General features: G+C 40.7%; 2 protein-coding genes and 1 non-coding gene across 4 annotated transcripts; all 3 read right to left on the reverse strand.

Moving 5' to 3' along the window:
- Positions 1 to 9,557: 9,557 nt before the first annotated feature.
- SLC2A2 (solute carrier family 2 member 2) lies at positions 9,558 to 40,279 on the reverse strand. 2 transcript variants are annotated; one of them, XM_068547415.1, is made up of 12 exons: positions 40,205 to 40,279; positions 32,522 to 32,614; positions 28,179 to 28,441; positions 23,198 to 23,322; positions 20,459 to 20,574; positions 19,392 to 19,554; positions 18,716 to 18,903; positions 16,168 to 16,272; positions 12,206 to 12,307; positions 11,343 to 11,546; positions 11,034 to 11,255; positions 9,558 to 10,045 (listed from the first exon to the last, which is right to left on the reverse strand). In XM_068547415.1, the coding sequence occupies exons 1-11, from the start codon at positions 40,217 to 40,219 to the stop codon at positions 11,055 to 11,057; spliced, it is 1,575 nt and encodes a 524-aa protein (XP_068403516.1). In that variant the 5' UTR covers positions 40,220 to 40,279; the 3' UTR covers positions 9,558 to 10,045; positions 11,034 to 11,054. The 2 variants fall into 2 exon arrangements, with proteins under 2 accessions (XP_068403516.1, XP_068403515.1); XM_068547414.1 differs by lacking the exon at positions 9,558 to 10,045 and having other exon boundaries at positions 10,320 to 11,255.
- On the reverse strand, positions 26,138 to 26,210 carry TRNAG-GCC (transfer RNA glycine (anticodon GCC)). Its single transcript has one exon. It is a non-coding gene; the product is annotated as a tRNA-Gly (tRNA).
- Positions 40,280 to 60,925: 20,646 nt separating the features above from the next.
- On the reverse strand, positions 60,926 to 468,329 carry TNIK (TRAF2 and NCK interacting kinase). The gene is given in 33 exon segments (XM_068546242.1): positions 60,926 to 63,836; positions 66,041 to 66,180; positions 66,421 to 66,580; positions 68,880 to 69,029; positions 71,278 to 71,378; positions 74,607 to 74,741; positions 77,368 to 77,511; positions 79,331 to 79,501; positions 80,303 to 80,414; positions 82,507 to 82,671; positions 88,157 to 88,286; positions 100,219 to 100,403; positions 105,984 to 106,007; positions 106,885 to 106,982; positions 109,023 to 109,186; positions 115,886 to 115,992; positions 118,431 to 118,670; positions 127,094 to 127,258; positions 136,050 to 136,238; positions 138,251 to 138,361; positions 156,116 to 156,268; positions 156,270 to 156,321; positions 159,626 to 159,692; positions 164,000 to 164,175; positions 171,889 to 171,967; positions 173,927 to 173,981; positions 188,290 to 188,420; positions 190,791 to 190,881; positions 194,360 to 194,470; positions 209,222 to 209,347; positions 225,298 to 225,354; positions 377,646 to 377,711; positions 467,905 to 468,329. Coding segments are annotated over 33 exon segments (3,996 nt in total). The 5' UTR covers positions 467,962 to 468,329; the 3' UTR covers positions 60,926 to 63,752.
- Between the last annotated feature and the right edge of the window lie 105,922 nt (positions 468,330 to 574,251).

A 574,251-nucleotide genomic window follows, 5' to 3' on the forward strand; every position in this document is an offset into this window, starting at 1 on the left:
ATGATGCTGAAACTCTATCAAGCCTCATTGGCTGTTCTGGAAAGAGGTTTTGAGTGTCAGCTCAGAGACTGTGAAGAGGAGCTCAAATCGTGCTTTAGAATTATCTCTGGATTTTGATGATTGGCATATTCCTCTTCTGCTGATTCATATTCTGATGACTGACCATAGGTAGAAAAAAATGGAAAAAAATCTCTCCTCGAGTGCCCTGTGACGATAAATTCATTGTCTTTTGTTTTATCCAAATTTTAAAAAACACTAAATTTACTTTTTATAAATTTTACATACAGTAAAATTCACTCTTTTTGGTATACAGTTCTGTAAGTTTAGACAAATATATAGTCAGGTAAACCACCACTACAATCATAATAATTTGTATTATCACTTCAGCATGAAGAAATGCTAAGAAAATGTCTTCAGAATTTCTTTTAGAGCAGGTCTACTGGTAACAAAAATCCCTTATTTCTTCTTCATCTGAAAATGTTTTTTCTTTCCTTTCATCTCTGAAGGATGTTTTCTCTAGATAATACTAATTTATGCTTCCACAAGCAGTGTGTCAGGGCTGTGTTCTCTTAGCACTCTTGCCAGCCTCAGTAGTACCATTTTTAATAGTTTTGCCAAATTGGCAGGAAAAAAATGGCATCTCATTCTTTAGGCATTAAGAATATTTGCCCTTTGTTGTATATGTTGACAATTTCCCCCCCACTTTATTTATTTTTAAAAAACATACACATGTTTAATACTTGGGTAGAAAAAGCTATCTTTTTTTCCTTTATTATTATTATTATTTTTTTGCTTTATTTTAGAAAGATCTTTTACACCCTAGGTTAGATTCGTATTCATCCACATTTTCTTTTGGTCCTTCTAGTTGTTATTTTCTAAATTTAGCACTTTTCTCCATTTGCAACAAATTGTTTTGATTAGTGTGAAGTAGGCATTTAACTTTATTTTTTCTAACTGGTATGTATATGTTCAGTAACATTTATCAAGTTATATATACTTTCCCCTTGTTTGAAATGCCCATTTTATCAAGTGTTAATTGCCTTTATATAGTTGTGATTGTTTCTGAGTTTTTAATTCTATTTTGCCAGTCTATGTATTTGTACATACATGCCACGATTTTATAATGGTAAGTTTTTAGTATTGTTAGATTTAGCAAATGAAAATAGAGGCCACTCAGTTAAATGTGAACTTCAAATACACAATGAATAATTCTTTAGCATATGCATGTTTCAAATATTGCATGAGATTCCAAACTTCAAATTTAACTCAGTGTCCTGTATTTTATCTGGCAACCCTAAATTCCAATATCTGCAACACACACTGCCCCCAGTCCTTTTCCTTTTCCAAAATGTGCTATTATTTAAAAAAAAAAAAAAAAAAGAGTAGAGTCCTTTAAGAAATTGATGGGTAGACGCTTTGGGAAAGTTTTTAAGTGTGATTAAAGATGACACCAGCAAAAGAAAGCAAAAATGGGCTTCATTTTCATTCTTCAAAATAGAATAATATTAAAACATGTTAATTCCTCCAAGACAGGCTGGTCCTCTTTCCACCCCACCCCTCCCTCAGTGTGTCTTTTGTTTTTCTCTCCTGGAGGTAAAAGTTCTTTACCATTTGTTGTTATGGACTGAATGTTTGTGTTCCCCCAAATTCATATGTTGAAACCCTAACCCCAAAGTGTCTATACTTGGAGATGGGACCTGTGAGGAGGTGATAAAGGTTAAATGAGGTCATAAGGGTAAGCCCCTAATTGGATAGAGCTGGTGCCCTTATAAGAAGAGGAAGAAGCACTAGAACCCTTTCTGCCATGTGAAGACACAGGGAGAAGGTGACCATCTGATCTTGGACTTCTTAGCCTCTAGAACTGTGAGAAATAAATTTCTGTTGTTTAAGTCACACATTTTATTTTGGCATATTTTGGTATTTTATTATGGCAGTCCAAGCAGACAAATATATCATTTGAGGGCTAAATTATTTGCATATTTCATTAAAAATTTTTTTAACAATTATTATTTGTATCTTGCAAAATCCTATAATTTAAGCAGAATCTGTGCTATCTTTATTTTCATTTTACATTAAGAGCAAATGACTGAAACTTTAGAAGATTATGTGAACTGCCCAAGATGACTCAGCTGATAACTCTATAATCAGGGTTTAGCATTAGGGTGCAATTGGTTTATAGGAGTTGGTTCAGGAATCAATGATCTCTACGATTCCTGCTCAGGGTAGGAGCTCACCTAGTACTTTCTCTGCAGAAAATGGCTAGTCAACCTGATACAAGAAACTTCAACGTTTTTACTCTTTGCCTCAAAATGTCTTCATATCATTTTTCCTTTTTAAATTTTTCTCTCACCTTTCTGTCTCCTCCTTTCTAATAGCACTCCCTGTGATTTTTATATCAAACTTTCCCATGCCTCACTTATCCTCCCTCATGAATCTTAAAATTCCTTCTCTATTTCTCCTTTCCCTTAGTCTACAAACATATTCACACATTCTCCCATTGTAATAAAGTCATGTATTGTTCTTCAAATTGCAGAACCTTTTCTTCTACCATCTATTTCTAAAAGAAGGTTAATTTCCCCCACATTTTTTTAGCCTATTGTAAGCATAATATACGTGCACAATGAAGAAAACTTGGACCATACACTCACACACACACACACACATACACACACAACACACACACCCTAACCCCAACACCAACCCTAACCCTAACCCTAACACGCTACCTGAAATCCTATCACCTATTGATAACCACTAACCACTGTACATTCTTCTCTTGTCCTCTCTCCCTCTCTTCCTCCTCTCTCTTCTCCCTCTCTTTCTACCCCTCTTTACTCTCTCAATCTCTCTCGTCTATCTAAAATATATTGTATATATATAATCTTATCCATTTTTGTGCTATATAGCATTTTTTCAGTTGATTTAATAGTTTAAAACGTTTATTGTTATTTAATAATTTTTTAATTTTTATAAAATAATGCATGTCTATAATTTAAAGGTTAAAGAATAGCACAGGCTTATATTACATATGTTTAAAAACACAATAATTTCTTGCCCCATCCGTCTTCAACCATGAGTCTTCTTAGAGGTGAATACTTGAAAAGTTTTTAACTATTTCTTAAAGCTTTAATATCCATGTTCTAATTCATATGCTGTATTGTTCAGGTCCCAGCAGAAACAGATGGCCCCCTGAAAAGGGGTGGTTAGAGGAGCTTAATGAAGAAATGATTTACAAAGGAGTGGGCCGAGTTAAGGAAACAGCAAGGGATGGTAAAGCACCTGGGAGTAGCAGTAGTGGAACTAACAGTAGTATGATGCCATTACCCACTCTAGGGTTAAAAGAGGCAAGATTCTGGGGAATGATTATCAGAACCCAGTAAGAACTGTAGCTGTAGCTGTACAGGAGCTGTGGCCTTAAGTGGAGGAGTGCAGTCACTGCCCAAGGGGAGGGAGGCTGGAAGGTGAAGGAAACAATAGCCTTCTTTCTGCCTCTTCTTATCCTCCCATTTCCCACTAGGGCAGCCCATTAAGCAAACCCAACTAGAAGCCAAAGACAAGGAGCCTAGATGATACAGTCTGAAGAGATCAGCCTTCTGAGTCACAGAGCAGGGTGGAAAGGGTAAACATAGATCTGCAGAAGCACAGGGAAAATTACCAGCACATAGGCTTATATGGATATTTTTTGCTTTATAGATTTTGGCGGTTATGTGTCGACAACTTATTATGATAAATAATAATTGAGCTTTTTTCTCACAATTTCTCACCTTCTCCACATATCTCATAATATAGTACTATTATAAATTTTTTTTAAATTAATTAATTTATTTATTTTTGGCCGCATTGGGTCTTTGTTGCTGCGTGCGGGCTTTCTCTAGCTGCGGCGAGCGGGGGCTACTCTTCACTGTGGTGCGTGGGCTTCTCCTTGTGGTGGCTTCTTTTGTTGGGGAGCACGGGCTCTAGGTGCGCAGGCTTCAGCAGGTGTGGTGTGGGCTTCAGTAGTTGTGGCTCGCGGGCTCTAGAGCACAGGCTCAGTAGTTGTGGCACACGGGCTTAGTTGCTCCGCGGCATGCGGGATCTTCCCGGACCAGGGCTCAAACCTGTGTCCCCTGCATTGGCAGGCGGATTCTTAACCACTGCGCCACCAGGGAAGTCCAGTACTATTATAAATTTTATTTGAAAGCAAGAATTGTTAACAATATCCAGTGTTTTACATAATTATGTGAATAATTATTCACCATTGAGCCAAGAAGTGTACTAGCACATTTCCTTTCTATGCTGCTCCCTACCGCACTCTCTCCTTAGGAATTCATAATTGCCTCCTATTTGCATTTGTTTAGTTTTCTATGTGCTTGGCACTACTTTTTTTTTTCTAAATGTTCCAAATTATTCTTCATATGGCCAAACACATCAGAGAATATTTTAGTTTTGTTTTTCCCTGGAACCTTCTTTTTCTTGCTTCAATCTGAATTGGTTGCTTTCTAGGCCCTGGAGCTTGCTGTCACCTATGACTCCTGCCTTGAGACTTATCTTTAATTCTCTCCTTTTGCTGAATTGCATGTCTTTCTCTCTCTCTCTCTCTCTTTTTTTTTTTTTTTTGGCACAGTACACATTCCACTTGTTTCATGAGAGAAGGTACAGAACAGGTAAGTTTTTGAGTCTTGAATGTCTGGAAATATGCCTTATTCTACTTTTACACTCAATTGATAATATGTCTGGGAACAGAATTCTAGGCTGGAAATAATTTTCCTTCAGAATTTTGTAGGTATTGTTCCATAGCCTTTTAGCTTTCACAGTTGCTATTCAGATATGACATGCTTTTATGAATCCTGTTTCTTTGTATGTGACCTGTCTTTACTTTCTAGATACTTTTATATGTACTTTTTAACTGCTGGTGCTCTGAAATTTCATGATGAAATTTTGTGCTTTGTTTATTTGTGTTTCGCACACAATAAACTTTCAAATCTCAAGCCTTGTTCTTCAGCTCAGCAAAATTCCAGTATGATTTGTCTTTGATAATTTCCTTCCTTCTATTTTGATTTTTTTTTCTCTTTTGAGCTCCCATTGTTTAGATGCTGGATCTTCTAGGCTGATCCTCTTAAGTTTCAATTCTTCCTCTCCTCTCCTCCTCCCTCCTCCTAGCATTTAGTTTGTTAATAACTTATAATAACTTTCCAGAGTTGGGCATGTTATCTCTTATTCATGGACAAAAACATATGTTTTCACGCTCAGTAATGTGCCTGCATTTGGGCATTAGGCCAGTTCTTTCCCCAACACCTCTTTCATAGTCATCCTTCTCCTACTTTACAAAGGACAGGTATAGTCCTCCTTGAATCCTGACTTTCACCATGGCGCATTGCCCCAGACTCAACCCTTTAGCAGTGCCAAAAAAAGGGATACTTGGAAATGATTTTAACTGTGACGCCTACCTTAATTAAGGTGGCATAAGACATAGTATATTTGGGCCTGAGTTAGGATATTTTGAATTCAGACATTGTAGAACAGGGTACTGACCACTTTGGTTTAGCAGACCTTACCCAATTATTTTCAAAGTTCATTTGCTCCTGAAGGAAAGACCAGTAAAAGTAAAGAATATAAAGTATCTGTAAGAAATGCAGGAGACAGACTTGTGACCAGTACCCATGTCTCCTTTATGTTTACCTGTGGAAGCACTGGAATTCAGACATGAGATGGCTGTCACAGGAATGAGTATTAAGGTGCTCATTGGAAGTGAAAAATTAAGTCAGATAGAAAGTAAGTCTGATTTAGAAAATTAGTTTGACAATAAGGACTGAGTTTGCCCATTAGGTTATGACAGACATTTTCCATGAACTGAACAAGCTAACAAGCTGTATGTGAGCTCTCATCTGAGGTTTGCTGTGACTAGAGCATGTGATAAAATAGAAGAATCTTATCATATATATGTGAAAATGCATGAAATTAATAATATTTCAATTCTCCCAAACCCTTCTGAGTATATCAGGTTAAGCAAGTTGCCTCTAAGTGAAAGATTCAACAATATAACTAATAGTCTTTTAATAAGTCTTGGTAAAGCCTTTTTGGTATGCTGCCCAGAAACTAGGGAGAGAATAATTTTAACAACTGGATAACAAGTCCTTTCACAATACAGGGTCTTTGATTTTAACAAAATTAAAGGGCCCAATTGAGTTATTAGCTGATAGTTTATTAAAAATTAATTGGATGATTAATTTTTATGTGCTTTTTGGCTATAACTTAGAAATAGTTATGGAATTAAATGACATTGGTCCTTCCATTCCTATCTACTTATTTATGAAAACAAGATTTTCAATACATCTATAATAACAAAAAGTAATGATAGAACTTATGTTGAACACTGTTTCACATTAGTAATAAGAAATATCTATCCATTAATATTTAAATTATTTGAAGAAAACCCATACTTCTCACTGAGATGAATTTCTAAAATAAATATTTTAAAAATGATAAACGTATATAACTGAGTCACTTTGCTGTACAGCAGAGATTGGCACAATATTGTAAATCAACTATACTTCAATAAAAAAATTAAAAAATAAAAAATGAATAATTTTATCAAAATTTGTAATATGGATAATTTTCATCAGTTGTGTGCTACTAATTATCATAAATGCTAACTCAATCCAGAAAAGAAAAAGAGGTTAAACATTTTGACCTTTGTAGACACAGGACATTTTTAAAAATTAAAATTCAAATTATAGATATTTTTTGTTGCAGAAACTTAGAATCATCAAAAATATTTTAAAGCACGTGTATTTATTACTTTAGGATAAAATTCTTTGGGGGAAATGGAACAGAAATATGAGAATAGAAAATAATGCAGTAAATTTTCCAACTGTTAAATATAAAAATATATTTATATATATATTTTAAATGGTTATGGTGAGTAACAAATTACTATGGTAATTAAATGCTATTGAATAAATAGAGCATAGCAATTTTAAAATGTAAATATATACTATATTTTGAAAATTATATCCTTGGCAGCTATTTAAACATATGATGAAAAATTTTAGATGTTAACTTAAAAATTTTAAAACCACTAACTTACAGTTCTTCGTTTTCTCTCCTTTGTACTATAACTATTTTTTTTCAAATTTTATCCCCTTTATGAGTATGCAGGTGAATGAGGATAGGGACCATGTTTTCTAAGCTTTGTATCTTTTACAAAACTTTAATAAATTGTCTTGTTCATAATAGGAGCGCAATTCAATATTTACTGAATTAAATTATTTCTATTTTCATCAAAGGGAGTCATTCATTCCTCTTCAAATTGTTCTTACCTAGCCTACAGGTTAGTTTTTTCTACTACTGATAATCAAAACAACTGCTTGATGGAAATAAAATTTTGGTTTAAAATGTAACTCACATATTATCTTTAAAATGAGAATAGGAAAGATACTGTGAGAAGGGAATGAGTATATACAATAAACCAATATCAATTTTCTTAAATGTGGTTATTTTCTACATAAAATAAAACAACACAGTATTTGGAAATATACTTATTGACATAAAACTATAGTGTATACATACTATAAATATGTATACATTCATATAGTTTATGTATGTGCATACATACTAGTAGTGTATACATACTAATAAAACAAGTTTATTTTCATGATGATTCTTTCTAATGTGCACTCAATTAGAAAGCAGTAAAAACACCAGCAGATGGCTCAGAGTGGTTGACAATAAACCTTTTCTCTTCAGGTCACTAATACAGAATTGTAATGAAAAATTATATATACTTTACTCAGCACCTTTGCTTAGGACACTGTAAGCACAAGATATTGCCTAATACTCTGCTTTATTTGCTACGTTTGCAACAATAAGCTAGCAAGAAGAAGCAGCTTATGCATGTATACTGGTTTATATACTTTTGCAATTTTTGAGGCTTATCAAGGTTTGGTCTTGCCCTGTGATTTAATCCTATTAAATTACATTTAAATATGATATATAGCATTTTATTTTGTACTTAGTATTAGCCAAAGAAACAATATTACATATAGACCTCTTAAAAAATAACTTAGGCAAAAGCAAGTTTAAAAAATACAATAGAAACTCTTATAACCTACTTAGAAATATCAGGTATGGGTTTAAGAATTAGATAGCCTAATATCTCCCCTAATTCTTACCATTCCCTTGTCATCGTGAGACTGTTGCTTGAAGTAAGAAAATATTACCTTGAATTTATAAAACTTTTTCTTATTCAAGACAAAAAATTGGAACTATCTTATATATGACAGTCCTGTATCCTAACAGTATCTTCATGAATACTAATTCTAAGTAACATTTATTGAGCGCCCCCTTTGTACCAGACACTCTGCTTAGCACGTTACGTTTAATCCTCACAACAACTCTCTGAGGTAGGTATATGATTGAGCCCTCTTTACAAAAGAGGCCTACAGTTTGAGGTTCATGGAAGGAAAAAGATGCAGATGGGGATGTTTATACCCTGGTCTTCCTGAACTCCTCAATAGACTGAGCTCCTTGAGGAGGGGCATTCTCTTACTGTGTCTCAGCATGCATTACTGTGCTGATCGTGTAGAGGAGAGTGGGGAGAAGGAAGTGAGAGAAGATCCTTGCATTGGTGTCATGACAGTGGGCAACACTAGACCTAGCTGATGAGTGGCCAGACCAAGAAGTGTAATCATGCTCCGAGCAAGCTAAGAGAAAATCACATTTGTAAGGATGTTAGAGTATGAAAATAATTCCACAAGAATGATAGCATACTATGAAAATTAAACATTCAAACACATGTCTAATTTCCCTGGGATTAAATCTAATTAATAAGTACTGATATTATTATATATTATGATGAATATTGTTGAAAACCTAGGAGTATTTTTTTATCATGTTAAGCTAGTTCCTTTGTCTTCAACTCACTTGTATCTCTGAAAGGAAAAAATTATGAAAGGGAAACAATGTATGCCATTTACATTTCTCTGAGGCAGAAAACTTCAGGGTCTGAATTTTTGGTATTTGTGGTCAATCAGAATAATTAATTAAAACTTAAAAGGGGTCTTTTGGGTTCTTTATTTAAACCTTTACTACTTTATTCTAAATGAGGTCAGGAATAGTGATTAAAGAATGTGAATAAATCACATTCATCGCCTATAAATATGTTAAATTTCTTTACCAGTGCAGCTTTGGGCTTCTCAAAGGCCATCAGCATCCTGATGCCTCAGCATCCTGAAGAAGACAGGAGCCGCAAGATGAGCCATTTTCCTGCTTCTGCCCTATTCAGAGTCCCTACTTTTTTTTTTTTTTTTAACAGAGTTCACAGTTTAGCAAAAAGGTCTACTGAACAATTTAAGCTCACTTTGTGTTCCGAAGTCCTAAGTGAAAGTAGTTTATCCCAAATTGGCCCAGAGGAAACAAAAATCAAAGTGAAAAGAAATAATTTCATGTTGTTTGGAATGTCAAATTACGTAAAGGTAAACACCTTTGGTCAAAAAAAAAAAAAAAAAAAAAAAAAGGAAGGAAAAATAAAGGAGAAAAAGAAAAAGAAAAAAAAACCAACCCCTCACCAAGTGTTCAGTATTGTTTTTCCCACTCTTAAAGAAAACTTTTTTAAAAGTGCCTTTCTTTTATGCACATTAAAGCAACTGTAAAAAAGATTGATTCAGTGCTCTACTTTGTGAGGAAAACAGCCTGGAGATACTTTAGCTCCCTGCTAAGCCTTTGGTATCCATCAGAACTGTATTTCCATAGTTGCAAAATTGACTGTAAGTGAAAGTCTGTTCAATTATCTGTGTATTTCCAATTTGTCCACATAAAAGCACTTGTAACAGTGCCTGGCACATAGGTAGTGTACAATAAATGGTAGCAATTGCAATAGAACAGCTTAGATAGCATCCATATACTGCTAAGGCAAAAAAGGAAACATCAAATGGGATGATTGTTTTGTGTTAGGGAACTCAAGTCTTTTCAAGAAAATTAAAAAAGGATATTGATCAAGTCTGAAATTAAACATTCATGAATTTTCAGGAGGCTGCCTTCAGGATCTTCCAACCTTACCTTTTCAACTCTATTTTAAAACATAAGAATTCAGAAAATATTTTTTAACAAACAGAGCAATCTTTTACTTCCAATATCCTAGGTTAGACTGTTCTAACTTATTTGGAGTTTGAGGAGATATACAAAGTGTTTGACTTATCACTATTTGAGTATATTTTATAACACAGCTCAGAAAACCAAGCTGTGCTCAATTAAAAAGCAAGACAAACTATAGCTCAAAGGATTGAACCAGCAAGGAATTAACATGGGTTTATAATAGCTGTTAATATTAACTGATAATCCATGCTAAATGACCAGGTAAAACCTTTTAGTGTTTAATCTTACAAAAACCATTTGGTCATCAAAGTAACAAAAAAAATTTTTTTTCCCCAGATACTGAAAGATTTTGGTAAGTCTACCCAAAATAAAAGTTTTTCTTTATAACCATATTTTAATGTGCTTAATAAACTATTCCACATGAAAAATAACAGAAAAAACTTTTTAAGCACAACACAAATTCTAATGCGCAAGAAAAAAGCTGAGGGGAAAAATTGGAAAAGTTATCAATTTTAACATGGACCTTACTGCCACTAGTCATCTCTCCTTTAGTATTGATATGAGGTCTGTGGGTAGGAAAATTCCAACTTAATCGTATTTAAATATGTAAATATTGGTTGTGTCTTCAGGTTTCTAGTCACGTGCAATGAAGCAATAACTCTGAAACTGCTTCAACTTCAGGATACTCTTGTTGTAAAGGACAGCACTAAGAACATTAGAATGTACTTGCCATTTAGTGTACCAAAATGAGCTAGACTTTTTGGTTTACTTAATTATAGAGTCTTACCACCCAAAATAGATTCTCAAAGTTAAAAAAATACTTTCTTTGTAATATTTGATGACATTTCTGATCTAAGCCTATAACATCTCTTTAAAAAATAAAACAGTACTTCAAGATGTAGATATAAAATTCTCAAAAAAACTGTCATTTAAAAAACACCGCTTCTTTCCTGTTTCTGTACCTGTCAAAAAGCAGGTTATCTTTACACAGTCTCTGTAGCTCCAAGGAATTCCATTTCTACAGCAGCTTTTGGTGCTTTGGCTGAAGCACTCTTCTTTTGGAACTCTGCTGCGATTTCCTCAAAGGACTTTCCTTTGGTTTCTGGAACTTTGAAAAATGTAAACAGAGTAAAGGCCAGGACTATACCAGCAAAGAGGAAAAACACATAAGGTCCACAGAAGTCCTGCACAGAGAATAAACAGAGTTCCAATTAGCAGCTCTTCAACCTTATCTTCTGTTCAGTAAATTTGTACAGTATTAGGCTGCTTACCGCAATGTACTGGAAACACAGAGCTATAATGAAATTGCAGGTCCAGTTGCTGAACGCAGCTATTGCTAAAGCAGCAGGGCGTGGTCCTTGACTGAAAAACTCAGCCACCATGAACCAGGGGATGGGGCCTGGTCCAATTTCAAAAAAACTGACAAAGAGGAAGATGGCTGTCATGCTCATGTAACTCATCCAAGCCAATTTATTCTGAGGAGAAAACAGAAACAAAGCAAAAGTGGAACTGACATTGACTGCTTCTTCCTTTAGCTAGGTAGATTCTCATTGAGTTCAGAGATGACATAGCTCCCTTCTTGATGTGTTTATATTCAATTAAGTATAAGTTATTCTAGTCATAGACAAGTTTATTAGTCATCCTTAAATCTTTTGTGCTATAGGAAATCCTCTGGATTAGGATTTTCCATGACTCTTAGTCACTCTTTTCCTGCAAAAGAGGAAAAGCAAGGATCCAGTGACCTTTGCTTCTACTCATACCAAGGTTGCTAGACAGGATGCATGACCTCCTGTAAAGCAGTGGATGCTGGTGCTGGGCTGGAAAGGTCTAGGTGCTTGTCCAAGGTCACACAGGCAGCCAAGTGGCAGAGCCAGGATTAGAACCTGGTTGGGCTAATCCCAGAGCTTGCGCTCTACCATTATATACACTGCCTCTCTGGGTAACAAGCACAATTTACCTGCTGATGTTCTATATTTAAACCCCTAAACTAATTCTCTTTTTCTTTACATTTCTCCTTTGTATTATATGCTGTTCCTCTTGCTTTATTTCGTAAGTCAATCTCAAACGTTTAACCTGCAGCTCAGAAGTGCTATCATATGGTAACCAAAAATCTCAGTGCAGGCACCAAACTCACCAGTAGCACAAGTCCCACCGACATGAAGATGGCACAAACAAACATCCCACTCATTCCGATTAAAAACAGAGAGCGGCGCCCTGCCTTCTCCACAAGGAATACCTAGGAAAATTTTAAAACACATTGGCTTTATACTTAAATCGTTTTTACTGCCAAAGAGATCATTTCAATTTATACAGCTGGAAAGAGGCCGTTCTGTTATTCCGTTTTACAGATGTGGAAGTCAGGAGGGGAGTGACTCTTGCCTGGGGTGGCAGAGCTGGTCTCAGTGAACAGAGGTGATTAACAAATACTGGCTTCCTTTCGTCACATTGATTTGAACAGGCCATTCTAGAGAAAGAACCATAGCATTACCACCACCTGATGTTTATCACTTTGGGTACAATATTTAGAGACTGGACATCTTGGATCTCTCCCAATATATTTCCTGTAGACTTAAAATACGAAGGTCCTACATAAAAATGACATTAATTTCCCTTCTGATAATTATCCTAAGTTATAATTGCAAGGGTTTGAGCACTGCAGACCCCTGAAACAGTACAACTGTTGATGTGTTAACTATTCTCATCCAACTTTCTTACTGCAAATAAAGTCAAACTGTGACCACTCAGGGGCAGCATACAGAATTTGATGGCCTTACCAAAATAGTCAGGTCCGCATTTTTCTGGTGAGCCTAAATGTACCTGGTGCTGGTAATGAACTATCCACTTGAAAAGATAAGACTTTAAAGCAAAAGGTCAAAGTGCTTTCTTATCCTAATTCAGGAGATTTGGCGTCGATTCCTTTGGTCTGTGGATCTTTGCACTAATGATTAAGATTTACAATTAGCCAGGACCAGAGTTTGTTGAATAGACTCTTGCTTGATCCTTGGAATACTGCCAAGGTTGGTGAGTCACACACACAAAAACTACCTGTCATAATTTCTCACTTCAGTGAGTAAATCGGTTAGGCTCATAAATCTATCAGTAAATCAACAGCAATCCAATACCCTTAGTATAGTGAGCTTTGGCTCTGAAAATATCTGAGAAACATTTCTTTTCACCTACAATGAAAGCCCCTTTCATCTCAGAGGCATTTCATATTAGAGTTTCAAATCACTTCCGGGTGATAAGCAAGGAGCCACATTAAAAAAAAATTTTTTTTTAATTTTCTTTATTTTTTTGGCTCTGTGGAGTCTTAGTTGCAGCATGCGGGATCTTTCGTTGTGGTGCGCGGGCTTCTCTCTTAGTTGTGGTGTGCAGGTTTTCTCTCACTAGTTGAGGCGTGCGGGTTCCAGAGCGTGTGGGCTCTGTAATTTGTGGTACGTGGGCTGTCTTGTTGAGGCGCTCCAGCTCAGTAGTCGCGGAGCACGGGCTCTAGGGTGTGCGGGCTTCAGTAGTCGTGGCTCACGGGCTCTAGAGTGCAAGCTCAATAGTTGTGGCGCACGGGCTTAGTTGCCCCGTGGCATGTGGGATCTTAGTTCCCTGACCAGGGATCAAATCCGCGTCCCATGCATTGGAAGGTGGCTTCTTTACCACTGGGCCACCGGGGAAGCAAGGAGCCCACATTTAATTGTTGAGAAAAAAGTGGGAAAAACAAACATTTCTCAAGTTCATAAAATTTCTCTCTATATTTTGACTCTTTAATTATGACTTTTAAATCTGATTTGATGACACCATGTCAAGCTGCCAAGAAAACTGGAGGATTTCTTCAGGAATAAGGACTTTTACTGTGTCTGTTTCTTCTACTTCTGAACAATTATTGTTAATAGGATTATAAACTCTAAAACTACATGCCTTGAAAATTGAGTTGGACTCCCTCCTTGGGGCTAGGTGAGCACTAAGGAAGGGGTGTGATACAGGGTGAGATTTGGTCAGGGGCCAGAGATGTCTACCTGACCTTAATTCTCATTTTCGCTGCGGACACTGTACATTGCTCAGATCCTGGATGCCTACTTGGAGCCACTCTTTCTTCTCCTCTAGACCCATGCTGCCTTCCAGTTCCCTTTATATTCTTCCTGTTTTGTTTTCTCACTCAAGATTACAGGCTCCCTTATACCAGCTCATTAGTTTAAAAGAAAATATGGAAATGTGGAACACAATTCAGCATCGAGTTAGGAAAGTCTATCTCTTTCTCCAAGTACTCATCCAGAAAAAAAAAGATTGATTATGTTCCTTCCAAACTGTTGAAATATTAATATGTCATCAGTACATATTCCTAATTGCACATCTTTATTTGAAAGGATACACGGAATTCGGTAACATTGGTTGATTTTGGCGAGAGAAACTGGATGACTGAGAGGCTGTCCTTTTTGTACTTCTTTGAACTTTAAAACAACTTTTCAAAAACAAATATAATTAAAAATGTTAACTGTTATCTGTAGTCCTGGAGGGTTAATTAGACAGCTGATTAGAGTTGACTTTTTAAAATTATGTCAGTCATGCAAAAACTTTCACAGAATAAAAGGATGAGTTCAAAAACGGTATATTCAAAATAATCAAGGCTCTATTTTCAAAACAACTCCTCCCACTCCATGGGGCTGGCTGGTGGGGGGGAGGACAAAAATGGAATTCTGCAGTAGTTTTCTCTTTAGGCATTCTTAGAGTTTGGGTTACCCTGATCTTGATAACATGATGCTTTACATAGCAAATCCTGTTACACGTAAAATGTTTTAATCAGAGTCTCTATGTGAGAAAAATATGTTGAAGTGGGATTTGCAAAAATATTATCTCAGGAGGCAAAAGAATGAGAATAGTCCCTTGGATTCCATCCTAGTACCAAGCCTTTATTGGTTTAGAGTGGCCTTTTGGATTGAACAGGCATTATCTCTAAAGGCATTTCTACGGAAGAACTGGTGTTCCCTTATTATCTGTTCTTCGTCTCTTTCCAAGGTCCAGTTCTGTTTAATGTGGTCTGGACAAACCTGCCTTTTGATCTAGGTAGCCAGGCTGTAATTTATTGACTACTCTAGGTAATAGTTAAAAGTCCATGTGCAGAGAACGAAAAGCAAGTGACTAAAGTATATTGAGTATATAGCACTGTGACCAAAATTAAAAAGCACAAGCTTTTTTAACATCTGCATTCAAAGATAAAAATAAGCTCAATTATCCTCATTTTAAAGTGAGTTACATTAGTTGGGAAGTTTGGGGGGTTTTGTTGTTGTTTTTTGTTTACTTTAATTCTTAGATTGTTATATTAAATATTATTACTGTCAATATACTGAATTGTTCCTTAGATAAGGTATTTGGTCTTAAGAAGAGTATATGACCTCTTCCCTTGTTGAAAAAAATTTTAAAAAGTATATAATAACATTTGACATTTGAAAAAAGTTACATTTCAAAAATAGCAATAACATTTCAAGTTATAAACCGCTTCTATTCCGTCCTCTCATAATATCACAGTCATATACATCACCAGAAGCCATGGCCTTGTGAACTACCTGGAAGTTCTGCCCAATGGCCTAACATCATAAGAATTTACTGAATCAGTTTAATTTTGCTAGAGGCTTAGATATCTAATTGAGTGGACCATGTTTATTTTTAAAATGTTTTTTCTAAGATGTCAGGATAAAAATTTTCAGCCATGGAAGGAGAGGATCTAGGATCCAATGTTGATAGAAATGACAAGCTGTTTGCTAACACCAAGGGGCTTAAGTACAGAGCAAAGGAGAAAGAGCCCAGGTATTTACACAAAAATACCAAGCGTCTGTGTCCCCAAGTGAGTTACTAATTCACAAATGAGTGACAAATGACATCTTCAGCAGATAAGGAGGACCAGTGATCCACCTGTTCAGTTATGCCTAATCTCAATACGGTGGTTGGTTATTCACATATAGGACTCTTCCTGTGACCCACTTGGTTCTGTCTACATACCCACTACATGTGGACAATAAGTCATAGGTCACTTTTATATTACAAGGTTATTTTACTCCCATTTCTGGACTGAGGAACAAGCAGAATATTTATATAGAGTATTTTACTTACGGAGAGAGCAGTGAAAACTGTGTTGACAACACCAACTCCAATGGTTGCATAAACAGGTTGGCTGATTCCAGCTGTCTGAAAAATGCTGGTTGAGTAGTAAAATATCTGCAAAATAATAACAGTTTAGCCTTAATCAAGAAGCCTAGCACTCATGGCTTTAAAGCAAGAGTTATTTTAGTTTGTTTATTTTTAGGTGTTTCAATGGAACCAGGGTCCCTAGAACTCCCAAAAGGCTTTATCCACCCTCTTCTTCCAGGGAAGGAGAAACCACAATCTTCCTTCAGTGTGTAAAGCTTCCAGTCACTTAAAAGTTCTCCTTATATTTAGCTGAAAACTCTACATCTGCACTTTATTTTTTTGTTAAAGTATAAAATACATGCAAAAAAGTACACATATCGTTTGAAGTGTACAGCTCAATTAATTTTCACAAACTAAACACACCTGTATAGTCTAGATCAAAAATAAGTCATTTCCTGCCCTCCAGAAGCCCCCTAAATGTCACCCTTTTTTCAAAGGAAACGCTTTCAACTTCTATCCTTATAGATAAATTTTGCCTAGTCTTGTACTTGATATAAATGAAACCACATAGTGTGTATTTTGTATCTGGCATCAACATTACGTTTGTTAGAATAATCTATATTGTTGTATTTTCAGGCTGTTCATTATCATTGCTGTTTAGTGTATAATTGTATTAATATACCACAATTTAGTTACTCATTCTACTATTGATGGGTATTTAGGTAGTTATCATTTAGAGTGGTTATGAATAGTGCTGCTATGAACATTCTAGTACAAGCCTTTTGGTAAAATATGTATACATTTACACCTAGGAATAGAATTGTTGGGTTGTAGTGTATGCATGTTCTCAGCTTTGATAGATACTGCCAAACAGTTTTCCAAAGAAGTTGTGTCACATACATACTACTATATATAAAATAGATAGCTAATGGGGACCTACTGTGTAGCACAGGGAACTCTACTCAGTACTCTGTAATGGCCTATATGGGAAAAGAATCTAAAAAAAGAGTGGATATATGTATTTGTATAACAGATTGCTGTACACCTGAAACTAACACAACACTGTAAATCAATTATACCTCAATAAAAATTAAAAAAAAAAAGTTGTATCGATTTGTACTCTCACCAGTGTGTATAAGAGTTCTGGTTGTCATTGCATGTAACCCAAAATTTTCCACCAATCTCAGTGGATGGAGAAATCTGATTCACAACCTCCCTAATAGGCTTTATTATTTAGTTATGTCCTTATGTTTATAATAGTCTTTTAGATCATCTTTTTTGTTCTGTCATCTTCCATCAGTTCCTTTCCCACATAACATGTCCTGCTGCTGGTGCCTCTTCCTGCAGACATGGCTGACGCAGGAGGACTGTTCAGGCTGTGTTCAGTGAGGAGTGGATTACTCACTGCACACCAGCCCACCATTTTAGGATGCCTGACAGCCTGTGGTTCGACGCTTCCTGGCTGCCTCTAAGTCAGGCACTGGGATGCAAGCTAAAGCAGGGAGGTTTAGAGAGATGAAGTGTTGTGCTATTGGATATACAAGCAGAGCTGAGAGAGAGGATACAGATTTGGTCTCTGAGCCCCAAAGTTATAAAGAGTTAAGAGATAAAAAATGAGTGTCAAGGACCTGTTAAAGGAGGATGGAGACCACAGCAGAGCAGCATTCACTTTGTGGAGTGAGGCTCAGGTCTTCTTTTGCTTCAACTCATGCTTCAACTTTTGCTTTCTTTGCTTCCCCCAAGTCTCTGCCCATGCATCAGTCACCCCCAAAGTATCTTTGTGAATCTAGGATTGGCTCACTATAAAAGCCCAAACCACATTTTTAACAGCAATGAAAGGGGATAAGTGATTTTCTTTATCTAGTTTCTAAACAAATGCTTAATTTTTTTCTTCTAGTAACTAATTGTCAGTAGAACAATTTTAGTCTGCATAATACGAGAATTTCAGTTCAAAACCTAAACGCTAGCTAGTTTAGTACTCAGAATGTTTTTCAGTCATGTGTTTTCTATTACCCTTACTCACCAATATCATGTCAGTTCACTCTATTGTTTATTTGGTGTGCTATCTCCCCAAATAGAGTGCAAGTTTCTTGGATAGCAGGAAACTTCTTTGCACCAGGCTATCTGGTATACTTCATTTAAATAGACAGAGGGAATCATGGAATCCTTTTGCTTAGGCTAGCAGAAATCCTAAATTTGATACTCAACTCTGGAAGCCCCTTGTAATTTAGTCTTCTAGTTATATTTATTCTCCTTTTCCCTCTTTTGTATTCATTATGACTTGCCTTTTAACCTTCATCATAGTAGACATGCAGACCATTGATTATTGACATTGAAAAAAACTGTAAGCTGATTTTAGAAGGCAGATGAGTCAAGACAAAAAATTAATGCTCATTCAATATATTTGTTGTAGTAAGACATGTGATGTCAACATTTTAAAGTATCCTTTAGTTATTTAAACTCAAACCCCTTTCCTCATCTATCTTAATTCACTTTGCTCTTAAGAGTTAGGGGACGTTCTTAAACTTACCCCATTGATTCCAGAAAATTGCTGAGCCATGTGCAGCATCAATGCCACTAGAATAGGCTGTTGGTAGCTGGAATTGGTGAAGAGCTGAATTATGGAGACTTTCTTTTCACTTGATGCTTCTTCCCTTTCTTTTCTCATCTCAGTGATGTCTTTGGTGACATCATCACATCCTCTGAGTCTTTTCAAGCCTGTTCCCCAAAATGATCAGGTTGACACAACTCAGGTCAAAACAAAAATAAATTTATTTGTATTATGTTATTGAAAGAGCTACAGTTCTGCATAGCCCTTTCTGGTACTTAATAGCATGGGTGTTGGAAATTCTTTCTTGTTAAATTAAATCCTGCTTTTTTATTTCTCAAAAAAGCAGAACATTTCCCTTCATCTTATGACAAACAAAATTGTGATCCTCATTATCATAGAAGGATAATGTAGGAAAGGTCTTTTAGAAGTCTCTGTATGTGGATTTTCTGTTCAGGTTTGTGTGAATGTTTATGGTTGCAAAATGGCATGCACCAATCATATTAAGTGATCGTGCATATTCTTCTTACATATAATCACTGACTTCATTTGGAAAGCACTGGTACCAATTTCATGAGTATCCATTCATGCACACTCTTTCTCGTTAGCTGATAGTTCCAAAACAATAGGAAGAAAGTAAAACCACCCATAGACTTACTTTTCTTTGCTTTGGCTTCCTCATCCAACTTGATGTAAAGGTATCTGGGGCTTTCTGGACAGAAGAAGAGCAGCAAAGATTGCAAAACAGCTGGCACAGCAGACAGACCAAGCAGGATGTGCCACAGCTCATGATTGCCCAGGATAAAGTCGAGGCCAACGATCTGAAAAGTCAGGGAGGAAGCATATCAACTGCACATCACTTTGGATCTGCTTTCTGAAACAATTTGTTGAAAAAGCACATTGGCTATTTGATAGTAATCCCTGACAACTGTGACTCACGTATGCACAAGCATGCACAAGATGAAAACTACTGCTAGTGTGTCTCATCTGAACTGAATTATGGACTCCTTGTTTTACAAAGAGTTCACCTAGATTTGTTTTCATTAACTCCTATGGGACATTTAGGATGAGAATCAACCACATTTTTAAGCACACATTTGATATCTAAAACAACAGCAAAAATCGTGCATCTTTGGACCTTTGTTAAAAAAATCTCTTCTTACATTACCCAGAACTTAAATAGAATGGGGTTACATAGATAAAACAATTACTCTGATGAGAACTAGTTTTGTGATCCCTACTGCAAGTAGTTTATCCTCTGGATAGCCATAGGTTTGAGGTTCTAGGACTCCCTCTGAGAACGTAGGACAGAAGGAAAGAATACAGTCAGCTGAACAAAAACTGCTACTGTAAGCATTTGCATATTAAATTTGAGCAGGTAAGATGCTCAGAACAAAGGAAACCTGGGTAGGCAAAATTTTGAAATTTTTTATTCCTTGAAATATAAATGGAATAATTAAATTCTAGAATAGCTCCAGCAGTTCAAGACTTGGCTTACCAGGTCACCTCCAGTGCCAACCCCACCACAACTCCAAGGGGAAAAGTGAGGAGTGGAGTAGTAGTACTTTAGCTTTGAGCTAAAAAGCCTATGTCTCTATACCACCTCCACTACCACCTGTGGAACTGCCTTTTTCCTCTGTGTTGTTCTACAGTGAGAGTGGACAATCAGGGAAGGAGAAGTTGGGTAAAGTAGAGGATGGGTGAGGAAGGGGATGGGAGTTTTACCTGACTAATAAGAATGCCTGTGACAATGGCCAGCTGATGAAGGGCACCAATAGCACCCCTGAGCGTGGTTGGAGCAATTTCACCAATGTACATTGGAACCAAGCCTGAAATTAACCCTAAATGAAACATGAACATAAACATTAAAGTGTAGCAAGGACTATCTCAATAACAATAATTTTAAGTACAGTCAATATTCTGCTGAAACTCCCTTCCTGAGTTCATTGGAAGGAAGAGCCCTTGTCACCAACAATTACACACCGTTTACGCAAAGAATGTTTGTTGATGTGACTCCAAATGAAGTTGTAGTTGGATATACAAAGAGAAAGGAAGGGTTAGTGATGCATTTGGCAATTATTCATAGCATTGTCTTATTTAGTTAAAAAAAATCCATGTTAATATTGAGTTTGTACCATAATGCCTTAGGCTATCTTCAGAAAAGAGACTGAAGAATGCTTTAACAATATTCTTAAAAACACAATAATATTCTCACTCTAGATTTGTGGGATTAAAGGAAATTAGAACTTATCTAGGCCAACTTCTTTACTTGATAAAGGTGAGAAACAACTTAGCCAAGATCACAGTGCAATAGAGTGTTAGTGGAGAACTACAAGCCCTGTCTGAGTTTCCACAATGTGGAGGTGCCTCAAGATCACAGTTGAGTTGGCCAGGCTGAGGGGGAAGGTGGAAGGGGTTGAGGAACTCAGAGGCTCTTCCCCCAATCACTCCAACCAGAGCAAACCTAGCTTCTTTATTCTCTCCAAATAATAGGCTTCAGAAAAGATTTTAGTTGCATAAAGACTTCTGGTGCTTAAAGGAATACTGAAATTTAAAAAGCTCTAGGGCATTCTGCCTTCTATAGTTTTCCTAGTTGCAGATGTAATCAGTCATGTTGGAAATGGTGGAGTATCTAGCCATTTGCTGAGTGCATAAAAAGGTCAGAGACTATCAATGAGCAAGGCTGAATGCGATGTTTGGCATTTTCTTAAGAATTTAAAAGTAAGATTTGTCAGAGACTTCCTCTTAGAGAGACGGCCTGCCTATCAAATATATAGAAGATGCTTTGAGGAATTGTTTCAATATTTTTTTTCAATATTTTTTAAGGCTTCAAATTGTTCTTAATATCACATGAACATTTACATGATTGATACAGCATCTGAATTTCTGCTTTTACATGTAACTCTAATGTGTGGTCTGTTGATCTTAAAGAAGAAGGGGAAAAAAACCCATTTGTTTGGTCCTATTCTAGGCTGTACTATTTTTCTGTAATGCCTAACATTATACCCCAAGAACAGAAAGTGCAGGTAAGCTCACAGGTCTGAAGTCACATGAACCTGAAGTCAAATTGTATTTCCTATAAGTTTTAGCAATTTTAATGCTCATAATAGGATCAGACATAATTTTAAAATGTGGTTGGAGAGTACAAGTTACTTGGCTATGCTAGTGATAGGTTGCTCCATGTTATGTTTACAGCATTTATTTTCAACTTTACCAAAAATATTTTGTAATTTTTTTCTTGCTATATTTTAAAAAATAGAGAGAAAAGATAGAAGAATCATGATTTGGACTTCTTTGATTGTGTTATTATTTGCATTTTACAGAAGAGGAAACTGAGTCTCACATTCAATTACTAAGGCCAGACAGAGACAGTGCCAGAATCGATTCACTCTGAATCCAAAGCTTTTTCCACAAGTGGGGTGACTCTTTACCTGGATCAAGCTACCCTTTCAGTTATTTTTATTAGCATTGAAAACAACAAAAGGAGACAAGTAATCTTAGACTTTTGTTTCAACTGATCATTGAAGATGCATGGAATTATAGTCTTTCCTCTTTGCAGGTAAAATTGTTAAAAATATTTTATACACCATTTTGTGCCCTCACCTTTCCTCTCCCACCCCCAATGGATATTATTAGTGGCTATGATTTGGGACAATGGGTGTCGCTGGGATTGAGAAGCAAAGATTTGACTATTTTAGAGAATGCACAATCCTCCCTTTCTGCTGATAAGTTGCTTCAGGTAGTTTGAAAAGCTGTCTCCAAGAAATAGTGATTCAGCTGTTTAGATGTGAAGTTCTTAGGAGGAGCAACCTTCCTCCATTCTGAGCCCCGCTACCAACTGATTCTGCCTGATTCCCTCTCCCCATGGTCAGCACCACTTTACTTTAACCCTTCAACCAGCTACATGTGGAAGCATTTAGGGCTAGGGAATATGGTCTGAGAGATGGGCCAGGATGTCAGGGTCTTTCCAGATAGGAGAGACAGAGACATCAGCGGCCAGGTAGGCCATAAGGGTAGAGTTAGGGTTCTGGGCATAGCAGTCTTCCACTGTCTGCTGAACAACAGGAGTAATGATAACAGCTAGCACATTTGGCAGCTTGCTGTAGTCAGATTCTATGCTGAACACTTATTCTCACAAGCATCTCCAGGAGGTAGATACTGTTATCCTTCTCACTTACTGGATAAGGAAACAAAGTTAAATAATTTGTCTTAGATCATACGACTAGAAATGCTGTCATTGCTGTGGATGAGAATATACCCTTACAACTCCACTTACTGGTCCCAAACCTCCCTGACTCAGGACTACAACTTTATGTTACTGCCTTTCCCTTTCACGATGTCACTCAAGGCTCAAAAAAATTCCCTACATGTAACCACATCTGCCTTCAGAATAATTTTCAGGTGTGTGTATGTGTTTGTGTGGGAGTGTGCGTGTGTGTGTATGTGTGTGTGTGCATGACTTACCACAGTAGAGTCCTGATATGCCTCTTCCTGAAATTATAAGAATGTGAGATGGTCCCAATTTCGAAAACCCCATCAAGAGAGCTCCAACTAATGAGAGAATGTTTGCTACCAACATGGCTTTGATTCTGAAAATTTGAAAAGCAAGGATTATAAATTTAGCATCAAAACTTGGTAAAATTATTTGCTTTCAGAGCATGCTGAGATTTTTACCTAAGACTGAATATTTTAATTTTGCTGATAGAGCTAGTTGGGGAATCTTAAACCATGATTGCTACTTTGATCTGTCTGTGGGTTAAAGCATTAACAATAAGTAATATATATATAATGAGAGAATTTGGGTTGCATGTACCTGATCTCCACATTTTGATAGAGATGATTCAATTGTAATGATGACTGGTTTGCCTTAAGATAACACTTCTGACACCTTTTCAAATAGTTAACAATTAAGTTTTCTAGAAGTTGATTGTTTTAAACAATAATTGCCTGGTGATAGCGAAATTTAATTCCGTAGTTGTAATCTATGACATCCCTTTTTTTTTCTTTTAATGGTACAAGTTTTTAGTTGATATAGATCATGAAAGGAACTTTCAAAGTTAAGTTTTCTTTAGTATGAATTATTTGGAAGTAAATTAAAACATGCTTTTACTTTAAGCCTTATCATAGAGAACTATAGTTATCCCTATTTTATCATTGTATGCCAGCATATTTCCAGAATCTATGAATTAATGTCAACCAATGTAAAATATGTAATAAAGCTGACAATAGCAACAAAAACATCATTTTCAAAATTAATCATATGAAAATTGACATTTGCAGGTATCTGATACTCTTCCTCCTGTTAAATGGGAAAGTGAGGTACACAAAAACCTTCTTCAAAGTTCAGTTGATGCTAAGGCCAATAAAAGAATTTGAGTGAACAGGTGTGAAAATTTTTGTCCCACAAAGAAATGTAGGTATCTTGTTATGCTCTATTTCAGTGTTTCAAACTTTAATAGGTGAGCTTTTTCTAAGCAAGTATCTTAAACACCAAACAGATTTTTTTTTTTTTTCTGGGAAATAAAACTATATAATCTCATACTGCAATGATTGCCCAAAAAACCATGTGATAGGCTGGATAACACCCCACAAGAGTCCACATCCTAATCTTCAGACCCTGGGAATATGTTACTTTATATGGCAAAGGGATTTTGCAGATTGATTAAATTAAGGATTTTGAATTGAAGAGATTATCCAGTCGGGCCCAATGATGTAATCACGACTATCCTTATACTAGGAAGGCAGAAGAGAAGGTGATGTGATGAAAGAAATAAAGCTTGTAGTGATGTGCTCTGAAGATGGAGGAAGGGGCCACAAGCCAAGGAACAGAAATGGCCACCAGAAGCTGGGAAAGGGAAAGGAAATGGACTCTTCCTCAGAGCCTCCAGAAAGAATGAGCCCTGCTGACACTGTGACTTCAGCCAAGTGAAACTGAATTTGGGTCTCCAAAACTGTAAGGAAACAAATTTGTGTTGTTTTAAGCCATTAAGTTTGTAGTAATTCATTAGAGCAGTAACGGCAAACTAGTATATGCAAGTTATCAACTACCCAGAGACAGGTAAAAAGAGTGCTTTAGAGCTGACCAGCTTCAGAACTGCATAGTAGAAAAAGACAGGGGTGTTTCTCTGTGAAGTGCTTTTTCTTTACACAAGGACAGAGGGCAGGCAAATTCAATAATTTACCCTAGGAAACTGTTACTAGCTAGCTAATAGTATATTCCATTAGGCGGGAAAAAGATAAAAAGTCGTAAAAGAGATAGATAGCCTGAAAGTATTTTTGATGCCGGATTGCTCTAAAGTCCCTCTTCCTTACCACCGGTGGATGCCGGAGCACTCTATACACCTTAAAGGATTTTAACTTCTGCTCAGACGTGAGAAATGGCCAAGAATAAATAATCTAAAAATACACGAAATGGTTGAATCAGGGAGAAAGAAATATATGTCTAAGTATATTTCTTTAAATCTTGCTCTAAATACTTCTGTAGGCATAGGCTTCTTCATCATCATCATCTACACTTGCTGCCTGCTCACTTAGTGCCAAGCAGTGTACTAAACCTTTTATATTCATTTTAATTTAATCCTTACAATAATGCCACGAGGGAGGCATTTTTTCCCCCACATTGCAGATGGAGGGAAACGTCTTAGAGAACTGAGGTAACTTGCTCATTTTCACATAGCTATTAAGTGACAGAGCTGGGATTTGATCTGTGTGAAACCAAAGGTTAATGCTTTATTTTGGTGAGTTCCATTTTTGATACAAAAGGAAGAACATATTCAGAGGCAAGCTGTGTATACCTTCCCTCACTCATGGTAGTGTGGATTGCCCAGATCATGGTCTCCCCCACCTTACCCTGGTACTTAAATTTTAAGTAAAATTTGACTTTGAGAACCCAAATCTATAAAATAGTGGCTATAGACATCTATCGACTATTAACACAATTACAAGGAAAGATGTTTTTTAAAGCAGTAACGGAAAAGTACACTTTTATTTACTTTTAACTAGTAGAGCAAGGACCCTGGCAATAAGGACTATCATGTTATTTCTCAGTGAATCTCCCTAGAAAAATAGTTTTGTGAAAGAGACTGAACTATTTTGTCTTAATTTTGAAGTTAAAATTATTAGTTTTAGGGCTATTTTCAAGGAGGATCATTTTTCTACTGAGAGTTGGAGGAAGTCTCACTTTTAGTTCACAATAAATAATTTGATAAATGGTCATTTGACATTGTTTAGGGGTATGACCATTGTTGATGCTAAATCCTAAGACCGTTTTTTTTTTTTTTTTGGCTGCGCTTCGTCTTAGTTGCAGCACGCAGGATCTTCGTTGTGGCATGTTTTAGTTGCGGCATGCGGGATCTGTAGTTGAGGCATTCAGGCTCTTAGTTGTGGCATGCATGTGGGATCTAGTTCCCTGACCAGGGATCGAACCCGGACCCTCTGCTTTGGCAGCACAGAGTCTTACCCACTGGACCACCAGGGACGCCCCCTAAATCCTAAGACTTGAGAAGACATGCATCCTGATTCCATCACCAGGACACTAATTAAATGTTTTAGAGTAAGTCACTGGATTGTTAGAATCTTGTCTCTAATTTAAGGGCTTAAATTTTTTCTTCAGTGATGAGAAGCAGTATAAAACATCAATAGCTGCTAAAAGAGTTGGTCTATCCATATTTAAAATTTTAACTTAGCTTTGCTTAATTTTATTTATTTTAGACATAATTAATCTAGAAAAATTTCCAACTACTGCTTAAACCATCTTGGTGCAAATTGAAATGATTTTTAAATTTTTAAAATAATTAAAGCCAGTTAATGACCTGCATAATTTATGGATACTGATTTAAAGATCAGCTAAACACCAGTAAGTTGATAAAAATTTGAAGAACTGACCATTTTCTTTTATGGTAGAGGAAGTCCCTCTCAAATAAGAGTAAGAATAAAACTTGCATTACCATGCTACCCATTACTTAAGAGAAATTCTTACAGTCTTATTATATAAAAGCTCCAGTACAAGAGGAAGAACTTATCAGAACTTAATAACCAGAGAGGGAAAACTATAATTTAAAGTAGGAATTTTAGGACTTCCCTTGTGGTCCAGTTGTTAAGACTCTGCACTTCCACTGCAGGGGTTTCGGGTTTGATCCCTGGTCAGGGAACTAAGATTCCTGCATGCCATGTGGCATGGCCAAGAAAAAAATAAGTAGGGATTTTAATAATTAAATGAGGGACTCCCCTGGTGGTCCAGTGGTAAAGAATCCGCCTTCCAATACAGGGGACGCAGGTTCGATCCCTGGTCGGGGAACTAAGATCCCACTTGCTGCAGGGCAACTAAGGCCACGTGCCACAACTACTGAGCTTGCGCGCCTCAACGAGAGAGAGAAAACCCGCACGCCACAAGTAGAGAGAAACCTGAGCAGACTGTGTGCCGTAACAAAAAAGATCCTACATGCCTCAACAAAGATCCTGTGTGCCGCAACTAAGACCCAAGGCAGCCAAAAAAAAAAAAAAAAAAAAAAAAAAATATATATATATATATATATATGGAAAATAAATAAATACAATAAATAAATATTTAAAAAAATAGTTAAATGAATCGTAATCCAGTATTACTAAGATAGTTGCCTATATCATTTAGAACTTTAAAGGTTTTTGCATTTTCTAAATTTTCCATATTTGCATGTTTTTATCATGAGAAAAAAAGTGATAAAAGATGGATGCAAAGAGCAGAAAATAAATCTAAAGAAATAACCGTTTTTCTGTTTTACTTCCTCTCTATGGGGGTGGGGGAATCCAAGAGCTTTAGTACATCACATGACTAAATGAAATTTGAGTGTAAAGGAGTTCCATTGATGTTTTTAATCCAAAACACGTAATAGAAACCAAAGTAGAGAAATGGAGACACCACTTGCTTCATCTGTGGTTGGGGCTTTGAGATAAAAGGAGCAGCAGCTAGAAACCCCATGCCAAGTATATTGGGCAACTGGGAGCTGTGGCTATTGACTGGACCTTAGGACCTGACTGATCCAAATGTCAAATTCTAATCTGAAAATGAAAACCTGGATGTCTGAGAAATGGAGCAATTTGATGAAGCCAACAATCGACTCCCAGGTTAAAAATTCCACGCTTGACTCCCCACTGAGTTCCTGAGTAAACCACTTGTGCAGTGGTTTCTCAATATGTTTTACAAGTTACAAAGTCAGAGAACCAGAGTGATTATCTAGAAATACACACCAAACTCACTTTTGCTGTAAATGCCTCCACTATTAAGCCGATGGTTGCAACAGATTTCTCCATTATTTGGTCCAATACCAACCTAACTCATAGGGTCGTGAGTTGAAAAAACAACTCTGAAACTACTCCACAAAAGGAAAGATGATTTCTTTCTAAACAAATTATGACACCCAAAATACTGAAGTTTCTGTGTTTATGCTTGTTTATGAAATTTGCCTACCTTCCAAGCTGGTCCCCAAGCAACCCACCAAAGAATGAGGCAATCATTCCACCAACTGGAAAGCTGGACACAGACAGGGACCAGAACATGGTGATGAGGCTGGCAGATGCCACAGGCTCTTCCTCAGCCCAAGGGGTTGGTGTTGGGACCCTTAGGAATGGGCTTGTGGGTAGTTCCTCTGTACTGTTGATAGCATAGCTGTTGATAGCTTTTCGGTCATCAAGCGGAACACCCAAAATATGTCTATAATGGGTTATTATTACCTAAGGAGATAAAATAAAGAAAAATAGCTCCAATATTTCAAACATTCTGTATATTTTTGTTTTTCCTTTAAAATATTTGTTAGGTGTTTAAACAGGATTATCTCAATTATGTGTGTTATACACATACTAATGCGTATAGTTGTTTCAGTTGACCGTATCCTATGAAACAGAGGTCACAAATTCCAGTGCCAACAGGAACCAGACAGGAACAAACAAGTGAAGGAGGCAAGAAGGATCTTGATGACTAGAGGACTGAAATACTGTCTGTAATTTTGAGAATGTAATAGTGAGTTGGCAGAATTTATTTGTCCCATCTGAAGGAGGAAGTTGCAATGTGAGACTAGTGTTGCATGACCTTTAATTTTTTTTTTAACATCTTTATTGGAGTAAAATTGCTTTACAATGTTGTGTTAGTTTCTGCTGTATAACAAAGTGAATCAGCTATATGTATACATATATCCCCATATCCCCTCCCTCTTGCGCCTCCCTCCCACCCTCCCTATCCCACCCCTCTAGGTGGTCACAAAGCCCTGAGCTGATCTCCCTGTGTTATGCAGCTGCTTCCCACCAGCTATCTATTTTACATTTGGTAGTGAATATATGTCCATGCCACTCTCTTACTTCGTCCCAGCTTACCCTTCCCCCTCCCCATGTCCTCAGGTCCATTCTCTACGTCTGAGTCTTTATTCCTGTCCTGCCCCTAGGTTCATCAGAACCATTTTTTTTTTTAGATTCCATATATATGTGTTAGCATATGGTATTTGTTTTTCTCTTTCTGACTTACTTCACTCTGTATGACAGACTCTAGGTCCATCCACCTCACTACAAATAGTTCAACTTCATTTCTTTTTATGGCTGAGTAATATTCCATTGTATATATGTGCCACATCTTCTTTATCCATTTATCTGTTGATGGACACTTAGGTTGTTTCCATGTCCTGGCTATTGTAAATAGTGCTGCAATGAACATTGTGGTACATGTATCTTTTTGAATTATGGTTTTCTCAGGGTATATGCCCAGTAGGGGGATTGCTGGGTTGTACGGTAGTTCTATTTTTAGTTTTTTAAGGAACCTCCATACTGTTCTCCATAGTGGCTGTATCAGTTTACATTCCCACCAACAGTGCAAGAGAGTTCCCTTTTCTCCACACCCTCTCCAGCATTTATTGTTTGTAGATTTTTTGATGATGGCCATTCTGACCGGTGTGAGGTGATACCTCATTATAGTTTTGATTTGCATTTCTCTAATGATTAGTGATGTTGAGCATCCTTTCATGTAGTTGTTGGCAATCTGTATATCTTCTTTGGAGAAATGTCTATTTCTTTAATTTTTAAAGAGAAGCCAGAAATCTGGATTTTTATGTAAAATTCTTCAAGTTTTAAAGGTTGGCAGCTATCCAAATTGAAAATATCCTGAAGTTTGAAAAGATATATTTTCACTCCACTGTTACCCCTGCATAGCAGGATTTAAATTGGCTTCTGTAAATATTTTAATAGAAACATAAAAGTAGGAATAAGAATAAAGATTGGGAAAGATGAGGCCAAAAATAAAGTTGATATACAAATTGAAACACTAGGTGCTGTATCCTTGCTTTAGGTGAGCTCTAAATTTATTAATAAGCTTCCTAGCAGCCAGTGAAAAGAGCAGAAAACAGTCATATATACTGGTGAATTCTAAAGATCAAAAACAACTCAGTAGTACCTGAGAAGGTGTTGAGACCTGAAGGAAGTTTCTTGTATGGGTCCTCACAGAGTTCAGTATGTAACAGAATAAACAACGTTCAAAACTAGATTTCACAGTGCCATATTTTATAATGTGTTTCAGTAGAGGTAAAGATCAAACAAAAGTATAATCGAGTAAAGGCTCTCTTCCTTCTGTGTCATTCCTCTTGATGATTTGGTCACTATTCAGCAGCAATGAGCTGGGAGGACCTCTGACAAGGACCTGGAATGCAGCTGCCCTAGGTTGCCAGTCCTGGGCAAAGTCCTATGTGGTAAAATCAGCTGATGAGGGAAAGAATGATATCCTCTTACAATAAAAGAGGTCTGATCCAGACATCTACCTCATGGAAGGCCACTCTATATGGATAATATACACAGAAGAAAGGCTGAAAAGAAATATCCCAAATGTTCTCAGCAGTTTGCTCTACATGAAAAATCATGAATTTTTTTCTTCTAAAACTTTCTGCAACAGGCATGCATAGTTTTCATACTCATAAAAAAAGTGTGACTTTAAAATAATTCCAAATGTCATTCTGCTAATAAAAACAAATGGGCCTGAATGACTCTTCTTACGTAAGGGCCTGAATGACTCTTCTTACGTAATAGTGTTTAAGCAGCTCTTTCCACACAGAAGGAAGGGGTTATAGAGAGGGCACTAAGCCGGATGTGGATGGGGGATCTCTGTGTTTAGGTCTGGCTCTAGGACTTGGATTGGAGGAGGGGAAACCTTAGATTAATTTTCCCTCCGAGATTGAAGAGGATGCTTTAAACAAGGATTTGAAAAGTTCTCCCACAAGAAGAGAAAAGGTTCTACCAATTCCAAATTTCAAGAATCCTGTTAAATTAGCATGTGCTGTTATCACCCACAGAAAAAATAATATGGCCCCCAGAGTTATTCCCTAAGCCTCTCAGCCTTGGCAAGGGCTGCCACACTCATGATGCTATGTGGTACCTAACCAGGGCACATCTTTTAGTTCAAGGAGCAACCCTTTTCAGCAGATGGACTGTGGCAAGTACACACTTCACACGTTCACACCCTGTAGTCTCTTACATTTTCCTTGGAGTCCAGTGTCGTAAGAGAAGCAGATGAAATATGATGGATTCATAGAAGGTGCCGAACAAATGCTTGTACCATCACCTTATGCCACCCCTTCCCCTAGCTTCTCTTCTCTCTCTCTCTGTCTCTTTCTCTCTCTCTTCTTCCTTCACTAAACACTTTATTGTTTACATCAATCATTGTGCTTGGCACTGGTGCCAGGAAGAAGAATAAGACATCAATCCCACCCTAAGTGACCTGACAGTCTGATTCAGAGCAGAGGGGACGAAGTCCCGGTTTCCCCACTTACAGCCTGTGGGATCTGAGAAAAATGACATCCTTCTCCTGTCTATTCACTGGAAACCAGAGTAGGGATGCACAAAGTAAATGAGAAAAATGATAGAAATTATTCAATATTTTTAAAAAATACCCATTCAAATAGTCAACATAGAGAAAACCCAAACTTTGTTGGCCTTCTTGACTATTATTTAAAAGTTTTGTATTATTTTACTTTGGATCACCTATGGGAGACAGGAGTAGGGGGAAGGACTAGAATCTTGTTAGTGTTAGGGCTCCCAAGTGTTTTGTTTGCTTGTTTGTCTTTTTTTTTTCTTGTGATGAGAACTCAGGATTTACTGTCTCAAAAACTTTCATATATAACATACAGCAGTGTTAATTATATTTATCATGTTGTACATTACACCCCTAGTACTTATTTATCCTATACCCGGAAGTTTGTACCTTTGACCTCCTTCATCCAATTCCATCCCCTCCCCTGCCTACTCCCTACCCCCGCAGGGTTCCAAAATGTTTTGATCTGGACAAGAAATGGGCATAATAATGTTGTTGGGCGAGTCAAATGGGGGAGAGCATATGTTAGTGCCTGACGCACAGTGAGTTGGTGCTCAATACATGTTTGTGCACTGAAACAACCCTATCCTTCCATGGTTTCCTCTTATTCCCTGGCATTTCCATCTGTGCGTCTGGGAGCTCTGAATGCATGCTTCAATCAGCTCTTAAGTTTTTTTAAAAAAAATCCTTAGGCACGTGGTATTCTAGCTGGAGTTTTCTGTGAGCTCAGCGAATAGCTGAATCAGAGATCAAGGATTATTTATTACTCTTTCTTTTTCTGTGAGGGTTTTAAAGTGAGGAGTCAAGGCCAAGTTATCAGCCTTGGAACCATGCCTGTGGAACCTGACAGAAGACCAGGATTATCCCGTGTTCCCCACGTGGACACACCTTATCTCTCTGCATGCGGAGCAGATACCTTTCTGTCACTGATAGAAATTGCCAAAAAGAGAACTTGTGCATGTTTCACTTGCCTGTTGAGGTGCATTGATCACGCCAATGTCATATCCAAACTGGAAGGAACCCAGCACGGCAGTGAAGACAGTAAAAACCAAGGTCCTGGTGACCTGTGGGGAACGAAACACAGGGCTGGGAAACACCAGGCAATTCCAGTTACCATCGTCCCATCACTCTGCAGCTTGGACTTCTGACAGGCTCCACTGGCTGTTTCTTGCCCCTTGATACTCATTCACTGTGTGCCCTATGCTCCTGGCAGGGCTCATTCATATGGGACTGTGGGGGCACCTTTCATTTCCCCTACACTGCTAAAGCAGCAAAAATCTGGGACAGCTTCGTCCAGGGGAGGAACCGGACATACTTTCCCATATATATATGTGTATATATTCTTTTAAGCCTCAAAATCAGGACTGTGAACTAGAATTGCTGCTGACTAAAGGCCACTGCCAAGATAAAAACAGTTTTAAAATAAAATTTTAAAAATCATTGAAAAGTCAAATAAGACACCAGTAACAAAGAGATAGGGAGCTCTGCTGGACATTGCCATGATACAGAAACACCTCAAAACTCATCTAAGAGGCACCACAATCCACATCAACATCTAGGTAAAATAGTTTTCAGGATCTGCAACTTGTTGAACCTAGAGTTGTGAATTAAGGGATATTATTTTCTCCCCAACTTCATGCAGCTACAAAAAACTGTAGCAAGTGACAGAGCATCCATCCCTTTCAACTTATAATTGCATGTCTAACCATCTTGGAGAAATCATATCATGCATACAGAGTCACATATAAGGATATTTGACGCAGCATTTTTGTGCATGTTATAGCAAGAATTGTGGAAAGAATCTAAATGTCATTCAGTGGAATGGCCAAATAGATTCAAATACATCATGATACATGCAACACATTATGCTGCAGTTAGAATAATGTGATTGTTATATACTGACCTTTTAAGTGACAAAGGAAATTGTGAAATCTCATTATTTTTTTAAAAAGACTTAAACCTAAGTGTTATTTGATTTGTGTGTGTTTTATGTAATTCATAGAATATTTTCTTGAAGAACAAATAACAAAAGGATGACCTTTGAGGAGGAATGTGAGACTGGAGAGGTGGGGTAAAAGAGTATTTTTCTTTTATTTATACTATTATACATTTTATAAGGAAAATATTTCATGTAAAATTATGTAATTTGACATTTTAAAGTAAATGACATGAGATATAGCAGGAACTTTGTTGAATGAACGAATGAGTCATATCAACACAGCGTTTAGTTCCCACTCTGATACTTAGTGGGTATGTGACCCAAGCCACTTTCCCTATATAATCTTCAGTTTTTCTCTAAATTGGCAAATAATTATAAATCCCCCTACTCCAGCATGAAGAATAGCTAATTAACCAGACCTCCGTATTCCCCACTTAAGCTGGAGATCAGAAGTTTCACAGTGTCATCATCAACAAAGTATTATCACAGTACCACCCTGAGAGCCCTTGAAGTTACTGTCTAGTGGTCCTAAAACCAGACTTTACTTGAAGAGCTTATTACATGTGTAGCTTCCTGGGGCTCACCTCAGATCTACTAGCGGATTGGAATCTCTGGGGTGAGGATTGGGAATCTGTATGTTCCCTCTCTTTCTACTAATTCAGAATTAATTGCAGGTGGCACCTATATAGACTTTCCCTCCCAGTAACTTTGTTCCCTGAAAGACAAGACATCAAAGCTGACCCAAATTATATGCTAATATGATATATATATATATATATGTCCAAAGAACCATATAATATCATATAACTATGAAGCATATATATAATATCTTATATATCATATAATTATATAATTCACATTTGTATTTATTAGATATAAATCATATATACATATATAGTTATTTCTTAATAATAGTAAAATAATTATAAATAAAATATATGTAGAAAGTGCACATGTGCGAGTGCTTGCACACACAAATACACACACACGGTATGGTTATGGTGTGTGGGATTACCAGAGACTTTGAATTATCCTCTAAAATGGAACTGGAGGCATCTAAAATGCAGTGGCTCAGGCAGCCAAAGCTAAGATGAGGTTCCATTCACTTGGTTGGTGATTTCTCCTTAAATCCTTTTTCCCTTTAAGCTGTTTCCAAGGACAGAGAATTTCATCCCATTTACAGATAGCATCATTAGTAATGAGGGGACCAAGAAGTGCCTTAAGCAGGCTTTAACCCCCTTCTTGATAATCTCCATTACTACAATCTGGACAATCTGATGTTAGGTGCAATGCAAACACAGCTTCAATGCCTAATACTGAATATTTTGCCTACTGCATGCCATTCACGGCGGTATGTGTATTATGTCATTTACCTGTAATAGTTTTCTCTTGTTGCTATTACAAATAACCAAACAAAGCAGTGGCCTAAATAACACAAATTTATTATTTTACAGTTTTTGTAGATGAGAAGGTCTGACACTAGTCTCATCAGACTAAAATTTAGGTGTTGGCAAGCTGTGTTCCTTTCTGGAGGATGTAGGGGAAAATTTGGGTTGATGATAGAATTTAGTTCCTTGTGGTTGAAGGACCAATGTCTGTGCTAGCTGTAAAGCAAGGGCCATTCCCAGCTCTGGAGGCCACAGCATTCCTTGATTAGTCATGCCCTTCCTCCATCTTCATAGCCAGAATCTCCCTATCTCAAGGTCCATAACGGTAATGGCATTTGTAAAGCCCTTTTTACTATGTGAGGTAACATATTCACAGGTTCTGGGGACAAGGTTGTGGACATCTTTTGAGGACCATTATTCTGCCAACCACACTCCTCATGACAGTACCATTAGTATCCCTATTTTATAGATAACTAGACTAGTTAAAGTCTTACAGCCAGTAACTTGTATTGATAGAATAATGATTTGGATCCAGAACTTATGCTTTTAATTACTTGGTTATTTTGCATTTCTCATTGATCAGAAACAAACATTCACAAGCCAAACAGGTCTGAAACTCTAGGATCCTAATCTTTCTAAATTGAAAAAAAAAAAACTAAGCGTGCGCATATTTATAGGATTTGCCGATTGTGATGCTGAAGCAAATCACCAAACACCGACCAGTTCCAAGCGCATTTTCCATTTTCCCACCACTCACCACACAAATCCCCTCCTTCCTCACACACCCATAAAAAACTTTTGTGAGGTTTCTGATGAAAATCAAAAAGGGCTACTCAACTGCTCATCTGTAGCTCAGCTGAAGAAGAACCTCAGGTCCTACCCAACACCAAGCCCAGGGCTATGATATACCTGCCCAGTTTCATCCCTGCATCTCCTTTTCTTCCGTGGCAGAGTCTCCCAGCACTTGTTGTCTTAGTGACTGCCCCTCCCACTCCATCCCTGGGCTTCTGCTCTCTGCTGGCTCTCTCTTCCTGTCCCCACCAGACAAGCATTTGGTTCCTTTCTTCTTATTTTGAGCCCAACTGGTGAGCAATGGTGAGCAGCGGTGCTACAGAAATGGAAGTTGGGGATGAAGGTAGTGGCTGCAGCAGATCTGGTCCCCTATAATCTCCATCAGCCTTCCTCTTCCACTCCAAATGACAGTCTCAGTCACAACAGTGTTAGCTGTTCCTTCATTGCTTTGACAAAAATGTAAGCTAATTTTCAAACGTAGAAGATCTCTGGAACTCCTGTCCCATTACCTTCCAATCAAATTGTTCTAAGTCATTACTATAGAAATATTGGAGCTGCCCCCAAGATCACTTTCTCACATTATAGGGATAACAAAAAAGCCACTGTGAAGGAGATAAGAGAGGTTTTAAACATTTAGAAATCTTAGGGTGTTCTTGAAGTCTTTGTCCTCTGGTCTTCCTGGCTTCTTTTTCAGTGTTGGCTCTGGTACTGCCACCCATGGCCTGCAGTTCCCCACTTTAACTCCTTGAGATAGAAATTTCATCCAAAAAATTGTATGAGTAATTAAATTGGTAATTAATTTAAGGTAATTAATTGAGTAATTAAAGTAGCAATCAAAAAAAAAAAAGAAAAAAAAGAAATTTCGGGGCTTCCCTGGTGGTGCAGTGGGTGAGAGTCTGCCTGCCAATGCAGGGGACACGGGTTCAAGCCCTGGTCTGGGAAGATCCCACATGCCGCGGAGCAACTGGGCCCGTGAGCCACAACTACTGAGCCTGCGCGTCTGGAGCCTGTGCTCCGCAACAAGAGAGGCCGCGACAGTGAGAGGCCCGCGCACCGCGATGAAGAGTGGCCCCCACTCGCCACAACTGGAGAAAGCCCTCGCACAGAAACGAAGACCCAACCCAGCCAAAAATAAATTAATTAATTTTTTTAAAAAAGAAATTTCATCCAAAAAATTGTATGAGTAATTAAATTGGTAATTAATTTAAGGTAATTAATTGAGCCATTAAAGTAGCAATCAAAAAAAAAGAAATTTCATCCAGTTGGTCAGATAAGGAGCAATCTCATTTATTTTAAGCGGACCACTTGGATTCCCAACCAAAGTGATCATACCAAATATCAAAGTCTCTGGAACTGTTTGATTGCATTTTCTTTTTTGTTTTTGTTTTGTACCTCTTATTTTCAGGTTTGATTTCCCTCTCTTAACTCCATTTTGAACTGGCTCTTCACTTCCCATCATTTCTTTTTCCATTGTGAAATAAAAAGAGATAACATTTGTAGTTAACCTTCTTTGTGGTTAGACTTGGTCAGAGAAAGTTTTGTTTATGAGAGGGAAAATTTCTGAAAACTACTAAACAACTTAGTTTGAATTGGCCCATTAACCTCCATTCATTCAATCTAATATCCAAGAGGTTGACTCAAGGATAGGTACATAGGAGCCAGTGAAAACGGTGAGAACTTAGAGAGGAACTTACTCTTGTCCAGGCTCTGTGTTCTAAATGGTTTGCCCGTTCTCTCAACAACCTTGTAAGTGGAAATTATTATACCATTTTACATATGGGAAAAGGTAATGATATGGAAAGGGTAATGAACTCATCTAAAGGCCATATATCCACCAAGTGGCAGAAGATATTCAAGCCTTTTCTCTCAACTTCTTCATAGGCAACAGGGTATTAAGCATGCACTTTTAGAAAGACTGTCTTAATTTGGAGCTTAATAATTTTAGGTTAAAGAAACTATGTTCTATATCCAATTAAAAATATGCTGCTGGATAAATGTCGAAGAGTAGAATGGGCAAGTGGCTGAACCTTAACATAAAACAAATGTGGTGTATATTTTGTGGCTTAGAAATCAGATGGAGTCTATTAGGAAAAACAAATAGGCTTGGGAGTCAGAAAACCTGGAAGAGTCCCAGCTAGGCCCTTAACATCCCCAAATCTCAGTTTCTTTACCCTGCAAATGGGTATAATAATAGTTAATGCATAGAACTGTTATAAAGGCGGAATAAGATACACACTGTGGTCTTCCGATAAATAGTGAAAGGGCTAAAAAAACAACTGATCTTTAATCACATCATTATCATCTCATTTATCACTCTTAGCAAACAACCACCTGTCAAATTTTTAGACATCACCAATAATCTTCACAACACTACTGCAAAGTACATGAAATTATCCCCATTTTACAGGTGAGGAAACCAGGGCTCAGAGATTAAGTGGTATGCCCAACACACATAGCTGATGAATAACAGATACTCTTGTATTGGAAACCAGAGCTCATCTTAAACTCCCACTGCTAAACAAAAAGGCAGATTTTCAGCATCTATTGATTGACTAGGTAGGGAGCAGAGCTTGTACTCTTTCCTCTACAAAATACTATGTACACCAACCCAAAGGCGATCTTGCACCCTAGTTTGGAAAAGTCCAGGAGCTTCTCAAGCCATAGAATTTTCAAGCTGAAAGGGACCTTTGAGAGCAATGGATTCTAGGCTAATCTCTTCCTTTTTCAGTTGAAGAATCTGAGTCCAAGTCTTTTGAATTATACAGTGCACTACTGGGTATATCCAGAGTGAGAACCCAGGTCTCCTAACCCTCAGTCTCATGCTTAATTCACTTCTTTCAAAGTCTGGGTGGTTTTACAAAGCTATAACATTGTGCTTTACATCAGTTCTCATTCTTTCTGGGTTCCCTTTTTAGGCAATTCCTTACTTCTCAAGAGAAGTACTACAACACAATTTCTAAAGGCCCCTAAGGGAATTTAATGATAGTTCTATATGAAACTTGATCATAGGCTATGTGCCAGGCACTGTGGTTAAGCACCTTTCTTTTTGCAGTATCTACCAAACTTCAGTTGTTTGAACACTGCCTTCATAATTTTTGCCAAATCTACATACCATCTGTATAGTTATTAACTTAATATTTGTCTTTATACTGTTTTTAAAGTTTTAACTACTTTAGCTGTATCCTGGGCTGTTATAGGAAATCATGAAATCCTAGTTATTCCTTAAATACACATTATACAAATACATAACTATTGACATTAAAATGTCATCTGAGTTTCTCTAATATTATCTCATTTAATTACTCCCATACAGTAGGGAACTATTATAATCCTTGTATATCCCATACTATATCCTTATGTTATATCCCAGTGTGTTCTTAATTTGTTGCAATAGAGAAAAGCACTCGAGAAAATCATACAGACTAGTCAGAAAACAGAGAAAATATCCTTAAAATCTCAATTAGTGGATAGGCCAGTTAAATAACTTAACCCCAGTATCACAACAGGTAAGTAGTATCAGCACACTCCAAATCCAGGCCCCTGACTACAAAGCCTGTGCTCCTAGCCTTTCACTTACTGACATGAAAGATGGCTCAGCAGAGTAAGTTACACCAGATCAGAACTTAGAGGTCCTACTCTAACACACATTTACCTACTTGTATGATTGTGTGCAGAGGTGGGTGCATTTGGTTGGGGGATACTTAGAAAACAGCAACAGCACTACACCCTTTGTATTTTCAAGTTTTTATTTTGAAAAGTATATCTACAGAGAAGTTGAAAGAGTAGTGCAGTGAACACTCCATAACCTTCACCTGTGTTCACCAATGGTTAACCTTTACCACATTTGTTTAACTCTCCGTGTGTGTGTGTGTGTGTGTGTGTGTGTGTGTGTGTGTTGTTTTGGCTGAATCATTTGAAAATAAGTAGCAGATACTTGTGTCACTTCACTCCTAAATACTTCAGCATGTACTCACTAAGAACATTCTCCTACATAATTACAATACCATTATCATATCCAAGAATGTAATAGTTATAAAACATTATCTAATATACCATTTTCAAAATTTCTCACTATCCCCATATTGTCCCTTAGAGCTGTTTTCGTCTTCCTTCCACCATCTAAGATCACTTGTTGCATTTGGTCATCAGTTCTTCCTAGTCTCCTTTAATCTAGAACAGGCCTTCTACCCCTTGTTTTTCAAATATTGATATTTTTGAAGATTTCAGATCAGTTTCACGATTAGTTAGATTTGGGTTAATATGCCTTTTTTTGCACATTCCTTCCGTAATATGGTTATGTAGTACCACTCGAGAAAACATTACACAGACTAGTCAGAAAAGAGAGCAAATACACTTAAAATCCCAATTACTGAATAAAAACTATGATTATTTTAGCAGCCAAACTATCAATCGGCCAAGAGAAGTAGCTTTGATCTGTGATAGCTACACCCAACATCCCCCAAATCCTCAATATGCTCACTGACTTCAACAGATTTCCCTATTCATGTCCTCAAATGGACATAATACGACTGTACCTTATCTTCTGTCATTTTGTGGGTTGGAGTCCTCCTCTTAATTCCAGGTCCTGTAGTGAGTGTGGCAGATGCAGTGGCCAGTCCCTGACTGTCCTCCTCCAGCTTTCTGAGACTAGTTATACATTAGAGTAGGAGGAGCAAGGCAAAGAAGGCATGAGGCCAAGTCTAATCTTGGGCAGAGGGTGAATATTGATGAGAATCCAATCAATAAATGCTTCGCCTCTGTGACTTGTGGCTTCAATGCCTTTGTTCCACCAGGAAAGAAAATGGGAGCAGGTCCCTTAGGCGTAAGTTAGAAACCAGGGGCGGTCATGTTTTAAGGCACGTTCTAAATGGGGCAGTAACCAGGGGCAGGTGAAAAAAGAAATCTTTGGGGTCTTTTGTCGAAAATGAGAGAAGCTGGGCTGCCATGCTATACTGTGGAGAAAAGAAAGACAGGTGCGTGGGAGGCACATGCACTGCCCTGCAGAGAAACAGTACTGTGGTGCTTGCGCTTCAGAGCTGGACTGTGTGGCCAGAGGTCACTGTAGACTTGAGTGGTGACCTGAATGCGTTTGGAGAGTCAGGAACTTGGGTTTGAATCTCACCATTTTACTGGTGTTGTGACCTTAAACAAGTGGCTCATTGTGACTTTTCTGTGCCTTAGTTTTTTCACCTGATAGAATGAAAATAACAGACTATACACTTTGTTTATTGGTTGGGTTAAATGTGGTAATATATGAAAGTGTTTAGCACGGTGAATAATAGGTGCTCAGCAAATGTTGGTTGCTCTTGTTTTTGCTGTTATAGTTACTGGTTTGGTGTATGTCAAGAGGCACCTGAAGGAGGCAGTAGTGGAGCTCTCAAATAAATCTCCCAGGGCTTGGGCTTGTGCCCCTCTGCACATCCTCTACCATGTCCAGTCTCGGGGTGGGGGAGGGGTTGGGGGCAGGTGACGTCAAAATTGGTTGAGCTTGAACTGTGCCTGGCAAACTGTGTTACTGGTTCCCCCTGAGGCTCAGCTGGAACCAGTGTCCAGCAGAGAAGATGTAACGAACAGCCCCATAAATGACGGGTGTTATGAAGAAACAGAGAATGAGGAGGTAAAGGAGGCTCAGGTTTCATTTGTCTTTTATTTCCCCACTCTTTTCATTTGTATCACTTCTGCAAGGTAATGCAAGTGAGTATCATTCAATTCAAATCACAAACTTTTATTGAGCCCAGCACAGTCCCAGGCTCTGGAGATGCATGATATAAACACGACACTTTGGAGCTCAAAATGCATAAGGAGAGAGAAACGTAACCATAAACAGCAATACAGTAATTTCTTAGTGGAAAGGCATGAATGAATATTACTAACAAAGATGGTTAATCTTTACTGAGTTCTTGTTTAGTGCCAGGTGCTGCTCTCAGCGCTTTACATGGATTAACCCATTGAATCATAACATAAGGCACTCTCCCTTGCAGAGTCAAGCTTTGGGGAGCAGTTTTGCAATCAGAACTTAAAGACCCCAGGTAGCCGCGCTGCCGTCAGTGCATAGCCGGCTCCTGGCTTTCTGCTCCAGTTTCAGCTGGTGATGCGCACGACCAATTGTCTGAGCGTATTTAATCAGGAGACGATTCCTTAGCAATCATCTTCCAGTGACAGGACACTCTGCCAGAAAGCCTTTGTGCGGCTGTCAAAAATGATAGTTCCCTCTGTTTACCAACCTTTGTTTTTTGAATCTTCCTTTTAAGAGATGGCCTTGAGTGCTGCGTGGGGCCGGGGAGCCTTTAACTTCTTCTGCCGGGTTGGAGCTGCGCGCACAGCGCGCAAGGGAGCTGTTCTCTCCATTGGAAGCACGCCCTGCCACTCGCTTAACCGGGACGCTGGACCTTAAGCCACCTAGACCAGTTTCCTCCGGTTTAGCCCAGACCTCTCCTGTTCTCTTACTCAGAAATGAGTAATCTCTGCACATTTTAGGGATGGCTGAAACTTTATCTCCGGCTGTAGGGTGGAGGAATTGTTGCGGTGATTGCATTGGGATTTAGCCTCCGGAGAACTGCTAATGCATTTCAGCCTCTCAGGAGAGTTTGCCTTAGCGCCCACCTGAGGAGCTGCGGGTCCGATTGCATGAAGGCGTCTTCGTGTTTCCCTGGCTGTGGGATAAAGTCAGGCTTTTCTCGCTTTGTTGTCCGGATGGGGGCCCCTCAGTGAGGTGCGCCAGTGTCCAGAATCACCCAGAGATCCCCTCTGGGCTGCGTGAATCAGCTCTGTGTGGTTGTTTTTTTAGGGTTCACTTTGTAAACCCTTCAAGTCACATTCTGATTGCTTCTTTTTTCATTTTATTTTTTATTTTTTAACATCTTTATTGGAGTATAATTGCTTTACAATGGTGTGTTAGTTTCTGCTGTATAACAAAGTGACAATGGTGTGTTAGTTTCTGCTGTATAACAAAGTGAATCAGCTATACATATACCTATATCCCCATATCTCCTCCCTCTTGCATCTCCCTCCTACCCTTCCTATCGCACCCCTCTAGGTGGTCGCAAAGCAGGGAGCTGATCTCCCTGTGCTATGCGGCTGCTTCCCACAGCTGTCTATTTTACATTTGGTAGTGTATATAGGTCCATGCCACTCTCTCACTTCGTCCCAGCTTACCCTTCCCCCTTCGTGTCCTCAAGGCCGTTCTCTATGTCTGCATCTTTATAAAGTCCACTGATTTAAATATAAGTCTCATCCAAAACCCTCAGAGAAATATTCAGAATAATGTTTAACCAAATGTCTGAGTACTGTGGCCCCAAGTTGAGACATCAAATTAATCACCACAGCATGCTACCTTTGAGGTTGGTGTTTTTCACTCAGTATAATTCCTTCAAGATGCATCCAAGTTGCATGTATCAGTTGTTTGCTTTTATTGCTGAGTATTGTTCCATGGAATGGATGTACCACAGCCTGTTTAATCATTAACCTTTGAAGGACATCTCAGTCCTTTCCAGTTCTGGGTTATTACAAATAAAGCCGCCATAAATATTCATGTAAATAAAGAAGAACCTTTTTGTGTAACCATTAAGTCTTCTTTTTCTGGAATAAATGTCCATGAGTGCAGTTGTTGGGTCATATGGTATTTGCACATTTAGTTTTTAAGAAACTGCCATTTTACATTCTTACCAGGAATGTATGAGTGATTCAGTTTTTCTGCACCCTCATCATTTGATGTTGTCATTATTTTTTACTTTAGCCATTCTGAAAGGTGTAGTGATATCTTATTGTGGTTTTATTTTACATTTCTTTAATGGTTAATGATGTCGGACATATAATTTAATTATCTGACATCTGTATATCCTTTTTGGTGAAATGTCTCTTCATATCTTTTGCTCATCTTCTAACTGAATTATTGTTTTGTTTCCCTTCATGGTAGAACTCTTCTGAAAAATTGTCTACACTCACTTCACTACTCACCATCCTTTTCTCCTCAATCCAACTTAAGTGGGTTTTTGTCCCTCACCGTGCCTCTGAAGTAGCTTTTTATGGGTTTCCCCAAAATCTGCATCTCCCTAAGGCTAATGGACAATTCTGTTGTCCATTGGAGCCCTGTCCTTTTTCTTAAAACTTTTTCTTCTCTTGTTCTCATGACAATATGATCACTTGAACTCAATGGCCACCGCCTCTTATTATCTTACTCCCTCTTTATTCCTAGACTTCTAAATGGTATTGTTGTGCAGGGCTCAGTCCTTGGCCTGTTCCTCTTTTTACCTACATTCATTCTGTAGATGAACTCATCAGATATAATGGCTTTAAGAACCATCCATATTAGCCCTGTGCAATAGTATGTTTTGTGATGATAAAAATATCCTACATCTGTGCTGTTCAGTATAGTTGCCACTAGCCACATGTGGCTATTTAAATTTAAGTTAATTAAAAATTTAAATTTCAGCTACTCAGTCCTACTGAAACCAAGCAGGACCCTGCGAGGCCTTCCCGGGAACAGACGCCCCTCCTAACCACAACACACCCCGTGTCCTCTCCCTCTTGTTTGTAAAAAAGCTTTAGCCTCCTTGAGTTCCAAAGAGCAAATTTAATCAGTGAAATGAGACAATGCAGAAACAAAGGAATATAGTCAAGCAAGAGAAGCTCATCATAGTTTAGCCATAAAACAAAGTCAAGGAGCTTTAGTTCCTCCTCGGGGGCTATAGGTAACATCCTGAGCTATACCCTTGAGCTGATTTGCAGATACTAAAACCCCCACCAGGTGGAAGAAGTTAACCTTTACCGCATGCTGACCACAAGCACATAGACCCCAGACTAGTTGGAACCAGAAGGTTGATGATGTTGACTCCCGAAATACCACCCGGTTACCGCACTACCAACCAATCAGAAGAATGTCCACAAGCCAATCAGGCACCTTTCGACCCTCTTCCTCACGTTGCCTTTAAAAACCCTTCCCCAAAAGCTTTCAGGGTGGTTTGGGTCTTTTGAGCGTGAAGATTATCTTCAACTTTTAGACAAACAACCAGCAAGGCAAGAGGCAACTTCACAAATGAACTAAGAGTTAGAAAAATAATTAACAATCAAGTTCCTACCACCTCTTTCTAAACTATTGAACACCTACCATAGTTCAGAATTTCACACATTGTCACTTCATCCCTATAGCACCATTTAAATAAAATATTCTCATTTACCTGTGAGAAGACTAAGGCTCAGAGCATTGAAGGATCTATCCCAAGTTTCCATGGCTAATCAGTGGAAAAGCTGTGATTACTCATTCAGCCTTCCAACAGATGTTTGTAGATTATCTTTTATGTGCCAGAGCTGGAGACAACAGTGAACCCATCAGATAAGATTCCTGTCTTCCAAGAATTTACATGCTATAGGGATTGGGATCCAAGTTTTAGAGCCTACATTGAGAGCACCTCAAACTTTCCCAAATGACAACTTATTAGGTTCCATATGAACCCAGATTTTTAACTTCAGATCTTTCTGCTATAGCCCACCATTGTTGTTACTGTCCTGAAAGACATTTTTGAAGCTTGTCATCATGTGATCTACTCCACAGTGAACGTTGGCTCTCTTTACATTCATATGCTGTATGGCCCAACTTATTCAACAACTAATAACTGGATTCTTGACCACTAAGGGTAAGAGCGAACAGTTGTTTAAACTTCAAAAGCATTGTCACGTTTTCTGCCAAGTCTAGAGACCCTCACGCCTACTCCTTCTTTCAGTTCTACCTACAATCCAAATAGAAAGTCATCTGTTGTATGGAGAATACCATTTAATAAGAATACCTATGATAGCTTTCCTTGTGAAAAGATAAAATGAGGACTTTACTGAATGTATTGAGAATAGGGATTTGAGATTATTTAATTTTAGAAGACCCTAAACAATTTAAGTAAATAGTTTGGAGACAATTTAGCGGCCACAAAATGTTTCAAATTCAAGCCTTAATTAAACTTTGTGTCCCTAAGCAATGTGAGATAGTTGGGCCAATAATATTAGATGCTTATTTCTTAGAGTAGGTTTTAGGAATAAATAATCCAATGAGCACTGAAGTCTGGGCTTTGATGTAATAGACTTGAGGGAGGGGTTTAATTAAGTGTAGACATTTCTCTGACAGACAGTAATGTGAGTGTGGGTTGGGTGGGACCATGAGTGAAAGAGGAAAGATGGAGGACACTAAAAGGAATGGAGTCCAGGTCTCCAGGAAGGCCTGCTGAGGCTGGCATATTGTTCCTGATGGTGCTCTGGGACCCACACTGACCTCTTGGGCTTCCCCTGGAAATGAGCCTTGGCAGAGGTCCAGCGAGGTAAGTCTTTGTCCAAGGTCAGTGATGGTCTCTATTTTCAGCCATATCCATGGCTAGGGGAGCCTGCTAGTATCTTAAGGAGAGTGTCCTGTGCTGGCACTAAGAGGGAAGGACATGGGGCAGGTTGTTTGTGCCAGTTCTGTCTGTGACAGCCAATAAATTGCCCTATTTCCTTTATTCCTTTTCTTTTCTTTCTTTTAAACTTGCCTGTTAATGCGTCAATTCAATGAATCTATAGGTGGATAAGAAGGGATTAGTAGATTCTTCTGACTAGCTCAGTGGTCACCTGGAGACACTCAGATAATCTTAGGTGATAACCCAAATGTACACAGAGGCCTGTGGGACCTCTTAACCCCCTCCCAAAGGCAAACCTATAGCCCCAGGTGCAGGGAAGAGGAAGTAGCCCTGGTCACTGGGGCTGTGACTGTCTACTTCTTGGACAGATACACTGACATTAACAGCCTTTCAATGACCCACATTGGGAGTCTCAGGTACCAGATGAAAAGCTACCCAATAGCTGTACAGTCTAGGCACTGTCCTCACTTTTCCTTTGTCTCTTTTTCTCCTTTCAAAAATATTTACTTCATTTTAATAGCAAATTAAACATAAATACATGAGACGATTGTCATTGAGAAAATTTTGTAGAATACAGATGAAGCTGAACTAACCCTCTACCTCCACCTTCAACCAAGAGAGCGCCTCAGAGATGTCGCTGTCTTCAGTTTGGTAGGTGTCTTTCCAACCACCATCCCCTTTGAATCTTCTACTCTTAACTGTTTCTGTCACTTTGCCTCCTCTCCAAATTTGTCCTCTGCCATGTTAGGATGAAGTTTTAATTTAACTACTACTCCTCAAGAAGCTTCCTCTTGGACTTCCCTGGTGACGCAGTGGTTAAGAATCCGCTTGCCAATGCAGGGGACATGGGTTCGATCCCTGGTCCGGGAAGACCCCACATGCCACGGAGCAACTAAGCCCGTGTGCCGCAACTACTGAGCCTGCATGCCACAACTGCTGAAGCCCACATGCCTAGAGCCCGTGTTCTGCAACAAGAGAAGCCACCACAATGAGGAGCCCCCACACCGCAATGAAGAGTAGCTCCCGCTCGCCGCAACTAGAGAAAGCCCACGTGCAGCAACGAAGACCCAAAGCGGCCACAAATAAATAAATAAAATAAATAAATAAATTTATTAAAAAGAAAAAAAAAAAAGCGTCCTCTTAATTTGCCCTCCTTGGTATGGCACAGAAGCCATAGACAAGTGATGCGCAATCCCTCAGGTGTCTGGATATGCTTTTCCAGCACCCCAGGCCGATGCTGAGAGAGATGTTGTATGATGAGAGAACATGAGAATGTTGCCGATGTTGTCTGAGAGGGAACATGAGAAGGAGAGCTGCTGTGTCACCACTTCTGCTAGGCCAGATGCTACCTGGCTGACCCCTTTAGCCTGGTGGCCATCACCTTAGAAAGGATGAAAAGTTTTCCCTTCCTGGAATGGTTTTATATCTTTTCTGAACCCAAGGGACCTTGTAAAATGAATTCATGCCACCCTCTCACAAGCGTTTGGAGCACTGGACTGGGGTCAAGAGATGCTTTTTGGGTTCTCCCTCTCCAGAGCGTTTGCCTTTTTGACTATGGGTAAGTCTTGCTTAACTTCTCTAGACTTCATCTGTAGAACAAAGTAGATAATCTCTGTCTCTTCATGTGTAAGATGGAGATTGTATTGGATTCATGGGATTTTTGCGGGGGTTAAATAAGATAGTATGGATACAGTGCTTAGAATAAAGCCCAGCACATAGTAAACTCTCAGTAGATGTCAGCTGTTACTATTTTTCTGCTGTCAGTTTCCATGATTTGTTCTTAATTTAACATCTGCTCCAAAAGTTAGTATAGGGTCCTGTGACTCCCAGGGTTGACTAGCTATGTGAGTTCTGCTCCTTTTCTTTAGCCTGGAGTTTGTGTTATTTGGCTCATTAAAAGAACAAGGGGCCACCTACTGAGTGGGCACTTCCCTGGATTTGTGTCATTCACGTAAGGAAGGTTTGACAATCTGTGACAAATTCCTTTGACAGATGTGCATCTATGGTAATTTATCAGTGGGTTCTGCCCCAAATTAATTAATCATTGGGCAATTCAGTCTAAATTGAATGGTGCTACTGCATGCAGAAAATTTTTGTTTGCAATTCTTGAGTCATCTCAGTTTAAAATAAGTCAATTGAAATTCTCTGTCCTTAACCATTTTTCAATCAAGTGTGCCTAAACGCCCACGATACTCTGCAGGGCATCTTTCTGTTTATGAGTTTGCGTCTCTTTAATGTCTGTGGGTTAATCATTTTCCGACAGTGTGCTATTTTCTATCGCTGCCTTCAGTACCTTTTGCTGCTAGTTTGCGGGGTACTAAGGGAGGCTTATGTGGTTGACATAAAAAAGTGGGAGTGAAGATCATGAGGTCATCATTGAGGTATAACAAACAATGTTGCTCAGTGTTATTGACCAATAGGTCACCAGTAAAAGGAGCAGTGTCAGGGAGAAATGGTTCTCGTGACAGCTGTTTACCAGACATAGAGGAGTTCCAGGAATGTCCTGTAACAAGCAAATGGTGCAACTCGGTGATGGGTGAGTTGTTGACCAGGTGCTTTTTTGTCTTGTAGATCTTTAAGAGACAGAATCAGCTTCAATTTATTAGCCCCATTCTCCTCAGAAAATCCCCAGTGCTTACCAACACCCAGTGTGGGCTCTGGCATCTGTTCAGAGACTTGGGGAGTCAGTGGCAAGACTGGTAAAAATAAACCCAAATAGTATTTCTCTCTCCCTTACAACTTGAAATCATCTTCCCTCTTGGAACAGGGCAAGTGGGTTTGGGGAAGCACTTTGTGGTGGTTGGCGGGGAGAGGAAGTTGTTTTCATTTTTCATCGGTGAGTCAAATGAGTACATCAAAAATTGAAGCTCAGTGCCTTGGTGCCTCCATGCAGTAGATAACACAGTGTCCGCTGTCCTAGAAGCAATCCTCTGAGCCTCTAGGGATGTCCAAGGCAGCTGCAGAATGGAGCCCTCCTTTGTGGTGGCCACGGTCTCCCCTCACAGCTGGAGTCCACCCCATGTTTGTGTCCTGCCTCTCTTCTCACTTCTGTTCGCTCCTTTTTCTTCTCTCTTCCCAGAGTCTCCTCAGGTGGCCTATGCCGAACTGAAGGGGGAAATTGCTTTGTTCTGCTACAGCAAGAGCACAGGGTCTCTCACCCTGACCCAACTGTAAGATTCCAACCAAGCCTTACGGTGTGCTCTGTTGCCTTTGTTTTGCCACTGATGGGAGCAGGATGAAGAGGGTCCGGAATGTGGCTTGGTGGGGAGGAAAGAGTGCTGTCCTAGGAGGCTTCTTGTTCCACGGCTGATGCCGCCCTCCAGCCCACCTTGAGCCACTCAGGGACCTGGACCCGTGGTCTCTGAAGGGTTAGGCTCTAAGTTCCCTGAAATTTTGTCCTTCCAAGACATGTAAGATCACAGCAAGGATAGGGATAGATTTCTTGCTGATGGCTTCATGCTGAAGGGTGAAGAGATGGTCGAGTGTCCCCATAGCTAAGTGTCCCGAGTGACAAATTCTAGTTCATTTCCGGTGGTTATAGCACTGGCTAGGAGGCGGCCCCAACACTAGCATGTCCGTGGTCCTTTTGTCCTCATCAGTAGCATCTGACCTGACTCATCCATTGTCCTTACAGATTTCTTGCCAGTGAGAATTCCCTTAGCATTTTAATCCATTAATTTGCTGCTACAGAGCCAGCTCTGCCTAGGAGATAACTTCTCCAGATGCCAAGGCACTGAAAGATTGCTGTCTGAAAAGTTTACTGGGTAATGAAATAAAAAAGCATCTTAAATACCAGATGCACAAGGTAATGTTTTTTTCCGATTGTCATTGTTAACTTCCACAAAGATTGTAGCAGAGTGCTGTTGGGAATGTGGAAGCAAGAACTAGATTGGGGGAGAAACCGTGAGTTTGACGCAGAAGTCACTGCTTGATTAGTAAGATCAAATCTAAGTCTAAAGACAGACTTTCTTATAAAGTATCTTTCATTAAGGTAGCATTATATTCACTTTTTTTTAACCATCAAAACTTAAGGAATGAAGCAGGCATATAACACAGGACTATAAACCCAAGAGCACCAAATGGAAATGTGCATCAAACAACAGAATGTCAAAAAAAGGTAATTTGGTTTTTCAAAAAAGGAAAAATATGATTTTGGGTATTGAGAGTAGCAAAAGCACCTTATTCTTTCCCTCTTTAGATAAACCAATATACATATTTAAAAAGTAAAAACGGTATTCTTTTTTACGTAGTTATTCCTCTAACATTTCTCTTGAATTTTATGGGCATTATAAGAACAACTATGCACAAAGTTTACAGAGAGCTTTTCTATCGGTGATCTGATCTGATCAACATAACACAAATGTGAGTAGGGCAGGAATGACCTCATGATCCCCATTTTAGAAATAAGAAAACAGAGGCTCAGAGATGTCTGTTTGCTTAGGGTCACCCAGCTTACACATTGTGCTCTGACTTCAGATTCTGTTCTTCCATGTATTTCACAAATAAAGTCCCAGTTCTCAGCTTTCCCTTTTTCCCATTGTTTTCTCATGTCCTTTTAGTGAAAGGCCAAGGAAAGCCTTCTCCCAGGGTGATCACTGACATTGAATCACAGTCTTGACTCTGATGTCTCAGGAACCAAATGCTCTTGGATGAGATGCTACTCAGGTGTTCTTTATTTTAAAGAAGACAGGTGCTCTTTGCAGGGTCGTTGTTGATGGAGTGGTTTGGTCAAAAGAGCACCAGACTGGTCACCAAAAGAGCCAGCTTCTTATTTAGGTTCCACCACTGCCCACCCTAAGATCTTGAGCAAGTTATTTCTCTTTGCAGCTCAGTGTCCCCATTCACAAAATGAGGGGGTTAAACAGAATGAGCTCTAAATTAAAATTAAAATTAGGGAAAGATTTTAAATATGTTGGAAAAAAGTAAAATGCATAATGAAACAAATAATTAGAACATATAAAAAGTAGGCAAGACCAATGAAACAAACCAAGAGACCAAGAAATTAAGAGTAATGAGAGAATATAAATGTAGATTAAAGCATAAAATGTAAATAAAAAGAGGAAAAAGGGTAAAAGCAAATAACATACAAAGGTAAATGGAGATATTTAAGCATAAAAATATTCAAAGGAGAAAAGCAAAGTAAGAAGGATTTAAAGTCACAAGGAAGTAGAAATCAATACAGCTGTCAAATAAAAGGGAGAGGTTGGACTTCCCTGGTGGCGCAGTGGTTGAGAATCTGCCTGCCAATGCAGGGGACACGGGTTCGATCCCTGGCCTGGGAAGATCCCACATGCTGCGGAGCAGCCAAGCCTGTGCGCCACAACTACTGAGCCTGCGCTCTAGAGCCCACAAGCCACAACTACTGAGCCCACGCACTGCAACTACCGAAGCCTGCATGCTCTAGGGCCTGCGTGCTGCAACTACTGAAGCCCTTGTGCCTAGAGCCCATGCTCCTCAACAAGAGAAGCCACCACAATGAAAAGCCTGCACAATGCAACGAAGAGTAGCCCCCCCCTCGCTGCAACTAGAGAAAGCCCGCGCGCAGCAACAAAGACCCAGCGCAGCCAAAAAAAATAAAATAAAATAAAAATAAAAGGGAGAGGTTAAATAGAACGTAACTAGCTTTGCTGTACACCTGAAACTAACACAACACTGTAAATCAGCTATACTCCAATAAAAAGTTTTAAAAAAGTGAATAGCTAAGAGAAATTAGAAGTTGAGTATAAAAAGGCAAGTATTAAACAAGTAGCAATAGAAATTTTTTATCTCAACCTAAATCTAAGAGACAATAAAAAAGATGGTAAAAGTCAATGGAGGTTTGAAACTTTGAGATAGAAAGAGGGTCAGCATGAAAAAAGAAAAGCAGTTCAAAGCCATTTAAGAAGAGCAAAGTGTATGCAAATAGGCAAAAATAATAGCAGTAGAATGTAGTTTTAAAAGGGTATATTTTAAAAGTAAAAGGTGTTATTAACTTAAGAAAACAAGAAGAAAAGGACCCGAGTAGGAGAGCAGGTAGGCATCCTGTGTCTTCAGCAAGGCCCTCTGAGCTGAGGCCACGTGCTGCAATGTTGCGTCTCCAAGTCGGAGGCTCAGGCCCCGTGGGCAGCAAAGCTCCCGGCTGTGAGAAGGAGTGTACCCCAGTGACGACGGGACGCAGCATGGTAGATGAGGAGCGAGGTCGGTGGCCCAGATGGCTCGTCCCATTTGGCTGGTCACAGCAGCACCTGGGCAAGACTTCTGCAATCCCTACTTGGGACAAAAGGTGGTACCAAGACACTGCACAACATGAAACAGGGTGGTCGTTTGCATGCACTTTTGGTGTCTAGACATACTGGAAACATGCAGAATTGTTCAAAGGGGAAGAAAGAAAAACTCCAGAAGTATAGTGTTTCTCAAAGTGTGGGATTGGGTGGGGGTGGGGGGGGGGTGGATCATGACCACGGGCTCCCAAATTACAGACTACTGCTCAGAGCAGGGTTGGGGTGTTCCAGAAGGTCTGCCTGAGTAACCAGCACGCGGGTGATTCCTATGACCAGGAGAGTTTGGGCGAGTAGGGCCCGGGCCACCTTCATGCTTCAAAGCTGGGCTTCAGTGAAGAAATCTGGGGACTTTGAGTCCTACAGACAGCAACTAAAAGAACGCTGGGAATTACATTCACGAAATGATCCATTCTCACGGGTTTCACCACAAACACACAGGAATCACTGCGTTCTTAACTGACGGCGTGATTCATTCATCAAACATTGCCCACGTTGGCCAGGCAGCTGGCTGAATCAGGAATTTGAAACCCCTGGGGCCTATGTTAGAGGACTGGCATAGGGGTGTAAAGAATATGCTCCACGTTCACGTAGTCAGGTGATTGTTCTTCCTGCTCCACCAGCACTTTCTCTAGTCATGCTGAACTACTTGCCATTTGCAGGCCCACATGCTCTGCATTCCTCTGTGCCTTTGTTCAAGCCGCTCCCTCTTGTTGGAATGCCTCTCTCCCTCTTTCCTGTCCCATAACCTGGTAAAGGCCACCTGCTCCTGGAAGTCCTCCATAACCATTCCAGGCAGAGGGTCCCTTCTCTTCAGTCCCATAGTAGTCCCTGCATTCCTCTGTCAAACGCTGGGCTCTGCTTCTTTCGCTATTGTCTCTGTGTCTGTTTGTGTTCCTCCCCTGCCTTCCCCACCTGCCCTGGAGCAAAAGGAGTCTGCAGCACCTTAGAGGCAGGGATCATTTCTTCATCAGCTGTTTCTGCCTTAGCATCCAGCAGTGAGGCCTGCTATGTATTAAGCAGCTGGTAAATAAACGGTTGCTTTGCTTTTTCTCTACACAGGTGGGTTTGTGTGGGTGGCTTGTCAAAAGTCAGATCATGGCTGTCTCAAACACTTTAAAAAATAAGATGGCATATAAACAGGCAAAAAATAAAAATACTATGATGAATTTTTTTGAGCTCTCTGATACTTGACGGTGACAAGGCAGCTTTATTAAGATGAACTGAACCAATGACCGTTAATATATACACATTAAACATTGCCATGAGACACAACCAAGATACAAATGAAGATTCTTAGGGAAAATGCTTATAGTTACGTTTTCCAAATTATGGGCCAGGGACCTCAGCAGGGCTTGGGGGTGTGGATCTATAACAAAGGGTCCAGTATCCAAGCGTATACCAAGCATTGTTTGTAGACTAAATGACTCACATGTATAAGTGCTTTTTTTCAAATGAGTGTGGCTTATAAATTGCAGTTTCATTTAAAAGTGTTACTGAACTTTTTGCTGCTTTTTAGTTTCGTAGGTGGTTATGATGGGAAGTCATCATATTGAAAATGATTGGGAAACTCAGGCTTATTAGGTGGCCGGGATGCAGTCAGTTGATGACTTCTGTGTTTTGCAATGTCTTCTGTCACAGCGTGTTCACTCTGCGCTGGTACCTGGGCCTGTGGAAGTTGTTGGAATTCTGCCTGCGATTAACCACCACTTACCTCGATAAAGCCAGCAACAAAAGTCTAAATATGGACACCAGGGCGGGCGTCTGCTTTGTTCCTGATGCTGGACCATGCTCTTCCCCTTTTCCCCCCTTTCTATATTTAGCCCTTCAATTTTTGAGATGGGCAGTACATTTCTATACTAAAAAAAGATCTGGACTTCTATAAGTACTCTAGAGCAGTTATTACCACATTAAAAATTTTTTTCGCTAAGCAGGAAAATTTCAAAAACAAAACCCCATACAACCCCAAATCCTGTGGGGACCAACAAAAAGGCTGCCAATTTTTAATTTTGCCAAACGAGAACATTTAATGAAATGAATGTGTGTATATTATCACCAGACTCTCAAATACATCTTTTCACTATACAGTGAGAACATGCTGCCTCCAAATAAGACTGTCCTTAAATGAGCTTTATGGAAAGCTCACTGTGTTGTCCTTTGTCTTGGACTGGTGATAACTTTGGCCTGCCCAGATTGATGGGCCTCCAATTATGAATGGCTGTCCTCGTGAGGAGGAAGGGTGAGATAGGGGAAAGCATCAGATTGACCTGAAGGCTATGCTCTTTCTTTCTGGTCCAGTGATGCCTTCTAGCCCTAAATTCCTCAGTCTTAACTGGCATCTCTATTACTAAACGAGTTTAGTAATACAAGATGACCCGAGATCATGCAGCATTGGGTGTAGGGCTAAAATATTTGGTCAGACCATGATGTTGCTAATCCATGTCCTCATGACACCATCTGGTAAATTAACTTTGAACTTTGGAAACCAAGATGACTATTTTTCTTGGCTGGAGGTGATCTTCTTTCAAACTGTTATTGTCATGGAACATGAACTTAGTTGCTTATGGATATATAAAAACATGTTTTCAAGCTGGTGATATTCAATTTTAAAGAAAACCAACGCTCAAATATTTTCACGTAAATTATTGAGAACTCATTTGAAAATCATTTATGGTGTCTCTACAACTGGAATTTGTGATGCTTAGATTGTTCACAATGACTGACACCTTGGGCATTTCTTAGCATCTGTTCCACATTCTCTATCTGTACCTGGAACCAATGCTCTGTATCTGCTGTAAAGGACTCCAGGAATCTACAGCTAAGTACCATGGAATCCAAAAATGGCTTTGGTCCTGGAAAAGATTAATTAAGACCATCACCCTTGCTATTTAGCATGAATTACATATTCTCTTTCATCTCAACAGATTTGTGAAAAGACATGGAAAATAATAGAGGAACAAAAAAATTCTTTCACTGTTATATTGCTTCATATTACATGATTTCATTATCTTCTTCCTTTATTTTTTAAAATATTTCTTTTATTAAGTGAGCAGGAAAATACATGATTGAACAAATTGAAACTACAAGCTGTGACCTTTACAAGACTGAGTGAAACAATAAATTCATCAGAAGGCATGTGTCAATTTCCTACAACAAAACTTCATGCAACAACATTCAGTGGAGCTGAATATATACAGATGTTAGAGGCTGCCCAGGGAAGCCTCAGAACTACTGTCACTTGGAAGAATCATAAGACCCAAATGTCATTAGGCTTTCTTGAAGCTGCATTTGGCAGGAGAATACCTTTAATGTTGTTTATTTCTTGTTTTAGAAAAAAATTTGTTGTTATCATTTTTAAACATTTAGACCAGAAAACAAAATTCAGTATCCTCTTCCCACTTCTAGTAACTCTGTACTTATTGCAATGCCAGTAGCTTAAAATGGATCATTATCTGTATAAATGTAATGGTTTTGAAATACATTTTTCTCAAGGTTCTATATGACAGCCTCTCTTCCAACCCTGCAGCTTGGCCTGTTAAGATGATTCATGGAGCAAGAAAGTACAGCCAGGATTATAGCGAGGTGTTTTCCATCCACAATAGCCTTCCAGGAAAGGAAATCCATTAGGTTTTCCATTATCTACATGAAAGCAGACCTATGCCTTTATGATATAGACTTTGGACGCAGCTTTTTGTTTTGATATTGAAATGAAAATGAACTTCTAGTTTTATACCTTAATAAAAAATCCCCAAACTCTGTTATTATTTATTGTCATTCATTCGTTCATCCGATAAATACGTACTGAGTGATTACTATTTGCCAGGCATTATTATATGTACTGGAGATAGGCCAGTGAACAAACTAGATGTTGATAAGCGCTGTGAAAGGCAGAGACTAAGTGGGGGATTGGAAATTATTTTATATAGGTCTCTGAAAGTTTAGGGATATTTGTGCAGAGATCCAAAGGAAGCGGGGAGCACATGATACAGATACATGAATGGAGAGCTTTCCAGACAGAGGAAACAGCCAGGGCAAAGACCCTGAGACAGGAGCATGCTTTGAGGGTCTCCTGGGTAAAGCAAGGAGGGCAGTGTGGCTGGAGCAAAGTGAACTAGGGTAATAGTAGATGAGGTCAGAGAAGTGGTAGTGGCGGTTGGGAATGGAGCAAAGGCTAGGTCAGATTTATTAGGGCCTTATAGGCCACTGTAAGGAAGTTGACATTCTGAGTGAGATGGAAAGACACTGAGCACCTGAGCAGAAAAGTGGCATAAACTGGTATATTAGTGGATGTTTTAAAAGTGTCATCTCAGGTAAGATGTGGCATGGTCTCAGCTTGGATTATGGATATTTTCTAAAGTGGGCCGGTGGGCGGGGGAAAAGGGTGTTTTGTTTTTAATGGATTGCATGTGGCATGTGAAAGAGAAAAATGAAGGGAAATGATAAGATGGTCTGGTCTGGAGGAACAAAGTTGCCATTTACTGACATAGACAAGACTGTAATGGGAGTAGATCTGTAGGTGGGGTGCAAATTAGTTTAGTTTTAAATATGTTGAGTTTGAGATGTCAATTATGCAGCCAGTGAAGATGCCAAGTAAGTAGTTAGACATATAAATCTGGCTTTCAGAAAAGAGATTAGGGCTGGAGATAAAAATATTAGTATTGATAAAAATATGATGGTTTTTCAAGCCCCAAGACTAGAAGAGATCACTTAGAAAGGGGATGTCCAGTGCTGGGCACTCTAGGAATTCAGCAAAGGAGACCAATAAGGAATGGTCAGAGAGGTGAGAGAACATGAGAGGGATGTCCCAGGGCTGAGAAACTATTCAATACTTCAAGAAGGAAGGAGTTATTACCTGTGTTAAAGACTGCAGGTAAGTTAAACGGCACGAAGTCAGAGACCTGGCCATTGCATTTGACAGTGTGGATATAACTGGTGTCCTTAGCAAGAGCTGCTTGTGGTGGGGATGAAAAGCTGATTTGTTTTTTTGTGTGTGAAGGGGAACAGATAAGTAAGATGGCAGTTAGGGATGGTAGTGGGGCCCAGGGTGTTTATAACACAAGAGATTGCAGCATGAATGCAGTGCAGCCCTCCAATAGAATGAGTAAAGCTGGTGACACAGAATATTTTTGGGGTGATGACCTTTATTTGGTGACAATGGATGGGATCCACCTAGAGCAAATGGGAAGAATTGCCTGCTACCAGTTTAGGAGTTGTTGAGGTAATTGGTAATGGTAAGTTTCACTGTTCAAGATCAGGAAACTGAGAAGCCAGGGATTCTCTAAGTGGTTCTTGAAATCACCACGAATTAATCAAGGGTGGTGTTGGAGATGGTGACAGTGAGCTAAGAGCCAAGATACTGAAGCAATGAGGGGGAGTGACCGAAGGTAACTGGAGAACTTATAGGCTGATGGCAAGAGCTTCAAAGCATTGAAGTGTTTAGGAGGAAGAAGGGATAATAGTCTGGAAGTGGCAATGAAGAACAAGCAGCCGTCCTACTACTATCAATATTTTATTTTTCACATTTTGATAGAGATAACATAAAAGAGTATATTCCAGGGTGTGGCAGTCACAGTATGGGAAAACCCCGGCTTAGAACCTATCAAATCATTTCTAACTACAGCTTGGAACAAACTTAGACAACAGTAACTGAAGGCTTTTTGAATGCAGGGGAAAAAAAAAGTACTTGAAAGTAACCAAAAGGTTTAGACTAGAAAATATGCCAAGAAGATTTTCTTCTTTTATACCCTGACACAGGTGAGACTTATCCAGTTTCAGCACATTTTTGACAATTTAAAACACTTTAGAAAACTGGAGATTTAAACAATGTAAACGCTTGTAGGCATAGCGAAATGATAGCTTTCCCTTCCAATATTATAAATTTGGCATTTCTATAGTTACGTTAACATTGTAAAAAAGATAGCTAAAATGCACAAAAATAGTTTCACAACATCCAATTTTAAACTTCACCCAAGCTGTCATCCTTTTTTGTTTTTTCCTGCTGCAGATTTATTTCTTGCTGTCACCTAACACTTGAAATTCTGATTCAGGGTGATGTCTGAGGTTTTTAAATAAACCATAATACAGAATTACTATTCCTTAATACTAACCCCAGGGGAAAAGATAGGAGGAAGAACACTTTAGAAAACTGGAGATTTAAACAATGTAAACGCTTGTAGGCATAGCGAAATGATAGCTTTCCCTTCCAATATTATAAATTTGGCATTTCTACAGTTACGTTAACATTGTAAAAAAGATAGCTAAAATGCACAAAAATAGTTTCACAACATCCAATTTTTTTTTTTTTTTTTTTCACAACATCCAATTTTAAACTTCACCCAAGCTGTCATCCTTTTTTGTTTTTTCCTGCTGCAGATTTATTTCTTGCTGTCACCTAACTCTTGAAATTCTGATTCAGGGTGATGTCTGAGGTTTTTAAATAAACCATAATACAGAATTACTATTCCTTAATACTAACCCCAGGGGGAAAGATAGGAGGAAGAGGCAGCTGGGACATGGATATTTGCTATGGACAAACAATGATCTATTGCTGGAAGTGAAAACTCACCTTTCCTCCAGTATTTGCCCAGCCTCAACTGTGCAATGCAATTTAGTGTGATAAAAACAAACCATCAAAACCAAACCCTATCATGCAAGGAGTTGAGTTAGTTTGAAGATATCTACACAAAGCAAAAATCTGGAAACTTTAGAACGTTTCTATTTTAAACTGTATTTTCTAGTCTTCATCCAAATGTTTGGCATCGTGGACAGAGTCAAAGATTTTGGTCTGAATTTAGAATATCTCAAAACTTATCCAGGGATTTTTGCTTTTAAAATGCTTTTATGAGTTTTATTTTGGTGCACTCTGGCATTTTCTGGAATGACAGCCCTAGAAGAATGAAGTTCAAAGCAGAGAGTTATGGTCTCATACTGTTTGATGCTATGCAAATTTTTGAATATTCTAATTGTCTATGGAAAAAGTCCCAGAACAATGATACAGTATGCAAATCAAACAACACTAGAAAATATTTGGTAGACATGGACAAATGGTCAGTTTTGAACTTGCAAATTCTCAGGAGGTTTTCTTTTTTGCTGGAGCTTCTGAAAGAAGATCAGTTTATACCCATTTTGGGACCCATAAAAGGAGAGCAGCACATTTTAAGGTTCTTGATATTGCAATCCTGATCAAGGCCAAAATGTAATGGTATTTATGAGAAATGCTGGCAGGTAAATGAAATCAAATTTAGATTTTTGGATTTTATGTTGTAACTGTATAGTCTCAGGGAGGTCAGCTTTGGATTTCTTTGTTATTCTTTGATATAGTTAGATTTAAAGTTTTGAGGGATGAACTAAAAGGTAACTAATAATTCACAGAAACTGTTGAGATGGTCAGAACATAGAATCAGATTTGGGAACTTCGGGAGTGTGGCAGGGTCATTCAGAATTGCCATCAGCATGTTATGGATATTCTCCTATTTTCCTCCGGAGGGTTAAAAAAGTTTGACCAGTAACTGCATCTTCTTTCTTAAAAATAATGTAGCACATCTCATACCTTAAAGCAGTCAGCACAAATGCAAGTGATGCCTGTTCAAGCAGACTTTCAAAGACAGCACACACTATAACACAAATAGCTCTTCAACATTTCAAGAATACAGTGACAGGAAGTGGGACACATACTAGTAGGGAAAACATTTTTTTTTTTTTTAAACTTCATGGAATGTGAGGTCAGACTTCAGCCCCTTCTTGTCTGACAACGGACAAAACCAGAATGGCTCCGGCCTGAATTTCACATCTCTTTCTAATCTACTGCACAGGAGCGACCAGAGACACCAATTACCAATAAGTCACAAGAGCAGACAGAAAACTGTTAGTAGGTCTTGACAACCAGGCATTAAGATGCTTTTAAAAAATGTGTACTTGATGCAACGTATGTAAGAAGCGTGTCTTGGAAAGCAGTGTCAAAGTGTTAGAAAAATGGAGTCCCTGTTTGAGTGGCCTTGTGGGATGGCATCTGTGCCTTCATCTATACTGTTGAAGTAGCTCTAAGTCTTCTTGAAGCACTGTTCGAAAGTCTTCAAGAAAAATGATATCTAAACAGAGTCATTAGATTTTATGTGGCACAGTGCAAGCTGTCTTCACTTATACTGTGTGCAAGGACAATGGTCTGAATGTAATTGGCATGGAGAGAGAGTACTCTCCCCATCTGAAGGGATCTTACAGGTCCGCTGTTGCCATTACCCACTGCATGGAGGAATCGTCTCTAGAGTCCCGGACTGGCACTCAGCAATGATAGTCACCTGACAGACCCCGGCCCACGACGATGGTGTGAGCAGCTGCAGTGGATTTTATGCATGATTATCAACTGAGAGTAGCAAGGACAGAAAAGATCTAGAGAAACTTACTTTGGGGGAGGGAGGGCTCAGTTTCTCTTTGCATAGAAATCTTAATAAAAATTTCTTTGGTCTTGAAACTCGTTTCAGTTTTTAGTTTTATTTTTTCCTGTTGGGGATTTTACCTCTAGAACTGGCTCATTTTATTTTTAAGATGATATTAAGAGGGAGGAAAAGTACAACCACCCCCTCACCCCTGCCCACCCCAAAAAAAGGAATAAAGAATTAAAGCACACCAAAAAGTTGGGAATTGTTACAGGCCCAAGAATAGTTATTCTGAAATATTCTGCATGACCTAGGCCTCAGTATTTCAGGGCTAGGGCCAGTCCTGGTGGAGGAAAATGTATTTTTGGAGATAAAAGCTTCAAAGAATTCTTTAGAAATCTTTTAAGGAGCACAGATTTGTGGGAGGCCCTTTTTAAATTTGGTTTTGCCTTGTACTCTGTGTAAGATATTTGTACAAAAATATAAAAGGCATGGCTTGATGTTTAACGTCTGTGTTTTATTGTTGTTGGCACCAGAAAAGCTCATGTTCTATGTTATGTCACTGTACATACTGTAAACAAGACTGCATTAATATTGTTCTCTTATGATTTTTTGTTTCAATGAATCTAGGCTTTAAAAAATACATTCACAAACTACCTTATGTTTAAACACAATGATTCCCTTTTATTTCTTAACTGTACCCAAAATCCCACAATAAAAAAATCATTTAAAGCTGTGTGTTTCGAACTTACCACTTAGAAATAAAAACAAAACAAAACATAAAAACAAAGATCAGTTTGCAACATAATTTAAAGAAGCTTCTGGTTTAAAATACCACAGCAGCGATATAAAGAGCTGGTGGCAATCACACGCGGGGATGAGACCCAAATCAATATATCTTGTCCACGTCAGCATCCAATTACAGTAGTTGCTAAATTCAATCCAAAACGTCATTGCTGAATTTGTTGCGCGGAATTTGTGAAGATAATATTGTTCAGCAGCAGAACCTTAGCAGTAAAAATGAGAACGGGAGGATATCATTGCTTTTGAGCACTAAAGGGACCACAATGAGGACATCTTGGTGATCGCCTGAAGATAATCCTCAATTCCATTCCTGTGTTACCTGCTTAAAATAACTGCAAATGACAACCACATTTACAGGAGGGGCAGAATCATCTATAACAGAACTAGAATATTTCCCCTTCCCTGTCTCCCCTTGCCCAAGCCACCAGATTGAAATGGCGCCGTTTTCCTAATGTGTATTTTGTTCTCATTAATAGTACATCAGCTGCTCATGTATTTAGGCAAAATCAGTAGGATCATAGATTTTTTTTTTTTTTTTGATCTGTTTAGAGTAATTGTTTTCTCCAGAAACAAGCCACATTAGTTTTGTTGTTGTTGGATTTTTTTTTTTTTTTCAATTTTTCAAGAAGAACAATTTGGTCAACTACTGTTTCATTTTAAAATATTAAATGCACCTGAGATTGCCAGTTGAGCTCTCTATATGTCTCCTGGAGATAACACTGCTGTGATGAACAGTGAAACAAAACAAACGAAACGAGGTAGGTTAAAACAGGAAGCGCAACACAGATATCGTTTTGCAACACCTTGATACCACAGGCGGCCATGCTGGTAGCTTTGGAAAAAGAAATCCCAGACAGTCACGTAAAAGTTCAAATCATCCGCGTAAGAGTCTATAAGGACACAAGTCAACCTGAACGAAATACATACATATTCTGCACAAATGTTGTTTACCGTATGTTGGGTAATTTGGAGGAAGGTAAAATGATTAGGGTCTCAGAATTTTGGCCAAAGCCTTGCTTTCAAGTTCTATAACATCTGAACCAATGATGCCCACTGGGTCTCAGGCAGGCTTAGTAGTCTAGTCCCTTCTCTCACCAACCCAGAGAGAACACAGGCAGCTCAGAAACATTTATTATTATTATTTTTTCAGTCACAGTTTTCATCTTGGGAAAGTGGCACCCTCAGGAGAAAGCTGGGAATGACCAGAGCCTGGATCTTATTTATTCTCCAATTCCCAGAAAGAACAAAGTCTTAACTCCTAACGAAGCCCGAACAGAGTGACCTCTAAGCTGGGAAGTTTTGTGCATTTGGAAAAAAAAAAGTGTGTTTGTGTGTGTATATACATTTTTAGCTTGTTTCCAGCAGCTCTTTCTGTCTGACCCCCTCTGTCATCCCATCTTTTGCCCTGATCTGTTGCATAATCGCTGAGGCAATGTTGTATTATAGAGTCCCTCATTCACTAGAGGCAACTCAACTCAATGGCACTACTATCCCATGCAACACACTCTGTTCTGTACAGGGCCATATAAAATAGGGCCTGCCAGACTCACAAAAATGGTAGTTGATTTTATTAGTCTAAGGCTAGTAGTTTAGCCATTTAAAATCTATTTCCCAAAAGAGGGGAAAACTAGTATTTTTCTTCTCTTTTAAAAATCCATTAGCAGTTGCTATCAAAAAGCAACCTTTTGGGTTCGTGAAGGCAAAAGAGTTCTACAATTACCCCACTAAGTAGTTATGGCCTTCAGTGTAAAGAGATAAGGTACATTTATTGTGCTGCCTCTCACCATTCGAAATTGGAAATTTTACAACACATTGTATACTGAAAGCTAGCAGGCAGACAGAATTAAAAACAGACATTTTCTCAGTATGCATTCTTTCCCCATTCTTACAAAGTAAAGGGGTAAAGAAAAAAGGTAAAAAAACAAAACAAAATAAAACTCAAAAGCCCACCAGAACACAGCTTAATCATAAGAGCACACAATATTTGTTTCTATCCCTAACTCCGAAGGGCACGTGGTCCATCTTTGTCCACAGACAACGCAGCATTCTTGGGGATCTCCTGGAAATTCCTGCCACCTTTTTCTCTCCTTCTCAACCAGGCTGCAACATTGAAAGATGGACTGTACTGGGACGGGTGGAGGGAGAGGAAAAGGGTAAAGCGGTATGGTCAACCAAGCCTTCTGATTCTGCCTCTAGACTGGCATAAGTCCACATGAGTTATGTTCTTTTAAATTAGAAATAACGCCATGAAGATAAGTGCCAAGTGCTCTTCTGTTACCAGTTCATCATGGAATTTCTGTTGAGGGTCATGAAAAACACTTGGCTACTTCCTCCAGATCGCACGGATGCAAAAAATACCTGTTTGAAATTAAAAAGAAGTTAGTTCAACCGCATGGTTTCTTTCCCTCTTTTCTTCAACCGTCCATCCATTTTCTCTCACATGTTCTATCCTTGCCATGTGTCAGCTCTTAAGACTTAATGGCTGGTGTTTGTAAAGTGCCTTTTAATACAGTGCATCCTCTGTAAACATTCCTGCCTTTATTCCTATGAAGGTTACTATGACTGACTGTGGCATTGGCCTTCAGGGACCCAGAAGGGGCTATATCTTGATTTGTAACAACCCTTTGGGTGCTCACTTTTTACAAGGGAGTTTCGTGCTAGGATAATATGCTGGATTTCTGGTCTAGGACACAACACGTCCTTTGTTAATTTCTGTAAAGCCACAGGAGCTCCCCTTTTCTCTCCCCTAATAACAAGAGGGCAGACTTTGGGAATGAAGAGAATCCTCTCACATTTCCAAAGTCAAGGGGGAATTTGGGGGCTACTGACTACTATACAACTTCATTTCTCAATTAAGAAAAAAAAATAAGTGGTTCTGGTCAGATAGGGTAAGGTGTTTAATGCCTATTCACTTTAGCATTCCAAGAGTTAATGCTTGGTTTCTCTGCTGATGAATGCATATCCTAGGCCAAAGGAGATCATGGCATTAGTAAGGAGAACCACAGTCCATTCGGTCTGGGCCTGCTAAATCATTTTATCAAATGACTGAGAGAAGCGAGCAAAATTTGGGGTACTGCTTGCTTGAGCTGAACATCAATGAACCACTGCCCAGAAAAATAATATTCTGGGCTGTGGCCCAGTTCTTCAGTCAGCCAACACCAAACTTTGGGCCAAGGCATTTACTTTTGTCATTAGTATAAAGTCTCTGCTACTTCATTCCCACAGTTTCTTCAGAAGAATTGCTGTCTCTCCCAACAGCTTCTTAGGAAGTTCTGTGGAAATGCTCACCATTCAGCTAATGCTACATATGTAAGTAAAGCTACTGTTAGGGTCAGTGAATCAAAACGGGGAAGCACAGAAGACCCATGGGAACACAATGAGGGAAAGAAAGGGCCGCTGTTCTCTCCAGGTTCTGTGAGCCTTGGCTCTAAACCTCGGGCCCCAGATGCTGGTGTGGTCCCAGCCTGCTGCTGAGGGTGTGGTCGTGACTTGAAATTGGCTTTCTGGGGTGGGACTTCAATGAACTGGAGCGTGGGTGTCCGTGCCCAGATCACTCCTAGTCTTATGATTCCCAGAGACTAGGCAGGGGCTGGAATTTTACTAGGGGTCAGGTCTGTTTTCTGGCGTATTCTGATAAGGGCCTGGGACCATCCTTGCCATCCCCAGCTGTTGCCACCCAGACCACACCAGACCACACCAGGTCAGAGTAGTTGGCTACTCCAGGGCCAGACTAAGACCAGCCTGGCTTCTGGGGAACGGGAGTGAGCCAAGAGATGCAGGTCTGTTCAACCTGTCACGTTCTTTTCTATAGATGTTTATGTCTGCTGTTTTGGGGACAGCATTTCTAAGTTGGCCATAGTCCCAAAGGATGAATTCACAAATACAGTATAGCTTAGCTACTAAAAACTCTGGGTTAGTCTACAGGGAGGGCAAGGGAGAAGCAGCACTGCTGCAGGATACGCCTTCTGGGCGACTGATCATGCCAGACGAACACCGCCGATTTCACTGGAAAACAGTCCCCCTATGACACTTCAGAAGAAACATGGCTGGAATGACACAGGACATGGCACTAGTTGAGTTTGTGATTGTGCATTCCTTAAGGAATGGGGTGACACTTTTTAAAAGTTTATATTTCTACATGTCAAATGTTTTACATTTAAAATCGAATATAATGTGATGGGTTACGTCCCAATAGTGATTTTGTGAAAAGTCTAAAAGTGGGGTATAAAGTTGACCCACTGTGAGATGACTAATGAGAGGCCAACTCTTCTAAGTGCTTAGGAGAATTTGGGGTATTTGCTGAGTCATCTTAAGGCCTGCAAGCCACACAAGTTACTAAGAGTTTACAAGAAATTTTTTAGATGTTTTTATGTCTCTTTTGATGTGTGAATAATATATTTTGAGGGTTCACAGGAATCAAACCAAATAATGCCATTTCAAGATAATATTGATTGTTTAACACAGATGTGATTCAAATCAGTATAAAGGAAAATGAAGGTTTCACAGGTACCTGGCGGTCTCTTAAAATGCAAACACTAATGCAAATGTTGAAACGGATTTACCTTATCATTTCTTTCACATAGAAACTTTAACCTTTGAGCTCGCTTATGCATAAATACTCCATCCAAATGTCCTGTTTCCACTGACCGGATCTCAATAGCTTTCTCGCCCCAGCCCATTATCTGATTGGAATGAATGTAGGCTGTCAAAAGGAATTTCCAAAACTGCATTAAAAACATTAGATGGGCAATAACTCACAGCATCTGTTCACATCTTAACCACAAAAATGACAAACGACTTGAGATAAACAGACAAAGCAAGTCTTACAAGTGTTATTCACAGACTTTTTTTTTGTGGAATCAAATGGTTGTTTCACATTTCTTGACTTTCGTTTCATTTGGGGGGTGTAACTGCTGAAGGAGATAAGGAATGGTTAACCTACCCACAGACGTGGGCATTTCTCCCCATTGGAGCACCACATCCTTAGTTATCCGGCCGTAGGTGTTTACATACACCCCCTCATCCTCATAGCAAACAAGCATTTCCATTCCATCTGTTTTAGGCAAGATGACAATGGCATGAGGAGTGATATTGCCCTGAATCTAGAAGACAAAGAAAGGCCAGGCATTATTCTTTTAAAAAATATGACAGTATCTGAGCTATTACTCTCTAAGAATTGCAAAAAAAAAAAAAATTTTTTTATTCTTTTCCCTTTTCCATTTACGTTCTAGAGACTGACGTTTTGCTTTGCTTAATTTAACCACCGACCTGTCAAATACCCTCGTAAATACAAACTTAGGCACTAGGTTGAGAATCCAATTTACCTGTTCTAAAAGCAACAACTACAACTATGGAGCACCTGTCCTGTGCCAAGCGTGGGCCCTTTCCATGTATAACTTCTGGCCTTTAGAACAGCTCCCTATGCTAGATATTTCTGTCTACAGATGAAGCAACTGCATCTCAGAGGGCTTATGTAATTTGACCAAAGCTGCACTAGTACACGGTGGTGGAATTGGGATTTGAGCACACTGCCGTGGACATGGAAAATCTCGTGTTTTCTATCCACTTCCAAAAAAGAGGAGGAGAATGCAATCCAGCTGGAGCTGATGGAAACAGCCCAAATGGGGCCAAAAGGTGGGACCAAAACAGGCTATGAACAGTCGATACAGTTGTTTATCTGGGTGCCTAAATAAGTCCCCTACATACGAACCTTCAAGGTGCGAACTTTCCAAGGTGCAAACGTGTGTTCGCATGTCCAATCTTCACGTGCCTGGTGTACATTGTGACGTGCGTGCATCCTCTACAAGTGGTTGTGCTTTTGTGTACTTTACTTTTACAGTACTGTATAGAGTACAGTAGTACAGTATTGTTATTTCAAGCCCACAATGTCCGGAAGCAAGCATAAAAGCAGCAGTGATGTAGCTGGTACTGCTAAGAAATGCCAGCTGTTGTACTGTACTACCGTACCTTTCAAGGTACCGTACTGTAAGATTAAAAATGATTTCTTTATTTTTTGTGTTTGTTTTTTATGTATTATTTGTGTGAAAAGTATCATAAACCTATTACAGTACAGTACTATATAGCCGACTGTGTTAGTTGGGTACCTAGGCTAACTTTGTTGGACTTATGAACAAAGTAAACTTACGAACTTGATCTCGGAATGGAACTCGTTCTTATGTAGGGGACTTACTGTAGTCCAAATTAATGGCTTGTTGAGAAAAAATTTAAAAATTACCGTTCACTAAAAAAAAAAAAATCATACTATTCAGATAAGTGTATGTAGATTGACTTGTTCTGGGAAAAGAGACGTGGTGTTGCTGCGATGCCTTGGTTGAGAATGTCATGGCCGTCCAGTAGGTACATGGTGAACAGGAATGAGGGGATGGAGGATGATCATGGGGACAGCCCAGTCCCCTCACCAAGAGCACGGGCTGTGAGTCCTGTGTGCACATACACACACGAGAAAAGCTGTAACGTAACAACCAATGACGTGTGTGTGTCGTGCACCAAAACAACTTTTTTCAATTGTTGTGCTCCTTTGGAGTAAAGTCTTTAAAGTCTCAAAATACCAAACAGCAACAGATTAGGTCTCAGACTTTGCTGACGAATAATTTCTACTGTATGTTAGCCTTGGGACTACATACATTAGAGGAAACACAATTTACAGTGCACTCATCCTACTACATGAAACCATGGGCAGCACGTCCCTTAAAAGTCATGTTTTAGGCAATGTGTCAGTATAGTAATATTAATAGTACAATTTGCAGGGCCCTGTGCCAACTTCTTTAGATGTATGACCTCACTTAATGCTGACGATAACCCTATGTGATAGGTCCTCTTAGCCCCATTTTACAGATGTGAAAGCTGAGGGTTGGACAGGCTGCCTAATGTGTCCACTATTGCAAAGCGAATACATGCAAGAGCCAGAGCATGTGCTCCAGGGTGTCTGATTCCGCCATGTGACGCTGCCCTCCACTTGAAGAGAGGCACAATAGCAGAAAAAGGATCCCTGGACTTCTCCCACATAAAATGAAGCAATCTCCTTCAAAAACTAAAAATAGAAGCTCATCTACTATAGTCTTGCTTAAAAAACAGAATCTATGCCCTTGAATGAAAAACACTGTATGTATTTTAATGTAAAATCCAATGAGACAACATGTCCAGTAAATGGCAAATAACTGCTATTACGTGTTCCTCAATTTTAAGCAGCCATAAAAATCAGTTAAATTTACATGTTTTATGTCTTAAAAGCCTCATCATCTATTTAGTGAAGACCATAAGTCCATCTGCTTTACTGATTAGTAGAAGTTAGCATGACCTCCACTAAAAATGTACGAAAACAAATCTATACACACAGGTTGTGGAACAGAGAGTCTTGACAGTCTGCTTCTAGGAACTTACATGAGATGGTATGTAGATATCATAAGAGTTTCCCGAATCAACATCAATTACATGGAAACCAGTGTGTGAACCAAAAATAACCTTTAATCTTTGACCTTCTTCTACTGTGAGATCAACAAGCAGTGGCTTGTGCTGGAGATCTGCAAAAGACTTTAAAAATCACCCCATGAGTACCCACATCATTCAAAGACGTTATCTTAATAAATTTTTCCTTTAGCCATTTCCCGTGGAAGTTAATGTCTGACTTTCTTAAATTGGAAAGCTAGGAAATCTTTCTTTCAGTTTCAGGGCTATTCATATTCTGACTCTGGGAGGAAGAGTCTAGCATCCATTTGCTCCCCTTTTTCTACCCCTTGTGCTCCAGGGCAGAGGAGCTGGCTGACAGTTGTCAGTTTTGATAGTGTCATCATATATTAAAAACTTGGTGTCTGGGTGCTGCTGTTCTTCCCTGTTCATTTCTGGCCTTTTCCCCAAGAAGAAGGTCCAGTCACCTCTCTGGCGCCTCTCCTTCCCAAGGGACAGCCAGGCCCAGGCATGGCTACTACCTTTTCAGAGACAGACTGGGTGGGCAGGCGGGCCAGCCCTGTGCTAAGCCTGTTCAGGGTTAACAGGCGTGCTCTGGTTCTGACTCTCCTGGGTGAGTGAGTACACATCAGGCTGGCGCTTTCTCTAAACTTAATGTTGAGATCTGAGACTTGGGTTTGGGCGATAGAGGACGGTGGGGATGATTCACCTGAAGACTCACGGCTTACGTTGGCTAGCTGGGTTTAAAAGGAAAAGAAAAAAAGAGCTCCAGCCACGTTTATCAAAGTTCTGTGTGTGAGACTCCGGAGTCTAAGCCCCAACTAACTGTCAAGTGTTCCTCTGTTTTCCTTTGCCATTATTTAATCCACACTCTACCTGTATTGGCCTTGAAGTCTGGGCGAGAACCTGTGAAACCACAAGTGCCTAGGCTATCATGCCACTGTCACCTAACAGACTCCGCCTTCCTTCTCTTTTGCTAACATCGTTCTCACATATGGGAGGTTCGAGCCTCGTCTCCTTGTCCCACGGGAGGGCTCCACCCCCTGCCGGCTCCAGTCTTTCCTCTTCGAGTCCTTGCCTTTGCTCTTCCCTCTTGCTAGGCTGGCCATGGTTTGCTCAACAAAGCATTTTGCAGTCAATCCTGCACTTTGGCTAGTACACTGATGACAGTAACTTCAGAACCGGAATGGGAACGGGATCTCGATTGAAAAGCTTTTGTGAAGAGAGATTTTGGCAGGACAGCAGCACCGCTGTAGCTTTCAGGAGTCATCCCTGAAGTGTTATTACTAACCCAATGCATTCCAAACATTTCTCTCCATAAAAGCGGGGTTAACGAGTGGGGCCCATTTCGCATCTTCCTGAGCACATCACAGATGAACTCCTTGTCCTGCTAAAGGAACAAGACAGAAGCGAGGGGTGATTCAGCCCTGAAGAGGGCTTTGTAATGTTCCCAAGGCAGCTTCTGCCCTCACGTGGCATATGTGGCAACAGAAAATACATAAAGGGTCAAAGAAAAATAGTCATAAAGGTGGGGAGAAAAAGTGAAGGCCAGGCAGATATAAAGAAAGAGAGAGATGTAGGCAGAGAGTAAGAATGAACAGAAGGTAAATTCACACTGGCTATGGGTAGACTGTGCAGCTCTGAAAACATCAGGGTGCCTGTAAGTACTGGTCCTTCTGGCATTTGGGGGTCAGCTTTCATGATCTGGAGTCAACGGGACCAGCATTTCCCCATCCTACTTCTGTTGAATCTCATGAGTTATCAAGCCAACCACAGTGGGTACAGACTTAGACAAGATAAAAAACGAAACAGCAATGAAAATTGAAGGAGGCAGAGAAACTAGGCCATTTCCATTCAGTATTCATTTCAGAGAAGTCCAACAGCAATGGGGATATATGAGCATCAAGTGAGTTTTAGCGACTTTTCCCCAAAAGGCTTACGAGGATTACAAGATTTAGAGACTCAGTTCAGACTTGAGATTCAGTGCTGCTTGCTGTCGGTCTGCCTTTTTCAGACGAAATATCAAGAGAGTGCCCTAGTTAGGTGGGTGTATAATAAATCTCACTGCCTAATATCATAATGACTGCTTTGCCTGGTAACCATTCCACACTAAATGCCACTTAGAGATGATGATGTATAGACCTGAAATGGAGGAGGGCGGACCCAAATTGTAATTTGACTAATTAACAGTATTTACTAATACCTAGTCTTTACTTTTAGAATAACAAATAAGAGCTCCTACACTTTTAAAAGAGGTTTATTATATACAGAAAAATTGGTACTAGTGTATGTGTAAGTTAACCACTGTTAACTGATGGGAACCTAAACTATATAAAAAAACAAGCCCTTGTTAGGTAATCACATGCCTACTTACCTTAAATGCCATGAACTTATGATATGGTTTAGGAGCCCAAGCATATATCTCCACAGCATTCTTTAAGGCAATCACCAAGAATTTGATCCTTTCATATTTGACTGTAATAGAAAAATTATGAATTAAAATAGTTCATTAATTTATTCAAGTTTTTGTATTAATGAATGTGTAAACCACTATATATATATATATATATATATATATATATATATATATATATATATATATATATATATATATAGATACACACATATATATCATCCTGATTGAGGGTAATGCTCTGGTGTGGGATGTTCTCATAGATACAGATTTAACTTCCTTTAATGTACTTGGTTTACAGGATACCTGGGGCCTTTTGCTTCATACTGAAGGCTCTTATCTTCATCTAAAGATGTAACTGGCTTAGGACTGCCTCTAAGAACTAGGTCTAGGTGTGAATTATTTATTGTAAGAAGAATCTGTATAAAAATCCTCCATGTCTCCTTGCCTGGCTTTTATGTTCACCCACATGTAAGCAGCTGAGAGCTGGTATGGCAAGATGGTAGAAAAATCAACAAATGGGTAGAGACATAATGGCTGCTGTTCGCTTACTATTCAAATTTGGATTCCAGTTATTAGGAATTCAAAAAGGACCAGTGCCCTTAACATGAGATCCCAGAGAGATCCCTCTCCCTTCCTGCTATGTGAGGTTATAGGAAAAAGACCACTGTCTATGACCCAGGAAGCAGGCCCTCACCAGATACTGAATCTGCCACCACCTTGATCTTGGCTCTTCCCAGCCTCTAGAGCTGTGAGAAATAAATTCATGTTGTTTATAAGCCACTCAGTCTGTGGTATTCTGTTATAGCAGCTTGAACAGACTAAGACAGTACACATGGCAGTCTTTTTATTTATAAAATGTTTGAACAAACAGAATATTCTATGTCCTAAAGAATTTAGCCCAGGATAACTGACCAAATTCTTGTTCTCTGAGCTCTTTTTCTGTAGCATGCCTCTCCTGTTTACTATTCTGTCTTTAATATACTTTCAAATACTTCTTCAGCGATTTATTTCCATATTTCTAAATGACGTGCTGATAATGTTATTTACAACTTTTTTCAGCTGTAGATATTACCTACTGACTCTGGAGAATGGAAAGGGTCTAGTCTCTTACAGCAATCTCCTCTCTCTAGATCTCTCTCTCTCAAACGTACACATCTCTTCCTCCCCACACCTCCAATATAGTTATACTTACAAGTTTTGGTTAAGTCAATATCCTGTGTTTAAATCATTATTGTTCATAGATGAGGCATGTAGTATACCATTATTATAATTCCTTTCTTGCTTTCCCAATTTTTTTCACTTCCTTATTTTCTATGTATCTATCTCTAAGCACATGGAAACTTTCTGTTAGTGCTGTCAGTACAGTCAAATATGGCAGGTAATCTATTAGTAACATTTTATTTTTCTTGTAGGTACCTCTTCCTGAACCCTCCATTGTCCCACTTTGCCTGGACTAATTTCTTTCTCCTTCTCTGTCTCTCTCTCTATATATATACATCCTGCTTGTTCTGTTTCTCTGGAGAGCCCTGGCTAATACAGATGGGTTATAAAATACTAAGTGAAAAAAGTTTTTCCTTTAGAACTTTTAAAGCCTTGCTCCATTGTCTTTTTTCTTTTTTCTTGGCCGCGCTGCACAGCATGTGGGATTTTAGTTCCCTGACCAGGGATCAAACCCTCGCCGCCTGCAGTGGGAGCGTGGAGTTTTAACCACTGGACTGCCAGGGAAGTCCCCTCCATTGTCTTCTAACCTTCTAGTACTGCTGTAAGTCCCAGGCCACCTAATTCTGTGTCTATTACATGTAAACTGTTTATTTACTTATAATTTGAAAGCTTTAAGAGCCTTCTCATTTCCTGGGTACTGAAATATCATGTTGCTATGTCTTCTTGGGAGTCTTTTTTCATTCACTATACTAGGTACTCAGTGAATCTTTTTAATTTGAGATTTTGAGGTCTTAATTCTAGACACTTTTCTTGTATTCTTTCTTTGATACTTTCTTCCCCTTCCATTTCTTAATCTTTTTCCTAAAACTCATGTAACTTACATTTTGACCCACTTGGACTGAAACTTTTATTTTCTTACCTATTCTCTCTTTTTTCTTTTCTTTTCATTCTACTTTCTAGGACATTTCTCATCTTTGTCTTCCGACCCTTCTACTGCATTTTTTATTCCTGCCAATATATTTTAATTTCCAAGATTTTTTTTCTTGGCCCCTGAATGACATTCTCCAACCCTGTTTCATCTTTTTTAAAAAAATAACACCTGTTCTTCTTTTATGGAAACAGTATTTCTAATCTCTCTGAAGTTATTATATTGATAGTTTCTTTTAAAAATTTTTTGTTCCATTCCTCATTATCCTTGTTTCCTCTAAAGTCCCTTCTTTCTGTTTAAGTTTCCTTCCCATTAGTGGATTTTCCCGCTGTCTGCTCTAGTGGGCTTATCGACTGATGGGTTTCACTTTTAAGGTGGTTAGATAGCATGCTCTTTTCATGGCATTTCAAATATTAGTACCTCAACATCTTTTCTTGCTGGCCATTTAGTTTCTCCAAAGACCATCTTTCAATCTCTTGCTTGGGAGTGTAAGCATGGCTGGCAACATCTGGGGTGCTAAACAGGGGAAGGGTGTGTGTGTGTGTGTGTGTGTGTGTGTATTAGTGTGTCCTTATAATTCAATATTCCCCATCAACAGATTGGCTGTGCCCACCTTTCATCTTCTGCTGCTGTCAGGGAGGGTGACTGCCTGACTGGGTTCTGGAGGATTTGCTGTTCATCAACTTTCCAACAATCCTCCCATTTTCAATCCCACCCTCCACCTCCACCTCAGATACATCTGGGGCCTCAGGTCCTGGGCCTTTCTGGGTTCTGTTGAGTGACTGGATTGATTTTGATGACATTCCTCACAGCAGACTTAGAATTCAGCATTTCCTGGTCAGCTAGTTCTGTTCCTAGTCATCTAACAATTCTTGTTCAATTTTGTTGACATCTCTTATCTGTTTTCTCTTCTCCTGGTCCCTTTGTCCTTGTAGGTTTACAGCACTTTTATTCCTTCATGGTTATTTTAATGGGTCTTTGGGATTGAGTTCAAACTGGAGCCTAAGACTTTATTCTGAATGCATTCTTTGAACTTCATCAATCTGACTTTTTGGGGAAATAATGCAAGTATATTTAAGGTTCCAGCAGTGTCTTAAACTGGTCACAAATACATCATCAATATCTGATGGAAAAAAACTAAATGAAACTTAACTGAGTAATTTGGATTGAGCAAGCAATTCCATGTCTTGAGACTTACCAACTTTGTAATGTATACAGCCTTCCAAGTCCCCAACAGTGACCCAGCCTTGTTTCTTTTCTACTTCTGGGTCATTGTGTAATATTCTGTTTCTTAACCATGAAAGATAGTAAACTCGTAGCTTATTCTTCTTTCCTGTTGAAGTAACAGAACTTTAATTTCAGGGCCCTGAGACAGCTTTTTCTCTCAATCCTTCCCCATCTCCATTTTATTTTATTTATGTTTATTTACACTTGTGCGTGTGTCTGTGTATGTGTGAAGGCACAATAACCAGTGTCTCCAGCATCATCAAAGTATTGTCTCTGCCGGAACTTACGATCAAAACAGGTCCAAGTGTTTTGGGCAAATAACCATTGCATAATTTGTCTTTACCTTCTGGCGCTTTCTTATTTGAGCAAGGTGCTCTTATTCTCTCCTCCCAGAGCAAAGGGCAGTGTCTGCTCAGTAAGACCTAATTCTGTAACGGAATGGTTGATCAGTGTTCCAAAACATTCCAGATCTAATTACATGAAGGAGTTCTGACAACTGGACATTTTAGCATACTCATGTGTGACTACCTTTCCCTCACCTTCTACCCAACAGCATACGTTAATGCAGAGCCCCCCTTACTCGCCTCCTCTATTACTTTAAAGATGACAGCTGGTAGTAGTTTCACTTTACCAAACAGAAAAAGGAATTTCTTAAGGAGATATGAGAAACAAGTTCAATGACGGCAATCAGGGCGCAGAAAATAACCCTTGGACATGTTTACAGTGCGGAGATCCCTGAAAGGAGTGTCAAACAAAAATAAGAACAGAGAAAAAGATGTGTACTTGGAAAAAAACACAAAAGTTCCCTTTGGTAAATGATAGGAAAGAGATCATGGAGTAAAGAATTCTTAGTAATGGTAAGGAAACATCTTAAAAACACTGAGGAGCTTTAAACTGAGGAGCAAAATTTAATATATTGAGATTATCTGAGTACCAGATAAGAAGATGTCCCTTGGGGTGGTTTTTCCTAAGTGATCAGTAATTTAAGCCTGTGGGTTATACTTCTTGGGTACTTATTTTCCTTTGACTTCTCTTAGGTGTCAAAAAATATTTCATATTTTGCAGCTGTGATATATACCAGAAGAAAAGAATTCATTAAAGCATTGCACACTGGATTTGACAGGAGAGTACATTTATAACCTAAGTTAAGGGAACCACGTGCAGTTACTATTCGTTTTTATAACCAGAAGTCTTGAATATGAATTGATTTCTATAGCTAGGATGGGCAGGAGGGCTGGTGCTTTCTCCTCTCTGTACCAACACAGATCCGAGGGCAGTTCAAGGAAATTTGGCTCCTGTTTTCATTTTCTTCTTTCCCTACCTATGCACCTCATGATAAATGGAAATGGTTGCACTTTTAAAAATGGGATGTGTCACTAACAACATAATGAAGTCTGAACATGAATTTTCTGATATCATTTCCACTTTTGGTAGGTGACTGGCAGATGTACGGTTTTAAATTTGATTTGGGAGTGTTGCAATCAAGAACGCATTACCCAGAATAAAGGAGTACGCTGAATTAAACTCAACTGATAATACAAGAAGAATTTACTTGGCGAACCCTTATTTGGGGAGAATAAAGAGAGATGAAACTGAGCATTCAATGGACAGGTAAAAGAGGAGATTGTAGCATCAAATGAGGGCATTTTCTCAAAACAGAAGTACAGCTGAAGAGTTAAACTTTATTCAAGGTTCAACCCAAGAGAAGCCCTATGTTTCTCTTTGCAAAACAATGGCTGGTTCTCAAACTTGGCTGCACAGTGGAGACACCTCAAGAGCCATGAAAGCTTCTGAGACTTGGGCCACACTCCCAGATTCTGACCCGCTAGTCTGGGGTGCATCCTGGAGTTTTCACATCTCCTCAGGTGGTTCTACTGTGCAGGGGTACTGTCGGTTTCATGCTGGATGGGATGGGAGGGGAAAAGAGGGGTATTATTTATTAAACTCCTTCAAACACCATCCGAAAGAAAAAACTTTCAAGAACATAGACTCCTTCAGGTTACATTTTTAACTTGTCAGTAGTAAGGCCTTCACTTTTGTCTCTCTTTTTTTTTTTAAGCTCTTTTTGGGAACTGGAAAGCTGCAGAGGGTGGCAATGACTCCTACCTTCCAATCTCCTTGCAGACTAATCACCCAATGGGCCAGCTGCACTTGCTAAAATGTCAGTGAACTATAAACTAAAGCAGTTCTTATAAGAAAAGAGACCAGAGAAATTTCTGCTTACAAAATTTCTCACTCCCAGAAGCCTACATTTATTTTTTTATTTTTTATTTTTTTGAATTTTATTTTATTTTATTTTTTATACAGCAGGTTCTTATTAGTTATCTATTTTATACATATTAGTGTATATATGTCAATCCCAATCTCCCAATTTATCCAGAAGCCTACATTTTTATATTCTCCACCTGAGAGTAGATGGCAATGACCGGAGTGCAGATACCTTAAAAGGATCCTTGCTGAGTCCTGGCAGAGGGTGAAGGCCCATACGTACACAGCCGTGGTGGTATGTCTCTGTCTGATTCAGATTTCAGGCAGAGGTGAGAGACTTCCCTTTGAAGGTCAGAATCTCTGGAGTTACAAAACATGGGTGATGTCATTCTGGCCCTACTGCCATAATTTATCGTGCTGCTCTTTGGCTGGGAAGGGCAGAGCTTACTATTCCTTCAGAAGTGAGGTGGTCACCTTTCCCCATCTGTGCAGACCTGGAGGACTTGGTCATCCCAGCAACATACCTGATATCGTCACGAGGACATTCAGTCCCTCCAGCACATCCATCTGCTGAAATCGCCTCCGGTTGATCAGATTATAAACTTTGCCTTGCCCGCTTCGGTCCAAAAGCATCAGGCCATTTTCAGTTCCCACCAGGAGGTTTACACCTGCAAATTTAAGAAGCATCCCAAGACTGACTCTTATGGACTTTACTCTTCTGGATCCAGGGTCCCTTTAAAACCTAAGAAACTGTGACTTGTAAATATAAACTAATGGGCAAGCAGGTACTACAGTAGGGAGTGTAGAAGTAGTAGCTCTGAGACAGTAATTAAATCACTGTCCCTCTGGTAATGAAATTAGTTTTCTTTTATAAAGTAGTAGCAGCATTCATTACCTGTAGCCCTTTACTACCTAAAATAGAGTTCTTCTCAAGAGGAGCCTGAGGCACAGATGTGATGCTAGCACAATCTGCCTTTATTCCTTTCCTGTAACACCCACCCTTTTCTTGGCTCTCTCTATAAATCATACCTCCAGACTTCCCCAAGGTTCACCCCACTCCTATTCATGCAGTGATTTCTAGCCTACCCACCTTCTACATATAATAGAGTGCCCCATTCCCATACTCTATGGGAAGAAAAGCCCTTCTTCCTTCTCACACCAAAGCTTAATTTACATCCCATCCCTTAAGGTTCTGCTCTTTGTTAGGGAAATGATAAGCCAATTCAAGTGCAGGTATTAATAGCCCAAGAGTCACAGAAATATTGACTGTAAGGCAGGGGTCCCCAATTCCCCGCCCCCCGCCATCCGTGGAAAAATTGTCTGGCACCGGTCCCTGGTGCCAAAAGGGTTGGGGACCGCTGCTGTAAGGGACTTCTCAGGCATCTAACTCTAGTCCAGCCCACCTCCCATGCAGTAATTCCTATTACAAAAACTCTGGTAGGTAAGTGGTCTTGTCTGGATAGCTACAATCTTGAAAATTCATCTCTAGGCAAATAAACACCCCTGACTCCCAACATACACACAGACACGCGCACACATTGTGAGTTCTGCCGTGCAACGGCCTATATTTATGAACGGGTAACTTTTCCACTTCTTCTGCTTACTGCACATCTGTCTTCTAAGTAACGTGAATGTCTGCTCTTTCAACCACATGTTAGTCAATATTAAACATGGTTATCTTGTCGTCTTCTAATAGTCTCTTCTCCAGAGGACAGAGCCTTACTCCCTTGAAATGGTTTCCAGGCTCTGTGCTCATCCCTGCTAACAACTCAAACGCTTTTGCCCTTATAAAATTGTGGTGCTTCAAACTAGGTGTAGTATTTTAGACGGGTGCAGATGAGCCATGTCCTTCCTTGATCTGTAGGTCATGTTTATGGTAACACAGACCAGGATTTTGATAGAATCTCATCACACCTATACTGAGTCTGAGGTCAGCTAAAATCTGCAGATCTTTTTCACAAGAACTGCAGGTTGATGTTTTGAACTAAAAGGAAAGGCTCATCATTTGTTGTCCTTTTCAAGTTTTATCTTGCTACTACTACTGGTATGGCCTTTGGCAATTCACTAAAACATTCTGTGCAGCTTTTTCAACTGTCACATGAAGGTCACGCCATTACTGCCCTTGCACAACGTTGTATGGATCACAGAGACAGGACGTGGGGCACATCACACAGTGCTGGGCACAGAGTGGGCGTATATTAAGTGGTAGTTAGTTCTGTTGTTGGCTTTAGCCCATCACTGTTATGTGACAAGGTCACTCTGAATCTCATTGCTATCCTGGGTATCAGTTCCTTCTAAATATAAAATTGTATCAGTTAGGGTATCAGTTCTTTCTAAATATAAAATTGCTCTTGGTCTCTCTCTTGAGGCCGAGACAGTCCCAAATCGGGTCTCTAACACCCATGATTCAATCAGCACTCTCCTGATAGTAAGATTCCTGTTTGAGGGTCAATTCATTAACGAATGGTAAAAAAAGCACCAACTTACCCCACAGAGCTGCACAAAGTATTTCTGAGTTGAATCGCTTCTTGTATTTTCTGATTTCTGGTGTGTCGCTATGAGGCCGAATGTTGGTTGGGTTTACGTTTACCACTGAAATCTTTCTTGCTTCATTTAGTTTGGCCTGTTCTTGCCTAAGAAGTTCGCTAGTAAACAGAGCTTTGAGAAAAAGAATCAGAGAAGTCAGTGGCATCTTACAATACAACCAATGGAGATATGGAAAAGGGGCTTCAAATAACTATGATTTCTCCTTGTTTAGTGTGCATTATGGTAAAGGCAAAGAAACACTGAAACTATAAATATTTTACACTTTTTTAGTAGAATAAAGTTATGTCATTCATAAAGGCAGTGTTTTATCCGTTAGTAAGACAGGCTTATAGATACTACTTGAGTACTTTAGGGAATTAATATTCATCTCATAAAATTAAACACACCACCCTCATCTCCCGTAATATATGCAGGACAGATTTACTTTTTGAAATTCCACATTATCAATTGACAAACTGGCCTAAGTTGAGTCTGATGATTAGTGAGTTGCAGAATTCTAGAAAGCAAGGCTCTCCTCTAAATCAGCCAGACTTTTGAAGTGGGAAGCACACACCTAGAACTCAACACAACTCAACACGCATTTATTGTGTCTACTGCGTGCACAGCACTGTACCCAGAAATTGCTTCTGAGAAATACGTGGTGAGTTTGGAAATCTCTGAGGAACAGCTTTTCCTAGGCCCCCTGGATACCTCTGCGTTCCTACCAGAATCAAAATAAAAGAGATGAAAAAAAATAGAAAGAACTTTGTTTGAGGAATCCTATCAAAAAAAAAAGTAATAAAAAGTCTTCCCTTTAAGACAGGGCCTAAGCAGTTAATGGCTTAACTATTGAACTGATAATTAATTTTTTATCAGGCCATATCAGAAAGGAAAACCAAGCTGTTTCTAAAACATCGGGGCCTTCTAGCTTACCGGCAGCTGAAGATTCCTCATCCTCTTCGTCTTCATCAGTGGGAGACGTCTGGTACACTCTGGGGTCCACAAAGGGGGTGAAGGAGGCTTTGGTGCTGCTCCCCATGCCATACTAATCAATAAGCAAGAAGATTAAGAAGAGCAGATAGATAAATACTGTAGCAACAAACGATGCTAATAATACTTTGCTTGGGCTCTAAAATTATTAGAGACTCTTCAAACCATCCAAGTCAAAGTGTGTGCTTCTCTCTCCAGCTTCTACTGATACTGGTTCCTCACTAACCATTATGTCTCTGCAGGGTTTCATTAATCATCAGACTGCAAGAACTGTAGTGAGCAAATTATATTATGGACCATACGTGGCACCTTAATATCTGATAAGACGGCTGTAGTGACAGAGCCTATTTCTCCCTCGATGTAAAAGCAATCTCCTATTGACCAAATGGTTTTAAGAAAAGCTGACACAAATTGGCAGTAAACTAAGTAAGCATAGCAACACAGCAGCACTTCATCCTGAACACGTGATCAACCAAAGACTCCCTCTTGGGGCCTTTGGGGCCTTCCATGCTGGCCTGGTGATGCAGGTGGATTGGTGTTGGCTCAAGAAGCCTTAAAATCTGCAATTCAGGGACAGTTTCATCCAGGGAATGAAGATTTTTCCTTTCCATGATAGTTTCCTTAAAAGGATACTCATACTTATATGCCCTATGTGGGAACTTCATGAAGATACTAGGTTTGCAGGCAATACACCTTAAGGGCTTATTTAAAAAATAATCTCAAGGGCTTAGAGAGCACAATTAAGATATGAAGTCAGAACTAAACTAGGGAACAGTAAACTATCAAGGCTTCATGTCCCAATATTCCATTTTTGAGTTTTGTCAAAGGAGCTTCAATAACCGTCTCCCAATTTTGTCTGTCATCTCCACTCCTACTTACACTCAAGTCCTTTTAGTATTATAAACAGATCTGCACTTAATATAAGAAGCATCTTTTTGGGGGATAAATGTCTTTAAGTTTTAACTTTTTTAGTTTTTTTTTCAGGTTTTTATTTAAAAATAAAAGCAGTATCCCAAGACCCCTAAACACATAAGGAGAAAACCACAAAGGCCCAATCTGACTTTAATTCAAGATTTCCCCTTCACGTTATGAAATCAAAACCATTTCATCCTCCATAAGGTAGGACTCCCCCTCCCAAACAGAGCACTTTCACAGACACTCTCTCCTTTGATCTTTAGAAGTCCATGAAGGAGGTGCGCAAGTACTGGCATTCCCACTTAGAGCTGGGGAAGCAGCAGAATGTGGAGTGGGGTCTGACCGCACGGAGTCCTCCTTGGTACCCAAAGTCAGGCAGAAAACAACTGTCCACAGTGCATGAAGCTATAACAACGCTCTATGTTCTTTTCCTTGCGGCAAAGTTCATCTGCTCTATAGCTTTAGAATCCACACGGTGCATCATAAAAACTCAGTGTATGGACAACCTCAAAAACAGCGTTATAAACTGTATGCGTTATAAACACATGTAGGGTCTACGTGTGATTCACAGGACTATTCATGAAACATGACCAAGCACCGTGATCTCATCCGACTGGTCAAGCTCCGTCAACGACATCTACAAGCACTTCCCGGCAGATTGTTTATTCTGGCTTTTTTCCCCAGACTCTTTTCAGTGCAGGAAAGATAATATCCCACTTCTCCCTTTCTTGTGCGATTTGGAGTTTAGGAAGATGAACACTTTGAGAACGTATCTATTTTTATTTTTCATAAACAAATCATTTCAACCTTATTTCACCTAAGTCAAACTTAGTTTGACTAAATTAATGTAACTATGAACCTCAACTATTGGCCTTGGAATCTCTATAGGTTGAAGTTTCCTTTCCTGGCCTGGGAGATAGGAGGTCCTAGTTCTGGTCTCAGCTCTGTCACAAAACAGCTGTGTGCCTTTAGGCAAGGCACTTAACCTCTCTGAGCTTCACTATTTGCTTCTGTAAAAACAGGCTTTGGTCCAGATGCTACCTGAGAACTTTTCACTGCTCTGCTTCTAGGATTTGGTCCATTTGCGCATATGCATAAGTAGTTATATAGTATAATAAAACCCAACCAAACACGCTTCTGGGAGCTTGGCAAAGCCTCCTTCTTGAGGGGCCCGGGGTCTCAGAACCCCCTGCAGGAGGACAGAGCTGTCGTGGCTATCGCCCAGCACCTACTTCAGTCCCAGAGTCCATCTCCTGGGGGTGGGTGGAGACGCGTCCCAGGCCCTCGGTGGGGGTCCCCGCAGGGGAGTGGCTCTGCTGCACCAGGTCCGGGAGGTTGATGTGACCGGCGAAGCCGTTGCTGTCACTATGGCCAGATCGCTTCTTCTCTCCAGACGTCTGAGGGGGCACAACACATGGCGGCCGTTAGACAGGGAAGGCAAAGGCCACAGAGCGATGTCACCCCTCACACAGCACAGCTGTCGTGGCCTGCAAACCCGTCCCACTGGGGAGTGGGAGGATGTTCAGATTTCTATCTTATCTAAGAAAATAAGAAAAAAGTTAAGCTTTGCTAATATTTAGTACACGGCTTGACGCTGGGGCCTTATGCCCCTGCATGAAGGGCAGTCAGGGGTCACATACGATGAGGAGGTGCCCTGCGGGAAGACAGGAATGCCGCGGGCGCAGGGGCACTAGGGGGCCGTGCACTGTGTGCGTGTGTGCTGTGCACGCACACCAGGTCTCATCACCAGGTTACAAAGACACAAACCCACTAAACAGAAACATCACCTAAAATATCACTGAAAAGAAGCAGTAGGAGGAGATGTAACACTAATAATTCACGCCCAGCGTACTCCAAGAAAATGCAGAGATGATTCCCAACTCACAGGGTTCTCTGTCAGTCACGAGGTCAAACCAATGATTAACTAATCATATCTGATGAGAGTTACAAAGAAAACATGGAAATGATCTAAAGATTATTTGAAAATATGGGTTTACATCCACTATCACTAATGTTGAATCTCTCGGTAAGCAACTATGGCGGCTTGTGCCAGGAGCTGGTAAAAAAAAAAAAAAAAAAAAAAAGATGAAGTTATCATGACTAGCAAAGCGCCTGAAATATTGTTTATAGCATCCTTTCCCCCCCCCCACAAATATTATCTCATTTATTAATTGTGGCTCAGAGACGTTAAATAAGCAGTCCAAGGTCACACAGCCCAAGATGGTGAAGGCAGCAGAGCCCGGGAGTGTGCCTGCTTTGGCTGGACGCCACTGCCTGCTCCAGAAGCTCGAGTGGGCAAGCGGGGGCAGGAACCCAGACCTCGGGCCCTGCGGCCCTTCCTCCAGAGACATCCAGGCCCTTGAGGAATCTGTGCCCTGGGCAAAGCCTTCCTCTGAGGTTTGGGAGCGAGGGAGAGACTCTGGGCCACTAAGTCAGCTGGGTCAGCCCTCCCCTAGGGGCCAATCCCTCCCCCCTTGGGTCGGGTCCTCGCACCCATCCCCAGAGCCCACCTCTCCCCTCCCTTCCCCTTCCAGGATCTCCTCCAGGCGGCCACCAGAGTCAGCATAAACCGAGCTGTGGAGGGCAGCCTATAGCATTCCTTTTTAATGTCCTTTAAAGGTATTTTATAAAGTATATAATATTAGTGCAGTAGGACAAATGCATAATTTGTAAACAAATAAATACACTGTGTTATGTGGCAGTCCCTGAAATTCTTACTGATAAGGTTGCATGACCTAACACGTTGGAAATTATTGCCGTGGAGAGCAAAGCCTCCTCTCAAAGATGCTAGGGACGACATACAGAATTAAAAGAAAATCCTGCTCCCAAAAAGCCAGTGCCCACACTGTAGTCCTGGCTAGTATTGCACTTTCTGATTTCACATTTATACGACTGGCTCACTGAGGTTTCTTACAGCAGACCTGATTAAGTAATGATTCCCTCTTTGCCTTTTCTCTTTTTCATTCATTTGCCCAACATTTCTGAGCGTCTACTAAGTGTGAAGCATTTTGCTGAACATGAAGGAATCAATCAGGAGCAAGGCAGACACACTCCCTGCCTTGTTTGGGGCTGGCATGGCAAGGAAGGGTTCGTGCTCTTTCTTTGACCACCTCACTGGCCTGGCTTCTTCCTTCCGGAGCCTGTCCTGGTCTTGCAGTTATAGCTCTGCACCTGCCTCTGGCTGGAAGTGAAAGGAGGCACTTTTTGGGGAAAGATGAAACAGACCCCCAAGTTCCTGAAGGGGTGCATGTAATTGATGTTACTAGGAAGCTTGAGAAATAACTGGATAGATAGCCTTAGCGCCCCCTCTGTTTCTGGGCACAATACTTCTGGCCCGCGACTGTCCAGGAGAGGGGCATTTTCTGGACTCATTTTGTCACAGTGTTCATCTGAACATTTCATCTTCTAAATTACATTTAAGGGGTTCAGTCCTAATTTATTGTATTATCCCCTATTTTTTGTGTACTGGGCAGCTTCTCCCGCCTTCTTACTTCTGTTCAAATACTGAAAAGCTTTTTACCATTTCCCTCCAACTTTCCAGTAGCATAAATCGCACATTGTCTCTTTAGAGTTTTGTGGTCTCTCTTGTATCAGCAGTGTTCTGCCTCAAGCCAAAAATTAACGCAGACACACTGGTTATCAAAGAAAGACCCGAAGAGGCGCAGGGGGGGAAATGGCCCAGACAGTGAGAAGCTTGAAGGAATTCAGCAGTGACCCCTGAATCTTCCCACTTCTGAGTCATCACCCTTTTGTTCATTCAACCAGCACCCTCTAGAATTAAATACCTTCTGTGTGCCATTCTGCTGGGAACACCAAGATAAATGAACAGCAGCTCTGTCCTCTACGATCTCATTAACAGAGCCCCAAAGAGCTCTGCGATCTTCATGCCCTCACCAGTCCCATGGCGGCGGGCACTAGAATGTTCTGAGCATCAGTAGATGCTGGGTATCGCGCTGAACACCTTAGGTTCATCTCCTCACACTTCCACCGGGGGCTAGCTTATATTATCCCCATTTTACAGATGGAAAAGCTTCAGTGTAAAGAATTCAATTAACTTGCCCCACGTGACATGGGCTGTGAGTGGTGAAATCAGGGTTTGAACCGAGGCTGTCTGGAAGCAGAGCCCAGCTCTGGTGGCTGCGGTCCTATGTGGCTCCGCCCTCAGACACAGCTGATTGACTGGACCAGGAGCGCACACCTGAGCCAAGCACGATCAGATTCCCACTGGAATTTCCAGTTAGGCCTGAGAGATACTGGTCGGTCTCTGCTGGGCAGCTGAACTGGGATGTGGTGAACACCTTGCACTTGGGAGGGTGGGTGTGGAGACGTGAGAGCACGTGATTGAGGGGGAAGAGGAAGCTGGTGTGTGGACAGAGAAAACAAGGGAGAAAGTGGAGGAAACAGAGATGAGGGTAAGGCGAGACAGGCAGTGAGGGAGCCAGAGATCTGCACACAAGAAGCTGCCTGAGCTCCTAATCCCTTTTCAGTTTCTGGTTCCAACCCTATACAGGGTCCCAACTTGCTTTCTGCCTTTGGATTCCTTCTAGGAAACACCTCTGAATCTCTGATACCTACCCCGCCTTTTTTTCTTAATCTGTTGTAAGTGAGTTCTTTTTTCTAGTACTTGTAACCAAAAGAGCCTTCATGACGGTAAGCTGGTATCCTCGTTCAGTGGGTGGACAGACCCTGGAGAGATACCAGCTGGGCAATAAGGAAGGTGCTACGGACAGAGGCCCACGGAGTCCCAGGAGAGGCTTCAAGGAGGAAGAGAAGCTGAGCCAGACCCCCAGGGGTCTGCTGGGTGAAGAGTGGGCTGCAGTGGGGGAGGAAGAGGAGCTCTTCCAGGAGATGGGTCCCTGTGGACAAAGTGGTAGATGACAGCTGGTGTGGTGTATTCTAGAAGGAGAGTAAAGAAAGGTCCTGTGGGGCTGTAGGAGGGGGAAAGGTAGAACCACAGGGGCAGGGGTGTGCACTACAAGGGGGGATTGCCTCTGACAAGACCATGGGTAGGAGAGCCAGCGTGCCCCCATAGAAGCATCTGGTCCACTCCAACAAGAAGTACGAGTTAAGTGATTCTCCTTGATGTTCATCTTGGGGAACTGAACCATAAAGAGTTTTTATTTTCTTATCCTTTTGTCATACTTTAATTTGTATTTATCTTTTTAATACACATACTTTTAATGGATTTCAACTCAGGTTGTTACTTTAAAAGCCCACATTTGTAAAAAGAACGATTTAGAAATTGAGAGGACAAAAAGATTTTAGGGCCCGCAATAGATCAAATTCATATATGACACTGCTGAATGCAATTTTCAAGGTGACTGACTGTGGTCATAGAGTATTGGAATGCTTTCAACAATATGGAGCCATTTGGATGCGGCTGGCAACTGAACTCAAAAATGTGGCTCCAAATATCCACGTCAAGGTACTGACTCTGTCCTAAAGACTCAAGCAAATTTGAAACCACATTAGATATTGGAGTCCTTTTATTTGGAGTCAGAGAGTAACTCATTCCAGAACATTTCCCCTCATGTTTTCCCAAGTGGCAAGGTCTAGTGAGAGAAGCCCTCTACATTTGCATTGAAAGTATCCATTCACCGCGCTGGGAGATTTATATGCCAGCATGACACAATGTCAACTTCAGCAGCCAAGTCCATTTTTCATTTCAGGCTTCTGTGAAAGGGCTCTTTAAAGCCTACCTGAAAGATTCGGCAAGGCCATAAAACGAAATTCTAGCAAGTTGCTTTGTGAACTAGTCTTCCAGTTATAGCTCTACTGCCCATTATTATTTCAAAGGCCTTATTCATCTCAAAACTACAGTTCCTTTCTTTCTAACAAAAATGAGATGCCCTCTGCCTTTTTGGAGAGCAAAGCCTGCTTATTACTGTTTTCCAGTCTACCCTGGCTGAGGAAGGGGAATGACAGATGATATATGTTTGTGTTTCAGAAGGAAGAGTGGGAAGCGATAACAAGTAAAAGGAGAGCTTGACGCTATGGACAGAGTGAAATAAAATAGGTAACATTTATTGGATGCTTACATGCATTAACTTATTTAATCCCCTCAATCATCTTGTGAGTCATATACTATTACTTATGAAATTTTATAGATGACAAAATTGTTGCAGGGAGAGGTCAAGTAACTTTTGCCCAATGTCACCAGACATTACTTTCCTTCCAAGAAAAGACCTGCTTGCACGGTGAAGATGAAGTGAAAAAGAAGAAAAGACAGATTCTAATGTGTCCAGGCCCTTCTTATCGGCACAGATACAATGGGGAGGTAGTGCATGTTGGAGGGACAGGTGCAAGGGAATGTGTGCCCCCTGCCCCCAAATGATGTTCCTAGAATTTAAAAAGACAAAATTCCTCAAAGTGCTAAGGTGCATTTTTAAGTACATCTTCGTATTTCTTTGTTCTTTCACCAGTACAGCTTAATAGTCTTTAATGTTAATTTAACTAGATAAGATGATATCACCATTTCTTGGAACTACCGAGCATTTTCTACATAAAATCCACAAGGATAAAACCTGGGATGGGGAGGAGAAGGCATAACAAGGCCACTGATGTTATTTGGATAGACCATTCATTTCTGTTTTCCTGTGGTAGGAAACATCTGGGTTTGCCAGCCTTATATCCTCAGGCTCAAATGCTATATTCCGATTTGCATAGCTTCCACTGAAGAATCTGGACAAATGTGATTAAGCTCAGAAGGATGCAGGAAAGAAGGAAGACAATTAAAATCACTCAACCATTTAGAAACACGAGTCCTTCTCCCTCCCCCCACCCCATTCCCTAAAATACAAGCAGTAAGCATCCTCTGTGAAAGCTCTAATATAAAAACCAATTAAGAAATGCACTTCTTCTACAGTTTTTATACCAACTTACTTCTCTTATCATCAAGGTCCCTTCTCTTGAAATACTGCTGCTGAAAGTGTCTGCGTGAGAGGTCTCCAGCCCGTGCGTGCCGACCATTCCCACATTGTACTGCTCAGCGCTCCCGGGGGCTCCTGTGGGTCTGAAATGGGAAGGAACAACATTCACGACAGTGTATGTTTAGCGAACACCTGTTTCCTGTCCACAGTAATATTTTTTATTGTAGTGAAATATACCTAACATGAAATTTACCATTTAAACCATTTTAAGTGTAAAGGTCAGTAGCCTGAAGTACATTCCACTTTCATCTTTAATGCTGCACGGATGCTTGAACTGAGGTCCCACTTCTGCAGCGTCCCCTCTGGACCTGCTCTCGACCCGGCAGCCAGCATGAGCAACCGGGCTCTGCATGATCTCTAAGCCCTCCCTACCCTGTTTCTGACCAGCAGGCGCCCTGAATTTTGCACATGTTGTTCCCTCTGCCTGGAAAGCTCTCTCTCACCCTGGCTCTTGGCTGTTTCCCTCTCATTTATCTGATTTCATCTTATCTGATACTTTCCCTGAGAAGCCTTCTCTCACCACCCATCAGTGTCTTATCCCACTAGCCCCTCTTCTTTCTCTTCATCCTTTTTCCTTAATAGTTCCCATCACAATTTGTAATTCTTTATCCTTTTGACTCTTTTAACTTTTCTATTCTCTCTCATTAGAACAGATGCTTTTGAGGGCAGAATTCTTGTCTCTTTGTTCATCCCTGTATACCTAGTACCCAGCATAGAGCTTGGCACAGAGTAGGAGTATAAAAAATAATCATTTCATAAGTGGGTTTTAGAGAGAAGAATATCAATGAAGGGCATTCTGGTATACCAGGCACCCATTAACGAGGCTGTTTAACTCAAGAGTGTCTAGTACTTTCTAAAATCTCTGTAATCACCTCACACTGTGGTATATTTATTTCCAGTTTGTCTCTTGCTTTTGTGTTTAAGATACAGTGGGAGAAGGCAATAGGATCTTGACACCTCTGCCCTGAGAGCAGAGAATGAGGGTTGCTGTGGCCCTTGGCACAGAGCACAGCACCGTGGGAAACTGAGGACCAGGCAGGCAATGCGGCTCACCTGCAGGACTTCAGTTTTCACTGCCGGACCTATTGTTACCCTACTGTGCAGCCAACTCTCTTGTAAAGTGGGTTTTTTAAAAACAGGAAAGGCACCAGGGTTTGTTTCTCTCAGGTGTATTAATTACATCTTCTACCATTTTGTTCTTTTCTTTTAATTGCTTCTCATACATTAAAAAAGCATCTCTGAAGAGGAATACCATATGATATCACTTATATGTGGAATCTAAAATACGACAGAAATGAACCTATGTACGTACGAAACGGAAACAGACTCATAGACATAGAGAACAGACTTGTGGATGCCAAGGGGGAGGGAGTGGGGGAGGGATGGACTGGGAATTTGGAGTTAACAGAGGCAAACTATTACATATAGAACGGATAAACAACAAGGTCCCACTATATAGCACAGGGAACTGTATTCAATACCCTGGGATAAACCATCTGGAAAAGAATCGAAAAAAGAATGTATACATATGTATAACTGAGTCACTTTGCTGTACAGTAGAAATTAGCACAACATTGTAAATCAACAATACTTCAATAAAAAATAAATTTCAAAAAGTAAAAAAAAATTTACATTCCCACCAACAGTGCAAGAAGGTTCCCTTTTCTCCACACCCTCTCCAGCATTTGTTTGTAGATTTTTTGATGATGGCCATTCTGACTGGTATAAGGTGATAGCTCACTGTAGTTTTTTAAATTTTTAAGTTTTTATTTTTTTTAACACCTTTACTGGAGTACAATTGCTTTACAATGCTGTGTTAGTTTCTGCTTTATAACAAAGTGAATCAGCTATACATATACATATATCCCCATATCTCCTCCCTCTTGCGTCTCCCTCCCACCCTCCCTCTCCCACCCCTCTAGGTGGTCACAAAACACCGAGCTGATCTCCCTGTGCTATGGGGCTGCTTCCCACTAGCTATCTATTTTACGTTTGGTAGGTATATATAAGTCCATGCCACTCTCTCACTTCGTCTCAGCTTACCCTTCCCCCTCCCCGTGTCCTCAAGTCCATTCTCTATGTCTGCGTCTTTATTCCTGCCCTGCCCCTAGGTTCTTCATAAACATTTTTTTTTTCAGATTCCATATATATGTGTTAGCATATGGTATTTGTCTTTCTCTCTCTGACTTACTTCACTCTATGACAGACTGTAGGTCCATCCAACTCACTACAAATAACTCAATTTCGTTTCTTTTTATGGCTGAGTAATATTCCATTGTATATATGTGCCACATCTTCTTTATCCATTCATCTGTCGATGGACACTTAGGTTGCTTCCATGTCCTAGTTATTGTAAATAGAGCTGCAATAAACATTGTGGTACATGACTCTTTTTGAATTATGCTTTTCTCCAGGTATATGCCCAATAGTGGGATTGCTGGGTTGTATGGTAGTTCTATTTTTAATTTTTTAAGGAACCTCCATACTATTCTCCACAGTGGCTGTATCAATTTACATTCCCACCAACAGTGCAAGAGGGCTCCCTTTTCTCCATGCCCTCTCCAGCATTTATTATTTGTAGATTTTTTGATCATGGCCATTCTAACCAGTGTGAGGTGATACCTCATTGTAGTTTTGATTTGTATTTCTCTAATGATTAGTGATGTTGAGCATCCTTTCATGTGTTTGTTGGCAATTTGTATATCTTCTTTGGAGAAATGTCTATTTAGGTCTTCTGCCCATTTTTGGATTGGGTTGTTTGTTTTTTTGATATTGAGCTGCATGAGCTGCGTGTATATTTTGGAGATTAATCCTTTGTCAGTTGCTTCATTTGCAAATATTTTCTCCCATTCTGAGGGTTGTCTTTTTGTCTTGTTTATGGTTTCCTTTGCTGTGCAAAAGCTTTTAAGTTTCATTAGGTCCCATTTGTTTATTTTTGTTTTTATTTCCATTTCTCTAGGAGGTGAGTCAAAAAGGATCTTGCTGTGATTGAATTGATACAGCCACTATGGAGAATAGTATGGAGGTCCCTTAAAGAACTAAAAATAGAACTACCATATGACCCAGCAATCCCACTACTGCGCATATACCCTGAGAAAAGCATAATTCAAAAAGACACATGTACCACAATGTTCATTGCAGCACTATTTACAATAGCCAGGACATGGAAGCAACCTAAGTGTCCATCGACAGATGAATGGATAAAGAAGATGTGGCACATATATACAAGGAATATTAGCCATAAAAAGAAACGAAATTGAGTTATTTGTAGTGAGGTGGATGGACCTAGAGTCTGTTGTACAGAGTGAAGTAAGTCAGAAAGAGAAAAACAAATACCATATGCTAACACATATATATGGAATGTAAAAAAAAAAAAAAAAAATGGTTCTGATGAACCTAGGGACAGGACAGGAATAAAGATGCAGACATAGAGAATGGACTTGAGGATATGGGGAGGGGGAAGGGTAAGTTGGGACGAAGTGAGAGAGTGGCATGGACATATATACACTACCAAATGTAAAATAGATAGCTAGCGGGATAGCAGCTGCATAGCATAGGGAGATCAGTTCCGTGCTTTGTGACCACCTAGAGGGGTGGGATAGGGAGGGTGGGAGAGAGACGCAAGAGGGAGGGGATATGGGGATATATGTATATGTACAGCTGATTCACTTTGTTATACAGCAGAAACTAACACAACATTGTAAAGCAATTATACTCCAATAAAGATGTTAAAATAAATAAACAAATAAATAAATTTTTTTAAAAAGTAAAAAAAAAAAAAAAGGCATCTTCGGTTTCTTGGATCCTATCAAAGTCCAAGGACTTGATGGAATATTCAATCTAAGAAACAAGAAACACACCAGTCTTATGACATCTCTGGGACAGAGAAGACACCTGTCAAGGAGTTTTATCCAAGATGGAGAGGCAAAAATATGAAGAGGTGAATCCAGAGAAAAATAATGTACAGGAAGACACGTACTTTGAAATTACTAAACTAGAGCAGTGGACTGAATACATTTAAGTACAGGTTAGAACTGATGTGTTTGGGAAGAAACTCCAAAGAAGCATTTTCAATATTTCACTCCCAGAAAGGAGCTGTTAATAGTGTTCAAGAGACACGGAAAAAGAAATTGCTGTAATGAATTCCTGGTGTATTGCTAGATTGGTAAATCAGAATAATTCTCAAAACTCTGATTTCTTCACTCATTCAGTTGAAAATTTGTTTTATCTTGTATGTATTTTATTTTTAGTTGCCTTAAATTCTTGTTTAAGGCAAGGTGGTGTAAAACAAATAAATCAGTAAATGAAGCGTTTATCAAGAGCCAAAGTCTCCTAGGACGGGAGGCACTTTCCTTCATCATTCAGGCATTCTTTGCCACTGTCAGAGGCTAGATGGACCTGGTGGTCATCTAGCCACCAGGCTAACACTGTACAATCAAGTTCTCTTTCAGAGTCTCACCTGAGTTCAAAGATAAAGATATTTTGGCTCCACATCTGTTTTTACCCCAATGGTGTTCTAATTCTTTTTTTTTTTTTTTGAATTTTATTTTATTTATTATTTTATACAGCAGGTTCTTATTAGTCTTCCATTTTACACACAACAGTGTAAACATGTCAATCCCAATCTCCCAATTCATCACACCACCTCCCCGCCGCTTTCCCCCCTTGGTGTTCATACGTTTGTTCTCTACATCTGTATCTCTATTTCTGCCCTTCAAACTGGTTCATCTGTATCATTTTTCTAGGTTCCACGTATATGCATTAATATACGATATTTGTTTTTCTCTTTCTGACTTACTTCACTCTGTATGACAGTCTCTAGATCCATCCACGTCTCTACAAATGACCCAATTTCGTTCCTTTTTATGGCTGAGTAATATTCCATTGTATATATGTACCACATCTTCTTTATCCATTCATCTGTCGATGGGCATTTAGGTTGCTTCCATGACCTGGCTATTGTAAATAGTGCCGCAATGAACATTGGGGTACATGTGTCTTTCTGAATTATGGTTTTCTCTGGGTATATGCCCAGTAGTGGGATTGCTGGGTCATATGGTAATTCTATTTTTAGTTTTTTAAGGAACCTCCTCTTGCCTGTTGATTCACTTGCAAATATTTTCTCCCATTCTGAGGGTTGTCTTTTCGCCTTGTTTGTAGTTTCCTTTGCTTTGCAAAAGCTTTTAAGTTTCATTAGGTCCCATTTGTTTACTTTTGTTTTTAGTTCCATTACTCTAGGAGGTGGATCAAAAAAGATCTTGCTGTGATTTACGTCAAAAGTGTTCTCCCTATGTTTTCCTCTAAGAGTTTTATAGTGTGGTGTTCTGATTCTATTCAAACATTTTAATCAGAAAAATCTCAACATGGATGAATTTTCATGCAAAAGGTATTTCCTAGAGCTCTTTCCAATCCGACAATTCCTTAATTAATTTTCTACATATCTCAGTTAAGTTCTTCCCCAATTTTTGCATTTTCATCATAATTTTGCTAAAATTACCATCACTGGTTCCAATCCTTTTCTATGTAAATGTTATAGCAAAAATTTGGTACACCAATCAGCTTTTTTGTCCATATCATCTTTCAAAGGCTCTGTGTTCACTACTTCTACCAGGTCCAATTTTAAAAGTGTAAATTTGATTAAGATTTGATTCACTGTCAATTTTTAATCAATAGTGTTAGTGTATAGTGTTAACCACTGTCAGTTTTACCTTTTGCTGAATATTTTTCTGAGACTGTTTTTTTCCTGAGTCAATTTTATACTTTCAATTTTATGAGCCAGAACTGCTTCATTTATGATAAATTTTTATGGTGATCATTTTGGGCTGTTTTGAGTTTTATTCTACATTATTTCTACTAGTAATATTCCTCATAGATTGACTAAAAGATGGTAATTTATATTCCTTCCTTTGTCAATTTTCTTCTAAAATAGTGAGCAATTCCTCTTAGTTTAAGGTTGTTCTATTGTGCAGGATTGTGCAGGATTTGTCTGTTGTATTGTGAATCTTCTGTATAGACCTGCTCATTCTGTGTACCTTGTATTAACTGCTCACACCACTATTTTTTCTGCTACCATGTCATCTGATATAAGGTAATGGCTTTTTTAAAAAAATAAATTTATTTATTTATTTATTTATTTTTGGCTGTGTTGGGTCTTCGTTTCTGTGCGAGGGCTTTCTCCAGTTGCGGCGAGCGGGGGCCACTCTTCATCGCGGTGTGTGGGCCTCTCACTATCGCGGCCTCTCTTGTTGTGGAGCACAGGCTCCAGACGCGCAGGCTCAGTAGTTGTGGCTCACGGGCCCAGTTGCTCCGCAGCATGTGGGATCCTCCCAGACTAGGGCTCGAACCCATGTCCCCTGCATTGGCAGGCAGATTCTCAACCACTGCGCCACCAGGGAAGCCCAAGGTAATGGCTTTTGATGATGGAAAATTCCCATAAATTTCTGCGTGCTCCAAAGTACTTCTCTACACATTTCTTTTAAAAGGCAAAGTGCAGCCCACAGTTCGTGATTCAGGGACTGCAGAACATTTTTAAATTGTAAAAGAAGACATTTCGCTGTGTCTGTTGTCGTTGATCACTTCCTCTGTCCTTCTTACTCCCCTGGTTGTCCTTTCATCCTCTGTCTCTGTATGTTTCTTTTATGGCTCCAAGCTCCCAACTCTGCCATGTCAATCTTCATCAACCCCTTAGAAATTCTTTCATGCATTCATTCATTCATTACTTGTTAAAAGTTTGTTATGTGATATACATTGTACCAGACGCTAGAATAAATATCTGAAAAATAAGACATAACCCTAAACTTCCAGAGGATTATAATCTAATGGAGGTTGAGAGACTAATAAGGTACATAAAGTGATTGGCAAAAGACAAAAAAATTAGTTTAGCAATGCAGTATTTCTAACTCAGTAAGAAGGCTTAAATAGAAGAGCAGAGGACCAACGTCAATTGGAAGTTATTCCTCTCCTTCTCCTTCCTGTGTTTTCACAATCCTTCTCTCTTTCTTCCAATCAATAAACAAGATAAGGTCTCTCCTGTCTCCCATTTCATTAAAATATCTCTCTTGACCCTAATTCTGTATTTAGTACCCACACTTACATTTCTCTTTCCTTAAAGTTCTCCTTGCAAAGTTCTCCAATTTATTCCCTAACACACTCTGGTTCACTCCTCAGATGACTACTTCTTATACTTGACTTCAAGCACCTTAAGGAAACTCCCTAAGTCATTTCTAAGCTCTCAGTTTCAATGATTGCTCTTTGACATGGTGTTTGGTCTCTTGCCTGTGTCTGATATGACTGATCACTCCGCCCCATTCTTCTGTACTCCTCTGGCTTTTGAGACAACTTTCCCCTGGTTTTCCTTTTATCCCTTTGTTCTCTGTTTTCTTCATAAGCTCCTCTTAAATGCTACTGGTCCCCAGGATTCTGCTTCACTCTATATAACCTTTGTACAGTGTTACTAACAGGGAAAACTGTGCGGGGGAGGGGTAAGGGGGTGGGAGTCGGTGGAGGGAGTAACATGGGAACTCTATATTATCTGCTCAATTTTTCTGTAACTCTAAAACTGTTCTAAAAAATAGAGTTTTATTAATAATAATTTTAAAAGGCAATGGTTTAAAAACGCTAAGGCTAAAACAATTATAACATTTTATAGTTAAAATAATCCTTTGTTCTAAAAATTATTTTTCTGATATAGAGTCTGGGTAGGAAGAATCAGTTGTCTGAATTTCTATAAAGACTGTGAAAAACAAAACACATCAACTAATTAGAAGGAAAACTATAGAAAATTTACTGTAATTAGGTCACATGTTTAGAACAATAATCTCTAATTGGATTTGTCAAAGTGTTCCTGCAGGTATTGATTTAATTCAATTCAATATACATTATCCAACACCTGCTACATGAAAGGCCCTTGGTTTGGCACTGGGTAGTGGATATAAAAGCTGAAGAAGACACGGTTCCTGAAACTACAGAGATTAGCATCTGGAAGAGCATAAAAACAACGCAAATACTCAAATGCAAGGCAGATCTAAGTGAGAATGTGGGACAGAGGGAGAGGAGGTCATTCCAAGAAAAGACAACATTGGAAAAGTGCAAGGCATTCGGAAAGAACAATGAGAAGGTCAGTTTGGCTGGAGCATATGCTGTGACAGTCATGCGGCCTAGGAATGAAAAGAGTTGTAGGGCACTAGGGATACAGCACGACCACAGCCACGCTTCTACAACACTACTCAGACCAAAGCCTGAACCAACGGACAGGACGGCTGAGAGGACGGCAGGCAAGAGGCAGGGTGGGCACAACAATAGCCTGGCTGGTGAACGGGGCCAGAACCATGGCTTTCTAGTGAGACTGGGAAAGAGGGGACATAAGACATAGACATGTGGCTTTCACTGTCCAGACTGCATTTTATGAGATTGTGCAAAATTCAGGGACTGCAATGGCAATAGATGGTCCTAATGATGAAGACCACGCCTCATATGTACTGATCTGAAGCATGTGCTGGTACTTGAGGGAAGATAGTGATACTGAAGTCTGCCTCTTCAGCTTGCTTGGGCTGATGCAAATCAGCTTACGTGCCTTTCATTCCCTCCCTCCTATTCTATAAAGCTTTTATTTTTTTCCTGATTATAAAAATAGTGCATGCTTATCAGAAAATTGGGGCTACACATAAAATAAAAATCCTTTTGAGTTGTATAATCCATAGGTAACCACTATTATAATTCCCCCTCACTCATTATTTTTCTATGCATGAGGCACTGGGAAATAGTGCAGTTGGTTAGTTATGGAATACAATCTTAGTTATGTGCACTCTTATAGGTTAAACCTCATACTATTAATATGAAGCCAACACTGTACATAGAAGAAGTTGTTATATTGCACATCAGGATCTCCAGCTGCTTGTCGGAATGGCTGTGCTCTATTTCTAAAAAGCTCTTTTGTATAGACTTCATGATAGTGAACTGTGTTGCAATATATTTATATAATTAATATATTAATTTTTTGCTTTAAAAAATACAGCACAAAATGTGAAGGTTTACCTTAACAGTAGAAAATAAAAGTGATAAGAATGTACGTAAGAAGGAGTCTAACTCAGAAATGTCTTATTCCTAAAGAAACAATGGATTTTTTAATAGTATGAAGTTTCTCAGGCATACAACTGCTCATGCTGTAGCAGAACAGACTGTATATATTGGGTTGGCCCAAAAGTTCGTTCGGGTCTTTCCGTAAGCTCTTATGGAAAAACCCGAACGAACTTTTGGGCCAACCCAATATTTTATATTCACAAAAGTGCATATATTTGGCAAATTGGAATAAACACACACATACACATGCACACATCTGTATCCTGTTTCTTCTCTGAGTATGTTTCATATACAATTACATATTTTAAATGTTCTTTAATGGACAGTCATGTCAATCTGTCTAAAATTTAGCAATTCTTCAAGAGCCACATCAAGTTTTGCCTCCACTATAAGTATTCAACGACAGCCCATTTATTACTTCTTGGGATTACAGTAATAGATCCTCTGAATGCCTTTGCCAGTATCTAGTCCGTTCTCTTTCCAAATCACTTTGATGAAATGATTTCTCTCAAACATGGCACCAATCATGTCACTCCCCAGCTCAGGAGACCTTCGACGGTTCCCCACTGGCTACATGATGCCGGTCTGGTTTCACTAGTCCAGACTTTCCCCTCCCTCATACCATCTATATTCCCACCAAACTCAACCTTCTGTGCCTTTACTTCAACTCCCCCCACCTGGGATTCTAACATCACTCCGTGTTCCTTCTTACCTTGATGACAGTTATTTGTGTACACGTCTTTCCTCTGGATTAGGCTATAAACACTTTGAAGCCAGGATTTGCAATTTCAGTGCAGTGCAGTTAAGTGTAAATCAAAGTCACTGAAGACCCACTCTATTCCAGACACCAGGCAAGGTGGTAAGAGTAGAGAGTAAATAAGGCTCAATCCTCACCCTCAAGGATCTCACAGCCCAGAGAGGGAGACAACATGTAATAAATAACCTGATTCAAGGTACTCCATGAAAGGCAGGACTGCACAGGAGACACCATGCAGCACAGAGGAAGGGATGGGCTCTGCCTGTACGGGCTGGGCCGTGATAGGTGATTTCTAAAGGAACAAGAGAGTGCCAGACAGCAGAGAAAGCGCAGCACAGCATGGTATGTTTAGGCAATTTTAGAAAGGTGGGTGTTTCCATAGCGGGGGAAGAGATGGACTTGCCTTTAGAGATACGAGGGTAAATACCACTAAGAGCCTTACAAAATATGACAGGAGGCTTAAAAACCAAATGCGATTTAACATCTCTTCCAAGGCTACTGGTTGTTCTTCCAACTATTTATATTACTCTGAACTTCTCCATGTATAATTTTGCCTCTGTCCAACTAGAATGTAAACTTTTGGAAGGCAGAATTCATGTACGCACTTCTTGAATGTCTCAAATCCCTCAGTATGGGGTCTAGCACACAGTAGAAGTCTTACCAATCTTTTAAATTCACAATCCACCCTCAAAGCTGTATGCTCAGTGCTTAAAGGGAATTCAGAACATCTGTTAGAAGAATGAACCAATGCCGAGTCAAGACAAAACTGAAAGGACCAGCATATTTTGTGGGAATGTTCTGGATTAGTGATTTTGCCTCTAGAACAACTTTATTTCCTGTTAAAAAAGCAATTTAATGCAATTGGTTTCCAGATGTCATATTTTAGTATATTTATGGTTGTCAATAACTGGGTAATCAGCAGTAAAATAACAAGTATGGATTTTCAGCTATGATAATTGGATTTGTCTCTCAGAATTGCTTGTATGTAACGATCATTAATCAATGGATGACATTTCCTGCAGACTGGGAGGCCCTGTTCTCTCCAGCCTCTGCTGGACAGGACTGTAATCTGTGGCCTGAAATGACATCTTCTCTATAGGGAGTAAATGTGGTGTGATGACCAATAGTGGTAGCTGAGTCAAAGAAATGGAAGTGAAGGAGGACTGAAGATGGAAAAGTTAGCATTGCTCTTTATCAAAGTTATGGCAAACCAGGGCTGGGCACCTTGTGTTTATTTGGGAGAGGAAATGAGAGATGTATGTGAGTGTGATTGTATGAATATGTCTGTTTGAATTGGGGAAGTAATAGGGGAAGAGGAGAGGTTCTTTTCTAGGATCCAGTCCGATGAGAAAAAGGGAGGCTCCTTCTTACTTAAAAAAAGAAAAGAGAAGTAAAGGCTATAAATACTAAGGGAAAGCTAGGTAGCTATAAATATCTAAAAAAGAAGACTGTACGTGGTGAAGTCACAGGCCGCAGCAAAGAGGATCACATAAAAGAGACAATGGAGAAGATGAAGTAGAAAATCAGGGGTGTATTGAAGTCAAACACTCGGAAGTTTCTCTGCAGGTTTGTTCGACTCCTGATTGTTTTGCTGGGGTGCTAACCCACGCTGCCTCCTGCATTCCACCTTAGTGGTGGTGGTGACGGTGAAATATACGTCTCATGGTGTCAGTTTTAACCCCCAAATGCCATTGCCTATAATTTTGCTCTTTAGTTCTAGGGTGTGGCTGTCAGTATCACTTGCCCGGAGATGACAGGAACCAAGAAAGCATCACCCAAGGGATGGTGAACGCCACAACAGCTTAGACAAAGCATATGCAGTCCTAGAAGTGCTACATATTCTAAGTAACTGTGTCTAGGGAGAGGGGTGAATATAGAACTATGCTCTAATAAAAACGTGAATCCCCAAAGTCAACTGATCCTGCCCGAGACTCACAGATGATCTTATATTTAATTCATATTTCCTGTCCTTCTGTCTTGGAGACCTAACCTCTCCTGGCCTACAATGATGAAGCAGGTCTCGGGAGGGACCTCCCTGGTGGTCCAGTGGTTAAGACTTCGCCTGCCAATGCAGGGGGTGCGGGTTCGATCCCTGGTCAGTTAAGATCCCACAGGCCTCGGGGCCAAAAAACCAAAACATAAAAAAACAGAAACAATATTGTAAGACGCAGGTCTCTTACATCAGTCTGGGTATGTCGCTGACAGCCACTGTCCCGTCCTGGGTCTCGCTCTCTCCATCTTCCTCCTCTTCATCACTGCTTTCCGACTCCTCACTCGAGGAGGAGTAATCCGTCACTTTCTTCAGTGGGCGGTTTGTTTCTTCAATCCGGAGTTCTCTTAATTCTTTGGCTAATGCCGTCAGATCCTACAAGAGAAAAGTGTGTCCAGCGTATATGGATTATAGATACGACCAAAGCGACATCTCTCAGCAAGTCTCCGGCTTAAGCAACAAGAAATAAACAAGAAAAAAAAGCTCTCTATAGAACTGTTACAAACATAGTTACTGCACGAAACCAAGAAAACGATGTTTGTAGCGCGGAGAAACTAGAAAAGAAAGATGAAATAAATTTAGACTTTGTTCACAACCAATTGCTACACTGAGACTGTTCGGTTCTGAATCTGCATGTGTATATATGTGTATGTGCACTGTGCGTGTACACATATATACAAACACTGGGTTCACATTTTATTTTGGGAAGGTGAAGTTGGTCACCCACCCTCATAGTTAATTACCCACAGGATTAGAAATTATTTCCCAGTATTTTGAGACTCCTGCCCAAGCCATAGCCATGGCCTTTCTCCTCTTATGATTGCTACTGTACCAAAATCTAGCATCAGTCACAGAACAGAGCAATTCCCAAGGTTCCAGCTGCTACAATGACTCATTTGGTGTGTCATCATTCCCTGGAGAGCCGAGGCACCACATCAAATAATGGCCCACCCTAAAGCCCAGTGCCACTGAAATTTATAGCCACAGAGCTGAGTTAATCAAGAGGAACAACAACAAAATAAAACAAACAAAAACAAAAAAGAGTTCTCTTCCAGAATGATAGGTGTTTCATTTTCTTTTGTTTTATATTGCGTCACCTGGCAGAAACCCTGGCGAAGAATACTGAAATGAATGTGCGAACACCAAAAGGAAGAGGTAAATGTTCAGTTTTCCATGAGTATGATGAAAGCTTTAGCCTTATGGATGTGATGAGGTGGTAGTTAATCACCAGGCACATGGCAGGCAGTGTGCTGCATATCTGACTACCTTTTATTGTACATGCTTTCAGAGCAATGCAGAGGGAAGCTGTTCTGCAAAAGCATGGCCGCTCTGATTTGCATGGGTTAAACTGCCCTTGGCACACAGCATGCAAATGGAGAGAAAGCAATTTGACATCAGTCTTACCATTTCTCCCTATATTAGTGACCCATGTGGGAATCAGAGCATTCAGTGAGAGACAGGGGATTAGGGAGAAAGAAACTCATTTGAAGATACTAAATCCCCCAGTTTTCTTATGGCCATATTCTCTCTTTATTTCAATCCAGAAATGTATTTGTCCAATTCACCTGATGTAAGGTTAGAGCAATATAGGTGATCTAAATGACATCTGATAATCTATCCTGATAGGTTAGAAGACAAGTTGTGATAAATGTGTGTAACTAAATTATAAATATAATTTTATTTTGAGAAGACAACAGATCATCCTGTTTCTTTACTGTTGCCTATATGTGAGGCATTAATGTATTGGTTAAGACTAAGGTCAGAAAATGCTTCAGGTTTTTTATTTGGTCTAGAAATTTAGAAAGTTCAAGGTGTTAAGTGAAGGATTGGTTTCTTTCTAATTTCATAAAAATCAAAGGGACAGCAATGACAACTTTTACATTTGTTCTGTAGTCATTTGAATTGAAGCCCTTGGAAAAGGGAAGCTTTTGAAAATTCAAATTGTGCATTTTCCACCCAAACATGCTTGCTGGGCTTTTACACACATGCACACACACATGGCCTCAATCTCAGTGGATATATTTATCCCATCCATGAAAATGAAAATAAAATTGTATTAAAAAGACTCAAACTGTTTAAATATAATGTACACCATTAATGAAGAGGAAAATTACCACACAGAATTTTATGCAAATTTATTTCCGGTTTCTTTGGTGATGGGCCAAAATAAGAAAAGCTAATGCTCAGATTTCAGCTTTTTACTTCTTATTTCCTCTTGACAATTGCCAATGTTTATCTTTATCAAATTGACAAGAAAGTGAAGGGTATGCTACACTTGAGCACATTGGGAAAATACAGTTTAGATATTTGTTAAAGCAATTAATGAAAAAGGACATTATAATTCTCCAAACCAATAAAATAATTTAAAAATTAGATAAATTTATTTTGTATTTTTCCTTCTCTATGTTAGGACCATGTTATGTCTCATCAAAGAATACAACTAGCATTTAAAATGTTACTTGTCATTAAAAAAACATTATAACTTAAAGAGAGAATATGGTTAAGAGAGTTTATTTCTAATGTCAGTAGTTCTGAGTAAAATATAATAATATTAACTATGATTTATTTAAATTAATAATACATTTTCCCCATGGGTTGGTTTTCCTTATCGCTGACATTTCAAAGCAAGACAAAGAAGATTTAAAAAAATCAAAACTATTTAGAAATATTTAGTTAGTCCAAAGCCCATTGATTTAAAGTAACTGTCACTTGTTAAAATCACCTGAATTTCTCCAAACACTGTATTTAGGAACACTTTTAAAGCTCTGAGCTGCTTTATAATTTCACTTTTAATTAGAGGTTTTTTTTTTTTTTTTGGTTTCTGTGTTATTAAAAAGCTATCTTTCCTGAAACTTTAGAAATAATTGCAAATTCCTTTTAAGTTTAATTGGTAGCAGCTTGGCAGGTGAGACATATATGAAAATCCCAAGGTACCAATAATGAGTAACTCAAAACTAATACCCCAGCCAAAGAAAATTAATCTTCCATTGCCCATAGTCTGTGTGTTTAGCTGAAGTTTTGTTCCTTATCCATCCACCCTGGAAAAACTTACAATAGCAAAGTTATAGGAAATAGACATGATCTAAAATCGACACCATTGCGTTCAGATCCATTTTCATATGCTTTATTTTCTGACAATACCAATCTTCTCCATATAATGAGCTTTTGTGCTAATTTATTGCTTGACTGTCTCAAGCTTGCAGCTAAAAAGTATTAAAAAGAGAAAAAAAGTGCTATTTACAATAAAAATATCTGAGAATGTATAACTGGAAAAGAAATACGGCAAAATGTTAAGCTTTTTGACTACTGAGTAAAGATAGTTAAGGGGCTCTCACCCAAAGGTTTCTTTCATGTAACACTTTTTAGAATCAACTTGATATAATTTTTCTTTCAAAAAGGCTTATTTAATCTGACAATTATGCATACTCTGCTTTAAAAGCTGCTCTTTTGGGTATCTTTTTAAAAACAATATAGTTTATGCAAATTTTAGTTCAATTTTTTAAACTATTAAAATAATCGTTAAAAATTTTAAAGTTGTTTTTTTCTTTACATATTAAAATAATTCATTTCCTTTTTAGGAAATCTAAAGATATGACTTGGGGAAGTCACTTGACTTTGATATCTTCAACTGAGGGAAAAAAACTTTGTTCCAGTTCTGTCCAGCCTATGGATGTGCTCTGGAATTTGTCAGATTTCTACATACAATAGAAAAGTGGTGGTAAAGCCAGTGTTTGCTTATGTATCTAATCTTCATGACATCTATTTAATTGTGCTAAAGTAAAAAGAATATTTATTTTGGAGGGTTGTATTAAATAATCACAGACGACGCTGCACAATCTCATATTCCATAGGAAGGAACGCCAAATGCACGGACACTCCCCCAGACTGACTTTTATGGAACTCAAATCATTAAAGTAGCAAAAATAAGCAATATGTTTTTGGAATTTTAAGACTGTTCATTTCAAACTCGGGTTATCTAAATGGCATATCAGTCACGGGAGATGGAAGCCATCTTAAAACCTAGGAAGGGAGATGGGAGAGAGATTTAGCTCAAGGTTTTTTGACTGTGGCACTACTGACATTTGGGGTGGATAAGTCTCTATCGTAGGTTGTTTTCCTGTGCATTGTAGATTGTTTAGCAGCAACTCTCCGCTCTATATACAAGATGCCAGTAGCACCGCTTCCCACCTCCAAGTTGTGACAACCAAACTGACTCCAGACTTTGCCAAATGTCTCCTAAGGGAAGGGGAGTTGGGGCGGGGGGATACTCATTCCTGGTTGAGGACCACCGGGTTAGGTAGAACCAAGGAATCCTGTGTTTTTAGTGGCCTGGATCAGTGATACTCAAGGGGTAGGGTTAGAAGAATCACCTGGAGGGCTTTTTCCAGTCATCCACGGCTCTAGAGATTTTGGTGTACAGCTTTCACCCCCTCAATTATTTCTACCTCTCTTGCCTACCTCTCATCTCTGTCCAATGTGCTAGAGTATCCTGAAATAAATAAAGCAATTTTTAAAAGCCTAAAGTATCCTGGGTTAACCAGATGAAATCCATGGGAGCCCCTTCTCTCATGACAGCCACCTCCAAGCTAACTTCTGGACTCATAAGAGGAAACCCTGAGTTGTGCACACACGCGACCATTTTATTGGCAGCCTGAGCACCAGGACTGTTTGGGAGAAAACTGATAACATTTGTGATAATCCCTGTCCTTCTCACTCTCGTGAGGAGAAGGGGCAAGGCTGTAGCACAGAGCAATTAAAAACATTTCCCTTTTTTCTTTCTGTAATGCCATCCACACACTGTAAACATGAAGAATCTTTTTTTTTTTTATATAAGCAATAATTCTTTAACTATGATAATGACTTTCTAAATCACTCTGAATGGTGAGGCGGTCATAATTCTGAAAAAGTGATGCTTTTTGGTAAAGATCAGACACATAGAAACATGCTTCTCCCACCAGAATAGCTCCACGCCTCAGACCCTGGCTTTACATAGCACTTCACACTTCAGAGAATGCTCTCGCACTCGTGATCTTGAGTGAACCTAAACAATCTTGTGAGCGAGGAAAGGCAGGCGTTTTTATCCCCATTTTACAGATGAGGAAACTGGCCCAGAGAGTTCGTGAGACTGGCCCCTCCAGTTATATATTGGGGCAGCCAGAATTTGAATGCAGCTTGTTCACTCCCAAAGCCAGTGCTTTTTCCATATCATTTCACAAAAACGGTGCTCAGCCTTAAAGCCATAATGCTAGCCTTCAGATTCCATGCAGTTAGGACTCTTTGCAGAAGGTCTCTCTCTTCCAAAACAACTCCACTATGCTGTATTCATGCAGGTCTGACAAAGAGCAGTGAGGCAGTCATCCTTCTTAGCAAGCTACTTAAGATTGGCAAAGCCATATATTTTTCTAATGGAAAAATGTCACCACAGATAAGGAAATAAAGTTACTTAACTCGCCAGGATTCATTAACTAAAGTTGACGTTGCCGCTGATGCTGTAGTTAATGTCCCACAAATTAATCTAACAATACCTGGTAACTCCTTGTTCACAAATCACACACTATAAATTTGGACAATCCTAGAATGATGTCTCTTTTCTTTGTTAGTAAAACTGCCATCCCCTAGCAAGGCTGGCGAGTGCAGGTTAAAAGCTCAGGCTTTGCTACTGGAAGATACTAGAATGAGAAACTGTGCCAATAACAAAGCACCGATGCTTATATTTAGCTAGACTGGAACATTGGAAAAGTGACATTTTGGCTAGAAGGAAGGTCTCTGGAGCTATACACAGTGTCTGAGGGGCTCAGGCTGGCTTCTGTGAAAGGGCTCTCCTCCCAGCAGATCACTCCAAAGGCATGAACTTTAATCTGTGATCCAATTGGCCACCTTTCTGAATATCAGCCTCAGGAAGTCAGTTTATATTTACATCTTGTGAAAGCATGACCAAGCAAAGGTAATACTAACCTCGTCTATAGCTTTCTTATAGCTCTGAGATAAGAGGAAACCAATCCAGAAGAATCCACGGGAGGGGGAAAAGCCGGAAGAAAGGCAGCAGGTTAGACACAAAATGGAAATTGTTAGTACACAACTGATAAATGCAAAAGGGCAAGAAGAACCTCAACCCAGAATGGTGTGAATGCCCTTCATTGTTACCCTCACTGTACTTCCTTACTTTAAAATGTAAAAAAATAAAGTAAACGAAAACATCTTCACATCCATTTCACAGAAAAGATTCTTGGAAAATTTAAATAAAATAAGTGGATAGTAACTCATTCCAAGTTAATTTCCAACTTTCAAATTTCAGCCTCCATGCTCTTATTTCTTTCTTTAAGGCTATTTGGGGTCTGACGTGTTACAGCAATGAAGCTATAGATTTCAGGTTGTCAGCCCCCTATCAGACCATGCTTATCAAGTTTTGGTCTAGAAAATACAGTCCTAGAGCGGCAGAAATGCAGCAGAAAAATTGTAATATTAATTCATGTGGAAAATAATATAGGAAAAGGCCAGAATATACAAGAGAAATCCATAGAAAGTGCCCAAATATTCTTAATTGTTACTTTCAACATCTTTTTGCTAAAGCTGCTGAGTAGAAATTATGGAATAATGTGAGTTATTTCTCTTCCTGTTTTATTCTGTAACATAGTGCTAAAGATCAGCAAAATAACCAAAGGCAGATAAGCCATCCAAGATCTGTTCATTTCTTTCCTAATCAGGTATGACTTCCTTCCAGATGCTTCTAGCATCCGTTCTTATTAATCGCAACATTTTTTGTTTCATAGTCATGAGTGCATCCCCAACTACTATATCCTGCGGGTTCTCTGGGAAATTAAAAGAGTTCAAAACGGTTTGAGAGAAAAGCACTCACAGCCGGTCGACTAGGTCGGGTAATTTCCCTGGATTCTTCAGGTTTCACCTTGGAAGGCTCATGGGGGAGCACAGGTGATCCTTCCGACTTACTGTTGACTAGAGGAAAAAACAGAGGGCCGAGAAAGATAAAGACCGTCAGAAGGTGCTGGCTCAAGTTCTGGAGTTCTGTGGTGAGTCAGCCTTGGAAATGACTCAGCGGACACCTCATTCACTTAAGCAAATCCTCAAGCACATCCGTCAAAAAACAGTCAATGTTCAGGCAAACAAAGTCAGCCATACACATTTAGTCTTATAACCTGGAGGTCACTGGTAATAATAAGAAAAACTAGCCAGCACCGCCACTTACTGAGCACTAACTTTGTGTCAGGCTTAGTGCTAAACGCTTTCTAGGTCAATTGTCTCATTGAATCCTTGCTCCAACCCAATGACGTGGCACTGTTTTCCCATATGACAGTTGAACACAGACTTAGAGAGATGACACAACTAGCCTAAGGTTACACTGAAGTTATGTGCAGACCTGGGATTCTGTCTGATTTCTCAAAGTCCTATTCTCAATTATTATACTAAACTAGCCACTGAGTTAGTATTCTATGTTTGATTTCTTCTTTTACCACTTACCCATCAGGGTAAGTTTTTCTGACGAAATGTTGTAGAAAAATATAGAAACCTGTTTTATTTGGAGGAACGATTTTTAAATGGGGGGGAGGAAAGGGGAGTTGTCTAGGGTGAGGGCAGGAAGGAGAGTGTTGGTGATAAAGGGGAAGGGCCCTAGAATAGAGGTTATAGAGCAAGGGCTGGGGGAGGGCTGCCTGACAGCTACAAGTGAAGAGCATCCCTCTGATTTATGAGCTTATAGGTAGAGAAGAAGCAATCTAAGGTGGGAGAGATTCCTTTGTTTGGTTTCAAAGTGGTCTTTCCTGGGTAGGGATACACCAGGGATATGAGTGCTTTTAACCCAGAAAAACTAAAGGCCAAAGGAAAGAAGATAAGAATTAAACCTGAACCAGATCAGAGAATTAAAATGGTCTACCTAAGTTTGGTTTTCTTTAGCATTTGCTCTAACCAAGCAAATTAAGTTGCATATGAATAGAAAAAAGGTAAGGGAATGGCAGTTTTCCAAAGTAAGTAACTTTACATCTGGATCAAGGCAACAAAAGTGTACATAGCTCTGGATGGTGCCACTGATGTCAGAAGATTGCACATGGGGCAGCCGCAGGCCAGTCCCTATCCCAATTCATAGACACAAGCATTGCACGTCTGACATCGACCTTTCCAAAACGGACGTACAGTGAGTTTACTCAAAGAAATATTCGGAGGTAAAGTATGATTGTGTCTAATGAAGAGGCTAAGAGAGAATAAAGAACTGGTGGTTTTCATTAGGCAGAGTAATTTATAAGTGTTTTCCAAATTGCACTTAAAAAAAATACCGGTCTTTATTACTTGGAGGCAAAATTATCTTCTGAAGAAGATTATGCAGAAAGAGTACATTTTGATGAGCTATAAACAATAGGTTATCATGTATAATTAGCTGGACACATTAATGTTTTTCACAAGCTTCCTCATTAATGAAAACTAAGCAATGAAGAATGACTTGAATTAAATGGTCAGAGAGGCTAATTTTTACCTCTCTAATAGGAAAACCCAGAAGAGTCAAGTATACTTTTTAAGTCATAGGTTTTATATCTTCTCTCAAGTGTATATTTATTCTACATTAGCCTTTATTAACTTTCCCTTTGAAAAATACCTTGTATTCTGAACACAGTTGACACAAGGGGAAGAGGATACTTGGGGGGGGGTCCATGAAACTCTAACCAATCAATCAAATGGAAATGGAAATTCAGATGACTGATGACTACATTTTCAAATAAGACCAATATTCTGTGATCTCCCTGGAGGACACCGGTATCTGCAATTAGAAAGGATTTAGTCCACACTGATGTCACACATATAACTGGGGATGGTGGTCCACTCCCCTAAGGAGACTGAGGCTGAGAGCAGTTAAGCGGCTCTTCAGCAACACACAGTGGTGGCCATGCCAGGACCAGAAGTCACAGAAGTCAGGAAGTAATCTGATTCCCTGTGCATGGCTCTCCTCCTCAGGGAATGCTGTCCTGGAAAGGTAGGGGAAAGCGTTACCTCGAACCCTGGTCCGTTCGCTGGATCCTGCTTGTGACCCAGGTTGAGAGCCTCCTTGGGAGCTGGGCTGGGAGCTAGGGGTGCTGGAGCTGGAGGAACTGCCACTGCTGGTCCTCTGCAAGGGGCTCTCCACGACGGGCTCAGTTCTCCGGAGGTCAGGGTTGCTGCATGGACAGCAGAGCACAGAGATTACACTCTCAAGACCTTGGCTCTGGTAGACACAAGCATAGTCCAGTCCCATTCCCAGTACAAAGGGGTAAAGAGAGTACTTATATGGCCTTGCATTACAGGGGTCAATGGTAATGATAGTCATGCTATCCTCTGTGGAGCTCCTGGCCAGATTCTGCATCTGGACGGGAAGAACTCATGACCTAACTCTTGGGTCATCACACCGAACGTATTAGCTCTGAAATGGTGAATCTTCAAAGGAGGCTTTCTTTTAAACCCCTTTTCCTATTCTCATTGTAAAACACTTGAAAATATTACAAGGTAAAAATAAGGAAGCAATGTATGCAACCTCTGAATCGAGACATTCAACTATATTTTACTGGATGGAATATTATCTTCTAGTCTTTCTTCTTTTGTATGTATGGAAGCACACTGCATATTCAATTTTGCATCTTGCTTTTTTCCCCTTTAGACTGCATTGTGAGCAGCTTCTTATGCTTCCAAAAACAATAATAGCTGCCTAGTATTCCATTATATAGATAAATTAGTTCAACCATTCTTCTATTGTTAGGTGCTTCCAATACATTGCTATTATACATAAAAGTGAAATAACCATCTAGATGCATACAAATATTCACAATCACATCTCTCCTAGAACTGGAATTCTTGGGTGGAAGGGCATGAACTTAGGTATGTATGTGCACATATATATGTATGTGAATGTATAAACATACTGCCAGTTTTCACTGAATTGTATGAGATGACCCATCTCACTGAATTCCTACCAGGCTTTATTATGAACAGCTAACTAATTTGTAAAAAATTGTATTTTGTTGTTTTAGTGCAGTTTTTAAAAACTAAGTGAAGTAAGTCAGAAAGAGAAAAACAAATACCATATGCTAACACATATATATGGAATCTAAAAAAAAAAAAAAAAAAAAAAGGTTCTGAAGAACCTAGGGGCAGGACAGGAATAAAGACGCAGATGTAGAGAATGGACTTGAGGACACAGGGAGGGGGAAGGGGAAGCTGGGACGAAGTGAGAGAGTGGCATGGACATATATACACTACCAAGTGTAAAATAGATAGCTAGTGGGAAGCAGCTGCATAGCACAGGGAGATCAACTCGGTCCTTTGTGACCACCTAGAGGGGTGGGATAGGGAGGGTGGGAGGGAGACGCGAGAGGGAGGAGATACGGGGATATATGTATACATATAGCTGATTCACTTTGTTATACAGCAGAAACTAACACACCATTGTAAAGCAATTATACTCCAATAAAGATGTTATTAAAAAAATGTAATTCTATGCTTTCCTTTTGCTCTGCCCATTTCAGGAGTATCAAGTGGGTAACAGGTACTCTGCACTGTGTTGGGTGTCAGATGCTTCATGTATAAATGTGAAAATAATACGGTCCCTCCCCTTGAGACACTTGCAGTTTGGTCTGTTAAAATCTGGCCACAAAATGGCATCATTAAAGCAGCAACAAAAGCAAATAATTTCTTTCTGAAAACACAAGAGTCTTGCTTTGCAGTAACGTATTTGGCGAAAATATTTGGTCGAGTTGCAAAAATTCTTAAATATTGGGTTATTAGAAGACATGCTGGTGGTCCTGGAAAACATGTGAAAATAAAACATGTCCTCATAATTTATTAATTTTGATCATACAAATGTAGAATTTATGACAATATTCACCTCTTAAATTTTTTATGGTAAAGGGGTTGCTAAGTCAACCTAACAGTAAAACTGACTGCAGAAGTGAGTGTTGGTAAACTTAAGGAAAACTTAAAAAATTCTTGATATTTTTATGGCACTCCTTTGAGTAGTAATTATTTTTGTGAAAACTGCTAGCATTTAATTGATTGAAATAGATTTGGATCCATAATGGAAATACCCTCCCTCCTGTTTGGAGAATACCTAAAATGATAAATGTGTGATACTTCTGCAATATGCCACCTTTCAAATTTTTCATTTTGTTTTTCAAAAAGAAACAATCCTATCTCCTTTCATTCCCAAATAATGAATTCTTCCCCATTGCCCTCTTTCATTAAACAGTAGTGGTCAAGAATTATTTATGTATAATTAATAAATTCTAAAAATATTTTTTCTAAAAATTATATTACGGGTCAAGGGTGATGGGCATACTAAGGTTTCTTGGTGGTCGCTCTCATTTTGTGGAGATGTAATGTAGTGTTCTTTGTATGAAAAAAAAAATCTATGAAGAGGATACAGTTCAGTGAGTTCTGAGTATTTTCCCTGGCAGCTGTGGTGTGGTAGCAGGATCCAGCTCTTTGCTCGAATACAGCACTCCTTTGATCATTTAACCAAAACCTTTCTATTAAATACCTGCTTTGTGAGACCAGTGGACCTGTTTGAGGGATGGAGGAGAGTACAGGTCACAGGGCAGAGGGTCAAGGTACAACATAATCCTAGAGATGAGACAGGTGCAGTGGAGACAACAGCCAGCAAGGCAAAACTCCATATGTTGTGCGAGCATCTGCAAATGGTGTTGGAGTTTAGGAAACAAGGCATGCAGCCTGGAGCGGTCAACAGTGGTGTCAGGAAGGAGACAGGACTTGATTAGGCTTCAGAGGGGTGGGGGAAGAGTGTGAGCAGACATCGACTGGGGTTTTCCTGGGGCTTGTTGATGTAAAGAGGACGCCACCCTGACTGGGTACCAAGTCTGCGTTAGGAAACCCTGGGAGAGTGTGTCATCAGAAGAAATGGGCGGCTTATGCAGCAATGGCCTTGACGTCTGGCAGAGAACATGGGTTTCCCAGGGCCGACTTATGAATGACTGGTCAGGACGGAGGCAGGCTGACCAGATAGGAGGCTGCTGCCATGTTAGATGATAAGGCCCAGGCCAGGGTTGTCCTGGCATAAAAGAGTGGCCTGGGCATCAGCAGAACCAGCCGGGATGAACCTGCATCTCTGACTGGGGCTCAAGGGCCTCTTTCAGTGTGAAGTTAATTGGATCCCATGGGCATTAAGTCCCCGACCTGGGCCTTGTTAGTACAAGTCCCCTCCAGCTGGAGCTAACCAGTGTGGGTGCTGATCTTAACAGGGTGCTATTTTTGCTGCTGGAGTCTGAAAGAAGTGTTTAGTTTCTATGTAACCACACATAGAAAGAGGGGAACCTTTAAAATGCTTTTCTACCTTATTTGCTTTTTTGGTAAAATATGAGTGTTTTGAGAAAATGTCACACTGTTCATATTTTTCTCTTCCTTATTATGTTGTAATTTAGTCTGGCCTAGGGGCCAAGGGTGCTGAGATAAATGCTCTTAGAGGGGATCAATTTCAGAAGAATTCCATGAAATAACAGATTTCCCTTGTTCATATATGAACTGAGCCTACTCAGATCCAAATGTGTAAAAACGTGAAAACATTCATATAGATTTCTTTAAATGCTAACTTTTAGCTCAGACATTTGCCATCCTGCAGGGAATGCTGTTTGGTCTATAAAACACACAGTAAAGTGAAAATTATTCCATTTACTTGAGTCATATAAAAAAGTCAAAACAGAAAATTAGAACTACAAAGTGATTTCTTGGCCTAAATACTAGGGCCAAGTCTATAATTAACGGGCTGCCCACCAAAATTCATTTTACTTTGTTCTTTGATGACATAGCAAATGAGAACAAACAAGCCATAAGAAGACAGGTTTGGGATGGGATGGAGAATTATTTTTTGAAATTAAGCATTTAGTCATTGGGTTTTGACTGGGTGTTACTGGATTAATTTAAATCTTTTCATACTCTGTACTTGTTTAATCAAATTTTAACGTGCTTTAAAAGAACACATGAATCAAAGTTAAATGTTAAAGTGCATGGAAGGTTTTAAAACAGAAATTTAAAAAATGAACAAATCAAATCATGATTTAAACTCAACTGTTCACCTTAACATTTAAGGCAGTATAAGGCATTTGGGAGTCTATACAGTATTGCAAAGGACAAAATATTTAAAAGCAACCCTTTTTTTTATGGATTTACGGATGGGCAGTTGTCTGACAAATGGTACAAAAATAACTATGAGGACTTTATTAGAACCAATAGAAAACAAGACAGTCTCTAAGTTCAGTAACAGCCTCCCTCCCACTCCGCTCCCACCGCCCGTGAATCACGTCTCCCATTGTCTGTGCCCCTGTGTATTTCCTTTACACACTGACTCTGGGCTTGGCCATGTGACTTGTGGTTGCCAATGGGACATCAGTAAAGATGATAGAAGCAAAGGCTTCGAAAGTGCTTGTGTATTGGGGCTTTCCCTCTTGGGATGTTGTCCTGAAATCACCAAACAGTCAAGAAGCCCAGGATGAAAGACCACGTGAAGGTACAGCTGACCTATCAGCTCAGTGCAGCTGCATAAGCGAGCCCAGGTGAGACCAGCGGAACAACTTTGCAGCCAACCCACAGAATCGTGAGCAATAATAAATCGTTACTATCTCAGGCCACTATGTCTTGGCATGCTATATTATGCAACAAAGGTGAACTAAAGCCATCTCTAGCACAGTAAGTATACCAAATCCCAAAACGTTTTAAAATGCAATCGAGTCTAGAGTTGCAAAGTCTGATTCACATCTTAAATGCTGGTCACTTAGAGATACGTGACAGCAAGGGACAGGCTTGCTGGGCAGATTGTTCCACAAGGCAGAGATAGGGATTCTCCATCCTCCCCCTCCCCTGCGATGCCTCTGACTTTCATTGCAGGTAAGTAATTATTACCTCTTAGCTCACTTCCTCTCTACCTTCTCTGTAAGCAGAAAAACATTAGCTGTCTTCACAAGGTCTGCATTCTTTGTGAAAAGTACAATGTTTAAGAGGTTCCAAGGGAAAAGCACGTTTTGCAAACCACTGACCATCAAAGACCAGTTATCTTAGGGCCTTAATGTCATTAAAATAACATTTCAGAGGGAACAAAGAGTTGCTTTTTATTTGGCTATAGAATGACAGTTCTCTTTCTTTTTGGTTGAGAGAGGGAAAAAGATTTAAAGTTGAAATGATGCTTGATCTATAGCAACTAAAATTCTAAACAACTGATCTAATGAACATAGTCTTGAAGGCAGGGTTCAAATGAGCAAGAAGCACTGATAATTGGGGGCTTATCACCGCTCGAAGAGGGGGACTGTTAAAGTTCAGGCCGGCAATCCAGGCTGACATTCCTTTGGCTCCCTGGTCACAGTCTGCTCCAGGCTTCCTCGAGAGCTGCTCACAGCACCAGCTCAGCGTGAACCTGACGAGTCACTGGACAAAAATTGCTCATTGGCAACTCCACTCAGATGAGCTAGCTTCTTTGCCCTCAAGGGATGAATGTTTTTAGTGCAGTTCCATCTTATTTATGGACTGACCCCTTCCTAAGGCTTTTCATGGGAAGAGGAAAATGAAAGCTTTATGATCAAAAGCATTCCATATTTTAGGAACTGTACAAATAGTCATAACCTTCATTTTCAGTCTCTCCTTCTCTTTTTTTTTTTAAAACGGCAACCTATTTTATTTATTTATTTATTTATTTATTTATGGCTGTGTTGGGTCTTCGTTTCTGTGCGAAGGCTTTCTCTAGTTGTGGCAAGCGGGGGCCACTCTTCATCGCGGTGCGCGGGCCTCTCACTGTCGCGGCCTCTCTTGTTGCGGAGCACAGGCTCCAGACGCTCAGGCTCAGTAGTTGTGGCTCACGGGCCCAGTTGCTCCGTGGCACGTGGGATCTTCCCAGACCAGGACTCGAACCCGTGTCCCCTGCATTGGCAGGCAGACTCTCAACCACTGCGCCACCAGGGAAGCCCCTCTCCTTCTCTTTGACTAGCAAGAGTCCTCTTATGAACACAATGAAGATGGATAAAACAGCCTGCCCAAGTTCCTTTTTATAGTCTCAGCAGAGGCCATTTGCTATTTCAGTTGATCCTAAAAAGGAGTGTACTCTTCATGAAAAATCTGAGGGAAGCTTGATGAACTATAGCAGCAAACAGCATCTGTTACCACATAAAATCTGCTCAGATACTGTAAGGATATTGTTTATTTTCCAGCTTCTTCTCTTGAGACCTCGACACCAACCAGTAGATGGATGCAACTTCCTGACTGTAGGAATACACAGGGTTGGTAGACAATTCTAGGAGAGCACAGAGCAACAGTGGGAACATCACGGTATTTCAGTGACGTTCCTTAATGCCAGAGGTGATCTCCTCATGAGAACTAGTTCTTCTGTAATTTGCCAGACTAGGGAAGTTCTGCAGCTGGTGGCTACAGCATTTCTTTGGCAATTACTTTGTACTGTCTCAATAGCTCCCACAGCACATTTCTTGACCTGATGCTAAAATCATCTCAGATCAGGCCATTTTGTTTGGCTGGCTTCATGAAACGGTCTCTGAAGTAACGGTCAGGGGCGCTGCACCCAGACTTCTATGTGTAGTCTTCCTCCCACATTTACAAAACTGCCAAGTAAGGTAAACCTGGTTGGATTCTGGGCTGATTCATTCGTTGACTCTGTGACTCATTGACTCGTTCATTCATGAGCCCTCACTGTACACTGATTTCTGTGAAAGGCTACTGAAGAAATAAAAGACATGTGTCTGGTCCACCAAAGTCTGGGTGGCCAGCCAACATGCCTCTGAAGTGAAAAAAGAACAAAGACATTTTTTTAGGAAAGCAACAATGACAATGGTAGGTGGGGACTTCTCCCTTCAACTTACCCATCTTCCTTCCCTTACCTTGCTCTGATGGGTTGAGATCCTAGTCTGGGTCCCAGAGCACTACCATTTCCAGGAGAATTCTTTCTCGCTAATGCTGGGGATATAGAAGTTGTTCTTTGAGGCACCTGAAAGAAAACCAGAATTCAGAAATATTTTCCATAAAATAGCTTCCGCAGGGTTCTGCCTGAAAAGCAGCCTACTCCTTTCCTAAGATCTGCCAGGAGATACAGAACTATCAGAAACAGGAAAGAAACATCTTGCATTTCTCAAAGAAATATTTAACTCCCTAAACAAAATCAAACGAAAGGCAATGAGGCACATTTCAGCCACCATTAGGGAGTACAAAGTGCTCAATTTGAAAAACAAATTTAGAAACAGACCAAGTGAATTATTTTGATTCATTGGGCTAAAATAATTGATTTCCTTCGTTTGCACAAGAGTGGTGGATATCAGAAATTTCTCTGGGGTATCATTAACTCAGCTGATCATTGGAAATTGCATCTGATGAGACATCCGGATAAACCGAGTTCCACTTTTAACTCACAATACAACTGATAAACAGGTAAGGAAATTATGAAATCTGGTGAGAAATTAGGGTATCAGGCTAGAACTTAGGACATAAGCCACATGTTAGTGAGCTCAGAAAAACTACTGCAATAGATCCTGAATGGTTCCACTTCCTAATCAACTTGCAATTTCTAATTAAAAACAAACCGCCAACTCTGAACTTTGGAAGGTCAATTTGCAAACGTAATACAAAACAGGACTAATACTGAAAATACTGGAAGGTCTTCAAAAAACTATGTGAATACCAGTCAGACTGTGAGGTACAGTAGGAAAACGTATCATTAGCTTATCTGTCAAGGGCCTAAGGTAGAATTCAAGTATGCCTCATGTTATGAAACATTTTCTAATGAAATCGAATACTGGTAAGTGCACCAAAGGAGTCCAACATGAGAGGAGAGTAGAGGAAAAACTTACTTTATGAAAAGTGACTAGGAAATGAAAATGTACATCTCCTGTGACAGCTGGTTGGGCTAAACATTCATCAGCTGCTTCAACTTTTATTTATTTTTGGAGGCCCTTTTAAAGTAGATTTATGTTTTGTACTAGGTATTTTAAAATTATGCTTTGTTTTAATATTATGTTTAGTATATTAAATGATATTTAACACTAATACGGATCTTATTGGTTATTATAATACATTTTAAGATAAAGACCTAGAAAGATGAGTCAGTGAAGTGAAGCAGAATAACCAAATCAGTGTTCCCACCTGCTCAAATTAAATATTACTATCACTATTTTTCCTTTTGCACTTGGTCAACTGAAATAGTGGTAGAGAGAGAGAGTCTAATGAATTATTAAAACCTAAAATCTTTGTATTGATCTCAATTTTTTCTCCCAGAGTTATAAGTGTGTGCCTGCGTGTTTTTAGAGAGTGGACCAATAACGTCAAATGTTTCCCTAGCTCTCCTGTCTGCTCCTCTGCCCATCCTATTTTCCAGATTGAACTTTGCTCCATAAATAACCTTTTCTGATGGCATCTCTGCTTCCACAAGATGAGAACAACAACAAAAGAGCCATTATCAGCTAATTTCATTTTCAAAATAATGGAAATCCTGGTATAATATCCTTCTGAGAGGAAGATGAGGAAAAATATTTGAAAATCATTGGGTAAAAAGGTCTTATTTTTTTCTGGAATCAACAATGGCATTGATTTCCAGAAATTGTGGGACATTCCATTTGTCATAGCTCTTATGCTGAGTCCAGGAGAAAGGGGAATCCTGAACTGGGAAGAATCTGATGCAAAAATTTCTACAGTATTTTGATATTTCCAGGTTGTCTGTAGTGAGATGCATGGCCACGTTTTAGGACAATTTTTGGAATGTACAACAACTTGGTATAGGCAAAAACAAAACAAATGAAACCAAACCAGTGGAATGGCTGGTCATTTCACCCTAGAGTTTAATCCTCAGTAATCAATTAAGGCTGGAATTAAATTATAACCTGGCCTAGAAGGAGCTTTCCTTAAGTGGAGCCAACTAAAATATTCTAAAAGCATTACTATCTTCTGGACATTTGAAACCTGTTTTCACTTTGGGTTATTAAAAATAGGAATAAAAAAATTCTTTACTTTTTAATCTGGAAATTTTAAATTTGTCTAGACATAGATTAAGTCATCGATGAAAATATCCATATTATTCTATTTCTTAAGATGGATAGTTAAAAGAACAGTTTGGAATGCTTGGGGTTGCGAGTTCTAATCCTGGATACAGGATATATGCTTCCAAGTCATTCAGTCTACCTGAGCTTCCATTTCTTTGGGGAAAATGGAGATCAGAAATGATAAACAACAATCCAAGTCTTAGCTTGGGAATGAGGAGGAACCAAAACAAACGTGAGAAGGGACGGTGCTTTGGTGCCAGGTTCTTCAATACTATGAATGGTCTGGAACAGGGGTAATAACAATGATAACAGTAATAGTAATAGTAATAATAATAATAATAATAACAAACAATGATGACGATGATAGTGATGTCGATAAAAAACCCAGTAATATTACCTTTGGTGGAATGTCTTCTTCCTGTCGTAACCAAGAGCTTCGGTCAAACTTCTCGATGCGAGTGGGGAGAGGCGGGTTTTCAGAGGTGGGATCCGAGTTCTGGCGCGGCATCTCCACACGGTGAGAGCTCACGTTCAGGGCCTCCTGAAACCCAGAGAGGCCCTTCGTGGGCTGCTCGTGCACCGACTGGGAGGCGGTCAAGGCAGGTCCCTGGGATTTCACAGCTACCAGATGTGGGATCTAAGCATCAAACCAACATCACAGCAGTGTTATTAGAAGAAAAAGCAGATCAGCTAGGACCTCGCTCAGGGGAAGGGAAAATAAAATTTTAGGGAGAAAGAACCAGAGTACACAGAGCCCATCACAGTTCTCTGCAGCATGCTTTTCAAAGCCCTCTTGAATTTCCCATTTAGAGCTGGAGGGCTGCACCAGGGTTCCTGGCAAAGAGTTAAATGATTGACTTGGGACTGCTAAGAAGTCAGTGAAATAAGTGTCATGATAATGATTTTTAGTGAACATTTATTGAGCAGCAATACAATATATTTACAAGCACTTCTCTTCTAATGCTACAAACTTCCTCCTTTCAACCTCCTAACTTTGAATTCAGAGAGTGCTCTGTGAAACAAGAATTGCTCTGAACATCTTACTTCTTGTGAACTCACTAAATCCACCATGAGATGGACACAATTATTTTCCTCATTTTACTCATGAGAATGTAAGGATTAGAGAGGGTAAGTAACAACCTAGATTTCACAGTTAATATGTGCCAGAGCCTGGATTGTAACCCACACATACGCTTAATTGTAGTTCCGGTATTGTAACCCCACAGCCTAACTGCTACACTATCCTGCTTTCTGGTGAACTGGCTCTTACCAGCTAGGATATTATATATCTCTCGACACCAGGGCGTTTCTTTTAGAGTTGTGGAAGTCTCACAATTTGGCATGTGTTGATGTTGTTCATGCAGGGAAGAAATGTAGTCTTTAGGCAGAAGTGTGGCTTTTTAAGACAAATCATGAACATCTAGAGTTCAGAGTACCCTTTACCATTAGCACTGTTCACACTACACTGTTTGTGCTCATGTGAGCCTGAGTCCCCCTCCATCACATAGGTAAGCTCCTCAGAGACAAGAGCCATGTCTGACCTCCTATCTCAGAGTCTAGCACTGTGCCTGGCATGTGAAGGTGCTCAGTCAATCTTGGCTGGGAAAACATCTAGAGTGCTTTCTAAATTAAACCGTTAATTCCACAAACATTAATCTAGTATCTGCTTTGTACAAGGGACCTACCAGACCCTCTTTGGATTGAAATCTCAGTGCCCAGACTGCTGGGGAGCATTTCTACAGCCCTCCTCCACCAGCCTGGCTCCGTTCCTCTTGCCCTTGAGGTCTTATCCCTGGAGCAGCCCTGTCCCAGCCTCTTCAGACCATCCTGGGTCTGAAACCTGCAATGTTATTCATTATGGTTCAGAGGAAATTCTCAAAGTCCAGTTCAGTGGAATGTTATGCTTCAACCAGAATAGAACTGTAACCAATCAAATTTATATTAAGGGTAAATATCATTCAATATATTAAGTATTAATATGAAAACAAAGCCTATCTTACAAATATGTAGTACATGCACCCCAGTGTTCACAGCAGCACTGTTTACAACAGCCACGACATGGAAGCAACCTAAATGTCCATCGACAGAGGAATGGATAAAGAAGATGTGGTACATATATACAATGGAATATTACTCAGCCATAAAAAAGAATGAAATATTGCCATTTGCAGCAACATAGATGGACCCAGAGATTATCATACAAAGTGAAGTAAGTCAGAAAGAAAAAGACAAATACAATAAGGTATCACTTATATGTGGAATCTAAAATATGACAAAAATGAACTTATCTATGAAACAGACTCACAGACATTGAGAACAGACTTGTGGTTGCAAAGGCGGAGGGGGTTGGGGAAGGAACGGATTGGGAGTTTGAGATTAACAGATGCGAACTATCATGTATAGAATGGATAAACAACAAGGTCCTACTGTATAGCACAGGGAACTATATTCAGTATCCTGTGATAAACCATAATGGAAAAGAATATGAAAAGAATGTAATATATTTATGTTTAACTGAATCACTTTGCTGTAAAACAGAAACTAACACAACATTGTAAATCAACTATACTTCAATAAAATAACTTCTTAAAAATGTAGTACAAAACACAAACCTACTTTAAAAGAGCATCCAAAATAAAAACAATAATTGAAGCTCCTGAAGAATGTTTAATCCAATTAGCTGTCACAGGATATCTACATTTTCATTTCCTAGTCACTTCAATAGAGTTTCATAAGTTTTCCCTCTACTTCCCCCTTTTACAGGGCAAAAGTACCCTAAAAGGTCAAAGTTAGGGGCTTTTTAAAGAGGAAGTTTGTGTGTTAAAAGAGAAGTTTCTATAAAAATGTACCCCATGGACAAGCCTCTTAGATAGCCTCATCCACCAGAGGGTAGACAGCAGAAGCAAGAAGAACTACATTCTTGCAGCCTGTGGAACAAAAACCACATTCACAGAAAGACAGACAAGATGAAAAGGCAGAGGGCTATGTACCAGATGAAGGAACAAGATAAAACCCCAGAAAAACAACTAAATGAAGTGCAGATAGGCAACCTTCCAGAAAAAGAATTCAGAATAATGATAGTGAAGATAATCCAGGACCTCATCCTGGAAAAAGAATGGAGGCGAAGATCAAGAAGATGCAAGAAATGTTTAACAAAGATCTAGAAGAATTAAAGAACAAACAGAGATGACCAATACAATAACTGAAATGAAAAATACACTAGAAGGAATCAATAGCAGAATAACTGAGGCAGAAGAATGGATAAGTGACCTGGAAGACAGAATGGTGGAATTCACTGCTGCGGAACAGAATAAAGAAAAAAGAATGAAAAGAAATGAAGACAGCCTAAGAGACCGCTGGGACAACATTAAACGCAACAACATTCACATTATAGGGGTCCCAGAAGGACGCGAGCAAATATTTGAAGAGACTATAGTTGAAAATTTCCCTAACATGGGAAAGGAAATAGCCACCCAAGTCCAGGAAGTGCAGAGAGTCCCATACAGGATAAACCCAAGGAGAAACACACCGAGACACATAGTAATCAAATTGGCAAAAATTAAAGACAAAGAAAATTATTGAAAGCAGCAAGGGAAAAATGAAAAATAACATACAAGGGAACTCCCATAAAGTTAACAGCTGATTTCTCAGCAGAAACTCTACAAGCCAGAAGGGAGTGGCATGACATATTTAAAGTGATGAAAGGGAAGAACCTACAACCAAGATTACTCTACCTGGCAAGGATCTCATTCAGATTCGATGGAGAAATCAAAAGCTTTAGAGACAAGCAAAAGCTAAGAGAATTCAGCACCACCAAACCAGCTCTACAACAAATGCTAAAGGAACTTCTCTAAGTGGGAAACACAAGAGAAGAAAAGGACCTATAAAGACAAACCCAAAACAATTAAGAATATGGTAATAGGAACATACACATCGATAATTACCTTAAACATGAATGGATTAAATGTTCCAACCAAAAGACACAGGCTCGCTGAATGGATACAAAAACAAGACCCATATATATGCTGTCTGCAAGAGACCCACTTCAGACCTAGGGACACATACAGACTGAAGGTGAGGGGATGGAAAAAGATATTAAATGCAAATGGAAATTAAAAGAAAGCTGGAGTAGCAATACTCATAGCAGATAAAATAGACTTTAAAATAAAGAATGTTACAAGAGACAAAGAAGGACACTACATAATGATCAAGGGATCAATCCAAGAAGAAGATATAGCAATTATAAATATATATGCACCCAACATAGGAGCACCTCAATACATAAGGCAACTGCTAACAGCCATAAAAGAGGAAATCGACAGTAACACAATCATAGTGGGGGATTTTAACACCTCACTTACACCAATGGACAGATCATCCAAACAGAAAATTGATAAGGAAACACAAGCTTTAAATGACACAATAGACCAGATAGGTTTAATTGATATTTATAGGACATTCCATCCAAAAACAGCAGATTACACTTTCTTCTCTAGTGCGCATGGAACATTCTCCAGGATAGATCACATCTTGGGTCACAAATCAAGCCTCAGTAAACTTAAGAAAATTGAAATCATATCAAGCATCTTTTCTGACCACAATGCTATGAGATTAGAAATCAATTATAGGGAAAAAAACCGTAAAAAACACAAACACATGGAGGCTAAGCAATATGTTACTAAATAACCAAAAGATCACTGAAGAAATCAAAGAGGAAATCAAAAAACACCTAGAGACAAAGGACAATGAAAACACGACAATCCAAAACCTATGGGATGCAGCAAAAGTAGTTCTAAGAGGGAAGTTTATAGCAATGCAAGCCTACCTCAAGAAACAAGAAAAATCTCAAATAAACAATCTAACCTTACACCTAAAGGAACTAGAGAAAGAAGAACAAACAAAACCCAAAGTTAGCAGAAGGAAAGAAATCATAAAGATCAGAGGAGAAATAAATGAAATAGAAACAAAGAAAACAATAGCAAAGATCAATAAAACTAAAAGCTGGTTCTTTGAGAAGATAAACAAAATTGATAAACCATTAGCCAGACTCATCAAGAAAAAGAAGGAGAGGACTCAAATCAATAAAATTAGAAATGAAAAAGGAGAAGTTACAACAGACACCGCAGAAATACAAAGCATCCTAAGAGACTACTACAAGCATCTCTATGCCAATAAAATGGACAACCTGGAAGAAATGGACAAATTCTTAGAAAGGTATAACCTTCCAAGACTGAACCAGGAAGAAATAGAAAATATGAACAGACCAATCACAAGTAATGAAATTGAAACTGTGATTAAAACTCCTCCAACAAATAAAAGTGCAGGACCAGATGGCTTCACAGGTGAATTCTATCAAACATTTAGAGAAGAGATAACACCCATCCTTCTCAAACTCTTCCAAAAAATTGCAGAGGAAGGAACGCTCCCAAACTCATTCTATGAGGCCACCATCACCCTGATACCAAAACCAGACAAAGATACTACAAAAAAAGAAAATTACAGACCAATATCACTGATGAATATAGATGCAAAAATCCTCAACAAAATACTAGCAAACAGAATCCAACAGCACATTAAAAGAATCATACACTACGATCAAGTGGGATTTATCCCAGGGATGCAAGGATTCTTCAATATATGCAAATCGATCAATGTGATACACCATATTAACAAATTGAAGAAGAAAAACCATGTGATCATCTCAATAGATGCAGAAAAAGCTTTTGAGAAAATTCAACACCGATTTCTGATAAAAACTCTCCAGAAAGTGGGCATAGAGGGAACCTACCTCAACATAATAAAAGCCATATATGACAAACCCAGAGCAAACATCATTCTCAATGGTGAAAAACTGAAAGCATTTCCTCTAAGATCAGGAATAAGACAAGGATGTCCACTCTCACCAATATTATTCAACATAGTTTTGGAAGTCCTAGTCACGGCAGTCAGAGAAGAAAAAGAAATAAAAGGAATATAAACTGGAAAAGAGGAAGTAAAACTGTCACTGTTTGCAGATGACATGATACTATACATAGAGAATCGTAAAGATGCCACCAGAAAACTACTAGAGCTAATCAATGAATTTGGTAAAGTTGCAGGATACAAAATTAATGCACAGAAATCTCTTACATTCCTATACACTAATGATGAAAAATCTGAAAGAGAAATTAAGGAAACACTCCTATTTTCCACTGCAACAAAAAGAATAAAATACCTAGGAATAAACCTACCTAGGGAGACAAAAGACCTGTATGCAGAAAACTATAAGACACTGATGAAAGAAATTAAAGATGATACCAACAGATGGAGAGATATACCATGTTCTTGGATTGGAAGAATCAATATTGTGAAAATGACTATACTACCCAAAGCAATCTACAGGTTCAATGCAATCCCTATCAAATTACCAATGGCATTTTTTACAGAACTAGAACAAAAAATCTTAAAATTTGTATGGAGACACAAAAGACCCCGAATAGCCAAAGCAGTCTTGAGGGAAAAAAACAGAGCTGGAGGAATCACACTCCCTGACTTCAGACTATACTACAAAGCTACAGTAATCAAGACAATATGGTACTGGCACAATAGCAGAAATACAGATCAATGGAACAGGATAGAAAGCCCAGAGATAAACCCAAGCACCTATGATCAAGTAATCTAAGACAAAGGAGGCAAGGATATACAATGGAGAAAAGACAGTCTCTTCAATAAGTGGTGCTGGGAAAACTGGACAGCTACATGTAAAAGAATGAAATTAGAACACTCCCTAACACCATACACAAAAATAAACTCAAAATGGATTAGAGACCTAAATGTAAGACCGGACACTATAAGATTCTTAGAGGCAAACGTAGGAAGAACACACTTTGACATAAATCACAGCAAGACCTTTTTTGATCCACCTCCTAGAGTAATGGAAATAAAAACAAAAATAAACAAATGGGACCTAATGAAACTTCAAAGCTTTTGCAAAGCAAAGGAAACTACAAACAAGACGAAAAGACAACCCTCAGAATGGGAGAAAATATTTGCAAACGAATCAATGGACAAAGGATTAATCTCCAAAATATATAAACAGCTTATGCAGCTCAATATTAAAAAAACAAACAACCCAATCCAAAAATGGGCAGAAGACCTAAATAGACATTTCTCCAAAGAAGACATACAGATGGCCAAGAAGCACATGAAAAGCTGCTCACCATCACTAATTATTAGAGAAATGAAAATCAAAACTACAATGAGGTATCACCTCACACCTGTTAGAATGGGCATCATCAGAAAATCTACAAACAACAAATGCTGGAGAGGGTGTGGAGCAAAGGGAACCCTCTTGCACTGTTGGTGGGAATGTAAATTGATACAGCCACTATGGAGAACAGTATGGAGGTTCCTTAAAAAACTAAAAATAGAATTACCATATGACCCAGCAATCCCACTACTGGGCATATACCCAGAGAAAACCATAATTCAAAAAGACACATGCACCCCAATGTTCATTGCAGCACTGTTTTCAATAGCCAGGTCATGGAAGCAACCTAGATGCCCATTGACAGACAAATGGATAAAGAAGATGTGGTACATATATACAATGGAATATTACTCAGCCACAAAAAGGAACGAAATTGGGTCATTTGGAGAGAGGTGGATGGATCTAGAGACTGTCATACAGAGTGAAGTAAGTCGGAAAGAGAAAAACAAATATCGTATATTAATGCATATATGTGGAACTTAGAAAAATGGTACAGATGAACTGATTGCAGGGCAGAAATTGAGACACAGATGTAGAGAAAAACGTATGGACACCAAGGGGGGAAAGCGGGGGGGTGGGGATGGTGGTGGTGGGATGAATTGGGAGATTGGGATTAACCTGTATACACTAATATGTATAAAATGGATAACTAATAAGAACCTGCTGTAAAAAAAAAATTAAATTTAATTTTAAAAAACCTTGAAATTTGCAGCAGTTATGGTTGCAAACTGAGTCTGCTTATAACCATGGTTTATAATTGTCATGATTTCTATTAAAAAAAAAAAATGTACCCCATGGAAGGTTAGGCCTGGACTCATTATATACAAATAAAAAAACAAGTGCCAAGCTGGCTGGTACTGAAAAATCTTGGACCTCATATACTAAAGGCAAACTTGAAAACCAAGACTCCTTGATTGTATCTACTCTTAAACTCCAGTTCAAATAGCATTACATATTTCAAAGGTGACCTCAGAATATTCTGTGGAAGTGTTAACACCGGTGGATACCTGGAGGAAGTTTAAGACATTTGGGTGAAAACATCTATATTACCTTTATTTTTCATGAAATTTCATACTTCATTTCAATTCCTATTTCATTTTTGGTATATATAAAATCCTCTAAAACTTCCAGAAACTTCTTCCTTATCTAAAAGTGGAGATATCTTCTTTTCTTTTCCAAATAGCTTAAAACAATGGTTCTCAAACTTCAAAGTGCATCACAATCGCTTGGAGGCTATTAAACCACAGACTGCCGGGCCCCAACCCTAGAGCTGCTGACCAATAGGTCTGAGGTGGGACTCAGAATCTGCGTTTCTACCAAGTTTCTGGGTGATGTTATGCTGCTGGCCCAGTGACCACACTTTGAAAACCACTGGCTTAGAAGACACAATTTTACTTAACCTAGTCCATTTGATTTTTCCAGTTTCAGGCTCATGCGAAAATCCCAAGGAACAAAAGATAATATAATAGTTTATACGTATGAAAGGTCTACACAAATTTTAGTTTTGGTAATTACAACTAAAAGGATGCTCGTTCTGACCTGGCAGGAACTCCTCCGGGTCTCCAGAGAGGCCAAATGACCAAGAAGTGACTTTGTGGTTGGCTTAAAGTTAAGGATGGTGCTTTTTTCTTTCTAACTCCTTCTGCTGCCCTTCACATTCAGTGGGGTCTCCTACCTTACTAGAGATTTGATATTGAAAGCTATGACTTGGCTGGACCCATGCCTGAATCCGTGTTACAATTCCCTGGGCTTTTATTCGACTTTACTGTATACCTGTTGAAAAAAGCCAGCGGAATGAAGGAAGGATGTACCTGGGGATCTACTGGTCTGAGCATGGGGGGTGTCCGAGCAGGCTGAACCCCACTGATGCTGAAGGACTCCGACCGTGGGGGCAGGTTGGGGTCTGATATCCTGTTGGCAACCTTGTGAGGCATGGCAGGTGAACTCTGCCGGTTGAGCCTTGACCGTTCTTCTACCTAGAAGCCAAAAAAATGAGGAAAGAAAGAAAGAAAGAAAGAAAAAAGAGTGCCTCAATGGATGGAAGCTGATTTACTTCCCAGTTAGGATTTTCTGTTGTCACCTGCACAGCCATTTTGCACCCCTCTGATCAAATCACTTTAGAAGGCTGAAGCTCTCTCTATCTGCTCTGCATCAGAAATTTGCAAAAAGCTCTTTCTGTCAGAGTAACTACTAGCATGAAAAACTCACAGAACGCTTAAGCCATCATCCTTCCATCACCCATTATCTCGTGCTATTCCGTTGGCTGGGAATTCGGGATCTGCTTAAGAGTTTATCGTGCGTTAGTTGGAACACCGTCCTGCTAATCGGTCACAAAGCCAGGGGTCAGTGAGGGAGAGAGGTAACTACGGCGGGCATTACGACTGCTTGGGGAAAATAGAAAACGGCTTTGAGCTGACTCACGGGACAGGGCAGGGAAGGACACAGGAGGGCTGGCAAGAGGATCAGCTGAGCGCCATTGATTTCTTCACGTGCCCTACTCATAGGCAAGTGGGCCTCTCAGGCAGCTCACTCCATGAGCATGGCCTGTCTTAAACTGACTTCCCGCATCATTTTCTTTTTCTCTCTTTTTCTCCCTTTCTTTTCAGGGGTCTCTCCCGGCTCCCTAGAATACACTGTCCCAGCGCCTTCTTTCCATTCCAGCCTGGGCTCCACTACCTCCCTCTACCCTCCTCCTGCCTGTTTCTCCACACATGGCATTCATTCTTGCTACTCCGCCTCTCCTCTCCCTCCTCCAACCCTCTCTCCTTTCTGGACACTTCATTTCCTTGTCATTCCCTTTCTGCAGAGTCTCTCTCAGCCCAGAGGGGATAACTGATCAGAAGTGCTTTACAGGGAAGGCTCTCTTTACAGGTAAAAGTTACCTTTGGTAACTTATTTGCTGCAGACAGACTGTGGCAGAGGACAAATTAAAGGAAATTTTAGATAAACAAAATGTACACTGCAAGACATGATTTAAAATCTTCGACAGCTTTAAGAGGTCTAGCACGTTTCTTCCAGGTCCACCTTGTCCTGCCCTTTATTTCTTTAGGGTCAATTTGACAGTTGTAATTTCCAAATTCACAGGGGCAATGCACCCCACCCTGATGACCCGTAACTCTCTTCTGCCGACTCACTATCTTTGTGTTGCAAGAGCCTGTCATGGAACCCACATGCAGGTCCTCAAGACATATTTGTATGTCACAGCCAAGAGCTTTTTTATTCATTTTACTTCCTGATTTGAAAGGAAAATTCAAAAGAGCTATTCTTTCCCATCCTCCCTACCTTATTTTGAATCTTCCTAGAGGCAGACTCAGTCTCATACACAAAATAAGTCTGTTTTTAAGACTCAAAAAACAAAAAAACAAAAAACTCTCAAATCAACTACAAACATGTTAACATGTTAAGATGTGCCATAGTGTAGAAAACCACCCTCTTGCCTCTACTTAGTGGTAATTTGAACACCTCTTCCCTGACCGTGGCTGTGCAGGGTACGTACAATTGGCATCTACTTGACTTTGGTTTTGAAATTCCACGTCCCAGAGGCTTACCACATGCCAAATAAGATTAGCTGCAAAAAGCCAGGAATATAAAGCAGAACATGTATACTTTGTGTATGTGTATGTGTGCAAAGTATTACATCAGCAATAATGGGCTATTATTGCATTGAGCAAAAGGAAATAACAAAGCCTGACTTGAGATAAGACCACAAAGAAGAGAAAGTCCTGCAAAGACAACCACAGATAAACTGAGACCAAGGCATGCAATGTATTGATTTTCCAAATACTAGACTCTTTGAAAAGAAGGTGACTATTTCCAGACGACTGGAATTAGTCAAATATCAACCATTTTCTTATTTCCAGGGAAGATCATTAAATAGATAAATCACATGTATAAGTACCCCTCACTATCTGAACTCTCACCATCCAAACCATTGCTGTCTGAGGTCAGGAACCCAAGAGGTTTGGACTCATTTTCAGATAAATACCTGACTATCCAAACTATAGCCACTTATTACCTGATATTTCGGAACCAAATATTATAAGGGAGTGAAGAGTACTTGCTATTATTGTTTTCTTAGCTGTAAAATATCCTCAGACTGTTTTAAACCCACATTCAGAAACAGCACATTAAAAATAACAGTCTAAAAGTCTGTCCCCCAAGACTCCGTCTTGAACAAAGAAATTATATTTGAGATAAAGAATTTTTTTGGCAACTGCCAGTAACAAGGCTCCAGTAAAGGCAGCACCTTTGTCTCTAATAGGACCATGGGCCACACGGGCCCTAAAGCTGTTGTTAGAAACGAATGGGGCACAAAGTGGGGTGCTAATTTTCACAGGCAGTTAATGGGTTTGATTAGTCACATGTAGCTATCACTCATGTACCTCTAGTAACATTTCCTATGCCTTCTCTAAGTTAGTGTAATACTAAATCCTACCATTACTATGTTTCAGTTTGTGCCATCATAAAATATATGGTGTGAATAATCTACTGTTATACTCAGCAGATTATTTCAGGATAAGTCCAATGTGGTGAAATTTCCTGGGTTGGAGTTTGTCCAAAGAAATTTGAAAATCTATGTGACAGGTGTAACAATGAGGCATCAGGCTACTTTGTCTCAAGAAAATCTTGTCCTGAAGTCTTTAGGAAGATAATGCTATCTATTGCTTTTGCACCAAAGGGTACTGGAGCAAATATATCAAATTAAACATCCAAATAACAGTTTCAAATGGACAGAGGGGAAGCTGGCCCTTCTGCTTATTTTGCTACTGGGCAAAGGCCTGTCTCCTGATTCATCACATCTTATGTCTACTGACTGAACAGGGAGTGAGACAAAAAAGAAGGTGTTTTCCCCCAGATTAAGAATGTATTGTGATTAAAAACTGGCTTACAATCAAGATATGTTTCAGTCTGCCTTTCATGATACTAAAAAAAAAAAATCTATTAGCTGAGCCTTTGCTCCAACCTCCCGTTGCCAAGAGGTTGTAAAATATCTTAAGTACCACCAAAAAAGAGTGTTCTAGTAGCATCAGATAAACAGTGTCAAGGTGCTAGACCATAACAACAGGACATTTATAACAAAGGATTTCACACTTGGCGGGATTATCAATAAATACAGAGAACAACATTAGGAGAGACTGGTCAATTTTACAATAGAATCAGGTTTTTTTCTTATTAAAAGGATCATTTTAACATCAAAACTAAAATAACTTTGGAGAGCTTTGGATAACCTCCACAGAAATGCTATACTATTTATTACAGCATTACGGGGAGAAAGAAAAAATAACTGTGGTCTCAGAAATAAAATTCTGCTCCAGGCAGGACTGTATTATTCACTGGGTACTAAAAGAGTGATGCCTAAGGCCTCTGAGATACATAAAAGTTGCATGAATACAGATGACCTGAAAAGAAACATGTTAATTACAGGATGTAAAAAAATTTCAAAATAAATAAAAATACATTGAAACATGTAGAAGTGTAAACATTATACCAATGTCAACTTTTAAATTGTTTTATACATTTGAAAACAATTTATAGCTTCCAATGTCTCACTTAGCAATAATGAATGATAGCTGCTGAGAGAGAATTTCAAAACAAAATTATAGAAGTAATTTTTAAAATGTTGACAACAGAATATATTTACTATGTCATATGGGTGCATTTTAATAATACTCTATATGACTGTAGGGCCTGTGGGGTTTACGAAGCTCTTAGAAGGCCCGCCTTAACAGCTAATATGTGGTGAATTGAACACAATCGTATGGGAATATTTTTTCCCCAACTGGACAGAACAATTTGATTTTTGTGTTTACTGGCAATGCTGGAGGAAGAGAAAGAAGTCCAATGATTTTTAAGTCCTCGTTAGGTACTCTGACCCTGCACTCACTGGGCACATGAAGAGTTGAGTCACGCTGTCTTTTGGCAAAACCACATGGGCAGATGGTTACTGAGTAAGACTGCTGCTATCCCTTCTCTAGGGCACCTTTGAGGACAGGGGAGGCTCTCATTCATAGGGAATGCTTAAAACGTAATCTTGTCTAAAGATAAGGGCCTGGACTACTTTTCCAAGAACTACTCCTAACCAATGATTGCACAGAAAAGTACAGATCCTCATGTGAATGGAGCACATAACTTAAAAGTAATGAGGCAAATCTTTGGCAAGCTGAGATGGGAAATTAAAAAGGTGTGTATCTATCACTGGGGAGAGGTAAGTGGAAGAGATGGGAGATGCATGTGAACTGCTCATGTGAAATCCCAACCAGAAACAAGAGAGGCAAAACACTTATTCCTTGTGGGCAACAATGGCCTTGGGAGCAAAATAGAAATATGTTGAATCGTGTATTTCATTTGCATTTGTACAGCGCCTACAGTTTCAATGGCACATTCACATACATGGTTGCCCAGGATCCTCCCAATCTTGAGACAGGAAGTGCAGATGGGGAGGCTGCACCTCAGGAAGCCTATGAGACTTCCAGGTCACAAAGACCATAAGTGGAAGAGCTTGAACTCAAACAAGCTCTTTCCTATTTCCTGTCAGGTCTCTCTCATGCTAAATCTTAAGAGAGATAAGTAGAAACCGAGGAAAGATGGGAAAAAAGCCATAAACTCTCTAAATAGTAATATGGGACCTCTTATATAAAATAATTCATATAAAAAGAAAAAACCATCAGTGTAGAGCAGAGAAAACAAGTGGAGAAGAGTTCTTATGTACAAGGATTTCAAAGTCCAATGGGCTGATGGGATATAAAGAGACATCTTGGCCCATCATTTGCCAAATAAAACCATGGCCAGATGACTGGCATGCGTCAGAGAGAAAGAACATGATGAAGTGTTAAAAAAAAATTAAAATACCATCTCATGCAACACTCATGTAGACAGAGCATTCCGTCACTGCTGTGTGCTGGTGAAAATTAAAAAAAAATTATTGCCAGGCCGAGACAATCACATGCCATTATAAGAAACAGGAATCTGTACCATTATAAAGAAGGGGCATTATAAGAAAAGGAATATCCATCTTTCAAAAAGTGCCAGTGGGAAAAAAAAACCTTCAAATTTTGCTGATGTTTAACAGAATATCATATTGATGTTTTCACAAAACAAATCTGACTTCCATTCCAATCTAGAAACGGCAGAGAATTTGAAAGGGGTGAGAATGCCCCCCACTCCTCCTTTTAATGGAGACATTAATGTTCCTTTCTGGCTGAAATCTGAAAATCAAAGTCAATGTAACATTTAGGACAACTAGAATATTCAATAAAAGGAGAGAGAGAAGAGCTCAAGATTTGCCAATAACCAAGTATTTTCATTTGTTCTTACTACATCCGACAGATTAATAAGAAAGGAAATGAGAAATGTGATGATCTATGTTTTACAAAATGAAGCAACAAAAACACGGAGGATGAAACATTATAACAATATTACACTGCTAATGAAAAAAAAGGTCGATTGGAAATAAGGAAAAGTAAGTGGATGGAAAAGTAATCAAAGAAGGAAAAGCCACCCTGATGAGAAGGTTTAGAGCTGAGTTAGAAAACAATTATGGGAGCAGATTACAGAAGAGGCTGCTGTGGGTGGAAGATGGCCAGGTGGTGTCTTCAACAGCATATGGAGCAGAAAAGCCCAGACCCTCTACCACACGAGACCATGGTATAGCTGCTGCCTACCCAACCCTGGTGGGGATATTTTCAAACTTATATCCTCGCAGAGGATGCCTTTGAAAAAGAAAATGGTACCTTTTATTCTACTTCCAAAAAAAGAACCCAGGTTCTTTTTATTGGTTGATAATTAAGATACTGCTGAGCTAGAAATTCTGTCCATATCTAAAGTCTTGAAATGTATTTCACTGTCTGGCTACTTTCAACCCCACCTACCTCCTACTATAAGAAAAGAAACCTGTAAATAAAGCTCTAGAAGAAAAGTTCATACATTGTTGATTAGAAGCATTGAGAGTTCAGGAAAATAAGGATTTTCACACTCATTTTTATTCCCATTTTAAGAAGTGGGTGTTAAAAAAATGATGAATTAAACTAAAGCAGACAACTATTTGTACTTATTTGTATACCAGTTGCTCCAATTCCCAATTTAGCACTGTCACTCATTCTATCATCTAAATGTTTCATCTTTCTTCTAAAATATGACTACCCACTCTAAGACTTGGGAACTGTTTCATGAATAGATAGGTGGTTAGTTGGAAGCTGGATTATGTTAACACACCCAGGAGGATAGGATTAAGTCTAAAATCCTAAAAGAATGTTCCCACATGTCTAAAAGTCCATGAAGCCCAAAGGAAGAACTCCAGCTGTCAGGAAGCCAAGGACCTTGGAAGACGTCACCCACCAGAGGTGGCCCAGACCTAGGATGGCCCGGGAACCTCACATCGGGTGTGCTTGATGACACAGTCATGCTGTCTGCACTCCCACTGGCTATGTTTCCTTTACTGCTAGGAGCCTGGCCGAGAAGCACAGGGGAATTAGGAGGTCTACAAGACTGCCCTGATGATATCTGCAAAGATTTGCCCCCAGGAACGGCATGGCTTCTGAAAGCTTGGGAACTGTGAATTAGTTCTGAAGAGAGAGGACAGGCCAGGAAATTTAATAATGAGGACAAATAGCAATTAGAAAATAATGAAGTCAAAATGTTTAAGTTCAAATCAAAACATGCTGGGTAGAGGTGGAAGAAGAAGGAAGTGGAAACTGCTTTATGTTTCCCCCCCTTTTCTGGTACATTCGTGCATGAGGGAGCTGCACAAGGGACAGAAGAAATTCTGGTATGCTTTGCAAGGCATCATGGTCTTCTCCAATGGGATCTGTTGGTGTTCCTTTCCTAAACTCATGCTTGGGGCTGGGAACACTGAAGGTCAGGTGGTCATGCATCAAAGAGAGGTCATTTAGTGATGCAGCACTTCTTAGAGGAATCGAGGTACTTGTATGGATGCATGAATTCATGCCCCTCCTGCCCCGAGGTACACATGAGTCTCTAAGGCCCTCCTTACTTGCTGTAATGGACAACTGGGGGCTCATCACTTTGGAGATGCTGGGAGAGGACACACAAATGACCTTAAGTCCTGACTTTCGAGTTGGGCTACATCTTTGGGAGCGAGATCGCTTTGTTGATCTCACTGTGGTCCTTGAGGCTCTCTGCGGCTTCAGTTGCTCTTCAAGACCAAGTCTAATAGGATAAGCTGGTCCATCTTTCTTCCATGAGTGATGCTCAAACAGGGGTCTTGATCTGGAATCATTAATTTCTGCAGGTGCTACTGGCATTAGCTTAGGAGAGGCTAGTTTTTCAGCCTCTCAATACCTGCCATGATCATGAGCTGTGAGTCTGGCTTAGCTGAGGGTTTCAGCTTGATGTGGTTAAAGAATGGTTTAGCAGTGGAGGAAGGTGACACATCTCTGCTAGCCAGGAACCACATCAGCTGCTGTTTAACAGCACAGTGATTGTGCTTAGCTGGAGGAACAGGTGGGTTATTAAGGGGTTGGTGCTGTACCCGGGAGTAGGATCACAAAATTGAGTTACTGACCTGGGAGAAAGAGGCAGCTGTTACAGACACAGGTAAATACAAATCGCACTCATAGACTCTAAGGGAAAGTGATCAAAAACGTTCTTGACACTGAATGACTTTTCTCTACAGATTTAGTTTTTAAGTTTTAAAAGTTATTAGTTTTGTAAAAATAGTATAAAATCATTATAAAGGATTTAAACATAAACACATAAAACATAATACATAAAAGTATTAAAAAGTTTAAAGAAAAAAACTCTATAGTTTCTACTTCCAATAAACAGCCATTATTAACATTAGGACAACATAATTTCAAGCATTTTCTATACATATGTAAGATAGAGCAGAAAATTAAAAATTATACAAATAGGATCTTACATAAGAAATCGGGTTCTGGTAATATTGTAGTCTAGATAACCTGAAATAAGCTCTAGCTATAAATATCTGAAGATACTAGAAGAAAATGCAGAGTAATATAAATCACCCTTTCAAATGACTAGCTTTGCTCACAAGAAAATAAAGGAAATCATTAGTTGCCACATTAATGACAGAACTGAAAACCAGGGTGTCAGGCATATGAGATGACACAGCGACTTCCTAGAAGGGTTGTTGATCTTGGCGAGAGTTATTATTTTGTTTGTTTGCCTTACTCATTTGGTTACCACCCTTTTTTTCCCTACTATTCAAATAATTTTTAATGAGATTTTTAAATAGCTCATCACAGAGTCCAGTTCCTGAAAATTCTTTCTTAGTCTAGTAGTTGAGCAAATGAAGGACCATTACTTTGAAAGTATTTGCAAAAGAAATATAAATGACCTCTGACCCGGTAAGTGAACGACAATCACAAGTCTGGGTCCAATTGTGTGTTCACTGTTACCACAGAACATGGAATGTTAGTGATAACACTAATGATCACTTTTAGGGTCTAGGTATGGATAGGAAATGATCCTACCTAGAATTCCTTAAGTCTTAAGTCATATTCTTCCATGCAAAAGTCACTAAAAATCCTCCTGCCACAAACTCAATTAGATTCCAAAAAGGAAAAGGATTTTCTACTTCCTGTTGTTACTTACAAAATGAAGAACAAATGGATTAAGGTAGAGAAATAATGTTACAGTTCTTCCCAAAGCAAAGCATGTGTGTCTCATAATGAATTATTTTCCAACTTTGTAGCACTAGTTTAACTCTCTATTTCTACTGGAGAAACTCATTATGGCCAATTTCCCCAATACAGCACAGGTACAGGCTGTACTTGCTTGCTGACTTACCTCCTTGGCCCACGCTGGTTTCTCACTAGGACTCATCCCTTCTTTGTAATGGTACAGTGGCTTCTTCTCCACAGGCCTCTGCTCCTGCCGCTGATGCTGAAGGGAAACCAAGTAGTCTCTCTCTTGCTTTAGCTGTCTCTGTAGTCTTTCTGCTTGTCTCTGTTCTTCCAACTGTTTGCGCTTATATTCCTGTCCAGATCAGGAAAGGAGAACAAAGAAAAGGCTAAATCACCATACGGAAACCACTGGCCAGTACCAGTGAAGCATGCAATGGAACCAAAAGAGATGATAAATAACAAAGGACCTTAATACCAACAGAACCACAAGAGGACATCAGGATGTGCCATAGAGATAAACTACAGCCTTGGGTTAGCGTCTGCACAGAACGTGGCATTTAATGAAAACACTATTGTTTTAATGGCAACCCCTACAGAATACCACCCTTTGCAAAGTGACTTGCCCTTGATGAATTGTAACCAAGAAAGTGGCAATAATGAGGACATTTGGATGGTCAGCACGCAACCCCTATAAGGAACCGTCCACTTCCTGGTTTAGTAATTATATCATTCAAACATGTACCATTAAGTACAAAACGAAATAAGTACCTAAAGATACTGCCTAAATCATCTTTTGTTTAACAAAACTTGGACCAACGAAACCATCAGCAAAAACCATGTACAGGCTAAAAAAATATCACAATGCCACTGAATAAAAAGTTCAGTTAAAAAAAAAGATACACCAAGAAGCTCATTTGGAGAGCAGTGCAATAATAATAATAATAAGTACTTCAAGTGGAGGCCTCCTGAGCAGGGAACACAAAATGTTCCCATCGTAAGGGCAAAACTAATAGTCTGCAAATGAAATATGACTACAGAGCTGAGTGGGTTCTTATGGAAGAGGGGCACTTTGCTGTGATTGTATTCCAGCATGTTGCAAATGACCTCAAACATTACTCTGCAATAAACACAGTGGGTCTCAAAGACAGTCTGAACTTATAATAAGGCTGGATTCATGTTAAAGTTTCACAAATAGCTGGAGTTAATAAAGAATGCATAACAAGTATATTAAACATATTGACTCAGCACACTGGGTCAGGAAACGAATTAAGTTTTAGGAGATTTTCCAGGTCCTTGAGGCTTGGAGGATCCCCTCCTTCCTGACTGGCATGTTAGAGGAGACCACACACACACACACACACACACACACACACACACGCGCGTGCGCAATGAACACAGAGCAGGTCAGCTGGCTTGGCTTTCCCATTACCAGAAGTAGAGCTTGTTCATGCAGTAGCTGCTGCTGCAAGATCTCTAACTGTCTCTGCTCCTCCTCTAACTGTCGCCTGATGTACTCCTGGAGAGGTAGGTGGCAGAGAATTCAGAGGAACACAACGAGAGAAAGAGAGAGAGAAAAAGAACCGGTAATTTCAAAGGTGACAAGAACCGCCAAGTGAAGTGTGGAAGGAAGGAGGGGAAAAAATACCCAGACACCTCCTCACTAAACAGGAAAGGTACCCCGCACCGAAGCAAAAGCGTTTCAATGCAGTCAAAAGCACAAGCCCTCTACCTGCAACTGCAGCGGATTGAGATGGCTCAGTGCTTTGCTGTTACTCTTTGGTTTGGAGAACCGAGCTATATTTCAAAACTTTTCATGACAGGTTCCCTCTTTAGGGGCTACCTGAAATTAACAACGCTATAAAGTTCAGAGGCTCCTGTGCAAGCAGCAGGGGTAAAATAATGGTTGAATGCCATCATGCACTGCCTCTGTAATGGAACCATCTTGCAGTTTCACTGCACTGTCAGAATGTGATTCTAACAAAGAGAGAAAGGGGCCTGCATCGATGGCTCCAAGTCACGGAGACCAGAGTTGCCTGAGTAGAAAAGCTCTTCTGAAGCGATGGAAGAGGAGCACTTGGCTTGCTTATCACGCTTCAGTGCTACTTTCAGAGTAGATGCCCAGGGTTGGGAAAATCACGAGATCCAGGTGCGTCGGGGGACTTCGGCCTGGGAAGGAAGCCAGGTTGAATGAGTGGGCTTTGCCAAGGTTGTGCGTTTGACTTCTTGAATAGGTGAGAATAGTTGCTTGAGAAAGAGTAAAAACCTGCTTAAACCTGAGCAGACCTAAGAGAAGGCGACCCACACAGCCCAGAGGCGGCTGGTGCTGCCGTCCGCGCGGGGCCGTCGGCGGGGCTGCAGCGGTACCTGCTCGTGCTCCGCGCGTCTCCTCTCCTCCTCCCGGCGCATCTGCTCTTCGTAGTGCCGCCGCTGCTCCCTCTCCTGCTGCTTCCGCAGCTCCTTCTCTCGCCTTTGTTGCTGTGGGGCGACAAGCAGACAGCCATGAAGGGAACGGGCAGCGGCGAAGGGTGTCGGGGTGTCGGGAAGCCGGCAGGGAGAGCTGCAGGACCGGGGATGTGAGCTCTTCACGAGATGCCTGCCTGCCTGCCTGAGGGCTCCTCGCCCGTGCCATCGGGGGGGACGCATTGGCCAGGATGGGCTGCTAGAGAGCAATTCAGTGTCTACCACGCAAGGTGGGCTCCCCGGGTTTATGCGTCTCCCAAGAAGTTCCCATTCAATGCGTCCTCCCAGTTGGCTGAGGAGGGTTTTCAAATCAGGGGTAGGTAGAACACCGATGTATAATCAGTTACTTATTATATACCATCAAACTGTTTGTGAGGTGCTACAGGCTTTAAAGCACATTTGCAATGCTCATGCCATTCAGTCTTTTTGACACCACGTAGGGCAAATGTATCATAGATCAAGAAAGCAAACACCAGAGAAGGGAAGTGACATGTTCAAGGCTACACAGTAACTGTGACTCTGGGCAAAACAGAATCTACTGACTCCCACCTGGTCACTCCACTTTCTGATAGACCCTGCTGCCTTTCTTTTCTGGGGCAGTCACTTTTAAGTGTCGATTTCAACTTGTCACTCAAGTACGATGTTAAGCTCAGGAGCCATCATCATCTCATACAATCATTATGCCTCTGAAAGTGGACATCACGGCAAGCACCTTTCATGCTTTATCCTATTTCATCTGCACCAAAAACTTTTCAGGTAGATATTATTAATACTACTATCTCCTATTTTAAATGAGAAAACAGAGGCACAGAGAGATTAAGTAGTTGTCCGAGGTCATGCCCACATTCAAGGTCATACTCAGTTAAGTGGTGGAGCTTGATTTCAAAGACAGGCAATGTGACTCCAGTCTGAACTCAATCAATACAGAAGATGAAGAGGCAACAGGAGTGACAGATCATAATTAATCCAGTTCTTCATTATATTCTCAGTAAGGAGAACATCTTAGGAGTAGTGACAGGAGCCAAGGTTTCCTAGGTAGGGATGGTACCATTCCCCAATCCTTGGAGCATCTGGCATGTGTGGGACACTCATACATTACAAAGTGTTTCCCCGTACCACACGCCAGGAGTGCCTCTTCTGAGAAATGTTGCAGGCCCTTTGTGGTGGAGCCCCGTACTGGCATTAGGATTTCCTCTCCCTCAAATACAAGGTTTGGAGGGGCTGATCAGAGGGTCCATTCCCCTGTAACAGTCTCAACAGCACTTCACTGCCTTGCTGAGGAAGCATGAGGTATCCAAAATAAAATGGATTGTGACTGTATCTCACTGGGAAGTTAGCTCTATAAAACCCGGGAAACAGCTTTCTAGTACAAAAACTCTCTGTCCCAAGCCCAGCTAAACCAACCACAGATAGTCAAAGTGCCAAAGAAGCCCACGAATGAGGTGGCCTTCCTGATGTGGCTGGTGCCTGCAATCCTCTAGACCTGCTCTCTTCCAACAGTCTCTGAGGCTTGGGAGATAAAGTGCATCTTTTGAAACTCAATTTCTATCACTTCCAGATCAAGAATTGTTTGTGCATCTTAGATTGTAGGCAATGGGGAGCCGCTGGAAGACTATATGCCATCAAACGCCATGACCAAACCTGCATTTTCAAGGGGGCTCCTACCCGCCACGGGAAGGGCAGGATTAGAAGCTGAAAATGCAATGTGAGGTTATTCTATGGATCCAGACAGAAAATGACAGGGCACCCATGCGCTAAGCAAAGGCAGCTGGAGAATCCATGTTCGTAATTGCTGCTGAGACGCAGCCAAAAGGAAGAAAAACTAAAAACTGTCCAGATTTCCAGTCATTCCAACAGGACTGTAGTGGACGCCAACTTAGAAGCAGAAATTAGAATTAGGCCAAAAATAAAACGGGCAGAATTTGGTGACTATGGAGTGCGTGAGGGTGAGTGGTGAGTGAAGTTTCTGGCCCAGGAGCATGGCAGGTGGTGTGATATACAAGTTCAGGGATGGGAATGAGGGGTGTGCTGGGGGGCAGGGATGAGTCAAGTTCCAGACATGTGATTATTTGTTTTACAGAAAAATAATACAGGAAGATGCGAGTAGAAAACATCATCATAGGAACTGACTGAATAATTTGGATTACAGACCCAAAACAGAGATATTTCCAACACTCAACCAAAGGGAATCAATGCCAGCACAGAGAATAAAATAATTATGTGTACAGATCTGGCTCCTGGCAGGAAACAGCCCTAATTTAGCTAACATTTCAAGTTTTTTACTCCCACCATCAGTCTCTTTCTTGAGGAAAAAATATAATCAAGGCTTTTGAAGATTTAGCTGATTTTTATGTGAAGGATTTGTACATTTTCAACCCCCTTTCCAGGAATCAATACTGTTTTATAATTACAGGCCACTCAGGTCCCTGTGCAAGGTGTACATAGTATTGATTGCAACTCAGGAGAGTCTGGGCTTCCCAAGAACTCTGTAGTTTCTGAAAAAGACACTCTAAAGTGACTAATAATTAATAATGATCTCATCTGGATCAGCTGCTGCTAAGGCATGGCGGCATCTGCCAGGGCCTTGGTTCCTGCGGTGAGGCTGGAAAAATAAATCACTTCCCCAACCTTGCGGAAGGCACCTTGCCAATTTCTAGCTGCTGTGCCTCAATGTTAATCACCTTTCCAGGAAAATTCTTTGCTCTCTCTCCTCCTGGCTGTGGGACTGTTTGAGGGGACATATCAAAACATGTCAGAGAAAGACCAAGTCCCTGGCCTCAAGCAGACACCTTTACAAAGCTCTGATGACTCTTGCTAGAAGTAGCAATCTGAGAGCAAGGCCTGCGCTTGACCCCCACTGGACCCACCAGCCCCTCACGGGGGGCCTGGCACCTGGCAGGTGCAGAGATTTTGTTCAGTTGAACCGAATAAGAAGCTTGCGGCAAAAGCAGACAATTCAGTACCATCCTAATTTTTTTGGGGGGGCGGTGCTTTCCCTTCCTATCAGTGCTTATAGCACACCATGCCTTATGTTATGGTTATTTGAAATGTCTCATCTACTCTGCAATCTAGATCGTGGGCAGGGTCTCTGCTCTATTCTGGTTTTTACCTCCCACTATATCCCATAAAGGGCCTGATAGCACTGATGTTTGTTGTTTTATATACTATAGATGGGGCAGCAAGAGAAGAGGAGAAAGGCTCGCAGAACCTCAGACCACCCCTTCACCCTTTGATGCCCTCCCGGCCCAGAATATTCTTTTATGCTGAGCATAGACAAGGCTTGGAATGTTTTTCTAAAAAGAGAGCCACCCACGATTGGCACTGGCATGGGATTTATTTTCCATCTTAGAGAAAGGCAGGAAAAGAAAATAAGGGAATAGGAGTCTAAGCTGGACGGAGTAGAAAAGGGAAGAAATAAAAATTTTTCTAGGGACTTCCCTGGCAGTCCAGTGGTTAGGACTCCAAGCTTCCAACGCAGGGGGCACGGGTTCGATCCCTGGTCGGGGAACTAAGATCCCACATGCTGCGCAGAGCGGCCAAAAAAATAAATGCATAAATAAATAAATAAAATAAGATAAAACTCACAAATAATTACCGAAAGAAGTTTCAAAAAAAATTTCTAAATGTCACTGAGTTATGCATAAAGATGACAGTGGTTCTGTCACAAAAGAATAGCTTAAACCAACTACTCTAAACTCTCAGCAGGAACTCCCCACCCCACCGCCCCGAATATACTGAACTGCCTAGAAGTATATTTTCATCCACATCTTCTTGGAGCCATCTCCAAAAATTACAGCACATAAAACTAGACATTCAATAGGTTCTTACAAGTTTCTTAATTTTTTTTCTGGTTGGGAATGACTGATAATACCTACTCTGAAACTTTTCCAGGCTAAAATCATTGTTGCCTTGATCTAGGGAGTAGATCATAGGGGTCTTTTTGTCCCTTTGCCTTCTACTGGTGTTCCTAAAGAATGATTCTTTTAGGACAGTTTTTGTCTTCCCCAGTGGGTGCTCCCCTCAGGCCACGGCCAGGTGAAGGCTGTGCGGCTGTACTTTCAAGTATGTTCATTTTAATGGAGGAAATAATCCTGTCCCCTTCAGCTCTTCAAGAGCATATTATCTTAGTCCTTAACTATTCAAATTGCATTAAAGTTGTGAGAAATAATACACATGGGTGTCCATCACAAAGGCCATGGAGTTGCTCTTTCTTTCCTTTGATTCCTTTAAATGTTCTTTTTGGATTAAGTTTAACCAGTAGAAAGGTGTGTACTGCACCAGGGTGCTCTGGCCTCGTAGAAGTGACTTTGATGACCTGTTAGAATATGAATTGCATTTTACAGTATTATGAGAAGAGTGGAAAAAAGCTAAGAAGTGCTGAGTTTATTCATATAAATAACTCAGACGTTATTCCTAGCACTATTCAACCACTCCCAGGTGAGTGCACGGGTTTTCAATGATCTCGGAAAGCTTGCCCAAGCAATGGGTCTACTCTAATCTGGACAATGTGAATCTTGACCCATTCAAGTCTGCCTCTTTCCTTAGCTGCTAAGACTTTCAGAGTCAGACGGAGGCCCATCTCTGGCACCCAGACACCACATTGTACAGGTGTTCTATGAACTGACCCTACCCTGGCTTCATCTTGCTTTTCTCTTCAATTTTATTGTTCCTTTCTACTTTATTTTTCTTGTTTATTTTATTTTTAGTTTCTGCATTAATCTTTGTAAGCCACCTTAAAGCATCTTTTTGGAATGAAAAAAAGTCATAAAGAAGGGTATACACAGGCAAACAATAGCTTGGCCCTCCATGTCTTCTGAAACCTCAAAATCTCCCTTGGGAGGATCAAAACGGAGATAAATGAGAAACTGTAGACTTGTCATTTGGGTCTTTAAACTCATGAAGATGCCACCTCTGTGTCTGTCAGCTGAGCATGTGGTTAATGTCATTTTCCCAGAAGTGGGGATCAATTTGCTCTGATGCTACCACACCCTCTCGTTGGAGAGGTGGTTAAACTGAACTGCAGTAACATGTCTAGAACTGGCTGGGACCTATAGGGAAGCGTAGCCCAATCTCCTATCTAATCTAAAACTCTGTGCCATGGACCAGAGCAAATATGGCTAAGTACAGCTCACCCATCATTCTAAGGATACAGGATCTTTGGAAAAAGCACAGGGTTGTAATCTGCGTGTATGGTGTTCTTTTCTGTTTTTTTTTTTTTTTTTTTTTTACCAAAAGAAGTATTTCATTCTATATTATTCTAATTGGAGCCTCACATTAGCCCTGTTGGGTGATGCAAATGTCATTTTCTTTATTTCCCTCATTTAAAGACTTTCAGGAAGGTTCAATTCCTTGTCAGTGGCCACATAACAAGTTGAGGGAAATCATGGAAGGAATACAAATCATCCTAACAGGCACTGTCTATGTGCGCCAGGTATTTGCTGGGCTGGGTGATTTACATGCTTCAGTTCATTAAATTCCACAATGTGACTCTGAAGTTTATTGCTATCATTCCCATTTTACAGATAAGCAAATTGAAGCTCAGAGAAGTGTACTGTTCCATGTCACACGGCTGGAAAATGGTGGAGTACTCTGTGCCCTACTATCCCCCGAGTCCCTAGTACCTGGCAGAGTATTCTATCAATTGGAGAGGCATCCAATCCAGATAGGACACTCTGCTGCTTTTTTCCTACCTGCTGAATGTTCAGGTTGAATTTGAGTTTGACTCTTACAACATTCTGATAGATTTGGGGGAAAACAAGGCTAGTTGCCTTTGTGTAAAGGTTTTGGGCCCTCCTATCTTTTACACACATTGTGTTTCCTATTATACAGACTCAAAGGTAACATTCACATTTGAGAATTAATATCCCACAGCTGCAAAGTGACATTATCACTGGGGGAGGGGAGTAGGTATGAGAGGCCACAGGACCTGAGGGACAGAACACTGGATCAGAAATAGTAAGACTAGATTCCAGTCCTGCTCTGCCACTGATACAAACACTGCAGACCATACCACGCAGTCTCAATAAATACTTGTTTAATGAATAAGTGAATGTTGTATGACCTTGAATGAGTCACCTTAACCCAAACCTTCAATGAGGGGGAAGATTAGGTGATCTTACAAGTCTGTTCATTCTAAGAGTCTAAGCAAGAATATGCTACATCGCAAAGCAAAAATCGACTGACAATTCAGAATGAGAAGGGAACTGAAGCAGAATTCTGGCGTGCTCTTGGAGAGCTCTGCTTCTCTTCATCCTGGGTGACCACCTGGAAGTGGTGAGAGGAGACCCCACTGACTGTGGAAGATCAGAGCGGGCCTCCAGAGGACAGCACAGCAGCCAGTGCAGGATCAAGCCAGGCTCCTTGGGAAGTACCTCAAACCTTCCCCTTGACACAGGGGCTCTCTCTGTTCAAAGACATTCGAAATGAAAGGCCCCAGCATGGTCCCTCGAATCGACCACACAGCACACATGCCCCCTCACTTAAATAGGACTGTTCTGTATAAGCTTTGCAGGAGCTATACTTGTGACAAGAGGCATTCAAGCTTCTGGGTACCCCATTTGCCCATTTTAACAGCTGTGAAAGTTTCAGCTTTGGAAAGACCATTGCACACCACCCACTGCAGGGCAAGGGCATGATTCCTTGCAACTAACGCTGGGATTCCAAGCTTTTTTTTTTTATAGGGGGGACGAGAATGAGAATGATGGTGAAGCAGTCTGGCACCTCTGAATTCACTACAAAGTAATCAGAATCACAAAAATGAATAATAATTATTCATGATAAGAACAAACAGTTGGGTAGTGCCTCCTATGATGCCAGGCACTGTCCTAAGCCCTTCGCTCACAGTAACTCATTTAGTTCTTATCACAACCCTTTAGGCATGCACTGCCATCATAATCCCCACTTGACAGATAAGGAAACCGAGGCACACACAGGCCAGTATCTTGCCCAACTTCACTGGGTTGGTAAGTGCAAAGCCAGAACGATACTCTGCATCTGGCTCTTGCCATGCTGCCTCTATGGATTTGAAAGACATCTATGGCTGAGACGTCTATATATACAAAGTGAAGGATGTTTTATTAATGCTTTTTCAAGTGGCCATTTTCCCCTCTACCTTCACTTTGTTACCTGTCTTTTCCTCACAGAAACAGTAATCAGAGAACCACTGAGAAAACTAGACCAGCTAGATATACCTCATTCTTTTCTTTTTACACGTACTTTACACTATTAAAGATAAACCATCCAACCCACCCGTTCAGAGCTTTCCTGGAAAATTAACAGCTTAAATGAGACTCTTCTTTTGAGCTCCCTAGCCAACTCTTGATCACTAGGCAGCCCCAAGGCTAAGCACTGTCTGAGTACATGTGGGCCAAGCTAGTCTTTATGCAGGTAGCACAAGGAAAGAAAGTTCTAAACAGGCTGAGCTGCGAGGAGGCTTCATGAAGAATTCTGGTCCTGCCTCTTCTTTGGATGCTAGTCAGTGTGATTATTTATGAGCTTACCTCTGAGCTGCAGTTTCCCTGGGAAGAATGGCTGGTTTTCCTGGGTATCATATAGAGGAGCGAGATGGCCCAATGGACATCCTGAGCACCTATGACTCTGTGGGTTAGTGTAAAAGTCAAGTGCAGATGTAACTCTCAAATTCCTTCTGCCATCATCATGAAGACTTAATATGAGATTTTCACATTGAGTCCTATGAAAACAAGCCCATTATAAACCAGTTTATTAATGCAATGTCTACAGAGAGGACCACTCCCGCACATCTGGGATGATGCTAAATTACATCATATATAGCAAGGTTGCAGGAACTGGTGACATTTGGGCAAGAACACTATCATTGTCTTCAACCATTTCTGGGGCTTAGGTGGAAGGCATTTTAGTTTTGTTTGGTATAATTTGTATTAATGCAGGGATAGCACAAGGACGTGAATCAATAACAGGATACATTTTCTAACAGTAGGAGTTGTTCAAAAATAGAATAGGCTGCCTCAAGCCTCTAAGAGTATAAGCAGAGATATTATGTTAAACAGGTTAAATGACTGAGGAGTATTGTCAAAGGGATTCTTGCTTTGAGCGAAGAACTGGCTTAGACCACTTTTGTGGTCTCTTGTGTTCCTCAACCTCTATGATTCCATGAAACCACTCATTGACTGAAGAAAACAAGAGTGAAATGAAAACAATTTGATTTAAATGTCATGCGAAATAGTATTTTCTGTGAAACTATTTTGTTGTCATAGTTCTATGGTTGGGAACAGCTAAGAATAATGATGGTGTAACATAAGAGATGCAGACTGGATGTAATAAAAGAGATTCCATGAAGACCCCGGACAACTGAAGGTAGTTGTAATGCCCATTCCTCACTGTCACTTAAAAGCAACCCCTGTCATCCACCTAAGCTGCCCTAGATACACCCAGGGCCAGAAACTGCCTAATGCTGGGTTGTTTTTTTTTTTTCTTCCAGTATGAAATGCTATAAATATAAAATACTAGCCTATCCTTCCCATTCCTTGAAAGTGTAGAAAGGGGTCTGAGCAAAAGGATTTCAAATATCAGTAGCATTTTAGGCTGCAGTACAGGAATTTCAGCCCAACCTCCTCACCTGGGCAGGAAGCCCCTCCCATCACAGGACCCAGGTGACCAAGCGGACACAGCCAGACTCCTGCAAGCATGGCAGGTAAGTTAGAACAGGGAATCTTTCTGGGATCCACTGGGAAGCAGCGTTCCATACATCCATGCAAACCACACGACCTCTTGAAGCACATGTGTGAATTACACACGTGCCCGACGCGGACCTCGCCAGAGGCCGTGGGCAGGCCCTGCCCCGGAAAGTGAGGATCCACTTTGCCAGCCTGGCTCCCATCTGTTTCATAATCTCTGCTCAGTTATTGAAATAACAGAGCAAAAGCCCAGCTAGCACAGGGAGATCAGCTTGGTGCTTTGTGACCACCTAGAGGGGTGGGATAGGGAGGAGATATGGGGATATATGTATATGTATAGCTGATTCACTTTGTTATAAAGCAGAAACTAACACACCATAGTAAAGCAATTATACTCCAATAAAGATGTTATTAAAAAAAAAAAAAATCCCAGCTAGTAAGCGTTCAATCTTGGTGCCGCTGCTAACAGCACCCAGGAAGAAAGAGCTGCTCTGCCCCCGACCAGCGGCTGCCGCTCGCAGGACTCATTAGGATGCCTACAGTTAATGATTAAGTGAACTAAAGGCCGCTTCTCAGCAGTGCCGACGAATTAACACTCCAGGCCCTGAAATGGGAGAGTTATTCTTGTTCACGGTGTTTTCTTCCGGCTGAGGGCCTGGGAGTGTGGCCTGTGGGTGGGAAGGCAGCATTCCCTGTCTCCTGCCTGCTCAGGCTGCAGTCAGCTGTGAGCCCTCACCTGGAAAAGAAATGACTAAGAGCAGCCACAGCAGGCGGATGATGGGAAAGAAAGCTGTTCCCCTTATGGGCAACTCTTTTCTTGATTATTCAGGTACTTGGTGCCAGGTACTGTTCTAAGTGCTTTGGATGTAGAAACATTTAATCCTGGAAACTGTTACTCTCCCATTTTATAAATGAGCAAACAGAGGCATAGAGAAGTCATGTCTTGCCCAAGATCACAAAGGTAGTAAGTGGCAGAGCCAGGATTCAAACCTAGGCAATCTCCTACTGTACCCTTGACTGTCTTGTTTCTACCTTCCTGGAGAAAGGGTCACTCCCAAGGTGCTGTGTCCCAGGTGCCCAGAAGTTTACTCTTCAGGCATCACAAGAGCTCTACCTTCTTAGGGGTTTTGTTTAGATGCTGGTAGCAGGTGAGACTTGATGCAGCCACTGGTGGCGATGATGGGATCATAATTACACAGTGTGGGAAGTGACAACAAGAAAAATACTGATGAGAGCATCCATCAAAAAGCAGAGTTTCCCCAGGGGAGGGTCCTCTGAGGCTTGGCTGGGAGGAGGAGACCTTCCAAGGTGGCAGCTGATCCTGTAAGATGAGGTGCATCCAGAAGGATGAAGAATGGGCTTGCCGCCCTGTGCTGGAAGGCCAGGACTGCTAGCTATGTTGACAGTAGATGCAGACCCCAGCAAGACAAGAACAAGAGGGCTCTCAGAGAAGAGCCCTCAAAAAGGGATGGAAAAGTAAACAGGCAAGGTACATTAGAGAATGAAGGAAGACAGGCAATGGGAGATGCCATCTATTCAGAAAACCCTTAAAACAAAACAAAAAACCTAACAACTTTGAAATCACCAGTTGCAAAATAACAATAAATAATTCACCCACCAATGTCAGTCTGTTCTTCTGTCAGGCACTGTGCCAAGCCTTCTGTACCTATGACTACATTTACCCTACAACAATTCTGCCAAGTAAACAGTATCTTGATTGTGTATATGAGGAAGCTGAGGGTCAGAGAGGGCAAGTAATTTGCCCTAGGTCACGTAGCTAGGATTAAGCCTTGGTCTCCGCAGCTTCAAAGCCGGTGTGCTTTGCCCCTACACTAATCTGCTAGCCAGCCACTTAAAAACTGGGTATATTTCTTTTTCTCTTGATGACATAACCAAATCCCTACTAGTATTATAAACAAATATTCTTCCCAAGGTATGAATAAAAGTTTACCTGTTGGTACATTTATTTTAATAAATTCAAGAAGGTTTTACTGTCGCATGTAAAAGAGTAAACTTTTGGAAATTTTACCTTGGACTTCAGCCAAAGGCACCCGCTCCAACAATACTAACAACTAATATTTACTGAGTATGTTCTAAGTGCTGCTGCTATTCTAAGGCTTTCTATGAATCGACTCATTTAATCCTTACAATAGCCCTGGGAGGTAAATGCTACTATTATTTCCGGTTTTACAGACGAGGAAACTGAGGCACAGGAAAGTTAAAGAACTTACATCTAATAAGGAAGATAACGTCAGCCAAAATACTACTCTCAACAGAATTTCCCCAAATGCTCTGTTGCTCATTGACTCTTCTGCAGTTTCCCCTCGATCCCCTTTGTCCCCTTTTTGGTCTGAAAGCACCTGGGAGAAACTACTTAGGTCCCAAAGAGTAACCATACCCACCAGTGGCTTTTCTGCATTTGGGCTCCAGCTGCCACAGCTTCTGTGAAACTGGCCTGGTCACCCTGAGTGAAAGTGAATACTGAGAGATGATGTGAGCAAAGCTGACCACAATGTATGAGCATGTAATTACGAAAAGTTCTCCAAACGGAAGCACGAGTGGGGCCCGTTAGTCATGTTTAACCTGGAATTGACAAGTCAATTGAAAGTGAGATCTGTCTAGCTCTTGGTGGTTGACAAAGCCAGGTCTTTCACATCCATTTTCCTGGTTAATCCTCAGAACAACTTTGGTGGTGGGAACAAGCTTTCTTAGAAGCCTCCTCGTAGAGCTTAGGAAGCGGGGCTCTGGGGAGACTTAGGGAGCCGCCCAGGCAGGCAGGTGGTGCACGGTGGCCCTCAGATCTAGACCTTCTGACTTCCCGAGCAGGTTGCTTCCTTCTCTCCAAAGCAGAGACGAAACAGATACATTTCTAGAGAGTACTACACTAGAACTACCTTTCCAATGTCTTCTTTGTCACTGAAACGAAGGGCTGCTGTTGGCTTACTCCTTTGGGCAGCGTTCTGCAGAGCTGGTCCTGTAACTCCATGGTCCGCTTGAATATGCAGTTTTCTCTGCAACAACATTAAACTCTCCTACGTCCTTATTAGTCTTCTCTGCTTGCTTCTCCTCCCCTACTCTAGTTCTCAGAGAGTCTAGCTCCTAGACTCTCCTCCTCTCGATGTCTACTTCCATGACCATAAACCAGTAATTCCCATTTTTCTTCCCATTCTCAAGCCCTCTTCTCTGGCTCTAACTATATAATCCAACTGCATCCTTGGCTTCACCACTGGCTGCCTCACAGGCATCTTTAACTCACTACATTCCAAACTGATCTTATCCTCCTGTTCGCAAACCTGGTCCTCCACCTGGACGCTCCAGCCTGACATCGGAGAACCTTCTGTGACCACCTGCGCTCCTTCATGGAAGACATCTGATCAACCACCACATCCTGCACGTTCTATAGGCTCCATCTCTCTCAAATGTGCCCACTTTCCTCAATCCCCATCCAACCATCATCCACCTAAAGCACCACCCTCTCTGGCCTGGGCTAACTGGTCTCTCCTATCCACTCTTGCTTCCTTCCAACAACTTTCACTGCAGCCCAAGTTTCATTTCAGAAACGCAGATCCGACAGAAAGACAAATATCATATGATATCGCTTACCTGTAGAATCTAAAGAAAAGGGCACAAATGAACTTATTTACAAAACAAAAATAGAGTCATGGATGTACAAAACAAACTTATGGTTACCAAGGGATGGGGGGCGGCAGGGATAAAATGGGAGATTGGGATTGACATATACACATTACTATATATAAAATAGATAACTAATAAGAACCTGCTGTATAGCACAGGGAACTCTACTCAGAACTCTGTAATGGCCTATATGGGAAAAGAATCTAAAAAAAAAAAAGAGTGGAAATATGTATATGTATAACTGATTCACTTTGCTGTACATCTGAAACTAACACAACATTGTAAATCAACTATACTCCAATACAAAGTAAGAAAAAAAAGGATCACATAAAAAAACCCAAAAAACAACAACAAAAAAACCCAGCAGATCTGATCATATCCCCTTGGTTGAAACATATCAATGACTTCCCTCTATTCTTAGAACAAAATATGAAATTCCTTAACCAGGCTTACGAAGCCCAGCAACACAGTGCCTTGGCTTCCCTGCCTAGCATCCCCGCGTGCCCCTCACCGCCTTCAGCTGAACGCTGACCGACGGGCCTCCACGCCCGCCTAGGCTCCCACCCCCACGGTCTGCTCCCCCAGTGCGCCATTCTTCTCCACCACAGCAGTCTGGCAATGATGGTGAAAATGGTTATTTGGGTGATTATTTGCTGAATGCCTGTCTCCCTCACAGATCTCGTCTTCACAAGGGCAGATCATTCCCAGGGTCCAGCATGGCTGTCCGCAGAGCGGAGCTATGCATCCACTAAATCTGTCAAGTGACTGCGGGTAGGAATAGGACAAAAGTTTTAATTCTACCATACACTTAAACAAACACTTGATCCCAATGTCCTTAAAAGCCCCAGTCACTCACAGGAAAAAGCTAGAGGCTGAGAGGGAATTTTAGACTCCAGGCTCTCATTTTGTACGTCAGTGCTCAACTATTCCTGGCCAGTAAGATACTGGTGGTATTTAACTTTTTCTTTTTCTGGTGATAGAACCAAAGCAGTATAATATCTTTCAGCTAGAGCTGGTTGTTTTTACAACTGGATGATGTTACGATCGCCTTGAGGGCACCAAATGAGATCTAGGTGGCTTAAAGAACTGAATACAATTCTCCGAAGAATAAAACTTGCTACCACGGAGCGCGTTCGTGCTCCTGGGGTCAATGTGATTCATTTCTGTGACTCAAAGATACTCTCCCCACAATGAAGGTGTAGAAAGAAGGCTCTCAGCAAGTTGAAAAATATATATAGTAATTACTAACATCATTTCAAAACTCTTGAGCACAATCAAGCATCACCACAAACCTTCTGCCCAAGGTTGGTCTGAAAAGATGACCAGAGTAGGTGCCCCAGCACCTCAAGGTCCTGATTCCTGGGCCCTAACTCTGTGATGGAGAGTAAAACAAGTTGTGCATTGACTAGGCCAAGTGCCAGTAACTTCTATTGAACTGAATAAAAATAGAAGAAGCCCTCTATGTACTTTTTCTCACTATCGATGGACTTACTCATCTTAGCTGGGTTTAATCAGATTCTTGGAACTTAGTCATAAATTGTACTTTATCATTGGTCAAAAGCAGTGTCGTGTACCTACCATTTAATTGGCCTGAAGCCACGTCCTTTTCATGAAACTGATAAATGACTACATTCAGTGTACAAAGTCCTTCTAAGAATATACAGATCCTGGTTTAGAACCTAGCCAAAACCACATGGTTGCCTATCAATAGCAAAGGGCAGACAGGGATTCCTTAGAAACTCTGGTTGGAGGTGACATCTGAGATCACTGAGGAAGTCGAAGGTTACAACCTACACAGCCTCGTGTCACCAAAGGGGTGTCTGAAGGGCCTTTATTTGGAAAAGGGAATGTATTTCCCAGGATGCCTGCACAAGGCCACCTGGCTCACAATGAAGTGAAGTTCACAAGCCTAACTACGGGCTTTAACTGCTTCTATGTGACAATGTAGTGCAAGTTCCTACTCAGCATCAGAAACAGAAGTGGTCACCACAGGCCAGGGCAGCAGACGTGGATGGGATCCAGCAGGACCGGAGGCGGGAGAGGAATCCCGGGCGGCGGGGACAGTCATTACTTAGGGGTTCAGAACTTAGTCACCTGAGTATTCAGTATTTCTTTTTTTCTCTATTGCGCAATAGGGGCAAGATAAAGGATCAAAAGATAAAGCGGGTAAAATCTCTTGATGCCCTGTGGCCACAAGCATTCCTGCTTCTGGTGAGAAGCTAGGGCGCATGCACATTGATGCCTAGAGCAACGTGTCTCCATGCACGTCTTCTGTGCCCGTGGGGTGGGGACATAGATGGTGTGCCCCACTGGATGCCTGTGCCCCACCGGATGCCTGTGCCCCACTGAGCCTGAAAACATCCATGATAGAGGCTCCAGAAAATGCAGCAAAAGAACAGACACGAGGAGGCCTTGGCAGGAGTTCTGACTGGGAGCTGAGAGCCAGAATCCAGCTCAAAGATGAGCACCTGCTGAGTGCATCTTCTTTGACCTTGCTCAGAAATCCTTAAATTCTCAGTGTAAAAGACCACAGAAGCAGAGGCCAGGTGAAGACTATGGAAAAGCACACTGACTCTGGCTTGCCGGGGGAGAGGCAGGACAGATGCAGTGACAGTGGCTGGGCTCTGGAGTCCAATCTGCTGGGTTTGAAACCTCGTTTTGTCTCAAGCTGCGTGACCGTTAGCAAGTTGTTAACCTCTCTGAGACTCACCTGCATTATCTTTAGGCTGGGGGTTCTTGCGAGGATTAAATGAGACAATTCACATGAAGTACTGAACAGAGTACCTGTCTTATGGTTAAGTGCTTCCTAACTGTTAGAAATTGTTATTCAAGCAACTGGATGAAAAAAAAAAACATATAATGTTTAAATAGATCAAACCAGGTACAAGAGGAAGAAAATCTAAAAAAATAAAACCAAAACAATACAATGCATCCTCTGAAAAGACTGTACCAACTGAGGACCTAGGTTCAAAGGCCAAGAGTTCTTGTGTTACAATTTAAAAAAAAGAAGGCAATTCATATAAGAGTGTGCGTGTGTGTCTGTGTACACGTGTTTGCATTCTCTGGTATGTTAAACGTTTTATGGGATGACAATGGGGATTTTCTAGGGTTACTTGGTAAATGCTTTTAGCTTGAAACTAAGTGTAGCAAATCACCGGGCAAGGAGCTCATTAGCCAGACAGGGGAAAGGCAAATGGTCCAGATTTCCAGGGCATGATGCTCCAATGAGGTGAGGGCCTCGGGAAATGCTCTTGGAAGGAATAAACCACAAATCAGGAAAGAAGCAGGAAAGGCAGGGTTGGGGGGCAGAGCCTGAGAGGGTACTGGCTGCGGAGAGAGGTTTCATCAGAAGTTAAAAGGAGTAAGCCTTGGATCCAGACAGCAGAGGCTGTGGTCCTCAGGAGACCTGAGAGACTGAAGGAAATGGTGCAGCGCTGGGCTGGGGGCCAGTACAAGAGGCTGCAGCCGGCTTGGGTGGGCGGAAGGAAATGACACTAAGGCACAGCTGCAAGGACCTGTCTGAGAATTTCAATTTGTGCCCAGGAGAGTAACCAGAGGTGAGGCAGGCACCTCCACTCCTACACTTTGTACTTTACTTCTGAGAGCTGGCTAATTACCACCCACATCTCCCTTCACCCTGCCTTTGCCTGCTCCTTTGAAGGCTTCTGCCCCCTCAGCACTACAATGCCTCCGTCTACTATAGTGTAATTCTGAGAATACAGGATGGTAGGTGACCTTCAAACCTTTTACGGGCTGAGCATTCGTCACTCCGACAACATCCTAGATTTGCTTAGATTGGAAAGTCCTTCATTTGCCTATTGCTGTTTGCAGACGCTTATAAGGTTCAATTCTGAGGGTCACAGTTCACGGCTCTGATTACATATCTACCCTTAGTGCATCAGGGCCCGCATGGCCATTGGGAGAAGGCAGACCGGGGTGTGAATCCTGGCTTTGTACGTACTGGCTCTGTGACGTGGGACCAATTTCTTCTCCTCTTTGAACCTCAGTTTCCTCTTTGTTAAATGGAGATATGCACACTTCGCACGAGAGATCATGGATATACACAAGTCCACGATAGCGGTGACATCCTGGATGTAAGCAAAGCACCCCACCCGGTATTTGGCACACAGAAGTCATTCAGTGATTGTAACTGTTGGGTATGGCTGCTGCCGGTCTGCATACTAATACTCTAGGGACATAATGAGGTTGATGGGATTTATTGCAAACTGGAACGGAAGCCCTCACTGATCTGGGAAGGCTGGACCTCGATGTACGATTTAAACAGCAAGCAGCTCCTGGAGCCTGCAATTCACCACCCTCTAACTGCAGTGGCCACCTGACAGAGCAAATGAATTGCTGTAAACCGTTAATGAGGAACAAGATGGTGTCTGGGAGAACTGTAAAATTACTCCCCCATTACCATGCCGTTAGTGAAGCTTTCATCTGCCATCCAACTTCCCCAACAGCCATGGTCTCTCAGTTTCCTAACTGTCTAGAGGTTTTGATTTATCTGGCAGAGGAAGGAGGTCCTGGACCCAAGTTCTGGGAAAGAGGCTTTAATAAACGTCTGTAAGACCACACGGGTGAGAGCCTGGCCCAGGGTAAGCCATGCAGGAGAGTGTGGCTGGCACTACGGGTTCCCACACAGATGGCAGCACACCTACTGGTGAAGGCAAGGCTTGCCCACTAGCTACGGGACAGGCCCTGGCTACCAAGGCGTGCGTGGAAGGACTCGTGAAATGCTTTCTTCAGTGTTCAGAGGAGTAACAAAGGAGTAGCAATAGGCAGGCCCTGCTTTTCCATATTTGACGTCTCGCTTCTCTGCCTATTCACTGTGGTCACTGTAGTCTAGTCAACACCTATACGTCACCTCTTGGTCATTGACTCATCCACTTGTATATTAGTTCATTCATTCCACAAATACTTAGGAGGTGCCTACTGTGTGACGGGCACTGTTTCAGACACTAATGTCTAGATACACGATGTGGAGATACACAGGGATAAAAGAGAGACTCTTCCGTCCTCAGGGAGCTTACATTCTAGTGCGGAGACAGATATACGAAAGTACTAAAGCACACACGTGTGAAGGTGATAAGAGCTATATAAAAAAAATTAAGCAGGGAAGAGCGACAGGACATGAGAGGGGCTGTGATTTTAAGTGAGGGGCTCAAGGAAGCCTCACTAAGAAGGTGGTACCTGGGAAAGCCTTCAAGAGGCTGGAGCCTTCACCTGCTTTGCCGACGTGACCACACCAAGGTTACACCGCCCCCAGCCAGGGACGTGCCCCGCTTGTGAGAGCGTGTGGCTGCAGCCTCCTTGGCAGTTCAGCCGCGTGTGCTGCAAGCAGGCTACAGCCTCGGCCCCACGGGCGGGACCTCGGGCGCCGGCGCACGCCCAGGAAGGGGCCACAGCCACGAGGGGCGGGCGGCAGAGGCGGCCGGGGGCGGGGGGGGGCGGGGGGGTGGGGGGTGGGGCTCACCTCCTCCAGCCTGCGCCGCTGTTCCTTCTGCTCCTCGATGCGCTTCTGGCGCTCGGCCAGCAGCTGCCGCTTGTGCTCCTCGTTCTCCCGCTGCTGCTGCTCTAGCTGCTGCCGCCGCAGGGCCTCGGACCGCTCCTTGTTGGCCAGCTGCAGCCCGCAGGAAGTCCCGCCGCAGCGTCGACTCGCCGGGCAGGTTCAGGATGGAGCTGCGCGGCGGGAGAGACAGATCAGCGTCCCGCGCAGGGAGGGGCCGCCGCTACCGGGGGTCCCGGCGGAGGAGAGCCAGGCGGGTACCGCACCCACCTGCGGGGAAAGAGGCCACGTGCTCAAGCACGGGCTCTCAGACCCCTCCGTTAATTCCACTGCTCACCCCCCAAAAGAAACAAGAGTCCAGGTAACAGACGCGACTCCAGGTAACAGACGCGAGTCCAGCCTCCCCTCCACTGTGACTACGGCATGCCTAGGCCGCTCCGTCGCCGCAGAGATGTCACATGCCTGAAGCCACCACCTCTCTCCCGGCCCGTCCACACCACTCCCTCGCCCCTCTATTTCTAAAAGCTGTAGTGAGTACGTAAGCCCTGAGCCCCAGGCCAGCTTATTTTCACTTTAAAGAAAGGCAAGAGCTAAGCCAGCAAATAAAAATGAATAATCTGGAGCGGTGAGGGAGCTTGCTCTCCTTGGATGGGTACCTCGTCTTCACCCACATCACCTCCTTGAACAGCACAAAGCTACAGACTCCTTGGTTCTGCTTGCAGCCCAGCAAGGAGGAGGGAAATGGTTCCTACTTACTCATACAGACCTAGCCCTTTTAATCTTTCCGGCAGCTTCCCCTTGAAATAAATCCGTTAAATAATTATTGAGTACCTACTATGCGGCAGGCACTATAATAGGCTCTAGTGGATACAGCAGTAGCTAAACAAATTCTCCCTCTAGTTATTTTCTTGTGGGGAAGAGAGACAGGCAAATAATTAGACAGGCAGACAAATTATTACAAATAACATAATTTCAGATATTAATAGGCTCTATAGAAGACAAAAAAAGTGTAAGAGTTTAAGAGGGACAGTGGCAGGGCACTGGGGCTAGGATGAGGGTTCTGCTTGAGATGGGGTGATCAGGGAAGACCTCTCCCAGAAGCTGATAGTGGAGATGGGCCCCAAATGATGAAGAGTCAGTCACACGAGGAGGTAGGGGAAGAACCTTTCAGGCAGAAGGAAAAGCAAGTTTAGAGGCTAGTCGTGGCAACAGGGGTGGCCTTTTTGAGGGTCTGAAGCCCAGGCAGTCTTCCCAGGGCAGAGCAAATGACAGGGAGAGGGGTACAAGAGGAAGTCAGAGACAGAGCAGAGAGGGTAAAGCATGAGGCTGTGGAAGCCACACATGGAAAGCTTATTAACAGGAGGGTAACATGATCAGATTTGTTTGGCTGCTGAATAGAAGATGTTCTGCAGTGGGTACAAGGGCAAGCAGGGCTACCAATTGGGCTGTGACTACAGTGGCTCTGGGGTAGAGACTAACCAGGTCGAGGAGGTGGGGATGGAGGCTGGGAGGAGCATCTGGGGAGAGAGTTAATGAAACCTGTTGATGGATCTAATGTGTGGAGTGAGGGATGACTTGCAGGTTTTTTCCTGGCGTCTGGGCTGTGGTGGTGATGCAAACTGGGATGGGGAACGAAAGGGGAGGAGCAGGTTTGGTGATTGACAAGGGGATCATTCTGTCTTGGAGAGTGGGTAGCGTGCTATGTGAGATACTGCCATAAAATGACATCAAAAGGCGTGGCTCATAGACAGTGCTTGGATTCTACTAATAAGCCTCCTTTAAAACCAACAGCCTTTGTTTAGAACTTTAAACAACCCCCCAAAGGAAGGGCTTATCTACTCAGGCCACATGGTCTGTGCAAAGGTGGTGGGGCTTGGGGAACCCAACCTTCCACGCACATGAGGAAGACCCATTAATATTAACTGATTCCGAGATGTATTACTGACTGAATCATTAACCCCGTGTGTGAGCTGGTTGCTACCGTTGGGCTGTTACCTCATTTCTATAATGAGATAACCACTATCCCTTTCTATTTTACAGGATTTCATGAAAATTAATTAGATGTGTCCATAAAACAGGACTTGGAACATAATCTTCGATGTGATATAAAGACATGTGACAATTATAGAAATGTTAAGAGATGGCTAGGTCACCCACTAAGTGACTCCTAACATGCGGTTTAGCAAGTGTTCGTTAAGATGAGGTTCTCAGCTCCATGGCGAGTGATCAGAAGGGCTGACGTGACTGTCTGGGTGAGCTTTGGAAAAATAGCGTACGACTCTGAAAGCAAGGCATTTGGTCCTTTGCTTTACAAGAATGTTCATTTTCCATGTCATTACTTGGCAGTCACCATATTTATGCAGCTAAACTAGGGGCAGAAAACGTCTAGATGGAAGGAAAGAATTCTCTTCAGTCTTTGACCTTGAAAATTCCCGTAACAGGTGAAGAGAGAAAAACTGATGGCCCTGTAACCTCAATCCCATCCTCTTCCAGTAGTTTTAGCAATAATCCAGCTTGGTAGGTCTGAATTAGCTCAGAAAAGGAATGCACTAGCTTATTCTAGTAGCAGTGGCTGAACTGGCCCCTTCCCTGGTTCAGAAGCTCTGCCTCAGTCGTACAAGAACTGCTCCTTATTTGAGTACTGGGTCCCTTCCTTGGATGGCTAGAGGATGGGGACCCATATACCCCAGTGACCCTTCTGCTTTGTGCATTTCCCCCAGTAATCTCACTTCACATGTACAGTGCATCCGCCCTGGTGTGCATGCCCATGCCCCTTGATTCACCAAACTGCCATCAGCTGAATTCTCTTACAAAAGAGAAATCCTGGCAGTGTGAGCACATTGGCATTAATTACTTAATGAACACAGACTAGAAGAAAGTCAGAATCAAAGTCAAGTGAAATTCAAAACATAGGGATGATGATAATAAAGCAGCACTTGATTTTGGGGGCCAACGTATGACAAGAGGAATGGGAATGGAAGTTTCTATTTAGGGTTCACCTTAGAGTGTAATTTGATATCCTGGAAACTGAACTTTCCTCTTGGATTAGGCTGTGTTGAAAACACATGCCATGTGACGAGGACAGTGGCCACCTAAATGTCTCAAAGGTATGAAGTAATGGACTGGATAACCCAAGTCCAAAAATACCACTTTGGTCTCCAGAAAGTTGCAGTTTTAGGCACTTTTAGACCTGTATTACCCAGATAATTGCCTCCTACCCATTCTACATGTTACACATGTGAGGAAACAAGGAAATAAATCTTGAAAGACAAGATAAAGAATATCCTGATTTCCATGTTCTTGTAAGAGTCTGCCTAGGGAAATTTTCCCAAATTAATGAGTACATTTGTGGGCAATAAACTAAGTAAGACCACCCTGCTGGATTCTTAAAAATGAACCTATAAATCAAAAGGATGTGAATTTCACACAACCACAGTACAAAATGTGAAACTGAGAAGATAGCTCTTGCTCGCCTACCTGGGCTCTCCTGAGTCATTCTCCTCCTCTTCTTCCTCACTCCCGCTGTACTCATACTCCGTCTCATCTAAAGAGAGACCCACAGAATATTAGCGTGCAAAAAGATGCTACAGCTCGGTAAAGCTCATGCCCTCATTTTATGTATAAGTAAACTGAGGCCCAAAGAGTTGCCCTTAATGCTGACCTGGGACAGGCTCCAGGCATCCTGACTTGTGATCCAACAGTGCCCACCAGCTAGATTCAAGCACATGGAATTAACATCCAAGACTGCCCCAGTCGACTCTAGATTCTCTCCCTAATGCCTGGCATTCACATGAAAGTGAAGACAAGGAGCTGAAACATAACTTTTCAGTTTGTGTTGACTCCCATTATAGGACCACCTAACCCAATCTTTTATTGGGCCACTGTTAACTTACTGACAGGAATAATCATTTTTTACGTAGGAATTTTATTATGACTTACATAGACTCACAAATTGCCTTTAGATATCTTAATACCAGACAGAAACTTTTGACAACGTGTGCTATTAAAAATATAGATTTAAATGTGTTTTGATTGACCCACTGGGGACATTCATTTAATTCCCTAATATATTAAGCAAGTTAACATGCCATAATGAACAAGATCGAGTCTTTGCTTCGGAGGAGATTAGAATCTAATGGTCAAGATAGATAAGTAAATAATCAGAGTCTCCATGATTATGAAGAAAGAGAACTAATCTTTATTGGGTATCGCCCATGTTGGTCACTATGCTAGATACTTATGTTCTCTCATGTACTTCTCATAACAATTCTTTAACATAATACCCATTTTGCAAGCAAAGATACTGAGATTATAAGCGGTTTATTAATATGACCAATACATCTGAGATTTGGATTCAGAATTCAATCCAGAATTTTTCCAACTTTATAATTAGCATTCTTTCCAACACATTATATACTAAATAGAATTACATAAAAAAGAGCAATGAGATATCAGACAAAAAAGCGGCTAAGTCCATGGGTCATAATGGGGGAAGGTAACAGTGAAGTCTTTGAGGAAGAAATGAGCTGGACCTTGGAAGATCAGTAGCCCTTTTTTAGGCAGATGGCAGCTGAAAGTGCTGGGAAAGGGGCATTCTAAGCAACATAACCACCTGAGTAAGGCTAACAGTATTATAGTGCATGAATGTTCAGGAAACACTGAGTTGTGAGTGGCTGGTGTGAGAAAGCAGATGGAGTGAGAAAGCCCAGCAAGTCTGATGTAGCTTAATGATCTTTATATATACCATGCTGAGGACTTTTCCGTAGGCAATGGGGAGACTTTGGAGGAGCTTTTCATTTTAATCAGGGAGGTTGTCACAGGGCTATCATCCCTTGATAGCTATGTGTTAGTAATTACAACTTTGAAGACATTTGTACACCCCTGAAAAGAAACTGAAACTGCAATTTGGTTATGTTACCACCAGGAGGCAGCAGTCACATGATGAGAACCATGGAATTTGATCATAAACACATTTTGCTTTCCATACTATTTAGCCATTAAAGGGATGATGAAAGGAAGCCATAGCACGATGACTTCAAGAGTATTTTTAAAAATCATGTAAAAATTAGCTTCACATGTTTAGATAAGTATGAAGTTTTCAGGCTACTTTTTAAAAAGTATTATTTTACGAAAATGTAAAGAAACTTCATAAAGTGTTTCAGTATTCCACATTGAAAGTTTAGTATTCCAAACTTTCCTTAAATGAATCAACAGAGAGTTCAAAGTAAAATGCAGAAATTTTATCTAGTGAAGTATAGCAAGGAAAAGAAGCACACAATTAATCTAATTATTTCTCCTCTCTAGGGTAAAAATTTCATTTGTCAATCTCCTCAACTATAATACTTCACCAGAATCCAGCGGGATTGCTTTTATATTAGTGGCTTAAATTAGCATGTATCAACATATCTGAAGGGAAAAATAATATCAGGTTAAAAAAATCACAAAGCAATGCACATTAAAAATTTTTGATTCTACCAGAAGCTGGTCTTAGAGCTACTAAGAGAATGAAAAAATTTTAGAAGGAGCAAGTCAAGTCATTTAATCAAACTGAGCAACTGGAATGAAGTCTCATTTTGAGCAACACTCTTTCTTGGGGAGCAGACAAAAAAGAAGGCTGCTGGTGGCTCGAAGCCTAAACAGAATGAGATTCCTTAAATCATCATGCAACTCTCGAGTAAGCCTACTCCCAAGGATCTTACTCTTTACCCTGCAGAGAGGGAACACATTAAAAATAGTCTGTTTTCATGGGGTGGTGAGTTCTAAGTCACATTCTAGAGTTTGTGCCCCCAAAATGTGAAACCAATCCAAGGCACAAGCTTTACCCACTCTTACTCACAGGTCAGAGGCAGAGGTCACATGATCTCAGAAAGTAACCCTGAACAGTACTGAAAAACTGTAGGTCAATAAAAATTGTCTAAATAAGGATAGCTTACATTTATTCAGTACATCTATGTGCCAGACATTGTATTAAGCATTTTACATGCATCATCTCATTTAATCTTTGCAAAAATGCCAGACAATACTAATTATTATTATACCCCCATTCCTATTTTAAAGATGCGAAAACTGGGGTGAAGTTCAAATAACCATTAAGGGGTAGAAGTAGAAGTTGAACTCAGAATTTGAGTCTGAAAAGAAGAGTCCGAGTACTTAACCTATTCTATATACCTATAGGAAAATAAATTTTCTTTTTAGAAAAGTTGGCCTTTAATGGGCTGCATGTCTGACACACTGCCCTAAACTATTCCCTTTATCTTTATTTTTGAAATTTTTTATTTTTTTTAACTTTTTATTTCATACTAGAGTATAGTTGATTAACACTAAACTCTTCCCTTTAAAAGTCTGACTTCATGGAGTGGCCCAAGACCACTATTAATAAGTAGCAGTTGAAAAATCAGTCCCGGCACTTTTTGACCTGACTCATCTATTTCTCTCCAGCTTAGTTCCTCCAGCTTGGAGGAACTCCTTGGGCCCTGATTGATACCTCATCCCTTCCATCCACTAACGACTGAAGATGAGCCTCTTTGGATTAGCTTCATAACCTCCCGTTCCTGAGTCTAACCTGATCACACATTTTCCTGCATCCCCGAGGCCGGCTGCAAAGAAGGAACTCTTCCCTTGAAGCTTCACTGAGGATTTCTCCTCCCTGAGCTTCTGCTGATCTTACCTCTGCCCAGTCCTGACCCTTACAGGGCTCACCACCCTACCCCTAGGACCCTGCTCATACCTTGCCACCTGAAGATATTAACTGCAGAGGCAAAGAAGAGGGGAAGTTCAAATAAAAGGAGGGCACCCTCTCTTCTGTGCTGCCCACCACCCTCCCCGTTCCGTCTGGATCGTGAAGAACAGAGGAGAAAGTGGAGAGTACAGAAGTGGAGCCAAGCACATCACCATGTACCTCCCACCCTCGGCCCCTGGCCTTCCCCTCTGCTCTCTACCTGCCCACCCCCTGCCCGCATACTCAATGCTCACCTGGCCAGCCCTCTATCGCCCCCTCACTGTCAGCCTGGCCAGCTGCCCCCTCCTGCTCCCACCAGGGAGCTCTCACCTTGTCTGCTCTCTGCATCCCCCCCTTTCCTTCCCATCCTCAACCTTCCCTACCTCCCTACCCAACTAAGTCATAAAACCTGCCCCAGACCACGTGAGTTTTCACCTTGGTCAGGATGCTAGTTAAGGAATTTTGAGTCTCTTTTCAAACAGCTTGGGCACAGTCCCAGGGCCCCAAGTTTGGACTCATGTCTTTTCCAGTGATGCAGTGAAAAGGTAGTATGGTCTAACAGCTAGAGCCATAAGAGAAAAGAGTTTTTGAATCTATAAAGAAGAAAATGTGATGTTCCATACAGCAGCTTGGCAACTTCTTTTATATCGCTTTGACTATAATAAAAGTCATTCTGACTTCCAAATAACTAAATTAGAAATGAGCCTCAGAGCACGAAAACTTAAATGGTGAAGAGTGCCAGCACTGAAAAATGTCAACTAGATGGGTTTTTTTTTTTTAAGGTTGCCTGTCTTCTGTAGATTTTGAGTCTTCGAAACATGAATATTCATTTGAATTAAGAAAATCACTTGTCGTATTAAACCACTTCATAGTATCACTCAACATGACTTTTTGTTCAGTGCCTGGAAAAGGTAATATTTCCCGAGGTTCTATTCTTTCATGAAAGATTCCATTTCAGCAGCCTAGTGATGCCCGCAGGCTGTGATCTCAGAGGCAGCCCTTCACACTAAAGAACAATGCAGGCCTATTTGAAATCCCCACCGTCCCTCCAATACCTCAAGAGCCCATGACTCACTTGGTCTTTCGTTTCCCTCGCTGAAATACAAACGCTGAAATACAAATGTGTGTCTCACCTTTCTCTCCTCGCTTCTTCTTTGTTCTATCAATATGGTCCTTGAGCTGAATGCGGACCTGTCGTTCATTAGGTTGGTCTCGTATAAATGGATGCTTCATCAGTTGTTCTGTTGCTGGTCGCTGGCTGTGATTCTTTACCAAACAGCTCTCAATAAAGGACTGGAATTTTTTTGACCTGCCAAACAGAAGAGATGAACCCATAGATAAAAAGACAATCCAAAGAAAAGCACACTTTAGGGATCAACCAATCACAAAGTCGGTCTAGCTCTTTATTAGGCACAGTGGGGTTCAAAGGCATTATTGCCATCAACACACAACTCAGGCAGTGTATGGTAGTTATAGCACGAAAGCATTTTTGCACAGTTTATACATAATATCACACAGAAGACCAACAGGCACCAGAGAAGAGAAAGACCCCGATAAGAATCACACCTGGAAGGTCTACTGGAATGAGGGAACCAGAGCTGGGCCTTAAAGAATTAGGAGAAAAATCACCCTTGGGAAAGGATAGTTCAGGGAAGTAGAAAATCAGTGAAAAACTAAGGCTGGGATTGAGCATACTATATGTCAGGGGACACTGAGGTGAGTTCTCTAAATGCAGCAGAAAATGCAAGCTGGGAAAAGTAAAACCAGGGTTGGACAGGTAAGGGGGAGTACATTATGTAGGAATGAGCAAGATTCTTATATGGTAAAATGAACATTAGGCAAATTTTTTAACTGGCAGTTTTGAATCACTTTTGAACTTTGTTTTCCAATGAATAAGAACAGGATGTATGTGTATGTTTGCTATCAATCCACAGACTTGGAAACTTAACTTACAGGGACTAAGTTCATACCCAGAAGCAAATTTATCTCTTTCTAGAAAGGCACCATTTCCTCAGAGATAAACCCTGTGCCAGAGACGCACAGGGGAGCGGCAGGGAAAAGCTGTGAGAGATACCCGCGAATAGGGCACAAGTCCACAGCGTGGTAGATACTAATGATGACTTGAGCTATGATTCATGTGTTGGGCATGCATGTTCTGTCTGAAAGTTCCAAGAAATTGTCCAGCATCATAAATAATTAAGCTCATGACTCTACAGCATGCCTTTCCGAGGTGCCCCATTGTCAGCAGGGCACATCGACCTTGGGGGAACCCTGCTCACCCTCCTCGTGGCCCAACCCTGCTCAGGAATGAATCCATTTTCCGCTCTCTGTTGCCCTCCTGTGGAGCACTGGGGAGTTACAGGAGCAGATCCCCGAAGCAAGCTTCCGCAAGCTTCCCCAAACTTCCCAGCGGGCCCTGTGTATATATCCTTCAGGCCTGAAAGGTGTCCTCACCACACAGAACGCAATGGTGATCGTGTTCTTCAAGATTCAAATGGGAGAGGGCACTGCAATACGTACCACTCTCCATTTCTGCCCCGGTCAAAGCAGTTTTTCACCTCACGCCATGTTTTTAAAGTAGTACTGAACTACTGGTATGTTTTCCTCCTTAAATTTCCAGGCTATGTTCAAGCTTTTAAATTATTTTACATAGAAGTAAAGGTCACCTGAAGGTCAGCTCAGGATGAATCAGGATTGGAAACACTGAGGACTAGACATAGGAACAGTAGGATGGACATTCTAAGCACCTCCCTCTAAGTCCTTCAGCTCGTAGCCCTGCCTCCCCGACACTGGAAATTCTCCCCAGAGTTGGGAGCTGCCTGAGTCACCTTCCTATCACGAGCACACTACGTGTTTGACAAACAGATGAACGCGTGAATGGTTATCGGGTGAGAATTCTGGGCGAGAGCTGTCACGTGGCTCCAAATGCGTGCTTCTGAGGGACAGAGATGAAGGCTTAGAGAGAAGATATCACTTCATACACTTTCTTTCTATCCATCGGATTAATCTGTGGAGGCACTAATGTGATATCATCTAAGGAGGGACTTCGCAAAAAAAAAACCAAAAAACCGTAATGAAATAATGGACTGTCCTAAGGAATAAAATGAAAAGAATAAGGTTAACCTGCATAAAGAAATAGACAAACTCTACATAGTACTCTTCTAGGTAGAAAATCAGCATTAAAAAGGTGAAAACAAAAACAAATGAAGACAGAAAGCTATTCAATATTCACGAGGAATGCAAATGGCAGTTCTTTTTTTTTCTGCTTGCAACTTGGAAGAAAAAGTTTGTTCTTTATAGAGGGCAACTATTCATTAGGGGACGATAAATAAAAGAAATCATAACCAATTTAAAAAGAGATCCAGACTTAATAGACTGTACATTCCTTTCCACGATACTGACACCTCACAAAAGTCAGAGACATCTCCGGGATGAGAGAGTGTTCAGGGAGTTTAATGGGAACAGCTATAGCAGAGTCTTTTTTCCATTATCTCTCCTGGTGAGAAGGAACCTCAAGAGATATTCAAGAGAATATTTTGGGGCCCAAAGGATGGGCCAAGACGTGTAGAACTACAAAGCTGGCAGTCTATCCCATGTCATCTGCAAATGGTTCTCAGTGAAGAGAAAATAATGCTACTTAAAACAAATCTTCAAAGAAAGATTCATTGTCTCCATTTAAGTTAGTGTGACCAAAGAATCAATATGCTTAATTACATGTTTAATTAAAAGTAAAAATACTTCACCTGACTCTTTGCCGAGAGGCCTAATGGGTTTAAAGTACATTTCTATAACTTTGTTGCTTCAGTCTTGGCTGCTGGTAATTTAGTTCTGTCACTTTAAAAAAAAAAGCTCAAGATTAGTAATACTAATTTCCCAAGGGTTGGCACCGAGAGATAAATGTTAGTGACTGGTACTTACAGTCTGAGATACTAGTTCTTCTAATACCAGTGTCACTGAACACTTTATCTTCCCAGATTTTTCCTGTTTATGTATTGTGTTAGAGGAATTAAAAATGCCTGAACGATTATGACATTAATCACTATAATGTTTTAGTGAGCTGGGCTAAAAGATTTTGGTAATCTTCAGACTCCCTACATGCAATTTGATCTTTAAAATTTGCACTTGCCCAGAACTACTCTTTTTCTCTATTTCAGTTTCCATCATTTACTAACTGTGCGATTTTAGGCAGATCCCTTAACTTTTCTGTGCCTCAGTTTCCCTGGCTGCAAACGGGGATACTGTTAGTACTTATCTCAAAAGACTGTTGTGATGATTAAATGAGTTAGAACCAGGCCTGTTACATCATAAATGCTGTATGTGTGTTTGCTATGATTGTTATTATTATTACTATTACTATGATGACAATGTCCCAGCATCTCTGACCACTACCAGGCTTAAAGAACAGGAGGATCTGCCTTGAGGGCTACGAGCAGAAATTTGAAGGTGATTTTCCCCACTTGGATTGAACCAAATAGTATAGAGTTCTTTAAGGGAATTATTTTACATATACTAGGATTAGATGCATTAGCAGGAAAAGTCACCAGGATCATTATTATCTCTAAGGAGACTGCAAAAAAAGGTTAATTTTAAAAAAGTTTGTGTAATAACTTTTGTTTTGATTTCAATAAAGTCCAAAGTCACACTACTAGTAGTAAATTCAGTCTATTTGAAGTATTTTCTGATATTTCCTTTCTATTATCATTATATTATTTACAGTCCCCTCCCCACCCAAGAGCATTGTCATTTCGAAAACAAAAGTGCTTGATAACCCAGCACGAATCAGAACTGGTGTTTCATAAAATAACAGAAATGGTTGTAAGCTCTGGAGTAAAAGCAGAAGGCTGGGGTTCCAGGCTGCCATGAACCTGGGACTCAGGATAAGCCAGTTAACCATACCAGGCCTCCAGTCTCCATCTGGAGCATGAGTGGCTTGGACCAGGAATCTTATACCTCTTTCCAGTGATAAGCAGTTGGGACTTTTCTGATGCGCTCAATCGAGTGCTGCTTTGCCTGTGTGGAATCTTCACATTTAAAGGGCATGTGAAAAGGACAAGACCGACCATCTTTCACAGGAACAGAGTCATTTCCATCCTTCTCCAGAGACCCCTGGAGGGAAGCTACGACATGGAGTATACGTGTGAGGGCAGGGGAACCGGGGTGAGCACGGTGGGAAGAGAAGGGAGAGGAAATCTTTTGAAGGAGATGGTTACCCATGTGGGTTGAATCCAACTACACACAGAGCAGGAGGGGAACATGGGAATCCCACCGCACTGGTCATTTGTTGACATGGAGACAGACGGTGAGGGCATCCTTCTTCCCCTCTGATTCAACTCAGGTTGTAACCCTCCTGGAGGCCTAATCAAAGGTCTGAGCCACGTGAACATTGACTGGAGCCCGGACCACAGGACTTCCTTAGCCCGAGGCCTCTCCTCACTACACTGATGGGGGAGGAAGGGCCCGGCTCCTGCTTGCAGGGATGCTTTCCTTTCCTCCCATAACAAAAGGGGAAAACAGCAGTGTGACTGCCTTTCTTTCCCTAATGTTAAGTCTCAAGGAACAAGTGCTCACACTTAGGGATGAGTACAGCTCCTTCTCTACCACTTTAACCTTGAACTTTAAGAGGTCAAATGGTACAGGAGAAAGAATATGGGTTACAGACTTGGCAAACGAAGACTGTACAGCCTAGTGCAAGGAGCATAACCTACCTAAGCCTCAGACTCTCACCCATGAAGTGAGGACTCAGAGCATCTGTCTGGCAGGGTTGTGGTTAAGGAAAAAAAGGGTTATTATGGGACTATACGAAATCATGTGTGTGAAACTTTTGAAAATCGTAAAGCACTACAGAATTTAAAGACTCCGTCATTCAATAAAAAATATATTAAAAAGATTAAATATATACTTTACATATGTAGTTTAAATTTATATATATATATATCTTAAATACACATACATACATATAAGTTGCTGAGTCTACAACATACATATGCCTTGTATGTTGTAGACTCAGTCACGTTCCTTGGAAATGACCCTCAGCTGAATGAATGCTTATAATGAAGAGTTCACTGCCGTCTCTGCCACAATGGCGCCCCCTTTGGTCATATGCTGGAATACACACTAGGAACAGTGTACTTCATCTGATAACTCATTTAAGTAGAGAAGAGCTGGATATAAAAGAACATTTTAGAGTTTTGTTTCTTTTGATGGGGGAGGAGGGAAAGAAGGAAAAGGAAAACAGACAGAAATATTTCACTTCCTCGCAAACCTTATTCTATTTTAAATCACTTTGGACCTGGTCGTTCAAGACAAATTTTCACTTAAACACTGGAATTCTATGGCAGAGAAATTCAAGCCACACCAAGTGTCCTGTGGCCCGAGGCTGCACAGCCATCTTTATAAAGGCTGGGTTCTGAGTGAAAAAGGGTATTTTACCAGGGCTTTTGTTTTTCCCACTTGCTCTCAAACAGTCAAGTCATTTTCCCATCCCCTGCCTGGCAGTGTGGGACTCCTGCTCTTAACTGGCTTTCCTTCCAAGCCAGGCAAGGGCGTGCAAGGAGGCTGGTGAAATGAAGGTGGCCTGGTCTCCTTCCTCACTGTTCCTGGACTGATCCAGCTCCCTACAGCATTATCACAATTAGCTTTCATTGCCAAAGGTTTACAGCAGAGAAGTTAGCCTGTATTTCTCCCCAGGTCTGTATTTCTCAGACAAGGTCGGTGCAGGGTTTGCCCTTTTTGGAGCAAGGTCAACAAATGCAGAAACTGTAGTGCCAGGGCCAGTCACTCACTTTTCTGGGGGCCAGACGGGTCACACAAAGGGCGGTGCAGACCAGGGGTAAGAAGGAAACAGGACAAGTGGGGTGACCGACAGATACCAGCTTCTGGGTTGGGAGAGGCAGTGACTGGGGCAGAAGCACAAGCTCTCACCTTAAAAGGGAGCAGGAACCACTGGGCAGGACAGTATGGCTGCACTTTTGTCAAAAAAGGTCAGAAATCTCCATGGACTGCTCAACCGCCAGATTTTTTAAAGTTGGCAATCAACACAAATATTTCTGAAACGAGGTGTGTGGCCACACCGTGCCAGGCAAACAGCAGACGTGTGGATGGTCATTTTGTCCAGCAGCCGTGAAGGCAGAGGAGGAAGGAAGGGAGGGGACAGGGCAGGTGAAGCCCACTGGACTCAGCAGCCCTCCCACCCCCCTTCCCGGGAGGCTTGGCATGAAGCACAAGCAGAAAGCTAGCGGAGGGCTTCACAGTGCCACTGACACTTCCAAGGGACAGACCGAGCCAACTCCTCCCCAGGAGTCTGTTCCAGAGAGAAGGGAGGAAGCAGGGCCTCTGGGCGCCTGCGGATCACGTGCTGTGTGGTGCCCAATGGAAGGCTGTTGCTGGGGAGAGAGTGATTGTCTCACACCACAGTGACCCTCCGGAGAGGGGAGGAGGGATGCTCTGCCTCCTCGTTACCAATAGCAACTCTCACTCTCTTCCTGTGCAGCACTCGGCAACTAACTCTGAGGCTGTCGTCTCTTCTGGCTGTTTCCTTTCCCTCTCTCTGTGCAGTACGCCTTTCTCTTGTTCGACCAGGGTCGCTATGTCATTCCTGGATGATGGTATTAATTAAGATTGCTCTCATATAGTGGAGGGTGAAACTGTGGGTGGGTGCAAGAGAAACATGAGGGCCTCGGTCAAGGACCTGATCACGAAGTGGTATGAAAAGGGGCAGAAGAGGGGCTTCCCTGGTGGCGCAGTGGTTAGGAATCCACCTGCCAATGCAGGGGACACGGGTTCGATCCCTGGTCCGGGAGGATCCCACATGCCGCGGAGCAACTAAGCCCGTGCGCCACAACTACTGAGCCTGTGCTCTAGTGCCTGAGAACCACAACTACTGAGCCCGCATGCTACAACTACTGAAGCTCGCGTGCCTAGAGCCCGTGCTCTGCAACAGGAGAAGCCACTGCAATGAGAAGCCCACACACCGCAACGAAGAGTAGCCCCCACTCGCCACAACTAGAGAAAGCCCACACACAGCAACAAAGATCCAACGCAGCCAAAATTAAAAATAAATAAATTTATAAAAAAAAAAAAAAAAAAGAAAAAGAAAAAAGAAAAGGGGCAGAAGAGTCTTGTCCCTTCAGGCTCAAGCTGCCTAGAATATGTCTCTAGAAAAGGGTAGGAGGTCATAAATGGTCCAGGAATTGGGCCCAGGGCAAAGGGAATCAGAATTGACAATGTACCAAGGAGGATATACCATATCCACAGGGGGAAGGGGAGGAGCAATGAATTTTTTGTCACAGAATGACAAGATACAAAGATCCTGATGTAAGTGCACAAAATAGTCAAAAGTCCAGCTCCTGGCCTAACCTGTAGAACTCTGTTCCCAAACTCTAGTCAATCATACACTACCAGCACAATTTTTACCCTACACTTCACCACCCATACAAGTATTCACTTAGCATTTTTCTTTAAGTCACTTTTTATGTGAATTAGTTTATTAGATGGAAAAGTTATATCACTGCCCCAAATAAGAAGCCAGTATCACCTGCCATAAAGAGAAAGCAACAGCAAAAATAAAAATTGCAAATGCTCATGCACAGATCAGTGAAATCATCTTGCATACTACCGAGTGTGTATACACATTTAGGGAGTTAATGTCTTAAGGAACAGAAGAACGTCAGCCAATCTAATGGGCTGACTCTAAACTATCACCCTTTCTGATGACATGTTCTGCGCTACCAGGAAAGATATTACTCGGAGTAATAAATCAAAGCGCTTCCATGTTATTACTTGGGTTCTGCTACTCATTTTAGCTCATACCTCCTTACCTTGAAGGTGTGAAGATAAGGACTTACTGTGCAAATAGTAGGTCCTCAATATGTACTTTAAGATGAATAACATCATAATCACTCACCAAGTCTTAGTACATGTTACTCTAATCTTGTCAGCAGGACCTAAGGATTTGAGCTCATCCAAAACAGAATCACAGAAAACCCTGCTCTTAGACCTGTAAAACACTGAAGACCAAACTCACCACTTCTTAGACTTCAGCCGAGGCGCTGGGTTCCGGGGGATGAGAAAGAGGGCTCTCATGGGGTGCATGTCACACAGAGCTGCAAGAGACCAAAACAAGGGCCAGCTTGGGTTAGGAGGCCAAACCTAGGCCAAGCCCCTCCTAGCTGTGCTGGTAATGCTGTCAAATGGCTCCCTGAGTCCAGGCATGACCAGTGAGCGGCGTCAGAAGATCATAAAGCTTCCGTTTGGTGAGCAGTTAAATGAGCTGATTATAGGAGTCTCATATAATCCAACGCATTTCAATTAGAGATTGTTAACATGTCTACTTTTCACTTCATTTTCAAGGACAACAAGTTAAAGGCTCAACAACCTTTGCTTTGCTATAAATAACCATCTAAGACTCCAAGTAAACAACATCAAGATAACAACTACAATGGAGATAGTAAGTTATTTTTAATTAGTAAAATCCCAAATCATAAAATAAAAGATATTTGATAATCCACTGTCTATTTCTTAGATGCTGGAAATGCAATGTTACCTTCATGGATTTTTGGAGTATAAAGCACTAGACCAGAACACCTTTCTATCTGTATTTCCAAACACTTTGAATGGCTTTTCATGATGGGTTTTTTGGGGGGTTTTGTTTTGTTCAATGGCCCCAGGAAGACCAGAGGATTAAGGTAAAGGAAGTCTGGCAGAAGAGATAAAAATGTCTCAAATTGTGAAGATGACATTTAGTGAAAACACTCATACGTTCTTATCTTAATCAGAATATTTCACTAGTTTACTTTTCATCTGGGAGTATCTTTTCCTTTGTGCCTAGAATAAGAACATATTCTCCCCCAAAGCTAAAGGATTCAGTGGGTGGAAATTTAGTTTTAGCCCTCTCTACTACTCATTAAGAATGATGATATTGTTTCAAGACTGCCAATATTATTTTTCTGATTCATAAATGCCTATTAGCATTGTGGATGAGGGGATTTTGTCAATAAACACTCCACTCATGCTACAGACGAATTCTACCAACTCTGGAATGAGAAATAAGAAAACTATGATAACTTGAGGGTAAAAAGTCATATGAGCACAATGACCCGTCATACAAACAGGGGGCCTGCTTTGGTCCGGGTCCTCTGGAAAGCAGACACCAAGGTGGTATTAAACATGAGAGGATATTACTGGGGGAAATTCTTGTCTGAACAGAGAGGGAGCGAGGGAAAGCTGGGAGAGTTGTCAGATTGCTATGAAGTGTGCTGGGAGGGAGAAAAAGTAGGTGGAGCGTGCTAGGCTGTCCCACACTCTAAGGAAAGCAAGGAGGGAAACTAAGGAGTGAAAGCTGCCTTCTAAGGAATCCCTGTCTTCCAGGAAAGGGTCTGCCTTAGATCCCTGCCACGCTCGGTCACTGGTGCGGAGTGGCCCTCGGGAGGTGCAGCCTCGGTGTCATGGTGGCAGCTGCCCCTGGTCAGTTGCACTTCCTGCGTGGAATCTCTGAGGTGCATGCTCGTGGTGACCACGGGGCTGGGGAGATTCTCTGTGGGGTCTGTGCTCAAGATCTCCAGGAACTGGAGAGGTTCTCCAGGTAGGCAGAACCCTGGCCACTCTGCCTCCAATAAGCAGGGAAATCTAAAACCCTAAACAACGGTATTTTAATAGGAGTGAGAGAAATGGAGTGCAAGTGCTCACATAACCCATGCACTGAAAATCGGCTGTGAATTTTTGTTACGTTGGCGTTTACAGCCTTTGTGGCTTGGTCGCAGTTTTACTACAGGCGAAGAGTAGTTCAAGAATAAACTACACGCCAGATCTGTAAACAGATTAGACTCTCAAAGTTTGCTTCCCTTTGCTTTCTTGTTTCGCCTCATAAACACAAGATCCTCACACCCCTCTGAAATGAATGGATTCCTGGTTGATTTAGGATGACTCTGCTTTCTCACTATGCCAGCTTGAGTCCATGCAGGGCTCGGTGTAGCAGAAATAAAGCTACTGCAGCTCCTGGCAAGGAAGCGTCAGTACCTGCAGGGCAGACCAGCAACAGATTTCACCCAGAGGAAGGTACTTACGGGGAGCACCTTCTGCCATCTCGATGGCGGTGATTCCCAAAGACCACAAGTCACTCTGAAAAAGAAGGAAGGCACAGACACATGCGTAAATGCAGTCAACACAGGATAACTTGGTTAAACCTGGCAACTGCTTCAGAACTGCCTGTGGGAAAGCTGTCCAGCTGTCTCTTTACAAACTGATTTTGCCCGCTAAGCTTAAAAGCAGGTACAGCCTCATTCGCTTTCCATTGATAATAACTTTCACGGTGCCTGACACACGGTGAGTTTTCAATCCAGGTATGAAAAGTGAATATAAGGTTTCAAACATTAATTTATCACTAACATTTATCTATTGATCGAAACATATGAAATTGCTGCTGGTCGACTGTTTTTAACACCTTCGTTGAGGTATAACTGTCATATAATTAACTGTGCATATTCAAAGTGTACTATTTGAAAGGGTTTGATGTGTGTATACACCTGTGAAACCATCACCACCATCAAGACAGCAAACACATCCATCACCCCAAAAGGTCCCACTTGCCCCTTTGTAGTCTCTCCCTCCTGCCCTTCCTGCCCCCAAACCCAGCTCTTGTTCCAAGGCAACCATTGATCTGCTTTCTGTTACTATGGATTAGTTTGCATCTTCTAAAGTTTTGTATAAAATGAAATCCTCTGGTTTCTTTCACTTGGCGCAATGTATTTAAGGTCCATCCATATTGCCGCGTGTATCAGTACTTCAGTCCTTCTTACTGCCGAGTAGTGTTCCATCGTATGGCTATACTACAATTTGTTTATCCATTCACTTGTTGACGGACATTTGGGCTGCTTCCAGTCAAGGCCATTAAAAATAAATCTGCTACAAATACTCACATACAAGTCTTTGTTTGGATGCATGCTCTTACTTCTTTTGAGTAAAAACCTAGGAGTGGCATGGCTGGATCATAGAGTAAATGCTAGATCATATTGTATTTATAATCAATTGTTTTTAACCTACAGAAACAGTAATTTCATATCATTTAACCAAACAAGATGAGGACGGGGAAGCTTTTAGATGGTGGTGTTTACTGCTGTATCTCAGTGCTTAGAATAGAGCCGGCCACAGTAGTAGTAGGTGTTTGATATATTTGTTGAATGAATGAACAATATCTTTTACCTTGTAAGTAGACAAATATGTAAAATAGAAATCCTATACCCTTATTGTCTTTCTTATCCTCAGACTGACTTTTATGCTCTTATCAGAATTTTCTAGGCTAATGTCTCCACCTCAACCTGTGCAATCTCCATCTCTAGCACTATGCTTCTCCCCTACTCTGTGTCCATGGCTCAGTAGTTTCTAAATAGTGCATAGGAGGGAAACAAATCAAAACATGGGAAAACCATAAGAAAACACATGTAAAATTCAGTTCAATGGCCCACAGTCCTGAGGAAGACTTTCACCCTCCTTTCATTTTAAATGTATCCTGCATTTTGTACATAATTCCAAACTCTCACCAGTAACCTCACTCAGATTTCAGAGATCAAAGTTAAGTTCCCTTGCTATTCCCATCAAACAAATGTCAAGGCCACACGGAAAGGATATGTAACAGGAAGAGAACTATGAAATCCACCCTGAGCCATTCCCTAGGACCAAACTTCTCAATATCCAGTGGGTGATACCCAGGCTTGTTCAGTATTTGGACCGAGGCCCATACAACCTAGAGGGGGCTTTCTACGGGGTCTAGACTCTTGCGTAAAGTGCGATCTACCTTACAGCAGGCAGCTGGGGCACACGCTAACCCCACACTAGGACCAAGGGGGGATTCTTTAATTCACAAACCATCAACCTGTCCACATAAATATTACAGTTCATAAAAGTTCTCAGTCCAAATGGGGATAACAATGCACTTGTGCAAAACCACTGACCACAGATTCTAAGTAACTTCTCTGCATAGAACACAACTCAAGAAGTCAACTGTTGTCCTTTCTCTTTCTTCCATTTCAAGTGTATTCAAAGTTGTCACTGAACACACACACACACACACACACACACACACAGTCGGCACAGCCCAGCAAATGGCTGAGTCTTCCCGCAGGCTGCTGGCCTTGCTCACTGTGGTTCCTTCTGCAGCTAATGGGGAAAGCCCAGGCCACCCATCACAGGCTGGCTCAGGAGCAGTAACTGGTAAAGATGACCACACAGCTCTCTTGTACCTGGAACGTTATGGTTGACTGACACAGACAATCATTGGGGAACAAGATGAAAACCCTGAGTCACTAGTGTGCAGGAAGCATTCAACAGGAAATGCAGCAAGAACAGTCTGGAACTGGTGGGTTGGGCTGTTTTGATAAGACTCCAGGCCTTGGTAGTTCTCCCACCACCTTCCCAACATCTCGAGGAACCGAGTGTTTCTGCAGTGTGAACCGAGGTGCAAATATGAAGGTGGTGGCCAGGCTCTATGCACCTACTTGCCATAGCAAAGTCAAATTTAAATGGCCTTTAAGTCTAGGAAGCTTGAGCTGCTTTGAAAGCCGACACAGCTGAAAGGAAATGATGGAACTGGGATGAGAAAGGCTCCAGGCCAGTCCTCAGACAGGGGAAGAAAATGCTCAGGAAACTCAGGCAAACTCCTGGTACTCCCTCTGCCTGTGGGATCAAGCCCAATTATGAGCTGGCTGACTCCCTCCTCTCCATAAAGTCTTTGCTCAAATGCTGTGTTCTCAGTGAGGCCCACCGAACCTCTCTCCCAGCACTGCCAGATCCCTTCCCCTTTCCCACTTTTGTTCCCCAGAGAACTGGTTATCTTCTGACAGCTGTGTAACTGACTTGTCACTAATTTATTATGTTTTTTGTTCATTGTTTGTGTCCCTGTCCCCAACACACACACACTAGAACATGAAGTCCACAAGGGCAGGGATATTTGCTTTGTTGACTGGTACACAGTACCAGAACAGTGCCTGGCACATAGTAGGCACTTAATAAATACTTGCTGAATGAATGAACACATGAAAGATGCATGAGAGAAAGGAGCAAAACCTAAGTGTCTTAAGGCTGTTAGACCTTTTCTAGATCATCTAGTCCAACCTTTCATTTCCCAGATGAGAAAAAAATGACTTACCCAAGATCACAGAGCAACTCAGCACCAAGTTTTAATCAGAGCTGGGTCTCCTGCCTCCCAGGCTAGTTCTTTTTTTAACTATCATCACACTGTAAGGACCTGAGAATTCACTTTAAAAAACCTTTTGGGGCCCATAAAATAATTGCTTCAGATTCCTACTTTGTCTACAGGTAATTGAAGGTGTGGCAACTCAAATGAAGGTGCTGAGATTCCATGAGGCACACCCCAAACCAGTGCTCAGCTTTTCCTAGAGGCAGCATGAATAGGCTTTCAAGTCAGACAGACCTGGATTCAAGTCCAGGTTCCCAACTGAACCGCACCTGGAAGACTGCTCAGAGCTTAGCTTTCCGTTACGCAAGAGAGACAACTGTGACATGTATGCATGTAGGTATGCTGTCTAGCACAAAACCTGGCACACAGTGGGCTCAAGAATATTCATCATTTTCTTCTCCTCTACTGTGAGGTGAGACTGCCTTTGCCTGCCCAGTTTAGTCTTCTTCGATTTCCCTCTACTTGGTTGTGGCCAGTACTGTTTGTTGGCTAACCCAACAGGCATTTCAGCCCCCATTGCCCTTGCTGCCTCCATTTCAGAGTATAGGAAAGCTAAACTTGTTTATCCAGATTTCCCTGCAGCTAAGGATGGCAGTTAAGGATGTGACCTCATTAGACTCAGGCAAACATCTTCTGGGAGCTTCTGGAAGAGCTTTTGCTTTTCCTGAAATAAGTGACAAATATAGCTGGTGTCTTGACAACTCTTCCCTACTTCTTAGTGCCTTGAATAAAAACATGCTACCTGGAGCTACAGCAACCATCTTGCAACCATGAGGCAATAAGTCAACAAATTAATGATGACAGGGCAGAAAGGTAGGAGCCTGGGTTTTGAAGACATCAGCGAGCCACCACACCAACCCTGGACTGCCTGCCTCCAGAATTCCGGTGACATAAGAAACATAAGTGCAGCTAAAAGCATTTCTTAGTGATAATATGCATAGAGCAATAATTTGAGAAAGCGTATTTCGACAGTAAGGAAAAAGAGAGGTCCCAGTTGTTAGGTGATCCTGGATTTACACCATAGGAAGAGGGAAGGGTTAGTGAAGAGAGATGTTTCCTTTATTCAGTACACAGCATCTCAGATCCTCTCTTAGGCTGCTTTCCCCAAACCTCCCAAACAACCCCTTCAAACCAAAGGTCACAGCATCCCAACTCCTGTGCATCCTTTGTCACGTGACCAAGCCAGAACTTATTTCTTCTTTAAGCCTTCATTTGATATCATCATTAAGATCATTTTTCCCCCCTGGGATTCTCTTGTTTTCCAAAAGGAACATTTATATTCCTGGCCCTATATACCCAGAGCTGCTTGTAAGCTATGCTTAACTGCCCATGCTAGAAAGCAATAAACGTCCTTGACGGGCCTTGTTTAAGCCTTTGGATACATTAGCGAGTCCCAGAGACACTTCAGAGCTTAAATATGGGAGAAAATGTTCCAATTACAACTGTCAAGACAGATCACAGGAGACGAGAGAGGGAAGTGGGAGGAACAAGATGAGGAGAGAGTCGGGGAGAGATAAGTTTCCTTCGTGGCCGTGGTGGGACTCATTTTGGCAGGAGCTGGGTAATTCATTATTCTAGAGGTGCTGTGCAGCCTGGCCCGTGGCATGATTAATAGCCCAGTCCTGTGTGCATTACAAACAGAACAGAGACAAACTCTAGTGCCTCCGAGAAGGCAGAGGCAAGCACACAACTTCTGGCTGGTGAGGGGCCAGCTGGCACGAAGGCAACTTGAACGTAATGATAGAGCATTCCTCTTGGGGCTAGGCTGCTCAACAAGTGAAGAAAAGAACACTTCACTTTTTGAAGAAAAGAACACTTCCTTGTGCAAAGCCACACAAGGAAGGAGAGGCAAGGGGGCCCAGGAGCAGAGCCCCAGCGTGCGCCGAGAGGCAGAAAGAACACATGCTGTGCAGCCAGCAGAGCTGGGGCGAGCCCCTCGACTCCTCTGAACCCATCTCCTCACCTGTAGCCCAAAGAGAACACCTATCTTGCAGGGTTGATCGAGAATTCAGTGAGATAATATCTGCAAAGTTCATAACACAACGCAGTGTCTATAGTGGGTATTTAACAAATAGTGGCACAGACAGATCCTGAGGTCCAGTTATCACTGACTGGCAGTTCAACCAGCAAACCTGAGTCAGGTAAGCTGACAAGGAGCCCTGGTACTCAAAGAAGTTGCTGGGATGATGCAGGAGCAAACAGGAAGCTTAGGGGAAGCAAACAGGAAAGGGCGTGTCCTTCCTTCTCCAGCCTTGCAGTCTACCCAGAGGGACAGGCAGAAGTGGGGTTAGCTGAATCCTGGCTCCATCATCCCACAGCAGAGGGTAGCAAGGTGGTCTAGAGTTGACAGACAATAGCTTCATACCAGGCATAACCGGTGCAGTGGATTCTACCAAGTTTTACCAAGACCAAGAAATCGGCCATTTTACCAAGACCAGAAATTAGTCTTTTGTCATGTAATTTATTCTTTATTCACTTTTTGGAAATGTTCCAGCTGGAAAAAGGAAATTGAATTTATTGTATGGGTCCCTAAGGGCAGCACCTTAATCTAGAGATAGAAGTTATAGAGAAACAGATTCTGGCTCAATGTAAGCAGACAATTAGAGGTGTATAATGCAAACAGGCAGTTCAAATCCTATGATATTGCTGGGGGTTTATTTTAGGTCAAAATGGCTCCAAATGGCAGTACCTTCACATGACACATAAACACAAATATTAACTATCGTATATTGAGTACTTAACAAATAGGCATTGAATTAATTCCTTTACATATGTTAGCTCACTTTATTCTAATATAACGTTGTAATATACAATCGTTATTCCCACAGAGACTCAGAAAGGTTAAATAACTTCCCTGAAGGAATAGAGTGCAAGGAGATGAAGTCTACATTTTAAACCAGTCCTGTCCAACTTCAAAACACTGACGTATTCCCTATGCCATATAATTATATACTACATTATATATAAACAGAAGCAGGGTGGTGAGTTCAGGGTGATTGAGGATAATCAAGTACAGGTAGTTATTCATAATCCCCTTTCCCACAGAGTCCCTTGTTCAACTACATTTGTTATCTGACCAGAGGGAAAATACTGGAAGAGTAGCTTATTCTCTTCACCTGGGGATCAGCCTGGAGCCCAGAGGAGGTGGTGATATGTCTGAGTAAGGAATGCTGTGTAGGTGGGTGTGAACGTGGAGCATGAGAAATGTGTTTAATAGAAGTTTGTTTCCGCTCATAATAATAACGGTGTGTGTATCATCTTTCCTTCTTATCGCGTGGGCATGAGACCTTTGTTGAAATTTCAGTAGACAGAGGCCAGGTCTTAGTTGAGAGGTAAACCTCATTCTGCGATGTGAATATCATCCTCTTACGCGACACCCCACATGCATCTTGCTGATGCTCCCCTGACTAGTCAGCTTGCTCACTTTATCTCCAGTCGAGCCTCTTACCTACAGGGGCTCTTTTCATTCTGCCTGAATAAAGCCAATTACCCATAACACTGGAGAATGAGTATTTGCTCTACAGCCAGAGTACAATACTGACCCAAACCCTGCAGGAAACACCTATGACTTTAAATGGTCCACAGCACCTGTGTGCACAGTCTCATAAACAGAGTTTAGGTGAATAACAAATGACATTAGCACAGATCAGGCCAGAGGATGTGTGGTGGGGTTGAGGGGATATGCCATTTCACTGTACTTCTCTTACTTGACTAAACCACTATGAAAGCATGACCATTTACAGTTTAAAAAAATTAGAACAGGACAGAAAGATACATAAAATAAAAAGTTTAAGTTCTCCATCCACATGCCATTTATCCATGGGGTAGGGGAGAATAAGAGTCTATTATGTGTACTATACTGTAAGTTGCTTTGTGTACCTAACACTGTATCTTGGGATCTGCCCAACTTCAACATATACACTACCTCATTGTTCAAATGGCTGCGTAGTATTCCAGTGGACAGATGTGCCGGTCTTTATTCAGCCAATTCCCTATGAATGGGCTTTTGGCCACAGAGAACTTTCTTTAGTGAGTGGTTCTGTTAAAGCAATAAATACTTAGGACTATAAAATACTTGCCAAATCCCATCCAACTGAAATGAAATTGAAGTTAAAAAAAATAGCAATTTAAACAGCCTAGGAATTTTGAACAGTTTTATTAATTTCAAGTCTTTTGAATGCTTATTATTAAATGAGAAAGCTTTCATTATTGCCCCACATACTTATCAGGAGAATGAAACCTTTCCTTTCGCTTGAAGTGTTTTGACAGATTTTCTGAAAACAAGAAAGGAAGGGCCTCTAGGGGAAAGTGAACACACCAGGCAAATGAGATTCTGGCACTCCTCCTTAGGATAGGGGTTATTTTCAGTCAGTTACTTACTGTGCCCAGTAGATTATCAGACAAAACCAGATTGCAAAAAAAAGCATGAGCTCTTCAGACTACTTTCCACAGAGGCTCTTATTTTATTGAATTTCTCCAGTTTAAAAAAAAAATTTATAGCAGTTTCTAAAGACACTGTAGACAAATAAAATAATAAATAATGAAGAAATAATCAAATCTTTGTAATAAAACCAAACTATACTCTTTTGCATTTTGTCTTTATTTTAAAGAAAGGGCTTTTGTGATAGAAAACCTAACAAAGCCCAGTGGCCTTCAAGTCATCTTTTATTCTAAACATGCCCTCTAGGCTGAAAGTATCTACAGCACGTGAAAGCCCCAAATGCTGACATCAGTTTCTGAGGCTGGGATATACTCTGGCTCAAATGGACAACCAAACACACAGTAAGAAACCATTTAACTCTGACGGGGTCGCAAATGGACTTTCTAGATGAAAACTGCCCATACAGATAGAGCTTGGCTAATTCCTTTTGCATAGGGGGTATTCAATAAATACACGCGGAGTGAATGAATAAAGGGTTTTGAAAGTCAGTATATTGTCAAGCTGTCTCCTGGTGACAGGCTACATTCCTAAGAATAGTGAACAGAAAAAAGTATAGGATCTGATGCCAAAGAAGAAGTAGAAAGATTATTTAAAGTAGAGCTTCTTCTCTGATCCACAGTAAAACTACAAAGTAGTTAAAATGAATCTTCAAAGAACCCCCAAATCTTCCTTTCTGCTTGGTCTTCCTAATCTACCCTTTTGTTATGCTCCCAGGACAAGTGATCAATGAAGCTCATATTTTTGCCATGACTTCTTCTTCCTCTTGTACAACCTACATTTATGACAATCCTAAAAAAACTAATTTGTACTAAGGTCGAAAATGGCTGATAGAGTTGAATCTGTTCTCTCATCAGGATTCTTTATTTTTTAATAAAAGGCACAGAAATTAATCTTCAACTTATTAATGTCTCAGGATACTTTCATAGTCACAAGGACTCCCAGCATCTCTGAAATCACCCTGTGCAGCATGATGCCCCCTGTGGTTATTCATACATCAGGCTTTGTCCACATCTAGGGTTATGCATTAGGCTCAAAAATTTTTTCACTGACCCCAAACTGTATTTCTTAGTCCTAATCTGAACAAAGAGGTTTAAGATACCAGTTTAACTCCAAGCTTTGGCTTCACCAGAGGAAATCCTCTTCTAGTTACTCTACTGAAAACAACTACATCACAGGGATCTATTTTTTTATATATATATTTTTTTATTTTTTTGGCCTCGCCGCGTGGCATGTGGGATCTTAGTTTCCCAACCAGGGATCGAATCCACGCCCCCTGCATTTGAAGTGCAGAGTCTTAATTAACCACTGGACTGCCAGGGAAGTCCCACAGGGATCAATTTTATGCCTCAGAACAAAAGTCCCATATATACTACAGCCAGCCAAAATACTTAAAAGGCTAAGCTAAGGTTGAAAGTTTGAAACACTGTGATTCTCCATGGTATGTTATAAAGCAGTCTAAAATATCTGTGGCCCAGATGTAGACTAGTTAGCACTTGTTAGGTATAACTATAGTTTGAAGAATTGCTTATAGCCAATTATGATACATGTATCTGGTCTGGGACATATATTTTGTAGTGGCTCCTCTGAAGGGATTTGCAAATCAAATTATTTAAATGTGCTTATCATTAGCAGTTTAAATAAATGACATTTATTTTGGCAAGAGATTAATTTTTAACTTGGCAGCTGTTTCCAGACAGATTGGTGTCAGGTTATTACAGCGACTAACTCTGAAAGAAGGAGGAAATTTACAGGAGATTATTTTGTTTTTAGACCTTCAAGCTTGCATTTCTCCAAAGAAGCAAATAATTTTGTCAATGCCCTGAGATACTGGCTCCCAAAGACACTGCAACGTCTGCATCTTTGTGACCTGATTTCCATAATAACTCCACATGTGGAGAACTAAAAATGTTCTTTAATAGAGGAATTCTTCAAATATACTCTTCAGAGGCTGTTTTGTTGGTAAATTGGATATTTATATAGGATTGCATCAGAGCGAGGAAGGGTAATATATTGGAAAGAGCTCTAAACAGAGAGTGGGAGATGTGGGATCAAGTCTCTGACAAGATCACTAATGGGGCGTGCACTTGCAAAGGTCTTGGACCTCAGTTTCCACAGCTGTAAGATGAGGGTGTTTCAAGGTGATCATTAAAGTACTTAGGTGAAAAGTCCATGCACCTACAGAGAGAAGTAAGTCAGAAAGAGGAAAACAAATACCATATGCTAATACATATATATGGAATCTTAAAAAAAAAAAAAAAAAAGGTCATGAAGAACCTAGGGGCAAGACGGAAATAAAGACACAGACCTACTAGAGAATGGACTTGAGGACACGGGGAGGGGGAAGGGTAAGCTGGGACAAAGTGAGAGAGTGGTAGTGTATCTATGGACATAGATACACTACCAAATGTAAAACAGATAGCTAGTGGGAAGCAGCCACATAGCACAGGGAGATCAGCTTGGTGCTCTGTGACCACCTACAGGGGTGGGATAGGGAGGGTGGGAGGGAGACACAAGAGGGAGGAGATATGGGGATATATGTATATGTATAACTGATTCACTTCGTTATAAAGCAGAAACTAACACACCATTGTAAAGCAATTATACTCCAATAAAAACGTTAAAAAAAAAAAAAAGAAAGAAAAGTCCATGCGCCTATGTTCTTGAAAAGATAAAATTGACAAACCTTTAGCTAGATTCATGAAGAAAATAAGAGAGAAGGCTCAAATAAATAAAATCAGAAATGAAAGAGAAGTTCATTTCTCTTACAACAGATACCATAGAAATACAAAGAATTATGAGACTACTATGAACAGCTATACGCCAACAAATTGGACAGTCTAGAAGAAACAGGTAAATTCTTAGAAGCATCCACCCTTCCAAGACTGAGAACGTACCTCAACATAACAAAGGCCATCTATGACAAACCCACAGCTAATATACTCAGTGGTCAAAACCTGAAAGCTAGCCCTCTAAAATCAGGAACAAGACAAGGATGCCCACTCACCACTCTTACACTCTTAGTCAGCGTAGTATTGGAAGTCCTAGCCAGAGCAGATAGGCAAGAAAAAGAAATAAAATGCATCCAAATTGAAAAGGAAGAAGTAAAACTGTCACTATTTGCAGATGACATTGGATTTCTATTGATTTTACACATAGAAAATCCTAAAGACACTACTAAAGAAACTGTTAGAAATAATAAACGAATACAGTGAAGTTGCAAAATAAATATACAAAAATCTATTGTGTTTTTATACACTAACAAACTAGCAGAAAGAGAAATTAAGAAAATCTCATTTACAATTGCAACAAAAAGAATAAAATATCTAGGAATAAATTTAACCAAGGAGGTGAAAACTGTTACTGAAAACCATAAGACATTGTTTCAAGAAATTGAAGAAGACACAAAGAAATAGAAAACTATTCTGTGCTCATGGATTGGAGGTATTAACATTGTTAAAAAGTCCATATACCTAAAGTAATATACAGATTCAATACAATCCTTGTCAAAATCCCAATGACATTTTTTACAGAAACAGAATAAAAAACTCTAAAATGTGTATGGAACCACAAAAGATCCTGAAAAGCCAAAGCAATCCTAAGGAAAAAAGAACAAAGCTGGAGGTATCATATTCCCTGATTTTAAATTATACTACAAAGCTATAGTGATCAAAACTGCAGAGTATTGGCATAAAAACAGACACACAGATCAATGGAACAGAATGGAGAGCCCTCCACACATACAGACAACTAATTAAGACAAAGGAGCCAAGAACATACAGTGGATAAAGGAAAGTTTCATCAATAAGTGTGGTGGGAAAACTGGACAGCCACATGCAAAAGAATGAAACTAGACTGCCATCTTACATGGTATACAAAAATTAACTTAAAATGGATTAAAGATTTGAATATAAGACCTGAAACCATAAAACTCCTAGAAGAAAACACAGGTGGTACACTCTTTGACATCAGTCTTAGCAATATCTTTTTGAATATGTCTCCTCAGTCAAGGGCAACAAAAGCAAAAATAAACAAGTGGGACCACATCACACTAAAAAGCTTCTGCACAGCAAAGGAAACCATCAACAAATCAAAAAGGCAACCTACTGAATAGAAGAAGATATTTGCAAGTCATATATCCTACAAAAGGGTAATATCCAAAATATTAAAAACTCATACAACTCAACAACAAAAAACCCCCAAACAATCTAATTGAAAAAATGGGCAGAGGAGATGATAGATATTTTTTCCAAGGAAGACATACAGATGACCAACGGACATGTGAAAAGATGTTCAACATCACTAATTATTAGGGAATTGCAAATCAAAACCACAATGAGATATCACCTCACATTTGTTAGAACAGCTATTATAAAAAACAAAAACAAGAAATAGCAAAGAGTTGGAGAGTATGAGGAGAAAAGGGAACCCTTGTACACTGTTGGTGAGAGTGTAAACTGGTGCAGTAACTATGGAAAACAGTAGGGAGAGCCTTAAAAAATTAAGACTAGAACTACCATATGATCCAGCTATTCCACTTCTGGGTATCTATCCAAAGAATATGAAAACACTAATTTGAAAAGATATATGCACTGCAGTAATATTTACAATAGCCAAGGTATGGAAATAACCTAAGTGCCCATCAATGGATCAATGGATAAAGAAGATGTGATATATATATATATATACACCCAATGGAATACTACTCAGCCATAAAAAGATGAACTCTTGCCATTTGTGACAACATGGATGGACCTTGAGGCTATTATGGTAAGTGAAATAAGTCAAATGGAGAAAGACAAGTACTGTATGATTTCACTCATATGTGGAATATAAGAAATAAATGAACATAAACATATATCCCCATATCTCCTCCCTCTTGCGTCTCCCTCCCCCTCTCCCTATCCCACCCCTCTAGGTGGTCACAAAGCATGGAGCTGATCTCCCTGTGCTATGCGGTTGCTTCCCACTAGCTATCTATTTTACATCTGGTAGTGTATATATGTCCATGCCACTCTCTCACTTCGTCCCAGCTTCTGATTCACTTTGTTATACAGCAGAAACTAACACACCATTGTAAAACAATTATACTCCAATAAAGATGTTAAAAAAACCAAAAAGATACATGTACCCCTATGTTGATAGCAGCACTGTTCACAATAGCCAAAACATGGAAACAACCTAAATGTCCATCAACAGATGAATGGATAAAGACATGGTATATATATACAATGGAATACTACTCAGTCATAAAAAAGAACAAAATAAGGCCATTTGCAGCAACATGGATGCAACATGAGATTATCATACAAAGTGAAGTAAGTCAGAAAGAGAAAGACAAATATCATGATATCACTTATATGTGGAACCTAAAATAAGGCACAAAGGCACCTATCTACAAAACAGAAACAGACTCCTAGACGTAGAGAACAGACTTGTGGTTGCCAAGGGTGGGGGGAGAGGGATGGACTGGGAGTTTGGGGGTGGTAGATGCAAACTATTACATTTAGAATGGATAAACAATAAGGTTCTACTGTATAGCACAGGGAACTATATTCCATAACCTGTGATAAACCATAATGGAAAAGAATATGTACATATGTATAACTGAGTCTCTTTGCTGTAGGGATTGGCACAGCATTGTAAATCAACTATACTTCAATAGAAAAAATTTAAGAAAAAAAAAAAGAAATGAACAAACAAAACAAAAACGAACACATAGTTACAGAGAACAGATTGGTGGTTACCACAGCGGAAAGGGGGCACAAAAAGGGGAAAAGGGATCAATTGTATGGTGATGGATGGAAACAAGACTTCTGGTGGTGAGCATGCTGTAGGGTATACAGAAGTTGAATTATAATGTTGTACACATGAAACACGTTATAAACCAATGTTACCTCAAATAATTGAAAAAAAGGTCCATTCACCTGTGAAATGACTATCAGGTTTTCCCCAAGGTTGTCCTGTGATCTACACAGAGACCACAGGGTGTCTCACTGTCTACTGGACAATCTGAACACCCACAGTTCCTACATCCCATTTACCTCCAACCTTAAGGTCTCAACTTGCAGCTGTAATTCACGACAACAATGTCACCTGACATTGCAGCTATGGATGGGACAGTAAACACAAATTATGTTTGATTATCGCCTAACAGAATGGAAAAGAGGAGGGCTTCTTGGAGAAGGGGACAAGTTCCACCACTCTACTTAAATACTGCTTTGAATTTATTAGCAAATTTCTAGTTTATGGTACAAAGTATCAAGCCACAAATCAAATTTCTATGAAACACTGCAACAGGCTACAGAAACACCATAAAGTAGCTACCAACATCCCATTTGGTTCTCTCTTATTGAAAAGAAGCTCTAATAATTAAACTTTGAGCAATGTAGAAATGAGTAAATATGATTATTTTTAATCAGAAAAAGATGACCCCCCAAAACAAACTCATATCTTGGTTCCTTTTAACATGAAAAGCTCTCAGAATATATATACTTCGCCAAAAATCTAAACTACAACCAAAATAGAAATCTGTTTTCTAATAAGAAGAGAAGTTCAAAAGAATATAGAAAATGGTTTAAACATTTTTTACAAATAGGCCATCAGATATGACGGATGAGTTCATTACAAAGATTCTCACTTGGATGTCTTCTAATTTTAAACTCAAGTAATGTTTTTAAGTTTTCCCTTTGGATTATATAAATCACAAGCCCAAAGCCATGAGAGAATTCTCCATCAGTCTCAGGGTGAGATGTTAGGCAGGCTTCGAAACGTAATGAAGAAGTAAGAAGTCATACCTTGAAATCATATGTGGCATCTGGGTTTTCGTCACAGGCAATAACTTCTGGAGCCATCCAGTAGGGCGTCCCGATGAAGGTATTCCTCCTGCCCACTGTTCGATCGAGCTGGGCACTGACTCCAAAGTCCACTAGTTAAGGGAAGACAAATGAATAAAGTCTGTGATCTAAGGTCTTACACAGTGATAAAATGAATGTGTATTTTTTTTTTTTACTGTGGTAAAATATACATAACATAAAATTTACTATTTTAACCACTTTATAGTGGACAGTTTTGTGGTATTAAGTACATTCACATTGTTGTGCAACCATAAGCACCATCCTACTACAGAACTTTTTCATCTTCCTCAACTGAAACTCTGTAGCCATTAAACATTAACTTCTCTTTCTCCTCCCCTCCCCACCCCGCCGGCCCCGGCCCCGGGAAAGCACCATTCTACTTTATGTCTCTATGGATCTGACTACTACAGATACATCATATAAGTGGAATCATACAGTATTAGTCTTTTGGAGACTAGCTTATTTCACCTAACATAATATCCTCAAGGTTAATGCATGTTGCAGCATGTATCAGAATTTCCTTCCTTTTTAAGACCAAATAATAGTCTGTTGTATGTAGGTGCCACATTTTGTTTATCCATTCATCTGTTGATGGACACTCAGGTTGCTTCTTCCTTTTCACTATTGTGAATGTATATATTTTAAAAAAATTTTTATTTTATATTGGAGTATAGTTGATTTACAGTGTTGTGTTAGTTTTAGGTGTACAGCAAAGTGATTCAGTTATACATATACATGTATCTATTCTTTTTCAGATTCTTTTCCCATATAGGTTATTACAGAGTACTGAGTAGAGTTCCTTGTGCTATACAGTAGGTCCTTGCTGATTATCTATTTTATATGTAGTAGTGTGTGTATGTTAATCCCAACCTCCTAATTTATCCCTCCCCCCGACCTTTCCCCTTTGATAACCATAAGTTTTTTTCTATGTCTGTGAGTCTGTTTCTGTTTTGCAAATAAGTTCATTTGTATCATGGTTTTAGATTCCACATATAAGTGATATCATACGATATTTGTCCTTCTCTGTCTGACTTAGTTAGTATGATAATCTCTAGTGAATGTATACTTTTAAACTGCATGTATAAATGGATAAAGTGTACCAATGAGAAAAGCACAGGGGGTTATATCTGGTTACATCAGGGCTCCATGGGCGGCCAAAAAGAGGTGTTAAATAAAAGGCAAGCTTGGGCCATAAAGGATAGTATTTAGAGGATGCAAAGAAAGTAGTTAACAGCTAAGTTTCTGGAGTCAGACTGCCTAAATTTGCCTCTCATTTCTGACACTTATTAGTGATGCAACCTAGGGCTACTAGATCAACCTCTTTGAGCTTCATTTTCCGAATCCATGAAATGATGATGATGAGATTCGTATGGTATTGCTCTGATGTTTAAGTGAAATCATCTACATAAAAGCATTTTGTACAGGACCTGGCATATAATATTCTCTCAACAAGTAACTGTTAATTAGTGATGAGTGACTATTCTGAGGATAGCTTATGTAGTCAGTACATATATAACTGCTTTCCCTACCTAATGTATGCTTTTGTTTTAACAGGGAATATTCATGAGATGAATTTTAACTAAGAAATTTTAACTAAGAAATTTTAACTAAGAAAAAAACGGAAATTGTATATTTTAACAAAAAGGCAAGAGCAAGTGTTTGGGATATAACCATTGGAGACATTTAAATCTCTTTGAAAATAAACAATCATATGGACAGTGATTCTCTTGTAGAAGACAAATTGCATATCCTATAGGGTATCTGTCAATCTAGGCTCTTACTCATATACATCAAGTAGTCAAATGCGTGTGGGGATTCTCTACCTTATCTGGATAATCCCAGACTTATTGTGGGAAGGGTTAATAGACCAGAGAAAAGGGTTCCCTCACTGATAACTCCGGCAGGTGGAAGTGGGATAATTAGTATGCATGTGAAGTAGAATATTGGGCATCCATTTTGTACAGGTGCCCTAGATAATAATGAAATTGATGTAAATATAACTTAAAACATATGGGAATATAGCAGGAATTCATTTTTCTAAATAATGAATGTCTAACTGTGGATATTTTCAATTAAAAAAATGTCATCATTGTCTGTTATAGCAGCAACAATATAAACAAACTGTAAGATAGGGGAAACCATTCCAAGGTCAGTCACTTCTAATCTAAAGGGTCTTTGCTTAAAAAACAAACTCAATTGTTTCTACACACCAATTAAGCACATGGATCTGCTTACCATATTGTATACCAACCAATTCACTCCTCAAAGTGCTTTTAGAAAATGTTTTTTTAAATAGTCAAAGAAACATTTTCCTTTCCATTCTAGGTACAATGACCTCCAAATCCACAGTGACAAATTTATTCATTATTTAAAAAGAAAAAACAGCTGAAACAATCCTATCATTTCCTGCAATTCCTAGGCTCACTGGATTCTGTTCTTACCTAGTTTAACTTCTGCATTTTCAGTCAGCAAGACATTTTGCCCTTTAATATCTCGATGAATCACTTTATGCTGGTGCAGGTGACTCAGCCCCTGGAATGAAGGAGAGTTGAGAAGGTTAATAGGAATATAAATCCAGATGTAAAAAATTATTTTGAGTATTAATGATCCAAAAAATTTAAACTCACCCAGAGATACTTTCATTATTTTATTTATATCTTTCATGTGGTCATAATTCTAAATGGAGTACAATGTTTGTTTGTTCTAAACTTCAGGCAACGATCAATATAAACTGAAATATACAGGTGGTCATTGCAATGCCTGGTACGGTGTTAAATGAAACACTTGCATATCAGCTTTGATCTCGGGTAACAAGGACCCACACAGGCCATGACACGGTTTCAACACGCACATGTTTCAGCTAACAGTACTGTGAATAGTGAGGACCACCTGTATTTGCCAGTTGGTAACAGTAATATCTACAGAGTCTGTACAGAAATCTGATTTAACTGAAGGCTCCACTTTTTTGTGCAATTTTTGAATTTAAAAGTTAAAAGTTACCCTCCACTTTTTTGTGCAATTTTTGAATTTAAAAGTTAAAAGTTATTACACAATTTGAATTAAACACAATAAAATATTACTCAGACCAGCCAAGAAATTTCCCCTTGGCTTTAGCCAATGTCTCACATTAAAAAAGGAAAACAGCAATTTCGATTTCCTTTTTTAATGTTCATCACTGTCATTTTTCGTGCTTTATATTTGTGACTTTGTGCTCATCATGTGAAATAATTATTCAGTGACATCTCAACCTGATTGTGTTCCATTTCTCCATGAATTACTCTGATTCGGGGGTTTTTTTGTGGTGTGGGTTCTAAAAACTACAGACTTGTTCTAAGGTGGTCTCATGTTTCTCAGATAAACTGTAACCTAAGAGAATCTAAAAGTGGAGTACTGAAGTAAATCATGTTATGTTAACACTTGTTAATTCAAGGTATTGGGTACCCACCAAGTGTGGCTGTTTTTTTCTTTATGATTTTCTGTAGTTTTAATTTCTTCTCCACAATAACAAAACCATGGTATGAAAGATGAAGTTGAAACAAAAAGAAAAAAAAAAAAAACACAACTAGATATCTTGAATCCCCTTTTGTTGAGAAAATTCAGCATGAGAATACGAATGCCCCAAAAGATCCATGTTTGTGTTTAGGAATATCAGTAAACATAAACCATGAGACAGGACAGTTTGAGGCACTAGTTTGGGTCTTATAAAATTACCTTTTTTATCTAGTCGATTTGGCTTGAGGTAGGCATCAAATAGATTAAAATGTATAGTTGTCACAGCATATTACCACTCCATGAATCCTTAAAAGAGGGACTGAATATCCATTTCCTTCTTTTACCATCAAAGTGGTTGGAAGCAGATACCACAGCACGTAAGTGAGCCAAAGGTTGTATTTAATGAGATCATAAAATACATGGAGTTTCTCTGAAACTTCTTGTGGTTAGGGACCTTTGGGTGATCAAATGTCCCTTCCAATGAGTCACTATTTCTCAAATACCAGTATTATCATTTGGGAGAACGCATTGGAAGAAGGAAGAAAACCATGTTTTCACACGTTTTAAAACCAGCTATTGAGAGATACTCATGGGGTGAAACATCCTTCCTGCTTTTAGAACCCTGGAGATCACATGACTGATCCCCAGTAGGGTTACCCAGGAGTGCAGAAAGCCAGAGTAGGCAGAACCAGCCCTGGAGACTCAGTAGATTCTTGGCACCCACAGGGTGGTCTGGATGACTAAATAATCTGTCATGCTTTCCTGAATGAGTAAAATTCTACATCAGAAATCCAAATTAACTTTACACAATGGCACATCAATACTTGGAGATACATGTCAGACTTGAAGGAGTTCAGCAACCATACCTCATTGTTTTTCCCTCAAATTTTGTTTTGTGCTCTGAGAAATCTTTTTGCCTACTCCAAACCATGAAGGTATTATCCTATATTTTCTCTTAAGAGTTTTATTTTTATATCTTTTGTATTTATAACCATAATCCACCTGGAATTAATTTTTAAACATGATATAAAGCAGGTATAAGCTTCATGTTTTTATATGGATATTCAATTGATCAAGCACTATTTACTGATTAAAAGACCCTTTCCCTATGTGTTGCGGCACTGCTTTTGTCATAAATCAGGTGTCCGTATGAAGTGGGTCTGTTCATGGACTCTCCATTCTGTTTCATTGGTCATTGTCTATTCTTGTGACAATACCACTCTGTTTAAATTACTTAGCAGCTTTATAATAAGTCCTGGTAACTGGCAGCATAAATTCTTCAGCTTTGCTCCTCAAAATTGCCTTGGCTATTCTTGGCCTTTTGTATTTCCATACAATGTTTTAAAAAATCAGCTTGTCAAGATCGACAAACGTACCTAGAAGGATTTTGATAGGCAGTTTAATGATGCCAAGGATCAGATTAGGGAGAAATAACATCATTATAATATTGAGCATTCTAATTCATGAAATAGTATATGCACCTCTATTTATTAATGTCTTCTTTAATTTGTCTGTAATATTTTGTAGTTTCCAGTGTAGAAATCACTCACATGTTTCTGTACATTTATTTTTAAGTATTTGAATTTTTATGCTAATACAACTGTTATCATTTTAAAATTTCATTTTCTATTTGTTTCTTTTCCTAATGTGGGTTGAATTAAAGGGATAAACATAATTTTTTAATGCCTGCCTTCCTCCCTCCCTCCCTCCCTCCCTCCCTCCTTTCCTTTCTTCCGCAGCACATAATCTGTCTCTCAAAGGCATATCTTGGACACAGCATGCAAACTGTTTTACCTTTTGTCCCCTTATATTAAGAAGGCAGAGTAAATAAATAAATAAATAAATAGCTGCCAAGCAGATCTAGTAAGAATGCTCAGTGGACATATAATAGCCTCCTTATTAGTAGCAAGAGATAATTAAACTAATCTGAACAAACTAAAATATGACCAGTTACCTCCTTCTCCCTGAAGTGAACTCAGCAAATACATGACACTATTGTCTAGACTGTTTGATTGTGGGATTTGTGGGCAAAACTGGGCAAATGGGCACATTCTTGTCCACTGTCTTGACTGGTTTTAGATATCGTCTCAAAGAACTTTTTTAAGGTAAAATCAATTAAACTAGGTTATATGTACTAAAATGGCTAAAGTCACACAAGCCTTAAATTAGTTATAAACTTTCACAAATGGAAAACTCAAATGAGTGATCAAAATATCCCTAAACAATCCATTTCCTAAGTGGGACACTATCTCTGTGATCTAAAATCAGATTTCCAATTGGAAATCCCATAGGAAATGAATCCCAAGTTAAGAGAAATCACCCAATTAACCCTCCAAATGAGAGTGCACACGCCTATTCAGAATGGCTCTCACTTCCATTACAGCAGACCACAACACACTACCACTGCCATCATCACTGTCAGAATAAAGCTCTAAGGAGGTTTCCAACATGTTTACAAATTAGTGGAAGGTCAGCGCAAAGTTCACCACCTCCCAAGGTACCCCGTGTTGTCACTTACTCGTAAGATCTCCCTGCAGATGTATGCGATCCACTCTTCCTTCAACGTGTTACCTTTCGTGTTCTTGATCAGGTCAGTGACGGAGCCAGCACCACAAAACTCCATCACCAACTGGCAAAGGAAGCACACACGCCATTATTATAATTACACTTCACGGCTTCCAATGAGTTAAGAAAGCATAAGGTGTCCCACCTGGCTGCTTTGGAATGCCATTCCTGCAAAGAAAAAGTGACCATAAAACGATACATAGAACATACATTTTTATCTTAATTTTTTCCCAAAATGAAAGAAAGGAAAGATTATTTTTAATTTTCCAACCTGAAAATTATAGCTGGAAAACTAGGAAACTCTTCATATTCTAAGTATTTGTTTTAAATGAGGGCAGTTAGGTGGTACAGATGTAGTTGAGAATATCCCTGTGTTTTTATCCAACGGTCAAACTCTTCTTTCCTATAAAAGTAGCATCATTCCCCTGTCTGAGAGAGCTGTGGTTGTCTAGGCAATCCCAAGTCAGAACAATTCAGTGCACACTGTTTATGTTATTGGCTTGTAAGTGGCCCCGTAAGCCGTCAGAGTGAGGACTATCTGCTTTTAATTAACTTCAGCAAAGGTTCCCAGGAGGCTGGACATATCAAATAAATTCAATAAACAATAAGCCCTAATTTAGCACTTTTCATCCCCAAAGCTCCAAGTTCTCCATAAATATAAACTCATTACAGTACTCAGCAACTTTATAAAATAGGCAGAAAATGAACGTCTCCCTTAGTTAAATGGAGAAGTAGAGACTTGAAGAGGAAAAGCTATCCATCTGCTTTTACATTCATTTTCTAGGTTTAGAGAAACACATCCATTTCCATACATTCTCCCTCTTCTTCAAAAAGTCTGCCACAAAAGTCATCTTTTTATGACAGTAATTTAGAATGACTAGCAATCAATCTCTGATTTGACACTAGAAACAGAACTAAAACGGGGCCATAATGAAATCACATTGATGGTTTTGGCTTTGTCCAAACATACATTCCTGACCTCAGCACCATGTCACCAGGTCCTAAAAGATACCCCACCAGGCTGTAAAATCTTTGGGCAGAAATAATGTTCCCTTTTTTTTCTGCATGTCTGGTTGAAACAATAAAAACTCATGAAATGAGCTTCCTGAATGAGTTTCTAATGTCTGTTCTGATTTATCTTCTTATGATTTTACAAAGGGTAATGAAACCCTCCAATCTTCTCCAGAGTACCCGTGGCGACTGATCAGGAGCTTTTGTAAGGAAATTTGAAAATGCCACAACAGACCTCGTTCCAACCCAGTAAGAGTTGTAAAATTACCATATATGAGAGCCAGGAAGCTGTCAAAGACCACAATATCATGTTAGAAAGGACTGAGGAATCAACTTTAAGAGGTCTCACTGGCCAAAGATGGGATAATTTGAGCATCAGTAAGAATAAAAACTGCAATATCTCGAAACACATTAAATATGCTGAACTAAATGCATTACTAAAGACACCCCTTAAAAAGAATATAATTGGCACTGTTTGAAGAAAATGAAGAACCAACTTCTTATATTGAGACTGGTAGATAAAGGGAAAGAATGAAGAATTTACACTGCCTTTCTTATACAAGTTTTACCACAGTGATTAAATAATAAAAGAGGTAAAACTTCTCTTCACAAAAAACAAATATTCCATCTAATAAGTGAAGAAGACACAATAGAATTAGAATATCATTATTTCACAACCTCTAATAAACTAGTGGATTTAGGCACTGATGATCAATGGCTGCTAACATAAAAAAAAAAAAAAAAAAGAAATAACCAGCTATGATTTGCTTCTTGATTAGAATAACACAACATCACTTAAGGAGTAGTCTTGCCAAAAACAAAAAAACTAAACAAAACAAAAACCCAAAACTAAATCTGATCAAGCCTCTACTTCCAGTTACCAATTTACAGGAAATTCAGAGGACTGAGGAACATGTTACATCATGGGGATATAATGGACAAAACCTAGAATAAAAAACTCCACAGGGTAAATGGCCCATTTGCTCCAACAAATATATATCAAGAAGGATAAAGAGAGATGGAGGGGAAATCTGTAGATTTTAAAACATTTAAAAAGATATACCAACAAACTGCAATGGATGCAACTTATCTGGATACTGATTTTTTTTTTAAATGCTGCTATAATTTTTGAGACAATCTACAGTCTAGATATTTGCTGACACTAAGGAAATGTGGCTGACATTTTTTAAGTGTGATAGTAGTACTGTGGATATGTGAAAAAACGTCCTATATTTTAGAGAAACACACTGGAGTACTATGGATAAAACGATATGATGATAGTTTCTTCTACAAATAGTGCTGGGTCAACTGGATATCCACATGTGAAAGAATGATGTTGAACCCTCACCTCACGCCACATACAAAAAATATCTCAAAATGGATCAAAGACCTAACTATAAGAATTACAACTGTAAAACTCTTAGGAGAGAACATGGGGTAAATTTCCCATGGTAAAGACCTTGGACTTGGCAATGGTTTCTTAACTAAGACAGCAAAAGCACAAACAACAAAAGAAAGAGATAAATTGGATTTCATCAACATTAAAAATTGAAGGATACTATCAAGAGAGTGAAAGGAAAACCCATAGAATGGGAAAAATATGTCCAAATCACATATCTAATAAGGGTCTAGTATCCAGATTGTATAAAGAACTCTTACAACTCAACAACAAAAATATAAACAACACAATTTAAAAACAGGCAAAACACTTGAATAGACATTTCTCCAAAGAATATACACAAATATATACAAATAGCTAACAATGTTCCACATCAATAGTCATTAGGAAAATGTGAGTCAAAAGCAGAATGAGATACCACTCCACACCTTCTAGGATGACTATAATTTAAAAAAAAAGAAAAGCAGAAAATAATATGCTGGCAAAATGTGGAGAAATTGGAACCGTCCTACATTGCTGGAGGGAATGTAAACTGAGACAAACTGTTTGATGGTTCCTCAATAAGTTAAAACATAGAAATACCACATGACCTAGCAATTCCACTTCTAGGTATATACCCCCCAAAATTGAAAACAGGTGTTCAGACAAAAACTTGCATATGAATGTTCAAAGCAGCACTGTTCACAATAGACAAAAGGTGGAATTAAACAAACTGTCCACCATCAGATGAATAAATAAAATGTGGTATAGCCATACAATAGAGTATTATCAGCTGTGAAAAGGAATGAAGTACTGATGCATGATACAACATTGGATGAATCTTGAAAACATTATGCTAACTGAAATAAGCCAGAGGAAAAAAGCTAAATATTGTATGAATCCATTTATATGAAATATCCAGAATAGGCAAATACACAGAGACAGAAAGCAGATTAGTGGCTTCCAGGAACTAGGTGGAGGGAAGAATGGGAGTTCCAGCTCAATGGGTACAGAGTTTCCTTTTGGGGTGATGAAAAAGTTCTAGAACTAGACAGAGGTGATGTTTGCACAACATTGTGTACTTAATCCCACTGAATTATACACTTTAAAATTATTAAAATGGTAGATTTCAAGCTATGTGTATTTTACCAGAATTTTTTTTTTTAAAAGATGATGAGATTTGTTTCAAAATAATAGAAGGGAGGAAGTAGATGGCTGTGTAGATGGGGCAGGATTGACTACTGGTTTGATGACTGTTGGGGCTAGTTTTGGGCACATTATACTGTTCTGTCTACTTTTGTGTATTTTGGGGATTCTCTATAAATACAAATTAAAGAAAATCTCAGTTATGTAAATTGTGGTTTAACAGCAGCAGGATGGACCAAAGAAACACCTTTGGGTAGAAAGAAAAGAACATTTTCTCAAGTGAGCAAAACATGTTTGTGCCCCTTCTCCAAATCCTATCTTGAAAAACACAGCGACCAGACCTCCTACAAGTGCATCCATTGCACCTGTATCAGCTGGGGAAAATGTCCCACCATTGAGCTCTATTAGCCACATAATTATAGTTCTCAAGGAAAGCAGTGGAAGCCCAGTGACTCCAGTCTTTCAAAATTAGATTGGACAAAATACTTTCAGATATTCAGTAGGAAACAATCCTGCTCTAGCCAGGCACTAATGTCAGTGGTTTCTATAATTTGCTTCTCCATTCAGCTCCAGCTGAAGGCTGCTAAGTTCTTTTCATCTCACTATGGAACAAAATGATTGTTAAATTATGTAATGGGAATTTTTTTTAAAGAAAAAGAAAGAAAGAAACCAGCCTTTGGTAGCAATCGGTTCCTGCAGCCTCACAGCAACACTGATAATTACTGCCACCACACAGCGGGGGCACTCCCTCACCACAAGTAACCTCATCACATTAATAAACAGAAACAGGGCTCAACATGCCAAGCCCAGCAGTGATAAGTCAATAACTTCACATCTCACAAGCAAGAAATAATGCATCATTAATATTCTTCCTGAAAGAAAGTCCTCAAAGAGTTGACACTGGGGCAACAATGCTTGCTAACATTTACTGAGAAGTTACCACGTGCCAGGCACTGGGCTGAGTGATTTGCACTTATTGTTTCATTAATTCTCCTTCTCCTCAATTCCCTTTTCTTTATTTATTTGGAAATGAAGCTTAGTTATGGTCTGCAGCCTTATCCATGGTATATATACTCATTAAGTAACTAGAGCAGGGTTGAAAGCATCATGCTTTCTCAAGTACTAGCTGTATGACCTTGGGCATGTTCCCTAACTCCGCTGGGCTCAGCACCCCGCCACCATCACTATTAAAACAAAATAAAAGCGTCAGCCTTATATGTGTGATGTGAACACTGTGTTTTACAGAATGGAAAGCTTCTGATAGCCAGAAATCTCAAACTCTATTACTTATCCATTCTTTGGTCTGTTTGCATTTATTAAAAAAAGTTTCCAACTTGTAAGATAGCATTAATAGCTCCCCAAGGTCCGCTTCACTTGGATGGTGAGGAGATGGCTGAAAGAGCACCTATAAAGGGCACGGTGCACATGTGTTTCTAAAACTTCTGTTAATGAAAGAGTACCAAGGACACATGTCTTGTTTTCAAGCTTGTATCATACAGCAAGAAGACACGGCAGTGCATCCTAAAACACTGGATCTTTTTATTTGGAGGGTTGGAAGACGGTGTAAGAGGTTTAAAGAGAATCTTATATTTGAAATCCTCATTCACTATCACCTACATAACTGGGTCAGAAAAATGAAAATACACATGCATGTCACTTGGGAAGAAAGGAAGAAGGTTAAGTTAAAGTGAGGACAGAACTGCGCTCAGGCACGATGGGGGCTGGGCCTGGGCTGGACCTGGAACCTTGTCAAGGTGGAAATACTTAAAAAGCAGCACAGTGTGTAGTGCAATCCAACTGTTAGGGAAAAGGTTGCCTGGATTGTCGAATGTGGGTAGTTGTTTCTATGCAAATTAAAATGGTTAATTTTTTAAAACAAAGAGTTCTAACGTATTTCACAATTTGCATGGTTGTTTACCACATACTTTTGTCTGATGAGCAGGATACTCTCTCTTAGAGGTTGTGGGGTAAGGAGGTACTTATTATGCCCTCCTGTGCTTTCCCCCTCCTTCAGGACGGTATTTAAGAAAAGGGTCTTTGGGAAATTGGGATTGACATATATACACTACTACGTATAAAAGAGATAACTAATGAGAACCTACTGTATAGCACAGGGAACTCTACTCAATGCTCTGTGGTGACCTAAATGGGAAGGAAATCCAAAAAAAAGAGGGGATCTATGTTTATGTATAGGTGATTCACTTTGCTGCACAACAGAAACCAACACAACATTGTAAAGCAGCTATACTCCAATAAAAATTAATTAAAAAAAAAAAAGAAAAGAAAAGAGTCTTTGGCCTCAGCTGATCCCAGAAGCAGTCCCAGAAGCACTATGTGAGTCTTCCCTGAGGTCGCCCCCTAACCGGGAGGGGCATGGGTTTGGAATCAGCAGATGTGGTCACTTCTAACTTGCTTTTTCCAAGCCAGAGTCACCTCTGAAAGAATTTAAAAAGGTTTATTTGCAGAGCCAGCCTAAGAGGCTTAGGATGATTTCTGGGGTCCCTATAGTATTCACTCACTTGCTAGTTAATTGGTTTTAAGTTCCTATAACAAGAAACAAAGCTTTAAGTTATTTTAAGACTGCACGACTAGCCTAGAATATCTTGACAAGAACATATTCCCCCCAAATGTCACTAGTCAGTCACCCACAAGAAAAATGACTACTAACAGATTCCTTCTCTTTTATAGTAAAAGGAGGGGTGGGAGACAGGGGTGAGGAAGAGGAGGGAGCGGGAGGATGAAGGGCAACCTAAGATGAAAGAAGTCTGCACCAAGCAATTGCAGGGGCAATCTAAGAAAAGGAGAGGAAAGATAAACTTCCAAGAATTCACAAGTCTGCAAAGGATCAGCCTATTGACCTTGAAGGTCCAGAAACATCAGCAAGGCACAGGATATTTTTATCATGTGTAGCTGGGAATAGCCAAAGATCCCATCTGCATGATTTATGAAGGTGTTAACAAAACCCAAACTCAGTACTTTGTTACAGAATGCTGCTTCATTTGCCAAAGGTAGTTTAAGTTGCACAATATAAAATGTGTGTATGGAAGTACAAAAACTGATGGGTATACATTTATCATTTCAGTTAACTGATGCAAAGGTAAAGCAAAACTATGGGGAATTTCAAATTTGGAAAAGCAACCTATACTGGCTTTTGCATTCATTTTTATTAATTTTTTTAAATTTTATTTATTTGTTTATTTCTATTTATTTATTTTTGGCTGCATTAGGTCTTCGTTGCTGCATGCGGGCTTTCTCTAGTTGCGGTGAGCAGGGGCTACTCTTCCTTGCCGTGTGCGGGCTTCTCATTGCAGTGGCTTCTCTTGTTGCGGAGCACGGGCTCTAGGTGCGCGGGTTTCAGTAGTTGTGGCACGCGGGCTCTAAAGTGCAGGCTCAGTAGTTGTAGTGCACGGGCTTAGTTGCTCCACGGCATGTGGGATCTTCCCAGACCAGGGATCGAACCCATGTCCCCTGCATTGGCAGACGGATTCTTAACCACTGCGCCCCGGGGGAAGTCCCTTGCATTCATTTTTAAACTAGCATGTGTTTGGGGAAACAAAAAACTCCTTTGGCTTCTGAATTATATTCTTGGACTTGAAAACAGAATGCTTATAACCACAAATTCTAAGTCTTCCAAACATACAAAGATGGGCCCCAAGGATGTGAAGTCTCAGATTTTGTCAATAAAGTTTCTGGATATGAACCACTTTATATGCTGAGAATGACAATCACAGTCTGAATCTACTAAGCCAGCTGGTATTTTTAGCAACAAGAACCCTGCTCAAAAGACAGCTAGAAATGCTCAGTTGTCGCCCATGTCTAAGGAGAGAGCCATCTGAGAATCAGCATGACAGCATTCAAAGAAAGAGAAGTTAGCTGCATCTTGGATTTGGTACCTGTTGTTCCAATTTCTCAGTATGCATGCAAGATCTTCTGGAGGGTATTTCCAGTTAGGGGTAAATCACCACATATCCACTTGAGTCATGGACTCAATCATAGAAACTAACCTTAAAGGCTAGTTTTAGAAGAATTTGGGATGGGGATGGGGGAGCAAGTTTTCAGGAAAGTTAAAAATAGGAAAAGTAGAAGCAACACTGGCTTTAGAGGACTTAGGACTAAGAAACTTGGTAGTTGAGAATTTTGAGAAGTGCAACACAAACAGGAATATTGACTTCAGCTCAAAATTAATCTAGAATAGGAACCAGAGGGTTGTATAGACCATTAGCAGAGTAACTGTAAGCATATATAAAGTCTTCCTTTTGCTAAGGTGAAAAGCAGTTTAAGCACAGTTCAAATGAAATTCCTTGGGATAAAAGAAGAAATCATTTTCACATTCTTGTCACAGAATCACCCGTTAATTCATAAAAATGACTCCATTAAAGCTGAACTCAAGCCCAGTTGCAAAGTATTAAATCAGGTGCAGCTTTAACTCTGTGTTTGTATGTAAGCAACTTACATTCTGTCTCTACGGGTCATGCAATGGGGCAGCTCCAAGACTGGGAGACTGTTTACAATCCCTCCTCCTACTATTTCAGGCACGCTTCTATATTTACCAAATTCAGCCTTTACAAATTTCTACTCACAAATAATAAGATTCAATCACTTCTCCAGACAAGTGACCTAGGCTGTATATATGAAGGAAGAGAATTCTTTAGTAATGAAATTATCAAACACTAATTAATCCCCTCTCCCCTATGAAAGCCTCATTTCTGACGCACAGAACTAAGAAAAGAGTAAATTTCAATGAACTGTTCAGAAGACTCAGATACAGGTGGCTGGATTTTTAATGGTACTATCTGCAGCACTTTACATTTCAATCTTAAGACAACCAAAAATGTTAGTCGGCACGCTTTTTGCCAAACCAAGATGCTACAGCAATGTAAATCCAAACTATAAGAAACTTGGATTTCGGGGGCTATGGCCAACATCACTGCAGATTCTAGAAAGGATCCCCCATTGGTGATTGAAAGACATCTTGGTTCATCCCACTATCTCATTCCCAGATGATCTTACATGGGGCGTGGAAAAGCAATGTCAGTGCATGAAGTGGAGCGTGCATGGAAGACAGCAGGCAGTGACGGGGCTCTTGTGCAATCGGAGTGGGCGCGTGCCCTCTAGACAGCCGAGCTACTGCTCTAACGTGCTGCTGATATTCAGCACTTCAGGCCCAAGAGTTCCAGATCATCTGATTTTTCAAAACCTTTCAAGGAATCCAGACTTTTGTGTGGAACTGCTGTATTTTTTTTCTAACGTTGGCATCGTTAAAGCACCACCACCTTCTGTGGGCCAAACTAAACCCATTTACCTGGGCAGCAATTAGTCTCCGGGTCGCCAGTTTGAAAACTCAGACCTCGTCCAAAGTTATCGTTTTTATAAGAAAGAAACCAATGACGGTGATGCTACCTCTGGTCAAGGTGAGACTCCAGGTCTCCGGACGCCAGGCCAGGTCTCAGCCAGCTGCTAGCATGTTTCCCCTAAATGTACGCAATATAATTTCTTAACGCTTAGCTCTGCAAGTCTTCAAGGATACAGTCTAATAAATGGCTTATTGAGTCATCTCAGTATAATCATCTGCTATGTCACTTGACCAACCTACATTTTGGAAGCTAATCAGAAATGTTTTTCCTTTTATGAGATAGCCTAGCCCCGTGATTGTTGCGGTGGTATCAAAAAAAGGCAGCAAAATACGTGTGATTTCGCTTACTAACTTTAGGAAGTTAACCCATTTAATAGACAGGCCTTCTCACTCCCAGTGTCTGAATGGCACGCAGCAAAGTGGAGAGCTTCTCTTTGCTGAGATGCAGCAGAATGAGATGGCCATGTTGTGTGTCAGGGTTCGCCTTGTTTCTCAGAGATCGGAATCTTTATTGAAAGAGCTCCCTTTTTTGATTTCCGGATCAGGCCCTGAGCAGTTGATAAGGGAGAATTACTTGGCCATTATCAGAAGTAGTTGTATATCCACAAAGAGCTGGTACGAAACAACAGTTTATCTCTACGACAAGACTGATAGAATTCACACAGATTATAATTCAATCAGACACCTGAAACAGCACATATATTGGTTGGTGGCCTATGTGCAAACCTCTGTCCTCCAGCCACAGCAAAAGAAATACCTGGGGAGTAGTTCCTGTCACCTGAAAACTGGGAATAAATGTTAGAGAGTGCTGCCCTTGGTTGCTACAGGCTCTGTCTCTATATAATCCATAATAATATTTTTATATAAATGTAATCCTAACAGAATGCCATTAGCCCAAAGAGTCAACTATCTGTGACCTTTGCAATTATTTGCTAAAACACTCCCAAAAGGTTTAATGTACTTTTCAAAGTATATTTCTTAGACGTAAGAAATGCTGTCTTCCTAGCAGCTAGCAGGTCTTGCTGTCCTCTTTGAAAGCTGGGGAAACTGACAAATGAAGATGAACGGTGAACTCAAAATAAATTTGTGTAAACGCAAAGCTTCAGTCCTATTTGGAACACCAACCTCTGAAACTATTTTTCACAACTCTTGGAACTATTTTTCACAACAAAAAGGAGAAGAATGTAGGGTTCAGGGGCTTGATTCTAGCATGAGGCAGCTTGGGGTTAGCTAATAGACTGGCTTCATCACTCATTAGTTGTGAATCCTTAAGCAAACTTCTTAACTGCTCTGAGGCTAATTTCCTCATCTGTAAAGTGGGGATAATGAGAATATCTAATTTGCAGAGGGGTTGTGAAGATCTAATGAAATAATATGACAATGCAAACAAATACAGTACTTGGCACATGGTAAGTAGGTGATAAATATTACTTGCCATTGTTATTAACACAGAATGGCCCAAATTTAGTGAGTCAGAGGCCTTGGAACAAGTACACACTATTATATTCTATAACCAAGTTCCCATCAATATTGTGATCTGGTGTTAATTTACCAACTACGATGTTTCTGTTCTGCCTTTAATTTTCTAAGTTCCTCCTTAGTTTGCCATCAAATAGAAGAAGAACAACTAGAAAAAGAAATGATACTCTTGTACCCATGAGGCATTTCATAGCTTTGTATTTTTATCCCCAGTGACATAGAAGCTAATGGACCATTTCTAGTGGGGACAGTCAGAAGAGTCCTCTGCATGGGCACAAATCTGACAAAAGGGAGGCTCTCTGTCTACCAAGCAGAATGTGGGGCACATAATTGCTGCATTTTGCCACCAGCATTTGATTGCAGGTGGGGAAAATGGAATGTGAAGGCAGAGCTCCTCCCCACATGGCACAGGTTTGGAAGTGATCACTACTTGTAGACGCCCTTTTGTGAACTTCAGGAAGGGGATCAGCTTGCTGAAACAGTTTCCTCATTGGCCTTTCTGCTCCTCCTCTGGCCCCCATCTGGTCTAGTCTCAACCCAGCAACAGAGGGACCCCTTCACTCTATGGGTCAGAATCCATCCCTTCATCTTCAAAACCCTCCAGTGGCCCCCAGCTCACTCAGAGTAAAAGCTGACATCCTGCCAATGTCCTGTAAGGCCCTGCCTGATCTGGCCCCAGGTCTCATTCCCACATCTTCCAGTCACACTGGCCTCATTGTTATCCCTGGAAAACACCGGGCCTGGAATGCCCTTCCTCGAGTTATCTACAATGGGGCTTCCCCTGGCCACTGCAGCACCTACCTGCAATCCTCATTAGTCTTTCCCTGCTCTTCCAGGCGTTTATCCTCTTCCAGCATGCTGAGTAGCTTTCTGACTTATTATGTTTATTGTTTGTGGTCTGTAGCAAGAATGTAAGCTGCGTGCAAGTTGGGGCTTTTATCACTTTTGTTCATTGATATATCATAAGTGTCAGTAAGAGTGCCTTGCGTCTAGCAAGTGCTTGATATGTATTTGTTGGATGAATGAATGAATGGATGAATAAATGAACACATACTCATGCAGGCTCCTAGCTCCCAGCAACCACAGCCATCTCCATGGGAAGAGCAACTGGCCAGGGTGCGAAATGGTGGGCAGTGGCTTGTTTCCAGAGCATAAAACCTCCTGTTTGTGCCGTGCAGATGCAAACAGGCTTGCTTCTTTCTTCCAGTGCCAGTCTGAAAACGGATTTTGCAGATTTTGCTCATTAAGAAAAAAAAAAATTAAAAAACTCCAAAACTTCCAGTGCCTTTCACAGAACTTCAGGCCAAGCTAAACTGTCACATTTCAAGACGTCTGCATTCTTGTCCTGTGTCCATCCATTAATGAGCTCGGAGGCTCTGAGAAAGACAATTAGCTTCACTGGGATCCAGTAAAATAAATGACAACTAATTTTCCTTCCAGCTTAAAAAAATCTCAGCATTAGGAAAAAGGTGAAAACAAGTCAAGCCCTGCTTGACCACTCCTCTCCTTCCTCAACCAATGATTTGTAATATATATAGCCAAATTTTAATAGTTCAGCCTAATAAGAAAACTATCCTGTCTGGCCCATCTCACAAAAGGAATGATATTAATAGTTATGTGTGACTCATCTGGAAATAGTTGTACTACCTCAGGTGATAAGCCAGAGGTGATTCCAAAGCTGTATTAATGCTTTCTTTTAATCTGGAGCCATAGCTCTGACCAAACCAAAAAATGCTTCTGCAGACAGTATCAAAATAGCTATCATTCTCCTCTTGGCATCTGCTGCAGCTTGAAGCAAGGCAAGGGTCATTGCTAAAATGCTAGATTCCTGGCAATATAAAAGTCCTTTGGGAACACAGAGATATTTAAACTTGTGCCATCTCATCATATCCTGCTGAACATGCAGGCCACAGGGAAACTGAACTCTCACAAGTACCTGTAGCAATTATTGGTTTGAACCAATAATAGTAGTAGTAATCATAATCATAATCATAATAATAGCAACCAAGTTTGTACCCATAATATCACTTTCATTCACAAAACAACTATTTTGTCAGCATCACATGCCCAGCCCCTTCCTAGTGTTGAGGAAGACACTGAGATGCAAAAGACACATTCCTTGTCCTCAGAGCCTGTCTATGTGAGGAGCAAAGGTAGCCCAATGAGAAGCAATTAAAAAAGACATGAAAAAAAGTTTCCAAAATTAAATTACTGAAATTACTACCCAGAAACAAATATCTTCAACATTATTGGCGTACATTATTCTAGACATCCCCGTCATGTTAACATATGTATATATATTTTTTCTTTTTTCTTTCTTTTTTTGACAAAAATGAAAATGTACTATATCTAATCATAGCCTCTAAAAAAGCTTTTAAAAACCCTTACTAGGGCTTCCCTGGTGGCGCAGGGGTTGAGAATCTGCCTGCTAATGCAGGGGACACGGGTTTGAGCCCTGGTCTGGGAAGATCCCACATGCCGCGGAGCAACTAGGCCCGTGAGCCACAACTACTGAGCCTGCGCGTCTGGAGCCTGTGCCCCGCAACAAGAGAGGCCACGATAGTGAGAGGCCCGCGCACCGCGATGAAGAGTGCCGCAACTAGAGAAAGCCCTTGCTTGAGAAAGCCCTTTCCACTTGCCGCAACGAGAGAAAGCCCTCGCAAAGAAACGAAAACCCAACACAGCCAAAAATAAATAAATAAATAAATAAAATTTAAAAAAAAAAAAAAAACCCTTACTATAATTGTTCATGTTCATCCATTTGTAAACATAGATCTACATCATTTTAACTGGCTGAATATTGTCCCTTAATGGATTTACTTAAGTGATTCCCTATTAGTTAGCATCTACATATATTTTTATGTAGTTACCCAAATATTCATTTAGGGTACGTTCCTGTGTGTGAAAATACTGGGTCAAAAGTAAGGCATTTTCTTTGGGAGATTAAATATAGATATAGATACAGATATAGATATATCTGTGTGTGTGTGTGTGTGTGTGTGTTCCAACTGTCCTTGTGTAAAGTTGTACCAACATTCATTTCTACAAGCAGGGGGCGTGAATGTCCATTCTGAGTATATCATTAAAAAAAATCTTTGCCAATCTCCTGGATAAGAAGTGGTATCTAATTCTTGTTTTCTTTTGCATTTATATTGTCAGTAAGATTACACTTTAAAAACATCTTTATTGGTAATTGATATTTATTACTTTGTTAATTGCTGCCTTGTCTTAACTCAATCTTTCTATTAATCATTTCACATACTTTCTTATTGATTTATAAAAACTCTTTATCTCTAAAGGCTACTAAATTCCTTCTCATCATATATTTCTTAAATTAGCTATTTGCATTTTTTACTTTGATTATTGAATTTTTTGTATTTTTTATATTGTAAAGAACTTACATTCAATATTAGATCATGAATCTTTAATGACGGACATCAAAAAGTCTTTAAAATATACCTGAATTCAATACCAGCTTTTTCTAAAATATACCTGAATACAACTATAACCACAGATCTACACACATTTTAAACGTATTCAAATATTTTTTGAATTTTCATTTTTCACAGTAAAATCTTTTAAAAATTGTTATTAGTTTTTCATGTTTCCTTTTGTCCTTTATTTTATATTCATTATTTTATCTTTTACAGCAAAATTGTCTATGGCCAATTAGTTGTGTGGTGAAACTGCCTGCAGCAAAGATGTTTAAGACAAAATACAGGACATGAGTTTACTTCTCTGTAAACCTTAGTTTTGTCATCCAAAAAAATGAAGATAATAATAATGTCTACCTCAAAGAGCTGGAATAAATGATAAGATTCATAAAAAGCAAACAGCATGGTACCTAAAGTATAATAAAAACTCAGTAAAGGTAGTCATCAGTGGGAAAGAAAACAGAGAACCTAACAACTAGCTTTAGGGACGGTCCACATTAAGGGATAGAAGATAGAGAGTTATTCAAGGAAATGGGAGAAAACGTCGAAAACACAATTTATGGATATCATGGAGTAAAGGATTTCAAAGAACAACTGAACTTAGTAACGAGGATAGAGAAATGCACTATTCAGTCCTGGGTGTTTTCTATGTAAGAAAAGCAAATTTGGGGCTTCCCTGGTGGCGCAGTGGTTGAGAATCTGCCTGCCAATGCAGGGGACACGGGTTCGAGCCCTGGTCTGGGAAGATCCCACATGCCGCGGAGCGACTAGGCCCGTGAGCCACAATTGCTGAGCCTGCGTGTCTGGAGCCTGTGCTCCGCAACAAGAGAGGCCGCGATAGTGAGAGGCCCGCGCACCGCGATGAAGAGTGGCCCCCGTTTGCCGCAACTAGAGGAAGCCCTCGCACAGAAACGGAAACGAAGACCCAACACAGCCAAAAAATAAATAAATAAATAAATAAATAATTTAAAAAAAAAAAAAAAAAGAAAAGCAAATTTGGGCAGCACTACATACCCAGAGTTGGTCATCCATGCCTGGTGGGTTCTTTTTGATAAAAGCACCATAGTATGTAGCAATATTCCGGTGATGAGAATATTTCTTCAACATGTTAATTTCTTGTTTGATTTCTTCCTCTTCATCCTATATTAGAACAATAAATATTGTCATGAAAATCCAGTGTCTTTAGTAGGATTCTGTTTTTCATCACCATCTATATCAACTATGCAATAATTTCTTTCTTAAGTTTTTTCTTCTGTGGTAACAAACAAGCATAATTACCATATAACTTGACTTTCTTCCTTGACTACAAAGAAAAAATTTACAAGATAACACATTGGCAGTCCAAGGGGGTCTTCTGTTTGTACAGCAAACCAATATAGCAGGCAACCTGCTAGGAAAAAAAAAATTCCTCATCCTTTCACCTGGAAGAGATTAAGGTAGACAAGCTATTAAGATAAAACTCACTCTAGGCCTCTGGGTACTATGTCCATCAAGTACCTATCACTGATCATACCTGGTATAGGGAAGATTAAGAAAAGTGAAAAGAAAAAAAATACAGGCTCTTCGATTTAAAATTTGTTAGGTTCATTTTCTTTGAAGTCTCCTTTTATTGAAGTCCCTGATGGAAGATGATGAAAGTCAGATGGGAAAGGGAGCAAGGGTAAGTTCCCTCCATCTGAGGATATTCACAAAGCAGGAGTACCCATCTCACCTTCAGGAAAGTACACATGAAAAGAAAGGGGACATGTGGTAGTGCCACGAATGTGAAAAGAAAGAACCCTCCTACCGAGTAAGCCTCCTAATTCAGATTTCACTCATTCCCGGTTTCAATTTGGAGTCCACTAACTTGGGCCTTTTTAAGAGAACCTGACATCACTGGTGAAGAGTGTGTGTGTCCTCCCATAATTTTTTTTAAAAATATTTATTTATTTATTTGGCTGCGCTGGGCCTTAGTTGTGGCACGCGGGATCTAGTTCCCTGATTAGGGATTGAACCCGGGCCCCCTGCACTGGAAGTGTGGAGTCTTAACCACTGGACCACCAGGGAAGTCCCTCATAATTTCACTTTGAAGTGTACACATCAATTGGACTTTTACATAGTATTTTATTCTTGAGGTTGGTGGAAAATATTTCTAGCCCAGGAAAACTGTTTTAGATGCAGCAGTAAGAATCTCTGAGTGTAAGATGTTACATGGCCATTACCTGAAAGACCATTCACGGTGTGTCCCTGTCTGTACCCTCACCTCCTCCAGCTACTTGGTCTCTACGTTGCTGGGCCCTTCTGTGGTCTCCCATGAATGCCTTCTTTCCCCTTCCTCTTCTTCACATAATTTCTACTCATCCTTCCTGACCGAGTTTAATGGACACTCTTGAGGGATGTTTTCCCTAATTCTCTCGGGTAATGTCAAGTCTCCCCACTATATCTTGTCCACCCCCAAACCTGCACACACATTTGTTGGTACTAGAACAGAGGTATGGGTCATACTGTGTCATAATTGCCCTTTTACTTGACTCCCTTCTCCATGGATTGCAAGCTCCCTTCTGCCTTCAGATCTCAGTTCCAGGATCCCTTCCCCAGCAAAGTTCTCTGATCTGCCTGCCTGTGGTTCTAGCCCCAGGGATCGTCACGTGTCTCTTCCTTTGCAGCACCTACCAGAAAGGCAATCCACATTTATCTATATAAACATTTGATTGAAGCCTCTCTTCCCTGTCAATCCATAAAAACTATCAACACAGGGATCCTGCCTGCTTTTGCTCTTTATAAATAACATCCTAGCATCAAGCAAAATGCCTGTGAATAAATATGAATAAAAGAATGAATACCTACAAAAGTTCCAACCAGTTACAGCAGCATTCCTTACAGCTTGAAAGGAACTGGTAAAAATAAGAGGAGGAGAGTGGTGAAATGCTGACATTTGCTGACCACACAAAAATAAGTTTTAGTAAAAAGCAATGGAGGTTTGCAAACCCAGGAGAATGGAGTACGTTACATATGACGTGGCTTAACTAAGTCAAAGACTAGGTAATCTCAAAATAGAATGTATGCTTGGGATGCTGAGCTAAGAAGAAGCACGTGGCCTTAACAAAGGAGGGGAGTAGAGGAGTGAGGGGCTGGGATGCGGGGGGAGGGGATGGCACATGCTGACCAAAGAAATCTTCCCTGCGGCTATCAGAAACTGCCTACGCCTTCACTGCAGGCCTAAGGAGAGACTGACCTTCACAGTCCTTCAACTTGTTGCAGGGTCCTGCAGCAGGCCTCCAAATGTCTGACGATTGTGTATATTAGCTATTTTAAACCCACAACGCGGGGCCTGATAATTGTGGATGAATATAGGATGTGAGCAGATGTACTTTAGGGAAGCCGAGATAAAAGGGGAGAAAACAAACCTGAGGGTTTCTGGGGCAGTCTGGCATCTGCTTTCGATTAAAGAGGCAAGCACATGAGACAGTAAAACACCCGTCATTTTCCAGCGGCAGCCGGACAGACTCAGCTTGGGTCATTCTTAGTGAGAAGTGGGGCTGGTTCTACAAGTATTTGCTGCCTGCCTCAGGTTCTCAACGGGATGGTGGCTGATGCGGGAGAAAGAGAGGAGGAAAAAGTGCCTAAAAAAGCTCACCATATCATTAAGGAAACAAGAACTTATGAAACAGTTAAATAACAGTGTGATTCAGTATATAATTAAATCCAAAATAAATAGTACTGGAGACCAGAATGAAGTCAGCAGGTTCTCCATGGCTTTGCAAAGGTAAACTGAGGCAACATGGTAATGAAGAAAGCATATGCATTAAGTCAGGAAAATGAGGGGTGGCAGGTGGCGGGGGGAGCATGTTCGGCTTGAGCTCCACTCCTTTCTGGCTGCATGATCTTGGAAAGTAACCTACCTTTTGGAGCCTAATTTTTCTCATCTATAAGGAGATACAGATTTTATAATAGTATCAATATTGTTATATGTCCCAATCTTCTGTGAAAATTAAATGAAGTGTGTGAAAGTTATAAAACATAATACAAAATAAACATTATTATTAATCTTCTCAACCAATAAATAAATAACACAGGTAGGAGAGGGCAGGAATGTAAGTAATTTGAGTTTTAGGTTTAAATTGTTTAAATTCCAAACACAGTTATGGAACCACTGTGGATCATGGTTACGTAGCTCTAATATATAACCTTGATCTTGATCTAATATGACCTTGTAAGTGAGCGTGAAATTTATCAGGCCTTCAGGGCTACTGTTTATCCAGATTTCAAGACTAGTGCAATGATGGCCGTAAGTTACTCAGTGAAGCTGAAAGGGAGGCACTTATTATGACCATAAGAACACATTTAACCCCTTCATAAGCAGTCCAACCTCTTACAATACGGCTCATTGAAGGAGATGGGTTACGATGCTTTCAAAAGGACAAAACAACAACTGAGGCTAGAATTAGATTACAAAGTTATAAGAAGCTTATCTTCTATTTTGTAAATGGATTATTCTTATGTCTTGAGAATTGAGGACAGGGGTCAAGCTCACTGGGAAACTAATGACCACTGGGTCACAATGAAAAACAAAGTAATGGTACCAAATTGTCACAAATGTTAAAAGGGAGTAATTTTAATAAGCTAAGTCCAACACTCTAGGAAGAACCATTATTTCAATCAGAAGACTTCAAAATCTTGTCCAAGCTGACTTACGTAAAGTCAGGCATGGCCATTTAAACTCTCCGAATGTCAGTTTTTTTCACCTGTAAATGGGAAAAAGACTACCTATCAAAGTCACCTCCTAAGGCTTAGAAATGATTAAGTGCTTATGTAAGCACAGCTTTATTATCAACATAAAGAAGATTGTTTTTTCTCAAGATGACGGGAATCTATTTACTGCTTACTATTTGTGGTAGACTAAAAGGAAAAGCGGCCCGATATGTGGCAGCCCCCCAACATGAAGAGGTGGAGTCTATTTCCTCTGCTTGTCTCTGGGCTTGGCCATGTGATTTGCTTTGGCCAATGGGACATTAGGAAATGTGACGCAGCAGAGACTTGAAAAGTATTTGTGTGTAGGGGTGGACTTCTCTCACTGCTTGCAGAGAACACTTCTATGCGAAAAACGAGAACCAGCCTCCTGGAAGATGATAAAACAGGTGAAGAGACAGTGCTTTTCAAATGCAAGGAAACGGATGATCCCAGACAATGCTTTCAAGCCACAGACCACCTCTGATGACTATATGATGATCACAACCGTGGTCATAAAGTATAGCCAAAGCCAACCTTATGTAATGTTTTGTCCCAGAGGTTGTATGTGTATTATCTCATTTAATATTCAAAACAGCTCTATGAAGTACATGTTTTTAATGATCCCATTGAACAAATAAGGAAAATGAGTTTCAGAGAGTTTATTCCTATTTTAAATGTTAGAGCTAAGATCCAAAGCCAAGATTCGTCTGACTTCAAAGTCAGTGCTCTTAATTCTAAACTGAAAACTCCTAGACAGAAGAAAGGCAATTACCTACGGTGATAAACCCAAAGCTGCTAAATCATGAAAGGAGAGTTTAGGAGCACCTTAAGCCAGGGCCGAAGAGAAACCTGCCTTTGGTCCTCCAATTAAAGGAGCTTGTTAGCACACACTAATATTTGCTTATGAATGATTCCAGGGGATAAAGGAGGGATTTTAAGTTGCATATTTATTACACAGGGGAATATACTTTAAGCACCTACGATATAGTAGGATTTAAAAACGGAATTAACGAGACACTTCATATTAGTGTGCTCTATAACAAAGGGTTTGCCCAACGTTCAGCTCTCAATCCATGGAAGAGGAATAAACCTGTGTAATTCTGACAACAATCCAAGGGACTGGTCAGTTTGAACTCGCAGGGAAGTATGAGGTGTAGAGACTCATAAATGCAACTACACCCTGGATGTTCGGACACTGGCTAGAACCACTTCTGCCCCTGCTCACCTGTCCTGCTCTCCACAGTGGTTGCTGGCATTAGGCAGGTTTTTGTGTTAACACGTCTACCATTTTCACCTTTGTTGCTGACTGAATGTGACAAAAAATTGAAGACAAGTTATTGTTAAAGAATCATAGACTATTAGAATTTGTAGGGATTACTAACATCTTCTAAAATGTGATCTAAAAAAAAAATTTAATAATTTGTAGCACTAAAATCCCTTTCTCCAACAGAAATTTTATTCAGGATGCCAATATACAGCCTCAATAAAAACTAGACTTTTAAAATCAGTAAACATTTATTCTTATAAATTAAACTATTATATGTAGTACACACAGCTATATTTAAAATGGATAACCAACAAGGACCTACTGTAGGGCACAGGGAATTCTACTCAGTATTATGTAACAACCTAAATGGGAAAAGAATTTGAAAAAGAATAGATACTTGTATATTTATAACTGTATCACTTTGCTGTACACCCAAAACTAACACAACATTGTTAATCAACTATACTCCAATATAAAATAGTTTAAAAAAATGAAACAAAGGGTGACTAAAGTCTTAAAAAAATTAAACCATGTAATATCTAGATATAAAGTTAATCAATGACAACAAAGGGGTTATTTTAGTGAAGACAAATTTAGAATTTTTGAAAGACAAAGTCACATATCAGCTTCAATATCTTATTAATTTTCAGTTCTGTTTTGGTTCCAAAGGATAGAGAAAATCTACATTTCCTCAGATAGGTAATTGTAAGTGGTAACAATTACTCTTAAAAAGCATGCCTTAAAATTTCAGTGGAAAATTCATACTGAATGACATTCTGCACGTGAATGGAGTAACCCAGATTACAAATTGAAAAGTTGCTGTTTTCTTTTATTTTTTAATTTATTTTATTGAAGTACAGTTGACTTATAATGTTGTATTAATTTCTGCTGTACAGCAAAGTGATTCAGTTATACATATATGTACATATTCTTTTCCATTATGGTTTATCACTGGATATTGAATAGAGTTCCCTGTGCTGTACAGTAGGACCTTGTTGTTTATCCTTCCTATATATAATAGTTTGCATCTGCTAATCCCAAACTTCCAATCCATTCCTCCCCGACCCTCACTCCCCCTTGAGAAGTTGCAATTTTCTAGTGTGTTCAAAGTTGGTATATAACATTGAGTTTGAGGGTTTTTAAAAAAAATCAGTTTATTAAACATTAAAATATATGAAACATTAAATGAGACTTAAGCATGTATGGATCCTCTAAAATTATCTCAAGGTGGGTAAGCACCTGCAAACTATATGTTTACAGATCTAGGGAAACAGGTCTAGCATGATTCAACGAGTTGCCTAAGCCCATATTTCTTCATTGCAGCACTGATAGAACTTGGGTCTTTGCCACAGCATACTGCAAGCAGCACTTGGATTTGTTGTATATGTTAACCCTAAACTAAATGGATTCATTCAATAAATATTTATCTGCTACTCTACCCCAGGCACAATGCTAAATAATAATAATAATAATAATATAATACAGTCGTCCCTCAGTATCCATAAGGGATTGGTTCCAGGATCCTCCATGGATACCAAAATCCACAGATGTTTAAGTCCCTTATGTAAAGTAGCATAGTACAGTCGGCCTGCCATATCCGTGGGTTACACATCCTCAGATTCAACTAACACTGTGAACACAGAGGGCCGAGTGTAATAACAACAATGGACATAAAACATTCAAGCTCTTCCACAGTGAAACTTACTATAGTCTCGTGGAGAACACAAATGGAAATCAAAGAATGATACAGATACATGCAAAATTACTAACTTGAGAGGTATGGGCAGCTGACGTAATTAGGGGCATTAGGGGCATTAGGGGAGAGAGCCGAGAAATCCAAGTGTGAGCTGAATTTTAAAAGCCATGCGGGAGGTTACCCACTTAGGGGAAAGAAAAAGTATAATGTGATGTGACTGAGGAGGGATTGGTTTCCTGGCAGAGAAACAGTGATTACCAAGGCCCTGTAGCTGGACAGGGTAGGGCATATTGTCTCCTATGGGAATCGTCGGTGCCACGGAGAGAAAATGAAAAATGTCTACAAGAGATGTCGTAATAGTAACAATGTGCACTAAACACTGTGTTCTACATATGGGTCTCAAATGCTTTATTTTATTATTTATTTATTTATTTTTGGCTGTGTTGGGTCTTCATTGCTGCGTGCGGGCTTTTCTCTAGTTGCAGCGAGCGGGGGGCTACTCTTTGTTGTGGTGCGCGGGCTTCTCATTGCGGTGGCTTCTCTTGCTGCAAAGCTCGGGCTCTAGGCGCGTGGGCTTCAGTAGCTGTGGTGTGCAGGCTTAGTAGTTGTGGCTTGTGGGCTCTAGAGGCGCAGGCTCAGTAACCATGGAGTACAGGCTTAGTTGCTCCGCGGCATGTGGGATCTTCCCAGACCAGGGATGGAACCCAAGTCCCCTGCATTGGCAGGAGAATTCTTAACCACTGCACCACCAGGGAAGTCCCTCAAATGCTTTATAAATGACTATATTTCCTTCTCACACTAAGTGTATGAGAGAAGTAATATTATCCATACTTATACATGTGGAATAAGGGGAGGTTAAGCAACATGCCCTGGGTAAGAGAAACATGAAGTGTCAAAGCTAGGGTAAACCCAGATGAGTGACAGTTTGCAGTGCTCTTCTTTACCACTAGGCTAACCTGCTCTCTCTTTAGTAGGAAGTAGTATCCCTTAGAGAAGCAGACAACACGAGGGTGACATGCATCCTTCTCACACCCAAGCCTGCATGGATGTATGACTCCCAAGAGGACTATGAATCTTAAAAATAGGTTTTAACCCTACGAATGTTGTCATGCATTTAAAATCTATGATAAATGAGACAGCTTTTGCAGCAACATGGATGGACCTAGAGATCATCATCCTAAGTGAAGTCAGAAAGAGAAAGACAAATATTGCTTATATGTGGAATCTAAAATATGATACAAATGAACCTATCTAAGAAACAGAAACAATCACAGACATAGAGAACAGACCTGTGGTTGCTAGGGTCGGGGGGTGGGGGAGGGTTGGGAGTTTGGGGAGTCTGGAATTAGCAGATGCAAACTATTACGTATAGGATGGATAAACAACAAGGTCCTACTTGTCCTACTTGCACAAGGAAATATATTCAATATCCTGTGATAAACCAAAATGGAAAAGAACATGAAAAAAATATATATATGTGTATATATATATATATATATATATATATATATATATATATATCTGAATCACTTTCCAGAACAGCAGAAATTAACACAATATTGTAAAACAACTGTATTTCAATAAAATTAAAATAAATAAATAAATGAGATGGTTTACATCCTCAAGAATCCTCCACCTACAATTCAGGTAACAGCCCATGGGAATCGGAATGGGTCGTCTTTTCTGACGGCACTAACAGTGTAAATGATAATGTCTTCCCTTTTGTCTTTGGTTACTGGAAAAAATAACTATCAAATTCCCTGTGGCTTGTAATGTGGATCTGTTTTTTCTTCATCTGGCTTTCTAGTCTTTATATTTTCTCTGCTCTCTTGTTTTTACAAATATAATATCATTTTGTATAGCATCTACTCTGTGCCAGGTCCTAGGTCAGCAGGCTCTGCATGAGGTACCAAGATGGATAATGCACAGTTCCTGTTCTGGGCTCCTTAAAGTCAGCAGGCTTTAAACGAGAAAGAGAGGACTCTTCATAAAAGGAAAACTAAAGGCGAGCTTCGCGTCATTCAGAAAGCCAACGTATTGATGAGGAGGTCAAGCCTCAAAAGAGCTCAACAAGAGGGAACCAAGTAAAGTCAAAAGAGGGACATAAATGTGAGATGGCAAAGATGTGCTGGCATGAAAAGGAGAGCACGGATCTACGAAAGGAGACCCCCCCCCCACACTGTCCATGACTGAGGAACTTGGTAACAAATCTGGATTTGAATGGCCTGCTTAATGATTCCAGGCACCCCAACCTCTGTGGGCCAATCTCCTTACCTTCATGCATCTCGATTCCACTAGGGGGATAAAAGAACTAATTATAGTTTTGATCAAATACTTTGAGGTACACAAATGGAAGGCACTACTAAAAACAAACCATCACAATGGAAAAACACTTCTAACAACTAGTGCACCTAAGTGTTCACCTTCATTCGTGTGGGGTATAGACAGGAGTCCCCAGGTCCATTTTTTGCTCTTAAGCAATCTCTGTAGCATGCAGGCATACACATACTGCAAGGCCACCCACTCAGCACGCATGCACACGTGCAGAGACCCAGGCACACATAAGCCACCAAAGGGGTGTAATCAGTATGTAAGGAGAAATGCTGAAGTGTGCATGGAGTAAGCAGCTCAGCTTGTTCATTTTTAGAACTTAGAAGCTTTCCAAGTTCTACGTGCTGTACAACACACAGAATTGAGACACTGGAAAGAGCCCCAAAGGTGGAGGGTATTATGGAGACCAAAAAAAACTCTGTTTATCTTTTCTCTGTTAAAAGTTCTCATCATGTGCTTTATCTGACCGGTCTTTCCGCTAACTTTATCTACTTGAAAAGTCCCAAAGAGGTGTCTAGAAGGGTCTCTGCAGCAGAAGAGCCTGGGGTGGGGATTCCCAGGCTTTGCTGAGAGTCAGGCTTCCACAGCTGGGAACGCCCTACCAACCTCACCAATATCTACCCATCCTGTGATCTCATGTAGTTGTTACTTTATCAGGGAACGAACGTACTGGCCACCTAGATAGGTCAGTTTCCTTCTGAAATTCTCCCTTAATACTCTCTGTACACTCCTTGAAAGTTAATCAGAACTGTCAAATAACTGTTCAACTGTTTGTTAAACGTCTTTCTCTCACACTGGAATGTAAGATTCCAAAAGATAGCGCCTGTGGCTGTCTTATTCACCGCTATCACCCCAGAGCATAGCACATTCATTCATTCTTAAGTGAATGAAAAGATGAATTACTGTGATTTCAGTCTTCAGCTTCTGGAATCCAGCCCCATTTTCTCTCCTGGATCCTGCTCTACACTAAGTCATTTTGACAGTTACCTGTGGTTCAGGGTAAGACTAATAACTTTGTAACTGAGGTAGTGAAGACAGGGCTGAGTCAAACTATTTACATATATTGACAATGAACTAACCCACACATGGCATGTACGGCATGTGGTTCATAGCACAGGCTACCACCCCCAGCTACAGAAGTCCAATGCACATTATAACGTGCTCTCCTCATTCCTATTGCCTGCCCCATGCAGGCATTCACTGTCTCTTACCAGGACTAATATTTAGTGAGGAACTGTTATGTACCAAGCACTAGATATTATATAATTTCAGTCGCAAAACAAGTTTGCAATGTTTGTATTCCCATCTAACAGATGAGAAAAATGAGATTCAGAAAAGGTAAAAAATTTGCCCAAGGGCAGTAAGGAGAGGAGTGGGTATGAACCCAGCTCTATCTGAATCTGAAGGCCATGCTCTGGTGATGCCCCCCACCCCCCGACTCCCAAGCCCCATCTCTCATTCTTACAACAGGGCCGTGGGGAAGGTGGGCACACCCTGACTGGCTGGATTCAAATTCCAACTCTGCCATTTACTGTCTGTGGCACTTGGGCAAGTTATTTAGGATTTTTTGCTTTCAATTAATTCCTCATTTGTGAAATGGATATTATTAGCACTGCTCCTCTAATGGGAATTGTTTCAAGGATTAAATGAGTTAGTGTATATTGTATGAAGTAGTAAGAACAATGCTTGGCACATATAAGCAATCAATGAGAGCCATCTTTATTTTTGACTCTGGCTGTTGTTGTTGTTATTACTGTTACTAATATTACCTTCTATGCTACCAATCATTCCACTGAGTTGCCCTCCCTTTGGGAAGGAGGAATCAAATGTGCCTGGGGCAGCGTGTCCCCTGATTTCTCCCAGTAACCGAAGATGAAAAGATGTTTCCTTGTTTTTTTTGTTTGGTCCAATTTCAGCAAACATTCAATGAGCCCATTAACTATGGGCAAAGCACTCTACCAGAAGCTACCGGGAGAAAGCTGCTTCCTTACTCTTCGAAGAGAGATGGAGACTGGTTGAAAGCTTCACCCACAGGAATTCAGTAAGTGAGACAGAAATAGAAACTCAATCAAGCAGGGCTTAAGATGGATCCTTCGAGTAGGCAAATCCCATCCTGTTACTTTGCTATTTAACTTCTGGCTTCCACACTGGCTCTAGCAGTAGTGTGAGGCCGGGGGCCGGGACTGACAGCCTCCCGCCCCTTGTAAAAAAACAACCCGCCTTGTATCTCTTCTACCTAATGGGTTTTTGCTTAAGACTCTTCGCTCTCAGGGTTCTATTGGGAAAATTAAAAAGTTTGAAAACCTTGTAATGAATTCCCTCATGACTTGACCCTAACTTGTCCAGATTCCCCTTGTATCACTCTCTCCTCAGCACATTTTTTATACTAAAACTAAACCATGTGATAGTTTCCAGAACACGTTCCACCTCTCTCAGCCTCCATGCCCCCTTGGCACAGACTATTTTCTCGGCCAGGAACGTTCTCGTCTGATTGTCCTCCTGGGCTTAATTACTACCCCTCACTGTCACATCAAACTGTATATGTAACTTTATTTATGACTTGTACAACTTTATTATAAAATGGATTAGCTTTACTTACAAATATTTAGAGCAAGGTTGTATTATTGTCAGCTCCCCTTCAGGCAAAGAACCACTTTGTCATTTTTGAATTTCAAGTGTCTGTCATAAAGTAGGTGTTTAGTAAATGTTTATCAAATAAATTAATTAAACACTAAATATCCTTCTATGTTAACTGAAGATCTATGGCACTGTGAGAAACAGGGTAGGCTTAAAAAGTAGAATTAAAATACTCAGGTTGAAATCTTCACTCCACCATTTACATGTTACATTGAGCAAGGTACTTAATATGCCTGGTTTTCTCATCTCTATAATGGACCTAATAATGGAGTCTGGTGGTTGTTAAGGGCATTCAGTGAATCAATATATATAAAGTATTGTAAAGAGTTCTGGCACATAATAATCACTCCATCAATGTTAGCTACCATTATTATTTCAGGCTGAAATATAAAAAATGTAACTAGAGAGGCACTTTACTTAAGGATTAAGTCAGTTTTAAATACATCTACTAAAATGATTTGATCTTACAGTAATACATTGAATTCTCTTGTTTTTCCCTGCCCAGCATCTATCCTACCCTTTGCTTTAACAGTTCTTAGGTTTTTGTTTGAGGAATCCTTTCCAACTCTCAGTCCCTGTGGTAGGTTCCAGGGCCAGGCACCCAACCCAGACGTGGCTGGAGAGAAACAGGGTATGGTTGTCGGATGGTGAGGTGACCCAAGCTGGGCCACTGATGTTCACACTGGCACTCTTGCTGGGACTAAGGGTAATGAAGTAATTAGAACATGAGCCTGGAGCTGCTGGTAGAAAGAAAGCAGAGCCCAGAGATGGAGAGATACAAAATTCCTAATCAGTCATGTGACTTCCTAGATCTTGCTGAGCCTTTTTTTTTTTTCTTTTCTTTTTTTTTAAAATATACACAAGACAATAAATTCTGTTTTCAGCTTCATCTAGTCTGAGTGGGGCTTTGGTACTACAACCCAAAGTGTCCTGAGTAATGATCACAACCAGTCATTGTCAAGATGAAAGCCTATGACAGTAAGTTATTATCTTACTAAGTCCTACATGGGCTTCAAGGTATCATTGTAAAGGGACTAGTTTACATCAGGGATTTTGATTCAAATGAAGATGGGTGTTATTTGCAGGATTATCAAAGAATCATGGTCTCTTCATACTTGGTAGCCAGAAAGCAGTAAATACAAGTCCCTAGAAAAGTGCTCCTCTGACTTTGGTGTGCATGAAGCTCCTTGAGGAGCTTGTAGAAAAGGCAGGTTCTTCCACCCAGAAATTCTGCAGCAAGCCCAGGAATCTGCCTTTCGGATGAACACCCCAGGGGTGCTGACAGCCCGCAAATGCTGGCTGCCCACCTTGAGGAACACTACCCGAGAGGGTCCAATTTTGTTTAGATGATTAAAGTACACAATTCCAGCTGGGAAGAAATCCCCAGAAAGCGACAAAATGCAGAAATTCTCATAATTATTTCAGAAACTGAAAGAACTTCAAAGACTGAGTCTGAGTTTAAGCCCTAATTCTGAAGCAAATATTAGCAAATTTGGAAGTGTCTCAGCTCTAAAACAGAAGAACATAAGCATTATATCCAGTTTTCTCTATGGTTATTTTCTTTTAAAAAAGGAAATGGTATAGAAAGAAAACAATAATTTAAAAATTGATTTCAAGCTTATAGTTTTATCAAATACATTGCGATAAACTATAGTAACTTCGCAGTAGATCATTGCAAACAATTAACAAAGATGACCTTTGAGAATTCATCTCAGAGCAGCTATAATGAGCACAATTATAATAATTGGTAAGAAGCTTTTGCAGCGTTCCATAATACACAAAAGACAACATGACAAAATGAAATAGATTGTTTTCTGAGGATACCACGTGAGTTTCACAAAGGAAATTTTACGTTGACTGTGATGTGTAAGGGGGTGATACAAAAGTCATTTGATGCTGGATCATACACCATGGGAAATAAGAAAACCATTTCCTGATGTGTATCCATGTTTGCCTTTGTTAGGGGTCAGTGGTTACATAATGGTCAATGATGTGTCTAAATCAAGGAACTATCCAGCCCTCTCAACAGAGGTTCCCCCGAGAGAATTAAGCCTAAATACTATAAAGCATCCATTGTATGCAATAGATTGACTCTCCTATGCATTGAAAATGGTGCTAGCTCTGTACCATGCTGGGGAGAATTGAGAAAATAGACTCTAAATCATTTTCTGTAGGTCTCAGTTGCCTTGCGAAACCCAGTTTAGAGAGGCCAACTGACACTGCTTAAACTGAAAATACATACTCTGGGATAAATTGCTGTGTAACTTTTTTGATTCCAAGCAAGGTGGTCTAGAAGTAGTAAATGATTCTTTGAACAATTTAAAATCTCACAAACAGAACCAGAAAAAGTGATATCCAGTGCTCTCAAGTCATACTTTGTGCATCAATATACAGCTTTGTACACTGACTTTAATGACGTCAGTGGAACTCAACTGTAGTTCTGCAGACCCACACAACAGAACTTTACAGCATTAATGTCTTGGGCTCCATCCACATCCATTAGTTGTTCAACTGCCAAGTGCATCACATTATGTGGAGATCCTATTCAATTCAAGGAAAATACAGTAGTATGACTTTAGCAGAATTGCAAAATAAATTCTGACTTGTTTTGTGCTGGGAGCTCTGTAAAAGATTTACACATTTCTAATGGGTTTCTATGTAGAGACTGATAGTATCTGATCTTGATTTTTGTGTCAGACCCTGCTAATTAACAATACAAGTATCCATTCTCTCTTCATTCCTGACTAATAATAGAACCCAAATTAACTGGACAGGTTGGTAGAATGAAAGACCACATTTCCCAGCTTCCTTGCAGCTAGGTAGCCAATGACTGCAGAAGTAAATAGAAACGTTGTATGCGAGTAGAAAAAATTTCACTGGAAGGGGCTGTCTTCTGTACACTCTGCTCCCACCTACTCCCCCCCTCCCCGCACTGCTTTTTTTTTTTGCCTGCCAAAGAATGTGATCAATGGAAATCCAACAGTTACCTTAAATCACAGAACTGACCTTAAGTGTGGAAGCCACGTGTCAGAATGATGGAGCAGAAAGATAAAAACACCCTCCTACTCCATCACATTGCTGTTACACATCCCTGGACTGTCGCCCCTAGACTCCTTGAACGTAAGAGAGCATGACACTTCCATCATACTTAAGCCTGTGTTATTTTGAGTTTTCTCTTGCAAGTGGCAGAACCTAAACCTTATTAATATAATCTGCATGCATTTTCTTACTCAGTAAAGGCCAGGTGAATTAATAAACTAATTGGGATGAAATATTTGAACTGGTTTGCAAGCTCTGAAATTTGAATAATGCATTTAGGACAAATAAAAGGAAGGATTACTTTATCTAAGTTCTTCTAAACATATGGGAACAAAATTTTTTCTTGTTAAAAATGCATATAAGTTTTAAAATGCATAGAACTTAAAAAGGAATTCAGATAAATAATAAGTAAGGAAAGGAAGACAGTACAATGTGTGGTATAAATGAAAATTAGTGAAATTAGTATCATGGTTAATAGTGTAGCATATAATGTATACTTATCAAAGGTAGCAAACTGGACCAGAGAAGGTATGGACTGAAGTCTGACCTACGGACATACTGTGTGTTTTTCTTATTTGTATACTGGTTCTTGATACCTTTGTGTGACCCATTCATTCTACATCTCTTTACATTAAATAATCCACTTCTGGGCCAAATGGAAGACTTTGGTCTTTTAGCTTTTGTATACAGCTGACAGACATCTTAGAAAAATTCCTGGGGACAATAGAAAATCATTAACATGCTTTTGATTTCCAATAAGTCCTTTCAAGTCTGATTTTTGCTCTGTACTCTAGAAAAGGCATTAAAATATTTTAAATAGACCTAGCAAAAAGGATTGAAAGCATAAGATTGTAGTTAAAATAAATTCTATTCCTTAGATTGCTTTTGATAATCCAGGCAGAAATTTTGTTTCAGTGTTGCTCTATAATAATAAGTATTTGTAGTTATTGTGATTATTTGGTCTATAACATTTTGGGGAGGAAAATATTCATGTTACACTTCCTACTAGGATTTTAGAGTTATCCAAACTCTTGTCTACTCCAGTGTTAGGTGGACTTTGAGGAAAACTGTTAAGACCCACCTCTTCTGTGTAATCTCAGTATTATTCTCTTAATACCTTCAAATCCTTGTTCTGTCTTCATCTGCAAATGTTCATATGTAAATTATTGGCACACATGTTCTTCACTCTGACTACATAAGGCAGTGTGTAGGTATCTAATTTAATCAGAGTGATTTACCCATGGTCATCTTGGTCAGCTGCTGAATAGTCTTAATTTTTATGTTAAGCACAAGTGGGGAAAGGTCTTAGATGTGTAAAAAAATTCTATTTCCAAAAAATGATTTTTCTCTATCACTAACTTCTCTGTTACAAATATATAACTTTGAGACGGCAAGATAATGATACATTACCCCTGTGACATCCATAACCTTGATGGCTGCAAGCTGGCCCGTTTTGACATGACGACCCTGTAAAAAATTTTTAAAAATAATTCAGTTCCGATGAGCAATATTAACATTAGATTTCAACTGTAAAGAACAATTACGTAGATCAATGTTACAGAGTGCCAATAGGGAAGACAGACAGACAGACACACACACAGAAATCTTAAATGCTTTGAAGATCAATCTCTATTTAATGTTTACTTTGTAAAACATCTCCATCACTTTGTCTGTTGGGTTTTTTTTCACAGTGGTTGTCAAGTTAAATAAAAGAGACAATGTCGAATAATTTGGTTTTACCTCCTCTTCAAGGTGTTAGATAAGGGATTGAGTGAGAGGAGGATTTACATGGAAGGGGAGCTAGATCTGGGTGGAGGAGACATAAGCATCTCCTCGGTTGGAAAACACTTGGTATGTGCAGAAACTTTAGTTTCCTTGATTATTAAAATATCTTGTAAGTCTCAACTGGATATGATTCTGCTACTCTTCACTTCAGACTATTAATTTATCTTCATCTTAAAAGGGGGCCTAAAACAAAACAGATAGCAATCAATCCGAATTTGTGATCAAAGAGACAGTACTGAGCATAAGGAACTGCTTCCCCAGAGTAGGTATCCCTGGTCTTTGCAACCACAGTGAAGCACCAACCACAAGGAACTGGAAGAGAACGGGGTGTGGTGAGGGGGCAGTCCCAAAGAGGAGCTTTCTCTGCACTTGCTCCTTGAGAAACATAAAGTCTACATCTGACTCTCAGACAGTAGCAAAGATGGTCAATATCCATTACTTCTAAATGCATTTTCTATGTGGCTTCTACAATGCATTTTACCTACCATTGCTATTATGCAGTATAATATACCTTCCAAGATCAGCTGGATTCAAATCCCAGCCGCACGACCTTAGGCAAATCCCTTAACCTTCTAGGCCTCAGTTTCCTCCTCTGAAAAATGGAAATAATGATAGTACCTAACTCATAGTATTGCAAGGAGGATTGAATGAGATAATGTATATAAAGTGCTTGACAGTACCTGGCACAGAATAGCTGTCAGCAGATGCTGGCTATAATTATTTATAGTCCTGTCTCGTGATTAATTTTAAGTGTTGTCTTCCCTCTTAAGCTATATGTTTCATGAAGGAAGGGACCGTGTCTAATCATTGTATTTCCAGTGCCTGGAATAGTGGGTGCCTAGCCCGTAGATGGGGCGGCATGTTTATGGATGAACAACAACAGCAGGTAGTGGAGTCATGTCCACTTGAAGCTGGAGGAGATAGCTTTGGTGCTGCCTGCCCCTTTTCTTCTCATATATCTCAGCTTTGTGTATGGATCTACCTGATTCTGAGAGTGCTTCCTTCACCTTTCAACCTCCATTCTGCTCCCTCCCTTTCCTCCTCACTCAGAAAAGAGCACAAAGAAGAAGGCATCAAATCAGTAACCTAATAGGGTCACAGGCATACTTCAACTTTCAAGAAACTGAGGGAGGGGGCTGAAGCATTGCCACACCAAGAGCCCTGGACCGGAATTCCAGAGGCCTGGTTCTGCCCATGACCAGCTGGTTCACTGGGAGCAAGTTATGTAACCCATCTGGACCCTGGTTTCCTCATCTGCAAAATGTGGGGAGCCTGGGCTCAGCGGTCGGAGGTGGGGGAAGTAGGTGTCACTGTTAACACCACCCCTTTCCACCCCAAGGAAATTTAGGAAAATTAGTTGGAAATTTAGTTTTCACAATGACTGAGTGGGGAGAGTAGTATTACTGACACTTAGTGCCCAGGGGCCAGCAATACTAACTTCCTGCAGAGCCTGGGTCAATCTCCCACAAAGGTGAAGTAGCAACAGCGCCCTCTGTTGACAGACACTGAATGACCTCCGGGGTTGTCCAGGTCCCAGTAAGTCTGCGATGCTGTAATGGTGACCTTAACAAAGGAGTCATTAGCTTCTCTTAGAGACTAGAAAGTCTTTAAAGTAAGGGCCACAAATCATACCTTAAACAATGGGTATTTCTCTACTAAAGCACTAAAGGAGTGTAGGGGACTGCAGACAAATACAGAGGGTCTGGCTGGTGTCATACAGCTGATTCACCCTGAAATTCTTTTAATGGTGCCACGCAGCCAGGAAAGGGGAACACCTGGGTATGTCTTGAGGGGACCTCTAAGAACTGACCCCCTGTCTGCCATGCCACCTTGGCGGGCTCCCACCTGCTCTTACGCTGTGGTCCCTGACACTAAACTGCGTTCTCTAAACGTATTGCATTGTTTCTTGCCTCCCTGATGGTGTGTTTTCTTGGCCTGGAATGCCCTTCACTCCCAACTCCCCAGTAAGCTTACTCACTTTGTAGATTCACCCCTGGCCTCTGTGCTAGTAATGAACATTCCATGTTTCTACTACAGCACTGAGCCCAAAGGACCATTAATCCCACTCCCCCCTCGCTGGTCTCCTTCCCTCTCTCCTGTGCTTCCCCTCTGGTTCCATTTGCAGCAGAACCTTTTCCCACGAAAAATCTTGAAAGGCATCCAACCTCCTTGTTCAAGCAGGGGTTTGAGCAGCCTCCTAACTGCCCCGGGGAGCTCCTGAAGTCACCTCAGCCAACACAGTTTGAGAAATGTTACACTCGATTTTTAACTCCTTAAGTGACAGGGAATCTTCTTTGAGCAAATAATTTGTTACAAGGACATGTCAACACCTAGTTCTTTCCATCAGCAGCCAGGGAGGGAGTGGACAGGATACAATGCACTTTACATTTCAAATGTAAATGGCATCAGGCATTGAGCAGCTCTTGGTTTGAAATAAATAAATTAAATAGCTGTGACTTTTTTGAACTTAAGACACAGCGTTGTTTTTGTTTTTGTTTTAGCAACCGCTTATGACATAACACTAGAAAAGAAAACAACCTACTTCTCCTCCATTTTTAAATTTCCCTTCCAAGCTGAAATAACCGTTCTCGATGGGTCTGACAGATGACTGAATGATACACCTTTGGGATGGCAGTTTGGGCTTAAATGAGATCCTGGAGGCGGAACAATTAGCAGCCCCAGCTCAGTCCCAAGCAAAGGCATCCTGTGCTCTGGAACAGGAAGGCTGCTGAGCTGTCATCCTTTGATGGGGGAGCCACAAAGGAGGCTGCCCAGCGTGAGTTGCCTTTTGCATCACTAGAGAATGCCAAACCAAATTAGGATCCAGATGAAGGCAGACTTTGAGGGCATGGCTAGGAATCAGCTGACCTAAAGATCACTAGAAACCTGAGGCACATCTTTGTTCAGACAGTGTTTAAAGAGACAACTTCATAAAGTCACAAGTAAATTGAGTAGGAATAGCCCCTAAGGTGCCTCATCTAATTCTTCTTTTAGAGATGAGGCCAGTATCTCACAACTAATGGGGACCTAAACCCAGGACACTTTCTCACCTGTTCCAGTTCTACCTTCCAGCTCCTGAATTAGAAATTCTTATTTTATTTTACTTACATTTTTATATAGCAGGTTCTTATTAGTCATCAATTTTGTACACATCAGTGTATACATGTCAATCCCAATCGCCCATGAATTAGAAACTCTTATCACTAAAATTTAAACAATTTTTTTAAACAAACCTTTTCATACTTCACTTAACTTGAATTAAACATGAACCATTCATCTCTGTTTCATGTAGGATTTAATTTTTTTTTTTTATTTGAGGGCAATGGGGAGGATGTTATTACAAGAGAATTTTGAGGTAAAAATTCAATACTACTCCTAATTTTAACTTATTTCCACTTAAAGAGAAATTAAAAATATAATCATAGACTCTAGTTTGGATCTAAACTACATAGTCAACCAAGGAGTAAAAATGTTATTCTGGGGGAAAAGAAACTTTAAAGGAGACAAAGAGTTAAAATTTTTTATCCACGAAAATTATGGAAAAATATCCCATCAGATTGCAATTGCTGAGTCATTTCTTAATAAAGAATGAAGTAAGATTTTTTTTTTCTACTGAAATAACCAACAATAACAAAAATAACAGACTAAATCTAGAAAAACAAAATTGGTATTCCAGTGGGACCCAAAGCCTCAATCATGACCTCAAGCATAAAAAGGCCCTCTGAAAGAAAGGAAGAAAAAAACCCCGTCAAATCAAATCAGGGAAAGCAGAGGCTGTGGGGTCACTCGGCTGGCGTGAAGTTGAGTGTCGCTAAACCAGAGTTCCTCTGCCGAGTTTATGATTAAGCTCTCTATTCCCTTTCTAGTTCTACAGCTGTTTGCCTCAAGACTGAGGAGTATCAAAGAAAAGAGGGGATTGAAACTAAGCAGGACCCCGTGGGGCCCTCCTGGGTACAAAAGCCCCTTAGTGTCTCCCGTTTCTTGTTTGTAGAAAAAGGTTTTTTTCTCCCAGGCCTTCCCTGAGTTCCAAAGAGCAGGGTCAAGAAGCTAATGATTAGGACAATAGAGTCACGGGACACCTAGTTCCTCCCAAAGGGGGAATAGATAACAATCTGATGCATACCTTTGAGTTGTTCTCTGGAAACTAAGACCCCCACCCAAGTGGAGGATGGTGACTACAGGCTGACCACAAGCATGCAGACCCCAGACTGGTTGGAACCAGAAGGTTGAGTTTCAGAAACACCACCCTGTAACCTCACCAGGAACTCATCAGAAGAAGGTCCACAAGCTGGTCACATATCCTATGACCCTCTCCTCTAACACTGTCTTTAAAAACACTTGCCTGAAAGCCATCGGGGAGTTTGGGTCTTCTGAACACGAACCACCCATTCTCCTTGCTGGACCCCTGCAATAAACCCTTCTCTGCTCCAAACTCTTGACATTTTGATCTGTTTGGCCTCACTGTGCATCAGGCACATGAACTGGGGTCAGACAACAGGTGGGTGCACTCCATTCCAGTGCTTAGACAGATTTACACACACACTCTGCCCCCCTTCTTTTTTTTCTTCTACCTCACGTTTGAGGATTATAGTACCTTCAAGGATTATAGTACCTTTAGCCCTCTGTATCCACAGGTTCCACATTCATACATTCAACCCAACTCAGACAGAAAATACTCAGGGAAAAAAATTCTGGAAAGTTCCAAAAGGCAAAACTTTTGCATGCCAGCAACTATTTACATAGCATTTACATTGTATTAGGTATTATAAGTAATCTAGAGATGATTTAAACTATATGGGAGAATGTGTATAGGTTATATGCAAATACTATGCTATTTTATATAAAGGACTTGAGCATCCACAGATTTTGGTATCCAAGTGGGGTCCTGGAACCAATACCCAGCCCTGACCCCCACCCCACCACAGATACCAAGGGACTATGTTGCCCCTTTACCTACTCCCTAAAATAAGTACAAGAGAAAAACAATGGTTTTGTCTGAAATAGCCATGCAAGCCTGGGCTCTGCTATTGCTGTTATTTTCTAAGGAACAGCAAGATGGCTTTAGAACTGCTAGCTTGAGGCAAGCCTGGAAGAGAGAGTCCTTTCATTTCTAGGTCACTGAAATACATTTGTTTCCAGCGGAGCACATGAGCAAACCAGGGTTGTGGAAAATGCAGACACTCCACCCACCGTCTCCATTCCTCCTTATCCAAGGACTCACGCAGGTAGTGTTTCTAGCTCTTCGTGCTTAGCTTAGATTTGATCTCACCTTTACTTAGGAAGAGTTCTTCAATTTCCTGATTGCAAGCAAATGCCCTTACCTGTGTGTTTTCACAGCATCCTACACTAACCTACTGATCGTAATCCAATACTGTGATTTTCAAAATGTGCACCATAAGAACCATGAAAATAAATCAAATGAAATAGAAAAAAAAATCACAGTGTAGAACATGTAATAATGGCAGCTGTTGTTTCACAGATCAACTGTTACGGTTACATCGATCACCTATCTATCATTGATACTGTAGAGTACCACCCCGATTCTCCTTTCAAGACTGAAGTATCTGAGAGGTCTCAACCAAGGCCCTCTCTGGGAATTGCCCTCAGCCCAAGGTCATGTTCTGTCCTGGAGACAGCCAAATCCAAATTTCTGGTTGATACAGAAGTATAAAGGCTCAGGCCTTTAGTCTTAGAGTTGGGCAATTCTGAAGAGCCCGCTTAGCTCCTGACCTCTCCTTGGGATGGGTGAGGTCTTTGTTGAGACTGTATTACAGTTAAACTTCTTCCTCTACACAATGTTACTTTCTTCACAGGTGTAGACCCTACACTTCCCAGTAAAATTCCTACCTATAAATCATCTCAGGATCTGTTCCTGGGGAAACTCCATCTAAGGCAATTGGTACCAGGAATGGCCTGAGGAGACAGGCTCTCAGAGTAGCTGTCATTAAGGCTCCCATCACTGGTGGCAGGTGGCTTACTGATAGCCCCTGGCGTGCTGTAGCAGTGTCACTGTCAACACGTTCACTAGTGGGGAACTGAAGTAGGATACAGGTGCCAGGGAACACACTGGTGAGTCCAATATTTCGGACTTTTGCGATGTCCTGAGGAAACAGTAGTTTAAAAAAGTAGAATCAGATGGCTTTTGCTGAGACTTCTAGCGAAAGACAGTGGAAAGCTACAGTGATTGATCAGCTGAAGACAATGTGTGAAAATCATAAGGGAGATCAGGTTAAATTCCAAGGCCTGTGCAGTATCCTCAATCAAGATGGGAACATCGGGACTTCCCTGGTGGTCCAGTGGTTAAGACTCTGTGCTCCCAATGCAGGGGGCACAGGTTCAATCCCTGGTCAGGGAACTAAGCTCCTGCATGCCTCACGGCATGGCCAAAAGAAAAAAAAAAAGGATGGGAACATCACTTCTGTATGTGCAGAGGATTCCAGGGATGAGAGGTTTCAAGCTTTTAAGTGCATCAACTTGGACGTCTCCATTCCAAGTTTCAGAGCTCATTCTTTCCCAATCAGGCTTGAATTGAGGATTCAACTTTTGCTTTACCCTAATAATTAATTCCTGGATCTGGTCCTCAGCTTTTTCCACCCTCAGGCTGCAGAAGATAAGAGTCTTTTTATGTTCTACCCATTTTTTTTTTTTTTGGTAAATGGACAACAGCAGCAGTCAAGCCTGAGAAAGGCGTGTTGAGCAGGAGCTTGGACTTCTCAGGAATAAATATGTGCGTCACCCCAACAAGATTGCCATATAGACCAGCAAAGATGCTAAACAAGGCGGGGGAGATTAAAATGGGTAGCAGAGGAGGGATATGATGAGCAACAGGTACAACCATTAGACAATACGTAATGGTGGGGGCTTTCTTTCCACAACTTTGCCTGGGAAAAGAGACCAGCCAGAATCCCAGAGGAAGTGTTTCCAGCACTTATTATGCAAAGCAGATGGATCCAAGCATCATAAGGAATTGACTGTAGTGGATGCTGTGGTGTGCTCCCCAGATCCCTCCTTCAGGACTGGGCTACTCTGAGTCTTTCTTCAGGAAATACCCTTAGTCGAAGAGAGCAGTTGGACCCAAGGTCATGCTCCTCGCCTAAGGTAATGTCCCTGACCTGGAGGCAGCAAACATTCAATGATTGGTTGATGTAGGAATACAAAAGCCTACATCATTTATGTCAAAGTGGAAAACTTTGAAGGGCCATCCCAGCTCCAGAGTTCCTGTTTTGGGGGATTGCCTGGGGCTTTGAAACTGCCTTCAACTCCTTCCTCTGCCCAAATCTGTCTTCACTCTCTTATAGGTGTTGATCCTGAGCGTACCTCCCAAAACACTCCCTACAAACACATCTCTGCCCTGAGAATCTGTTTCCTAGGGAACTCAATCAAAGACTCATCTATCTATTTATCTGTCATCCTTCTATCTTCCTACCTACCTACCTATCTGTATTCTCAGTGTTAATGTAAAATAATATTTCTTACTACGGGGTGGAAGTTTTTAGAAAAGCTCTGACCTAAAGGATGAATAGAAAAAACTAGGTCAAGCATTGGGAAATATATCCCAGATAAAGGGAACAACATGTTCAAAAGTCCTGTGGGGCTTCCCTGGTGGCGCAGTGGTTGAGAATCTGCCTGCCAATGCAGGGGACACGGGTTCGAGCCCTGGTCTGGGAAGATCCCACATGCCACGGAGCAACTGGGCCCGTGAGCCACAATTACTGAGCCTGCGCGTCTGGAGCCTGTGCTCCGCAACAAGAGAGGCCGCGATGGTGAGAGGCCCGCGCACCGCGATGAAGAGTGGTCCCCACTTGCCGCAACTAGAGAAAGCCCTCGCACAGAAACGAAGACTCAACACAGTCATAAATAAATAAATAAATAAATAAATAAATAAATAAATAAATAAGAACGTGAATTTCTAAAAAAAAAAGTCCTGTGGTGTAGTTGCTTGAGCATTTGAGTAACTGAAAGCAGGCCAGTATGGCTGGAGTAGACAGTACATGTCTAGTGAGTCCATGCAGGGTCTCACAGGCCACTCTGAGGAGTTCTATCTTTATCTTAAGACCAATGGGCAGCCACTGAAGGGTTTGAAGCAAGAATGTAGGGTCATCAAGTTTTCATTTTGAAAAAAATCACTTTGGATGCAGGGCAGGGAATAGAGGAAACTAGAAAAGATAATGGAAGAATAACACAGTACTGCTTGGTAATTCATTTGAGAGCTAATGGCAACTTGGACTAGGATGGAAATAATGGAGAAGGTGAGAGGTAGAGAGAGTCCAGAGATATTCAGGAGGTCAAATCAACAAGACTTGGGGATGGATGGGATATATATTTACCCCCATGTTTTCCAGAGTGCTTGACACAGCAGGGATTCAATAAACATTTGCGAAATAATGGACTGAATGAAGTAGTGACCTTTGAGGGTCGTATTCAGGTTCTTGGTCAATACCATCCATATGTCCACATCAGTTTCTTCCATTCCCCTCCCCTCCCCCCACCGACACACACACACACACACACACACACACACACACACACACACACACATTTTTATCCAGCCACAAAGTGTACAGGAGCAGATGAGGTGGGGTTGTAAGTAGGGATTACAATCATTTCACTCTTAAATAAATCAGAAGATGATTTTAGTGGATGAAGTTCCCTTAAACTCTATAGAGAGGCCAATTTACTTCCCCTCTGCAGAGATCACAGAGAAACTAGAAATTGGTCTTAGCTTTCCCTCTGAGAGTGAAGATGAACTCTGATTTTCCACTCACAGTTAAGATTAAAGCATAGTTAAGATACCTATCTGAACATCTTCAGGAATACTACCATTCTTTGGTACAACATGTCTTGAGGCAAAGAGGTAGACAAGACAACTTTATGAGAAGACTTTGTAAATCCTTATGATCAAGGAACAAGAATGTTCACAGAATATGCTTGGCACGGTGTCTGCTTCTAGAGTTTCCCCAGGTTAACGGGGCCTCTATTTTTCCTTGGCCTGCATGTGCCATTCATCTGAGGCTTAAAAAATCCTCCTGCCCACACAGACAGAGCTGTGATATAGCCCTCACTGCTCCCAGACTGTGGCAAAGATGAAGCAAGGTAGCGATACAGGACAGTTCCCAAGCAACAGCTCTCCATCTCAACACCACTCACTGTGAACTCCTCTGCTTGGCACCTCCGAGAAGCAGAAAATGGATTGTTTTCAAGATTGTTCGGGGCTGGGCCAACTGAGAATTGCGGCTTGCTCACAGACACAGGGCAGGGAAGAAAAGACTGTGTCTCATTTTTCTTTGTTAGAAACTAGCATTCCTCTGTCTTCATGGCTGCCAGTTTGGCTCAGTTTATAAAAATCAAAATGGATGATTAAAAGAAAAAAATCAAACAGTCACAATTTTTAGCAGACAATAGTTAATGTGTGCAGATTCCGTGGCAGGGAGCCTGTTGCCTGTACCGAGGAAAGGCGTACACAGCTGAAGTGACAGCAGTGACGAGCAGACAGGCTGTGGGGTGAGGAGAGCTCAAAAAAGTAGCAGAACCAGTCTCTTGGCTATGGCCTTAAGCCAAGAACACACTGCCCAATAACCTTCTCTCTCAACCCCCCAAATGAGCACAAAACAGAAGATCTTACTGGCTCTCATCTAATGTATGCCACAGAATTACCACAATCACATTTGTGGCTTTTGTACATTAACTTCTGGCAGGATAAAGCCCCCTAGATATGAGGGTTCAAAGGCTGGGCACAGAATATTTGCATGCAGCCAGCTCCCGGGGCCTCCCCAATAGTCTACCTCTTCCCACCCAGCATGACAGCCTTCCCTGTCCCCCAGGTCCAGGAGGCACGTGAGGATATGCATGGCACTTGAAAGCCCTGGTTCCTGGACACCAGTCTAGGATGAAGTCTTTACCCAACTTCAGTAAAAGGAGAAAAATAAGAACCTCATGACAAAGTTTTCCAGAAAGCCACAAGTATTCAACTTAAGCAGGCTTCTTAGGATTTTTGGCATTAAAATGTCCATTAATTACACGTTCTCAATTGTTTAAAAGTAAAAGTAAACAACCCTATGTTGGTTCCCAACAGTTATTTTTGTTTTTCACTGGGGTGGCAGGGTGAGATTTTAGTGCTCTATGAAATCTGAGAGTCAGGCACAGGTGTTTTAGAACACGTGGGTACAGTATGGTAGAAACACTAGGAATCCCCTTAAGATACAAATATGGGCTGTTCTTGCTGCTGTCCGTAAAAGGTTAAACGTAACAACGTATACGGTGCTCAACAGCTTACAATAAATAACCCATGTGAATGCTATGGAGACCAATTTCTCTTTCCTCGTTAGTCTCTAAGGCCATTGGACCTAAAGTCCATCAGGCAGGGCTCCTACACGCTAGAACCGAAAGTGAAAGCTCCTCAGAGCCTTGGGTCTGTTTAATCCTCTGACATCATCAAGGACAGCATCTCACAAAGAGTAGGTGCTAAATCACACTGGGAAACATGAAGTTTCTAGGAATAGTGGACCCTGTAAGCTGCCTCCAACCACAGTGAAGAGAGACTCCAGTGACCCATCACGGCTTAATCTGGGAGCAGCTTGATAGAACTGGGGGAAATGCCTACTTTAAGAGGGGCAGGAAGAGAGACTGTAAGAATGGCTCGCGGCCTGGGGACTGGAGGAAGACGCCACTTGGTCCGATGTGAGTATTTTGCTCAAGAAGGTTTCGCTTTTGTTCTTTCCCAAGTGTGAACACCCACACCGGGCCGTGGAGTAATCCTGGAGACCTGAGGAGACCTTAGCATTCTGCGTTTCAGAATCTCACAGTTTACCTGAGGAAGAGAAAGGTATGACAGGAGAGAAGCAAGGCCCAGATTGCTGCCCTGCTACAGTTCTTCCATTTCTGCCTCCGCTTTTCCTGAAAGAGTACTAACCCTAGGCAGGACAGATCCAACCTCTTGGGGAAGGGCAGCTCATTTTTTTAGATTTCCAATCAATAGCTCCCTCTCTACGGACTATTTTACGAGGCAACTCTGTCTTCCCCTGAGGACCTCTGGTAGATCCCACCTCCCAGCTGCAGATTAAGAAGTTATATTATGTCTTCCTTCCAGGCCTTGCACAGGTTTGTCAATTACAGCCCCCGCCCCTGTGGTCAGATTTACAACCACGTGGTCGGGAGTGGGCGGGGTTGGCGTTGCACCACGAGGCACCAACAGGCACGGGGGCAGAGATAAATAATAACAATAAAAAGAGAGTACTGCATTTCATTTCACCTAATTTATGGCTTTAATAGGAAACCAGTCCACCCACAGCGCCATCTGGGTCACTTAGAACGTCTGTGCAGCAGCAAGAGCGGGTCTGGAATCTCAGAGCTGTGCGGGAAGAGAAAGGACCGCACCGAGGTGGAGAGAAAAACAAAGGCAAAGGACCACAGCGTTCCCAGACATCATTCTTGGGGCGGCAGGAACACAAATAGGGACCCATTTGACTCTTCATCAGGGCTGTTGATGCATAAACCCTCTCCCACAGTGTCCTCCAACCTCCAGAAGTTTTAATTAAAACAAAGGAAGTGTCAGCAGAAGAAGCACTGGAATATAATTAGGGCCCACCAAATCTAAAGTAATACGGGGAAAAAAAGACTAGTAATAAGAGGGACGCTTTCATGTTCTTACTGAATCCCAAAAATCAATTTCAATAGGCTTTAGTTGTATCTGAGCAGGAACGCAGGCGACAGATGAAATGTAGTGAGCAATTTACTGGAGTCATAATGATTTCCATGAAAGGAAGGCTACAATGAGTGCTCTCAACCAAATGCTTCCTCTGTAAGAACTCTGCAAGAGTATGTGTGTGTGTGTGTGCGCGCGCGCGCGCGCGCGCGTGTGCATATAGATGTAGATGGGGGGCGAGGGTGGGGATTTTGAATAGTTATCTATGCTTTAGCCTAAAAGAAAAAAAAAACCCTCTTTACCTCACACCTTTTAAGGGCCAATTTTAGCCCCACCCCAGGTGATATGTGTGGATGCCTGGAGACATTTTTTGACGGTCACCAGTGTTCAGTGCTGCTACCGATATCTAGTGGGTAGAGGCCAGAGACGGTAACCTTCTACAGTGTACAGGACATTTCCCACCCCCAACAAAGAATTATTGGGCTCCCATTGTCAACGGGGCCAAGACTGACAAACCCCGATGTAAAAGAATTTGACACTTAATAGGTGCTCAATGAATGCTGAATTCTGGTAAATGTCATAGCCCCCAGAGGCACTAAGGTTACAAAGATCAAAAGATAAGGCCCTGCCCTCTGGGATCTCCAGTGGAGGTGGGGAGGAGTGGAGATGTCACTCTTCTTTCTTTGCTTAGCAGTACTTACAAATGAGGGGCATACTTCTCAAATTCCAACATCCATGGCCTTTTAGAACACAGGTAATACCCAGTAGCCTGTGAAGCCACTCTCCGTCCGGCTTCTGTGTGTGTTAGGAGGCCAATTCTAAAATCTTCACTGTCTCCCAATGAAGCAGCATTTTCTAAATTTCAAAAAACAACTGATAAAGTAATATTGGGGCTAAATAAAATTTGGTTTATATTTAAAATTTGGACACAGAAGTATAATTTTTGCTAATTACATTAATTTTGGAAAGAATATCCTATTTTCTTTTCTCAACAACGGTTAGATCTTCTCAACTCTCCATAGTGTGTGTGTGTGTTCTTTCCCTCTTCTCCAATGTTTAGTTATAGTTTTTAACTATTGGCAGCTCAATTCAGGAATACATTATTTTGTTTGATTAAAACAGAATTCATGATGAAACTTTATGCTTAAATATAAAGGTCAACTATATAAGGATAAAGATATTTGCCTTTATCCAACATAGGTTCTTCAAATGAAGGGATGTAGGAATCTTGCAGTTGTTGTAAGTGATCTGTTTCCAAGAAATGAGGAAAGCGGATTTCTTTTTTTTAAAAGAAAGAATAAGATGAGCAACATTATTCTCTATTAATGACACCATTCACCCATTTTAGGCAACTGAGGATTAAAGAGCTCAAGTTTCTTGAAAGTGGCCAAAGAAAAACATCCCAAATATGGATCCAGCACAGTGTATGAAATGGTTATGTCATTGTCATGGTTCCACATGCAACAGCAGAGGACCCAGATCTCTGCAAAGGCTAAAACCTCTCTCCTGCCAACGGAGGTCTTCTGTGTCAGCAACACAGATTGCATTAGCAACTATGCTTTCCAAGCGAAGGCAAATCATTTTTTAGGTAGGAGGGCAAGAGGACAAAAATGACATTTGAAAACTGAAAGCCTTTTATAAATGCAGGAAGGCTCTTACATACTTATAATCTTTCAAAGTGGTGGTCAACACGGACTACAGCAATTTGTCAGCAAACGCATCCATCCCTGGGACGCAAGCTGCTGGGAGGAACTGCTCATGTGCCTCTCAGAAGCCTCCACCCTCCCTCCAGAACAATAATGCTGGGCGAAAGATGACGACACCTGAGAAAGAAAGAGGGCTCTTAAGTAAATATGATGTGCCCCAGGATCTAGGCAGGTCACTGACTAGTTAATAAGTGCATTGATTTGCAGCTAAATTTAGCTGCGATCCAACTGTGACCTGTCAGGTAGCTTCCTCTCAAGGAGGGTGAGGTTCCCCTGACTCCAGTGAAATTCTTCTCTCCCACCACAGTTTCATGCTTCCAGCCTAGACTGACTGATCAGGGATTGTGAGAAGGACAAGGAGAGCATCTGGCTGACTTTTCGACCAATCTTCTCGTCTCAAGCAGGGATTTCACCTAGTCTCAGAGAAAATCACCAAACTGAGCAGGAGCTTTGAGCACCTGAGAGATGAGTATGGAAATTAAGAGGAAAAGCCTTGGAGGAGGTGTGAGGAGCCCTTGTACAACTTCCTGGGTCTAGAATTACTTTTGGTGGATAGTTTCCTTATCTGTGAATTGGGTATAAAATTATTCGCTCGCTAGGTTGTTGTGAGGATTCAGTTAATATATATATACACTCGTGGTATAGTGCCTGGGTAAATGATGATGATATTTCAGTGTTGTCAGTGTTACTTAAAAGGTTCTGTTCTGCCCTCCTGCTGTCCGCCTCCCTCGGCCCCCCGACCCAGCCCTGGAAATTTACATTTCCTTCTTGCTCTACTTGCTTCAGATTTTGATTCAAAAGTCACCTTTTCTCAGGAGTCCTTCCCTGGCCATCCTATCTGAAAATTCAGCTCCACCCTAGCTCTTACTATCCTCGTCCCCTGCTTTATTGTCATCGAACAAATGATAAGTTTTATTATTTATTTTGTACATTGGGCAGCTCTCACTCCAGAATGGAGGTGTCTTGAGGGAAGACACTTCTCTTTGTCTTGTTCACTCTCTGTCTTCAGTGGCAGATCAGTGCCTGCACTCAATCAATACTGGCTGTAAGAATGAATCCCCAACCTTGGTGGCAACACTTGCCCAGGTCCCTCTATTCTCATAAAAAAATCCCAGCATCTCTTATTCGGAGGCATAACAACTGATAGAACAAGTACTGTCATCAAATGAGAAAACTGAGGCTCAGAGAAGCAAATTTTTTGCAGGTTGTATTTTCCATTCAGATTGGCCTTGAATAAAAGTAAACCAAGCAAAAATGTATTACTCCTTTTTAATTCTATTTAAAATTCTCGGGCTTCCTTGGTGGCGCAGTGGTTAAGAATCTGCCTGCCAATGCAGGGGACCCGGGTTCAAGCCCTGGTCCGGGAAGATCCCACATGCTGCGGAGCAACCAAGCCCGTGCGCCACAACTACTGAGCCTGCGCTCTAGAGCCCGTGAGCCACAACTACTGAGCCCATGTGCCACAACTACTGAGCCCGTGCGCCTAGAGCCCGTGCTCCGCAACAAGAGAAGCCACCGCAGTGAGAAGCCCGCGCACCGCAACGAAGACCCAACGCAGCCAAAAATAAATAAATAAAATAAATAAATTTTAAAAAAAGAAAAACAATTAAAAAAAAAAATCTCCCTAACGCTAAAGGGTAAAGAATAGAGCTATAAAATAAAATGCCTGACAATCAGAGTATATTTTGCCTTGGAAGATTTATTTGTGTAAACATATATAATTGTTCTATTTAAATATTAGCAACATGGATTGAAAAGTTATATAATATAAGAGTGTGGAAACATTACAAAGTATATAAGTGGAGGTGACTGCATCTCCAAATTATATTCCTGCTAGCAGCAGCCAACAGATCAACCTTACAGGTAGAAATTAAGGATGATGTTTGTGCTTTTTGAACCAAAGAAGACACTGGATAAACTTTCCTTGACACACATGTGGAAAGATGGAGCTAGTACATTCACCTAAACCTGTAAGACCTCAATCAGCTAAGGTCACCTGCACAAAAGAATGAAGAATTGCCTTTCCTTCCTCCTCTTCCTCATTTCCAGTTGTGGAATAGGTGTAGGCATATGGCCAAAGATTCAAATATCAAATCTAATTTAAACCTAGTCGCCAGGACCTGATTTCTGTCACCTTGGGCCTTAGGTACTTGCCTACTAGCCAAAATATCAGTATCCATCTGCATTTCTTTGGTATTTAGCCCAGCAGTCTTGCATTTGCAACATTAATGATTTATTTCATCCATGGCTTCTGTCTTCAGTAAGGATGGTAAGAAAATCAAAATGGTGCTCATTTAAGCAAATAACTGAACTGATAGTTTTTATTATTAAAGTGTGACTTACGACATCGCAAGATCTCCTAACCAGAAAAATCTGTCTTAGATTTAGCAAACCATTAAATGATAGTATTTTAATGTCAGTAATAATACAATGTATTAATTTATTAATCATTGATGGACATTCAACAATTTACAGATGCGACCATTGAAAACTACATAAGAACTGTACATACTATGCTTAAAAGGCTTGAATTACACTTTTTAAAACATTGTATTTCTGTTTCTACAATGTTTTAATCTTTACCTTTTCTCTTTGAGAAAAATACCTTTTAGAAAACAAACTCAATATCGACGAAAAATCCTCGGAAGATAGTAAATGCAGTGGAGCTGAAGGGTAACAGTATATACATTCTATTCAGAATTTGATCAGTTTCCAATTTTTCAATAAGGCTCTAGGCAAATCTCTTTTAACTTTTCATGCATTTTATAAAGAAGGGAAAGAGAAATACTTGCTGTGCCTGTTTTATAGGACAAAAATGCAAACAAGAGCAACCAGATAGAGTGAGTTCTTATGACTCAACTGACTGAGTCAACATTTCATTGTGTTGTTCATGATAACGTCCAATAGAGTTGTCTAACCTTGACAATTTCTGTTCAGGGGTTCACGACATATCACAAATACAATCAGTACAAGATTCCCTTATTAAGCAAAATAAGACCATAAAAAACTTTCCAAAAAGACATCATTTCTATAAATGGAAATGGATTTCAGCACACGTTGGAATGTGGTCAAGTTTTTACAAAGAAAGGTTTTTTTAAAGGAAATCTACTAATTTCACATAAAATGGGCATAATAATTATAATAAGTTTAAAAAAAACCTTCTTACCCTAGTCACAGCCACATTGTTACACAAATCCAAGAAACACCAATCCCATTCTTTTCTATATAAATGGAAATTTCCTGGACTTGAACAACATGGCAGCCTGTAATTAAAATTTAAATTCACAGACTACTTACTGAGCACCTGTTATATGTATAAAGTGCTGTGTCAGTCTCTGAATGTCTGAGTCATAATAATCATAATTATTAAAATTATTAAAATTTCTTGCACAAATTTAAGTTCATTTTAATAGAGTTTACTCCTAAAAGAAGATATATAAAAATATGGTTTTGTTTCCTGTTTGTTTCATTTTCAGAGGCTTCCTCAAATCATGGCATCTTATTTTGGTGAAGACACCATTAAAAAGAAAATCTCTAATATATGTGGTCCTTACAGGGCACAATAATTACCTTAAAGAAAAATAGCAAGAAAGAAATCCACCTTATCTCATTGAGAGAGAACTGTTTTTATTAGATCCAGAATATTCTTTTCTAATTTATTTTGCAAGGTCCTCCAAGGACAACCCTACTGCAGAAAAAAATTGAAGAGGATTGAGATTTGAGAGAGGCTGTCTTTTTTTTTTTTTTTTAATTAATTAATTAATTTTTGGCTGAGTTGGGTCTTCGTTGCTACGTGCGGCCTTCTCACTGAGGTGGCTTCTTTTGTTGCGAAGCACAGGCTCTAGGCGCGTGGGCTTCAGTAGTTGCAGCACACGGGCTCAGTAGTTGTGGCACACAGGCCCAGTTGCTCTGTGGCATGTGGGATCTTCCTGGACCAGGGCTTGAACATGTGTCCCCTGCATTGGCAGGCAGACTCTTAACCACTGTGCCACCAGGGAAGCGCAAGAGAGGCTGTCTTTTAAAGGCCATAATACAATTTTAACATTGTGCTTAGTGCTATACTATTCTCATCAAAGATTTTTTTTACTCAAATAATCAACATTATAATACATTCTCAAATATATTCACTTATCCTGAAAAAACAAAACTTTTCTCAAACAGTTTGATAAATGACAGCAAGGAACTTCCTGCATTTCAGTTTATATTTGCTGGTACAGAATCACTCTCCAGTCTGGTCACATATTATTTCTGCCACAGTTTTAGAGGAAGATGCTATTAAGAAAATATCATATTTTTCAATTTGAAATTTAATCTACCGGCCTGTGTGTTACAAAGGTCAGATGGAAATGAACTTTATGATTGCATTTGATTAATCGAGACACCTCTATTTGATATATTTCACTTACTTGAAAAATTAATTCAATGGCAGTAAGATAACAACAACTTACTGGTTCTCTCTCTATATATCATAGGAACTTGACTAGACTTCAACAAGAGACCTGAAAGTACTATGAGATTATGAAAAAGGAGCAAGGAAGCTACTTAGAAAGATTTGTATAAGTTTGTTAACTATTTTGCACTTAACTGCACCATTAATTATTTAAGAACAATTTCTTTCTGGATTACCGATATTCTCAGATACTCTTAGGAAATACAGTATTAAAGCAAATGATTTGGAAAAAAGAAGTTGGAATAAGAGGAAACAGGAATTCAGATCTGTTGAAACGTCAACCTCCATTGTGTATAAAGGAGCCAGCGGTGTAGGGATTTGGGTTCTATAAAACAAAGACCTTAGACCTCTACTCTTCAAACTGCACTTAGGTTAAGATGTAATTAATACTAACTCCACAACCTAAACTGAACTTAGAGAAGTTAGAGGTTCCTGTGAGAGTGATCTGAATGACTTGGAGGAAGGTGTCAACACATTCATGATATCACAGGCTAAGGAACAGGCTGAGAAAAATATATAGTAACAGGCATCAACTATATGAATGTCACTAGAACAGTGGATCACCTTTTCTATGAAAAATAAAAGAAACAATAAATTTAACTCATAATTTAAAATTTTAAATTTTCTTATAAAGTAGACTTGATTAAAGGGTCAGAGTTACCTAGGGAGGTGGGGACACCTTTTTAAGATACTTTTACAAAAACAGAATTAGAACCTCAGGATTTTAGCATGATGAAGGTGTTATAGTACTCCATAATGGAAAAGGGGAAACCCAGATTAGGTGTTAAAAATCTGTACAGTGATTTGTTTTTTACAATTTATACATTTCTTTCCCATAGATCATCTCATTTGCTATTGATAACTTTCCTCTGAATACCTACTAATACAAATATGAATAAAACGCTATTTCTTGCCCTCATGGAACTTAAAGTCGCAGCTTCCCTACATTATACATTTTTGATATTGTGAATATTTTCATTTAAGGAAACGAACATCAAGTCCTGTGGGAAATGGTAAGAAAAAGAGAATTGGAGGTGGGGAGTAGAAAAGAAGCAGAAGTAGGTGTTTGTATACGGCTGTCTTGAAAACATAAAGGAAGTAAAGGCAAGGAAAACGGGAGAGTGGAACTTCAGGCAGATGGCAAAGAGCGTGAATGAGGGAAAGAAGGCGAGGGAAAGGGAGAGGGAGGGAGGGAGGCAGGGAAAGAGAGAGAATGTTGCAGAAGAGGGTAATGAACCCATATCAGCCTATTCTGCCACATTCTGGATGTCACGGGACAGAGCAAATCCTGAGCCCTGAGGGAGTTGAGAAATGCATACTAGGATACTCTGAGCTGGACTTGCTTAGATAAACCTCATCCAAACTCTTCCCAAGTCAAATAAAAAGGTACTTGTTTGAGACAACAGTGGAAACTAAGATGACTCCACAACTTTGAGTAATAAATTAGATGCCATTGAACACTTGGATTGGAGAAGCAGTCAAAGAAAATGTGTCTACCCTAAATGTAAGATCAGACACTATAAAACTCTTAGAGGAAAACATAAGAAGAACACTCTTTGACATAAATCACAGAAAGATCTTTTTTGACCCACCTCCTAGAGTAAAGGAAATAAAAACAAAAACAAACAAATGGGACCTAATGAAACTTAAAAGCTTTTGCACAGCAAAGGAAACCATGAACAAGACGAAAAGACAACCCTCAGAAGGGGAGAAAATATTTGCAAACCAATCAACGGACAAAGGATTAATCTCCAAAATATATAAACAGCTCATGCAGCTCAATATTAAAAAAATAAACAACCCAATCCAAAAATGGGCAGAAGACCTAAATAGACATTTCTCCAAAGAACACATACAGATGGCCAAGAGGCACATGAAAAGCTGCTCAACATCACTAATTATTAGAGAAATGCAAATCAAAACTACAATGAGGTATCACCTCACACCAGTTAGAATGGGCATCATCAGAAAATCTACAAACAACAAATGCTGGAGAGGGTGTGGAGAAAAGGGAACCCTCTTGCACTTTTGGTGGGAATGTAAATTGATACAGCCACTATGGAGGACAGTATGGAGGTTCCTTAAAAAACTAAAAATAGAATTACCATATGACCCAGCAATCCCACTACTGGGCATATACCCAGAAAAAACCATAATTCAAAAAGACACATGCACCCCAATGTTCATTGCAGCACTATTTACAATAGCCAGGTCATGGAAGCAACCTAAATGCCCATCGACAGACGAATGGATAAAGAAGATGTGGTACATATATACAATGGAATATTACTCAGCCATTAAAAAGGAACGAAAATGGGTCATTTGTAGAGACGTGGATGGACCTAGAGACTGTCATACAGAGTGAAGTAAGTCAGAAAGAGAAAAACAAATATCGTATATTAACACATATATGTGGAATCAAGAAAAATGGTACAGATGAACCGGTTTGCAGGGCGGAAATAGAGACACAGATGTAGAGAACAAACGTATGGACAGCAAAGAGGGAAAGCGGGGTGGGGGGTGGTGGTGTTGTGATGAATTGGGAGATTGGGATTGACATGTATACACTGATGTGTATAAAATAGATAACTGTTAAGAACCTGCTGTATAAAAAATAAATAAATAAAATAAAATTAAAAAAAACAAAACAACAAAAAAGAAAATGTGTCTTCATATTCACACTTCAAAACAAGACAGAGGGGGCTTCCCTGGTGGCGCAGTGGTTGAGAATCTGCCTGCCAATGCAGGGGACAGGGGTTCGAGCCCTGGTCTGGGAAGATCCCACATGCCGCGGAGCAACTAGGCCCGTGAGCCACAACTACTGAGCCTGCGCGTCTGGAGCCTGTGCTCCGCAACAAGAGAGGCCGCGATAGTGAGAGGCCCACGCATCGCGATGAAGAGTGGCCCCCGCTTGCCGCAACTGGAGAAAGCCCTCGCACAGAAACGAAGACCCAACACAGCCATAAATAAATAAATAAATAAATTTTAAAAAAAACAAAAAACAAGACAGATTCTAATTACATCAGTAAAAATATGGGGGCTGGAAATAATAAACAGTATGTGGTCACAATAGATGGTAAGTGAAATGTATCATTCTTAGCTAATACCTACTTAGTGCTTACTATGTCAGGCACTGTTTTAAGCCTTTTACGTATCTTAACTCATCATGACCAACTATGAGGTAGGTATTAGTATTATCCTCATTTTACAGACAAGGAAACTAAGATACAAAGCGGTTACACACCCTGTCCAAAATATCTATTATTTAAGATATGTAGCTTCTCATTGGTGGTCATTTCACTTACTACATTTTCTTTATTGCTTCATTTAATAACCAAAAAATATTTCACAGGGCTTTCAGGAGTTTACTTGCAACCTTAGTCTTTCTAGCACTAGTTACTCTCTCAAGATTTGGGGTTTTCAGCTATGATTTCTCAAAATGGAGTTTTCAGAAACTCTCAGCTTGAGAAACTGATATTATGATGGACAGATGCCCAAATATTTCACAGAATCGGAGCCAGAGCAGCCAACACAGATTGGGCTGGACAGGAATGGTAGCAAAGTTAAGACTTTAATTCAGTCCTAAATGATCAAAGGGACTAGAGCAGGAGAAAGACAGGGAAGGACATTTAAGGCACTGAACACAGGTATTGGTCAAAGTATTAGGAAGAGCCAGAATCTGTGTATGGCTGTGACAACATATGTGTATGGAAAACAGCAGGAAATACGGTTGGAGAAATAGACAGGGTCCCAATCAAGAAGAACTTCCCACGCCATACTAAAGAGTATGACATTAAAGGGTTTATGCTGGGAGTCACAGGACCAGATTGGATTCCAGAAAGGACACACTGTCACTGTCTTCCACACCCCATCCTCACCTCCTCACACACCACCATCAGCTCCAGGACTCAGTTCATCCACCCTCTAGCATGATTTGGAGACTATTAAACCAGTCAGGATCTGAAACACAGTCTGTGGCAGAGAGAAGAGAATGGATCCAAGGGATAAATAAGAAGTAGAATCAACAGGACTTTTATACAGGAAGGTGCTGACATTTCTGGTGTGTGTATCTGGGTGCATCAGGGTACCACTCCTTGAGACAGAAGACTCACAGGAAAACATGAAGAGGGGAGGCGTGACTTCAGCCTGAAACATACAAGGTTTCAGGGGCTTGATGAACACCAGACTCATGTGCCCACTAGGCAGCCAGTAAGGAGGCTAAGCTTCAGGGGGTTGAGCTGGTCTTATTGAGACAGAAGAACTCACAAAGGACACTAAGAAAAAATAACCAGAGGCTGAGAAAAGAGAAAGTTGCAATGTCAAAGGAAGTTAAGGAACGAGAAAATTTCAGAAAGGAGGGTGTGGTGAGTTTCAAAAAGGAGGGTATAGTCAGAACTGGATGCTACAGGAGACCGAGTGAAACAAGGACTGAAAAGGGCTCATTCAATCTGGCAATGATGAGGCCTCTGGAGATAAAAGCAGGAATTATAAGGCAGAGACAGAAGCCAGATTAAACATAGGGAAGGGAAAAAATGGGAGGTGACCGAGGGGAGACAAAGAAGGTAGAAAAAAGTTGGCTCAGTTTGGAAAGAGATAGACACTGATACTGAGGTCTCACTGAAGAAGTCTGTGCTGAGAGGAGAGAGGCAACACAGGGAGAGAGGAGCGAGGCCCCAGAAACAGGAGAAGGTAGCCTACACCCTTGCAGGAGGGCCAGTCTTGAACAGAAGAAGGGAAAGGTCTTGCATCAAGACAGGATGGAAGAAGGTAAGAACGTAGGTGGGCAAAGATGAGCTGGTGGAGGGAGAGAGAAGCATTGTGGGACACCTGTCCACTGGCTCTACTTTCTCCAAGAGGCAGGCAGCAAGGGCACCTGCAGAGAGTACTGAAGCCAGGGGCAGTAGAAGGGAGGAGAGGAAAAGTTTTGGAGTAATTCTTCCAGGAACAGGAGAAGGAACTGAGTAGGTACGTACCATAGACGATTAAGTAGTACCAAGTGCCACTGGGGTTGGGTTTTGTGCTTTTCCCTGAGTTGTGTCGTGCAGCCCGAATGCAGAAAAAGGAAACAAATGGTTGGACTGATCTAAGGTAAGGTGTCTGCAAGGTGGATATTCGGGTAGACAAAGGGCACAGGAGATAGCACATGTTGGCTTACAATGATTAAAATAAGGAATCATGGGCCCCAAGGCTGGATAGACAAGGTATTAAAGTTTCAAGACTGGCAGAAGGGACCAGAGGGTTTATTCATAAAGAGCAGGTGTGCAGGGTGTGAGGGAGTATAAACAGGAGAGTCAAAGACTGTGTTCTGAGATTGGGACGCTGCATGTTTAAGATTTTAAAAGCAGAACAGACCTGGGTCATGATAAGTCCAGGCTGTGAGTCACAAGAGTGGGGTGTTGTTACAGGTCATAGTAATACAATTATAGTATCAATATTATCCCATTTCACTAATGAGCCAAAGATTAGGTGACTTATTCAAAGTCACAGCTGATTAATGGCAAGACCAAGGTTTTAATCCAGACCTTTGCTGCCAAATCCTGTGATCTTTTCATACAAAATCATTTCACTTGGTACTCTTTTCTTCCAACCTTTGAATAAGAAATAAGATGGTGATTTTGCTTTCAGTCTAGAACCAAGTTATAAATAAAAGAAAGCTATGAATCTGACTTAAAATGCAAGTGAAAGTGACAGTCTTATTTTCAGTATTCTGGTTATTACCTCTAGTGTAGAAGCTTATGAAATTCTGTTAAAATGTACCTTTTTACACAGTGTTTTCTTATTATAAAAGCATTAAATATAAATAGCTATCTAACATGGCAACAAAAATAGCTAAGAACCATTTTAGCTTATGAAACATAAATCCAGCCTGAAGTGGCAGGTCGGCCATCATTTCACTGCACTGTACCCCACTAGCTATCAAGTATCAGGCTGCTTTAGGATGATTTCGGAAGATAAGGAGATATAACATCACATATTTCCGACCCAGGTATATTTAGGTATATACCCAAAAGTGAACATCTGATTTGTTCAAATGTAAATGGGGCTGCCATTTTCTTTAAGAAGAATCACTCGAGCCCAGAAAATCCAAGGAAGCTGAGGATGTTGGCGGCGGGCATAAATGGCAAATCAGAGCCCTACTGCAGTTAGTTACTGCTAACCCCATCCTGGGCAGCCCTCAGGATATTATACATTAACAGGCATATTCAAATGGAACGATGGTGGTAAACATAATTCAATCTGGAATAATTCATTACAAAACACAAATGAAAAAATGTCAAATTTGCTACCTATGACATTAGCTATTACTGCCCTTTACTATATATTAAAGTGAGGAGCCTGCAGGAAAGCATGTTCTTCACACATTCTCACATACGGTTATACCACAGCTATTTATTTCACCCACTCTTGAAGCAGCAGGGTTTTCCTCTGTCAGCCAAGGCCCATCCAACCCAGCTTGTCAAGATCCTCCAACTGTTCCTGGGATTCCTATTCTCACTATTAGTAGCTACTAGCTTGCTTTTCCTGAGTAATTATTTGCCAGGTTAGGACTTTACCTGGACTGCTATTTAATCCGCACATCACCCACGTGAAGTAGGTACTGTTACCATCCCTCATCCCCATTCTACAGATGAGGAGAGTGGGGCACAGTCACAAGATCACACAGCTGGTAAGGCCTGGCTCTTAGCCACTCCCACATACCCTCTTCATGCCTCAGCCTTTACTACCTCCCCATCCAGATTTCACCCAACTTCTGCTCTACATCTCAGAGGTCACGTGTTTGGGAAAACTCCCCACTTACTTGGGTCCACACTGATCACTCCCTTCTCAGAGGGAGCTTCTTCACGCCCGGATAGAAGCCTTGCTTTGTGCCAGCATCAGCACCCACTAACATTCACGGGGAGGACCTTGGGGAGACCCACTGGCCCTGTTTGCTGGGAAGCTGGTGTTGACAGATGAGACAGTGTCTTCACAGAAATGAGGTTGGGTTAAATAGCGTCAGCACTTCAAAAATTCTAAGATGTAATCCAAGCCCTGGTTCCTCAAAGCGTTCAGGGATAGGGATTCCTGCAAATCTGAATTATGTCTTTTCTTTAATCTCATGTGCTCAAACCTGGTAGACTTGAAAGACTAGCAACAATGAATGTTAGAGCTGTTGGAGACATTTGTGCGCAATGATATTAACCCCTTCCAGCCTACTCCTCCAACGCCACGCAGGCAACTTAGAGAACAGCAAGGACTCTAACTCCTTCAGCTGTGGGAGGAAGGGAGAACACTGCCCCCGTGTTTGGAGAATCTCAGTTCTGCACCAGGCGCTGTCACCCACCAGCTGCGTGACCACCAGCAAATCACTACGATCTCTCTGGGCCTCAGTTTCCACCAGTAAAACAAGAGTAATGATACCTAAGGCTGTTGTAAGAACTAAATGAGCTGGCAGATGAAAGTTTGTAAAATGTATGATGCTCTGAAAATGCTACAATTTTCCATTATTACTTTACGTTTGGGATATCGGACGCTTGTGTTGGAAACTTTTTCTTTTCCTTACAATTCTCTGTTGCAGCAATCATCCACTGATGGTGTCCAAGACCACTGTCAAATACAGTGTATCTTATTCAAAGTCACCAACTAGCAAATGACCACAAGCCTAATATGTTATGATGCATCTGAAAATGTTTGTTTGACCAAGGAATGGCTGAAGCTCATCTAAACTGCAGCAGGAAAACCAGTAAACCCAACAAAAGGTATCACCTATATACATCGACTGCCAGACAATTTAAAGGTGGGTAATGGGGTATTGAAGATAAACCAGAGCACATGTTGTAACCTTCATGCTTGTCCTGGGCAGACCTGGACAAATAGTAGAGGCCAGGACACAGATGTAAGGACTTACTGTAGGAGGGAGAAGTGATAATTTCTTGACACCTTTAAAAGATGATGATTTCAAGAGTGTCGACTGCTTTGGTCTGTTCCAGCATGAGGCTTGCCACTGTTGCTGCTGGAGGTCTGAGATGATGTCTGAACGTGTTTGGGGCATGATTTTGATGCTGTGTACTGATAGTCGGGCCCAGAAGTGAAAAGTAGGAAATGCCATAATAGTTATCAACCTTCCTTCCACTGTTTTGGGGTAATTTCCTCTGGCCTAAGCAGGTTAGCAACCTAGGGCTGGGGTGGAAGCAGGGTGCAAGGGCATTGCACGATACTCCTTATTATGAGATTTTTCATCTAACTCAGACCCACAGACTATATGTGCTTAGTTGGGGCCTAAATTACCAAGAACTCTAATTTCCTATTAGACTATTTGATATTTAATATAAATATTGTGTCCATTTTTATTTAACAAAACTACTGGGACTTGCACTGAAAATGGATTTTGTCTCTAGGCATTAATACCATTGATGTTTAAATCATTTTAAAACTGCCTTCACCACATTCCTCTGAATACTGAAAAAGAATTATGACCCATCTATCTTTGTCAGAGAGCATATTTGATTTTTTGAAAGAGTTTGATATCTTTCCAAACAGGTAAAGAAGGAGAAGGATCATGTTGAATAAAAGCACTGTAAAGCTAAAATGATAAGTGACCAAAAAGCTACTTGGTAGTTTGTGCACCTCATCTCCAAAAGAAGGTAGCCCTCAAATACATAAGGCAATTGCAGTATTTTTGAAAGAAAAAGGTATAGTTCTCTACTCTGAAGGAAGGATATTGATTTGCACAGTTAAATTTTGGGGTCTGCATGTCTTCTCTTTACTTAATTGGTCACCTGTAAAACCTTTTGTGTTGCTCTCTAGTTTGTGTGTGTGTTTGTTTTCATAAATTCGTCTTCACTGTAAGCAGTTTATGGAGAGAGAATGCCTCTATACCTTTCCTATGCTCGCCACCTGGCTCCAGCCTAGTGCCCGGCATACAGTAGGTATTGAATAAATGACTGACTAGGCTTCAAATTTTAACTCTACATAAATACTCTGAACATAAGAACTAGAAAACCAAAGGGATTTGCGCAGCTGGTAGAAAATTTACGCATTCATTTATATGAACAGATGATATTAAACATTGGAGGTGGGGGAAGAGGAGAAGATGGAAACAAAATCATGAAAAGAACCAGCATCTTGTATACCATATTGTCCCTGAAAGTGTCATAAATTTCCATTTGTCTTCTGATAATTCAAGGTAGGTAGCCTGCATATGAAAATATAATGGTGGTAGCACTGCATTGCTCTCCCCACTTAGAAGGGAAAGTCCTAAAGCCAGCATGTGGCCTGCCAGTGTGAATTCAATCAGAGCAATATTGTCTATCATTGCATAGAATTGGTTCTTTGACATTCATAATGGAACTTTGATGTAAGAAAGCAGTTTGGTTAGTTTATCTCTTTAGGAGAGAGAAAACAAATCTGGGTTTTGTAAGAAAGCGAAAAAGGGATAAGGGTGGTGGGTTGGGCAGAACACTAGGTCCAAGTGACACCATCCAGTTCCCTTAGAACGTGAAAATCAACAGCTGGGATTTTACCAAGTCAGAGAGAGAAAATGGGCATTTAAAGAAAATTTAAATGGAAGGAGGGGGTGGTGAAGCATTTCATATTTTAGAATGCATGGTTTTACTAGGGCAGAAGTAAGCCACTCTCCTTCACTTTTTGAATTCACAAAAGTATCTGGGAATATTAAGCCAGGACTTCAGAGCAGCCCTTCTGGCAGCCTGTGGGAGGCTGCGAAGGCCTCTCATTCCAGGCCCCTCACTCAGGCTCCATTCTTCCACCTTCGGATTTGGTTTGTCTGGTAAATCAAGCTAAAAGCAAAATCTGCCATGAAGCCTCTGCATGCTCCTCTGTTACCCCAACCCTGAGCTTGAGCTTGCGACCATATGGGTGTTTTAACCCTCCTTCTTTTAGATCTGATTTCAAGAATGTAAGATACCAAAGGGCAGTTATTTTTTTAAAATTCTCTCAAATGTCACAACTAGGAAGAAATGTAGGCTGGCAGGGCCACCACCACCCTAGAGTAAAGGCGAGTGACAAACCTTCTCCACCATCCTCCCCACAGGGAAATCTGATCAATGAATCCAGCCACCTTCTCCCTTAAAGAACAAAATCCAAAATTAAGTTAAAAACTAGTTACCGAAGATTGGAAAATGGCAGGAAATGTCTTTATTCTACTAATAAGTACTTCCGGAGAATTCAACAGAACAAAAGAAGATGTAACTAGCTGGCCTTCCATTGTTTAAATAACCTCTTTTTAAAAACACACACCTGGGGACTTCCCTGGTGGTGCAGTGGTTAAGAATCCACCTGCCAATGCAGGGGACACAGGTTTGATCCCTGGTCTGGGAAGATCCCACATGCCGCAGACCAACTAAGCCTGTGCGCCACAACTACTGAGCCCATGCTCTAGAGCCCACGAGCCACAACAACTGAGCCTGTGTGTCAGAACTACTGAAGCGCACCCTAGAGCCTGTGCGCTGCAACTACTGAGACCACACGCTGCAACTACTGAAGCCCGCGTGCTCTAGGGCCCGTGTGCTGCAACTACTGAGCCCGCATGCTGCAACTACTGAAGCCCGCACACCTACAGCCTGTGCTCCGCAACAAGACAAGCCACCGCAATGAGAAGCCTGCACATCACAATGAAGAGTAGCCCCTGCTCACTGCAACTACAGAAAGCCTGCTCACAGCAATGAAGACCCAACACAGCCAAAAAATAATAATAATTTTAAAAATTAAAAAAAAAATAAAAACACACAACTGGCAAAATTATGAAATGTTTCATAACTTTCAGGATCTGGACATGGCTCAGACAACCAGCAATCTCAATCTCTCTTTATATTTCACTTTAAAAAAAAAAAAATCCACTCAAATCCTCAATTCACACCGAAATACAAATGACTAGTAACTACATTAAGTATCCTCTTTCATAAGGATACGTTCATTTTAGCAAGAAATGATAGTAACTTCTAGCACTTGTATAACAACACAACAAATACATTCTGTAGCTCATTAACACTGATCTTCTTAATGTAGGCTATCCATTATTAAAGGCATTTTATAGAATAAAATCCCCAAATAGTCTTTGAAAGATGAATTGACTTTCTTAAAATCCATTCTCCAATTCTTCTGACCCCAAAAACCACCCACACTCTTCCCCTATCAGGCTGGCACAAGATGAAGGGACGATTAATCAATTTACAGAATTTCAGGCTTTACCCAGACTACCGGAGAACTCAATTCTTAGGGTTTTAACACTTGCTCACAACTTCCTCTTATAAACCCAGACTCCCTGCAACTGTAAATTCAGTTTCTGGATATACAGCACCAAAATAAATTAAGTTAGATACAAGCATCACCCAGAAGTTTCACACTGTGTTGATATTAATAAACCCACAAGCCTCTCTTTTTGTTGGAAAACAAACAATATTATTACGAATCAAATTTCTATTACTGGATGAAGACTCTCAACTGCTAACCAATAGAGACACATAATCTATCCATCCCTTTCCAACTAAGATTTAAGGGCTAAATGAAAATCTTAGTTTTATAACAATCCATCATTTTGTGATAAAGTTTGTGGGCAGATAACACAACAAAAGAGACCCATTGTTTTAATCCTATTTCAGAATCAGAATGTGATATGCAAAATATATGCACAGAAATGTTATTTATGGAAAATATTTATGATTCTTCACTATTTTCAAATAAGCAAGATAAGTACTTTCTCGTTTGGAGTATGGCAATGGCTTTAACAATTGTGTTCTAAGAAGCAAAACGAAAAGGGATTTGGCCTGTAGATTAATGATATGGCTTTTCCAAAGATTCAAAATGAGAAAGCCATTTTAATATATCTAAAGATCACTTTGAATTTGCAGCACCCGTCCCACCTCAGCCTCATCCCCTAATTTTGGTTCGTAACTACATCTTATTCTGCCGGGCTGGAGCTGATTTTGAAGTTGCAATGTGTTTTATTTGATGCCAATTCAATTTAGAAAATAAAGGAGTGAAGTTCTTGAAAGAAACATCTGGCCAACAACACCTGTGATACTGATGGAGATGCTATTAATCACTCCTTTGGCTTATGGAAAATCCCAGGTTCAAATAAACCTAAAAGATCCCTCAACTTCTATCCCCTAACCCTCCATGAAGAAACAGTAGATTTTTCTAAAGCAATCTGGGTGACAAATGCTCTCTGGTGATAAGCAATGCTCCCCGGCTTAGGTAGAGCCGAGGCAGTTTCAGAAACAAACTACAAATCATTTTGAAAGTTCCGTGTTTTGCAAGCTCCAGATACAAGCTTTAGCTATTTTTCTATTCACTACCTAGACATCACCTGCTCATCAACAGACTGTAATATATCTTGCAGTGGCAAATTTCCAAAGAAGGTGTTCACAGGTAGCCTAACCACGTACCCACTCTACTGACTCTTCAAAAGCAGCAGAGAGGAAATACAACGTTGTCTGATAAGTCAGACGATGAGATGAATTCAAGCTGAGGAGCCTGAATACGGGCAAAGGGATAGTTCGTGTCACAGGCCCAAAGGAACAAAGCTGATTTTGTTGTATATCCTTAGGTGTCGTGGCTCACATCCCCGGGTACCTTTAGACACCACAGGTGGGGCTGCGGCTTAGTGCTTCAGAAATGTCCTTCTGTTAAAAGGACGCTGAGAAGTCATAAACACCACAAGAGTCTGCTCTGTCCTTTCTAAGCCCTCGATGGTTTCAAATCTGTCACATCTCCTTGGGTTCATATTTAGAGTGGATACAGGGTTATCTAGTTCCCCAGGTGGAACAAGAAGGAAGGTGGTTCTATAGAACCACAGAGAGGAGGAGACAACAAAGTATTCTGAGCAGCCCGTAAGACAGATATTTACTACATTGCCATGCAGGGAAAAAAGAAGGAAAACATAAACCCCACGAGGCAAAAAGGAAAAGTGTCCACAGCCTCACCGCCTTGCCTGTTTGAAGCATGGCTGTTGTTTCAGGATGTTTCCAAGTCTTGTTTCCTTCCTCAGTTATTTTCTCCTACTTCACCATGCATGAGAACCAAAAGCCGACTATTAGAAATTCTCACACTGCCAGAAATTCAACAAATGACTCTACAATTCCCAAGGCCCAGGGCCTAGAGAAATACCAGCTGAGAATTAAAATAAGGAGGAAAAAAATCTATAAAGAGGTTGATTAAAAAAAAAAAATCTATAAAGAGGTTGATTAGCTTATGTGCTACAGTCCAGGGAGGCGGAGCATTTTGCTGGGAAACAGCCTGGGGAGACTCTAGTTTCTTAACCAAGTGAGATGCTTGGGGAGCTCCTCTCTGCGTTACTTCACAAACACTCAGAAACCAAAGCCACGGACAGGAAGGACAAAGGGCTCTTGGGGAGCTAGTCCATGAAACCTCAGGAAATACTATATTCACCTCTATCCGATTTCCTCTAAGCTTCAAGGTCAGTTACCACTTTAAAGACGGTGAATAGCTGAAGGGCCATCTGATTTACTTCCTACTGACACAAAAGAGAAGCCATTTATTTCCACGAGTGGGGATGGATGGATTCGGAACCCATCCCATTTTGATGCCTAGGCTTCTGTATGACCCCAGAAGGGCATTTTGGAAGAAGCCTAGCTGGGATGAAGACTGGAGTTTGAGGCCAAGGATCAAAATAAACTAAATGCTTATGCAGGACAGTACAATAACTTTGGCCTCCTTCATGCAGAGAGGGCCCTCTGCACTTCACCAGGGAATGGGTGTGTGACCGTGCATGTTTCCAGTTTGGTGTGAAAAATCAGGAAAAAAATAACTCTACCGCTAAGAGATACTTCCACTTCCCCAGGTCTGAACATCCTTTCCATCTTTCTTTAAACTTGAACAGCACCCACAGGGAACTATTTATTCTAGCTCTAAAGTGGGGAGGACATAATGAACGGCTGCCTTGAAATGGTCAGGAGGAGAATGAAGCCATGAAAGAGGCAGCTCTAGACCTGTTCCGTCTCAAAGGAAGATGTTGCTCGCCGCTGTGTGGCACTCTGCGGAGGTCTGGAGCGTTTGAAGATTCAGGGAATTGTGTGTGGGGAGGACCAGGGCACATGCTGCTGTAGGACTGGGAGTTCACCTTCCACATGCTCAACAACAAAGAAATTTAAGCCATTACATATACCTGTCCGCATTACGTCAGCAAGTGAATTTATTTAGCATTGCAGGCATGCAAATCCCAGTTCTACCTCTACCGGTCATGTGACCCTCAGTCTCCTCTTCTCTGAATAATAGCATCTCCCATCTCAGATAGGCGCTTGGAGATAGTCCATGTAAAATACAAAGCAGATCCTCAAGATATGATGACAATTGTTATTACCATAGACCTAATTTAATTGTATATGTGCTCATCACAGCACCCTGTCCTTGTGATCTGGCTTCTCGGAATGGAAAATAACACTTTGATGACAATAAAAGCAAGCTGGGCATCTCAGGTACTTGAGAACCCATGCCGCCTGTAAAGCCCAGCCTGGGTTCTCACGGGTACCCAAGAGAGCCAGGAAGGCCATTTGCCCAGAGCGTCTTCTCTGGGAACATTAACACCCCATTCATCTTTGCCATAAACTAAGCCGCACTTCATGTGATGCCCTGGAGGGCAGGCATCCCTACTCTTCCATCGCAGCCCAGACCCTGTGATCGCGCTACACTGCCCGTGGGGATTGAATGCTGCATATGCTGACAGCAGCACAGCTTCTCCAAACACCTCTGCAACACCAACTGCTGGTCAGGGTTCTGGTTTCATTGCTGATGAATCTCATTCCAGAGGTACAGGTCAGAGCCTTTTTTGGTTTTTGCATTCGGAGATTGTCCCTTACCAATGCAGACAAACACATCATCCGTGCTTACGGACCGGTGCTTTTTCTCCCCTAAGTCTTCATTTTTCCACCACGGAGATGACTGATGCCCCCAAGATCTCACGAAGAATAATGGCAGCAAAATGAAAAGCACATGCGTCATCTCAGGGAAGACACGTGGGCAGTAAAATATAGCTGTACCAAGGCTTCGTGGCCATAACTCTTAATATCTCTGTGTAACTGGAAATGATAAAAAAAAACCGTTATGGTTAATATTTTATCTAGAACTCCCACCACTACGGAGGAACAGAACAAAGGAAAGACACATTCCAAAGAGCCCTCGGCATCGATAAATATGGAACCCTTGAAGAGCCACACTATGCCGCTCGTGATTTCCCAGCTGACCCAAATCAACTTTCAGAGAGAAAATGCAAATAATAAAGGCCTAGGAGAGGGGAAGATGACTCATTTATTTCTCCCTCTAGCTGTTTTCTAATTCCCCTCACCTATTTCCAGGGCCCCCTGTCAGTCAAAGAAAGGAGAGCCAACGGGGAGCCAGGGCTCAAAACAACTGCCTACAGTCCCGGCACCAGCTGCCCGTGGAGCCGGGAAAGGAAAGCACGGCTCAGGCTCCTCTTGGTGAGGGTCAGCCAAGTTCCAACTTACAACAGATGAAAGGGAAGTTCTTTCACACCAAGCCCCATTTAGGACTTCTCTCCATTTCTTCCAGGGACACCATGCCTTGTCCTGCCCCTTTTCTGCCCTTTCAGCCTAGTTCCCAGGATTTTTACTTTCTGTTCACCTGGTCCTCTCAGAAACTGTGGGACTGGTGTTTATCTTCCCTGTGAAGTATAAGCAGAGACAATTTCTTTGATGGTGATCTCATTACAAATGCAGTAACCAATGATCCCTGCCTACTCCTTGGACTGCTCAGTTCACTTTCTCTCTCTCTCTCTCTCACACACACACACACACACACACACACACACACACACACACACACACACACACCACTGAAGTTTGATTTCTCCCTACAAATGTCCATGAGTCTGTCAGCCTTGTAATGACCTGTGTTTGTGATTTCCACGAGCACAGCTTATGTCTTGCAAATGACTATGTGCTTTAAGTGTGTATGTGTGTACCTGGCACACAGTGTGGGTGCTTAAAAAATATTTAGGGAATAAATCTTAGACAAGGCCTAACATTCAGGCACAGTGCTGACACCTTTAAGCAGGACTCAGTCGTGTCGCTCTTTTAGGGGCCACCGTTAGGGACTTATCTCATGGATGATGGAAGAAGCCTTAGGTTTTAGGATGAAGGAAGAATTGGTAGTTGTCAACTGGCAGTTGATAACCACCTCTGGAAGCTCTGCCCGGTGGCCTAGAAGCTGACCCTCACAGGAGTCTAGCCACGACCATCGAAGATGTGATGAGTCTCTAACACTAAGCCCCTGAGGGCTGAAATAATTCTTGTGCTTCGCAGTTTGCTTCCCTCAAGTGCTGGGAAGACCCAAGTACCCATAAATGTAAAGGAAGAACCCAGTAGACTACTGTATAGAAAGAGTGGAAAGAAAACAAACTACCGGTCTAACCAAATGGCTAAAGGTCAAGAATTTGCAGAAACTGAGTCAAACACTGAAAAGTGGTAGCCACGACTGAATAGCACTCACTTCTTGTACTTTTTAGCCAGGCACTCTTTACCATATCATGGAATCATCGTTCTGTACTCTGTCATTGCCTGTTTCATTGCCCTCGCCCTTCACCCAATGCTCTTTCCAAGAGGGGAAGGATGTGTTCATTTGGAAGGGATGGGGTAGAGAGGGTGGCTAGGGTACAGAGGCTCCCAGAATTAATAGTATCTTTGTCCTGTGAGTTCTGTGAAGCTAAATTGACATGCACTTCAGAAAACAAGAGAGTTGGGCTTGGCTCACAATGGCAGCTGCACCATCTGGTTCCCAATGAGTTGTTTTTAGCTAAATGTTCAGCTAGTTTCATTAAAATCTAAGATACTTCAGGGTTTAGTTTAAACAAATGGGCTCACACAGCATTTAAAAAACTCAGTAGAACTTTCCTTTCCTTTAATGGCTAAAATGCTTTACAAATCCCTTTGGGTCAATTGAGGTGTTTTTCCAAAATCAACTGCTTTAAGTATAACTAGGGTTACTACTGAAATATTGCAGATTCTTACTTTTAAATCTTTTCCTAGACTAAGGGTTTATTTTACATTAGGTGTTTAATCAAAATCTAGGACCACTAATACTAGATTATTTAAAAGCATATGAATCATATTTTATAGAGATTTTGTCTGCTTTCCTTTCTTCCACCATCAAAGGCCTACTGTGCACAAGACACAATGTTAAGTGCTGGAGATTCACCAGCTAGAAAGACACAGTCAGTCCACTTTAGTGTTGTGGAGTGAAGGAGCAAGCAAAGCCCTGGACCTCAGAGCCTCTGTCTAAGGTCTGCTCTGCCCCCAGTGCATGTCCTTGAGCAGCCTGCTTAATTTTTGCAAACCAAAGGTAAACCTGGCCACTTCTGGTTTTTGTGAGATTTAAATAAGGATTGATGCAAAAGCCCTTCCTCTAGTGTGGGTGGGATGGGTAATGGTAGGAGTAAGAATATCAGTAGTGGGACTTCCCTGGTGGCGCAGTGGTTAAGAATCCACCTGCCAATGCAGGGGACACGGCTTTGAGCCCCAGTCCGGGAAGATCCCACATGCCGTGGAGCAACTAAGCCCGGGTGCCACCACTACTGAGCCCGCGTGCCACAACTACTGAAGCCCATGTGCCTAGAGCCCGTGCTCTGCAACAAGAGAAGCCACTGCAATGAGAAGCCCGTGCAGCGCAAGAAAGAGTAGCCCCCGCTCACCGCAACTAGAGAAAGCCCGTGCGCAGCAACGAAGACCCAACACGGCCAAAAATTAATTAATTAATTAATTTTTAAAAAAAGAAAAGAATATCAGTAGTATTTACCACTATTTTCCTCAACACTGCCATTTTGAATGAAACTGCTTGGAGATGACCGGCCTGCCTTTTAACTTACCATATTTCATAAAGGAATAGACCAGCCCGCCCTTTAACCTACTATATTTCATAAAGGGATAGGGAGGGGACTGATGGATTTAAATCAAAACATCTTTATAATACAGTTTCACAGAAGAATATATGATATACAAGAAAGATTACATGCCCGTTTCACAAATTGCCTTCTACACAATGCTGAAGAAAAGCAAAGGTGGCAATAAGCTTGGGAAGTTAGCATATATAATTTTAACTTTAACCTAACATCCCACGACTACTGATACTTAACAACTTTCTGCCAATCTGTCCATCCACACATAAACCCATCCATTTGCCTGTCATCTATCTGTCTAGTAATCTTTTTATCTCTTTGAAAGGGTGCTAATGCAAAGGATAGCTAGACACATAACGGAAAAAATTCTGGACTATAATTCTGCTGACTGTTTTCACTAACATTGTATACCTCAAGAGTTTCCAGTAGGTCCAGGTGCAGCCTTGGTCATCCCAGTTGCATCCCTAAAGCTTTCCTGATTGCAACGGAAAAGACAAAGGCTCTGAAGTTCCTGGTCTGCTAGGCACTAAGCCATGCGACTCTGGGAAAATACTCCACTTCCATGAGCATCAGACCCTCACTTGTACTTATTTCTTAGGGCTTCTATGTTCCTGAAATGAGTAGCACATATAAAGGACCCAGAATAGTGACAGGTACATTTTAAGGAGATGTTACAGAAGTTAACTTACTTATTCTTGTGTACCAATTCCACCAATGGTCATATATTTGTTTTTATTGTGGTATTTTCATTTTAAAGTTTTAGGTGTGATGAGGGGAGCATAGTTATTCCAAGCAAACATAAAAATATATTATTTACACAGCCCAATTACTTTAAAGTAAATGAATTCTTCTTTTTTTCTAACTCATCACATGCAAATAAGCATACCCATATTGGAGGTATTCAACATTTCTGCACTGCATTAATGCAGCTCTTCTCAAGGCAACACTCAAAACTAACAAAGATTTTCATATAATCTCTTGCATACAATATAGGACTTGATATATATCCAACATACAATCTTATCTCTGTAGCAAATGCTAATAAGATCTTACACCATAAATGATATTTCCTTCATCACCGTTTCCAACCTTATATAGAGACTCAGAATTAGGACTATGTTCCCTATATTCCAAAGTAAACATACAAAGGAAACTTAGTTCATTAAACCCAGCAGAGCTGAGGCATTTGGGATTACATCCCAACCATGGCATGAGGGATCTTTTACAACATAGCCCCCAAATTTGTCCACTCTCCTCTTCTCTTACTTCCTTCATTCAACAGGCACACCAAAACACACTTACATACATCCAACAAATACCAAGAGACGTGGGGTACCTTAACACCAGGGAATGATTCTTACCAGTCTCCATAGCAGAACGCCTGACACATAGCAGACACTCGGTGCCTTTCTACTGACTTGCTGAGTCATCCTAACTCTTTTCCAAGCCCTCTCACACATGACAATCTTTCAAACATTTCAGAGATTGATCTCATGTTTCAGATGATATCTTCCCCAAATAATGATCCCTAGTTTCTGTAACTATTATTATATATCATATGAATCCCAGACTCTTCACCATTTTGGCTGTTTTCCTCCACTGGAAGTACCCCCAAATGGTCAATATCCCTGCTAAGATCTGGAGACCCAAACACAACCTTAGTGCTGGGCAGAGACAAGCAGGGCTGTTCATTTTCCTGAGATGAAGGGCACCCAGGCAGCTATAAGAAGGTTTAGTTGTAAGGCTGCCCCTTCTCCTTCTCCTGACTTGCTCAGTTTTATTTCAGAGTGTTACATTTGGCCCTATACAATGTCACCTTGCTTCACAGTACCTCCTCCCGACTAAGATCATTTTGGTTTTATCAACCCCTAGATTAGTGATCCTCACCACCTTTGTCTTATCTATAAATTCCACATTTAGGCCTCCAAGGTCTTTATTAAAGGCACTGATTTTAAAAAGGAAAGGAAAGGAGAGAAGAGAGGAGGGGAAGAAAGGGGAAGGGAGGGGAGGGGAGAAGAGGAGAGGAGAGGATGGCTGCCATTAGAAGCCTCCTACCAGATAGATAATGGCCCATAAATCAGCACAGGGCTGTGTGAGAAGTCATAAATCAAGCCAGCTCTACTCTTATCTAACCAGTATATTTTCATAAATGATGTCTCAAGACATAACACTGATAAGTACATTGCATAGTTTAAAATTTCTTGATAGCTCTTCATATTCTATTCTTATGTATTTTACAGATTAGAGTCAAAATCCTTAGTGTAATATACAAAGCTTTCCCCATAGGGCCTTTGTCTGGCTCTCAAATCTCAGCTTTGGTACCATGTCCCCTCCCCACGACCTTCACACTTGCAAGGCTCCTCTCTGGCCATTTAGGGCTATAGCATCTCTCCCATCCTTCCAGGCCATGCCACCTTAGCTCGTGCTGATTTCCCTGCCAGGATTGCTCTCCCCACTTTTGTGTGGTAAACAGTCATATATATTTCATGATCCAGCCCAAGCATTACTTTCGGTGTCTTCCTGACACTTCTTCCCAGGGACAATCAATTGTTTCCTCCTTTCCTTGTATATAATTTTAATCACGATATCTTCACATTTACATGTAAATGTCTGTCTTCCCTACTAAATGTCAGTCTACTCTCGAACAAGGGCCCCAGCACCAATGACAGTTCCCGGTGAGTAGTCAAGAAATGTTTGTTAGGTGGATGGGTAAACGAATATCATTTTTGCAAAAATCAAGGCAAATGGCCATGTTATAATGCCAAAGGTAGAGAAATCTATTTTAATTTCCTGTCTTCATTGGATAAAGTATGACCTCCTTGTATAAAGCATGACTCATCTATTCAACAACTGAGCATTTATCCTATGGGTCATTGTTCCAGGAGCAGCAGGTGAGACAGACAAGGTCCTCGTTCTAATGAAGTTACACAAGTAAATACATAAATGAAGATCATTCCAGATCAACATACGTGGTATTCAGAAAATAAAATTGGAGTCGAAACACAGAGGCAAGATGGCTTGGAGGGGAGGGAGGGGACACACAACTTTAGATTGGTTTGGGTACAAAAAGTCTCTCTGAAGAGGTAACATTTGAGCTGATTCCTGGGTATCACAGTATGAATAACTGGGATAAAACATGAGTATTCCTGTTTGTAACCTTTTCGATCCTAACGCAGCAGTGGGGTCAGTGGTAGACCATTCTGGAGTCACCGGGAGCACGGCCTAACTCTGCTCACCATAGACCTCTCGAAGGGATGTGTCACCACGCTGCTGATTAGCCATCCTAGAGCAAGAGCAGACTGACCCAGAGGTTTCCACTTCCTTAGTTCTGCTTGTAAAAGCTGTCTGCTCTGTTTGATTTCACTGACCTTTTAATAAAACAAGCAGGTTCAGCTTCTGCCTGTCTTCCTCATGTCCCCCCCCCCCCGCCATCACAGCCCACCCCCACCTCACTCCACCTCCTGTCTGAGATGAGCCTGAATGCCATTCTTCATCACATGCATCTGGACACTGACAGAAAGAACAAAAGCTGGCATTCCACATCTCAATTTATCTGCTTGCCCCCCAGAGCCCGTAAGTAAAACAAAAAATTCTAACACAACTCTTAAAAATACTCCAGAAGATGAACGATCAATGTCTAGAGGCAGCTTCTCTCAAGCTCCAGGCAGAACTGACAAGTGAGAACGGAAGTCACCCATTCCTAACCTTGAAGTTATTCTACCCGGCATTCCAAGGGGAGTAGCATTTGCCAAGCCCTGTGGTTGAAGCACTGTGGAAAGCAGTTATACTAATACATCTATGGAGAATTACAAAGGAATTCAAGTTCCAGGTCTGTTGCTAAGCAGTCGCTTGTCTACCAAAACCAAATTATTCTCCCTTACTTTCTGGATAAGGGAACCCCAATTTTGTTCTAGTATCCACCCCTCAATGAAATGGCACTATTCCAAGTAAAGGTATAAATCCTGACCTATCTTGATAATCTTAGCCCTCTTGCAACTGACTGGCTTAGGAGTGGGTGTGACCTCTTCTGGCCAATGAGAAAGGAGGCAAAATCTGCTGAAGGTTTTCTGGGAAAAGACTCCTTGCTGATGAAACACCCATAGAAAGAAACAGCTCCTCTTAGGCTGTGGACGTCATCGCACCTACATCTGACACACTGAACTTCAACAGCCATGCTGAGCCTCCAAGTAAACCAGCCTACAGACAAGCTGAAAGCCTTCCAATTCATAAGCTCTGTCACCTTGAAAAGTCACCATGCTACTCCCAGACTTAAAAACAAGTGAGTTGTGTCACGTAAGTCTTAAAGTCCTTTCTAGCTCAAAAAAGTGTGGGATTCTCGGGAAGGCACATGTAGCACTGATTTAGGTAGTAGAACCATGATGTAGGTGATGCTCCCTGCAAAAACTCTGCCAGGTGACCAGAGAGTCATTGAGGTTTTTGTTCGTAGGGGGATGCAGATTGAGATTTGTATGCCTGAAAGCTTTCAAAATCTAATTTTTGGAATGAATCAAAAACTAGAGGGGTTGGGGCTTCCCTGGTGGCGCAGTGGTTGAGAATCTGCCTGCTAATGCAGGGGACACGGGTTCGAGCCCTGGTCTGGGAAGATCTTACATTGCCGCGGAGCAGCTGGGCCCGTGAGCCACAACTACTGAGCCTGCGCGTCTGGAGCCTGTGCTCCGCAACAAGAGAGGCCGCGATAGTGAGAGGCCCGCGCACCGCGATGAAGAGTGGCCCCTGCTTGCCGCAACTAGAGAAAGCCCTCGCACAGAAACGAAGACCCAACACAGCCAAAAATAAATAAATATATTTAAAAAAAAAAAAAAACAAAAAAACTAGAGGGGTTTAAGAAAGGGCCTTAGTTAGGACAAATACAAGTACTGACTGTGCCAGATTGCATTTCTGTTAATAGAGCAAAACACTTTCGAGGAGAAAATAAAGAGTAAGGCTTTCATATTTCAATGACTTAAAAATAATGTCAGAAACAAATAATTTCAAAAATGTTAATTTTTTTAAAACCTCCACTCATTCATTTACCTGTTCAACAAACATGTATGGAGTACCTAGTGTTTGGCAGGCATTGCCTATATGCAATGATGTAGTAAAGCACAGTTCTTTTCCTCAGGGAGTGAACAGTACAGTGAAGGTCCCAGAGAAGTAAAAAGATATTACAACATTTCTGACAAGAGCCATTATTAGGAGAAAGCCCGAAGGATTAAGAGAGGGCAGATAAGGGGCTCTTACCCTGGCCTGGAGCAAGTGGTACAGGGAGGGCTTCCTGATGGAAGCAACCCTGAAGCTGAGACTTGAAGTAGAAGGGCCTGATGTGAGGGGTGAGAGGAGGCCTGGCGCATGTGGGAACACAGTGTTTAAGTGAGGCTGGATGTTGGGTGTGAGGCAGAGAGCTGTGAAGGTGGAGGTGAAAACTAGGGCCAGATCACATGAGACATGTTAAGGAGTGTGGGAGCTCTTATTAGCACTCGGGAGTACTGTGAAACAAAAGGCAGTTTGTCTGCAATAGTGTTCTCCCTCCCCTACGCCCAAGCCCCCCATCCCCCATTCCTTATGCAAATCTCACCTCAGGAGGCTCTCAGATTGGAAGGAGATCCCAAAAACTAGCTTACACTGTGGGATAAATGAATGAGCACAGCTTAAAATACAATTGCATACACAGAGGAATGAAGCTACCGTCCCACATTTTAGAGATTACGGAGATCTTAGAGTTAAGTTTAGGTCAACTCATTTTACAGGTGAGGAAACAGAGGGGCAGAAATGCTGTGGAATGGTCCCCACGCTCACCCACAGCATTCAGACCTCTGCCATGAGAGAGCGGAGATGCTTTTGCGGGGGGGGGGGGTTCCCTTCAGAGGCTGTGGACTGAGGCCCTAGGGGCTGCCAAGTACTGAGAACTGCCGCTCTTACCTTCCTAAACACCTGGGCCACAAGCTCCGTGAGGCCAGGAACCTTGTCAATGCCTCGTATGGCAGGGCACACAAAATACGCGCCCGTTAAACATTTACTAGAGGAAGTTGCTCTGCTGCGGTTGCTCATGTAACGTGAGAACGTGCAAGTGAACCCCGGTTCTCCCGAAATGCGGGCACCGAGAAGCAGAATATGGTGCACGAAGCGTATTTTTGAAAGGGAAAGCTGGCAAATGACAGAATCCAAGGAAATTGGACAGCTGCTTGCCATTTGAAGAATCAAATACGGAAAATATTTCAAATAATAAAAGAAAATCTGGAGGAATTGTGACTTAGGACCAATTTGGATAGGATTTTTAAGCAGTGAATGTTCAGATGTGTGGATGCTCATTTTCAAAACCTACATTGACTTCTTTTCAGAAAAGCCACAGGCTCGAAGAGCTTCCTTAGTCGAACTTGATGCTTTTGTTTTTAATGACACAACAGGTATTTCCGGGAACTGTGTGGTCTCAGATCTGCATTCATCCTGGTAGCAACACAGATTTCAAAACTGTCTTGTGAAAAAAAAAAAAAAAAAATTGGAAGAGTGCCACTCTTCAAGTGTTTAATTTCTTTGCATTTTCAATTCCAGCAGATGCTCCCAACCAACACATATGCAAGAATGGCTAAAGGTTGCAGGAAAATGGTAATTAAAATCATCCTCATAAGGTGATTCATTTGTGAATATGCTACCACTGACTCAACAAGCCAATGTTAATTTAATCAAGGTTAACTAGAAAACAGGAGGAAAGGGGGACTTTAAAAAAGAGACTGGGCAGTGGTTGAGTCCTATGAAAGACTGGCCTGAATCACTAGGTGTTTGTTGTAAAGAAGCACTTTTCCTTTGTAAAGTCTGGAAAACGGCAAGAACTATCAGATAAGGAGCTACAGTTGCCTGTTCAGTAACCCTGCAACTCCTGGGGGCCTCCAGAGGCAGCCAGCTTGTCCTGGCAGCTTGAATTTAACATACTTCCTGGTTTAGCATACCTCCAAATGCAGTCTAGAATCAAGAGGGGGCAGATGCAAATGGGACAGGATCCCAGAGAGCTGTCAGAGTTGAGAGAGAAAAAGAAAGCGAGGAAGGCAAGAAGGGGGAAGGAGAGCAGGAAGGAGGAAGAAGGATGGACAGAGGATAAGAGGATGGAGAAAAGGAAAGGGGAAGGAAGGAAGGAGGCGAAGAAGGGGGTTCCTATTCCACAAATCTGATCATCGTTGACAAAGGACCGTGGACATGAATTTTACCAAGTGAACACAAAAATAATGTAAGCTGCTGAAGTTTCTAGGAATTGTCATTTCACCACCCTTCTCAGGGCGTAACTGCTCAGGAGATAAAGGATTCATAAATATTTTGAAATTCCATTAAAGCCTACATTAGGGTCTAATACTTGGGAACATTAAAGAACAACCACTTCCAAGCTTCTGGGAGCATCTCCCCCTCTCGTCTCCTTCCATCTTCTCCCACAGAAAGGAGGAATGAGTTTTGCTAAGGTCGCCCCCAAAGCTGTCACCTAAGCACACAGAACAAGGGCTGGACTCCTCTTTATCTGAAATCCCTGTTTGGGGTTCTCAGCGCTCATTATTCTGTCCTCCTGCTAATTTAGAATGCAGCCCTGCTCTACCACACTTTGAGATTTGCCAAGAGTCTAATCCAACCGAGTTGTGAAATCTGGATGCTTACATGGGAAAATCTGGATCTTAGCTGGAAAAGGGTACATTTTACACAAAGGGAACTGAATAGAAATTTGGAAAAAACAACCTGAAAAAAATTAGAGAATGCCTTGAAAACACTTCCTTCCCCTGGCCTTTGAGAAACCAGAAGCCACTGTCTTCCATGTTGAAAACTCAGTGCAGCTTAAGTGAAACGGGCTTCGTTCTGTTCCCCAAAGCAGATGACTGTCATATTTGACTATTCTCACTGAGAGTCTGTTCAGAACAGCCTGGCCAGTGCAAAATCCAAAAAACATTTCACTCTCAGATTGCTGTTTAAAATGCCTCTCTTAGAATGGCAAGCCTAGACACGGCAAACGGCATTTTCAGCTTTACTAGACTTTTTCTAGTGATAAGAAGCTGGCACAGATAAATCCATGTTATGTTTCTTGGGATGCAACTTAATTTTATTTTTTTCATTTTTAAGGGTTAATAGGGAAAAATATTATTCAGGGCGTATATTAAAGGAGAGTTTGGGATCAATCCATCTTGGTGTTACAGTGGTATCACTCTCTGTGGCAGGGATGAGTCACCACGTGAGAGCTGGTAAATACAGAATTGACATCTTGCTTAGAGGAGCCAAAAAGGTTCTCAGAAAGGCAGCCAAGGCTGCCAGGGCGGGGCACTCTCTTCACCTGGCTTGGTTCAATACAGTACCAAAGGATTCCTGGCTCAGCAGATTGCAACAGAAGATGAGGGGCCAACCTCTTCCGAAGTGAAATAAGATCCAGTAAAGGGAGTACACTTAATTTAGAAAAGAAGTGTGGCAGGGCAGACAGGAGCCTGAAATCAGAGTCAGATAATCCCAGGTCTAATTTATCCCTCCTCCGCTGGCTACATGTTTACAGCCTGAATGTTCCAGTCATGGGAGATGGTCATGAGTTCAAAAATTTTTCCTCTCAAGGCAGCTCTCTGGGCTACAATAAATTAATATGACACTATAATGCTTTGTCTTCATCCTTCTGATTCCAGAGACTAAATAGATGACAATCAACCTATCTCCTCGTGTGGAGGAATTACATACAGTGCCACCCATGAGAAAGGTACTGACAATTACCTAGTGACCATAACCTTTGGAGAGGGCAGGAAAAATAAAGGTAACTTTTCATAGAATTGAAATGTGTAAGAGACCAGAGCAAGGTTTTCCAACCTCTCTATGTGCCAGTTTCCTGCCCTGTGAAATTAATTCATTTAACAAATTTACTGAGCTCTCCCTATTTGTCCCTGGGGGCTGAGGATTCCACAATATGCAAGATAGACACAGACTGCACAGCCAGTCCCTGCCAACGCCAAACCTTGACAATGGCCCTGAACCCTCATCTCCCCTTTCCCTCTTCATCAGAAGAAGCCTAACGTAACTCTCCCACTGCACGGCATTACAGTCAGGACTGCACTGGGAAGAGTCCTCTCAGAAGACTGTCTCAAACTTGAGCCTGACGTGGAGTTGATTTGCTCCTCATTTAATATACAACCCCTCTTTTAAGAATAATATGCTTACCAGTGACAACGAGTATCTCCTTGACCAAAGTTTAGTCCAGCTCTTCTGTATCCTTTTTCCAACTAGGTCTCAACTTTCGGACTTTCATGTCCATCTTTGCCCAGTTTTAGCAAGAATTCTGTCAGTGGTTTAGCCAGAATCCCCTACCCTTGATATATGATCACCTTCCTCACCCACCACCGTCCCCCAGCTAATAACTGATGACCCTGAACTGCCGTCTGCAAGAATCCTGTTAGGTCAGTTAGCAAGAATCACCCTACCCTTTGAGTAATTTTCCATCCAAAGACCCACTACTTTGATCCTCGACTATAAGTCGCCACTTATTTTTGTGGTATTTGGAGGGGAGCCCAGTTCTATACTGAGGTCTCTTTTCCCTTACTGCCATAGTCCTGAATATAATCTGTTTTTACTGCTTTCACTACTGTCCAGTTCTGGTTTTCTCTGACACCAGTCACCCAAACCTGAACATAAATTACTTCAATCACCCCATGAGATATAACCTTAGGCAGAGACCAGCTGTGGGAAAGAACTGGAGTTTTCTTTTGGGCGAAGGTGAGGGGGAAGGTAGTTGCAGTGAGAAGACCTGTGTGGCGTGTCACAAGAGGAGGAACTGGACAGGCTGAAGATCAGAGCTCCAGAGAGCTGGAGAGAGGACTGGAAGAGGAAAGCAGGAAGGGGACCAAATGCACCGTGCCAGTGACGAGAGCTGGCAGCTCTCAGGAATGCTTCCGTGGCCAGAACAACAGCTGCGGCAAGGAGCACTGCAAATACAAAGGCACGCCTATGGCACAGCAATTTCCACTTTCCAGCGTATTAGCCCCATGCATAAAAAACTTGTTTTCCATTTCTTCAGACTAATTCAACTCATCTGATATAGCTCACTCAAGGTACCAAAGTTTTCGTATTGACAACTCAATACAAAACTTTTCAGGATTACTCAATGCTTATTTGAAAAGCTTCAAGAAATTGTAATTAAAAGTACAAAATGGCTGCATTTGGCTTCTTGAAAAAAATCAAACTATAATTTTTCTTACAATGAAAGTAATACTGTCTGTAATTTATTTAGAGAGTATCTAGTGTAATGCAGACATGCATATTAAACACTATTTCATTTCATCTGACTAAATGAATAAATACATTACACCATCCAGACACACAGTTGAAACATTTCCTCAAGTATTCTTTAAACACAATGTGCAAGATTGCAATGGCATCATGACTGATAAAAATGACAAAGACGCTGTGAATCAAGTGAATAAAAAGCAACAGCATGAATTATTTATGCCAGTAATATTTGTAACCATACAAATTATATATTGATGTTATATTGGAGTGTTTAGTATCTTAGCTAACATACATCACACAATGCCCCCTCCCCGCCTCAATACTTAATTTTCTTGGAGAGCTTTAATTCAGTGGTACCACTTAGAACAGAACCATGGGCACAATGGCAATTTTTTTTTTTTTTGGTTGTCTCAAAATATGATTTCTCTCTTATTATGGGATAGCTGCTCCACAAACCACAGCCATGGCTGGTGTTCTTTTATTACTTCCTACATGGAGACCACTGAATGACCTATGCTGGAGAGACTGGAGTTCCACTTTCTTTCATCTTCAGCAAGAAGGTGGTGTGTATGACAATCACCGCTGAAATGGTTTTTTCTCACTCCTGTATTAAGATCAGAGTGAAAACATTTTAAATGAGGGGCAGATAAAGCAACTGTTCTAAGACAGGGGCCACAAAGAGTTCCATATGTTTCAGAGAACTTCGAAAATAATGAACATCTAGAAGGATCTTCACTTCTTCACCTATGAGATCAATCATCTATGCCGATTCCTATACCTCAATAGAAAATACATTCACAACCACACACACAGGCACACACTCACATTCACACTCATTTTCAGCAGTTCAATTCTGGCCTGGAAACTGAGAAGATAAGGGTTTTTTTCTTAGTTAACCCTACCTTTCCAAGTTTGGAAGGAGCTACTCAGGTACTGCCACAGTTGGGCTGGACACCCACCAAATTGTGAGTTCCTCAAGGGTTGGGGGCAAGTGGGTCATGGCAGCATTCCCACAGCATCCACTGTTACTGAAAATACTGTGCAATTATTAAATTGGAGTGGATTCTCAATGAACAGTTGAACCCCTTAGGAAAGAGCTAGCAGGTGTACTACATCTTCCTCCTTGAGATCTACTTCCCTGCTCACATAGAGATGAAACATATATGGAATGCACTAAAGAACGTCTGCCAACACGGACAGGAGAGAGGCCAAAGGGAAGACGTCTGGTAACTTCTCCAAAAACACCCATCTCCTTAGCGAGACATCCCATCTAAATACCACAGCAGCAGTCAAAAGATGCTGCAAATAAAACTCATCTCTAATCTTCAACCTCATCCTTGAACTCTCTCTATGCCGTTTCACATGTTAATTTCACTTCCTGAAATACCCTTCCCCCACTTTGCTGGCTCCTCTTACAGCTGCCCACCACACAAACTCCTGACAGGGTGCAGTGGTTACACCTGGGTTTGAATCCTGCTTCTTGGGTTTGAACCCAAGAGCATGGAGTTGGGTTTGAATCCTGTCTCTACCATCACCTAGTTGGGTGATCCCGGGGAAGTTTTTTCATGCTCAGTGCCTCAGTTTCTTCATCTACATAATAGAGGTAATAAAAGTTCCTGCTTCATAGGGCTATCAGGAAGGTTAATTGAGTTAATAGGTATAAAATGATTTCAATAGACAATGGCACATTCATAGGTGGATTTGGAGTGATGGTCCTCATTTTTCTGTTACTTCATTCCACAGCCGGACCCTGTAAATGTTCTTAATACAACACTCATTCATTCACCTTTCCGTCTCCTCTACTAAGATGAATTCAGAGACTATTTGTCACTTCCCCTGCATCCTCTGAGCATGGCTCCTGATACAAGATCAAGACACACCACATGTAGCAGGGAGGGGTTGGGTTCTAGCTTCCCCTAAGGACAATCTTATCCTCACTGTGTCTGGTTTCAAAGCCTGTCTTCAAGTCCTGTAATGACTCTGCTTCTAAATGTGCCCCTTTCCCACTGTGTTGCCTACTCTAATGGTTTTGGCATTTACACATCACTTGCATGTTTGCATTATTCTTATCATTTGCCTTCTTCATCCTCTTACCCTGTCATCTGACTAATCTTTGTAAAAGCCAATCTGATTATTATTTTAAAAAAGAAAATGGTTATTAGCTTCATTCAGATCATGAACATCAAGTTTAAGTTCCCTTGCCTGGCACTAAGACTCCTTTACAATAAGACCCTGACTTAGCTTTTCAAGGTCATTTCCCACGACCTGCCCTATATACACCCCCTAACTCACCTTCCATTTCCTGTCTCCAAGCCTGAGCTCAAACTCGACCTTCATTCTGGAAATACTCATGTCCATCTGTTAAAATATTATTCTTCACGATCAAAACCAAATAACATTTCCTCCATAAAAATTCTTTCCAAAATTAATCTCTACTTCCCATATAGTTTCAAAGCACTCTTTACAGAAAGGCTGTTTTTATTAAAGTACTTGTGACTGTTTTGACTTTAGTTATTTATGTATATATTAAGTTCTTAGAAAACAGAGACCATGTCTTAATCATGTCTGTATCCAGGAATGTGCCTAGAACAGTGTTCCACAACCTACTGTATATAGTTTTTAAATTGAATTAAAAAGGAAAAAATGTAATTGATGCCTGGGATGCTAATACTCACATCTGCTTACAAGCAAATTTAAATTTTTTAATTAAGTTCCAATTAAGTTTCATTCTCAGAATTACCCTTGAGTGTTAGATACTTGCCTGAACCCCACTATTCAATTATAAGACTCAAAGTCTCCTTTGTATGGTCTGAAGCATCTTGCACACAACTGGCACTCAAAACATGTGTTGAATTTAATTGAATTGTTTCTCCCTGGAAAATTCAGGCAAGTGTGTCAAAAGAAGGAGTCCACAAGATTACAGCCGCCATCTAGTCATGGTAAGGGTGCTGCGTGATGACATCAAGAGGAAAGAAAAGACAAACTAGCTCCCTTTGCTGGTCCCTGGTTGCCACGCAAGCACATGCATGACTTACAGAACTGACCATTACTTTCCCTCATTCCACCCTACTGGAGCCATGACTAGTGTTGGAGTTGCCAAAGTCCTCCTGTTGAGGGTCTGTAGGCAAGATGTGAGCACCAAGGGCTTCACTGACAGAGAAGGTAGTTGTAGTGTCAACCTCTGAGGAAATCCAGGACCCAGAAGCCAGGCCTTTAGCAAATGGGAAAAGGAGTTCCACATCTCAATCATGGGTTAGAGTTCTTTAGCTGTGAGTCGCTGAGGGGCCTCTCCTAAGATGCCACCCTACACATGGAGACAGCTGGGGAGCCAAGAAGAAACAGTTCTTGAAGAGGCTGCTCTCAGGCTGAGGAGGGAGAAGCCAGACAATTGTCTTGCTTTTACCTTGAGTTTACCTAATTTGTTTAATCTTGTGTTGATTGATGCTCCCTTCCAGTCTTCAGTAAAGTGTCCTTTAGCCATTCCAGCCGTCTTAAAGCATGAACAATGGTGTGATGGTAAACGTTTACAACCAGCTCTCTAGGGGAAACACCCCTAGTGCTTGCCGATTTCTGTGGTGTAAATGCTATTGCCATGGCCAATTTCAAACTACCGATGTGCTGTCAATAAACTCAGAGTTGGGAGGAGACACACACCATCAGCTCCAGGCAGTACCACCTGGCTAGAACACCCTTCACCTCTTCCCCACAGCAGTATCAAAGTCAGTGAAGGACCTATATCAGCAAAAGATTCTCCTTCAGCACAAACTTTACTGGTATGAAGTTCTATGTTTATTATGGAGGGCAGTATACCTTTACCACACATACTCGCTTTCCAAGGGAAGAGGAAATTTGAGGTAAGAGCCAGCTGTGAATTAATACCAAAGCCTTCAGAGACATCCACTTTTGTGTACACAGCCTGAAATCACACAAAACTTGGTGAAACAGAGATTGGTTAGGTGTTCCAAACTCGGAAGCATAGCTGGCTACAATACCCTGTGTCCTTGCTGTTAATCCTAGACACATATTTCTAGCCAATCAAATGTGAACAAAAGCGATGTGCAGTTTTTCCAGGTTTGGCTGTAATATCCTACCAATATAGTCTCTTTCTCCCCACCCAAGTATTTTCTCTTCCACTGGCTTGAAGCAGACAAACACTGCAAGATATATTTTTTAAGTGGCAGAATCACAAAATGGAAGGAGTCCGGGTCCCTGAATCACCTTTTGAAAAATAGCTGCTCTTCTTCCAAGGAGCACCTGTTTTGGACCTTTCTCAAGCAAGAAATAAGCTGCTATTATATATGAGCCACCTAAGGGTTTGTTTGTTTAGCAGTTAATGTTAACCAGTACATGTGGCAATACCTGCCATGATCCTGTGTCCCTACTGGGGATCATGCATACTCTGGGAAAAAAATTTCCAGGCACAGCTAAAGAAGAATTTAAAAGAGTCCAAGGCTCTTTTTTTTTTTTTTTTTTTTTTAATTATTTATCCTTCTTTTTTTTTTTTTTTTAACTTTTGGGTTTGTTTATTTTTATTTATTTATTTATTTATTTATGGCTGTGTTGGGTCTTCGTTTCTGTGCGAGGGCTTTCTCTAGTTGCGGCAAGCGGGGGCCACTCTTCATCGCGGTGCGCGGGCCTCTCACTATCGCGGCCTCTCTTGTTGCGGAGCACAGGCTCCAGACGCGCAGGCTCAGTAATTGTGGCTCACGGGCCTAGTTGCTCTGCGGCATGTGGGATCTTCCCAGACCAGGGCTCGAACCCGTGTCCCCTGCATTGGCAGGCAGATTCTCAACCACTGCGCCACCAGGGAAGCCCGAGTCCAAGGCTCTTGATTCACAAAATGCACTCTGTTCATTTTGACTTGGCTACAATTTGAGCCCTTGCTAAGAGATTTTTATTGTTGATATTTTGTTTGTTTCTTTTAAAGACTGACTTTCACACTAACTACTCTCCATGAGGATAGGAAGAAGAAATCAGAAAAGATCTTGAGAAGGTCAGGTGAATCAGAGCAATGTTCCTTGCCTCGCTGATTACACTGTACCTTCTCTACAATTTGTTTGCCTTTAAACACATGCACATATGCTCAGATAATAAGTGATAATTAAAAGTGAATAAAACAACAACATATTTTAAATTATGCTTATGTCATTTTCACAAGCTGGAAATGTCTATTAAAGATTTTTAAAAGTTGTATTTTGAATGCTGCCAAACCTTATCCAAATCAGTTTATATTTGTTTACATAATTATGAGAAAGCAGTGGTAACACATGAGTCTACTCACCCAATTTAAATGTGTCCCCTTTTGCACTAAAGTTATTATATATTTAGAGTATATTAAATATTTTATTATATTTGCATAGGGGTTGGTCTGACAACTTAACCTTAATATAAAATCATAATATAATAAATACTATAATATACTTAACTTATTATACCATATTATATTCGAATATATTATATTTGCACTTTAAATCTATTTAGTTATTTTCAAAACCTGCCTTGCTGTCAGCCCTAGCTCCTCAGTGCCCTGATAGGCAGGGATTGTGACCCATATCTAAGCTACCCACTGCATCTCACACAGTGCCATTCTATGGTGGGCACAACAGTGTGGGATGAATGAGTAAATACACAGGAAAAGTAATTTTCCGGGGACTCATTTGGATTTCCATTAGCAGTAATCCCTTTTTAAATATCTGATGAGTCCCTCTTCCCTTTTAAGTCCACACAAGTGGTCCTGAATGCACACAGTTGGAACCTGCTAAGGCCAGGGCTGTCATAGGAAGTCATCTCCAAGAGGAGTCCCCAGCATCTATTTACGGAGGTCGAATTTGAGTGCTAGCTCATGGGACAAGAGTAACTTGTAGTCAACAGAATTATGCGTATTTCGACTTGATAGCCGCTGCCTCCCTTTTAACCATTCCTCAAGGTTAAAACCACGTAGTTCAACCACGTAGTTCTCATTACATTTTGGTTTAATATACACAGTAGCCTACTTTGTGCTCAAAGAGATTCTCCCATTTCAGACAGAAGTGTTCTGTCCAGAGGGATGGACTGAAAAGACCATCACAGTCTGGACGTGGGTCACCACTTAGATGCTTTCCCATAACAGCAAACATGTCCCAGGTTTCTGAAGATGAGTCTGGACAAGCTTCCTGGAAAATCCACAAGCACTTAGAAGGGGATGATGTGCAGTGCTCACATGGACACTTATCCAAATAAGGGATGTGGATGTAGCGAAGTGACCAGCCCACACTCACACAGGGAGTAAAGGGTTCAAGTGGCACTAGATGGAGCCTCAAATTCCATGGGACAGGCCACCACCAGGACTACATCTGGGAAGCCTCATGGGAACCTTGGGTCTGACAATTTCTGAGTTTGTAAAAAGGCTTAGAAAATTACCTTTGGTTAAAAAAGCAAAAGTCTACAGCTTTTTAATAACTTTTTTACCCTGGAAGCTCAAAATTTACCACTTGGGTATGTGTTACTTAAAAAAAACAAAAAAACCCCAAAAACTTGTTATTTAATGTGATTTGATGTAATAAAAAATGTGACTAGAGTCTAAAGAAACTGGCATGGGAATGACAGAGACTTTCTGACAACTGACAATGAACCACGGAAACTATTTGTAATGTTTAGTTTTCTCAGGAGGGAAACTGGAGTAAGAAAATCTGTGAATTAACAGCTTGATTTACTTTAAACTTTCATGAAGAAGGCTGGAACATCAATAAGACATAAGTCTTCCTAAGGAGCTGAGTACCGACACCCCAGACCCCCGATTTCTCTCTGTCCTCTTGCAAAACATAGACATGTATATTCATAACGGCCCGATAGAAAATGGGAGAGAGGAAGTGAGTTAGCAGGCTCTGTACCAGCAATGCCTCGCTCTGTGTTTAAGGTGAAATAAGCCGCCCAAAGTCCTATATCCCACAGGGAGACCAGCCAGCGAACATTCTTTAGCATGCAGGGAAAAGCCTTAGCAGAGGGAAAAGCACAGAAGACACATGGACATCCTCATTCTAATTTTCTGTACTTCTCCAGTTAATTTGGGATGTTTGGAATTTTCAGGACCAAAAAGCAAGACACAGTCATGTGTGGGCCACTCTAACGTATCAAAATACAATTTATTATCAAAGCTATGGATAAACCCATTCTCTCTCTCAGCTTGCGTGTAGGCATAGGGGCCAAGGAAGGAGTAGAAATCATCTCAGAAGCGACCGACAGCTTTTGGCTGACTAATGAATAAGGAGTGACCTCCTCCAGCCCCCTGAGTTTCTGCCAAGCATCACACAAGATAAGAGGAGGGATTAAGAAGAGGGAAGTAGAAGGGGGAATGTTATAATGTAGTCTAGAAATATGGTCCTAGAATCCTGAGTTCCAATTAATTCTCACACGGATGAAGGTCAAGTTGGCAGGCCAATCCATATACAGATATTAAATGGACAGTAGAATAAAATTTTGTCTAAAAGCAATTCAAACTACAGGTGTAGAAAACAATATTGTGACTTCTGATTGACCACACAAGTTGGTTGTCTCTCTCTCAATCAACCCCGCTAAAATGAGAGTTAAAAGATTAAAAATCACATAAATCCACAACATTTTTTTAAATGCAAAGGGCCCTGAGACGGTAAGAGATCCAAACAAGTCTAGAAGTCAGAAAAAAGATGGGAGAGTGATAATGAAATATGGCAGAATAGTCCACAATGAGGGAATCCATGGAAAGGACCCAAATGACCTTGCAGAACTTAGCAACACTTGAGATTCCTTGTAGGACAAAGGATGAGAGTGAGATGAGGGGCAGGAAAAAGAAATTATTTGAAAGCCTTTATATGCAACAACCAATCACTTACCCCAACCATGTGGCCCCTCCATCCTGCCAGCTAACATTCTCTTTCCCTCATGCCAGACCTTGCCCCTGCTCCCCACCCCATCCCCACCCAAAAAAGAAATTTATAGCAATCTTCAATAAAGAAATTGGAATGCCTCAGAGAAAAATATTCCACATAAAGCTCACATAGAGAATCACAAAGCTGCTGGATAATGGCCTCACTCTTCAATATGAATGGATAAACATGATAAATGAGGCAAACCTCCAACACAGAAGAACACAAACAAGATAAATAAATGGGAGAAAAATGGTCTTAAGGAAAATACAAATAAAACAGGCAATAGAAAAGAACCTCAAATATCCCAATGAGAGTCAAGAAAATATATCCATAAAACAAGAAAAGAATGCTATAGCAAAAGGAGAATGAGCAAGCAAGAAAAAATCCTGTTAATTAAAAATTACTTTTTAAATTAAAAATTAAATAGAGGATGAATCAGAAAATATTCTCATTTCTCATAAAATCATGATGTAATTTCAGAATTTGAAGTCATCACAAAATGTGCCTTCATATAAAAAGAAGAAAAGAGGAAAACTGGCCCTCTAAGGGGAATAGAAATCACAGAGGAGTAAGAATTAGACTTTTCAGGAGGCTGGAAGACTGAAGAAAAATCACATTCCCACTGAAAAGTCACTCTTTCTCTCTACCCCATTCTTACCAGTCACCCTCCCAATCCCTAAGAATGGAGCCAAAGGAAAATGACATTCATCTTAGAGTTCTATATTCATCCTGATAATCAATCCAATATAAGAATAGAATAAAAACATCTTCGAACACTCAAACATAAAGTTAGGCCCTTGACACCTTTTTGTAGAAAGGTAAGTGAAGATATGTACAACCAGAGCGAAGGAGTGGCCATTGAATGAAGACAGGATGATTTTGTAGAACCAGTAGATCTGAAGCAGGAAATGCCCAAAGGACAGGTGAGCAGCAGGCCTAAAAAGCAGAGGGACGAAGGGCCCTGGGGAGGAGGACCTGGGGAAAAAGGGCACAGTTTACTTTACACAGAAGTAAACTCTGTTGTGGGAATCACAAAATTGAAGTTGTGATCAAAGGGCGAAAGGGCAGGAGAAAAAACAGCATTTGGAAATTCCATGAAAATAGAAAGCTACAGAAATGAAACTCTATGAGCCTTGTTCCACAAAAGTAAAAAGAGGTGGGGAATGCAGGAGAGTTAAGGTCCTAATTTTACAAAATAGGGAATCTAAAAGATTCTGTTAGTGAAAAGTCATCAAGCTGTGTACTTAAGAAGTGAACTTCTTGGTATGAGTATTTATTTCAGTAACAAGTAGAGAAACAAAAAAATAACAATTACATTGTGTGTATGGAAGAATGGGCACATGAGAATATCAGTGAACTAAATTCTCACCTATCTTAGCAGAAAGCCAATGGATGTCTAAAACTAATAAATTAGGAAACAACAATAAAAGCCTTTACATTGAGGCTTCCCTGGTGGTGCAGTGGTTGAGAATCTGCCTGCTAATGCAGGGGACACGGGTTCGAGCCCTGGTCTGGGAAGATCCCACGTGCCGCGGAGCAGCTGGGCCCGTGAGCCACAACTACTGAGCCTGCGCGTCTGGAGCCTGTGCTCCGCAACAAGAGAGGCTGCGACAGTGAGAGGCCCGCGCACCGCGACGAAGAGTGGCCCCCGCTCACCGCAACTAGAGAAAAAGCCCTCGCACAGAAACGAAGACCCAACACAGCCAAAAATAAATAAATAAATTAATTAATTAATTAATTTTTAAAAAAAAGCCTTTACATTGAGATTTGAAGGCAATATGCAGAAAAAAATATCTAAAGGAGAAATAAGCAGTTATATTAGGGTACAAATCTAGGAAGTAGTAAGTAGAAGTTTGTTGCTTTTAGATACATACTGGCATTTTTTCAGGTATAAATGACATAAAACATTATATTAGTTTCAGGTATACAACATAATGATTTGACGTTTGTATACATTGTGAAATGATCACCACAATAAGTCTAGTTAACATTCATCACCATGTATAATTACAGAATTTTTTTCTTGTGATGAGAATTTTAAGATCTACTTTCTTAGCAACTTTCAAATATCCAATACAGTATTATTAACTATAGTTGCCATGTTGTACATTACATCCCCATGACATATTTATTTTATAACTAAAGTTTGTACCTTTAGACCCCTTTCACCCATTTTGCCTACCCAAGCCCCCTATCCTTGGGAACCACCGGTCTTTCTCTGTATCTACGATCTTGGTTTTTTTTTTCTTTTTTTTCTTTTTTTCAGATTCCACATATAAGTGAGATCATATGGTATTTATCTTTCTCTGTCTGACTTATTTCACTTAGTATAATGCCCTCTAGGTCCATCCATGTTGATGGACGGCAATTTTCTTTTTTTTTTTTTGTGACTGAATAGTATTCCATTGTATACGTGTACAACATCTTTATCCATTCATCCATTGATGGCCACTTAGGTTGTTTCCATATCTTGGCAATTGTAAATAATGCTACAATGTACATGGAGGTGCATATATCTTTTTGAGTTAGTGGTTTCCTTTTCTTTGGATTAATATTCAGAAGTGGAAATACTGGATCATATGGTAGTTCTATTTTTCATTTTTTGAAGAGCTTCCGTACTGTTTTCTATGGTGGCTGCACCAATTTATCAATACATTCCCCTCAACAGTGCACAGGGTTCCCTTTTTGCCACATCCTCAGCAACACTGGTTATTTCTTGTATTTTTGATATTATCTATTTTAACAGGTGTGAGGTGATGTGTCATTGTGGGTTTGATTTTCATTTACCTGATGATTAGTAATTTTGAGCATCTTTTCATGTACCTACTGGCCATCTGAACATCTTCTTAGGAAAAATGTCAATTCAGATCCTCTGCCCATTTTTAAATGGGGTAGTTTGTTTTTTTTGTTGTTGAGTTATATGAGATATTTAAATATTTTGGATATTAACCCCTTACCAGATATACGATTTACAAATATTTTCTCCCATTCAGCAAGTTGTCTTTTCATTTTGTTGATGGTTTCCTTTACTGTGCAGAAACTTTTTAGCTTGATGTAGTTCCAGTTGCTTACTTTTGCTTTCCTTGCCTTTCCTTTTGGGGTCAAATCCAAAAAATCAAAACCAAGAATGATGTCAAGGAGCTTACTGCCTATGCTTTCTTCCAGAAGTTTTATACTTTCAGGTCTTATATTCAAGCTTTTAATCCATTTTAAGTTAATTGTTGTGTATGATGTGAGATAGTGGTCCGGTTTCATTCTTTTGCATGTGGCAAGACTGGGCATATAAAAGTGGTGAGAGTGGCCATCCTTGTCTTGTTCCAGATCTTAGAGGAAAAGCTTTCAGCTTTTCACCATTGAGTGGGCTTGTCATATAAGGCCTTTATTATGCAAAGGTCCAGTTTTTCCATCACCATTTATTGAAGAGACTGTCCTTTCCCCATTGTATATTCTTGGCTCCTTTGTCATAAATTAATTGACGATATGTATGGATTTATTTCTGGGCTCTCAGTTCTGTTCCTCTGATCTATGTGTCTGGTTTTATGTCAATACTATGCTGTCTTGATTACTATAGGTTTGTAATATATTTTGACATCAGGGAGCAAAATGCCTCCAGCTTTGTTCTTTTTATTCAAGATTGCTTTGGCTATTCAAGGTCTTTTGTGGTTCCACGCGAATTTTAAAATTACTTGTTCTATGTCTGTGAAAAGTGCCATTGGAATTTTCATAGGGATTGCATTGAATCTGTAGATTGTTCTGTGTCGTATGGACATTTTAACAATATTAATCCTTCCAATCCATAAGCACAGAATATCTTTTCATTTATTTGTGTCTTCTTCAATTTCTTTCATCAGTGTCTTATAGTTTTCAGTGTACAAGTCTTTCACCTCCTTGGTTTAATTTATTCCTAGGTATTTCATTCTTTTTCATGCAATTGTAAATGGGATTATTTTCTTAATTTCTGTTTCTGATAGTTCAGTATTAGTGTATAGAAACACGACAGATTTCCACATACTGATTTTGTGCCCTACAACTTTACTGAATTCATTTATTAGTTCTAATAGTTTTTTAGTGAAGTCCTTAGGGTTTTCTATATATAAAATCAATGTCATCCACAAATATTGACTGTTTCCCTTCCTTTCCAACTTGGATGCCTTTTATTTATTTTTCTGGTTAGGACTTCCAATACTATGATGAAAACAAGTGGCAGGATAGGGAATCCTGTTTTGTTCCTGATCTTAGAGGGTTAGCTTTTAGATTTTCACCATTGAGTATGAAATGATGTCAACTGTGGGCTTGTCATATATTACCTTTATTATGTTACGCTATGTTCCCTCTATACCCATTTCGTTGAGACTTTTAATCTCAAATGGATGTTGAATTTTGTGAAAAGTGTGTTCTGCATCTATTGAGATGATCATATGATTTTAATCCTTCATTTTGTTAATGTAAGTATCATCACATTAATTGATTTGCAGATGTTGAACCATCCTTGCATCCCTGGAATAAATCACTCTTGATCATTGTGTATGACAGTGCTGAATTCGGTTGGCTAATATTTTGTTGAGGATTTTTGCATCTCTGTTCATCATAAATACTGGCTTGTAATTTTCCTTTCTTGTGCTGTCCTTGTCTGGTTTTGGTTCCAGGGTAATGCTGGCCTCGTAAAATGAGTTTGGAAGTATTCCCTCGTCTTTAATTTTTGGGAAGAGTTTGAGAAGGATTAGTATCAATTCTTCTTTAAATGTTTGGTAGAATTCACCAGTGAAGACATCTGGTCCTGAACTTTTGTTTGTTGTGAGTGTACTAGCATTATTATAACTAAAAAATTAATTAACAAAAATAGTATTGTTGTATATGTACAATGTATTGACAACTTACAAGATAAATAAATTTCTGTGATCTGGTCTGGGAAATGAATGGTCATTTATAACAAGTGTTGACAAGCTAAATCTGGTTCATTGCCTGTGTTTATAAATAAAGTTTACTGGAACACAATCACACACCCATTTCTTTACATATTGTCTAGAGCTGCTTTCTGCTACAACAGCAGAGGTAAGTAGTTGCAACAGAGACTGCATAGCCCACAAAACCTAAACTATTTACAATCTGGCCCTTTACAGAAAAATTTCACTGATCCCTGATTTGTAACACTAATTTTCTGGGAAAATGTTATCTACAGTCAGCTTGATTTTTAGAGAAGAGTCAGTTTCTAAGTTGGGGGCTGCCTCTCTTATGAGCATAGCTCACCTAATAGAAACAGACATGTCCCAAGACTTGATGTCCAGTGTTTTCTCGTTTGGGGCATGTTAAAGATCCCTGTCTCCATTATACAGCAATGGGAAGAGTCTGTCATCACATTGTAATTCTCCTGACCTTTCAGATAACAGTAAGAACCTGGCTCTTGCATTTTTATTGCTACATGCTGGACATTACTTGTCAAAAAAACAGCAACCTTTACATGCACACATAAAAATGAATTTCTGCCTGTATCTCAATGTAGATATTAGAATGAAGCCTATCAACATCAACTAACACAAGCAGTCAGCATTCTAGGTCAAAGACGCAGCAGCTGGGCATCAAAACACATACTATAAATTTTTTTTTAAAAGATACAGTGGTCTGAATGCCATGTCCTTGGAATTTTTCATCACAGTCCTTTAAGCTGCCATATTGCATGGACATAAATCCAAATTATCGGAAGAGAAAATAGGAAATAAAGTAATGGTCTGCTAATAAAAACATTTTTTGAAAATAGCAGTATTCCTTCTAAATGACAAGGGCTGACTTTACCTAAATTGTGTATTTAAAGTGAACATCAAACAGTCATACTTCTTCAGTATTACAGGAGGTCTTTCTGCATAGAACTCATTTGACCTTCAAAAGAACTTAATGTTTGTGACAAAAGTCTTTATTCCACATCAGGGATTCTCAATGGATGTGCGATGATAGAATATGTAGGATTCATTCCCTTAGAATTGCATCAAAATTTCAGGGTAGTAGGAGTCTTTTAAAATCGCACTTCCCCAAGTTAGTGAGAAATATTACTGTATTGATTAGAATCTGCAGCATTCCTCAGGAATGTCGATGAAAAAGATAGTACTACATAATTCTCCTCCACAGGAGAAAAAAAGACCCATAAAAAAAAGCAGGATCTCATCATTCTTAGTATTTGGATGAAAAGTTTATATGTAGACATTTATGGACAAAACTGTGTATAACTAGCAAAAAAAAAAAAAAAAGGTAAGCCAATTCTGAGAATAGGATGTTAACTTATTACCTCTGGCTTTAAATAAACTAAAAGACAAATTCATTTGAAGGTATCTACTAAGACATATGTTTTTAATAGGAGACTCCTATATATAGTATTTGTACCTTGCTTTTCTTCACTTTATTATTATCACATCTTTCCATATCCATAAACATAAATCTCTATTTTTAATATCTTCAATTAACATCCTTGTACCCAGTTTAGACACATGTCAAATTATTTCTAGAAGCAAAACTAGGTTGAAGGGCTTGTGCCTTTTTAGAGCCTTTGAGAACAGATCTCCTGACTTCCCAAGAATTATATCAATTTGCCCTCCCACTACCAGTATATGACTGTGCCAGACAGTCACCCCTTTGCCAACTCTAGCTACTGGCATTCATTTCCATTACTGCTGTTTTCATGACTCTCAAAATGGTTCATAATTTGGTCAGGGCTTTGTCTGAGCTGCTTTATCCAAGCACTTAACATCTTTCTCATCAGCAACAATGATGATGGTGGTGGTGGTGATAACAGCCACTAACATTTAGAACAATAGCTTTGTTTTAAGCATTTCACATATGTTATCTAATTTAATTGATACAACAACTTTATGATGGGATACTATTATTATCCTCTCCATTTTACAGATGAGGAAACTAAGGCACAGAGAGATGATGTAAATTGCCCAAGCCCACAAAGCTAATAAGAGGTAGAATTTGGATTCATGCCCATGCAGTCTGGTGCTAGAGTCCTTGAGAATCAACCTTGCCTTTCCAGGTATTAATACATACCTGCTTATAACCCATCCACCACATGGAAAAAGATTCACGAAACTAGAGAGATCACCATCCATTCCTACCCTTGGGAAAACAGTTACAGTTTCTACAGTTTTACAGATGTGAGCTTACTTAAATACAACTAGCCAAGTACTTTCCCATCTGGATTCTCTTCCCTTTTAAATCAGAACCTATGCCCTGCCTGTTCCCCCCTGGATACAGGACACTCACGAATAGATAGGCACTAACTCTCCATATCGTTTGCACCAGTGGGTCGCATCCCTCAGCCTTGCACCTCTTGGATGGTCTTGCCACTGCCTAATATCCAGATAATCACATGAAGCATCAACTGAGCCTCAACAGCTCTTACAACTGCTGTGGTTCTATCTGATCACTGTAGATGAGACTTTTGTACAGGGTAACAGACTCTTGGGTTTTAAGAGGCAATTGAGCATCATGTGCAAGGTCCCAGCTTCCAGGGTCCACCACTTAGAAGCTGTGTGCCCTTGTGCCCTTGGACCAGATGCTTAATCTCTGAACGTCAATTTTCTGTAAGTAAGGATAAAAATAATTATAGCTCATAGAGTTTATATGAAAAAAGGTTTATAAAATGTTCAGCACTATGCCTGACACACAGTAAATTCTTGATAAATAGCAATTATTGTTATTTCCAGACATTTCAAATGTTAGCTCCTTTTTGTTATTCCTTTTGATCCCACCTTGAGAATTATCATGATGTTATATAGTCCAAACTGTCTCTAAATTAGAACTGCCTCCAAAAGAACAATTCTTCAGAGATGTATCAAAAGATGAAATAAAAGAATTCTTCACCTTAAAAGAAATCAATATTAATGCATAATATTATATAAAATTTTTTAATATCAGGTATCTATAAACTTCAGCTTAAATGCTGTTACTATAAATTAGGGCTAATATTTTAATACTTATTACCCAATAAATATGAAGTATCAACATTAATACACTATGTATTAATATTAATGCAGTCAACTAATAATTATAATAATTAATATTAATGTAATCACATACAATAATTACTGTAATAACAATAGAGAGATAGATATTTCATGTTACTATAATGCTGACTACGGCTCTACAGAAATACCCTGATGACATCTAGAACAGTCAGTAAAACAGATGGTGCTGGGAACCTACTGAATAAACAGTCTCGGCCACACTTCCAGGAAGTATCCCTATGAAGAAGCAAGGGATTAATAATACCCTCATAGAATGCATAGCATTAAATACAAATAGTTCCTATCTATTATTGGGAAATATAATATTCTGGTTAAACTGAGAAGGATGAGATCTGGCCCCCCAATTTTGCTTGGATGGGAGCTACTTTCTATTTCTCTTGTGCCTTAAAAAAATAAAAGTACTCTGAAGGTGAAACACAAGAACAGAGGGGAAGAAAGGCAGGAAGCAGCCTCCCATGCCCTTTCTCATATGAAAAATCCAAGGTTGGCGAGGAAGAGGAATGGCATTACACAGTCAACGAGCTTTGATCATGTTAGACCACACACAGAAATTTCCTCAGGGTAGCAAAGTGCAGAAGAACTTTGCTTTTAAGCCAGATAGATACAGGTTCAAATTCTGATGTTGCTATTTACCCTCTGTGAAATAATGAATAAGTTATTTATCTTCTTTCAGTCTCAGTTTCTTAATCTGCAAATGGGGATAGTAACAGAATCTATCTCATAGGGCTGCTGTGAGGATTAAATAAGTTAATACACATAAAATGCTTAACACAGTGCCTAGTCCAAATGAGCAAACAATTCATTTTAAGTATCATTAATATTTCTGATATCTCAACAGTTAACTCTAAAACTGTACAAACTATACGTTACTTTGCTCTCTTACACATACATATACACATTTATATACATCTCAGACAGCCCTCTGGATCTTCCATACCTGCAGGTCAGTAAGGGCAATGTTCACCGCCATTGTACAGTACAATTTAAAAACTGTGATTATGTGAACGGGCATCCTGTGCCCCACTCATAGCACAGGCTTGAGATGTGATCTAGACAATGAGTGTCTGGGCTACAAGAAATCATCCAGGCCACAATCAGTGTCTTCAATTCCGGTACATATTACAATCTTTGGTTATCGTCAAAATAACATTTTGCTCACAGCATCAGGCCAAGATCTCCATCCCAGTGAATCACAAAGAAGAGAAAGAAGAGCCAGCAGGAGTATTTATAGGTCACTGACTTGAGGCAGGGCCAAAAGTATTTTTTTAATCACCATATCTGCCACAGGAACTATCTGTGGATTCTCCTAATGGTATCTTGAAGCTTTTTAAAATAACAAATGAAACTGAAAAGAAAAATAGAGATATCAAAACAGCTATACTGAACTATTCTCAGAAGCTCATGACAAATGATGTAAAAATCTCAGGAAAAAGACAAACTACTTTCTTTCTGTAAGATTCAAAGCAGAAATTTAGAATGTCAAACTCCATGAAAGAGAGGGAAGAGGAGAGACAGCACCTGGAGGTGAATAGAACCCTCATCTTCTAACAGACTTGGACAAATGCTGCTCTTAATTATTCCAGGGGAATGGTGTAGGTGGGCTCCTCAGACACTGGGACCCAGCTTATGTCAGCTGCACAATGAGAGTGGGACCCTAGCACACACAGGTCCCCTTCCACACTACCTTCTTACGGAAACTCTTATGAATAAGAAAATAGAGGCCTTTATAGAAGAATAATTTTATCTAAACTGTGTAAACTGGAAGTTTTTCAGTGTCTTGTGGAGGAGTGGAGGGAAGCTAAATTTTATACTTTTTAAAAATCTCATGTAATGTTAGCAACTGACCAAATTCTCCTTGAATTTCATATGTACCAGGAAAAGGAGCTAAGAAAACAGTCTTCTGAAATGTTTCCTGGATTCTTTCCTCTTTTTCCACAAAAATAGAACTACCCTTTTTTCTTTTTTGATGGGAGATGAGGATTATATATGAGATTTGGCAACCTCAATGCACATATGAGAAAGCCAATTGTATAACTACAGGAAGTAGATCCCCCAAAATTATTCACTTAGGAGAATTTCAAACTTTGGTGCTAATGCTTCAAAATCATAACCATCACCATCACTGAACGGTCCCTCTCACCAAGTTGCTGAGGAGTTCAGTCTTGCTGACGACCAATTAAGGACTCTGAAAAAGAGAGGCTTTTGGCAGCCAGACAAAGCTGGCCATTCAGGAGAAACCATAACTCCTGTCCTCTGTAAACCAAGGAGAGGAGGAAGTAGAATTCTGTGTAGCTGGGAAGAAACTTTATAGATACAGGGCCATGGGGACGGCAGCTGAGGAACAGGAATTCCCACCACCCAAATAGGGTTCTGGAAGCCTTGGTAAACTGCCAGGCACTGCAACACCAGTAACTGGTTCCCAGAAGTTCCTCAAATTACAGGGACTAGAGGAAGCCAGGCAGATATGGCGCTGCCTGGGGATGCGAGGAGACCCATCTCCCCAGAATTAACGTGGGAACTGCCTCTCCGCCATCTTCGGGTCTCCCACAACCCCCAAAGGTTCCTTCAGGTGGACATAATTTGGGTTACTTGCAGGACAGAGTTGTGGCACAACTTCATTCAACTGAATGGTATCAATATCTCATCTCTCAGACCCAAACTTTCGGGGTTTCACTAATATTTGCTCATTATTCAATCAGAAATATCAGCATCGCCTGGGAACTCGTTCATGAATGCAAAGTCTTGGCCCCATACCGGACCTATGATTGAGACTTTCTGGAAGGGGCCCAGCAATTTCTGTACTAACAAGTTCTCCAAGAGATTCCGATGCACACTGACGTTTCAGAACCCCTGAACATCCTAGAGCATCACAAAAATTAGCTTTGAAAACAACATCTGGATGGATGTTGGGCAATAGATAGGTACATGAATAGAAGAAAACCTCTCTGTCCACAGTTGGTTTCCACTCCCGAATTATTTTACTTTGCCAAAAATGTCCCCTCACATGCAGCCTTTTATAATGAGCAATCTATTGCCAATAGCCAGTCTTTAAAAAATTCCTCTACCTTTGCAGTTTCTCTCAAAATTGCACATTATTTAAGAGGCCTGTCTTTTACACATTTTTTATAACCCATAGAGTCATACAAATCTTCCACAAGCTCTAGCTAATATGAACTAATACAATAGTAAGTAATTTGGGGAGCAAACACTCAAATTAGTAAGGTCTGGTTTCCTATAGATTACCAAAGGGTGAGGAGGTGGAAGGGGGCGAATTCAGATAAAATACGCATTGACTAAAAGGCAGAAAGGAAGCAGAAAAGTTATTCTGAATAGATGCCAAGGTTTTGTCACACGCTTACAGTAAGAAAAATGTAGAGTAGGGAAAAGTATTTTTAAAACCTTCCTTCCTTGAGAACTAAGTTAATAATAGCCCTGCTTTAAGATATTAGGTAAACACTTTTTCAGTGAAAAACATTAGGCAAACACAGAATATTAGCATGAAATATGCCTTAAATTATTTAAAGGATACAGACTATTTATCTTCTACAGACAGGAATTACCTGTCTTCAATGATAAAATTCAAGCAGATAAATTTTTGATAAAACTGTTATCTTTATAAGCTGTTAATAATGTATCATTTATACCCAAGGCTGGGACAAACACATCAGCCATTGAAAATCCTCAGCAATATTCAGGCTGCTGAATTTGTTAGCAGTAGCTAATATGCCAGCCTGCCTGATTTTTTTTTTTAAATAAATTTATTTATTTATTTATTTATTTTGGCTGCTTTGGGTCTTCGTTGCTGCACGTGGGCTTTCTCTAGTTGTGGCGAGCGGGGGCTACTCGTCGATGCAGTGCGCGGGCTTCTCATTGCGGTGGCTTCTCTTGTTGCGGAGCACGGGCTCTAGGCACGTGGGCTCAGTAGTTGTGGCATGCAGGCTCTAGAGTGCAGGCTCAGTAGTTGTGGCGCACAGGCTTAGTTGCTCCGCGGCATGTGGTATCTTCCCGGACCAGGGCTCGAACCCATGTGCCCTGCATTGGCAGGCGGATTCTTAACCACTGCGCCACCAGGGAAGTCCTAGCCTGCCTAATTTTAATTGCATTTACTCAAAGAAAAAAGATGATGAGAAAGCAAGAGTGTAGAGATAATGTAATAGAGTAGGTGATGAATAAATAATAATAATTATTAAGAAGCACCCATTTTCATTTTCAATCTAATTGTCAGATGTTAATAAAATTAATCCTTATTCTTCCATTTGGCAGATAAGAAGGCGTATCACAGCAGTTCTCAGCCCTGGCTGTACATTAGACTCTCCTGGAGAGCTTTAAAAAAACCCTGCCATCCCCACCACAGAACAACTGGACCACAATGTCTGGGGATGAGGCCTGGGCCTTGGTGGCTCTGGTGCTTTATGAGGCTTGACAAACACTGTTCTAGGAAAATTCTTTATGAAAATCAGTTTGAGACAAATTGGCTATTTGGGGACTTGGTCATTGAGTGGATTGGTCCACTCCATTCCCGAAGAATCAGGAATAGGACACAGTCTTATTCACCTTAGGTTTCCTGGGAGATGTCAAATATACCTTACAGTTATGAAGGAGAAAAAAATACTTAATTCAATATTTCCTGGTTACCCTTTGGTGGGAGGAGAGGGGAATATGCTGATGGTGAGCCATTGAAATAGCGTATCTGGATTAACTAAGATGGTAAAGAGACAAAGTCAGAGATCTGAGTTATCTGTTATTCTCAGAAATGTTCTTCCTTCTCCTTCATCATCACCATCATCGGCACCATAACCGATACCTAAGGAGGCCCTCCTGTAGTAAGTACTTAGAACACAAACTGAGAATAAGAGGTAACTCACGAGTGCCTTGACTCATTACCTGGAAATTAAAGAGAGGTGGGGAACCTATTCCGACATCTCTGGAAGAAGCCTAGGTCTTCCAGAAAGTCTATGTCATTCTTTCATAATCATATGTAATTTTTTCATAATCTTTCATATCAAAAGTATACATCGTAAATTGAGACATAAAATTTTAAAGGCAGAAACATCACCTTGGAAAGCAAATAAATGTTTTAATATGTGTTCTGACTCAAGTAACATTACCTGATGCCAAATACAAGCCACAGCCATGCAAAGTACTTCCATTTACACAATCTCACTTATGACACAATGTTGTCGTTTGTAGGGCTGTGTACCATTTTCTAGTACAGGGAGAGCTCTTGTAATAATCAATTACTATAGAAGCTTTATGACACTAGAGTTGTACTCTATATTTCATATCTGTTTTTATAGCTTATTGTTGGTAAGATGGTTTATATGATGCCAAGTCTTTATTCAGAAAAGCTGCTCCTCTTCATAATATTGTTCTCACAGAACAACGTATCTGCTTTAGGATAAATCACCCAGTGCTATTGTTTCCAGGAATATGTTAAGGCAGATGTAGGGGCGTCCTCTATGGTCCTCAAGCCAAATCAGGACAATCCCGGGTATTATATGCTGTTGCAAATCTTTCTTTTTTCCTAGCAAAAACTAGATAAAAATTCTCATTTTAATTGTTGAGAAAGTTTTCAACTCTATTACCTTAGTATATAGTGTCAAATCCTATTTTTATCATTGATCTTTTTCAAATTCAATATAGCTAAACTTTAAATTCATTATATCTAAAAAATAGCCTTAGTATATCTAATCAATTCATTTTATGAATTTTCCTTTGGTTTTAATGCAAACTCTAAGAAGGTCACCCCAGTTGTACAGAACCTGAATCTAACAGGATTATGTGCCTATTGGCTTTAACGATTGGCTTGGTGACAACCATCTCTTCTAAAAATTTCCACTTAAGTGAAAATGATGTATTTTGGAAACTTACTAGAAATTTTACTATATTTCACAGTGATTTGGTTTTAAAAGATTACAAGTTTTGACTCTAATCAAATCTAAGGCAACAGCAGGTCAAATAAGGTCTTAAATGTTGTTGAGTGTTTCATTCAAGGTTAGTGTTGCCAGTACTGATAAAAACATTCAAGATTACCAGTCAGCGAACTTCCTCCTTTACAGTTCTTCCCCTCTTTAAACTTATGAATCACCTTCAAATGATAACTTGTTCCAAGGTGGGTTAAAAAATTTAAGTTATAACATGTACATTTTCATTATAAGCGCACTTTCAGAGGTAGTTCAAGAAGAATAAAGGGAAACCTCTCGAAGAGCTCATTACTTCAAGAATAGTTAAGGGGAAGTGGAAATAAAATGTGGTTAGGATTGCCCTAAATTGGGAGTTAGGACATCTGAATGGTAGCTCTGGTTCTAGGATGACTAACTGTCCCTCCCTCTGAAGTGGACATTAAACCTCTCTTGGTCTTGAAAGCACCTGTACAAAGAGAGTATGAGAATGGCTTTCTCTAAGATCACTTCACACCTTTAAAAGGCTAGACTTCTAAGTAAACTTGGAATTTGGTTTTAGTAAGGTCTTAAAAACTCTTCATCTTTCCAATTAAAAATGTGCCATCTCCTATAAATGTCACTACCGGTCTGATATCCTGCCATGACAGTCCAGACATGAGACAGGAGAAAATGTGACAGGCTTATGTAAATGCTATTCCCATCCTCTCACTACCCTGACTTTGCCAGGAGCCAGCTCAATCCTGGAACACTTCAAAAAACATGTCCTTACCACTGAAGTTCTAGAATAGGGATTCAAAATTAAAGTGTAAGAGAAGGCTTCAGTTTAGATTTGAGCCCAGATATATGATTTCACACCTAGCTCTTACATTACCATTCATTTGGGCCTCAGTTTATTCCTCTGTATAGTAGAAAATAACAAGTCATTTTACAAATGCTATGAGATTTAAGTAGGCTAATATTTTAAGACAGAAGGAGAGGAATATGGGAAAAAGAGCTTCTAGCATCTTGGGCTCTTGGGAAGGCATGTACCATCTACCATCACCACTGGATCATGTAACTTGCTGCAACTTGTTATTCTCAAGTCCTCAAAAATATCTGTGGATGAATGATGATGACAAAGCAGATGTCAACATTTAAATTTGAAAACTTCAAATGGGAGGAAATGCGATGTGTGTGAAGGGTAAGTTTAAATCCCAGCCAATCATCATTAACTACATGGTCTAAGACAAGTTACTTGACCTCCCAACATCTATTCCCCCATCTGTAAAATAGTGCAATTATAATTTTTCTCATTGGCATTATTTTGAACGTTAAATGATATATGACAGGTAAAAAGCCCCGTATAGTGCCTGGCACATAACCGGTATGGGATAAATGGCAGTGATTATTATGTAACAAAATCTGACTTTATTAAGAAAACTCAAATATTCTGGACGTCAGATCCCATTTATCCACTACTAATAATATTATGAGCTACCTCTCAGCCCCCCATAGTAATCTTTGGCTTGTAACTTGCCAGCAGGTTATCTTTAAGAGAGGACAATCTGTATTCTACAGAAGACATGTGTTAAATATTTTTTTTCATCTGAAACTTCCTAATCCTCATCACCTTAAGTGTTGAAGGAACAGCACTGTAACTCTGAAGCTCACACATTAATAGGGAAATTAATAGGGAAACACGGTGACAAAGTGCAGTACCTCTATGGGAAGAGTTAATTCAATGAAAGCAGCCAGAGAAGCAGAAGGAAGGAATGGTAAATCAAATATGATGATTCTATGACAAGCCCACAGAACCGAAAAAGACCTGCTCTCTAACTATGTTAGTCTATCCATAAAACAAACACCTCAATTAATTTTTTGAATTCCTTTTTAATATACCCACTGGGTTTTTTTTAGCTATGCTCTCTGCACTATTTTTTTTCAGTGTTGCTCTAGAGAATATAATCCTTAACCTTTCACCATCTATTTAGAGTTAATACAGTACCAATTTCACAGAAAATACAGAAACCCTGCAACCATATATTCCATTTAAAGTCCCCTCCCCCAATGCACTGTACTTCATGCCATGGTTGTCAAATGTATTACATCTACATATATTAAAAGGCCCACAAGATAATGATATAATTTTTGCTGTAAATAGTCTTATGTATTTTAATCAAATTGAGAATAAACATAGTCTTTTTTATTTATACAGGTATCTACCATTTCTGATGTTTTACATTACTTCCTGTAAAATTCAAGTTTCCTTCTCATAATATCTCTCTACAGATTAAAGAACTTTCTTCAGCATTTCTTATAATACAGATCTGCTGGCAATGAAGTCTCTTAAGTTTCTGTTTATTTAAAAATATCTTTGCCTCTATTCTCAAAGAATATTTTCACTAGACGTAGATTTCTGGTTTGCCAGGGTTTTTTTCCCTCTCTAGAACTTTAAAGATACACTGTTCCACTCTCTTCCAGACTTCACAGCTTTGGACGGGAAGTCCACAGTCATTTGAATCAGTTATCCTGTATGTAGTGTGCCATTTTCCTCTGACTGCCCTCAAGATTGTCTTCTTATCTTTAGTTTTCAGCAACTTGACTATAGTGTGCTTTGGTGTATTTTTTTTTTTTTTTTTTTGTATTTATCTTGTTTGGGTTTCACTGAGCTTTTTGAATCTATAAATTTATGTCTTCCATGAAATTTGAAAAAAATTTGGCTATTATCTCTTCAACCTTTTTTTGGCCCCATTCTCTTTCTCCTTTCCTTCTGGTATATTAAACATATTTTAGACTTTAATATTGTCCCTTAGGGTTCTGTTCACTTTTTAACCCCTTTTTTCTTTTTTTCTTCAGGGATAGTTTCTATTGATTTATCTTTACATTTACTGAATCTTTCCCCTCTTACTTCCATTCTGCTATTAATTAAGTCCATATGGAGGATATTTTTGTTTCAGATATTGTATTTTTTAGTTCTGAAATTTCCCATTTGTGCTTTTCTATGTTTCCTACTTTCTTGCTGACATTCCCTATACTTCCATTCATTTGTTACAAGAATATTTTCCGTTATCTCAATTAAAATAGTTGTTTTAAAATCACTGTCTGATAATTCCAACAACCAGATCATCTCAGGGTTGGCTTCTGACCATTTTCTCTTGAGAATGGGTCATAGTTTCCTGCTTCTTAGTAGGCCAAGTAATTTTGGATTGTATACTGAACACTGTGAATACTACTTTGTGAAGACTCTTCATTTTGTTATATTCCTGTGAACAGTACTGATGTTTATGTTAATGGTAATTAACTTTGTTAAACTGCAAACTTTGTCTTGCCTGCTGTAGGTAACAGATCAAATCTCAGTTAAGTTCTTTTACTTTCACTGTGCTGCTTTGAGTCTGTCCAGTGCTTGTCAACCAGAGACTTGGGCAAAGTTTACACATACAACTGGGGCTTTCCTTGTCTGACTCTCTTCTTTCTGGTACCCCCCACCCCTCTTATTTTCAGGTAGCTATGGTCACTCCAGCCTCCGTCCTTTTGTAACCCAGGCAAGAAAGATAGCAGGTTTCATCAGAGCTTCAGCTGTTCTGGGCCAGGCAACAACTGAAGAATGCTTTGAAGTCAAAGCTACAAAAACAGACAACTCAGATGCCCTTCTTTCAGATGCCCCACTGCTCTACAAAACCTGCTTGCCTTTTTTCACTCTCAAGAACTTTCAGGTAGCTACTTTTTAATATTTTGTCCTGAGTCATAGTTGTTATCTGTGGAAGGTTAGTGTGTTCAAAGCTCATTCTATCATACAAGGAGTGGAAACCGCAAATATCTCAATTTTTTAAAAATCTCAAAAAACAATATACGTATATAATCAAACTTTAAATGGTGAACCACAGGCTGCCAAGTCTTTCTTTACCCACTTTAATCTCATTTTACCCAACCCTTTACAAGAGTCACATCGTGTTGGGTCTACTTATGATGGCCAATGAGCATCTTCTATTGTGCATTTCAGCTCACCCTCAAGCCTTCATTTATATCTGATCTCTGCTTAGTAGGTCTTTGTTTCCTAAGAGCAGGCTGTGCATTGCTGGTAAACCAGATGCCATCAGGTGGCTGAGACACAACATTAAATAGCACTGAATCACAACTCTTCTGATTCTGTCAAGGAATAAATCTCAGTTTGGTGCTAATATGCCTTTAACACCTCTAATAGTGGCTAATTTCCCCCTTTTCAAACATAGAGACAGCAGGTCTCATGTGAAGAACCTTCTCCAGGCAATAGCATCTAGCTAGAAATGAATAACATTATTTTGTTTACACTTGATGTATTTTTAGAGTTACCTTCTATTTGTAGTGATAACTGTTTTCCATTTGTGATAATCATATGAAGTTTAATTTAAAAGTCAAATTCACAAAAACTGAATGGATTATAAAATAATAAATGACAGTATTGGTCATATACAGATAAGAATAGGAAAAAGATTTGTAGTAGACTGGATAATTCTAGTTGCTATAACAGATATCCCCCATTTCCCAAATCTCTGTAGCTCAACACAACAGAACTTAAATCTTGCTCATGAACATTCCAACTGAATGTTCTGATCTATTGTAGTTGTCCACATGTTCATTCAGAGACTAGCAATGACAAAGTCTCTACCAAGTTCAACACATGAATTCTAAGATCACTTTGAGCATGTCTGACCAGCAGTCAGGGAAGAGAGAGAACACGCATGTCATAGCGTATGGCAGGTTTTTATTGGCCAGGCTTAGAAAAAATGTAGATCCATCTGCCCACATGCCACTGGCTAGAACTCAGTCTATGACCACACTTAACTCTCAGAAGCCAGGAAACGGGTCTAATTCTATGCCCAGGAGAAAGAGAGTCTGGGGTTTTGGTGAGCGTAAAGTTTGGGAAACTGCACTAAAATCTGGGAAGCTCTGTGCTAGGTTATGTTCCTTCAAAGCAGAGGGGAGGAAGGAGCCATCCTGTCTCAGAAACCTCCCTTTTGTAAGGATGACTCTGGATATTAGGTCTCTGCTTCCTGTTCACCTTCTAGCCCCCAGTATTAGGCTTCTACCCAAGAAATGCAGAGACAGGCCGTCCTCAGAACTGTTCTCTCCACTTCAGCAGACTTCTCCCCACACAGGAACCTGGGGTGCTCACTCCAGCTCCACAGTGCTCAAGGCTCACGTTCCCCCATTTCCTTCCTAGCGGTTTGGTAATCACAATTTACTAATCCTGCCTCTCACCCTCTCCACAAAGTCTTTGCTATTGGAGAGTCCAATTAGCTAACCTGAGAAAGTAACCAGTGTTCACGGTAATTGAAAGCTCTTCCTCCCTTCCCTCCAGGGAAATTAAGAATATTTTACACAGTGGCTTCCTGGAGCCCACGATGTTGCTTCCACTGTGGCCTAGGAAGATGCTACAACTGTGGCTCCTGCCTGGACCACCTCGGACCAGGGAGGGAGGGAGACCGACAGGGAGGGTGGGACCTTCCTGATGGGATGGCTGTCACTACAGCAACCCCTCTTCTTGGGTATCTGACCTGTTCTGATTTGGCTACTCCCTCATGCAAGAAAGGGTGCCAGCTTTTTAAAAGCAGGACATGCCCCTCTCCAGGATTTTTCTTTGACCTCCACAGATCACAGAGGACTCAATTCAGGGTCTGACTTCTCTGCTTGGGCTCAGTAAATGTAACTGAATCAAATTCAAATTACTGATTCATCACCACTGAGACATCAGCAGTGATTTAAATTGTGTCCTACATCTTCCTTAAAAACAGTATATTTTTAAACAATCAAGAATAATAAGTGTCAAAACTTTGTTCATTCCCAAAATGCTGTAATTAAACAGTCAACTCCTCACACTTGTCAGAGCACAGTGGAAGGCACCCATGGATGCTGGCCTTCACTCACACGTGACCGATGCTTGACACCCGCTATTTTAAATTCGCGAACTGTTGGCAGAGTGCATCAGCAGACATGAATTTCTATAAATATGCTTCAGAAGAGAAGCAGCCCCTGCAGTAAACAAGTCTTTCATGAGTGCAACAATAAAATGTCACACCAGTGGAGAAGCCTTCTGGCACTGAATCCTAAATCCACACTCCACACACTCAACACACTTTTAAGAAAATATGTGGAGCACCTAGATTCAGAGACAGTTTGGAGGTTCCCCACAATGTTTTGTTTGTTTGTTTGTTACATTGATTTTAAGAACAACTCCATCTAAGTGGTCTTCTCAGCTGCCTTGTCTATTCCTGCAGAGCACGAGGTGCTGGAGCCAGAGGTTTGAGTCCTGGATTCACCACTTTCTAGCTCTGAGATTTGGAGTAAGTCACTTTACATAATATTTAGAACTTGCTTTAAAATTCTCTACCCAAAAAATAAAAGGGAAGCAGGGGTGGTGACAGAGTAGGTGAAACAGGATGGCCAAAATATTGATGATTTATTGAAGATGGTTAAGATATAAGTAATTCATTCTATCTACTTTCATATTTGTTTGAAATTTTTATAACTAATTTTCAAAGGACACATTTTATTATCTAGAGCATAAATAATTTTCCAAGTCCTTTTACAGAACAATTTTCTCTTCTATTCCAGAGATAAGTGGTAGAGAACACATTGGGAATTGTATCCTTATTTTGCAGCACAATTTCTTTTCGGCTTCCCTGTTCTCAGATGTTAGTAATATAACAAGAAGGACTTTACCTTTTTTCCCTTCTACCATTCAGCTGTTCAGACCGAGGAAGAAATCAAATTCCCTGACGTGTATTTCACTGCAGTCCTTGCCTCTTACAGGCCAGTCGAGATCCTAGGTGTCTGGACATAGCTATAATTTGGTGTCATTCTCAGTGTTTGCTCTGAGATGCCAGCCCCTCGATACCTCCTCTTTCCAAAAGGGGAGCGATTGGAGGTGGGAGGAGGAGAGGACAAGGGAAGGGATGTCCGCATTCCATTTCAAGCACCAACACACAGCTGTGTTTTTCTCCCGTTGACTCTTCAACATCTGGAGTGATCAAAACACAGATGCCACGCCCACAGAGAGAGGAGACTAGGAAGGTGATGTGTTGGTTCAGTATATACTTTTCTTCTTTATCCTCACCTCAACTTTTACATGTAAGTAATGCACTGAGAAAAAAAGATGGTTTCCCACTGGAGCTCCAATAGCGCCAACATAAACTGCTGGTTCCCCCCGAGTTATATTAATATAACTGACTCACGGGTGATCTCTGTCAGGGCTGAATATGATAATGTCAAAATTGTGTATGTCAGGGAAAGGCTATTTGAAACACTTTCCCCAAATTATCATTTTTACTTGTATCCCAACAAAATCTGGACATCTCTTTTATTAATGACAGATCATATAAAATTCAGAGACTGTTTTCCGTCATGTCTTTGAGAAAAAAGGAACTCTGAATATAATTTTATTACTTGTTTCATATGTCTTCCTCAGCTAAATTAACCTGGATCTTTTCTTTTAAATGATTTTAAGTGTAAAAAAATGAAATCAGTTTGAATTTTATGTTAAAAATTGAATAATGATCACTGAAGTAAAGGTTAAAAATACATTTAAGCCAGCTAATATCAGCATCAGAAGAAGAGAAAGTATATAATGACAGTTCTAATTATTACATTCTCTTGTTTTGCACTTCTGAAGAGCAGCAATTAAATCTCTACTTAGACTTACGTGGAGAGGAAAATGTTCTGCACCTGCCATACAGATACCGTTTCATTTCCTTCACCTACAGAGAGAGGTCTACCTCCTTACACTTTAGACCAGGGTCAGCCTGGTGAATGCAAACTGTTTCAAGAGTAGCAGTGTCTCTGATGATTCAGGATGGTGTTCATCTACCTCTTAATTTCCATTCAATATGAACAAGTACAGAATTATCTTCCTAGCCTCTACCAAAATCAAAAGTGTGTGTTGGTTTCCATCCAGGCAGTACGCATGGACCAAGGGTATTTTCTGAGGGCAGGAACACCATTATTCGCTGTCCGGGTCTTGGGCAAGCCCCTTTCTCTGAATCTCTGATTCTTTGCCTCTTTCTTTGGGCATTTATTGTGAAAACACTTTGTAAAATGTAAAGCATTCACTCACTGAACTTTTATGGGTCTACCTGTGAAAGCGCTAAGCCAGGCTGGTGGGTTGCCTCTGGGGAGATGGGTGCCTGTGGTAAAGACAATGTGCTCACCAAATACTCCATCTGTCTGTCCCCACGCTTCCCAGCCTCTCTGCAGTTAGGTTGGGCCACGTGATACTTCTGACCTATAAGCTGTGGGCAGAAGTGACTTGTGTCACTTTTAGGCCAAAGCGTAGAAGAGCTGGTACGAGATTTTCTGACTGTGCCTTTTTCTTGTTGTGGGGACTGAAGGTTTGAGACACTAGAGCTACAAGGTGGTAAAGCTGCTGCCACCAGCAGCGACCCCTGAATGACTGTATGGGGTACGACACCACCGCCAACTCTTGCTGGATGTGTAAAGTGAACAAAAACCAAATCTTGGGCTTCCCTGGTGGCACAGTGGTTTAGAATCCGCCTGCCAATGCAGGGGACACGGGTTCGAGCCCTGGTCCGGGAAGATCCCACATGCCGCAGAGCAACTAAGCCCGTGCACCACAACTGTTGAGCCTGTGCTCTAGAGCCCGAGAGCCACAACTACTGAGCCCGTGCGCTGCAACTACTGAAGCTTGAGTGCCTAGAGCCAGTGCTCCGCAACAAGAGAAGCCACCTCAATGAGAAGTCCGTGCACCACAACGAAGAGTAGCCCCCGCTCGCCGCAACTAGAGAAAGCCCGCGCGCAACAACGAAGACCCAATGCAGCCCAAAATAAATAAAATTTAAAAAAAAAAAAAAAAACCAAATCTTTGTGTGTTAAGCCACGGGAAGATGGAATTATTTGTTCCTGCAGCACATCTCTCCTATCCTGAATAAAATAATGTTTCAAGTCCAAAAACCTTAAAATGTTCACCTTACCAGCTTCACAGAATTCCAGATGCTTTACTTCTGCAACTTCCTCCCACACTGAGAGATGAGAAGGAGGGCAATGTGTAGGGAACGGCTCCATCACGTCACCCTGGCAACCGAGCACGTCTCCAACTGGCCACGGGGGGCAAAGCTTATCTGCTGTCTGACCCAAGCCTTGGCAGGATGCCGTGCAATTCCTGCTGAAATGAAGGGAGATAAGCAGCCTTGTGGGGGGCTGCCACACGGCAGGTCCTCATCCACCTCCCAGTCGGGTGGGAGCCTGCCACAAGGCCGTTTCCCAACCATCTCCCTCATTTCAATTGAATACAGGACTTTCCACCTCATGCCCCTACCCTGCAGGGAGGGCACAGCTGCAGGCTTCCGTGTCTGTAACACTACTTGGCTGTAATTTAGAGATGGCTCCTCTAGGACAGAACGACCCACTGCCAGTGCCACCTGTCATTTGGTCCCCTCCAGTTCAGTGTCATGCTGTGTATGGGGCCAGGGAGGCAGGGCGCTGATGCCACGCTGATCTCACTTTCACTGTCTAAGGGATACATGTCTGAAGCCATTTGAGCTCCTTGTGTCCTTAGGAGCCAAATCTATGGAAGTGTGGTGATCCAGTGCAGTAACTGCCCTACCAGCCGCGACACTGCTGCTTGGGGACTGCTTGACCACTTAACACATTTAAAGGTAGCTTTTATGATAACTAGTTGCCGCTCAGCTTCAGACAGTGTGTGCTGGGGGACATCTCTCTCCTGTTTGAAAGAATGAAATGGGGCTCCACGCAGAACTATAAAACAGCTTTCCAATTTGAAGTTGGAGAACAAATGAGCCAGGTTGATTTCCCATCACTTTAGCCTCTTCAACATTTTAATAAAGTTAGCATAAGATTTGCAAAAGTTAGAAAGCACCAACAACCCAGGTCCAGCTTCAGATGTTTGGTGGCAACACAAGGTGACAGAGTCTGAAGAGTGCTGAGTGGTGGCCACAGACTTTGGTGAAAAGCCCATAAAAGAAAGTCAGTACACTACCTCACAGGCAAGGGGACAATTTGTGGCATTTCATATTTTTGCCATTCTGATGAGCCAGAAACATATATCACAAGGATGAATCATTTCTTTCAAATTAAACAATCAGTAGTTATGCTAACACTAAATTTCCTGAATATTAATAACCATGAATAGAACACAAATTCTTTTACTAACTACTAATCATCAGGAACTGTGTGAGAAAGAGAGTTTACAAAGACAAACAGGATTCCATCTTTAGATGTAAACCAAAAGATCTACAAGACAGGCAATATTTCTGACTTGGCAGTGAGATCCAGAAACACACCCTGGCTTGAGCCCTTGGATATGAGGAGATTTATAGTAACTTTGTGACTGGTAAACCTATTGTACTTATTAAAATGGTGCAACCATGCACAGCATTCTCTGTTGGCAATTACACAGTATAGCCATGCCCTGTGTTACCACGGAAAATGGTAGTATAGTTTTGCTTCTCTCAAGTTTACAAATATCCTATTGGGAGTAAAAATCAACATGACATATTTTGATGGTTGTAAGGGAGAAATTTTCTCAGGAAGAGAAAGGGGGAAAATACCTCACATTATTTCTGGAAGAGACACATTATTGCCTTATAGGACTTGGAAATATGTTGCTTTAAAGATGATCCTGGGAGAAGAATGGTGAGGAGAAATCTGTACTTTTAGTGAAAATGATGGTGGTGGAAGAAATGCTGCAGGCTGGTAAAAACCACAGAGCGCATTGATAAAGCACTCAAATATCCATGTTTTTCTGAAAGAAATAACTAGTGTTCTAAGCAGAAAATGTTATATTTAATTAAAAAGAAATAGTAAAGTGCCATCCTTCTTATTATTCTCTCAACCATGAAGGTTCAGTTAGGTCTCTCTCCGTGCCATGCATGATGCTAGGCAGAAAGGGTATGAGGACGAATAGGTACATGTTTGGTCAATCAGTGCCTTGGCACTTTTAATGCCTTAAAGCTCTATTTCCTTGGAGCTTCCTTGGTTCTTACAATAACCAGTAGTGCTTAGTTAAAAGGTTCTGTACTTCAGCAACCATTGAAATAATAGTTGATTCAGGCAAGGATTCTTAATGGATGTCAAAACCATTGGGTCAAAGTTTGGAAGGGAACAAGTGAGTCGCACGGTTCTCAAAGCATTACCCAACAGGTTACTTATTAATTACAAAAAGGAAAAGGAGAAATCTCTGCAATGGGGAAATCTAGTGGGTACCAGTTTAATCAAGGGATCAAACTCAGCACCACCAGTAATGGGACAAGCATTATGTGGCTCCTGATATGATTCAACAGGAAGGACAAAATATTGTCTACGTGGTGCTCTCACAAAATTAATTAACTTGAATCTAATCATAAGGAAGAAAGCAGACAAATCCAGATTGTGGGGCATTGCACCAAACAACTGATGAGAACTTTTTCAACACTGCACTGCAATGTTATAAAAGACAAAAAAAGTGGAGAACTATTCCAGATTAAAGAAGACTAAAGCAAGAGAACAACTACAGGCAATGCACGATCCTTGAGCAAACCAAACAGTTGTACAGATAATTATTTGAACCACTTGGGAAATCTAAATAAGGACTGTGTATTAAATGGCAATATATATTGGTGTCAAATTCCTTGGCACTTGATGGTTTCGTGATTACACAGGGATAGGTCCTTGTTCTTCGATGATAATGCTGAAGTACTGAGGGGGTAAAGGAGCATGGTGTCTGCAACTTACTTTCAAATGGTTCAGGAAAAAAAAAATTTGTGAATATACATACTTATATGTGAGAAGAGACAAAAAGCAAAACTGGTAAATTAAGATGAAAATTATGTGGGTGTGCATTGTACTATGCTCACAACTCTTCTGCTTAATTTGAAAGTTTCCATTAAAAATAAAGTAGGGGGCTTCCCTGGTGGCACAGTGGTTAAGAATCTGCCTGCCAATGCAGGGAACATGGGTTTGACATGGTTCGGGAAGATCCCACGTGCCGCAGAGCAACTAAGCCCGAGTGCTACAACTACTGAGCCTGCTCTCTAGAGCCCGCGAACCACAACTACTGAGCCTGCGTGCCACAACTACTGAAGCCCGCGCACCTAGAGCCCGTGATCTGCAGCAAGAGAAGCCACCACAATGAGAAGGTCGCACACAGCAACAAAGACCCAACGCAGCCAAAAATAAAAATAAATAAATAAATATGTATTTAAAAATAAATAAATAAAGTAGGAGAAAAATGTAAAAAACAGCAGCTTGCTGAGCTTGGGTTACAATTGTGGGTCACAGAAATCAGAAAGGCTAAGGGGCCAATTGGATGAAGCCTGTGCTCTTGGCCTCACAAGCTCCTCTGTGACACAGTGGGCCTCATCTGAATGATGGGACAGTCCCCAGGTGCACTCCTACTTTGAAAGATGCTTCAAGTGCCACACCTGAAGAGAGTCATCTGTTTTACTATACCTACAGACTTAAAACAAGTATGCGTCAGAAACGGGACAACTTCTCACTTATCTAGGCCAATGAAAAGTTGCACAAATTTCACAACCAAATAGTGTGAAATGCTCAGTAACCCACTTCGAGGACAGTGTTGGTTGAGCTTTAGGACAATGTGGGTGAGTGTGCCTATGCCCTCAAACATGCTCCCAACCAAGCCCTGGCTGAGGTAGGAACCTAAACATTAGACTTTAAAATTTTCTTTTCAATTATGAATTCTCTGAATAGTCAATAAGAAATGCCTTAAAATGCTGGCAGAAGTCCACATAGGAATGAATACATTATATGTTTCAAAGGAAAGTCATGAATTCTTTGTAAATAATCTTTCGGTACCTAAAGAGAAAAATTGAAAGATGTGATGTGTACAAAAAGGAATGACAACTCAAGGTCCCACCTTCCACCCTTTCTCTGCCCTTTCATAAAGCCCTTTACACCTGCAGAAGACACTGAGATATTTCTACCCTACGGTCTCCATCTCCTCCACCATCTGCTCCACATCAGGCCCAAATCTCTCTTTCTCAGGTCATCTGGTTCCCTTCTCATTATCAACCAGTCTTTCCAGTTGCAGCTACGTGATGCAAAATCAGATTCAGCTTATGAAGTGATTGTTTTTCTTTACAGATTGTCTAGTACTAACATTATAAAAAATGCCTTTATAACAAAGGTAGTGGAGCTGACACCAATCAACACCAAATTCATAAAGTCAAAGTTTCTGTTTATCACACAGCTCAAAAGTAATATTCCTATTAAAATTGAGCAGGATCAAAATGACCCTTCCCTCATCTTTTATTGTCCAATAATAAAAAGAAAAAGGTAGTTCCTACTGGAAAAAAATTTGAAACTGGAGACAATCAGCCCTCCTCCTTCATTTTTCCACACCAAAATTCCAGACTCTATTTGGCCTAATGTATGGCTTTAGCATTTTTTAAATGAATAATCTGTGATGTTTTACTTAACATTATGAAACACATTTCAGGTATCAAAGTATTTGATATCACTGTAGGACTAGAACGTGTCCTTTCAATCAACATAAGGAAAAATATTTTTTCAACAGCCCAACACATGTCCTTACTTTTCTAAATACATAAATACATTATATATATATGTAAATAGAATATGTTTCTACATAGAATATATAACATTTCAAAACATTCAGATGATAGGACTAAATGCTTGTGTTTCCATCAAAAATTTGGGGCTTTATATGGCACAAACTTCATACAAAAAGCTTAGAACTAGGCAGCCCAAGGTCCAACTCACACATTTTTCCTTTGCTGTCTCCTGTCTGTAAAACATGCGTATGAAACTATTCTTCTTAAGACCAACTCTTCAAAAGCTAGCATGTGTGAGTAAACACTCTATGCGTGGTTTCCTGGCTCCACCGGAGTCTGGTAAAGGAGAATGTCATTGCTAGCCGTGGTCTCGTCCCCAGGAGGAAGGCACCAGGACTTGCAGGATAATGTAGAGGGTAGACTGGATTTATGCAGAGGACCTGGAAGAGTCAAGCAATATGGACTCACGTTTTAGCTGAGGAAGCCCCAGGAGGAAGTGGAGCCTAAGCTGGACCTTGCAGGAGGGAAATCCAGAGGGGAATCGAGGTGAGAGGAATTATGTAAAAGGTGAGACAGAAAGAACACAGCGTGGGATGTCCGCAGGGAGGCGAGGCAAGCCCAGTTGGATGAGCATGCAGGAGTGGGAGAAAAATCCTTGCTCCATACGAGAGCCCTACTGGGAAAGCAAAGGAGTATGCACGACAGTGGGGCTAAGAAGGATGGGGCCATGGGCAAGCTTAAGTAAGAAAGGGGCTTGGAACAACGTTAACAAACACTTAACAGCGTCTTAACTTAGGTTAAGACAACTTAGGTTAACGGCGGTCTTAGAGAGCTAAATGTGACCTTGCTTTAGTGTGGCCATTATACAGCACACATGGTTTTTTTGTTTTCCTTCTTTCTGTTCAACCAGACCATGAAGAAAAAGGCCACACTGAGTGGAGATTTGGAAATTCATCTGGAACTCTTTCAATAGCTTTGCATCACAGATCTGATAGTGTGGAGTAGAAAGCAACGTTAAAATAAAAAGACAGGTTATAGATGCCAGCTGTGCCCCTCAGGGCGTGCTAAATGACTTGTTATCGGATTTAAAGCAGAAAAAATAAGCAGATGAAATTTTTAAAATCTTTCCATTTCAGTGATCAATGGTGAGACTGTTAGACATTTGGACTCAATTTGAACCAAAAAAAAAAAATTTATTTTTGGATGCCAAGTGTCTCGCTCAAGTGGATTTTCATGAAACAGTGAAATGACAGGGCCTAAATGTAAATACCACCAAAGCCCAAGAAACTAGAAAGAAAAACAACCAGTAGGGAAAATTTGCTCTCGGTGGTTAGACCCAGCAGCAGTGATTCCCAGCAATTCCATGCTCAGCTTTTCTTGAAATAACAAACTCTTTAAAGAGGGAAGGCATGTGTGCTCTGCTGTCGTGGTGATGGGGAAATCTCGGCCAGCAGCAATGGGAACTGACTGGGCAGATTTAGCAGACACAGGCCCTAAGAACAAAGTCAACAGTGTGCTTCATGTTTTAGGGAGATTAATCTGTGCATCTTCAGAAGAAAGACTGACAGTGGGATTCACGGCCACAGTCAGAGGTCGACTAGAAAAAGGGCAGCTAGTGTCAAAAATGTCTGCCTTGGGGAGGGATAGGGAGGGTGGGAGGGAGACTCAAGAGGGAGGAGATATGGGGATATAGGTATATGTATAGCTGATTCACTTTGTTATAAAGCAGAAACTAACACACCATTGTAAAGCAATTATACTGCAATAAAGATGTTAAAATAATAAAAAAAAAAATCTGCCCTAATGCCAAACCTTCCTTTGCATAAGCCTCCAAACCCCATTTCCTAATTCATTCTTTCGGCCTTTGAACTCTTCAGACACAGAAGTCTATGCGTGGTGCTGGGGTGAGGGCGTAGTGGGGACAGACTTACTATTCCGCGCTATCTCTCTGGGGAGAACCTGGAAAGCTGGAAGAGCTTGGCAGGCCACGGTGATCAATCCAAACCCTGCCTCCAGGCTCATCCACATAAACCAGGACTTGGAGGGAAGGCCTCTTCTTAAATACTCCCCAGTCTGGGGACCACACACACATTCCATGTTCACTTGCTCCCAGGGTCAAGAAGTTGCTTATGATATATCACGAAAATACATTCTCTCCACTCAGTTGACTTATAAATCTAATTTAACATGTTTAAAAACAGTTGAAAAGTTAGAAACCATGGAATTTTTTTCTTTTGTTGCTGTTGTTATTGTTGAGTTTTCTTTCTTTTTTACTACCAGCAGTTCCAATGCCGCACCACCAAGCAATTTTTGAAATTCAACCTTCTTTATTTTTAACCCTTCATACAAAGTTATTCATTTTGGAAAAAGAAGTGAATGATAGTTTACTGAATTAGTACAATCACCTCAAATTGAGTATAAATGGCTATTATGTTGATGGTGTAGAGCGGTTCTCAAAGTGGTTTGGGGACCTGTGAGGGTCTCTGAGACCCTTTCCTTTCTGGGGTGGAGGGGCAGGGGGGAAGGAGGGTCCATGAAGTCAAACTATCTATGGTGTAACTTGCCTTTTTCACTCTCATCTTCCATGATTGTACAACGGAGTTTTTCAGAGGCTACATCCCTCCGGATGATACCATCACTCTATAATAAATAATCAGTAACAAGTAATGATTTCTTATTTAAAAATTTTTTTTTGAAGTATAGTTGGTTTACAGTGATGTGCCAATCTCTGCTGTGCAGCAAAGAGACTCAGTTATACACATATAGACATTCTTTATTTTTATATTATTTTCCATTACGGTTTATCATAGGATATTGAATATAGTTCCCTGTGCTATACAGGACCTTGTTTGAAATGGCTGCCTGCATATACTTGTACTTTAAAACTCCTCATTGTATTTTATAAATTTCCATTTTTTGATAATACAATAAACATTGATAGGTATAACCCACATAAACAAAAGATTTTCGGAGTCCTCAATAATTTTTAAGAATGTAAAGGGATTCTGAAACTAAATTTTATAAGGGGTAAAAGTCTTATTGAGAGAGCCCTTTCATTCAGCATCTAAGTAATAACTTCGTAACACGGTGTCACACAAGCAGCTGGGTGTTTAAAAATAAAAAACGTAAACATCCTTGAACTTTTTTCCTTTAAGTGGTAGAATTCCAGCGATCTCTAGCTCTTACCAGTATTTGGCTTTTTCCTCGCCTGGAACTGCTTTTTCTCCTCTTGGGGAGAAGGCATTCATCTAATTCACCGTCCACTGTTCCTCCATTCTGTTCTTACAAATATACCCTTTTCTGAAATGCTATCTACATGGTCATTCACTGAAGCTCGTGGTCACATACCTCCTTGCCTATTACTTAACTTGTCCCCATTGTAATGATCACCTTTACTTCTTTACTCATTTTTCACGATTATTTACAATTTATATGCTCTTTTTAAAATGTTAAGTGATCTATCACAAAAGATACACATTACTGCCTCTCCTATAATGTCTTTCCCATAGCTCTCTGCCTGGCAAACTAAAAGGTTCCCCTGTGCAGCCCTGTGTTACGTCTGGTATGCTTCCTCTCCCTCGACAGATGGTGGGTCAGGGCTTGATGGAATACAGACTCTGTTGAACTTAGTTTTTGTTTACATACAGGGTTTCAACCCACCATGATTTTGAGATTTATAGGTCTTTTTCTTTCCCTTATAACTGGCACAGCAAATACGTTTGATGACTGAATCAGTTAATGAATATAGGACTGTAAATTTAGAAATTAAAAATCAGAGAGAAAAGGGGAAGCAAATGAGCAAAATAATAAAGCTACAATTACTACTTATACTGCTTTAAATCTGGTTCTGACCTTCCTGAAGGCTAAGAAAGGAAAGAAAATAGGGGTTTGACTTTATCTGTTCCACGCCCCCATCTAGTAGAATAGGCGTCTAATAATTACTCCTCGTAAACTGATGCCTCTTCTCAAGAGAAAAAATTTGAATTTTCTGTCCAATGAGATATTGGGTATCACTAAAGATGCTCCACAGGGCAGGTGGGACCTTCTGAAGGAACCTCTGTCACCCATTTCTAAAGACGGAATTGAACTTTGGACTTTCCGTATTACAACCTCTGTCTTTCCCTTCAGGATGAGTTTAATGATAAAAATAAAGTTACTTCACCAAGCAAAATGAGACATACTTAAGTTGATTGAGAAGAAACGCATCGAGCTTAGAAAAGTGAGGTCAATAGCTAGGATGGAAAATAAGGAATTTTGCTTAATTTCTTTAATTTTTTTGTATGAGAAATTTTCTCAATTCCTTTCCCTGTTATACACTATTATTAAGCAGTCTCAGGTTACATATTAATATTTATTACTTAAATAAAGCTTGTCTTTTCAAGCATTATGATAAAAATCTACTAGTCCCTCATCTTTTTTGTTGTTGTTGTTTACGAGCATGACCTGCCATTTTATTGTAAGTAATTGTTAAGTACCCACTTTTTTTTTTTTAAACATCTTTATTGGAGTATGACTGCTTTACAATGGTGTGTTAGTTTCTGCTGTATAACAAAGTGAATCAGCTATATATATACATATATCCCCATATCTCCTCCCTCTTGCGTCTCGCTTCCTCCCTCCCTATCCCACCCCTCTAGGTGGTCACAAGGCACAGAGCTGATCTCCCTGTGCCATGCAGCTGCTTCCCACTAGCTATTTATTTTACATTTGGTAGTGTATATATGTCCATGCCACTCTCTCACTTCGTCCCAGCTTACCCTTGCCCCTCCCCGTGTCCTCAAGTCCATTCTCTACCTCTGTGTCTTTATTCCTGTCCTGCCCCTAGGTTCTTCAGAACCTTTTTTTTTTTTTTTTTTTTTTTAGATTCCATATATATGTGTTAGCGTACGGTATTTGTTTTTCTCTTTCTGACTTACTTCACTCTGTATGACTGACTCTAGGTCCATCCACCTCACTACAAATAACTCAATTTTGTTTCTTTTCATGGCTGAGTAATATTCCATTGTATATATGTGCCACACCTTCTTTATCCATTCGTCTGTCGATGGACACTTAGGTTGCTTCCATGTCCTGGCTATTGTAAATAGAGCTGCAATGAACATTGTGGTACATGACTCTTTTGGAATTATGGTTTTCTCAGGGTATATGCCCAGTAGTGGGATTGCTGGGTCGTATGGTGGTCCCTCATCTTATATGTTGATAAGCAGAGGGAAAAAAGGCTGATGCTGCGCTTCGGAACGGTTGCTACAAGCACGAAGCAAAAATATTTACCTTTTTATTTCCTTCCAGGAATATATCAAGCTCTTATGAAACACGTGTTCTACCCATATCATTCAACTATCATGATGCTTCCCCAAATGTGTATATCTTTCTACTCAAAGTGACCCCCCAAATCCCAATATCCACTCACCACTCCCACTCATGAAAATTTTGGAAGGGCGGTAGTGGTGAGAATGTAATAGAAAGGTACACTGCAAGCTTTATTCACAAATATAAAAGCACGTTCTGACAGCAGAGAAAAATATTTTTCAATTCAGTGAATTTCTCACCCAAATCTTTGTAATATGAGAAAAAGAAAACTCATAATATATGATGAGAACCTTTCTGCTGATTAATATTTTGTGCAAGGTGTTTATGTGGCATTTTATTATCATCATTCACTGCCTCGAAGATGAATTGTATTCCTTCTGCACACTTCCCAGAAACCTCCAGGGAAAACAGAAGAAACAAGTTCCCTAAGTAAGTACCTACTATGTGCTAGGAACTCCACACATATTGTCATTTCCTCTCCCTAACCATCTGGCAAGTATGCCTCACCATCTGTGGTCCATAGATGAAGAAAATGATGGTCATAATAGTTAGATAACACGCTCAAGATCACACAGAGAAGTAAAGGGAAACCAGCATTCAATTCCAGGTCTATCTGATTCCAAGACTCATGCTGGTTCCTCCATACTAGGCTGCTTCCTGGGAGCAACCTCTTAATATCAAGAACCTTCCCAGTCCCAACTAAAAATTGTCACTGGCCATCTGGTTCTACAAGAATAAAGTCACTAGCCACTGTAGTCTCTGACCTTCAACACACCCTGAAAGGAGTTCAGGGTGGAGATCAGGAATGAGGCACTTTGTGCTCTGGGAAAAACTTGCAGAAGAGGCCTTCAGATAGATAGATATTTTCAGGAGACGATTTTATGAGCCCAATTTCTTGCATCTTCTCATACCTAGAAAAGCACTAAAATCATTAACGGAGACATCTGCTCCTCGTGACTAGAGCAAGCTTCTGCCAAAATATGTGCCTGATTGCACATATATCCCCTTCACTAAAATCACATATATACCGACCTCCTACACTACCTCTTTGCAGCAGTTCCTCAGAGCTACCTGAGAGGCTGTCTCCCAGGCTATAGTCCTCATTTTGCCCCAAATAAAACTTAATTCATAACTATCACGCTGGGCGTTTTTTTTTCAGTCGACACCAACAACCAAACGTGTCACTTGACATCAGCTGACCCAGAAATAGTGATTGTAAAGGTTCTCCAAGCATTTTCCCCCTGGCTTTCCCTGTGATTTTAACAAGTTCTGTTAAGTGGAACAATACATCAAATAATACCTTTTCTTTACAAAGGAATTTAGAGAACAAAACCCATCATTTATATTTTGCTCTTTCCTCATCACCTTTGCTGCAATTTAGATAAGCAAAAGCTTAGCCACCTCGATTTTTATAGCTGGGTTGGAAGGGGCAGGAAAAATTTCAGCAACTAACATACATGCAAGTCCAGAAAGTGCCAAAGCCCCCAAGAGTACATGTGATTTCCCCCAGAGGATGGAGAGGGAAGGTGCCCGCACACCATGGGCAGGGTGTCTCCGAGAGTGCAGGCCTTCCTCAGGAAGCTACCTGCCCACACACCACCCGCTGGGCTGAGGGGAAAGGAAGAGGGAGGGGAGACATTTTGTGGCACTGAGCTGCATGCCCTCAGCTGTCCCTAGAGGCCACTCCTGATCAAAAAAGGCCAGATAATGCTTGGCATATATGATTTTTAAAATGTGTGCACAATTGTATATCTGCTATGTTTAAAGTATGGGTTAAAAAAAAAAGACTAGAAGGAAATACATCAAAACGTTAACAAAAGGTTATACCAGGATATTGGGATTACCAATGGTGAGTTCCTTCTGTATTTTTCTTCTTCTTCCAAAATTATCAGAAAATGTTATTTTTATAACAAGGAAAATCTCTGTAACTATATGTGGTATAGCATTTTAAATATTTCCATTTTCAAATTTAAAAAAACGCTGGAACTAGAAGGTGGTAGCTTGACTATCCAGAACAGCTGCTCTGTGATGGGTCCCAGAAAACTGAAGTCAATCAGAGGATTTAACTGCTACAGACACAAACCACCTAGGATGTGTTTGCCCAAACTGCCCTGTTCTTGGTGGGTATCCAATAGGTCAGAAGATCTTCTTAACTGAAGGCTTTCAACCTTTTGTCCCAGGACTCTTCCTTTACTGGAGGTCTCCTTTCTGTTTCATTGTCAATTTTCACATTTCTAAAATATATCCAGTAAACTTACCAGTTTCCTTCATGTATGGTATTGAAACTTAATAAACTGCCCCACTTTTTTCCAGCAGGAATGGCGCAATGCCCAGTTCATTCATTCTGCAGCATCACCGATGTGTCTCTGACAATACTAACTACTCTGGCTTTCACAAGATGCATATTCCTGAATTCTGGTTTGTGGCCCAAATCCAGCAGCTCCCATGTGGGGCACTTCCTTGAGTATCCATGGCAATTACTAATGCTTAAAGACGAGGGTAATGGACCACAGAGTGTCATTAAATGTACTTCTGACCTTCAAGATCTTGTGTGCTTAACTTCTCCAAGTGGATCCTGAATGCTCCCAGCATGCTACATAGAATAAGAGATTACATTCCAGGAAACTCGCTTTGCAATCATGGAGACAGCGTTTTGAAAATGAAGGAAGTAAGAATACAAATGTTTAGAAACTACTCAAGAGATTTTTACCAGCAGGTAGTTTATAAATTCAAAACCAGGCATATTGCCTCTAAGGATTCCAGCTTGTCCAATTTTGAAAAATTTATCTTTGTCATTATTTGTGGTGCTGTTTACCAACTTTTAGATTACCCCCCCCCAAAAAAAAAGAAAAGAAAAAGGCTAGAATTACATATAGCTAAAAAATCACAGAACAGTAGAGCTGGAAGGGAATTCAGAGATCAACTTCAACCTGCTCGTTTTAAAGATTAGGAAAATTGTGGATTAAAAATGTGGAGAGATTAGATGACTTGATGAAGGACACACAGACTGAGTGGCAGAGAGGGTCCCAGAAACAGCTTACTGCTGTTTTCCTTATCTAGCAATCCCAGAAAGTAAAATCTATAATTGCTCCTTTTGTTGTTGGAGGAATATGCCATAAGAGAGTATTCTTGCACGTAAAAATAATTCCAACAGCGTGATGTTCACTAATAATAATAATAAAAGATTAGAGTATTGTGGAATAACAAAGATGTAGCCATGCTTCCTCAAAGCAGGGTTCTGGCTTCAGGGAGAAGTGGGAGAGAAAGGGTACCAACATTTAAACAATGAGGAAAAACACACATACACAAAGAGCAGATCCATCCCCCTGGGAACTGCAATCCCACCACCCAAATCTTGAGAATAAACGTGATGGAAATTCTCTCTTGAAAATGTATTCCCTCCGATAAATCATTTATTGTACGAAATTAACTGCTCAAGGACCATTCCTTTCTGTTGGTGCTGTACCGTGCTCTCGAGAACCGGTCTTCATTTGATATGTGTACTGTCATCTGACATGTGGGAGGCTGCATAGGGGGTGCTGGGGTGGGAGTGGGGTACGTGGAGGAAGACCCTGGCTGCAAGTTAACTTAAACATCTTATCCTGAATGTTTTAGGTGCTCAATAAATGCTGAACGCTTGGTGTCATATCACAGTATGTTCATCATCTTGCAGATGCGGAGATGAGAAGTAAAGAACATAAGGAAAATGAGCCGCACTCTCCAGAGTAAGGGACCACTGCGTTCTCTGTTGCTGGAGTCACCTGACAACCCTACCCCTTGATGCAGCCTGTAGGGTCCGGGCATCAGGGATTTCCAGATTAGGAGACTCGACTTCAGCCTTATCCCTCTGTTCGAAGAACCACAACGGTGACCAGTCTTGCCCCATCTGGATACGGCCCTGCGACCTTTGGCTGGCACCTGTGAGCAATGGTCTCAAGAGAAGAGCCTATGAAAATATCTGACTCAATTCTTCATGGACAACAAGACTAGGAGATCCATGTAGAGCTAAAGGCTGACCTGGAAGTTCTCCAGGCTGGCACTGCCATCCTGTTCCTGCCCCTGTGTGACTTGCATGGGGACTCACTGCAGAGTTCCATGGTTATGGTCCTGGATATATAAAAAGGGAAGTGGCTGCTAAAACTCAGGGGATTCCTGGCCTAACTCAGGAATTTCTGGGAATTTCATTCATTCATTGACTCATTTATTTGATCACTCATTAAAGAGATGGTTCCTGCATGCCCACTGGGAGAGTTTGGTTTCCTGTCCTCCCAGGACTCAAAATCTACTTGGGAAAACACACACAGACAAAACTTCATATAATAAAGTGAAATGGAGGGACTTCCCTGGTGGCGCAGTGGTTAAGAATCTGCCTGCCAATGCAGGGGACATGGGTTCGATCCTTGGTCGGGGAAGATCCCACATGCCGCGGAGCAACTAAGCCTGTGCGCCACAACTACTGAGCCTGCGCTCTAGAGCCCACGAGCCACAACTACTGAGCCCGTGTGCCACAACTACTGAAGCCCGCGCTCCTAGAGCCCATGCTTCACAACAAGAGAAGCCACCGCAATGAGAAGCCCGTGCTCCGCAACGAAGAGTAGGCCCCGCTCGCCGCAACTAGAGAAAGCCCGTGCGCAGCAACGAAGACCCAACGTAGCCAAAATTAAAAATAAATAAATAAATAAAGTGAAATGGAGATGTGTGAGACTTGAGAAGGTCATGGAAGCTTTACAGACTTGGCGTTGTGATGGATCAAGAGTTACAAGGATTCAGGAGGCAGAAGGAGTTGAAGGGCCTCCAGGCAGAAGAAGGTGGGATAGCGCTTCAGTTTAATGAACATCTGATTAGTATAGCTTTCAATTGTCACTGCACATCTTGGTCCTTTCATTGTTTTTCCTTCACAAATAAAACAAAATTAAAATATCATGAATTCCTGAGGACTATGGAATTCAAACAACAACTGTAAAACATAAAACGAAAATATAAAATGAAACACAAATTCTAACAACTCATTAATAACAACCAGAAAAAAAAAAAGTATAATTGCTGCTTTATCCTAAAGTGAGCCATTCAACTGGAGGGACAAACACAAATTGTCTGAGGAAGCAGGGGATGGAGACATAAGGACTAAGATTCTACTTTGGAGGGAGAAGGGGAAGAGTTACTATTTCAACATATAGTGATTTTAACTTTTTATATTCCCTCACTAGGGACTTCTCTGGTGGTGCAGTGGTTAAGATTCCACACTCCCAGTGCAGGGGGCCCAGGTTCGATCCCTGGTCAGGGAACTAGATCCCACACGCATGCCGCAACTAAGAGTTTGCATGCCGCAACTAAGGAGCATGCCTGCCACAACCAAGACACGGAACAACCAAATAAATAAAATAAGTAGATAAAATAAATATTAAAAATAAATAAATAAGTAAATAAAACTGTTCTTAATAATAAAGTTTATTAAAATAAAATAAAATAAATTCCCTCACTAGCCATAGTGACAAAACACAGAACTTTATTTCTAAAGACAGAGCCCTGTGGGCAATTAAGTAATTCAGTTCAGCCTCCTCAACTGATGATGATGTTGTTAACTGTGAATTCACATTTTTTACTCCTAAAAGAGAGGTGGAACAGAAAAAATATCCTGAACTCACCCTGGTCTTTCAGCATTGAACAGAGCAAACACAATACTCTATTCATTCACTCCATCATTCATCCAAATTCATTCGTTTACCCAACATTACTGCGTTGGGCCCTAGTTCATATGAACTTCCCTCTTATGAGAGCACATTCATTTTCTTGGGCTGCCATAACAACTTACCACAAACTGGGTGGTCTAAAACAACAGAAATTTATCCTCTCACAGTTCTAGAGGCTAGAAGTCCAAAATCAGGTGTCACCAGAATTGGTTCCTGCTGGAGCTTCTGAAGGAGAAATCTGTTCCCTGCCTCTCTTCCAGCTTCGGGTGCCTGCCACCAGTCCTTGGCATTCCTTGGCTTGTAAACTCATCACTCCAATCTCTGCCTCTGTCTTCACATGGTATTCTCCTCTGCATCTGTGTCTTTTCTCCTCTTCTTATTGGACACCAATCATATTGGATTATGGCCCAACCTTATCAGGTATGACCGCAACTTAGCTTGATTACATCTGCAAAGACCCTATTTCCTAATAAAGTCGTATTCGTAGGTACTGGGGGGTAGAACGTCCACGCATCTTTCGGGGAGACACAATTCAACCACAACAGAGAGAGTGTACCCCACTACAGGGTCATAGCTGGCTTATCTTATTGCCTTCTCTACCAAGCAAGAGGCTGTCACTGATGTTAAGGAGATTACAGTCTAGAGAGACAGAGATATACAAATCTCTTTATCTCCCTTGCTCTTATCACAGGTGCAGTTTTAGCTCTGTGGGTTTCACTGTGTCCTTACTGCCCATCTCTGCCTTAACACCGTAAGCTCCCAGAGCACAGGAACCATGTCTGTTTTCTGCTCTCCATTACATTCCCATCTCCTTGCACAGTTCCAGTAAGCATTCAGGAAATAATTGTTGAATGAACAGAGGGATGGGTGAATGAATTAATTAAATATAAGCAGGAATGACAGAAGCCTATACAGGTAATAGTGATATACACAATAGGCCCACAATGAGGAACAGAAAGGAAGAAATAATTGATTCTGATTCGTAGGACTGTGGAAGGTTTCATGAAAGAGAAGGCATTTGAACTCAGTCTTGTGGGATTAGTAGAATCTCATAAATGGATAAGGAGTAAAATTTATTCTCTACTGACCAAACAGTATGAGCAAAGGCCTCGAGATATAAAGCATGGTCTTCAGGGGAACAGCTAATAGACCAGATAAGCTAAGGCAAAGGGTACCTAAAGGATGTGAAAATACTTGGGATGAAAAGCAGATGAAAGGCAGCTCATAGAGGCCCCTGAGCACAGGCTGTTCTGAGTGCAATAAGGTGCCACTGATCTTTGTTAAAAAGGAAATGATGCAATCCTACCCGTGCTTCAAAAGGAAAAAATATATAGATATGATTCAAGCTTACATTCTTTCTTTATCCTCCTGCCTAAGTGGTAGTTCTTATATTACTACAAGGAGTATTTTATATTTAACTGTGAATCTACTATGTATTTATTTGCCTAAAGAACTAAGAGTTATACATAAGTGATTACATTTTATAGTTATTAATTACTTATATCATGTATATCATTTATATTATTTTATTATATAAACTATACAATTATATATCTTTTATAACTAAAAGATCATATCTGAGAAGTACTTAAATAGGGTGATGTCACAGATCCTAAACCTCTTCTCAGGACAATAATCTGGAATTGAAAGCCCAGGTGAAGATGGATTTTTCTATCAAAGCAGTTTAAGAAGACCTTTCACTTGTAGCAAAGCACTCCAACTTCGGAATCAAGACTGATTTTTTTCCTTTGGTTTGCATTTGAGCTTGGCAAGCCCACAGACCAATAACATTCACATCTGAGACGGAGCGGGGTTACCATCTGTCATTCTCTCCACGAAGCACCAGGGACCCCACATCTTACCACTGACATCTGGAGAGCTGCCAGGCCCCATTACAGTGGGACCTGAAGGAGACACCCCAGTTACCCATGGAGATCTGTTCAGCGGCTGAAACTCTCCCAAATGAAGAGATATTTATTTATGGTCTTGCTGCCTCCAAAGGTCTCTGATAATAATGCAAACATTCTTAGATAGAAGTATTCAACCATTCACCTATAAAGGAATTCATGATATGGAACTGTTAACCAAGAGAAACAGCTACCCACAGAGAATCTGCCCCAGCCAGCAAGTTCTGCTTAAGCAAATTGGGCACCGGGTGCATGCAGAGGGTCTCGTGAGCAGGACGGAGATGGCATGAAGGAGAAAGACAACTCATTTCATCCTCAAACCCTACAAGGTAGGCCCCAGAATTTCTAATTTACAGTCATCTCTTTGTTATTTAGGCTCCAAGACAGGGTCAGGACTGTGTTTATCTGTCTCATGCTGGTATTTAAGTCTTAGCACTATGCTAGCACATAGTTAGATGTTCAATAAATGCGAGCTGTCAGGCAGGAGGGTCCCAACTCCATGGTACTCTGAGCACATTTCTCTGACCTTGAGCATACCTACTACATATATAAAAATTATGCCTTTGAGTCTACCTCTCCCACTGGATAGTAACCTCCCAAAGAAAAGAAAAAGTGTCTGCTTATTCCTAGTATAGTGCCTGACATTTAGAAAGTATATAATTCTTGAGCTTCAGTGGGCTTAGATAACTTACACGAAGTTAAATAGCTAATTAACAAGAGGCTTAGGTTTGAGCTAGGTCTGTCTCCACCTAAAACCTATGCTTTTTCCTACTACATGGTTTGGCCTAAACCTGGCCACGTGAAAGGATTAAGATATCTTTGGAAACAGGTTAGCCATTGTACTCCAACCTGGTAAGACAATCTGTATAATTATCTACTATGAGTGTTTCAATTATTTAATGTCTAGTCAAAATACAAGCATAGCACAATTTAAACATATGCAAAAACAAATACATCCCAAACACTGAGTCCAAGAAATCATTTTCCAAAATATAGATTTTTAGGTACTAATGTTCCTGAATTTCTGTTTAAGAAGGATAAGTTTAGTGAATTCCCTGGCGGTCCAGTGGTTAGGACTCCGTGCTTCCACTGAAGGGGGCGCAGGTTCAATCCCTGGTCGGGGAACTAAGATCTTGCAAGCCACGCGGCATGGCGGAAAAAAAAAAAACAAAAACAAAAAAAAACACATAAGTTTAGGTGGACATAGAAAGTTTTAGAGAAATTCAAAGCAAAAAAAAAATTTTTATTTAGGTATTTATTTATATTTTTGGCTGCGTTGGGTCTTCGTTGCTGTGCGCGGGCTTTCTATAGTTGCAGCGAGTGGGGGCTCCTCTTCGTTGCGGTGCGCGGGCTTCTCATTGCGGTGGCTTCTCTTGTTGCGGAGCACGGGCTCTAGGCGCGCGGGCTTCAGTAGTTGTGTCATGCGGGCTCAGTAGTTGTGGCTTGTGGGCTCTAGAGCGCAGGCTCAGTAGTTGTGGCCCACAGGCTTAGCTGTTCCGCAGCATGTGGGATCTTCCCGGACCAGGGCTCGAACCCTGGTCCCCTGCATTGGCAGGCAGATTCTTAACCACTGCACCACCAGGGAAGCCCCAAAGCAAAAAATTTTTAAAGTCAATACCTATTTTATGTATAATCTAGTTCTTATTAGGAAATATTGTAAATTTCCTCTTCTAACCCATTCTCCTAAAACTCCCAGCCACGTTCTTACTCAAACAAAGACAGATTAGAATAAGTCTTCAAAGCTAATTATTTTTAAACTGCAGTTTCTCCCATGGCCTATGAACTTTATCCTTTTGCCAAAAGACCAAAATAATTTTTAACTGAAAAAAGCAACTTCTAAAATGCACTAGATTTCTTTTATAAACTCTCAAATTAAGACATCTTAGCTTAGGCACTTATGCAATATATTTCATTCTAGTGGACTCCAAAAATTAACATTGTACCTACAAATATCCCAATAATATGAGGGTAAAAGAAAATTTATACTAGACCCATAGTGTTAAAAATTACATGTAAAAACATGTAATAAGTTCTGTCTTGAGGAATGCTTTATACTTTTTACTTTGGAGTTTTACAGAATGGGCAACATTCTATAATTTTTAAGAAAATGTTATCACTATTGGGCAAGAATTCTCCCCAGTTGATCTCTAACCACAGTCTGGAAAAAATTAAGCATGAAGACATGTTAAAATGACAGTTAGGGTTGTTTTTCCCATTATTGATAAATTAACAAGTCTAACTGTTACGGTTTATAAAACACACATTATCATCTTTTCTTGGAACTGTTGAAAAGATTTGGGAAGGTTTTAGGAAAGAGTTCCAAGGCAAGATATTCAGTGAGCTTGGTTGGTTGGCTGGTTGGCTGGTTGGCTGGTTGACTAGGTAACTGGTTGGTTGGATAAACAAATTTTAAGCATCCACCTTGGATTCCTGAACCAATAAAATGGAATTCTGAACAGTTGATTAGAGAATCAAGTTTCTTAAAACTCCTTTATAGCTTCAGTTTCTCAAGGCATTCAGTGAAATGCACTGGGACCTTCTTAAGGTACCAGAAGTTAACAAGGAAAATGCCCTAAAAAGATCATTAAGAAATCCTCCAGGGACTTCCCTGGTGGTCCAGTGGTAAAGAATCCGCCTTACAATGCAGGGGACGTGGGTTCAATCCCTAGTCAGGGAACTAAGATTCCACATGCCGCGGGGCAACTCAGCCCGCACGCCACAACTACTGAGCTTGCGCCTCAACTAGAGAGAGAAAACCCAGACGCCACAACTAGAGAGAAGCCCGTGCACCACAACGAAGATCTCGCGTGCCGCAACTAAGACCTGACGCAACCAAAAATAAATAAATTAAATAAATAAATAATAAATAAACCTTTAAAAAAAAAGAAAAGAAATTCTCCAGAAGGTTATAACCACCTTGCTGTATATATATGCCAACTACCCTAATAGATATTCCGATGCTGCCTTCTAGAAGCATCAATTTGAGAAGGCAAGGTGTCAAGTATCTCCTTACGAGGAAAATCAGTATTCTAAATACTGAAATTTCAAACATCTATTCTTACCAAAATTTGTAGGGATTCTGAGAAGTTTAAGAATAAAATGACTCTGAAAGCATTGGAAAGGACAGTCAATCCTGTGGCTACTCACTAAGTATTTGACACCCAGTGCCTGCAAAAGAACCTCATTCCCAGAGGAAGTTGACCTCCCTGGTATATTTGCTCTCTTATTACTGATCAAGCCAGAGAAAAGGGGGCCTTCCATGAGCCCCCTGGCTTCTTCCACATTGACCTGTTATACCTGAGCAGCTTACCTGTTCTTTAATTAGCAGGCAGAGTTAATAGAACAAAGATGTTTTGATTTAAATTTGCTAGCTAAATATCCATGATGACATTCTAATATGTCTTGTCTTCTGTCTATAGAGTGACTAATAAAATTATATAAACTGCTATTAGGGACTTCACTGTAATGGTCCACAAATAAAAGGTTAAATCTAGAAGATTATTTAAAAAAAACAAAACTCAGTAAAATTATCTATGAAGGGAAACAAAGAAATTGATTTATCTATGTCACTGTCAGTTTCCTTAGGTTGAAAAGGTAATGTGGAAAGAGATGTGATTGAGTTTTATGACACTTAGAGGGAAAAAGTATTTCTGGTCTCAGTACGATCTGAAAGCATAAAGACACTAATTCTTTGTGGCTCAAAAGCAAGAGTTTCTCATCATCAAGATTTCCTTCTCAAATATATGATTCATGAAAAATGAAGCAAAAATATTTAATGCATATCTATTGGTTTTGATTCAAACAACAACTACAACAACAAACTTGCTAATGGTCTTCTAATGAAATAATATTAATCCCAAGTGGGCATACCTCATGCAGAGTAATTTTACCTGGTCCTCATATTTTTTTCTAAAGCTTTTGCCACCTTTGTAAATGACTTTCCAAAAGAGAGGGCAAACAAATGGCATTCTAAAGAGGCTGTGTCAGAGAGAAAAAAAACGTATTTGGTTATTAATATTCCCACTCCTGCTGGCTTGCCTAAACAGGACTGGCTGTATGTCCTCATCCAACATGGAGGACCAAGGGGACCCTGTAAATCACATGTGTCTGACTCCATAGACACCTTCATTAGGAAGCAGGGTGTCAGATGCAAGACCAGATACCCAGAGGCTGTGACACCTATAAGTAGGATCACTCCAATTAAAAGTAGAAAAGAAGACAAAATAATAACAATAATTTTTAAAATTGTATCTTAGTGAACTAGAAGGAGAGGGGAGAACAACCATTTCTTTAACAACAGCTGTGCAGACTAATTTCTTTTTTTAATCATTCATATACTTTCAAAAGCACTCATTCCCAACTGCTGCCTTCATACTGGCAAATCCAAGAAATTCAAGACATGTAAACAAGAATAGATTTGCCCTTAAATCCCAAGGTCAAAGGCAGCGTCTGTTGCTTCAGAGAACAAGAAAGCCTTTCTTTTTGCTGGTTAGTTAGTTTTGTTTTGTTTTTTAACAGAAAAAAAAGTAACCTCAAATTTTCTAAATGTTGCCTCCTCACCTTAGGTGTTGCAAAATAGAAAAACCTGCATAAAAGAGAATAAACATCCAGTGTTTTGATATTTGAGTTGCATGGATGAAAGGCTGGCCATGCTGTGATTTTTAAAGCTGACAGAAAAATTCATTTTCATACCAAGTCCCCCTCATGCCATTTGGCTATTAAATTATTCAGGGAATTTCTCTGCTTATAAAGATTAATAACATCAACCCAAGACGTTTCTGAAAAGTACTTTCACCTCCTGTAGGAGACAGATGGACCACAGGAAAACAGCCTATCACATTACAGGCAGACAAAAAGATTTCAGATTACCAGACTAACACACCAGGCAGGGAAAGAATGGTAGAAGTAGCAAGATAGGAAATAACTGACAAATGGAACCAAATATTCTTCAGAGCCATCATTTTGAAAATAAACATAATTTGGAGCCCGCTGTAATTCAATTTTACCTGTTTTGAGCTCCCAAACCCAGCTAATTAGCATAAATGTCAGTTCCAATTTGACCAAAGACTTTGAAAATCTAGAGGAAGCTTATTAAAACACATTGGTATCAGGGGACAAAGACACCACCTGCTTTAAAGGCCTTTTGTGTGTTAGTAAGAAATGCGTTCTGAAACTCTGAGTATACGCACTGGATCCATAGTATAGTAGATTGTGGGATATTATTGTACTTTCATGTTATTTTAATTATCAGCATCCCTTGAGAAGACAGTCTTGCTCCTACGAAATCTGAACACTTCTATTTATCAATTCTCTCCTAGATGAAAGGACTTCCGAAAAGTTGTACTTCAAGAAGGATCAATATGAAAAGACTACAGTGTCACAGAAGCAGGCAGCATTTACTTTTTCATGAATATATACTTTAAATTAAACACCTAATTTTAATTCCACAAACAATGCAAGGATCATTTTTATTTTCAAGTAAACAATTCAGAAAAAGGTCAAGTACTGCCCCTTCACCAATCCTGCTCTCAATTCTCACAGGTAACCACTGTTATCATTTAGTAAATACCTTCCAGAACTTATTACAAGCATATATAAAATACATCATTTTTTGCATAATGTGCTTTTAAAAAAAACTGGGATCATACTGTATTTTCCACATTTCCCTTTCACCATCCAAAAGGCTCAGGAAATATATCGAATGCAATCTGAAAACTTGGTCTTTCTACCACACACGTATGTGGGCACAGAGGCAAGCATGCATGCGTGCATACTTAAACAAAAAGTGGTACAAAAATAAGACGGTAGGAAAAAGCTCCTTTGTGTCTCATTTCAGCGATTAGCTATGTAGGAAAGCTATAAGGCAGATAGAGCAAAAATGTCCCTTTTTCCCAACAAAGCTTCGACTTTGGTACTATTTTTTTGTTTTTAGTGCAGGGGTCGCCGAACTCTGGCCAGCAGGCCATATCCAATCTACAACCTGTTTTTTGTAATAGCCAGTGAGTTAAAAATGATTTCACATTGTTAAATGTTTGGGGAAAAATTTTCTTAAAGAATAACATTTCATGACATGTGAAAGTTATATGAAATTCACATTTCAGTGTCCATAGAAGCAGTCTGACTGGAACACAGCCATGCTCATTCCTCTGCCTATTGTCTATGGCTGCTCTCATGTTACAAGGGCAGTAATTGAGTAGGTGTGACAAAAACCCTATTTCCACAAAGCCTGAAATATTGACTATTTGGCTATTTACAAAAAAAGCTTGCCAACCTCTGTTTTAGTATGTGAGATTTATTTTCCCAATATCTTACTTATGAAAGATTTTTTATATGTCATGTGGACCCTCTTTCAGTGGGTAAAGATGACCAGAAGTTGGAAGGGAGGCAGGAGTAGAAAATGGTCCCTTAACCTCTTAACGAGCAAATAGGTAATTTCCATGTGGACCAAGTTCCAGCTTCTCTTTTGTGACATTCTAAAACTTGATTAGTCCTAAAACACTGCGTATTACAATCTGCTATTGAAGTCAGGGTGCCATGGATTACATTGCTCTAAAGTCTAATTCATTTGTCTTTCTGTTGAGCATCTGTGTTCCCGGTCAGTGCTGGGCAATGATGATTCCAAAGTCAACAGGTGGACATCAGCTCTGCCCTCAGGGATTCCCAGTCCAATATATTCGTTACAACTGTAAGAAATTACAAAAGTATAGATTGGAGGACTAAACACGGTCTGAGGGGTAGGGTGGGATTAGAAAAGATTTGAAGTAATTTCAGTATCATCATGTTGAAAACTCTTAAAACAGTGTGTAGTTGCTGCCCACCCCCAAAATCAAGTAGCAATGAGAAAAACTGCCACCACCTCACTATCTCTGTGTTCTCACACTCTGTTCTTTATAAGCTGTGATTTAGAGCAAAGGGGGCATTTGAGCCTCTGACGCAATCCAGTTTATGACTAATGTCAAAGTGTGAGTGCTGTGCACCATCAACAGATTGTGAGTGCAAATTTCTCTTTTTTGAGTGTATCTAATCTAATTTGGTTTTAGTGTAACCAAAACCAAGACCCCTCCATGGAAAACAGAAGCGAGACTACTACCCATCTAGTAACCATCCAACGGCATTTAAAACTAAAAGCAAAACACCACCCTGCCTAATTCCACAAGGCGATCCTAGCAGCCACTGGCAGTGACAGCTGGTCACTCCCAAGCAGAACTCCACCCAGATAGCAAAGGCTCCGTGTCCAAATAAAATAAATCCACATTATGGTTTTTCTACGCTTGAATTTCCCATACACGCAAAGTGAAAGGGAAGGAGAGGAACAGGAAAAAGATGATTTCAGCAATATTCTGCAATCCCTGTGTTGGGAGGACTCCGGGTGAAGCTCTAGTGACTTCAAGGTTCTGTGCCTTTAAGGCTTGAATTCTTTGGAGTAACTGAACTATGGGGACATTCAAACTGGGTCAGAGTCTCTCACTCTTCCAGGCCTCCTCAGTGTCCTATGTTCCTGTTGACTTGATAGAGAATTAAGCAAGCCTACGAAGTCTCTAGAGAGAAGCAGCAACTGAAATCTAGGACAGAAAGAACAAAATGACTTTACATGGCTGCTGCTAGGTCTCTGTTTTCACTCAGAAGGCTGACAGTCCCATTCAGCGATTTGTATCTGACACTATCTACACTGGTTCTCTCATTAGGACCCGAGCTGGTGGGGGTCAGGTGTTCTATTCATCTAATTGATGGTAATTAGATGGCCACCTTCACCTACACAAAGACTCGGTTTGAGAGTTAAGAGAGGTTCTGTGATTTACCAAAGATAAAAATCATACAAAAGAACTGGAGTTAGCTAAGCTTTCAGAAACTCCAGGCTTTTTGACCCACAACTATCCAGATAGTACCTAGCTCCAAAATGGAAAGATTAACGTAATCTTCAGGGCGAGACTAGTTGGTTAAAGGGAAGAACTCACATTGGCTGGTGCTGTTTCTAATAGGTCAGCCTTTCTCTGCACACAAGGCAGAGACCAGGAAGTTGAACACTAAGAGAGGAGAAAGGACAGGTTGCCCAAAACCAGAGTGGCAATGATAAAGTAACAATGGCTTCATAAACAAAGAGTCCAAAGGCCAAATGCCTTTGCTGACTTGGGGCTATGTCGAGGGATCGATAAGAAGCCCTGGACATCTTAGTGGCCTCCAAGTATTTCTTTGCCATGAGTTGTGGCTAATAAAAAATATTTAACAAGTAATACTTCTGGATGCCTGGGTAGATTTAAATTTCAGATAAATTAATTCCTTAGTATAAGTATGTCCCATAACTAAGTATGCAATGTGGAATATACTTAGACTAGAAAAAAACTAGTTGTTTACCTAAAATTCAAATGTTCACACATTCTATATTCAAATAGTCAACATTCAAATATTTCATCCTTACTGGTTATGAGACATGCTTACACTAAAATGTTATTTTTGTTTATCTGAAATTTAAATTTAACTGAGTGTCCTGTATTTTATTTGGCAGCTTTAGTTGTGGCCCACAAAAACAGCCAAGGTCAGTGGCATTTTAAGGATTCAGGGAAGCAGACAACAATTCTCTAACATGCTAGAAGACCACTTTGGAAGGGGCATATTTTGAGTTTTGATTCATTCATTAGTTGATGTTTGCAGAAGGGACAGGAGGTCAGGCATTTTTATTTTAAATCTGCTTCCACCACTTGTATGAAAAAGAAGCAAACCTTGCTGACATCAGGGACTTGTGCCAGAAAGCAGTTCCCAGAGCAATTCCCAGAGCCCTGCAGGGTTGGGTCCACTCTGTTCCCAAGCTTCATCTCCTCCATCCTCCAGACATCACAATGACTGAGGTCCATAATCGCGTCCTAGGGTCCCCCTGGGACTGTTCATCTAGGATGGCATGTTATGGGGCAGGAGAGGAGGACAGTTGGAAATGCTTCCAATAAATAGGATTACACATTTCAGGGCCCTAAAAAGTCATCATGACCAGAGTTTTGGATCGACAAAGAGAAGAGTGGCCAAAAATAATCAGTAAAAGCAACAGGAAAACTAAGGCTGGCCAAAAAGTTCCTTCAGTTTTTAAAGTAAAAAGACACATCTTTCATTTACACCAAGAACCTTATTGAACAACGCATTCACCGTTTTGTTCCACTACTTCTGTCATTTTTCAGGCAATAATTCCATCTTCCCAAAATGTTTTATCTTTTTGAGCAAAGAACTTTTCCAGGTGCCTTTTACAGTCTTCCTGGGAACTGAAATTTTTTCCATTAAGAGAATTTTGTAAAGACCAAAATAAATGGAAACCTGAATGCGCAATATCTGATGAATACGGTGGATGAATCAGAACTTCCCAGACAAACTGTAACAGTTTTTGCCTGGTCATCAAAGAAACATGCAGTCTTGCGTTATCCTGATGGAAGATTATGCGTTTTCTGTTGACTAATTCTGGACGCTTTTCGTCGAGTGCTGCTTTCAGTTGGTCTAATTGGGAGCAGTACTTGTTGGAATTAATCGTTTGGTTTTCTGGAGAAAGCTCATAATAGGGGACTCCCTTCCAATCCCACCATATACACAACAATCCCCTTCTTTGGATGAAGACTGACCTTTGGTGTGGTTGGTGGTAGTTCATTTCGCTTGCCCCACAATCTCTTCCGTTCCACTTTATTGTACAGTGTCCACTTTTCATCACCCGTCACAATTTGTTTTACGTTTTCATTACATTTAAGTAGAGAATCGCATACGGAAATACGGTCCAGAAGGGTTTTTTTCCACTTAACTTATAGGGAACTCAAACACCAAAGCGATTAACATGAGCAAGGTGGTGCAAATGATTTTCAATACTTGATTTGAATATTTTGAGTATGTCAGCTATCTCCCACGTGCTATAACGTTGATTGTCCTCAGTTAATGTCTCGATTTGATCGCTATAAACTTCAACTGGTCTACCCGACCGTGTAGCATCGTCCAGCGAGAAATCTCCAGCACGAAACTTCGTAAACCACTTTTGACACGTTCGATCAGTCACAGCACCTCCTCCATATACTGCACAAATCTTTTTTTTTTTGCGTTTTTGCCTTTCTTGAAATAATAAAACATAATATGCCGAAAATGTTGGTTTTTTTCTTCCATCTTCAATATTAAAATGGCTACACAAAAATTCACCAATTGATAAGTTTTTCTTAAAAAATGCATGCTGATATGACAGCTGTCACAATACAATCTAACAAAATTGTTTCAGATGAAGTTAAAGACAACTGAGAGCTACTGGAGCCATCCTACGGAAAAAACCAAACGAACTTTTTGGCCAACCCAATACAAAGGCGTTTTGAACCAGTTTTGCTTTTAAAATGTTTTTAAAATTTGTTATCCTGTTTCTTTTGCTTGATTATGTAGTATACGTAAAAAATAATGGATAATCTTAGGCACTTGAACTGCCTCAAGCTACCTTTCTAGATATTGATTCTCGCTACAGAGTATTGTAGGCAGACATACAAAAGAAGCAGGCATCTAATCTAAAAGAGTAGCAGTTTCTCTAACAAGTGTCTTAAAAGGCTTATGTCCATCTCTTTCTCCCACAGGAAAAGAAATCCCATTCAGACTCCTTAATTACTACTTAGATTTAGATAAAACTGCAATCAACATGTAAAATCTATGCCAGTGATTCGCAAACACTGATGTGCATCAAAATCACCTGGAGGGCTGTCAAAACACAGGTTGCTGCCCTCTGTGCCCAGAATGTCTAATTCTGTGGGTCTGGGATAGGGCCTAAGAATGTGCATTTCTTAAAAGTTCCCAGGTGATGCGGATGCTTCTGGTTGAAACCATCCTTTGAGAAACCCAAATCTGTGGAATTATACGTAATGATATCGTTTAATTCATGAGTTCATATTGAGTACTTATGCTTCGTCATACCGTAGAGGCAAACCATCTCTGCCCTTGAATGAGCCCTTCCTAGGATTCATATCTCATCTGCTTATATTTTTAGACTGTCTAGAAAGTCCTCAACTCACAAACACCATACTTAGAATCATCCACTCCTACAGTATGTCTGCTCTGGACCGTAAACATCCCTGTCGCCAAAAACACAAGAAGCATTGTAAAAATGATGAATTTTTAGAGAATCTTTGGTAAAGAAAGGAAAGAACCTGTGCTATCCCTGGGATGAGACTCCTACTTCAAGGCAGAAATGATGTCTGGAATGGCTGGGGTTGGGAGAGGGAGGTCCTGTTATGCAATTATTATCTCAGTGGGATTTGTTTGAACCAGGGTGGGTTCTTCCTCATGCTACATCAAATTAGGGTTGAGGGTGGAGAGGTCAATAATCCAGATAATGGATTGGAGTATCCAGCAGACCTGGGTGGAAAAATACTGGGAACCTGTAGCAAATTGCATCAGGGAGAGGACTATAGACTGTGGCTGCAGACCCAATGCTATGTGTGTTGCCATGGCCAACATCAACTATTTCTCTTGACTACTGAGCACATAAGCTACCTTTCCTGGCCCCTTTCATCTAGGAGGGCTCAAGTTCTGCTTAATAGAATATGAACAGAAGGGCTAGACAGTTCCAGGCCTGGTCCCTAAAATGACCCACAAGGATGGACACTCTCTTTCTTCAGCTGTCTCTGCAGGAGTCTCTGAGGAGGCCCTAAGGGACAGTGTGACTGGATCAAAGTCACCAGTGTGCACTGCTTGGAAGAGAGTCAACCATCAGAACAATTACCCTGGACTTTGCAAGATCAAGAAATAGACTTTAGAGCATTAAGCCACTGAGATTTGGGGGTTATTTGTTACTGCGGCATAGCTGAGCCTTCCCTAACTAATACAGCTACATAAAAGAAGTTGCAATGATTGCCCCTTCCTCTTCTGAGCCAGACCAGATTGATGGCCCACTGTGTTCTTCTGTACAACATAGAAGCCATATTCTCTTTACCCCGGATCAGTGGCTCTCAAAGTTGGCTCATTAAGAAAATCACTTGTTTGGAAAAAGAATCCTGTGACCTTTCCAGACTCACTGAATCAGAATCTCTAAGACTGAGGCCAGACCACACCTCAGACTTGCCTTCCTGAGGCTACAATGAAAAGTCCTTTCACAGGGCCATTTGGCTCCTATCCAGAAACCGGGTAATGTTTCTCCAGGTGCATAGTTTAGGACATTTTGATAGGGTTAGTAAACTTTACCAAATTACTTTGAAGTGAGGATTTTAAATTATGTATTGGCAAGAATCAGATATTCAAGTGTAATGGGTTTAATTAATTTAAAAGCTTCTCTTTTAAGATGATGCAATAATTGGCATAAAGCCTGAAATGCTTGAAATACCTACCAGTGAGAAAGATTTAAATGCTCAATTAAAATGATATGCATTTTATGGGTTGTGAAGGGAGTATTTAAATATGTAAATGGATTGGCTTCCCACCCTCTCCAGCTTGGGTATAGCTTCTGTTTGCCTTTCCCCAACCCCTTTAAAGGAGTTATTTTGCCCCTTGAGAATAGAGGCAGTCATAGGGTGGACTTGGGCTGTCACAGGAAGTCACTGAGGAAGCCCAGCCTGAGGATCCTCTCTCAGTCAGAGCAGAAGAGCCCCATCTGAGTTGTCTGAGACTGCCACTTCCCTGTTGATTCTCAATACAATACCACCACTCTAACTCAGGGCCTTTGCACTTGCTATTTCTACCACGGCCTTTCTCAAGATAGCCTGAAGTCTTGCTCCTTCACGTCCCTTATGTATATGCTCACATGTTACACTATTCTTGAGGCCTTCAATGAAGCAAGAACCCCTTACTACACACACACATACACACACACACATACAACACTCCTTATGCCCTATTTAATTTTTCTCTATAGCAGCTTCACCATCTGACTTGTTAAATATTACTTGTTTATTTGTGTATTGTCTATTTAACTCACTCATATGAAATCCATGTATCCCTAGGGTTTAGAACCTGACACATAAGTGGGTGCTAAATAAATATTTTGAATGAATAAATGACCAATCCCATCTTCTCAAACATTAGTGAATTTAAATAACCTGAGTATTTGGGGGGCCTTACATAAAAGATGGGTATGGACTGGGCCCTGATATCTTGGTTACACAAATAAGAGAGGGTTTTCTTAGGACTGGACAGTTTTTATTTCATACTGCTTGGTGTTTTGCTTCATTCTGGGTGAATCTGCCACCAAAGTAAAGATGCAGTAAAAGAGTTGCCCTGAAAAAGTTTAATTTCTCGTGTTCAGAAAAATATACTTGAACTGAATACTTTGTTTTTTATTTGCAAATTTATAGATTAAAATACCATATATATAGGAAGCCCGGAGCTTGCATAGGAGCTGTGTTCTAAAAACATGTAACTCAGGGCCTGCTTCCCCTCAAAGGGATGTTATAAAGTGGTATGGTGGCCAGTTCACACTGGTAGGGTGCCTACAGAAGCAACCCCTCCCCACCACCAAATCACGAGCACATGACATGGGAAAGCATGTCCTAAGCAGGAGGAGAAGGTTGAGAGAGTCACCCTTCTATTAGCTCACTGCAGGACTGGCTGTAAGCAGAGAAAGTCTAGGTTTGCCTTCAGTGTTTTACCAGGATCTTTCTAATCTCTTCTGAGGCCACAGTCTCAACCCCTGCAGGGAACTCAGTCCCCACTCTGCAAGAGCCCAACTTCATCCTCAACCAGTCTTTCAGAGGGAGAAAGGGTAACCCTTCAAGACCACTTTAAAATTTGTTCACAATAAGAGGGTTAGAAGAAAAACACATTCTGTAATTATTTGCCCATGAAAATTATTGATACTTAAGCCCAAAAATATTATTTTACTATGATAAAATATTATAAGGACATGAACTCACAAGACTAATATTTCATTTCATTTCCATTTATACTGACCACTTTTTATGTTAAACTCAAGTTGCTGTAGTGAGATAAAGCCCTTGGACTATGAAGACAGTGATGCTGAGCAGGGCCCCGTGGGGCTCCCGGGCACAGAAGCTTTTTGTCCCCCATTTCTTGTAGGCAAGACTCCAGCCTCCATGACTGTCCCTGAGTTCCAAAGGGCAGATTCAAACAGTTGCTTTCTTTTTTTTTTCTTTTTTTTTCTGAATTTTATTTATTTATTTTTTATATATCAGGTTCTTATTAGTTATCTATTTTATACATATTAGTGTATATATGAACAGTTGCTTTCAAGGGAGGAGCAGCCAGGAAACCACCTGAGGCAAGATTAAAGGGATCAGGGAAGCTCATCAACATTAGAAGACTCAACCACCTGAGACACTCCCCCCGACCCCCGACACACCCTAATCTTGTCAGCAACCCCACCCTTTTGAAACCTTGCAGAAGAAAGAAGAATGCAAGACTGTTACTGCCTTGATCCTTATCACATACCTCTGACCATGAGTCCTGACTATGTAAACCTCTCCCTATTCCCCACGGAGGGGGGCACAGTTCTTGCAAAGAAATAAAGCCACTCTGTCTTTCTCCTCCATAACTCTGCCTCCGTATTTCTGTTTGGCATTGGTGCACAGAGAGCCAAGATTTTGGCAACAACAGCAGGGTTTGAGTCTCGGCTCTGCCATTTACTGACTTTGTGACCTTAGACAAGCAGCTTAACTTTTTTGAGACTCATCAGTAAAATGGCAAGAAAATGGAACCCAATCTCTGGATCACTGTGAAAGTTAAACAGTGCCTGGACCAAACTAAGGCTCAATTCAAATAAATGTTGCGTTATTGTCATTTTCAAAAATTATTTAATATCACGGTAAATATTTTTCATTGTTTTATGAGGCATTAAGATTGGCAATTTTATTTCAGTTTATTTCTCACTAATAACTATCTAATATAAAAATTTTTTAAATAAAGAGAATGTAGTTGAAAACATCAGGGCTTCTGGACAAAGAAATGTGTCCAGTTTTCAGATCTTTTACTAATGAGCTGTGTGTCCTTGGGCCATTTACCTTGAACTCTATGAGTTTCAGTTCCCTCATAGATAAAATGAGGATAAAAATTCCAACTTTCAGGGTTGTCCTGAGCATGAGAAACAAAAAAAGTAAAAACCCCCAGCACATAGTGGGCTCCACTGATATTCTGAAGGAGTAGACGGCAAAATAAAGAAAATAAGAGAATCAATCCCTTTTTATTTGGGTCAGTCATTAGCTAACAATCAGCCACTGTGAATGAAAAAAAGTCTAGTAAAGTCAATAAAATGTGAAGCGAAGCCTAATTCATTTTTACAATATGACCTACTTTCAGCTATTTTTGATTCACGTGAAGGAGGGAAGTTACAAGGAGCTAATTCTGCAAAGACTGTTCATTAAAAGCATTTTCTTTTCTTTTCTTTATGGCTTTCAGCTTTGAGGGATAAGAAAACAGATTTTCAGTTACAAGCATCCTTTGAAAGACCCCTGGCACTAATCTTGCAGTGTTACTTTCAAAATCTATGCAGTGTCAAAGGTTGTTGCAGATGGGGGAGGGATGGGGAGGCTGGAAGGAAAGTGGTTTTTAATTCCCCTCAAATATGCAGCTTCCATTAGGCAGCTCTGAGTGCCCCAAATAGATGATTCAGATCTTAGCAACTGAAGGTTTGCAAAAATAAAACACTAAATGATCTTCTTTTCCTAAGAAGTACCAGTAGATACACCTAGGTTTATGCTCTGTGGAGAAGGCCTAGTTGTGCTGGTTTTTCATTTGGGACAAAAATATGCTTATTAGATACTGACCCCAAATCACTTAAGGGCCATTTAATCTTAGACAGCAGCTGAAGGAAAAAATATTTTCAGCTGCTTTGGAGTATCTTTGTGAAGTGCCACTGTTTTTTCTTTCACAGGCTGCAGTATCCTTTAGCCAATTTAATCTACCCGCTAACAAAGATGGAAGAAGAAAAGCTTATTTTCCCACACGGCTAAACAAGGATTAATGATAACCAACCAAACTGTTTCTTAATTTTCTTTTCTTCTCCCTCTCCAGCTGGCCTTCTAGAGATAGAATGTATAGATAGATTTTCCCTTAGTTAAGAATGTTAACGGAGAAGGCAGCAGTATTCTAAAAACAAAGGGTGGGTTTTTGACATGCCAGGGATTCTGCCTTATAAACTGGAGGAGCGATGGGGTCATTTCATAATTGGGGTATTTTTAACCTGCGGGTGGAGAACGCGGGGGACAAAATCTTCTTGGGAGAATCTGAAAAATGATATTGCCATTATATTCTCCAAACCAAACCCAAAGGAGAACCTTCACTGCTCTGTCCTTCAGACCTACCATCCCAATTATGATGACAACGAGCCGATTCATCACAACACACCCTCTTCCTACCCGAACAGACCCCTGAGTTAAAACACCCACAAGGCTCCTACCCAAAGAAGAGTAAATGGCAGGTGAGTAGGTGGGACGGGTCTGTTTGGCCTCACTTCAAAATATAGGGACAAAAGACATAGACGATCGTCCCATAAAATAACAGAAAAATTCAAGCCATGCAGGTACCAGTTGTGACAAAATTCTTGAATTGAATAATATAAGCCTTTGAAACTGTGACATGAAAGCAAGATTTTGTGATCTTCTGAAACTGCAGTACATGTTCTAGTGCCTGACTGAGAGCAAAGCACTAGGGATCGTTAACTAGCTCCCAAACCCTCGGGTGAACCAGCTCCTATCCTTTCTGAGTGAAGAAAGGGGCTGCCCCAGATCTAGGGCCTCCGCCAGCCCTTTCCTAAAGACCTTCCATTCAGGAACAACATGGCAGAGAAAACCTACTCAATTCCAACTGCTGTCATTTCTTAATGTTTTCTCTGATGACTTGCTAAAATGACAGGGTTTATTATTTTTAGCTTTCAGCTTTGGTGAGCTGATCAGTCAAAACAAAGTATGAAAATAGCACCCACTTGGTAAATTCAATTTCAGATGACTGGATCTTAAACTCATATCCATTAAAGACCCATATAAAACTGACTGTTATAGGACTAAGGAAGTTTGAGAATAATAAATACTTAACTCAAAGAGGCAGGATGAATAACTTCTTTTGTCTTAAATACAAGTCTATTTTGGAATCAAATCCAAAAGTAAGTCAATGATAAACAACAGATTCTTTTAAATCACTTTAGGACAGACAGCAAAGTTAAAGAGGGTCTCTGAATGTTCTAACATTCCATCAGTACCTGTGAAATGCTTGAGATCTCAGTTAAATGTAGCATTATAAATAAGTGGTGGTCCCACCTGCCTTTTAATGAAGAACATTAATTTTTTTTCCTTAAAAACCTCCTTTAAAGTAAATAATTAATTATGTGGCTTGTGATAATATAAGCCACAGAAAGCTCTTTCTTATCATTTAAAAAATAACTTTTATTCTAATTTTATAAAGAGTATAGGGGAAAATGGGTAAGGTATACTGGAACTCTATACTATCCTTTCTTTGAAAAAGAAAAGCTATTCTAAAATAAAAAGTTTATTTTTAAAAAAGTAATACTTTAAAAGTTTTTTAAAACTGTGGAATATTGGGGAAAATACAAAAAATTATAGAAAAGAAAAACAGCTATGAAAATAGGTATACATATACCTATATCTAAATTTGTGTGTATATGTAGTTTCATATCCTGTTTTCTTTGGATTGATATGGCATTTTCCCGTGTCATTAAAAATTCTTCATAAACACTGTTTCAAAGGGCTACTTATCATATGGCTAAGCCCAAATTTCTTTAATCATTCTCCTACTGTGAATCATTTAATTTGTTTACTATTTTTAGCTATCGGAATTAGTTTTACATGCAATATAATTGTGCATATTTCTGATCATTTCTTCAGAGATGGATGCATGTTTTTAGACACGGCCAAACTGCTTTCCAAAAATTTAACTTACTCTTGAAGAGCAAGCATCACCCAACCTCAGCTCCAAGCACTGCCGCATATGACAACCTTCCACAGCGGCTGGAACCCTGCCAGTTTCACATGCTATGGCTCTTCCTGGAAAGCGCCTCAGGACTGAATATCTACTGTGAGTCAGGGCTGCTAGAGCCAAAGAAAGGTGTGAGATGCCCAAATGTCTCCGGGTAATCCTTCTGCCCGCCAAACCACCTCCTGATTCAGCTAAACCAAAAGCCAGGTGCATGTCCTCAAACAAAACCCACTGAAATTGGAGTAATAGGGGCAAGATGGCTGAGACGAAGAAAGAGTTTACCAAGAGTTTCAAGTGTCACATTTGGCCCAAGACTATTCCCAGCAAAAGAAACACAGACAGAGACACCCGGATATTGTCTATGATGATACTGGAAAAACCTCAGCTGGGGTTTTTGTTTCCCTAGGAGTTATTTGCAAAGTTGAGGGCATTTTATTGGGCAGAATGACAGCAAAGCAATATTGGATGGGAGGGGATGTAGTGCTGGTAATCTGTGATATGCAGGTGAGTTCCATAGAAATAAGAATCGTTCAGCAGTGACATTTTTGAAGACATTTTGTTTGAAAAGAAGGAGGGTAGGGAGGAGGATGGAGTCTCTTTTTAATGTAATTTAATTTAATTTTTAATTTACTTTTACTTTATATTGGAGTATAGTCGATCTACAATGTTGTGTTAGTTTCAGGTGTACAACAAAGTGATTCAGTCATACATATATCCATTATTTTTCAGCTTCTTTTCCCATGTAGGTTATTACAGAATATTGAGTAGAGTTCCCTGTGCTTTTTAATTTTAAATTCAAATTTAATCATTTGGAAATTTAACATGAAATCTGGCTTCTCTCAAAAAAATCGTACGATCTGACAACACTGTGCCGAAATTCCCACAGCAATAACTGGTGGGAAATGAGTAGCCAAGCCCCCTTTGACTGAGAGGACTGACAGGTTTTACTTATTAGAATTATCTGACTGGCAAGCCCCATCCTTTTTTTTTTTGTTTTCCAAGCCCCATCCTCCTGCAAGGTCTCTCAAAGGTTTCCTCAATTCTCTAGACGGGGGAAATTCTAGAAAGGGCCCATGTAGTGCCCTTTCCCCTTGCACCCCATGCTCAATTACAGGAGAGATATGACACAGGGAACTTCTCCTGCCAAAGGTAATTTTTACCCTGGGGCAGTGTGTTTGTCTTTTAATTGCCATCCCCTTTCCTTCCCTGGCTAACTGAGCTGGACAACCCAGAAGTCCTCCTCCTGGAGCGTGAGAGCAAGTCTTCCAGTGCCATGGTCTTGTTTCTTTCCCCACACCATCTCCACCATTACAACCATCATCACTCCCTGGACCACTCAAGCATCAGTGCCTCCTCCACAAAGAATCCCGCCCCACCTCCACAAACTAGAGAGGAACTTCACAAGGTCCATCAGAAGCTCCAAATCCAAAAGCCTTAGCCCAGCACAGGGCCAAGAAAAAAGAAGGCATATATAACATTAAAAACTCTGCCAAAGAAGTAGATCCTGACAGATCCACAACCTCTGGTCCAGACTCAGTTTTTACCTCTCTTTTGGCTTTGGCCTTGTCACCTAGGCCCTCTAAGTCCTAGTTTCCCTATCTGTAAAATGGGGATAACAAGACATCCTTCACAAGCTTGCCAGGAGGTTGTAATGAGATCTTGAATGTGACAATGTCCTTCATGTGTCCTGGCATGCAGCACAAGCTTGGTAAATGCTAGGCGAAGGTGAAGTTAGTTAATAATATGATTTTACTTCCTCTGCACCCAGGGTAACATGTCCCTGTCTGGACAGCTGCACCTGGGAAAATAAAGTATCAGTTGTCTTATCTGTGCCTGGGTACAGGGTATTATTAGCTCCTTCCTGTAACTTCTGATGTCAAATGGATTCATTTCCTTTATCATTGTTTATTCACTGATGTCTTGAACAAAATGACAACTTCAAGAAAATCAAAGAATAGTGACAAAAGCATATAAGCACATCATTAGCGCTGAGTCTAATAAATCCTATATCAGAGATACACAGCGGAGCTCAGGGAAAGGAAGGTGACTGACTGCCTCCTCAGGAAAGAGGCCCAAGAGGTCAGGGAAGAAAAGGAGAGGTTTAAGTTTCACCTCAAGGCCGACTGGAAATTCATCTAGAAGACAAAAAGAAGAGATGCATTTCAGACAGAAGGCCCTCCATGCAAACAAAGAGAAAGAGACAGTGTCAAGGTGCTTTTGAGAAGATACAAGTAGTTTAGCATAACTAATGCAGCAGGTGCTAGTGAGGAGGAGGGGCAGGGGTTGAACTCGAGGACCCACAGCAGGGCTTGGATTTCCAAAATGAGAAGGGTTTTAAGAACTGGAAGGATGGTGTCAGAGTTGCCTTTTAGAAAGATCACCCAAGCAGCTTGCAGCCTGTTTGCTGTTTTAGTGGGTCTGTCTTTCTCTCCACACACATAACCCCTCCACTGTGACTGTTTGGAACGGAGGGCCCCTCTCTGAGGAGATGGGGTGAGTGGAATAGAATACTGGCAGAGGTGCATGGGGAGATAAAGGAGGAGGACGGAGAACAGAAGGTGCACAGAACGCAGTTCACTTCCATTAGGACCTGTGGGCACCAGAGATTTTTCAGACCAAAGGGCTGATGCATGGTCACACTAGGGCATCCAGAAACAGCCTTGCCCTGCAAGGATCTCAAAAATATGACATGGGCTTCCCTGGTGGCACAGTGGTTAAGAATCCGCCTGCCAATGCAGGGGACACGGGTTCGAGCCCTGGTCCGGGAAGATCCCACATGCCGCGGAGCACCTAAGCCCGTGCACCACAACTACTGAGCCCGCGTGCCTAGAGCCCATGCTCCGCAACAAGAGAAGCCACTGCAATGGGAAGCCCCGCACCACAACGAAGAGCAGCCCCTTCTCACTGCAACTAGAGAAAGCCCACGTGCAGCAATGAAGACCCAACACAGCCAAAAATAAATAAATTTTAAAAAAAAAAATGGCATTCAAGTGCAGTGTGGAAGAGCCTTCTAAATATAGTCTAGCATCGAGCTACCTTCCAGCCATTCCTTCTTCTTTCTTTTACAGATTAACTAACCTAAGGCTGCCAAAAAAGAGAGGGGTAGTGGGGATGGGGTGGGGGACAGACCCATGAAGGCCTGAGCAGGTGCTGCAGTTTACTCACCAAGTCTAACAGCACCATATTGTTACTGGGCCTCTAACATGCCAAAAATTTCCTTAGGAAGAAGCAAAGTATGATGGGGAACATAGCTTGCATTAAATTAAAAAACCTGTGTCGTGAATAGTTGATCTATTCAGTTGAATAACTGATAGCTGATTTTTTACCATACACTGTCCAAACCCCTCTGATAACGAATTATTCTACTACTGCTCACAACAGATCACTATCATTTGAGGTGACTTTCTGAGTCTAATTTTTAGAGACAGAGATGACTGATAACATGTCCCCTCAAAAATGTTCTCCTTCTAAAAGCCAGTCACAATGAACCTATTTACAAAACAGAAATTGAGTCACAGATGCAGAAAACAAACATGGTTACCAAGGGGGAAAGGGAGGTAGGATAAACTGGGAGATTGGGATTGACATATACACACTACTATACATAAAATAGACAACTAATAAGAACCTACTGTACAGTACAGGGAACTCTATTCAATACTCTGTAATGACCTATATGTGAAAAGAATCTAAAAAGAAGTGGATACATGTATATGTATAACGGACTCACTTTTCTGTACAGTACAAACTAAACAACATTTTAAATCAACTATACTCCAATAAAAAATTAATTTAAAAAAATAAAATAAAACAGATGCAAGATAAATAAATAAAAGCCAGTCACTAGCAACTGTCTATAAACTTGGGTTATACTGGGGAATCTCCCTAATGCAAAAGGGTCTCCGGAACTCAGGCAAAAGTAGCCAGGGCAGGGTCACGTTTTATTGAGATTTTTATCCCTAGGGGCAAGCACGGCACCTGGCCAACATTGGCATGAAATAAAATTTTGTTAAAAATCTAGACAAAGATAAGAAAATATGTAGATTTTCTACTGATTTAGTAATTCAGTTTCCAAAATTTTTGATTTTTAAAAATTGTCATATAATTTATATGTATATGATAAACTCACTTTTTAAAAGTGTACAGTTTGATGAGTTTTGACAAATGTACACATTGGGTTGCCAAAAAGTTCGTTCGGGTCTTTCAGTAAGATGTTACCAAAAACCCGAATGAACTTTCTGGCCAACCCAAATAGTTATGTAGCCGCCATGACAATCGGCCCCCCAGAATTCCTCATGATTCTTTGTAGTCAAATCCTCTCCCGTAATCCTAGTTCAGTGATCTCTTCTCCACCTCTATAGTTTTGCCTTTTCTAGAATGTCATAGACATGAAATCACGGGGTAAATAGCCTTGGAGACTGGTTTCTTTCACTTAGCGTGAAGATTTTGAGATTCATCTATGTTGTTGTATCAATATGTATCAGTTTGTTTATCTTCATTGCTGAGAAGTATCCTGCTGTTTAGATGTACCACAGATCGTTTTTCCATTCTCCAACTGATAGATATTTGGATCATTTCCAGCTTTTGGCTATTATGACTAAAGCTGCTATGAACATTCACATACAGATCATTCTGTTAGCATGGGTTGTATTTCTCCTGGGTAATACCTACAAGTAGACTTGCCTAATCTTACGGTAAGTGTATGAATAAGTTTATAAGAAACTGCCAAAATGTTTTTGAAAGTGGCTGTATCGTTCTACATACTTCCCAGCAATGTATAAGAGTTCCAGTTGCTACATATCCTTGCCAACATTTGATACTGACAGTCTTTTTCATTTTAGTCATGCACATGGTGCAGAGTATACCTCATTGCCATCTGAATTTGAATTTGCCTGATGACTGATGTTGAGTATCTTTACATGTGCTTATGGGTTGCATGTGCCTTCTTTGGTGAACCAAATATTTTTAGTGAAAAGTAAAGCTACATTACTCATTTAGATTTCTCCAATACATTTTGATTAATATTCAAAACTGACAAAATAGTTTTTTGTTTTCCTCTGATTTTCATGGAATATTTCTAAGGTGAATTAAACACTTCTTCGACTCAGAGTTCTTAACCATTTTCTTGTGGAAACAACTGAGTCTTGTTGCCCATACCATTCAACTACATGTTTTTCTTTCAAAATTAGGTCTGTATTTCATCTTCACAGTTTTTCTATCTATCTTCCTCCCTCTCAAGGATGTTACAGTTGTCTCTGTGCTCCCCTCAAATGGCCCACCACGCCAGCCACTGTAATCTGCTGTTTAGCCAGCTACAAGCGTCTGTAATTACTTAAAAAATAAGCATATGGCTCTGAGTACAGGCCTGAAAGACTCTCCAAGAATCAAGCCTGTAGGCTTCTCCAAGGGACCTGATGACATACATTTTATGATTTATTTTCAGGTCAGGGCTCTGCGTTAGAGATAGGCAGAGTCAGTTAATAAATGTCCCTGGGATTTCCAGACACACAGAAAGTTTGAGGGGACTTACCAACCAACTCTGATGCATCGCTGAGTCAAATTTTCTAGTTCTACAGCCATAAACGATACCAAAACACAAGCATACCTCAGAGATGTTGCAGGTTTGGTTCCAGACCACCACAATAAAGCAAATAACAAAATAAAGCGAGTCACATGAATTTTTTTGGTTTCTCAGTGCATATAAAAGTTATATTTACACTATACTTTAGTCGATTAAGTATGTAATAGTTTTATGTCTAAAAAAGGTACATACCTTAATTTAAAAATACTTCATTGCTTAAAAATGCGAACCATCAACTCACTGGGCCTTCAGTGAGTCGTAATCTTTTTGCAATAGTAACATCAAAGATCACTGATCACAGATCATCATAATATAACAATAATGAAAAAGTTTGAAATATTGAGACAATTTCCAAAATATGACACAGAGACATGAAGTGAGCAAGTGCTGTTGGGAAGATGGTGCTTAACACAGGGTTGTCACAAACTTTCAATTTGTAAAATACGCAATATCTGAGAAGTGCAATAAAATGAGGTGTGCCTGAACATATTATCATGTTTAAGGACAGCAAATTGGGGCAGGAATAGAGATTGTGCTCCAGGGCAGTGTATCAAAATAAGTCCCCAGAATTCCTTTTTGTTGATTCTTTTTTTTTTTTAATTTATTTTATTTAATTTATTTTTGGCTGTGTTGGGTCTTCGTTGCTTTGTGCGGGCTTCCTCTAGTTGCAGCGAGCGGGGGCTACTCTTCGTTGTGGTGTGCGGGCTTCCCATTGTGGTGGCTTCTCTTGTTGCAGAGCACGGGCTCTAGGCACGTGAGCTTCAGTAGTTGTGGCACGTGGGCTCAGTAGTTGTGGCTCTCGGGCTCTAGAGCACAGGCTCAGTAGTTGTGGCGCACGGGCTTAGTTGCTCCGCAGCATGTGGGATCTTCCCGGACCAGGGCTCGAACCCGTGTCCCCTGCATTGGCAGGCGGATTCTCAACCACTGCGCCACCAGGGAAGCCCCTTTTTGTTGATTCTAGTGGCCTCGTGCTCACTGAAACCCTCACAGGGATGAGAAGCACGGGCCCCCTCACTGCCTGGGAGAGCCTCCAGTTCTAAAGCAGCTCCATCCCTTCCAGCAGTCGTGACCTCACTGCTCTAAGACAGTTTCCTGTTCTATAAAATGGGAATAATAAAGTACGTACTGCCCACCTCAGAGCACTTTGTGCCAGTCAAACGGGAAAGAGAATGTGCCAGCGCTGCATAAAGGTTAATATGACGACAGGAGACCACTGTTATTACAGCTCCAGGGGGAGCCTGACTTATCAGGAGTCCATCCACGACAATCTCATGCCAAGGCAGAAGGCTCCTAAGAAGAAAAACAACAACAAAGACACAAATACCCCTTCAACTGGATCGAGAGAAGGCTGACAGCTTCATGGTGAGAACAGAGGGACACACCATGCTGCCTACATGGAGGAAGTCCTAGGAAGGGGGAGAACAGAAACAGGTTTTGAGCTGGGAGGAGGCAAGAGACCGCCGATACGCAAGCGTGAGGAAGGGACACGGAGTCCAAAGGATAAATGAAGACACAGCAACACCGGGCACAAGGGCATACATGTATGTACAGTTTAAATCTGGGCATCCTATTGGTGCAGAGACAGCTACAATGCCATGTTTCTTGTTTTTTTTTTTAATTGAAGAATAGGTGCTTACGATGTCAGGTTAGTTTCAGGCGTATAGCACAGTGATTCAGTTATATAAATATACACACACACACACACACACACACACACCCATATGTGTGTATATATATATTCTTTTTCAGATTCTTTTCCCTTATGGTTTACTACAAAATATTGAGTATAGTTCCCTGTGCTATACACTGGGTCCTTGTTGGTTACCTATTTTATATATAGTAGTGTGTACATGCTAATCCCAAACTCCTAATTTATCTCTCCCCACCCACACTATCCCCTTCGGTAACCATAACTTTGTTTTCTATGTCTATAAGTCTATTTCTGTTTCGTAAATAAGTTCATTGTATCTTTTTCTTTCAGATTACACATATAAGCGATATCATATATTTGTCTTTCTCGGTCTTGCTTACTTCACTTAGTATGATAATCTCTAGGTCCATCCGTGTTGCTGTGAATGGTACAACGCATATGTCAATCTGGAGTTTGGAGTGGGCAAAACTTCCAGTGAAACTTCAGCTCCCTATTCCCACCTAAGTGTTCCCTACCCATAAAAACAGATGCCAATTCCGTATACCTCTCACCCTGCCTTACTGCATCTTCTGTGATAGCATCGTTCCTAACAGAATTCTTATCCAGGCCCAAGTTCCTCAGTAGTCAAAGGTAGAAGATCATCCGCTCAAAGGAAATGCCTGGACATTTGATTCACTTCTAGAAATATTTTCTCAAAATATTCTGTGCAAACAAAGATTCCTAGACTCTTCCCAATGTGAGAACTTAAAAATGCCCTCGGGATCAACACTGTTTCAACGAGCGGAATCCAAACCAAAATACAACATTAATAAATAGTGACCCTAGCTCTGGGTCTTTTTTTCTTTTATACCATCCTAGCCTGATCAGAAGGGAGAGATGTTGTTCCCACAAGAGAGAACAATAAAGCCATCTGGCAGCTTGATCTGCCTCTTCAACCAGGTTCTCCTATATGGACCCATTTTTCTGTAATTATTATCATAATGTGATTGAAGGAAGATACATGTATCATGTGGCTTCCCCCTCCAAGTCTTTTATGTTCAATCAACCAACAATTAATTTTTGAATAATATCACACATGCTAATCCTTCTACTTTTCCTTGCCTCATCTCTAAGCTGGGAGAAACCCTCATTTCAGTAGGAATAACAGGTGACGTGCAGAGGTGTGTGTGTATCAAATTTCATCATAGTTCATCTTCTCTACAGAAACAATAACGTTTCTCCATCTTCTAAGGTCAGGATACTGATCAAAAAGAAAGTTGGACCTCACCTCAGAATGTGTAATATATTTATAATATCCCCTCAAAAACCATTCATTTAAAAAATTATTACTGTTGTTTTTAGTAGCTAACATTTATTGAACACTTACTGTGTGCCAAGAAATATGCTTGGCTCTTTATAAGAACTGCCTCACAACCCTAAAGTGTGGTTAGTATTACTATTACTAGCCCAATTGACAGATGAGGCAACTGAGACTCAGAGATATTAAGTAATGAGTTCAAATCTCAAAGACCTTGAAAATGGAAGAGTTAAGAATTGAACCTAGGATTGCCTGACTCTGGAACCCAGACTCCTAATGACTATCTTTTAGTCTTATTTTCTTTCTTCCATGCCTCGCCCATAATGCTAATCTTTCTTTTTTCCTAAATTCACGTATTTGCTTCAACAACACTTCATTCAAAACCTACTATGATACACACCAGGCAGGAAGCTAGATGCTGTAACACAGTTCTGAATTCTCCACTTTAGTCATTGGCACTAACTTCCATCTCCCATAACCAGCTATTGGCATCCAGATGCCAGCACTGGACCCGCATTTGCAGGCTGAGGCAGGTGCTCATTGTTTAGTCCAATGTGACCTTAGACCAGAAAGGTGCACTTTCAGGTGTCTCTTCTGTGACTCAGTGATAAGTCACCCTTGCTGTGAGTTTGGCTGTGGCCTTGTGCATTCTGATAATCAGCTCTGTTCCTTCCCCGTACTTGAGACTCCCTTGGAATACACTCAATATTCTAGTTCCTCAAGAACCAGAGTTCCACCTTGCTTTTGTCAGTGCCTGTCCAAGGAAGATTTTCCTCACTAGAATGTAAGTTTCATGAAGGCAGAGATTGGTGTCTGTCTGTTCACTGAGGTTTCCCAAGCTCCCAGCACAGTGCCTGGTACACAGTAGGCCCTGGATAATGTTTGTGGGTTGATGAGACTGAGGTCCTTCAGCTGAATCCCAGGCTGACTGATGGCCACGTTGCTTCCCACTTGACCTCCTGATACTTACTCCCTCTTGCCCAGTCTTAAGACCATCTAAGAGGACTTGGGATAGTCTGCAAGCTTTCTGGATCCCCTAATGCCAGGTGACAACCAGAATCAGGTCTGTTGTAATTTTCAGATTGTATGCCTTGACCACCAGACTAAGCTTCCTGGCAGCACCTGCAAGGTGTGTTTGTTGGCACACACCAGCTCATGGGATAAATTCCAGACCCTCCCAGCTTGCCTTGCTTGGCAGTATTAACTGGTCTTCGCCTAGTTTTATCTAGAAATATTTTTATATAATTATATACAAAAATCATATAAAATTCATAGAGATTAATGTTCAAAGATGTGACAGCAAGAAACTGGAATGAATAATAAAACTGTTAAATAAAGTATGGCAGATACACACAATGGGCTTGCATTCTGCCATCAAAATACTATAAAGAATACTGACGGCATAAGAAAATGCTTATAATATTTACAAAGTTATAAGATTTACACACAGTATGATCCTAACTATGGGAAAACACATTTTAAAAAAAAATACCAGCAATAACAGTTGAATTATGAATGATTAAGGTTTTTCATGAACATTTTTCTGCATATTTCTAAATTTCTAATATATCACCAACAAGCATATATTACTTTTATAATATGAAAACTCAGTAAATTTCTTGTTGCAAACACATACTAGAGCAGATACAACTGCATCTTGACAGCACTTGGCTCACGTTTTTCAGCCATTGGGGTCTGAATTACTAGCCTGTGGTTACCAGTAAGCCTAATTTAATAAAACAAGATGAATAGTATTCGAATTTTAATTTACTCCCATCTTATTTCAAGCTAGTGAACAGAGTACAGCCTTATCACATGGCACACAGCTCGAGTCTTCTGGAATGCCTGACGTTATGCTCTGTTAATTATACTTACTTGCAGACTCTACTCCTTTCTCCCAAAAGGCTATCAGCTCCCTAAGGACAGCCCTGGAGTGCCTATACAGAGCCTACATGTAACTGGTGTACCAAAGATGCCTATGGAGCAAATTAATTTTCAGAATGTGCCAAACTGTTCCAAAGCAGTCAACTTCTTCCAAAGGTATCATGGAAGAAATAACCAGGCAGCCAATGGAAACAATCCCTTCTTTGGTCCAAAAGTCCCTCCCCTGTCCCTCTCATCACAATGGCATAAAGACCCTTGGTCTTTTAAAATAAAAAACAACTACAAATTCAGAAACAAGCAAGTTGTCCTCCTCTTCTAAGGCAGAACAAAAGTTGGATGAAGAAGGATAGATGGATGAATGAAGAAAGCTGTTTAAGAGGCAGATGGAAGTACGTGAGGTATCTCAACAGTCCAGCGTATCAAACATGTTGTTTCATTGAGACAGCAGACTCAGACATTTCTCTGATAGTTCAGGCTATGCCAAGGGGATTGCAGGAGCCCAGTCTGCCATGACACCACACTGCACTCAAACGTTCCCCATCCACTAACCGGTGCTTGAAGTTTCACATTGCAGTAGACAATCCTTTCTCTGCAATGCTACTCAAAATAGCTTAGGTGAGTGAGCACTTTGGGTAATATTAGGATTAATATTTCTCTTTTAATAAATATGCATTGATTTTAATGTTGACTAGAAAATATATAACAAAGATTACAAAACCACAAGTTCATGGCTATTGATATAGTTGTAAATCGAATAAAATTGTCAACTTCAAGAAAATTAGTATACTATAGATGAATCTGTCAAACCTCATTAAAGTGTACACTGAAGAACTATACATTTCATTGTATGTAAATTCTCCCTCAATTCTTAGAAAACTTAATAGAACAGTACAGGTAGTGTGCAGATGAGGTAGGAATCCTAAGGTATAATGTGGAAACAAAAGACTGAAAAATAATGTGATTATTCCACAAACATTCAATGAGTTCATCCATGTATGGACCAGGCATTGTTCTAGGCACTAGTGATTGCTACAACCCAAACAAAGTCTTTATCCTTATGGAGCTTAAAATCTAGTGAAGGAGAGGCCCAACACAAAAATAATCCCAGATATTCATTCTGGTTCGCCAAGCACTGTTGAATCCACCATCTTATTTGACCCTAATGGAGGAATTCCTGAAGTTAACAGAGCTGCTTCTGAGGTCTATAAAATGGACACAGTGCCCAGCAAGCCCTGTTACCCCATCTCTAAGAAATATTCCTTCACATCAGTATATTTTCAAGATTTCTTGCATCTTCCATATGGAGAAAACCAACCACCTTGGTTTAGAGTAGTTTTTTAAGGTTTGCTTTGGAACAACATACAATAATCTAAGACAACCAAAAGATTCACTGAGTTTGTGTCTTTTATGTTGCCATTCACAAAATTCATGTAGTCTGGATCAGAGGTTCTTGAACTTCAGAGTGCATCAGAATACACTGGAGGGTTTGTGAAACACAGACTGTTGGGTCCCCATCTGTTTCTGTTCATTATATCAAGGGGTGAACCAGAGAATATGCATATCTAACAAGTTCCCAACTGATACTGATGCTGCTGGACCCAGAAACACCTGAGTGTTTGAGAACCACTGATCTACATTACACTTTGAAACCAACAACTCTAGAATCTCATTAGCTTGATAGAGTTTTGTTTTCTTAATGAGAATACATGGGTTTTTTTTACAGGTTGACAGAAAGGCTTTGCATACTGCAGTCGCTCTGAAGCATCTTGTGGTGCCAGAAAGAAAGGAAGTGCTCCCCCCCTAAAAAATGGTGTCATGTCAAAGAGACACAGCAGACTACTGAGAGCTTCCAATGGCCAAAGCTGGAACAATTTGAGCAACAAAATAAATAAGGTTGTATTTGCGTAAAACTCAAAATATAAAAATATCCATGTGTCCATACTGAGCTAAATAAATGAACAAATACATAAATGTCAGGGGGAAAGGCAAATCCCCTGTGCAGAATAATTCTAAATAATGTATGCAGATACTCTGTTCTCAAGGATGAGTATAAGTCCCCATTTCTTAAATGCAGGCTGGGCATTGTGATGTCCTTCCAAAAAGGACAACATGGAAACAAAGGGCGTAAATGTACAGTGGAGGAACCTCAACCAGGTGATGACAGTCAACAGCAACAGGGACAAGTCATTTTGATTGTGTGTACCCTTCAGATGATGTGATGAGTACTTTACTTCTGTGGTCTTCTTACCCTAAACCCAATCTAATCACGAAGAAACCATCAGACCATTGAGGGGCATCTTATGAACTGTTAAACCAGCACTCCTCAAAGCTGTCAAGGGCATCAAAAACAAGGAGACTCTGAGACACTGTCATAGTCAAGAGGCGCCTAAGGAGACATAACATCTGAATGTAATGTGGTATCCTGCCTGGGATCCTGGAACAGAAAACAGACATTAGGGGAAAACTAATGAAAACCGAATAAAATACCAACTTCATTTAATTAAAAAACAAAACACTGAGGCTCACTGAGCATCCACCAACTCTAAGGTTGTTGGTCACCTTGACCAAGGGAAAGAGAAGTCTGAAGGCTCTGAGACCAGTAATTAAATGCTCCACTCCATCACTTTTGCCCACAACGCATTGGTCATTAACTAGTCACATAGCCCCACCCACCGACAAGGTGATAAGGACATGTGAGAACAACTGCATACCCAGAATGGGGGGATGAACAGTAGTAATGACTATCACCACACCTGCTTTCCACCCTTTTGAAACAAAACCTTGTTTCACTTAAGCCTTGTTTTGCAGATTCTTTGGAGTCAACCTGTAGACTGGTGGGCACCGTGACTGTGCATGCTACATGGTTTCCATTAGAGATCATTTATACTGCACCTATTTTCTCCTGCTTCTCCAAGGGTCTCCTAGAGTTATGTATCATAATCGGGATTTCTAGTCTTTTTCTTCAATGATTATTCTGGTTGTATCTCAGACCCAGTATCTCATCACAACCAAGTCAGCTATTTAAGAGTTGTTTGGTGGTTTACTCAAAAGGCACAAATGAGCTTAAATGCCTCACTCGTTTCAGTAAAATGAAAAGGGCAGCCCCTTTGTCACATGAATCTGCCCAGCCAATTTTCAGACCAAGCTTTCAACATGCCTGGTCTGAGCAGAAATCAACATTTCAAACTAAGTGTGTTTCTTCCTTCCTCCCCCATTACTCAATTCAGTTCTCAGTCTTTGCCTCTTCCTAGAAATAGTACTATTTCATTTCTCAACTCCTCCAAGCCCCCAATGCAAAAAAAGAACCCTCAAACCAAACAATTCTCCTTTAATGCCTGAATCTTGACTGTTTGCATTTCTCTCTGCATGACTACAGCACAATTTTAATTTTCACTTTGCATTCACATGTCAGGGAAGTTAAACATATGACCCTTCAGTGGGCAGTTTTCGTAAACTCCTCCCAAAGGGCTTGACCTTGAGATTGCCTGCAAACTCCAAAAGTAGCTCCCTCTTTGAATAAACAAGTGTTCTTTATAGGTTATGAAACAGCCACAAAAAGGTGTAGGGGTTTTGTGATGATAGTGGTGGTGGTGGTGGTGGTGGTGGTGGTGGAGTGTGTGTGTGTTTTCATTTTCCTTTTTTTCTAATGCAACAGTTTTATATTATGGCCAATCAGTACTGAAAACTGTGTAAATCACACCCAAGAAAGGAATTACTGATGGCCTCATTTCAGGCAAGTATTAAATGATCAGACCTTCCTTTGTACTTTGCACAGCTCAGAATTATAAAAGCCAAAGCCTGAGTTTTGCGAACATTGCCCCCAAATATAATCACAACAAAATTCTACTACTCAACCCACTAAATATATTTTTCTTAATCATCTCTTTTCACATCAACATTAAGAAATTCTCATTTTTCTTAACTGACTCCTACTTGAAACTATCCCCATTTTATTACAACAAATTTGCTAAGATGGTTTAGGATTATTAGCCTTACCAAAATTAGGGATACTATTTTATGTAAGAGTATTTAACTCTTTGTATATTTACAACATAGTTGTCATAAGGATCCAACCAATATAGAAGCTGCTGAGATTAATAACTCATTTGTACATATATCATGTACTCGGGCCTCAGCTCCGACACCATCAACACTTTTCCTAAATTGGAGTTCCCAATCCCTTTATTAGAGATAATGAATTCGTCTCATGGCCAGGAGCAGATAATGATTTCCATGGTCTCCACTGATATGAATCAACCCCCTTGGGGTTGGGAATACGTCTTAATTGTATCCTTGTTCTTGAACAAAAGTACTGCTTCCATCTGATTTTTTCCCTTCTTAACTTACCCAAATGAGTTTCATTCTTACCTCACTCAACAACTTGTCAATTGGAGAACAGGAGCTATTTCCTTTCTTTGTTTGGGATTCTGGCTGCAACCCAGGCACCATTTTCCAAGTAATTAATGAACCCTGCAATGTCCTGGCTTGTGACCACCAGCCTCCTCCTTTGTTATATTTCTTGCCGGGAGAAGGATTGAACACAGGAGCAGGCAGTAGGCTGCCGCTTAATGAAGAGCAAGCTGCTATTTTTTAGGTGAAAATATCCTAAGTTCTTTTACTTTAGCCACGAGGCAAAAGTGTGTGTTTATAGTTGTATCCGAGGCTCATGAAGAAATCTGAGAAAGAGAAGTCTTTAAGGGTTAGAGATTTCTAACAGAATGTCAGGAGCTGAAATGGGGCACACAATCTGGTGGGGGGGAACTCGACCTTTGCGCCCACCTGAAAACCCAGAGTTGCTTTTCCTGCATCAGCAAAGAGAAAACCCGAGAAGACGCAGGTTTTCGTGAAGGGCATAAAGAGATGAAAAATGAAAGTGGACTTTTTTTCCTTCCTTATTCCTTAGAAACAAAGGAATAAAATGTTGAGGTTTTCTTTACCATGATCATTCATGTATTCCAAAAATATGCTTTCGATGTCTTCTAGGTATCTAGCATGGATCTAGATGCTAAGATAGAGTACTCATTAAACAGAGTCCTTATCCTCAAGGAGGAGTTTAGTGGACAGAGGCTGAAATGAAAGAATGAATGAATGGCAGATTAATGATGATTGCTATGGAAGAAACAATTAAACACAGTAAGGAGAACAACGAATAGGAGGTCCAGAGTGTGAGGTATTACTTTCTAAGAGGTGGTCTGGAAGGTCCCTAATAAAATGACATTTGAGCAGAGACCTGGAGGAAGTGAAGGAGCAAGCAGCAGGGGTATCTGGAGGAGAAGATTCCAGGCAGATGGGACAGCAGGAACAAAGGCAGTGCAGTCAGCCCACGCTTGACACGGTTGATCACTAATTCCTCTAAAAGCTTAACAATCTCTGCAGAATCGAGCCACTGTAGATAAATAATCACTCTTTTAAGCCCCAAAACATTGATTTTTACCATTTATGAAGCAAAATCATTGAAAATATGTTATATAACCCTCTGCCTTGTAAGAGATATGGTCCATAATTAAATCTTTTCAGATGACTCCAATAGGTAAGTGTCATACTTTATTCATGGACATACGAAGCACATAATCTATGCACTACATTCTACTTATTCTTTTATTGATTAAACATCTAGTCTTTACGAGGTACTGTGCTAGTTACTGGGAATAATATGATGAGCAAAGTAGATAAGTCCCTGTCCTCACAAAGCTTGCAGTCAGATAAAGGAGAAAGGCATTATTCAACTATACATACCACGTAATCTGAGTGTAGCGCCCTGAAGGATTTGGCGGGGGTGGGGTATGAGAACTGAAAACAGGGACTGGGGTCTTCTGGGGGATGAGGAAAGGTTTTTGTGAGGAAGTGACATGAAGGAGTTAATAAGAGGAGAAAGAGCATTCCAGGAAGAAGGAACAGCATGTGCAAAGGCCTTGAGATGGGCAGGAGCAAATTGGGTTTGCTGTATTAAACGAAAGCAATGAGAGACTTCCCTGGGGGCGCAGTGGTTAAGAATCCGCCTGCCAATGCAGGGGATATGGGTTCGAGCCCTGGTCCGGGAAGATCCCACATGCCACGGAGCAACTAAGTCCGTGCGCCACAACTACTGAGCCTGCGCTCTAGAGCCCGCGAGCCACAACTATTGAGTCTGCATGCCACAACTACTGAAGCCCATGCGCCTAGAGCCTGTGCTCTGCAACAAGAGAAGCCACCTCAGTGAGAAGCCCGTGCACCTCAAGGAAGAGTAGCCCTTGCTCGCCGCAACTAGAGAAAGTCCGTGCACAGCAACAAAGACCCAATGCAGCCAAAAATTAATTAATTAATTAATTAATTAATTAATTAAAGCAAGCAATGAAAACTGAGTTTGGAGAAGAAGCCGTAGTCACAACATGCTGGGCCTTGTAGGCTAAGTTTGGTCTTGATCAAATGGGAAACCATTTGAAGGCTTTTAGGTGGAGAGAGACAGAGTCAAGTAAACATTTTCATATGACCTCTATGGCTGCATGGTGGGAATGCAGGGCTGCAGGGATAACTCCAGGAGAGAATCCACTGCAGGCACTCGGATGAGAGGATATGCATTGCCTGGACCTGGACAGGGGTGGTAGCGACAGAAAACAGAAGAGGGAATTGAGAAGAAATAAGAAAGTAGAGTCAGCTGAGATTAGTGATGAAATCAAACTCAGGAGATTAAGATGTTATGGACGACTCATAGTTGGTTTTTGGAGTCATAATAATGTCCTTCATTCATTGGTTCATTTGCTGGAGAAAAAAGAAAAAAGAACAAGACATCCTATCTCAGGCACCAATCACACAGAGCACACTATGTCTCTTCTCTTTGGCAGTCAGGCTGGTTCTAAGTAGTATCTAGATCCCTGGTATTCAAGTCCTCAGTGGGCCCAAAGCTGGCCTTTGGCTGAGAAGGGGCTATCACAAAAAAAATTAGAAGAGAAGCCTGTAGGCTACATTAGACTCGGGACAAATGAGCTCCTGATCCAAATGACTCTGTTTCAACCCCATTATGGTAGCACTTAGCTGGTCACACCTACAGAGAAATCAGCAAACTGGGTGACCCATTAGGATTTTCTTTCCAGAGAGCAAAGTACCTAAATAAAGACCCTTGCATTTAGCATACAATACAGAGAAGACATCTGAGCGGCAGCAGGAGCAATTTGGGAGAAGTTCAAGTGTGGCACTGAGGTTTGAGAGAGGAAGTTAGAAATCAGAGAACTGATCTCACAAACAAAGAGCTTTTATAATAGCCTGTCCTGGCTAAGACAGTAATGAGAGGACAAAGAGAAAAACCGTCCTCCTCCAAATAACAAGGAAACCTAGGGAAGTGACTTCTTAAAAAGGAGCAGGTGAAAAGAAGAATTTTAGTGTCATCAGGAGTGGCTGTTCTTCCTCTTTGCCAGAAATAGCTAAGAGTCTAAATCACTCGAGGCCCTAAGAAAGGAGGTGCTTACAAATGAGCTTGAAGCCAAACAGCGCTTTATAGATTCTTCTAGGCTCGTCTAAGAATCCTAATGGACTTTATTCACCTTAAGATCACCCGATTATGGTCACAACAGATTAGGATAATACCTGTAGTTTATTTGTATTTGACATAAATCCATCATAAACCCAATTCCTACCCTTGACCATAGGTTTTTTTTGTTTTTTTTTTTTTTTTAAAAAAGGCTCTCTAAGCCTTAAATGCCTTATGCCTGGGTTTCCAAACCAGAGACCATGTACTTCCGGGGGGCACATCATCCTATAGAAACTGATGAGGGTAGTCATCAGTCAGCCACTAATAAATAATAAACTGTAATCTGCCTTCGCTGATCAAACTTGCCTTAATGGCTCTTACAAAAACGTGCAAGTCCTTCAAGCATCACATAGCCTGAACAATAAAACGTTTGCCCAAGTTGTTTTTCAGAAATTTGGAGTCAACCCTGTCCAGTTTGAGCTCAGGCCGTTTGGTTAAGACTGGTTAGGACCACTGACCCTCTCTAACTGGGCAAGCACCAGTATCCACTAGGTGACTTTTTGAGGTCAGAGGGCCAAAAACTCTACCCTCAGAGCGTGCTAAGGCCACCATATTCTGAACATGCATCCCACAAAGAAGCCAGTAGCTAGCTTAGTTGTGCCTGCGCAGAACGACGATTACCTCACTTTTTTCTTATCTCCAGTCACCTTTCCGCATGCTCCCCACGCCTCAGGCCACCCTGCTTCTTTATCTCATAAATATCCGGAGCCCCTCACCTTCTGGGAGGCGGACCTGAGACTTGTCTCCTCACTTGGCTGCCTCGTGAATAAACCCTTTCTCTGCTGCAAACCTCAGCATCTCTGCATTTGCCTTGCTGCATGTTGGGCAAACGAACCTGGTTTGGTAACGCTATGCCCAGCAGGGGTGGGAAACTACAAAACTCTTTTTTAAATTTACCTTTCTGTAAGAATTAAGTTCAGATAATCTTAAGTTGAAGCAACAATAACTATTCCAATGTATAAAAGGCAAAATCCACCCGAATTTTCAAGCTAAAACACAAGATTTCAAATATATTTCATTTTTGTGGTTTCCCCACCACCACCTTGAAGGAAGCCCCCAGACCTCTTGATATCAGGAGATGCATAGTTGCAGGCCAACTCCTTCACAGGGCACTGTGGGTACAGCGCCTGGGACCCACAATGCTTTTTGCAGCTGACAAAAATGTCCCACGAATTTTAAAATCAGAAGAAAACAATTAACTCTTAGGTCAAAGTAAATGTTTTCATATATAATATTAATATATTTGTCTTTACGCCAAGGAAATTGTAAAATCTAACTTAAAATGTTTTTTATGGAGTCAGGAGACCACGAAGGCAAAAGTAAGAGCCTAGGGTCCATGAGAATCACACTGTGACCCTGGGTAGTTGGTACTGTTGTGCTGGTAAACCTCAAAACACAGGTGACAATAATATTTCTTAAAGTATGGTGGCCCAAATAACACCATGATGTGATGGGACAATGGCTAACATTTTTAATTTGAAAAGTATGTATTACATATTAAAGTGTAATTTAAAATAATGGATTTCCCATTCATGGTAGCAATAAAGTTTCGGTTTTGGAAAATTAGAAATTTGGATAATGGTCTGATTGCTTAATTCCATTTTAAATCATATATCATAATTGTTGTTCAGAATTAGTAGGTCACGATGTTGAAAGCAAGAAATATTTGTTGGTTGGAACAAAGCGTCTCCTGTTACTGGCACGTGAAATGGTCCTACATAAGTCTTGCATTGTACGGACAGAGGCAGATAAGTGATAAAGATTCCTCACAAGAATAAGACATTCATGTAAAAATGAGATCAGCAAGTCCAGTCCATCCAGCTGGGATCATTTTACAAGGGTCAGACAGCCTTGGGGCATAAACTAATCACTCCAGGGTCTGGAGGAAGCCACCTCCTGATTCCCAAGAGGCAGCATCACATGATTAGATTGTTTACCCTTGCCCAACACAAATTTGACACATTTTCCCAAAACTACCTGTCTGGGGCCCTGTCAAAATACGATGATGGAAAGTCAGAATAATTTTCTGGCCCAGTATGTCTAACATTCCAAAAATCCATTCCATTTCAGTCATGTTTTGGAGGTAGGGAAGGATATTTTCCCCACTAGTACTTGAAATCAATCCATTCTTGCATGCTTTAGCTCCCCAGAGCATAGACCCATTGCTGAATTCGAAGCAGCCAGTGGCACCCAGGACCTTCGAAAAGTAGTATTCTAGGGTTTCTTTTTTCTCTTGTATGTCTTAGAGTTGTTAACTTAGAGGGAAGGGACTTAACCTACTCTCAAAGCAACAAGGCCTTATGTTGTTTTTAATGGCCAATGAAATTTTTCCCAGGGATCTGCAAGAAGGGCTGCCCAAAGAAAATTCTATATATTTCTCATGAACATTAACAGAACCGCAAAGCAAATAAGACATAGAATACAACACTATTGCAAACATTTTTGAGGAAAGTAAATAAGATTCTCAGTTGTTTCATTCAGCTCTGCCAATATTAGCTATACCATCATCCTCACCTAGTATTTGGACAAAAATATTGTAGCTAGTAATAAGCAGAATCAGAATTTGAACTCAGGTCTGCTTAGACCCAAAGTCATGTTCTTAACCCCTGGAACAAAGCTGGTAGTCAGTACATATTTTTGAATCTGAATCTAGATAGGGGAACTGGTCTTTTTGACCCAGGATGCTGAAGTATTTTCTGGAGCTACTTTACAGCTAATCTCAACTCCCAGAATGAAGGAGTTCCGTAAAACATCTGAAGAGATTAAATAATACCAGATTCAAGTATTCTTTCTAAGGAACGGTTTCCCAGACAAGATGACAGTGATGCAGAGATTCTAGCCACTCCTCGGAACAGATCCTACTGGAATAACAACACAGAAGTCACCCTGGGCCCCTTAATGAGACAGGGAGAGAGCTCTGTGACCCCACTAGGTAGGATGTACGAGCCCCATACCAGTCTAAAGAAGCTACAGAAGACAGACCTCCACCCTTCTTCCTCCCAATAAAGATTTCTTGGGGTTCACATCTCCCAAGGGGGATTTGAGGCAGGAGATAGATGGGCCCCAGGCCAAGCAGCTGGAGTTCGTCCCCTGTGGACAGATACTCCAAAATAGCAGGAGGGAGGAGGAGCTGAGCCCTGCCCAGGTAAGAGATAAAAAAGACCATATATTCCTCATTCTCGAAGTCAAGGAGACCCTCCCAACTACACACACACAGAAAGGCTCCTTGAAGGTCAAAAAGGGAGGCGGTGCCACCCCATAGTAGGTGCTGTCAACCTACCCATAGGCCTCTTCGCTAGAATCCATCGTGGCTAAGAGATGCAAGCGCACACATGGGAGGAGCCTGAGATGAACCAAATATGGACTCAGAACCAGGCAAAGCAAGACGATTGGCCAAAGGAAGCCCAGAAGAAGTGCCCCATATAAGTGATTCAAACAAACTACCACGAGGGTACGACTCTCTCTCTCTGTGTCCGCCCGGGTGTCTATCCACACGTACTACTTTTCCTCCTAATAAACACTTTACATGCTTCACTACTTTCCGTCTTGGTGGGAATTTTGTTCTGCAAAGCCGAAGGGCCGGGGCCTTGTCACTAGTCACTGGTCCTGGTGGTCCAGTGGCTAGCATTCAGCGCTCTCACTGCCGCGGCCCAACCTCAATCTCTGGCCGAGAACTGAAACCCTGCTTCAAGCCACTGCAGGCCGAGGCCACCCAAGATCATATTTGATTTTACTGCTTGTTGACATCCCATTGGGATGAGAAAAATTAACTACTACAATTAAATGAGCAAGAGGAAGTGAAAGATTTCCATGTAAAAAGCTTAAAGTTCTGTTCCTTTAAAAAAATAAAATGTCTAAAGAAACTCAATCCTTTAACTGGGACTCCAGGTAACAGACTGTACCGTATATAGAAAGGAGCTAACACTTTTTTTTTTTTGAGTACTCATTTTTAAATTCTTCTAAATGCATTTCATGTATCATCTCATTTAATCTTTATGAACTATATGAACTTTATGAATAATAGGTACTATTATTATTCCTATTTTTCAGCAGATGAAACCAAGGTACAGAAAGGTTAAGCAATTAACTCTAGGTCGAACAGCCAATAAGCGGCAGAGTCAAGATTCTAGACTCAAGGGATCTAAGGCCAAAGCCTATGCTCTTAACCACTTTGCTCTGCTGCTTCTTATAATAATAATTACCACTTACTGGATACTTTATTATGTGCCGTATACGCTTTATGTACATTATCTCATTTACTATTCCCAACAACCATAAGAAGAGTGTTTGTAGCTACATTGTATATATGCATGCAGATATAGAAGTAGGTGTGTGTATATGTGCGTGTGAATGATTCTAGCTTCTATACCATCACCCTAAAACATGTGACAAATCTCTCAACTCTTGAAAGAAAGCCATCTTAGATACTCTGTGATTAATCATATGAAGTATTCACACAAAAACTGCATTATGCATCACCTTCTCATATGTCCAGTAGGTGATTTGATTGAATCTTTATTTTGAGAAGAATAGAATTCATTTACTCTCATGTTCTTGTTCTTTTTATTTCATTTTAATGTGAAATATAACAGCACCAGAGAAAGTTTTGCAGTATCTTAAAGGACAGAGTTTTAGGACTATCACTGAATTTATAAAAGTTCCAAGGAAAACCTCCAAGGCATAGTAGCAGCCAAATGTCTCTGTACATACTCAGCCAATCTGTATGTACTCTGCACTTGAAGATTGTAAGGCTCCATCATCATGGTTATCGCCAGAGCTAAGAAGATCTGCCTTCTCCCCTTCACTGATCCAAGTGTGTGACTTATCTCTGTGGACGTGACAAGTCAGCCAGCAGTGGGCATCAAGGCCTTGCCTTCACCTTCTCACTTCCCAGAGGAAGAGTTCAACACAGAGGCTAGATGGCCCATTCAGGCACCCAGCCTATTCTGAATCTGGATTTATGCCTTCTCTTTATCTAGAAAAGGTGTTTCACCTAATCAAGTGGTCTCCAGTTCTCAGGGCCAATGAAGTGGCCTAATTTCATGCTTCCCAAATTTAAATGTGCCTACAAAACATCTGGGGAATCTCATTAAAAAGCAGATTCTGGGGACTTCCCTGGAGGTCCAGTGGTTAAGACTCCACCCTTCCACTGCAGGGGGTGAGGGTTTGATCTCTGGTCAGGGAACTAAGTTCCTGCATGCCACATGGTGAGGCACAAAAAAAAAGGTGGGGGGAGGTATTTGTTTGAATTTTTGCAAGGCCCACCTTTGGTTCAAATCCATAGTGATCTAAAAAAATTTCCATTATAGTCATGTGGCATTAAAAACTCTAGACAGTCCTTAGAAATATCCATTCACTTTTTAAGCTTTCGGACTCCACAAGGATATCTCAGTCCAGACAGGGAGGGAGACCATTATTCCACACATGAAGCTAAAGGCATCCCTTCCGTCACTGAGCCACCTGTTCTCTAGTGTCCAGTGATCCACAGAGTAAGCAACTAATAATTTCAGATTCTCCAAAATGGTGAATCCTTGACCTAAATGTGTTTAATACTCAGTAAGCCTCCCTAACTCAGACTACTTTGGATGCGAGAGTTGGTACCACTATGTAAATAAGGAACTATTTTACTGTACAGTTAAATGAAACAAATGCATGCAGTACAAATTCTCTGGAGGAAATGCTCTAATATTGAAGAACAACTTGTGATTAGCATATCAATAGGAATACATAAACAGCAGTTTTAAAATACCTGAGGGCACTTAAGGACAGGTTTTTCAACCAACTTCTTAAACTTCTGTTTATAGTCTGAAACTACTTGGAAAACTCTTTCCTGTAAGACACTTTAAAAGGTCAAGTTCAGCCCACATCCTCTCTGAAAATTAATAAGTTTTTAAGGTACTCAGAGATGCAGAAGTGATGTCAAGGTTACTTGATTGACCCAAGCCAAAGAACCTTCTAGAATAGCAACATGTTTTGGCTGGCTTTCTACCATTAAGTCACTTGTCCTCTTAAGTGGGATATTTTAAAGCACACTTATTTTGACATATTAGCAGAATTACTAGGTCACTTGTAAGCAGCAAAATAATTCTCTTTAACCTTTTTAAAATGGTCAGAGAGGAGAGATAAAGTATGTAAACAATGCTGAGGAATAATGGCTTACCCCTCCATAATATAACCTTAATAATGGTTACCCCTCCACTTTAAAAGGGACCCTAAGAACTGGGGACCATAGATCTCTGTTAAGCCAGAAATTTTTAAATTAAAGGTTAAATCACCGAATGCTTGAGTTCAGCCCCACCTTGCTTTCCTTCTTCCAATGAATTATATCTGCTTAAGTCTTTGGTATCAAAAGGTTGTAGGTGGGTTCAACTTCCAGTTGTCGGAGTGACCTCGGGCAAGTCAAGCTTTCTAAGGCCAGATTCTTCATCTGAACAGCAGGGATCATAAGTATTAAGTATCTACCTCATGACGCTGTGGAATGGAGCCTTTCCTCTAATGGGCATAAGTGCTATATATATATACACTATACGTATATATTTACATACCAGTACTGCTTCTATTGTTAGCAGAACAAAGTCAGTCCTTGAGCTTTAAAGAGACACATGAACCACAAGAAAAGTCAAGAACTTCCACTTAAAACCACAATGAGATACCACTGCACACCTGTCAGAATGGCTATCATCAAACAGACAACAAATAACAAGTGTTGGTGAGGTGTGCACTGTTGTTGGGATGGCACATTGGTGAAGCCACCATGGAAAACAATATAGAGGCTCCTCAAAAAGTTAAAAATAGAACTGCTATAAGATCCAGCAATTTCACTTCTGAGTATTTACTCAAAGAAAACAAAAACACTGATTCAAAAAGATATATGCATTCCAATGTTCATTGAGGCATTATTTATAATAGCTAAGATATGGAAGCAACCTAAGTGTCCATGGATAGACAAATGGATAAAGATATGGTACATACATATATATAATTCAATATCACTCAACCATTAAAAAGAATGAAATCTTGCCATTTGCAACAACATGGATGGACTTAGAGGGTATTAAGTGAAATAAGTCACACAGAAAAAGACAAATACCACGGGATCTCACTTACATGTGGAATCTTAAAAACAAAACAAACAAACAAAACAAAAACAGACTCATAGATACAGAGAATAAACGGGTGGTTGCCAGAGAGAGGGAGAGGGGACATAGGTGAAGGGGATAAGGAGGTCCAAACCTTCACTAATATAATTAAATAAGTCACAGGGATACAGTATAAGGAATATGGTCAATAATAATGTAATAACTTTGCATGGGACAATTGGTTACTAGACTTATGGTGGTGATCATTTCATGATATATGCAAATGTCAAACTATTATGTAGTATACCTGAAACTAACATAACATTGTACACCCACTATATTTCAATTAAAAAAAAAAAATACTGCCACCTAAAGCACAAATTAAATCTATGAAACTCCTAACCACAAGCGAGGACTCAGGGTAACAAATATAAGGAGACTGTTCTTTAACAAACTACCAAGAGTTCTGAATGCATCTTAACCTCTAAGGTTCAAGTCTAGAAAGACAGAAACATTCTTCCTCAATGCGACCTTCCACGGCACACAGGTCACTGGGCTGTGTTTTTACCTGTAAGTCAGTTCTTAGGCTTTGAGCATTTCATCAAGATGCTCCAGTCCTTCATCCAAGCAAAGCTGATATTTGGTAGTTCTTACACCTTTTATTCTGGAGAATTTTTTATAAATATCCTCCACGCTCCAAATTCCCCCAAAAGTGTATGTTAGTATGAAGTGCCATTAACAAAATCAGCTTTTCTGGCCACATATATATCATAGGGTGACATTGCACCACCAGGAACTGGCCTCAACTGCTACCTCTTCTTAGGGAGAAATCCAATTCCAATAAAGCGCAGAACCCTGTCAACACCAACACCAAATAGATATACATACCCTTGTACATCTACTCATTTTTTTTAACTAATATTCAACACTAAGCACTTAACCGCTTCTATTTTAACCCAAAACACAAACTGTGAAGAGGGTATTTTCTCCCCCATATTTACTCTAGAAGAGACACCAGCCACAGAGAAGTCACTTAAACCTCATGTGCCCACAGACCTGAGCTGGTTAGCTCCCTGAGCTATGTCCCTCAAGGAAATCTGGAAAGAAAACCTCTGGGCTTTAACCAGGACCTCAGAAAGCAGAGAGGAGGGCTCGTTAGCAGAGCTCTGTGGGCTTGTGAGCTCTGTGGGTCACACCCTTCCCTGAGAGGCAAGATCCTGACTAAGACGTTGAAACCTCTGGATGTTCATGGTCTGTCAGCAAATGGGTATCATAATCCCACCCAATCTCTGGATTCAAGTGTTAGAACAACAACATGAGGACCACAGACTTGGAAATGCCGAGACGCTCCCTGGAGACCAATGCACGGAATAAGGAGTCTCTTCAACACTGATCATGCAGGCGGCAGAATGCTGGGGGTGATGGAAGTTGTGACTGGAGTGCGATGGGAAGCACATCAGTACCTGTCTTACTTTTACATGTTCACAAATAGATGGATTTGAAGGAGAACTAACACCACGATATGTAGTATTTAGGACGAACTTCAAAGACCACAATTGACCATGGTATTACTCATCAGCTGAACCAGTATTCATAAATCTCCTTTGCTTCTGGACTGGAAAAGAATGGTCAAACAAGGAGCTTTTTGTTCTGGACGCTGCTATTTTTGTTTTGGGTTTTGATGGCAGGCTTGTTGTTGTTTTTTTCTCCCTATTTTGTGTTTTTCCTTATCCCCTACCAACACTCCAACACTGGTTTCTTGGACACACCTTAAATTTAGAACATATTTACTCAGATGATTAACTGTAGTCATTAGTCTTGTTCAAGCAAGTCTCGTCCTGAGCAACGGGTACGCTGGAGACCCAAGGAAGAGGGCAGCCTGGGCTCCTCATTAGGCATCTGCTCATCCCACCCCATCCCCATCCTGCCGCAGACCATTCAGGCTGGGCGCCGAGCACTTCCTCCTTTCAGCACTCACAGATGGGCAGATCCCTATGGGGAGGGGTGCAGTTTGGGTGCTGAGCTTCCATGATAGGTTTCTTCAGGGAATAAAAGGTTTTGAAAGTTCTGAAGGATCTCTCAACGTGGGTAAGTGGGTACAAAATTGTAGAACCAAATGTACCAAACGTTTAGGTGACAAAACATTCCTCTTCTGCTAAAATCATCAGAAGGGTTAGCTGGGGGAAATCAGAATCTGCTTCATTTGAAACTCCTTTTAAGAGAATATACAATCAACTCTGCCTCCATCCAGACAAAAAGACTCATTGTCTTTCGTTCTCACTAACTTTCACTCTTTTGACACAAAAAGAGAACGAATGAGGTGAATACAGGTCAAACTTCTCATTGAAGCATCTGATAATGGCCTTTAGAGGCATTGCTGGAGTTCTTGGGTCATGGGCACTACCTACTTAAAATCTGCAGGGAAAAAAAAAAAAAAACGTGACTAGTGTGATCCTTAATGGAAACAGAAATGGAGAGTCTCTACAGAGAGATTCCCAACCTGCATTCATGATAAATTATTCAACAAATAGTTTGTATCTTGATACAGTTGCCAGATCACTCTCAACTACATTACCCAGAAATTCTGGCCTTTTATCCTCTGTTTCACTGTCTCTCCCCATCCTCAACCCCAAACACACAAACCTAGGCCCCCCTAAGAGGGGAAAACACAAAGGCAAAGAGTAAGCAATCTACCACAATGCCACACCAGGTTACAGCTAACTGGAGAGAAAAGTACAGATTATGCACTGGCAAATATTTGCCTGGTCTCCAGAGCGGTAAGATTCATCCATTTGCTCCAAGAGTACACAACCGCAGCTGAGAGAATAAATCAATTCAATTCAACAAACATTTATCAAGCTCCAGTCTGATTGCAGAGTCTTTTGGAGGAAAAATCACGCACCTGGATATTGGAGCTGATTTTTGAAGAAGTCTAGAAATATGCTATTCCTGCCCCCTCCCACCAAAAACAAGTCATGAGAAAAGAAGCAACCAACTCCCTCAGATGATCAGCACAGCAGCATTTTACATTGTAAAATGTAGCAAGCCCAAGTTCCTTTTTGTAGATGGAAAAGAATTCCCTTCCTATCCTTCTGGGGAAATAGCAATTTTGCTTGTTGTATAAAAACATAGTGTAAGAAATCAGTGATTAACTACCCAACCATCAAGCACCTTTCAGTATTTTGGATATAAAGATTAGACCAACTATATATTGAAACAAGTTATGTCATCACTGCTTTATATTATATATTCAGACTTATCTGGGATCTACTTGAAATGAATTCTAAACATGCAATGCAAGAGCAGGGCAAAACCAATCCCTGCCAAACATCTAGGGGGATTCTCCATCCCCTCCTCCCGCCCCAGATTTCCTTCTGGGGAACTTGTGTGTGGAGCTGAGAGAATTTAGGCTATGTGACCACGAGTCAGGCTCTATCGCCTACTTGTTGACCTCAGGAAAGTCATTTATAAACTGAGACCTAACTTCTTCAACTTTAAAACAGGGATAATCATGTCCCTCTGTCTCACTTGTGAGGATACTGTGAAGGTCAAATAGAATAATGAAGACGAAGGTTTTATAAAAACTGTTATAATCATCAATATTGATGTTCAATTCCACAGTCCTGGAGACAGGGGAGCAAAAGGAAAACCTAAGAAAACCCACCTCTGTTCCCAGAAGTGTGTAACAGGGTCTTTACAAGTTTAAACGGCCTGTAGCCATTTAGCCACAGGGACAGTTTTAGATCATGTCCATGAAACCAGTTTCAAAAAGAAGGCGTGGGCTTCCCTGGTGGCGCAGTGGTTGAGAGTCTGCCCGCCAGTGCGGGGGACACGGGTTCGAGCCCTGGTCTGGGAGGATCCCACATGCCGCGGAGCGGCTGGGCCCGTGAGCCACAACTACTGAGCCTGCGCGTCTGGAGCCTGTGCTCCGCAACGAGAGAGGCCCGCGCACCGCGATGAAGAGTGGCCCCCGCTTGCCGCAACTAGAGAAAGCCCTCGCACAGAAACGAAGACCCAACACAGCCATAAATAAATAAATTAATAATTGGAAAAAAAAAAGAAGACGAAACAGTTTTTTCCTTATCCTATTTTTTTCTGTGATAATGCATGGTAGGTGGACACGGTTTTGATGTAACTTATCAGTATTTGGCAGCTGTTGGCTAGTATTAAATACTATATTGAGGGTCAGTCTCCTTGATGTATATGCTTCAACAGTTGAGATTAAGCAAAAATGACACATATTCCACTGAGATAGGGCGTTCCAAGCTCAGCAAAACGTGAAAGTGGTATCCTTTTCTTTACAGTTGATATTTTTAACCATCTACTCTGTATTGGCGCTAGAGAAAAAGTAAAGTAATGTTCCGGAACTCAAGGAGCTCAGAGTTCAGAGTGGAAACAGCCAGACAGAACATTACAAAACAGTGAGGGCAGGATGATGAGGAGAGGTCAGCAAGTGTCCCAGGGTGCAGAGAAGGAGGGCTGCTTTTGAGCCAAGGGTTAAGGCTGTCGGGTAGGTGGCACGGATAAACAGAAACTGCTAGCGCTGTGATAGCACTGCGCATGCGTGAGTGCGGATCCGCCCAGGACAAGGCTGGACAGGGAGACAGAGGTCGCGTCCTGAGGAATCTGGGCCTGGGGACCTCAGTGCGGGGCTGCTCTGTGGATGGATGCAGGAGGGGTGTTCAGGGGAGTGGCGCACTGGAGAAAGGACAGCTGCATCGGGGACACCCTGACCACCTCCTTCCAGAACATTCTGCCGTCGTATGAAATACTGGAGTTTCATATGGAAGAAAAAAAAATTTACTTACTAAAAAAGAAAACAGGTGCTGCATTTAAAGGTAAAGGGGAATCTCATTATAAAAGTGTGATAAAAATAATCACAGCCCAGTTTAATAGAGAAAACATTAACAAGACTCTGTTAGGATTCATAGAAAATGCTTGCACATTGATTGACCTCTACCTCTACTTCTACCTCCACCTGAGAAGGATCATTTTATTTAGATATAAACAGGCTGAAAAAGTCAAGGGCCTCAGCCGGTTTCAGCTTCCTGGAACAAGATGCTGCTCTGCAGGTGCTGGGCAGTCAGTCACCTGGAGGATAAAGCAGCCAGTGAGTCATCCTGAGGAACACAGACACACGGACACGCAGATGTGCAGGACCCTTCCGGCCTTGTTGGAGAGCAGGTGTCACAAGAAACTCTCCAGGAAACCATCACTTCTACAATTAAGTTTACTGGGAATACTCTTTAAAAGGAAAACCAGAGGCTGGGGGAAAGAGGGGGAGAGGGCAGTAGGGAATTACTGTTTACTGAGTACAGAGTTTCAGTTTGGGATGGTGAAAAAGCTCTGGATTTGGATAGTGGTGATGGTTGCACAACAGTGTGAATGTACTTAATGCTACTGAACAATATTTTATGGCATGCATATTTTACCACAATAAGAGAGGGTGGGGGAAGGAGAGAGGGAGAGAGAAAGAACGAGGCAAAACTAAAAAGTAGTAAGATTTCTAGTAAATTCAACTGAGAGCCTCCTACTGCGTTCCTGACGTGATGCACAGAACAAAACTGAATTTCTCAAGAAATACTCTAAAGAAAAGCATCACCTGGAACATGCTAGTGGCCTGCCAAAGACTATATGTCCCAACGGGCTATATTATGTAATCATGGGCAAGTTTTCTAAAACAATAGAGCACCTTCCCCCTAAAGGAGACTGAGCTCTTCACATAATTTAGTTCATAACTCTTCCCTGCAGTCTAGAAAGATGATCTCGTTATTATCATTATTATTATGGTAGCTATTTTGTATTTATTAAGAGTTCTCGGTGAGCCAGCTGCTATCCTCTCTTCCTTTGTTGTGGATGGGAACAAAACACACAGCAGTTCTGTGCATTGCCTGGGAAAGTAAGCAACAGGACCAAAATCAGAAGCAATGCCCAAGGCCACAGCACTCGACAGAAGAGGCTGTACTCTGCCCGATTTGGAGGCCCTGGCAAGGCTTCACTCCCCCATTCCAGATCCTCACCACCGAGCAGGGCTCCTACTTAATAGAGAACACATACTTACTTGCCAAACAGTAGATACTTGTTTTTGCACATGCAAAATATCCAAGTGGAGTTAATAAAATTATATTTGAGGTTAAACCACAAAGAGAAGAAATTTAATCCAGGGCCCCAATTAATTATTCTTTTTAAGAGAGTCTCAAATGTTTCCCATGTCTAAAGAGTTAAAACTGTGCATGGCCCTAAATTCTGTGCCTGTAATCCTGAGGGAGTTTCATTTCACAGGTTACAAAAAACCCCCAAATAATAGTAATTACATAGTAACTATTGATTGTTTAATTACTTGAGACTGCCTTATAATCACCAAATCATTAAGGGTGTTATGAGATCTAAAAACTACAAGTCACCAGGGTGCCAGTGCACCAAGTTATTTGGTAATTCACTGATATGAGATGGAAGGGAAGAATTTTGAACTAAAGTAATCTAAACACTTCTAAGGAAAAGTGGCACACATGTGCCAAGCCGATAATAGATGCTTATTCTAAAGGCTGATGTTGAATAAATGAACAAACAAGGTAAACAAAACCCCAGGATAGAGATAAGAGTGGAAGAGACTCCTCCCCAAAGGCAAAGACACCAAAAAGAGCCTGTAAGCTACCTGAGAGCCAATACCTTAGCCCAGTGGACCTCAATTCTGGCTTTGCATTAGAAGCATCTGGGAAGTGCTAGAAACCAGCTTTGCACAGTCCTACACCAGACCCACTAGAACCAAATCTCTAGAGAAGGGCCCAGATATGTTTAGTTTTTCAAAGCTATCCAGATGATTTCCGTAAACAGTGAGGGCTGAGAAACACGAGTAGCAAAAAGAAATCCTACAAAGTCCCCTGTGGCAAGTTTTAGTAGCAACTCTGGAGGTCTGGCCACCCAGCAGAGAAAGTGACCTTCCTTATGCATATGGCACACAGGCTCACAAAGGTCTTCCCTCTGTGCTTACATGGCAGCCATCTAATTCATTACACCCAACGATCACAGCATGAGGTGACATTGTCTTGAGCCAAATTAGATGCAAAGAACATGGGGATTTATGAAAAGCTCATCAAGCCAACCCATTTCAAGGGTAAATGATTCTACTTATGAGGCAGGAGTAAAATTGTTACCTATAATTCTGGCCAACTGCAATGAAGGTACCTTCTGAGACTAAATAATAATAACTAAGTAATCCTAAAGTCTTAGCTATAGTCAAATGAACCTATGACTAAGAACAATGCTTTGCATGTGCTACAGCATCTTAGAGACGTGTCTATTTGATGTTAAAAATCACAATTTCTGCACTCCTAGAAAAACAGTGCTTGGGTATTTTTGGCAGGTACAACTTTTTTTAAGTGAATGAAACCAACTAGTACCCTTGGGCTATATCAATTTTAATAGATAATCTGTTACTATAAACAGTACGAAAATTGTTTTTCAAGGTGATCGACATACTAGACCTGGCCCAAGAGCCTGGTTTACAGGGAAACAGGAAAGATAGACCTGCAGCCATGTTTTACATAAAATGCCCCTGATGCGAAGGATGATAACAGAGGCTGCGGCAATGGGGAGATGGGTACTCAGCTACGGTACCCAGACATAAGCCATCCTGATTTTCTGTGTTCTATGGAATAGTTCCAAGAGGCATTAAAAGCAGTTACTTGGGTAGGGAGAGGAAAGGGGAGATTCCACAGTTAAATAAATTGGGAAAATATTGGGTAGAACAAAGTACTATAAATGCTAATATTCAAGAGTAAGGGATGGTTAGGAGCACTATGAAACCTCTTTAGTCACTCTATTCTTTTTTCACAGAGCTGATCTTGGGGTTCCACTGAACACACTTTGGGAAATGTGACTGTCTAGCTAACAAATGTCAGTGAGGCAAAGGCAAAGCCAGAGAGACCTCCACTCAATCCAATGACCCTGTTTGCCTGAAGATCACAAAATAGAAGGGGTGCAAGAATGAATCTGTAGCTGGAGTCAGGCCACCCAGAGGGGACTTTCACGTACTTGGTAACACACAGCTTAATGGGCATAAGGATGAAGAAGAGAAAGGTCAACTCAGGATTAAGCTTCCCTAGTCCCTGTATACAGGACTCTGCCACCCACCTTGTAATAAAAGACAATAGCAATAATCAAACCTTAAGTGTACATAGCAGTTTAAATTTAACAAAATACTTTCATGGTCCTTAATTCATTTCAATCTCACAGTAACCTGATGGGATATATCAGGAAAGGCATTTTTATCCTCATTTTACAGATGAGAAAACCTGAAGCTCTAAGTGGTGATACGGCAAGCTCAAAGCTACGGCAAGTTAGAGGTAGAGCCAAACCCATAAAGACAGATCCTCAGGTCCTAAGTGAGGTCCTTACTACCCCACTCTCCTTACGAATCTCATAAAAAGGGCTCTCTATTTAGATCTTGTACTATCTTAAGGGGAAAAACTGTTGATTCTTCCCCCCAAATTTGTAAAATATATAATTATTTAAAAATCACTCTCACCTCACTAAAATCCCAGAGCGCTACACCCAATTCTTCTTATGTCCTCTAATAATCTACTTCTTCTTACAAATTATTGAGAAATTGGCTTTCTTTAAACAAAGACCAACTATAGTATCTGAATGGCAATTATGTCATCAAATGCCATAAAGAAGAATTAAGAATTGGATTTAATATAAATAATGCAATTCTGAACATACATAAAAACCAAGAACTCAAAGGTAGAAGGTGAAGCACAAAGATGTGTGTGTTTCTGATCTCATCTTCTATGAATGCTTCTTGCACATCAGAAACTCTTCTGCAAAACCAAGACCAAGGAAAGAGCTGGTAAGCTAGGCTCCCCCTGGCGCGTGTGTTTGGGAAGAAGAAAAGGTTGCTGAGTGCCTACTATGTGTCAGGCACTGGGCTGAGGGATTCCACACACATTACACTTTAGTTTTCATAACAACCCTACACTGTACTATTACTAACAGTACTGTTACTCAGAGAGCAAGTTGGCCATCTTCACAAAACTAGAACGAGGCAGAAACAGACTGGACGCCAGCTCAGTCCTGCTCCTAAGTCCTTTCCATTACACTCCTTTCCACTTATGAAAATGCTAAATTATACCCCAAGATATGCACGTGCCAAGGCCTCTAAGCTTCTTCTAAATCCCCTTCCCACAGTTCATTCAGGTCCCCACTCTGATTCACATTGCTCTATATTCTACACTCCCACTGTCTCTGTTTGCACATCAATTTTAAGAGTTTTTGCTATTTTCTCTTATGCTTAGAGAAGTGGTCCTCAGCTGTGGACAACTTTGCCCCTCAGGAGACAGTTGGCAATGTCTGGAGACATTTCTGATTGTCAGGACTTTGGGGTGCACTGGCATCTCATGCGTGGAGGCCAAGGTTGCTGCTAAACATCCTACAATGCACAGGACAGCACCTCCACAACGAAGAGCTATCTGACCCCAATGTTTCTCAACCCAGTGCCAAGGCTGAGAAATCCTGCCTTGAAGGGATAATGTGGTTTAAAAAATGTGCTTTAGTTTCCTCCCCTATAAAATCATAAGGAGTAACTAAGACACCATATATGAAAAGCTTTAGCACACAGTAAGCATTCAGAGTCCTAATTAGTTAATCTGATTGCACACTTTTTAGAGTAGGAACCACCTCGGTTGGCTCTGCATTCTTCCCACACAAAGCACAGGGCTTTTTTCACTGGCACTCAACAAATGTGAAATAATGTATTCTTTATATTTGAATTTTTGTTTAAAAAACAAATGCCACTATTATTTAAGAAACACAACATTCTCTCATACTCACTCCTTACCGAACAAGAAGTGAATAGTATAATACATGATTCATTAGAACAGAATATGAAAAGCTACATTGCATCCTGAGTATGTCATAGAATCACCTCCATAGCAAGAATATTAATAAGCCTACTATTAAAATGTTTTGTCTCACTTCAACAGAAAGTTTATTAAGAGATCACAATATATAGATTTAAGGAAATCTCATGCAACAGGCTCAGATTCTTCTATCTATACCAGGTCAGTTTTGACCGTATCAATTGTCAGGTCTTGAGTTGAATTATTCAGAAACAACCTTAAACTGTAATCACAAGCATGTCAAATAAAAACAGCGAAAGTCAAATCTCAGAATGAGTATGTCAGAACTGGCTGGCATCACATCTCAGGTCCAGATCTTTGTGTTTTTTTACGTTTCTCAGTTTATGCATGTTAGAGTCGGCACAAAAACCCTAAAGTAAATGATTACAAAAAACATTAGGATTAACATTCACTCAAGTGGCCCTACAACAGGATAATCTACAATCATTTTTGCAGAGTTTCTGGAGGTGTGGCCCCAGGGCCCTGAACATCAGAATGAACCCATACAATTATTAGAAGTGCAGATTCCTGGACCCCAACCAGACCTACTGAATCAAAATTTGAGAGGTTAGGCCTGGAAATCTACATTTTTAATCATTTCTCAAATATTTGTTTTGCATAGTAAACTCTGGGAACCTCTGCCAGGAGGGTGAACCCCAGAAAATTGATTTGCCTCATTTGTAAATTTCCAGCATGTGTCTTGCTTCTACAGACTATCAATAATTAATTTAACATAAAATCCACACCCCTACCATAAAACAGGGAGAGAATTCTGTTGATGACTATTGTCCAAATATGCACATCTGAAGTAAGCAGACTGATATTTTATGGGAAATGCTGAAAAAACTGGGAATGAATATAAATAGAATTATCAAGGAAGACAGAGCTCAATTCTGGGCCACACACAGGTCACCATCTACTATGTACCAGATGGGGGATACAGTGATGGCTAGATGGACTAGGTCCCTACCCTTATTTTTTCCTTATTATGCATTTAAATTGTTTAATATATACATAAACAAAGAAGTAAAATAATTTCGGAGAGTGGCAATGCCAGGAAGACAAAAAAACACGTTGACAGAGAAAGTCATTGGGAGGTGGGAGGCAGTGGCAGTGGCTGGCTCTATTAGACACAAGGATGAAAAGTGGTTTCCTTGAGCAGGTAACATTTGAGCTGGGACCTGAAGGAGAGAAAGCCAGTCATGAGAGGGTTGAGGGGCAAGTGCTCTAGACAGAAGAAACTATTACTAGAAAAACCCTGAGGTGAGAAACAGGTTCGCATGAAATTATTATTGAAATTAAATCAGAAATCAGATAATACATACAAAATGTTTCATGACATAGAAAGCTATTTTAAAGTATGAAGTATTATGTTTATTAATATGTTAGAATCGTTTCAGGGCAGAAGCCAGGATAATGAAGGACCTCAAGTCTAAGTCATACGAAGAATTAATTCAGCAACTGTGGCTACATTGCCTGGAGATGAGGAGACACAAGTATGTGTTCGGGGGAAGAAGGGAGAAGTCTTCTTCAAATATCTGAAGGACTATGTTCTTGTGGAAGAAGATTACATTTATTTTTTTAAATAGCTCCGAGGGAGTGGAACGAGCTTGAACCGGTAAACATTTTAGGAAGGCAGGATCTTGGCTCAACATGATAATGAACATTGAAAGGGAATTGCAGGCAAATGGAATGACTGGGAGGTAATGAATCCCACACAAGTGGAGGTGATCAAGGATGGGCTGAACAGACGCTGGCAGAGGCATGGTTGGGCCAGATGACCTATAAGGACCTTTGCAACCCTTTGAAAACACACACACACACACACACACACACACACACACACACACTCAGTCACAGTGTTCTCTCTCAACAAGTACTGTAACCACCAATATGGCCTCTTTACTTCATACTTTACAACCTAGAGGAGGTTTTAAGAGAAACCTGAGAGATACTGAGGAATCCACCATATTCCCAATTCACGTTGTCACCCCAGAATAAAGTACATCTCCATCTCTGCAATAACCAATATACAGTTCCAAAGGGCAAATTAAGAAACAGGATAGACTAACACTCATTTTTGAAATCTGTGGCTAAGATTTAATAGTGTTTTAGCAATAAACATTAAATAATTATTTGGATCTATTAAAATAATTAACTCTATTTTAACAAAAATGTGTCTGGATTCCATTAGGTCCCAATAAGTGGCATGCCAATTAACAGCCAAAGCCTTTAGCAAATGGGTATGTGGCCTTTTGTTGGTTCATTTTTTTCATGGGAGCCATAGGCCCAAGAAGATGATTTCCTCATTAAAAACCCTGACAGAGCCTCTTTACTCTTCATTATTTATGCAACCTGTCTAGTAAATAAAGCAAAAAACAGATACTGAACTGCCACTTGACCACCTGGGACCAAAATGATAAACAAATCTAACCTTCCAAGGAGAGACAGACCAAGCTAGACTTGGGAGTAAGGCTAGAAGCAACTTTGAAAAAAGCTAAATGTTATTAATGACCTTTATATAAAATATGTTTCCACAACTAGATGTAAGTGGCTTATATGAAGGTATACTTCAAGAAATACTCTCTTAATATCTATGTATACTTTTTGTTTATTGAATTAAGTCTACTTCTTAAAAACTACTTGTAAATAAAATTATATTATGACTCTCTTAGGACAGCTTATTAAAAGAAACTTATAAGAATCTTTCCAGAAAAGAAAGGCTACATCTGTATAATTGTTCATAAAATTATACCTCATTTTATGAAATCCAGGAACAACAAAAGCCAGGGTTACAAAAAATTTAAATCAAAGATTTAATATTTAATGTAAAGAAAGTATTTATCACAGACTTTTTTGGTATAGAAATCTGTTCCTAGGGCTTTAAAATTTATATTTATGTTTACACTATTTTAGAAATATACCTATTCCATAAAAGTTAAATATAACCTATAATGTGGACAATCACTTCCTAAATTATTTCTCTTTAGGTTCACGTGTATTTGAGTTCAGGTTTTGCAGTTTATTAAGCTTTAATCCTTCAGGGCTCAGAGTAACAGCAGGACTGGATTAGTGACCCAGAAAACCCAGGTGTCTCTGTTCTTGAGGGGGTGCCACCTAAAATCATCTGGGTCATCTAGAAACCAAACCCTTAACTGGGCATGGAGGATTAATCCTTCAGGTAAATCATTCCAAGTCCCCAAAACATTTATAGCAAACACTCTCACTTGACTAATGCACAGAAAAGCTGCTGTACCACAAAACAATACATAGGGCTGGTAAAAGAAACCAAGCGTCCTGTCTCAAAGTCCAATGTGATCACCATGGCCATCTTTGCAGTCTCCCCTCAGCTTGAGAGAGGCCAAATTTCTGTATCAACCACTAAGAGAAGGGCACCCTTTAGAACAATAGTGTTAACAACGTAGTTGGTGAATTTCTTTCCTCTCGGAAGATCTGAGACCTCTTGCCACTTGTTTCCTTTTCTTTTTTTTTTCAGGTAACAAGAAATTAGGGCTAATTTTGGATTTTCCAAACATTCTCATCCTTAATTGAGAATCCTTATCTCTTTGTTATCCTGCCTTGCAAGAGTGTACAGTCCACCTCTTAGATTAGTAGACAAAGCTGTGAATCATCTCCCAGATGTGTATTCTACAGGTGGGAAGTACAGGACAATGGAATGGCACTATAAAACCAACAGCATTATACAGAGTTGCTTCTCCATGTTGACAGCGAATCAGAAGTAATTCTCTACCTAAATCAGGGCTTAATTCATAAGCTCACATTAATTCACAAGTTCAATCCAACTTCTCAAAATGCAATAGCACGATCTTCCAACTTGATTATCTTCACTGAAAGTATTTAAAAGCATTTGCTGAGACACCTTTCTTTCTTGTGTCAGACAGGATCAGTGTCAAGTGAACAGCTGGAGTAGACTACATTCTGTCTAATTGCAGGGGGTTGACATTTTAGGAAACAATCATTTCTTGCAAGAGAGAAATTTTCCCCTGGAGTGGACACCAAAGGGTACCTCCTGGTAAATAAAGGCTTAAGTATTTATATATTTATATTTATATATATATATATATATTTATATTTATATTTATATTTATATATATATAAAAGTATATATATACACACACATATACTTTTGACATTCTGTAGAATCGGAAATATTACAATCTGGATGACTTCTACAATAATTTTAATCAACTAAGAGAAGTTTAGGACTCAAAGAAGTAATTTTTTAAAAATAGAACAACAAGAGAGAATTTGTAGTGAAAATGCCATCCCATATCACTACCACTCAGGAAAGTGACGGATATTTCCCTTGAAATAATCATGCGGAAACAGTTGGTTTGTTTTGAAGGCATTTATTTCAATAGCTCATTCACTAAAACCCCCTGAGCTTTAGTCCAAAAAGTTAATTTCCATTTTCTTTTGATAATCAGGAGAATCAACCCACTTTTCTAAACAATCACTTTTTCAGATCATTTTCTGGGAGAAAATATGTTTTAAAAGCATGTTTGGAGTGAATTTGTAAGCAAAAATTTAGTAAAAGGGAAAGAAGAACTTTGCATTCCTCAGCTCAATCTCAGCTCAAGTTTAACTTCTAAGTATTTCCTATCTTGTAAGAGTTGTTGCTGCCATTAGGCCTTTCTTTGTGAGGTGGCCAGTTTTCTCCTAACAGTGTTCACTAAATTCATTTAACTCATGCCCTAGGCCAGTGACAAATCTACTTTTCCAGCTGTGATACTTTAATAGCTTAAATTTCTAAAGTAAATAGCATCCTTCGCGCCTTTGAAAACCAGTTCTGGCAGTGATTAAAGTAAAGAAACGAAACATTTAAAGAGCTTCAGATATGCACCATCAGAATGCATGTGTCAGCTATAAGCTCTATCATATATAATGAAGGGAAATGCCCAAATCCCAGAATCCGGTTTAGGCAATGGGACTACAGATACATTTAAAAAGATGGAGAGTCAATTAACAAGTATATTATTTCATTTTAAATCTGTTATGAGACATGTATGAGTGAGAACAGACAGCACTGCTATTCCGCATTCATGAACCGAAACCACACATAAGCCATGTTCAAGCTCAAGGAACTTACCTTATACACTTGTCCGTATGTTCCATTGCCAACAAGTTCCACCAATTCAAAGATCCCTGCAGGGTCCTGAAAGAAAATAAACAATAAAAAGTCAAAACGATATGCTAGCCATTGTCTTAATCAAAAGCAAATAAATAACAACTTTAGCTTTGGGGGGGCTCTCATATGTTAATATTAGAGAGCATTAAAATTTAATTCAGCTGCGGCTATGAAACGAGTCAAAATCTATTTGTTTCTAATTTACATTTCTATGAGATGTGTTTAAATCAGACAAAAGGAAACAAGACTTCGTTGAAACGATAAAAAAAAAGAATTAATGCATTTCTCACTGTCAAATGGAAATACACTTGCAGGTACATCGGGCTAAACTGAAAGGCTCATCATCCTGAAGGGGTTCTAATTTTGAAGATCCTTCTGTTTGACATTTCTGAGCTGCTCATTGTGTCGAACACTGGCAGTTCAGAAAGGAGTGCTCCTGTGTTGTGGGGCAATCTTCCCTGCAGAAGTCAACAGTTTCCAAGAGAAAATGGAATCAACCTAACTTCCTCTCTCAGAAAGTATTTCTCTGGATTCATCTCCCCTCTCGACAATGCTGCTTCTGCAAAATACGCTTTTGCGGCTGGCCTCCAGTTCCTGCAGGACCTGGAGAGTCCCGGGCAGGATCTAGAGTGCAAACGAAACCGGAGAACTATGCAAGTTCTTAGCACCGAACAGGTGTCTGCTAACCCTCCGAGTCAGCTGTGTTGGAGCGCTCAATAAATATCCAATAATCGTGGATATTATTACCAAATTACCATCCCTGAAAGCTGAAAAGAAAAATCAAAGCTATAAGATTCAACTCAGAGACAGAAAGTGCCTTTGGCCTCCTCTGATTCCTAACTGGACAGAAATGATTTCTTTAAAGGCCTAGCTCATGAATCACAAACATACATGTCCACAGAGGCCAGGCAAGTAACGGAAAAGAGTGAGGGGGCCGCAGGGGCCTGGGACAAACTGAGGAAGTCACGTCCCCTTTGGGGGGCAGGGGGGCCAGCTGGAACCAATCGTTGTCATGTCAACCTATGAGCACAGTCTTGCCAGGTCTGAAGATTTTTTTGAAGAAAAACTGAACATTTTGTTTCATGTGAGATCTCATTTTTAAATGTTAGGCACGAACTCACTTTAAAAAAAAAAAAAACTCTGGGGGACAAATGAAAAAAATGTCAACCTCTGGCCTAAAAAGCATTTCCCCTCTCCAGTCAACAGGTTTACAGAGCACTGCCATATGGTGTGACAGTGACTGAGAAGCAGGCGGGGGAAAGCCTGGATTTTAGCTTCAGACAGGCCTGGGCTGAGCCCCAGCTCTGCCTTGTCTGGCAGCGTGATCCCAGATCTCTCCCCTGGGAGATCAACTCAGTCTCCGCGCAGATAAAACGGGGAGGACATCTACCCAGCAGAGCTCTGGGGAAGAGTAAGTGAGGGCCTAGCACCACACCTGCACGTAGTCAGCAAACCTAATATCGGACAGGAATCATTTTTAAGCTGAGGAATCCCACACCTCTAGTAGCATTTAAAGGGAGAGGGGCTGCTATTCACAGGGAAGGGGACAAATGAGTTGGAGGTGACAAGTTAGAGCTCTTTAAAGTGACAGTCTTCAGTAAATCAGGCCCAAGAATAGCCCTTTGTGATGTGTCTTCAAAGATCTCACATAGAAAACAAATTTAAAAAGCAAGAAATAAGACAAAACAGCAACAGCTGAAGCACTTAGTCACTCACAAAGACTGCAATTAGCATTATCCATTGTTATAAAGCCAGGAAGGCAAGAAACCCCACTCCAGACTCATGTCCCGACAGATGGAGAAGTCCAGAAGTTCCAGCTATGCCCCACCTGGTCAGGGAGGTGTGGACATCATCCCAGATGGAACCACGAGACAGGAGAACATGGGAAAAGGACCTAGAGCTCTGCAGGCGGAGACCCCAGAGCTAAAAGTCACTGTCAAGGCCACCTGGGAGGTGCCTCAAGATGGGAAAGAAAAATCGTGTTTGTCAAACTACTAGGCCATTAGAGCAGCAGGTTTTATTACGAATGGAATTAGAAAGAAATGAGGAAAAGGGGGAGAAGTAGCCCACAAATGGTGGCAGCTGCTGTTTGTTTCTAAGCTGTGCTTCCCAGTAGTTTGTTTGTGCAGTGGTGTTTCTGCAACAAATTTCAAGAGAGGTCCTACATTTGCTTGAAATATCTCAATTGTGTGTTGTTTTCTTTTTTTTAATGTTTATTTATTTATTTATCTTTGACCGCATTGGGTCTTCGTTGCTGCACGCGGGCTTTCTCTAGTTGCGGTGTGTGGGCTTCTCGTTGCAGTGGCTTCTCTTGTTGCGGAGCACGGGCTCTAGGCACGCGGGCTCAGCAGTTGTGGCTCGCGGGCTCTAGAGCACAGGCTCAGTAGTTGGGGTGCAAGGGCTTAGTTGCTCCGTGGCACGTGGGATCTTCCCGGACCAAGGCTCGAACCCGTGTTCCCTGCCTTGGCAGGTGGATTCTTAACCACTGCGCCACTAGGGAAGCCCCTCAACTGTGTTTTCAACATTCATTTTTCTTGACTAAAAAAAAAATATGAACAAAAGAAAGGACATGTAGGATGGTGAGTACTAGCTGCCGTAAGGAGCCCGGGAAGCATAAGGAGGGTGGAAGGAGAGGCAGGAGCAGAAACAAGGTGCAGAGCGGGACCCACTTCTACACCCAGGGGTCACCCCACCTCACAGACCTCTCCTCAGGGCTGGGGTGTAATGGGCAGGTCTCAATATGAGCCAGGCAGCTGACTCCTAGGTTCCTTCCTCTCCTCAAACAATCCATTCATAGGCATATTGGTCCAGCCAGTCGGAGCCAAGAAGGTTCAATGCCAAGACTTTCATTCCAGCTGCTGGAAGAGAGGCTCTTCCCACTGGACACATCAACAGGCTCAGAAGCAAAGATCAGAGGGACTACAGAGTTTGATTGGCATCCCGCCTTGGGTAAGCAACCAAACCGGAAACAGTCGTCAAATTAGGGTGGTTCCCCGGGAAACAGACTCTGAGAATCACCGAGATTTACACAGAGGGTTAACTGGGATGTGCCTCATAACCAACGCCAGTGGGGAGTGACTGAGGAAGGCCTGGACTGAGCGGATGACGGAAGTCAGTGCAATGCAGTGGGACCAAGACTTCATCTGCTCCCACAGGAGCTCTGGAGTTGGGATGACTCTTCAGAATTACCCTACCTTGAGGCATGGGGGCCTCTGTACCCCACCTCCATTGACTAGTCATTGCGTGCAGGCTGTCCCCCATCCCCGTCCCAGAGGTTATGATCTTGGGTGAAGGGACACTCTTCAGCCGAGGACAATTCCCAGGTGAGAACCATCGCTAGCCGCCTACACTCCCAGCAGGTAGACCATGAGCACCTCAGCAGTGGACAGGGAATCTGGGTGACACACCATGGCATCCGCTACAAGCATCGTGGCTAGAAATGAGGGCCCACTTGGAACTGGAAGAGAAGTCTCCAAGCATCTACCTTCTACAGTATGCGGATAGTAATAAGACAAAACGGCACAATTAGAGTCATGGTGTTTGCAAGGAGGGAAGAGAAGTCTCCAAGCAGCTACCTTCTACAGTACACTGATAGTAATAAGACAAAACGGCACAATTAGAGTCATGGTGTTTGCAAGGAGGGGGCTCTCTGAGACCCTAGAAAGCACAAGGCAGAGCTATTGTTCAGGGACACTTGAACTTAGCACTGACTCTTAAGCTTCCCTATTCCCTCTCCCCCAATCCAAGTACCTGGACAGCTGGATGTTTGTGAATATTCCCTTACACAAATGCATATAAATGCCAGAGACTTTCTTGGGGAATACTGATATAGCTTGAATGTTGTAAGCATTCAGCTGTGTCCTCCATTCTTGCAGGACTCTAAAGTAACTTCTCCTGGCTCACCAGGGACCTCGATCTCTTGTTCGTAATGGTCTCTTCTCAGTCTGTCCTGGTTGTTCCCTCTGAGGCACGGACACTGCTGAGCATAGCCACTCTTGTTGAAATCCACCCCCTCCTTTCTCTTCCGTCATCCAGCCTCTCAGAGAGATTTTTCTTTCTTCCGCCCATACCTTAAAGGTTGGCTGACCCCAAGGTTCCATGCTCCTGTTGTTCACTAAGTGCTAAGGGTTTTATCTCCAGAAGTCCACCACATCCGTCTACTCCACGCTGTTCATTCAACAGCCCTCACCATCTCTTGCTGGGACTGTTTATTTCAATCAATTCTCTCTTCCTTTCAACCTATCCTTCACACCAATCTTTCTAAAATAGACATTTCTAAACACAACACACCGCGCTTTAAAATCCTACACAAGGTGGTTCAAGTTGAAAGTCAAGGTCCTGTCATTCTTAGGCCCAGCTTTCATTCCCAGCTTCGTGTTCCATCATTTTGTGCTACATCCAACCACTTCAAACCTCACTTCCCTGACACATCACACTTAGCCATGTCTCTCTGCCTCGGTTCATACGGTCTGCCTGCCACGATTTTTCCTTCTACTACTCTTTATGAGGCAAAGCCCATCCTTGAAGGTCCAGTGTGACACCTCCTCTGTGAAACGTGTCTCAAATTAGTGCCCCCCGTCTCTCTGCCCCCACAGCACGTTGTGCATGGCTCCGTGATAACCGCTCTCACACAGTGAGGTCCCCTCTTCCATTTCTCTCTCTTGATGAATTACAAATGGCCTGAGAGCAAGCACTGGAGCATATTTATCTTAGTGTTTCCAGCACTTAGCATGGTGTCCAACACACAACTGCTAGACATAACTATTTACTCAATAAGGTTGATGTCCCACAATGCTCCACAATATAAGTAGAGGAAGTCGCAAAAAATGGGATCAGAATGTAGAGCCAAAGGTCTAACAAGCTTACGTCATTTCTTTTTCCATCTAGACATAGCTGTCCCAGCCACTGCCCCTTCCGCACCCCCCTGACCCGGCTCCCAACTGCACAAAACTGTCACGTGCATAAGCTCCTATGGTCATCCCAGCTCTAAAGAAAATTCATAAGGGCCACTGTTGTAAGCTGTGCCTCAGGTACGTGGAGAAGACAGGCTGTCAGGATGAGGCCACGTGCAATGGCCACATGCACGTGCAGGATGCGGCCACGTGCAATGCAACAAGGAGAAGCCGCTGTGCCTAATGATCATGTTACAGAGACAGGAAGGGTGAGAGAAAAGAATCAGCTTAATCCTCTCTCTCATGTTTGCTTAGAGGCTCGTAAAGCCAGGATGGGCAGCATGGAAGAAGGTTACATACACCAAGGAGAAATGAGCAAATCATTGACATTTACCAAAGTCAGGAATCCCTGTTGGCTACACATGCCTTTATTCAGATCTTAACCTTTGCTGGGAGGCTGAAAAGAAAATTTAATTCTAAGGTAGAGCAGGTTACATTATTTCATAATGAAATACAACGACGTATCAAAAGACATGCTGTTCCATGAAAGAAAATGTAACTTTTCAGCAAGTTACTGATGAAGGCAAATTTGATTAGTCATAATAATAAAAATCACAGTAATCACTAACATTTCATGAGCACTTACGCGCTAGGTACTATTCTAAGCACTTTCCATGGATAGGTTATTTGATTATCACAACTCTATCAAGTGGTTGCTGTCCTTGCCTTTGTTTTACAGAGGAGGAAACGGAGCCTCAGAGAAAGTAAGCACTAAGTCAAGGTCACACCAACAACGGGTGGCTGAGCCGGGATGGGTCAGACTCCAAACCCCAGGCCCTTAACCACTCACCACCCCATCAGCTTCACAGAATCAGAATTCCCGGCCCTTGATTTTCCACTTGCTAGCTCTCCAGCCCTGGGCAAGTTTCAAAACTGCCCTGAGTCTCAGTTTCTCCATCTTTAAAGAGGGAACAGTAGTATGTCCCAGGCAGGGTTACTGTGAAGACTGTGAAAGTGTCTAGACTAGCTCAGGGCCTGATACTTAATAGGACTTCAATAAATATTAACCTCTTTCCTTCCTTTTCTTTTTCCCTTTGAAAAAAGAATTCATTTAATACACAAGGAATATGCTGCAGAAAAATTCAGGGTGTGTTTCAAATATTTTCAACTCATAAAGCCAGTAAAAGAACACCGATTGTTTATTAACCAAAATCGCCACATGCTTAACAAACAGAGTCAGATATTTATTGACAAACAAGTGTCTCTTTAGAAATCAGCGAGACATTTGGAAAGACGCATTAACTTTTCGGGGCTCCTGGGATGCTGGAATAAATTCTCTCGTCTATCAGCTGATGAAATTCAGGTGGCATTGGCAGGCTCAAGTCTGACTTCTCAGCAGGGTGGAGTGATTTAAGATCTAGGAGTTAATATTCCCAGTCACTGAGTTATACTTTAATTCTTCCAGGTCCCCTGAATGACACTGGATTTATCAGAATACTAAATAACATCTCTGGACTAAATCCCAAAGATTGGAAAAGCCAAACCTAAATATACAAACTAGGATGACTACTTCCTTAGCATCATAAAAGCTGATACATATGCTTCCCAGCCCTTTCCCCCTTCTCTGAAAATGAAATCAAGAGAGAAATTGGGAGCTTGTACAGACTCTAGACAACCCTTCTCCCAAACTCCTCTTCTTCAAGACATGGCCATTCTGTGCCAGATCTTTCACTTGAGGTCACCAGTTCTGTGTCAGAGTGAAACAAACCCTCGCAGAATGTGGACGGCTGATACGGCTCCCAGAATGACTGCCTACCCGCAGATTCCCTACTGACATCTGCTAAAAGACTGTGCTTACTCCAAACTCACGGGCCTTAAAAAGACCAAAATGTTATTTCTCTTAGAACCATATTTAGCAGCTGATATGTTCGGTTTCAGCCCTAACTGACAAGCATATGCTTACAAAAGCAAAACAGGACAAAGAAAACAGGAACAGTAGGGGAACTCTCCATATTTATCCTGAGCCTTCAGGCTTTTCAACACCATCGTTATTCCACAGTAAGTAGAGCACTGGGAACCATCGTGCTGACTCAACACAGCACCCCCAATTCTAGTCCGTGCTGCACTCACAGCCAGGCCAGGTGCCTCGAATCATATTTCACTGGCCCTCCCTCCTAATGTGAGGGTCTGAGGAGCCAAAGGTCTTGCCTTCCACAACGGGGTTTATTCAGTCCCTGGGTGCTGCCGGCACCCTCCCACGCACCTACTGTCTGGGGTGGAAGCAGGCGGTACACTGGCCCTGCCTCTTGGTGCTTCCAGTCTGATGAAGGAATAGACATGAGCACATAACTACACGTACACAGCCATTAAATTACAATGACAAGCGACATGCAGGAAAAATAAAAGGTGCTCCGAGAGCATATTCCTGAGAGATCTACAAAACAGCCCAGATTTCTCTTCATTAACATACTGCCCAAGCCATGCCTCTCAAATGGAACAGATAATTCAAGTAAAAAATACATATAAAAATAACATAAAGCTAAAACACTGGTTGCTGAATTTTCTCACTTGATCATCTATATAAATTAAGCTCTGCAGAGCTATCAGAGGATTGGTGCAAAAATGTTAGGTTTCAAGTCGGGATTCTGCTCCTGGCTGGTGTTATTTGACCTCTCATATTCTGATTTCCCCATCTGTAAAATGGGAGAGTCCCGCTTGGCCTGCGGTCTTTGCAAGGCTGTATCCCACACAAGCTGGGCACCTCCCCAGTGCCACATGTCCCTGGTTGTCCTCTGGGAAGGGCAGTGCTAAGTGCAGGCTGACTCCAGGATGCCCACTGCCCCTTACGGCTGTGCTTGGCTAGACGGTATTGGCATCCTTTTACCAATACTAACTCTGGCAGGTTCTGGACATGGTCCCAGCCAAACCTCAAGGGACACGGCCCTCGATGCTGGTAGCTGCTAGCCCTCGGGTCAGGGGGACCGGAGCCTCCCTACTTCCTGTTCGGGTCCCAGTTCCACCTGCTACTCAGCAGCCAGCGGCAGTAGACCAGCTTCCCCACGCCTGCCACTGCTCACCTGCTCCACTCGGGACGCTGCATCTCCCGCCTGTCCTCAAGAAGCAGCCTCTAGAACGAGATCTGAAACCTGGCTCTTCAGATTAATAGGGGTGAGACCTTAAGCTATAATGGTCATTATCACTGTCTCTGGGATAGACTATGGCCTAAATGCTTTATATACCTTTTCATATTTAATCTTCATAGCGACTGTGGGAAGTAGATATTACTAACCCCAATTTCCAGATGATGAAACAAAAGCTTCAAGGAATTAACTGGCTCAAGGTTAAATAGTATGTGGTAGAAACAGCAGCCAAGGGCAGACTGCAAAGGGAGGAAAAAAATACATCCCATGAGGATTGTCCAGAGGATCAGAGACAACATATATAAAGCATTTAGCACGATGCACAGTAGTGCTTAACAAAAAAAGCTACTGCTATTATTGCCCTTGCTGCTGGTATCATTAAAAGTTGCCCAAGATGACAGCATTGTCAGTAGTAGAGGCAGAATTCAAATCCAGATATTTTTAATCCAAGCCCATCACTATTTCTCACTTCTCTGCAAATGGCCAATGCTGAAATTAACTTGGGGCCGTGGGGTTGATGAAGGCCTTGCAGTTTAACCATGGAGCCAGAGAAGGGCCAGTAACCTCAAACCAGGCGAAGGCAACCAGGCAAGTGGCTGGGAATCCGGAAGTAAAATGTACCACAGCTGCTCTATGCCCCTCCTTCCCATCAGAGCCTGGAGTCCCAGACACGGAGACCAAGTGGGCGCTGAGATTTCCATCCAAAGCTACCGTTTCTTTTTTTCTTACTTTGCCATCAGCTAGGATCAATACTGACTACTTTAAGTTAACCAATCAATTGACAGTGAGAAGCAGTAAACCATAGTAGTTAAGACCACTGACTACAGCCAGAAAGCCTGACTCTGATCCCAGCTTTCCCCTTTACTAGCTGTGACCCTGAACAGATTATTTAATCTCTCTGTGCCTCAGTTTCCTCAACTGTAAAAGAGTGATAATAGTAGTACTTACTTCCAAGGATTACTACAAAATAATTAATATATAGAAAACATTTAAAGCAATGTCTGGCATAATGTAAGTACTCAAAAGTGTTTGTTAATAATTCCTTATCGTAGAATGCAAATTCTAAGAAGGAAAGACTTATACTGGTTTGGTTCACTGCAGTGCCCCCACTACTTAGATCAGTGACCGGGACATTATAGACCTAATAAATGTAGACTTAATATAAATATATAATATAGACCTAATAAATTATAGACTTAATAAATAGCTGCCGGATGAATCATGTCCCCACTGGGGTCACCAGTTCCACCACCAAAAGCCACCTTACGATAAGATCTCTGACATCTGGAGCAGGGATTTCTGAGATTGTATCAATAAAATCCCTCTCCTCATTTTTTTACAGAAGAACAAAGTGAGGCCCAGGCAAGTCCTATATACTCATAAAATCATAGGTTTTTCCAACAAGAAGAGTTTCGGTGGCGTGTCCAAGGTCTCAACTAGTTAGTAGCAGATTAAGGTCAAGACCCCAAGTCCTTTGACTTTTAGTCTTTCTCTGTGTTCAATAAAATCCTTCGATAAACCAGAGTAATCACTCACTGTCTTTCAAACAGTGGACCTAGAAGGGAAGAGAGCAGGAACTGGCGCTGGGGGGAGGGGGAATGTAGGCACCAGTATTCAGGTGTAAATTCCAGGTACTGGGGTTGAGAAGTGAATTTATTTCACACCCAGAAACGATGTAACAAGATTTACCACACATCGCCAAGTTGATATCATTGAAACAATGAATTTACTAGTTCACAAGTACATATCAGCATAGATGAATGGGATTTTTCAAAATACACTTTCCTCAGTTCACAGACCTTGTATATTCACACTCATATTTAGCTTAGTTCCAAATTACAGTTGACCCTTGAACGACGCAGGGGTTAGGGGTGCTGAAAATCTTCATATGACTTTACAGTTGGCCCTGTGTAGCCACAGTTCTGCATCCATGGATTCAACCAGCCATGGATGGTGTAGTACTGTAGTAGGTATTTATTGAAAAGAATCTGCTTATAAGTGGACCCGTACAGTTAAAACCCATGTTGTTCAAGGATCAACTGTATTTCCTTACAAGAGAAAACAAAGAATTCTACATAATTGTTGATTGTTGTTTGTTGGCTTATCTTGGGAAAATGGGCATGCATAATTAGGAACATAAAATTAAAAAGAGAGCTGAGAAAGGCTTATAATGTAACTTGGAAATTTATTCTGATTTGTGTACTGTAATCCTTTGTCAACTCTTGGGATTCCCAGCCAGCCCGTCTCACCCTTCCTGACCTGGAGTCCCTGAGCTGTGGCCACAAACCTGCCTGTGCACATGTGGAATAAACAGAACCCACCACTCTCTTCAGGGACAATTTCCAACACGACTGCAGTCAGGGAAAGGCACATAACTCCATGAAGCAGCCGGAGAGAATTCTCCAGGATACTAGGTCCCATGGCAGATTTTGGACAAGGAAGGGATCTCCACCTTCCAGGACTTGCCTCAACTCTCCCACAGTCTGTTCCAGCTCGAACATTTAAGTTGCTCTAAAGGTCAATATGTACATAAAGGCCTCCCACCCCGGCCCCTTCCCTCCCACCATCAGGTTGTTGCAGAGATTATACAGCTGTTTGGGGAAATGTATCATACAGTTTACAGATATGCAAACATGGGATCTCTCTAGGCCTGTCAGGACAAGGTAACTTTCCAGCATTTCCAGCAACACGAGGTCGAAATGATGGGAACCAGACTAGCAAAGATTTTGGCATTTTGCCTTTTCAAAGATGCTTAGATGAAGAAAAAAGATAGCAATTGCAGCAGATGGACTTTAAAGACAAGAACTGATTACCTAAATAATTAAGCAAGAAAGATTAGGAAAGCATCCAAGGTTGCATTTTGGAAAAAGGAGCCTTAACCCTTCCCCCAAAGGTACTCATTTACTGCCTGCTTCCAACAGACCAACGGCACACATTTGCTTGAAAGCATTTTCAGCCTTTCTCCCCACACCTATAAGCAACCATGCACTGGACAACAGGCCCTCTCTGTGGGATGAGGGGGTTAGTACTGGCTGGCTGGATCCCCTATGACTCTCATTTCCAGAGAGAGGCAGCACGGCTAAGAGCCAGGGAGAAACAGCCAAGAGCCCATCAACATCAACCTGGGGCAGGGGCCTGTCATCTGGAAGACGGCAGTGTGAGCCCATCCCGGTTCATCACTTGGTGTCGCCACTAATGGCACAGATGGCTGGTTAACAACAACCCTTATGCAGATTGTTTTTGACAAGGCTTCACTGGCATCTGATCTATTTTTTTTCTTCAAGGTTTTTGTCCCTATGACTAGGCTAGCACTAAGGATATACAAGTTTGTTTGTTTTACAGGGTGGATATTTTTTTGAATGGGGGCTTTAGACCATCTTTTCAAGGGTCTAAATAGTTTTGCAAATCCAAGAAGCTCAAACTAAACTTCTCTGTGTCCCTCCAGACTTCCAAAGGCGATGAATTTCCATTGTCAAAGAGGTTTGGGAACACCGAGTTTAAAAGGTTAGCAATTTAGCTCTTTCTTTATTGCAGGGCCTCTCAGAGACTTTAATGTATTAATATGCCCTGGAAATCTCCAAGAGAGGGCGAAGCTTTCCACATTCCCAAAACTGTCTGGCTGTAGAACACTTTTTAAGGGACCCTTGTGTCTCTCTAAGCACTGGTGTTCTGTGGAGCACAGGTTAGAAAATGATAGTGTACACAGCAATCTTTCCCTTCTCATTCATGCTTAAGCAAAGCTTCCATCTTAAGTTACTAGAGCAGGAACTGCCCAGTGCCACTCAACGTCCATTCTCCCATTGGTCCTTAGTAACAAAAACTCCCAATTTTATTTGGGAGACAAAGCACCCAGATCAAAAACTACATGCCCTAGCTTCCTTGAAGCTAGGGGTGAATATGTGACTAAGTTCTGGTCAGGGATGAGTAAGCAGAATTATTGTGTGGGACTTTCAGAAGGGTTGCTCAAATGGAGCTGACTTAGCTGAGAGAAGCACTCTTTTGTCCTCTAACCTCCTCCTTCCAGCTCCCTGGAATGTATATGCGATGGCTGGAGCCCTGCAGCCATTTCTGACCCTGAGGTGAATTTACGAATGGAAGCCTCACGCTAGGTTGTTACGGCAGAACAATAAAATGATTCTAAGTCTCTGATACCCATGGAACTACCGTACCACCACTGGACTGCCTATATCTGGACTTCTTTAAATTGAGAGAGAAATAAACTTATATCTTCCTAAACTCTCTAATATTTAGGGTTTTCTGTCCAATACAGCTGAATTCTAATTCATTTACTTTGAAGTTTACTGTTCAGATATTTTTATTTATTTGTGTTAAACTAACAGTCCTTCTTTAAAGTACTCTTCTTCATCAGCCTTTGCTTTGGTAGAGGTTGCAGATATTATAGTTGTTCAACAGATATTCCTGTTCTCCTTCCACTGGCACATTACAAGATGGCACTTCCTCACCCCTCTTTAAGTTGGGTGTGGCCACATTATTTGCTTTGGCCAATGCAATGTGAGTGTAAGTGATGTGCCACTTTCAGAGGGAATATTTGATTGTTAGTGTGAGATATTTTGATAACTATGGAAGCATATGTGGACATGAAGCCTCCACTAGTCTGTATCCTTGGGTAGCTGATGAACAGAGTCTCTCCTGACGGGCTCTGGACATGTGGCATGGTCAAGAAATAAACTTTAGTTGTATTAAGTCTCTAAGATTATTTGTTACCACAGCACGTCTTAGCCTGTTCTGACTGACAGAAATGACCCAAAGATGGTGATAATAATAATCTCACTGTATAATGTTTTATGATATCTGAAACAATATTTCAGAAGAATCACTTTTTACTAGGTTATCTCCTATACCACAGACATTGTACAGAACATTTTGCAAAAATTATTTTATTTGATCTCTGCATTGATCCTGTAAGGTAGATTGTTCACAAGAGAGAAAACTGAGACTAAGAGAGTAACCTACATAAGATCAATGTCCAATGCCAAAACGCACACTCTCCCCACTGTCTCCAACCTGCAACATCTGAAGGCAGCCCTGGAAACAATGAAAACCCTTACAAAGCTGACTGGTGACACAGGAATCCGTGGAACCCTTTGTTACTAAGGAGGGTGGGGGGAACCGAATTGAAAAATGGAGTTTGCGCTCTCCCGGCTGACCACATCCTGTATGGACTAAACCAGGGCATGCTGGGGCTTGTAGTCCTAGTACCACACTGAGAAGAGCAGAACTACAAGTCCTCTGATGCTCTTTTGAGTGCCTTTAAACTCAAAACCTGCTTTTGGAGCCACTGTCAAGGTAACCTAGCAGCTGAGAACAACTAATTGGGCAACACTCTCTGACTGCTGGCGTGAACAGTTATAATCTCAGCATCACCGTGGCAACCTGACTGGAATGTTGGTTATTCACACAAAGAAAAACCGGTCTCCATTCAGACCAGGATTGCATTTTGTCTATATGCCACTTTTCCCATTACAAGTTGCTACCGAAGGAACAATGCTTCTTTTAAGAAGAATGTTTATTACTGGTCTGTGGAAAAACAGCATTTTCATAGCCTAGGAAAATTTGGAATGGGGGAAAAATGTAATATATCCTTTATTGCCACCGGCAAAGAGATTTTATTAAGATGGCTCTATACAAACAACAGTAAAGGCCACCGTGGAGTAAGTGACCTGTAACTGGCCACAGAATTCTATGGAGATGTCAACAGCATAGTATGGGCAGTGGATTACTAACACCTAGATCACATTAAATTGACCAGGGTCCATCTCCTGGGTATGTACAATGTCCTATTGTAGACCCCTCCCCCAAACCCCAGTGGCTCCCCTGGCCTATTCTATTTCACCATCCAACCCCAGGCTGTATCTTTAAAGCACAGGCAGCCTGTCTCCATGCATCAGCTACAGCCAACTGCTCACCAGGCCCAGAAGATGCTCTTACGTTCTGTGTCCTTGTTCTTGTTGTCAAGAAAGTCCTTTGTTCCCATTTCTGTCAAAGTCTTACTAGTCCTTTGAGGTCCAACTCAAGTCATATTTCACACCTAAGACCCTCCCAGCATTGCATTAGTGTAAACTCCACATTAAACTGCATCCCCAAAGCTGCCTGAAATGTGTCTGCCTTACTGCCCTGGAAGGCAACTCTTCAGGGAGCAAGGTCTATGTCTTCATTATCTCTGATCTCCCAAGATATTTAACAGTAGTGTGACATGGGAGCGTGAGTTGTAATTTGTGTACCAACCGATCAGGGTTTGAATGGGGCTTTGCCACTTCCTAGTGTGTAATCTTTGAAAAATTACTTAATCTCTTTCAGCCACAGTTTCTTCACCTAGCAACCAGATGCTACTCAAAGTGTGGTCCATGACCAGCAGGGTCCGCAGCACCTGGGAGGGGTTAGAAATACAGAATCTTGGGCTCTGCCCGGAACTACTGAATCAGAATTAACATTTTAATGAGATCCCAGGTGATTCGAGTGAAGATTGATGTTCCAAAAGTACTGATCAAACCTACTTAGCAGAATTATGGTGAGAATGAGGGAAAGTTTGTGGAAAATACCCAGCAAGGAGCATGATACCTAACAGATCCTCACTAAATGACGAAACTATTACTAACGATAAGAGTATACTAACGTTTAATAATTTACTAATATAAATAATAATTCCCTAATATAAAATGGAATGAAAATTGAGTTGTCTGGTGTTATGGAGGATTCAGATATCATGACATGAGCTTCCTTCAAGGAGCATGTCTAATTAGTAATAACAGAGGAAAACAAATGTAATATAAATGAAGAGAAATGAAAGGACTGTGCTTTAGAAGATCATAGTTCTGAACCTGACTTCATCATTTACAGTTTTTTCTGACATTGACCAAATCCACTGAAATTCTCTAGTTCTTGGTTTTTTCTCCTATAAAGTAGAAGTAAGAATACCATTTCCCTGCCTGCCTTTCAGGGTTGTACTGAAGTTGAAATGAAACACAAGCATGAAAGAATTTTGCCAGGGTGAAGTCGGGTTGTTATCCATTAGTACAAAAATAACATATGCCCATCACAAATTTTCCACTCCTGAACCCACGCTCAAGGGTGGCCACCCTTGAAGGACAAAACAGCATATTAGGGCCACTACAAAATAATGTTCAGCTTATTCCATTTTATAGGATTTGAGGTTGGAGTTTTAACGGAAGGAATGAGGAGAGAGATAAAGGGGGCATCTGGCTCTGCCTGCTCAGGCAGTGGTCATGGTAAGGTACCTAAGCTGAGGGTACCTACGGCTTGGAAAATGCTGAGGAAGGCATGGGAGGGGCCGCCAGCATGAGCCGCAGGAGAAGGAATTCATAGCAGACCTGGGGCTTTCTCAGCTCCAGAGCTTGGGAAAGAACAGTTAAGGGAGTCCTGAGGATTCCAGTTTGCCAGGCAGGTCTACTGGGGCAGCAGCCTGAGACTGGAGGGTACTTTGGGGTCTGAGGAATAAGGAGGCAGCATTTGCTGGAACCCATTTCTCAAGAACCCGACTCAAGGAGACGCGATGGAGTTTAGCAGAACACAATGGAAATGCCAAGAGAGTTCAGGTTGGGGGGGCGGGAGATGGATACAAACAACACAGTCAAGGAAGGCTGAAAAGAAAAGGCGGGCACCAGGCTGGACTTGGAAATACACACAGGATTTGCACAAGCAGGGAGAGATTAGCAGAAGGGAGAAGTTTATTTTCTAATGGTATTATTTTAAAAGGATACACGTTAATTTCATACATCACTTCCGTCAGAAATAATCCGAACCTGGAAACATCACTCATAGGACAGCACCCTCACTCAGCAAGATTTAGATTATTTCTAGAAACCTTGGGTCCATAAGCATTTCATGAGGCAAACAGATTTCAAGCACTGAACCCACATAGCTATGACAAAGTGGCAGACCCACATGGGATTAACGAATAAAAAGCCAGTATTTTTTTTTTTAACAAAATGCCATGTTTGAAGCCTCATTTCTCCCAGGCAACAAAGGAACAAATATATAAGAAAGTTACACTGCTGTAGTAATTTGTTTACATTCATCGTCCATCCGCACTCAACTATGCTCCCTCTTCCCAAAAAGCAGGGGCCAGGCCCTCTTCCTATTAATATTCTTAGCAACTCGCACAGTATCCAGGCCACAGAGGGCACTTAATAAATGTTGGTTAGGTAAATAGATAATTTTACCAAGACTCACAATAAGATAACATATATAAGCTGTTATTTACTTTTTCATTGGTGAAATAAAGAGTAAGTAAGGCAGACTTTATATATCATGAAGATATGGATATGCATTCCTCAGGAGTACACAGCTAGGTGCCAGAGAATCTGTGAATCCACATTCAAATACGATGCGTCTTCCTGGAAAGCCTATTTTCCTTGAGGACTTACATATTTATTTTAATATATTAAATTAAGCATGGATAAGTTTGTGTCCATGTTAAAGATAAAGCAGAAAGCTTCTAATAAATTTCAGGTTTCCAGTGGAGGTACTTCAGTCAGTCCACCAGCATCTCTAGGGGCTCAAATTTACTCTCTTTCACCTACAGGGATGTTTTGGTATGCAGTATTCAGAAGTATACTGTTCACCTATACTACCCATATCCCTAATTTTCTAATAGAGTCAATGCCCTTTATTTCACCTCTATTCATTCAGAACTTGAAATTACTTAAGTTACAGCTGGACAGCAGTTTAATTTTCTATTGCTCACACAGAATAGGGTTTAAGAAAGTAATACATTTAAAAAATAATAAAAGGAATACTTATTTTTTAAAAAACATTGCAGTCAAGTGCCATTCACATCCGATCACTGGCTAATTACAATCAGACGTCTCTACTAAAGCCGGCACTCCACAACCTGTGTTAACACTGCCATTCTTGTACCTCACAGATATCTAAACTTAAAAGGGATTAAGACTCTTTACAAATTATTATTGTCTTACTTTTCACCAATATAAAAATGCCCCCTCCTCCTCCCAATTCTTTGGATTAGTGAGGTTGTTCTCTCAGGCAAATAGGATGATTCTAGTTCTCAAATAGAAAGATGGCCACACAGGTGTTTATTAAATGAGCTAAACATTTTTGTTCTGTGCACTTTTCAGTATATATTTCACAATTAAAAGGCTTAAAATAACTTAATCAAGAAGAATGCAGATTCAATTTTGAAGAATAAGCAGCCATCCAACAATTAAAATACCAGTTCCCTGTCCGAGGAGTGCTTCAGAGATCAGTAAACTAAGGCTTACTTAAAACCCAGTAGGTAAGCATCCTTTGTTATGTGCAGAAATTCTCACCCTGATACAGAATTCCACTCAGTAGGTGACCATACCATACAGCATAATGCTAAGCATATAATATTTGTAGACAAAGTATCTACTTCATGGACGTACTGTTTGCCAGTGAATGTGTACCTAAAACGAGCCTGTGGTAACATCCCCAAAACCTGATATCAGCTGTCTCTCACATCTTCCACACTTGTTCCAAATCTTTCTAGGGATAGTTCTTTCAAACAGCCTTCTCATGTGCCCTTCTCAGCCACTATATTCAAATGTTTATTTGAGACAAGAGTCTTGGGGAATACGTGGCTGAAGATATTTTTAGAAAGACGTAGAATTTTGTGCCGTCGATTATTAAGTCAAACAATGAATTTAAAATGAAAACAACTGAAAAATCTACATGTCATTAAACTTTCCCTCTTGAGTAGAACCATCTGATTTGTACCAAAGCCACTGCAGTACTAGGAGATTCTAACCACTAAGAATGAGGCATGTGAAGCTCTAGCTAGAACTGGCAAGAAGACACTAATTCTTGTACTAGTTGCATCTTATAGGTGCAAGTGGAATAATTTTAAGTTCTCCACAGGCAAAATGTACAGTTAACGTGGCTTAGTAGTTCAGAACTTGGACTCCAGGAGAACCAAAGCAATGACTGTACAATCATTGTTAATCAATAATGACGGCAGAGGACTGGGGGATGGGGCAGACCCTTCCAACGTAGAGAAAGGGCTCCTACCAGCGAATGACGTGGGTATTTAATATGTTTACTTACTTTAACCCTCTCCAGGAATAATGTAACATAAATAAACAGCCTGTGTGCATTATTGTGATTTCTATATGCCCTAAAGTACTCAATGGAAATACTGGCCAGGAGCGGAGCTGGCAAACCTGCCCTGAGCCTCCATCTCTTAGTACCATCTCATCCCTCCTGACCACAAGGCCAGGTCTTCATTTCCTCCTCACAAGGTGGCTGCTTGGCTTGCTGGAGAAGCCCAGCAGATCTCACTCACCCAAACAACCACTGCTGAAAGGTCTGGCTCAGCACCTCATCTTTATAACAGAGGACTTGCCATTGACACATATTATTAACTAGAGATACTCTCCTCCTGAAAAGGTTGGGGCTCTAAGAAGTAATATGAAACACACTTAAGAATGTAATTTACATATATTTAGAATTAGGTATAAAAAGGAGGAAGGAGTAGTGGCATTGCACAAATCATTTCAGTTCCAATTTCAGGCCGGGCTACTTGCTACCCATGTGAGTTTCAGCACGCTATTTTATTTTGTTGAGTTTCCTAAATTTCTTGGGATGAAAGTGTGTCTACCACAGAAGACACTCCTTCCCCTACCACTTCTGCGCACACACACACACACACCCTCACACACACACCACCCCCTTGCTCTGCTTTAACCAGCTTCAATTAGTCCGTTCACAAGCATCTTCCTCACCAGCTGGTTTCCACCCTCAAATCAGATTAAGCATCATGTCCGCCAAGCCCTCCCTAAAACCCACTTCCTTTCCCCAGAAGAGCTTAGTTGCTCCTCCTCTCTGTTCTCACAGTATTTGTTCTAGAAAGTGACTACAGCACCTGCCATGTATTGTAATTATGTGCTCAAGCGTCTGACTCCCCCTTCTAAACTGTGAGTGAGCTACTTGAAACAGTTCTGAGTCATATTGGTATCTCTAATTTCTAACGGTGTCAAAACTCACAGGAGCTCCTCAGTAAGTGTTGAATGAATGAATGAATGAATGAATGATAGTTTTCATTTCTTGAGCATTTACTATGTGCTAAAAGCACTTACACGTATTATCTGTAATCCTGGCAAGAATTCTAGAAGGTGGAACTGAGTATTTCAGTTTTACAGGGGAGAAAACTGAAGCCCAAACACAGCAAACAAGTGACTAAAGTCAGGACTGGACTGACCTACAACCTGCCTACAAAGAATCTAGCAGAACACCTATCACTTTTTAGGGCCTCAGAAAGTGGCATCTTCCTTCCTTTTGCTCAAACAACAAAGAGGATGTGACTGCAGTCATGGAAGGCAGTATCAGAAACTAAGTTCACTCCTGTTGGTCAACGCTGTAACTTAGGAAATTTGAAACAAACAGCTCACTTCAACAAATTCTGCATCAGCACTCATGAACAATTTTTTCAATGGCACGTTGGAAAAAATCATTCCCCAAATATTTCCCGAGCGCCTGCTCTACGCCAGCTCTGTACTGTGCACTGGGAGAGCCACGGATGAAAAGTCACGATCCCAGTCTTCCAGGAGCAGACACCGGGAGGTGCCACATCTGTAGAGTGTCAGCAATGGGTACTTCTGAGTGTCTCCGAGCACATACTCTTAATGGGCAGATGTTGCACGCCCATTAAGTCTGTCATTAGGGGACCTGTGAATCATTTAATGGAACACTGAGCAGCCTGCTCTGTGCCACGTATGTGGCCGCAGAAGAAGATTCTTTTACAAAGATAATGTTCGTGCTACAATTGAAGAGCAGCCCACATGGGGACTCCTACCTCCCGGGGTACTGAAATGAGTCCTGAGAGAGCGGCTCAGGGTTTCCAATGAAACAGCAATATGACTGCCGTCCAGCAAAGCAGTGAGCATCAAGTCATCAAAGTCATCCATCACCGAGACTTTATCACGCACGTCCCGCCAACCCCTCCCTGGAGGAACCTCTTGTTTCCACCAACCCATTACGTCCACCTTGAGACTGGCAACCTGGTGCACCTCTGCTCACAACCCCAAAAGGCACCATTCACTTGGCGTCCTACGTGAACGGCACCCCAGCACAACACAACGTAACAGGAATACATCGTGAATGGTGTGCAACAGAAGTGGTCCTCACTACCAAGAGAATTAAGGTTTCCATGCACCCTCCGTGGCCAAGCCATGACTGGCAAATCCAACTTTCAGGCAACATGTGAGAAGTTCACTGTCCCCTCCTGGCACTGACTGACCAAGGTCAAGCAAAGCCTGATGATCAAGGTGCCTCTCTTCCTGCCCCAAAGTGCACCCAGTCAGCCACATATAAGAGTAATTATTCCCAGCACTTTAATTAAAACACCACCCAACTGAATATACTCTTGTCAGATCCCCACTCAGTGTTAACTCCACGTTAATAGTTGCCACACCGTCTTTGAAAGCAACACGGACAGGATTGAAAGTGGATAATAAATAATAATGGAGCAAGACCGCAGCCTCATTTTATGTCTTTTGTCACCGTAACCACATCTGATCTCTTTTCCAGGCCTTCAGTTCTCACCATCATTCCCTCGTGGGCTGAGCAATTATGGTTCACACACCCCTCTGAACAGCCCCTATTTCACAGGGTCTCCCACATAGCCACTCAATTAATCAATCTAAATGACTTGGCTAGGTTCGCAGAAGCCGCCAGCAAACTGCCACACTGCACTTGGTCTCTGCTTCCAACGAAGCACTTGATGCTGGGTGATGTTGGTGACCCCAGCATCTTTCAAGTGAAAGTCCAAGACCATCAACCTGCTTCCCTGACTAGCTGAGTAGATGCATGTTAACCTAACACCTGCCCTTCATGAGATGAATATGCTAGTTTGTAGCTGTTGCGTGGGGTTCAGAATATGCCTCCCCAAAATATGCCACTTTGACATAAGGATTATTTGGAGCTGAAGACAACTGAAGAAGCGGGCACACACACACACACACACACACACACTCTACCCTCTCCACTCTACCGGGAAGGGCAGTGTGATTCTTATTAATCCCCAGAAACAACTCTAGATTCTTTTGGCCCAGGGATGGCACCAGAGGAATCTAAATAACAAATCTAACTAACAGACCCTTGACTTCCATTGGCTTGCCCTGTATCTTTACCTTCCCAGAGTTTGCAGCTCTTGGAGGCCTAAAACCCATTTTCTTTGCCGTTTCTCTTCTCTACAAATGTACAGCTTTTTTGTTAATAAGCTATATAAACCCAGGTTATAACCACCCCTTTGAGTTACTCATCATTGGGTTCTCCCGAATGTATGCATGATGTACATGTTTGTTAAAAAATATATGTTTTTGTCTTGTTAATCTCTCTTGTCAATCTAATCTGTAGGGCCCCACCAACAGACCTAAGATGGGTAGAGGAAACAAATTCTTTTTCCTCCTCTACCCTATAATCTATCAAACAGATCTTAACCTGTGCCCATTACAGCCTGTGAACCTCCTGGAACCAGAGTCCGTGTTTTGTGCACGTGCATTTTTGAAGGAAGAAAATCCAAACATTTGATCATTTGAAAGGGCTCTAATATCCAGAATCTTGGTTGACCCTTCAATAATCCTTCAACACGAGCTGGCCTCGTGGTACACTCACCCGCATCTCATAAGAGAAGAACAAACTCTGAGCTGCCTACGCGCCTGAGTCACCTGAGAAGAGGTTGGGGGCCCTCCTGCTCCTTAGCCACAACTTTCCACAGGATGCAGCCACAATCTCTAAGACTCATCTCGCACAGATCACCTTGGCTGGCATGACTCACTCTCATCTAGACTCCAAGTCCTAAGGACAGAAACTATTTTTATCTTTTTTATCTGTCTTGTATTATCTGTGTGTATTAGGGGGTGGGGTGTTTGTATATAACAATAACATGATCAGTCAACTGAAAGAAAGCATCTTCCATTTCATAAATATCTATTTCTGTTTTCTGTCACAAGACGCTTGTAAGACAACTTTTTGATGTCTGTATATAAGGCCATAAGATGTGGGGCAACAAGACTTTGACAAACTTATAGCAGACACAAAGAAAAATCTGCTCGATGACTGAGAGGAAAGAACTTCAAGATCCAAAAGTTCCCAACACTTTATAACTGCTGAAGATAGCTGACTAAAATTCTAACAAAGTAACAGCTCAAAATGTCCCTTCAAGTCTGCACAAAATCAACTAATTCATTCCAAAAAATGGTAAGCAACTACCCAGGGTAGTTATGCTTGGTCTTACAGAAAACACAAAGATCAATCGGGTGTGCCTCCTGCCCTCAGTGAGCTTAGGGACTACAGAGGGAGAGGAAACTGAGACACAAGAACAGACATACCTGCAGACCATCTCCCTCCTTAACAGCTTCCCAGATGCCTCTTTTTTTTTTTAGAGTAAGGTTTTTTTGTTTTTTTTTTTAAATAGGGAGCATTTTCTTTTCTCTTTTTTTTTTTTTTAATTTTATTTATTTATGGCTGTGTTGGGTCTTCGTTTCTCTGCGAGGGCCCTCTCCAGCTGTGGCGAGCGGGGGCCACTCTTCATCGCGGTGCGCGGGCCTCTCACTATCGTGGCCTCTCTTGTTGCGGAGCACGGGCTCCAGACGCGCAGGCTCAGTAATTGTGGCTCACGGGCCCAGTTGCTCCGCGGCATGTGGGATCTTCCCAGACCAGGGCTTGAACCCGTGTCCCCTGCATTGGCAGGCAGATTCGCCACCACTGCGCCACCAGGGAAGCCCCGAGTAAGGTTTTTTTTAAATTTTTATTTTATATTGGAGTATAGTTGATTTACAACGTTGTGTTAGTTTCAGGTGTGCAGCAAAGTGATTCAGTTATACATATACATATATCTATTCTTTTTCAGATTCTTTTCCCATACAGGTTTTTACAGAATATTAAGTAGAGTTCCCTGTGCTATACAATATGTCCTTATTGATTATCTATTTTATATATAGTAGTGTGTGTATGTTAATCCCAAACTCCTAATTTATCTCTCCTCACACACCTTTCCCCTTTGGTAACCATAAGTTTGTTTTCTGTGATGTCTGTGAGTCTGTTTCTGTTTTGTAATTTGTTTAGATTCCACATATCATATAAGTGACATCATATGATATTTGTCTTTCTCTGTCTGACTTACTTCACTTAGTATGATAATCTCTAGGTCTATCCATGTTGCTGCAAATAGCATTATTTCATTCTTTTTTATGGCTGAGTAATATTCCATTCTGTGTGTGTGTGTGTGTGTGTGTGTGTGTGTGTGTGTGTGTGTGTGTGTACACCACACATCACATCTTCTTATCCATTTATCTGTCAGTGGACATTTACATTGCAGCACTATTTACAATAGCCAAGACATGGAAGCAACCTAAATGTCTAGATGCCTCTTGATTATCAATTCTAAAGCCTCAGAGACTATACACACCTCAATAAACAATATCTTGGCCAATGCATACATACAAAAATTTTTTTACTGCAAAACTCAAAAGAATATTTTAAACAAAATACGATCTGAGATAAGTATTAACTTATACTTCAAACTCAACTGGTGAAACATCAGAGTGACGTGTAGAAGATTTTGGAAAGTGTCAAACTCGTCAGCACAAAGAGTGGTCTGGGATGGCTGCTGACTGCATGTCTATGCACAAAACAGTCCTTAGTGAGGTTTAAGCATTTTATATCCTAACAAAGGAGCTTACTTACAGATATTTCTACTGTGTTTTATTTATACTTTAGGAAATTGGTTCAGGCTTTGGAATTAACATGTAACATATTATCATTTTTCTCATTTTTTTAAAGAAAGGGAAATCTGCCCCAGGTAGTTTTTCAACAGAATGTCTGGTTTCCAGGAAAAATTAATGCCTGTATCCATCATGCAAGGCAGAAACTAATTGAGGAGCACACAAAAAAGTACAAACGAAGTCATGGCAGTTCAGAGCAAGGAGAAATTCCTTCCAATAGGCAAGAAGCAAGGAATATTTCGTTTAGGGGCCTGAGTTTGGGTCCAGATGTTGAAAGGCAGCATTTGGACAAAGGCAAATGGTAGGAGTCACCCAGCAGGACTAAAAATTGGGCAGGAAGGTTCAGGGCAGGGGTAGATGAAGGACACATGAAGGGACCTGGTGGAGAGCTGGACATTTAAAGCAAGTTCTAGTCACAATATCCAAACGGGTGGCTGTGAGCAAAGGGAGGAGAGGGCTGGTGTAGGCAAGACCAGATGAAAAGTAGTGACAGAAACGCCCACAGAAGGTCCATGGGGCTCCACCTAAGGGAAAGGCATATTGACATATTAACGTGTGGCATTTTCAGTATATGAAAAGATCACATCCTTGATCTGCCCAAAGACAGTCAGCAATTATTCTAACTCCTTGTTAAGAAAATACAGTTGTCTTATACAAGGATCTTTTAAAAGCATTCTTTCAACCCTTTCACTGCGCACAAGAATAGCCATCCGAGTCTGTCCCAAAGAAAGAGTTTCCACAACCTTTCTGTCCTCTTTTCCAATAAACAGTGTCCTTGCCGCTTCTACACGGTGCGGCATGCCCATATAAGTCACATTTCTAGGAACGATCGTAAAAGGGCCCCCTTATCAGTATATCTAAAGGCGGACAGCATTTCCACCACCTCCCTCACCCCTTCTCTCCAGGCTCAGTGTGCTTTCTCGGGTTGCACAAGTACAAACACATGGAGAATGTGAAGAATGTATCCAAGTTTGGCAGCCTCGCCGCATTCTGCCTGGAGAAGTGCCCCCAAATGGTGTGAACCGAGCCGAAACAGCAACAGAAGCAAAATGCAATCTCGAGGTCAGTGCAGACCCAGCTGCCCTTGTCTCTTAGACATTCCTGGCTGGAATCCCACTGAGCAAATGTGGGGGAAGAGCAGACACGACCGACCCGAGGTTCAGGAAACACCCAGCTGCAGCAAGAGAGAACAATCATCGAAAAACATAAGCTAAGCATACAAACAGCAATTTCCCTCCAGGAGTGCCCCCAAGGGCAGACCTGTAAATTATCCTTGGGTATTTCTTTTTAATCACGCCAGGACCTTATCACTGATTTTTAAACACGGCCTCTTGAACCATATGATGGTCCCCTAGGGAGACAGTTGTAGGTCCACAAACACAGCTTCACTATTTGACCTGAAATCTAAATGGAATAATGTCACCCCCCCCACCAAGAGCACTTCCTCATTCAGCCAATTCTGAAATCTCTTTTCCAAAATATGCTATCAAGAGTGACTGTTACACCCACAATAGGACAAGTGTTCAAGGAAAAGAATCAGTCATTTCTTTAATAATTTTAATGTGTCAACTCATGTGCCAAATGTACTGTTCATTTCTCAGGTATTTTCTTTTATTCCAAGTCTACACAGGACACTGATGGAAAAAAAATCTTTCAGCCATTCTTTGACAAATATATATTAAGTACTTAAGACTGCCTTTCATCAATTCTAAAATACACTTTTTTATTTTCACATTTGATCATCTCTGGAACTGAAATACAGCTGAAAATTAAAATACTGGTTTTCTTCTTTTAGGACATAAAATAGCATCTGACAATCAATTACATGCACCACACAGAACTGTTTAATACTTCTCAAGAGTAAAACCATCTTTCCCCTTGAATTTGTCCTTCCTCCCCAATGCATCCTTGGACACTGCCATCAGAGCAATCTCTCTGGTCATGTGACCCTTCCCCTAATTTAAGTGAGCCGACGAATTCCCTTTACCTGTGGGTAAGGAAGGAGTAAGAGGCCCATGACATGTCCCAGAGCTACTTTCTCAGCATCATCTCCTCTTGCCTCCTGCCAAATTATGAGCATTTTCCTCAATGTACCAAATTTCTCTCAATTCCATATACCTGAATTTCAGGATTCAGCTCAAGTATCGACTACCTAAAATCTCTTTCTCTGATAACTCCCCTTCCCCAGGGCTGAAATAAATGTCCATCTTCTGATGTCCCACAACCTCCTTGCTTTATTATAGCATTATCATACCATAATTTGGAGTTCTTTCTCTATATCCTCCAATAGACCATGATTTCTGTGAAGGCAAAGGCTGCGTCTTGCCTGTTTCTGATACAAAGCCCTTGGGTCGCTTCCCAGGATGGAGTTGAGATCAAAACAAAATTATTGAAAGGATGGATGAACAAACCTCATGACATTCTCTTCCTCAGTTCACAGCGTGAATCACAAGTTCACAAAGTTCATGATTTTCTAGGTCATCAGTAATCAGATAGAATTTCACGTCTTCTTGGTTACTCCTAAAGTCTCAGGTCCCCCTTGTCCGAAAAATGAAAATTTTAGACTGCTGATCTCTAAGTTCTCTTACAATGTACAATTCTGTTATTTACTCTCCAGTGAAAGCTACCTGCTCTTCTAATACCTGGCCCTGATCCAATACTACTTTCCAGTGTGAAAATGGATTCTGAGATTAGCGAAAGAGGCTTGTGCTCAAAACTTTCAAGGCTGTGTGTTGGGGGGAGAGGGCATGTCTAAAAGTCCAGGGGAAATGTGTCATTTGAAAACGCATATTCAGTATAATTTTATATCTAGAAAACAAATACTCTCCTTTTTTCACTGAACTAAAGAATATAAGATTTGACAAAGGGACCTTGGCAGATGGAGAAAGAAAAAAGATAGTGATTCTCAATGGAAGAGAGGGCATGATATTTTCATAAAGTGGAGCATGGGTTTTAGAAGCTCACAGAGCACTGGTATAGTAAAAGCTAACATGGCATGGTCGTTAAGAGTACAGACTCTGGTATTACTTTGGGTTAAAATTCCAAATCTTTCTCCTACTTAACTAGCTCTGTGATTCTGAACACTTCACTTAATCTCTCCCAGCCTTAGTTTTGACATCAGTAAAATAGGGATTAGCATACACATCTCATAGGGTCATGCTAGGAATTAAATTAAAGATTGCATATAAAGCTCCTCTAATAGTGCTTGGCATTTAACAGGCCCCTAATAAATGGTCTCTATTATTACAACTAGCATTACTAATATCTCTTTCTCCAATCACAGAGATCTCATTACATGCTCCATTACAGTGCGTAGGACGCTGGAGATGCACCAGCTACTCAAGAAACTGGAAAATGGTGATGGTGATGATGACAATGATAGTGATGGCAGTCGAATGAAGCGATAAGTATCCATGGGGGCTTCCCTGGTGGCGCAGTGGTTGAGAATCTGCCTGCTAATGCAGGGGACGCGGGTTCGAGCCCTGGTCTGGGGAGATCCCACATGCCGCGGAGCAATTAGGCCCGTGAGCCACAACTACTGAGCCTGCGCGTCTGGAGCCTGTGCTCCGCAACAAGAGAGGCCGCGATAGTGAGAGGCCCGCGCACCGCGATGAAGAGTGGCCCCCGCTTGCCGCAGCTAGAGAAAAAGCCCTCGCACAGAAACGAAGACCCAACACAGCCATAAATTAATTAATTAATTAATTTTAAAAAAAAAGTATCCATGGAATGACGTTTGATTTTTTAAAATTATATATTGAAAAGAGATCTTTTCTACGAGTTACCAGCTTTTTTGCATCAGAGATTTTTTTTATTTATGAAATATAATAGATGCCAGGAGTGCTTATGATACCTGTGTACAGTTTAAATAAAAATTATGATAAATTGAACACAGTGAACATCGATGTAGCCACTAGCCAGCTAAGGAAACAGAACCCTACCACTCTTTGAAATCACCCTCCTTGAGGTATGCTCCTCCCACTGCCCACGGTAACTGCTACCTTGAATTTTATGTTTCTTATCATTTCTTACCTTTTTCAAAAAACAGTTTTCTTCAGATATAATTCACAAACCATACAATCACTCGTTTGAAGTGTATAATTCAGGGGTTTTTGGTATATTCACAGATGTGTGCAACCGTCACTACAGTCATTTTTAGAACATTTTCATCACCTCAAAAAGAAACCCCATGCCCTTTGGCTATCACCCCCATCCCCTCATCCTCTCCAGCCTCAGCCCTAAGCAACCACTCATCTACTTCCTGCTTCTGTAGATTTTCCTGTCATTTTATATGAATAAAATCATCCACTGTGTGATCTCTTGTGACTGGCTATTTTCACTTAGCATAATGTTTTCAAGGTTCATCCACGTAGCAGCTTGTATCAGTGCTTCATTCCTTTTTATGGCCAAATAATATTCCATTGTATGAAGATGCCAAATCTTGCTTATCCATTTGTCAGCTTCTGGACATTTGGGTTGCTTCCACCTTTTGGCTATTAAGGATAACTCCACTATGGTCATTCACCTACAACTTTTTATGTGGACATATGTTTTCATTTATCTTGGGAATATAATAGCTAGAAGTGGAATTGCTCAGTCATAGGGTAACTCTATTTAACCTTTTGAGGAACTGGGTTCACCAGCTTTTATACTGATTCCCAGGAGACAAAAAGATAAAAGTACATTAATGACTTATGGTGCTAAACCAACCTATTCAGCCAAAGGTAGATGCTCAATGGCAGTGGCAAGTTTTATCAACCTTATAAGTAGTTACAAATCAATTATTCACATATGTGTAGACACCACCTTCTAAGAACTGAAATCCTCTAGCTGTTAAAGACAGCCAGTATCAAGAAGACAACTGAACTTAACAGAATCAAGGCGTCCCCACTTCCTAGCCATTCTTGGTTCACTCCTTGGACTCCCAAAACATCCTTTTAAAAGCATTTTCCTTTTAGACCCGGTCCACAATTTTTGTAATTTTAATAATGAGACCACTAAAGGTGGAATATAAAAGTGGACCAATATTGAAGACCTACAGAAATCTCAACCCATTAGGCATAGTCTATTTTTTCAGACTTATTTTCCAGCAAGTATGTTTATAAAAATTAAGATAAATCTACTTCCCACCAAGAGTCTATATTGCCAGGAATATGCTGACATTGTATGATGTCATCATATGATGACCAGAAAGTGGGCAGGGGGTGGCAGGAGAGAGATTAAAGTGCAGAAGCTTCATCTCAGAGTCCCTGAAATGTGGCATCTGGAAAATCTATTCACACCCTCAACAATCAGTGTGGGTCTGATGTGTCAATCTCTAAAGCCTTCACTACAAGAGTGCTAAGGGCACCTGTCTCTGGTTCTCCTACTGAATGCCTGCCCTGTTTTCCACGGTCTACTGCACGCCTTTTCTGTGAGTCGTGGCCAGATTGATGGACACAGAGAGGTGACAGACCAAGGAGTACATTACTTACCTCTATGTTATCTATGTTGAGGGGGTTAAGAAGTTAGCCAATACAGAAGGGCCTCTGAATTTTAATGTGGTATTTCTGAGTGTTCTCAGACTCACGTCGTACTGCTGCTCAGAATGATGTGGGGTCGGTCCCACAAAGCAAGGATTCTAAATACCCCATGACAAGTGCCATGAAAATATGCTGACTGCTCAGCTACTCATGGGAACTCCATACTCCCCTCATCTTGAAGTGCAATTAGTTAAGAACAGGAGAAAAAAAATGAAGTCCCTCCATGCAGTAACAAAGTTGCAAAATGACAACTTACAAAAAATTATATTTACTTTTAAAAACAGAGATATCTGGGGCTTCCCTGGTGGCGCAGTGGTTGAGGGTCTGCCTGCCAATGCAGGGGACACGGGTTAGAGCCCTGGTCTGGGGGGATCCCGCATGCCGCGGAGCAACTAGGCCCGTGAGCCACAATTGCTGAGCCTGCGCGTCTGGAGCCTGTGCTCCGCAACAAGGGAGGCCGCAGTGGTGAGAGGCCCGCGCATGGCGGTGAAGAGTGGCCCCCGCTTGCCGCAACTGGGGGGGGCCCTCGCGCAGGGATGAAGACCCAGCACGGCCAAAGATAAAAATAATAAATAAATTTTAAAAAAAAAACAAAAAACAGAGATATCACTGTCATATATTTTTTTTCCACTGTCATATATTTATACCTCAAAGAAAATACATATACCAAGACGTATATGATTTCCTAAAATCCAAATTCATTCAGATGATGCACGTACACCAGACGCTAGTATGTAGAGTTTATCAAACTATTTAATGAAACTATTTCTATTACATGACATAAGCACATTTTTTTTCTTTTCTGCTTAGTTCTATGGTCTAGATTCACATTATCTACAAAACAAAAATATAGTAAAGCAAAGGGCTATCTAATATCCCTTTAGGAATCTTAACATTGTTTTTTCTTAACCTCACTGCTAAGGAATTCTTAGACCTCAGATACGAAGTGCGATGTAATGAATAGGAAATGCAGGAAAAAGAAAATACAGCAGTGATATGTGGAGCTTTAATATATGTTGGCCAAAACACAATTTTCCCATTTACTGATTCTTTTCACACCAGTCACAGTAAATAGCACAGAACTTTTGGAGATACCAAAATAACTGATGTTTTACTATTAGCACTTTTCAAATCATTCCTCCTTAGACTGTCACCTTTTGCCAGCTCAAAACAGACTTCACAACTGCAAGTTTCCACCGTGTAGTTCCAACACTGCAATATTTTCCCCAGAGATGTGTGAAACAGGCCAGTGTACAGAGCTAATAGCATCAGATTGTTATTTGGGGGAAAGAATGCATATTGTGGAATTGCTAAGATAGCAAAAAAGGATGCCAGCTGTTAAGCCACTTGAGGACCCATATCTTCTACCTCCACAGTGGCCTGTAATAGACGGACATCCCGAAATAGCTGACAAAGGAATCCAAACTCCTCCTTGCACGGCCCACACAGCCCTTCACAATCTGTTCCCAGCCCAACTTTCTAGCCTATCCCCCACTATCCTTGTACCATGTGCCCAAATCATGTTACCTAAGCTTTTTCACACAGTGCATTGAGGTAAATGGGTGAACCTGCTCTGGGCCTAGGGGCTCAGCCCTGAGACTGACAGGATCGCTGTCTATGGAGACCTGCCGCCTCGTGTGGCACAAAGGTTGGGAAGTTCTGCTTAGACGCCACCTATGGGAACGTACGCACGGTTCCCTTGCCTTGTCATGTCACCAACACAATTCCATGGTTTTGCACATGCCCTTCCCTCCCCTTGGAGCCTCTTCCTTCTCTGCAAAAAGAAACATTTCTCGTTCTTCAAGATTCAGCTCAGACATCACTTTCGCACTCCAGGCCCTTGCTGGCTTTCCTGGCCCTGGTAGTCCCCCTAAATCAGAGACTTTTCTGTGCTCCCACGACGAGTCTTACACAATAAGCCTCTGCCCTGTCTGTCCCTGCACAGCGAGTAAGCCCCTTGAGGGCTTAGTTACTTCTGTATCCCTGGAGGTAAGCACATTGGCTGACAAACAGTAGATGTTCCATTGCTCTTCTTTGAAATAGCTTAGAACTCACCCAGAGCACGCAAAGAACGGAGAAAATTCAGACCCAGTCTCTAGCAAATAGGAATTTATTCTGAAGCATATGCATTCAATTTCACCTGTGACAAAGCTTACCACTCATGGATTCCTGAAGAAATTCCCATTTATGGATTCCTGAAAAAATTCTTTATTTTGAAATCCAGCATGCAGTCTAGAAGCCCTCAAGCAAATGTGAACAAATTTAAGCAGCAGGCAAATTCCCTCGGTCCCTGAGCCTCCCTCCCTCTTGGAGGCTGGTTTAGCTGGAGGCCAGTCAATCGTAAGAGTGCTGGTCCTACCCTGAAACCCAGCAGCATTCAGCATCTAGAATAACCAGCAATGCACGAGCAATTATGTTCAAGGTTATTAAGTGTAGCATTATTTATAACAGCACAAATTGGAAACAGCCTAAACGTTCAACAACAGGGGATGACTTAAATAAATTATGAACATCTCAGTGCTAGAATACTAGGCAGCCATGAAAAGAATCATGTTGATAAGAATTTTTCATGACATAATAAAGATCATTACCAAAAAACAGAATAAACAACACTCTATAGAGTTTGATCCAAATTTAATCGATAAAAACATGTATATGAGTATTTGCATAAATAAGAATAATGGAAGGAAATATACCAAAATGTTTAGAGGTGTCTATATCTGAGCGATGAAATAATGGGTGATAATATAATTTATTTTATTCTCCATCATTTTTTCAATATTTTCTGTTTTCTACACGAAGCATGCTTTACTCTTGTATGGAGGGGAGAGGGAAGGAACAAAAAAAAAAAAAATCAAAGCATAAGGAAGTCAAGAGTGCTGATTGATGGGTTGTCCTGCTCTGGGCTACACGTAACTGCACAATAGGTTTCTGTGAAGCAGGTCCACTGTCGGGGTCCCAGAACACATATACACACAAGGGTGCCCTAGATCTGACTTAGCTTCCAGTAAATTTACCAGACTCAAAAATGATCTAGGGATTGACTGGTTTTCTTGAATTGTAGAAACCAACCTCTGTACCCACAATTCTCTTGTCATCCTAGGATTAAACCAAAAACCTAAAAGTTTAAGTTTTCTGAATTTGACTTAGAGGGGTTTTAAGAAATAATGCCAAATTCATCCCCTGAGGTCCTCATTTTCCTCACAAAAAAATGCTAGATCCAGACCCCTGCCAGAAAGACCTTTCCTACCCAACATTGCTCTTCCACTACCCCATTCTGTAAATAAAGTAAAACTCTATTTTATTCTTAATCTTTCTGAAAAAATTATTTCTTTTAGAAACACTAAAAATGAGAAAGAGATTGAGCAAGAGAATTAGGAGAACTAGGAGTGGATGGTGTCACAAAAGGCAAAGGAAGAGAGTCTTCTGATCATCACATGCCCCAAGGAAGCTGCTATGGGACAGATCCCAAAAGTGCCCTCTGGATCTGGCTTCTAGTGAGCACTGATGTTCTTTATCAGAATGATTTAGGTTGGACCGAAGTCAGAACCACACAGGGTAAAAAATATAAACTATTCTTTAAGGGCTTATCTGAGAATGGCAGGAGAGACACAGGCCAGTCATCAAAGCATAAAGAGAAGAATCCAATCTGTGTTTGAAGTTACAGTGAGGGATATAAGGAAAAGGGGGGTTCAACAAAAATTCAAGACAGAAGGGAATAAGAGCGGGGCAGGTCTAGTTCTAGAAGAACAGAAGGAGGGGTTAGGAACAAAAACCTGGGTGAGGACCACTGTCAAACAAAAGAGTCACTCCATCATGGGGAGCCCAGCCCACTGATTCTTACCCAGGGAGCACATCACAATCTCCTGAGAAGATATTACAACCACCACACATAAGAGTGCTGGTCCTACCCTGAAACCCAGCAGCATTCAGCATCTAGAAAGGTATCCTAAAGAAATAATCAGCAATGCACGAGCAATTATGTTCAAGGTTATTAAGTGTAGCATTATTTATAAGAGCACAAATTGGAAACAGCCTAAATGTTCAACAACAGGGGATGACTTAAATAAATTATGAACATCTCAGTGCTAGAATACTAGGCAGCCATGAAAAGAATCATGTTGATAAGAATAACAACCACCTGAACCCCACAAGATCTGTTAAACCATCATCTTCGGGGACACGGGCCAGGCTGAGTTTGTTTTTTTTTTTAAGTTCCCAATTGATTCAGGTGCACCGTGCTGGTTAAGAATCACTAGTTAGAAAGGAGGGGATGCTGAGTACAGAAGAAAACACATTCACAGACATAAGGGCAGGAAACTGAAGGAGGAAAGAGTTCAAAGTTCTCTTAATTAGGGGATAAGGTCATGCCGAGAGAGGAGGCAAGAGTAGAGGACTTTAGGAGCAGTAAAGTCTTAGCGTGGTCTCTGGGCACTGCTCAGAGCAAGGCATCTGAAGGCAAGAGGTGGGGACCACCATTTTATGGAACATCTAGGAACACCAATGTCCACCCTGGAATCGTTTTCCCCCATAGGGCTCAGTAGCGCAGAGACCAATGAGAAGCAGATGGTCAGATGAATATAAATGTAGTAGGTTCCAGAGAAATTGGCATGAAAGAGCAAAGAAGCAATTTAATATCAACCTCATAGGGCAGTTGGAAGAATTAAGTAATGCATTTAAACGTAGCCCAGTGTCTCACACAAAACAAGAGCTCAATAAATTAGCTGTTATTGTTGTTGCTGCTACTGCTGTTGTTATTTATTTCTGGAAACAAGTGAGGTGATCCCTGTTTCTTAGGAACTAGTGGAATCTAAGTCAGCAGTTACTGCTCAATTAAAAGGAAAATTCACAAACTATGTTGGGTGTTAAAGCTCCCAAACAAGAGATGCTAATGACCATATATTTCTATAGGTTTCCATTCATACTATTGAATAGTTGGTGGTTGAGCGTTCTTGGGATAATGACTAAAGATAACTGGTACCATTTTTACTATAAATATGGCTACTGCCAAAAGACTTAAAATAAAAGAATGGAAAATAATGCTCCCTTTACTAAGCCCACGTGAGGCTGTTTTAGGGTAAGACATTCTGAGCCTGTGTGTTCCATTATTGCTGCTCCCACCTCATTTGAAAAGGATTTGTGGAGGCTGGCAAAGACAACAGACCAAAAATAAGAAAGTGAGGCAATCAGTCTAAAGAGAACTAAAGGGTAGGGGAAATTTTATTTGGTGGCCAATGGAAATGAATGGACATGCAAACAGGTCCCTTTTCTTAATCCTAGTAGTGGGTCGCAAATTTGGCTGTGATCACACAGCAGTGAATGCAAAGAGTGAAACAGGATCTGCAGAATAACTGATGGTTTCCAAAACTAAGGGGAAATACTGGTATTGCTGTGACTGAAGCATGAACATTTTCTTCCTTCATAAATTGATAGTAATACAACGAACAATGTGTACAATAACATCCTTACAGCAACACTTAATCACCTAATTAAAAGTATCCTTCTTTCATGCTCAAAAAATACCCTTAATTCCTAGTAGGAGAGACAAGGTACTAGAATCAAAGGCTAGCTCTCCGAAATTCAGAATTTTTTCTATATTGCTCATTAGTCTTTTTTGTTCCAGGGTAGGCAGAATCACACTGAAATATATCCAGCTCAAATCAATTAATGTTCCCACCTTTTAGAGGAAATAAAGTCACACACTTACACATGACCTATATATTCACACATCTACAAATAAAGTATGGCTTCCTACTTAGAACTCTTTACCAAGCAAAACTATCCAGAAAACATGAGAACATGATAAAGACATACTCAGATACGCAGTGTCTGATATTTTCCACCCTTTCTCTGAAACCTCCTGAAAGATGCTCACCTTGAAAATAAGGGAGTATGCTAAGAAAGAGCAGACATGGAATCGAGGAAAGGAGATCCAAAAGAGAGGGCCAAAGGATGAAGGTGAAAGGAAAGCCCAGGACAGCAGGACAACAGGCCATACAGACTGGAGGTGATTCAAGGCTCCAAAAGAAATGACTCCAAGCCGATGAAGGAGCTAAACACCTGCTGTAGCTAAATATACTGGCAGTTCTCACATGAGCAAGAATAAAGGGAAACACTAGGGATTGAGCACATAAGAAACTAAGGAAACAAACAGATAAGAGCTTTGCATTAGAAAGAGAGGTAAATTACTATATATTCACATTTGCTCAAATAAAGAAACAATGGAAGCACAGTAAGAAACTAATAAAAATGGCTTCTTATAGGAGGTAGATGAAAGCAATGGGTGGATTAGGACAAGAATAGGAGTGAGCCTTTTTAAAGTATACCGTTTATGTTGTTTTCATTTTTGAACCATGGGAGTGTATTACCTACTCAAAAATAAAAGAAAGTAAATTCTAAATATTTTTTAAAAGGTGTTGATAGGCCAGTAGCTTTACTTGGTCTTGTTTTTCACAGCAACCACTGTTCACCTATACCTGGCCTTCATACTGTGCACATCTACAGAGACTCAAAGGTAAAACGTCCCGGGACATGACTACAGCAATGAAAATGAAATCAGTGAAGATGAGAGAAGTGGGAGAAGCATTTCCAATTAATGAAAACATGACGTGCAGCCACTTGTCTTCTGTAAAGTGGCACTGGCTGGGTACTACTTTAAAAGGTCACGTGTAGGACCTATGTAAGGATACAGAAATCAGGTAGGGACTTCCCTGGTGGCGCAGTGGTTAAGAATCCGCCCGCCAATGCAGGGGAACAGGTTTGACCCCTGGTCGGGGAAGATCCCACATGCCGCGGAGCAACTAAGCCATGTGCCACAACTACTGAGCCCGCGCGCCACAACTGCTGAAGCCCTCGCACCCTAGATCCCATGCCGCACTACTACTGAGCCCATGCACCACAACTACTGAAGCCTGCACACTCTAGAGCCTGCGTGCTGCAACTACTGAAGCCCGCACGCCTAGAGCCCGTGCTCTGCAACAAGGGAAGCCACCTCAATGAGAAGCCCGCGCACCGCAACGAAGAGTAGCCCCTGCTTGCCGCAACTAGAGAAAGCCTGCATGCAGCAACAAAGACCCAACGCAGCCAAAATAAACAAAACAAAAAACAAAAAAACAGAAACTTTAAAAAAAATTTTTTTTAATTACAAAAAGTTTAAAATTTTTTTAAAATTTAATAAAAAATTTAAAAAAAAAAAAGAAATCAGGTAACAAGTTGTTTTTGATGAGGGCACTATTAGAATTTTGAGCAGGGCAATTCTTTGTTAAGCTGGACTGCCCTGCCCATTGCATGGAGGTTACCATCCCTGGCCAGTGCCCCCCAAATGCCATTATGATGCCCCATTCTTTATGACAACCAAAATTACCCCCTCCCACATGCCGTATTTCCAAAAGCCTCTGAGAACCACTCTTCTCAGGAACAAGGACTAAGTAAAAAGAATAAAAATTAAAACTTGCCAACTTTATTTCCTATCACTGCAGCTAATTTTCATCAGTTCATTAATTTAATGAATCTTCATAACACATTCATTAAGAAATCATGAGCAATCTGATCTCACACATGTTTGGCTGTTACTAAAGATAGTTTGAGTCTTGAGTTTTTTTTTTTTTTTAAATGAGCTAAAGAAAATCTGAGGAATCTCGAATTCCTGCCAGCCTTCAGTCAAATCTACTTCACAACTGCAGAGTGCACAGTTTAATTTAAAAAAAGAGAGTTCATATATGTTCTCTCATTGATTATGCTAATTAATTCTCTTATGAGTCCTGTAAGCTTGGCAAGGAAAATACTATTTTCCCCATTTGCACAGACAGGGAGTCTACGGCTCAGAGCAGTGATTTTTCCAAGCACATAATTGACAGAACTTAGGGTGGAGACCAGGACTTTTTGGTTGCCAGGTTGGCAGTTTCTCCACTCAGCTAAGTACTTACTCTAGATAGTATTTCCTCTATGCCAAACCTATAACATATCAGCTCAATTCAAACCTTTAACACAATTAGAAATGTGAAACCCAGCATCTTCTTTTTAAATCGTTAGGTCAGATATAATGGTTCTCAGAACAGTACAATCAAAAAAAAAATCAATAAAGCTGACTTTATAAGCCTACACGGGTTGGTAGAGGTAGGTAGAATCATTATTCCATTTTACACATGAGGAAATAGAGATAGAGAAAGGGGTAAGCAATGTGTTAAAGGTTACACATTAGTAAGTGTGGGGATTTGAATGCAGGCAGTCTAACTCTGTAGGAAAAACTTATAACCGATTAAATTAAAAGATAAATCATGAAAATAGAGATAAATCACCCGAAAAACCAGTAGGTGGAATGCTTTACATAAACAAAGAAATGTTCTCTTTAGCTTTGTAAATAATATATAAGTCAGCATCCCTCATATAACCGTTTTGTTGATTTGTAAAAGTGATCTCACAGTATAGAAACAATCCTATAACTAGTCCTTTGCCAAACTAACCAGTACTTTAATTACTCAAGTAAGGGGCACTTAATAAGTTATCAATTTTCTACCCCTTGTTTTCTGTGGAAACAAAGTAACCCTGAAATAATCATATAAGACACTTGACCATCTTGTTTGGATGGCGTGACGGTCTTAAAATTTTTCTACTCTTAGTTTACCAGTGTATATCTTGAAAAGACTAAAGAAGTAAATGTACAAAGAACTCCCAAATACCAATTTGGTGAAAGATCAGAGCAACACTGATACACAGGCAACCACTGAGTAAAACAGCAATCTGGAGAAAATAGATCCATTTAATTCAGACAACTTCAAAATAGAAATGGAGAAGCTGACTCTATTCTACTCCATGTAGCAGATTACATTGGCCACGACTGATAACCAGTGCAGAAGACTCATAGATTTTCTCCTCTACAACTTCCACAGAGCATCCCAAAATTCTGTTTTTTTTAAACCAAATTTAATCTCCAGAAGTAAGAGTTCCCTGCTAGGAAACACTACTTAAAATAAAAATTCACAGTTGTCAAATAGCACTAGTTTAGTAGAACGCCACAAGAGTCATGCTCATGCTGAAAAAAACAGGCCAAGTTGAGGGTAAGTAAGAATTTAAGGAAAACCCTGAGCTATAGCCAAAGAAATCATTCATCTGACTCCTCAGAAGAACCATAGCTCTACAGAGCTAAGACTAGAAAGGACTGGAGAAAATGCAGCCGTTAGTAAAACTCTGTGTGGCCTAAACTTTGTGATAATTTATGTTTGACGCTACAGCATAGGTTGACAAGTATATTGGGGTATATAATACCAGGATCACAAGCACACAGCCGAGTTAATACTTAGGTATTCAATGATGGATGACCAAAGAAGAGCTAGAAGAAAAAACCACAGCATGCGCTTGCTGTTGGTTCGGCGGTGGTCCCTGCTGCCAGCAGACAGTCCTTAATCGCAGAACCTTATGGCTATTCCATTAAAGTGCCTCCCTAGATAACAGAAATCAGATGCCAGGGTGAGTACGTGGCAGGGATCTGGAGCAAGATGACCAGAGAGTCGGGGGTTGAACAGAACCCAGAGCTCTGAGGCATGCAGCAGACACTCCACACAGAGCAATCATGGGCCAAAAACTCTCTAGAAAACATCCCACCAATTAACCGGCCAGAGTAAGTGACCACATCCCCATTTTACAGATGGAAGATGGAAGCATCCAGAAGTGCAACAGTCCTCAATTCACTGAGTCTGTACTGAACACATTAGATAGCACAGTGATCGCTGACAAGGATCATAATAGATCCCGTAAGATTTTACCCAGAGCAAAGCGGGGGAAAGAGGCAGAATGGGAGTGGAGGAGGCCTCCCAGTCACGCTCAGTGGAGGGGATGGAAGTGGGGAGAAGTAGAAGAGGACAGGGAGAGGCCCCTCCAGGAGAGGTCGGGGAGGAAAGGTCAGGAGGCCTGACCTCCTGACTGGGGGAAGCTGTCTCCACTGGTGTTCAGTGGGTGAAAGGGGGTAAGGAAAAGTAGAAAAGTAGAAAGAGCCGTTGAGCTGAAGAAAGTGGGCGAAAGAAGTCAAAGAGAACTAGGGTGGCTGTCTACAGTGGTCAGTGATGAAAAGGGGGGAAGGTGGGCACAGGGGATGATGACCATCTTGGCAGGGATGTCATAAAAAGAAAGCAAGCATCATATTTAAAACAGATAACCAACAACGACCTACTGCAGAGCACAGGGAACTCTGCTCAATATTCTGTAACAACCTAACTGGGAAAAGAACTTGAAAAAGAATAGATACATGGAGAAATGTCTATTTACGTCTATTTAGGTCTTCTGCCCATTTGTGGATTGGGTTGTTTGTTGTTTTGATATTGAGCTGCATGAGCTGCTTGTAAATCTTGGAGATTAATCCTTTGTCAGTTGCTTCATTTGCAAATATTTTCTCCCATTCTGAGAGTTGTCTTTTCGTCTTGTTTATGGTTTCCTTTGCTGTGCAAAAGCTTTTAAGTTTCATTAGGTCCCATTTGTTTATTTTTGTTTTTATTTCCATTTCTCTAGGAGGTGGGTCAAAAAGGATCTTGCTGTGATTTATGTCAGAGTGTTCTGCCTATGTTTTCCTCTCAGAGTTTTATAGTGTCTGGCCTTACATTTAGGTCTTTAATCCATTTTGAGTTTATTTTTGTGTATGGTGTTAGGTAGTGTTCTAATTTCATTCTTTTACATGTAGCTGTCCAGTTCTCCCAGCACCACTTATTGAAGAGGCTGTCTTTTCTCCATTGTATATTCTTGCCTCCTTTATCAAAAATAAGGTGACCATATGTGTGTGAGATATACAGTTGCCAACAAACACATGAAAGGATGCTCACCATCACTAATCATTAGAGAAATGCAAATCAAAACTACAATGGGGTATCACCTCACACCAGTCAGAATGGCCATCATCAAAAAATCTACAAACAATAAATGCTGGAGAGGGTGTGGAGAAAAGGGAACTCTCTTGCACTGTTGGTGGGAATGTAAATTGATACAGCCACTATGGAGAACAGTATGGAGGTTCCTTAAAAAACTAAAAATAGAACTACCGTACAACCCAGCAATCCCACTACTGGGCATATATCCTGAGAAAACCATGATTCAAAAAGAGTCATGTACCACAATGTTCATTGCAGCTCTATTTACAATAGCCAGGACATGGAAGCAACCTAAGTGTCCATCAACAGATGAATGGATAAAGAAGATGTGGCACATATATACAATGGAATATTACTCAGCCATAAAAAGAAACAAAGTTGAGTTATTTGTAGTGAGGTGGATGGACCTAGAGACTGTCATACAGAGTGAAGTAAGTCAGAAAAATAAATACCGTATGCTAACACATATATATGGAATCTTAAAAAAAAAAAAATGGTTCTGTAGAACTTAGGGGCAGGACAGGAATAAAGACGCAGATGTAGAGAATGCACTTGAGGACACAGGGAGGGGGAAGGGTAAGCTGGGACGAAGTGAGAGTGGGCATAGACTTATATATACTACCAAATGTAAAACAGATAGCTAGTGGGAAGCAACCGCATAGCACAGGGAGATCAGCTAGGGCGGTGCTTTGTGACCACCTAGAGGGGTGGGATAGGGAGGGTGGGAGCGAGATGCAAGAGGGAGGAGATATGGGGATATATGTATACATACAGCTGATTCACTTTGTTATAAAGCAGAAACTAACACAACATTGTAAAGCAATTATACACCAATAAAGAAAAAAAAAGAATAGATACATGTATATGTATAACTGAATCACTTTATTGTATACCTGAAACTAACACAACATTGTTAATCAACTCTACTCCAATGTAAAATAAAAAGTTTTTTTTTTAAGATTTTTTTTTTTTTTTTTTTTAGAAACTCACGTTCTTTTATTTATTTATTTATTTATTTATGACTGTGTTGAGTCTTCGTTTCTGTGCGAGGGCTTTCTCTAGTTGCGGCAAGTGGGGACCACTCTTCATCGCGGTGCGCGGGCCTCTCACCATCGCGGCCTCTCTTGTTGCGGAGCACAGGCTCCAGACGCGCAGGCTCAGTAATTGTGGCTCACGGGCCCAGTTGCTCCGTGGCATGTGGGATCTTCCCAGACCAGGGCTCGAACCCGTGTCCCCTGCATTGTCAGGCAGATTCTCAACCACTGCGCCACCAGGGAAGCCCGAAAATAAAAAGTTTTTTAAAAAAAGCAAGCATCCATCCAGATGACCTTCAACACCACTAAGACTCTATTAACTTTCCACAGTTCTGTTCCAAATTTAGAAACTCTTTTACTTGTAAAATGAAAATTGCCTTGTTGCTTTGGTCCACTTTCCCTCATGTTAATGCAGTGCAGTTAGGGGGACAATTGGCCACCATTATAAATACAGCAATTTTTACTGGGTTCATAGCATCTTAAACAGGCTGGGAGGTAGACACCCGCCCCGAACTCTGTTCTCCGTTGGCAGAAAAGAGAAGGCAGGCAGGGAAGCAGCGCGTCCCCTCTGCAAATCAGCACTCAGTAAATGCCCTTCAGCAGAAGAGCAGAACTTTTATCTCCATTTTCCAAGGGAACAGAAACATATAAAGGTTTAATGTTTTTAACTTTACTCTCACAAGTGTTGTGTGGTTCCTGCTGTGGCTCAGCTCCCCTAAGTGTGCATGCTGAGACACCAGCATCTCCCAGTATGGGACACATATGAGCATCCCAGAGCCATGAGCTGCACCCACCCGTCCCATCAGGCCCACGGGAGCATCCGCAGTATCATCTGACCATTCAGAAAGAAAGCAGTTCAGGTGCCTCACGGCTGCTTCCTGTCTCCAACCCCTTCAGCCACTATGGTTCTGAGTCAGCTTTCACAACCTGCAGTGAAGGACACACCTACTCTGAAGCACTCATTCTGATACAACAATGCCCAGGAACCGCTAAAGATGAAAGAGAAAATCCTAACAGTATGATAAGAATCACAACAAGATACAATTTCCATTAAAATCATTTTGGCGGCAGTTTCTTCTAAAAAAAAGGACAAAGTAAACACAACATCTCTCGCATTATGTTTTTGTTCTGTACCTGGTATAAATTCTACTTCTTCATTAAACAGAAGGGAGAGAAAAAGTCTACATAGAGAACTAAAATACTACAGTAGGGGTTTTTCTTCCCCCACTCAATTTGGAAAACAGATAGTGGAATTAAAAACAAACAAAAACAAGAGTCAAAACAAAAGCACTGTGAGTTCCTCTGGAGTGAAACTTGCCTTAGAATTCTCAATACCTAGCAAAGTTCTGGGCACTTTCTCTATCTGGAGGAAAACATGATTTCAATCTACCATCACCTATGAGTGAAAAGAAAAAGCTAAACACTAAATCTGAAAAGCACTAACATTATTTTACTGATATGTATGTCCACTGACTAACTGATTCATAGAAGGGCCACATATAAACTTTAGATATAATATATAGTCTTCAATCCCAAGCTGTTGAAAATAAACAGACCAAACAAAGGTCTCCACGACCCTCATTACCCGTATAGTTGAGAAGATGATGAACTGGATGGACACAGACAAAGCTTAGGGACCTTATCTTCTGGTCCCCTAAACACCACACACGCCACATGGGGTTTCAGAGGAACCAGTCACTTTGAATTGTCTTTTCATTCATGCCGAAAGTTAAAAAAAAGTCAAAACCAAAACTTCTGGAGTTTTTTCTCTCTCTCTCCATTTTTTAGTACAAGCAGCATTTTCAATGATTTTTACTCTCTCCTTTCTGCCAATTTCTAGGTTCTTCCTACCTGGCCCAGTGTTTCTTCTGGCCAGTGCAACACTAGCTTTTCATGGATATTATGCCAGAGGAATGGAAATTTATATTCACCACAACTTTGTACAAACAAGTAAGGTGAAGTTAAATAAAGAGAAATTAGAATCCAGCAATAAGGAGCAGAAATTTATACAGGGTTCTTTGGTCCTCGAGGAAACTCAAAAGAACCCTGATAACATCAGTCTAAAGAGGTCCCAGCATCTGACTATAGAAACAGAAATACCCAATTCTAGGGCATCAAAAGCATCTTTTCTCCTCTGACAGTAAAGAATAAAACATCTCCCTGTTCTGGTTATCTAATGCTGGATAACTAACCACCCCAAAACTTAATGGCTTAAAATAACATTTTTTATTATCTTTCATGGTTCTAGGAGCTCTCACTTCCCTGCTAAAGCTGGAATCATCTGAAGACTTTTCACCCACATGTCTGGCACCTTGCTGAGATGGTCGATTGGCGTCTCTGTTCCACGCAACCTCTCCAAACAAGTATCCTGAGCTTCCTCACAGCATGGCAGTCTCAGAGTACTCAGACTTCTTACATGGAGCAAGTGTTCCAATACACAGAAAGTGGAGGCTGCATTCTCTTGAAGCCTTTGCCCAGAAAACTGACACAGAGTCACTTCTGCCATATTTTACATGGCAAAGCAGTCATCAAACACACCCAAATTCAAAGGGAAGGAGGTATAGACCCTACTTCTCCACAGGAGAACTGAAGCCAGCATTAACACACTACACTCAGATAGTCCTGCATGGTCTCCATCACAAACAAAGGGCTGATGGCAGAGTGAGCTCCAGTGGATCAGATTTCTGCACATGTGAATACCCACACCCCCAGGTTATCACAATCTTATTGCTGGGAAATAAAAAGAGGTATTGGTGAATTACGCGAGTTAGCTATTTACAGTGTTTTCATTTCACTGCCGATCTCCAAGGCTGGGCAAGTTATTAGAAAGAAAGAGAAGTAAAAGAGTTGGCTCTAATCACTGACAATCATCAAATTTACATACCTCTTGCAAGTGTTATCATGTCTTCTGGGGAAAAAAATACCATTAGTATTTTCATGGAGCTGCAATAGGTTTAATTTCAAATTTTTTTAAAGGATTTATTTACTTTTTTATTTTTTATTTATTCTTGGCTGCGTTGGGTCTTCGTTGCTGCACGCGGGCTTTCTCTAGTTGCGGCGAGTCGGGGCTACTCTTCATTGCGGAGCAGTGGCTTCTTCTGTTGCGAAGCATGGGCTCCAGGTGCATGGGCTTCCGTAGTTGTGGCTCACGGGCTCTAGAGCGCAGGCTCAGTAGCTGTGGCGCACGAGCTTAGTTGCTCCGCTGCATGTGGGATCTTCCCGGACCAGGGCTCGAACCCGTGTCCCCTGCATTGGCAGGAGGATCCTTAACCACTGTGCCACCAGGGAAGCCTTAATTTCAAATTTTGATTGCTGTAAGACTTCACTGCTCATCTTCTTCTGCTGGTCTTCCAAGTGGAAATGAATGGATAATTAGTACTGGACAGATTCTCAGAACATTAGCAATGCAAACCTGTGTTTGAATTCCTGTTGTGAACAGTCATTGAGATGAGCAGGAATACTTCGGGTTGTTTTAAATTAGACCCAGAAATCAATACTACCAGTACTGGAGAATGTATCTGTATATAAAACTGCTCATTAAAGTCAGGCAAGAAAGAAGTAACTCCTAGAAAGGCCAACTTAGCAATTACACCAAAGCTTATCCCTACCAGTGGCTCATTAATGAATATCTCTGGCGTTCTAGGCCCTAGAAGAACACACAAAGGACAAGGAGAGGAGTTTTCAGTTTTAGATGACTAGTAAGCCCTGTGGGAATTGGTACTCTCTGAATCTTTTGTCTTCCCCCTCTCCTGATAACTGCTGCCAAGTAAGTAGCCTTATTTGCCTGGCTTGGCTGGTTCCATAATAGCCAGAAATCTGCTGAGTGACTTCTCTAGAAATCTCAAACCATCCTGAAGGCACTTGAGCTCGTCCTTGCCCCGCAAGGTCCAAATAAGGTAGGACAGCTGGAATAACTCTTTTCACTTTGGGGAGAGGCAGTTCTTCCCTGTTGGGGACAAGGCAAAACTGACAGTGAGGCAACATCAGGTTCCCTCTTGCTTCACCAACTTGAAGTACCCAGAGTCCAACACGGAGCAGCAGGTGATGATCCCTGTGATGGGTACAGAGGAGAGGGTGTGCAGCATCGACATGGAAACTGGGTTAAGAAAATCCCGGGGAAAAAATAGACAGCTAATTAGAGTTTTCAAATTAATACGCACAAACTGGAATGAATTTTCAAAGATGTTCCTTTTTCCTTTGTGCCAGAATTGGAGTCTTTTTCCGAGCACCAGAGAGTTACAGCCAACACAAGGATTTGGTGATAGAAAATAATACTTAAAAATTAATCATAAAAGAGCTATTACTTGAGCCCTTATAACATGCCAGGTAGATCCTATGTCTGTCCTCATTTTACAGATTAGGAAAATGAGGCGCATATACATTTAATAACCTGCCCTAGAGCACTTAGCAAGCAAGGGGGCGGGGACGGTCAACAATTAAGTTCATACTCTTAACTACCACAAAGATGGAAGAAGAAACAGGAGTTTTCTGACTACATAAAGCTAGTATCATTCCCAACGCCACCAATTACTGTGCTAGTTATGTGACTTTAGTTTTTAACCTCTCTGAGCCTGTTTCTAATCAGCAAAACAGAGAACACTTAATTCTTTCAGTTGCTGTGAATTCTCAGAACATAAGTTTTCAACAAATGATAGCTATTTTTATTATGCAGACCAGAGGCAAAATGATTAGGCTCACACAAATGAATCACAAGAAAGAGAAGGAAACCTAGAATCATCAGGAACACGAACACCCCTTGCCAAGCCCAGCAGGGAGATTGTACCTTAGACAGGGCTCCCTCTCTACAGCCTTGACCCAGTTTTAAACATGGACTGGGTATAACTCTGAGAGAGACTGTATAGCCTGTGTTCATAGCACAAGGAATCAGTACATATTTTCCTTTTCCTTTTCCCTAGAGATACATAAATATGTAATAACATCATACAAAAATGTATTTTTACTCATATCCAAACTTTTCAACTCTAGTAGGTCCTTACATCTGATTCCAAATGAAGTCCTCTTCAGACACAGCTCTCATTAAATCACTAGCTGGCTTCAGGGCTGTGAAAGGATCTTTAATGTTAATGGAGTAATAAAACCCAGGCTCCGCTGCCTGGCCACCTCTATACCTCACAGCAGAGATGCAGGCTTCTGTTCTAATCCTATCTCTCCTAATGCCTCATATGGAATTCTCCTTTTAGGAAGGATGGGGCCCCTCAGCCCACTTGTCTCTGGCTGTATATACCTTGCTCCTTCCCACTTCTGTATCTGCACTGGCCCGTTCCCCTGAGCACCAGCTCCTATTCATTTTCTCCCATTCCAGTCCCCTCAATCTTTTAAGTCTCTGCTAAAGGGCCTCTTCTTCCATCAATCCTCCCGATATGGTCTGAATGGTTGCGTCCTTCCCAAAATTCATATGTTGACATCCTAACTCCTAAGATGATAGTATTAGGAAGTGGGCCTTTGGGAAGTGATTAGGTCAAGAGAGTGGGCCTCACGAATGGGATTAGTGTTCTTATAAAAAGAAAGCCCACTGAGAGAGTGGCATGGACCTATATACACTACCAGATGTAAAAGAGATAGCAAGTGGGAAGCAGCCACATAGCACAGGGAGATCAGCTCGGTGCTTTGTGACCACCTAGAAGAGTGGGATAGGGAGGGTGGGAGAGAGACGCAAGAGGGAGGAGATATGGGGATATATGCATATGTATAGCTGACACACTTTTGTTACACAGCAGAAACTAACACAACATTGTAAAGCAATTATACTCCACTAAAGATGTTAAATAATTAATTAAATAAATAAATAAAAGGGGGGGGGGGAAGAAAGCCCAGAAAGCTCCCTTGTCCCTTTCTCCACCTAAAGATGCTAGAAGTCTGTGACTCGGAAGGGGACCCTCACTCAACCATACTGGTACCCTGATCTCAAAGTAATGAATTTCTGTCGTTTATAAGCTACCCAGCCTGTGGTATTTTGTTATAGCAGCCTGAACAAACTAAGACATCTCCCATGACCAGTTCAGCTCCCAGTAACCTATTCTTTTCTTCCTCTGAAGTCCTACATGTGTGGCCTTCTCCTCTCCACTGCATATATGCATGGTTCAGTATTGTTATGTAACTTCCCTTAGAGAAAATTCTTCTCTCCCCAGTGCTACCATATACAACTTGAGAGAGCATATATGGTTAAGGGTATAGGTTTATAACAGGCAAATCTGAAGTCAAATCCCAGCTCTCCGATTTTCTAGCTCTATGACCTTGAGCAAGCAAATTAACCTCTCTAAATAGTATTTTCCTCCCCTGTAAAACAGGATAATAATATTAGTTACCTTCTATGGCTTGGGAGAGGATTCATGCAGGTACATATAAGTGCTTAATAATGTCTGCTACAATTATTATCAATATCCATTTCTCACACATTTTTTCTATCCCCCAGAGCATCAACCATCTAATCTATTTCTCTGTCTACCTACCTATCCAGCCATCCATCCATCCATCCATCCATCCATCCATCCATCCATCTTTGCATCTATCTATGTTAGACACTCAATGAATGTTTGCCAATTGCCTCAGTTAGATGCACGAATCCTTCTCAAATTTCCATTTCTCCAAGAAGCACAAAGCTGTTTCTAGTGTATTAATCCGGCATTGAAACTCAAGAAGATTCTCCAGATAGGATCTCATACTGAGCATGCTGATTTCCAGGAGGTTGAAAAGGGAGTGAAAAGTGATCATTTCCTTACTTCAGATATGCCAGTTTGAAGAACAGCTGAATAATTCATTACGTCCTTTAAGGTGCACTGATCAGACTCTGCTCTTTGAGAAGCATTTTACCTTGAAGTAACTATTTGTCATCCCCCTTTCAAATGAGAGGTAGATAATAGACTGCCGCTGTTTAGCGAAACTATAATAAAGGTCTAAATGATAATAATACCTCAGACTTGCAGAGTGCACCACAGTTTATAAAGCACGTCCAATCCATCATCGCCTTCCATCTTTCCAGCAGCCCCATCAGACACCCAGAGGGCTTATCTTAGTGTGATAAATGGGAATGCTAGAGAAGGTTCGAGAGCTTTCCCTCATGCCAGTTTGTTGGTTCAAATCTTCCAACTCCTAGTTCAATGCTCCTTTTGTGGCACCACAGGATTTAAAACTATTTGCACATCTTTACAAAGAGATGCCCAGCTGGAAAGAGCAGAACCCACTGGTAACTGTATTTTGGCTAAAGTACTTGTACTATCACCTTGGAGATAGGAATGAAAAGCAAAATTGTCAAATGCTATTTATTTAATGCAGTTTTATACCCCATGGGACTAAGTGGGAGACCTCAGTTAAAGTCTATTTTCACACTAGCCATTTTCAGGGTCTTCCATACTTGTTCTTCTTGCAGTAAAGCAGGTGCATACAGCTCCAACCTGCAGGAGTTTCCTGTTACCATACTCAGCAGGGACTGCGTTTAAATACTCTTCCTACATCCAGTTTTCTACCAGGCTCCCCTCACTCACTGCCCTCCAGCTGCCCGGCCAGTCTCCTGGCTCTCCTCAGACATACAGAGGATGTTCCAGGTGGGTACCTGTTCAGGGACCACCCCACTGCACGGCGTGCTGCCTTACTTCATTCACACCTCCGCATAAATGTCACCTCGAAGAGGCCTTCAGCCCATCTCATCTCATCAGCATCCCCCCACATACTCTGTTAACACTTTCCGTAATGTTTCATCATGGTATTTAACACTATGTGACATCTGACAAATTTTTCTCTCTCTGTGTTTATCAGTGGTCTCCCCACTAGAATGTAAGCTCCCATGAGGGCAGATCTTTGTATAGTTCACCAGCACTTAGAATGGTGCCCGACAATAGGAAGCTCCCAATGAAAATGTGTTGAATAAAGGAATGCAGCCTATAAACTTCCCTGTTTAAAACCTCCACTTCTTCCAATTTGAAAAGATTCTTATGCATGAAACCAAAAGAACAAAACCCAATCTCACAACTAGGATAAATGCAAAGAACAATGAGTGCTATGGATGGGACACAGCACAAGGAGGCAGAATCCCTGGTACCAGAACGACCATGATTTCAACTGTTACAAACAGGTTACATCACTGGAGCTAATGCCATTCAGTTGATAAGAACAGATTAATGACCTACACACCTCTCCTACCCCAGCCAACTGGCCTCTCATTGCCTAAGGCACTTCTATCACATGCCTCAGGCTATCCTTCTGGAAAAAGGGCCAAGTTATTTCTTGGGTTTTGCATGTATGACAGTAAACTGGCATTCATCAAGTGAGAGGAGAACAACATGACCTCACAAGCTCCAATCTGATGCAATAAAAACTACTCAACATAGACCATGAAGTACTCTTGCTAAAAATATTTAACCTGAATGGAATTATGAGAAAATCATCACATGTCCAGAATGCGGGACGTCTCACAAGATAACTGGTCAGGAATCCCCAAAAAATTAATGTCAGGAAAATCAAAAAAGACAGGAAGATTCTCCTAGATTAAAAAAAAATGCAAATCAAAGCTACAGTGAGGTATCACCTCATACCAGTCAGAATGGCCATCAACAAAAAATCTACACACAGTAAATGCTGGAAAGGGTGTGGAGAAAAGGGAACCCTCTTACACTGTTGGTGGGAATGTAAATTGGTACAGCCACTATGGAGAACAATATGGAGGTTCCTTAAAAAACTAAAAATAGAATTACCATATGACCCAGCAATCCCACTACTGGGCATATACCCTGAGAAAACCATAATTCAAAAAGATACATGTACCCCAATGTTCACTGCAGCACTATTTACAATAGCCAGGACATGGAAGCAACCTAAACATGCATCAACAGAGGAATGGATAAAGATGTGGTACGTATATACAATGGCATATTACTTAGCCATAAAAAAGGACAAAATATTTGCAGCAACATTTGCAGCAACACGAATGGACCTAGAGACTGTCATACTGAGTGAAGTAAGGCAGAAAAAGACAAATATCATATGATATCACTTATATGTGGAATATAAAAACGGTACAAATGAACTTATCTACAAAACAGAAATGGAGTTACAGATTTAGAAAACAAACTTATGGTTACCAGGTGGTAAGGAGGGGAGAGATAAATTGGAAGATTGGGATTGACATATACACACTACTATATGTAAAATAGATAACTAATAAGAACCTACTATATAGTACAGGAAACTCTATTTAATACACTGTAATGGCCTATATGGGAAAAGAATCTAAAAAAGAGTGGATATATGTATATGTATAACTGATTCACTTTGCTGTACACCTGAAACTGACACAACATTGTCAATCAACTATACTCCAATTTAAAAAAAAAAAAAAAAACTAGGTTGGATCCTGGATTGGGAAAATATAGCTATAAAAATTGAGGAACTGAAAAGTTGAATACGGACGGCATAGGTTACAAAAGTTTTACCAGGTACACCTATTTGCTTTATTTAAAGTCAAGATACAATTTATCATTAGTCACCCACAAGTAATTACTATGTATTTTCCACATACATCATGTCCTTCTCCAGGTACATACACCTGGTCACAATAAGATCTATATCCTGAGCTCAACAGGGCTTAGACTCCATAGGGCATCTTTAATGTTAATTGGAGGAGACAGGGCTTGTAAATCCTTATTTACAAGATGATTATGAAACATGTATTTCCTAAGCCTGTCTGCCTCTTGTACTTCTATTATTCTTTTTGTGTATTTCTCTCTCTCTCTGTCTCTCTCACCATTAACATTTAGTATACTTCTCGTTAAATACTACTTCAACCATTAAATTGTAAATTCCTTGAGTAGAAATGATACCTGGTTAATCCTGGCATTCCTTGAGGCTAACACAATGCCTCACATGGAGTACATAGCTCATAGGTACATAGGTTGTTGAATTTTTTTTTTAACTTTTATTTATTTATTTATGGCTGTGTTGGGTCTTCGTTTCTGTGCGAGGGCTTTCTCTAGTTGTGGCGAGCTGGGGCCACTCTTCATCGCGGTGCGCGGGCCTCTCACTATCGCGGCCTCTCTTGTTGCGGAGCACAGGCTCCAGACGCGCAGGCTCAGTAGTTGTGGCTCACGGGCCTAGTCGCTCCACGGCATGTGGGATCTTCCCAGACCAGGGCTCGAACCCGTGTCCCCTGCAATGGCAGGCAGATTCTCAACCACTGCGCCACCAGGGAAGCCCGGTTGTTGAATTTTTTTAACTAATATTCTTGAATTTAGACTGTGTAATGACTGTTTATTTGCTTGAATTTTTAAATGACCCTGAATCTCTGTGCTACAAAAGGTACTGAGGAACTAATACATCGTTCATATTTTGCAACTTACATTCAATTGCCAAGCCTCTTATATATTTCATGAAATGTTTAACAATAAAACTATTCTTCACATCTCAAAAAAATGTTTTTTGAAGAAATTGGAAAATCAAGACATTCTTTCCATGTATAAAAAATTAAATAAGTGACTCAGTAAGTCAGTATCACACCTTATTTCAAATTGAGATGGCATTAGGAATATTTAGTATGCTCTTCTGAATACTCTGCTAACAAGGCTTGTTTCACCAAATCATCCTCACATCATGATTTATACACCTTCTCCATTCACATCAACTGCATCTTCACTCACCCTCTTCAATGAGAAATTTTACAGTTGCTTATTTCTTTATCTTTAGTACGTATTGAATTGATTCCGGTATTATGAAAGGTGTTATAACATTTAAAAATCATTTAACCTTCTGCTTTTCATCTCACACCTTGCTTTTTTAATTTCCATTTCCATTTGTGAATCTTGACATTTGTAAATTTCTTGGATCATCAGGCTCTGAGACATTCACATTCTACTTTACTGAAATCAGACTGCTCACTGAACTTCAACAATTATATGTCTTTCATACTTACTAACACTCTTTTGTGTCAACCTCCAAGACCACTACCTTTGCTGGGGCCTCATGCACCCCCTTCCTGTAATCAAAATGCTTTGCAAGACAAGCTTTCTCCAAGGCCACATAGCATATCCCAAAGAATTACAATGACCTAGTTCTAGAATGTCACTCTTGATAGATTTCAGCCAGTGGCAAACTACACATGAAGCATCTTTCCTTCAGCAACTGAGCCTCATTTCTAAGAACCAATCCCTCTTTGAGAGGCTAACCCAGTGGAAATCAAGCCCTGGGAGAAAAAGAGACTGTGTTTGGTCTGGGTCCGGCCAGCTGCACAATCTTGAGACGTGAGTCTCTGAGCTTCAGCTTCCTCATCTTTATAATAAAGCGATTAGACTAGGTCACCTCTCACTTGCTTTCCAATTCTAAGATTCCGAAATTCCATTGAGTGTTCCTATGTGGGACAGAGAAGGGAACATGATTATCAAACTTCAAAAATACCGCATAAACCTTTGGGTAGCTCTTCCGTATTTTGCTACCTGAATGTATTTTGGGTACTCTGGCAACTTCCAAAATGATCTACACATAACCTTAGAGGTTAAAACGTGGCCCAAACCATAAGATCCAGCAATTCCACCCTCAGGTCTATAACCAAGGGAAACGAAAACATATGTCCACCCAAAACTTGCACACAAATGTTCATAGCAGCATTATTCATACTAGGCAAAAAGGGACAACAAGACAAATGTCCATCAACTGATGAATGGATACACAAAATGTGGTATACATGTACAATGGTATATTATTCAAAAAGGAATGGAATATTGACATGTGCTACAACAATGGATGGATATTGAAACTACTATGCTAAAGAAGCCAGTCACAAAGAACCGCATATTATACAAATCTATTTTTATGAAAGGTCCATAATAGGCAAACCTATAGATACAGAAAGTAAATTAATGGTTGCCTAGGGCTGGAGTGAGGAGGGAGTTGGAGGGAAATGGGGAGTGACCATAATGAGTAAGAGGTTTCTTTTTGGGGTGACGAAAATGTTCTACAATTGGTGGTGATGATGGCTGTACAGCTCTGTGAATACACTAAAATCCACTGAATCACACACTTCAAATGGATAAATTGTATGTTTTGTGAATTATACCCCCAAAAAACTGTTTTAAAAAGTAAACAATCATGGCCCCAGATTACTACTTAAAGATGAAAGAATAAAGACTTTTTGAAAGCCCTGGGTTTAAATCCCACCACTCTCACTCAATAGCTGTGTGACCTTGGGCCAGTCTTTTAACCCCCCAGTTCCCCTAATTTGTGAAGTGGGGGAAAGCACTGCAGTCGTTCTCAGTTGGCATGAGAATTAAATGAGGTGATACACAGTGTCCAACATACACCAAGATTCCTGAGCCTGAATGGCAGAAATGACCCATCATGGTAATTTCACCCATGTGAGGCGAGTCCTCTCAGGAGACAGCCTACCAGCCTACCACCTAGAAAACACACACTTCTTTCCATGGCCCTTGCATGGTACTGTGTATAAAGTGATGCTATGGGTTCAACTTTGACGCATATTCTCTGTCAGAGGTCATAGTATTATCAGCCTTTTGGTGCCCATGGTCGTACACCACAAATAGGCACCGCCCCACCCACCATTTGATTGTACACACAAATACATATGTGTTTATATACATGCAATCATATACACACACTGTTTAGAGTTGGGCCATTTACTTCTGTGAATTAGTAAATTAGATTATAAACATGAAAACAATATTTATATAGCTTTTAAAAACCAGCTAAATGGTGTCTGCTTTAATTCAATAATTATTCATTGTTTTTCAAAATCTCTACTTTCTCGGAATATCTTCTTTTGTTTTATTACTTTTTTAAAAGAACTGTTGTCAGAAAAAAGGAAAATACCAAGGGGGGAAGGCGGGGGTGGGGGAGTGGTGGTGGGATGAATTGGGAGATTGGGACTGACATATATGCACTAATATGTATAAAATAGATAACTAATAAGAACCTGCTGTGTAAAAAAATAAATAAATAAAATAAAATTCAAATTTAAAAAAAAAGGAAAATAAACTTACTTTTGGTAGTTATCCATTCATCAAATACCTAATATGGACCAGAAATTGTACTGCACACTGAGATACAAAGATGAGTAAGTAATGAGGACCGTTCTTAGCTTTAACCCTTGAAGAGCTCACAGTCTGGTGAAACTGTGGTAAAAGAAATTTTTTTCAATTAATAGTATTTTTTCAGCTTTGTTGAGATATAATTGACATATAACATTGTGCAAGTTTAAGGTGTACAACCTGTTGATTTAATACACTTACATATTGCAAAATGATTACCACTGTAACATAAGCTAACACCTCCATCAAGTCATATAATTACCATTTCTTTTTTGGGGTGAGAACATTTAAGATCTATTCTGTTAACAACTTTCAAATACATTACTGTATTTCAAATACGATAATGCTGTACATTAGATCCCCAGAACTTAATCATCCTCTAACTGGAACTCTATACCCTTTGACCAACATCTCTTCACTTCTCCCACCACTCAGTCCCAGAAAAAAAAATTTCTTAACGAAACGAATTCTCTTCATTGACGTAATAATGAGCTCTTGTTAGTGCTCTAACACTTCCCAAATGGGTTGGCTTTGAGTAGTTGAAATCTTCAGAACTTTGGAATCCTCCTCTGCATAAATGAAAAGGCAGACTAAGAAGCTAATCACATCCCTTCTCCAATGAGAATATGTGATTCTAACTGCCATTTTAAACCAGGTTGAACTTTCCATCTGTTTTCCATGGCTAAAGCTGCAGACATTTTGGCCAATGTGCAAATCAGTCAATGCATGGCATCCTGTCAATATGTGAATAGTTTTTTATTGAACAGCTATATAAACCTGTGCACCTGTTACTAAATAGAGGAAATGACTACAATTATATAAATCCTTTAAAACCAAACTCTTTATATTAAAACATAATCTGAATTCATACAAACTGGTATATTGCATTTATGTGCACTCTCATTCAATTATATATGATTGATTTGTGTGCTTTAGAAGAAGGCAATGAAGTTAATATTTGTTTTTAATGTGCATGTACTAACTTCCATAGAAACCACAATTTAAGCAACCTGCCAAATACCGAAACATGGGTGCACAAACTAACAATTTTTCTCAAATAGATGTTCATAATGTTATATATAGTAACACTAATTCACACAAATATAAATGCCAACTTTTTAGCACCTCTTTGGCTAAATATAGATAAGATGCATAATTTATCTACAAATTCTAATTTTAAGAAATTAATATTTAACACTCATGCTATATTTATCACCCATACCTACAGAGTAAATATTAACCCTTAATTCTATGCAGAAAACATCTCATTGGTAACTTTTTCCATTTTTAAACAAAACAGTTTTAATGTGAACAATGGGTTCTACTTATCAAAAAGATAAGAAATGACAGCACCATAAATGTAGAAATGCATATTTTTAAACATCAAAATCATCTTGGAATACATATAAACCTATTTTAAACAGGAATGAGTTTTATTCAGTTCTATCTGGCTTCAAATCTCTCCCCACTTTGACTGGAGCACCATTCTCTCTAGACCCTCCAAATCTTCCTCCCCTCCTTGGTATCTATCTGTCAACCCCTTCTCACAACACCCTACTACTGTCAACCATTCACTGCTTTCCTTATAAGGCCATAGACTATTCAAGTCCAGCCACAGATACCAGTGACTGAGGAGGGGAAAGGTTATGGTCACTGAAGCTGGGCAGGGCAATGAAGAGCAAGATCCAGGTTTTGAATGGTAGTCGACCTGGACAAATAATTACTCAAGAATGATGACGACAGTGGTGGCTACTATGGAAAACAGTATGGAGTTTCCTCAAAAAATTAAAAATAGGACTACCATGTGATCCAACAATTCCACCTCTGAGTATTTATTCAAGGAAAACAAAAACACTAATTTGAAAAGATATCTGCAACCCCTTGTTCATAGCAGCATTATTTGCAATAGCCAAGACATGGCAACAACCTAAGTATCCATCAATGGATGAATGGATATATACACAATGGAATATTACTGCACGATAAAAAAGAAATTGTGCCATTTGCGATGAAATGGATGGACCTTGAAGACATTATGCTAAGTGAAATGTCAGAGACAAATACTGTATGACCTCACTTGTATGTGTTATCTTAAAAAACAAACAAACAACAAAAAACAAGTTCACAGATACAAAGACTAGACTGGGGATTACCAGAGGCAGGGGGTGAAGGGGTGGGTAAAGGTGGTCAAAAGATACAAACTTCCACTTATAAAATAATTGTTATGAGGATGTAATGTACAGCATGGTAGCTATAGTTAATGGTACTGTATTGCATATTTGAAAGTTAAGAGAGTAAATCTTAAAAGTTCTCATCACAAGAAAAAAGAAACTATAACCATGCATGGTGACAGATGTTAACAAGACTTACTGTGGTGATCATTCTGCATATATACAAATGTTGAATCATTATGTTGTACACCTGAAACTAATATAATGTTATATCAGTTATAACTCAATAAAAATAAAGAATGATGAAGATAATAAACAAACCAAAAAAAAAAAGGAAAACTGATTGATGTAAGATCTTCAAAGATGAGTGGAAGTGACCATTAGTCTTGGTAAATAGCAGACAAAAGGGATACAGAGTGATAAAGTATAAAATTCGGGAGCTACATTAAATGATCTCAAAGATGCCATTCATTGCTAACATCCCTTTGTTGGCTGATTGGTTACTCTAACCGGGCCCTAAATACATCTCAAGAATCCTACTGTTTGATCTCCTGTAGATCCTTCAGCAGACTGCCCAGATAGATCTATTTTCATACCTTCCCTACCCTCCTGAAATCCCCAGTCACCTCCTCTGTATCTCAATAGATAAGCTGGTTTCCTTCTTTACTAAGAAAAATCAAGGTCATCAGAAAAGAGATTGCTCATACACTCTCCTTTCAATCTCAGCTCTTAAATTTCTTCACCTATCTTCTCTACCTTTCTTCCCAATTTGAGAAAAAGTCTTCCTGATTTCTAAGACTAAATCCTCTTCCTTTGATCCCCTTTTCTTAGTCAGGTATATTAGAGTGCCTCCACAATCTAAGAACTTGTACAAGTTTATTAACCTTATGAAAGTTTATTAATCTCTCCAATATTCAGCTTTCTTGGCTTTAAAATGGAATACAATGCCCACTGTGTAAGGCAGTTGTAAAATTTAAATACAATAACACATCAACAGAGTGAGGTGTTTAACAAATAGTAGCTGTTATCATTACCCTCTAAGGCCTGTCTCCCTCAATCACCATGCACACGTTCTCTCACATTAATTAAAAATTCACTTAGAGCCAACTTTCAAAGAGGCATTCTAGCCACTGGGAATATAGCAATGAACCAAACCAAGGGACAAATCCTTGCCCTCATGGAGTTTACAGCCAAGTAGGCAGAGCCAGAAACAGACAATAAATAAAACATAGACGTAAATTACATAGAGTTAGAAGATGCTAAGCCCCACAGAGGTGCAATTTATGAAAGCAGGTCCTGGGAGCCCTCACTTAAAAGAGATGGCATGTGTGTAAGCAAAGACCTCAAAGAGGCGAGATGCCAAGCAGCTACTTGGAAAAGAGCATTCCTGGAAGGGTTGAGGGATAGCAAAGACACCAGTGTGGCGGACACCCGTGACGGGAAGGCAGCAGATGAGAGCAGAACAATGAGGGAGGTGTGTATGGGGGCGCGGGGTGGGAGGTGCCAGGGCCCTGTAGGCCATTGTAAGGAAATCAGCACTTACTCTGATCTAGTAAAAGAGAAGAAACCCCAGGTGAAATCTGTGTAGTGGCATGATCCAACGTAACGGTCATTAGGATCACTCCAGACACTGTGTCAAGGACAGATTCAAGGTCAAGGAAGGGGCTGGGAGATCAGTTAGGAGACTATCTCAGCAATTCAGGAGAAAGACGACAGTGGCTGGTGGTCAGTAGTTACGAGAGGTTGCGATTCTGGATACACTTTTGAAGGGAATGTAGTACCAAAAGAATTTTCTGATAGATCCGATGTGCGGTGTAGGAAAAGGGAAGAGCCAGTGATGATCCCAAGGAAGGACAGAGTGGCCCTTTACTGAAATGGGCGAGACAGCTGGATCACGCCTTTATCTCTGCCCCACCATTGCTTCCTGGCCCCTGTCATCAACCACCCAAAGGTCTTCCTCACTTTAAGAAGAGGAAAGAAAGCACATTAGCTTTCTGCTGTCCTAATGCTTGACCCTACATTTCCTGCACAATTGAACTGTAACCACCGCCTTCCCTTAAGGACTCTCCCTCCTCTCCCACAAAAGACAGCGCCTCTTCCCTTCCTTACAACACTCCTGCAGGGTCACCAGGACATTCCAAGCATTCAGCCCAGCAGCTGCAATTCTCTTGCAGCTGCAGCATATGGCACTGCCTAACCCCCTCCCTCCTCAGATTCTCACCTCGGGAAGATGTTGTATCCTGATTCGCTGCGGTGGCTGTGATCTTCCTTCCACATTCTCCCCTTTCTCTCTCACTGTCTCCTCCTTTTATTTCTCTCAGATGTTACAGCCTCTGACTTTTCTCTGTCCCTCTGAAGCCACACTACCAGGACCTTACACTTACAGCCATTCAGACCATCCCAGTTCCGTGCCTGGAACACTGGTGATTAGACAAATGAATCAATCAACCCATCCATCAATTGTCATATCTCTATATTTAGTTTTCACCTGTCTCCTAAGCTCCAGCGTTGTATCCACAGCCAGGAACTGCACATTCCTGCTAGAAGTCATGCTGCCCCGTCAAATTCCCCAGGCCCAAAGCAAACACTCCACCTTATTCTAACTGCCCTGTTCACTTTAAGGATCTAACAATCCCAGCATAAAAACTTTTATTTCCTAAGCCTAGGATTTCTACAAGATCCTCCCTTCTCCCCTCTTCAATTCATTTTACAAGGCCACCAGCTTAATTTTCTTAAACAATTTCCATCATGCTGCTGATCTGATCAATGATATTTATTGGCTCCACATTACTTCAGAAGTTAAGAGGGAAAGAGAAAGGAAGGAAGAAGGAAGGGGGGAGCACAAGAGTATATGAGGGAGGCCTGATTTTGGTTATTTTTGCTTTTCTTTTAAAAGAAACTTTCGGACTTACCTGGTGGCACAGTGGTTAAGAATCCGCCCGCCAATGGGTTCCAGCCCTGGTCCGGGAAGATCCCACATGCTGCGGAGCAACTAAGCCCATGCACCACAACTACTGAGCCTGTGCTCTAGAGCCCGCGAGCCACAACTACTGAAGCCCATGTGCCTAGAGCCCGTGCTCTGCAACAAGAGAAGCCACCACAGTAAGAAGCCTGCGCACGGCAAAAGGAAGAGTAGCCCCCGCTGGCTGCAACCAGAGAAAGCCCGAGCGCAGCAACGAAGACCCAACGTAGCCAAACATAAATAAATAAAATAAATAAATTTATATTAAAAAATATTAAAGACTTTTAAGAATCCAGTCTCTACCGAGCTGTCCAATTTTATTACAATTATTATTATTACTATCATTTTTACAAATGTCCAGCAAAAAACACTTTCTCCTTTCAGATGGTCTCTTTACCCCTCAGGCAAACCTTACCCATTCTCACCTCTGCACCACTGCTCACATAGTTCACTCTCTGGTTGTTCTCTCCTCCAGCTTCTCTTCTGTACCCTGTACAAACAACCCTTGGTATCTGAGGGGAGGGATTGGTTCCAGGATACCCCACTCCACCCTTAGACACCAAAATCCAGGTATGCTCAAGTCCCTTATATAAAATGGTATAGTACTTACATATAACCTACCCACAATCCTCCAATATACTTTAAATCATCTCTAGGTTACTTATAATACCGAAAACAACATAAATGAGATATAAGTAGTTGTACGTATAATGCAAATGCTATGTAAATAGTTGCCAGCATGGGGCAAATTCAAGTTTTGCTTTCTGTAACTTCCTGGGATTTCCATCTGCAAGTATTTTCCATCAGAGGTTGGTTGAATCCACAGGTAGGGAACAAGCAGACACAGAGGGCGGACTCTCATATACACCCATCAAGGTCCTGTTCATATCTACCTTATCTTGCCCTAGAACTGCACACACACATCCCAACCAAGAACAGTCTGCAATACCCCTCCCCTAGAATTTACTGACCTTACCACTCCTATGTCACTTATAACTCAAAGTGTGGCCCTGGCACCAGTAGAATCAGCGCCACCTTGTTAAAATGCAAATTCTTGGGCATCACCCCAGACTTACTGAATCAGAATCTCTAGAGCTAGTGTCCAGCAATCTGCTTTACCAAGCTCTCCAGGTGAGGCTAACGCAGGCTGAAATTTGAGAACCACTGACTTATAAAATACTGCCTTACATTATTTTATTTTACCAACTAAATGCTATGCAAAATACCAAGGACACTATCTAGTGTATAGCTGTCTCTCGAGAAACTTGAGTTTGCAATACAGTTTTAGAAGTTTTGTCCCATTAAATATCAAGTGAATTTTGCTCCCAACCCCTAATTTTAGGGAAAAAATTTAGACTAAAAAACAAAAGTGTGCAAGTTTTTAACATGAGCCAAGAAAACAAATTAATGTTGTTTTACTCAAGAGCTTATTTAAATATTTTAAATTTAATATTAGCTAAATAACATGAAAGTAAATTATTTTATCTAACACTAAATATTTTAATACTAAGTAAATAAACAGAGAATCTTCTTTTATATATCAACTTTGGAAAATAGTTCCGAAGGCCTGAGGTTGTACTTTAATGGTGAATACAGGAAAAGGTAGCTAAATAAAAAATACCTACCACAAGATGATCAGACCATAATTTTAAACAATTTGTATGTTAGATAAGATGAAAAGTAGAACCAAGTCAAATTGAACCAGGTTTAATATGCCTTCAGGAAATTCAGTAATAATGAGTTACACTTATTTGATTGGTCTACCCTACATGTTTTGGCTACTTAGACAACCATATTTAAGAACAATTAAATTAAAAGGGCCCAGAATGAATTTTTTTTCTCCTGGAAAAAAAAAAATGAATAACAGTAAAAAATATCTTGGAATATTACAATATGTTCAATTTAATCCCTAAAAAAATACTCTTTTATTCATGTCTACTGTGAACCTTGGTAGCAGTCATATTAGATCTTAGCATATTTTTGTACATCTAGTCTCTTTGGAGTTTTATTGCCAAAAAGTCCAGGGTTCCATACCAGTACAGTCTTTTTAGTGTATGTACACACACACACACACACACACACACACACATATATATACACACTATATATATATATATATATATATATATATATATATATATATATATATATATATATATATATATATATACGTTTTTTAAATGAACAGAAAGACTGGAAAAGGCAATGCCAAAATAGTAAGAGGAGTTACATCTCAGAGAGGATTACACATAATTTTTTCACTCCTTCTTTATTATTTTTGTATCACCCAATTTTTTCAATCTGCATATATTAACTTTAAAATCTAAAAAAACACTTTTAAGGACATATTTTTGTTTTATGTAAGCAATAGTACAATAGCTTATTTCTACATTTAGGACAATTTTTTATTAGTATTTTTATATCCATCATCTCATTTAACCTTCCAAATAACCCTGAGATAGGTAAAGTCATTATCCTCATTTTACAGATAAGAAAACGGAGTCACCGAGAAAATAAGTATATTGTACACAGGATTCAAGTACATGCAAACTACCGTTCAAGTTCACTAAAGTCACACACCGGGAAGCTGCCACCCAGGCTGGCAACTTCCACCTTGCCTTTTGGCAAATCCTGGGACTAGTTCATCACCTCTTTTAGGGAATGTATGAACAGAAAATAAAACAGCAATAATAGCTCTGTGACACTGGGACATTAGTCCACTTCTCTTAGTCTGCATTACGTCCTGATTACTCAAAAGAAAACATAAAAAACATATGACATATAAAAATTTTAGAATGTACCTTCATGGTGTCCTCAAAATGTAGAACTGCAAGAGGAGATGGCCTCCTTAAGACTGAAGCAAGCAGCCAAAGGGAAGAAAAGACTGAGATGAGGACAGAAATGAAATAAGAACACTAGGGAGCCTAAAATGCAAATGGAAAAGTGGAGGTAGTACAGACAGAACGAACAGTATGGAAATAACAGCCACGCCATGAAAGACAAACATGAAACACTACCAGATGCAGTTTTATAAGGCAGATTTAAAAAATGAAGATAGGAAAGGAGACATAAAGGGACCACAGGGGACAGAGATCCAAACAAAGCAAATAGATATTTATTCCACAGGAAGAAATTCAACAGAGAATAATAAAAATGGTAAAGGTAAATATTTATGCATGGACCAAAACCAGCTGCCAGAAGCAAAAATGCACTCAGTTCCAAGCAAAATAACTGAAAACAGACCCCACCTGTGCCCCAAAAAAGTAATTTCAAGTACTTTTTAAAACTCATACAACTAATCAGGCAGAAAATCAGGTTAACTATAAAGTAATATCACCAGCCCCAAACCTCTCTTTCACAATATTTAACACCCCAAGCCAATGATCCATCTCTAAAGTTTGGTGAGGAAAGTGTTGTGATAAAATAATTGGGGGCTTCCCTGGTGGCGCAGTGGTTGGGAGTCTGCCTGCCAATGCAGGGGACGCGGGTTCGAGCCCTGGTCTGGGAGGATCCCACATGCCGCGGAGCGGCTGGGCCCGTGAGCCACAACTACTGAGCCTGCGCGTCTGGAGCCTGTGCCCCGCAACGGGAGGGGCCGCGATAGTGAAAGGCCCGCGCACCGCGATGAAGAGCGGTCCCCGCACCGCGATGAAGAGTGGCCCCCGCTTGCCGCAGCTGGAGAAAGCCCTCGCACAAACCGAAGGCCCAGCACAGCCAAAAATAAATAAATAAATAAAAATAAAAGTAGCTATAAAATTTAAAAATAATAATAATAATAATAATAATAATAATTGTATTCCCAAACTATTGTGTATGAAGAAAGGGAAAAGAAAAATTTTAAGCTATGCAAGAACTCATAAAACATAAAACATACATAATATTCCTTAAAAATAAAAGGAAAGTGTACATTCCAGCTAACTGATAAATCATAATTTGGAACACAAGAATATAATAGAGAAAAAAAACAACCAATTTAGTGTAACCAATCTAATGCAAATCACAAAAAGCATCCTTGAAAAACAATATAGTTTTTTTTTTTTTTTAAAGATTGACGTTTCTTTTTATTATTTATTTATTTATTTATTTATTATTTATGGCTGCGTTGGGTCTTCGTTTCTGTGCGAGGGCTTTCTCCAGTTGCGGCAAGCGGGGGCCACTCTTCATCGCGGTGCGCGGGCCTCTCATTATCGCAGCCTCTCTTGTTGCCGAGCACAGGCTCCAGACGCGCAGGCTCAGTAGCTGTGGCTCACAGGCCCAGTTGCTCCGCGGCATGTGGGATCTTCCCGGACCAGGGCTCGAACCCATGTCCCCTGCATTGGCAGGCAGATTCTCAACCACTGCGCCACCAGGGAAGCCCAACAATATAGTTTTAATATATTCAGATATTAATTTAAAATGTAATCTTTTAAAAATAAGAAGGATATAGTATTAAGTTGAGATCAAAGAAGATCTCAGTCTGTAATATCAGGTTGAATTGAACACTGGGAAGTGCAGGAGAAGCATCGGATCAGAGTAGGGGAAATAAGGTTTCACTCTTTTATTATGCAACAAGGACATTAAAGGATCTCATTTTACTATTAATTTGCATAATTAGAGAACTACAGGTTTAAGTATATATTTAAATTGTATGTTTGAAAACAGTTTACATAGAAAAACAAAGCAGACACTAAGGAAGGTGGAATTAAAAACATAACAGAAGATCAAGCATATCAATAAAACCAAATGGTTTAACCCTCTTGAAAACTCAAAAAAAAAAAAAAAAAAGAAACAAAAGAAAACCCTTAGATTAGGTTCAAAAACAAAATCTTACTATATGTTGCCTACAGTGAAATAAATCAAGACAAAGTCTAGAAATAAAAAGGCAGATCAAATACATCAAGCAAAAACACAAAGAAAAAGTCAAGAAACCAAAAAAAATTCCTAGAAAAAGTCATTACCTGGGACAGAGTGTTTTTATATTAATAAAAATCTTAATCTACTATGAAGTTATAACTGTTAAAACTTTTATATGGCAAATAATACAATATAGAAGTTTATAACACACACAAACACAAATGACAGAAACAAGTTTTACCAGGAGGCTCGGAAGCTGTTCTTGTCTGATAATTCTTTCAGCTGACATTTAGAATCATTTTGCCAAGTCCTAAAACAAATTCCTGCTTGATATTTTTATTGAAATCCCATATTCACATGAGAAGAATAGATACCTTTACATTACTAAGTCTGCTATCCAGGAACATGGGGTATCTCTGCATTGACTCAAGTCTTCAGTATACTCCTTGCTGTGATTTAAATTTTCCTTCATATAGGTCCTGCAGAGCTCTTGGTAAATTTATTCCCATATATTTTGCCATTTTTGTTATTAAAGCTATCATTTTTTTAAATGTATTTTCTAATTGGTTATTTTGTCTGGCTAATAAGAATGCTACTGATTTAGGTATACTTATTTTGTAACCAACCACACTGAATTATTACTGTTTTAGTAATTTTTTTCAGTTGACCCTCCTAAGTTTTAAAGGCACCATATGTATAAAATGACGATATTGTCCCTATCATCTAATACTTATAACTCTTGTTTCTTCTATGCCTTGCCTTATTTCAAATGGTTAGAATTTCCAGAACATTATATATATATATATATATAATTATTGGTCCTTATCTTAACCCTAACATCCTTCTGTGGTCCCTGATTTCAAAAGAAATATATATCAATCAGGATGTTTGCAACTGCAAGTGAAAGAATACACAACTATAAGTGGCTTAAACAATGAGGAAGTTGTTAGCTAGTATAATACGACGTCTGGAATCAGGCCAGTTCCAGGGTTGATTAATTCAGCTGCCCAACAATGTAGGGGGGACCTGAGTCCGTTTTTCTGTGACTCTCCAAGCTCTCCCCTCATGGTTACCAGATGTCTCCAGCAAATCTACGCATCACAGTCTTACAGACGATTTCCAAGTCCAGGACAGGGAAAGTCTCGTTTGTAAAAACCAATTTGTAAAAGTGAGGAAAGCCTTCCCAGGAGCTCCCAGGAAGGATTCCCCCAGGCCCCTCACTGGCCAGGATTGTGTCACGTGACTTGCCTAAACTCATCATCAACAACAAAAAAACAGAAGCCAGGGGACTGGCTTAATCTATCCCACCCCCTCTATGCTGGGGCTGGGGAGGGGGTCCACTCCCCTGAGAACATGGGAGGGGTAAACACCGAAACAAACTCAGAGCTTTGACAGCAAGAAAGGAGATGGGAATGGCTGATAGGCAGGTAATCAACAGTGTCGCCCACACAGAGTTTCTGGTTTTTAACAACTAGATATGAGGTGGGCTGTTGGTTTCAGACACATTCTCTATAAAGTTAAGAAGAATCCCCCTATTAATAAGAGCAATAGGGAAAGTAAGAGTTAATTTAATAAGAGTAGTTGTTTTTTGTTTTGTTTTGTCTTTGAATCAAGAATGACTACTAAATTTTACCCATATCTCTGATGGCAGTTGAGATAATTCCAGAGTTAATATCGTTTGGCCTACTAATATGTTGTATTAACAGATTTCCTGAAACAGAAGCAAGGATATTTTAAAGCTTAAAAGTTTTCAGTTCCAGGGACTTCCCTGGTGCTCCAGAGGTTAAGACTCAGTGCTTCCACTACTGGGGACACGGGTTCGATCCCTGGTCAGGGAACTAAGATCCCACATGCCACACAGCACAGCCAAATTAATTAATTATTTTTTTAAAGTTTTCAGTTCCATACTGATTAGCAATTTTTAGACTTTCTCATACAAAGCAGGACACATACACTGCTGCTTATTAATAAACAACGCTTCGTACACGTATGATTTTTTTTCATATCCTATAAGAGAAAAATTGAAGACAGAAAGACTGGAGTCAGAGGGTGGCAAGCAGGAGAGAAAGCTTGTTCTGGGGTGGGGACAGCAAGGCAGAAGAGCACAGGAAAGATGCAAAGGCTACTTCTAAGGAACAACCCATACTTCATCCACATCAATGTTTTGTATCACTGGCACTCCCACCACAGAATCCTTCTGAATTTCTTCAAGGTATTTCAGCTCCCTGGACATCTCAGTGCCCATCTTGGTCCACTTCCCCCACCTTCCTTGCCTCTATACAACTAACCATCCACTCCAGTGATCCTAATGAATATATCTATTTTTCTATCTGTCTCTAACTCTCACTTTGGGCTTCTTGAGAGCAGAACCTATACCTTGTGAATCTACCTACATACACCCAGTTGATTTCTCTGCTCCAGATTCATAGTGGGCTTTCCAATTATTTGGAAAAATGATGCTGGTATTGAATGTGTTGAACACTTTATCATGCATTTGTAATATGGCAAGCACTGTCCTAAGTACTTTATATGAAATACGGTTCTTTTTATTTTTTAATTTATTTTATTCAAGTATAGTTGATTTACAATGTTGTGTTAACTTCTGCTGTACTGAAATATGTTTTTTAAATTCTTACAATATCCCTAGGTATACTATTATTATCTGCATTTAACAGGTGTAGAAAAAGCCTAGAGAATTTACACAACTTGCCCCAAGTTGCAAAGCTTTTAAGCTGTAGGGCTGGGACTCAAATCCAGAGTCTGATCCCTGATGTAACCCCTAAGCCATTCTGCTTCTTGTGACTCTGAAAACAAATGAGATAAGCCCAAATTATGTCATGGTCACCTCTCATACAGGTTACTCTCCGTGGAACTGACAAAAATGTTCTGGCTGAATTCACTGCCAAGGTGTCATCTGGAGAATCCTAACCAGATGCCAGGGGCCACTATCATTCATTGACACTCCCTGATTTTAGAAGGACTGAGAACAAGTTGAAGATTTGACCTTTCCAGCACACATCTGCATCGGAATAGGCAGTGGATCCACTTCGCCATCCTTTCCCATCCTCACACAGAGCCCTTGGTGCATCTGCCCCCTTGGGATCACTTGGCCAGGTTCTCAAGAATCTCAACACACCTCAAAAAGAATGAAATCAAGAGCGGCTGTATCCATGCCATTTCCCCTCTCCTTTTTTTTTTTTTTTTTAATTAATTTATTTATTTTTTGATACGGACCACTTTTAAAGTCTTTATTGAGTTGATTACAATATTGCTTCTGTTTTATGTTTTGGCTTTTTGGCCACAAGACATGTGGGATCTTAGCTCCCTGACCAGGGATCGAACCTGCACCCCCTGCATTGGAAGGCGAAGTCTTAACCACTGGAGCGCCAGGGAAGTCCCTCCCCTCTCCTTTTATTACTGCCCCAAAGCCTATAAAAGCTTAGAATCTATTAATTCTATGTTTATAGCAGGAATTTCTACTCATTATTACCCGAGAAAGGAAGAGTCAATTTAATACACTTGATTTCAAAGATTCTATCCAATGAAGCCAGACTCCATTACAGTCATATCGGCTAATTACTGTGAAGTGCAGCAGTCTGCATTTGTAAAAGAAAAAAGTATCCAAGCTTAACAGGCAATACCCGGTAGAGAACATGGAGACATGGGGATAGGCTTGTTGCTGAACTGTAATCTGCAGACCTGATGGGAAAAGCTCCGCCTCTAGCTTGCTCTGTTCCCTGAATGCCGTTTAACTGCCATGGGCCTTATCCCCCTACATCTGTAAGAAAGGGACCACAAGATCCAGAAAGCACTCACTAAAGCTAATCAATATTTAGAAGCTGAAAATAAAACAAACAAAATAGACAGATTTCAGCACAGACAAAGGAAAAGAGCTTTTTTCTTATGCCCCCAAGACTCAGTGCTAGGCTAATACCTCTCTGCTTCTGGGATGCTCTGGGATTTATAGCTGCATGAGATACTCAAGCACCTTAGCCAACGAAGAATAGCTCAGTCCTTCCTTCTGTCCCAGAGCAGACCAGCCAAGGGCAGAACTCTCTCCCACAGCAGTCAGTGAGTCTACTGCCAGGGTTGACCCCATCATTCCCAGCTCTTATTAGGTAACTGAAACCCCTCATCTGCTGACCACACCAAGAGGCAATCCTGGAACTTCATCTGATGCCCCTGGGTTAGGGAGAGAATCTTTCTCTTTCATACACTTCTCCAAAGGAAGCTTAGAAGGTTTCAGATGACTTCACTCAGCAGATATCCGAGTGCCCACAGTGTGCCACAAACGACAGGTGCTGAGGAAATCCAGGGGATGGACACCCAGCTGATTAGGAGCTAGCTATCCAATACCACGATGTAACACAATGTCCTTTACCCTGCCTTCCTGCTCGTCATTGGTGACGCTGCCGCACATGCAGTGCCTTTTAAAGTCCATGGAACAAAACTGGGAATATAATTGCTGCACATTCACTGTGACGTGTCACCAATAAAAATTCACTGGTGTCTCATTTACCGGGCCTGTGCTTATAAAGAGGTTTATAGTCTGCTGTGTTAATGAACCACTTTAAAGTCTGAGAGGAGATAGAAAAGCAATAATTAAAGGCCATTTCACCATCTCAAAAGCCCTTTCTGCTTCTTCCCATTGAACCTCCTAAGACCCTAGGAGGGTTCAAATAATGGCAACATTAGGTCTCACAGCTGCCTGGTACACGGGTTTTTCAATATCTTTGGCGCCACTGTACTTTCTTTAGGTTTCATTTCCCAATGTCACAATTTCTCCTCTTACAGGCTAAAAACATTAAATGGTAAAACAAGTCCCCTATCCATTCGGTTCACAGTGAAGCTGCAGGATCCAAACAGGCTAAGCCCAAGAGCGTGCCCATCACTGAACTATGTGATAGGTATAATAAAGGATACAAATGTAAACCAATTAATTAATATTTTTCAAAATCAGACCAACCTGAGTTCAAAACCAGGCTCCATCATTTTCAACAAGTCTTTTAACCTAAGCCTCAGTTCCCACATCTGTAAAATTAGAAGAATAATATAGTACAGATCACAAAAAGCATCAATAAGACCAAACTTTTATAATAATTAGCCCATGCCTCATACATGGCAAGTGGTCTAAAAAGGTATTAGATCTTAATATTGGTGTTACTATTATTATTATTATATAAATCGTGTTCCAGATCAGTGTCAGGTGCATCCATGTGTTTGTGTGACTTGGAACTTGGTACCCTGACTACATCACGTCTGGGAACTGCAAAGTTGAGGACCAAATCTCTGCCCTAACCAAGGCCAGCATGAGCCACCTGCCTGCCAGCCCCTGGCTCAACACCTGGCACAAGCAGCCACCAAACACTAAACCTCCGCTCAGTTTCCACTGGTTTCATGAACATTCCACCCTGTATCCCAGCTGCTCAGAAGGGGCGGGGGGGGGGGGGGTCAACCTCTCCCCAACCTCACTGGTGCACACCAGACGGTACAAGCCTGTAGGCTGCTCCTTACAGTTTTCCTATGCAGAATACGACTGTGTCCATGGCTCCTCCTCTGTCTCTGTTTGATATCAAGGCCATGCCAGCCTGGGGGATGACCACAGTGATAATTGGCTCTGAGCCCCCTCCCAGTTTTGCTATTTTGGGGACATTCCCAAGCCTCTTTCCTTTCCCACATCTCCCAGAGGCTGATCCATAGCTATGGTGTCTACTGTCATTTCCAGCAACTCATTCCTCTGTGACAACTGACCCTTTCAGTCCCCCACTGTCACCCCTAGAGCTCAGCTTCTCTGGTCTCACGGATCCCTTTTCTCAAGTGATCATAGCTCCTTTTTAGGCTTCTCATCTTCCTTGAATCTATACCCAAATACCAATGTCATTGAACTTTATAAAAAGTAGCAGAAGTCATGTCTAACTCTTCTGAGTTGAAATTTGAAAGACTAATAGCTGTTAATCACAGAGTTAGGGACTTCCCTGGTGGCGCAGTGGTTAAGAATCCGCCTGCCAATGCAGGGGACACAGGTTCGAGCCCTGGTCCCGGAAGATCCCACATGCCACGGAGCAACTAAGTCCGTGTGCCACAACTACTGAGCCTGTGCTCTAGAGCCTGTGAGCCACAACTACTGAGCCTGCATGCCACAACAACTGAAGCCCGTGGGCCTAGAGCCCCTGCACCACAATGAAGAGTAGCCCCCACTCGCCGCAACTAGAGAAAGCCCGCAGCAACGAAGACCCAATGCAGCCAATAAATAAACAAATAAATAAATTAATTTAAAAAAAATCACAGAGTTGATGGAGCAAAGATGGGGGTGGGGGGTTCCCAAGCAGAAGAAGCCACAGCCTACACTCTTCCATCTTTCAGCTGGACTGTAGCTCTTGTGTCCACCACTGTGTCCAAGGCCATGGCATTGCTCCTATCTCCTACTGGGTGTTTAAAAAATGAACAAGAGGTCTAAATCAGTTAGCAACTAGCAACCGCGCTCTGTTATAGTTTCTTAGAATGCAGACCACACACATCTGAATTATGGGAGGGCCACAGAGGTACAGATCTGTGGGCCCCCAGCTTAACTACTGAACTAGAACCTGCAAATGAAAATCCCTCTAATGGGTCTCACGCATTCCTATGGACTGAGCTGCAGCAGTGAACTTCAAACTTCTGGTCCTGGTACCCTGTAAGAAATACATTCTACAGTTCTACATTGTGACCAAATACACACATATACAATACAGTACATGCACAGTAATATCTGTCTACTCCATTCTAATAATTGTTTTTCCAAAGCTGACTGTAACCCATTGAAGTGACTCCACAACTCATTACAATTTGAAAATCACTGGGTTAGTGTGTAGAGAGGGAGTGGTGACCGCTGATATTGTAAAGAAGTGAGGAATGGTCAGATCATAGAAGGCCTTCCTAAATTAAAGAGTTTGGCCTTGGGCTGTAAGTCATGAGAAATCATTTCATTGAGAATTAGATATGAGGAAAAACAAAACCTAGGTCCTGTCTTTGTAGACATTACAGTCTCCTCCGGAGGAGGGGTGGGGAGACAAATTACCTGTCAACAGTCGGGACTGGATGAGAAGTCAGGCAGAGGGACAGCACAGGGACGAGGCACAGCCTGAAACGTTTTGAAAGTCGTTCAGTACGGAACGGTTTCAGACAGGAATACAGTAAGTAGTCCCCACTTCTCCACAGTTTCAGTTTCTGTGGTTTCAGTTACCTGTGGTCTACCGTAGTCTGAAAATATCAAATGGAACATTCCAGAAATAAACAATTCATACGTTTTCAATTGTGCACCCTCTGAGTAGCGTGATGAAATCTCGCCGTCCTGCTTCATCTTGCCGAGGCCTGAATCATCCCTTTGAACGGTGTATCTGCCCCTTAGTCACTTGGTAGCCACCTCTTTATCAAATCAACTGTCACATTATCACAGTGTTTGTGTTCAAGTTACCCTTTCTACTTAATAATGGCCCCATAATGCAAGATTAGTCATGGTGGTCATTCACATTTGCCAAAGAGAAGCCATAAAATGCTTCCTTTAAGTGAGAAGGTGAAAGTCCTCAACTTAATAAGGAAAGAAAAAAAATTGCATGCAGAGGTTGCTAAGATCTATGGTAAGAACAAATCTTCTGCCTGTGAAACTGTGAAGAAGGAAAAAGAAATTCATACTAGTTTTGCTGTTGCACCTCAGACTGCAAAAGTTATGGCCATAGTGTGTGATAAGTGCTTAGTTGAGATGGAAAAGGCATTAAATTTCTACAAGATATTTTGAGAGAGAGACCGCATTCACATAATTTTTATTTCAGTATATTGTTATAATTGTTCTAATTTATTATGACTTATTTTTTTCTTTCTTTTTTTAAAAATTTATTTATTTATTTATTTATTTTTAGCTGCATTGGGTCTTCGTTGTTGCGCGCAGGCTTTCTTTAGTTGCAGCGAGCAGGGGCTACTCTTCATAGCGGTGCACAGGTTTCTCATTGAGGTGGCTTCTCTTGTTGCGGAGCATGGGCTCTAGGTGTGTGGGCTTCAGTAGTTGTGGCACGCGGGCTCAGTAGTTGTGGCTCGTGGGCTTAGTTGCTCTACGGCATGTGGGATCTTCCCAGACCAGGGCTCGAACCCGTGTCCCCTGCATTGGCAGGCAGATTCTTAACCACTGTACCACCAGGGAAGTCCCCAGGTGCCTTCTTAAAAACCGTTACAACCCAAGCTACACCTTCAAAACAAACATGTTATGGCCAACACGAATCCCTGGCAGAGGCCTTCCAATACCCCTTCTGCAGGTTCAACCCATTAGGTTCAAAATATAGATGATTTTTTTTTAATTGAAGTATAGTTAATTAAAGATGTTGTGTTAGTTTCAAGTGTACAGCAAAGTGATTCAGTTACACACACACACGTATATATGCTTATTTAAAAATTAACAGCAGCAGCTACCCTTTTTTTTTTTTTGGAAGATTTTTAATCACAGTTTCAATTTCATTACTTGTGATTGGTCTGTTCATATTTTCTATTTCTTCCTGGTTCAGTCTTGGAAGGTCATACCTTTCTAAGAATTTGTCCATTTCTTCCAGGTTGTCCATTTTATTGGCATAGAGCTGCTGGTAGTAGTCTCTTAGGATGATTTGTATTTCTGTGGTGTCTGTTGTAACTTCTCCATTTTCATGTCTAATATTATTGATTTGAGTCCTCTCCCTCTTTTTCTTGATGAGTCTGGCTAATGGTTTATCAATTTTGTATATCTTCTCAAAGAACCAGCTTTTAGTTTTATTGATCTTTGCTATTGTTTTCTTTGTTTCTATTTCATTTATTTCTGCTCTGATCTTTATGGTTTCTTTCCTGCTACTAACTTTGGGTTTTGTTTGTTCTTCTTTCTCTAGTTCCTTTAGGTGTAAGGTTAGATTGTTTATTTGAGATTTTTCTTGTTTCTTGAGGTAGGATTGTATTGCTATAAACTTCCCTCCTAGAACTGCTTTTGCTGCATCCCGTAGGATTTGGATTGTCGTGTTTTCATTGCCATTTGTCTCTAGGTATTTTTGGATTTCCTCTTTGATTTCTTCAGTGATCTCTTGGTTATTTAATAACGTATTGTTTAGCCTCCATGTGTTTGTGTTTTTTACGTTTTTCTCCCTGTAATTGATTTCTAATCTCATCGCGTTGTGGTCGGAAAAGGTGCTTGATATGATTTCAATTTTCTTAAATTTACTGAGGCTTGATTTGTGACCCAAGATGTGATCTGTCCTGGAGAATGTTCCGTACGCACTTGAGAAGAAAGTGTAATCTGCTGTTTTTGGATGGAATGTCCTATAAATATCAATTAAACCTATCTGGTCTATTGTGTCATTTAAATCTTGTGTTTCCTTATTAATTTTCTGTCTGGATGATCTGTCCATTGGTGTAAGGGAGGTGTTAAAGTCCCCCACTATTATTGTGTTACTGTCGATTTCCTCTTTTATTGCTGTTAGCAGTTGCCTTATGTATTGAGGTGCTCCTATGTTGGGTGCATATATATTTATAATTGTTATATCTTCTTGGATTGATCCCTTGATCATTATGTAGTGTCTTTCCTTGTCTCTTGTAACATTCTTTATTTTAAAGTCTATTTTATCTGCTATGAGTATTGCTACTCCAGCTTTCTTTTGATTTCCATTTGCATGAAATATCTTTTTCCATCCCCTCACTTTCAGTCTGCTTGTGTCCCTAGGTCTGAAGTGCGTCTCTTGTAGACAGCATATATATAGGTCTTGTTTTTGTATCCATTCAGCAAGCCTGTGTCCTTTGGTTGGAGCATTTAACCCATTCATGTTTAAGGTAATTATCGATATGTATGTTCCTATTACTATTTTCTTAATTGTTTTGGGTTTGTTTTCGTAGGTCTTTTCTTCTCTTGTGTTTCCCACTTAGAGAAGTTCCTTTAGCATTTGTTGTAGAGCTGGTTCGGTGGTGCTGAATTCTCTTAGCTTTTGCTTGTCTGTAAAGCTTTTGATTTCTCTGTCGAATCTGAATGAGATCCGGTAGAGTAATCTTGGTTGTAGGTTCTTCCCTTTCATCATTTTAAATGTATTGTGCCCCTCTCTTCTGGTTTGTAGAGTTTCTGCTGAGAAATCAGCTGTTAACCTTATGGGAGTTCCCTTGTATGTTATTTGTCATTTTTCCCTTGTTGCTTTTAATAATTTTTCTTTGTCTTTAATTTTTGTCAATTTGATTACTATGTGTCTCAGCGTGTTTCTCCTTGGATTTATCCTGCCTGGGACTCTCTGCACTTCCTGGACTTGGGTGGCTATTTCTTTTCCCATGTTAGGGAACTTTTTGACTATAATCTTTTCAAATATTTTCTCGGGTCCTTTCTCTCTCTCTTCTCCTTCTGTGACCCCTATAATGGGAATGTTGTTGCGTTTAATGTTGTCCCAGAGGTCTCTTAGGCTGTCTTCATTTCTTTTCATTCTTTTTTTTTTATTCTGTTCTGTGGCAGTGAATTCCACCATTCTGTCTTCCAGGTCACTTATCCGTTCTTCTGCCTCAGTTATTCTGCTATTGATTCCTTCTAGTGTATTTTTCATTTCAGTTATTGTATTGTTCATCTGTTTGTTTGTTCTTTAATTCTTCTAGGTGTTTGTTCTTTAATTCTTCTAGGTCTTTGTTAAACATTTCTTGCATCTTCTTGATCTTTGCCTCCATTCTTTTTCCAGGATGAGGTCCTGGATCATCTTCACTATCATTATTCTGAATTCTTTTTCTGGAAGGTTGCCTATCTCCACTTCATTTAGTTGTTTTTCTGGGGTTTCATCTTGTTCCTTCACCTGGTACAAAGTCCTCTGCCTTTGCATTTTGTCTATCTTTCTGTGAATGTGGTTTTCCTTCCACATGCTGCAGAACTGTAGTTCTTCTTGCTTCTGCTGTCTGCCCTCTGGTGGGTGAGACTATCTAAGAGGTTTGTGCAAGCTTCCTGATGGGAGGGACTGGTGGTGGGTAGAGCTGGGTGTTGCTCTGGTGGGCAGAGCTCAGTAAAACTTTAATCCATTTGTCTGCTGATGGGTGGGGCTGGGTTCCCTCCCTGTTGGTTGTTTGGCCTGAGGTGATCCAGCACTGGAGCCTACCAGCTCTTTGGTGGGGCTAACAGTGGACTCTGGGAGGGATCACACCAAGGAGTACTTCCCAGAACTTCTGCTGCCAGTGTCCTTGTCCCCATGGGGAGCCACAGCCACCCCCCGCCTCTGCAGGAGACCCTCCAACACTAGCAGGTAGGTCTGGTTCAGTCTCCTATGGGGTCACTGCTCCTTCACCTGGGTCCCAGTGCGCACACTACTTTGTGTGTGCCCTCCAAGGGTGGAGTCTCTGTTTCCCCCAGTCCTGTCGAAGTCCTGCAATCAAATCCCACTAGGCTTCAAAGTCTGATTCTCTAGGAATCCCTCCTTCCATTACTGGACCCCCCCAGGTTGGGAACCCTGACGTGGGGCTCAGAACCTTCACTCCAGTGGGTGGACTTCTGTGGTATAAGTGTTCTACAGTTTGTGAGTCACCCACCCAGCAGTTATGGGATTTGATTTTATTGTGACTGCGCCCCTCCTACCGTCTCATTGTGGCTTCACCTTTGTCTTTGGATGTGGGGTATCTTTTCTGGTGAGTTCCAGTGTCTTCCTGTCGATGATTGTTCAGCAGTTAGTTGTGATTCCAGTGTTCTCGCAAGAGGGAGTGAGTGCACGTCCTTCTACTCCACCATCTTGAACCAATCTCTCACTTTGAGCCTATTATGACTTATTGTAGTTAATCTCTTATATGCCTAATTTATAACTTAAACTTGTCATAGGTAGGTGTGTATAGGCAAAAAGATAGTATACATAGGGTTTGTTACTACCTGCTGTTTCAAGCATCCACTGGGGGTCCTGGAATGTATCCCCCATGGATAAGAGAGAACTACTGTAGTTACCCTAGTCCTGGCTCCAAAGTCCTCCTTTCTTTGGAAGGAGAGATAAGTTATCTGGGCCTCATCCACTTTATCTTGAAGGAAATTATTACAGTAACAATTATAAAGTTCTAGAAGGGATGACATGAAGGTAAGTAGAAAGCAGAAGATAAGACCAGAGTCCCCATCCCTCAAGGTACTGAAGAGAAGGCCTTCCTAGAAATACCAGAGTAACCAGACTGGGGAATTTGCCCTCATAGTGTATGGAGCTGGTCCAACTATGAAGTAATGTCTTAGGCATATTACATTTTAACAGCTTTATTGAGGTATAATTCACTCATGTTACCACCATCCAATTTTAGAACATATTCTGTTTCTTCAAAAAGATCCCGCATGCCCATTTGCAATCACTCCCCGCTTTCTTCTCCAGCCCTAACCAGCCAGTAATCTACTTTCTGTCTCTATAGATTTACCTTTTCTGGGCATTTCATGTAAATGGAATTATACAGTATATGATCTTTTGTGTCTGGCTTCTTTCACATCCATGTTGTAGCATGAAGCAATACTTCATTCCTTCTTGCTGCTCAAGAGTATTCCATCATCTTTCACCACATTTTGTTTACCTCTTCATCAGTTGCTAGACATTTGGGTTATTTCTACTTTTTGGCTATTATGAATAATGCTGCTATGTACAATTTTTTTTGCCTGGACATATGTTTTCATTTCTCTTGGGTGGATATTCAGAAGTGGAATTGCTAGGTCATATAATAAATTTATGTTTAACTTTTTCAGGAACAGCCAAACTGTTTTCCAACATGGCTTAACCATTTTACATTCCCACCAGCAACATATGAGCATTCTAGTTTATCCACATTCTCAAGTATATTCTAAAATCCAGATTCACATTTATTACAGCATGAAGCAGAGCCTGAATAAGGTTGGAACTAGCATTTCTGTGAACTGGGGAGTTCCTGTGGCCTTGTAATTTATTCACATTCCAAATTTCACTGAAATTTAGAAAAGAAATTATCAGAGATGTTCTTTTGAAACATGCTTGAAATCATTTAGTATCAAAACTCAATACCAAAAAAAACTATATAGACCTAATCATAGAACATTTGACAAAAATATTTGTCAAAGGCGAGTTATCAAGAACCATGACAAATGAGAATGTGTTTCCCACACTAAACAGAGTTTCCCAGGGGACAAAATCTTAACTGTGAATCCTACAAACTAGCAGAAACTTGCAGAAGGCAGCAATCACAGCCAGGAACCCGAAAGAAAGTCAGGGAACTATTTCTTTAAATCTGATGCAACTTGCATTATATCAGGTGATGAGCTGCAAAGATGAGACCCTGCTTCCAGAAAAGAAAAGAAACAGACTTGGCCTAAAGGGAACACAGAAGAGTCACAGGAATGCCCCTGCTGCTTTGAAAACCCCAGGTACCTCTTACAAACATACTGTACTCACAAATTAAAAGAGGGGGTGGGCACCCAGAGGACTGGCAAGAGCTTTGGTTCAGAGACCACAGAGGGACACCAAACGCTTTCCACACACACTTTTCCTAACTAGAAAACAACCCCCACCCCCACCCCCTGTCTGGGGCTTGGATCTCTGTCTCTCTAACATTTTACTTAAAGTGTCATATAAATTTCACTGAATGTGTACAATCTCCTCTCTTTACCTACAGGTTTCCTCCTTTGGAGGAACCCTTTTTGTTCCTAGAGATGAAGACCTAGGAGGACCTATGCTAATTACCCGTTAGCACTCTTTCTGGTGCAATCAGCTAAGTGGAGGTTTAGGTACCCAGCTGGTCAGGTTCCAGGAGATTTCCCCTGCTAATTTTCAGTCATTCAGGAAAACAAAGGAGTAACTAAGATTGGGTTACCATGATTTTAAAGAAACCCTGCTCCTCCTTCCCTTCCCCCTGCCAAGATGTGTAGACTTCTGTATTTCACACTTTTACATCTGTTCTTCTCCAAAAATAAAAGCTGTTTATATTCAAGAAATGCTGACTACAATACCAGCATGAGTTACATCTTTGAAACACTCACAGAGAGAACATACATATTGTTCCCACCAAACAGCATGGGCAGTTTCTTCCCAGAGCAGCACCTGGGAATAAAACTGCAGGAGAGCTCAGCAGTGCTTTTATTTATTTGTTTGCACAGAAAGAAAACTGTATTCTCTCTGACGGGTGCTAGAGTTACCAGTTAAAGAAAACGTAAGAGGGGGTAGCCTTTTAGGAACAGCTAACACTTGGCTTTGACCTTATGAAACATAAGACTACCCAGTCTCTGGCCTCTAAGAGAGTCTTAAGGGTTCAAATAGAAAACCACAGCATTCCCAAACTCAAAGGACACTTTCAACCGTGCAAATGGCTGCAAAGAAGCCATTTCAAATTCGTAGTCTCCCCAGAACCTAAGATACCACCAGTACTAGAAACAAAACTGTCCCAAACTTGGTCCCAGACAGAACACCTTGAATAATGCAATTAATTCACTCCCCCATCTAAAGAATAACTAACATTTCTGATTTAAATGCTGCACATTTTAATAATATTAAAACCTCTCCTGAGAAAGTTGGATATGTCCCCCTAATTGTCAATACTGCAAAAAACATAATCATCTTCAACCAGATATTTTTTATATCCAGTCTACCAATTATTATCTAATCATATCTTTTTCCTTTAAAATAGATGTTCCAAGAGGGGTCTTTGAATTCAATTTTTCAAAAGCATCTTCCCCAGCAGTGAGGATGAAATAAAATGTTGATACATGCTCATTATCAAGTTGTGTACAAAGCTGCCTTAACAACCTTAATCGTCATCAACCTTCCCCCAAATAAAAACACATGCAATATAAGTAGTGTGTTTATCTGAGAACTGTAGATTAAATAACAACATAGGGCATCTTTGTGGCTAGGTCAGAGATGTTTAGGGATTGTTGTTACAAGGAATGTCTGTGGAATTTCTCTGTAAGGAAATCCTCTAACCTGCTGTCTAGATTCCAAACGCCCATTCCATTTTCCAAGTCTCAAAAAATAAACAACCCAAAGATTTCAGACTGCAAACAAAAGAAGGGATGAAAGAGTTTGTGAATACAATTCTTTTTTTCAGCTTCTAGGCAAAAGTCAGCACCTCCTGGGACTTTAAACTGAATCCCTACAGATCCATAGGGAAAAACAGGAAATTAACACCAGAAGGATGCATCTTCTTGATCATGGAGATGGGGCTTTTTCTGGCCTCTGAATAAACTTGCTAATAAAGAAAAGGCAATGCAAAGAACAGTCCAGGATTATCAGCTGAAATGGTATCAGGTGATACTCGATACCATTTCAAGTATTCCCCTTTCTTACAAACAATTCATACTCATAAAATACTAGTGTGAAGTTTTAAAGTCCATATTCTTAAAAGTATGTGCCTCCCACAATTTGAAGCCATAAGTCTTAAGAAAAAGTTCCAGTTACCTTATATAAATCACTATTTCCTACTCTGCAACAGTGTCAGGCAAACTCAAACTTCTATGGATATATTCTGTGTTTTTCAAAGCAACCTGCATTTAGTAAATCATTTGTATGATTTCTTTAACATATACTTCTCCCATTTACTAGGCACTAAGATCCACGAGGACAGCGTTCACGTGCGTCTTCATCATCATATCCTCCGCATCTAGAACAATGCTAGGTACACAGCAGACGCTCAATAAATATTTGTTGAATGAATGAATGAACCAACATGAAAGAAACAAGAAGAAAGAAAACTGTCTTTTAAACATTTAGGCCAGTGGTTCTTAAACTCTAAAGTGCATCAGAATTACCTGGAAGGCTTCTTAATGCACAGGCTGCTGGGTCCCATCCCCCCAGTTTCTGATTCAGTAGGTCAGAGAGGCAGGACCTAAGAGATGATCTTGAAGCTGCTGAAACGAGGATCTCACTTTGAGAACCACTGTTTAAGCAATTAACCTGTCAACCAGCTCTTAGAAAATCACAATGCACAGGATCACATTTACTGAGAATCAACCAGCCGCAGAATCCTCTTCTATCTACTGGATAAGCCACGCTAGTCCTTGCTCCAAACACTCTCAAAATTGCCAACACAGGACGTACACGCAAGAGGACAATACACAGACACATGCCCAAAACAGCAAGAAATCATTACTATGGTGAGACTAAAGACGTTTCATTTCTCCAGTGCGTTTCTTTATGATGTATCCTACTGCGCAGTTTAATGTATTTTTCTCAGACAGAAATTACTAAACCACAATGCATAGCCATTCTCCCTCTCACTACCCCACTTCATTTCACTTACTAATGGGAGTTTCATCTGAGGCCAGGGCACAAAATGTGGTGAAGGAGCCCATTTTAAAGCTTATTTACATTATTGATATTTTAGTGTCTGTAAGGCCCAAAGCCATGATCAACACTCAGTCCTTAATGGTCAGAAATCAAGCAGAGGCATTGATAAGGTGCAGATATAATCTAAACTTGCCATCAGGCTGAACAAAAGGATGTACGCAAACAATCCAACAGAATCCCAAGCTCTAACTCTCCAATTATTGCATAGGTTTTTAAAGCATTAACTTCAAATGCATACTTTTCTCATGACCCTGTTCTGGATTTAAGTGAATTTATATCCAGATTATAATCAGAAAGCGTATTTAATTAGATATTGTTTGCAAGTACTTTGAGATATAAAGTGCTCTATAAATGCTAAATGTTATTATTTAAACACAGTTTGCAATTACTGCTTACAACCTATTCCACCCGCCACACTGCTATAATTTGATTACAGGAAGCCCAAAAAAAAAAAAAAAAAAAACCACCCAGAAGTAGAAATGATGAAACCATGTGCATGTGAAGCTCAGATTTTTACCCTAGGTATAAATAATTCATAGGCATTTTAAATGGAGGGTTAGGTTGTAAAATCTAGTGAGGTCAAGGCAGCTGGCCTCCACAAGACTGAAAACCACAAAGTTATGCTGATTTTATAAGTTTCTTACTTATAAACCAGGTGGAAAGTAGACTGTGGTCAAAAACACAGGGCTCTTTACTCTTTTGGCTGCCAGCTCCATCTTCCATTTTCTCCATTCTAATCTTAAAATATCTATATCTGTCTGAAAAAAAGTGTAACTCCAGATTTTGATTTTAATAATTATCTGGCAGATAAAAGCTTGAGAATGGCTCCTGTTCTAACACGTCTTCCCATCTTGCTATCTTCTGTGATAATCGCAAACTCAGTGGTCTTCAATTCTTAAAAAATGGAAACCTTTGAGCCTGATTCCACATGCCTTCCAAACACACTTGTTGGATACTTCTCCAAAGAGAATGGCAGATTAAACATAAACGTACCTTATATACAATGTAAAAGAAAATCACTGCTAATCGCAAAACGTATTTTATGCTTTCAGGTTTTTAGACAAGAAAAAGAACAATTAACATGTTCTAAGCTGACCTTGGTTATTTAAAAAACAAAATCACAAGGGAAGAAATATTTTGGAAATAACACTTAAAACACAACTATGCTCATCAAAGAGATCTTGTGCCCCAAACGGAAGTCTTCTGGGAAATCTGTGAACCCAGGGAGATAATACATCAGATAATTCTGATGTCATGACAAGGTCCGTGAGTCAAATACTGGCCATGTGAGTTACTATGGGCACTGGCTTTGGGGTAGGTCAATCGTAAGTTCGGCCATTTAGAAGCTTTACGACCTTTGGTAAATTAATTGATTTTTCCAAGCCTCATGCATTCATCTGTACACTTACCTCACAGGAAATTGGGAGATAATTTAACAATGTCAAGAGTCTTAAATCATTTATAACTTTCACTGTAAATTGCACTTCTAAGAAGTTATTCTAAGGAAACAGAGATGTATACAAAGACTTATGTATAAGGATAAATAATGTAAAATGTATAAAAATAATGTGTACAAAGACATATATAAGGATGTTTGATTACCAAAGCGCTATTTGCATGAGTTGAAAAGTTGGAAATAGCCAAAAGTTTCATCAATAGGAATTGGTTAAATATATTATGATGCATCCCCACAGTATAATGCTAAGTGGTCCTTAAAACATATGATTAGAAATTTGAACACTGACTGAATGAAGAAATTAAAAATTACATTTTTTTAGGCATGATTATGGTATTGTGGTTATGTGATTTTTAAGATTGTTTATCTTTTAGAAATACTGAAATATTTACAAGTGAAAAGATATGATGCTTCAAAATAATATGGGAGAGGAAGAGGATGGGGGTGTAGATAAAATAAGATTGGGTACAAGTGGATAATTGTTAATTTGGGGGCTCATTACACTGTCTACTTTTTAAAATAGTTTTATTTAGATTTAATTGACATTCCATAAATTCACCCTTTTGAAGTATACAAGTGATTTTTAGTATATGCACGGAGTTGAGCGACCATCACCACGACCAGGACACTGGCAGTCTCTTCCTGCTCCCCCTCTCCTCCAGCTCCAGCAACCCCTCATCTACTTTCTGTCTCTATGGATTTGCCTATTCTGGACATTTCATATAAATGGAAATATATAACATGTGGCCTTTTGTGTCTGGCTTCTTTCACTTAGCATAATGTTCATCCATGTTATAGCGTGTGTCAACACTTCCTTTCATCACTGAATAATATGCCATCTTATGAATATAATGCATTTTGTTCATTCATTCATCAACTGATGGATATTTAGGTTGTTTCCCCTCTTTGGCTATTATGAATAATGCTACTAAAAATATTGGTGTACAAGTTTTTGTGTGGATATATGTTTTCAATTCTCTTTGGTATATACCTGGGACTGGAATTGCTGGGGCACATGGTAACTCTCTAGTTAACACTTTAAGGAGCTGCCAACCTGTTTTCCTAAGTGGCTGCACCATTTTACATTCCCACCAGCAATGTAGGAGCATTCCAGTAATCTTTCTACTTTTACGTAAGTTTTAAGCTCCCCATGATAAAGAATTTTTAAAAATTTTGCCATAGAAAAACATTAATAGTATGCAAAATGGCTGATTATTAAGTTTTTAAAAAAAGGTTGTAGATAATATATACAACATAATCTTAATTTTTTAAAACTATCCATTTAGCTATGTGCAGAAAAAATTACTAAGCCATATACCAAAATATGTATGTGGTTATCATTGGGAATCATGAATTCTTTTTGTTTTTTCTCCATTTTCCAAGTTTTCTGCAATGATCATGCATTGCTTTTATAATGAGAACAACAAAAAGCTTTTTTAAATTTAAACATACTTTTAACAATTCAGCAGTCTTTGCTCCCATTCCCAACCTACATTTTCCGGACCCTGGAACCCCAGAGGTCATCCTGGTGGGATTCCTAAGAAAATCAAAAATACACATTGCCTTCATGAAGCTTGCTGTCTAGTAGTAAATATAATCCAAGACAGAAAGTTCTGAGGTCTAAAAAAAAAGTTATGAGATCAATTCGGAGAGGATTTACAAGCGAGAGGGCTAATTTCTCTCTGAAAGGATCAGGGCAAATTTGGTGGAAAAGGTGGCATTGGAATGCTGAGTGCTGGGGTAGTAGGTACAGAAAAAGAGAATAAGGTAGGTCACCCCCTAAAGAGCATCCCTGGGGAGAAGGAAGCTGTTCCCTATGGCAGGTGAGAAGGAACGGTCGTTAACTGCAGGGCACGGTGCGGGGGCCCAGCTGAATTTTAACTGGTCTTGAAGTAAAGAGTTTAGTCTTTGTTCTGTAGACTGTGAGGAGTCGGGGAAGGCCGTGAATTAAAAATACCCAGACTGGGGCTTTCCTGGTGGCACAGTGGTTGAGAATCCGCCTGCCAATGCAGGGGACACGGGTTCGAGCCCTGGTCTGGGAAGATCCCACATGCCGCGGAGCAACTAGGCCCGTGAGCCACAACTGCTGAGCCTGCGCGTCTGGAGCCTGTGCTCCGCAACGGGGGAGGCCGCGATAGTGAAGAGGCCCGCGCACCGCGATGAAGAGTGGCCCCCGCTCGCCGCAACTGGAGAAAGCCCTCGCACAGAAACGAAGACCCAACACAGCCATAAATTAATTAATTAATTAATTAATTTAAAAAAAAAAATACCCAGACTGAAACTGTGCTTTAGGAAGACTAACGTGGCTGCAGTGCACAAGGGAAACTGGCCAGCAGAAGGCTGGTGGTAGAGACATAGTGCTGCCCAGCAGGAGGACTGGAGACAAGGGGACCCAGGCAATAGATATTAAGGAAAGATGTTTAAGGTTGGGGTAAAATAAAATGTGTTTTGAGAATTTCCAGGCACCCCCTTGAGATAAGTAGAGGCAGCCTGGGCATGTAAAAAAAGTGGAGAGAGAATCATCTTCCTCTAGAGGGAAATAAGCTTCCAACCAGAATGGAAGAAATTATAAGCAGAACTCATCCAACATTTTCTATTTAAGTCCTCCCTCTCTCTCCGCTAGGAACCTTATATTTCTATGTGCAGGATAACATTTCTTTCAAAACTATCACCCAGATTTTCTTGGAATTCTCAGCAAGCTGCTAGTTCAGGCCCTCTTCTCACAGAGCTACTCCCCCGCCCCACAGAAATGGAAGAACCGATTGAACATGAAAGCATTTTTCAGACACAAGTTATCCCAAATTCTGTGAGAAACACAGACTCAGACTGATTCTGCTCAGCTGGGCAGGGCTGCCATGATTCGATCACAGTAGCTCAAAGCTGGGTGGGCTTTAGAACCACTATCACTGAAAGAAGGAATGGCGTAGAACAAGAAGGGCACGGAAGATTAATTCCAGGGCAGACAGAGACACAGAAAGAAGAAAGGGCCAACCAGCAAGACTCAAAATTACGAGATTTCAAAGAGCCTTACTGATAAGGGGGGAAAATGTGATATACCCATAAAGGAAAAGTGTTGGGTATTCTTTCATCAACAAAATATTCCATGACCTCTTAGTCAATAATTTGGCAAACAGCAAACCATGACTTATATTAGCTTTTGTACAAAGATTACTCCAGTTAATAATGAATACTGAAAATGATTACACATATTTCTCTGATGTTCTGGTAACTACCACTACACCCTATTTTATTATGAGGCAACGTCATGGCAAAGAAAACACCTGTTTAATATCTCTAAAAAACAGCACATGTATCTAATTAAAAAACTGTTATGCTATTATCATTTTAAGATACCATTATCTTAGCAATTCATGCAACTTTACTGAATTCTCATTTAAGACCAAATTTAATTAATTGCTCTGGGGTAATGAATTACTAATGTTTCAAGATTTCTTGAAGCCCATGAGACCTCTGACCAGAAGGTTTTAAATACTGGACTAGTAGTGTATCATTTCAGGCACCCACTCCCTGCCCCACCTCACACACACACAAACTTTGAAAAGGCACAGGCACAATAAATGTGTTTTTATTTGCATCATGGTTAATCCATAAAGAGGAGAAAAAGTCTTAAAAAAAAGAAAAGAAAAAGTTTTTAATGAATAATGCTGATACTTGATACTGGTTTAGAAATATGCTAATCTCCAAAAAGCTTCCGGGCTGAACTCACCTCGAGCAAAGGTCAACCCAGGCCATCAGAGGGTCAGACAGAGACCATGAGAGGTCAACATAAGGCCATACTGATACATTCAAAGGAAAAGTACTATTAAAAAGATGCACGACCTTCTGACATCTTTTTCTCAGGATAATTTTCTGTTACACACAATCATTGGGATCAAATGTTGGTGGAATCAAGTTTCCCATAAAATTCTATTCAGTCATGGAATAGCATATCTGTGTAGTGCTTTACAGTTTTCAAAGCACTGCCATAAATACTTATTGATTTTTGAAACCTGTGTATGAGGAAGGCAAGCAGTTGTGATCATTCCCATTTTTGAGTTAATTATGGACAAAGGACTGATCCAAAGTCACAGAATTAATAAGACATGGACACAGAACCCAGTGCTCAGTCCACTCCATTAACTCATTCATTTATTCAACTAACGGGGACTATGGACTCAGAGATGAACGAGAGCTAGCCTCTGGCCCCAAAGAGCCCACAGTTTAGTGAGCGGGTAGAAAGAAAACCCCATACCATTTATAATACAAACGTAAAAAGCGTAGCAGGAAGAATGCATGCAAGTCTTCCAGGTGAGGTCAATTTTTAAACCTAGGTTTCAATGGAGAAAGAAATATCTAGGCCCAGCAGGGAGTGAGGGGTAGAGGGAGAAAGACAAGCAGAGGTCATCCAATTCTGTTCAAATAGAAAAGTGAGTGTGAGTCCTGGCAGAAACTTAAGAGTATGAAGTCAGCGGCGGCCAATCTTGGCCTTGACTGCCTTCCTCTGTGGGCCAAGCTAAGGACAGCCATGGTGCTCAGATTCAGATGTATGCTAATCTCCAAAAAGCTTTCTGGGCTGACCTCACCTCCTATGCAATAAAGCATACTGGTGGTACATTTCATTTCTTTTAATACTGTCATATCTTGAAGGAAGAATGACTCAAGCCCTGCATCTGAATGAGTAGATTGTTTTCTATGGCTTATGTATGTATACACACATTTCATACACCCACATGGATAGTTTATATCCGTAAAACTATGTAGAATATAAGTATCCACATAGATTATACAAAACATACATAGAACTCTATAAACCTTGCATGCAGAGACATCTGAATAATGTGTATGTCTAGACCAACCCCTTGAGATATGTTTAGATGGAAAAGGGTTATGGAGAGAGAGGTTACCATGCAGGACAACCATCTGTCCTAGATGATTCAGACAGTCATTTGCCTGCAGAGGAGGAATTGAAGGGGTTGGACAAGATGAATTCCAAAGATACTTTAAAGCTCCATGGTTTAATGTTTTATGAGCTTACCTGCATAAAGCAGTTTCTCTATTTTTGCTAAATAAAATTCCATGACCCTGGTGATTCTGCCATTTTTTTTGTGCTCAGGCAGAAAATGTATTATTGATATCTGATTTAGCCACAGACAATGTGACTTAGAGCACTGAATGAGAAGTCAGGGAACCTATATCCTCTCCCCAAACCACCCTTCTCCCCTTCCCTACTCACCCCACCTCCAAGCAGGGAGGGGGCTGTGTGACCTTGGGCAATAGACTTGACCTCTCTGGGCTACAGCTTCCCACGTATTAAATGAAAGGAGTGGCTAAGTGTTCTACAATTCTCTTCCAGCTCTAAATCTATGAAATCATTCCTCTCCCTCAAGACTTAGTTTATCTCCACAGCTCTAAAAATCAGGACTAATAAAACTGGATTCAGATCACCTCTTTTCTAACCATCCTCTCTTTTCTTACTTTTTAAAACCATCCAAATCTTGCATAATTTAAGTGATCAGTGCTTCCCTGGTTGTTCTGGTTTAAATTATGCATTGTTGCTATTTGGGGAAAATTTAGACTGGGTCCAGTCTGGGATCACTGGCTGAGAACAATAAGCCCCCAAAGTGAGAAAGGATAAAGGCCTCTCCAGACAGGATCTGCTTTTAATGCATTGAGCACAGAGTTTACAAAAAGGGCATTGATTGTGTAAAGAGCCACCAAAACAGCAAGGGACTGGTAAGGCTGCAGTAAATTCTCCTAGATGCCACTGACCTTGGCTGCATTTCAGGGGTCAGGCATTCCCCAGGAAGTTCTCAGCAGGCAGGCTTTCCTGAGGGTTTAGGAACAAATGAGACCTCTCACCTACATGAGCCCATCTCTCTTAATCTGGGAAAACAGAAAAAGATCATCTGCCCTCTGATTTGTGGAGATTACCTCTGTGGCCTTTGGACTCAGCTCCAGGCCTGCACAACTCACCCACCACAAGACTGGTCGCAGACCCCTGACCTCCGGGAGGCAATTGTCCCCACATCCGCACTTAAGTCATCCTGCTAGCAGTTCCCCATCTCCTGGGCTAGCTGGAAGCTGTAGCCCTCCCTCTTTCCACACCTCCTGCAGGCAGAAATACAGTGGCAAAGCACTAAAGCCCAAGCCACAAAGAGCAATTTCAGTGAATTGTGCAAAGATATCTTTTCAAAATACTGATCTCCCGAGCGCAGATCTCCCAGGTGTGAATCGAACTCCAGGTCGGCCGAGGAGCCCTTGTGGTTGCTCATAAGCTTGCAAGCTCTGGGTATCTCTGAAAACCTTCCCCAGGAAAAAGGCCACAAGGGACACCTCCAGACCAAGCCCAACTGACAATCGTATCAGAGCGCTATCCATTAGAGAAGCGACGTTGAGATTCCGGCTCAGGGAAATCGCAAGACTTGCCCATTGTTCAGACTCCCATCCCCCCACCCCGTCCTCCTCCCCAGCTTTGCCACTTTCCTCTACCCTGAAGTCTGGGCCATCCATCCACCTGATTAACCCGCTGGCAGAAACTCCCAGCACAGAAAGTAGGGCAAATGAACACACACAGTCTGTAAAGCAGGAAGCCACAGATTGGCCAAAGCACCCACCCCGTTACCAACCTCCACCCCCAGCTGCCCAGGGGGCAGCGGGTTCTGAATGTGGCCTTTCGGCGCCAAGGAAATAGCTTACTGTAATAACGCATGAATGAGCTTTTGCTAACCAACTATCAAAAAAAGCCATTTCAAATGGCATCTCTGCTCCTTCTCAGCCCCTTGGCTGCCTCCCAGAAACCTCACCTCTGAGATGGAAGGATTAAGGAGAAGGGGAGGAGGAGTTAAAAAGAGGAGGGTAGGTCAGGAGAGAGAGGATTAACGAGACTAAAGAAAAAGTACCACTTTGACCATAAAGGTAGTTCTTTAAAATAACAGTGGAGAAGAAGGCAAAGTCAAGGCAAGTACTGAAGATTCAGGTATACAACCCCAAGATTTAGCATCTAACAATGTATTCTTCAGGAGGGCGTGTGAACTTCCAAGCTTCACCCATCCTGCCTGTCTCTGTGTTGAGAGCTACCATCAATTCGGTCTTACCGACCCTCCCTGCCTCATGTATATACAATCGCTTTTTTTTTTTAATTTATTTTTAGTTCAAGAGAGGAAAAAGCCGTGCTAAGATTGGTAGCCCATCCTTCTCAGACCCCCGCTGCTGCTGCCACCCACACCCCTCCCCCCGCTTCCAGGCAGGCAGCATCTAATTAACATCGCAAGAAAGCTCTGCCCCCTTCCCCGAAGGAGTGTGTTGGGCTTGGGGGGTGGGGAGGCGTCGAGGCTGCACTAGGATTCCTGGTATTCCGATCTCAAAACAACAGCAAAATGGATTCTATATCAGTGATGTCTTAGTCAATACAATGAAACGGCGTCTGAGGCAATTCACGTGAGGGTAAATGCAAACCAGGGGGTCTGGAGGGGGGTGGGGGTAGGTGCTTTACAAAGGACTAGCCACAGACACAGAGAAAACACACACACACACACACACGCACACACACACACTCACTCACACTCCCAGGAGTTCCGGTCTGATTGGGGAAAATCAGAGAACACATCCCTTTCACCTGCTTAAGTTCAGCCATAAAACTGAAATGTCACAGCCACAAAGTCAGAAAGCACAGGCAGGGCTGAGTTAAAACGATAAATAAAGGTGAGCGGCAGACCTGCGTTTAAGAGAGCGCTGAGAGGGAGTCGGGGCGCCGACGGCAGAAAAGGGGGGGAAGGGGAGGCAGTTGCCAGCTACAAGACCAGCATAGCAATAGCTGCCCCCTTGGAGCGTCAGGTTCGGCTTCGCGGGGACAGCCAGGCTCACAATGTCATCTAGCAGGTAGCTGGAAAACGTGAGGGACCAGTGCCTTCATTCGCGCTGTTGTTATTCTTTTTGCAGAAAGGGACAGTGGGGTCTAGAGCCTTGGCACTAGACGACTACCCGGGGCTTGTGTACACACACACGCACGCACACACACACGAGCCTTTCATTTTAATGCTCTTACACCGGTCTACGATGAAACTGGCATAAGCTCCACGAGTTCTCAGGGGAGCTTTGGCTGCCACCAAAGGAGGACACGTACCGCACAGCCCCTGCTGTGGGTGCTTAGCCAAGAGCACCTCAGCAACCCCCGAATCTAAACGAGAATCCAGGTTCCCTCGCGTCGCATTCGCCCGCCTCTGCCCACCAGCCCGAGCACCAGTTCCACGCACCGAGCCCATTCACCCTGACCCAAAACACTGGAAAGAAATCAGAAAACGTGTTCCGCTCACCCTCAAAGCCGAGAGATCGATTTCATCCAGGCTGCGAGCCGGCGAGTCGCTCGCCATGTCGACTTCTTCGCGGGAGAAATGGACCAAAACCACCCCGAAGATTCCCCGTTGAAAATTCCACCTCGGTCTATTTCACTCGCGTCCTCATGCGGGTGTCGCGCCAGAGGCCCGGGGCCCAGCCTCCCCCGCCCACCCCGGCCCCACAGCGCCTGATCGCGATTCTCCGGGCGTCAGTCCGCCGGCTCCGGGAGCCCAGCCTCTGCGCAGATCTCCAAGCCCGGAGTCGCGGTGCGTGTGGGCTGCGCGCCCTGAGCAGCTAAGGGCGCTGGGGCTGCGTGGGTGTATTTAAATGGGACATGCTTCTTTGCTTGTGCGTGGATGGCGGCTGCACTGGCTGTTATAATGAGACACATCAACTCCTCCACTCAGCTGGGGGGTTGGGGGTGGAGAACCACACAGAACTGTCTATCACCGCTTCCTGGGAGGAGTAAAGGGGGCGGGGGGGAAGAAGAGGAGGAGGCGTGGTCTCCTACTGGGGAGAGGCCGCGCTTCCTGACCCGGTCCCTCTGCACCAACGTGGATGGGGGAGGGGCGCGCACCCTTTCAGCCCAGGTTTTGCGGGCTCATCGGGCTGGATTTAAAGAGCTGTTCCTGAACCCTGCCGTGCTTATCGTAGGGACAAGGGGACTTTATTTTTGTGTGTCCAATTCGTGCGCTGCAGCAAAATGGCCCTTCAGTCTCATTTTGAGGGGTTCTCGGCAGGGTTCAAATGCTCCAACGTTGAAAAAAAATCCCGAGGGAAAAAGAAAAAGAGCGACGCCCTCCCTCCCCCATTAATTATTTGTGGGGCTGGAGTAACGCGGGCTGCTGCAACCGGTGCATATAAGGACTTGTGTGCAAGGAAGGGGGTCCGCCTCCAGCCGCGGAACGAATGGGGGAGAAGCGCACTCGCGCCGGGCGCCCAGACCCCCGCTTCGGCAATTTGCAACTGCCGCTGGGTCGGGTACTCCTGCGGCCCCTGGGACCCCGCATGGCAGTTCTCGAGGGCCGGTGACTCGCCGCCTCCGGGCTGGGAAGGTTTGCGAAAAGCGGGAAAGCTGGGAGCTCTGAGCTCCCTCTTGGCCTCGCCACACCCAGGACCTACCCGTACCGCAATTCCCCCACGGAAACGACCGAATTGAAACGAGGATTGTTCTCTGGGTGCAATGGCTTGAATGCTTCAGGTAATTCGGAAGGCAATACTGGGTAAGGCAGCACACGCCGCCTCAGGACGCTGCATCGTCCTTTCTGGCTGTGTTTCTGCTGCTGACCTACCCAGATTGATAGAGAAAGTTTGGCTGGCGGATAAGATGTAACCCAGAAGATGTACGGCGTGAGAGAGATTTCACTCCACCCGCATTCTCATTTATAGGCTGTACGTTTACAGTGGTAAACCTGACATTCTGTAATCTGGAGTGTCAAGTCACTTCCCCCAACCTCCTCGCACAGCCCTTCCTGTCCGGCCTTGGCCACGCGAAATACATAGGATGAAACGCTAAAATTGAACTTTTCTCCCAATACAGCAGTAGCTTCGAAAGCATTATCTGCACCTCTGTTAAGATGAGAATTTTCTTCTGGCCAAGTGTCCTGAGGGTTTTTTAGTCGTGTGGTATGAATATCAGCTTCAGAACAATGCTTTTGAATGAATGAACAGAACCCAATGTAGTTAGTGCTTCAGGACTGCAGACGTTAGAAGACTTTCGAACAGCATTCGGTATGCGGTCTGCTGTTTTTGTTAATAATATTGTATTTATTTATATGCATCGTGCATCACGAAACTTGAAAATTGTTCCAACATCTCAGTGGCCATAACAGTTTAGGAGCTTTTGCCATTAAAACGTCAAACGTTTAAATGTGTCATATTCAAAACATTTGATTTGATCTCACATTTTCTAATAAAATCATCCAGCTCGAGGTAGTAACTAAGCCACCAAGTAATGTCGAAATGACGTAAAAACCTATCATTTCTCATCGCCCTTATTTTTCCTTTCTCTGTGCCTTTTTTACCCTTAATCTAGATGACAAGTTAATGTATTGTCTCAGTATTGAAAGAAAATAATTGAGATCAGGTATTGGTATCTATGAACAGAACTATTTTTAAAACTCCAAACATATGAAATATGAGGTAAACATTTTTTTCAAGGGGAACCTTCATTTTATACCCCCAATTTTATTTGAAACATCACAAATAGGTCATTTCTTTTAGCGTTAATCAGCTGTTCAGGACATAAGGATGTCATGATACTGGCACTAAAGTCTACCCTTGGGTTTAGAATCCGATTAGAAAACCGTATATTCCATACAGCGGTGTGTACTAAGTGGGGGAGGGCTTCCTAGGAGCCTGAGAGGATGATAAGAGAGTCAGGTGGAGGCAGGGATGCTGGTTGCAGGAAATACCATAAAAGGAGAGATTACAATAGTCAAGGTCCCTCCAGCTGGTAAGGGAAGGAGGAAACTCCAGGCAGTTTGTGCTGGAGGTGAAGTAATTGTGGTGACTGGGCTGAGGAGGAAAGCAGAGGTCAGATCAGGTAGAGCTTTGCACACCCATTTAAGGAACTTGAACTTTATTTTTTAGGTCGAGTATATATCAAATTTCAGCCATTTCTGTAAAAACTAATGTTTTGCCATATCTGTAAACCTCCTGGACAGTTGTTATTTACTTAACATTTTTCTTTAAATCAACACTTTTCTTTTTTTCTCATATTTAACTTAAAAGGAAACATAAGTCACTACTGTGGATGGAAAGCTAGCAACACCTGCTAAAAAATAGAAGGAAATCATTACAATAAATACAATGGAAAATAAAACAGTATTATTAAATTCTAAGTAACTACCTACCCTGAATCTTTAATTTGTTAAAAGAGAGATTAGCAAATGCCAGAAAAGGCATTCAAAACTTGACCAAAGTGAGATTTTCTTCCTGGTGTAATCTGAAGGGTTGAAAGAATTGTTATCATTTACGTGCAGTTTGAAAGCCTGCAAAACAATATGATACACTGTTTATGTCTGTCTAAATATGTAGATAACTACAAAAAGCATGGACATAGGAAGGATACAGAAGCATAAACTTCGGGGCAGTGAGAAGGGAAGAAGAGAAAGAGGATGGGAAAGCACAAAGGAGGCTCCAACAATGGTATCTAATTTAATTTTTTTAAAAAGATCTTAGGGCTTCCCTGGTGGCGAAGTGGTTAAGAATCCGCCTGCCAATGCAGGGGACACGGGTTTGAGCCCTGGTCCGGGAAGATCCCACATGCCGCGGAGCAACTAAGCCCGTGCACCACAACTACTGAGCCTGCGCTCTAGAGCCCGTGAGCCACAACTATTAAATCTGCATGCCACAACTACTGAAGCCCGTGGGTCTAGAGCCTGTGCTCCGCAACAAGAGAAGTCACCACAATGAGAAGCCCGTGCACCACAAAGAAGAGTAGCCCCTGCTCGCCACAACTAGAGAAAGCCCGCGCGCAGCAACAAAGACCCAACACAGCCAAAAATAAAATAAATAAATTTATTTTTAAAAAGAGATCTTAAGCAAATATTGCTAAATGTTTGGAATCATTAAGTCTGGATTGTTACTAATGGGTGCTTGGGCCAAGGAAACAAGGTATCACCCCAAGGGACTACCACCAATTTCCAGGAGAAATGAGACCACACACACACACATGCTGAAGGTAAACTATACGTACTTACATCGCCTGACCTCCACCATGCCCTGTCCTGCCCCTCTTCCTACCGCAATCAGCAAAGCAAGCACTCAGACTTAGAAGTGGTACCACAGATAGGCAAGTGAGATTTCCAGACACTGAGTAGACCAATCACCAATCATTCGTGGAAATATATTACTATGAAAGACAGGCACTAATTTCTTTCTTTCTTTTTTTTTTTTTTTAATTTATTTATTTTTGGCTGTGTTGGATCTTCGTTGCTGTGTGCAGGCTTTCTCTAGTTGTGGCGAGCGAGGGCTGCTCTTCGTCGGGGTGCGTGAGCTTCTCATTGCAGTGGCTTCTTTTGTTGCGGAGCATGGGCTGTAGGCTCGTGGGCTTCAGTAGTTATGGCACGTGGGCTCAGTAGTTGTGGCGCACAGGCTTAGTTGCTCCATGACATGTGGGATCTTCCTGGACCAGGGATCGAACCCGTGTCCCCTGCATTGGCAGGCAGATTCTTTTTTTTTTTTTTTTTTAATTTATTTATTTATTTATTTATTTTTGGCTGTGTTGGGTCTTCGTTTCTGTGCGAGGGCTTTCTCTAGTTGCGGCAAGCGGGGGCCACTCTTCATCGCGGTGCGTAGGCCTCTCACTATCATGGCCTCTCTTGTTGCGGAGCACAGGCTCCAGACGCACAGGCTCAGTAGTTGTGGCTCATGGGCCTAGTTGCTCCGCGGCACGTGGGATCTTCCCAGACCAGAGCTCGAACCCGCGTCCCCTGCATTAGCAGGCAGACTCTCAACCACTGCGCCACCAGGGAAGCCCGGCAGGCAGATTCTTAACCACTGCGCCACCAGGGAAGTCCAAGACAGAAACTGATTTCAGTCAATAAACAAAGTGAAAGCTCCAAGTTATTTTTAATGGAGCAAAAATAGGTTTTATTATATATATATTTTTTACCCTCAGATGGATAATACAGAATCTTACATTCATAAAACAATCAGATTATTATGAAAGCAAACTAGTTAGAGGACTAATTAAGAATTTATTTATTGAAATGTTTTAATGAGTTGGACAGTAATAACTAATACTGTGCTGCAGATACTCTTATAAGCATTCATGTATTAACATATTTAATCTTTATAATCTTACAAAATAGGCAATATTATTAGAATATTCATTTTACAGATGAGTAAACCGAAAACTAGAAAGGTTAATTAACTTACTGAAGGCAGCACAGTAATAAATGGTTGAACCAGAATTTGAACTCAGGCTCTTACTCACCATGCTATACTGATTTAGGCTGAACTGAAGGGTAAATTAGTAAGCTAGAAGATTGGGCCCAGTTTTCTCCTAGATTTCAGGAGAAAGGATAAAGCAATGAGCAAAAATTTAATTAATATGGAGAATAAATCCAGACGTTTCAACATTTCTCTAACAAGAGAGCTAGAGAATGGATGGAAGGAAATACTCAAAGACATGAGACAAAACGTTCCAATATCTTCAGGTTAAAAGCTCTCGTTTAGTGTATAAGTAAAAAGCATCACACTTGAACACATCATGAAGGAGTTTCAGAGCATCAAGGATACAAAGGAAATTCTCACCAGATCACCTGCTTCTCATCAGCAACAATGGATGCTAGTAGAAAATGGAACAAAGTAGTCTAAGGGAATTGTTTTTAACTCAGAATTCTCTACCCAACTAAACTATCATTTCAGAGAGAATACAAAATAATGACATATTTTCAGATACATAAGGATTCAAATGGTTGATCATCTCTTAAATTATTATTGAAAAGTGTATTCCACCAAAGGGAAAACTGAATCAAAAAAAGAAAACATGCAATACAAAAGACAATGGTAAGCAAAAGTAGCAAACTCTGTTTGTTACCCGCTCAAAGTCATTCTCATTCTTCCTTACCAGCAAAATTCTGATTTTGAGAATTTATCCTCCATGTGTTTCAAGAATATGGGCTCTCCTCAGGCCCAGAGAAAGAATGAATGTTAACTAGTCTACACTCATCATAGTTATCTATTCTCTCTCCTAATGCTTGGTTTAGACATGGATATATCATGCAACACTAAGTAAATAAAAGGGGGGTATAAGAATGGTTTCCCTCTTAAAAAACTGGAAAAAAAAAAAAAAAAGAAGAAGAAGAAAAGAAGGAAGCAAGAGAAGAGAGGAAGACCAGGAAAAGCCTCCTGCCTGTGGCAGCCATCCTCCAAGGTGGCTCCCAATGAACCTCACCTCCTGGTGTATGCTCTTGCGTAGTTCCGTCCAACATAGAATACAGAGGACTTCCAAAACTGGGTAATAAAAACTGGGTAATAAAAGGCATTTCAGCTTTTACCTTGTTTTCTTGGGTCACTTGCTCTAAGGCAGGGTTTCTCAGCCTCAGCACTATTGACATTTTGGGCCTGAGAACTCATGTTGTGGGGGGCTGTCATGTGCAGTGTTGGATGTTTAGAAGCATCCCTGGTCCCTACTTACCAGATGCCAATAACACTTTCCTTTTGGGGAAACCAAAAATGTCTCCAGACATTGCTAAATGTCCCTTAGAAAGCAAAATCACCCCCAGTTGAGAACCACTGCTCTAGGGGAAGCCAGCTACCGTGTCCTGCAGACATTCATGCAACTTGCCAGCCATGTAAGCTTCCTTGGAGTGGATCCTCCAGCACAGTCAAGCTTTCAGATGACTACAATCCCTGCTGGCCCTAACTGCAACCTCATGAGAGATCCTGAGTTAGATCCATCCAACCAAGCTGCTCCCAAATCCCTGCCTCACAGAAACCATGATAAATAATAAATGTTATTGTTGTTATAAGCCACTTGATTTGTTATGCAGCAGTAGATAACTAATACAGTAGATAACTAATAGCTGGAGCTGTAGCAGCCATCTTCCTAACCATCACCAGGTTAGGATGAGCTTGAGAAAAAAAGCAGAATATGAAAAGCACTTGGATCCTTAATCACATCATTGAGCCACTAAATTAATCCAGGAACAACCTCTGAACTTCTTTTTATGTGACATAAGTTTTTCTCTCTTTATTTAAGCTCCTTTTAGTTGTGTATTTTGTTATGTGCAACCAAACACTTCCTGTTATGGAAAATAAAAATTAAAACTTTTAATAAGTTTTAATAAGTTTTATTGCTGATTCATAAAGTAAAAAGAAAGAATGATAATCTAAAACTAAAATAATCTTATCACCATGATAAAGGGAAAGGAGAGAGAGAAAAGCATGTTAAGATTTTTGTCTTATTTGGAGATGTATATATATACTTTCTCTAAACACAGAAAAAATGTAAGTCAATTATGCAAGATAAATATGTGTCACCATATAGGCAAATATAGATGTGTAAGTTATAAACTACTTGAATAGAAAAAAAAGGAACAAGGATAACTTGATGAATTCAAGTTAAATGAAGAAAAGAAAAAATATAAACCAGAATATGTAGTGTAAAGGACATGCTTGTGGAGTGGTGGGGCCCACTCAGCATCCATTCTGCTTTTGTATCCTGAGGTAGGTAGACTAATGCCCTCCCCCTGCCAAAGATGTTCATGTTCCAATCCCCAGAACCTGTGAGTATGTTACCTTACATGGCAAGAGGGTCTTTGCATGTGTGCTTAAATTAAGGAATTTGAGATGGGGAGATTATCCTGAATTAAGCAAAGTGGGCCCAATATAATCACAGAGGTCTTTAACAGTGAAAGAGGGAGGCAGAAGAGGAATCAAAATTATAGGAAGAGATGAAATGGAAGAAAGACACAGAGAAATGCAACATCGCTGGCTTTGAAAATGAAGGAAGGGGGCCAGAAGCCAAGGAATATGGGCAGGCTCTAGAAGCTGGAAAGGCAAAGAAATGGGTTCCCCTCCAGAGCCATCAAAAAGGAATGTGGCCCTGCAGACACCATAATTTTAGCCCAGTAAGACCCCTTTTGACTTCATACCTCCAGACTGTAAGATAATAAATTTGTGCTGTTTAAAGCCACTAAGTTTGTGGTAATTTGCCACAGCTGTGATTTTAAAAAAAAAACAAAACCCTAATTCAACTTCCTGTATCCATATTTCCTTTTGAATAATTGTCTCTTTCCCCTTGGTTACAGATATTGGAGCTGTTCCTTGGGTTTTCTGCCCATTGGTATCCAAAGGGTGATAGGTGTCTGAAATCAGAACAGTAGAAGGACCCTTCACAGAAACCTGGAAGTTGAGAAGAATGGCAACAGACTGAAAATGGTTAGTGACCATTCATTCCAATTGTGGTGCCCTACCCATAAGGTGTTTACTAGAGTCCTTTCCTCCTTCCTATTTCTCAGAAGTTGCCTTTTTCCGATCCATTTCGAAGCGTGGTCTCTGTGCTAGTTATCTATTGCTGTGTAACAAACCACCTCAAAACTTAGTGAATAAAACAAGTTCTTTCTTTTGCTCATGCATCTGTAATCTGGGCAGGGTTTGATGGGAAAGTTTCATTTGCTCCACAGAGCATCAGCTACAGCTGGAGAACCCATTTCTGAAATGGCTCACTCATGTACCTAGCAGATTTGGTCCTGGGCTATGCGCTGAGGCCACCAAGGCTGGTGGCTGGAAGGTTTGGTTCCTCTCCACGTTGGTCTCTCCATGGGCTGTTGAGGCTTCTTTATGGCATGGTGGCTGAGTTACAAGAACAAGCGTCCCATGAGAACCAGACAGAAGCTCTATCACCTAGCGTCATGACTGCCTAGCGTCAGCAGTCATGTGACTTCATTTCCACCATTGTCACAAATCTACGCAGATTCAAGAGGAAGACACAAACATCCCGCCTTTCGATGGGAGGAGTGTCTAAGTCACATTGTAGAAAAGCATGTAGGGCAGAAGAAATTGTTGCAGTAATTTTGGAAACTAAAGCCTAGCACATCCTTCCAGCCATACAATCAATTCTCTTACCTCAATATCTTTGCCTTTTGTTCATGTTAACCAGAGTTGGTTTATGCTGTTGCTTTCAACCAAAGAATAATGTATCAGGCGTAAGCACAAACATATCACAATAAGAATAAATATTTAAATTGCCTTATTAGAATCAGAGTGTGTAAAAGCAAAGCAAAACAACACCAATAACCCAAGAATACACAAATCTGCCATAGGAAATTGATAAAATTTGACCAGGCTACAAGGCACAAGGTTTCATAATTTCCAAAAGGCAGCAGTTATGGATACCACATTCTCAGACCACATTACTAAGAGATATCAGTATTCATGTCACAGATTTATCTAAATAGATTCACAATTCTTGGACCTTCTTCACTAGAATCACTTTTATCTCTCCGGGCAGTTAAACTTACTCCTAGGGATCCAATCAGAAATTTATCATCATCTTAAACAGCTCTGCCTTAGAGAATAAAACTCCAACTTCCCATTGTCCAATTGCACAGCCTATCCTTTGAGCTTCCTGGTAGCCTTTGCTAATATTACCACTGTTTTTAGCCTCACAGAAACCTCATATCTGGCCTTTGGTGGCATTCTTTCTTCTTTTCCAGTTGGTTTTCTCTCTTACCCTTTCTTCCTTCCCTTTCCATGATGGACCTCAAAGTGTTTAGGAGGCTGAAATTCCATATACTGTGTTCCATATAGTATGATCTGAGGTGAAAAGCATGGTCCCTGGAGTTGAACTGCCTGAGATCAAATCCCAAAAGAAAAAAGAAAAATAATACAGTTGTTTTATAGTTCTCATTTCTTGTTCCAGATAGATTTTTTTTAACCTAGTTAGCTCGGAATAATAATGCCAAGTGACTATATCTTTTTTGTATTAAATGGGTTCAGAGCAATTTTCCTAATTATCTAGCACCTTTTAATCTAAAAGACAAACACAACACTTGATCTAAAATACCAGTATTACACTTTCCCCAAATACAAAAAACTATTTTTACTAAAAATTTGGCAAGCCCTTTCAAAACAGCATTTTCTGTTTTCATTTTTTGAGAAATTTCTGGCAACAAACATGTATAGAAATTTTAATATGCAGCTGTAAGCTTTCAATATTTACTGTAAAAGTTTGTTTATAATTTTTTTGGGAGTTGCTTGATCTTCTTAAATCCTAAAGCAGTTTTAAGTTGAATTATATTCTAGCCGAATAATGGAGTTTCCAGCTTGATTTTTCCTTAATATTTTTAGGACCTAACCTAGTGTCTTGCAACAGTTAGCATTCCATACATGTCTGGTCAATGACCAAACATACTTTAATAGAAATGATAAAAGGACATCTATTCTGACCACCAGGGCCTGTCTGGACCATGTCAAAAGCCTGTGGTATGTTGCTTCCTGCTGGCTATCTCAATTAGTTCCCACTTTTTCTACAGAACTTTTCTACAGAACTGTATCCTGTTTAATTTTAGATTCTAAGCCTCCCTTACCCCACCATACACAAAATAATTTTCAGCTTTTTAGTTCACGTCCATATATTTGAATGGCGTAGGCCCACAGGTTAGCCTGGAGCTGGGAGAGGGGAGAAGTAGCCCAGCTGGATCTTTACATGAAGTCATAAGGTACATAAACGTTTCTATCAGACTTTTAAAGCTGGAAGGAACCTTTGAGATAACGAGTCCAACCCTCTCATTTTGTAGATAAGGAAACCAAGGTCCAGAGACAGTATGTGACTTGCTCAATGTCACAGAGTTAACACAGGAAAAAGCTTTGGGAACTAAAGGCTTTGTGTTTAAAAAAAAAAAGGCTGTATTTACTGTTATTGTTTTCCCTGAGATTCCGATCCACTGTTCCTTCTACTATACCATATTGCACCCCAGATACCATCCACTTGTGCTGTGCTTTTTATCTAAAAGAAACTGTAAAGTACACAACTAATCATATTTCCCTTAATGTGTGGGCTGCCTGAGATCTCCAAGCTAAAGGAGTGGGTGTGCCATGCCTGGTATTGCCTCTAGTGGGGGAAGAAGTGCCAATAATGGAGCCCAGAAGTTTGCTCAAGTGGGTTCTTTAAGGCAGAGAACTCAGGAGACAAAACAAGGAATGAGGAATTGTTTTGGTCACTTGGCCAAAGAAGGCAGAGGCCAAACCTCTCTAGAGATTTAATAGAGATTTAATCTAATAGAGATTCTCTAATTTAAAATTTTAATTTTTTCTATTAAAATAGAAATCTCTAATTTAATAGAGATTCGTGCAATTACATGGATGACTTGTGTGGTCTATACTGGAATATGTGTTATCTCTCTTATAACACTTAAGATACTATATTGTGTTTTGTTGGTTTTCTTTTCCACCATTCAGCTGTTGAACACAAGCAACTTTCCTTGTTCAGCTCTATTTCTCTAGTACCTAGCATAATGCCTGCAATAAAGTGGTGCTTATAAGATTAATCAATAAATCAGTGTAAAGAAGTAGCTGATAAAGGTGGACAGAACTGGCCCTTTGAATACAGAAAAATTTGGACAAGTCTTTTGAGCCCTTTAGGTGTCAACATTTTTATATTTGTTAGATTTTACGTGACTAGTTGACTCTGAGAACAAACCAAGAGTCCCATGGCTATGACTGTGTCAAAAGCTGATAATAAAAATCAGTTGTGGATCCACCTTTCGCATCCATTCACAAAGAGTATAGATTCATTCACTTAATATATCTATTCATCAAAAACATGTATTGAATACAGGGATCATCAAAATGGTCCCTGCTTTTATAATTTAGGCATTGTTTCTAAAACCGTGGTCCATGGGCACTTGTATCAAAAAGAGAAGTAGGGCTTAATTAACATGTAGAGTCCCAGAATATTGAGGGAGCAAGGCTCAGGAATCTTCACTTTTAAACAAGCACCCTCCCAGATGATTTTTTTTCCCATTCCCAAATATTTATTGAGCATCTTTGATGGGTAAGGTCTTTGCTTAGACCAAAGGAATAATGAGTATTGATTATACCTCCGTAAGTATCTTAGTCTGTTTGGGCTGCTATAACAAAATACTATAGATTAGTTGGCTTATAAAAACGGAAATTTATTTCTGACAGTTTCAGAGTCTGGAAAGTCCAAGATCCAAGTGCTGGCAGAGTCAGGGTCTGCTTCCTCATAGAGAGCCATCTTCTCATTTGTGTCCTCAAATGGCAGAAAGGGCAAGCTAGCTTTCTGGGGTCTCGTCTATAAAGGGCACTAATCTCAATCATGAGAGCTCTGCCCTTATGACCTAATCACCTCCCAAAGATCCCATCACCTTGCAGATTAGGGTTTCAACATAGGAATCTTTGGGGCAGTAAACCCAAACATTCAGTCCATATCAACATGAGACAAAATCCAACTTCAAAATGAACATAATGAATCTTAGGTTAAATGTACAGATGTCAGAAAAGCTGAGAGGGGTGGAAGGAATTCAGGACAGACTCCAGTTTATGAAGAAAAGAAATAGTATCCTAAAGCTGGTTAGACAGAGGTTCTAGACATTTATAGATGCTGTTGGTGATCTCTCAGTGAAAAAGGCCCAGAAAAGTTGCATAGAATTCTTTGCAACTTCTGGTATATACATCACCAGCTTCTACAGTCAACAGTATATCACCATAGTTACTTATCTCTCTGCCCCTCCCCCATGCTTCCTTTTCTTTGCTAAAATATTTTAAAACAAATCTTTGACATCATTTCATTTCACCTCTAAATATTTCAATATGTATCTCAAAAAAAGGGGGTGGGATTTGAGTGTGGGTTGAGCTTAGTGATGTGCTTCCAAAGCATAGAATATGAAAGGGGGCAAAAGTAACTTTACAGTAGAGAAATTTAGCAAACAGGAAACACTGCCTTGGACAAGTAATCAAGGTTAACGTGATCAGTGATAAGTCTTACTGATAGAATGCACACCTGACAAGATATAATGAGAAAGGCACTAGTAAAATTTTAATAAAGTGTATTGTTTAGTTAATAGTAATGTGCGGATATTCGTTCTTTAGTTGTGATAAAGGTATCAGAATAATATAAGATGTTCACAATAGGGGAAACTTGGTATGGGGTATATAGGAACTATGTACTATCTTTACAACTTTTTGGTAAATCTAAAACTATTGTAAAATTTTAAGAAGTTTATTATAAAAAAGGGGGAGGAGTATAACAAATTGAATAACCTAGAAGAAATTGGTAAATTCCTAGAAACATACAAGATTAATTCATGAAGAAGAAAATCTGAAGAGATCAATATGAGTAAGGAGATTGAGTCCATAATAAAAACCTCCCAACAAAGAAAAGTCCAGGGCCCAACTGTTTCACCGGTGAATTCTACCAAACCTTTAAGGAAGAATTAATAGCAGTCCTTTTCAAACCCTTCCAAAAAACTGAGGGGTGAACACTCAAACTCATTTTCATCATTACTCTGATTCCAAAGCCAGATAAGGGCACCACAAGAAAAGAAAACTACAGACCAATATTCTTGATATATATAAATGCAAAAGTTCAGTTTGCTGGTATTAACAAACCAAATTCAATGGCACATTAAAACAATCATACCATCATACCATGATCAAGTGAGATTTATCCCTGGAATGCAAAGATGGTTCAACATACCCAAATCAATAAATGTGACACACAACATTAACAAAATGAAGGATAAAAATCATATGATCATCTCAATAGATGAAGAAAAAGCACTTGACAAAATACAACATTCTTTTATGATAAAAACTCTCAACAAATTAGGTATAGAAGGAACATACCTCAACATAATAAATGCCAAATATGGCAAGCCCACAGTTAACATCATATTCAACAGTGAATATTTGAAAACTTTTCCTCTAAGATCAGGATCAGGACAAGTGTGCCCACTCTTTCCACTCCTATTCAACATAGTACAGAGCAATTAGGCAAGAAAAAGAAATAGAAGGCATCCAAATCGAAAAGAAAGAAGCAAAGTTGTCTCTGTTTGAAGATGATATAATCTTATATATAGAAAATCCTAAGGACTCCACCAAAAAACGTGTTAGAACTAATCAACAAATTCAGTAAAATTGCAGGATACAAAAATTGTAGGATATAAAATGAACATACAGAAATCAATTGTGTTTCTAGCACTGATACCTGAAAATATCTGAAAAAGAAGTAAAATAATCCCATTTACAATAGCATCAAAAACAATCAAATACTTAGAAATAAGTTTAACCAAGGAGATGAAAGATCTGAACACTGAACACTATTGACTTTATTGAAAGAAATTGAAGAAGACACAACTAAATGGAAAGATATCCTGTGTTCATGCATCAGAAGAATTAATATTGGTAAAATATCCATACTACTCAAAGTCATCTATAGGTTCATTGCAACCCCTATCAAAATTCCAATGACATTTTTTATAGAAATTGAAAATAAAATCCTAAAATTTAAATGGAACAACAAAAGACCCTGAATAGCCAAAGCAGTCTTGAGAAAGAACAAAGCTGGAGGCATCACACTTCCTGATTTCAAACTATATTACTAAGCTTTATTAATTAAAACGGTAGGTACTGTCATAAAAACAGTCACACAGACCTATGAAACAGAATCTAGAATGGGAAAATGATAGTCTTTTCAATAAGTGATGCTGGAAAAACTGTATATCACATGCAAAAGAATGAAATTGGACCCTATCCTATACTACTCACAAAAATTAACTCAAAATGAATTAAAGACTTAAACATAGGCCTGAAATCATAAAACTCCTAGAAAAAAAATATAGAGAAAAAGCTCCTTGGCATTGACCTTGGCAATGATTTTTGGATATAACATCATAAGCACAAGCAAAAAGAGCAAAAATAAACAAATAGGACTACATCACACTAAAAAGCTTCTGCACAGCAAAGGAAATGATCAACAAAATGAAAAGGCAACCTATGGAGTGGGAGAAAATATTTGCAAACTATCTATCTGATAAGGGGTTAATATCCAAAATATTGGGTTGGCCAATAAGTTCATTTGGGTTTTTCCATGAGATGTTATGGAACGAACGAACTTATTGGCCAATCCAATATATAAGAAACTCACGCAACTCAATAGCAAAAAACAAAACAAAACAAAAAATAACAATGTGATTAAAGGAAATGAAATTTCTGCACTTCTGTGTTCATTGCACAGTAACCAAGATACAGAAACAACCTGAGTGTCCATCTTCAGATGAATGGATAAAGAATAATGGAGTATCATTCAGCCATGAGAAAGAAGGAAATCCTGTCATTTGTGACAATATGGATGGGCCTTGAGGGCATTATGCTAAGTGAAATATGTCAGATAGAGAAAGACAAACGCTATATGATCTCATGTATGTGTGGAATCTAAAAAAGGCAAACTCACAGAAACATAGAGTAAAATGATGGTTGCCAGGGGCTGCGGAGTGAGGAAATGGGGAGATGCTGGTCAAAGGGTGTAAACTTCCAGTTATAAAATGAGTAAGTTCTGGGGATCTAATGTACAAAATGGTGACTATAACAATACTGTGTTATATACTTGAAAGTTGTTAATATAGTAAATCTTAAAGGTTCTCACCACACACACACAAAAAGGTAATTGTAAGAGATGATGGAGGTTTTAACTAACCTTTTGTGGTAGTCATTTCACAATATAAACTTATGTATCAAATCATCACATTGTATACTTTAAACTTACACAATGTTATATATCTATTATATCTCAATAAAGCTGGAAAATAATAAAAAAGAAATTAATAATCAAAATAAAAAGTAAAATATGTAATTCCAATCTCTTGTGATTTTTCTCATTCTCATTTTAAATTTACAGTAACTTTTGGGAACAAACATCTGTTCCTTTCAATAAATACTTACAAAAATCTTAGTTTAAAAAAAAGGCAGGGTGCAGAACAACAATACCACTATCACATCAGAAAGAAAACTTGTCTCAAACCAGGTCAGAGACAGACATATTTGCATAATGTAATTCGTAGCCACCTTCTGCAAAAATACTTACATTCATGACAAAATTCTTAGGCACTTTTCTGATGGACTTTAATGAAATTAAAACTTGTTCTGGAAATAGTTACTGACCCCCCCAGCTGGCTGCTAGTTAAAGGTCCAGTGAACTTTAGATAGTTTTTCTTTTTAATTTGTTCTGTATTGAATATATTATCAATCTCTTTTTCTATAAAATAAGAGTGAATCATTGAATGAACTTGGTAGGACCTTTTTCCTTGAATGGTGGCAACATTTTATGGTAATAAATTATTTGAAAATTAATTCATTAATTGAAAATTAATTAAATTATTTGAAAAGTTTTCTTTCTAAAGAAAACCTAACAAAAATAACAGTCTCTAATATCATCTAATACCCAGTCATATTTGTATTATTTTCAGATGATTCTTAAGCTCACTAATGTTTGGGAATCACGGGCCCCTGTTTGACGGACTGGAAGAGCTGATAACAACCTCTGGCTTTCTTTGTAAAAGAAACAGCAGAGTCCGTGATCAAGGTATGACACCGGAGTCCACAGGTTCTGAACTTTTCTTACATTTTGGATGCTTTTGATAATTTGAAGCTATGGACCATCTCCCTAGAAAAAAGCACATCTGCACACATCTAAAAATTTTCAGGGGAGTTCATGCAGCTCTTGAGCTCATCCAAGGGGTCTCAGACGTGGTTAAGAACACATGCTTTAAATGTTGCCTCCTGATTTGTCACCCTGCTGCTCTCACTACAACAGGACGTGCACATTACTATGTTTCCTTGCAAGAGGACACTGTGCCACTGTCAAGGCCTCCAAACTCGACTGACAATACGATCTGTAATCACATGATAGAGTAGAAAATGCCATAGATTCAGTAGCAGAAGACCTAGATTCTCCAAGTTGCTCTTTCAATACTTGGAGCGAATCACTTTAGGGAGACAGAGACAGGTCAAGTTTAAGCCTAGGAACTTATAGTGCAAGGAACTCTACAATATTATCATTTCCATTTTACAAATTGGAAACCGAGAATTAGAGAGTTAAATAATGCATCCAAAGAAATATTCATCTTGTATCTATTTAGTCAGGTTTCAACATGAGGCTTGTCTGAATTTAAAGCTCACATTTTTTTCCCAAATTACGCTGGTGGTCTTCAAACTGTGCATGAGAGAACCTCCTGGGTATGGTTGGCCCAGGCAGTGTGGGGTGAGGGGTACCTTCGGCCCATTGGTTATATATATATATGATTTCTTAATTAGAATTTGCTAGGGTGCCAAAATATTTGGAAACCACTTCATTTCACTCTACTGTTCAATCCCAAAATCCGTAAAAGAGGCATAACGTTAATATCTATTTTACTATGAGGGATAAGTAAGAAGATCCATGTGAAACTGCTGTGTAAACGTCTAGGCCTTGTTCAGATGGGAAATATTAGTGCAATTACTCTACGGCAATGAAGGAGAGAGTTTTTCTCCTTAAAAATATTTACTACAATCAACCCGCAACCTTGGTGGCATGTTTCATGCACCTGGAAAGCATGATGGCTTTCAAATGGTTTGGAGGCACTAGCTTAGATTTGAAATCTGTATGTAAAGGGTGATGTCTCTATACATTTTTGAATGTCTAATTATTCATACACTATTAACTGCATAATTAGATTTTAGACTACCATGAATACATCTTCTCAAATGTCTTTGAATTGATCTACATTCCATTTAAAATCTTTTTTAAAAGGTTATTTAGAATTTCTGAATACTTTCACATATGATTTTGGGTTTATCATAATTTTAAAATATTATTATAACTTTCACTGGGACTGAACCTTAATATCTGGGATTTCGAGACTGACCCTATTTGCTACTCATTTACCTGGTGACTTGGTGAAAACATGTCGGACCGCACTGTGATGGCTGTAACAGGAGAATGGCCTCCAGAGGTCTGTTGAAACATTTAAAGCCCAGGCATCCAAAATCAAAGGAGAAATCTACCACATTATAGCTGAGCTAACTTGTGGGTAGAAATCACATCTTCCATAAATGAGATATATATGTTCCCTTTTCCAAATTTTTTTTTTGGACAAACGGTGAAAAAAACAACTACAAAAAGAAAATTCCCCTTGTATGTTTTACACTTCAAAAACGATTATCACTTTCATAACTGAGTCATCGAAACTTCCTGAGTCTTGCTTTTTTAAGTGAAAAGACCAATTGCTAACCTATTTTCTTTTCCACTTCACCATCTACAGCAAAATCAACAACTCAGAAATAGTCTTTGGTGAAACTGTAAAGTAGGCAAGGTTCTTCTATGACTCTCTTCTCCCTTCCTCTCCTTGTCTCCCACCTCGTGGAACTCCCAGCTCCTCCCAGCTCTTCTGAGCCTGTGGACTTGTAGGACATTTTGCTCCCCAAGGCTACTCTTCCTTAAAGTATACAGAGCCAAAATTACCCTTTCCTTGCTTTTCTGACAATGCCAGCCCCCATCTTTTCCTGCTCCTTACTTTAACTGGCTGCTGCAGTCTGCCCTTTCATTTATTTCTAATTCACTCCTGATCACATCCCCCCAGCTTCTGGTCCCAGCGCTTTCCTGCCTTCCAGCCTCACCACACACACTCACCTGGCCATCTGTGGAGGAGGCAGCTGGCTTCCAGCACTCACAATGTGTTCTATGTAAGTGAAGGCCCTGCACAGTGAACGCAATGTGAAAGAAGCCCAGAGGTATGCAGAGTCAAAGTCCCAGATGAGGCCATTCAAAGGAAAGCCCCCAGCTGAACTCCAGTCCTCCTCAAGATTCACCTTTGTCTTCATCTCTGCCTCCTCCGTGACATCCTCCTTTCCTTGTAAAGCGCACCATGCGGATTTAGATAGACCTGGGTTTGGATGGTGACACCGCCACTTCCTAGCTGTACGACCTTTGGAAAGTTACTTTAAATCTTCTAAGTATTCGTTGATGGTTTTTTAAAATTTATTTTATTAAGTATACATAGAGTATATGTTGTGTTAATTTCTGCTGTACAGCAAAGTGATTCAGTTATACGTATGTATACATTCTTTTTCATACTCTTTTCCATAATGGTTTATCACAAGATATTGAGTATAGTTCCCTGTGCTATACGGTAGGACCTTGTTGTTTATCCATTCTCTATATAATCGTTTGCATCTGCTAACCCCAAACTCTCAACCCTTCCCTCCCCCACTCCTCCTCCCCCTTGGCAACCACAAGTCTGTTCTCTATGTCTGTGAGTCTGTTTCTGTTTCATAGATAAGTTCATTTGTGTCATATTTTAGATTCCACATGTAAGTGATATATGGTAATTGTCTTTCTCTTTCTGATTTACCTAAGTATTCATTTTTTGATTTAGAAAAATGGAATAATAATAACACTTACCTCTGGTGTTATCATGTGGACTAAATGAAATAATGTCTGTCTGAGTGCTGGCCCAGGGGCAGGCTTGGTAAAAGTTACTTGTTGATATAAGTCTTAAGTATAAGGCCGAAGTTCCACCTGTTAAGTCCAGAACTATTTAGAAATTATCTTTATATTCCCCTTAGTTCTCCACACTAATTTTAATTTTTCTCCATTCTTTGAACACATTTTATCATATTGATAGCTGGAATTCAATTAAAGCAGTCCTTGATACCTTAAATGATCGAATTATTAACACAGATGAGCTTGCTCAAAGGTTCTGTGCCCACTCTCTACTGTATTTTAGCCTTTGTATCTCTTATCCTATGCTCTTTTCACCCAGTATTCTTTATCAATAATAATAATAATAATTAGCAATTACTAAATTTGTTTCGTGTCAGATACCTTATTAAGTTGCTCAGTTGAATCTCCACAGGAGGTTGGCATTATTATTTCCTCAGCTGAGGAAACTGAGGGCAGGAGTTTTTAAATACAATGCCCAAGATTTCAAAACTCGTAGTGTTGAATCCAGGGATGCCTTATTCTAAAACCCATTCCTACCTCTTGCCCCAGGCAACCACTAACCTACTTTTTGTCTCTAGCCACAGAATCTTTGTGCATGATACTGTGAATTTACCTATTCTGGACATTTCATATTAATGGAATCATACAATATGTAGACCTTTGGTAATTGGCCTCTTTCACTTAGCATCATATTTTCAAGGTCTAGCCTTGTTGTAGCATGTATCAGTACCTCCTTACGTTTATGGCTGAATAGTATTCCATTGTATAGATATGCTACATTTTGTTTATCCAATTACCAGATGATGGACATTAAGGTTGTTTCCATTTTGCCTATTATGAATAATGCTGCTGTGAACATTTGTGTAAAAAGCTTTCACGTGAGGATATGTTTTCAGTCCTCTTACTAGAAATGGAATTGCTGGGTGGCCATATTGGAAGTGTGAGTTTAAGTTAAGAAACTGCCAACCTCTTTTCTAAAGTGGCTGTATCATTTTGCATTCCCACCAGCAATATGAGGGTTCCAGTTTGCTCACATTCTTGTCAACAGTTGTTATTGTCCATTTCTTTCATTATAGCCATCTTATACATTCCAAATTTAATATAACATTTAAAATATTAACTTGCAACTTGATGAAGGAGCCTGATGAGGGTCACACAAATCTGAAATTAAATGTGCTTGGGATTGAAGTCTAAGCGGGACCCCTCTGGACATCTGGGCTCTTAGCCTGGGGAAGGGTGGCGAAGCTTCTTCCTGACAATCCTGTCATGTGGAACTGGAGAGTCATTTCCACATGCCATGACAGTTTCTCTGCAAGGTGTCTGTCACTTTTGAAAGTTGCATTACCTCTTCCAGGCCATCAGGACACCACTCAGGGAATAACTTAGGCACCATGTAAAACTAAGCGATGCATATCTGATTCACCCTTGTATCACACGGAACGGAACAGGGTCAGGCACATAGTAGGTGCTCAGTAAATATTTAGTTATGGAATAAACGGAGAATAGATCCAAAAATAAATAAATAAATAAATAAATAAAATATTAATTTGCTTTTCTGCACTAGCTGGAAGCAAAAGCTTTGTCCTTGTTGTAGGGGTCTGTGTGTGTGTGTGTCTCTGTTTGGTTTTGTTTTTATTTATTTATTTATTTTAATTTATTTACTTATTTATTTATTTTTGGCTGCGTTGGGTCTTCATTGCTGCGCATGGGCTTTCCCTAGTTGCGGCGAGTGGGGGCTACTCTTTGTCGCAGTGCTCAGGCTTCTCATTGCGGTGGCTTCTCTCGCTGCGGAGAACGGGCTCTAGGCATGTGGGCTTCAGTAGTTGTGGCATGCAGGCTCAGTAGTTGTGGTGCACGGGCTTAGTTGCTCTGCGGCACGTGGGATCTTCCCTGACGAGGGATCGAACCCATGTCCCATGCATTGGCAGGCGGACTCTTAACCATTGCGCCACCAGGGAAGTCCTGGTTTTGTTTTTAAATGAAGAGATTTAAGTACAAAAGTAATATGTACGGACACTTGTGCTCTCTGAACCACACGCCCTCAGCCCACTCGACTTCAGGGCAACTGAGTTGGCCAGTTCCATGCACGTATTTCCTGTGCCCACCTTGAGTGTACACGCCTTGCAGGATCTGTTTTGAGCCTCATGGCTTTTTCCACAGCCACAGAAGCTGCTGAGTCAGATCCTAGAGCCCAGAAGTGCCAGGGAAGGAGAGAGTAAGAGGGTAGAACCTTCAGTGCTGGAAGGGCTGGAAGTTGATGGACAAACTCTCCAGCCTCCCGTGCCCTGATGGGACAATTCCAGGGCATGGTCTACCCGGTCCTTAGAAACGCTCAGCAGTAGTGAGCCACAGTTGCTCACAGCAGAAACCAGCTCCTTAACAAGCATTTAATTGGCGTTTCTTCTTTCCCAACTCCCACACTTCTGCTTCCCAGGATCACCTCGCAAATAAGCTCCCTGCTCACAAGTCCCCGTCCCAGTCTCTGGTTTCAGGGAAGCCCAGATTAATCAAAATTATATAAATGAAAAATGGCTAAAAGTCAGCATTAACTGGTTGAAAAGTTAGAAACTATTTGTTTTGAAGAGTCCCTTGTTATTTTTCCACTGTGGATCTAATGTTTTACTTTTTTTTCCCCCACACAAAAATTGTATTTATGAAGTAATAATAAAAGTTATTGTTTGAAGGTCAAAGACAATCTGCTTTAAACACCAGTTTTTTCCCACCAAGATAACATCATTTTGGCCAAAAAGCAAAGAAGACTGGAATTTTAACTAGCCCGCTTAACCTTATTGCGGCTAAATATGTGTGGTGTTAGATTTGTTCAAAACAGTTCCCAAAATAGGATTATTACTACTGTGTTCATGATCAAATTGGCACATAGTACAGGGGTGGACTCCAGATGCTAAGAATTCCATGCTGGCAAGCAGTTCGCATGGAGGATTTTGGGGACTGGGGAGCAGGGCGCTGCCCATCCTTACATCCTAGCTGCCTTCAGAGCTGGTTGCAGCCCTATCACTAGCTGCCCTTGCTTTGACTTGTGGTATCCCAGTTTGACTTGCTGGCCGTGAGCCTTTCACAACTCCCCTGCCTATGTTATCTCAAGCCTACACTCTTCCCACTTAACCCAGCCTTGGCAGCTCTGTTCAGCTGTATCTCCACACGTACTTGTTATCCCTTGATACTCCATTCTGTCCAAACTGCCATCTCTGCTAAGCTGAGAAATGACGAGACTGAGACAGGCTAGAACAGTGGCATGCACTTAGAAGCCCTGGGTGCCAGGCCCAGCTCTCCCCTCCCTAGCCCTGAGACACTGGACCACTCAGAATCTCTCTTTGAACTCTATTTCCATTTTTTTTTTAATTAAGATAATTTTTTAGAGCAGTTTTATGCTTACAGGAAAATTGAGGAGAAAGTACAGAGATTTCCTATATACCTTCTACCCTCACACATGCTAGCCTCTCCTATTATCAACATCCCGCATCAGAGTGGTACATTTATTACAACAGATGAATGTCCACTGACACATCATAATCACTCAAAATCCATAGTTAACATTACAGTTCATCCTTGGTGTTGTCCATCCTATGGATTTGGACACATATATAATAATATATCCATCATTATGGTATCATACAGAGTAGTTTCACTGTCCTAGTATTTCATCTTAAATGTGGCAATAACATGATTGATTCTGAATCCTCGCAGGGTTTGAGAAGATGAAAACTGCTTAACGAACAATAAGGCAAGAAAGTTCAGTGTAGTGTTGTTCTGAGAGTGAAAAATTAGAATTGGGCTTAATCTAAAAATCTAAACACAGGAACCCAGTTAAATAAATTACGGTATAATCAACAGAATATTTGCATTCACTAAAAATTATGTTGCAGAATAGTTAAAGGTATCGGAAAATTAAGTGAAAAAAATTACAAACAATGTGTACAAGTAGAGGTTACCAAGCGCCAGGGAAAGGGAGGAATGGGAAGTCACTGTTTAATGTGTACAAAGTTTCTGTTTAGGATGATGAAAAGTTCTGGAAATGGACAGTAGTGATGGTTACGCTACACTGTAAATGTATTTAAATGGCACTGAATTGTACACTTAGAAGTGGTTAAAATGGTAAATGTTATGTCATGTGTATTTTACCACAATAAAAAAAAAATAAGGTAGCTGGAAAGTTGCAGAAAGTTCTTCGAAGGTCAAAAACAATTCTCATGCGAAGCTATGGTGGTTTCTTACAGTTTGCTACTGTTCTAATTATGAGGGGCATATAATTGGATATTCCGTTAAATTATTTACTAAAATTTTCAGCACAAAGAAAAGTGTTTGGTTTAAAAATATATTCATGCACAGGATGACCCTATTCTTTAAATCTATCTTTATCTATGTCTATATATATTTATATCTCTATATATACACACTACATGCATACCTGCTTTTTCTAAATTCTCTGGGATGAGTATACATTGCTCCTACACCAAAACTTTACTTACAAAAAATGTATGAGGTATTGGGAATTCCCTGGGGGCCCAGTGGTTGGGACTCTGCGCTTTTACTGCCAAGGGCCCGGGTTCGATCCCTGGTCGGGGAACTAGGATCCCACAACCTGCATGGAGTGGCCAAAAAATTTTTTTAAAGTATGAAGTATTATATAAACCATAAGGACCTTCCATTATTAATATAAAGGCTTTGGCCTATCGTAGTGCAGAGTATGCAATAGTTTCCAACAGTTTCAAGACAGTGGTTGACTTTAATCTGTAGGCAGAGAAAGTTGTATACGCAAAGTTTGAAAAGTGATAGACCAGATAGCTCATTTGAGGCACTTAAATAAAGTCCTTATGTTTGCTATACTACAAAGCTACAGTAATCAAGACAGTATGGTAATGGCACAAAAACAGAAATACAGATCAATGGAACAGGATAGAAAGCCCAGAGATAAACCCATGCACGTATGGTCACCTTATCTTTGATAAAGGAGGCAAGAGTATACAATGGAGAAAAGACAGCCTCTTCAATAAGTGGTGCTGGGAAAACTGGAGAGCTACATGTAAAAGAATGAAATTAGAGCACTCCCTAACACCATACACAAAACTAAACTCAAAATGGTTTAAAGACCTAAATGTAAGGCCAGACACTATAAAACTCTTAGAGGAAAACATAGGCAGAACACTCTATGACATAAATCACAGCAAGATCCTTTTTGACCCTCCTAGAGAAATGGAAATAAAAACAAAAATAAACAAATGGGACCTAAAGAAACTTAAAAGCTTTTGCACAGCAAAGGAAACCATAAACAAGACGAAAAGACAACTCTCAGAATGGGAGAGAATATTTGCAAATGAAGCAACTGACAAAGGATTAATCTCCAAAATATACAGGCAGCTCATGCAGCTCAACATCAAAAAAACAAACAACCCAATCCAAAAATGGGCAGAAGACCTAAATAGACTGTTCTCCAAAGAAGATATACAGATTGCCAACAAACACATGAAAGGATGCTCAACATCACTAATCATTAGAGAAATGCAAATCAAAACTACAATGAGGTATCACCTCACACCAGTTAGAATGGGCATCATCAGAAACTCTACAAACAACAAATGCTGGGGAGGGTGTGGAGAAAAGGGAACCTTCTTGCACTGTTGGTGGGAATGTAAATTGATACAGCCACTATGGAGAACAGTATGGAGGTTCCTTAAAAAACTAAAAATAGAACTACCATACAACCCAGCAATCCCACTACTGGGCATATACCCTGAGAAAACCATAATACAAAAAGAGTCATGTACCACAGTACATTGCGGCTCTATTTGCAATAGCCAGGACATGGAAACAACCTAAGTGTCCGTCGACAGATGAATGGATAAAGAAGATGTGGCACATATATACAATGGAATATTACTCAGCCATAAAAAGAAACGAAGTTGAGTTATTTGTAGTGAGGTGGATGGACCTAGAGACTGTCATACAGAGTGAAGTAAGTCAGAAAGAGAAAAACAAATACAGTATGCTAACACATATATATGGAATCTAAAAAAAAAAAAAATGGTTCTGAAGAACCTAGGGGCAGGACAGGAATAAAGATGCAGACGTAGAGAATGGACTTGAGGACACGGGGAAGGGGAAGGGGAAGCTGGGACGAAGTGAGAGAGTGTCATGGACATATATACACTACCAAATGTAAAATAGATAGCTAGTGGGAAGCAGCCACATAGCACAGGGAGATCAGCTCGGTGCTTTGTGACCACCTAGAGGGGTGGGATAGGGAGGGCGGGAGGGAGACGCGAGAGGGAGGGGATATGGAGATATATGTATGCATATAGCTGATTCACTTTGTTATACAACAGAAACTAACACAACATTGTAAAGCAATTATACTCCAATAAAGATGTTAAAAATAAATAAAGTCATTATGTTTGGGGCACTAAGTCTATGAGTGGGTGGTGTTGAGACAAGGGGCTTGGGGTGAGTCTGGAGAGGTAGAAGGCTAACAAAGGGACAGGTGACCAAATTAGAGTTTGGACTTTGTCCTAAGGATACCAGAAAACCATTAATGGGTTGTAAGCCAGTGATGTCATTAGATCTGCAGATTAGGAGGATTATGGTGATTGCATCCTGTCAAATGGACTAGAGAGAAGCAAGAATGGAGGCAGAGAGGTTGATTACAAGGCTGTTGGAGTCACACAGGCATGTTGATGGGGATGGTCACAGTGGGCATTGAGTGTGTGAGCCTGAGACACTTCTAGAAAGTAGAATTCTTGTAGCACTTGGTATCAATTGGATACTGAGAGTAAGACTGAGAACTATTTAGGTTGTCTCCTGGTTTTAGCCTTGGACAATCGAGAGGGGCTTGTGTCAGTCATTGAGATAGGAAGCAAGTAGGAGCTTGTTTGAGAGTGGGGGAAAGTAACAAGTTGACCCTGGGACCTGATGAGTTTGAGGTGCTTGTGCAATTGGAAATCCAGGAAATGGAAAACTCAGAAGAAGGATCAGAAGTCAGCAGCACATGGAGGGCAACTGAAGCCATAAGAGTAGATAAATTGCCCAAGGAAAAGAGCTAGAGAAGAGGTTTTCGGTTTCCTTGGAAGTGAAGGAGTGAGAACCTGATGAACTCTATGAATGTTTTTTTCCAGAAATATCTTCAAAGAATTTGGCTGTTAAGAGGATGAAAGTAATCAGGGTGTAGTTGAGGGCTGTCATGGGATCAATAAAGAGTTCTTTTTCAGCTGAGAGAGACCTGGGCATATTCAGATAAAGGAGAAGCAAGGGAGTGATTAAAGAAACAGGAGAGAGGAGGAATAAGCAGAAGACCAAGTCCCTGGAAAGGGACAAAGAGACTCCATAACAGAGCAAAAGGCATGGGTCTTAGGCAGAAGTAGAAAGAACTTTCTAAAGGCAGGAAACAAGGAGTAAAGACTAGAATAGAATGCACCTGAATTTGTGGGTTGCATGCCTGGAAGTTGAAGGCTTTCTTTTCAGATAACTTCTCTGGACTCAGTGAGTAAGAGGTGATGTCATCCATAATGAGAGTGTGCAGAGGTCTGAGGTCTGTGAAATGGTCACTGCAGAGATTAGGGGAGACATCACAGGATTTCTAGGCTGTGGAAGCCCAGCTGAATATGGGGACCAGGATTTATAGTGGCATCAATCTGGCTGATTTTTCTGCAGCAAATCACAGGATCCTTGGTGCAAGTGAGAGGAAGGTAACAGTTCAATTCTTTGAAGGCTATAGATTTGCCAAGAATTGTGAGTAAAGGATGGGGGGGAGGGCAAAGGAAATGAGGAGTCAAATAAGAATTAACCATAGGATGATGTACCAGTTGTCAAAGCTGTATAGAAAAAAAAGTGAGGTCAGGGAGGAAATGATGGAAGGAGAAAATGAAAATATCTAGGTATTGAAAGTACCAAAGTATACAGCCAGCCAATCCATGTGGTCCGTGGTTTATTTTTTTAAAAGACTTTTATTTTCATTTTTGTTATTTTTTTTTAAATCACCAAGTGTCTTAATGCAACTGTGATATAGTTTGATCATGAAAACTTGACCAGAACACTGAAGCTAAGAGAAGCCATTTGAAGTCAAATTCCTTGCCCCAACCTGATAGCAAAGACAACTGTATAATCATTCATTTCTCAGATATAGGACCAGAATTAATCAGTAAATTATATTTTCCTTTCCCAGACTCAAATACCAATATTACTTTGTACAAGTAGTCTGTGGATTGGGTATTAGATAATATTGGAGATTTCTAAACATTCTTATATGTATAATGGTATAATTATGTAGGTTAAGATTCTTAATTTTAGGAAATGCTTGCTAAAGTATATGGAGGTGAACTGCCAGCATATATGCAACTTATTTTCAAAAGGTTTTTAAAAAAATTGTATAATAAAGCAAATATAGCAAAATGCTGTCTGATCTAAGTGATCCTTAATGGGGGAGGGGGAACGATTTTACTTCCTAAGAAATACTTGGCAATGTTTGGAGACATTTCTGGCTGTCACAAGTTAGGGGTAATGGTGCTACTGGCATCTAGTGGGTGGAAGCCAGGAATCCTGCTAAACAACCTACAATGCACAGGACAGCCTCTGACAACAAAAAATTATCTGTATGCAAATGTCCTAGTCTGAGAAACCCTTTTCCAGGTAGTAGATATATGCAGCGGTCCCCAACCTTTTTGGCACCAGGGACCGGTTTTGTGGAAGACAATTTTTCCACAGATGGGGGGGGTGGGAGGGGGAGGCATGGGGGGTGGGGGGGTGAAAGGGGCGGGGGATGGTTCAGGCGGTAATGTGAGCGATGGGGAGCGATGGGGAGTGGCAGATGAAGCTTCGCTCGCTCACCCGCCGCTCACCTTCTGCTGTGCGGTCCGTTTCCTAACAGGCCACAGACCAGTACCGGTCTGAGACCCGGGGGTTGGGGACCCCTGGAAATATGGATTATCATGGTGCAAGTGCTAATCTTTCAAATGTCCAAAATATTTTAGATTTTTATTTAAAGAAGTTTGAAATGAAAAATAATTGAGAAGAAAGGAAAATTGATCTTTTCTAAGTAGTCAACAATAAATTATTGTTGATGATGGCAGAGCATAGTTTTGAGTGTGGTGATGTTCTCGGAAACCATGACATTTAGGTAGATGGCTGGAAACCATTCTTCACCTTTCTTCAGTTAATCAATCAAAATAGAACATTGTCTTTATTCGGTGTTTGAGTTTTTGCAAAATGTTTTAAAAGAGAAAAGGGAAGCAAAGTTGAGAAGAATAGACATTTGTAGGTCACTTACTATGACCCAGGCATCATGCTGACACTTCTGGTACATAATCCTGTCTGGCTTGGAGTCCGCTGACACAGGTGCAAGTTTTAGTTGTATCACACAATGACTCATTCATTTAATCATTTATTTCTCCATTCAACAAACCTTTGTTCGATACTGACTGTGTTCCAGACACTATGCTAGGCCCTGGGGATACAGGAGTAAGTAAAGTAGACTCCTTGATCTCAGAAAACAGTGTGAGGAGAAGGCCAGAGTTGGAGCTTGAGACAGGATTGGAGGGTGTTCCAGGCAGGTGGGACAGCAGGAGGTAAAGCCTAGAGGTAAGAGAGAGAGGGTGGGATGCCTTAGAGGCATTCTCTAACCGTGAGCATGCTTCACCATCGCCTGGAGGGCTTGTTAAAGCATACATTGCCAGGCTCCACCCTTACAATGTCTAATTCAGTGCATCTGGGAGGGCCCCAAGAGTCTCATTTCTAACAAATGCCGAATTGATGCTGCTGGTTCAGGAACTGCACTTTGAGAACCACTGCCTTGGAGAAACTGCAGGTGTTTTGAGTAGAGTTGGAGCTGAAGAAATGATCAGGGGTTAGAATAGTGACCGTGCTGAGGAGTTTGGATTACATGATGAAGCCGACATGGAACTACTGGAGAGTTTTAACCACTAGAGCACTTTAGTACTCAGTCTCTCTTAGCCCATGTATTAGAGGTCTTCAGAGAAACAGAACCGATGGAATGAATATATACAAATACATTTATATAAGAGGAGAGCTGTTATAGGAATTGGCTCACAAAATCGTGGAAGCCAGGAAGTCCCGAGATCTGCTATCACTTGGAGAACCAGGGAAGCCAGTGGTGTAATTCAGTCTAAGTCTGAAGTCCTGAGAATCGGGGGGCCCATCTGAGTCTGATATAGAGACTCAGATGTCTCAATCTGAGTCTCAACACCTGAAAACCAGGAATACTGAGTCCAGGGGTAAGAGTAGATGGCTGAGGCATCTCGAGCAAAGAGAAGGAATTCACCCTTCCTCCACCTTGTTCTACTCAGGACCTCAACAGATTGGGTGATGCCCACCTGCATTGGTGAGGACACTCTTTACTCAGTCTTCTGATTCAAACGCTAATCTCTTCTGAAGACAGGCTCATGGATATAACCAGAAATAATGTTTTACCAGCTCTCTGGGCATCCCTTACCCAGTGAGGTTCATGTGCAGAATTAACCATCACAGCCCATATTTCTTCACCTTTAATGTAGGAGACTAATAACTATCACACTATCTATCACTCAGGATTCTTTTGAGAATAAACCGAGCAACATTATGTATGTAAATTTAAATCATTGTATAATATCAGGGATAAGTATTATAATCAACTCATTTATATTTGTCAACGATGCCTCAATAAAGCTGAAAAAAAAAAAACCAAACTCATTTAGAGGCAAAAATATTGTCATTTTCCAGATAACAAAACTGAGGTACACCAGGCAGAGATTGTACCAGCTGAAGCGGCCCAAGCCTGACCCCTGCACACTCTCCAGTGCACCACCCTGCCCCTCCCTGCCACTCCAGTTCAGAGGAAGTGTCTCCCAGGGTCAAAAAATCCCTCCTCTCCCAGTCGTCCTCCCGACTTCCTCTTGACCACTGAGTGAAGTAGAGGACGAAGCTGATGGTCCCAGTTTGGAATCTTAGAGAATGACTCACTAAGAAGCTAAGTATGTCACCTCGTTGAGCAAGGGCAGCTGGTAAAACTGAGATCAGATGGTCAGGCTCATGAACTCCTGTTCCGCCTACTAGACCATACGTGAGTCAGCCCCGGAGATGACTCTGCGGAGGCTGGCGCAGTCAGCAGTGCAAACCCCAAGAACGCAGCAGCTTCGTTCTGGGGAACCTCTGTTAAGGAAAGTAAAATCATTTGGAGAATTGGCATCTTTTGCGTCTGCCTATTGTGAGCGGCAAGAAACTTTTGCTTTTTTCACATTTGCATATCACTTTACAGGTTAGATTTGCTTTTACTTTCACCTTCTTATTTAATCCTCGTGAACAGTATTTCTGTCCCATTTTACAAATGAGGTGTTCAGTAGCTTACTCAGGATGACACACCCTGTAGGTCCTTAGATTCCAAACCTTCTGCACTGAACTCCACCAAATATTTATGTGAAAAAATTGTTTTCACCAAACATGGTGATTATATATGTAGTATATGTATGTGTGTATGTGTATGTGTGTGTGTCTTATATGATTTTATTTCCTCATTTTCTCTTGGCAATACTACTTGTTTATTTCATCTTTTTTTTTATTATTTGTCTTGATTTGTTTCCATTTAACCACCTATAACCTAATCAAAGAGGTTAGAAAGTATTTTTGGTGGAAATAATCCTTGAAATACCAGGTTTTAGAACAGTGGGAATTTGTGACTTGATGGAATGACTAAAAAATGTAGGTTCAATGGTGAAAACTCTGCTCGGTGAAAAGAACATTCAGTTGGCCACAGGATCTATCTTGATTTTTTTTTTTCTTTTTAATCAAGGAAACAAAAGTTCTGGAGCTTCTTGAAACATTTTCCACAAATAACACACGTAAGGACTTCTATGAGGGCAGTCACAGTGCTAAAGTAACAGGAGAGGCATGATCAGCTCCCTCTACAGCCACAATAATTTGCCTCAGTAAACTATAAAGGTCTCAAGGTTGGGTAGGGATCAGAGTTCAGATTCAGCAAGCCACAGAAGCAGCAACTGGAGAGACTTATACCAGTGACCAAGGCCAGCAGTGGGAGAGGTCCATACCTCACTGACGCATTTTAAGCATTTCTTCCTCCCTTTCTGAATAACTTCTGGCATGCATGGAAGACCCCTGACAGTCCTCAATCTTTCCCCCCACAAAGATTATATATATTTGAACTTATGAAAACCTGGGCTTTACAGAGGGTCTGTGTTTTTAAAATCCAGAATCTTTTTTTTTTTTTTTTTTTTGCCAGGGGGCGTCATGTAGGATCTTAGTTCCCTGACACAGGATCAAATCCGCGCCCCCTGCAGTGGAAGCACAGAGTCTTAACCACTGGACCATCAGGGAAGTCCCCAGAATCCATTTGTTTTTTAAGAAAAGATTACTATTCTGCTTGTAACCATAAAACTTTGATGCTGAGACAGAGTGTATAGATCACCCAGATGAAGATTGGATAATTTGCCCAGTCACCCGGCCAAGTGGGACCCTGGTTTCCTGACTTCCTGATTTGGTGCTCTCACTATGGTTCTGAGAAAAATTAGAAAGACTCAAATAAGAAGAAAGCAAAATATTTAATGGTATGGTGGAAATGCTTACAATATATCGCTATGTAAAGAAAGCACATACCGTGATATACATCATGTGATGCTTTTGAGGGGAGAAAAAGAGAATGCCTGTGTGCTGGGTACAAAAAGGCTGGGGAGATGCTAGCAGGCCTGACATCTCTAGGTGCGGCAATTAGAAGGACTTGCTCCTTTCCTCCTTGAGTTTTTTGTTTTTTTGTTTTTGATTTGTTTGTACTTTTCAGATTTTTATAATAAAAAAATATTACTTTGATAATCAGAAAGAAATTAATGTTATAAATAAAGGATTAAAAGCATCCTAGGAAGGTCAGATAGGCCCATTTCAAGAGTATAGAGACAAGTAGCATTAGAACTCTCTTTTCTGAAGGGTAGGGAGTGAGAAGACTGTATCTATAGAAGTAGGTATTTGACCAGAACCATGCTACAGGATGGCAAGGGCAGATGGACGGGTGGATTCCTAAGAGCCAGTGCATGGGCCACAAGACAAACATTCAGGGTGAACGAAGCAGTGAGAACCTCCCATTACTGGAGAAAGTCAGCTCCCTTCCCACTTTCCATTGCTCTTAACATCTAAAGGATTGGGAAATACTAAGCTATGCACCTCTGAATTCACTTCACTGGAGGCATGGAATATTCCCCTGGAACTGATTCTTTCTGAAGGAGGCTGATTCTTTACCACGAAATCTCTCATGGCTACTCCATTTCTTGTTTCTAGCTTGACTGTGTAGCTGTTACTCAAATCTGGCAAAGAGCAGGAAAAGGGAATAAAAATAAGTAGATGGATGGATGGATGAACTACCTTCATCGATGGAGCACCTCCTATTTACTTGCCAGATCCTGATTTATGTGCTGTATGACTTCTACACTTTGGCATTGTTACATTATGGTTAACCTCAAGAGGAAGGAATTATTATTCCATTTCAGAGGTTGTAAAACAGGCTGGGATAGGTTGAGTTATCAAAGAGAGCAGGAGTAGAACCCAGGCCTGTCTGACTCTAAGGCCCATGCCCCTTCCAAGGCCACTGCCTCCTTCTCTGTGTCCCGGGATGGTCCAGGCTTTCTCAATGGACCCAGTAGACATCTACAGAAAAAAGAAGAGCACAGATGAGGAGTCCGTTTCTGTATGCATGCAGGCATGGACAACTATCTAAATGATCTCCAGATGGCCCATGGCTGACTCTCTCCCATTGTCATGTTGTTTGCCCACACAACAGACATTCTTTGCCACAGTTGTTTTGTTTTGTTTTGCTTTTTAATATGTTGACCCGACTCAACTCATGGAGATAGAAATTCTCCTGCTTGGATAAGAAAAAATGGAACTCAGAATGAAGTCTGTTTCAGAAACAGTTTTAGGTAGAGGATAAATGATAGTGTGGGTTTTCTGAAAAGTGAACCCAAAATGGCAGTGCCCTGTCTGTTGAACTTTATTTCCTTTTCTCATTTCCTTTTCGTTTCATGTCCCCATTTCACAAATGCTCATCTGTCCTCTGTAAACCGACTAATGTCAGTGACATAGAGAACCTCAAAGAACTTCCTCACGGCTCTTTCAAGGGGACCAACCCAAATGTGGTTTCTGTCTAGCTAACTACTAGGCTCTTGTTAAGTAAACAACCCAACTTTGATAACAGAGAGGTTGTGGCTGGGCTGGGGGTTGAGGTTACAGGGGAACAGAGCAGGCTTGAGGGAAATTTGAAGCAGTAGGTTTCGCTTCAAAAAAGAAAATGAAGTCTTGCTTCAAAAAAAGTTGTTCTCTGTTCCACCAATTGGGACCCATCCTCAAACACTCTACATGGACCACATGCTACACTCTGCTGTCTACACTTGCCCTGCCCTCTGCCCTTGACCTTAGGTCATAGACCTACAGAGAATGATGTCATAACAATTCGTTGCCCTATTTCCTACAGGAAGATCGTTGAGAATAGGGCTCACTAAACCACACAGAGAAATTCTTCTAAGTTCTCTGTTCAGGGAAAGCTGCCCTTTTACTAGTAACTGGTATGTCTTATCTTCTGAATCATGTCGCCGATTTACTTTCTTTGTGTTTGCTGCAAAGAAACTCACAGCCAAATTTGGGATTCACTTCTAGTTGAGTGTGCTGGGCCTCATGTCATAGTTTGGAGCACCAACCTTACCTCTTTGTCATCTGATTCCTCCTACAACTTCTTTTCTTATCCACTAGGTCTCTTCATTCAAATGATGCTCTAAAAAGGTGTTTACATTGCTTTGGTCTTTGTAAGCTACTTTAAATTATTCTGAAACAAGTAGAAACAACTCTATATATTTGCCACATCACATTTTTAGGTATCTGCCCAACCTGCAGTAGCACTCCCCCATTTTCTTTAAGAAGTGCGTGAACTACCACAAGAATGGGGTCCTTAGAAAACCTGTTTGCACTATGTGTTCCTGCCTGCCCGGCCAACTTGACTGGAATTGAGGTAGCTACCTGACCCAAGCTGAGTTACACAGATTCTCTCCTCCAAAAATTTGAAATTGGGATTTGACAAATGCCATGATCTGCTGGGCTGGGTACTTGACCACGTAATGCATCCATGGCCTTGAGTCTCAACACTGGCTGCTCCGTAGTGTCACCAGGGGCACTTTTAAAAAATACTGATTCGTCCCTGCTTAGCAAGGAAGGTGAAGATACACATACTGTAATACCAATGAATTCTGCTCACAGGTCTATAGGATATATAGCCAAATAGATCTATTGATTAGATTTATTTAGTGTCATTTCTCTAAAGAGTTTGTGACTGAGAATATAAGACCATACCCTCTCATTGAAAATTGTTCTGTAGGAAGCCTGTGAAACTGAAATACATTCTATTCACTTGAGTTCCAACCATCTCTGTGTGGACAGACAGAATTTTGAATGAATTGAAGGAACTTTCACTACAATTAGACTTTATTTTCTGATTGCTTGACTCCCCCAAGTGGATTTATTTATTTATTTCACATACACCTGTTGAACACATTCTATGTTTGAGGTCCTCTGCTGGGTGCTATGGGAGAAGGTGGGGCAGGGGAAGAAAGTGGTACCTAGATGGACCTGATCCTGGAGAGGCAGGTGACAAGGAATGTGGCAGAGGATCAATGGTCACATTCTCAGGGTATAGCAAGCCCCAGAAGCTTGCTCCAAGCAGCATTAGTGGGTTTGGCTTGTCTTGTTTTATGTACGGTACCTATTATTCTTTCCATTTGTGGAAATAAGCAAGGGTTGGCTAAAGTGGCATTCAAATTATGCCCATGAAGAGGCTAGATGCAACCAGCCTCCAAGAACTGTCTCATCTGAATCTAGATAAAACCTACCAGATATTCTGCATATTACAACTCCCTTTTGAATTTCTCACTCAGCACCGATTTTCTCAGCTGGCCTTTCTTGACCTTTCTTTTTATTGTTTATCTACCTTTGAAAATAACAAAGAAATGGAGTGGGAAATGGAAAATCACTCTGTTGGAAAAACTCACCTTCCTAAATGTGAGTTTTCAATGCATTTAGAAATATTCTATAGAATTTCTGAGCACTCCCGGGTATCCCCACCAACTAACATAACTGACAAGGTTTCAGGTTGGAGAGAAAAAAATAACAGTAATATTTAACATTTATTGACTATTTCCATGCCAGACAATTCTCCTAAGAACTTCGGTGTGATATTGAATACTTGGAACAACCTTTCAGTAATTCTATCTTCTCTATGTTGCAGAAAAGAAAACTGTAAATAAGTGCGCCCAAGGTCATGCAGGTCATTAGTGGTGGAAAATGGATCAGTACCCAGGCCGGTCCACTAGAATTTGAGAACTTTGTTTTTGATAGTTGCTTTATCTGTAGCCCTTCAAGCAGCACCAGACAGCTGAGGGACTCAATAGATATATGCTGAATGAATGAATGACTATGTGGCTTGCAGAAGTAAACCGCTAGTGGGTGGGTAGAAAGAGTCACAGAGCTAATGGATGAGGCCCCTAAACCATGGATTCTGGGCTTGAGTTCCATCTGGCACAGAGGTGTCCTCTTTCAGAAATGAGTGGTGGAACAGAAATAGTATCCCATGACCCAGAAGAACTTGCTGGGCGCTAATCTTGGCTCTCCTGTTGTGTGACTTCAGGCCCATCATCCCCATGCCTTTCTGAGCTTCAGGTGTCTTTTTTGCAAAACCAGGCCCCTAAGAATACCTCTAAGTTATCTTCCAAATCTAACAGCCTGTCATTCACAAGAATTTTACACTAGAGAAATTTATCTTCTGGATGAACCACTCCAAGAACAAACCTCAAATGGTATCAAGAGGTGTGGGAAGAGAAACATTCTCATTTTCCATTCCTTATTTGGTACCACCTCCTATGTCTCCTGAGATTCCCTGCTGGGATGCCATACTTTATGGGTTTTTTTTTTTTAACTTTTTGTTTCTTTTTTCCATTTTTCAACTTTTAATTTTGAAATAACTTTTGACTTGCAAAAAAAAAAAAAAGTGAGAAAAATAGCACAAAGAATTCCTGAATACCCATCACCTAGTTTACCCAAATGCTATCATTTTTCATGCCACAGTGAAATGATAAAAATCAGAAAGTTAACATTAGCAAAATACTGTTATCTGATCCACAGTCCTTAAGTTCATCAGTTGTCCCCATTAATGTTCTGTTTCTGGTCCAGAATCCAGTCCAGGTCCACATGCTGCATGTAGTTGTCTTGTTTTGTCTCCCTTAACATGGAACAGATTTTCAACATCTTTGTCTTCCATGACCTCAACACATTTGAAGAGTACTGCCCAGCTATTTTTTAGAATACCTCTCAATTTGAGTTTGTCTGACCTTGATTGAATTCAGGCTATGCACTTTTAGCAAGAAAACCATAGAAGTGATTTTATTTCCTTCTGAGTGCATCTCATTAGGAGCTACATGGTGTCAATTTGTTGTCGCATTATCTGTGAGCTAACTTTGATTATTCTGTGTTTTTTCATGTTCCAGACATTTTATCTGAAAAAAAAGGGTAAAAATAGAACCTGCTTCACAGGGTTGTTGTAAGGAATAAATAGGGGGAAAATAGCATATAAAGCACTTAATTCCTGGGACATAGTAGGACTTGTAGTAGTAGTAGTAGTACTTCACCATCCTTTTTCTTTTAAAAGCATATCAAACAATTAGGATATTGTTTAGATAAAAATGGGAATTGCTGATAGACCTGGGTTTGGGGCATCTGCAGACACACATTCTGCCTTTGCATTTGCTGCTGCAGCTGTGCACCCTGAAGTCAGGAGAATTCCAGCAGGCCCAGAGGATCACGGCCCTCAATGTTTCTCTGTATGGGCGGCAAGTGTCATTTGAGCGTTTGGCTATTGTACACTCAGTGGCAGGGGACGTGTCTATTCAGCCCTGGATCTGGCCTACAAGATGTCAGGTCAGCTTTTCAAGGCCATGAGATTTAAATAGAATTTGAAGTAAAGTCACTAGATATTACGTTTTTGCCTGTGTAAGGCATAAAATTAATGTATAAATCTATATTTACAAGTAACATCTGCATAGTATTTATTTAACTAACTGCACACTGATTGACATGTAGGCATTCTGCAATATTTTTCTATTAGTCTGTGAATAGGCAGTTTGATGAATTATTTATTGGGCTAACACATCCTGGTGTTTTTTTTTTTTTTGAAGAACATTCTCTGTGGGAAGTCCTGGCCTTGCTTAGTCAATTAACCTTCCCCTGTCCAAATCTCCTCCCTTGAGGAATAAATCTTCAAAATCCAAAGCAACATTTTAGTGTGCAGAGGAAGCCTAACACCTGCTGGAGACCTTAATTCCCTACCCTTGTAATCTCCCTGAAGTCAGAGGTAGAAACTTATTCCCAAATCAATTGCAGGGGGTGTGTTACACAAACATTCAGTTGCTATGCTTTTCTAGAAATGAGCTAAAGCCTCTGTAGCAACGGGAAAGAGAGGTAGCAGACCTCTCTTGCTGCCAGATTCCAGCCTCATTTCCTTGAAGATAACCAAGAGTGCTAGGGATGGAGCAGGGTGGGGCAGTTGACAGCAAAAGCTGTTAACTCAGAAGGTGTTGCTCTATTGTCCCTTTTCCCTTTGCCTTTGGCTCTCTCTGGTACCATTTCCCCCACTGACCCCCTCCAACCCAAATGCTGTGGAAGTAGTTCAAGTAAGGCATGATGGTAACCTGCACTGGGGTAGCTGAGGAGGAGGTGATGAGAATTAGGGTCCGATTCAGAGGATCCTGTGAAGTCAGAGTAGAAAGGATTTGCTAAGAGATTGGTTGAGGGGTGTGAGTGGACGAAAGAGGTCAATGATAACTCCACATTTTTGGCCTGAGCAACTAGGTGGGTACCGGTGCCATTTACTGAAGTAGGGAACCCAGAGAGAGGAGATGGGGGAACTTAAGAGTTGGTTTGGGACATTTTATGTTTGAGATGTCTATTATCTAGCTAAGGAGAGACTTAGATATTCAATTTGGAATTTAGAGGCGAGTATAATGAAAAGGACTTGAGATTTTATGGGGTACATTTGGAATTACAATCATATTGTAAGACTTTGACAATACATTTAACCTCTCTGAGCTCTAGTTTCCATATTTGTTGATTGTAAATTATATTACCCATATTTCCATTGCTATTGCTTTGTAACAAATCACCCCAAAATATAGTGGCTTAAAACAACAATTATTTATTACTTTTTTTTTTTTTTTTTTATTCTGTGGGGTGGGGCTCAGCTGGGTGGTTGTTCTTTTGGTTTTGCTTGAATACCTTATACAGCTGCATTCAGGGAGCTTGGCTAGGGCTAGAATCATCTAAGATGACCTCTCAGCCTCCAGAGCCTCATTCCATGTGGCCTCTCATCACTTAGTAATTTAGCCTGAGCTTTTTAGGTTGCAACTAGATCTCAAGAGGACAAATCCAATGTTTAAGCACTTATCCAGCCTCTGCTTATATCATGCTTGCCAGTGTCTCATTAGCCAAAGCAAGTCATATGGCCAAGCTCAGAGTCATCACAGAAAAAATACATAAGGGTGTGAATACTGGGAGGTGTGGCTAATTGGGGACCATGATGTAAGTGTCTTCCACAGCTGATTTGACTGGGTTTTTGTGAAGATTAAATTGTCTGCCACATGGTAGATACTCAATAAATATTAGTTGTTATTATTAAGATGTAACGACCTTCAAAATCAATCCCCATGACCATAAGGATTATTCCTATTTTACTTATAAATATACAGGGGAAGAAAATTAACCTGCTTTCTTACCTCTTTATTATCATCTTCTCTAGCAGAAGTAGTTCTGTAGTTTTTTTTTTTTTCCTTTGTGCTCAATCGTGCTGCTTAGTAGATGGTTTGTGATTATTTAAATCCAGCAAAGATGTGGTCTAATATTCTGATTTTGAAAAAGTAAAAATTCTCCTATATTCTCACTAAAAATGGCTTTGAAATCAAAATTTAAAATCTGAATATTAATGATTAAGATTAATCATTAATTAATGATTAACATTAATCATTAACAAAAATCATTAATGATTCTTCCAAATATAAAAATTGTTTGTTGATTTTTGTGATTTTAACCTAAGTTCATTATAAATCCTTGTTTCCAGCTATAATTCTCCTACTATTTCTTTGCTATTTGATATTTTTTCCCCTGTATCAGTCACATCAAGGTCACTATAAATATTTCAATAGTAAATGAAAAAATCACTCATGCTTTACCAATAGCTCTTCTCAACAAACAAACAAGCAAGCAAACAAACAAAAAACCCACAAAGCAATGCATTGTTTAGCAGGGACAATGGAATGTATAGGTGCTGTTTATTTATTGTTTTTCCCATTCTGGGCACCAGAATCTTGACTGTAATAGTCATGTAAAGAATCCACCAGCCCAGATATCTCACTATAGCAATGCCCAGAAGAGTTGGGAGAAACTTGGGACTTTTTAAAGATGGCAAAATGATTTTTGAGAATGATTGTACTTAGACTATGAATACATACATACACACACACACACGACATGTGTGAAACAACAAAAAATACTGTGTAGGAGAGTTTTATCACTTTGTAGTGTGAAAATACTTAGCCAGTGGCATTTGGCATGATTTCTTTTCTTACATTTTATGAGCTCTGTGGATTCTGTGTGGATTCTGGCCCTAAATCTCAGGCTTACTTGTACGGTGAGGCCACTTCTTTGGGGCCCTTGATACCTATGGCAGAACATTTCTGATCTATCCACTGATATTATTTGCAAGATATTATCTCCTTGCTGTTCATGTGAGCCTCTGTTTCCCTGCCACTGGAGCTCTACCTGACCTTCTGCATCCTGTGAGTGTTTCTGCTTGTGTGGCCTTGGGAAAGATCATTTATTATCTTTCCTTTGACAAGAAAAATGACTTCCTGTTTGAGATCCAAACACAAAATGCTCCATCCATGGGCAGCAGCATGACTGTTACAACATGTCCTGTGTACCCCCTCTAAACACTTCTCATCAAAGCAGCATGGGGTGCTTTCGTTAAATCACAATGCTCGCAATGTTGTCTGGGTAACAATAGTAGAAGGACACAAAACAAATTAAATATAGATCAATTCAGAGTCCCAGAGTTGACTTTTCCCTTCCTTACTGAATTTTTGGTGCCATTTCCATAAAAACCCATGGTTTACTTTATTCCTATGAACCAAATAACTTCTTTTCTTCACTCTATTTATAGAAATGCATTAGGAAATTACTTTCAAATTGAAACATCATTGGCCGTGAAGACATATGGTTCCCTTTGTTTCATAATCACACAATCCTAGTACCAATTTATGCATTTTCCTAAAGTGGAAGGACACGGATCAAAGTTTCACCTTATTATCATACAAAAATACATGAGACAGGATAATCTCAGTTATGCCGTAGTAACAACTAACCCTGAATTTCAGTGATTTAATAAGGTTTATTTCTCACTCATGCTACCTCCCAGTGTGAGTCAGGTGGGGACCTCTGGTCAACAGGGTCACTCAAGGACCTCGACTGGCAGAGGCGTCATCTTGACTCATGCTTCCATGGTTATCCAGGCAGGGAAGCGGGGATGTGGCAAGTTTTACACTGGCCCTTAAAGCTCCTTGCCAGAAGCGACATGTCACGTCACTCATATTTCACTGGCCAAAGCAAGTCATATGCCAAAGCGAGCCTATCTTCAAAGGAGGAGAAATGAAAACCTATCCTGTTCCCAGTGGGAGAAGGACTGGACTGTGTGTGAACAACCCCAGGGACGGCCACAGCACTTAAGAAAAAATCAAGCTCACCAGAAATCAAAGAAGTCTAAAATCTCTGAAGAAACAGAGAAAGAAGAAAACACTCAGTGGTGCCAGAGTAGCAGTGATATATGGTCATTCTCTTACACTGATTACATGATAGTTCTGAAAGATTCTGGATAGATACTTTAAAATATCTATCAAAAGCCTCAAAATCTATTCATAACCTTTGGAACTAAATTATGCTTTCAGAATCTAACTTTACGGGACTTCCCTGGTGGCACAGTGGTTAAGAATCCGCCTGGCAGTGCAGGGGACACAGGTTCGAGCCCTGGTCTGGGAAGATCTCACATGCCGCCGAGCACCTAAGCCCGTGCGCCACAACTACTGAGCCTGTGCTCTAGAGCCCGTGAGCCACAACTGCTGAGCCCCTGTGCCACAACTACTGAAGCCCACGCGCCTAGAGCCCGTGCTCCACAACAAGAGAAGCCACCACCATGAGAAGCCTGCGCACAGCAATGAAGAGTAACCCCCGCTCGCCGCAACTAGAGAAAGCCCTTGCGCAGCACCAAAGGCCAAAAACAGCCAAAAATAAATTTTAAAAAAAAATTTAAAAAAAAGGCAGTCTCTCGCTTAAAAAAAAAAAAGGATCTAACTTTACAAGAGTAAAATATGGAAACATCTAATTGTCTAACAAAGGGGGGCTGGTCAGTAAGTCTACTACTGTAGCACACACAACAGACCATTATGTAGCCACGCAAAATTGTATTTTTGAAGAGTTTTTGAAGAATTTATATTTGAAGAATTAGATTTTTGAAGAATTTTGTAAAATGCTCAAGATATAATATTAAGTGAAAACTCTCAGGGTATAATATTTTTTTCAATCTTAACTCATTAAAAATTTAATAGTGGTTATGTCTGGTGGATGGGATCAAGGTTTTTGTTTTCCATTTTTATACCATGCACACTTTCTAAAATAAATATGCAACTCTGAAAAAGAATAATATAGCTGAACTTAAAAAATATGTAACACTTCCGTTTCATAGCTTTATTGAAGTGTAACTTATATACCTTAACATTCACCCACTTGAACTGTGTAGTTATATGAGCTTTAGAAAATTTATAGTCATGTAACCATCACCACAGTCAAAATGTAGAATACTTCCAAAGCCCCCAAAAGTTTCCTCATGTCCCCTTATGGTCTATCCCTGCTCCCCTGACCCCCAGCTCCTCAATCTATTTTCTGCTGCTATTTAGTTTTGCTTTTGCTAGAGATTTCATATGAATGGAAGTATACAGTCTTTTATGTCTGTCTTCTTTCATTTCTTTCTGAGATGCATTCATATAGTTACATGTATCAGTAGTTCATTCCTTTTTATTCCCAAGTAATATTCTACTGCATGGAAACACAGTATTTTGCTTATTCATTCATCAGATGATGAACATTTGAATTGTTTCCAGGCTTTGGCTCTTATGAATAATGCTACTATGAACATCTGCATGCAAATCTTTGTGTGTACATATACTTTTAGTTTGCTCAGGTAGATACCTAGAAGTGGAATTGCTGGTTCATATATGAAGTGTAAGTTTAATTTTTAAGAAACTACCAACCTATTTTCTCAAGTGGTTATACCATTTTGCATCCCTATGAGCAATGTAAGAGCATTCTAGTTTCCCCACATTCTTACCAAAACTTGGTATTGTCAGTCTTTTTAATTTTAGCTACTCTAGTGGGTGAAAAGTACATAGCCCTTGGACAATTCACTCACAGGCATTTAGCTGGCAGGTAGCATGGTTGTAAGCTCCACTCACACAGTATCTGAAAGCTGGGGTTTTGAGTTTCCATAATCACAGACTCTAGAATTCTAATCAATGTAAGGTAAGTCTTCATCATCTACCAAAAGCTTCATCTCCTTGTTACTATAAACTTAGGCTGAGTGAGTGTCTTACAATAACACAACATATGCAACTCAACTTACATAAAAACTGACTAGAATAGATTATTTGTGCCTCTTGAAAATGTGTGATTGGGAGTAGGGGATAGGGTTGGAATTATGTTGTGAAATTTTCTCTTTTGCATTAAAGCTAATTAAGGAACAGTCATACCACTGAATTTTTCTTTTCGTTTCTTTCTTTTTTTTCTTTTTTTTTTTTGGTTTGACAAAAAGTGTGGGCTGAGTTTATGATGATTTCTTGATAACTACCAGGACAGGAAGGAACTGCTACAATTCTTCTGGAACTCTTTGGCCTGAGATGAGCCTAGGGAAATGGGATACTTAAGAAAGGTGAAGGAGAAAAATTCAAGAGAAACTCTGTGCGTAAGGTTCATGTTATATATGGGGAGTTGTGTCGTGCTATTGCTGACGAGCATTGTGCTACAATAAAATTTTTCTAGGTTCAAATTTAGGTCCTCCATTTATCAACTGTGTGACCTCAGATGAATCATTTAATATCTCTGGTTTGCTCACCTGTAAAACAAGTATAATAGTAGCTGACTAACCTATTGCATGGCAACCTGGGATACAAACAGTGCTTGAGAACCATATTTGTACTGTGCTTTGCATTACTTGTACATAGTAGGTTTGTACTTTCATTTCATCTTTTAACTGATGTGATCACCAAATAACCCAGCAAGTTAGGAAAGAGTAGTTATTATCTCCATTTACAGATGACTAGACTGTGACTTAGGGAGTTTTGAAATCACACAGTGAATTTGTTGCAAAAGAAAGACTTTGAGTTCCCCAGCCAATAAATTATTATTTAGGGTTATAATTCTTATGTTATATGTTGTGCTATAATTCTTAATGTTAATTGAAATACAGCCACACTCCTTTATATATTGTCTGTGGCTGCTTTTGTGCTAAAGGGCAGAGTTGAGTCATTGTAAAGAGACCATATGGCCTGCAAAGCCTGCAGTATTTACTTTGTGACCACCTAGAGGCGTGGGATAGGGAGGGTGGGAGGGAGGGAGACGCAAGAGGGAAGAGATATGGGAACATATGTATATGTATAACTGATTCACTTTGTTATAAAGCAGAAACTAACACACCATTGTAAAGCAGTTATACTCCAATAAAGATATTTTTTAAAAAATGTTTGCTAATTCTTTCTTGAAGTGCTTTTTGCATATATGAACTCACTTAATCCTCCTAACAATCCTATGAGGCAGGTTGTTTTAGTGATCCCATTTTGCAGTTGAGGAAACTGAGGCATACGAAGGTCGAGTAACTAGATCAAGGTCAAAGAGTGAGTAGAGGGAGCAGCTCAGGGAGTCTGGATTCGAAGACAATAATCTTAATCTCTTTTCATTACTGGCCTCTTTTATTCCTGTTGGGCTGTATTTCATTCACTCAACAAATATTCGTTGGGCAACTATGAAGTGCCAGGCACCATTCTAGGGTTTGGGGAGAGCATACTGTAAGCTCTCACTGGGCACACAGTCCAGAGAGGGAGAAAGACGATGAACAAGTAACAGATAAACCAGCAAGATTGTTTCAGAGAGTGATGAAGGCTGTGAAGAAAGTAGGACAGAGTGACCCAGACAGGGAAGTACAGGGAGCAGGGAGGAGAGAGAGAAGTGGCCAGAAATTGGCTGCTTATGTTGAACATATTTTGCCTTCAATCTCCCCAAGGCAAGGCCCTCGCTTATTCTCAGCGTCTCCAGCCCCTGGCACAGGGTAGGCGCTCAGAACCCCCGTGCGTCCATGGGAGTGGTCCTTCCTCCACTGGCCTTTGCCTGTCCCTTCATCCGGCTTCACCTCCACATGCTCACATGGCTCCTTCTCCCACACAGAATTATGAGCCTCCAACAGTCATGATCTCTGACTCCCAAGTCCCACAGACTCAGTCCAGAGACCTGTGCAGAGATGGCCCTCAAGAATAATTTTTAAATAAAATTAACCATCAACTGTCGACTTGGAGTCTTTCAAAAACAGCCGTGTGAGTTGGAACTCTAGTTAAGGTTACATGTGGTCCACAGTTTTCTCTCCCTTACTGGAGGTAATGGGGCAGGAGCCACGGTCATTTGTTACAACAGGCCACGCACCAGTCCGCTGTGTGTCTCTGTGAGGGGCCGGCGGCTCTCCCACAATGCTACTCCCTTTATCTGGCCCTGAGCCCTGGTGAGTTCAGCCCACTCATGGGGGTTTGGATTCCAATCTTAGGATACAGGAGGTGAGGAGGATGGAATGACCCAAGTCCCTGTAGGTAATATCCGTATAAGGGGATACCCTAGTGGCTGGTGAAAGGTCCATTATAGATTAAGACCATAAACTCACAGGAAACACAGCTTTCCAGGAATGATTTAGGTCAAAATTCCACAGGTGTGCCAAACTAACCCTTTGCAAGTGTAAGCAAACCCAGAGCCCCTGTGACGTAGGATGGAAAGAATGATCAAATGCCTGATATGGACATTTCCAGGCCTGGCTTCTGGCCTGACCTCGTGTGACCTTTGCAATTGTCCTGGGCAGGCTGACCTCACGACACCTGTCTTCTGCAGCAACTGTCAAGGCCAGCCCCACCTGGCCCCTCTCAGCTGGAAGCCGGCTCTGGCTGACACTGCCCGCTGTCACCCTGCTGATGCCCACGTTTGCCTTGATGATTTTCCTTTTGCCTCTCTCTCCTTTGCTGCTTCCTCATGATGACATGACTCCTTTGTTACCCTTGTTTACTCCTATGACTACTAATTTCACATGTCTGAAAATGTCCTGTTGCCTAAAAGTATTTTGTTCTGGATATGAATTTTTTTCCAGGAAAGGCTGGGAACAAATCCTGGAGACTAGAATAAAAAGCTATTTGTATGTGTATTAGTTTGCTAGGACTGCCATAACAAATTGCCACAAATTGGGCAGCTTAAAGCAACAGAAATGTATTCTCTCACAGTTCTGGAGGCTAGACGTCTGAAATTAAGGTTTTGGCTCTAGGCTCTAGGGGAGAATCCTTCCTTGCCTCTTCCAGCTTCTGGTAGTTGCCAGCAATCCTTGGCATTCTTTGGCTTCCAGATACATCAGTCCAATTTCTATCTCTGCGGTCACATGGACTTCTTCCCTGTGTGTGTCTCTGTGTCCAAATCTCCCTCTCCTTTCCCTTATAAAGACACCAGTCACTGGATTTAGGGCCCATCTTAATCCAGTATGACCGTGTCTTAACTTGATTACATCTGCGAAGACCCCATTTCCAAATAATGTCACATTCTTAGGTGCCAGGGGTTAAGACTTGGATAGATCTTTTGGGGGGGGTGCATAATGGAACCCCTTGCAATATGTATTAGCTGTACTTAGTAATGGGAGTTCACGCTTGGTCCACAACATGCTGCCATCTGACATATGGACTGCACTTCCTCCAGATGAGGAAGGGAATGGCTCTGCTGAGATGGCAGGAACCCAAAAAGCTAGAGTGGGCTCATGACACCTTCCTGCCAGCTGCAGATAAATCGAATTAGTTTGCTCCATATGTCTCCTTCTGCACATTTTAGAGAGAACTCCACCTTGCCAGAATTTTGGGCTGTCTCTTTCTCCAACTTGCCTTTCTAATCTTTTGCTTATTGAGCATCCGCTATGTCACTGATCCTATGTAGGTACTTTCTTCCCTGAAAACTCTGAGGTAGAGCCTCTTAACACCACTTTACATGTGGTAAATCTGAGGCTTAGGACGGCTAAGCAAGTAACCTGCCCACGAAAACACAACGGGCAAGTGACACTGGTGAGTGCTGTGTTTGGCTCCAATATTCATTCATATATTCATTTGACTAATAATCATTAAGCACCACTTAGTGTTAGACCTTAGTGATAGAGCAGGGAGCCAGACGACCATGGTCCTGAGTTCACATTGTCGAAGTGGAACTCTACAGGATGCATAGGAATTAATGACAGCAAAGTGGGGAGAAGAACATCCCAGGATTCCTCTTAAGAGAGCTAAACTGTCTGAAATGCTGCCATTTTTAGCATGAGTGATGGGACCTATTCTGTCATGTTGGTACACCTTAAAGATCATTGGAAGGAGTTTATCCTTAGAGGGGAAGAACTTTGTCATTTAAGATGGCTTAGGATTTAAGTCTACTCACGTCCCAGTGACCCAGCATCTACCACTCTGTTGCTAGCCTTTCTTTGGTTGAGTTCCCAACACTGCAGAACAGGTAGGGCAAACCCCCAAGTTAGTTCAAGATCTATACAAGGGACATGTGAAGAATACTTAAAGTTTAAAAGAGAATGTGGGGCTTCCCTGGTGGCGCAGTGGTTGAGAATCCGCCTGCCAATGCAGGGGACACGGGTTCGAGCCCTGGTCCGGGAGGATCCCACATGCCATGGAGCAACTAGGCCCATGCGCCACAACTACTGAGCCTGAGCTCTGGAGCCCGTGAGCCACAACTGCTGAGACCGCATGCCACAACTACTGAAGCCCATGCGCCTGAGGCCTGTGCTCTGCAACAAGAGAGGCCACCGCAATGAGAAGCCCATGCACTGCAACGAAGAGTAGGCCCCGCTCACCACAACTAGAGAAAAGCCCTCACGCAGCAATGAATACCCAACGCAGCCAAAATAAATAAGTAAATAAATAAAATTTAAAAAAAAAAAAAAGATGCACCTTTATTAAAAAAAAAAAAAAAGAGAATGTGGTTGGGCTTTGAAAATAACCAATAGGCTCTACCACCAGGTTTAGTATTTATGTCCCACAAATATAAGAGATTGTTATTTGCATTCATTTTATGTCCAAAATACTTCCAAAGGAGAGGAAGGAGTAGCTAAAAATTAGCCTGGGCTGGCAAACATGTTGCATGTTGTTGAGAATGTTGTAATCTTTACTCGCGTGGAAGTCTCAGTAAACTTGGGCTGGCTCCTGGTTTGGCATTTGGAATGGGTCTAGTTGCCACCTTAGAGAGCACTAGGCCAAGGAGAAATGATGGGGAGACCCAGAGGGAGAGCCTGCCGCTGTACGGGCCTTTCTCATAGCTGCAATACACAGCCCACTCCCGAACGATGAGCCCCCAGGGCCTAAAATGATCTCCCCTAACCTCCCACATCGGTTGAGGTTTCTTCTGATGGTGTCATTTCCTACCCCAAAAACTTTCTTTAAATTAATTAATTAATTAATTAATGGCTGCGTTGGGTCGTCGTTGCTGCGTGCAGGCTCTCTCCAGTTGCGGCGAGCAGGGGCCACTCTTTGCTGCGGTGCACGGGCTTCTCATTGCGGTGGGCTCTCGTGTTGCGGAGCATGGGCTCTAGGCACGCGGGCTCAGTAGTTGTGGCGTGTGGGCTCGGTAGTTGTGGCTCGCAGGCTCTAGAGGGCAGACTCAGTAGTTGTGGCGCACGGGCCCAGTCGCTCCGCAGCATGTGGGGTCCTCCCGGGCCAGGGCTCAAACCAGTGTCCCCTGCATTGAGAGGCGGATTCTCAACCACTGCATCACCAGGGAAGTTCCTCAAAAACTTTTGAGGAGTGGAGAACACAGCCCAAACATCCTCAGCATGACCTTCAAAGCCCTCCCTGGTCTGGTTTCTACGTTCTCATCCAGCTCAGTCTTCTATGTACCACCACCAGATCTCTGCAGCCTGCCTGTGAGTGATCGCTGTCATTCCATGCTGCCCTGATGGCGCTCAGCACAGTGTGACCTCCCAACCCCGTTCAGCCTCTTCCTTCTGCCTGTGTGATAGATTATAATCGTGACCATGATTCTTTTCCCCACTGTATCCACATCCCTTTGGAATGTGACTTTTCATTTTCTTTCATCAAGAAATGGCGTTTTCCCCCTCCACTTGAATCTGGGCTGGCCTTGTGACTTGCTTGGGCCAGCACGAAGCAACAGAAGTGATGCAATGCAAGTTCTGAGCCTAAGCTTTAAGAGGTCTTGCATGCTTTTGTTCACTCTCTTGGAACCCCAATGCCACCATGGGAATGAGCCCAGGCTAGTCTACTTAGATGTTAAGACACATGTGGCTCAGTCACCCTGTCTCTCAACCTGACAGCCGTCCGACAACTAACGAACCTACTAGAGGACTGCAGGTGCTTGAGTGAATGATGACTGCTGACACTGAGGTCAACCAAGCCTGGCCCGGACCAGTAGAGTTGTCTGTCTACTCTGTAGACAGGAAAGCAAAAATAAATGGTGATTATTTCCAGCCACTAAAGTTTGGAGTACATCAAGAGATAACTAATACACCCTGGAATTTGTTTTCCATTCATCCAACAACCAGACATTAAAAGCTTGCTCTGTGACATGATCCGTGCAGGGCATTGGGGGTTTAGAGTCAACACAGACTATCTCCAAAGAGTTCCCATTTTCTTCTGTTTTTGCCTTTGAAGTTCAGTTCTTTCAAGACAGTCAAATCCCATCTCCTGGATGTCTTCCCAGATCTTCCCAGGCAGAAGGAATCTTTCCCTTTTCCAACCTCAACGGACTGTATCATAGCCCTTCTCTGGATTCTCTCTCACCTAGGCTGCTGCAAGAGCTGCCTAGTTGGTCTCTCTTCATCTAGCCTGCCCTCTCCACTGCAACCTTATAGTGTGAGCTTTCTGAATGCAAATCATATAATGCCTTTTTGAGTAAACCTTTTCACTGGCCTCTGTCACCCCCATGACTGCTCCCTGTACTCCAGCCTAAACGTCCACCATTCCCAGCCTCACACCTTTTACAGTGGAACTGTGAATAGTTCACTCTTCCCTGTTCTCTCTTTCAGGAATATTCTCCCCACCCTAGTCTGCCCGGTATGCTGCTGTTTACCTTCTTAGGCTCAGTTGTCACCTCTTCCAGGAAGTCTTTATTGAACTTTCCCCCTGCCCCACCCACTCCTCCAAAGACTGAGTTGATCACTCCACACCCTCTGTGCCTTGCAATATTATTATTGTGCACCATTGTAATTTTTTGGTTTACATATCTCAGGTCAAATATCTGTTAATTCAAGGCCTAGGCATTAATTTTATCTGTATATCCAGCTAGCACTCAGGCAAAATCTTTTCACTTAGGAGATACTCAATGAGAGTTTTGTGAATGAATGAACAAATAAATGAACTAAAGACGGCCATTAAAGTTACCCCCTCCAGTCCCAAAGGATAATTACTCATATCTATATAGCACATGCATACTATCCTCTACAATAAATTTTCTTTATTTCCTAAGAGAAGTTTTGCCTAGGAGATAGAGGAAGAGAATCAAAGTGTCTTGGAGAAGAAGCGAAGGAATACCAGTGGTAATGAGAGATTGATGGTCTGAAAGCTGGACATCAACTACTGTCCAATTTTGTATGACCTTTATGAATCCCAGATCATGAAGTCCACTCTCTGTATTTTCTAAAAAAAGAATTCCAGTCTACTTGTATAATATTTCTGAAAAATAGTAGAGAGGACCTGCTTTATCCCAGCAACATTTCCTGTTTATTCTTGTCGCCCCTCCCTAAGTTTTTCACAACACACACACTTTCTGGTATCTGTCATCCCCAGCACCATGCCCACCCAAAGAAAATTACCCTCAGCCCAAGAGGATGTTATTCCCTGGAATTTGTTTTCCCAGCTCTTTAGATCAACTTAACCTCTTTTAGTCATCCCTTACTGGCCTTTCTCCCCACATTTTAAAAAATTTATTTATTTATTTATTTATTTATGGCTGCGTTGGGTCTTCGTTGCTGCGTGCGGGCTCTCTCTAGTTGCGGTGAGCTGGGGCTACTCTTCGTTGTGGTGTGCGGGCTTCTCATTGCGGTGGTTTCTCTTGTGGAGCACGGGATGGGCTCTAGGCGTGTGGGCTTCAGTAGTTGTGGCTCACAGGCTCTAGAGCGCAGGCTCAGTAGTTGTGGCGCACGGGCTTAGTTGCTCCGCAGCATGTGGGATCTTCCCGGACCAGGGATCAAACCCGTGACCCCTGCATTGGCAGGCGGATTCTTAACCACTGCGCCACCAGGGAAGTCCCTCCCCACATTTTTAAATCAGCAAAGCCTAGGAATATGTGTGGCACAGAAATCTAACTTTCTTAACAAGGAGGAGCTAAAGGGAAAAACATACCACTAGGAAATGATAGCGTGTCCTTAATGAGAGCAAGGTGGGTGAGACTAGGAACAGTTGTACTTTAACATAGTGCTGTCGACAATTATTCTGTCTCCACTTGGTATGATCTGATTTTGTCTTTCTAGTCTATGAGGTTATTTTCAGTGGTCCATAACAAAATGAGAAAAACAAACTAGTAAGTTTGTAAAAACAATTATTAAAATGAATTTTAAAAACTGCCTTTTAGTCTAGTATCTGGAGCTGGCCTTTCTTTAATTAAATCATTGTGATAGAAAATGGTTTTTTAATGTTCTTATTTGGCAAAATAGAAAGTTGGCAAACATATGTAAGTCCACCATTTAAAAAAATTTTTTTTACTAGTTCATAAAATCCTAAAGTGGGATTGGGAATCAAGTTTGTTAAGAGTTAAAAAAAAATAAAGGCCTCTGGTTGAGGGAAGAGGAAAAAGGAGAGGATAGATGTCCTAAACTCTTGTGAAACATTTCCAAAAGCTGTTCTTACTCTTTGCCCCGTTCCCAATCTGGAGTTCAGGACCCTATGGACTTTCAAAGGTACTCTAATGAGGATACCTTGAGCTACTGGCAAAATTTCAAAAAGTCTAAAGAAAACTATCATTTGCCCACAAATTTCTCTGCTTGTGGCTAAAAAGGTAAAAGGTCAATATAGTAATAAGGGTTATCTCATGCTGATCAGAAGCACTGATTAATGTCTGTGAGTTCATTAAGAAAAAACATGAAAGTTATTGATGAAAATGTTTTATTTGAAACAGTTTGACAGTTTCTTAAAAAGTTAAATATAGAGTTACCATGTGACCCAGAAATTCTACTCCTAGGCATGTATATACCCATGAGAACTGTAAAACATACAGCCATAGAAAAACTTGTATATGAATGTTTATAATAGCCCCCAAATGGAAACAACACAATGTCCATCAATTGACGAATGGATAAACAGAATGTGGATACCCATGCCATGGCATATTACTTGGCAATAAAAAAGAACAAAGTACTGATAGAGGCTGCAACATAAATGAACCTTGAAAACATAATGTAAAGTGAAAGAAGCCAGACAGAAAGACCACACAGTGTATGATTCCATTTATATGCAATGTCCAGAAAAGGCAAATATATAGAGACAGAAAGCAGATTAGTGGTTGCCAGAAACTGGGGAGAGAAGAATGGGGAGTGACCACTAATGGGTTTCATTTTGGTGTGATAAAAATGCTATGGCATTAGATCGTGGTGATGCTTGTAACTTGTGAATATACTAAAAAACCACTGAACTGGATATGTTAAAAAATAGAAAAAAAAACTTTAAAAAGTTATTTTTGCTTCATGGGCAGTATTATTTAAAACATATGAGAGAAAAAGGGTAAACATGAATCCTTGGAGTGATGTTTGGGAAACACTGCTATACACAGATTAATGTATATTAGGAGTCAGCTGTCTGTATCCTGAATTTATTCATATCCAAACAAACAAGGTGACATTCACATTACTTCTTACAGTTCAGAGGTTCACTCCCCCTTCCTATGTAACACCCTTAGTGCCCAAACGGCCCTCTCTGTGCCAAACTACAAGGAGTTCCAGGAAGAAAGGAGAAAGTGGTCAAATCCCCTTTGTCTCTCTTTGCCTCCTGGGCCTGAAAGACACACTGCTTGTTCCCCAGAGCATCAGAGGAAACCTCGTGAGTGTGAGTGCCTAACGGCTGCCTGTAGCTGCTGTGCCCTCTCCCCGGGGCTCAGACTGGTGGCGGGACCCAGCTCAGGACACCCCCTGGGCTCTTCTCCTCCATCCACACCCATTTACTTCTACAGGACTGTGCTGCTGGAGTCTGTTGGTCCCAGTTCATCAGACACGGTTACACTCAAGTTCAAACTAGGCTGCAGCTGAGGCTCCCCCTGAACTTCTGTAGTATCTCCTTCCCAACTCATCTGCCCATAGCAAGCATTTTGAAGCTAAGGTGAAAAAAACTGAAGTAAAATAAAGGTGACATAAAATTGAGTGGATTTTTCTCTCAATTTTTGCTATTTGGGACCCTGGTGTCCTCTTTATTCCCTGACAAAATGGTATTTTGCCATCTTGTGAAGGAGTAAGTGCCTCCTGCTGTCAAGATTGTTGGAATTTCCTAGGGAAATGAATGGTGTCAGAACGTAGAGGGATGGAAGGAGCTTCACAGGGCGTCTGGTACAACATCTCAGCAATTGCATCGGTCACTTCTATTGCATCCTGGCTGACGTCCATCAAGCCTCAACTTGCATACATCTTGGGAAGAGGCATTCTCCTCTTTTACATTGTTATATGACTGATTGGGGGTCCCTGCCTCTCTTCTCATTTAAAGCCCACTATCTATATAATACTCTATCACTAACAAAATCATGCTCATGTAACTTGTTTTGTTTGATTTTTACACAGTCCTGTAGGAAAGGCATTGTTATCTCCACTTTACCTTGAGAAAACTGAGTTGCAAAGGTATTAAATGAGTTACCCAAGGTTACAGGGTCAGGATTCCAACTCTGAATTTCTTATTTCAAGCCCAGTGTTGTTTTCACACTAAACCACAGCCTTCTAGATACAGTGTTTAGAGGATGGAGATCTTATGTTTATGCTTTTTTGTGCAGTGCCTTAATAAATGGTGTTGTAGTAAATTAAGTCATTTTCCAGAGATAATTTTACTTAGATAAAGTGTAGCATAGTGGAATCATAAAGAGCAAGATTTGAACTCCACCTTGACTACCTGCAAGGTGTTAGACCGTGAACAAGTAACTTAACCTTGTAAACCTTAATTCTCTCACTTATAACATGATTTGTTATAGATATTTATATTTCTATTTGTTATAAATATATATTTGCTAGTCTCCTAAGATGGTCCCTGAATGAGTCACATGGCTTACTATCTACACCTTTGTAAAACCCCTCCCTTTGAATCTGGATTGGCCCTGTGACTCACTTTCACCAAGAGAATTCATGGAAGGGACTCAACATGACTTCTGAGGCTAGGTCATAAGAAACCTTGCAGCCTCCACCTAGTTCCCTTGGGACTTCCCCTAGATGGGAAGAAAGCTGCCATATAAGAAATCCAACTACTCAGTAGCATTGACATATAGACACTACCAAATGTGAAATAGATAGCTAGTGGGAAGCAGCCGCATAGCACAGGGAGATCAGCTCAGTGCTTTGTGACCACCTAGAGGGGTGGGTTAGGGAGGGTCGGAGGGAGACGCAAGAGGGAGGGGATATGGGGATATATGTATATGTATAGCTGATTCACTTTGTTATACAGCAGAAACTAACACACCATTGTAAAGCAGTTATACTCCAATAAAGATGTTTTAAAAAAGAGAGAAATCGAACTACCTAGAAGTTGCCATGCTTGGAGAAAGTGCAAATTGGCCTGTGGAGAAGACCCAGAGAGAGAAGAGATGCCTAGCCAGCCCCCAGATGCTCCAGCTACCCCAGCTAAGGGGACAGTCATGAGTGAAGAAGCCATCATGATGGCCAGCACAACTGAGTCAGCAGATGTCACCAGCCCCAGTCACTTCCAACAGTGACTGTATGAAATCCCGAAAGACAGCCGCTCAGCTGAGCTCCGTTATCCCACAGAACCAAGAAGGATAATAAGGAATTATTGTTTCAAGTCACTGACTTTTGGGGTGGTTTGTTAAATAGCAATAAGTAGAATGCATGAAGTTGCTAACCATACTTACCGCATAGAAATGGTATGAAGATTGTGAGATAATGTATTTAAACGCCTACAGTAAGCAGTCAGTTAACTGCAAATTGTTATCGTCATTGTTACATTTCATTCTAGGCCTCTCTGCGGTCCTTATTTAAGGTAGCTAACTCATACATATGTTCCACAGATGTACATTTTGCAGCTCTGAGAACAGAGAGTAATTTGCCCCATGGAAGGCAAATGTACATCAGCCAAAAGCCCTGTGGAGTTCTAGACTCCCTGTTCTTTGCTATATGTCTTTTTCTCTATTTTTTATATCTGGTTTTGTTGGGCTGGTTGCTGCTCCCTCCGGTTCCAGCCTGTGACTAGGATCTTATCTGCCTACTTTTGGGTATTACTTTGATCCACCAATACAAACCACTTAAGAGTATACAAACCACTTAAGAGTAATCACCATACACAGCTGTGCTAGTTGTCTGTTGCATAAACTCTTTCACTCAGTCTTGCTCTCTTTCCAAAGTGGAAAAAAATTTTTTTAAAAATACTTTGGTGTTACCAAAGATATTTATTAATCAATGTACCAGAAGGTCTTGTTCTGTAGTATTTGAACCCTAATGCAATCTAAGCAGGTGTGCTCCCATGCTTTTAAACTCACGCAAATATATAATCATAAATTTGCCCAGGTTTGGTCTTCCACACTTACCCAATGTGATTGATTGAGGAGTGAAAGGGCATCAAGACTCACAAGTTGATGGTCATGAGGCTGGGCCTAGATGAACTAATGGAGCATGTATCAATATTTTTTTTAATCTGAAAGAATTTTGTAAGGGCCCCAAATGAATCGTCATGTGGCCTGGCTTTGATAATCATATCTGATACTTCTGCGGTCGTTTCTCCTTTCAAAGGGCTTTCCCATTTGAGTCTCAAACCTTCCCTCGAAGAAATTAGAACTGGAATTTTCATTCTTATTTCACAGATGAGGAAACTTAGGTTCAGAGAGATTAAACAATCTCCCAGCTCACAGTCTAAGACTGTTTCCGTGACAATAAAGTAACTTTTGTTAGGCCAGCAAGGAAGTTCCAACTCAGTAAGAGAGAAATAGAAATTCATGAATGTCAAGATGGAGGAAGACTTTTTCTTAAGTTATGACACAGGGATTTTTACTGTGTTTTTGTACTATGGGTGTACGATTCCTTATCTACAATCTCTGGGGTGGTACGTGCTTTGATATTTAGAGTTATTTCAGATACACACACACAGACACATTCAGGGAATATCGTTAATTAAACATATTAATTTTTTGCAGCACAATGTGTAAATATTCATATTAAAATGAGATAATGATTATAAATAGCTTTATTCCAGTTCATATCAATCAGATTTTACCACCAAGTGAGCTTGCTAAAGATCTGTAAACAAAACAAAAACTTGTTTTTCAGAGCTTTTTAGATTTTAGGATTGTGGAAAATGGATTGTGAAATTGTGTACAGACTATGAAGATGATCACTTGCTCGTGCTTTCTGCTGTCGGGAGTGTCACTCACTGGCCGGGTGGGATGTCCTCAAGCTTTCTGCAGGAAAGCTGACTAGAACAAACAGTTTGCACCTGCTTGTCTGTCTTCTGTAGCTGGCACACTCTCAAAGGAAGGGCCTTGGCTGAGTTTGAAGTATAGTTCCAGGCTTCGGGGAGACAAGCCAGTGAACTCAGCTAATAAACTCTTTTATCCAAAATCTCTAAGGGCGGGAGGAGAAAGGAAAAAGAAATTAAGATGGAATAGCAGCCGTCTTTCAACTCTATGAGAGCTGCTCATGTGATGAAGCCAGAGGCATCTTATCAAGAAAGTCCAAATTTGATGAAGCAATTTTATTCTGGAAGCCTTAGCTGAGTCAGACCTGCAAGGAACCCATTATGAAGTCATCAAGATGGTTTGATAGAAGTGGGATCCATGCATTAATATTAATGGCAGTAATAATTATGATACCACTCCTCCTTTCGGTCCCTGCCTATGAAACAAGGCTGGGCCCTTTGCTGCACCAAGAGGAGACAGAGAACCTTTTCCAAGGACACTTAAGCTTGCTGCATTTTCACAGCTGGCCTTCTTTTCAGCATCCTTCCAACAGAGTAGCATCAGTTTTGTTGTCTGGTCATCCCTGGGGCCCTCATTGGTTGAACGGCACTTTGTGTCAAGGTGACACTTCTCACGGGGGTTGGGTCAGTGGGGCAGAGGTGGGTGAGTGTGTGGCCTGGGGGTGAGCCCAGGGCCCACAGGCCCCCATGGCCCACACTCTGCCGACATCTCCTGACTCAGTGTATATCAGGATGTCCAAGCAACTACTCAGCCAGCAGCAAAAAGGAAAACGTTCACCTCTGATAAAGGAGAGAGGAAATACATTTTGAACAAAGCTGTTTTTGGGTTTTTTTGTTTTGTTTTGTTTTGTTTTTTACTCTGCTCACATTTATTTACCTCATACTTCATCTGCAATGATTTTTGAAATCTAATCAATTATCTGGTATCTTCCTTGTTATAAAGAAAAAATATGAGGGTCGCTAATCTCCGCAGTGTTTAACTTCTTCTGCGGAGCGATTCGCTTATCTTTTGCTGTACCTGACTCAATTCAGTTTCTGAAGACTGTGTTTTGAACGCTTCCTGTGTATGCAGAGCTCTGATGCCACAGATAACGGATTTGAATTCCAGGCCTACGGCTTACGAACTGTGAGAATCTGGATGAGTTGCTTAACCATCACGAGATGCAATTTCCTCAGTGGTAAAATGGTAATAATGTATGAGAAGTTTGTTGTGAGACTCAAATGAGGTAATAAGAGGGCTGGTTACGTAACAGAAGCTCAAGAAAGGTTTATTATAACTAGATGTTAGGGGAACATAAAGGTGAATAACAGACACATACTTCTTTAGTGAAGGGAAAATATGGAATGGATTTTTAAATGGCTTGAGGGCACAAAGAGGAGAGAAATTAATTTAAACTGTGAAATGGAGGGTGTGCATTTAATCTGGGACTGGATAGACACATAGAGTACCAACAGGCAGGGGAATGAGAATGGGGATATTGAGGAAGTCAAAAGTTCTTCTAGGCAGAAAAAACAGTGACACAGAGGCAGGCAAGAGATGGGAAGGAGAAATTATATCATAAGACCTAGACAGTTCCAGTACTGTACAGATTGAAAATATTCTTTACCAATAGCGTCAGATTATTCTTTTATTTGCTTAAGCAAGTGTTCTGATTTGGGCTTTGAAAAATAGTCACTCCAACATCTATTGCAGCATTGCAAAATGTATAACAGGGGTGAGATTAGGTGGGAGAGGAGAGTGGGGAGTTAGTTGATTGTGCTTGGAAAGGGCCATGAATGCTACGAAAGAAAATGAGACATCGTTAAAGTGCTGACTAGCCAGCAGTCCTAATAGGCTTTTAGACTTGAGGGGCGGGGGTTTGGGAAAGTTATGCCATCATTGTGCAGGATGAGTTGGAGGGGAGAGAGGCAAGGGCAGGGCAGGGGGAGAAGGTTAATCAGGGAGTGATAGAAGCTAAGGCAGAATAACTAAAAATCATACAATTTGCCAAATACAAAACTAAAAAACATAGTTTCACAGCCAGAAGAGCTACTTCAAGAAGCAGGTTTGTGGCTGGAAAACCAGTAAGAAGCCAGGGCAGCTCTGCTCATGTACCAGCCCTGCCACAGGGGCTTGTTCTGTCTGTTCTGGCCTCAGGCCCTCACCTCCAGTGACAGGGCTTGACTGTTCAACATATAGCAATACAAAAAATGAGTCACCATGTTTAGCTATTACTAATAAGGTTATTCTCATCACAAAATGCCTCCTTGTGGGAGAGGATCTCACAAGGCCAGAGCATTTGAAACACAGGTGATGCAACCCAACAGAAGTGGGTAAATGCAACCTGGCAAGTGTAGCTAGCTCCAGAGCCACCTGGCAAAGCATTTTATGTGATCAGAGAGGGTTTGTAGTTAGTGTAGATGGTGGTTGTCTTTCTTTATGTCTATATGTCTGTCTTATTGCTAGCCTTTTCTCCTTCTTTTCTTAGATGAGACCAGCCCAACTGTTTAATTCTATTGGTGATTTCAAAGAAAATATAGGAGACAAGTAACTGGAATATGGTTTGCAATGTGTTACAGTAAGGTGGGAACTCTTATATACATTAAACAGCTTTCTGAACAACTTTAGGTATGAGAATCTCCTCACTGTACTAACCCCCTCGAATCATAACACAAAGGATTTTCTACTGAACTGACCGAGCCTAGCAAAATGTTTCCAAACCCATACAGCTGTGAACTCCCATAACTTTTTCTTTAGTAAGTTTGAATTGTCCTCTAGGGAAATAATTCTGCTTCTCTCCTCTCTGAAGTTCAGCCCTGAGTGTACAGCAGAAATTGCCTGCAGCTCCCCTGCTATGCCTAGAAGCACCCTCCAGAAAGAAATCAAATGCATTCAGAAGATCACCTGTCCTCTTAAATGACACCAGTAGGGAGGTGAGACAAACTGAGAGGAGTTGCTCCAAGCATTTGTTACTCCCTGACTACAAGGCAAACCCTTGGCTGCTGATGGAGGGAGGCAATAGAGCTGGGGTCTCAGGGGAAAACTGTAGACTTTTCTGAATTGTTGTAGTCATGGTCATCTGTCCACCTGGGCCTTGGCAGGGGCTGCCTCAGGATTTGTCTTATAGGTCAATTCTTGAAAGCAATTGAATTTGGGAAGAATTTTGTATAGGATGCTGAGGCATGTGTTGATACAGTTTGCAAACAGAGAGGCTCTAACTTTGGCGTAGGACTTCTCTACCTGAGAATTCAGTTTCTCTTAAATTCTACCTCTCTTACAATTAATTATTATGCCTGGCATTTAGCTCCTGCTGCCCTCTGGAGAAAGAAGTAAGGGTCTCTTTATACGCTGTCCAGGGCTCCCTTTGGCAATCAGCCTTTGCTTCATTTATTTATTTTTTTAAATATTTATTTATTTATTTAGGCTGCGCCAGGTCTTAGTTGCAGCACGTGAACTATTAGTTGTGGCACGCATGAGGGATCTAGTTCCCCAACCAGGGATCGAACCCGGGCTCCCTGCATTGGGAGCACAGAGTCTTACCCACTGGGCCACCAGGGAAGTCCCCTCACCCTTTGCTTTAAATTGGCCACTCAATTCCACAGTCTTTAGAGTTATTTCCCCTCATACTTTTCAAATGTCAGAGACATTTTACAGGCTAGTGCGTACCCTTCTCCTTGTATGCCATCCCCATTTTCTACAGGTGAAAGCTTTAACAATTGCTTTGTTACAGCATTCCAAGAACTATCAATACCTACCACTAGTGATGAGGTCATTTTCATCTGGCTGGTGAGTAAACCAATTCCAGGATTCCATCATTAGAGTTTGATTCCCAGAACCACTCAAATATATCAAGTTGGCTAATTGTGTGCTTCAAGTCTTCTATGTACTTACTGATTTTTGCCAACTTGTTCTATCAGTTCCCAAGGGAGGCAGATTGAAATTTCCAAATATAATTGAGTATTTGTCTATTCCTTTTTTCAGTTCTTTTAGGTTTTGTTTCAAGTATTTTGGAGCTCTGTTATTAGGTACATTCAAGTTAAGGATCGTTATGACCTCTTAATGAATTAACTTCTTTGTAACTGTATAATGTTCCTTTCCATCTTCAGTAATATATCTGGCTCTGAAGTCTACTTTGTTTGAAGTTAATATCATCACTCTAGTGTTCTTTTTATTAGTGTTTGCAAAGTTAAGTTTCGTCATCCTCTTCCTTCAACCTAGCTGTGTTGTTTTATTTAAAGCATGTTTCTTATAGATAATATATAGTTGTTCTTATTTTTCTTTCCAAGCTGACAATCTCTGTTTTTTAGTTGGAATGTTTAGACTATTTATATGTGATGTAACAATTGATATGTTAGGTTTAAATCACCATATTGCTCTTTATTTTCTATTTTCCCCATCTGTTCTTTGTTTCTTTCCTCCTCTTTTACTCATTTATTTTACTTTATGTTTTATGATCCCATTTTAGCTTCATAATTGGTTTATTTTCTGTACTTCCTTAGTTTTTTATTGTTATTGTTGCTCTTTATTTGTTTGTTTTTAGTGATTGCTCTAGGATCTATATTATACATCTTTAGTTTACCATAGTCGATCTTCAACTTTATGTATGGTATAAAATCTTTCATCTAGTCTTTGATGTCATTCATTTTTGGGGGGGGGGGGTGGGGGGAGCTTCGTTGGGTCTTTGTTGCTGCGCACGGGCTCTCTCTAGTTGCAGCCAGTGGGGGCTACTCTTCATTGCAGTGCATGGGCTTCTAATTGTGGTGGCTTCTCTTGTTGCCGAGCACAGGCTCTAGGCACGTGGGCTTCAGTAGTTGCAGCATGCAGGTTCAGTAGTTGTGGCATGCGGGCTCTAGAGTGCAGACTCAGTAGTTATGGTACATGGGCTTAGTTGCTCCACGGCCTGTGGGATCTTCCCAGACCAGGGATTGAACCTGTGTCCCCTGCACTGGCAGGCGGATTCTTTTTTTTTTTTTGGCAGGCGGATTCTTAACCACTGTGCCTCCAGGAAAGTCCTGATGTCATTCATTTTAATTCTACATATAGTAGAAACCTCACAATTAAAGAATGAGAAAAATGTTTTTTGTATGACTCACGTATTTCCCATTTTCAATGTTCTTTATTCCTTTGTTATGGCAAATTTCCATCTGCTACCACTCTCCTTCTTCCTGAAGAACTTCCTTTAACATTTCTTGTAGTGGAGGTCTGCTGGCTTTTGTCTGTATGAAAAAGTGTGCATTTACCTTTGTTTTTGAAAGACATTTTCAGTGGGCATAACATCCTAGGTTGACCATTGTATTTTCTTTCAGTGCTTTAAAGATGTCTTCTGGCTCATAGTTTCTGACAAGAAACATGTTCTTATTATATCTTACTTCTTTTCTTTGGCTGCTCTTTTTCACTGTGTTTTAGCAGGTTAACTATAATATGTCTATGTCATTTTCTTTCTGTTTATTTTGTTTGAAGTTTGTTGAGATTCTTGGATCTATAAATTCACCATTTTTATTAAATTTTGGAGATCTTCAAGCATAATTTCTTCAAATATTTTATGTTTTTACTCTCTCCTCTCCTCTTAGAACTCTATTTACCATATGCTAGGCTGCTTGACATTTTTTCAAAGGTCTCTGTTCATTTTTTAAAAATCTTTTCTTCTCTTTATTTTGGATAATTTCTGTCCTTATGTCTTCATGTTCACTATTTTTGTTGCATTTTTCATCTCCAGATGTTCCACTTGGGTCTTCTTTTTATTTCTTTTATTCCTCTTATCATTGTATTCATGTTTTTCTTTATATTCTTGAGCACACGGAGCATATTTCTAACAACTCTTTTATGGTCTTTTTCTTCTAATTCCATCCTTTCTGTCATTTCTGGATTTTATATTGATTTATTGTTATACTGATTATGGGTCATATTTTCCTGCTTGGTTCATGTCTGGTAATTTTTTATTAGATAGCAAACATTGTAAATTTTTATTTTCTTTTGTTTTGTTTATGGGTGCTGGATTTTGTTGCATTCTTTTAAATAATTGTGGACTTTGTTCTGACATGCAGTTAAGTCACTTGGAAACAGCTTGATTCTTTCAAGGTTTTCTTTTAAGCTTTGTTAGGTGGGGTCCAAAGAAGTCTTTGGTTTAGGGCTAATTTAGCCCCTTTAAGAAAGCAAAATACTATATCTAATGCCCTGTGTATTTGCAGTCTTTCTACTCTGGTTGATAAAAAAGTGAACATTTCCCAACCCTGTATGAACTCCAAGAATGGTTTAGCTTTCTTCTTTCTTGTTTTTCTTTTTCCAGACTCATGGTTTTCACTCCACATATGCACAGGTCAGTATTCAGCCAAAGATTTCAAGGGGCCTATCAGCAGAGCTCCAGAGTTCTCTCTGTGCATTTTCCTCATTTCCAGTACTCTGTCCTAGTGATCCATTGCCTTAGCTTCCCTGAAATCTAATGTCCGTCTCCTCATCTGAATGGGACTACTGCCCTCTATTTGGGTTTCCCTTTTCCTGCCCTTTAGTCTGGAAACTGCCTCCAGGCGATAACTGGGGTGATCACAGGGAGGGCTCCTGTCGTGTGTTTCCTTTCTCTTAGCCATTACAGTCTTACTTTGCCTGTCCAAAATCTGCAAACAGTTGTTTCATATATTTTGTCTGGTTTTCTAGTTGTGTATATCAAGGGGGCAATTCCTTTCGCAGTTAATAATTAATGGGTAGAATCAGAAAACTACTTAACATTTTTTAGGCATTTTCTACCACTTCTCATCAAAGTGACTTTTTTTTACTATCCTCAGCATAACTTTCAAAATAACTATATGAGGCAAGTGTGATGTGTGTGTGTGTGTGTGTGTGTGTGTTCGTGTGTGTGTATACATGTGAGTATGAGACTGTGTCTAATTATCCTCACTATTCATAATCTGTTAGATCCTAAATTCAAATGGAGACATTCTTGACAGAGAGCTTGGATAATAAGGGATACCTTGATATCTGGATCAATTTGGTTCTTAACTTTTAGCTGGTGAGTAGCAGAATTGGGAGGAGAGAGGATTCTCAGTCAGGGTCCTATTCAGAAATAGATGGTACATTTAAAAGGTTTAATCTATAAAATTAAAAAAATAAAAATGCATGTATCCTATCTCTAGCGGGAGAAAAGAAAGACACTTTAGAGTTCTGTGGACAAGTTTAAAGGAACCAACAAGAACCCAAGGACTAGCACCAGTGGTTAATATCCCTAGACTTAAAGAAACAAGGAGAAGAAATGGTGTTCCCAGGGCCTCCGTGACAACTGGAGTCCTGGAAGAGGGGCCACACGACAGGATCTGTGGCTATAGAGGGGTTCAGCCACTGCTGAGGTTGTGAACAGATTCTGGAGGAACGGATAGTGGGGGAGGTCTTGGTTGAGGTTCTCTAGAAGCAGACCCTGGGGGACATGAACTCCCAGACACTCCCAGCTCTCTACCTGTACTGGATGAAGTAGATCTGGTGGCCCAAAGGTGGTTTTCTGAAGAAAGTTATAGCTGTCAGCCAACAGAAGCAAAGCACAGAGAAGCAGAAATGGACACACAGAAACCGGCATCTAGGCACAGCACCCACAGTGTCCACCACAGGGGAGGAGGGAAATAAATACCCCAACCACGCTCGCCATTGATCTCCCATTGACCATACCCACCTAGAAGCTAGAGGGTAAGGGATCCCTGGTGATGCAGGCCTTAGGCATAGAGTAGGCACTGGAGGGTGGAAACCTGATCTGGAGAGCAAAGGGAGAATTACTAGGACAGGACGGATTTATACATATTCATTTCGTTCTTGAGTTCAAATAGTGATAGGATAGCAAGAGATAACTATATGTGTGTGTGTGTCTGTGTATATAGTTAACATTTACTGTACTAGTAACCATAATATAACAGTATGGATTATGCCACTAATGTTATTTCTGTTTCTCTGGGTCTAACTCCCCATCTATAAAATTTGAAAAATAAAAATGCATGTTTCTTATCTCTAGCAGGAAATAATTGTGACAAATAACATGCCAAATGATTGGGATGAAAAAAACTGCTTCTGAATTTTGCTTGACATTTGAAAACATCCCATTCTTTTTTTGTGTGTTCAAGTTCCAGGTATTAATGAAATAGAAATTAAAAGGTGTCCTCATAGTATCTTTAAGGAGTTTAGATCCTAAAAAGGCATTGATGCATGCGATCTTGAAAAGTCCTAAATAAAATCATTGTTGCCTGCTTTTTTGAAGATTTTGCAAGTATTTAATTTCCTCTTTTATATTTGACACTAGCTCTGTGACAAAATAAAATTACTGGTAAAAGCCAAGATTCCAAAGGCCTGTAATGAGCAATACGTTTGCACTGGGAGGAGATGAGCCAGTAATCAAGTTTTGCATCATGTAATGATCATATCTATGGCACTGGAGTGCAAAGGTTATGTACTGTAAACTCCAGGGGACACCATTCTCAGTACTGATATAACTTGCCCAAGCTTCCTTGTAAGCCTACTAATGGTATATCTAAAATCTGGACCCTATACAAATGGGTTTCCCTACATGTGCTCATTTAGGCTTATATAGGTGCAATGCAATGTTGTACTTGACAGGATCCTTTTTGTTTGTTTCTTTGGTGCCAGTAACTGAAAACATAACTCAAATTAGCTTAGGCATAAATGGGGATCTGTTGGCTCTGTAAATATACTGGAAATGGCAGAGGAGCTGCTAGGGCTTGGGTGTGTTTAGACCTGGATTTTTTCTCCGTCTATTCCTTCTGCTTCAGTCTTTACATTGGTTTCATTCTCTCTGACAGGCTTTCTCCTATCGCAGGGAAGCATAGCCTGGCTCCCATCTCTCTGTTTTATCACTACCAAGGGGGCTAAAGCTCACCTTCTCTGGTGCCAAGTAAAAGAAAATCCCAGAGAGAGGCTCCACTGAACTGACTTGAGTCAGTTGTCCATCCCCTCACCAAACAACTATGGCCAAGGAGATAGGCTACTCTGATTGGGCCTTTTGGGGTCATGTGCTCACCCTTTCACCTATCAGTGGGGTCAGGAGTCGGTGCTGTAAGAAAAGAACAACTCCCTTTGAACCTTATGATTAGAGTCAGAGAGAGTAATAAAGAAGAGGCTGATGTTCAGGTACACACGCTGCAAAGTGGATGTGATGATCTTCATTTTAAAGATGAGATAGCCAAGTCTCAGAGAGGTCAAGCGACTCATTTAAGGCTACAGAGGTAATAAGTGGCAAAGCTGTGATTGACAAGAGGCAATATATTATAGAGATTAAGAGGTCAGGGGCTTCCCTGGTGGCGCAGTGTTTGAGAATCTGCCTGCCAATGCAGGGGACAGGGGTTCGAGCCCTGGTCTGGGAAGATCCCACATGCCGCGGAGCAACTAGGCCCGTGAGCCACAGTTACTGAGCCTGCGCGTCTGGAGCCTGTGCTCCGCAACAAGAGAGGCCGCGATAGTGAGAGGCCCGCGCACCACGATGAAGAGTGGTCCCCACCTGCCGCAACTAGAGAAAGCCCTCGCGCAGAAACGAAGACCCAACACAGCCAAAAATAAATATAAATAAATAAAAATGAAATAAAATTAAAAAAAAAAAAAAAAAGAGGTCAGACCCTAGAACCAGATAGATCCGAGCCCAGATCCCAGCTCTGCTACTTACCAGTGTTGTTTGGGAAGAATTACTTTACTTCTCTGCCTCTTATTTCTCAACTTAAATATGGGCATAATTATAGTACCACTTTCATTAAGGTAATGGTGAGGATTAAATAAGATAATACATGCAAAGTGCTTAGCATAGTGTAATCACTGCTTAAATATTTGTCATTATTGGTTAGAATTTGAACCTAAGTATGTCTGTTTCAAAGCAGCACCTGTGTGGTTTGTGAGTCTCAGGGGAATCACTGCGATTGCTTTGTTATGTTCTCAGGCCTGATGACTTCGGAATTTTTATAAATGGTCCACAAACAAATGAAGTAATGAAGCCAGTCTTCATCATCACTGAGCAGGAAGACCACTACCAGTTACTAAACGGGCTTGAGAGATGGACTGGAAATCCAAACCAAGCCTCAGAAATCAGGGATTCCAGCCAGGTCCCGCTACCAGAGGACAGTCTGTCCATTTACCCGAAGAACTAATATAGCCTCCCAACTCAGAGGGCTAACATCATCCGTGCTCCCAAACTGGACTCAGGCAACCATGGCCTGCCTGTCGCTCACTTACTCACTCATTCATTCATCAAATGTTTATTGAGCATTTACTATGTGTAGACCCTGAGCTCTGCATGGTGTTTGATATTTATACATCAAAAGAGTCTCTCCTAGTTGGAAAATCAAAAGGACATTGAGTTCTTAGACAGAGGACCAGTCGTAGGAGGAAACCTAAACATATATATTATCTGACAAGATTCTCCTTGAAACCAAGCTTGAGGAAATTTGAAAAAGTTTCCCAAGAGTAAGAAATTATAAATGGAAATTAAGTGTAGTATCCATTGTTACTAACTCATGGTGCATAAAAATATCAATGATATTCTCATCAAAGCACAAAATGTACCTTTTTACATTGAACCAAAACTCCCAGGAGCAAATTACAAACAGAATATTTCTGGCAAAGCAGATGATACTAAAAGGACTCGTGTGAAAGATGCCTCAGCTTGATAACCTGTGGAGAATGCCCGTTATTCTTAATCACAGTTTACTGATAGGTATTCATTAATTATAATAGTATTTTGTAGATCCATGTATCCTTTCATCCCTAATTCTCAAAGTGCTTTACAACTAGTAATTAATTTATCCAACATCTTAGGGACAAATTTAGAGTTAACTTCCAGCACTGATGCTCAGAATACCTTACTCAGAAGTTTTAGACCCAGTCTGTCCTTTTGTTACCTGAAGCCTTGGAATGAGGAGCAACCAGTTCTCAAATTGTACCCAGAGGGGAACAGAAGGAAGCCCAACAGAAGGAAACACTTCATATGCTGTCAAAGGAAGAAATTCCCAGTGTGGGAAAGCCATAACTGATGGTGGCATTTGCAGCTGGTGTGACCTCTTGGGTAAACCAGAATGTGGAGTTACAGGAAAAAGTTCCCTGAGTCTCACTAAAATGCCTGATATCAGCTTTCAGAAGAGGAGAGAAGTACACTGTTCAATGATCCAACTCCACCCAAGGTGCAGGCTAAGAGGTGGTGTGGTGAGGAGGGGAGAGCGCTGGCACGGAGTCCAGGGACGGGGCTGCCAGCACTGGCTCCACCACGGCATGGCTGTGTGACCTGGAGGGAGTCACTTCACCTCGCTGAGCCTTTTTTTTTTCATCCACAAAATTAGTTTGGATGAGTTTGGAGCCATATGTCACAAATGAGCAGCCTGCGTGACAATGTTGGCCAGTAGCCCTGTTTTATTTGGCCCACACAGTGTTTTTAAAATGCCTGTATTTCCGGTTTTACTCAGCCCTGACCTTTCCTTCTGACCTTATTCCCAGTGTTCCTCGCTCATGTTTGTCACTCTCCTGACCTCTGGAGGCATTTGAGGTGGAAATCCCCAGGTGAGATTGCCTCTGATGCTGCTTCCAGCCCTGATAACCAGGTCGTAGGAGATTACTAAGCCTCAGCAGTCAGGTAGGAGAAGAATTACAGAACTCTGAAGCTTTGGAGTGCTTTTCCAGACTCTCCCATCTGTGAGCTGATGATATAATCTCCTAGGCCTCTTCCTATAGATCCCTGACAGCCAAGCTCTCCATGGCAGTCACAGAATTAGCCTTTTCTGTCTCTTGTACACAGTAAGTGATAGCACACAGCCTAGGTCCCTCATTTATTTTCTAATAATTCCCTCTCCTTGACTCTTAGAGGCCAGCTAGGGGAAATCACCCACAGGGCAAAGAAGCTTTGTCAAGAGCAAGGCTTGAATCAAAGATGGAGGAAAGAGAGGTGGGAAAGGAAATGTAAATGCTGTGGGAGGATTTTCCCCCCAAAATTTAAGTTAGAGAGGGGCCTTAAAGTCAGGCTATTCGTTTCTAGGGCTATCTTTTGTAGATCCCCAAACTTCTAGCTCTTACTGCGTGCTTTCCTAGCTGAGTAGGTTTCATTGAGCTCCCCGGGGGGGACTCCCTTTCTGCAGGGGAATTTGTTCATGCTGACCCCAGGGCACGCAGCTGCGGTGAGCCTCTGGGACACAGGCTGTCTGTACAATGCAACCCTGTATTGTAGAAACTTCCCCCACACACGTTCGCACACAGGAGTTCTGTCATTAACACAGTGCTGGTCATGGGGTGGAATGCACGAAGGGTGGAAAACAGCTTCTTTCTCAAAAGCTTTCTTTTTATGAGCTTGGCACCCCTGACAACTTGGAATTTTCTTTTGTAGCTGAAAAAATATATTTCTCTTAAACAGGACCCAGGCAGTTGTGTAACCTCAAAGATCTGTTGGCCAAACAGTTAAGTGAGACAAGAGTCAAAAAGGACCCAGCTGCAGATTAAAATCAAGCTGATTCTATGAGCCACATAATAATTGTGGCTTAGCATTCAACCTTCCTTTCTTAAATGGTTAATTTTCTTCCTGATCATAAAAGTCAAGCATACTCACTGTTGAAAACAAAGGGAGTGAATAATCACCCCTAACTTCACTACCCAAAGATTTCGTTTTAGCACATTTTCTAGAGACTTTTTGCTGTGCACTGTAATATCTTTTTTTATATTGAGGTATAATTGACATTTAACATTATACTAGTTTCAGGCATACAACATAATGATTCAATATTTGTGTGTATTGTGAAATGATCACCACAATAAGTCTAGTTAATATTCGTCACCACACATAGTTACAAAACTTTTTTTCTTGTGATGAGGACTTTCAGTATCTACTCTCTTAGCAACTTTCAAATACGCACTACAGTATCGTTAACTATCGTCACCACACTGTATCACATCCCCATGACTTAATTATTTTATGACTGGAAGTTTGTACCTTTTGACCCCTTTCAATCATTTTGCCCACTCTCCACCTCTGGCAACCACCAATCTGTTCTCTCTATCCATGAGCTTGGTTTTTTGCTGGTGGTGGTGGGTTTTGTTTTGTTTTGTTTTGTTTGTTTGTTTGTTTAGATTCCATGTATAAGTGAGATGATATAGTATTTGTCTTTCTCTGTCTGACTTTTTCACTTAGCATAACGCCTTCAAGGATCATCCATGCTGTTGCAAAAGGCAAGATTTCATTCTCCTTTGGCTTAATAGTATTCCTTGTATACATGTACCACATCTTCTTTATCCATTCATCATTAAGAGGCATCCATATCTTGGCTATTGAAAACATGCTGCAATGAACGTTGGGTGCATATATCTTTCCTGTTATTTTTCTTTTAAACCTATCTTATTAAGGCAAGTTGCAGCTATTAGGTATACTTACATGTATTTGTCACATTATAAATTTATTTGTTTATTTATTTTTGGCTGTGTTGGGTCTTCATTGCTGCACACGGGCTTTCTCTAGTTGTGGTGAGCTGGGGCTACTATTTGTTGTGGCACGGGCTTCTCATCACGGTGGCTTCTCTTGTTGCAGAGCACAGACTCTAGGCGTGTGGGCTTCAGTAGTTGTGGCACGTGGGCTTCAGTAGTTGTGGCTCACGGGCTCTAGAGCGCAAGCTCAGTAGTTGTGATGCACGGGCTTAGTTGCTCCGCAGCATGTGGGATCTTCCCAGACCAGGGCTCAGACCCATGTCCCCTGCACTGGCAGGTGGATTCTCAACCACTGCATCACCAGGGAAGCCCCATATATCTTTTCAAATTAGTGTTTGCATTTTCTTTGGATAAATACCCAGAAGTGGAATTGCTGAGTCATATGGTAGTTCTCTTTTTAATTTTTTGAGGAACCTCCACATTGTTTTCCATAGTGGCTGCACCAGTTTACCTTCCTCCCAACAATGCACAAGGGTTCCCTTTTCCCAACATCCTTGCCAACATTTATTATTAGTTGTCTTTTTGATAATAGCCATTCTGATAGGTGTGAGGTGATAGCTCATTGAAATTTTGATTTGTATTTCCCTGATGATTAGTGATGTTGAGCATCTTCTTGTATACTTGTTGGTCATCTGTATGTCTTCTTAGGAGAAATCTAGTCAGATCCTCTGTCAATTTTAAAATCAGGTTGTTTTTTGCAATTCATGAGTTCTTCATACATTTTGGATATTAACCCCTTATCAGATATATGACTTGCAAATATTTTCCCCCATTCAGTAGGTTGCCATTTCATTTTGCTGATGGTTTCCTTTGCTGTGCAGAAGCTTTTAGGAATATCTTTTTAAAAGTAGTTGAGATCATACTAGTCTCATCTCTTAAAGTCACATTTTTCTTTCAGGATATTATGAAATCTCTCTCAGGGAGGATAGAAGGCTTATGTCATTTAAATTATTTGTAACAAGATTTTCAGTGGTTTAGGAGAGATGGGAACATTTGTCCAGGACCACAGAGTTTCAGCCATCAGGAGAGGAGATTCAATACTTCTTAAAAAAATGCCATGGGTTATAGTTTTATTAGACTTAAGCTGTGGAACCAAAGTCTCAAATTGTTACCCACATACATCTTAGATATGACTTCTAGCCGTCTGTTCAGATTCACTATTAATAAAAATACTTGCGAAAATAACTCTATATTTTATTCCTATTTTTATTTCCTTACAAACCTCTGAGATCTGACTTAGAACCTCTAGATTTTAAAGGAGCCTTGGGAGCACTCCCCACATCCCAAGGATTTTGCCCTGGGACTATAAACAAGTAGTCTTTATTGGGGAGAGTACACATAAGGAAAGGAGGAGCTACAAAGTGTTCTGGTGTTAAAAATTTTTAAGTTTATGCTAAATGACGATGTGTTCAGCCTCAAGCTTTAAACAGATTGCGTAGCAGTCTAGGAAACATGAGCTTCAGCAAGAGAACCAGTACCCCATAAACACACTGCCCTTGGTATATCCATCTGCACAGCGAAGAGACTGCAAGATGAAGAGTAGCTGAGGAATTACACAAGGTGGAGGACAGCAGTACCAGGAGTAACGGGTCTTGCTCTGCTCTAGCCTGGCCAATCCCAGATTCAGGGCGTGGAGACCCCCGATGCTGCCACACAAGGTAGTTCTCAAGGGTGCAAAGTGTTCAGGGCTCTTTGCCCCTGATTAAGATGTGCACCAGGGCCACGCTGATGATGGCCTTTCCATGTGGTAGTTAATAGAGACATGAGCATGGTCGACCCCTTTAGCACGTCAAGGTGGAAACAGGAGGCAGGAAAGGAAACGAAAGGAGCAGGGAGCACAATTAATGTGAACTTTCCCAAACAGCCCAGGTAAATAGCATCTTTCAGAATTCTAGCACTTAATCTATTCAGACCTTGGAAAACAAGCAATTTGTCTAAAACTGGGTGTTTACTAAATGGGCATAGTACTTAGGGGGCATTAATGCTTAAGAGCTTTGCTGAAATCTGTACAGAACTCACTCTGCACAATAAGGAGAGGGCTGAGAGAAAGTAGGGGACCTCTTGTCAGCTCCTCAGGTGCGCCCCCCATTCCTCAGAGTGGGGGCCACTGCCGCTCCTGCCCTGTGGTTTCAGTTGCCAAATCTGATTGAGTCAGAAAGCCTACCTGCCAGACTCCGGAGGATTTCCTGCTGCCTGGCTGGCTCCTTTGGTGTCAGCCATGGCTGGAGTGGGATGGAGTCTGGGTGTCGCCTGCCTCAGCGGTTGAGCTTTTGCAAAGTCCCAGCAGCCCCTGCTCACTTGCCGCATATTGCTAAGATCGGAGCACTGTGCTGTATATCTGAACCCCTACAGGTACTAACAGAGGTCCTCTTGCAAACTTCTTTCCACCAAGGACTTATTTGTTTAGAAAACTGAAATATTTTTTTAATATTTATTTATTTATTTATTTTGGCTGCACCAGGTCTTTGTTGTGGCACGCAGGATCTTTAGTTGCGGCACGTGGACTTTTCAGTTGTAGCATGTGGAATTTTTAGTTGCGGCATGTGGACTTCTTAGTTGTGGCATGCGGACTCTTAGTTGTGGCATGCACGTGGGACCTAGTTCACTGACCAGGGATGGAACTCGGGTCCCCTGCATTGGGAGCGCGGAGTTTTACCCACTGGACCACCAGGGAAGTCCCAGAAAATTGAAAATACTTCTGCTTCTCTTTTCTTATCACCAAAATAAAATCTGTTCATTGTAAAAAATTAGGAAAATAAAGAAAAAAGAAAAACCCGTCCCATTACTAGAGATAACTACTGTTAATACTTAATATCTGTCCTTTTTACACATATTTGTGTGTGAGTATACATGTTACAATGTTCATTACTTTATAACCTGTATTTTATGTTTAACATATGGCGATCGCCTTTCCATGTCATTAAACATTCATTCCTCTACAAGAGCGCTTTTTGACACTGCCGGAAGACTGCCTCACAGTGACACCAACTCCAATGCGGTCAGCCCACCTAGGAATTCATCTTGAGATACAGGGGGGGACTATTGAGCATTCTGCTAAAAACAAGTGTCCAGGCACTCAAAACATTCACAGGATAGACTCTCACCAATAGACACAAAATGAATATGGGGCCTAGGAAGTTTGCCTGCTTCTTAGAAGAATCTTCACGCAGGAGAAGACAAAGCAAGAACCGTGGAAGATCACCCAGAGGCTCATCTCTCAAAGCCCCCACACACGATAGAAAAGTCCCAGGGCTGAGACGTCAGCCAAAGAGAGCCGCTCGTGGCTGGGGAGCCATCCCGCTTAGTGAGGTGGAAGCAGAAGGGGCCACTTGCCTTCAAGTGGAGCCATGACAGCCAGGCACGACTCTGTGATGTTGTGTCATTTCCTAACTCTTCTTTCTGCCCAAGTGCAGGTTGGAGAGAAAGGGCCCACTGCCTTCTTGAAGTGAGGCTAGAAAGATGACAAAGTCTTTTCCAAGAAAAGACAATTGTTGAGCCAGAGAGAAGATGCAAGTCAAGTACCACACAGAACGAGAAGCCCAGAGCTGTTGAAAGGAGGGATTGCATCTCTAATGCTTGGATTTTCAGGAAAACTTAAAACCCATCAAAATCATGACTGTCCTTAAAGAACACTAGACACTTCTGCTTATTCACACCCACTGAACTGTAAAGCCAGGGACCCAGAGTTATGTTTTCTGCTGTGGGTTTTGTTCAGTGCTTAACACACTCTTGCTGGTGCCCCAGGGCTGAGGGCCTGAAAAATTGCCCTTGGTCACCTCTTTCAGCCCACGTAGAAGAAGGTTTTCAATGAGTGGTGTCGCCAAGATGGAGCAGAGTATTGCACAACCTACCTAACTAATTTTGTCTGAGCAGAAAGTCTCTTTCCCAACTTTGGAATGAAGTCAGGCCAGCAACTCTGGCTGGGGACTTCTGAGGTTCCAGCAATTGCTTCCTTGAGAATCATTTCTGCTTTATTCTTATTTTGCTTAGCAGGAGAACCTGCTGGGGCTTGGCTGTCCATTATGCAGCTCAAGGTGAAGGTTAGCAACAAAATTGTCATTTCATTCTCCTATATTGTTACTCAAGCCACAGATATTATGGGAACAATCTGTTTCTACCCACACTGTCATCCCTGAAAACTTTGTGCTATAATCTATTCTAACTGGTCCAGTTTTGAGAGGAGGTAAAATGGACACTGTTAGAAAACAGCAATAATAATATCATTGATTTTGACAGGCATATTTAGAATAAAGGATGAAAAATCTTTGTTTTACTTATGTGGATCCAACATTCACTCATTCACTCATTCATCCGTTCAACAACCATGTATTAAGCTCTGTCACTGTGCTGGTTGCTGTAGGAAGTGCAAAGATGAAAAAAGGCACAACTCTGTCCTCTTACTACCTAGGAGGGAGATAAAATATGCTCACAAAGAGGCATACAGTATAATTTAATCGGCGCCATAAGAGAAGTAAAGATAAATTCTACGATTTCAAGAAAAGGAAGGAAGATTTTGTAATGTATAGAAATATCGAATCACTATGTTGTGCACCTGGAACTAACATAGTGTTGTAGGTCAATTATACTTCAACTTAAAAATTTTAAAAATGCAAAAAGACAAAATTCTAACCTAATTCTATAGGAAATTAAATAAATTACTTCAAATTTATTTATTTTTTTTAAAGAATAGAAAGTAGTTAGAAGGATGAAGAAGGACTTCATGGAGGAGATGACATTTGAGCTAACCCTTAACAGCTATGTGGGGATGAGTGGGAGGCGATTCCAGGCAGAGGGAATAACATAAGCAAAGGCACAGAGGGGAGGAAGTATGAATCTGTAGCAAACAGTGAGTCGTTTTGCACAACTTGGGTCTAGGATGCATAAAGGGAAGGACAAGTAGGAAATAAGATCAAAAAGAAAAGTCTGATGCCTATTTTGGAGGATCTGGAATATCAAGCTAAGGAATTTGGATTTTATCCCAGTAGCCACACGCTAAGGAACTTGGATTTTATTCCAGTGGCCACATGACATCTTCATAGCAGAGAGATAACGCAGTATCAGAGGGTGGCATGGACTAGCAGTAAGCGAGGGACGAGAGGGGAGATTCCTGGGAGGCACGGCCGCGGTGCAGGCAGTAGTTAACCGGGCCCGAACTAGGACAAAGCAGACAACCTAGGAGGCGGAGGCAGCATTCACAGAGCTTAGCAGCTGACTGGATGTGGGCTGCAGTCAAGGATGTATGCTAATCACATTCTCTAGGTCGGTGGTTCTCAAGCTATAGCACGTCAGAATCATCTGGAGGGCTTGTTAAAATAGAGATTGTGGGCCCCACCCTTGGAATTTCTGATTCAAACCTGGAGTGGGGTCCCAGAAACTGCCTTCCTAGCAAATTCCCAGGATTTGCTGATGTTGTTGGTCCGAGGACCACACTTTGTGAACCACTGCTCCAGGTCCTCTGTGGCTCACTTTTGTGACTCTGGGGAAGCAATTGCAAAGGGACAAGGGAGGCAGGAGAGGCAATAATTAGAGTCAGTACAAGTGAATTGGAGGAGACTTTTCTTGTCCTTTGTTTAATTTTATTTCTTCTAATTTTTTTTTGAAGATTTATTTATTTATTTATTTATTTATTTATTCATTTATTTATTTATTTATGACTGTGTTGGGTCTTCGTTTCTGTGCAAGGGCTTTCTCTAGTTGCGGCAAGTGGGGGCCGCTCTTCATCGCCATGTGCAGGCCTCTCACTATCGCGGCCTCTCTTGTTGCGGAGCACAGGCTCCAGACGCGCAGGCTCAGTAATTGTGGCTCACGGGCCCAGTTGCTCCACGGCATGTGGGATCTTCCCAGACCAGGGCTCGAACCTGTGTCCCCTGCATTGGCAGGCAGATTCTCAACCACTGTGCCACCAGGGAAGCCCTATTTCTTCTAATTTTTAAATTTTTTTAATTTTTTATATTTGGCTGTGTCACGTCTTAGTTGCGGCACGCAGGATCTTCGTTGAGGCATGCAGGATCTTTTGTTGCGGGGCACGGGCTTCTCTCTAGTTGTGGCATGCAGGTTTTCTCTCTCTAATTGTGGCGCACAGGCTCCAGAGCGCGTGGGCTCTGCAGTTTGCAGCACGCGGGCTCTAGTTGAGGAGCGTGAGCTCAGTAGTTGTGGCGTGTGGGCTTAGTTGACCCGTGGCACGTAGGATCTTAGTTTCCTGACCAGGGATCAAACCTGCATCCCCTGCATTGGAAGGCGGATTCTTTACCACTGGACCACCAGGGAAGCCCCTTTTCTTGTTCTTCGAACCTACAGCGTGCCTGATGTCTGGAGCAAAAGGGCTCAGTTAGGGAAGTTTACAGTGTACAAAGACACTGTATTAACCTATAAGTTGGAGCACAGAAGCACGTTAATTTAGGGCTCAGGCATTCTGTTTTTCTTTGAAAGTATACAGGTTCTAATCTTATGGGGAGGCAACATTATGATGTAACATTAGAATCAACAGCCCTGAGTTCAAATCCTGACTGCCCCTTCTGCCAATGACGTCATCTCTTGAAGTCTCTGTTCTTCTAGGTTAAAATTAGATTAACAATGCGCAGTGCACAGTGCTGTGAGGAATAAATGTGGAAACCAATGGAAAGCACTTGGTACCATGCCCGGCACACTGTGGGGCTTCCTGAATTTTGGTTTCCCCTACCCCAACCCTTCAGATGTGAGTGAAGGGGGTACAGCCCGTGGTGAAAGTCTTATAAGCGCCTCTTGATCAAACAGCCCCCCGGAGACAACTGAGGTCCCATAGTAACCCAGTCACATCTTTGGATTAAGCCCCACTGTAGCTCTCTTTACAACTGCCAGTGTGTTGAATCCCCGAAGGATATGGGAAAATCCATTTGTCAGCTACTTTCTGCCTGCTGGGAAGGCACTGGGAAATGGGATCTGAAATGGGATATGGACACAGAGGGAGGAGTTTCTGGAACAAAGCAGTTTTGTCTTCTTTGGAATTTCATCAGGCCAGGCGGCCTTGACCAGGGCAATGTCACTGAGGGCCTTTTGAAGCTTTGATCCTGCTGGTGAGGCTGTGTGAACTTTAGAAGATTTTCAGAATGCCTGCAGTGAAAAAATGAGCCGGTAAGCACTTTTTCCCCCCTTTAACCAGATAAATCTGATGTCATAACATCCCCAGACAGGCAAGCAGAATGCAGACTTGGCAGTGAATCACAGAGGGAAGAGCGTCTGAGACTGAGCCTGTGTTATGGGAACTCGATGACAAACAAGGCCCTGAGGCCCCACCCCCTTCCTGGGAGAAAGGGTTGGGAAACAGCAACCCCATCATTTCAATGAGATGAAGTGGGGATGGAGCCGGGAGGGAGACTGGAGGAGAGCGGAGGGTCACACAGATGGTTCTCCCGGTCTGGCTGATCAAACCAAGTACACCAGGTCATAGGTTAGTTGGAGGGTTAGGACCTTAGTCAAACATCTAGTGGGGATGTGGGGAGAGGGAGGGGAAGGGGTTGCCCTAAATGACTTCCATGATCCCCACCCAACTTGCTATTTGATGATTGGGTGATAGGAGTTAACAAGCCCAACACTGCTCAAGCTGTCACTTGATGGAGATTCCATTGATTTAGTCATGAAGAGAAGCATCAATCATTCAGGTCCACCGGGTCCCTGGCTGTGAATTGGCACTCTTCATTTTTTAAAAGTTTACTTACTTTCCCTCAATTAGATCCAGTACAGATACAAAGGAGTACTATGCAACTTAAATAAATGCCTTTGCAGAAGACTATGTAATGACAAGGAAAGGAAATGCAGGTCATAAAAACAGTATAACCCTACTATTATTTTAAAAATAGAATGAAAAAAAGACTGGAAAGATGTCTCAGAGGTTAACTCTGGTGGTCAAACTGTAGATAATTTTTTCCTTTTGTCTTATCTGAGTTTTCAAAATTATTTAAAATAAGCATGTATTACCTTTGAAGTAGGAAAAGACAAAATAATTTAATTAAAAAATGTTCATTCTAGAAAATACTTTCACTAAATATGAGTATAAAGTATATATGATTTTGTTACCTGCATTTAAGTATTTTCCACGTTGTTAAAAACTTCCTAATAATTATTATTAATAGCTGCATGGTATTTCATCATATAAATATACCATACATTTTTGTCTCAATCCACAATTGTTGGTTATTTATATTGTTTACAACTTTTTATTATTACAAATAATGCTGCAATCTATCTTTTTAGCTCATTTAATTTTCCCATAAATTTTATCTTACCCCTAATTGCCTTCACAAGATTGAATGTCCATAGATTCACACACCCACATAAACACATTTTTCTTTCTCACTATATACCAATAAACTCAGTGTTTTGTTTTTTTTTTCATAGGGGCGCTCTCTCACACTAAGACTTTCTTGTAAGAGTGCTAGGCATTTGAATTCTCCTGACAATTGTCAGTCACAGATTGGAGTCTTAGAGGTCATTCAGTCCTGTGTCCCTGGACACGGAGGAAGCTGAGGCCCAGAGAGGAGAAATGACTGGCCAGTGAAATGACTGGCCCAAGGGCACATGGTGAATTAGTGACCAAGCTGGAAAAGCAAATTCATGAATATTTTTCAAGGACTAGGAACTTTGGAGGGTCATCAAACACTAAACGATGTTAGGGAAGAAGATAGAAAGAATGAAAAAAGACTTAGTGGTAAGAGGGAGAAAGGAGAGAGAGAAAGAAGTTGGATTGGGGGGGATAAAGAAAACTGAGACCAAGGACAAAAATGTAAAAAGAAAAAGTAAATGAGAAAAGTTAACATATCGAGACTCCTTATAGCAGGGTTTGTTAACTATGGCTCTGTTGGCATTTGGGCCAGATGATTCTTTGTTGTGGAGGTGCTGTCCTGTGCATTGTAGGACGTTTAGCAGCAACCCTGGCCTCCACCCACGAAATCCAGTAGGATCTGGGGCCCCCAGTTGTGACAACCAAAAAATGTGTTCAGAGAATGACAAATGTCTCTTGGGTGCAAAATCACCCCAAGGTGAGAACCACAGCTCTCTGGTATTGTTCTCTATGATACCACTGGAGAAATACTTCCCCCATTTCTTATTGTTGGAAAGGAATCTAAAACATCTCCTGGAAGAGGAAACTGGAAACAAAACATTCAAATGCAGGTTATAGACTGTCCCCAAACAGTAAGGTTGTACTGAAAGGCAGGGGGAGAAAAGATTAAATAAAGTCCATTTTTCTGGCAAAGAAAATGAGACAGGAAATATACAGTTTGCTTCAGGCACGAGGATGAGTCAGAGAGAAACCAGTATGAAAACATGAACTTAGGTTCTGACCTTTAGAAAGAAGAAAAACACTTTTATCACTAACCCCTCCCCAATTCAATCCTGGATCTTTGTAGGAACAAGGAAGGAAATCTGCACTAGGAAATCTTCCCTCAAAGCTAATGAAACAACAGGAATTGGAAGTAACATGTAGAAATGTGTTTGTTTGTTTGTTTGTTTTCCATGAAGGACAAAAGCAGAGGGTGGTAAGAGTTAGATTCACTGATTTAAAAAAAAAAGTTGGCCATTGTTCACTGAGTACTGTAAAGTGCCTTATATTCACACTATCACACCAGAGCCTGACATCAGCCCTCTGAATCGGGTCCTATTACTATCCCCATTTGACATATGAGGAGCTGAAGGTCAGAAGTTAGGTAACTTGCCTAAGGTCAGTCAACCATGTGATGAGGCCAAGATTTCAAAGCAGGCCTGCTTGATTACCAAGGCAGGGCAGTCACTTCTTAGCACCCCTGCCTCTGCCATCAACAGAATTCTTCTATAAGATTGCTACTCTGTCTCATTTTAGGGTGTTTTCTAGAAAACCCCACAGTTCACCTCATTACGGTCATGGGCAAGAGTACTGGGCACTCCCTGTAACCTGAGTCCAACCTGGAGGCTTCCCGCAGGAGTTCACCTGTACCCTAGCTATGCAGGAAGATCTACAGAATTTAGCTCACGAGGTGCTGTCAGAGTCCAGTCTTGGGCTTGTACCCATCTTAGTCCCTTCCTCTGGCTGCCTTTCACAGAACACAGAGGCTATCTCCCCTTCCCCAACCGCCCAGAGCCACAGCTGCCCTGGCACAGCTGCCCTGCCATCATCCTGGCATGATGCAGTGGTCCCTTTCTTTTACAAACACGATTAAATAGAGAATTGCTTCAGACTTCTTTAAAGATTATTGTTTTAGACATAAAAAAGAATGAAATAAAGTCGTTTGCAGCAACGTGGATGGACCTAGAGATTATCATACTAAATGAAGGAAGTCAGACAGAGAAAGACAAATACCATATGATATCACTTATATGTGGAATTTTAAAAAATGATACAAATGAACTTATTTACAAAACAGAGATAGACTCACAGACATAGAAAACAAACTTGTAGTTACCAAAAGGGAAAGGGGGATCTGTTAATCCCAAATTAGGAGTTTGGGATGAACAGATACACACTACTGTATATAAGATGGATAAACAACAAGGACCTACTGCACAGCACAGGGACCTTTATAATAATAATAACCTTTGATGGAAAAGGTTATAATAACCTTTAATGGAAAAGAATCTTATAATAACCTTTGATGGAAAAGAATCTGAAGAAGAATATATGTATATAAATATATAAAACTGAATCACTTTGCTGTATACCTGAAACTAACACATTATAAATCAATTATACTTCAATTTTTAGAAAAGACTATATTTTTAGAGAAGTTTTAGATTCACAGCAAACTTGAGCAGAAGGTACAAAGACTTTCCAGAGACCCCCTGTCCCCACAAATTATTAATGCTCCCACCAGAGAGGGATATTGGTTATAACTGATGAACCTACATGGACACGTCATAATCACCCAAAGTCTGTAGTTTATATTAGGATTTATTCTTGGTGTTGCCTTTTTTAATTTCTTAAGAACGTTTTTGAAATCGTATTAATATTTTTTAAAAGGGCTTCTACGGTATTGCATTTTTTAAAAAATTAATTAATTTATTTATTTATGGCTGTGTTGGGTCTTCGTTACTGTGCGAGGGCTTTCTTCTAGTTGTGGCAAGCGGGGGCCACTCTTCATCGCGGTGCGCGGGCCTCTCACTATCGTGGCCTCTCTTGTTGCGGAGCACAGGCTCCAGACGCGCAGGCTCAGTAGTTGTGGCTCATGGGCCTAGTTGCTCCGCGGCATGTGGGATCTTCCCAGACCAGGGCTCGAACCTGTGTCCCCTGCATTGGCAGGCAGATTCTCAACCACTGCGCCACCAGGCAAGCCCTACAGTGTTGCATTTTAAAAGCAATTCTGTTTCCACCAAGGGAGGGCTTCAGGAGGCAAGAGCTGTTTATCAAACCTTTCCCCTCATGCAAAAATATTCTGTGAGTTCTTTGGATATGTAGTACAGATGTCACACGCCTCCCATTGCTCCCAGGATGACAAACAGTTATGAAGAGAATAATTATAATAAGGAGAAGGAGAAAGTATAATCTCCTTACTCTGAGCCGTGCGCTCTTATGCAGGAGCCATGCACTTTTCCACTTTTATACGTGAGGAAATTGAGGGCTAGAGAAGTTAAGTTACTTGTCCAAGGTCACGCAATTAAGAAGGGCAAAATCTTAAAAAACAAAGGAGTGGAAATCTTTCAATATGATTTTTTAAAAAATTCTGCTTTCAACAGCCTGCATATAGGCAGTTCTGAGAGTACAGATTTGCTTCCTTCCACAGATATTTATTGAAACCCTACCGTGAGCCATTCAAAGAAGGATGGCGAGATCAGAGTTCCTAGGCTGTGATTTCAGCACTGGATAGAGGCATGCCATGTCTAAAAGTCCTTCCAGTGTGAAAAAATTCTCTTTCCTATTTAATGGCAAACTCCCATTTCCCTTCACAGGAGGCGGCGGCAGGGCCAACACCTACTGCCTGCTCATCTGCATCCACTCAACCTTTGGCTTCCCCTCCCATGTCGTGAAATGCTCCCCCAGGTGAACCGTGCCCTCCTAAAGGTCTGGCCTCATGGGCATGGAGAGTCCTTATCTTGCCCATCTTCTCTGTGGCATTTGACACTCTTACCAACTTTCTCTTCCTTGATACTCCCCTTTCTTGAAACTCCAGTGACTTCCCAAGACCATCCTTTTCCCCTTCGCCTCCCACTCCTCTGATGTTCCCTCTCTGTCTCTTTGATTATAAGTAATTTCCAAACTTGGAAATTTAAAGGTGCTTTGTGCATAATTAACTCACGATGGTTTTGATGAACTAAAAAATCAACATCATGACAAGGGGTGGGGATGGGAAGACTTCACGAGGAAGGCCCACAGCAGACCCTGGGTTTGCTCACCGATCCCATGAGAAGCCGGGTTCCCAGCTCCAGCACAGCAATGAGCTTGGCTGTGTCTCTTCCGGGCAGTCACTGTCAACCTTCAAACCACGAGCAGCTCATTGTTTGCTAGGAACTATATTTAGGAAAGACAAAGCCTCCTGGGTGTGGAAAGACTGCCCGTTCGGGCAGAGGGCCAGGTTTAAAGGCCTAGACCTGTGAACAGCACTTACTTCGTTGGGTGTTGATTTTAAATGTGCGTTTTCTAACAATAGGGTCCCAACTTCTGCTGGCCCTAAAGGGTTACAGATTTTCCCTCCTGGTGACAGATTGTGCAGCTACATCTCAGAAGACATAAATCTCCTTCCAGTCATCCCAGATTTAGGTCCATAGATTTCCAGTTATAGAAGAGAGCCATTCTGGGTAACGCAGCAGATGTAAATTGTGTGCCTGAATTGATTTCGCATTAATTTCTCGTAGGCTATTTCCATGCTCCTTAAATACCAATTTTTAAAGCTTTTATGGTATTGTGTTTTCAAAGCTGGTTTGTTTCCACCAAAGAGCTGTTTTTCAAACCCTTTCCCTTGCGGGAAAGCATTTTCACCAGCAAAGGATTCTCAATAATGAGCTGTCTGTTTGCACAACTCCTGTGCGAATGTTCTCGTGCTGCTTCTGTATTCTTCCTTTTGCAAGACACATCATGGGGCACAAGCTTCGGCTTTCATGCTCTCTTGAAAGACCAGCCCTGGGCGCCCTTTGGAACTGAGTTAAGTGGTCCTGCAGGAGCTCAGGGCCTCAGATAATGGCCCTGAGTGTCCTTGTTGCACAGCGGGGCCCATGTGCCTTGCACCCTGGGCTCTTGGCTCTCCTACTTGAACCAAATGCTTTTAGAAACCATCAGATGAAGAGCAAAACAATAATCTAAAAACTCTTCTTTTTCTTTTGAAAGAGAGGAAGGGAGATGGGGGCTGGCCTCAGATCGAAGTCCTGAACATGAGACAGAAGCTCATCTTACAACTTTCGAAGCCTTAATTTTCGTATGTCTAAAGCTACATGGCACACAGCAAAGTAACAGCACACCAGCTGTTCCTTCTACCAACACATGGCGCCAGCAGGAAGGGGCCCTTCTGTGGCATTTCTTCATTGATGTGGCCACATTTGCTAGGCTTGGGTTTATTTTTGAGGCATTTTACAAATGGTTTGATGAATTGACCCTCGTTCCCAATTAAACTAAACACTAAAAGCAATTGAGAGTATTGAAAATGCAACGGAAGAGAAGTATACAATTATCAGTATGTTGGAAACTAAAGTTCCCATGAAGATGGAGAGAAATGGAAGATGAATGTGCTTTAATCTGAGGGATAATCCCCCAGGACAAAGAGGGGACCATACAACATGGAATGTGCAATTGACAATTTGTGAGAGGCTAGAAGGTTGGCACTGAAGTTGGATGTCTATTATCCTAAGATTAATTCATGAGGAGGCTCTGGACTGAAGGACATTTGGACTATAAACTCCCTTTAGGGATGTAACCTCATAGGGAAAGGTAATTTTGTGTAAAGCAGCTGCTTTTACCAGTGGCATGCTCATTTTTAGATTCTAGCACCACCTAGAGGAGAGAATGAAATAATTTCCATCCACTGCTAAATCGAAGGAATCTTTATTAACCATTTTTCACTTTTCAAAGCGCTTTCATTTTAATATCTCATTTGATATTCAGGTAATTATCTTTGAGTTAGAAATTTCTATCTTCATTGTACTGATGAAGAAATTCATCTCTCAGGAGCTTACTGTGCAAAGAGTTTGACCAATTTTTTATGAAACTGAAAATACTCTCCATGAATCGATTGTTTTTTAAACAACTTTATTCAAGTATAATTTACATATGGTAAAACTAACTGATTTTAAATATACAATTCATTAATATTTAGTAAATTTACTGAGTTGTGCAGCCATCACCATAATGCAGTTTCAGAACATTTTTATCACTACAAGATCCCTTGTACCTCTTTTACACTTAATCCCCCTTCCCACCTCCCAGCCTCAAACAGTCACCAATTTGTTTTCTGTCTCCATAGATTTCCCTTTTCTGCACATTCCATGTAAATGGAATCATACAACATGTGCTCTTTTGTGGCTGGCTTCTTTCACTTAGTATAATGTTTTTGAGGTTTACCCATGGTGTAGCATTTATCAGTATTTCATTTCTCCTTATTGCTAAGTAGTGTTCCATTGTATTGATAGACCACATTTTATTTGTCTATTCACCAGTTGATGGACATTTGGGTTGTTTCCAATTTTTTGCTATTGTGAATAAGGCTGCTATGAATATTCGCATAAAAGTCATCTTTTTAGGCAAGAAACTTTCATTACTAAACAGGGCAGCGAATAAAATGTGTAGAAGAAGAACAATTATATACATTTTGTGTATTGGGGAGAAAAATTAGGATAAACAATCTGGAGATGCCTAAAGGGAAGGCATCTGAGTTCTGGGTTCAATATGTATACCCAAGAACCGAGGGGGCCCTTGGAACGACATTCTTGCAGAAACACAGAAGAAATACGGGGAAATAATTCAAGATTTGCTTTGACGGATTAGAAGGAATTAAATATAGTTCTTAAAGAATCTCTTCTTCTTGGGTCAATACAATATGTAGCAGATGTAGACTTTGGTAACACATCTGAGGTTGTGAGTCCCATTATAATCCCTCCTCATCCTGAAGATAGTAGCAAAGGACCCCTTTTACCTTTAAAAGTTAAAGGTAAGCTATGGAGTCAGATGCATCTGGGTCCAAATCCAGGCTCTGTCAACATATACAAGGACTTGGCTAGTCAATTTTCTCATCAGTATCCTGAGAGGCAATGGTACCTACCTTACAGGGCTGTCGTGAAGACTCACTAATATGGTGTATGCAAAGCACTTAGCATAGGGCCTGGCACACAGTGAGTTCTGATTTTATTTTTATAGGATTAGATTGTGCCCTAGATACCCAGAAACAGTGACATTGACCTCTGTTGATTCCTGAGACCCTCTTACATTTTTTCATTGGATGTTTCTGGCTCGAGATCCTGGCAAACAGAGGTAGAAATTTCCTTCCGAGGTGATACAGTTTGTGGAAGTGGAACCTCATAAAAAAAATATACTGCTTATCACCCAGCATGCCATAGGCTGGTAGGAAGATTTAGTGCAAATGTGAAGGGAGCAGTTAGGACTTCGGGGGATAAACATCAGAACAATTAGCATGATAAGTTAGCGACTCATTTTGCATATAAAAATGTTGCCTAGGACTCTAGAGTTTTCCCTATTTATGGAAGACAGTCAGAGGTCCTTGGGTTGAATTAAAATTTAATACCCTGTGAGGGGAAATATGAAGAATACAAATGATCAATACTAGGCAATATGTCAAATGCAGTAACTGCCAGCTTTAAACAGTCCTTCCTGTTGTCCCTCTCCTTGTCAGCCTGTGCACCTGATTTGCAGTCAGGAAAACATGGCCAGAACCATAGTAAGTCTCTGGGAAAACAAAGGAATGAAATACATATCCTGACGCAGGAAAATACATCAAAAACTCAAAAAAACCATAATCTTTAAAGTGACAAAACAACATATTCAAAAGTATTTAAATCAGGATATTTGCCCCCAAGAAAAGTTGGAAGCTCTTATTGTATTTGAGGCCAGGCAGATGAGTCTTCCATGAGCGGTACCCACCTTCATACTCACCCAAGTGATACATTGAAGAGTTGGAAGTGACTGAGTTCCAGAAATCTTACTGTTGAGGAAAGCCAGAATCTGAGGAGGAAAAGACTCCTCAGACTTCACTTTGCAAGACTGCACTTTGGCAGGCAAAGAAAGAAATTCAAATGTGTTCAGAGTGCTATTGGTATTCTTAGGGGAAAACCAGATGGAATGGATTTGGTGAGAGATACTGTAAGGATAGGAAACAGCGCCCTGTTAGACGTCCTGGTACACTGACTTATCGGCGCTGATTTTTGTAGCCTTGTAGCCACACCCATTGCCCTGTGACTTTGCAGTTGCTCCCACTAGAAGTGTGGGTGTTGTGTTTGAGCATGTGGCTTGCTGTGGCCAATGGAATGTGGGCAAAGTGACCATGTGCCAGTTCCAGGTTAATCCTTAGTAGGCATTTGTGTTTTCAGTTGTGCTTTCGTCTTGTGCTTCTGCCATTGTCATGAGAGGAAAATGGCCAACCCAGTGGTCTGAGGAGGAGGACAGATCCATGAAGCAGATGTGGATGTATGCTCAACCTAGACCAGCCCACCCTCAGCCAGCCCACAGATGCGCAAACAAGAGTAAGTGATCGCTGTTTTAAGCCCCTGGATTCTGAAGCTGTCAAGCAGCATTATTGTGACAATAGGTTACTGATACAGATGACTATTTTATAGGGTTAGTTGAAAGAGAGACTGAGAAAACATTCATCTACAGACTATCAGATCTTCATCTTCACAACTACTCTTGTAAGGATAACAAAAAGTTAAATTTTCTACAGAAACCTGAGCATGTCCTATATCTAAAATTGATGGACCATTTGAGAACAAACAAAACAATTTCTGTGTAGATTTATATAGGATGGGGATTGGGGAAGAAGTGTGCTCATATTTTTATTGAGATAGTTAATTCTACTTCATGCAGCCCACTCTGAAGGGAGCTTCTCATCTTTTCACACCCTCCCTTTCCAGATAACAGAGAACTGGGGATGAGAACCCTTGTCAGTTTTCTGTTTTTCCACTTGAAGTCCTCTCTTTATGAATCTAGCTGGATTTTGTGCAGCATGAATTCTTATTTGTCAGCCTTGTAGAATAACCCTGGCATACTTCTAAGAGCTGTCAGAGCCTCTGGATGAATGTGAAATGGGAGAGGGTGTCGGAGCCATACGGGCAGCCCAGGAAATCCCCAATTTAGCTGATTGGACACAGAAATTGAGATAGAACTTGGGGCCAGGTCTAGGTTGGAACTTCAGACATTCCTAATTGCTTGTGAGGCCAGCATTATGCTATCCCATATATCTTAACACTCCTTCTTGGATAAATGGCGGGTGTAGGGCTCAGAGTCCAGGCTGGCGCTCTGGAAGCCGGGGTTGGGTATGAGGTTCGGGTTGGCTGGTGGACAGCAGAGGAATTAGCAAGGACCAATCCTAAGCACCTATGCAAAAGGACTGGACAGAAAGACGCTAAAACCAATAAGAGGCAATATAGTCAGAACAAGACTGAAATGGACAGCAGGGAGGACCAGAGCCTGAAGAGATGCTCTGGGCCCCTCTGCAAGGCTGGAGGGGTTTTGGTAAGTTCTGCTAGCTTTGCCCAGCTAGGGCTCCAAGCTAGTCTGGAGCCAGGCTCAAGGAGAATCAGAAGAGAGAAGCTGTCTGGTCTCAGCCTGCCAATCATGAGTAGCAGCGAGAGCCCATCTCAGTTCACACTGGCTTTCTTATTCAAATTCTTATTCTGTTTGAACAAGATGAGTTATGAAGAAAGAAATGGAAAAAAAAATTACCTCGTTCCAGCTTTTTAGCTGCTTTCCACTTGCTAGATAAAGTTCTTTCTTCCACTCCCAACCAGGAATTTTTGGGCATCAAAATGCCTGAGCTCCTTACATATAACTCTATCTACTCCACTTCCCACCTCTGTGGGAATAACAGCTTTCTGGCTCAATGAAGGGGATGAAGTCCATGGCTCGCTGAGAGTTGAAGATGGAAGCTAAAAAGGAGGTGGGCCACAATTCCTATAGAAAGAGGTATATCTTCCCTTGAGAGGAAAGACGTGGGTGGCCAGTCTGCATGTGATGGTGACCTACCATGTGTTAGGGTGTCTAACCATCCTGGTTTGCTTTGGACTGACGGATTTCCTGGGACCCAGGACTTCCAGCACTAATACTGGGGCAGTCATTGGATTTATGCACTAGAAGGTGACAGAACTTTCAAAGGGTCAGCCTATGGATACAAAGGGACTGAATACCTGGTAGTGAGGCTGTATAGGTTCTATATTGCTGAGTAACAAGCTGTATTAGTTTTCTATTGCTACGTAACAGATTACCACAAATTTAGCGGCTTAAAGCAACACACATTTATTATCTCACAATTTCTTTGGGTCAGTAGTCTGGGTACGGCTTAGCTGGTCCTCTGCTCACGGTAGTACAAGGCTGTAATCAAGGTGTCAGCCGGGCTGTATGTTTATATGGAGGTTTGAATGGGGAAAAGCCTGCTTCCAAATTCATTCAGGTTGTGGCAGAATTCATTGCCTTGCATCTATAAGACTCATGATGACTTGCTTTTTTAAAGCCAATAGAGAAAGAGTCTCTGGCCTCGAGAGGACTCAGTCCCTCTCTTAAGGACTTTCACTTAATTAAGTCAGGGTCACCCAGGATAACCTCCCTTTTGATTAACTCAAAATCAACTGACCTTAATAACATCTGCAAAATCCCCTCCCCTTTGCCATATTCCACTGGCTAGAAGCAGGTCGAGGGTCCCCTCCACACACAAGGTGTGGGGATTATGCAGGATATAAATGCCGGAGATTGGAATCAGAGGGCCATCCTATAAACCACCTGCTGTACAGACCATCTCAAAACATAGTTGCTTTAATAAAAACAGTTTTTAAATTTAATTTCCCCATGAATAATCTAGGGGTCAGGAATTTGGGCTGGGTTCAGTCGGGCAGTTCTGTTGGTTGCACCTGAGGTCACTCACGTGACTGCAGACAACTGGCAGGTTGACTGGGAGCGTACGAGTCCAGGAGGTCTCAGCTGGGACAGCTTGACGTGGCTCCAGGTAGTCTCATCCTCCAGTAGAATGACCTGGGCTTCTTCACATGGTGGTCCCACAGTGGCAAGAGAGCATAAGCCCCAGTGTGCAAGCACTCTTCAAGCTTGCATCATGTCCCAATGGCCAAAGCAAGTCATATGGCAAAAGCTTGAGTCAACATGGGAGGGAACTCAAGGGCACAGATATAGGGAGATGTGATTAATTAGGGGTCATTACTGTAACAATCCACTGCCATGGCATTGGGAGACACATCAAAAATTCTCTTGCCCAGGTTTGGAAGAAAGGCCAATAGTCACCCATCTCTAGTGGAACAGGAAGGCTGTAAAATGCACATAACATTAGTGGCTACAGAGTCCTTAAGACTAAAGACCTGTCCCCAAGTTTTCTGGACTGTCTGAGCTTCTTGAGTTTCTTAAGTGACCTTAGATGGAGGGAGGGAATCTTCTTACTAATAACTAATATAGGACCTCTCAGCACACTGGCGAGTCAAGATTTGGAAATGGTTTTAGTTTGATTTAGAAAAATAAAACACAAGAAGGCTGAGCAGTAACTTTATGCCAGTTATGTATTTTTACTGGGATCTCAGAATCTGAATTCATAACACCTTGTTGTTCACATCTTCACATCATCGTCACCCCTGAAAAAGCCTACTTTAGCCTATTCCTCAATAATAGGTTAGAGGAAAACATATTTTTAAAATCAATGTTGTGTATTACCTTAAGCCAATTTGTCCTTTCATGTACATTAGATTCTATGGTCGTGGGTATTGGTAGCCTCCCATGATTGGAGTTTTGTGAGAGCTATAGGTCTCCTCTACAACATTCCTACTGGGTAGTATGTTTCAGCTAAAGGAATGTCAAATGGGATTCTCCCACACATAGAAGCATGTGTTAGCAAACAGGCACACAAGAAGTCATGCCTGTTCTTTAAGCTCAGAACAAAGACCATGGGCTCTTGCATGGTTGATGGCTCCAATGTTCTGACAGTAAGATTTTACTCTCTTTGGCCTGAAGCACACCAGGACAGGGATTAACCTGGCTAAGACGTCAGCCTGCAAAATGTCTGGAGTCTCATGGAAAAGAAACTGCTACCTGCCTAGTGTTTCCTGATGTGTCCCCAACCAGCTATCCATCTCTTGTTCTTGGACATGCCCTTCCATACATGTAAGCTAAATATATGAATAATTAAATTCTCTGTAAAGTCAACACAGGCTCAATTATATGCGAGTATGTATACGACACATAGGGAGCTTATACCATACGCAACGTTCCTTTTCTAAAGATCTAGTAAGAATCTTAAGTAAATGTGACTTAGAAAAGAGTCTCTGTTGAGGGACAAGTTTATTCCTTGTTAAAGAACACTGCCTAGTATACAGATTCATTTCTGTGAGTCTCATGATATCCTTGGCCCAGGCTAATCTGCCTGGGATGTTGTATCTTTGTATCAGGGCGCTTATTAATCATAGACTTTGTATCTCCAGATATTTCAGGTTTATTTTTTTTGATATTTAAAATTTATTTATTTATTTATTATTTGTTTACGCCAGGTCTTAGTTGCGGCAGGCGGGCTCCTTAGTTGTGGCACATGAGCTCCTTAGTTGTGGCACGCAAACTCTTAATTGTGGCATGCATGTGGGATCTAGTTCCCTGACCAGGGATCGAACCCAGGCCCCCAGCACTGGGAGCGTGGAGTCGGCCAATGAGCCACCAGGGAAGTCCCTCAAATTTACTTTAGATACTGTTTTTATAATTTGATTCTAGAGTGGTGTTTTATTTTCTCCAATCTACTCTGTAAAAGTTCCTGCTGTTAAACCACTTGTTACTCCAAAAATGCATTCTCTCTCCTATAAGTACTTTGAATATTTTCTTTCTCTGACCATCACTATTCCATGTTTGCTGGCTGTTGTCTCTTCCACTGTCATGCTAATTTTGGTAAAGCTCAGATCAGAATTTTGACATAAAGAGTTATTTCCTATTAGATATCAGGCTGAAAAAATAATTTCTTAAACATGAAACAATTCCAGTAAGAGCTCAAGGGTGTAACTATATCGCTACATCACACCCATATCACATAGGCTTCATGGGCATTGAAAGTTTCTGCTCTTGGGAGAATAGAGATGACTTTGCTGAGAGTAACAGACATAGCTCAGGGTTTGCCATCTTGAAGCTTGATACTAAAATATTTTTTTAAGGTCAGGTTAATGGCACTTATTTTCAAAATGTTTACTTTCTTCTTCAAAGCAACATGATATTTCAGAGTAAAGTTGAAAGCAGAACAACTTCTAGAGACAAAACAGATTATGCTAATTAACTGTTATAACCTCCTATGAGCTAAATATTTGCTTTTATATAGACCTAATTCTCTTTGTTTCTCTTCTAGTCTCTGGATACTCAGATGCCCTTCACAGCTGTAGGCTCATATGCTTCACTCTACGTTTTGGTCACTTTTAAGGTAGGATTGCCAAATAAAATACAGAATGATCAGTTAAATTTGAATTTCATATAAACAAGGTATAATTTTTTAGTGTAAGTATGTCCATACTTGAGAATAAATATGCATGAGAAATACTTATTCTAAAGTATTCATTGTTAAATTTAACCAAAGAAGTACAAAACTGAAGCTCTGAAAACTATACAACACTGCTGAAAGAAATTAAAGATCATCTAAATAAACAGATTTAGAAGCCCCTTGTTCATGGATTAGAAGACATAATATTGTTAAGATGGCAATACTCTCCAAATTGATCTATAGATTCAGTGCAATCTGTATCAGAATACCAGCTGGTTCTTTGCAAGAAATTGACCAGCTGATACTAAAATCTGTATGGAAACATAAGGGACCCTGAATAGCCAATACAATCTTGGAAAACCAGAACAAATTGGGGGATGCACACTTCGCAATTTCAAAACTTACTACAAAGCAACAGTAATCAAGACTGTGGTATTGGCATAAGGATAGACATATACTAACAGAATTGAAAGTCCATAAATAAACCCATGTATCTATGGTAATTAATTTTCAACATGCGTGTGAAAACCATTCAATGGGGAAAGAATAGTCTTTTCAGTAAATGCTGCTGAAACAACAGGATAGTCACATACAAAAGAATGAAGTTGGACTCTTACTTCACTCTATATACAAAAATTAACTATAAATTGATCAAAGACCTAAATGTAAAAGTCAAAATCATAAAACTCTTAGAAAAAATATCAGGGTAAATCTTTGTGATCTTGGATTTAGCAATAGATTCTAAGATATGTCACCAAAACACAAGCAACGAAAACAAAAAGATAAACTGGACTTCATCAAAATTAAATGTTCTGGGGGCGGAGTCAAGATGGTGTACTAGGAGGACGTGGAATTCGCGTCTCCTCACAACTAGGGCACCTACCAGGCACTGGTGGGGGACCACGGACACCTAAGGGGACAGGAGGAACCCCCAGCGACCGGGTAGGACGTGGGGTGTGGGGGGAGTAAAGGGGGAGGAGAAGTGGAAGTCGGATGGGACTGGTGCCCCTAAGGGGCGGCTGGGGGAGGGGAAGGGATCCCATGCCCGAAGAGGGAAATTGGGGAACCATTGGGAGGGCAGAGGATCAAAAGGGAGCATGGCCAGGTTTCCCCTGCCCACTTGGGCCCCCAGGAACCTGCTGAGATCCCGGGCCTGATCCTCTGCCCACGGAGGCCCCTCCAGCCATGCGGGTCCTGAGGGAGTGGGAGGGAGGGAAGGGGGAGCAAAAGTAAAGGCTGGACTAGGGGACCGGCACCCCTGAGGGGTGGCTGGGGGAGGGGAGGAGTTCCTACACCCAGTGGGACCCACCCATGGTTAGGGGTCCAACGGCGATGGGGGGAGACCCTGGTGGAGACGGTGGGGGAGGGGTGCGAGGGAATGGAAGAGAACAGGGCCAGCGCTTTCCCAGTCCACTTAGGCACTGGGGAGCCTGTTGGGCTAATCCTCTGCCCTGGGAGCCTCCCTCCTGCTGTGCAGAGCCCAAGCCCCACCCCTACACCCCCACCCAGGGCCCTACCTCTACACTCAGAGACCCCCTCCAACGGCTGGGCCTAAACCCCACCCACACACCCTCACTCAGGGCCCTACCTCCAAACTCCAGAACCCCACACTCCAGAGGCCCTCCTTTCCACGTGCTGCCTCTCCCTTCCGCACAGGTCCTAAGCAGAGGCCCCACCCCATGCTTGACCGTCACCACTCCCCCCACCTAGGTCCTGCCCCACCCTAAACCCCGCCCCTGCCTAAGTTCCACCCCCGCCTAAACTCTGCCCCCATAGACAAGGCTTTTTTTTCCTTTTCTTTTTTCCTCTTTTAGATGGGGTTCTGTTTTACCTTGTTGATTCATTGTTGTTGATTCTTTTATATTTTTACTTTTCCTAATAAATCTTTTTTTTTTCTTTTTTCTGCTGTGGTTTTATTTTACCTTGTTGCACTTTTTTCAATGATATTTTTATTTTTCCTAATATATTTTTTATCTTTCAATTTTATTTTGTTTTTTATCCTTTGATATTGTACTGCTCCTTTGCTCCTTTTTTTTTCTTTCTTCCTTTTTTTTTTACCATGCCACGAAGCTTGCAGTATCATGGTTCCCAGGCCAGAGGTTGGGCCCAAGCTCCTGGGGTGGGAGCTCCAAGTCCAAACCACTGGATTAACAGAGAACCTCAGACCCCAGGGAATATCAATCAGAGTGAGGCTTCCCAGAGGTCCTCATCTCAGCACCAAGACCCAGCTCTATCTAACTGTGTGCAAACTCCAGTGCTGGACATCTCAGGCCAAACAACCAGTAAGACAGGAATACAGCACCACGCACCAAAAAAAAAAAAAGAAACAACAAAAAAATATGTTACAGACGAAGGAGTAAGGTAAAAACCTACAAGACCAAATAAATGAAGACGAAATAGGCAAACTTCCTGAAAAAGAATTCAGAGTAATGATAGTAAAGATGATCCAAAATCTCAGAAAGAGAAAGGAGAAAATACAAGAAATATTTAACAAGAATCTAGAAGAACTAAAGAGCAAACAAACAGTGATGAACAACACAATTACTGAAATTAAAAATACTCTAGAAGGAATCAATAACAGAATAACTGAGGCAGAAGAACGGATAAGTGAGCTGGAAGATTAAATGGTGGAAATAACTGCCAGGGAACAGAATAAAGAAAAAAGAATGAAAAGAATTGAGGACAGGCTCAGAGACCTCTGGAACAACATTAAGTGCACCAACATTCGAATTATAGGGGTCCCAGAAGAAGAAGAGAAAAAGAAAGGGTCTGAGAAAATATTTGAAGAGATTATAGTCAAAAACTTCCCTAACATGGGAAAGGAAATAATCAAGCCCAGGAAGCACAGAGAGTCCTGTACTGGATAAACACAAAGAGAAACATGCTGAGACATATTAATCAAATTATCAAAAATTAAATACAAAGAAAAAAGATTGAAAGCAGCAAGGGAAGAGCAACAAATAAAATACAAGGGAATTCCCATAAGGTTAACAACTGATCTTTCAGCAGAAACTCTGCAAGCCAGAAGGGAGTGGCAGGACATATTTAAAGTGATGAAGGGAAAAACCTACGAACAAGATTACTCTACCCAGCAAGGATCTCATTCAGATTCGACAGAGAAATTAAAACCTTTACAGACAAGCAAAAGCTAAGAGAATTCAGCACCACCAAACCAGCTTTACAACAAATGCTAAAGGAACTTCTCTAGGCAGGAAACACAAGGGAAGGAGAAGACCTACAAAAACAAACCCAAAACAATTAAGAAAATGGTAATAGGAACATACATATTGATAATTACCTTAAATGTAAATGGATTAAATGCTCCAACCAAAAGACATAGACTGGCTGAATGGATACAAAAACAAGACCTGTACATATGCTGTCTACAAGAGACCCACTTCAGACCTAGGGACACATACAGACTGACAGTGAGGGGAAGGAAAAAGATTATTCCATGCAAATGGAAATCAAAAGAAAGCTGGAGTAGTAATTCTCATATCAGACAAAATAGACTTTAAAATAAAGATTATTACAAGAGACAAAGAAGGACACTACATAATGATCAAGGGGTCAATCCAAGAAGAAGATATAACAATTGTAAATATTTATGCACCCAACATAGGAGCACCTCAATACAAAAGGCAAATGCTAACAGCCATAAAAGGGGAAATCGACAGTAACACAATAATAGTAGGGGATTTTAACACCCCACTTTCACCAATGGACAGATCATCCAAAATGAAAATAATAAGGAAACACAAGCTTTAAATGACACATTAAACAAGATGGACTTAATTGATATTTATAGGACATTCTATCCAAAAGCAACAGAATACACTTTCTTCTCAAGTGCTCATGGAACATTCTCCAGGATAGATCATACCTTGGGTCACAAATCAAGCCTTGGTACATTTAAGAAAATTGAAATCGTATCAAGTATCTTTTCCAACCACAACACTATGAGACTAGATATCAATTACAGGAAAAAATCTGTAAAAAGTACAAACACATGGAGGCTAAACAATACACTACTATAACCAAAAGATCACTGAAGAAATCAAAGAGGAAATCAAAAAATACCTAGAAACAAATGACAATGAAAACACAATGACCCAAAACCTATGCGATGCAGCAAAAGTAGTTCTAAGAGGGAAGTTTATAGCAATACAATCCTACCTCAAGAAACAAGAAGCATCTCAAATAAACCTAACCTTACACCTAAAGCAATTAGAGAAAGAAGAACCAAAAAAAACAAAAGTTAGCAGAAGGAAAGAAATCATAAAGATCAGATCAGAAATAAATGAAAAAGAAATGAAGGAAACAATAGCAAAGATCAATAAAACTAAAACCTGGTTCTTTGAGAAGATAAACAAAATTGATAAACCATTAGCCAGACTCATCAAGAAAAAAAAGGGAGAAGACTCAAATCAATAGAATTAGAAATGAAAAAGGAGAAGTAACAACTGACACTGCAGGAATACAAACAATCATGAGAGACTACTACAAGCAACTCTATGCCAATAAAGTGGACAACCTGGAAGACATGGACAAATTCTTAGAAAAGCACAACCTTCCGAGACTGAACCAGGAAGAAATAGAAAATATAAACAGACCAATCACAAGCACTGAAATTGAAACTGTGATTAAAAATCTTCCAACAAGCAAAAGCCTAGGACCAGATGGCTTCACAGGAGAATTCAATCAAACATTTAGAGAAGAGCTAACACCTATCCTTCTCAAACTCTTCCAAAATATACCAGAGGGAGGAACACTCCCCGACTCATTCTACAAGGCCACCATCACCCTGCTACCAAAACCACACAAAGATGTCACAAAAAAAGAAAACTACAGGCCAATATCTCTGATGAACATAGATGTAAATATCCTCAACAAAATGCTAGCAAACAGAATCCAACAGCACATTAATAGGATCATACACCATGATCAAGTGGGGTTTATCACAGGAATGCAAGGACTCTTCAATATACACAAATCAATCAATGTGATACACCATATTAACAAACTGAAGGAGAAAAACCACATGATCATCTCAATAGATGCAGAAAAAGCTTTCGACAAAATTCAACACCCATTTATGATAAAAACTCTCCAGAAAGTAGGCATAGAGGGAACCTACCTCAACATAATAAAGGCCATATATGACAAACGCAGAGCCAACATCGTTCTCAGTGATGAAAAACTGAAAGCATTTCCTCTAAGATCAGGAAGAAGTCAAGGTTGCCCACTCTCACCACTATTATTCAACATAGTTTCGGAAGTTTTAGCCACAGCAATCAGAGAAGAAAAAGAAATAAAAGGAATCCAAATCAGAAAAGAAGAAGTAAAACTGTCACTGTTTGCAGATGACATGATACTATGCATACAGAATCCTAAAGCTGCTACCAGAAAACTACTAGAGCTAATCAATGAATTTGGTAGTGTAGCAGGATACAAAATTAATGCACAGAAATCTCTTGCATTCCTATACACTAATGATGAAAAATCTGAAAGAGAAATTAAGGAAACACTCCCATTTTCCATTGCAGCAAAAAGAATAAAATACCTAGGAATAAACCTACCTAAGGAGAAAAAAGACCTGTATGTAGAAAACTATAAGACACTGATGAAAGAAATTAAACATGATACAAACAGATGGAAAGATATACTATGTTCTTGGATTGGAAGAATCAACACTGTGAAAATGACTCTACTACCCAAAGCAATCTACAGATTCAATGCAATCCCTATCAAACTACCAATGGCATTTTTCACATAACTAGAACAAAAAATTTCACAGTTTGTATGGAAACACAAAAGACCCCGAATAGCCAAAGCAATCTTGAGAAAGAAAAAGAGAGCTGGAGGAATCAGGCTCCCAGACTTCAGACTATACTACAAAGCTACAGTAATCAAGACAGTATGGTACTGGCACAAAAACAGAAATAGAGATCAATGGAACAGGATAGAAAGCCCAGAGATAAACCCACGCACATATGGTCACCTTTTCTTTGATAAAGGAGGCAAGAGTATACAATGGAGAAAAGGCAGCCTCTTCAATAATTGGTGCTGGGAAAACTGGAGAGCTACATGTAAAAGAATGAAATTAGAACACTTCCTAACACCATACACAAAAATAAACTCAAAATAGATTAAAGACCTAAATGTAAGGCCAGACACTATAAAACTCTTAGAGGAAAACATAGGTAGAACACTCTATGACATAAATCACAGCAAGATCCTATTTTGACCCACTTCCTAGAGAAATGGAAATAAAACAAAAATAAACAAATGGGACCTAATGAAACTTAAAAGCTTTTGCACAGAATAGGAAGCCATAAACAAGACGAAAAAACAACCCTCAGAATGGGAGAAAATATTTGCAAACAAAGCAACTGACAAAGGATTAATCTCCAAAATATACAAGCAGCTCATGCAGCTCAATATCAAAAAATCAAATAACCCAATCCAAAAATGGAGAGAAGCCCTAAATAGACATTTCTCCCAAGAAGATATACAGATTGCCAACAAACACACGAAAAGATGCTCAACATCACTAATCATTAGAGAAATGCAAATCAGAACTACAGTGAGGTATCACCTCACATCAGTCAGAATGGCCACAATCAAAAAATCTACAAACAATAAATGTTGGAGAGGGTGTGAAGAAAAGGGAACCCTCTTGCACTGTTGGTGTGAATGTAAATTGATACAGCCACTATGGAGAACAGTTTGGAGGTTCCTTAAAAAACTAAAAATAGAACTACCATATGATCCAGCAATCCCACTATTGGGCATATACCCTGAGAAAACCATCATTCAAAGAGTCATGTACCACAGTGTTCATTGCAGCACTATTTACAGTAGCCAGGACATGGAAGCAACCTAAGTGTCCATCGACAGATGAATGGATAAAGAAGATGTGGCACATATATACAATGGAATATTACTCAGCCATAAAAAGAAACGAAATTGAGTTATTTGTAGTGAGGTGGATGGACCTAGAGACTGTCATACAGAGTGAAGTAAGTCAGAAAAAGGAATACAAATACTGCATACTAACACATATGTATGGAATCTAAAAAAAAATGGTTCTGATGAAACTAGGGACAGGAATAAAGACACAGACGTAGAGAATGGACTTGAGGACACAGGGAGGGGGAAGGGTAAGCTGGGACGAAGTGAGAAATTAGCACTGACATATATACACTTCCAAATGTAAAATAGCTAGCTAGTGAGAAGCAGCTGCATGGCACAGGGAGATCAGCTTGGTGCTTTGCAACCACCTAGAGAGGTGGGATAAGGAGGGTGGGAGGGAGACGCAAGAGGGAGGGTTATGGGGATATATGTATATGTATAGCTGATTCACTTTGTTATACAGCAGAAACTAACACAACACTGTAAAGCAATTATACTCCAATAGAGATGTTAAAAAAAAAAAAGTTCTGTGGTACAAAGGACACTATGAAGAAAATGAAAAGACAAACCACAGAATAAGAGAAAATACTTGCAAATGATATATCTGACAAGGAACTTCTGTATAGAATATGTAAAGAGTTCTTATAAGTCAATAACAAAAAGACAAACCAATAAAAAATGGGCAAAGGATCTGAGTAGACATTTCTCCAAAGAAGATATGCAAATGACCAAAGAGCATGTGAAAATATTCTTTACATCATTAGCCATCAGGACAATGTAAATGAAAGCTCCAATGAGATGCTACTTCATACCAACTAGGATGACTATAATAAAAATATCAGATAATAAGAAATGTTGGTGAGGATATTGAACCCTCATACATAGTGATGGGAATGTAAAATGGTGCAGCCAGTTTGAAAAACAGTCTGGCAGTTCCCCAAAAAGTGAAAGAGTTACCATATGACCCAGCAATTTCACTTCTAAATGTGAACCTAAGAGAAATGAAAACATATGTCCACATCAAAACTTCTAGACAAATGTTTATAGCAGCCTTATTAATAATAATGAAAAGATGTAAACAGCCCAGATGTCCATCAACTGATGAATGGATGAACAAAATTTGGTATTTCCATCCAACGGAATATTATTCAGCCATAAAAATGAATTAAGTTCTGATACATGCTACAACATAATGAACCTTGAAAACATTATGCTAAAAAGTGTTATAAAAATCGCATATTATATGATTCCCTTTATATGAAATATCCAGAAAAGGCATATCTATCGATATAGAAAATAGACTAGTGGTGCCTACGAGTGAGGTGGGGGATGTTTGAGAGGTGATAGCTGAAAGATACAGGTTTTTGTTTGAGGTGATGGATGTATTCTAAAACTGACCATGGTGATATGCCCTAATTTATTTTTTAACATCTTTATTGGAGTATAATTGCTTTACAATGGTGTGTTAGTTTCTGCTTTATAACAAAGTGAATCAGCTATATACATACATATGTCCCCATATCTCCTCCCTCTTGTGTCTCCCTCCCACCCTCCCTATCCCGCCCCTCTAGGTGGTCACAAAGCACCGAGCTGATCTCCCTGTGCTATGTGGCTGCTTCCCACTAGCTATATTTCATCACTCTCTACCTGTCATCAATCAATCCTTTAGTCATTCCCACTCAAACAACCTAGATGAGATTTTTCATGTGTTTTTTACTGTTAACTAAGGTGATCTCATTGTCCAGATGGGTAGCTCTTCTAACACCCTGACCTCTCAGTATCTTGACCTCTATTCCAATGCTTGTGAAATTCATGTTCACTCCACCTTAGTCATCCCTACTATGACTCATAGATATGGTCTGAGTGATTTTCAGTTTTTTAAACTCAAAAGAAAAAAAGAAAAAAAAGGTCAAGAATCAAACCGATCATTAAGATTTTTAGAAATGGAATGGAGAAGGTCAGGAAAGGTCAATGAAGCATTTTATCCTGGGCTGCAGTTAATGTTATTAGTAGCCTGATAGCGTGGGAGGGTGAGAGGAAGCGCAGAACAGGTATGGGCTGCTTCACCTGGCTCATTCCCTCAAACTTGTGGGGAGGTGGGGCTTAACTCTGTCAGCTCTAAACACCTTGGGCGGGGGAGAGAGTCTGTTCCTTTCTCTCTACCCATTATTTAGACCTTATCCAGGTCACTTAATCTCTCAGTTCTCTGCTCCATAAAATGTGAAAAAATAACAGCTGCTCTGATCTGCCATGAGCAACTATTCTGAGATCCTACTTTGAAATGTTTGAAGCTCTTTGGAGAAGGGTGGACCTTTTAGTGGTCTTATATGGCCCTCCTGTAGGCTTACCTGGTCAATAACTGGCATGCTCTGATGAAAAAAGGCCCTGAAGTGGTGAATGAAACAGCAACATAGTCAATGGAGACAATACCCACACATACACCCCGTATCACCTGAGGGTCAAATTTTTTTCCTGGCCCTGACTCCTTGCTATCAAGTACAGGAGATACATTTAACGGAAAAAATTTAGGTTACTTGAGTCTGGTGCATGCTCTCTGGAATTTCCAAGCCCAAAGCGCTCATCCTGAAGTAATCCTGAATCTATTTCTGGTCCTAGGTACATGTTTTATATTTATACAGCCCTTTACAATTTTCAGGGCACTTTCACTGATTGACTTATGTATTCTTTACTACAAGTCCTACCTTCAACAGTAAAATTGGAAGCTTGGCCTATGATGGATGTTCAATTGTTATTATCTGTCTTTTATTCCTCTAAATTTCTATCCCTAACTGTACAAATCTCCAGAGAGATGAAGCAAGGCGAAAAACAATTGATTGGTCTTGCTTGATGTTTACTGGTTTGGGTGCCACTGGGGAAGGGGATAAATTGGTGGTCCCTTGGCTTGTGTCTGTCTCAGGTTAGACACAGGTTGAGCACCCACTTGGGATTTTTGCAAGCACAGGAAGCTAATGTACATCTTCTAGTAGCAGAGTTATCACACAAATAATCTCCACCAGAGACAGGTGTCCCATAGGAGGCTGTTAATGGTCCATAACATGCTTATCATAGCATAGGAATGAAGGGCAAAAAATTACAATAAATTGAAGTAGTTTGCTTCTGTGCTGAGGCTCTAAATCGTGGTAACCATATAAACTCAGATACAGTTCAATAATTTATTTCTCTGGTCTATGTGATGGGAAAACTCTCAAGGCTGAGGGACTTTGTTTTCCCCTCAGACTCTCAATGCTCATCTGTATCGCACTTTGGGTGGTAATAGCTGCATTTGTGCTGAAGAGTATTTTTTCTTCAATAAGTAAAAAATGGCAGGGATAAATTTCTCTCTTTCTTTTTATTTTTGCTAATGAAATATGAACATTTGGTTCCCCATTGTATTGCTATTATCCATGATCCTTAATCTTTTATTTCATGTGCATCCATGTCTTCATGTGTGAAAAACTCGAGGGTCACAGACTAGCAGAAACAGAAAGAATATTTAACATTTAAACGTTTCATGCAGTATAATGTCAGAGTTGTTATAATGGCCATTTTCTGTTTTCAACACACATTGCATTTGTTGTAGCTTTCTCTGACATATAAAAGCATCAGAGAGGATGCTTCTCCCTCCTATACCTCTTCTGACCTTCAAAAAAGGTTAGATATCTTACTAATATACATGCTATTTGCAAATACATTTTAAGAAATGATATCAGGTGCAACAGATCCTACTACTTACAGCAAAAGAAAGAAGAGTTGAGGTTGGCTTAAGTGAACAAAAAAATACCGTGGCTTATTTGAGATTCAGGATCCTGAATACGATGGGCTTCTTTTTCAGGTGTTGTAAATCTATTATGATTTTCCTTTTTATGAATGGCATTTGACAACCATTTGACAATTCTTATAATAGAACCCAGTGTGAATACGAACACAAAAGTCTTTGGGATTCTTGCAAGTGCAGGAAAGTAATGTACATCTTCTAGGTAGCAGAGTTATCACACAAATAATCAACTCATGAAAAGAACAGAGCAAAACCAAATATCTACCTGGGAAAACAAGAAGTCTGAAAAAAAAAAGTATAATGGCCAATGTCTGTGGTAGAGAGCTTCCATGATGACCCCAATGATCCCGCCTCCCAGTATTTGTGCTGTGTATATAGATGGTCCCTGACTTACGATGGTTTGACTTAAAATTTTTTGACTTTACGATGGTGTGAAGGGATAAGCATTCGGTACAAACCGTACTTCAAATTTCAAATTCTGATCTTTTCCCAGGCTAGGAATACGCAGTATGATACTCTCTGGTGATGCTGGGTAGTGGTTGCATGCCCATAGTTCCCAGTCCGCCCTGTGATCACGAGGGTAAACAACTGATACAATTACAACCATTGTGTACCCATACAACCATACAAAAGTTTTTCACTTTTGGTACAGTATTCAATAAATTACATGAGATATTCAACACTTCATTATAAAATACTCTGTGTTAGTTGATTTTGCTCAACTATAGGCTAATGTAAGTGTTCTGAGCACATTTAAGGAGAGCTAGGCTAAGCTATGATGTTTGGTAGCTTAGATGTATTAAATACATTTTCAATTTAACAATATTTTCAGCTTACAATGGGTTTATCGGGGCATAACCCCATCGTAAGTTGTAAAGGTCTGTAGTCTTCATCCACACTGAATAGGGCTGACTGGTGTAATCAATAGGATAGTGGTGTAATGATGGTTTGTGACTTCCAAGGTGAGGTCATAAAAGACATGTTTTTGGGACTTCCCTGGTGGCGCAGTGGTTAAGAATCTGCCTGCCAATGCAGGGCACATGGGTTCGAGCCCTGGTCCAGGAAGATCCCACATGCCGCAGAGCAACTAAGCCCGTACACCACAACTACTGAGCCTGCGCTCTAGAGCCCGGGAGACACAACTACTGAAGCCCGTGTGCCACAACTACTGAAGCTCACACACCTAGAGCCCATGCTCCACAACAAGAGAAGCCACTGAAATGAGAAGCCCGTGCATCACAACGAAGAGTGGCTCCCGCTCGCTGCAACTAGGGAAAGCCCACGCACAGCAACAAAGACCCAACGCAGCCAAAAATAAATAAATAAATTTTTATATATATATATAAAAGGACACATGTTTTCTGCTTTGCTTTCTCTTGGATCACTCACTCTGGGAGAAGCCAGGTGCCATATTGTGAGACCACTCAAGCAGCCCTATGGTATGAGAATTTTCACCGCAGCATGTTTCTGGTAGTGGGTAGCTGGAGGTAGCCTGGGGGTCAGTTTGTGGGAAAGTGATGGGTGAAATGTGATGATTGCATAACAGTAAGCTCCATGATTAAATGCAAGAGGTTGGACCTGTATACATCAACATACGTAGGTATTAAAAATAGTGCTTCCCAAGAAATAATATTATTTATGCAAATAAAAATCCCTCAAACAACAATACACATTTCGCAAGAACACATTCAGGTAAAAAGACATACAAAAATACATTAAAATGCAGATCATGGCAAGGAGGAGAAAATGAATGGAATGTGTAGATAAAAATAAATAACAAATGAATTAAACAAGAGAGGGAGTCTTAATGCGCCTTGGACTGAGGAATGTGATTTACTCAATCTTCTGTACTAGAAGTTGAGAACTAGCATTAAAGAAAAAAACTACTGGAAAAAAATCCAGACTTTCAAAATGAAGGGCATGTGAAAAAGTGATAGAAAAAGAGGAGTAGCATCCAATGACACCTCAGACCAGTTTCAAAACAAATAGACATCTGTGATCCAGGACTGGGTTGTTCTGCGCATAAAAGCAGGTAATTAATAGGGTGAGGGGAGGATGATTTAAGCTGCCAATCAAGGCGAGTTTTGCCTTCTACCTTAGGGTCCTTGTGTCTTTATCCAGGGAATGCATTGTAATGTAACGTTTCTTATGAATGAAGAACGGTTATGAAAAAGAGGCTCAGAAAATAATGTCTTTATTTTAAAAGATTTTAAAAAATACTGCTCCTGTTTTTGTTGTTTCTCATAAATCACCAAGTGTTTGTGTACTGAGTTATCTGGTGCAATTCTAAACCTACCTGTTGACCTACTGTCTAGAAAGTGAATAGCCAAATATCATGAGAAAAGCTATTTAACTTTAATTTTCTATTATCCTTTACATGAGATTTTGACCTGATGTTTAAAGGTTCCATTATCACAGCTTGAACTATATTTTATATTTTTAAAAAGTGGTTGACACTTTATTAATACTAAAGAAAAATTTAAAAATCCACTTCTTATTCCACCACTCTAACATAAAAACAGCTCTTAATTCTTTAGGTTCTCATCCATGCTTTATAGATTGGCCTAATGAATCTCACATGTCATGAGCAAAGGAAGATTTTCAAGTCACTTTTCACATAACCTGAACAATATGCTATGCACTGTGACAAGCCCAATATGAAGTATGAAGAAAGAAGATCCTCGTCTTCAAATTATATGCTTCTAAAGGGAACCCAGCTGCACTGTTGGTGGGAATATAAATTGGTACAGCCACTATGGAGAACTGTATGGAGGTTCCTTAAAAAACTAAAAATAGAACTACCATATGACCCAGCAATCCCACTACTGGGCATATACCCTGAGAAAACCGTAATTCAAAAAGAGACATGTACCACAATGTTCATTGCAGCACTATTTATAATAGCCAGGACATGGAAGCAACCTAAGTGTCCATCGACAGATGAATGGATAAAGAAGATGTGGCACGTATATACAATGGAATACTACTCAGTCATAAAAAGGAACGAAACTGAGTTATTTGTAGTGAGGTGGATGGACCTAGAATCTGTCATACAGAGTGAAGTAAGTCAAAAAGAGAAAAACAAATACCATATGCTAATGCATATATATGGAATTTTAAAAAGCGGTACTGATGAACCTAGTGGCAGGGCAGGAATAAAGACACAGATGTAGAGAACAGACTTGAGGGCATAGGGGGAAGGGGAAGCTGGGATGAAGTGAGAGAGTGGCATGGCCATATATAAACTACCAAATGTAAAATAGATAGCTAGTGGGAAGCAGCTGCATAGCACAGGGAGGTCAGCTCGGAGCTTTGTGACCTCCTAAAGGGGTGGGATAGGGAGGGTGGGAGGGAGGGAGACGCAAGAGGGAGGAGATATGGGGTTATATGTGTATGTATAGCTGATTCACTTTGTTGTACGGCAGAAACTAACACAACATTGTAAAGCATTTATACTCCAATAAAAATGTAAAAAAAACAAATTATATGCTTCTAGAATAAGAATTACTACATCGTGAAAAAGAAAAATCATAGGCCCATTCTAGGGGGTGTTGTTGACGCCCCATCACACAGGCTGTCCACCCACCTCTGAGCTCAACTGCAGCTGCAGAGGGCAGTTCCCCAAGCTGCAGCTTTGCCCCGATGGGCTTCTCTCTGTCTCTCCACCGGCTCTCGGACCCACAGCAGCTTGCTGAGTCCTTGTGTAGGGAAGTTCCAGAAGTGCCGGGGATTTGACTCCCCCAGGGCCAATATTCAAGCAACGAGAAATGGAAATCAGTGGATAAAGATACTTTATTGCTGAAAAGAAGAGTGGCAAACTGGGAGTGATTCAGCTGTATAGTTAAGGAGGGGTGGGTCCATAAAGAGCCTTATAAAACCTTATGAGGACTTTACCATGAAAACAAAAGCTCTTAAAGGGATTTAAGCTAGAAGAGACATGATCAGATCCGCTTAAAAATTATCTCTAATTGTAGTGAATGGATTTGGGAGGGACCAGACCTGACAGTGAGACTAGTTAATCCAGATGAGGTGATGGTGAACAAGGTCAAGTAGGAAGTAGCATTAGGAGGAGAAATAAGTGACAGGACCTGGGAGACATTTAGTTGTGGAACTAGCAGACTTGGTGGCTGATTGGAAGTGGGGGAGGTGAGAGAAAGGGAGGAATCGAGGATGATGATTATTTCTCCAATTTGGATAATATTTGGTGGGTAGTGGGGCTGTTCTCTAATATGGGGAACAACAGAAGGAGCATTGGGGGAGCATTTGAGAGTGCCGATGATGGCTGCCATTTTGGACAGGCTGTATTGTTGACTTTGAGGTGCATGTGGGAAAAGCAAGTAGAGGTATCTATTGCTCAGACATCTAATGTGTCTGGAGCTTAGGAGAGAGACCTGGGCTGCAGGTGAGCACAGAGATGGCAGTGAAGCCATGGGAGTCGATGGGATCACCTGAGCATTGAGTAGAGTGAGAAGAACAAGCCAGATCTTGAAGAAGTGAAATGGAGAGCCCACCAACGATTCTACAAACTAAGCAGCCACCTGGAAGACAAAGAAAGCTTCAGAGATGCCTAGTTGAGATAAAGGCTGAGGGTGTCCTTGTTGAAAAAGCCAGTGGGGTACAAAAGTAGGCAAAAGTAATCTCTGTTTCAAGA

The sequence above is a fragment of the Eschrichtius robustus genome, chromosome 6 (genome assembly GCF_028021215.1).
Source record: "Eschrichtius robustus isolate mEscRob2 chromosome 6, mEscRob2.pri, whole genome shotgun sequence".
NCBI lineage: Eukaryota > Metazoa > Chordata > Mammalia > Artiodactyla > Eschrichtiidae > Eschrichtius > Eschrichtius robustus.

Bases quoted from the DNA above. Each gene is read 5' to 3' on its own strand.
- SLC2A2 (XM_068547415.1), bottom strand. The intron at 16,273-18,715 runs GTAAGTTTAAGA...ATTATTTTGCAG, and splicing joins AATTTTCTGGAATCAATGGG to ATATTTTACTACTCAACCAG. The intron at 11,256-11,342 runs GTAAGCAGCCTA...TTCTCTGTGCAG, and splicing joins TGTGTTTCCAGTACATTGCG to GACTTCTGTGGACCTTATGT.